This window comes from Pelecanus crispus, chromosome Z, assembly GCF_030463565.1.
Source record: "Pelecanus crispus isolate bPelCri1 chromosome Z, bPelCri1.pri, whole genome shotgun sequence".
NCBI classification, from domain to species: domain Eukaryota; kingdom Metazoa; phylum Chordata; class Aves; order Pelecaniformes; family Pelecanidae; genus Pelecanus; species Pelecanus crispus.
In genome coordinates, this window is record NC_134676.1 from 3,432,793 (window position 1) to 4,008,240 (window position 575,448).

Below are 575,448 nucleotides of genomic sequence, written 5' to 3' on the forward strand. Positions count from 1 at the left end.
GGCCTCAAGTTGCACCAAGGGAGGTTTAGATTAGATATTGGGAAAAATTTCTTCACAGAAAGGGTTGTCAAGCACTGGAACAGGCTGCCCAGGGAGGTGGGGGAGTCCCCATCCCTGGGGCTATTTAACAGACGTGTAGATGTGGTGCTTAGGGACATGGTTTAGTGGTGGACTTGGTAATGTTAGGTTAATGGTTGGACTTGATGATCTTAAAGGTCTTTTCCAACCTAAATGATTCTATGATTCTGTGTTAGCCTCAATACATGGGGCAGCAGGAGTGATGCATTTGGGAGCCCACATTTGCTGTGTGAAGGGCCAGATGCCTGGAGGGGGATGCCCATGGATGTGAAAAAGCTTCAGCCTGTTCCTCGTCTCTTGTGAGCTTCTATTCTTCACCCTTTTCCTTGTAGAGAGCAGCTGGATGTGAAAGGGGCCAGCACCTGCTTGTCCTTGCAGGAGATTCATCCTGCAAGAGGCACCAGCCCTTGCGCTGCAGCTGTATCCAAGGGGTAGCCTGTAAAAACTGAGTCCCAAATGGCTGGACACATTGCTTCTCTGGTTTAACTGGGCCTGCGTTGCTTGCAGGAGCGCTGCAGCTGCAGTGCTGTGGTCCTGTAGCCCATTGCTGCTACAGGAAGGGATCTCAAACCAAAATAAGCAGCCATGCATGTCAATGACTTCTGGTATCGGTGTCCCCCCACCTTTGCGCAGGGTGGAAGGCAGCCCCACAGGAATACAGCAGGAAAAAAAAAAAGGCCAGCTCTGGGGTGCAGAATAAGTAGGGGCCCTACAAGCATCAAAGAGGCTCCCCATCACTCTGCTGAATCTACAAAGGTAGTTTTCCTTGCAGTCCACCATTGCTGGGCTTTTCATAGGAAAAGGTTAACTGGGTAATTTCATATAAATCTTCCATGGCTTGGAGGTGTTTACTTTGTTTGCAAAGTCCTTCTGTTGCCACTGGATTTGTGCCACCAGTTTGTGTCGGGGATAGGCAAAGCACAGAGAGGTTTCCTTAAATTTGATGGCGTGGCTGCTGGGAAGAGCTGGGAAAACCTCAGTTAGTGATCAGATTCAGGCAAGTTTTCTTAAAAGTACTCACTAATGGGCTAACTATTGAAGTCAGGCAAAGGCGAAGCATTTCAGGGACAAAAAAAAAAATGACATTCAGTGGAAGAAGAAAGCATTAATGCAGGAAGTCAACAGAGAAGAGGGATTTTGTCCTAACTTGTCCTGGCTAGCCTGGCACAGCAGCGATGGCCTTTCTAGAATCCACTACATTCACTGCAATAGCCCTGGAGAGCAAGTAACACAAAATCTTGCTTTCCCCCAGCCAAAAGCAGTAATGGATTTGCTATAGCTGAAAGAAAACAGGGTGTGGAAGGAAAGGTTGATGGTTTTGGTAGTCTCCCCTTGCTTGAGTATGTGTCAGAGCCAGTGTGGGGAAGGGGCAGACAGAAAACCCCTCTATTGCTACCCAGACAGGGAGTTCTATTTTGTAATACTTACTCTGCCAAAAAAAAAAAAAAAAAAAAAAAAAAAAAAAAATCCCTTGGGCTGTTGAAATCACGGTCTCACTGCTAGGCTAAAGCTAGATGTAAACCTGTGATGTTGTACGATGGGCATCTCGGGAGCTGCAACATGTGAGCAGATATAGAGTGACTTTGGTCCGTTCCTGAAGATACTTGGTGCTGCATGGGTGGAGGGAACAAGCCTAGCTTGGCAACGCAGCCTGGAGAGGACCTGGAAGGAGGGTGCTGGATAAGGGCACCTACTTGCCAGCACCTACCTGGCTGCTGCTCTGCCTTCGTGTCCTCTTTTTGCTGGTCTCGGTGACCTGCAGAAGAGGGACGAGATGGCTGTGTGCTGTTTTTCCGGCAAGGCACGTCAAAGCTTGTGGTAGGTCAATAAGAAGACTTCACTGATTTTTACAAAGCCCTTTATTTTTTTTCTCTTAAGGTTTATAAAAACTGACACTCAAACCCAAAATGTTTAAAACTTTATACATATGTACAGTATGAGAAATAAATTATCTTTTAAGACATACAAAAACCACAATATACAAATAGGGCTTTGAAACCACTCTAAGCATGGCCCGGTGACAAGTCATAGATACCAAAGGCTTCAGTTATTGAAGCCTTTGCATAAAACCAGGGGGAAAAAGAAAAAAAAAAAATCTCCAGATGTGCTTACTTTGGTTGGATTGAAGCTCTACAAGAACTCAGAGAACTGCAGACCTCAGAAGGCCTTGCTAAGTCTTCAGAACTCAGTGCACCATTGGCAACACCATTTTTTGAGATGGCCTTTCTGCATGCCAAAAGTTCAAGAGTTGTTACACCAAGTCTCCTTCCAAAGATGGGGGGGAATCATCTAGTTCACCTCTGATAAGATCTGCTGTAGCAAACAGGACAGCTGTAGGGAGTCTGTCAAACTCGGAGCAAAGCCAAGTTCATCTGGCACCAGGGAATCCAACCAGGATGTTGTGGCAATGAGCGTAGGGTGTTGCCTGTTTGGCTCAGTTAAATACTTTGCACAAAACTAAGGCCTTAATTACTCACTGGTACTACAACAGCATCTGAGCAGAGGTGAAGGCATTCTCAGTAGTTCAAAGGACTGGTGCAAAGCTCTCCTGAAGCAGTACACTTCGTTACCTTCCTCCTCCCCTACAGTCAGGAGAAGGGCAGCTGCCTTTTGCCTCTTACAAAGAGATCAACACATGGGACCGGACAGACTCACTGCAGGCGCTGACTGGGGAGCGAGGAGAAGCTGCCAACACCATCACCTGCCATCTGCACTGTGTACAGGGAGGATGGAGTACTGCCTTCTTCTGAGGTAATATAGAGAGATCGCAGTATCAGCCAGACACAGAATGCATTATTTTTAAGGCAAGCAAAGGACAACTTGGAGTTAAGTGGCATTGTGCTTATTCCCACCCCTCCCCTGAACAACCCGAGGCACTTGACCTGTGCTGGTCTCATCTTCCCACAGCCCATAGTGCTATTAGACCCACGGTAACTCCTACGCTAGATGCTAATTTGTTCTTGGCAGCTCTGTCGCCAACAGGCTGACGGGCAGTTAGCATGGTTATCTTCTCAACTCCACTGGCAGGCTAGACCAGAAGATCATTGCTGAGGTCTAGATCTGGGAAGATCTCATCTGTAGTCCTGGTTAATGGGAGCAGGCAGGAAATGCAGCGTGTAACAGGTCAAGGCAAGGTTAAATGCACAAACCAGGCTCCTTGGGGAAGGGAGAATGCAGTTTTAGTTATTCTAGGTCTAGGACCACAGTCCATCAATTGCTCCTCAGTTTCTTGCATCTGATCCAAGACGTTTTGTCCTGAAGACCTAGTTGCTTTAAGTGCTACCAAGCCAGATTTTTTGCCAGAGCATTTTTCCACCTGTGTGGTCTTCATGCATCTAGGTTGCTCAGTTGTGAGTCTTTAGAGAAGTCTTCAGAGCAAATTTGAGACAGATCTGGGAAAAGCAGAGAGGAAAAAAAACCAAACTAGTTAAATGTAGAAGTTAAGAGGAGTAATAAATAATTCCTAAGAAACTCTAGGACACCAAGAACAGGTTTAGACAGTACAGGTTGGTATTTTAATCTGTATTTTAATCTGTCAAAGCAGCACTTTGCCCAGTAGCTACGCAATGAGAGCCTGAAGCATGCAAGTAGGCTGCAAACAGAAATTACAGGTCTTGACACTAGACTCTGCCTGTTCAGATCCATTCGGGGTGGACAGATGTTTGCAGACTCAGTCTCCAAGTAGGGAGATATAATCTTGCAGTGACTTGGCAGGAATGGAGAGCTGAACAGCAAGTAATTGCTCGTGGTCTCTGGGAGGAAGGATCATTTCCTAGAAACCATAGCGCTTTGGAGCTCAGATCTGCTCCTCTGCCGCGTGCGAAAGCTGTGCTCCGGGAGTAAAGCAGGAAGGGCCCATCTGCCAGCAATTCTGTTTTATGGGGGTTAAAGAGTAACATATCAAAACAGCCTTTTATTGTACCTGCAGGAATATTTACTTGATCTTTCAAGACTTGTGGCAGAGCAGCAAGTCTTTGCACAGGGGTTTCATTCACGGAATTGTTTGCTACTCTGTGTAGCACAGCTTGCTGGTTTCTGCCAAGCCTGGAACGGTACCAGCTCACATTTCTGAGCTGGGTTCTGCCGCCCAAGAGGGATGCGCAAAGCACGACTTCCAGAGGGCTTTGCTAGCCCTAACAAGCACTTTGTCTCCGGATTAGAAGCGACAAAGCTCGAAGTTTACAAACTGAAATTTAAGAGAGGCCAAAAGGCCGGGCTTTATCTGAAGGAGATGATCGTTTAGCCAAACGAACAGGGGATTCATTCAAAACATGACTGGAGGCAGTCTGAAGCAATCAAGCTGTCGCTGCTGGGACCAGACTTACTGGAAGTCATGCTCTGAGGACTGATGCTAGGGTGTCTGGAAAGTCACCCAGAGGTTAAGCAGGGCTGAACTTCTCCGGCAACAGCTGAGTTAGGATGCTCCTGAACCAGAAGAGATTAGCGTGGCCAGAGATGAAGCAGTAGGAGTCACTACTGCAACAGCGTGGCAAGTCCTCAGCTGTGTCTTGCTCATGTAGTTGAGCCCAAACTTCATCAAGAGATTTCTTGGCAGCTTAAGATCTTCGACCAGGCTGAAACGGTTTTTGAGGGAATGCCCTGCACGCCCAGCTTTCCTCTGTTTTACAGGGCAGTTAACAGATGCCTCTAATTAGCTCTCCACTATCGCAAGGATCTTGGGTATTGCTAGTACCTCATTTTTAGCATCTACCACAATAGCAAGCAGACAGGTTCTTTAGGCCCAGGGATCACGTTATACCAATCTGGTAGTAAGCACGTAAAGGTCCAAGGTGACAAACCAGGATCAGAAGTGAGGATAATATCACCTAGTTAGTTATAGTCAAGGCATACATGAAAATTAAGTCTAATAGCTGGGAATCTTGGGCTAGAATTTATTAACTTTTTCTTTTTTTTGAAAGAAAAAGAGGTTCCAGGAGTCTAAACAAACAAAACTGGCTCTACTCATCCCGGCACAGCCACATGCATCAGACAGGATTTCTCTTAACTGATTTTTCCCTACCTTTTTCGCCATTCCTCTGCGCACTTCACAAACCAGAGCTCTTTACCAGGAGATATACTGGTCAGCTGGGAATCCTCCACACAGAAAGCAAACCTAGGAGGAGGAATCGGAAGTCAAGAGAAGGTACCTGTTGTCTCCATGATTAACAAATAACATGAAATATGGACCGCAGCTCATTCTAGGACAAGTTGTTTGATTTGACATCCTTCCTGTGGAGCATCTTGATACACCATTAGCCTGTTGAATGGCTCTTTTATTTCCTACTTTAATATTTTATTTGGGGATCCTTGCTTCTACTACCCCTATGTTTCATGCATTGTAGAAACCAGGATGCAGAATAGCTTACAGGATGATAGGTGATGCTTATTTAAAGCTCTGAGAAAGGTGGGAAAATTGTCAATATCAACTGCTGTTCTCTGACAGATCTGGGTTACCTTCAGAACAACATTAACACAAGATCTGGGAGTGCAGTGCTACATGCTTGGCAGCTTTACTTCTTCTTGGTTGCTCGGGTAGCTTTCCAATTACAGAGATCTCGGAAGGAGCAATACAGTGCTTAAGGAGCTGGTGTCACCACATTACCGGTTGCAGTTTTAGGTCTAGCTTGCTGTGTCAAATCAGCACATTATGCACGTAAATAGTAGCCATGCCTATCTATGTTTCAGTATTTTGGGCGTTGTCAGTACTTCAACCCTTCAGGTGTCATCTAAACCATCTTGAAGTAGGTTAATTTAGATACTGTGACACTGTCTCGCCTGCCCTTGGGGACTAAGTAAAGCAAAAGAACATCTCAGATCTGATCTGCAGCAGCTAGTTTTGCTTAAAGCCTAGCTTGCAGCCTCCTGCTGGCGAGTAGCCTGCTCTCCTACACCATGAGGATGCATTAGCTGGTGATACCAAAGAGGAAAGGACAGTTCAAGGTACCAGCTAAGTTCAAACCCCCAACTTTTCTTGCTAGATTCTGAATATTCCTCCTATTGATTGAAGTTTTAAGTCAGCTCACATGTTCTAAGACAATTATTACCTCTGTTGCGTTTCCCCGGATTTCACACGTATACGTCTGATATGCAGTTCCTGGAAAGACTTCACAGGCCGATACCAGTAGCTCTTCAGCTCTTTCCACAGATCGTACCATGACTGAGATGTTCCCTCCCAGGTGAGCTTTATTTTTAAAAGTTCACCCATGTCCTTTTCAGTATAGACCAGGAAAGTGTTGGTAGCATTTAGGCCGATTTGATCAAGCCTAAAAGACAAGCAGACTCTCAACATTTCTTCCTTATGGAAGCATGCCAGATGCTCTTTCATTCCATGCAAGAAGTTAAACAGAGCCCTTTGCAGCTTATCAAGTGCCCCACATTCAACTGTCACCAGTTAATTACCGATTACACTAAAGAAAGTGAGCTTAGATAGCTGGTTCAATACAATGCCTCGTGTATTCGGCTCAGCCATCCTTCCATAGCTTAAAAGTGAATTTCATGCCTCATGTTTCTTCTGGGAGAGGCTAAAGGAGGTCAACAATGCCTCCAGAGATATGGGTGCTTTCAGGCTATGTCCAAATGGTAGAGGGGAAAAGCACAACAAAGTACTTCAACAACGAGCCATGAAGGCTAATATATAGGGGAGTGGGCACATCAGATTGCTTTCTCAGCAATAAATCATAATTAAGTTACTGGATGAAAAGTTTTTTGAACGGTGATAACGTGAGGCTGCTAGGCTCAGGTGCAATGCTAGTGTTCCTAGAGGAAAAAGAGTAATGCCACCTTGTCTAGTCCCAGCGGCCTTCTTACCTAGAGCAAGCACAACACGCCGGCTTACTTACATTTCTAAAGAGAGGGGTTCAGAGTTTCCGTTGGTGCCATAAAGGGTGACGGAGAAAGTGGGGTCAGCCTCTCCCAAGCTTTTGTAGCTGAAGACGTGCATTTTCATCTGATAATGGTAGACTGGAGAGAAACAAGGAGAATATAGATGGAACCACTTTGTTGGGAGACAACATTGCTCAGCATCGCTCTTTGTGAAATAGTGTTGGCTGGCAAAGGCTAGACCCTGTATTTATTGAGACATCATTGATCACTTTTTCCTGCCCTTACTGATTATAAAGTTGACATTTATACAACAAGGGCAGGTCCACTCTCGGGAGGGCTCCTCAGACCTTATGCTGCTTTAAGGTTGCGGTGCTCTTGCAAGTATGACATGCATAAGCTGTAGTCCTGCTCAAAAGGCAGAGCATCCTTATGGCCGGAGCCCTGTTGATTTTACACGGAGGAAGGAGCACAGCAATGCCACAGAACAGCAATGCAGCCAGGTAATGGCAAAAGACTAATGTCTAGTGCTGTGCTGCTTTGAGGTGATGCTCCTCTTCTACCTCTACATCCTTCCCAGCATTGACTTTGGGAGTCCACTCCTAGAGATGAGTTTATGCTCTTTTTAAGAGGGAAAGCGTACCTTTGAACGGCATGTCAGCTCTTGTTTTTAAGTACATCTTGCTGTTTCTTTTGTTCCGTATTTTCCTGGCGTTGTAGCCAATGCCGTTGCAGCGGTTCTTCCGACAGCTCAGGCAGATGCCCTTCTTGAAGCGACTTGAATCGGTACATTGAAAGGCGAAGCTTTGTTTATCTTGGTTCACGAGGGAGTCAACGAAGAGGTGCACAGACCGCTCGTGTTCACATTTAACAACTTCACCAATTGCTAGAGAAGCAGAGTTGCAAGGGATGCATTTTGTGTAAACATTTGTCACTCCAGCAGCTGATAAAATACAGTGAGCTGTACCTTTTTGTAGCCCAGCACGAGTTGAGCATGGCCAAACTTGAACATTTTTCAAACACTAGCAATTCAAGAGGTTAGTACAAGGCCCTTGAAGAGGAGTTATGATTTAGTGTCTACCATGAAAAGAGATTTAAAGAGGATTCTAGACCTAGCGTAAGATGACTATAGTTTATGATCAGGTGTTAGAGAACATGCTACTTCAGAATTAAAAGCAGGTCTAGTTTCTAGCAACTATCTTGAGTAGCACAGGCAGTTTAGAAGGAAAAAATAGTTTTCTCTGCTCTTGTAAATCAGATCATCCCCCTGCATCAAGCCAAGTCTATTTGTGAGAAGTCTACACCGACCAGAGGCAAAACAAGTAATGAGAACTTACTCCCATAGGCAATTGCTCCCAAGACATCACTTAATCCACAGCCAGGCTGGAAGTCTCCCCCATTGGGGTAGATGTCAACGTGGCCTACAGGCATCTGGATCCCAATGCTAACACCTAGTGTTTCCCTTGTGTAAGTGTGTAGGACATCCACAAAGTTAGCATCATCGGGGGAGAGGCGCTTGCTAGGGTCCACTCCTTCAAACATAGGGCCAGCGGGATCCAAGCCTGGTGTTAGAGACAGTACATGAGATGCCAGGTGAAAAATTGGGTTATTTCATACAGAACGTAGCCAGGGGCCTGCTGCTAGCAGCCCTCCTAACCGGGTGCTACGCAGACAGTCCCTGCCTCATTGCAGATACTGTCCCTCAAGGTCTCTTCACCGTGGGCTCACTGGGGGAACAAATGAAGACGTCCCATACCACTTTTGGTGCGATACAACCCAGTGGTAGCACCAGTCCACTCTACAGCGATGGCTTCAGGTTGCCTGTTGGAAGCAACGAGCCTTTGCTAGGTCACAGCGAAGAGATACTTTAAGAGGCAGCAGATGACTGAACACCAGAAGAGGTCTAGCAGCCCACAGAGACTGTTGGTAGCCAAAACTGCCTTGGCTACATTTAGCCTATTTTCAGACTGGACATACGGAGGGACTAATACAAGTTTAAGCAGCAGGCGGGTAATTCCTGCATCTGGGATCCCATGATGGGTTTGGGACTTTCTGTTAATCTCTGAGCCTCACCCACAACCTGAAGCTGTGCTCCTGAGCCATTCCCCAACTTGACTGTTGGGTGCTTTTTCCTGCTTAAATAAATACCAATATTTATTGCTAGGCTCTGAGGAATTCTCACTGCCAGTGTCACATTGAAACACTTAATGCAACCCCTTGTACATGCCCTAAGTTCTCACAGGTTGAAATCAGCCTTCCTCTGGATTCCGAAGCACTCTCTTCAAGATATTTTCAAAATGAGGGGTTGGGTTTTTTGGTTTGGGGTTTTGTTTTGTTGTTTCGTTTTGGTTTTTTTTACCAAACATCCCATGGGACAAACTGCACCCAATAACTCTCACTTCCATTAGTTTATGAGCTATAATCACAAACCCAATATCGCTCAGAGGCTTAGGACTTGGATAGTAAGAGCTTGAGCTGGACTTGTTTTGAACCCACATTTAACTTCAAATATACTCAAGATCAGGTTGTCCTCTGAAAGGTTTTTCATTGAACCTCCCCTACCTTTGGGGTTCAAAATTAAGATACTCTCTTATGTCAAGAGACCCATACTCCCCACTGCCGCCACAGGTAGGAAACTTGTCATTTCCGAATAAGCAAGCCCAAAACAACATCGCAGCAACACAGGAAATGAGCCTCTTTGGGGAAACTCACTGCCGGTAAGGAAGGTAGGAGAGCGCTTAAAAAGCCACTTGCCTGTAATTCTGCCTATTGTCCCATGGACGTGGTTACCAGCAAAGCCGGCAACGTGGGCGCCCAGGCTGTACCCGATCAGGTGGGCGTTCTTGAGCTGGAAGAGTGTGTGTTCCTGCAAGGAAAAAAAAAAAAGATATGATAATTTGTCCCCCTGCCTTTCAGGATAGCTGGCACCGCTCCCATCTGCAGGACTCTCAAGTCCAATTCTAAGAACAGATTGGAAGGAGAGGGCAGACAAGCATGCTTCGTTCTTTATTTTGTCAAGACAAGTAGAAGTTGAGCGGTTTGGATGGCACTTGTGGCATGCCACCCACCGCAGTACCCAGCTTCCAACCCCAATTACGATATTCTTTGTTTATGCAGCTTCTGGAGCCGCCTTCCCCCAGGGAGCTGCCAGCAGACCTCAGTACTGGCCACGGACTCGAGTGCCAAGTGTAGCACCGCGGGCCGTTTCCTTTTTTTCCATCCTCTTGCCAAGCCAACGCTGTCTTTGAATGCCCAACTCCTGCGCTCGCATCGCTCAGACAGGACTCCAGTCTGAGACGGGATTTGAAGTCCAATTCGATTTGGACTTCAAATCTGAAGTCCAATTCAATTTGAAGTCCACTTCAACACCACTCATCCGAGCACGTCGCAAAGCGGCATCTCCCAGGAAAGCACCGCAGCGCTTGCTCGCGGGCGGGCCGAGCGCAGCGCCTTAGCTCTGAGCCATTGCCCCACCAAGCCTCGGGCTTTGGATTACACCAGAGCCTTCCTCGCTCGCGAGCGCTGGAGCTGGTGAATACGCCGTTCCCTTGTGCAACGGCCCCTCACGGAGCGTTACAACAGCGACCGTTCTTAGCTCGCGTTACCTGTAACCAGTCGAGCAGCCTCGCTATGCTTTTTCCGACAATCCGCGTGTTGTTCACGGCATCGGTGTAGAGCTGGTGGGCGAGCGGAAGCCAATCCACCACGACCACGTTGGCATCCTTCTCCCTCTCCTGAAGAGCCAACACCAAGCTGCCCAGCCAGGTTTCGAACATGCCGCTCATCTAGAAAGATATTCAGGTGGTGGTTTCCAGCTCACAGGACCCAGACTACATATTCACAGTTAAGTTATTTGTACATCATTTACATATTCTGCTCCGGTTGTATGCTCCTCTACAAACCCCACTGCTGCTCAGTGCTGCACTAATGGTGTAAGAAAAACAGGTTTTGAGAGACTCTGGCTGTAATTAGCCACCTTGCCTTTTAAGGCAGGAGGGAGAAGCATTTGTTACCTGCCGCCTTATCGCTCTTTTCCCCAAAAGTTTCAGAAATTCTGATAGAGCGCAAAGTTATTTCCCAGTCCCGGCAGCACCGTTTGCGTAAGCCCCGGTAGAGTTGCTAAGTGCCCTGGTGCCACGCACATCAAGCGCAGAGGCAGCAAGCTTGGCAAAGTCTGTCTCTGCCCTCTCTTTCTTTATCGAGGAGACCGCGTAGCAGAAGCCGAGATTGCGGATGTGCCGCTAAGATTACGCAAGGTCTACAGGTGCGTCAAGCCAGGTGCCACCTTCGTAGCGGGCAGTTAGTTGCGCGTTAGGGTAAATCTCAGGTTGCCTTTACCACGTTCACATTACGCAGATGCGCAGCAATCTTGGGCAGCTGTGAACGAGTTGGGGTGATTTCGCAAAGTTCTTAAGTACGCCCCGCATGGCTTTGCTCCAGAGACCTCAGGTGCAGCTACTACGAGGCCAAAAGCGCTCAAAACGCGCCAAGTTGTCCCAAATCTCACGTATTCAAGAGATTGTCACGTGCAGACCGTTTCCAGGGCAGTTTGCGCTCGCTGAGCGGAGGGATGGAAGGCTGAGCGGAGGGATGGAAGGCTGAGCGGAGGGAATTGAAGGCTGAGCATCGCCCAGAGCCGCGCGGGATCCTCCATACTTACTGTCCAGCCGTGAATGATGAAGAAGGTCTTCGCCGTTGCGTTGAACTTGCAGTCCTCCAGACGCTCGCGCTGCCCGACGGCGAGCGCGCAACCGTCCTCTTCGGCGTCCGGCGAGGAGCGGAGATTGAACTTCACCTGCGGCGCGGGCTGCCGGGTGGGCTCCCGGGTGGGCTCCCGGGTGGGCTGCAGCAGCTCGGCGATGGTGGCATCTGCGAGCGGGCGGAGGGGGCGGCTCAGCAAAGCCCCCCCGGCCCCGCCGCCGCGCTCCAGCCTCACCTGGGAGAGGGGGGACCGGCTCCGCGCCCCCCGCGGGGAGAGGCGGAGCGGCCGGGAGCTGTCCCCCCCCGCGGCTCCCCCCCCGCCTCCCCGCCCTCCGCCTCCACCCGCGACCCCGTCCCGCGTGGGACCGCGCTCACCCACCTCCTGCCAGCAGCGCGGCCCCCGCCGGCCGCGGAGCGCTGCCCGCCGCCAGGCAGCAGGTCACGCCGGCGCACAGCAGGAGCGCCAGCCTGCTCATGGCGCGGGCGGGCGGACGGACAGACGGACGGGCGGACGGCGGGGCTCGGCGGGCGGCGGGGCGCTTTAAGGGGCCGCGCGGGGCGGTGCTCGTGGCCCGATGGGGCCGGCCCGCAGCGCCGCTCCCATTGGTCACGCCCTCCCTGACGTCACGGGCAGCTTGAATGGAAGGGCCACGCGCCGGCGGCGGGGAGGGCGGGGCGCGGGGCTCACGCGTGGGGGCGGCCCGAGGGGGTGCTCGGCGTGGGGAGCCCCCCCGGGGCGGGGGGCGGGTGGGTCCCAGGGTGGGTGAGCCCCCCGGGGCGGTCATGGGTGGGTGCTCGGCGTGGGGAGCCCCCCCGGGGTGGGGGCGGGTGGGTCCCTGGGTGGGTGAGCCCCCCGGGGCGGGTGGGTGCTCGGCGTGGGGAGCCCCCCGGGGCGGTCACGGGTGGGTGCTCGGCGTGGGGAGCCCGCTGGGGCAGTCACAGGTGGGTCCCCGGGTGGGTGAGCCCCCCGGGGTGGTCACAAGTGGGTGTTTGGCGTAGGTGAGCCCCCCGGGGCGGTCACGGGTGGGTGCTCGGCATGGGGAGCCCGCCGAGGCAGTCACGGGTGGGTCCCTGGGTAGGTGAGCCCCCCGGGGCGGGGACAGGTGGGTGCTCGGCGTAGGTGAGCCCCCTGGGTTGGTCATGGGTGGGTCCCTGGGTGGGTGAGCCCCCCGGGGTGGTCACGGGTGGGTTTTTGGCATGGGGAGCCCGCCGAGGCAGTCACGGGTGGGTCCCTGGGTAGGTGAGCCCCCCGGGGCGGGGACAGATGGGTGCTCGGCGTGGGTGAGCCCCCCGGGGCGGTCACGGGTGGGTCCCTGGGTGGGTGAGCCCCCCGGGGCGGTCACAGGTGGGTGCTCGGCTGGGGAGCCCCCCCGGGGCCGGGCCGGGTGGGTCCCTGGGTGGGTGAGCCCCCCGGGGCGGTCACAGGTGAGTGCTCAGCTGGGGAACCCCCCCGGGGCCAGGACGGGTGGGTCCCTGGGTGGGTGAGCCCCCCGGGGCGGGGATAGGTGGGTGCTCGGCGTGGGGGAGCCCCCCAGGGCGGTCACGGGTGGGTGCTTGGCATGGGGAGCCCACTGGGGCACTCACAGGTGGGTCCCCGGGTGTGTGAGCCCCCGGGGTGGTCATGGGTGGGTCCCTGGGTGGGTGAGCCCACTGGGATGGTCACGGGTGGGTGAGCACGCCAGGGCAGTCATGGGTAGGTTCTTGGCGTGGGGATGCCCCCGATGCGGTCACGGGTGGGTGCTCGGCGTGGGGAGCCTGCCAGGGCAGTCACGGGTGGGTGCCCGGGTGGGTGAGCCCCCCGGGGTGGTCACAAGTGGGTGTTCAGCGTGGGTGAGCCCCCTGGGTTGGTCATGGGTGGGTCCCTGGGTGGGTGAGCCCCCCGGGGTGGTCACAGGTGGGTGTTCGGCGTGGGTAAGCCCCCGGGTTGGTCATGGGTGGGTCCCTGGGTGGGTGAGCCCCTCGGGTTGGTCACAGGTGGGTGCCTGGCGTGGGTGGGCTGCCTTGGTTGGTCATGGGTGGGTGAGCCTGCTGGGGTGGTCACGGGTAGGTTCTTGGTGTGGGGAGCCCCCCAGGGTGGTCACGGGTGGGTCCCTGCGTGGGTGAGCCCGTCACGGGTGGGTCCCTGGGTGGGTGAGCCTGCTGGGACAGTCCCCGGGTGGGTGAGCCCCCAGGGGTGGTCATGGGTGGGTTCTTGGTGTGGGGAGCCCCCTGGGGCGGTCACAGGTGGGTGCTTGGTGTGGGTGAGCCCCCTTGGAGCAGTCATGAGTGGGTGCTCAGGGTGGGTGAGCCCCCGGGGGTGGTCATGGGTGGGTTCTTGGCATGGGGAGCCCCCCAGGGTGGTCATGTCTGGGTCCCCAGGTGGGTGAGCCCCCTGGGGTGGTCATGTGTGGGTGCTCGGCGTGGGTGAGCCCCCCGGGGCGGTCACGGGTGGGTGCTTGGCGTGGGTGAGCCTCCCAGGGTGGTCAGGGGTGGGTCTTGGGGTGGGTGAGCCCCGGGGGCAGTCACGGGTGGGTCCCCAGCGTGGCACCCCCGAGGGGCAGCGAGGACGGGCGGCCCCATGGAGGCGTGTTCCTCGGGTGGGTAAAGCGGCAGCGACGGCAGGCGGCACGGCAAAAGGGCGGGCGGGTGGGTGAGTGGGTGGGCTGGTAGCGCTCCCCGGCTGCACCCACCCACCCCGGTGCCAGCGTGGGGCTGAGGTTTTCAGCTTCACGCGTGGGACCGCCAGCTCTGTGCCACTCGGATCTAACAGGCACAAGATCATTCCCGAAGGGCATCGCCTGGCGCACAGCCCACAGCTGCTGCAGCCACGCGGGTGATGCCGTAAATAGTTTTGAACTCCCTGATGTGAAAAACTACCTATTTCTGCTGACTTTTTTATTGCCTGGTTTTTTACCAGTTGCTGATCCATAAGAAGATATTTCATTTTCTCCATAAGAAAATAATTAATTTTATTCTGCTGCTGCTGTCTCGCTGCACGTGGGGTAAGGAGAAGAGGTGATGCCCTGCGACACGCGGCTTTCCTCGACTCTTTTTCTTCCCCTCCCTTGGCCCCGTGGCTCCTTCCCTTTCCCTCCAAATTCACAGCAGAAAGCAAGGAGGCACCCGGGGCTGTGGGGTATAGGATCATGGAATTATAGAATGGTTTAGGTTGGAAAAGACCTTTAAGATCATCCAGACCAACCATTAACCTAACACTGCCAAGTCCACACTAAACCAATTAAGGGGAGAGTAGCAATTTCATGTTTCCTGGCTTGGGGGCTGGATTATTTTTAATGCAGTAAAATTAGGAATCACTAAGGTTGGAAAGGCCCTCTAAGATCAGCAGTCCAACCATCAACCCAACACCCCCATGCCCACTAAACCATGTCCCAAAGTGCCACCTCTGCCCGTTTTTTGAACCCCTCCAGGGATGGGGACTCCCCCACCTCTCTGGGCAGCCTCTTCCAATGCTTGACCACTCTTTCCATGAAGAAATTTCTCCTAATATCCAATCTAAACCTCCCCTGGTGGTGCAGCTTGAGCCCATTTCCTCTTGTCCTATCGCTGTTCCTTGGGAGCAGAGCCCGACCCCCATCCCTGCCCCCTCCTGTCAGGCAGTTGTAGAGAGCGATGAGGTCTCCCCTCAGCCTCCTCTTCTCCAGGCTGAACATCCCCCAGCTCCCTCAGCCGCTCCCCACCAGCCCTGTGCTCCAGACCCTTCCCCAGCTCCGCTGCCCTTCTCTGGACACGCCCCAGCACCTCAATGTCCTAAATGTATAAAAATGGCAGGGGAGAAGGCAGGGAAAAGATGCAGGCAAATGATGGGCAGACATGAGGAGGAAGAGATGGAGGCCTAAGGCCACTCAACAGCAAGGGCAATACTGGGAAATGGGGAATGGGCATTGCTTTAGCCCTCACTAGTAGATACGGATGGAGGGAATTCATCTGACTTTCCAGCAGTGCTTTCCCAGAGTGCTGAGTTCATAACCTGCAGCCCTACGAGCGTTGCACAACCCAGCCGCCTCCTGACTCCACCTGGGTCAGCAGTTGGGCTAGATGATCCTTGTAGGGTCCTTCCAACTGGAATATTCCATTCCATTCCATTCTATTCTATTCAGTGGATAAGGCTGGACACGAGCGGGCAATGTGCGCTGGCAGCCCAGAAGGCCAACCGTGTCCTGGGCTGCCCCCAGAGCAGCGTGGGCACAGGGCGAGGGAGGGGGTTCTGCCCCTCTGCTCCGCTCTGCTGAGACCCCGCCTGCAGCCCTGCGCCCAGCTCGGGGGCCCTCAGCACCGCACGGGCACGGAGCTGTCGGAGCGGGGCCGGAGGAGGCCACAGCAATGATGCGAGGGCTGGAGCAGCTCTGCTGTGAGGCCAGGCTGGGAGAGCTGGGGGTGCTCAGCCTGGAGAGGAGAAGGCTGCGGGGAGACCTGACTGCGGCCTGGCAGTGCTGGCAGGGGCTCAGGAGAAAGATGGGGACAGGCTTTTTAGCAGGGCCTGGAGTGACAGGACAAGGGGTGATGGTTTTAAACCAAAAGAGGGGAGACTTAGACTGGATATAAGGAAGAAATGTTTTACGGTGAGGGTGGTGAAGCACTGGCACAGGTTGCCCAGAGAGGTGGGAGATGCCCCATCCCTGGAAACATCCCAGGCCAGGTTGGACGGGGCTCTGAGCACCCTGACCCAGTTGAAGATGTCCCTGCCCGTGGCAGGGGGCTGGACTGGATGGCCTTCAAAGGTCCCTTCCAACCCAAACCATTCTATGATTCTATGACTCTATTCCTTTCTGTTCCGTTCCATTCCATTCCAAAAGGTTTCCTCACACATGTCACAGTGCCTGGGGACTGCTGCTCTTCTCCTCTTGTGGATCATTCCCGGAACCTCTTCATTTCCGACTCTGCAGAATGAACACATGTTCTGGGAGCTATTCAAGCACCTCCTGTTTCAGGAGGCTGGAGACGACGCTAGCTGCTCCTCCCCAGGGAGCGTGGGTTTGAGCAGAGTGTCCTGGGAATGCAGCCTCTCCCGCAGCTGTCTGGTCCCTCTCGAAGAGCAGCATCCTGACAGCAGTGGCTTAAAAAAAAAAAAAGAGAGGACCGAGGTTTCTCAGTTGCTGGCATGCGACCAGACTTATTCCTGCAGGAAATGAATCAGCTAAGCCTCACCACCAAACACATTGTCATTTTAAAAAAATTCCTGATGCCAACAAAAGCCTGTCAGCTCATCGGTCGCTGCGACGTCTTCTCATTCTTCCTCCCGTTGCGTCTTGCCGTGTCCTTTTGTCTGTGCAGAGCCAAGCTCTTCTACGGGGTCCTGCTCTTCGCCTCTGCCTTCCAAGAATGACAGTAGCAGTAAGAATAGCTTAACAGCAAGGAAGAAGTGCGTCAAAATAATTCCTGGCTGCCCAAAGGTGACAATTATCTGGGGAGATGCTCAGGAACACGTGCTCATGTTGTGATGGGCATCGTATCAATGCGGAGAGGGCGGCTCTGCAGAGCTGCTTAAAAAATAACAGTTCGTTAAGCCCACTGATTTTAAGGCAAAATTCCTAGTTTTGATTAGTTTTTTCACTGCAAAAGATTTCATGGTTCCAGCTGGAATTTCTCGGTATTGTAACAAATAATAAACCAGGGTAAACCAGGTAGGACAAGAGGAAATGGCCTCAAGTTGTGCCAGGGGAGGTTTAGATTGGATATTAGGAGAAATTCCTTCATGGAAAGAGTGGTCAAGCATTGGAAGAGGCTGCCCAGAGAGGTGGGGGAGTCCCCATCCCTGGAGGGGTTCAAGAAACGGGCAGACGTGGCACTTTGGGACATGGTTTAGTGGGCATGGGGGTGTTGGGTTGATGGTTGGACTGATGATCTTAGAGGGCCTTTCCAACCTTAGTGATTCCTAGTTTTACTTTCATTAAAAAATAATCCAGCCACCAAGCCAGGAAACATGAAATTAATTATGACTTTCCCCTTAACTGGTTTAGTGGTGGACTTGGCAGTGTTAGGTTAATGGTTGGACTGGATGATCTTAAAAGTCTTTTCCAACCGAAACCATTCTATGATTCTATGAAATAATCCACCTTAAAAGAGCTGGAAGCTCAATATATATGGCACATTTAGGGTGTCGGAGGCTTTGTCCCAGCAGCTGGTGTGAGCGGAGCAATGCCTGGGGAGACAGTGGCTGTTCTTGGATGCATCTTTCTGGCTCTCTGATTCTCTCCATCTCCACTGGGATTTCTTAAAGATCTCCGTTCAGTCCAAAAGCAGGACAGGAATGTTTTTGAAATCGTGAGTATTTTTATATGAAATAGAAAAATGTCCTACTCAGCTGTAGTCACAAGCTCTTTGCAGGTGGGTGCTGGGTGGCTGAAGGTGAAGCTGGTTTCTTCTTCAGCACCAAAAGTGGTGGGTCAGAGCAGAGCCATGGAAAGTGGAGGTAGGAGGGGTATGTGAGAAGTTAAGCTTCCTTCTTAGTAGCAAAAAGCTAAAATCATGATATGCAAATTAATATGCCAAAATATTTAAAGGTCCAGAGTCTACTGGTGATCTTGGGGAAGGAAACAGGTTATTTCATCAGCAGAGTTTAATTTGAGAGGTTTCCATGTCCGTGCATCCAGCAACGAGACCCTTTCAATGCCATTTCCATATGAGCAGAACATCTCAGACCTGGGTTATTCTGTGTTAGAACCTGGGTTATTCCTGTGTCTTCTGCAGGGGTTTGGCATCTCTGGTAGAAATGGGATGTCACCATCCTGCACAAGGAAACCGAAGGCAGGAGCCTTTTGTAAAATAAGTGTCTTTAATGCTTCTATTTCCCTGTCTTTAAAAAAAATAGCATACTGACACCTCCTTTCCTTGCAGAAATCACAGCAAGAAGTATGAAAGAACCGCACCATCGAAGAGCGGAGCGTTGAGGGAAAAGGGAAAAATCCTTCAGCATCGCACAAAGACCTGCAGAGGTAGCGTAATTCTGGTGTGAGCAGCTCCAGAGACCACAAGGAAAACAGACGGCAGCCTTGTGTGTGACCAGCGCTGCCGACATTGCATCCCGCATTCTCCCAGGGATGACCCGCCGTGGGAAGGGCAGCAGAGAGAGTGTTTTGCTACCCAGGACAGAGTACCAGCGCCTCGGTGAGTGGCTGCAGGAGGGATTTGCACAGTACTCCCGCGGCTAAGGTTGCATCCCGTCGCATTCCCGTCGCTAGGAAGGCAGAAGTAGAGCACTTGGCTCGAGTGAGCCCTCCTGATGGGGGAAAATTGTGGCTCTCGGGTTTGTGGGGTGCTTGTTACTGAAAGCAGTGGCACAACAAGAGCCAAATATGCTTCTGTTAAGGATTGCTCATTTGCACAAGCCAAAGATTGATTTCGTGGCTTTAGGTCCAATGTTCAGTGTCAGGGAGCGATTATCGCTATTCTGCAAATTTTAAATTCCACATTTAGAAACCTGAGAGTGTTTCACATACCCTCCATTCTTCCTGCCTGGTTTTTCTCTGTTTTCATTCCTTTTTCTCTAATGAAAGAGGGAGTAGGATTTGCAAGAGAGGAGGAGGAGGGGAGAGAGAGGAATTGTTCTCTTTTTTTTTTTTTTCTTTAAGTTATAAAACAGTTTTTCTTTTCAATTATAAAACACAGCCCAGGCAGTAGAATTTAATGGGATTGGTATTAGTTTCCCTCTTGGCTCCTTCTGCCTAATTTGTTTCTGAGATGATGGGGGAGGAGGGGTAGAGACGGAGCTGGAGAACAAACTCCAGGAGGGAGGGAAGGGCTTGCTGGGACGGCAGCAACCTCGGGGTGCAGCGAGCTGGGGTGTGCGGGATGGGCACGCAGAGCTGACTGCACCCCAAAGGGTCTGCGGTCCTGGAGAGGCAGCTCTGCGGTGAAATAACATCCCGGGTTAATCCTTGCATCACCCTGTGCCTGCTCAGCCCAGGACCTCTTGGTTTGTCATCATCCCATCACGCCACCAATTATTTTATACTTAGCGCTTACTGCAAAGGGGGGAGGTATTACTTATGTGGCACAGCTTCTGCTCTGGATATTTTTGTTCTGTGAGCATCAAACTGGGGTGAAAACAGGCGGTGGTGTCTTTTGTTTCGCAGCCATACAAAGTCTCTCCTCCTTTCCTCAGCCTTTCAAAAGCAGCCCTTCTATGAACATGCTTTATAGGACCAATACTTTATACCCCTCGATAGGTTTGCTTGCTTACAGAAGAGGCTAATCTCCGTCAGGTTATGAAATCAGCTCACATGCTTCAGTGGCATTACCCACTATTGACATCCCCGTTCGATCCCCGTTGAGCTCTCTTTGTTGGAAGTAACCCCCTCTCCTACTTCTTCTAAGCTGATTTCTTAGGCCACATCATTCAAGTCCCACATCCCCATGGTATTTAGATGTAGTAAAAATGACCGGGGGGGAAAATAAATGGCAGCCAGCGAGCCAACTAAACTGTCTGACTATTAATGGTCCTGTTAGTTGCAAATTTACTTTACCACAAAGCCCCCAGCATGTAATCCTTAGATGAATGCCTTTGATTGTGAGGGAATATTTACAGCTGACCCTGCCAGCAGTCTGCAAACCTGCAATGGGCCTCCTGTCCCACATTAAATCCGCTGGCATCTGTTCCTGGGTTCTTATCAAGCACATGCTCTGTTGGTGCAGTGTTTGGGCTGTAATGCTCGCGGATACGGCGGGCCTTGAAGTATAAATCCCCGCATTCCTGCGAAATGCTAATTCTCGTGGACGTTGTCACACAAGGAGGAACGTTACTGTTTGTACCTGCCTGCGGGCATCGCCATCCACAGGGAGGTTTCCAGAAGGCTTTGATCCCCCCTCCCCATGGCAGGTCCCTGGTCCTGCTGCTGGACCACCAAGGACAAACTTCTTCTTGGCCACTCTTTGTTGTGCCATTTTCCCAGACGCGCCAGAGCAACACGAAGTGATTTTTATGATTATGGTTTTTTATATCTCTTTTCGCGCCCACCCACGCCTTGCATTAGTCCCCAGGTTGCTCTGATCGAGCGTGTTGTTCTTGCAGAGACCTTCAGGTGATCTTACGCCATCTCCAGCCACAGCAGAGCTGTGCAGGAGCACAGGCTGAAAGCCAGGGAGAGCTCAGTGTGTCCCAATGCCTCTTCCCTGTGTCCGAGCAGACAAGTGTAATTCAGCGGCTTGTCATTCCCAGCACGTCCCGTGGTACGTGAGGTGGATCCGGACCGCTTGGCTGCTTTGTGTCGGACAGAAGACCCAGTGTTGGGCCTGCTCCATCCACTCCGCAGACAAGGATGTCTTTAGGTCCGTGCTGAGGAATGATGGCTATTTTCTCTCTTCGTACGCCTTTACCCAAAGCCCACGCTTTTCCATCCGAGCTGTATGAATGCTGAGCATGTTTGGGCTTGAACGTGGACTTGGAGCCGAGCCCATTGGCAGTGCAGAGGTGTCGTGGGTGGCCGGGGAGATGTTTGCTCCTGCTCCTTTCTGAGGTCCTGTTTTGGTGAGGGATTGGAGAAATGTCTCAGAAGGTCGTGATCACTTGCCCCTTCAGATGGTGGATGGTGAGCCCCCAGCAGCAGCGCTTCTGCCTTAGCTCTCCTGCATCCAGCAAAGGAAAAAGATTAAAAATAATAAATTACTAATACTGTTCTCCTGCCTTTTTTGTAAGCGGAGCATGGAGCTGCTAGAGAGTCCAGAGAGGAGTTTGGGGGACAGTTGTTTGCTTTAGGGATCCCTTTAGAGTGCATCTCCTTATCCACGTGTTTTTTCTTCAAATCTGCAGGAATATTTGGGCCAAGTCTGGAGTGGATGTGGTAGCACCATCAGTGAGAGGTACTGAACCCTCAGCTGGACTGCGGCTCGAGAGGAGACGGTGAGAACTGGCAGAGCTGGCGGCAGCTCTCTTGCCTGCTTGGAGGGGTCTGTCAGACGGGGGCACAGCTCTGTCTTTGGGCTTGTTTCTGGTAATTAGCAGCTAAAAGATCTTGCAAGTTGGCATTTTGGCAGAATAATTAGAAAGCTGATAGCTTCTCCTTCTCCGAAAACTTCCCAGACTAAACGCCAAACCAGGCACTTAGAGCTTCATTTTCAGCACTCCTAAATCCACTTTAAATCTCTCTCTCCGTGGCAGTCAGGCTTTCAAAACTGATCCTGTAAACGTGGGTGGACACCAAAACGAGGAAACTCTGAGCATGCCACTCAACTTGCCAGTGCCTAGAGGAAAGAAAAGGAGTTATTTATTAAAACCAATTAATTTGTTACTTACTTTAGCAAAGCCCTATAAAAACATATAATGTTAGTTCTCACCATTATTGCTAATTTGCACCCAAGCTTTACGGTTGCAAATCCCAGATAATTCTTTCTTCCTGGGCTGTGTTGGGTCAGCCAGCTCATGCACGTTCATCCTCTCTTTGTGGTCCTGACTGCTGATTTGGCTGGTGTTTAGGAAATCCTTTGGCAGTATTTTACTGTGATTCACATTGAAGGGGAATGGTTTTTTTAAACCACAGACATCGACTTTACGCAGTACCTGCTGTTTTTCAGGAAAAGCACGACAGTTTGGGGCACGGAAATCAGTAGCACAAGATGGTGCTGTGTGTCATCGAGGTTGGTATCATTTGTTCCCCAGCACCCTGTTTTTTCATTTACTCTCTCTTTTGAACCTTCTGCCTTCTCAAATCTGAGCAGGGCGTAGGGCTGGGATCTGCCTGAGACAGGGGAAAGCCTCGAGCCATCCTTGGAGATACATGGGGTCTCCTGCTCTCCTCAGATGTTGGTTTTACTTATACCGACATTATTACTCATTTCATTTTTCACCAGCTCGCGCATTTTACTTTGAGAACCCACCAGTTATCCCACCCCTGAATCCAGTCCCATTCCTTGGTGGCTCAATGAAAAGGATATCTATCACATGCGGTTACAGCATGTGCAATATGAAGATGGGAAAGAGAGAGATGTCCCTGAGGATGCTGGTCCCTCACCGGGCTCTGCTTCCCCCTCTGGCCATTTATTCCTAATTGCCAAACTTCTCCCATTTATTGTGTTTGTTGAGTGTGTGGATCTTACTAGGAAGAGTCAGTGGCTCTGTAATTAATTAAGAAAAGCTTGGGGCATTTCTTAGTACTTGGTACTCGTGTTTCTGCCTATGATATACGGACATTGCCGATATTCATCCCAGGAGCTCCCAGTCCAAGGACAGACAGGCAGACAGACTAAGGTCAGGGCACAGGGAAAAGAAGAGGGCTTTTCTGTACAGGTCAGTCATGTCCTGGGCTGCCCCCAGAGCAGCGTGGGCACAGGGCGAGGGAGGGGGTTCTGCCCCTCTGCTCCGCTCTGCTGAGACCCCGCCTGCAGCCCTGCGCCCAGCTCGGGGGCCCTCAGCACCGCACGGGCATGGAGCTGTCGGAGCGGGGCCGGAGGAGGCCACAGCAATGATGCGAGGGCTGGAGCAGCTCTGCTGTGAGGCCAGGCTGGGAGAGCTGGGGGTGCTCAGCCTGGAGAGGAGAAGGCTGCGGGGAGACCTGACTGCGGCCTGGCAGTGCTGGCAGGGGCTCAGGAGAAAGATGGGGACAGGCTTTTTAGCAGGGCCTGTAGCGATAGGACAACGGGTAACGGTTTTAAACTAAAAGAGGGGAGACTTTGACTGGATATAAGGAAGAAATGTTTTACGCTGAGGGTGGTGAAGCACTGGCACAGGTTGCCCAGAGAGGTGGGAGATGCCCCATCCCTGGAAACATCCCAGGCCAGGTTGGACGGGGCTCTGAGCACCCTGATCCAGTTGAAGATGTCCCTGCCCACGGCAGGGGGCTGGGCCGGATGGCCTTCAGAGGTCCCTTCCAACCCAAACCATTCTTTGATCCTAGGGTTCTATGATATGCTTCGCAGAGCAATGGTGATATTTTCTAAGCAGAGCACGGTGCAGGAGGCGTGAGCAGAGACCTGTCGGGCAGGCAGGACGGGAGCAGCGGCAGCAAAGCTGCCCGGTCCAGGATATGGACCACCCCCCTGCACCTAACACTCCTTCCTGGCATTTGCAATGCGATTCCATGGCCTCTGCCTCCCGTGCCCGTGCAGTCGGCGTCGCATCCCCGCATGCTGTGGGTCCGGCACCTGACTGTGTCACGGGGTGGCCGATGGCCGTGGGATGGGCTGGGAGCTGGACGTGTGCTACCTAGCAGGGCCCCGTGTTCAGCAGATGCCTGCCGCAGCCTTGCCCGGCGGTCCCTACCCATCATATGACATTCCCGAGCACCGGCATGTGACTGGGCCGTGCCCGCTGGAAAAGACCCTGCGGAGCGGAGAGGAGAGGTTGGGGAGGGGGAGGGCGGCTCAGCTAGAGGGGATTAGTAAGCGTGGACAGATAGGGAAAGCTTTGCAAGAGGGGGCTTGCGGCAGAGTTGTCGCAATAGCGAAGGGGGAGGTAGCGGGATGATTGGAAGAGGGAGGGAAGGAGCGAGGCAGGAGGGAGGGATGACCGCAGAGGCGACATTTAGGATCAAAGAAGGGAAGTCTGTGTCTTGGGGGGAGGAGGATGCTGCAATCGTCAGAGCAGGAGAGAGCCGCAACTCGGGGCAAATCTCTGACGGTAAGAATAGGAAGGAGTGAACACAGAAGCCACGCGTTGGGATGATACATGAAGATGCTGGAAGGGTTGCTGCAGACATTAAGTTTGGAAGAGAGTAGATGTTCAGGGCTGTAGCTTCTTGCCACACCATGGACAGAAACCCGTCTGCTGGCTGAAGCGTTTGCAGGGATTGGGTTAATAGGCATCACCCAACCTCGCTTCCTGGGCTCTGAGCAGATCTCCACCTTGGTTCAGAACAGAGAGGGCTGCAGGGGTGACAAGGACAGGTCCTGCCTGCAAGGACCGTTCCTGCCCCGGGTCCTGCCGTGCTGCGTCTGCAAGCAGGGAGGTGGAGAAGCCCCTGGAAGAGAAGAGCAGGTCTGACTGTGGTTCGTCGGCTGATCCAGAGGAGCTCTTGAACAAGGCAGCCACAGAAAGATAGAGCGGAGGAGAGGAGGAGAATTCTTTGATCCATTTTAGTTAGGAGACATAATGTGGCAAATGGCTGGAGTTTGAGGCTGTGTTTCGCGGTACAGGGCACACTCAGCTTTAGAAATGTTGATGGGATTCACAGACCAAGAAGAGTTGAGGTTGGAAGGGGCCAGTGGAGATCGTCTAGAGCAACCCCCCTGCAGCTCAAAGCAGGGTCAGCCAGAGCTGGTTGCCCAGGATATTGTCCAGATGTTTGTTTTTTTTTTTTTTTTTAAATACTTCCAAGGATGGAGACTCCACAACCTCTCTGGGCCACGTGTTCCGGGGTTCAACCATCCTCACAGTAAAAAAAAGTTCTTCTCTTATGTTTAAACTGAATTTCCTGTATTTTCATTTGTGCCTAAAGTGAGGATGCAAATTGTGGGCAATATCCCTGATTCTAGGGATGTTTTTGGTTTCATTAACCAAAAGCACATTTAAAGCAGTACTTCTTGGTTGTAAGCTAGACAGGTTAGAGCAAACATAAGCTCAGGATTTACTTTATCCCAAATAGTGTTTATGATCAGGCACTTACATGATGTCTTTATTTACTGCCTTGCCTATCACGGCGATTGGCTGGTGCATTTCTGGCAATTACAACCATGAACAAGCAGTCACGGACTTGCACAACTTGCGCAAATGGTTTGCTGGCAAGAAATACACTGAATAAACACAAACTTCAGCTACAGCGTTACTTAATCACGTTAGGAAATTTATTTTACTGGTGATTCCTTCCTAGCTGGGTGTGCAGGGGGTGGATGAACCCATTGCTCTGGGACAATACGCCAAAAAATGTTGAGTATTAAGACAATCTCAACGATTGCTGGTTTGTTTGGGTTTTTTTTTTGTTTTGACCATGCTCCTGGTTGGCTGGTCACCAGCAGCATGGGGAAGGTGCTGTACCTGCTGCGGTATGCTTCAGCAGCGGTGACGGTAAGGACAGATACTCAGCTGTCATGACGCCGAGCTCCCTTGGCCGTTTCCTCACCCCTGGACTGGGGACAGCATATACACGACCGACTGCGTAGGTAATCTCTTCTTGTAAAGAATTGCCTGTGCTTTAGGAGGGCTCACGGGGAATCAAAAGCATTCCAGTTGTTCACATGTTTTAGGTGATACGCTTACGATGATTTATATACGTACACGTATATACAGATATATACACATAAATATATATGTATATAAAACTTTATTCTATATCTGCTTAAGTAAGGAACTTTTGCCCCCCTATGGAAGCCTCTCTTCTTAAAAATCACAGGGAGGAATATATAATTGAGCTCTTCAAGTGACCAAGACAGAATTAGTGATGCAGAGCAAAACTCCTATAGCATCTTGTCCTGCTGACGATGGTCAGTCCATCTTCTGGAGATGGCATTTCCTCCTTTTCCAAGCCCACAGATCTTGCTCCTGGGACTTACTGCCCGGGTCAGTAGATTTTAGGACATGGTTGTGGAGAGCGGCTTAGCTGGAGAACTCACCTACCTCCCACGTGTCCACGCTGTTTTGCTGACCGTGGGAGGAAAAGGCGAAGAACGGGAGCGAGCTGTGCCTCTGGAGGAGCCACGCATCTGGGAGGAGTGCAGGAGTCCGTAGGCTGGTCAGGAGAGAGGAGTTCAAGGAAAAAAGGTGCAGGCAGCTGTCTGAAGGCTGGAAAGCTTCAGTGTTTCCAGCACTCAAGCTGGTTTCAATTTAAAATGTCTTTGTCTTCAAGCTTTTCTGCTTAACCATTAGGACAAGCAGCCCATTTGTATGTAATTTTGTGAATGACAGTTAATATCCCCACATAACCTTTGGGCTGTCAGATAAATGCCAAGAAATCTACAAAAACTTTGAGGAATTGGCTTCTTTTCCTGTGTAAAGAACAGGTCAAACCCCCCTCCTATAGCACGGCGGACACGCGGGGCGTGTTTTAGCGAGCGAGAGTTACGCTTGGCCAGTCAGCCCCAGTGGATCTATCTGTCACGAGGATTTTAGGACGGACCCTCCCGCTGCTCCATGTGCCCCTCTGTTAGAAATTACCGTCCCCAAGCAGGGCGGCAGAGGCAGATGTGTGCCTGAGGTGACAGTCGGGGACTTGAGCTGCGACAGAGTTGGGGCTAAAAGTAATATCTTGGCCTCTGAACTGGCTGGCCAGGAGGGACGGTGGCTATCAAGGGTGTTGACTGATTGTCACTTAGGGATGATATTTGGCTTGGCAGTTCCAGTGGGACTGATAAGGCCGCTTGTTTATTCACAGCTAAATCCACAAAAGGACTTACGTGGTACAACATTCCTGTACCCACAGGCTCCCCGCTGCCTGCTGGGCTCTTCCACGGCAGGTTAATGGGTGCAGCCCCCTTCCAGCCCCAGAAGCGTGTCCAGAGGAGAGGGGTGAAGGCAACGCTTTGCCGGCTGCTCGGCAGAAAAACTGCAGCAGGAAGGGTGGGAACATCTTTGCCACAGAACAGCCTCTGGCCTCCTGGTTTGGAGGCAGCTTTGAAACCTCTCAAGGGGAAGGAAATTGAAAGCGGGTCTCCCACGTCCCGCGAGCGTGCTGCAGCCACCACGCCGCTGGGTTAAGATGGGCACTATCACTTTCTGCAGGTTTCTGTCTCAGGAGATGGTAGAAACCTTTGCTGCCCTTGTGATGAGCCCTTCCCGGGAGGATGCTACCAGCAGGAGCTTCCAGAGCACAAAGTAGAGGAACGGTTCAGGTCTGAACATGGTTGGATCCTTGCCACCAGCGCCTGCTGAGAGAGTGAGGTCTTCCTGGGCATGCACAGCACAATCGCCAGGGCTGGGTGGTATGGACAGGAGAGCTAGGAGGGATGGCACCAGGGGAGTTTAAGGTAAAATCCTGTGGAGTTGAGATCCCAGTAGGGTTAGGAGGCAGTTGCCTCCTATGCAGGAGTTTTCAGGAACATGATTTTGGACTCACGTGCCTAAATGTTCTACTTAAGATCTGAAAGCTCTTTTTGAGTCAGCTCATGCAAGCTAAATACCCAAGGCAGTGGGTGCACTGGGGGAATAACCTGGGTAAATCTCAACAAGGGCACATGCTCAGGTGCCTCAGCCCCCATCTCAGGACCAGGTATGTGCTAGGCTGCCTCCAAGAGCAGTTGTTAACCTCCCAACAAAGATGAAAACACGCATCTCATTTCTGGATGCCCTCCGCAGAAGCTCCTACCTCTACATTTCCACCGCTGCAAGCCCTCAGCAGCCGAACATAAACAGTTCCACGTGTCGGGGAAACAGAAAACGGAAGTAACAGAAAACGTGCCCCGTTTGTTTTGGATTCGATTGATGAACACCATGACCATGTGATAATTCCCACCATGTGTCAACTACTTATGTCTTACATCTCTCTCCCAGCTTTCTCTGAATATCTTGTTGCTTCTGTGCTCTGCTGCTAAGCAGCAGCTGCGTGTAAAGGTGCTTCCCATGGAAAGGCCAGGACGCGGAGGCAGGTGCGGAGGGGAGGGCAGAAACGACAAAGGAGGAGAGTCGCATTCACGCGCGCTGTGAGAGGAGATTCCCACAGTACGCTGGGGAAGGCTATGGAAGTGTTTGAGGACCTCAGCTTTTGCTAGTTTTAATTTATTGCATCTGGAAACTTAGCGCTCTTGGAAATATTACGGTTCTTGTTCCATAGGAAGGAGAACTGAAACACTAATAAAGTGTTGGAAGTCATCGCTGAGACTTCTTTTTACATATTTACTGTTCCCTCAAAGTCATGAGACCCCAGAGAGGGCACTTTTTCTTCTCTGTTTATTTTTCTCCAGTAACGCTTGACTCCAGAAAGGCTGTCGTGCGTGTATTTTGGCGGTGCTGATCCTTCTTCATATTATCACTGTTCTGAGATGGTTGTGCGTACTGAGGCACTGAGTAGCTTCTAATCCTGTGGACAATGACGGAAGCGCTAATTGGTGAAAACACATCTTGAGTATCTCAAAATAAGCATCTGTGACCAAAAGCTACTGTGTGTTCTTGTGAGTACGGGCTCCTAACTCTTCTTTTCACAGGAACTGTGTCTATAAGAAGAAATAACATTTGCCCGCATCCCAGCAGGTTTCCCTGCTTTGAGATCGGTGCTTAGAAGTTACTTGGAGACTTTGCAGAAAGCTTCTTCTTGAAAGCAAAGTAAAAGGCACCTTTTAAAGCAGGTAAATGGAGACCTGCAGTCAAAATTAGAGCTCTACAGTTTCCAGCCACGGGATAGTTCAAAGATTTCCCTCCTCCCATCTGGGTGAAATCCTAGCTTCAAAGCTTTAGGGGGTTTTAGCGCTAAACAAGAGATCCAAAAATAGCCTCCTGGTCAGAGCATTTACACGGGCGGTAAGTTCCTGCTCTGCTCGTTTCCAAACGCGGAGCTGAACCCAGACTCTCTCGTGCCAGCGAGGTGCCTGGACACCAGAGTACTGGCCGCTCGGGAAGATGTTTCTCTTTTTTCCCCGCAGTGTGTGAAACTTTTCTCGATGAGCCTTTTGCTCTAACTGGGTACCACTTTGAGGAAAGGTTTCAGTTTTATTGAAGCGCTGCTTTGTCAAACTTTGCAAGCAGTTCTAGTTGCAAACGCAGCCTAAAATGGAAAAACAAACAAGTTTATGGTTTGGTCGGGTTTTTTTTTTTTGTTTTGGGTTTGCTTTTTTTTTTTAATAATGGTGCAATAAATACCAGTTGCAATTCATAAACACGGATCTCTCTGGTCTCCTGGCTTGGATCCCTCTGCTATGCGATGTGCTCCTCTCTATTCTCATCCTGAAGTGCCATCTAGCTGCGGGCCTTCGGCTTGCTCCTTGGGCTCGCCCCAAGTGATTCCTGCTCGGCAAACACCGCCGCCCTTGAGCGGAGGGTTCATAAAAGCTGTGCCTGGGCTCCAGCGTCAGTCTTTGCTGAATAAAAGAGGTCTTTTCCTCGGGCAGCAAGGGAGCTGCCGGGGCTGATGGCTCAGGTTGGTGGGCACGCCGCCATTTTGTGGGGGTAGGCCTGGGGCTGTGGGGAGCCCCGCACAGTCGTAGAATCACGGAATGGTTTAGGTTGGAAGAGACCTTTAAGCTCATCCAGTCCAACCATTAACCTAGTATTAGTATTGGTAGTGTCAGGTTAATGGTTACGTTAATTGGTAGTGTTAGGTTAATGGTTATGTTAATTGGTAGTGTTTGGTTAATGGTTATGTTAATTGGTAGTGTTTGGCTAATGGTTGGACTGGATCATCTTAAAGGTCTTTTCCAACCTAAACCATTTCGTGATTCTATGATTCTAACACTACCGCGTCCACCACTAAACCAGTTAAGGGCAGAGTCATAATTTCATGTTTCCTGCCTTGGTGGCTGGATTATTTTTTAATGAAAGTAAAAACTAGGAATCATTAAGGTTGGAAAGGCCCTCTAAGATCATCAGCGCAACCATCAACCCAACACCCCATGCCCACTAAACCATGTCCCCAAGTGCCACCTCTGCCCGTTTTTTGAACACTTCCAGGGATGGGGACTCCCCCACCTCTCTGGGCAGCCTGTTCCAATGCTTGACCACTCTTTCCATGAAGAAATTTCCCCCAGTATCCAATCTGAACCTCCCCTGGCACAGCCTGAGCCCATCTCCTCTGTTCTATCGCTTGTTCCTTGGGAGAAGAGCCCGCCCCCCGCCTGCCCCCCGCCAGGAGCTGCAGAGCCGTAGGCTCTCCCCTCAGCGAGCAGGTGCCCGCCTGCACCCCCGCTCCCGCCCACCCCCTCGAGGACGCTGCCTGGCGCACACGCGCGTTTCTGTTTCCACGCCACAGGCTCGCAGGCCGGGCTGCGCCGCCATCACCGGCCCCCCTCGCCCCCACCCGCCGCCGGGCATTTGCCGCCGGTCCCTTCGGCGCTCCTCCGCCCCGCTGCCGGCGCCGCACTTTCGCCACGGCCCCTGAGCGCGATCCCGCCGCAGCTCTCGCGAGAGCGGGCGGCTCTCGCCGCTGCCGCCGCCCTCGCTCCTCCTCTTCCCCGCCGCCGCCCTGAGGTGAGGCCGCCATGGCGGGCGCGGGGCGGTCGCAATCCGGTGCCATCCTGGCCGGGGCGCCCTGGGGAGGCCATGAGGGGGCGAGGGCTCGGTCCGCCTCGCCGGACGCCCTCGGTATTTGCGGGGCCGGGGCGGGGGAGGGCGGGATGGCGGCGGTGGGGGGCGGCTGGCGGCTGTGGGGGGGGAGCAGGCCCTGGGCAGCGGCCATGGCTGCGGTGATGACTGTCTTAGGACACCTTTGGATTCAATCGTGAAAAGAACGCGTAATTTCTGAGCGGCTCCTTCGCTTCGCTACCGGTGAACAACTCCACGTTCTGTATATCTGTCTTAGAAGCTTAATACCGATATGTTTTTCCTTTTTAATCGCTTTTTCGCAGTTGAGCTCCAAAAATGGTGCGCTACTCTCTGGATCCGGAGAACCCCACGAAATGTGAGTTGTTTTTTTTTTCCTGGACGTTCGCGGCGGACTTCACCGAAGCCATTGCGGTTTTAATTCCAAAAGTTGGTGTTCTTTCTCCGCAGCATGCAAGTCACGGGGATCCAACCTGCGGGTGCATTTCAAGGTACGCGGTCTGTGCATAGTAGGAAACGCAAATTCATTTGTTTCTTGGGATTTTTTTTTGTTATTTGTTGTCAGTTTTGCTGTTGAAGGCAGCGTCTTTTATTCTCCTGTGTCGTTATTTAAGGGTGGTAGTGTAGGTTATGGCCTGCGTTTGCTTTAGCAGGCTGTAATGGTAATCAAAAAGAAGATGGTGTGTCCTGAAGAGCTTCCTGACTCAGACCATAAAATACAGTAAGAAAAGAGTTGCAGTGAATTTAGCAGGAGGAGTTGGGCTAGCGTTAGATGAGAGATTTGTTTCACTTCTCTTGCTTGGCCTTTTTGGTCGTTTGGGAAGAACATCGGGTTCATCTGATGGCGCCGCTGGGGGAGAAGCGTGGCGGGGGCTTGCAGAGGTTGCCAGGAGGGGCTGGGTTTCTCTGGCAAAGGTGTAAGTGCGGCAGTGAATTCAGTTCTTGTTCGACTTAACCACAAAGCCAAAGCTGAGCAGATGCTTTTCTGCTCCGTGCTATGTAGCGCAGGTGAAAAGAAGTTTCAGTATTTTGGTGTGCTCCTTTGTTGTGATCAGGTAGGATTACAGTTACTCTCCAGCTTTCGCTTTTAGTATGCTGTCTTAAGCGCTCATCCTTCATTCTGGAGTTTTCTCTCCGAGCCTTTTTCTCTCTCCCCTGTAGAATTTCCTTACAGGCATAATTACGTTGTTTTTGTTAAGCACTCATACTTTATTTTGGATTTTTCTTTCTAAGCCTTTTGCTCTTTCCCCTGTATAATTCCCTCACAGATCGGTTTTGTGCAGCCTGTTTTCTCATCACTTTGTCTGAGGTGCCATATTAGCCATTTTAGTAGGAATTTATCTGTCAGGCTCCTGCTTTTTAGTGGTTAAAGAGGAGCTGTGAGAAGTGTAAATACTCAAATTTTAATTTTGCTGGTTGGAAAGTCCTAGCCATTAAGTAAAAAACAGTAAAGACGTGCTAGAGCTGCAAATTCAGTAATGGAAGTCACATCAAGGGTTAGAAAAATAGGTAGCAAAATAACAAAAAAAAGGGCGTTGCTAATTATTCTAATTATTCTTTATTCTTTGATTTTATTTTTTGGTGTGAGTGCTTCTTTTAAATAAGAGTTTGCAGCAGAAAGAATAGGACCCAGGAAAGGGAGGGGAGTGCTTTTGTTCCCGTTATAACTTGGAAAGATCCGCTGAGAGGAACTTTGCTCTGCTTTGTGTTGCTAGAACACCCGTGAGACCGCCCAGGCCATCAAGGGCATGCACATCCGCAAGGCCACCAAGTACCTGAAGGACGTCACCCTGAAGAAGCAGTGCGTTCCCTTCCGTCGCTACAATGGAGGAGTCGGTAGATGCGCCCAGGTGAGGTCTGAGGCGAAAACGTGACGCTTCGGCCGTGGCTGGTCGAAGAAGAGAGAAAAGATGATGTTGAGGCGGTGTGGAGAATAGTCTGTTGGTGTTAATGTTGTATATAAGCTTCAGAAGGAGACAAGTTGCTGTTAGTTGATCAAATTTAATTAGTTTGGTGTGCAAACTTAATAATTAAGGGGATGTCGTGGCAAGTTAACGGCGTGTAAAGGCCGAGTTGTGTTGTGCCAGGACAAAAAGGGATCTTTCTCCTTCTTCCAGGCCAAGCAGTGGGGCTGGACACAGGGACGCTGGCCCAAGAAAAGCGCCGAGTTCTTGCTGCACATGCTCAAAAACGCGGAGAGCAACGCTGAGCTCAAGGTGGGTCGCGTAGATGTTATTAAACGCAAAGGGTTTGCGCCGTGCTGCGTGCCAGCGCCATGAACTCGGCGTCTCTGACGTGGGAGGCCGGGTGAGGCTCGCTTTGTAGATGAATCGCAATTGTCTACAGGCTTTTGGTTGAGTGTTCGTTTGAAGTGGGCTGCGCGCGTTTTTCAGGTTACAACGTGAGGAGTAATTCTTCACCGGTTAAAATGCGAGGAGTAATTCTTCACCGGTAGCTGGTTTGCGTGTGGTTATCAACCGCTTTGAATAAGCATGGTTTAGAGCTCTTAAAAAAGCTACAAAATTAAAGCAAAATCTCAACTCTGGGTCAATTTGTATTTTTGTGATGCACTCGGCGCTTAGTTTGGTCATTTTGATGGCAGTGATGACTATCTTAGGACACCTTTGGAATAACCATGAAACAATAGTGCTTTCTTTCTGAGCCATCAGCATTCTATGATCCATTCAAGTTTATTATGACGTGGAGAAGGGTGGTTGGTGTTTTTTCTGATTTCAGCTGGTGCTTGGTAAATACTCAGTTCTGTGACACCACCAGGTTAAGCTGTTTTAATTGCCTGCAGCAACATGTGCATGCGGGGTGGTTGTTCATGTTTTTGCTGTGGAGATGATTTATTTGAAGAGGAAACCCAAGTCCCATGTTTTATTTTCCCCTTCCCAGGGTCTTGATGTGGATTCTCTGGTCATCGAGCACATCCAGGTGAACAAGGCTCCCAAAATGCGCAGGCGCACCTACAGAGCGCACGGCCGGATCAACCCCTACATGAGCTCTCCCTGCCACATCGAGATGATCCTCACCGAGAAGGAGCAGATCGTTCCCAAGCCAGAGGAAGAAGTTGCTCAAAAGAAAAAGGTACCAAGCGTCCTATCTTTACTCCTCTTTTAACGTCGCCGTCAAGAAATCCGAGCGTTAATGCTTGAGGGTTTCTCGGCCGGTGGGGTTGCTGTGATGACCATCTTAGGACACCTTTGGAATAACCATGAAAAAAACCCAAGTTGTTATTTCTGAGCAACCTCAATATTTATTGTAAACGCAACATTGGGAACTCGGGAAAGTACTTTGCAGGGGTTTATATCGCAGGGATGGCTTGTTCCTCCCTCCCCCAGAGCGGTTACAACAGCGTTCCCTGTCTGTGCGTGTAAAAGCGTGTTACAATTTTAAAATTTAAGTCGAGTCTATGGCTGGTAAGTGACACAGTACTGGTAAGGGCATGTAGTTACGTGCGAGTGTGACTAGTAGAACAGCTTGTAAACAAATTAAGACATTTCTAACAATTCTTGGTACTTGTTTTGAGGGAGGACTCTTTTTTTCAAAGATGTTTTGGTAAGATGTTTTGGGAAGGTGCAGCCCATCACTGTTTTCCCCTTTGCGTGTTTTTCAGATCTCTCAAAAGAAGCTGAAGAAGCAAAAGCTGATGGCTCGGGAGTAAATCTGATGCAACAGGATGTACATAAATAAAATTAAAAAGTTAAGATTTATTTTATCGCGTGTGCTTCTCCGCTCTTTCGAGGCTGTTGCTGGAAGCGGCCCTAGGGGCTCTGCTCGCCTTTCTGAGCCGTTACCGGGGGATGCCGCACCGAGGACTTGCGCGTACCGTTCCCCTGCGAAGCCGGGCCATTTGAGGCGGGCGCAGGTGTCGGTTTTTCCTTACGTGCTGTCCCCGCCTGGGCACAGGCCGATCGCGTTGCTGTCTGTCTGTCCGTCCGTCCGTGCCGCCGGGGCCGGCTGGCGGTAGGACCCTGCGGAGCGCGGGTGGGCGCTAGGGCGGGCCCCGCCCGCCGAGGGGGCGGGGCGTGGGCCACGTGACGCGCACCGCCTTCTCCCATTGGCTGCCGTGGCCGCGGTGCGCGTCAGCCGGAAGCGCGGGGGCCGTTTCCGGTGCAGTGGGGAAGGCGGCGGCAGCAGGCGGTAGCGGCGCCGGGTCGCTGCCGGGTGAGGTGAGTGCGGGGCGGGCGGGCACCGGCCCCTCCGGCGGGGCAGCGGCTGCGCCCCCGAGGGCCCCTTCGTGCTCTGCCCAGGCCGGCGGCTGAGCCTGGCTGCCCGGCGGGAGGCGCCCGCGGGGGCCGGCCTGGCCTCGCCGTTTCCTCCCCTTGCCTGCGGGCGGAGCGGCTCCGTTAACCGGGAGCGGATGGGGTGAATCCGAAATGTTAACGGGTCCTTGGCTTCAACGCGTGTTTGGGGGGTGTTTTGCCGATTCGGCGGTAAAATGTGGGTGCTCCAGCCTCGGTGCCGGTACCAACGGGGGCGAACGCTGCCGGCTGCGAGAGCTCGTCGTTCACCGCCCAGCGGGAAGGTTGGCCTGGCCCTGGGGAATATTCCAGCCTGAACATCGCCCTGCAGGGAAGCAGAAATGAGATGTGTTACATAAATTACCCCTTCTAGACAAGGTCATTCTTTATGGGGGGGGGGAAGCCAAAACAAAGCCCTTTTGTCTGCGTAGCTTTTTTTTTTTTTCCCGTTTCCATCATAATAGTTGACGGCCGAGTTAAACACGGGGAAACAAAGACCAAATGTACCTAAATTTGCAATGTCATGCATGTTCTCAGCGCTGACCCTAATGTGTGGCTTAGAGACATAAACAAAAGCCTGTATCGCAAAGAAACGCTTCAGCTAATGGATCAATCCACAACATTTCACTGAAAATTTAGTATCGAGGAAGTTCTGGGGGCGAGAGTACATAAATCGACTTTCTGAATGGCTTTAATGGACTTCCTCACTCATGTTGTCCCAATTTAAGAGTCCTCTCTGATTTCAGAGATGAGCAGATCCTGTAAAACTCGATCTGAAGTAGCCAAGGCCATGCTTGGAAGTAGTCAACTGGAAACTGATACTCTGTTGTTCCGTAGCGCCTGGGGCTAAAAATCTTGAGGATGGCTTAAAAAAAATAGGTGAAAGTCTGATGCCAAACCAAGCTCTTTGTTCTCCACCCTGAAAAGCTTTTGTTTTGCTTAACGTAAGAATTCAGACATCAGCAGCCTGGAAAGGAGGAAGGTGAAGGGCAAAGCTGGGCTTTGCAGCACAGCGTATCTAATATATCGCTCGCTATGTCGCTTTTCTCAAATCCTGACTAGGATTCTCTTCCCGCCTCCCACCGACCTGCCCTTCAGTGGTAGCAAGCCATTAGATCGATTGGAGTCCTGCCATTTAATTTCATCTTAAATAAAAAGGGAATGAGAAAAACAACCCTTTGGGACCCTCTGTTATAGTAAGAACTGGGCTAATACTTGCAGCTCGCTGCTTAAACTGGTTTTGTGCGGTTTAAGCAAATACTTTTATTTTCTGAATGTGCTTTTCTAATTTGTAGCTGTAGGAGTGATGAATGAATGCAAACTCTACTCCTTTTTTGTTAAAATGTCAAGAACATTTCCCTTGTTGAGGACTTTATAACATTGGAACGTACAGCATTTTTGAAACTAACAGTTTAATCTATTATTAAAGAATCTTTTAGGCTTGAATATCAACTACAGTCTTTATTTGTTATTTAAGACCGTTTCCTTAGCTCATGGCGAACACTGTCATCCTCAGTTGTTTTTTTTTCTCACCAGCTTTGTTGCAGAACAGGAGGAAGCTATGGTGTGCATTCCTTGTATTGTCATTCCCATTCTCCTCTGGGTCTACAAGAAATTCCTTGAACCGTACATCTATCCCGTTATCGCACCTTTCATCAAGCGTGTATGGCCCAAGAAAGCTGTGGAAGAAACAACGGCCACAAAACAAGGTCAAGGAGGCAGCGCTGGAAATCCACGGGCACCTTCAGCCATGAAAAGAGATCAGGAGGATGAGTCTGGAATTTATAAAGTAAGATTAATGCATTTAGCTAACCAGGGAAATGCCAGATAAAACACTCAGCGATAGTTCAGGGTGGGCACCACAAAAGAGTAAATAGTCGGGTGTTTTTATAGAAGCTTTTGTGGCTATTTTCTTATGAAAGGGAAGTGACCGGTACTGAGCCAGCTTGAAATACCAGGTACTCTCAGACAGCTTCTGGTAGGTCTTGGAAGGACAGGAATTGCACCCGTTTTCTGGAACAGCTTAGTTAATTTTATTTTTTTAATGAGTGGCTATTCTGTCTGAGAAGGAAGAAGTCAAATAATTGGTACATCGCACCAGATGCATGAAGTAGAATTAAAAAAACAAAACCAGAACCGCTCTTTGGCTAGCTCTGCCACTCATAATGGGGAAAAACATTTAGCGTGTGTAAATCATGTGTTTGTTATTTATCTCTTCTAAGAAAACTCAAAGATTTGTGTATGTTATCTCTGCCCTCGCTCCTCCCCCTGCTCCCTCGAAGCACAAATTATGTGTAATTCTAAAGAGACAGCATCGCTTTAGTTCATGCTGCAGATTTCTTCATAGATCTTCACTGGCTTTGCTTATAAAAGTAATTTTCGTCACCGACTGTTACCGTTCGGGGTGTGGGGTCCTTTTCTGACATCCCGTTAATAACGCTGTCTTCTGTTTGCAGTTTGAAAGCAATGGCATTACAAATGGAATCGCTGCAAAGAGATCCACAGAAGTTTCTGACAAGAAAATGGATTAAAGGAATTCATTCCTGAGGATTTTGTTCCCTTGTGTCCAATATGAACTGGTGATAGTTCTCTCACTTCGGGACTTTTTTTTCTTTGCACATTTTAGCTGAATAAAAACCCTTATCACTTACAGGAGAGGATCTCTTTTGCCACTAAAATGGCAGCTAGCACGTTTCTTAAGTTAAAATGCTTGAAAACGGAAGTTCTTTATCTTCCTCACTGGAACTACTTTTCATCTATCATCTACTTGGTGTGATTAGAGTTTAGGTTAAATAACTTATGACTAAATCTAGCTTTGGAAGGTAAATGTATCTCAGCATCTTAGTTTCACTAACGGCTAGTGCGATACTTCAGGCTTTCACCTTAAAAGCTATAGCTCTTCTTGACCTTGCTAAAGAACTATGAATGGCATTGTGGCAACATAAGCGTCACGGTTAAATTATGAAGAATATAGATTTTTTTTCTTTTTTCATGTCAGATCTGTGGATGAGCTAAAGGAGTTACGCTATATGCAAAATTTACTTAGCTTACTAAAACCACAAAGTCTTGATTTGATACTTCCATTAATTTATTTTCCTGAAGTTGTGCCTTTCTTTCCTGAAGAGGAGCAGCAGGGGCATGATGCAAGAGAATTGTTGCTTTATGTTCTGTTGCAGTGGTTTAAAATGGTGCCGTTCTGTCTTTAAAATAAAATAAAAAAAAAAGAAACAAAAAACCAACTAAAATCTCTTTAACGTGCTTGTGTAATTTGAATTATAATAAACCAGGATTTTATTTAAAAATAAGTTGCTTCGTACAATTGTTCTTAGGCTTCTGAGCTACAAAATTTTTAGAGTGGTAACAAAATCTTTGAAAACCTGTAGAGAGGCCCCAGGCAGAAAGAGGTCATAAAACTCCTGACTTCATGATAAAGAAAGTGAACTCGGAAAGTCTGGCGTTGCCTCCTCCTGGGCAGGTGCATTCTGGTACTGACTTGCACCCCAACACCACAGCGCAGTTGTGAAGCGTTTTAGACGCCGCTGTGCTTTGTAGGGAATAGAAGTGATAATTCCTGCTTTGACTGCTCTGCCAAAGCAGAAAAAAATCAAAACAAAACCATTCCAGCCGTTTTGGATTGCTTTTTAGGATTTACCATTGTTCCAAAAGTCCTGTCTTTTTATATATGCACTCCTTGAACCGTCATCGAGGTCCAGTCTTGTTCTTGCGACTGTTTTCTCCTAGCAGATAATTCGCTATTCCAAAGACTTGCTTGGTGTCCGTCAAACGCCTCGGGCGCGTTGTTTCCTACCGCTACCCGGGTTTGTCAGGCCTTGCGTCAATCCAGCTGCAATGTTCACAGCGGGATGTCGCGCCCTTGTTGCTCCAACCATTACTTCTGTAATGAGTTGAATCACAGAGAACTCCTTGTAAGATGTTGCCTAATGCTGTTTGCTCTCCCTTAGTGAGCTCGTCTCTTAGGAAGTGAATTTGGGATTGCTGTTTAATCAGCTTCTGCATCAGCCTTGGAAGATAAGCCCCCATCTGGTCAGCGTTATTACAGATACAGCTTTCTCCTAGACCGGTGAAGTACCTACCCTTTGTGATATTTATTTATTACTCTGAGCACGCATGCATGGTATAATTTGTACAATAAAAGATAACGATACTAACTGCGCGCTCCTGTAACTTCTCACAGGTGTTGTGTGGATCGTGTAGTAGACAAGACGGGGATTGGAAAGCGGAAGCGAGGGAAAGAGGCCGCGCTAGTTTCCGATCGGTTTTGTCCTCTGTATCTCTGGATATTTCGCCCGTATTATTGCAACGAATCATACCCCATCCATCAGAACTTCACCCGGTAGAAGGTGGATGTAATTTTTGCTGTGGTGGATTGGGTTTGCTAACGCAATCAACCCTCACCTCACCCCAAACAATAAATTCCTCTGCTACCACTAGCGTCAAAGTTCATGCTCTAAATCTGAAAGCTGGGAACTTCTAAGGGTCTGAAATCACCTTGCAATGAGAAAGGAGTTAACTGCCTGAGAAAGTCACTCCAGAATTGAGGTCATGCGTGGTGTCTTTCCAATGGCTATAGAAATGAGGAGTCGTTGGTGGGTGTGCAGCTGAACACGAGTACGTGTCCCTACATTGTCAGCATTGCTGAAAGGTTTGTCCCTTCCGCCGTGCTCCCCGTCCCCGGGCAGGTAACCTTAGCCACTGTTTTAAAACGTCGGGCATCTCAGAAACAGGCCAAAGTTTTGGAGTAATATATTCACCTCTAACAGCCATGAACACGACAAAAAGTAGAGCAAGAGCTGTACTGGGGCTTCTTTAATTTGTAAATGTATGCAGGCTATTTATAAAGTGTACAGAATTGATTATTTTGAGTTCTTTAGGATATTATTATACAAGGACACGCATCAGACAGCAACATGGACAATAAACTGTATAATAAATTAAACTGCGGGCTGAACTGGGCTTCTAGCTGTGTGTCAGTATCGGATTTAAACGCCAGGCCTACTGAAAAGACTGCAGAAAGCAAAACGGGCAGACAGTGCAAGTATCTGTTCTTGGTTGTAAAATGACCCCGTTTGTGCTTTCTGGAACAGTGTTTCAGTACTTTTATTAGCTGCAGTTAAACACTAACGTGACTCATCTTCATCACAAAACTTTCCTGAATGAGGCACTTCACTGGAAGTCCTGGCAGGAGACTTGTGTTGCAAAATTTTCTAAGAACAGGTCAGTAATCCTATTGTGTTATGAATGGTTAAGCAAAAAATAAGTCAAAAAACAGGTGAAAGAATTGATCTGCCTGGGCAGGGGTGCAGGAGATCACCTGCTGGGATGCAGAGAAGTGCAGAAAGCCTTGTTTAAGAAAAATAAGTTAGACAGAAATTGAGGAAACCCCCATGAGAGAACGATACAAATCAAGGACATTTAATTTAACTGAAAAAATTTCCTTATGTTTGTTAATCTGATAAAAGCAAGATTTACAAAAGGGCTTAGGCACCTAATGTTGGCAGGTGGACATCTACCAGAATTTACTAGAGCAAGTAGCAGCTTCATTTATACCGAAGACTTTTAGAAAATTGCAGAGTAGGTATCTTTAGGGACCAAAGTACTTCTGCAAATCTAGTCCTAAGGTCTTCAGCATTAAAGCTGTCTGGCTTTATATTTAAATACTATTGAGGAAGAATCAAGAATTCAACCGATATTTGAAAATATTTGAAAAAAATACTCAAATCAACAAATTTAAAATATTTTTTCTTTATGGGAAGGTCTAAATGTGACATGGTACCTTCCACGTGTTGGTTTGCACAGGTAGCTGGGTGTCCAGGACTTAAACTTAATTGAAATACACCTTTAAAATGCTACAAGTACGTGCGAAAAATTCTTAAATAAAAGTTCAGAAGGTTTTATGTTGCCAATTATTTCGATGGGCCTGATTCGCAAGCAAAGGAAATTCTGGCAGGTTAAATGGAACACGATCAGCCTCTACAGATGTCTAAACTAGCAATGAATTCTGTGCAAAAATGATCTTTATTCAGATGTGTTCATAGAACACCGTTAAATTCTATCCACAAAGCTCATCTAATGACAGTAATACAATATGCTGTTACTACCCAAATGTAGCAATTGCGCTCCGGCCTTCTGGGAGTTGTTGGGCATGCTGCTAAGGCTCAGTCCTTGGAGTCATTCCTTCTTGATTTCTGTAAAATGCAGAACATCACTGCTGAAAGAACAGTCTTCTCAGAGGCTGCAGGTAAAGGAAATTGAGAGAAATTTAATGTACACCTAGATTAACTAAATCTGCCTTCAATGAGAACTAATTCTGTTTCATTAAACTGCCTTGTAGAGGAAAGAAGGGATTATCTTCCTTGTGCAGTTTTGTGATTGTTAGAACACGCTCGATGAGCCAAATCGTATTTCGGGTTTCGCAGACTGTCATTATTCTTGCTTTTCAGTGAACCTGACTGCAGCAGTTTAACTGAAATGGTCTAGAAGCCCGTGTTTGCCACAGTGATTCTCTTGCTTGAGAAGTGCTTTTAGATCACAGTGCTGTATCTTTGTTTCATTGTGGTATTTGAAACATGAATTATTTGAAATGTTGTGAATAGATGTATTCGTGTGTAGATAGATGCAGCAATACCTGTATTTTGCATGAGGATTGTTTTTCAATTCCTTTTTTGTGTATACAGTCCCACCTCTTTTATAGCCACTCTGTTGACCGTGCATCATTTTTATTGCTGTAGCAGTCCGATCAAATCTGTATGAACACGAGGCCAAACCCTACACCAAGATGTTTGCCGTTACGTGGCGATGCGTATGAAGTGGTTAGACCTCACCTTTGCACTCGTGCTGTTTGCATGCGCCATATTTGCTCGCGCAGCCCATTTACGGGTACGTGTGAGAGACGGGCTGCATATTTAGTGTCGTGCACTGCGGTAATGAGATTATGCTCAGGACTAATTGTATTGAGAAGGGCTTCCCTTTTGAAGGAACCATCGGGTACTTATGGAAACTGCTACCAATGGCACAAAACCCACCTCAGATATGGAGATGGGAGGTTACCTGAGGTAGAATCATAGAATGGTTTAGGTTGGAAAAGACCTTTAAGATCATCCAGTCCAACCATTAACCTAACACTACCAAGTCCACCACTAAACCAATTAAGGGGAGAGTAGCAATTTCATGTTTCCTGGCTTGGTGGCTGGATTATTTTTAATGAAAGTAAAACCTAGGAATCACTAAGGTTGGAAAGGATCTCTAAGATCATCAGTGCAACCATCAACCCAACACCCCCATGCCCACTAAACCATGTCCCCAAGTGCCACCTCTGCCCGTTTTTTGAACCCCTCCAGGGATGGGGACACCCCCACCTCTCTGGGCAGCCTGTTCCAATGCTTGACCACCCTTTCCGTAAAGAAATTTTTCCTAATATCCAACCTAAACCTCCCCTAACGCAACTTGAGGCCATCTCCTCTTGTCCTACCTGGTTTACCCTGGTTTATTATTTATTACTTATTACAATATCCAGAAATTCCGTCTGGGAATGGGAATGGCATCCCATCCCTCAGGCGTGTCAACCGCACCACTCAGCTTGGTGTCGTCTGCAAACTTGCCGAGGGTGCTCTCGATCCCACTGTCTATGTCATTGATGAAGACGTTAAACAGCACCGGTCCCAGTACGGACCCCTGAGGGACACCACTTGTCACCGGTCTCCATGTGGACATCGAGCCATTGACCACGACCCTCTGGATGCGACCATCCAATCAATACCTCATCCGCTGAACAGCCCAGCCCTCAAATCCCCGATTTAGACAGAAGGCTGTTGCGGGGGACCGTGTCAAAGGCTTTACAGAAGTCCAGACAGACAACAGCCGTGACCTGCTGGCCCCCGTTGCTTTGCTGCAGCCCACCTGAGCGCGCTTTCGATGCACTGGCTCCAGGTACCTCACGCCGCCCTGACCGACGACACGGGCCGCAGAGGAGAGGAGGCCGAGGCAGCCAGCCCGCGCCCCCCACCACCTCGCGGCTTACGGCGGGAAGCCCCTTGCCTCGGGTCGGGCTCAGCCGGAGGGTGACGGCCAGCCCAGGGCAGGCCGAGGCGCGGAGCAGCGGTGGCGGCCGTAGCGGCGATGGCGGCCATGGCGGCCGGGGCTCCCCGCCCCGGACTACACTTCCCGGCGTGCCCCGCGGCGCCTGTGCGCATGCGCGGCGGGGCCGCCTCGGGCGACGTGGACGGCGGGCGGCAGCGGCGGCTGCGCGCATGCGCCGGGCGGGGCCGTTGGGCAGCGCCCCCGCGGCGGCGGCTGAGGGGAGCGGGAGCGGAGCGGGCCGGGCCGGGTGGCCCCGCGGCTGCCGGGCTCCGCGGGAGCCGTCTCGGCAGCGGGCCGGGCTCCGCCCGGGTGCCGGTACCGGCCGCCCGCCTCACTGCCGTACAGCGTTACGGTGCGAGCAGACGGGCGGCGCTGACGGGGTAAGCGGGGCCTCGGCGGTGCCTCCGGGCCCGCCCCGTCGCAGGGGGCTGGCGGGGCGGCCCAGGGGCGCGGGCGGCGGCCGGTGGCGGGACCCCAGCGGCTCTGCCCCGTCCGCCTTCAGTGCTGGCTCCGGGCGGGAGCGCGGGGAGCTGCCCCACGGCGCTGCGCGTCCCGCTTGGTTATCCCCTTGTCCCGACGCTGCTCGGCTCCATATCGCGATAGAGGGCTGTAACTCTCAGCACTGTGGCTGCGGAGAGTTCCTGAGGGTCCGCTCCCAGGGGTCCGCTCCCGGGGCACCGGCACCCGCGGTGTCCCCGCCCGGGCTCCCTCCAGGTCCTCCCTGCCAGGGTCTCCGGGGCTGCCCGGGGCACGGAGCGGTGCCCGCCGTCCCTTCAGAGGCGGCCCAAACGGCAGTGAGGGAGGTTCATACCTGTATTTCTCGTTTCCTACTCTTAATGACATCTCTTACTCGTGAAAAGTCTATAAAATTGCCTATTTTCCGTGCTGCTTTTGTGAGCCAGCTGCTTTTTCTAGTGCTCGGTGATTGCTTTGGCAATATAACGGGTCTGCTGGGTCTCTTGCCAGTTTGTTTTCATACTTCTGAAGGATAATATTAATCAAGAGTGGGAAATATTTTAGTTTTAAGGAGAATTTGTGTCTTACCTTAACTGACATCAAGTTTTGTCTTGTATGCTTTCATGCCAAGCACTGTTTATCTTTTTTTTTTGCTTCTATCTTTTTGTGCTGAGTGTAGCGCGCTCGTGAGGCCGTAATCTGATTTCTTTTGCTGCATGTACTGAGGGATAATGTGTTGGGCTGCAGTTACAATCATTTGAGGCGTTTGTAGAAGTAAGTAGATTCTTAATGTTTACCGCATTGAGCACTTTTTCAGTGCAGGGGAGAGGAAAGAAACTCACGGGTGCTTAGGTCCGGTTTCCTCATGCAAGCTGCTGGGTTGTGTAATCCCCCATTTTGTCAATTCCCAAGGAAAAACCGTTGAAGTTGCTCTAGTGGGGGCATCTTAAGAATCGTCATTGCTCCTTAGATTGCCAGGAGCTCAGGAAGGCCTCCTCCTGCTCTCCTCCCGGGCTGTTTTCTCTTTTCGCATTGCTGCTGCATCAAGGGAAGCCTGTGGATGGCCCTGGGGATGTTGGACCCTGCTCAGCACTCGCACCTGGCTGAAGCAACCATCAGCTCCTCCTCTTCCAGTCCGGTGCTGATATTTTACCAGCACAGCACCTACGGCTTAGTATTTTGTGATAAATTCAGTAGAAAGGTATTTTGTCGGGAATTAATACCAAACTTTGATGGCTCTGGTGCTTCCAGTGATTTTGTCAGATGAATAGGAAGATTCCACGGTGTTTTTAACATGCTGGTGACTGACAGAAGATATTAAAAGTGCGAAATCCTGTTTGGTGGCCGATGAACTGTTGTCAAAGTGGACGGTAAAGATGATAATGGTATTTCTTCAAAGTGTATTCTCTAGAGTGGAAAGCCTATTGCACCTTCTAGTAATTGCGTGCTTTGGCAAGTATAATTTCATTTGCCGTAGACCCTGGAGACAGGCGGTATAAATCATGCTGTGTAGAGTAATATAAAATTAGGTGTACATACAAAACACATTTGGCCTTCTGTACAATAGGCAGGGTTTTTATGCTGCAGATAGATTTCTAGCTGTGGGAAACATTTAAAGCAGAGACAAATAGCTCTGTTGTGAAAATATGCGTAATGCCCAATTGTGGGAAGAATACAGATGCCAAAATAATTGTATAAGCTTTCAAATATAGCAAAATATACCAATATTATAAAAAAATGCAGACCTTTTAATGAACATCTAAGCATCTTCCTGAAACTTAGAAGGTAGTTGAATTTTTCTTTTTGAAACTTCACTTTGGCCATCAGACAAGTTCTATTTATGTCCGAGAGTGAAATAGGGAGAAAATCTTAACTACGTGTAACAGTAATCTTAACATCCCTTCCGTAAAGAGAGAACTATACCAAGCTAGTAGCTACTTAGACTATGAAGTTGTGGTAGGTTTGGCACGACTTGTGTCGTACCCAACCCAGCTGCCCATTTTAATCATGGCAGTAACTGAACAAATTACTATAAATGCTTTTTAGGTAGGTACCGAGTATTAAAAAAAAAAAAAGGGACAAATTCATCAATAGTCATAAAACATTTTCATATCAAACAACATTTCCAACACTAATCCATCCTAGATTATCAGGTAGTTTGTGCAAAATTGTGCTTTTGAAAACCAGTGCTGTATTTGTGGTAATAAAAGTCTCTTTTTGGCCACTGGAAGAAGGTATGGTCAAACCAGTAATATTGGTACTGAGATGCAGTACATTCTTAAGCTGTAAAGTCAGGTCTCTGTGGGTTCTGCATATTCTTGGTTAGTCTTTTTTTTAAGCTCTGTATTCCATTGATATTCTCGTTTAAAGTTCAATTTGTTCTTCTCATTTTATAGTTCCAGTACAGCTGTCCTGTGAGCAGCAGGAATCTCACTGGTGAGGGCAAACAAAACCTTTAAAGAAACAGCTGCCCACTGTGAAGAGCAGAGTTAGTATTTGAATTTTCACTTCTTGAAACTTTTGAAAAATATGTTCTATACTTGTAGTAGTTTTTGAACAGGTGGAGAAAAGTTGAGCCTTTTACACAGAAATATAAGGTGTGCTTGACCCAGCCTCCCTCCATTTTCTAATGGTGTTTTGCTAATCAGATTAAAGAAATTATTTCTGCATGTATTCCAGAAAACACCCGCTGTGTTTGAGTTCTGACTTTTAGTTGGGACGTAGGAAGGTAAGAGTAAGGATAGAGGTAATTATTATTTTTTTTTTTTTTAATTGCCCCCACACCACTTCTCCTTCCCTCTGTGATAGGATGTATTTCTAAAACTGATGCTGTCATTCTACCCTCAAATTGGTAGACTTGGTGCAGAAATTATTTAATAAAATGTTATGACTGGAATTACAAAGGAGGTCAGAAAAATGATCTTTATAGTTTTTGTGGCTTTAAATTTTGTTAATTCATGACAAATTTTAGAGGCTTTTGAACCTTCAGGGAGATTTTGCCACAAGTATCATGTTTTAGTGTGGGAGTGTAACTAGCAGCATTAAAAATGGACAAAATTAAGGAGTCCCAAACAGATCCTGTGGGATTTTATATTAATGAACTAGAGACATGGTTTGTTGCATGTGTGTAAATCGGACAAAGTAGTACTTAAATGCTATAAGTGCTTATTTATCTGTAAAAGTTAAATGGAAACTCTCTGAAGTGACACAACTTCTTATCGGAAAGGTGTTTGTGGGATTCGCATCCCATCAGCAACAGCTCCTTCAGCAGGGTTAATACCTACCTGCTGTCTTGCCTCTGACAAAATATTGTGACTGGGGAGAGAGGACAAATAAGCTTAATATAAATTAGTTGTGTCACTTAATGGGTTTGTGCTAATGTAAGGGCCGATACGTGATGGATGGAAATATGATAGTTTTGGGTTTTAGGTCTTGAAAACAAGATCATCATTTCTCACAAGCATATGTTTGCTTATTGGCGTCCAGTGCCATAATGTAACATTTTCATATTTTTTAGAACACTGTGTATCAGATGTTTTTGTTCTGAGGCAAAAGGTTGGAACAGTAAAAAGGAATGGCATTTTTATGTCAAGCTTTTTTGGATCTTGTATAACTCTCTAGAGAAAGGCAGTTTGAGCAAGGTTCCCCCCCTCCATGAGTCAGTAGTTCCAGTTCAGGACAAGGCTGTGAAGGTGAACTACTGAAGGTGATGAGTAGTTCATCTGAAATAAGCTGTTTTGAGATTACTAAAACAGGCATCTCCTTAGTGATCTAAATTAGTAGATTTGATCACCACAACAGTAACCTGTTGGTTAGTGATTATATGTTATTAGAAATAATGAAAGAAAATGTGCGTTAGGTTCCTGAGATGGCACTGAGAACATACATAAGCCGTACATCTAGGTCTCCTTCATAGAATTTAGGTTTTCATTTTTCTGTCATCTCCTTTTCAGAACACTTCATTAAAAATCGGCAAACTGTGGGATTACCATAGGATGAACCGGCAAAGGTGATTTATAGCATCTCTTGTTGAGCAGTTTGGTCAACGACCGCAATGTCTGGGCTCGCTCACATACGATTTCTTCTGCTTGAATTATGCTCCCTAACCAAGAAGGTCTTGAAAAATCCCTTCTTCAGTTGTGAGCAGCACAACTGTCCTGTAGGTGGGATGCGAAGTAAGCAGATTGTGCTCTTCAGAATTAGGCTTTTATTGATGACTGACTCCCACGTAAAATGCGTGTGGAAAAGGAACTGGAGCAGAAAACACGGTATCGTCACTGCTTTTTACAGCTGCTGTTTGGCTTCCCTATGAGGGGCTGCCTTTGCCTGCAGTAAAGCCGTCAGGATTAATCACTTCTGCTACGTGCAAGACTCTTTTGGCTTCATTGGAACCTGTAAGGACCATACTAATGTCACTGCAGTGCTGCTTTGTTCAGGCTCTTGCTACGGAAGAGGAAGGCGCTAGGACAAGTTACTGGCCAGGAGGACCAAAACAGACGCTGTGTTTGTTCATCCAGCAGAGTAGTCAGATTAAATTATCTCGAGAGCTAGCTAAAGACTATAACATATGGTTTTCTTTATTTTTCTTGTACCTAAACATTGCGTGGACCACTTCATAATTGTGTTGCATTTCTTACTGCTGTCCGGAAGTACATCTGTCCTAAGGTGTTGAACTTTAAGGAAACATTCTATGATTCCATACTTTGGTACCTGGGGAATGGTCAGTGTGCTGTGCTGCTGCAAAAATATATTTAAGGACTGTAGATAATCTATAGCGGAGACTTTCATGACCCCAGACAGTAGCCATCAAACTTGGTAGAGTCTGAAAAATAGTGGCTAGAGGAGAAATGGAGAATTTGGCCAATATCTAGGCAGCTAGGAAAGATGGTATTTGCCCCTAGGGTGCAAAGCTAAATCTCTTTATGGTCAGCCAGGCTCTCTAAGAGCTCCTATGTTGTATCTGTTGCAAAACCAGCTTGCCTCTCTCCCCCTGCTTTGCACAAAACTTTTTTTTTTGTTTTGGTGGGGTTTTTTTTGGTGCTTGTATGTGTCTGAACGCTTGCAGCGTGGAAAAGTTAAGAGGTGTGGGTCAAGGGAATGGGAGAAAAGAGGGGTTGCAAAGTATGGAGTAGAAAAGGGGAGGAAAATTACAAAGCAGTACAGTGAAAAGTGAGATTAGCAGAAACGGTCTTTCCTGCGTAACTCATTAACTTAAAAACAGTAGGAACCGTTTTTAATTTGTAGTCATGAAGGATGCATTTATTCCATTCTGAAATCTCCCCTGCTGCTTGGTTGTAAGTGACTGGTGCATAAGCGAAGGTGAATTCTTAGTAGTGATTTGATTGCATCTGATGATTGCCAGACATTAAATTATAGCTGAAGTATTTTGACTTGTTAACATGCTTTAAAAACAAAGATTATTTCAGTGCTTTCATCTGATTAAAAATGGCAAAAATTCCAGAATTCTGAGAATTGTAAAGATTCCCCCCCCCAACAATCCCTTTTATGTCATGAATTGTCATTGCTGTATATTTCTGCATTGTGTGTTTTGTTTAGCAAAATTTTACCGATTTAATTGGTAAAAACACAGTTCTTATGCTTTTGTACCTCACTTTGGAGTATGCGTGAAGTCTAATGAATGATCTGTTGGTATTGGTGAAATATATGTATAATTGGTTTTTTGTCTTTGAAGAAAGATCAAGTCACATTTGTTTCTTTTTCAGCCTCACTAACAGCACCAAAACTTCCCCAAAACAATTCCCCAGGCAGCGCAGTTGAATAAACACTTTATATGCCAGGAAAGCTGCAAAGCCATCCTTATTAAGGGAGCTTTGCCACTTTGCTTTTCAAATATGTAAGTGCATGCTTTGGAGAACGAACTTCACTGTGATTTGAATTACACGGTCAGCTTGCTGTTTGTTGGCTTCTTTTCTGGAAGTGGGCAGAAAGCAACTAGAGGGTATGGAGATAAGAGACTAGTTTAGCTGCTGAAATCAAAAGCTTTTTGGTTTTTACAGCATCAGTGTTTGTTTCTACGGTTAAGATCTGGTACTCCTTTTCTGGTACTTTTGGGTATGTGTCGTACCCAATTCACTTTCCTTTTGCAAAATTGTTCCTTATAGACACCATAGGTATTTCTAGCAGCGATTAAAAGTTTCTGATTCTGAAAGTATCAAAATCTTTTTTTTTTTCTCCCCTGAAAAAAAGGTTCTGATTTTTATCTACACTGGGGAACCAGGTGACATTGTTTCTTTAGGCATATGTTTTTATTTGGAACGTTTCTTTCGTGTCCTGAAGTGCTGCGTGGTTGTTTACTGATGGACAGAAATAACATCTCTTAAGTAATGAAGATTTTGCAGTCTTTGGGATGTGATGAAACATGGCGCAGGCTTAGCGAAGCCGAGGTGCAGAGGGCTGAGGATTAAAGCAGCGCATGCAAGCGCTTGCCCAGATCAGCTGGGACCTATTCGATCTCCTGTCTTTGGTTTGACTACCTCCATTTCAGCGGGCCTGGAGATGTTTTGAGATCTTTTGTGTGTTGCACGGAAAATAGGAACGTCTCGTATTTGGGAATAAGCTAGGACAGAGCTTTGAGACAGGGACAAGAAAGAGGGTAGTGAGTTGCAAAAGCTGATTTGCTGGGAGCAGAAGGTTGAGGATCTTAATAAAGATGGCAAAAGGAAGAGGGCTTCTGGTTTACTGCAGCTTTCCCTGCTCTAGAAAGCAGGGTGAAACACATGAAATATTTCCCATGAACAGACTTCAGGGCTGTGCAGCTGCTTTAAGACCACTAACTCTGGCATGCTTTAGCCTACTAACTCTGATCCTGCACATGAATATCTGCAAGGGGTAACTTAGGCTTTTTTCAGACTGTTCTTTATCTGTGGATGCAATATCTGTTCGTAAGTTGTGTTGCTAAGTGTTGTATATGATGCTTAGTCCACAAAGCATTTGATCTTTAGGTATAAATATTATTGTTATATGAATGAGTAGACAGAATTCAAATATATTCTGTGGACAGTAAAATTCAACTATCGGAGGTGAACAATACCTACAGTTAATATACTTCTGTGTCTTCTGTTGCATGGAGAATTGCATATGTATTGCATATGTCTCATAACTGTGTAGGAAGTTTTATGTTAGGATTTTGTGGGACATTTTAATGTCTCACAGGTGAAAGATGGTGTGAAACCTATGGTTCTTGGATGCAAATAGGGATTAGGCAAAAAAACCTCAGTGCAGCAGCTTTGCTAATACTTGAATAAGCAGCATTACATCTCATACATTCTCATCTTCACAGTGATATTGGCTGCTTTGCTTGAAAGGAAAACAATGTCCATTTGTTTTAGTTCATAAAGCAGCAAACTATAAAGGTAACCAAAGTGCTGTTATATATGGAAATTAAATTTTGTTAGATTTTCAAATGTGTAATGGCATCACTTCTCAATTTATTTCCATATGATGGTGTTAAAGACCCAACCTAGAGACCAGATCTCAGATGGCACGGTAAAATCGTCTGCGTGACCGTCTCAGATTCTTACACTTTAAAGTACTCATTTAGAAAGAAGAAAACGTATATATAATCTGCATGATTCGGGTTGTCTGCAGACTCAGCCAGACAATCATGGCAAGGATAGTTTTGGAAGGAGCTGGCTATACTGGACGGATTAGCAAAATGTCAGCATTGGCACGTAAGTTGTGAGACCAGTAGGAGATTTAATACTTAATGGAACTGTAATTACATGTCTAAAATTATTTAAATAGAAGGCTTAGAGAGCGTGACAAGTTTTTTTTTTTTTTTCCAAGTTCAGCAGTACACATACTGTACCTTGAGTTGTACTTGTGAGCTCAGCCACAGCATGTATGCATTGCTGGATTGCTTTTAACTTGAAGAGGAGAAATGATATTCTTGTAAACATTGTTAATAATTAATATTAAAATCTTTTAGCAGGGACAGTAAACACGGGATTTATATCTACCCCCAGCTATTTGAGATTGGAATGAGTCCTGATGTGCAAAACAAATTCCCTTGCGTTTGCTCTGAAGCGTCTGCTTCTGCATCGTGGAGCCAAGTTCTGGGACTAAACAGATGTTGGGTTTAATAGAGCATGACAATTGTAGACCAGGCTATGATTCTTTGGGGGTGTTCCCAGCTTATTTAGAAAGAAAGAGTTGTTGGTAGAGGTAGTACTACCGCGTTAAACTAAATGACTTGCTAATAAATTATGTCTGGTTTTTTTTTAGCAAATAGATTAATTGCTTTTCAAGAGAAGCCTTAACTTTTTTTTTTTAATGGACCATGCAGTTATTTAGTGTATTTCAAGAAAAAAAATGTTTAGATTTCATTGGTAACTTACTGCTGGGGTTAGGACTGAATTTTCTGGAGTGAAAGGGGATTTCCTATTATTTAGTGTTTCTTGTGGCTGTCCCACTTCAGCATGTGAGGAAGCAGAACCTGATTAACCTCGTGTTCAGAAGTGACTTTGGGATCCCCTGGAGCAGCCTTTCTGGGCAGCGGGGGCTGTTATGAAAGTCAAGTTTAGGGAAAATCATGGGTAAGTGAGGATTAGATACTATTTAAAAAAACACTGTGGTAATTGTGTTCCAAATACTGACCAACCTTTATGTCATCTGAAGACTTGAACCAGAGCAGACTCTACTGCCTTAAGCAGCATGCAGTGTTAGAAGCACAGCAGTAGTGCCTCTTAATCAAAAGCAATTTGCAAATTTAAGCAGTTACATGTTTTATTTGAGTGATCTTTTCAGCTAAAGGCAGCTGTTTCTAAAAGAAACATGTCTGCTATGTAATAGCATGTTTGAAAGTGATTTAAGGTGGTGACTGGAATTTAATTTTATTTAATTTAACATCTGTCTTGGAAATGTGTTGGAGACCATGGATAGCATGTAACCATCTAAGTTAACACATTGTGGTTGATCTGTTACTGTTGTTAAAATGCCAGGAAATCAAATGTTGATTTTTTAAAATTATTTTTAGACACTTGTCCTGTAGGATATTCATGAACTCCAAAGAAAAGACTTGTCTCTTCTGTCACCTGCTGGCTGGAGATCCTCAGAAATGTCTTACTTATGTAAAGCTGGGCCTATGGTGGTTGAAGTTGTAGGAGCTGAAGGTGCTCAGGCTGCATCATAAAGTCATTGCAGAGCACTTCAGCAAGTTTTGAGGTAACATAAATTCCTGATGGAAGGAATTGGCTTTGTTACACTTGTTGTATGGTCATCTACGATAAGTGTCAGTAGCACTTGCTGAGATTTTTAATTTAGAGGAGTACAGTGAATATGATGTTCTGAGGAGAGGGGGAAAAACACTTCCTGGGATATAACAGAGAGAGAAAAATCTGCATGTTTATTTGATTGCTCTAGGATTTGTTGGTTCACAAATGAGTAGAAGGCAAAGCTTGCAAAGTCCACATACCTACTAACTAGCTCTACAAGTATTTAGAGCTCAGGCTAGCAACTGGATCCTTGGCTCAATGTTTATTTCATTTAGAGGGGAAGAAAAATAAGTTAGTACCTTATTTTTCTGTCACTTTGAGGAAGTGCTTGTGGGATAAAAAAATGTTCTCTGCAGTTTGGAAGGTGCCAGCTGGGTGCTAGGGCGCAGGGGGAGCTCACAAGGGATTCTAGCCAGCAGCTCGCCCTGTTGCTCCAGATACGTCTTTGGCCACGGAAGTGGGCATTTTCTTGGGCAGTGTGAACAGAAAATAAAGACTTTGCTAAAACTTGCTTTTAAAGCACTGTTTATTTTGGAGGATTTGTTTTAATGGAATTTAATCTACTGGGATACTGCAGGAAATCTGGAAAGCATGCAGACTCTTCTCAAGAACTAGCTTGCAACCTGGTCCCATTGCTCTCATCTTGCTGGGGAAATGGGTTAAGTGGGGGGCTTTGGGAGCTGCAGCAAGCTGTGAGGGTAGCTTGTGAAATAAAGAATAAAGTGGAGTTACTCGCCTTTAGAGGATGCGCTAAGGATTTAAGGCACGGTCAGAGCGCTGGCACGGGGAACTCAAGAGTTCTAGGTTAAGGTGGAGGAATTTGAAGGCAGAGCTCCAGCTGCCTCTTGTTTATCTTCTCTGTTGGGTGTTCATCTTGGAGCAAGCGAGCTGCTCCTTATGTGAGCTGGAAAGCACGAGCAGAGTATGGGAACTTCAGGCAGACATGGACTTGAACTGTCTGTACTCCAAGAAATAAAGGTTTGAGTGTATGACCTTTAAGTCATTTAAAGGGAAGGGACTTGAGCCAAAATATGGGTGCAGGGCCAAGAGCGTTGTTCTTGGCTTCTGCAGCAGTTGGGCGTGTGCAAACCAGCTGCAGAGCTGAGATGTCCATGTACGAGCTGAACCTTGATTCTTCTACTTCAAAGTGATGATCCGGTATTCTCGTATATTATGCAGACTGGCTTCTCTTCTGCTTTATTCTCTAGCTTTAGTATTCATTGGCTTTATTTTGAAGGTAGCGTACACCGAGTCTTGGGCTTTTTTCTTTGAAGCGGCAAAATTTGTATTCAAGTAAGATGCCTTCATTCTGTGAGTAAACATTCATCCAAAGTTCTGGAAATCCTCTTAAACTAATTACATTTTATACTCCTGTAATGCTTCTCCACAGAATTCCCTAGCGCAAACTCCCATTTTTTTACTCCTAGGCCACTTTTAAATTTCTCTTCCTACAGGTAGTCCCCATGACAGAAATGGCTTCTGCAGACGCTATAGATAGTGTCTTCAGAGCTTTTTGATAAATAAGATGTATATGAGGTTGTAAGGTTATTGTATGTCTCTCCCCTTTGGTCAGGTATAAAGGGAGGTGGTAGAAACAGAACTGCCTCTTAAAGATAGAGCTCCCTGGGTGCATGATGGCAGAGTTACAGCCATGGAGTTGTTAGAAGATACGCTGAGTCGGTGTAAAGTTTCGTCTCGCTGTGTTCTGTCTTCTAGAGCAGCTAATAGTGATGGTGGAGGATGGAGTACCAGAATGGAGGGAAGGAGTGTTGAGTGGTATTTTCGCAGCCTGTAGTGTCCCCTACAAACAAAATTTAGAAAATAATAAACATTTTCCTCATTTTTGTAGGGTCTCACCCTTGAAAGACTTCATTATTACTTAATAGTATCTTATACTCTACTCTGTGCTGGCATTTTGTTGTTTCTGAAATATTTGGGTACTGTGCGTTCGCTCTACATCTCAAATATAAGTTCTTCAGATAGCTTCCACGATGGCTGCAAATGTTGCAGCTTTTCGTTGCATCTCTTCATTTCTTCTTAGTAAGTTTTCCTCATTTTTATACTGTTCTTTATTGACACTAACTGCTACTAGAATGGTCTGTTCTAGAAGTAACTCCTTCTGCAAAGATGATGAGTCTATAAGAATCAGTACTGGAGTGATTCTTGAAAGAGATCCTGTATCTTTGTCGAGACCAAGGGAAGAGCTGCTGCTGAGTAGTAGCTTGCATCTTCTAATATAGTTGTCCGTGTACTTATGTCTTACGCCAGCTCAGGAGTGAGTATTTAGGTTACGCGGTAATACATTGCGCAGCGCTTTTATCTTGATGGGGGTGCTTTTTTTATATATATAAACTTCTAAAGCTATTAGTCACGGCTATTTCTTCTCAAAAGATGGAAGATCATTGAAAAACTTCTAAAGCTATTAGTCACAGCCATTTCTTCTCAAAAGATGGAAGATTATTGAAGCTGATGTCCTGGAAAGATGTAAGATGCTTAGGAGAATCCGTGGCACATAGTTAATAGCATTGTGGTGTTTTTTTTCTTTAATTAAATTGTTCACAAAGGTGAGAAGCGCTGATAAGCAGCATGGAGAATTGAAATCTTCTCATTCTTCACACAGATCAAGTACAACACAGCTAGTAACGAAAAGAGGTTTTGGAGTGCATCTCTACCAACTTCTGCGGTGTCGCTTCAAAAAGCAGTTGTGTTTTTGATGCATTCAATTTTTTTTTTTTTTTTAGCTTCCCCCCCCCCCCCCCCCCGGAAGTAGTTGACTGGAAGCAACCACATCATTTTACAAAGATCAGGAGGTTCCTGTGGTCAGTAGTGCCTTTCCTCGCTTGCTGCGGGTTACCTGTGCAGCAGCGCTAACAGCTCTGCGTACGCTGGCAAGGCGGGGGCTTTCAGGGTGGGGGTCATTGATGGCATGCAGGAGTTAGCTGCATGCTGGACTCCCTTTCTTGACAATAGGAGTCATTTGCCGAGCTATCTGTGCATATTAAATTGGAAAACCTATTTTGGAACAGCTTGTCAACTTAACCCCCCTGTTTAAATGGTCAATTCCCTGTAGTTTTCCCCACTGGTAGCAGCCTTGCTATTGATACACCTGTGACACTGTCTTCTTGCTGAGTGAAATTTATAAAAATCCAAGTGAGATGATGACTGCAGTGTGTAGCACAGTAACTTTTAACTTCCTTAGATGAAGACGTTATTGTCCTAAGTTTGTTGAAAGAGAATCTTTTTACTGCCTTCCTGTACTGCCTGTTTTCTACATTTCAGTCATTGTTCAAGGTAGTGAACTAAAGCATTACTGATAGCTAATTTAGGATCTGTATACTCCTTATTTGTACAAAAGACTTTAAATGTTTTTCTCTTCTCTTTTTTTTTTTTCTTCCACTTGAAGAAATGAAAATTTAGAAAGGGATTTGCCAAATAAAGAAGATGGGAGCAAATAGCAGCAGCATCAGCGAGCTTCCAGAAAATGAGTACTTAAAAAAATTATCAGGAGCAGAGCCCATCTCCGAGAATGACCCGTTCTGGAATCAGCTTCTGTCTTTTAGCTTTACCACTCCAACAAACAGGTAAGATGGTGCTTGTTGAAGAACTAAACCTTGACGATATATTTTATAGAAGTGGCAAGTCTGAAAGCAAATGAGTGATTTTGTTAATGATTCCTGTTCTAGGTAACAGAGGAATAAATGCCTACTTAAAATGGATTCTGTTGTTTCTAATTTGGAAGTTCTTTCCACCACCTCTTCCATTCCTGTGGGTTCCTTTCTTCTTCTTAATAGCTGTAATTGCCATTCATTCTCCTGGTAGCTGGGAAAGATCGGAAGTAGGGTCTGTAGTGTTGTGGGGGTTTGGGGAGCTTTTCTTTTTTTCTTTTGGTTGGTTTTTTTGGTGGTTGTCTTATGGTGTGCTTTTTTCTTTTCCTTTGAGAAAGCCTCTGGTGTTTCTGGAGTTGCTGAAGACTCCAGTGCATGTTTCTTCTCAGCTTACAGTGAATTGTACATCTTCCATAAGTTAATTGTAGGTTAGCTGTTGAGTTTCTTGGTCTGTATGGCTTCCCCCCCCCTTTTACATTTTAAAAAGAAGCTTGGCATGTTGTGTCCGTAAAAATATTTTCCAAATATCTAAAATTCAAGTTTTGCTACTCTTTTCGCTCTAGCAAGTGGTGTAGGTATAAAGAGAATTAATATTTGTGAGAGGATCCATCGCACGTCTCCAGAAATACAGAACATTAAGTCCTTGTGACTTCTGTTAACCCAAGTCCATCGCTAAGTTCATTGATCTGCGTATTGATTATCAGCCTTAGAAGAACAATCTGATATTCCTTAATACCTTTAAGTATTACTTAAACTGTTTTTACAGTTTACAATGTGACCTGATACTTTTCTGTCAGGTGAATGCCTTGTTTACCCCCTTTATTATTAGCAGCAGTATTTCCTTGCAAAAGACCTAGCTTTTTCATAAAGGATCATAACAGACTACATCTAAACACTTGTGTAACAGGTTTAAATAGTCCACAATGTGTTACTGCTAAAACTAGGAACACTTTTAATCTTTAATAAATTGGAAATGTGGTTGAGGGCTGTTATGGCCAATTTTATTGACATCTTTCTTTTTTTTAAGTAGAGCTCCTGTCAAAATGAATGGTAGTAAAAGGTATTTCTGTTTTTTTAGAAGCTGAAAAACTAGTGCAGATTTATGACCACCCTGAGCTCCCGATCCTTGACTATAAATTAGTGATTGAATGACGAATGGAATACGATTTCTAGTGAGATACAGTTTCCATGTTGCATGACTTACCTCTGTGCTGTCTTGTGCATGGTAGCTTCTGAAAGGCAGACACGTTTATTTTCGTAACAAGTAGGAGCAGATCTGGTAGATAATCTGTGTCTCCTACTGGAGTGCCTGTGAGTCAGTGAAAGTTCAGACAACTGGGAGGGAGAATGGTTAAGGTAAACAACCAGGAGGCATTTACTAGGTGTTATTTTTGTAAAGAGTGAGGAGGAGGAAGGATTTTTTTTCTTCTGCCTGGAGAGAATAGACAGAGGGCAGCAAGAAGATAGTGTGAAGAGTTGTAAAGCTCCTAAAGGGTGGTACATAATTGCAGTGGGTGAGGGAGCAGTTGTTTTTTCTAAGATTCCTGAAGATGCAAGAATTGTTTACAGCCTACCCCTGACTAACAAGATGGACAACATTCTAAAAGTCATATAATACGGCATTGGGTTTTTTTTAGGGGGAAATAGTTATATATAAACCCCCAACAATTTCTTACAGTTGTTCCACTGCTCCTCCTTCCCCCACCAAAGTAAAGGAGTTTTTCATAGCTTGCTTTGCAGCTTTTTCGTGCCTATTTCGTGGAGTCAGATCCAGTGCAGAGTAAGTTTGCTTCAAAAAAACCCCAAACCCTAAACAAAAACCCAACTGACCCAAAAAAACCCCAAACAAGCAAATAATTAAGAAACCAAGCAAACAAAAAACCTGATCCAAAAGCAGGTTGAAAGTTTAATTAGCTGAACACCAGATGGTGCTCTTGCCTGGCAGCTAGAAGAGAAATATTTTTAGAGGCATCTTTTGTGCAGCTTAATAATTGGAAGGAAACAGAAATTTCCCATTAAGTTGCATCTACCTGAGAGAACCATTTGACAAATGATGTCAGACGATGTTGGCTGCACAGCACCCCCAGCCATTGTCTAAATCAGATAACCTTGCCTGCAGGAACAGAACAATAGAGGTCAATGTTCATTTCTGAGATTGAAAGCTTGTGAAATATCAAGTTAACTCTGTTTTGTTTTAATGGGGCTTGAGCGTAGGTCATACTTCTGACAGGAGCAAGACGCTAGTTTTTGAGTGTTATGGAAAGGAGCCGGTTTTCACCTGTCAAACAGGACAGAATTTAAAGTTCTCTTCTCAAATTATACTTTTTCCAATTGTAGGTTGCAAAATCGGTGTGTTTATAGTAGGTGATTGCAGGTGTTACTGGGAGCTGTATAAATGCTGTGTGGTGTTTTTGTGGAGGTAATTGGTGATAACTCTAGAGTAAAAGATCTATCCTACTTCCTCAAATTTTTGCAAAGATGGGACTGATATGATCCCCAGGGAGAAGAGGGTTGTATTCTCTGGATGCTGCTTTGGACATACTTCTGTTCTATATATGGCAGTACTGCAGGGAGAGAAGAGGAGAAAAACATGAAGAGAGAAAGTAGTAGGAAAAGCAAACAAACAGCAGCAAAAAACCCAAGGAAAAACCAGCAACATGTGGGAGGCGGTGGGGCTGGGGTAGCTTGCCTCCTTTCAGCGACAGATGCCTGGCAGATTCACCTTGTCGCGAGACCTTACCCGTAGGAAGGAAGCAGTATCTGCAAGGAGGGCAAAGGGTACTTGCGATACTTTTAAGGGAAACTTGAATCTGTGTGTGTAAGTAAAGTTTGTGGGGTTTTTAATACTTTTCTGTGCACGCTTTCTGTCTAGTGAGGATTATGTGAATAGTGCTGTGCCTCACAGAAGCCGTTCCGAATTAGTCCGGGTACTGCCGACCACAGGTGCCAAAGGAAGATCTTTTGGGCTGTCAAACCGAGTTGGATCTTCTGAGGAACAATAGTCTTTTAATCCCCAAAATCAGAAGCCCAGGGCCTTGGCTTGAGAGTTGGTGAATTACTGGCTTTCTACTCTGAGAAAGACGAAGGTGTGATACCCTATCTGATCTTTTAATGGTACCGTCTGTCTTCATTTTCTTATGCTTTGCTGTTCTCGGCACTTTGTACTCTTCTCTTTCTTTGTCATTGTTTTGCTTTTCTCCCATTCCCCTTTCAGTTTGGTTGATCTCTTCCTCCATTCATCTGTCTCTCATCTTCCTGGTTCTCTCTCTTTTGCTTTCTCTCCCCACCCCTACCTGACTGTATATGTTAATCTCTCTTTCTGTGGTTCTGTGCACGGTTCTTCAGCATTGCTCACTTACTCAGCCATGTCTTCCTTACTGGGTTTATTTTTTCAAGTCAGTTAACTTTTTCATCTGTTTCTGTGAAGAACACAAGGCAGTTTGCAGGGGAGGAATAAAGTTTGCCAAATACCAATGCTACTGACTCCGAAGCTGCTGTGTCTCTGTCAGCAATTACTGATGCAAGATACTCTTGCCCTTTCACTATGCCTTCCAGTGTTTATTCAGGTCTGCTGTGGGTTTAATCAGGAACTAATGTGTCTGAAAAACAACACAGCAAAAGTAAGTGTTTATTTTTTCAGCCAAGTTAATTCCCTAGAGTGAGTCATAGCACAGCACCACAAAACAGTTCTGGCACAATGAAGGATTGATTTTGGGGGCACGGTAGGCTGTTGGGCGAAAAGATGGGATTGCTTAAATCTGCTGTGCCATCCAAAAACGCGCGTGAAGGCGCATCATGGTCAAAGCAGAGCTGGCTGCTGGGGGTGTAATATGCTGCTTTTCTGGGCTGTTTGTCCTTCCCCTCATAATGTTGGTTTTCTTAATAGTTAAGCAAAGATTAAGTGGGAATAATTGTGGTCTGTGCATTCATAAAGGCTGATTACGAATCGGCCGTCAGTAATCAGAACTGAGCTGACGGTGAATCCCTGCTCGCTGCCTGTGACTCCCCAGCATGAGTGATAGTAACAGCCAGAGCCAGTCTCGGGTATTTGGCAGGTGAAGCCACTGGGGCCTTACACAATTTAGGAGTGGTAGGAGATAAGTGATATATGCATAAGTGATAGTAAAAGGAAGAGCTACCAGCAATTTAGTTTTTAGTTTGCCTCATGCTTTTCACTGGAAGAGGTGTAGTGTGATCTCCTCTTCCATAAAGCCAGGCCATGGATGCGAAGCAGGTGAAATCCCCTCGGGCTACAGAAGTGTCTGCTGAGAAATTGCTGGTTTCAGCCATTAGGAAGTACTTGGTGGTCTAAACTCACACTCCTGCACGTTCACTTTTTTAATTTCGCAGATCCTTATTTGTTGCACAGAATGGACTCATGGGACCTGAATTAAAATCGTATAAAACCTCTTAAATCTGCTGCTCCCTGCATTTCAAGTGGCTGACTTATCAATCTAAATAATGTTTGGGTATTGGAAAAATAAAATACAGCTTTTCTGGATGACTTTTTTCAGTTATTGTTATGAGCAAGAGCTGTGAGGTTTACTTTGGAGTCTTAGCGCTCGGTTTAGGCAGACCTTTGTGCTTGTCTGGCTCTCCTGCGAGTTGCTACCAAGAATGCAACCTCCTCCTTAGCGGTGGTATTAGTTACAATTATTTCCTGATGGAAAACTTAAACCAGAGTTAACTAACACGGAACTTGCTGAAAATCATGTGCTTAATATTTACTGTTCTGCTTTGTTCCTTCCCCGGAGTTTTTAACGAGTCGCTGGTTCAAGAATAGTGTGCGTGAGCCTTTAATGGAAAGACATAAAAATGGGCTACTTTTGTGTTGCCTTAATATGGTACGTTTTTAAATTGGTACAATAAATTATATGCAGCTTTTTATTCTTTGACGTCTTTCCTCCAACGAGTGCATTGAAGTCGGCATTCCTACAGTATGAATTTACTGAATGGGCTGATTCTTCTGTTTTGTATTCAATGGCAAAGAAAAAAGCTTAACTTAGAGGAAAAACTGTCAGGAAAGCTGCTGCTTTTCTTTTTTTTTTTTCCTTCCTCTTTTAGAGCGGGTAGTTGTCTGCTATGGTTTGAGTCTTATTATGCTAAGGGTAGGTGTCATGGTGTGGGTATGTTTATAGCTACAGTTTGTACGCAGAATACTTTCTCTTGCATGTTGAGATATTTTAACAGTAGTCGCTGCCACTGTGAAAACTCTTATATTGCAGCGCCTTTAAAATAAAAGCAGATAAACCCATGTTCTTCGAAGATGACTGCTGTCAGGTAGCAACTTTCACTGTCCTTTATTAATTATGGTTTTGCTGAAGTGTATGGGACTGACTGTTAGTAAATTTAAAGTAAGGCAACTGAATTCAATCACTCTAAAATAACTCCACTGAATTCCCCCTCCCCCCTGCCCCTTCTTTTTGGAAGTAATATTTTTTTACAATATATGCCAGAATAGGTGACCACAGAATCCAGCTTTCTGGTGGTATGAAGCCAGAAATAAAAATCTGCAGTCAATGAAAACTATGAAATTTTTCTGAGCAATAGACTGCTTAATTTACCATCTTCCCCACCTCTACTGAAAAGATGCTTTCTTACAGAAAACTAACTTGCTGATGAAGAAACTCCTTGTACTGTGATCTGTAACTGCAAACACAAAGTGATCAAATCCCAACAAAATAAGAAAACTTGACATGAGATCAATTATGAAATGATGGAAGAGCAATTTCAGCAAGACAGAACAGAATTTGTGTTGTCTAAATACTGTTTCAATGTTATGTTTTACTTGGTCAGCAATCATTGCCTATACATAGGAGGACTTGGAATTTTCACTCTTCCTTGTGAAATATAAAGAGGCAGTTTTGGCTTGAGTTTGTATTCCCGTACGTTTGAATGAGTGCGTGTGCATTGAATTCCCAAATGGCATTTTTATGATAGCACGGGGTTGAGGGATTGAACTTTTGTATCAGGAAAAAGAGGTGACCTCTAGCATCAGAGGAGCAGTATTTGAGCTTGTGAGTCTGAACTTAGTTTTGATTTCTTCTCTCTCTTTCCTAGTACAGGGTCCTTGTTATGTGACGTAGGTGTAGTGGTTGTGCTGTCCTTTTTCCCGCAGAAGGGGATTACCCTTGATTACTTCTGACTTCTGTCGCTGAGGTGTGATACCTGGTGTCACACAGATGCTTCCTGTGTGTAGATGGGTTTGTAGTGACAATTTGTATGCAAAATATTCTTACTGCTTGCCGTGTTGACATGTTACAAGACAAGAACCACTGCCACTGTATAACCTCTCATGTTTTTACGCCTTTAAAATAAAACAAGATGAAACCATTTTCTTTCAAGAAGTCTGTGCTGTCAGGAAGCAAATTTCGCTATTATTACTAATTACAGCTTTGCTGAAGTCTGTGGGCCTACTCCCTACATAAAAAAGCAAACAAAACAATTTCTTGCTTTTATAAAGGTCTTTGAAAATGCTGGCCACCAGATCACAGGATGAGCCAGGAATTCCTGTGAAGCCTGGAATTTTTTCCTAAAGTGTGTGGGAAGCGATCCTGCAGCTCGCTCGTTTACTTGGATCTGAACGAGCCAGTGAAGCCTGTGTGGTTATGTGTACTTTTCTTCGAGTCCGTCGTGTTTCCCCCAGGGTTCACAACCTGTTTGAATCCCCACAGCAGGCGATACCCTTTACTCATGCCTCGGAAAATTGTCGGATTGGTAAATATGATTGGGATATGTACTACTTACCCCAAACCAAATGGTTTATTTCAGGTGGTGCCAGTTGAAATACATGATTACGTGTACACACTCACCCAGGTCACCGTGATCGTGATATAAAGATCCTTATATATAAAGATCCATGGCCTGAAGCTGGTGTTTGTTGCCACGTGCACGTGAACATCTTCCACAGCGGTGTCTCCTCCGTGGCAGGGCTTACTGGGTGTTACTGGGGTGCCTGGGTTTCTCCTAGTGATGCTCGGCAGTGCCACCAAGCAGCAGGAAGGGTTTCCTTACCTTGCTGCTTGTTTTCTGCTAGAAATTGATAATCTTTTTCTTGTTGAGAACATACTAATGATGCTCCTAGACCAGGGGATAGTTTACTCCTCCATCCCTAATGAATCTCTCTCTTATTTTCATGTGTTCTAGAAAACACTGTCTTTCAGAAGCTTCTTTTCAGTTCTGAAAAAGCGTAATTTTTATTTTCCCAGTTCTTGGTAGATAAAATTGCAGGGTGGAGAATGTGTGGGATTTTTTCCTTTTCTTTTCTGAAAGGTTGTTTTCTCCTGGATCCTCCTATAGGTACTTCGTTACAATTAAATGTAATATGTTCAGGAGGATCAATTTAAATGCATTTTAGACTTTTTTTTTGCCCCAATAGCAAGCTCCTAAAATAGATATCTATGTATGTGCATGTGTGTACTCGTATATTTGGCAACAAGGCAGTCCGTATTCCTCGGGTGAGGGTTTTCAGAGAGAATTGGAACTTTTGTCATCAGTGCAGTGAAGGAGCTTCACTCTATCAGCACTTGTTCTTGTTTTTAGTGCTGAAAAATAGTTTGACTACTCCCAGTGCTGCTCTGTGGATTAATGAAAGGACGAAGGTTTTAGTGTTAGGTTTCCATTCTTATATTCAGTCATTAACCAAATGTCATCTCCGCAGGGATTGTAGAGCAAAGTCAATACCGTAGCTCGTTGTAACATTTCTTTTGTGCCACCTTAAGAATCCTGGCTCTGGCATTTTCTGCCTAAGTGTTAATGTATCTCCTGTCTTCACAGCACAAAAAAAATACGCAGACAACTTTTTCCATGACTCTCACTTTTCTTTCCTGCCCAGGTTAAGGAAAGCAAGCCATTGCTAAACTTCGCCCCAGGTACCTGGAAATGGGCTGCTATTTTTTGTACTCCTCCACTATAGTCTCTCCGTGACCCCATCCTTGGGGATGCAGCAGCAGTATTACTTGTCTTGAGTGCAGGAACACCATCTCACCGGGGGTGTGTGTTGGGACCGTGTTCCGCTGTAGTTCCTCCTGACTTAGGTGTTTCTGTTGTGTGAACTGAAATTTTGCAGATGTTGTTGTCTACTTTTGAGGATGGCAAAATTCAGTTCTGCGTTCTTGTTGTGTGAATAAGGGGGAGTGGTTAAATTGTAGTTAATTTTTAAGCATTAAACTTCATTTTGGTAGGAGAAAGAATGACTCGAGTGTTAAAAGCTTTGCTTGAAGATCTGAAGATCTTGCTTGGTTTGCCACTGGTTTTGATCCTGGCAACTTGGAGAAATTAGGCAACTCTGTGGAATTTGTTTGAGGACTTTGTGTGGTTTTTAATAACTCAAAGGGAGGAAGCAAAAACCTGTAAAAATGCTATACTTTAAAACCTAACTGCTTAGAAATTACGGGGAAAATGAACCATAATTAAAAGCTGAATGTCTACATTTACAGTTTAAATCCTGGAGCAATTGCAGTAATCACTGTATCTGTATTACGGAAGTCCTCAGCATCTTTGGATAGTGGGAGGTGGGTCACGTTGTGTTGGATTATGATTTTTCAGTACCAAAGAACTCTCTACTGAGTTGGTGTCCGACATAATATTCACCCTGCTTGTCAGCTCTTAGGAAGGAATATATCCTGATGACAAGCAGCCAGCTGGACAAATTTAGCAGGTTTTTTTTTTTAAAAAAAAAAAAGTCCTTGTTTCACATAAACCTAGAAAACTATGTTGTCTGTAGTTGCTGGCGGGATGTTCTAGTTTTATACCATTTGTTTTTAATTATTCTGCATGTTTTTAGCACTGAAATGAGAGATCACCTTTGAGACTAAGTCTAATGTTTTTATAGTGTATATGAAAGAGTAAGTTTGTTCTTTCTGAAACTTACGTTGCAAAGCAATTTACAAGGGAGAAAAGAATCCTGATATTTGATATCAAAAAAGCCAATCTGCAGAATCTAAACTTGTCTTGGGATATTCAGCTGTAGGTAAAGAGCTGTCTCTGCTGTCAGCTCACTACGCAGTAAATTAGTCTGATATACAGGAAAATTTGCAAGCATCTTAAAACTTAATTTGTTTGATGTCTCTATGTTGAAGCATTTCCTATTGAAAAGTTTTGAAATAATTCTTTTGGCTGCTGTTTCTACCAATATCCTTACCTCCTCTCCTAGTCCTCAGGAGTTTGGGCGCAGCTCAGACAAACTCAACAGCTTCCAAGAGCTCGGCTCCACGTGGGTTTTCAGCAGTGGATCTGGTTTAGGGGCTTCCCACTCAGCACCACAGTTAATCTCAGGTTGATGCGACAGTTCTTAGGACTGTGCTGTAAACTGGATTACGATCTACATTTAAAAACAGAAAGAAAGGGGACTGTTTCCCCCACCACTGCATTTAGAAGTTCACTGGCGGAGCTGCAGGTAGTTGCCAAGGGGTGGGACAGAGAGAGTGCCTGTGGTACTGTGCCCTTTTTCTTTTCAGTTTCTGATGTTTTTATATAAATCACATTACTCATCACAAAACTTAATACTTCGGAAGCAACAGCGACTTTAGCAATCTAATTATGGCAATATTAAGTTTTGCAATATTTTTATATGAGAAGAGCGCTTGAACGGAGGCCATACCGCTGACTTTTATAAGCTTAATGACTATTCAGGTTTCATTACATTGCTACTTTCCTATTTATTCTGAGGATGGTGGTTTTCATACCTTGTACTTAAAGGATGTAGCTGCATGAGCTCTGAAATTGTTCAGCCTGTATTACATACTATGATATGTCTGCAAGCATTGAACTGGGTTTTTTTGATTGACTTTTAATTTGGGAAACTTCAGAAGAACTGCTGTTCCTGTAGGTCAGACTGTACGTTAATTGAGTCTGTGCAGGGGCTGTACAATCTTCTCCAGTATCCTGAGCAGTAGGGCCTGTAGCGATAGGACGAGAGGTAATGGTTTAAAACTAAAAGAGGGTGGATTGAGACTAGATAGAAGGAAGAAATTTTTTATGATTAGGGTGGTGAAACACTGGAACAGGTTGCCCTTTAGGTGTTAATACTGGGACACCTTCATGTTGCTTAATGTGGCGTTGGACACAATATCTGATTATTATTTGGGTTTTTTTTTCCCCATCTGTTAAGGAAAAATATATTTCCCATGTATTCTTCTGTTTTATTTTCGAGGATCAGTTGCTCTGTGTAGTGATAGGAATGTATAAATGTCTTTTTATGTGTTTGACGCAGCTGGTGTTTACTTTCAGTGGTTGTTGGCAGGTTCTGCGTTAGTGCTTTATTGTTCTTTTCAGCTGATGGTTTTCATTGAGGCGTACCAACAGGCAATTAATGAGGTTATGAAAAATTTGGTGTATCTGATGTGATTGTTGCATTAGTATAATATTAGTTAAAGGAAAGTGGTGCTTAGCTTGAGGTTAAATGTCAGGATAAGGATTCTTTAATTTGTGCTTTTTAAGAAGATGTTATTTGATATGATAGTTCTTGTAAAAAAAAAAAAAAAAGTTCGTTCTTAAGCTGCTCTTCCACATGTATTTCCAGTGGCATGGAATGCATGGCGGCATTGAAGCCACAAAGGTAGTAGTAACACAAGTGACGTAGTGACATCATTTCACTTTGATGAACAATTCACTTCTGAATATTAGTTTCCTGTTTTGTAGTCACTGTACTTCAAACGTGTGTTTCCTGCCTGATAATAGGATGACTGAGCACTGGAATGGGTTGCCCAGAGAGGTTGTGGAGTCTCCATCCTTGGAGATACTCAAAAGCCGCCTGGACGTGGTCCTGGGCAACCGGCTCTAGGTGGCCCTGCTTGAGCAGAGGGGTTGGACAAGATGACCTCCAGAGGTGCTTTCTCACCTCAACCATTCCATGCTTCTGTGTGTGTAAACCAGCTAAAGGATTGGTAAAATTGAGTGCTTCATAGAAATATCTTACTGCTGTTTTGTAATGAATTTTCAGTTCAAGTACAGGAATCCAATTGCTTGTGTAACCATTTTTATTTTCTTTTCCCTCTCTCCTAGTGCTGACTTAAAGCTCTTGGAAGAAGCCACAATCTCAGTCTGCAAATCTTTAGGTGAGAAATTGTGACATCCTAACTCTTCCATGTGCTTGATCAGAAAAATTAAGAAACAGCATTCTTGTGCACATCCATGTCTTCGGTATACTTAACTGTACTTGTATGTGGTTCCAGTAGTAAGATTAAAGAGTGTGTTTATATATATAAATCCCAAACTTTTAGAAACTTCTGTCGTTAACTGTTTTGTAGAACTTGAAGTGACTGAAAGGTTTAAAACAGGTAACTCCATCCCTACTACCTTGTTTCCCCTCTTCCCTCTAAGCTGATCAGTAAGGGGAAGGAACTAATCAGGGGACGAAAGGAAGGGATAATAGAAATGTGATCAATGATGTTTCAAGAAGATAAAACTAGTTGTGAAAACCTGCCCAGTTTTCTGACAGGAGACTATTGTGCTGTAGACAAGTCTTGGAAAGGAAGCAGTATGAGTTCCGCGTTTGGGATGTTTTAAATCTAGGATGAAAAAGTATGTTTAGAGAACAATTATGGAGTAGTAAGGCATGTACTGGAGAATCTTAAAAGACAACCAACAGCTGTACAGAAAAACAGACATGCTGTGCTTTATGTAGAAATATTTAAGACACTGAAATTTGGTTTCATTCTATATATTGTTTGAACTAAATAGCATCAACTTACACATGCTATATAATCGTATCTCATTTTTCCTTGTCTAGCTGAGAAGAATCCTCGAACAGGAAACCTTGGGTCATTGATTAAAGTTTTTCTTTCTAGAACCAAAGAATTAAAAATTTCAGCAGAATGTCAGAAGTAAGTACCTGGAAAAAAAGCTCTGTGTGCCATTTCACTTTATATGTTCCTTTTGCTGCTAGCTCTTTGAGTTTTTCACTTTGCTAGGCAACATAATGGCAGACCAAAACTTAGAATTCTCTTAAATTGCTGTTTGAAACAGAACAAGTATCTAGTACTTTTCCAAACACAGAAGGTTAAGTGTAATAGGTAAATAGATTGCTGGGGAAAAAGACATGTTTGTGTTCATGCTGTGTGTTGCATAAACACATTTGTGTACAAATGGTGTAACTTCTGGATACTACTGGTTTAGAGCTGTTTAAAAATCACCTGGCCTTTTTAGGTGGCCTTTAAGAGTTTCACACATCCTAATGTGTGAACCAGTATTTTATCTTGGAGATATTTTAAATTGGATTGGATTTGACCACAAACTTTGATTATAAAGACATTGCTTTCAAATCCTATTGTGCAACTGCCATTGGTTTAGCTTGCCCTTTTTTCGCAGTAGGAAAGAACTCCAAGAGGTTGTGTGTGCAGCACCGTATAGCTTTTGCAGGAAGCTTTCTGTAATTGTTCCCCCACACCCACAGACAAACGTCCGACTCTCATCAGATCTGGGGCTTCAAAAAGGAAGACTTTCTTTTTAATGCCCCCTGCTCCCAGGACTGCTCTCAACCTTTTTGCTTATATCTGGAGAAAAGTTATTCCTGCCTGGATAGCTCCTGCTGCTTTAATCCAAAAATACCTTAAAAATACAGCTTCAAGCAAGAGCTTGACTATGTGCTGTTGTATGGGCTTCCCAGCAGCTGCTTATTGGGACTCAAGAAAACATAATAAAGCTATATTCCCCTTGCATTCACAAAGCTTGGAAAATATCTGGGTGTGTTGCATCAAAAAATCCTATATTGTGCTCCTGAAGTCCATAAATGCCTATGTTTGATGGCTATTTGACTGGGAAAAGTGCTAAGGTTCAGGGAGGCCAGAGTAGCTTTCATATCGATGCTGTTGGAAATTTTCAGATGTCTGGGTGGCTTGAGTCCATAGTATCTAGAAACCTTTAGAAGTATGCTGAGCAATCTGGTGAGCTCTTTGAAGAGTGGTACTTCTGGCAGCTGTGGTGTTTTCAACAATACAAACTTAGTTAGGAACAAGATTGTATTCTCTTGGGGGAAGAAAAAGATACTTCTTTTAAATACGTTACAAGTTTGCTGTAGCATCAACTGAAGACTCCCTGCTTAAGCACTTTGGCTTTTCCTTGCTTCAGCTATTAGGAACACCTTTGTCAACTCTGGCATATATTTTCTTGTAGGTTTTGATGCATGTTGGCAGTTTAAGCATTACTGATTCTTGGTTGTTTCTGCTTCTTTTCTAGTCACCTGTTTATTTGGCAGGCTCACAATGCACTGTTTATTATTTGCTGTTTGCTGAAAGTATTCATCAGTGAAATGTCAGAAGAGGAGCTGCAACTTCATTTTACTTACGAAGAGAAAGCACTGGGCTCATACGGTAGGTTTACACTAGTGCTAGTGAAACAGATATCCCACAAGAAACTGAAAAGCTCTGATGTTTGTGGACATGGTGCTTAGGGACATGGTTTAGTGGTGGACTTGGTAGTGTTAGGTTAATGGTTGGATTCGATGATCTTAAGGGTCTTTTCCAACCTAAATGATTCTATGACTCTGTGTTTTGTTTAGACTAAGAATCCCAAACTTTGCTTTAAAACTAGAAATGACGTACCAGTGAGGTTACATACAACATCTTTAGTGTTTGAGACAACTTGTGAGGTTGAAAGTATGTAGTCAGTAGTAAAACTGCCTTACTTCCTTTGGGATCTGAAGTAATTTGGTGTAAACAGTCTTCCTTTGTATCATACATGTGAAAGAGGACGCCTTCAAAATGTGATGAGAGCTTTTCATTACATGTTGGCTGTAGTCTTCTACTAGAATTAAATGTTTGTTAACAAGCTGTTGGCATGTTACAGGTTCTTATAGCAAAATAGACCTCTTCTAGAGCAGGGTTTAAGTTGTTTGGTTTATTTTTTCTTTAAAGATTTGTATTAAATTTAACATGGTCATTTATTTACATACTTCATTTGGCATTTTTTTAAACAGTTGTTGAGAAGCGATGCTGTAGACCTACCTTAGTGTTAGTCATTTTCATACAGTTTGAAATGTGGTAACGCTCCTCTTCAGAAGAACAGAATAGAATTGAGGTGAAGCTGACCACACACTACTGTAGGAACAGTGATGTTGCAATTATTTAGTGTTTCTTTTCACATATGTTTCATAAACCAGCAGCAGCCAGGGAACAGAATTAATGCCATTTTTAGGATTTAGTAAGGGAAGATAACACTACTATGGTTAGAACTGATCCATTGAAAAGATAACTGCTAAAATGTAATCAGTGAGCAGTAGTTTATACAAGAGTACAGGAAAAGTCAAAGAATGTAGGCAGAATGTTCAAAAAGTAGTGCATATCCAGGAAATGGAGCATGTATTACACAAGATGAAAGATGGCAGGGAAGATGCTCAAATGATGTAGCTGTTCTCTTTCTGCTATCTGGTCCTTTTTGAATGTGAATAATGTGAATGCCATCAACATCAGCTTGACTTTCCCCTGTACTCGGCACTTTACCTGTGCTCGGCACTGGTGAGGCCGCACCTGGAATGCTGTGTCCAGTTTTGGGCCCCTCGGTACAAGAAGGACATTGGGGTGCTGGAGCGTGTCCAGAGAAGGGCAGCGGAGCTGGGGCAGGGTCTGGAGCACAGGGCTGGTGGGGAGCGGCTGAGGGAGCTGGGGGTGTTCAGCCTGGAGAAGAGGAGGCTGAGAGGAGACCTGATCGCTCTCTACAACTCCCTGAGAGGAGGCTGTAGTGAGGTGGGTGTTTGTCTCTTCTCCCAAGTAGTTAGCAATAGGACGAGAGGAAATGGGCTCAAGCTGCGCCAGGGGAGGTTTAGGCTGGAAATTAGGAGAAATTTCTTCACGGAAAGGGTAGTCAAGCTTTGGAACAGGCTGCCCAGAGAGGTGGGGGAGTCCCCATCCCTGGAGGTGTTCAAAAAACGGGCAGAGGTGGCACTTTGGGACATGGTTTAGTCTAGTCTGCCCTTGATTGGTTTAGTGTGGACTTGGTAGTGTAGCTTAATGGTTGGACTGGATGATCTTAAAGGTCTTTTCCAACCTAAATGATTCTATGATTACAGCAGAAGGCCATAGCACCATCCGCCACAAATTTTTTCGTAGTGCCGTATCACGTTGCTCATACAGAACACGTGATGGATAATGCTGGCCCAGGAGCCTTGATTTCCTTTGCTTTGTTGTAAAGATACTGTTGAGTTTGTAATTGCGTGTTGTTTATTGCATAAAGCCAAAAATGGTCTGGCAAAAAGGGCCGGTATCGGAATGCTAACACAGTGCGAGTGGACTGTGGAAGAACCACCAGAAGTATCTGAATGTGGATTCCCTCAACAGTCAGTCCAGCAAGGACACGCGCTGAGAATGCCTGATAGCTGCTTGCTCACTGAATAGTGAAAACTGTTCATTAAAATCTGTTTAACTCCTTGGCGCCTGCTGTTGCTCTGGGGAAATCAGACTTCTGGTGCCAAAAGATTAAGTTCTACATGTTCAAAAGGTTTAATGTACTTAAACTGCGGTGAGTCATCTCCAGGAATGAAGTCAGCTAACCGATGCATTAGAAAGTAACAACTGCTAATAATAAGCTATCATTGCAGACTGCCTGTGGGTTTATACTCGGTTTAAAAAAAATTGCCCACCTCTTGCTTCAGTGGTAGTGTAGCACAGTAAAACGGATGGAAAAGCTGAGATGTTTTGTTAGCTTGAACCCCGGGGATCTTTATTCCTTACACTGGGAGTTCCTCGCAGCATGGTATGAAAAGTGATTCTTGTCGCTGGGGTAGATCCGTGTTTATCCCATGTCTAGTAGCACTTGACTGTAATTCACAGTGACATTTATTAGCGATAATTTTGTGCATATTGATGGCAAATGTACTTAGCAATTATCTTTGAGCAGATTGTTCGCTGGATGTTCTTGATTAGGAAGGTAATTGCGTGTGGTCTGCTGGTGAGAGCAGGGGAAGGAGGCAGGAAACGAGCTCCTCCTCGGCTCTCCCGGCTCAGCCGTGGCTTGAGTCCGCTGCTGCTGCTGACTTGGGTTTCCAGTTGCAGATGGTCCTCGGGACCTCCTTCAAGGAGTTGAGGTTCATAACGTGCTGTGTTTCCATAGCCATCATTTTCTTGCTCCTAACAAATCTTCACGTCGGATTTTTTAAATATGTATAGAGTATGGTAATAAAGTCAATGCCTGCCTATAGCTTTTATACTTAGCTATAGGAGAAGTGAAGAAGCATTAATGGAGTGTGATAAAATGCTGTTGTGTTAGGGCCTATTAAAGTGAGCAGAAAAAGATGAAATGTTTTTTGTTTGTATTTTCGTAATTAGGTCAACTGTAGCTGTCTCTTTTTTTGGGGGGGTTTTTTTTAGTCCTTGGAAACTGGAGCATGCCTTGTTGTTGTGACATTTACACAAATTTATTACTACTTTTACTAAAGTTGTACACACTTAACACTATCTATAAGCATGCTTTTTAAAAATTTAAGTTACTAGTCGTCCTTGCTGTCTTCTCATTTCCATGAGCTTGATATTATTTTACTATTTTTCAGTTGCAAGCATGATAAAACAAACCTTATACAATACATTATTATATTAACTACGTAATGTATGTAAATATGCACATAGATAAAAGCTTTAATACAGTGTCTAAGTACTGTTTGCTTATTTTCTTAATGGCTGGTGAGTAGTTATTGGAAAGAACAGTACAACCAACCAACAATACACACAACTTCTCTCTCCTATGCTGTGTTTTTGTATGCCTTGTTCAATCTTGGCAGCTGTCTGAGAAAAGGTAATGGTCCTTTTCAGGATCATCTTCAAAGTCCTTTGGAAATCACTGTGTGGTGGTGTTTGTTCCCCTGTTTAAACTATGAGCATCACTTTATTTTTTCCTTCTAGTCTGAGAATCATAGAATCGTTTAGGTTGGAAAAGACCTTTAAGATCATCCAGTCCAACCATTAACCTAACACTACCAAGTCCACACTAAACCAATTAAGGGTAGACTAGACTAAACCATGTCCCCAAGTGCCATGTCTACCCGCTTTTTGAACGCTTCCAGGGATGGGGACTCCCCCACCTCTCTGGGCAGCCTGTTCCAATGCTTGACTACCCTTTCCGTGAAGAAATTTTTCCTAATATCCAATCTAAACCTCCCCTGGCACAGCTTGAGCCCATTTCCTCTTGTCCTATTGCTAACTACTAGAATATATCCTAGTACCATGTTCCCTGAGTTTACGTATAGCACCTGGGGACTCGGGGTGCGTAACCGCAGTGCCAGCACGGCAGGCTGCTCCCACTGCAGTCGGTCGGAGCATCAGCACCTGCCCTGCGATATTCGGTATGTCAGGCAGAAATGTATAGTGTATGGTAGTCATGACATACGGAAAATCACCTTGTCACTGGCTACTCAGCAGTATGTCTTGTATTTTGACAGGTTATCTATGCCACAGCCACTGTTGTTTAGTTAGCATTTTTGATAACTGTCTTTATCTGGAAGAATTCTCCTTCCAGGTTTTGCAATTCATATCCCTGCACTTGATTGCACAGAAGCTGTGCAATGGTGCTTTGTGTCATAAAATGCAATAATCGAGGGTTTTTTCATTTTGCAAAAATTTTGAGTGCGTGGATATGTTGTAGCCTTACCATTATAAAGTTGTAATGAACAAACTGCAGAGGATCGAGTCCCCGCTACAGCACTGCTTACTGATTTCCTTCAAGAATAGTCCGTTAATAGGAGTTTGTTCCTTTTGACGGTTTTCAGATGGTCTTTAGCCCAGGAAGTGCAACCTTTGCCTCTTTACCCATAATTGGGAATTTGCATACAACTTTGGAGGATATTGCACAGTTTTGATTGTAGGAAAATCCTTATAGAGACTTCAGCCATATTCTTTAAGATTCAGCTAAAAAATCCTGACATTAATAAATCCCAACCTGGACTCAGCATGTGCTGATCTGAAGCTGGAGTTAGCCTCGCTAACACAAATCATTCGTCTTTCGGTGAAGCTTTTGCTGTCTGTATCCCGTAATTTCTGCGTGGTCTTTAACTACTGTGATTCAGAGGTGTAAGAGAGCATATGCTCTGTACTGTATTCTAAATCAAACCATGAATTCATTCAACCTCTCCCCTGACCTGTAGTAGGAAACTTTATTCATTTTCTGTAGAGAAGTTTTTGTCACAAGGCTGCTAGGGACTGTACATAGTGTATTATAGCAAACAAGAGGACACAGAGGAGGGAATAAATAACAACACGTGTACTGCAGTCCTTAAATGATTTCATGACTGCTCAGCTATCGTATAAAGGAAATGAGGGATGGCAATTAGTTTATGTCCTCATCGTTAACACTCTTAAGGGAAAGTTGGGAGCTTTTGAGAGTCCTCAGAGCTGAAGATCAAACCACAAAACCCAAAGAAGCTTTAAGGCTGCTGGTTGTGTAATGAATTGAATGAACGAGGCTTTCGGTACTGTTTTACAAGTAACAAATTATTTCATTACTGATGTCCAGGTTCTATCCTATCTGTAGGAGCAACAGGGCAGAAAACCAAGTAGCATCTGAGGTGAGGCTATACCTTGCTATGCCTGAATATCTTCTTAACGTTGGGTACATCCAGCTGCTACAGCAGCTCACATCAGGTCATGACAACGTAGTAGTTAGGTTCTTGAGAAGAAAGACTGGTTTATTGTCTATGTTGGACCTTGTATCATGGCCAAGGATGGAGCTTACTAGAAGTGGAATCTCCTGGCATGTATACTTTCCTCTGGATAAGCCATTTTGTGTAGTGTCTGCTAATCCAGTGTCTGTAATGTGTGTAGTTTTGAAAAAGTTAAACACTAAATATTGGGGTTTTTAAATGTAAAAAAAAAAAAAAACAAACAAACCAACCCAACCCAAACCAAACCAACCCCCGCAAAAAGCCAAAACCCCCAGAATTCAGGTAATCCACATGTTTGAGGACTTCAAATATAGGTGATGAAAAACGGTGCTTCAGCGTAACTGGACATTTTAAAAACTGCGTGTGTTTGCAGTTACTTCTGCGCTGCCATGGAGTTTCGAAGATGCACCTGTGATTCCTTGCTCTGCAAGTTTGCTCTAGTCTTATCTGGACACATTCACCCTTCACTTATTTTCCCCAAGGTTTTACACGTCTTTGATCCAAGTATGTGATCTATTGATGTGAATGAATATTGTGTGTGTTGTCTTTATCCTGCTGTTGAAAAAGCCGTTGTTTATGAAAACACGTAGTGTTCTGTCTTTATAGCTCTCTCTCACGTTACAGATTTGGCATGCATCCGCCTCATTGTCTTGGCAAGACAAGAATTAAACAAGGATGCATGTGCCCCAATGGGGAAAGGAGACATTAATTATTGTAGCTTAATGACATTGATTACAGCAATTAAGCTTTTTTTTTAAAAAAGAAAAATAGTTTGAGAACAGAGCAGGAAAGACTAACATCTTCCATTCTACGTGATTGTGCTAACCCAATATTTTCTTGCTTTATTTTGAATATTGCGTGGAGGGGAAGAGCCCTCTTCCATATTCAAATAATATTATTCTCTCTGCAAATGAGTTGTGTATATAGCATGGTGGAAGAAACGATATTCTTAAAATGCGCTCACTTTACTTTTTTCATCCTTTTTCCTCTCTCGTCCTCCCTTTCCTCAACTGCCAAGAGAAAAAATTAGGTACCTTTTGGGAACTAATAGCAGTCTTGCTCTATAAGCATTTTCTAGAATCAAAACACCTTAGGAAACTGTCACTTTAGAATACATTATCTGGGCTTTATTATTGGCAGTGGTTTCTGTCTAAGGTTAAATACTCCTAGCAGTTCTTGGTTTTTACTAACAGGAGCTACATTGTGTTACTCATGGGGGATTCTATATAAAGGAAACCATGTTTCTGTGATAAAAAACTGATTTCCTTTAGAACATGCAGTTCACTAGGTGACAATTTTTAATGTGTTTTTAATAAACCGATTGTGGAAAGAAATAATTTCGCTTTATTGTGAATATTCCCTCTGGTGTGCTGCTTAAAATTGAGTTCTGGATTTAAGTTAAGTTCTGGGTTAAACAGAGTAACACCACCATAACCTGGCTATAATGTTGTGTTTATTGCGGGAGGTATTTATTTGAAAATACAAAATAAACAAGCATTTGGGTAATCATTGTGCTGCAATGCCTGTTGGGTAATGCAGAGGGAAAAACTATGCCTGCTCCTATAAACCCCTACCCTTCCTTGTGCTGTAGGTTTCTCTTTATAATTTTATTGTGAAAGCAGATAAAAATCCTAATGAGCCAAGAGATTCGTCTTCAATTTTTTTAGTGTTATATGACAACTTCATATATAATAAGCTTTTTCCTCAGTAAGTCTTGCAAGTCTTTTGTTACAGTTGCTTTTAAAAATTGCAGTGCTAATGTAAAATGCCACCAGTTTTATTGCTTAGAATAGTTGCATTTCTAAAATAATTTTTAATCATCCCATGCATTTTGTCGCATGGTGTATGAGTAGAGAATAATTTCTGCTCACTTAAAATGCACTTTGGAAATTAATGAATTCTTAGTTGTTGTTGAAATGTGTAAAACCTCTTCAATAAATAAATATGTATTCAAGAAAAAATAGGGTGTAGATTTAATCGCTTAAGAGCAGCGGTGATGTGTACTGTAGGCTGCATTCATTTGACAGATCACACGTTAGGATATTGTTCAGTGTGTATTAGACAAATGAAACTGTGTTTTCTGTCTGTCTCTGCTTATTACTCGCTTGGGATTAAAAAAAGGAGTGGGGAAATAGGCAGAGCGCAGGGGATTTTGAGAGGAGACTTGAACTGCGGACCAGTGAGAAGTCACTGGTGATCAGTTCCACTGTTAGTAATAACACCATTTAATATGAACTTAGGTAAGCAGTAAAATAAGGCTTGATGTGCTTAATGTTAGCATATTCCTACAATACCAGCATCTCATTTAACTTAACCAATTGTTATTAGTTATTTGTTTTATATATAAAAGGCTTGGCACCACCATTTTCTCTGGTGATAAATCCAAGTGCCTTCTATTTCAGAAAAGAATGCTCTCTTCTTAAACAGGTAGAATTTCTCTTCTAGTGTTTGTTCCTTAATTAAAATAGTGATTGTCTGGATCTGTGTGTTTAAACCTATGCTTTCTTTTGGTCTTTGAAAATCCAGAAAACCTTTGGTATGCTTCTTTTCAGGAACAGAGTCTGAAGACCTCATAGAAGAGTTGCTGTGTTGCCTCATCCAGCTCATTGTTGAAATTCCTCTCTTGTAAGTTGGCTTTTTTCTTTTTCTTTTTTTTTTTTAGCCTCCTTGCCCAAACTGAACATTTGAGAGAATATAAAAAAAACTTAGAGTGATGCGGTTAGAATGTATAAATACTCGTATTTGAATGCTCCACGTGATGGTGCAGCACTGATGATGATAACCTGCTGCAAGTACCAACCCTGAATATTTTGTTGGAAGAAGTACACGATCAGCATCTCACGCCCAGTTCAAACCACCAACAGAAGTCACCCTGGTTTATTTTGTAGGAGCTTTGACGTTTGTTTCGGGTACTCGGCGCTGGTGAGGCCGCACCTGGAATACTGTGTCCAGTTTTGGGCCCCTCACTACAAGAAAGACATTGAGGTGCTGGAGCGTGTTCAGAGGCGGGCAACGAAGCTGGTGAAGGGTCTGGAGCACAGGCCTTATGAGGAGCGGCTGAGGGAACTGGGGTTGTTTAGCCTGGAGAAGAGGAGGCTGAGGGGAGACCTGATCGCTCTCTACAACTACCTGAAAGGAGGTTGTAGTGAGGTGGGTGTTGGTCTCTTCTCCCAAGTAGCTAGCGATAGGACAAGAGGAAATGGGCTTAAGCTGCGCCAGGGGAGGTTTAGACTGGAAATTAGGAAAAATTTCTTTACGGAAAGGGTGGTCAGGCATTGGAACAGGCTGCCCGGAGAGGTGGTGGAGTCACCATCCCTGGAGGCGTTTAAAAAATGGGTAGATGTGGCACTTCGGGATATGGTTTAGTCTGGTCTACCCTTGATTAGTCTAGAGTGGGCTTGGTAGTGTAGGTTAATGGTTGGACTGGATGATCTTAAAGGTCTTTTCCAACCTAGATGATTCTATGATTCTACCTCTGTCAGCACACAGACAGTTAACTGCTAACTTTTGGCTAGAAGGGGCTGTGCTAATTGTGCAGGGAGAGGTACATTGGAGGTGCCTCCCTTGTCTCTGGGGCACGCAGCAAGGTGCAAACGAAAGTTTCTCTTCTGCAGTTGTGTGGGTTTTTGAACTGCATGTGCGTTAAGTCAGTCATATGACTTAGTTACTACTAATTTCTGAAATACCAGTGAACTGATGTCTGAAAAAGAGAGAAGAGAAATGAGTAAGTGGGATGTTTCTGAAGATCTCCAGATTTGCTTACATGGCTTTTTGCATGCAGCTGCTGCATTTGAGATAATGTTGATTGCACATCCCACTGGGATACGTGTCATGAAACACACTTCAGTATTAGATGAAAGAGAACTAACTTTGTTCTTGGGAAATAAAAATGGTTTTCCACACCTGTCCTGCTAAGTTTTAACTTCTCTTTTCCCCAAGATAAACTTTACCAGAGATAGTGTTAGCAGTATCTTTTGTGCTGAATTGCATCGTAGTCTGTGCCTAAAATGTAGCGCCCCAATTAAAGCATCACAGCTTTGAAAGAGTTTCGGATTATCTGTTACAGTGTTAGCATATAGCTCTGCTGATGATTTCGTTTTAGTACTTGGATTGTTCTTTTGGTTGGAAAGCTGACAAAGATGCAATAGTTTTTGAAACATTGCTCTCATTAGATACAACTCTGTCAAGATTACATGAGGGTTTGGGTAGGTAGCGTGTAATGAATTAATGATATGATTTAGAGTGTCATTCTGCAAAGCTTGTCAGGACTTCCTGGAACAGATACACTTTTGTTTGGAGCAGATTAGAGGAAGTACAAAGGGGTGAAAGGACTGCGATATATGGGCAAGTTCATAAATCCTGCAGGGTTTTATTTTTCTTTCTTGGAAGTCCCAGTGTGTGTGTGGAGTCCAGTATCATTTATTCTGTCTTTCTGGCAGAAAAAGTTTTACAGGCATGATTCTTCTTAACCCTTTTCAACAACTGAACCTGTCAGCATCTCTATTTCAGTGTGAATGTGGTTGCTGGGAATGGAAGTAGCTGTTGAAAGCGCTTAGTTTGCTATATAATATAATGATAATAACTTCTTTTTTTAATAAGCTGTTATAAAGCCTGTCCATAATGTTCAGCTGTATTGAAAACATACTCACTTTTCATGAGAGAGAGATTTGGAAGGTTTTGGGGTTTTTTTGGTCAAATAAGTTTTCTTAGCTAAATTTTTCCAGAAATAGCATCCTACTGAATTGTTAATAAGATACTAACACTTACAAAAGTGTATATTATTGTCTGGTTTACCAGTTATAATGTGTTTAACAATGTGATAATGCCTCAACTAATGTTTTTATCCCCGTATCATCGACGGGGAAGTAGGGTAGGGGAAAGGAGATCTGGAAAAACTTTCTTTCTCTAATACGCAGTCCAACTCTGTTCTTCATAAAGATGTTATAAGGCTGAGGTGTTTTTGCTTACTGTCATATTAATTCTTTTCAGGAGAATGATCAGGATTATTTTAGTAGTGAGTTTACTTTTTACTTCCCTCCCTCTCCCTGAGGAGATTTACGCTGTAAATTCTGTCCCTACTTTGTATCAAGGGAGTAGTTAATTTCTGTCTTTAGCTGGCATAAATCAAGAAAAGTACAAGCCTAGTACATGAATTTTGGGAAGGAATAGATTGAGTGGAATATATGAAATATTCAAACTTGCAATGACTTCTGTAGCAGGACTTAGGCTCTCTTGCTAGAGGGTGGGCAGCTTTGGCAGCTTACAGTGGCACCGCTAACAGAGCGTCTGTCTGGAAGCCGCTATTAGAGATTAATTTTTGTTGTGACGGACCATTAAAATCTCCGTGCTGAGCCTGTCTTTGTAGCGTCATTCAGAACAGCAAAGTTTGTTAGGAGCATTCAACAGCCTTAGCAGAGGATTGTCACAATTAGTGTGCCCCTTGGGTTCTGTAGATGCAGTTTCATGAAGGAGTGGCTACAGCTGGCAGCTGCTGTCTAAATATATTGCTTCTCTACACCCCAGTTTAAGATTCTTTTTTTCCTCCTTCACTGAAATACTGAGATTATTTTTAAAGCGTGGAAGACCATCTCTGTGTCCAAAATGCAGGAGCAGAGATACCTGTGCAAGTCCCGCACTCTTTGCTTTTGAAATTCTTCTAAATCTCACGTCAGGTGTTGTTTGGCGAAAGCAGTACGCTTCAGAGGTACTATAATTTTTTTCCCCCCTCTATATTATAAATTTCAGATATGCTGTTTTAATTTTTTTTTTTTTTGCAAATGTGTTACTGAAGAGTGGACAGCATTGCTGCATGATGCTGTGCAGATACTGTTACGGAGTAGTGAGAATTTGTGATTTTTAATGTAGATCCTATTATTCTTCACTCTTGAGTATCACGTTGTGAAGACATATACGTAAGACGACAGGTACTGTTGGGAGGAGAGCTTAGGATACCCGTATATGGTATTCTGCAGGCAGGTATGTAATCTCAACCCATGTTCCAGACTGACCAAGAGCAAGCGTAAGACTTTGGGCTTGGCACGGGCAGTGAGTTCATGAAGGCTCGAGCCTTTCCTGAGCACGGGCAGAGCTTGCTCACCTCTGAGCTTGCTCTACTGGAAGCCTTGGCAGAATGAGCTCATGTCTGCCTACAGAATAACCTACGGACGTACTTGGAAAACGCAGGTGGGCAGTCTAGCTTAAAATTAATAAGGAAGGTGTGAGATGGGGAAGACGACAAATGGTAAGTCTGTAACCCACCTCTCCGTATCCCTTACTGTGACATATAACTGAAGAACCAAAATGTGTTGATTTTTGTTGGGAAAGGCTGCAGGGATGTACAGCAAAGCATATCTAGGAATATCGCAGAATTGTCTACGAAGAATTTAGGAAACTATTTCTCAAAGTTACTTTGTATTGGGAAGGGCAAATGTGCTTTAAAGCAGTTAACACTCAGCATAGCTGAAACAGGTTGTAGTCGGGACTGTGGGACTCTCAGCGTTGTGGCTCTGTGTCTGAGAGTTATTACAAAGATCTCAAATTACCCTTTTGAAAAACAGGCTCTGCTGCATTGTACAAAATGCCAAGGAAAAAGGTTTCACATACTAACATTTAATTTTAAGACATTTTATAGGAGCTACAGCATTATTGCTTTTCAAGAATTAGGCTTGTGCAGTCCCTTATAACACTTGTGTTACAGTATGTTGGTGTTTGATTTATGGCTCCCTTGGGTATGTTATGGATACTCTGCTTTTTCTTTGGTTTTGTTAATGTTAGCACTCGAGAGCGTACCTTAATGATTAAAACTACGTAGTCAGCAAAAAGATGCAACTTCAGTATTTAATTGTAAGACTTTTATGTAGAAACTATTGCTAACATTTTGTTGCAAGATAGAGCTCCCAAAGCTTTAAATTATAAAGGCTTCTTTCAGCAGCTTGTTAAGAGCTGGTGTACATAACTGAACATCTGGTTGTTATCAGTACATTTTCACTTCATTAAAAACTATAAATGCATATGGAGGAAAAATGAAATACTGTGATCTAGTTAAATCGCTGTTAAGTAGCACCCTGTGGTGCCAGTAGAAGTTAGTTGATATTTCTGCTACATTCCATTATTTTCTGTAGCTACAATTGGTGTAGGTTGTGAACTTCCAAATTTAAATGTTAACGGTGTATTGACTCATTTAAGGATGCTCACTGTGTTTCCTGGGAGCTTAAAAGTTGAATGTAGGAGGAAGAAGGGCGACATAATTGACTATAAAGCTCTACGGAATCGTTGCAGTGTCATGTGCCATGTGCAGATGATGAGAAATGCTTGGGCTTTTTTCCCTTGCTAATTGTGAGTAGCGAAGAGGTTAAGAACTGTTTTCTCTCCGATTTCAGGAGTGTCATATTCTAATTTTTTTGATACTTTTGAAACAATAGGTCAGAATAGTGCTTTTTAGAAAAGAACTATCCAAGGAACTTTTATCAAGATTGTAGTAGCTCCAGTATTTGAAGAGCTGTTTGACTTGAGCATTTTTGGCAACTTAGCCTAATCATCAAAGGGCAACTTTCACCCATTGAAACTTAGGTTGAAGCTAGCAAAAATATCCAAACTGAAGGACATTTTACTGCTGCACTTTGAGGACCCTCAAAGTTTAAGAGTATTGTGCTCTGTGTAGGAGGGATCTGATGAGTATAAAGGGAGTTTTATTTGCTGCTGCACTTAGTGTGGTGCAGCAAATTAAAAATATTTATTTATTTGGGAGATTTTCTTCATCACTTATATCCTTTTTTTTCTCATGGCAGATGTGTGGCCTCTTAAGTATCTAAAGGTCCTAAGCAGGAGAACCTTTATCTGTATCACATGCTCTTCTTTCTGTTCTAATTCTATTCTAATCTATTTTTTTTATTTTAGACTTAGAGCAGTGTTTCTCAGTGACCTGTCTTTTCACTAGGCTAGCGTTCACTTACATTCAACTTGTAACAAACTTTTTGATCCCAGAGCATGCTATCAGAAGTCTGTACTGTTTATCAGACATCGTGCTGTATATTCAAGCTCCTAATAATCTGCTTTCTCTGTTATGGTTTTCAGCCCTGTTTGCACAAAAGGTATTGGATGCATCTTGAAAATCACCCGCTTGCTGGTATTTGGGTTTGGCCTCTGGTCTGGGCAGCAGAGACACCCAGGCACTGAAGTCAGGCGTATCTCTCTTTGGCACCTTAAGAGTTTGCAGACTGTTCCAAAATCGGTGATGGTGACCAGGTTGACAGGACGCATAAGGCGTTTTTTTCTCCATTGCCTAGACAAGCATGAGAGACCCAAAGAGATTATTTGCTGCCACTACGTCAGGATGGCTCTCCCTTGAAACCGGTGGCTCGCATTTGAGAGGTGGTGCTGCAGAGAGACTGTGGAGCAGGTCTGCCCTTCACGCGGGCTGCACGGCTGGAACACGGGAGGTGATTCCCGTGCTCTGGCTCTGTCCAGATCTCTGCAGCGGTCTACAGCAGCTTTTCGAGCACCTGGGTCATCTCCTCTGTGGCTGCCTTTTCCCTGAGGGCTGAAAGCTTGCACAAGCACAGTCGTTTGAGCTGTCCTTTTTTATGGGTATTTGGACTGCTCTCTTGCATTCTGTTGTTCGAAAGGTAAGGTCTTTCCCTTAGATTTAGTGGATATTGCTAACAAGACTTGTTGATATGAAAGGTAAATACAGAAGGATATAGATTTCTCTGTGCAGCATTTCAAAAGCCTAGACTACTTCTAATATTTTTAATCTGTAGCGGGAAGAACTGAACGCCAGTGAGGTGAAAATGTACGCAGCCACGTAGTCTCAGATGGTTTAGGAACAGCCCTGGGATAAAGGGTCTTGTCTTGAATCCAACCGTCACTTTAATCCTTTAGATACTCCCTTTAGAGTATTTCCATCTTTGGTTGTTGTCTCACTCTCATTCTGTCTCCCAGTCAAGAATACCCGGTGCAGGGGAGACGTGGTAGGAAATGTCAGAGATGTTCTCTGCTTCCACTTGGTGTTTCTCGAGTGCCCCTTCGGGACGTCTCCCAAATGTTTGGAGCCAGCTCTAATGAGCACAGTGCGTTATCGGCTGCCGCGGTGCGTATTTGCCATCGGTGGGTGTAAAATTAGGAGTGATTCCAAGAGGAAAGATTATGTTCACTTTGAGTTGTTGTACTTGTATCCTGAGACTGATAACCAGATATTCTACTTGCTTTTCAGTTTTCAAAACTGATCCTATTCTCTGTGGTGACTCCTCTTTCACCTTTCTGGTGGGCCCTCAGGAAGCAGGGAAATGAAACCTGGTTCCTGTATGATTTGAGAGTTTTTGTATGAATCAGCCCTTTTGGCAACTCTCCTAAATTAGAAAATGAGTTACCTTTTAACCTTTTAATACTCGGAGTAGACAGCTCTGGCTGGGTGAAAGTTCAGGAAAATATTTAAACAGGGAGGGGGCTTGGTCTAGTGGTGCGAGTTGAAATTCAGAGTTTTCTTTCTGCCTGTTCAGGCTGTTTGCTCTGTAGGTGTGAAATCATTTATGAGCTCTCAGCCTCTGTGTGCTAAGATATAGAAATAGCTGCGTTTCATTGAGTAATTAAAGTGTTTACAACAGCATGTGCCTTCAGAGTGGTAATTGGAGTTCCTAGCTGAGATTTTCTTATGTATTGACTCTATGCTTCATCTTGGTTCCTCTTTCACAGACCCGTCTCTCGCAGGCAGGGAACAAAGCTGAACGATGCGGCGAGCACAGAAAGCGGTTGTGAGCCGTGCTTCACGTTGGAGAGCAGCCAGCAGCAGCAGGGTGGTGACACATGGGTAGATTGCTGAAGTTCTTGGTAGATGATGCCGATAGAAGGGCATCCACATGGTTCTGAATGATGCCAGGGTCCTGGGGAGCTGAGGCTTTAACAGGCCCGTGGTTCTTGTTCTGTGGAGGGCGATTGTGTCATTTGGGAACAGTAGTTACACTAATACCGCTCCCCTTGCTGGCTTACCGTAAGCTGCTGGTAGCATCAGACTCCTGCAAACCACTCCTATTGCTTTGACTTGAGTCTGCAGGAGCAGACAAGAGTATTTTGCTTTTCGTATTTTCCCCACAGGCTACGAATGACAGATGACCTTGCTATTACGATCTTCACGTTTTGGTCTGCTTCAGGCTCCGGCATTTTCTTTGTAGCTCAGAAGAAATCTACTTTGAAACCTAGTGGTGTGGCACCCGTTTGCTATGTGGTACCGTTCAGCGTGAGCGCTTGTCTGTGGGTGCAAGCGAATAATGGCAAGTGGAATGGAAGAGTTACTGCTCAGGCAGGTTGCCTTAACTGGCTGCTTGCATGTGCTCTTTTCCCGTTTCTACCACAAAGAGGATCTTTTATTTTTGTTAAAGATTACTGGTTTGACCATAGACCTCTTTTTCAGACTGTTGGAACTCTTTTAAAGTGCGGCATCAGCGTTGTCATATATTTGAAATAAGTGTCTGTGAAAGGGCGAGGTGAAATGTTGGTGCAGTTGAAGCAGACGAAACCTTGCGAGGGTGTGATACGCAGGTAGATGGTCTGGTGGGGTTCTCCAGCCCCAAATGTCTGAAGGTTGACAGCTCTGATGGAACTTAACAAGTCTGCCACCACAATTAGTAAATAAAATAACTCAATAAAAATCTATCTTCTTGATGGAAGACCAGAAGAGAAGGGATATCCTTTCCAGTTTGTATCCTGGAAGGATTAGTTACTCTAGCAATTTCTTCTAAAGCAGTACTTTTTTTAAGTCTAAATGAAGTGCTGCTTTAAAGCAGTACTCCCAGGGCCATAGGTCTCTCGGAGGAGCCCAGGATCTCCGCTATCTACCTGACAAAAGGGATTAAGATGGAAAGGGTCGCTGACTTATTACAATTTCTGTCGTTTGATTTTAATGAGTTGTTGTCTAAAGATTACTATAATGCAAACTACGCGGTTGCTTAACTTCAATCATTCGTTGACGTGATCTGGTATCATTGCTTTTTGGAAGGAATCCACTGACGTATCGACTGTTTCTCATTGAAACGTAGATACTAAAATGTGTGTTAAATGCACTTGCACTCATTTATGTTATGCTAGCATCTAGGAATCTTGCATTTTGGAGCTCAAGTCGTCATTCTCTGAAGAATTCATAACTTAAGATAATCATGGATACATATGGTATGCCTTTGCTTTAGAGACTAAATTTGTATATATAAGGTTTATTGCCATCTGGTTAAAGAAACAGGCGCTTGCTTTGTGTCCCTGTGTAAGAAATGCGATACTAAGGAGGATGGCTACTTGTAGTAAGGAAAAAAACCCAAATGCAGGAGAGAAATGATTGCCATGATTTCTAGAGTTCAGTCTATGCCAGATTGTTCCATCATGAAAGTAGTATGTCTTAAGAGGGACAAAAGAATAATATCTGTTAGCTTGTCTACCTGATACGGGAATGTATCCTCCAGTGGGAAGGAGAGAGAGGGAATGAGGAAAAAAACCTGTGAGAATAATTATTGAAATCTCCAAATGAGAAAATCCAGAGGGAGGAAGAAAAAAAAAGACCTGCGTATGCTTTGGTACATTGCTCTGTGAAGCCCGTTTACTCGGGACATGAGCTTTATCTGAGTTCTGTGGATTTATTTGTCTGTTTTATAAGACACCTGGGAAGGAAAAAAAACCCCACAGAAACTCCAAACATCATCCAGTTCTTCTGGTTTTCTGAAATAAATAGCTAAATAATTTTGACATGTAATTGATACATGAGTTCATTATTTCTAGTTTCCTCCTTATCTGCAAGCAAACAGTTTTCAGAGGAAGTTGGAGATCAGCATAAATTCCATGTAAAGTCATTCTATATGACCGATAGCTTTGAATAAAAAGAAAAAAAAATTCAAACCCAAGCCTCCCTATTCTATAGTCTCTCAATATAAATAAACAGTATTTTCTTTGAAGTTGAAAGAGGTTCCTGGTAGTTCTTGTGACCCTTCAGAAATGCTTGAGTTTCAGAAAGCTGTACATTTGACCCTTGGTGGAGAAAATAATTTTGCTCTGAAGCTTTATCCTTGTGCTGATAAATTAAGGGTGACTGTAGCTGAGGGGTTACCCCAGATATTAGGACTCTGGTTGTGTTTATGTCAGAGCAGATTTAATTTGAACAGATTCTACAGCTTGGGTGGAATGTTTCTGAAGTTAAACTGGGTTTTGAATAGAAAGAAGATGAGAATAACTCACTAACTGGAGCTGCATGAATTCAGCTTGCTTTCTATTTTTTTTCCTTTCAGAGTTATAGAAGAGTATTGAAAGCAGATTCTGCCCCCCCCCCCCCCCAAAAAAAAAAAACCCAAAAACCCAACCAACTTGCTGTGTTATTACAGTACCCTCTTTGTTTATTTCTTTACACCGAATCTTATAAAAATAGAAAAGAATTTTGTAATGTCTCCTCAGATTTGCTATTCCACTTGTATGGTTTGTCAGAAAAATAAATAAATGAATGATTGAGATGGAGAAAAAGTATACTAGACTCTGAAATTTGTTTCCTCTTGGCAAAGTGACCCGGCTGGTTTGGATGTTGTAGCACGTCATGAAGCCAGCCTTTTCATTCATCAGCTCAGGGTTGGAGACATGACTCTTCTATTCTCAGCCTTGGTAATGATAAGCTTCTGAATTTTTTTTTTTTTTATTTCCCCTATAGCTAAAAAGTATTTTTTCCAAGCTGTTGTTTTTATTTTGATAGAAAAACATTTCTTCATTTTTTTTTGCTGGTAGCTAAACTTCTAGTGCTCAGTCCCTGTAGGTCCTCCCTGCTTTGCTTGGGACGGGCGCGGGTAGCGGGTTGCGGAGCGTCACGGTGCAGGAGCGGGAGCCGTTCCTCGCCCAGCCTTGCTGCTGGCTGAGAGATCACGGTGTAACCTCTGGCCTGATCTAATTATCAGCATTTACACTGGCGAGCTTCCTCAGTAGTGGGCAAAAAGTCAGGTAACTCATGAAAACGAAAAGTAATTAAACTGTACTTGATGATTTTAAGGAAGAATGTTGTTTAAGCGGTACGTTCTCTTCCTGAGGTATAACTTAAGTATTTGAATCCGTACCGTTTTAAATCATGTGAGAGGGGGGAAAAAAAACCCAACCCAGGGAGTTTGCATAACCTTCACATTCAAGAACATTTTTGTATGTGGTTGTGTGGACTGCGATCCGGGAAATTGTGATTCCAGTTTGCTCTTGACTTGGAGCAAACAACTAGCATGCTCCTTGCCCAGAAACCCCAGCCTAGAGCTGCTGCAGAAGAGCTTAACTTAAGCTGTCTGCACACACTGATGCACGAAACTCTCCTTCCTCATGCTTTACAGTAATGCATGCTGTTTACAGCATTTCTAGCAACATGCTTGAGAATATTGAAGTAATTGAGTGTGCTAAAAAGCAGACTGATTTCTTCTAAATCCTCTTCATTTTGGTAAGGGCCACCCCAGATCTGATCCTAACGACGAATTTCATGCCAGCCAGTCTTTTCTGTGGTTAATTTATTCTGTTTCAAGAGAGATTGCACTGTTGTTTTCAAGTCGTCATTATTTGAAAGAGCACTTAGTTTTCTGTTTATACTTGTTTTAACTGCTAAGAATAAGATTTTTGGAAGGTGACATTGTAACAGAGAAAAACAGCATTACTGCTTAAACGCATGTTGATGCTGGGTTTGTTTTGTTTTGTTTTTGGGTTTTTTTTTTTTGTTAAATAGAGATGCTATAAAGTCTTTGAATTTGAGAGGTATAAATAGATTTTGAATTTCCAGTAGGTCCCAGGTCAAAAAACCTTGATAATTGATGCTGGACACCTGTTGTAACTTAATGATATTGGATTGTGAAACATACTGTGGAAATTAAAGAGTAACAGTGGGGGAAACATTAGAAGTACTTAATAACAATCTTTCTAATGGATTACAGGATGGCACTGTTGCACTGAATTAAGTATCTCCTTACTTTTGGAGGAGGTAAAAGTGGTTTTTGGTTGAAAGTAAGAATGATACTGGTTCATGTCCAAGTTATTTCATTGAGTTTTAAAAGGTTTCTTGTCGTCTGTAATTTATTACTGATTAAGGAGGCAAATGCCATTTTTCTCACCCTTTTAAAAATAAGATCTGTAACAAGGGCATTGTAGGCAGAGGTGGGAACAGAAAGTGCAAGGTATCCCAAATAGTGGATCTCTCTCATCCATTTTGCTGCCTTTCCTAATTAACCCTAACTTAATGAGCTTTGCTAAACTATCTGGTGTCAGTACTTAATCATTGAAGCACATTCTTTGGGATTGGCTGTAATATCATAGAACTTCAGACTTCACTGTTACCTCAAAAATACCGTTTAAAACTGAACAACTGTACATGGCATCTCGATACCCTGTGCGCTTCTTACGCTTAAACTAGCATTGGTGTATTCTGTTCCTTTCTTAGGGATCCACTTTTCCTGGCAGGTGGAGCTGTGTTTGGCTAGCTGGACGTTTCCCTGACTTAGCATGATGGTTTTGTGACAATTTTATTTAACAGGACAAAGGAAACGCTTTGGAGATATATTTATTATTTTTAGAGTGTAGTCTGAAAATTGCAGCTGGAACGTTCTGGGCAATACCTCAGTGTTTTTACATTGTCTTGTCTTCTGGCGTATTAAAAAAATGCTTATGTCTAAGAAAAACAACCCGTTGTTGGTATGAAGTGATTCTGGGGTTTTTTTTGAATTTGTTGTTTACGTGTTCCCAATTGAAATTCGCTGTGCTAAACAGCGTACAACCTCAGGTGAAGCTACCAAGTGTTCTGGGAAGTCAGTTTGTAAACAAACCCACTAGATTAATCTTTATAAATGTTCCTTTTTTCCTGCAGAGATATTACATACAGCATTTCCTTGGAAGCTGTGACAACTCTCATCGTCTTCCTTTCCTGCCAATTATTCCACAAAGAAATCCTGCGAGAGAGCATCATTCACAAATACCTGATGCGTGGTCGATGGTATGTCGTGTTCGGGGGTGGTACCTAATGGCAAAGCGAGTGCTTCTGATGACTTGTTTAGGCTGTTTGTACTTGAAAACAAAAGACAGAGAAATACATTTTGATGGAAAACTTGTTCTGCTCAAAAGAAGACAGAACACAAAAGCAAACATCTGTAAAGGCTGCTGGGAGGTTTCGTGTTGAAAACCTTACAGCCCTGACTTCAGTAAAACTATTTTGGAAACCATTTTCATTTTTTGAGGGTAATTTCATTAACTTAAAACAGCTTTTACTTTTCAGGATGCATTTTTTTTTTTTTTTTTTTTTAATTCGGCTGTGGGTCTTTTCCTGTAATATTGCAGCCTGGAGAACACACGTACCACAGAAACGCTAATGAGCCTTCTTGCAATGCAAATCAACAGCGGCCCCTCGAAAGATCGCACGTATGTGCCACGTTGAGTTTTAAGCTGCAATAGTGGAAATACTTAGCAGGTGGTAAACTTGGTCGTATGAGTAATACCACTTGTTCTGGCGAGTCGGTGGTTTCGTTTAAATGCTTTGTCATGGTGGCTTTTACGCATTTTGGTCAGGCTACCATTCATCGTCTTTCAACTTTAAATTCCATGCGGGTAGATTTTTTGGGAAGTGTTTCTATTGTCTGCTTTTCTGAAATTTCTACTAGATGTAAGGGAGAGGCACTGCTCCGGGGTTGCATGCCAGGAAAGGAAGGAGGCTCAGCTTGGCTGCGGGCAGAGGGAGCACGGGGGAGATTTCAGGCTGAAACCGCAGCAGGGTAGAGGCAGAGCCTCGGGATTTGTGGGGTTCGGTGGTACTTCAATCTCTGGACTGAAGGAAATGAAGGTTTGGGACAAAACGGGGAATTCATAGAATAGAATAGAATCATTTAGGTTGGAAAAGCCCTTTAAGATCATCCAGTCCAACCATTAACCTACACTACCAAGGCCACACTAAACCAATCAAGGGTAGACCAGACTAAACCATGTCCCCAAGTGCCACCTCTGCCCGTTTTTTGAACGCTTCCCGGGATGGGGACTCCCCCACCTCTCTGGGCAGCCTGTTCCAATAATGTTTGGGAGAAAAGGCAGTACGTGGTCTGAGAGGTCTGAGTTGGGAGTAGCAGGTACCTGGCCTCTGGAGAGAGGGGTGGGAATTTGGTGGTGGGAATCTGGGGCACTGTGAAGAGTTGGAGGGGTACTGGTTAGAGGGGACTGGAGTTCATCGTAACGCAGCCCCTCTCTGTTCACCTCGGAATCATATGGGAATGGGACCCAACTGTTTGCTTCTGTGGAAATCCTTCTCTGTTTTGGAAATCCTGTAACCTTTTATTTAAACCCAACAAATTTTACCTGCATTTGTCAAAATCATTGACGTGAGGTCAGGTGTTTCATAGGTCTTTGCAAATTGGCCCCAGCCACACACACAGACAAAAATATTGGGGGGGGTGGAGAAATACTATTGTTTACCTGTTCCATGGAACCAAAGCATGGAGCAATAAACAAATATAATGTTTCTTTCCCCTGCGTAAATATTTTGCCAGTTGTGTCTTGAGGTGAAAGAATACAAGGGTTCCACAAATTAAATGATTGATTTAAAAGTAGTGTTGAAAAAAGGAACCAAAAAATAGTTTCCATGATCCTGCTGTTGAAGGTGCTCCTGCAGAGCCCTGCTGAAGTCTGTGCAGCTTTGCACGGGCAAGACCTTGGCCGCCTTTCCCTTTCCAGTCTGCTCGGGACCGGGAGAGTTGCTGTCTGTGTTTAATGCCAAACACCAGCCTTTGCACCCTGCCTGGGCTTTGCTGTGCCAAATTTTGCAAGTTGTGAGTCAACTAAAGCTGTTTTCTCTTTCTTTTCAGTCTCCCATATACCAGCAGACTTGTGAAAACTTTACTATATAATTTCATTAGACAAGAAAGAAGCCCTCCTCCAGGGACCCATGTCTTTCAGCAGCAAACAGATGGAGGAGGACTGCTTTACGGAATTGCATCTGGGGTGGCAAGTGAGTCTTATTTTCTATGAACTATACTTCAGACCTTATGAAGTGCTGCCTGCTATGTGACCTCTCTTACAAACACACCTGTAGCCCATTTCTTTTTCAACAAGTGATACCAGTGTGCATGCTCAGCTTAGAAAAGCTGTTCCCAGGCCTGCTTGGGTTGTAATCATAGACGGTCCATCTCAAGATGTGTTAGAATCTGAGGCAATTAATTATATCCGCAGGCACTGCAGGGATTCCTTCCCTGCAGGAGAGCACGTGGTATAAGTAACACTTAGCCCATTTTTTTTGCTTTTGTTGATTTTTTTTTTTTTTTTTTTTAAAATAAAGCAGGTAGTGCCCCATTTGATAATGCTTCAAGTCTGTTAAAATGTTGTAAGAAATACTTTTATGCGCGTATTTTATTCCTTATGATTACTCAGTGGATATGGTGACCTTCTGCTTGAGCAGGGGGTTGGACTAGGTGGTCTCAAGAGGTCCCTTCCAGACTCAAGGATTCTGTGATATAAGGGAGTGGCCTAGATAGGAATTTTTGTAACGTATTGTAGTGTATGCCTTTCCCAGTAGGTTGACTAATGTTTTTTCCTGAATAGTATGACTAGATTCTGATCTTTTGTGGGTGGACTGTTTGCTATAGAGAGATATCGCCTGAAGAATATGAAAGACTCGATGCCATTTTTTTTTTTTTGTTAAGAAAAAGGTTTCTCATGTTTGTTATAGTATATACTGTATTTTGCTTGGTGGTTGCTCTCTTCCTCACACCAGATGTGTTTTATTGGTGTGTGTATTACACATAAAAATTCTCCCTAAAGGTTTTTCTTTTCTGTATAATAAGAATAAAATACAGTATATTGCTACCAGTAATGGTATATGTTACTTTCTTTTTCCCAATAAACTAAATAACACTTTGCAAGTCAGTTGCTGTTAAAACTGATACTATTTATTTTGCTCTTTTGTGAAATCCATTCACTGGCAGCATCCCTAGGGGATATGAAAGTTCAGGCTGCAAGTGGTCTGCCAGCAAGCATTTTGCAGCCTGCGACAGTGCGCGTGGATCTCCTCACGGAGGCAGTAAAAGAGCACGTCTCCGTAACTTGGCGCGGCACGGCCTCAGCGCATCGCTGCTGCTGCGTAACGTGAGGTTCCGCACAGCTCGGTGTGCTGCTGGAACACGCGCCTGCTTTCTGGTTTCCAGTTTACACGCTCAAGGGTAGAGCACTGCGACGTTTGGGTTGTGCCCGTAACGTAAATGCGTCAGAAAACGGTTGCTTGGCTTGCAGTCTATTTAAACAGAGAAGGGAAATTAATTAAATTGTTCCCTACAACCTTTTTATTCAAGAGTCCCAACAGGTACATTCTCTTCCTTCTTTTCAGTTGCTGGAGAAAATTGCTCTTCAAATGTTTTTCCGAAGCAGTTTTCAGTGTGTGGTTTGTACTTTTGCTTGTGGCTGGAGAGCAGGTCTCACTGCCTATTTTGGTACCTCTACTTACCCCTTGGTTTTATTCTTCTTGGTTCTAATCTCTCTGGTCACGCTTGAGTATCTTTCTGCCTTAGTGCTGCCACAGGCAAAATAGCTTTATTTCCGCCCCCCCCTTCTGGTTACTTGATTGATTTGTAAAGTTCATCCAAATTGCCACTGCTCCTGCCTTCCTCTGTAGCTCCTCTGATATCATATCCCCTCGTGACTTCTTACTTCTTGTATATTGAGTTTGCATTTCTTAATGCAAACTCTTAAGGTTTCAGCCTACGTCTGTTCTTGTCTCTTCCTACGCTTCCACCCCCTTCACTCCTCTTGAACCATTCTCTTAACAACTCCCTTGGCATACTCCTACGCTTACTTTGTTGCTTCCTTCATGAGTACCTGAAGTGCCATCTCTTCTCCCAGTGAATTAAGTATCTTCATTTAAAGCTTTAAGTAAAAGAGCCTTTATAAAGAGCTTTCTAATGACCTGCCTGGGAAAGGGGAAAAAATAAGTACCACATCCTGTTAGAAAATGGAAATATTTTTTTTTCTGTTTGTCTCCGAACAGTTGGTTAATGTTTTTTGTGTCTGATTATTTGCCTGTATATGATGTTGGACTATAGATGAAACTTGGACACAATAGGATTGGTAAAGTAAATGGCATATTTGCCTGTCTGTAATATCTCCGAATTAACCCTTTGCAGTCCTTTGTTTTATGTAGCATCAGGTGCATGGGTAGAGTGCAGGACGGACTAGAAGACAGCAACACAAACTGATAGTCTGTTACGGAACAGAAGCAAGTTTTAAGCAGTGAGCAGTTGTGGAAAACTTAGACGTGGTTTCTGTATTGTTTTATTTTTGTCTGTTTTGTAATCTTTACCAGATAAGAATTGAAAGAAGAACGGAAGAACTGAAAATTCACTTTCATGTTGCTCAGTGTCTTTTAAATACCACATAATGCTTAAAATAAGTTTACTGAAAGAGTCTAAATAGAATCTATTTAGGATGAAAGGAGATAGGAGCCTGCTTTAAAAAGAATTTATTTTTCTTATGAAATTTCGAGGCCTAAGATAATAATTGTACTTCTTAATTTGAAATTATTTAACTTGCTACCACAGCCATCTAGGTTACCATGTATTATGTTATGCATATTTTGTAGTCACTTGTACAGCAGCAGTAGATCAACAAACTCTTATAAGCACTGCATTTTAAATCCACCCCCCTTTTCCTTCCTTGTGATTCAGCAGGAGTGATAATTATACACGATATGAGCAGAAGTTTACCCTTTCCCACAGTTAACCTTCTCCTGCTTCTCATCCTTTGTAGCCTGTTTTGCTTTTTTTTTTTTTTCCCCTCGCATGAGCCTCCTTAACCCTGAAATCATACAGCCAACATCCTCACACCAGTTACTTCTCCTTGGTTTGGCCTCTGACTGCGTGCGAGTTGTCTGTGTGCAAGTACCTTTCTCCATTCTGTATGTAAAATACCTTGATTAGAATTGCATTGCCGATTATGTTATCCTCCAGTCGTTAAAAAAAGAGTTGTGGGTTTGGAATGAGGGGGGAAATAATTGTATTTTAGTTTTGTAACTTCTTAAAGGACATTCTTAGATACGGAGTCAACTTTGCCTTGTTTTTGCAGTCTTTTTGTATGTGTGCAAAATAATTGTGAAGTGCTGCTACATGTGATGGTGTGTTGTTGATGTGTTGTGAAGGCACAAATGACATCAATATGCATGGCAGTAGAGATTAGACCTCGTATGTTAGAAATTAGAAGTTCATTTTTCCTGGTTCACAAGGTACATTGAACCAACTTACCTTCAAAAAAAATTTTTTTGTTGATTTTTAGAGCCCCTCCTCTTTTTTTTTTTTAATATTATTGGCATTTGCCAATTTGTGGTCCACAGTTAACCAAGTTGAGAGAACTTTCTGTGGGCAAGCAAGACTTTTGAATTAGTCATTTTATTTCTTGCAAAATAAAATTCATGTTACAGTGAGGAACTGCCAAACACATGATATGCTAAGACAGGAAAATGTTAGTGCTACTCAAGACTATTGAAAAATAAGTCAAGTTAAATGGTTTCATTTGAAATAGTTGATCAAGTTTATACTTTGCTATTAAAAAAAAGCCCCCAGTTTAATGCATCTTGCAGTACTTAGCTCTTACTGTTGCAGTAACTCCTAATTGGCTTAGTTTGTGCTGTTTAGATGATGATAGATGTAATGGGTACGATGTTGTACCTGTAAGAAACTAATGAAGAGGCAGTAGCCGGATTCATCTTCATTAATCACCTAAGCAATCATCATAACTAATCTAACCCACAAAGGTACTGTTGTAGCATTAACGTACATTGCAGAGTTCAGCGTATAGCGGTCAATAATGACTCGTTTTCTCATGTCCGAACTCTTTCGCTGGAACTAGACAAACATTCCTGACCATTAATGACTTTCTATCATGTAAGTATATACTTTACTCTGCATTATGTCATTCAGCAGTAGTGTACTTGAAGGCAACTGATGGCCTGTGTTGTACATCTGTGACATATATATACTATAGCTGCTGCTTTTTTTTTTTTGGTGCTACATTCTGGTTAATAGGAGCACTTGGATGGTTCTCTTTGACTTTACAAGAAAACTATTTATTCATATTTAACATTTTATGTTAAAATTGAAGGTGAAAAAGATTATTGTGTAGTCTGATTTGTAATATCTAGATTAAAACTTGTCAGAATAGACACACACAAAAAAGCTACTTTCATGATATGTCTGTTATTTCTTACAATTCTGCCAAGCGTTTTTTTTTTCCTGCTTACCAATATTTCAGGCTGGTTGTTTCTACCTTCCAGAACCTTTTCATGATGTGTCACAGATCTGGTGTATGATCTGCTACATAACTACAACCTCGCCTGTCTCCCGGGTGCTTAGTCAATGTTTAATTGCCTGTTCATGCTCACCACAATGAAAATGTAGATTTGAGACTTTTTCCCCATTTCTGTCTGTTCATCTTCCTTCTTGCTTACAGACCGTAACAGCGTCGTCCTCTTGTCACTCTGATCGTGGCGTTTTGACCTGCTTGAATGTGAAGATTTAGATGATGTCCAGATGTTTAACCTTTCTCTTAGTTTCTCTAAAGATGTGTCTCAACTGGAGCAGAACGTGTGCCTGCAGTTCAAGCACACGTTCTCTGAGACGAAGTAGTTGAGTATTAATAGTAGCGTAGCCGTGGCAGGCTCAGTCTGCAAAAGCAGGGTTCTAGAGCAGCTTCATCCTGACCAAAATGTGCTTTGGTGCTGTGAGGACCATAGGAGCTGGTTTGAAGTTAGGTTGAACTACTGTCGGAGCGGTGCCTGAATGTCCCCTTTGAGAGTCTTCATTGCGTTTTTTCATGAGATAAAACTCATCTTCTGTCTTAATCACAGTAGCACAGAAAAACATTGCCTCTGGCATAAATCTCTGCAGACCAGGGATGTATTCACTATCAAGTTCTTACACACTTCCTTTGACATACACTGTGCTGTGCTTTTTGTTTTTCTTAATCTCATTTATCTTTGTGGTTTTGAATGATGCGAGAGTATAGAACAGTTTACAGCAGTAGCACTTCTGGTAGCATGCCTAGGCCCCAGGCCCACCAAACTCTTGGGGCTTTCAATTGCAAGGATCTTGAAACCAGAAGAGTCATAGTGTAATTATTTAAGAAATTCTTGATCGTTCTTGTAAGCTTCACCAATGTATTTTTGATGGTAAACCACCAGTGATTCCGAACTAGCCGGTCAGGTAGCGTAGACTTTTGCTCTGGGACGCCAGCTCTGTCATAGACGCTGGTGGCAATGATAGCAAAGCATCCTTTCCCAGAAGAGCAATTTATAGTGTAAGGGCCTGGGCGTGATAGTTCTTGGAAGTCTTCCATGGACTCTGGTGAGACTTGCACACTTGCAGGGAGCAAACAGGAGGGTTTTTTCCTTTCCTTTGGAGAGGTAGACGTTCCTGGGGACCCTTAGCTGCCACCACCCACCCTTACGGCAGTGACAAAATAGTTCATACTAAACGTTCTCCAGGCTTATATGGTTTTAAGTCTTCTGTAAAGCCTCTTTTCTGTGATAGCTACCTGACACTGTCTAGGCTCATGGTGTGCTGGGAGCTCTGCTGCTGTGCTGACTATCACTGCCTCTTCTCCAGCCTCTCTCCGTGCTAATCCGTCTTGTCTCTTGCCCTGTGTGGAGGCTGTAAGCTCTTAAGGGTAGGGACCATCGCTGAGTACGTACAATATGTAGCATAGCGAGGCTGTGGTTCGTGACTGGAGCTTCTGATTTCTGTGGTCATACAAATCATAATTGTTACCATATGTTCAAGCTTGTTTACTGAGAGTGCTGCAGCAAGTTTCACGAGGTGTGTTGGTGATTTATCTCCCTGACATTTATCCTAATATTCCAAAACCTGAGCAGCTTCAAATAACCCAATATAAAAAAAAAAAAGAAAACCTATTGGCTCAAAAATGATTTTTCTTCTTTAATTCTTCAGGGGAATTTGCTTGTTAAAGGCAACCAAGAATTGAGCTGATGTATTGTAACAACAAAAGCTTTAAAACTTGATATCTTGCAAGCACTAGGGCTAGGAAAAAGGAATTTTGTATGGGTGAAAAGGAGGTATTTCGTGCTTTCCAAACTCTTCTTAGCTCTAGAGGATTACAGAAATTGAAACTGAGATAAAGACAATATTTATAATTGTAAAATTTCAATAATCAGTTATTAAAAAAAAACACCAACGAAAACTGTTATACTTGAGTTCTTCTTAAAGCCCTATAAATTTCAGCTAGGGGATGGTAAGAAATCTGTACCTCTTCACCTTACAATCCAGCGTCAACAAGAGCGTTCATCTCGTACACAGCATTTATTTTAGCAATAAATGTGAAAATGCTTTAAAAAGATTGTAAACACCATTGTTTGCACTTCATTTTTGAACATTTTCTTCAATAGGAGGGTGGTGAGGCACTGGCACAGGTTGCCCAGAGAAGCTGTGGATGCCCCATCCCTGGAAGTGTTCAGGGTCAGGCTGGACGGGGCTCTGAGCAGCCTGGTCTAGTGGAAGGTGTCCCTGGCCATGGCGGGGGGGTGGAACTACATGATCTTTAAGGTCCCTTCCAACCCAAATCATTCTGTGATTCTAAGGTACTGCAAATGATCAAGAGGCTTGACCGTGCCATCTAAGAAATGGACCAAAATCTGGGAATTAAAGTCTTCAGGTTCAGCATCTTCTTCCAGTAGGCCACAGTGCTTCTCATAAATTATTACCGGATCTTAAACTTTTTGATGGTCATCCTTCCGGATGGTAGCTGCAGAGTATGTAGGGTTAATATGTGACCGAAAGGGTGGGTTTTTTTGCGCTAGTATGGGATATTAAAGTAACACCTGTGACTTATAACTCCATAAGGCAGTTATTCTTCATAATTTTGAAAATATCTGCAGTGTACCACTCAGGATGTGTTCTTCTTCTGCACATTTTCTGATGAAAGTGGCTTAGTACTTCAGGAAAAAGGATGGTCTGTTTGGTTTCAGGTGCACTGATACCATATTATGAATGGGTTTACACTTGATGTCTGATTGCTGGCAGGTCCCTTGGAGGGGTTGGAAAATGAATGGACGGGAGAAACTGAGCTGCGTTTCAGGTCGGGGTGAGGAACACTGATACAGTACAACAAATTCTTTTTTTTTTCTTACTGCTCTGTGTCAAAATTTGGTTTTCAGGTCTGCTGATGGATTCAATTCATCCAAAGCTGCATTTGTTATTAAATTACACGTCAGCTGGTTTCCCTTCATTCTCCTGCCAGATGTCTGTACCATCTTTTGGGGCGGGAGTGTTCAGACATCAGATCGTTCAGATTAACCATTGCCCAAGTTCAGCATAGCAGGGGAGTTGCTTTGCCTCCTGGCTGGTGCACGCACTTCAGCTTCAACACCTTTTTGTTGTTAGATTTTGTTTTTCGGTTACTGGTCATGTCTGTAAAGATTGAAGAAAGGTGCTGCTGTGGACTGCCTGTCTGGAAACACTGATTAGCTAGCTCCATTTTTATGGCTGGGGTTTTTTGTTTGGTTGGTTTTTTTTCTTCCAGTAGCCTACTGGAGTACCAGTTCTGTGAAGTTGCCACATTATTTTGCATTTTTTCTTTATGATTGCATTTTTATTTTATTTATTATCTATACATTATAGGTAACACATGGGGAAGCTGAAAGTGTGTCTGTGTGCTTTGTTTACTTCCCTCTTCCCTTTCGCCTTTAGCTTCCTGCCCCTTCCCCAAAGTAAGTCATGGTGGATTTTTTTTTAGTGCATCTGCAATGGAAATCTGTATTTTAACCCCTTCCTCAAATAAATCCTTAAGTCTGGTAAGATTTTTAACATGTACAAGGTGAAAGAGGAGAAGTTTATTCATATGATATCTATTATGTTGGGCGTAGAATGAACTACTCATAGGAGCAGCACAAGTCAGTTGTGGAAGTATTGTGTCATGATCAAATTAGTTGAAGTTCTGAAACAGTTTTATTTGCCTTACCAATAATTTTGTCAGGGGAGAAGAGAAATTACTTCAAAGCTTAAAATAAATTAAAACAGCCTTTGCCTTGGAAAGGGAGTGGAATTTAAAAATAAAAAACTAAAGAGTACATTTTCACAGTTAGGGATGTAATCGTACATGGCTGGGAGATGGAGGCAACGTCTGTCACTTAAGTGGACAAGAGGAGCAGTGAGTTTGCTTACCTGTTAATTGCATTAAATCCTTAAATTACATCCTTAAATTAACGCAGCAGAACTTCTTAAGTGTACATCTTGCAGATACAGCAGAGCTTATGGTTTTCCAATTAGCAGTAGACATTTTACTTTACATGACAGATTAGATGTCGTATATGAATTTGGTGTAAATATAGCCTTAATCTGTGATGTCAGTTTACTCAACTGCAAGGTTTAAATATAAAAAAAATAGTTTACATCAAGAGCTTGCAGATGGACTCTTATTTAATACTGATACTTGTGAGACAAGAATGTTCCTTGCAGAAAGTGGTAGCTCTCTTGCCAACTCCTAGAACCTGTCCAGGAGGAGGTGGATAATTAGATATCTTGTTAATGAAGTCATTAGTGCAAGTGAAAAGATGTCATTCTGGCTGTTGAACATACATGGTGCAAAGGAATACTGTGCTTTTAGCACGTGACGGCTGCGGTAGGTTTTGCAGGGGCTCTGAGGGAAAGGGAGCAAAACGTAAGTGTATTATAAAAGCAAAACTTTCACTGGTGCCAAAACTCAAAATCAGATGAACACTTGAATCTGATTAATCTGTAATGAAAATATTTGTGCGCTTTAGGACATCTGTAGTTCAAAACTGCAGTCTTGCAGATTCATGCAGAAACTTTCAGCCTTGACTCGGATCAGAAGTCCTATCATTTTCCTATGCAACATTGGTTTTAATTCAGTTGTGTAGTGCGTTTTTTCTACTTGTGGTCAGTATGCAAAGAGTACGTTGAGTTGCGTAGTGCGAGACAAAAATATTTTGGAGGATAAGTGGATATACTATGAAAATCTTGGCTGTAACGAATTTTGTAATTTTGAGGTAGTACGACCTTGCTGGAGCCATACTCCATCTGGATGTGGCTCACTGTTTTCTCTTGAGCCTTGCTGGGTATGTATTTAAGAGCATATATTTACAATATTGCCTATATAGACTGAAGTGTTTGACTCCGATTTTGAGGGTTGATTTCACAAATAACTTAATTTCAACAGCTATAGTTTCTAATGAACAATTTCTGTTTGAGAGGGAAAATGTTCCTCTTTACATTTGAGCATAAAAAGGCTTGGAAGTCTTTCCATCTTTCTTTTATTTCTAAGGATTATAGCTGTACTTCCTTGTTTTTGTAGACCCGTGGAGGAGCTAAGCTCTGCAAAGAATGATCTAAGATTTAATGAGGCCTTTGACTAAAATCTTTGTCTTAAACCAACAAAGACAAACCCTTAATGCGATTATAACATAGTTATTTTTTACTTAATGTTCTAGAAGAGCCAATGGTAATTAAATGTGTTCTGCCAAACTGTAGTTTCCAACACAAGTATGAGATTTTTACATAACCTGATAAATGGCTATTTTTCCTTTTGAACAAGCCATCAAAAACATTTTCCTTCTTTCTGCAAAAGACTTCCCAGCCAAATTAGAGCAAAGCCAAACAGATCATGTGCTTAGCAGTGTATTAGCAGAAACTATTTTAACAGTTGCAGGTTTAAATTTTATTTCCTTGTCCTGAAGCCAGTTACTATTGTCGAGTAATTTGGAACTTTTCTGATTGAAGTTTAAGTTATCGCTGTGTGGTAGTTGTAGTATAGAGGAGTGAACATTCATTTTCGTGACAGTTGGGTTGGTTTGTCAATTTTTCTCTTTTCAAGCGAGTGGCATTTTCCAGAGTGACTCACTTTGGGGAAAGAAAAATACTATTAACAAGAAAAGAATGTGGCACCTAGGAATAGACATCCTGGTGAAAAGAATGGATTTCCATTATTGAAAAATAAATTTCTGTATTAAATGGAAATCCAATTATTATCCTTATAGGAAAGTGTGAATTTTTGCTTGCTTCTCAGTAATTTGATTTTTATTTGGATTTCGAATTTGCACCAAGTCCAGAGCTGTGGTGCTGCCAAGCTGTGTCGGTCAAGGTCTGGTTGATGGCCGCAGCTGTCACAGGTGGGGGGACGTGGCTCAGACCTAAGCCACGTGCTGCTCTTGTGCCTGCTGGGAGGGCGCAGCCACGTTAGGACAGGCTTAATGACAAACCTTCACCCTGATGGTCCTACCCATCCCTTACCGTGGGTGAAGGGCTGGAGCAAGTGGGAAGAAATGGCATTTTGCTGGTGTCTGCTGCGCTAAGGATGCTTTGCTGACGACAGTGTAATATGGTGGCGTTCATTCCACAAGAGAAGGTCTCTGAGTCTTACAAGAATAACTTTGAAGTTGTCCTTCTGCTGTAGCCATGATGATCTAGGAAGGGGAGGTTTGTAGCGAAAGGCAATATTTTTCATTATTACTTATTAATTACTGCAGTTGGAATAACACAGGGATATATGCGAAGCGTAATATCGTACGTGTGCTACCCAAACCATCTGCAGATGGCGTAGCTTCCAAGAATTTAACCTTAGGAGAGGGCTTAAAGACTTTGACGTTGGCACCCAAAGGAAGATTTCTCTAAGCATTTTACTGGGAACAGCATTGGGATCCTGAAATGTAAATTCTGTTACCAGCACCGTAGCTGGAATACAGCTTTATTCATTTAATCTTTCATCAACAAATATTTGAGCTTAGTAAAACCAAGCCTTGTAAACTTATAGCTGTATCTCTCTCGCCGTGGAACGTAAGGGAAGGACTAGATAGGTGAGAGGCTGGAGAGGAGGGCACAGAAGCAAATCCCTTACTGCATAAGTTTCCCATCTTCTCTTCTGGTCCTTTCCATCTTCCCTTTCTGTCCTGTAAGACAGAAGGAATGGGGATGGTGTGGAGCTGGGAAGGCAGAGTAGGTGTAGGGAGAAGGATGACTCTGATAATCTCTTTTAACTCAGCTCTGATTTGGCTGGCTGACTTGAAAGCTCTTGCCTATATGTTAATTACTCTTGTGGACATAAAAACATTCCTGATGTGAATGTATATGCAAAGAAGTTAATGGTAAACAAACTTCCTTTGTTGGAGTATCATTAGGGGCTTGCTCATGCAAAATGGCGAGCATGTTGGTCTGACAAGCTCTTGCACGTTATTTTTATTTAGCATGTTAAGCAAATGCTTTCATGTTTGGCCTTTCTAGATCGGTCTCCGGATAGTATTTCTTCCTTTGTGCCAAGCATCGCCCTCTTTCCCACTCATTTTGGAGCATTTTGTGAGGTTTGAAGTAGACTGTTATCGGGGGAACTGCTGCAATTCAATGGACAGATTTTCCTTGGCTGAGATCCAAACCTTGTCTTCCTGTTGTGGATATTAATAATGACAGAGTTAAGGCCTTGTCACTCTTCTGCTGAATAGTGTAAGTAATAAATTCGGAAACTAGGTTTCAGAAGAGAATTGTGGTCAGGAACAGGACAAGGTTTTCTGTCGAAATGAAAAATTTCAGAATGAGTCTAACTGGAATAAATCCTAATAATTGTTAAAAGACTAAATTTCTTAGCATTCCTGCTAATATTTTGGATTTTTGCTCAGCATTATGAGAATCTGTAGCTGATAAATATACAGACCCATAGTCTCAGTCTGACTGAACTGAAAATTTTTACTTTCCCATTGGTCTTGGCTCACAAAAACCCTCACATTAAGAGAGATGATTTTATGCTGCAGCTAACATTCAAAATCAGTTTAAGTCCATTCATTTCTGCCGTGCACGTACACGACTCTTCTGTATTAAACAGTTGTAGGACTTCAAGTTTTAACATGTGTCTGGGGCAACGTGCAAGTCTTTAGGGTGCTTGAGGGTGAAAGACACGTATCAGTAGGCTTTCTCAGGTCAGCTTCAGCTGGCGCGTAATAATAAGGCTTCAATAAGGTATTTAAGGTTGGCTTCCCGGATTTATTTTGCACTTCACATATTGTGAAGAGTATACCTAAAATGGGCAGGCGTTAATCAGAAACTCCATTCCTAGAACACACGGCGATTACAGTGGGACGCGCAGGGCTGTCAAGAGGACGTTCTGCGTCTCATCTTCCTTTTTTCCACCGTGAGACCTGTGATGGCCATCCTGTGCCGTGTTTGTCTGCGGCCGGCAGCGTCCACGCAAGGCAGATGTCCTGGTGGGTGCTCACAGCCAGTGCTGTGCCTGAAGGATATTGGGAAGGGGCAGGAGGCATGGCTTACACAGGGGTTTGCTTTTCATTTTCTTTGGCATTTTTGTTTTCTTTTCCTCCTTCCTCTTCTCTTAGAGAATTGGGGAGTGGGAAACTGAAGTCTTGCCTCTTTATTAAATGGAGAAGTTCTCTTACAATCCTGTTGTAACAACTCCTCCTGCAAAATGCAGATGTGTGCCCATCCTTCCTCCTGTTGCTGAGGCTCAGGAGAGGCTGCCTGGGGGACGCCCAGGACCCTCAACTGCTCTAGGTAACCGAATTTGCTCTACTCTGCCACTCAGAGCGTATTGCCAGTATGTAAACCCTAGTTGTACAACGTACAATTCTAAGAGAAACTTAACCATTTGAAACCCTGAAATGTCCGTCATACATCTGGGTTTGAACCCTTGGGAAAAGGTGGATTTATAAATTCTGATGAGCCTTTAGAATAAGCTAGTTTTCAGCAGATCTGAATTAGGGCCTAAATGAACTAGGAGTTTGCAGGCAAGAAATAGCTCTTTTGCAACTGGTTCTTACTGTACCAGTCATGTAATATCTGCCTGAATACATTGCTTTGTGAAGTGAAATTCAAAATGTGGGGAGAAGGATTAGCCAGTAGAATATATGAGAAGTGAATCATTTGCTGAGAACCGTCTTAGCTATTTTTTCCTCTGTATTCTCAAGGAAAATCCTGTATTATAGTTATCAGGCTTACAAACTTTTATTTTGGACTGGCAAAGGAACATGTCATTTCTTCAAACAGAAATTTAACTAGAGGCTGCATGCCTGCAGGCTTGTCTTTTTTCCAGCTGCATAAGCTGGTCTTACATTACACTCTGAATACTTTGCTTTTGAAGTTTTTGTGTAAACATATCAAAAGCTATGCAGTTCTTTCTCAAAAGAGAACAGACCCTGAGGATTGCCATTAAACATAGATGACAATGGCAAATGTTAGGATGTGTGGTCTAAAAGCTTTCCTATTGCTCTCCATGGCAAAGGACGTGTATTTATGGCTTTAAAACTGGATATGGTGCTGATTGTGGGGTGTGGTTATGCACAGAGGCATCGTGTGCTTGTGCAGCGTCCCCACAGCTTCAGTGGCAATCTTTGAGATCAGAGCCTAAACTTTCAACTCGTTAGCTTTAGCAAAGGTACTGAACGCTTGTAGGGAAGAAGGGACACTTCTTGATGATGCTCTGTTGTTTATAGTGACGGAAGAAATATAGGAGCATTTAATTTTTCCTAGTATACCAGGTGGAGTATTTTTTTTTAAACAATTATATTGGAAAACAATCAGAAAACCACAATTAGAACAAATGTAAAGTCACAATATTCAAGCATTTGAAGAAGGAAGATGGTGTAGCCTTCCAGTTATAGACCAGGTATGTCACGTGGCAGAACGTACGCTGAGCACCTTGATGTCTGGTGGGAACATGGTGATAAAACGTCTCCAGCCACTTTTGGTCCTGAGGCTGTACATGACGTCTTTCAGATGAAAGAGCTTAAAGCTTAACATGCGCTTTCAGAGTTTCTTGATACCTAGATGTTTAAATAATACTACGAACTACTTGTATTTCTGTAGTCAACTGCGAACACTTCAGTCTTTTGTGTTAAGTGCTGTTTTTATAGAGCAGTGTGGAAAATGGAACAAAATAAGCCTAAAGAAAACAGTTTTACTAAGCAGAGGACATAATTATTTTATTTTCCAAGTACAATGTTTGGAACTCCATTGGGTTTCTGTAGTGCAAGGTCAAGCAAGATATGATGATGTGCATGACAACTTACCTATACAGGAAACTGTTCTTTTAGTATTTCGGAGGTAACAGAATAAAGATTTCTTTGGGTTGGAAAGTGTCTTCCTGGAGAAAAAGTAGGTGTTCTAAATGTAAAAGTGTACTGTTAAAAAGACATGTATTCTAGGATTTGCTAGGAAGCTGGATGTCCTGGTGTGGAATATATACTAAATTCTGGCAGGAGGGATTGATCCCAAACATGCTTTTCAAACAGCTGATCTGAGGAAGTGAGCCAGCTGCTTGCAACTCTATCACCTGCAATCTTCTGGAGGAAAAAGTAAAAATAAATTCCTCTTCCTAATCTGATGAAGACAATCAGCTAGTTGTCCTGTGCTTACAAAGTCAGATAATTTGAGATATCAAGTGTTTTGAGCCATGATTTTGGACTTCTTGAAATTAATCCTTGGTTGAGGTTGTGTAGGCTGTTTTGGTTGAGGTTGTGTAGGCTTGTTAGACCAAGATACTCTTCTGGCAATGGGAATGAAAGCAAAACCACTCCTCATCCCGCTGAAGTGAGTGCTGCTTTTCCATTTCACAATGTGGAGAGCCAAGACAGAGATTGCGTTTCATCCAAAGATGTGTGCGGCTGACTTCAGAGCTTCTCGGGGCACTAGTCCAGACTTATCCTAAAGTCATGTCTTCACTGAGGAATCTTAATTCAGTTGAAATTATGGATATTGGAAATAAATTCTGTCCTCAAAAGCCGGTAACTTTCTGGCAACAGAAACAGAATGGTTGCTGTTCATGGTGAGGCACTCTTGAGTGTTAGTATGTCCACATGAAGGACTTGGTTCAAACATGTATCTCCATAAGGTAAAATAAGTTAGCTGTATGTTTCCTCAATGATCCAGTTGTTTAGTCTCAAGAAAACAAATGAACAGCAACAAATCTGGAGTAGTTTTTTTGGAATTAAAAAAAAAAAAAAAAACAAAAAACCAACCCCAAACCAACTAAGCAGATCGGTTATGAGAATAATGGCAAGTCTGGGCAGTACTCCAAGCAGACACATTCTCATACGTGAATAAATAGGGGACTCCATTGCTACGAAGTCTGACCTTACTTGAGATTATCCATGGGTTTTCCTGCTGCCAAACATTTGGTAGAACGAATCAGATGACTGTAATCAGAAAACAATCAAGATGACTTTTGTTCAACTTCTTTATTTTGCCTGTGACCAAGAAGGAAGAGGCGGCAAAGTGTTCTTGCATTGACATTTTCAGAAGAAGCTTTGGTCTTCCAAGGTTTCTCTGAAACAGCATCTGGAGCATCTGCTCCCCAAATCAAGTTGAAGATCTGCATACTGGCACATCTAGAGGTAGGCCTGCTGTGTCAGCTAACCTGAATAATAGTTTGGTGATCATTGAATGGGGTTTGCCAACATGCTTAAACGTAATCTCACTTTGTTATGGACAAATCTTTACTGATTTCAGGCATTTTTTTCCTCCTTGACTTCCTCTTCTGTTTTTCAGTTTGGGGATTGTGCTGTCATTTCTATTAAAGGTTGGATTAGGGATTTGCTGGTCAACACAGTCTTCAAGGTGTTCTTTGCTTCCAGGCAGAGCAGCCTGGGACATGGACAGAAGCTACAGAGCATCTGATTTTTATAACAGTTGTTCTTGGACAGGAATTACGTGTAATCTAGGTTAGAGAACTGCTTATTATGTAAAGGCTTTATGCAATTGAAAGTGCAGCATTTTACATTTCTGCAATTAAGAAAGTTGTCCTGAAATAGTCTTAGCATAGATGGAAAATGTGCTCATTAGCCACATTCCTATTCTTGCCCAGCGTTCTCTTTAATTTTTCTGTAAACTTTTGCAATGGCTGCTGTCACTACTTTTTTCTTACAGTTGCTGTATTGGTTAGAATTACCTATTAGTGAAGATTTATATAAATTTTCCCCTTTTTGAGATCTATTTACTTTCCCTATCCCGAGTTCTAAAACACTCTGAAGCTTTGCAAAAGTTGTACTGTTGCCTAAGCAAACAATTTTTAGCTGCTGTAGCAGTCACAAAACAAAGTCCTTGGTGCAACGGAGTGATTTAATTGCAGCATTAAAAGGAGCAAATGCGGGGAGAACTATTGAGTGTGGCTGGTCTGAGTGCATCTGCCATTTATGCTAGTGCTGCTTCACCAATTGAAAATACATTATGTTTAATATGGGCTCTCTTGGGACTGTGTAGGCTTAGTAAATAAATGCATCAAGTGATGTGAAGAAAACAAATAGGAGACTGTAAGAGTCTTGTCTCTTCCTCCACTGGTTTTCTGTTCCCTCGGTGCACTCTGTCTGCTTGTAAAAGTCTCTCAGGAATGAAGGTTTCGGTAAACTCATTTTGAGCAATATATAGAGAAGAAAATCTAATAATTAGCTGACTGATTTAGAAATGAAAACGTTTTAAACGTAGTCCCATGTAGCTTGTCTAGTCAGGTTAATGATTTGTGACATAATTTGTAGCTACTTGTGGAATTTTTGTTCCTGCTAAGCAGAAAACGTTTATCTTTGCCATTTGGCTTCTTAGTATTTTCACTGGAAGAAGAAGAAAAAAAGCCCTTGTGCGCTTTTGCAGTTTGTGTATTGGAAAATAATGTGTTCTCAATCACTGTTACTGTGTTTCTCTTCCTGTCTTTTTAATAGCATCTTTTTTCCCCCCTCTGTTTTGCACTCTCTCTCCCCACCACAACCACCACCAGTCTCTTAAAACTCACGGCATGCCCTGATTTTTTTAAGGCTTTTTTTTAAAGTCATTTCAGCATCTTATCAGTATGTCAAGAACTGGCACATTTACAAATTGCAGTAGTCAATTCACGAAGCACATAAACTGTGTAGAAGTTTGCTTCAGCATATATTTAGAGCTCTCCAGTTAATTAATTTTAAATTAAATTTTCGCTGTGGTTTGGCACATACTTGAAACAAGCACAAGGAAACTGCTAGAGATGAAAACCTGAACTACTTGTAATTATTGCACCTTATGTACAAATTAATCCCTTTGTTGTGTAGAACTGACACTTTCCCTCCTGTCACTTTATCCTCCCTAGGCAGACTTTGAAAAGAAATAATGACTGTATAAATTAAAATTTATAGTTCTGTCTGGTTAGTGTGGGTGTCATGCTAGACATAATTCCTTATGAAGTGTGGTGTCCGTTATGGAAATTGTCATGGTATCCTTTCTCAAGCGTAGGAAGGGATTTTATAATCTGCTAGAATGCCAAATGCTTTTAACTAGAATTGACTGTGGTCCACTATCCATAAATTATAATCGTGCATGCATGTGGGTGTCTTATCATTAAACTCTTATGTCTGTGTGAGAAGTGTGGGAGGTAATAAAAGCTTGGGACATAATAGTTGATATATTGTACCTTTTCTTTTAAAAATTTGTTCTGAATGTATTTTGGAGTCTTTTCATACACATCTTCCTCAAAGAAATGAATGCTCTGTTTGGTTAAAGAGATATTAATTAAGCAGTACCATGTTTTGTTTTGTTTCTCTCTTTTGGGCTTGTACCAAATGGTGATTAAATACTAGTTAATGAGGTCCATAGGCTCTGCTCGAGTATGTAAGGCATGTTTACACAACTTCATACTGATTTTAGGTATTTGAGTTAGAACTGAGGCTTTTACTGCAATAACTGCGTCAGGGCGTTCCTTATTTTGGAAGCAGGTATTTCTATAGGTGCTTATCCTTTTCTTAAATGCATAAACTCAGGCAAGAGAAACTTGGCTTAGCTAGTAATTACATCTACGGTGAGGATTCCCAGATGTGAAATGAATATGAACAGTAAAAAGTAAAGATGTGCATCGCTTTAGTTATACGGCTGAAGCTCTCTAGTCCAGATGCAGATAAACGCTGAGAATCAGCACTCGATGTGGATACTGTCTTGTGGGACAATCTGAAAATGCCACATGTCTTAAAAATGAAACAACATAGTTCATAGTAGATAACGATAGGACAAGAGGAAACGGGCTCAAGCTGCGCCAGGGGAGGTTTATATTGGATATTAGGAAAAATTTCTTCACGGAAGGGGTGGTCAAGCATTGGAACAGGCTGCCCAGAGAGGTGGGGGAGTCCCCATCCCTGGAGGGGTTCAAAAAACGGGCAGAGGTGGCACTTGGGGACATGGTTTAGTGTGCATGGGGGTGTTGGGCTGATGATTGGACTGATGATCTTAGAGGGCCTTTCCAATCTTAATGATTCCTAGTTTTTGCTTTCATTATAAATGATCCAGCCACCAAGCCAGGAGGTGTGGGGTTGCTACTCTCCCCTTAATTGGTTTAGTGGTGGACTTGGTAGTGTTGGGTTAATGGTTGGACTGGATGATCCTAAAGGTCTTTTCGAACCTAAACGAGTCTGTGATTCTATGAATCTGTCTGGCGTGCTGTTGCAGCAATACTAGGCAGCTCTAGAAATGGTGCTGGTTTAGCTACAGCAGGCGGATGGCTGGAGCAAAAGTAAATTGTGCTTGACCAGCTGCATTGCCTGTGCAACAGTAAAATGACAAAGTTTTCGGATGAGGGAAGAGTGGTTGAAGTTGTCTGCCTGGCTCTGCTAAGGCTTGTCACAGTCTCCCACAGCATCTTTGATGGGGCTCTTAGGGTCTAGGTGGGTGGACTGCTATGTGGGTGAGACAGTGGTGGCTTGTCCCCCCTCCATCGTTCAGTTCTGTTTGTCTCCCGCCATCAGAACATCGAAACGTCTTCCAGTCTTCTCCCTTTGACCAGCGTCAAATCAAAGAGGCGTGGGGGAAAGGATGGTTGCACTCGAGAGATCTGAACATCGATCCCTTTGCCTTTTGGATGACTGTACGGTTTGAGCTGACACTTTCAGGGGATTATCCATAATGGTTCTGAGATTTCTTTCTTGAATAGAAATTGTTAATTTAGAATTTGCTATGACGTGTAGCTTAGCTTTCTTACCCTGTCATGTATATATATGTCCTACCTTGCATTTGTCACCCTAGTAGTTAGCTGGTGTTCCATCAGGAGATACTTCCATGACTCTTAGTCACTTTAGAGTTGATGATCTGCATTAGATTTTTGTATCTTCAGATTTTAACCCCCGAGTGCTGTGTTGATTTTCAAGATATGTATGGAAAATCAGAGGTGTTAGTACCCTAGTTAGCCATATGGTAGTCTATAGATAATCTGCCCTCATTATGCAAATTGGCAATTTATTCCTTTATTTAGTTCTTGTTAAATCTTATGAATGCTTTGCTTATTCTTTCAGAAGTTTGATTTGTATTTAAGAAAAAAAAAAGACAAAGTCTCTTAGAAATCCAGTTGTAGTGGGTGCAATTCCACGTTCATTTTCAATTCAGCGGAGGTGTGAGCTGCTGTTGAAAGCAGCTCAAACCACATGCTACCGCTTTTGCCTGCATGTTTCTCCCTCTCTGTTTTTTGCTCATATTTGCATTTGTGTGGCCACATGGCGAGTTGTTCCAGAGAATTGAGCTAGCTGAAAATTGTCTTTCCCCTCAACTTGGCTGAAGAAATTAATTTTCCTGTGTGGCTGCACAATATTTTTTTTTAAGAAGGGTACAGAAAGTGGGAACAAATGTGCAAAGGCAAGGGGCTGCTGGTTTTGGCGGAAGCTATATTAAAAACCCCGTTGACATGTTTGTTAGTTAAGTGGGAATCCGTATCATAGAATCGTTTAGGTTGGAAAAGGCCTTTAAGATCATCTGGTCCAACCATTAACCTACACTACCAAGTCCACACTAAACCAATCAAGGGTATCAACTACATTGCTCTTCTCTTCGTTGACTCCTTCAAAAAGTTGCGAAAGGTCTGCGAGATAAACATGTTAAGCAAATGGGAAGGGTCAGTGCAGCTTTTGTAATAGGTATGACTTAGCTATGTAAGAGCCTGATTTGAGTATTCTGCAGAAATCGTAATTATCCATGCATCTCCTGGTTGTAGTCATTGCTGTGCTTATGCGTTGCCTACAGTGAGGGTATGGAGATGTCGTCTCCTGCATCCAGAGGAGCTCTTCACAGATTGATGTTGCAGTTACCAACTTATGCTTCTCTATTAACAGGCTCATCCAGTTTGGGGGTTTTATAGTAGAGTTTCTTTAGTACCAACCACCAGGTGAGCACTCTGGCCTTGATGAATTGTGGCTATTCTGAATTTCTTCCTAAACCTGCTCCTGACCCTTCATTCGAAGACTGTTTCTCCAAAGGCAGCCTCCTATTGAGCCTTAATCTGATTGAAGATGACCTGTTGCCAAAAGAGGCTGAGCAGGGACACCACAGCAGTTGCTCCCTCCACTGGTCTTGCGTCAGATCTGCTGATGGGGTAACCGCAGCGTGTTGGAAAATGCACCCGACATACTTCTTTTAGCTCATCTGCTACAGCCTGACCTTCTCGGAGTGTTCCCTTAACACCTCCATCGCTTTTTGGCCTCTCCGAGGAGCTGTCTACTTCAGATTGTTCAAAAATGCTTTTACTGTTAATTTTTATACCTTTAGCAAGCTGTTCCTAAGTTATTTTTGGCTTGACTCAATATGGTTTAGCATTGAACTTGCCAAAGCTTTATGTACCTTTTTCTTTCCTGATTTGGAAAAGACTTAATCTTTTTACATTTAATGGTCTCCTTCCTCTGCACTTGAGTCACGATGCTTTTTTGTTCTGTTCAGGGCCTCTAATATCTGGTATACATCCTCTCTGAGCCCTTAATGCGGTGACTTTAAGTTGACTTACTGCCATCTACAAGCAATTCATAAGCTGAGCCTGTTTTCTTACCTGTTTCTTAATCTTTTGGGTAAATGCTGTATCAACGCTGAACTTGCTGACTAGCAAAATTAATTCTGCTTTGATAAGATACTTGGAAACTGGAAGAATCCTCTGAATGTTTTATGGTTAATGGATATCAGTTAAGAATGCTTGTGGAAATACCAGTGTGGGAGGTTGGAGAGGGTTTTGGGTTTTAGGCAGAAAATCAGATCATGACCTTGAGCAAAGATTTTCCTTGTCTGAAAGAGAAGGTGAAGTAGAATTGTGGGAGGTTTTAGCAGAGTTTACTCTGGAAGGAAAATCTGGGTCAAATTAATTCCGCCGAGAACAGGAGATGCTTTTAGGCATCGCAGCAGTTGATGGTTGTTTAATACTCTCTAGTTTTGTGCGTGTGTATTTATATAATAGAAAAACAGTATAATGTGAAATGTAGTAACTATATATAAAATATATAAACATAAATACATTTTTATAATATAAAAATATATATGACCTAGTATACTATGTAAATATATATTTTAAAGTGTATATATACAAATACATATACCTTGTAGGTATCAAAATACCTAGAGAGATAAAAAATATGCATAAATTTTATATCATAATAATTTGTTATAGAAATATAAACAAAGAGAATATGTTATATAAATATAAAATATATGTAAATATATTAAAAAATGTAGATATAGAAAATGTAGATAATATACAAATATAAAAATATTGCTAGAAAAAAATTATGCAAGCCAAAACAATTTTAATTTTGGCTTCAGGTTTATCCATGTTTATCCACCGCTGACTTCTGAATTGAGCCTCGGTAGCTCATACTTATGGAACTGCTTCTCTCAGCAATTGGCATTCTCAGAATATCTGTTAACAAATGGTCCGTCTTTCTATAGATTAATATATCATAGCTATGTATTTATATGATTGTATGTGTGTATATACATGTCTACATATATATACCCAATGAATATATAATCTTATTCAATGTACATATAATCCATTCGGACTCTCTTCAACGAGTCAGAGATTTCGTAGGCGATTGGGTCATTAGCTCGGGATTTCTCACTGCAGCGGCAGCCGACGGACCCGTCCCCAACTCGCACCAGCCCGGCGTTGGTTTTATTTCCCGAAGCAGTAATTGGGAAGCTGGGTAGTTTACTACTCGATAATAATTGTTCTTTGGTCCAGACTCAGGAATCGCTTATAAAGCTAAGGATTGTTTCCAGAAATATGATTTCACTCCCTGCCTCCATGGGAAACTGTAATTATGAGAGTAGTTTTGGTAAAGCCGGTGAAATTGTTCTTGTGCTCAAGTACCTCGCTGAGCGGGATCTCGGGGGAGATGATAAATGGACGTTGTCCGGTGCCTTAACAAGCCCAAACAGCGCACATTCAGGCCAAGGGCACTGAGAGGTAAATGCCCTTATTAAGTAGAAAATTCTCATTTTTACAGACAGGGGAAACAGAGGAAATAACATGCTTGCAGCTTGACTAAAATTATACAATGAGTTGACATTACAACTCGGAATAAAATTCCAGTGTCCTGATCTTTATCCTCATGATTTAACGGCTAGGCCTTGCTTCAAGGTCATTAAAACATGCTGTTTGCATGTGATAACTTGTGTAAGATTCCCACTTAACTAACAAATTCAGATGGTTTTATAAGATGTATGTATGGCATACACGTGTCTGTCTGGTCTTGCTAATCGTAATTCTTTGTTTTGCTAAGTTTTAAGACATAGGCGATCGATATTCATTTTTCCCTTCTGACGAAGCATGTTGTCAGTATTCCTGAAGAACCCCCGCAATAAGGTAATTAATGTGAAACACTATCAGATCAACTGTAATTTTGATAGATACGAATACCATTGCATATTTTGGTATACAAGCATTTAAGTTCCTGGAGCCTGAAATTTAAGTTCCTGTGTTAAAAGCGACAGTATCATCAACCAACCTCAGTAAGGGGGATGATGGGAGGTAAGAGAGCGGCTGAGCAGGAGACGAGCGGGAAGGGGAGCTGGGCTGGGTGTCCAGGCAGCCGGAACGCCGTCGTGCCCAGGCTCCAAGGCAGCGCGGAGCTGTGAGCCAGCCTCACCGGTGCCGCCCTGGGCAGGGCTTGGTCGCAAGGTCCTGCTGGCAGCTCTCCGTGCTGCGGCTTGTGAGACGGCGTACGTACCAAAGAGCTTGGCAGCGTTTGTGATTTTGCATAAAGTTAGCTGAGTAATGGCTGTACAAGTATTATCGTAGAATCATTTAGGTTGGAAAAGACCCTTAAGATCGTCAAATCCAACCATTAACCTAACACTGCCAAGTCCACCGCTAAACCATGTCCCTAAGCGCCACGTCCACAAACATCAGAACTTTTCGGTTTCTTGTGGGATATTTGTTTCACTAGCACTCTTGAATGAATGTTGGGGATAGCGGAAATATTTTCACAAAAAATATTAGAATACGCCAATTAACTACTCCAAAGCAGGTGGCCTGAAAAGGATTGCTTTGCACAAGTGGCAGCTGCTGGTGCTGGAGGCCTGCAATACATTTATTGTATACATCGTGGGGCTCGCTTGGTTAGGTAGGGCTTGCCAAATAGTTTTGGTAGAAGAGAGAGCTCCATGAAAAACTGAGGGACTTTTCAAAAGCAAGTGTAGTAGCCCTGGAGGCAGTAGTGCCGGGTGTCAACCTCAAGGACAGTCCTGCTGCTCAAATTGGCTTTTTTTAACACCTAGGTTGGCCTCGTACAGGATGAGAATTGCGTTGTAGGTTATATTAAAAAGTTATATTAACTTCTCAAGTGTTGTAGGTTATATTAAAAAGTTATATTAACTTCTCAAGCGTGGGCATAGACCAGTTGTAGGTGATAGCAGAGGAGGCAGTCCCGGGTAGCTCTCAGTATTTCCTAATTGCGCTCCCAGAGAGCAAACGCTTTACTCTTTATGGCTTGGCACTATTGCAAAATCCTTATGAACAGGAAAAGCCTAAAGGAATCCCTTGCCCTGTGGTAAAACATTTTTGGGTACTGAAGATGAAACATTTTGGAACTGAACATGCATGCTAGAGACAAAGCGCCTCTAAGTGTAACTTCTTATATTGGGATAAATGCAACTCTTTATGTAATTCATGCCGTAAGGTAGGTTAATAACAACTGGCAAGTCAGTATTTGGAACCAAAACTTTCTTAATACATTATATGTAATTTTAGTCTTTTATAGTAAAGCTGATGAGTGTTAGCACATGTTTCTATTTAATTTCAATGTTAACTATCAATTTTTGTTGGAAACAATATCTCTTTATAAAAAAGTCTGTATACACAGGCAGAGTTAGTAATACTTAGTCAGCCTTTTTCTCCCCCCATAGTGTCGTATTTTTGTAGTCAGCAAATTTGATACGCAAAAACCTTTCCCAACACCGTTCCTTCCACGCTGGCCATCTACCCAAAAGACAAGCAACTTAATAGGTATTAGGTGCCTAAGAGGACTTCAAATAGGCTATCGTGTATTGCAGCTCCATTTTGTTGGTTTGAATCCAGCTGTGGTGTCTGGTGACAAAAACTTGTTACTACCCGATGTCTCGGGAGTTGATTTCAGTTCAGAGACCGAAGCCAAAGGGCAGGTGCTAACATAAAACAGCTCATCGGCATTGTCAGTAATTTATGCCCTGCTCTGACGAGTGAGCAGGGAGACCAGATTCTTTCAGCTAAGGTGGCATTTTCTGCTAGTCAAGATAATGAAAAATTTTGCCCTGGTTTGCCTGTGGTGCGCTTGTTCTGGGGATAGGACTTCATTCTTCAGGACTGCTGTTCTTCTCAATGCTTTATCATTAAAAGTGCCATTTTAATGATGTTCATATGGCTGGAGCTGGTATTGATGCCTGTAGATAAGTGAAATCCAGTTTTCAATTGCTCATAATTTTTTTTTTTTCAAACTTCTGTTGTTTGTGATGAAACTTTTCATGCTGAGTATCTTCCTTAGGCTGATTTTTTTCTTTTTTTTTTTTTTTTTAATTTTGGCACTGCTTTAATTGAAAACAGTTCTTCTGTTTCTGAGAATGAGGTTAGGGAACAATGTTACTTAACCAATACTGAATTCTTACATCTGTTTTATTGAGGAGTTTTAGAGCTTTCATGCCTTGGAACAGGCTCTTGAGATTTGGGAAGGGGGGCTTAGGGGAGTGAAACTGTGGACAAAGATGTGCCATTTGCAGTCCCTCTTAAAGTTTACTAAATCTGGCTAAGTTACAAGGTCCTGAAACTTGCTGTTTGCTTACGTTGAGCAGAAACTTGCTGAAAAACTGGCAGCAAAGTTGTCTGAAGGTTGCGTTTTCATGAAGCGTGTTCCACAGAGCGTCGTGCCAGTGAGGCTTGGGATGCGGCACCCCTCGTGAAGTCTGCGAGCCTGTTCCAGGATGCAGGGAATTTCCCTGCCGTTGCTTCATCCAGTTGCTGGTGGACCTGGTTTCAAGCAAGAGAATTGACTTTCTCTTCCTTGGTACAGCAGGTAGCGTAGAGGAGGAAGTTCTCTCTCTGCATTACAAAATGTTATGGCTTAAAGCAAAAGTAGGGACAGGCTGGGGTGGATTAAAAACCAACACGCCCATTGCATGTGTGCATCAGGGCGAGGTGGTGGGGTCCAAGGAGCGTGAGCAAGTCTTCTCAGAAATATGGGTGGCAGCCAGAGCGCTCCCAAGCTGCGTAGCACTGAGTTTTCCAACTGTACTTATATTTGGAGTATTATTTAGTTGCTTTTAAATGCTCTCCTGAAGGCTCTGGTAGAGAAGCTGGTTGGAACTGCTGCAGGTACCAGTGCTCAGGTGCTTCACAAGTTCAGAGGAGTAAAACTTAGGCCTAGCAAGGAGGCAGCAGATCCGTTGATGACTTTTGCTGTGCCTAGCTATTCCTTCTTAGTTTTGTTGGGGACAGGAAACAGGAGATCTGCATCTTTATTTGGTATATGTGCAGCAGGATGGGGAAAGGAGCAAGGAGGCATTTATTTCAGTAGAAGGGCGGGCATGAAGAGGCTGCGGAAGATGCTGAGGTTCAGCTGTCGAGATGTAATTCAGTGATGGGATGGAGGGAATAATGAAAACTGGGACCAGGAGGAGAGGTGCATCCTCAGAGGCAGGTCCATTAGTCCGGTTGTGATTCAGGCAGTGAATTTGCCCCTTACCTTATCCTGCTCCATCTCAATTGCTTGGTTCTTGCCTAGTTAAACACAGGTAGAGAGATGTTGAGTTTTGCCATGGTAAAGCTGACCCTTGTTGTTTCCTGAATACTGAACTTGAACATAAGTCTGGATGTGACCCTCGAGTGGTGGCAAGAACAAGCTCTGAAGTCTCCAACAAGGGATATGTCTTGTTGTGGTACTTGCCATGGAAACTGAGCTGCATACGTTCAAGTAAGGGAAGAGAAAGATGAAGAAATTAGTTCTCCCTTCCCTCTTTGCATTTAATTTTTTTTTTTTTAGAGGATGTTTTAGAGGGAGTCTTTCCCAGGAGCCACTTGCTCATGTTGCTCATGTTCTCATGTCTCACTTAGGAAATGGGTTCATCTTGAATTGAGTGCCTGCAGTCACTACAAGTCAACAGGAGCGGTGTGTTAAACTTGCTAAGTGATAGAAAATTCTAACTGCTCTGGAAAGGTCAGTTGTTGGATGCCTTGATCTGTCTAGCAGCATTACAGGTCACTTCTGTCAATGGCAGTCTGAATTTCTTCTTCCCCATCTCTATGTAGGTATGAAGGTCTTCTGAGGGTCCTGCTTCAAAAGCATTAGTTAATATTGATATGCTGATTAGCCCTATTTAGAAATAATACTGGAATCCAAGAAAAAAAGATTGGTGGTAAAAGAGGAAAATTTGAGTGCTCTCAGTTATGATAGGATTATCGAAGGCATAGAAAATATGGATGCCCATGAGTAGATGCGTTGGTATCACCTGCATAAGTGAGAGAAGGGAACTGAGGCACAACGTGGACAACTGTGATTTTTGCAGTGGCCTGAAACTGTGAACATCTGCGTCGCTTGTGTATCTTGTGGTTCATGGTTGGAACGGAGCGACATGGCAGTAGGAGAAGAATGAGAAAGTGTTACAAACTTTTATTACCGCTTGTGTCGGTACCTGAACACCACATTTTTAAGTTAGGTCTTATGTTGTGTTTGAAGTGCAGTGGAGCCCGTTTGCGTGGAATACCAGCAAATTGCCTATAGGAGAAGCCCTTCTACTTGGAGAAAATTGGCACTTAATGCACGCGTTACAAATGTGTATTTATAAATGAGGGGCACTTCATGATTCTGCCTTATTTATATGTTTAGAGTTGATATAATATACATTTGATACTTTATATAAATAGATTATATTTTATAATTTATATAAATAAATGTTATGCTTATATAAAATATATATACATATATAAACCCCCAAATATATCTATCTACATTAAAAAAAAAGTAATATTGGGCCTTTAAGCTATGGAGAGGAATTAATGCTGGCAGCCCTGTTCTATTAAGTGAGATTTAAAAGGTTTCTGTTCCCTCTCTCTGAAAGGGAGGTTAATCAAGGTGTGCATAAATTTATGATAACAAATACTTGCAATTCTCTGAGTGCACAGTAAACCAAAAATAATTTGAGGACAAGGTTATCAGGATAAATCCAGAGAGTATTCTGCAGTATGCTAGGAGCTATTTAAAAACTTTTGGCTGCAACTCTCCAGTAAATAGCAATCAGCCTTGCAGAAATGTCTGGCAGTCAGCAGCTCCAGTTGTTCTTACGGTTCATGCTTTATGTTCTACCAAGATCATTACTTGAAGATCTAAAACCTCTTCTGCAGTGCACAAATGGGAGATAGTTTCTCCTGGAAATGTCTGCATGTGGTGTATGGAGCGCTTTTGGACACCCGACCCTTGAAAGACTTCTCACTTGTAATTTTCCAGAGTTCTGTTGAATTCAGAATGCTGTCTTACCATTATGCCATCTCCAAACTTACAACACTGTAAATCGTTTCTCTGCCCACCGTTGAGTTGGCTGCAGAGGCGTCACTGTCTAGGGTAGCGTGAGTGTGATCGTTGTGGATTTTTTTCCAGAAAGAATCACATGTTACTCTGACTGCTGTCTTTGTCGAAATATTCAAGCTGTTTATAGCTAGACTAGTATCATAAATTCACCTTGATGGATTACACTATACATTCCTTAATCATTCTTAACTACTCTATAGTATACTAAACGCAATTACCTTCATCTGTTCTGTATATTTTTTCTTTCAGGGTTTGTATTTTTTCCTTCTATTCTCTGTTAAAAACTCTTGAAACAGATGCATGCTTTCCCTATATGCATATTACAGTGCCTTGCGCAGAGGTAGGTGTAGCTCAGATTGCTGCTAAGTACCTAGCGACTTTATCGCAAAAGGAATGATGACTGGCAAGTACAGCTGCCAAGTGTTCGACTTGCTGGTTTTGTATTAGTAAAAGTAACTTTGATATTGGTGAGTAAAGCTAGTATTTCATTTGTTTTAAATGTTTGCATATGCCAGCACTAGGTTTAAAGGTGCTCTTTAATTAATTCAAAATATCTCCTCTTTGAGCATGTATGCATCTTAAAATCATTTCCCCAACAATCTTGTGCACCTGACTTTAAATCTGTTGAGGTAGAGGGAGGAAAGAATGTGAAATTATAAGATCAGATATCAGTGTCACTACATCTCATTTTTCTTGAAAAATTTATTTTGTATTTCTGAAAACTTTTTTGTTGCTAGTCTTCCTTCTCCCTTAATCCTCTTTTAAACATGTAGGATTGGAAGGGGACTTTTTTTCCATTTTATAAATGAAGAATTAGTTTGAAAAGAAAATAAGAGATTCTGGAATCCTATGGAAATATTTATGTGTGAGGACCATAAGGACAGTCAAGCAGCGGAGCAGGCTGCCCAGGGAGGTTGTGCCATCTCCATCCTTGGAAGTTTCCAAGACTTGGCTGGACGAAGCTCTGAGCAACCTGGTGTGACCTCCTAGCTGCCCCTGCTTGGAGCAGGAGGTTCGGCCAAAGACCTCCTGAGGTCCTTTCCAGCCTGAATCATCCTGTGATCTTGAAAAATTATTTATAATGTGATCTCTGAAAAATTATTTCTTCCTTTCTACTCAACTTTTAAAACTTCTCTAACTTTTCCGTCGTCTTCATCCGGTTTCTTTGAGCCATCGGTTTGGTCCGGGTAGTGTTTTTCTTCAGTGGACTAGCTTGATCATTGTGTTGTCAAAATCAATGCTGCAAATAAATGTTACTCTCACTTTGCCAAGATATTTTTTTGAACATGTTTCCACATTTGTTTCTGTCCCCAATTTTGTCTGATTGTGTTGACAAAAATTGTTACTGAAAATCCCCCTGTCAGTGGGATTATCCACATTCACTGTGCTCCCTCCCGTTCTGACCACAACAATAAAGTACCAGGACAGTACCCTTGGCAAAAGCCAGAGGAATTTTCTATTTAAAAAAAACAAAACAAAAGACCAAAACCCAACCCCCACCACCCCCTGCCGAACCACCAAAAAACCCCCAAACCAAAAAAGCCCAAAAAACCCAGCAACTCCTTTTTAATGTCTCGCTGTGTGAGTTTGTTTGTTGGCTTGAGGTTTGCTGCTCCAAAGCTGATAGCTGATTGAGTCAGACAGCTGTCGTAAAATTGAATCCAACACTGGGTGGATTTGCAGTTTTTTCCCACATTTCTCATACGTTTTCCTCTCTCTCACCCTCTTCTAGCTTGCATTTAGTTTCCCAGATTCCAAAGAGTCATAATGCTGTGGTATTGTGTTCTTATATAATACCATAAAACCTTTGTTTGGGTGGTTTGTTTTTTTTTTTTAAATATATTGTGGTCACATTTGCAGCTTCAGTTATACTGGGCTGTCTTCAAATGTGCAGCAGAAAAATTGTTCCAGCTCAGAAATTGTATCGCTCGTGTCTAGAGCAGTTGGAAGAGGCATTTCCAGCAGTGGGCCAGGAGTGGAGCTAACAAAAATGTCAAGATTTCCTTCCCTGTTTAAGATGTTCCCTTTCTATAGTTTTTTTTTAATATATTTCTTGAAGGGAATTAATGGTTTATTAGAGTTATTTCCAGCTTTATTTGGCAACTCGAAGGCCTTTTGATTCAGGAATGTGGTATGTAATTTGTTTTACTTAATTCTTCAAGGTGTCAGTCACCAGATATGTCTACTACTCAGATTCGTGTTACAGATACTCAAAATGTCTTCAGAGGTTTCCAGCTAACAAAGCCATCCCGTTCTTCAGCATCTGTGTGCAAGTAAGAGAAGTAGACCCCATCTGGAAATACGAAACGTCTAACTTCAGCGAGACAGCTTAAAGGTGTTGACTTTGTTTATAAATGTTTCTGTAGTTTTTCAGATGAAATAATTTTTGGGGGTGTCTTTATACATTTTTCATACAGCCATGGTGTCAGAAGCTTTGATGGGAGTGCAGGTCTGTAGCTGAGCTTCAAGCTCTTGGGAGAAGGTGGTCTTCTCCTTATGTTGAAGTTCAAAACAAACAAACGAGTTGGGCAATCTAAAGGCATAGATGGGGCTTCTGCCCTGAAAAAAGCCTGTAGCGTTTTAGATGGCACAGAAGAACTGCTGAGATCTAGTGAGAAAAAAAGAGGATAAATAGTTTAAAATGAAATAAACACTATTTTTGCAGTGATTTGAGGAATACACGCTTGTTTATTAAATCTATGCAGTTTAGTATTTGTACTCTTTTCCAGTGCGGTGATGTTTGAGAGGTTGCACAAAGTGTTGGAGCTGGGATTAATTGCAGGAAGCAAAGTGGAAAAGACTTTCAAGGAAAGGAAAGAAAAATCTGTGTATATAATTTGGCGAGGCAACAAAGGAGACAGGACTGTGCCTTTTATTTAAAGGCTGTAAACACTGAACTGGGGAAGAAATGTTTTATGGTATTACACAGAACCACTTATAGGAATAAGTAGATGAAGTTGAACAAAGTAATGCTTAGGCTGAATATTAGGAAAAAATCTTAACATTGAGGTTTATTAGGTTATGGAACACTCTTCCCAAAGGATGTGGTTCAAGCTCCATTACTAGTCCCTTAAAATTAGACTGGATAGAATAACAAAATGTACTGGAGGGAACACTGTTGCATGGGTAGGGGATGAACACAGTTACCTAATAGGTCTTCGCATTTCACTTGCTTCCATGATTCATTTCCTGAAAAACTGCTTCCAGAATGTGTTAATGACATCACGGCCCCGGCCTCCTCGGACACGTTGGTGCTTCTCGGTGCTGCAGCTTTCGGAGAGATTATTTGGAGCTTTGCTGGGCTGTCTTTTTTTTTTTTTTTTTTTCCAGTGGCTCCTATAGCTCAGCCGTTCCCTGCAGCTTTCCCCTTCTGCTGCAGCATTGCCGAGAGCAATGGGGACGGGCAAAAATCAGGTGCCTGGGGTGTATTTTAAAAATACAGATACACACACACACACACACACACAAACTGGGCTCTGCCTGGAGAGGCTGTGATCAGGAGCGGGGCAGGCAGCAGAGTTTGGCTTCACAGAAATGACTACCTTCTGCTGTTCTTGGCGAGTAGGATGACATACTTGTCTCTGTTAGAATAGTATTATTAGGTGTGAAAAACCTCAAACAAATAAGTCGTACTCAGTCATATATTTCAATGAGCCAGGCTTCGTGGTTCTGTTGCACTGATTTGATGAGAAGAAAATAACTTGGTTTTAAAATGTGTTTTCTACAATTTTTTTTTAAACATTTAAAGTCATCATCTAAACCATGCTCTTAATCTTCATATAGCATTGCAGTCGCTCTTTTGTAGTATTTAGGAATTAGATACTGAAAATAAAGTATAATAATAAAGCATAAAGCACCAGAAATAAAGCCCATAGCAATGCACTATGTAAATTGTTGAGACGTGTGACTTTGACCTTGCACAGCACTTTGCACCAAGGACCAAGCGGTAGCTTGATAGGATTTTAAGCCTAGAAATGCTGTTTCAACTGGTACATTTACTGGTACACACATCCTTTACCGTTCCTGTATTCCAAACAGTAAATAGAGTCAAGACGGCCTGGTACGTAGCTGTTGTCTCAAAATGCTTACAGCACTGCACACAAGTTTTTAAATTTAGTATCTCCCACGTGTGAATTCCTGCTGCAGCCTGCTGATGACTTAGAACCCAGCTAGCCTACCAGTATTTAAAATGTGAATTTATTTTGCTAGACCGTACGTTGCCCAGAAAGTATCCATTTGTAGTTGTTTCTAAAATACCTTTCCTTCTGTGTTGCAAGCTAGCTTGGGTTAATTCTGTTAGGTTCATGCCAGACAATGGAGAGCATGAAAAATATTGCTGAAAATTAAAAATTATTACTTCTGTCATTGGTATTACTGTGTCAGGTATAACGTTGCAAAAACCTATCATTTATAAGAACTTGTGTCAGCTGAAGAAGTTACTGCAATAAAAAAAGTTAACTGCAAACAAAAAAGTTACTGCAACATTTAGGCCAGCCATTTTTACGCTTCTGAGTTTTATAATTTCCCTACCTAAAAAATCTACAGTCTAATCAGATCCGCTTTTTCAGTCAGCTTGTGGTTTGTGTACACACCAGTGTGTTTATGCTCCTTATGAGTTTAATGTTGCTTGAGGATGGAATACTTAACATGCGAGTTCATTAACCACATAAAAATTATTCTATATTTCAGCCTTGCTAGTTTCTAGCTGTAATGAATCTTCCAAAAACTTGCAATGGGACTTTCCTAAAATTAATGGAGCTGCTGATTTTATAGTCTTTTAAGCAAGCGTACCCGGTGCTCCTCACAATTAGCAGTTTTAGGTTGCTTATATAAAGACCTGAGATGTTAAGGAGGTGCTTATAAACTATGAAATGACTTTGATTTGAGACTTTATGTGAACTGCATCTTGATAGAGCAGTTGCCTCTCTGATCCAGCCTCTCCCATTTATGATTCCATGGACCTCTTTTTCCTCTCCCATTCATTATCACATAACATCCCCGTGGCAACTTGAGAAATTGCTTACATGGAAAAGTAATTGTAGGAAAGTATTTATGTATTTTTAGCTTTCTTCTAACACAATGTAGCAGCTGGAAACAAGGACAAGAGCCAGCACAACATGAACTGCCAGCTCTCCATGGGCCACCAGAAAGTGTTCATCAGACCACAATGTGAGAACCATTGAATTGACTTAAGAAATGTGACACACATAATAAGCATTAAATAAAAAAAAAACCCCCACCCTCAAGTTCCCAAAGCTGCTGCTTGAATGTAATAAGAATGAAATAGTAATTGTAATGTTTTTGAATAATACGTTATTCACTGGTTTTGGTGGAGGAAGTACATGATGGTATCAATTAGATGCAATGAAAATCACTTTTGCTTTAATTCTTCATAATCTGTATTTACTGCTGCCTTAGATGTTGTTGCAGCATTGAACAGTCTTCTGGATGCTGAAAGTTTCATAAATAGGAAAGCGGGGTGTGGAGCTAGGACTTGATTTAAACAGATTACTTACTGAAACATAAGTTAGATCTGTTTGGTGGGGTTTTTTGTGGTTGGGTTTTCTTTCTGATATTTAACGCTTTCTTTACTGACTTTACTCTAGCCTCATCTACTTGTGTTCTTCCGTTCTTGCAACAAGGGAGCAGGATTGTCATTTTGGAAATGTTAAAATGACAGGAAGAGATCAGGAGGGTCTTTTGAAGGTCTTCATGTCTACCAAAACTTAATTCTTCCTTTTCAGTCTCGAAAGCAGCCCAGGGCTGCCCCTCCATCCAGTGCACTCTGCAAAACAGTTTCAGAAGCAATAAAACTCATTGTCAGGGTGCTAATAATGTATGATAGGACTTGGGTTGTGTGTATGGGGGAGCGAGGAAAGGATCTGCTCTGTTCCCAAGCTCCAGTGGTGAGAGAAATGAGCATACTCAAAAAGGCAGTGCCAGCATTAATTGAAATTTAATGCCCATGTTTAAACTTAATGAAGGATAGGCCGTTCAAAGGAAAACTTGATGAAGTTCAATTATTAATATGGTTGCATTTTGCAACTGCTACTAAATAAAAAAAAAGTCCTTTTCCCAGAAAGGTACTTTGAAATAAGTAACACCAATTTCCTCTGTGTTAATTTAATGCTCTTTCCAGGGAGAGAGCTCAGAGGTTTATCTTCCAAGCCTTTACACTGAAGGTTGGAAAGCGAAGATGATGTGTTTTGTGAAAGAATTGCAACTGGTTTCATAAATATCCCAAGAAAGCTCGCAAATCAATTCTAGCTCACGGTTTGTTGATATACTAACTTGAAATAATGGTATGCAGTGCTAGAAGTTTGGTTGGCTACAAATTTCAATGCTTTATAATGAGTAAATTTTTAAAGTACCCTGTCTTTTGGTTTTAAAATGGCTTCAAAATCAAGCTCGTAAAATTCCGCTTAGTCACATGGAAGTAAATAAGTGCATTTAAACTGTTCTCCAAGTAGGTACAAAGACGAGCCGTATTTGTATCTTCGTGTTGTGTAAGAGCGAGCGGAGCGTTAGGCTGAGATTTCTGCAGAATTGTGTTTACATTAAATAACAGTCTGGTGAAAGAAAGTTCTTTTTTGATGAATGTGTCGTTAACTTCATTTTGCCATTAAGTGTTGTTCCACAGACTGTCAAACTCGATTAAAATCCTGGGTTTGTTTTCATGGCTATGAAAAGTGTTTCTAGCCGTCTTACAGAAGACCTCAGATTCTCTAATGCAAAAAACCCCATACCTTGCTCTTAAGCAATACCTGCTTTCCTTGCTGGGCCTTACAGAGAATTGTAGGAATAAGGAAAAAAGCTGTGGAGGGTAGTTTTGTGGAACAGAAGGCAAAAAATGGATCTGCTCATTCTGTTTTAAAGGTGAACGCAGTCTGTTCCTTCTCAAAGTGTCTGTGTATTTGCCAGAATTAATTGGCAAAATTTTAATATTTCTCTAATTGACAAAAATTCTAGTAACATGGTTCCATGTGGAATTGAGTCAAGAAATTTATGTTAAAGAATTGCAATTAAAAATAGATTACAAGTATTTTGCAGAAAACAGTCAATTCTGTAGCTGGAATAAGTGATCCAAATACATAAACGTTGAAGAGACTGGTTTAGGGTTAAGGATTATTAACTTCATCGCTTCGAAGTAGCACCAGAAAGGTAGTATTTGGTAACATAGAGCTTTTTCAGAGTTCATAGGGCGTCAGAAGCACTTTGGGTCATGATGCTATTGAAGGCAATCCACCCCCTTCATCCTTTTCACAGTTCACTTGTTTAGTTTTGAGAATTGTAGCTCATCTTTGCCACTGCTCAGAGATACAGAAACTTAGGAAAACATCTGTTATTTGCACTTCCCTTGGGATATATACTAAAATGACAAGGGAATAGCAGTCGATGAAATTTAAAGTGAAATGTAGATGTGAAAGAAATCCAAGCACTATATGTTAACGTGTCTAGGCAAATTTTATTCCGTGCTTTTAATGAAGCCAGGCAGCACTAGTACCGTTCCAGCTACCTATGGCTGTGCTATTGCCCCAAACAGGAATTTTGAACATGAGATTTTCTTCCTCTTATTCCGTTTCTCTGTGCTGTTCAAGTGAAGCAGAATCCGAAGTGCGATTCTGGGCACTTCTTTTTGTATCGGTGTATATTTTTTGTGTATTTAGTTTTCTGTTAACTGTAACTTTAGATCTGAAAAGGAGATGGTGAGGAGGGCTTCTAAGGGCTTGCAGCATTACTTTAGTTTTGTTTCATTTGCTAAAAAAATTAAATATGGCTTGATTTTGAAGTTTACATAAGTGTAAAACCAGGTGTAGCAAAGTGATATTTCAAATATTGTGAACGTATAGAATACAACTAGAAACACTGACTACTTATGTCTCTGTCCTCCTCAGCTCTTTATTGATTCAGCACTTTAATCTGTTCTTAACGATCAGAAACAATATTTTCCTTAGAAATGTCTCTTCACTTGAGTAGGTTGGGAGCACCAACCAATACTTAGCACCTAATTTAACATTACAGTTTGGAACTGAGAGGAATATTATGAACCCATTATCATGGGGTTGTTTTTCTGGAGGAATACACTTGCCAACGAGAGGCACAACTTCAGGAGGTTACTTGGGTCATGTATCGATGTGCAGATTTCTCTTGGACATAATTACCTCATTCTCCCTGGTGGAAGATTCAACTTACTCGCCAGTACTTTGGCCATATCCCTCTTTTCCTAACTATTTGAGGAAAGGTGTAGTAATGGCAGATGCCAGCCGCAGAAGGGTGGGGTGGTGGAAAATTAAAAATGTTGGCTTAGCTGAGAACTACACTCAGCTTTTACTTTAAGAGAGGAAATGTGCTGAATTTGAATACATTTAACAATCAATGATAACTATATAACTTCAGGGTTTTTTTTTTTAAAGAATTTCTTTGCATCTTACCTATCTGAATAACTCGTGTGAGTTGAACAGCAAACTTCGTGGTCAGCATTTTTATTCAGCTTCGTTCTGATTTAAGGACGGTGGATCAAAACGACGGTGATAAAGGATTATTAATGTAACATGAAATTTTTGCTAAGGCGGCTGTAATTATAGTGCTTTATATTAGAACTCCTTCAAGCTGCTTAACACTGAATGGCATTAGTTCCCTTGCCCTTGACATGGCAGTAATTGCCTTGCAATTGTGTTGATGAAGGGAGCGTTGGTTTATTACAAAATCTGGCTATATAATTATATTTGAAGAAAAATACTCTTTGGTTTGAAATTTTGTAGGGCTAAGTACTTCAAACACTTTTAATTGGTTATACTATGCTTATGTTTTGCATTCAAACGACTTTAAAAGTTTTTGTCCTGTGCACCTTGAATCTCTCAGAGTAGAAGATTGAAAACTAAACTTCCTTAATTTTTCTGTCGTCTTTAAGAAAGTGTGTTATAATTATTTTTCAGTTTAGGCATTAATAAAAAAAGGAAATAAGAATTTTGGGGTCGTCTTAAACTTGAGATTGTTTCTTACTGTTATGCTCTGTAAGTCAAGGCTTGGACCTATTAAGTGAATAATTTGCTGAAATGCTCAGTCTCTGCCATAAAATTTCAAGATACGCTCCAGAAAACTAAGTGCAAAGCAGGCTTTTGGGGACAAATACTGGATTTGGTGTGATTGGGAGGGGCTGCTGCTTATCACCGTAGCCACGGCGGGGGCAAGTTTTATCCTTTCCCCTGCCTTTTTCCCCAGTAATGGTGAGTCTGCAGCATCTCTGCTTCAGCTTTGGGGCTTCCCCCCCCCCCCAGTGTAATACAATCTTACGAGTGCTGGCAAGGAAATAAGGATTTATGGACTTGCTGGAGAGGGCTGAGTTGCCTCTAATCCTCCCCTGCTGCCCCTTCTGCCTTCCAGTCTCCTGTTAGTCGCTATTTGGGCACGTAGCTGGGCAACTTGGTTCACCAACACTGCTGTAATTAGGAACGGGAATTTCAAATGCAGGACTTTAGTATTGAAGTTCATTTTTTTTTTTTTTTTCCTGAATGCTGTAAGGATTAAGTATGAAAATGACTCTGCATTTCAGGCTCAAACATCAAAGTTGAAACAGTATGATAATGAGAGTTTTAACGAGCAGTCTTCAGGTGCAGCCTCAATACTGGAGCTGTACATGCACCGTATATATGCCCCTACATAAAGGGGAGGGTATTCGAACATGCATTCTTAACTGGAGTTAGTGAGCAAAGAACTGAGAGTTGGTATGCAATGATGAGCTATTTACATTTTTCTACCTAATAAATTTTTGCAGGTCTAAAATGGACAAAGTTTTGGTGCTTTGTTACCCGTGTATTTTCGAGGCAGTTGTGGGACAGCAAAAACTTGCTTGCCCAAGAGGAATCAATCGGTCTGGGTTTTTTTGACAGCATCAATAGCGATTTGTCCCTTCAAACTTCTATTTCTTCTTAACTAGATTTTTAACTTCAAATGATTGTAAACAATTTGTACTTCTGTACCTTTACATCTTGTATGCAATCTCTTAAAAAGGAATTTCAGAGGAGTGTTAGGCACTTCCAACTGGAGTGCTTTTTCAAGTTGTTTCATCTTCTGTAGGAATCCAAAAATAGGAGGCTGAGTTTAATAATACCTTAAAATTTACATTTAAATTGCTGTTGATCCTGGTGTTTTGGGTTTTTTTTTCCCCCAGGAAGTTTATTATTTGCTATTATGTTGTCTACCCACAATAATGAGCAATGATGATGATCTTTACAGGACTCTCAATCTGGAGGTTCTACTTTAAGCAGTATTAGTTTTTGTTACTGTGTTTTGCCTAAAATATGCTGAGTTTTTTAAAAATAGAATACATGAGAAAAATGCTGCATGATGGACCGAGTTGGTTTTATTAAAAAGGCAACTTGCAAGCTCCTTTTCCTCTCGTAGCACGTTAGTATCATCAGGACTGCTCCCTGAATCCTTCGGCTGGTATCTGCTCTGTGTTTAAGGTTTTCCCCTTCAAACATATGCTTTTGTTTCACCTCTCCTGATTTCATTTGCATATATTCCTATGACTTAAATTTCTTGAATTTCCAGTAATCTTTCAATTCCTGCCTCCCCATGCCCACTGCTGAAATTTTCATTTTGAGAAGTCAAGTAGCCAGACCGGTCATCTTGTCGTATGGGGGCGAATTGTTTTTCCCTCTTCTCTCTACCTGTGTGTCAGATGCTGTTTTTTCCTCTAAAGGAGCTTTGTTCATTAAAATGTGAACAAACGTGACTTTTTTTTGCCTTTTTCTCTTTAGCTGGCCTGTGGACAGTCTTCACGCTAGGTGGGGTGGGGAGTAAACCAACGCCACAGCTGGAGCAGTGCTCCCCTCTCGCTAACCAGAGTCTCCTCCTTCTGCTGGTCTTGGCTAACCTGACCGATGCTCCAGATGCACCGAATCCCTACAGGCAAGCTATTATGTCCTTCAAGAACACGCAAGGTTTGTATCTGTTCTTACTTCTAAGCATGAACTGATGAAGTTGCTGCAACTACTTAGAGGTTCTCTTTCCAAAATCAGTTTTCCTTCCAGCCAGCCTATGAAAGAGCAGTAATAGTATATTTTCTTCTGGGAATTTTGAGATGGAGTTCCTCAGCTGCTGGAACTTAATTGTAAGGGGCAGGGGGAGAAGGATACTCTTTCCTTCAGACTTGAGAAATTTTAGAAAGCTTCATAATTTCATAAAATATAAATAAAACTGACCTATAAGTAGATCGGTTGTCCAAGAATCTGCAGGAGTTCCCTAAAACTTTATAGCACTTGGGGAAATTCTGTTTAGCTGGAGTCGTGTTCCTTAGAGCCAAGAGAAGCAATTGAATTGCTAACCAGATTGATTTGCTGACTGTATTCTTGTATTGCAAATGTGAGGCGAAATTGGTTAATGTAAACACTTCAAAAGACTTGTATATATGGAATGTTTCAGAGTTGTTTCAGCGCTTGCCTGGTTTTTGAGAAGGCTGGTTCCAGTCCGTATATTATAGACTCATAGAATCGTTTAGGTTGGAAAAGACCTTGAAGATCATCAAGTCCAACCGTTAACCTAGCACTGCCAAGTCTACTACTTTTAGTGGTTTTGGTCCCTAAGCACCACATCTACACGTCTTTTAAATACCTCCAGGGGTTTCTACTTGGCCCATGGAGATTTTTGGATGCCATCAAAAAGAGTCTTAAACAATTGTAAGAGTCAAAGTATCCTTTGATCTTAGGCATAGGAAGTATGCTTGGCACAGACTGAATGCCCAATAAAAAAGGGACTTTCCCCATCGCTATCATAAAAGATTTAATTTGCAGAATAGAATTGCTTCTTTGAGACTCCTTTGGGATTTCAGCACAACTTACACTGAACAATATTGTCACCCCAGAGACGTTTGTACACACCCACCAGGGAGCATGTGAGAACCTAAGACTTGGGCATTGGGTAACTGCGGGCGCGATGCTGTACTGGCTCGCAGTGCCCTGCTGCGGACGGTCTGGCTTGGGACGCAGTAATGCCCTAACACAGCTGGGACTATCTGGACAGCTCAGCTTGCAGGCAGTGTGCTTCTTTTCATATATACTTTATCCATATGCTTAAATCTCTTCAAGTTTTAGCCAGGGGGTCTTGCCTTTTGTTGGCTTTATGCAGGCTGACAGCATGCACAGAGCTACTCGGCACGGCTCAGGTGTGCATCAGAACCTGTGAAGCCACATGGATACCTCCGAGTTATTCACTGATCGGGGGGGGGGAGGTTTTGTGTTCCTTTAACCGTTAAGTTTTTAGCAGGTTGAGCTCTAAATTCATTCACCTTCACCTAGGATTTTTTTTTTTTGGGTTCTGAGGATGGAGGATTGCTCTCATAAGAATTCTTAGTCCTAATGTGCCCCTTTGATTTATTGGATACTGTTTACAGGCAATTGTGATCAAATTCTTGATACAGGTTTTGTTTCGTTCTGTTTTTTAAACTGTAAACTTCTATGAATGTTTTATTTTGATTGACTTTGTTTCATGCCATCAGTAACTAGTAATGTATTTCATTGAAAACCATTACACGTGTATCACTATAAAATTTTAAAAGAACTTATTCTATGTCAAAAGTAGCATGAAAAGCCATATTTTCTCTAGATGCATACATTTATAGAATGACTTATTGTTTCCCATAAACTTGTTTCCACTCATATAACTGAGCTTAAATGTGATTCCTGTGAACGTTCTGAGGGGCTGGTAAGAGGAGAATGAGATGAAAAAGAAAGGCTGGTTACTGTCATAATGATCTATAGTGACTATATATATAGTCACATATATATAATGACTATAAAATGAAAACTGGCTTTTTTGTTCAAGTAATTTATGTAATTTAATTGGGACAAAACTAATCAAATTCAGGATAGTTTTCTTCATTCTACATGGTCTAGAATAGTTTTAATTTTTTTTGTTGGTCAGTTTACTGTTCTGTAGAGTAATACAGGATATGCTGCTGTGGCTCTAAGTTCCTTTAATACTGTTTAGACTTTCTTTTTACAGTTTTTAAGTATTCTTTAATAAAACTGATAGTGAAGTGCTATAAATATAAGTGGCACAGTTTAAACATCCACAGAAGTGAAGCTCGAAAGTCAGTGGATGCTCCTCAGCTAAGGAACTGTGGCATCAGGTTGCTGCTTAACAGAGCATGTTGAATTGATCCCATTTTGCTGTCTACATCCAAATTTTCCCTAGTAAAGAGAAATACTCGCCCGAAGCAACACGGTTTTAAACCATAATCAGTCCATAATGACGATCAGTGTTTGCAGGGGCGTGGGGGCAGGAACGGCCGTTCAGAAAAGCCAGGCTTTGGGCTCTCCTCTGCCTGCTGGTGCGTCGTTTTGGGGAGAAGCGGGGTTTCCGTCTCCGATGGGCCGCGTCTCGCCTCTGTGTGCGCGGCCGTGCCTCCCGACTCCTGCAGAACGGAGAAGCGTTTGCTCCGGTGCCTCCTGCTGAGTTCAGCTGAATGGCTGGAGCCCTCGCCCCTCGCCCAGGCCAAGAGAAGCAGCGTCTCCCCGGCACGCCGTCTCCGCCGGGCCCCAGACACCCGCTGGGAGCCAGGGCTCCTGTGGGGCTCCTGCAGGTCTTCCAAGCACTTTTTCCTTCCAAAGAGGGTGGAAGTGCTGTTCAAAATAAGTGACAACTACCACGTTCTTCCATACTGAAAGCTATTTAGAAACTTTGCGAAGAGTACAGGCTAAAAAGAAAGGGGAAAGCAAGACACCCGCATCTCGGTGGGCGTAGGGAGTGTTTGTGTGACCAGGCCCTACCAGCACAGAGGTTTCTTCAGAAGAGTTGGAAGGGTTTGGTAGGAAACCAGCGGGTTTAGCTCAGTTGGTTAGAGCATGGTGCTAATAACGCCAAGTTCACAGGTTCAATCCCTGCTCACTGCAGGGGGGTTGGGCTCGATGATCTCTCAAGGTCCCTTCCAACCCAAAGCATTCTATGATTTCAAACCATGGGAGTACTCATTTAAGAGGCAAATTTGCGTTGGCTCACGGTTGCTGCCCATGGGCACAGGTGTGGCGATGCTGTTCTTGCCCTTTTCTGTGGTGATGCAGTCTAGAATATCTGAGAAATCTTTTGGGATTTGAGGAAAAAAGGAAGATTCGGATGAAGTGCCATAGTTGCTGCCTAGCATGCTGGCTATCATAATGCCACTTGCTTGTAAAATGGCTTGTAAAAAAGCAAGGTTTGACATTTGCATTGGCTTTTCTTTTTTCCTTTATCCTTCTGAGTCTTTTCTTCCTCTCCTTAAAAATCCCTCCTGTCCACAAATCACTGTGCAGGCGTAGTAGTATTGCCATGCTGTTTTATACAGCAGAGCTTTCCGAAGTTAATCCATTTTTAATAAACGATAAACAATTTGGAAATCTGTAGTCTGTTACTGTGGGGGAAAAAATGGAATTTTAGTTAAATTCTTCAACTTTGGACATCTTGTTTATAGTAATACGGAAATTTTTAAGTCCAGACCTTTAGTATACTTCAGTATCCAAACTGCTATTGTTCCCAGAATATCCTCTTGCTATGAACTTGCTGTAATTTTTCCATATGCATAGCTTGTTTGTGTGCTCAGAAAAGATAGCCTTTGTATTCAGTTGCCAGGATGCTGAAATAAATCAGCCCAAAAAGGCAGATTTGTCCTACTTCGTGTATCCATCACAGAAGATGCATGCTTTGAATGGATGTTTTTGAAGAGAGCTGGACAGGAAAGTACTTTATATGAATTTCTGTGAAGCTTTTTGAGAGTTGAGAGATGAACCTGCTCTGCACTGGAACAAAACCTTGCACTCTCAAAGGTCTTTTTGTAGGGGAACCAAAGGCAAAATCTCTGACTTGGGGAGATCTGGAGGCTGAGTAAGGACATGAATCTGGCTTTCTGACCTGAGTACAAGTGCATTGACTGTCACTTGCTTTTTCCATTTCCACTGGAAATTCCTAGATGTTAGAGATCTGTGCTGATGGACGTTTTTGTTGAAACTGGTAAAGCTTCTTGTGAAAAGGTTCTGTGAACAGAAATCGGGTTTATTCTTGCTTCCAGCTCTGGCACCGATTATATTGTAAACGTGAACAAACTGCTGTTACTTTGAGGGATGTTAAACTACATGATGCGGTGTTTTAAATCGCTTTAATTAACCCACTAAACTCCCCACCACCCACGCATCTTTAAAGTCTGGCAACACCTATGTTTCACTGAAAATAGACTGATAGTCTTGACCTATGCGCATCTGCCCTTCATGCCAACAGATGGATAGGAGATACTCCACCTTGATGCCAGTGAACTAAACCTGGAAGTTTGGGATGCAGGGTTTGGAAACACTTGAATTATAATAGGATCATAGAATTGTTTAGGTTGGAGAAGACCTTCAAGATCATCCAGTCCAACCATTAACACTACCAAGTCCACCACTAAACCAGTGAAGGGTAGAGTCATAATTTCATGTTTCCTGGCTTGGTGGCTGGATTATTTTTTAATGCAAGTAAAACTAGGAATCACTAAGGTTGGAAAGGCCCTCTAAGATCATCAGTCCAACCATCAACCCAACACCCCCATGCCCACTAAACCATGTCCCAAAGTGCCACCTCTGCCCGTTTTTTGAACACTTCTAGGGATGGGGACTCCCCCACCTCTCTGGGCAGCCTGTTCCAATGCTTGACCACTCTTTCTGTGAAGGAATTTCTCCCAATATCCAATCTAAACCTCCCCTGGCGCAGCTTGAGGCCATTTCCTCTTGTCCTGTCATTACTAATGGGTTCCAGAGAAGACACTGCCCTCCTTGCAGCAGCTCCTGGGATTGCCTTCCTTCCTAACAGTGGAAGCTGTTTGGACGAACAGAATAGCTTTATTAAAAAAAAAAAAAAAAAAAAAAAAAAAAGAGTGTCTTGTGCAGATGTGGGGGTCTTACTGGAGCTCATGTGGGAGGACAACCACAGCTTTTTGGCACAACTGAAGCTTCGTGAGACCCTATTAAGGTTTATAACCATTGGTGATAAGAGTCATGGATTATTTTTGTTTCCTCATTACTGTGGTGTCCATATAAAATATTTTACCAAGAGATTTTTGTAAAGTTAACAAATAGCTGGATGGTAAATGTATTTGTTACAGATTTTTTTTTTTATTTCTTTATTTCAGATAGCACTGCTTTTTCATCATCAAATCCGCACGCTTTCCAGATCAATTTTAACAGTTTATACACAGCTTTGTGTGAGCAGCAGAAATCTGATCAAGCGACTCTTCTCTTATACATGCTTCTGCATCAAAACAGCAACGTACGGACGTATGTGTTGGCACGAACGGACATAGAAAATCTTGTAAGTATTGCTCTGCTTGCCTTATACTCATCACGAGGGGCTGGTCCTGGAAGCTTGGGTGTCACCAGCTGCCAGTGTCCCCTGTTCTGCGGTGGGGGCAGTAGGTTCTGGCTCACTTTTTCACTGGTTCTGGCTCACTTACTTTTATTTTGTCATCTCAGGAGCAGGATGCTAAACATGCAGTAAAAGATGGTACTGATAAAGCTACCAGGCTGTCTTTGATTGCTTCTTTCTCAGTGCCACTGTCTGATCCAGGTCAACCCTGCTGAGCTCTGAGCCTGGTGTAAAGAAACTGATAGCAGATACCATTTTAGTCATTATTTTATTTTTCTTTTTTTAGATATTCAGGCCAAAAAGTTACACAAGCTTACTGTGTGCGTATAGGGCTTAATAGTTAACAAAATGAGCTGTAACTTGACTAATATGCCAAATGTCTTACAGGGTTGACCTGAGGCTGAAACTCCTCAAGGAGCAGCTGACAGATTTTATAGAAATGCAACTGTAGTGACTTTTTAGCTGCTTTAAATAGGATTGTGGTTAATAGCCAATATAACAGACACCTGGTACGGTTTTTGTAGGTTATAAATTAGCTTATGCTCCCCACTACATTTAGTAATGTCACAAACCACTTTAACAAATCTTACTTATTAAAAAGCATTCCTTTAATAAGATAATGACTGTCTAGGGGAATTGGTAACGGAATAGAGAACCCTTTCCATTTTAATATTTGGAATCTTGCCAGATAATTAGATCCCTTGCCTGTTTGATGGCAGATATGGAATGAGTTTGGTCTTGGTCCAAGTTCTAGCAGATGTATTGCTAAAATCAGAGTTGATAGACGCCACTGTTGGCAAACTCGGGTATGAGGCGGTTGATATTGAATTGATTCAAGACTGAACTCCTGTGTAGTCCGCTGCAGATTAGCTGGGTGAGGCCTGAGTCATTTTGCATGAATTCTGTGAACAAATGGTCATACTGGATTTTCTGGGCTGTTAGTATGGGATATGACAAGTTTCACGGCAGCTAACCATGCTGATTTACTTTAGAGCAATGAAGGTTAGGTGTATGCATTGTTTTATAATTATGATGTCTGATACGTTGTAAAACCTGCAGAAAAAGCATGAGGTGTGTATGTCAAAACAACTCCAAAAGTAGGTACTCAGATGCTCTGCAATGTGGGATATTTTCATATATTATTGCCTATTTTTCTTCCCTCTCAAAAAAAAAAAAAAAAAAAAGAAAATCCCAGAGTCACAGAAATAATCAGCAACATCAGACACTTTGTGGGAAAAGCTGAGAAAATTGAGAAAAGCATCACTGAAAAGTCAACAGCATGTTTGATTTATTTTTTTAATACCAAAATTTGAAACGGTCTGCTCTCATTTTACTCTTCACGCGTACTGTTGCTTTTTGCGCTCACTACTGACACGTTAGTGACATCTTTGTCCAGTTCTCTTGTTTTTAGTGGGCTGGTAGGTAAGGATGAGCAGCGGGCAACTGGGAAGAGCAGTTTTAATTGCTTAGTAACGCAGGCTGAGCCAGACACAGAAAGGATTGGGGGTTGGAGGGTTACTGGACAAAGAAATCACGATCTCCTAATTACAACCCTGTGGTGAAAAAGGCTAATTCAGTCTTGGGCTCGTAAATGAGACGGAGGGGCAGGGTACGGAGCGGGTTATTTCCTTCCCTATATGGCAACTGCAAGAGTGGTGCTAACACGCTGCGTGCTATGCTGGTGGTGTACTACCATACTTCATGAAATATTTACAGGGTATTGAAAAATGGAGAGGCTGTAGAGAAACTCTTTTTTTTTTTTTTTTTTGGCTTTAAAATTAACAACAAAACTGTGAGAGGCTTAGAAAGCTGACTTAGCTGAGTTGGTCAGAAAAGCTTGAGAAGCATCGGGATGTGTACGTGCCTTCACAAGGGGAAAGCCTTCAACGAGGAGGACTCTGCTTGCAGAGAGGTGCGCTAAGAGCTAAAGCCTGGAGGTTGCATCCCACAACTTAAGAGATATGGGAACAAAACGGTTAAGGTAACTACTTCAGAGGCAACACAGTGGTCTCTATGGATATCTTTGAGGGTGGATGCCTTTTTGGAGGAATATGGCCTAAGTTAGTGGCCTCTTCATACAGAGGCAGCTGGGTGAAGTGTAAGAGTCTGTGCTACATGAGAGATCAGGTCGGCGGTCAGCTGAGCGCTCATCTTAAACTTTTTGGGGTTTTGCAGGTTGTTCCTGTATCGCTGCACTCGGTGCATCGCATCTGCCGTGCTTCCACCTGTTTTAATACTTCCCAGTTTTGGTGCCCAGGAAGCATCACTAGCAGATGATCTGGGACGTTTCCTAGGGGTTTTTTGAAATGTGTCTTTGCTCTTTTGTAACTTCAGTTTCATTTGTAAATTGATTCAGTGTGGTTTTGTCCACTGTTGTAATAGATAATGTCTCAGCTTGCTTCCTCATTTGTGTATGAATCTACCTCTGTCAGTTATATATAAATACCTTCATCCTCTGTTGTGCTTTATAATGCTTTATCAGAGTAAGGCAGTGCATCTTTTTTTCTCTTACAGTAACAGTCTGCTTGGTAGAATGAATGGGATGTTTGTGTGTCTTCCCTAACTTACAGCATGTCGCTTGATATCATTTTATAAAATAATTGGGTTAAATCTGATGCTGTTAGGGGTGTTCACATCTGGAACTGGGCTATCTTACTGAAAGTACTTGGAAGGACTCTCCAGGAAGCGGTGGGACTGGTGAAATAGGGGGCAATTAGCAACTTTTTTCATAAGCGTAGCGCTGTGGTCTGTGGACGAGGTAATGTTGAGCCGCCTTCTGTTTGTAAGAGTGGTTGACACCCATACTGCAGGTAAAAATGCCACTGAGATATATCTGCTTGTAAGAAATAAGCTATTTCTGTTGAATATGTTTGCTTTGGCTGCTGAGCTGTGCAGCGCTGCTGTACGCTGTACATTTTGCTGCTGCTCAACGTGTCTGGACTGAAATAATGTATGTGATGATGTATTTATATTAACTGACAGTACAGCAATATTTTTTCCTGTGGTATAAATTTGGCTCAAGCAGGTTACTTGTGTGGCTATGCGGTCTTGTATTTTGTTGTATACTAAAGACAAGCTATTTTGAAACTCTTTGCTGGGGAAACTGTTCCTGACCTTGGACTGAATATAGCACCTGCAATTTTCAGTGTCTGTTTTTACCTGCCCCTTGTTTTGGGGATTAAAAGTAACTTTTTAATGGTGGCTGTGTCTTGCCAGTTAAAAGCTGCTCCTGATGGAGGAGTGTTAGCAGTAGTTCAGTAATGATACTTTAATGACTATGAATAAAAGGGCCAGCAATACAAAAAGAAGCGGTTGTTGTCTTCTCAGTACGTGGCCGGACAATGCCAGTGCCTAAGACAGAGATAAAAGTTTTAATGTGTGTGCGTAAAAGTGTAGAAATGCATTAGGATTACAATCCTAGATAAATTTTAATACAAGTAAAATTTTAATTTAATCTTGTATCCTAAGTCTTTTTTACGTAAGTGATGGCTTGTCAAATAGTTTTTGTTCCGAGAACGGTAATACTTGCCCTAAAGGTATGTGTACCTCAGCAATCAGTTCACGAAGGAAAAAGGGTTTAGAGGAGGAAGAAAGTTATAGAAACTGTATGAACTGATTCTGTTTTCATCTGGAGATGGCAGGTAGAGAGAGTTAAGTCGCCATTTGCCTCTTGAGTTTGGTCCGGCACGTAGATGGAGAGAAGCCTGACAGCGGAGTGGAGAGGAAAACGTGGCCGGGGGAGTGGAGAAGGGACGGGCTTTCGAAAGCTTTCGAGGTGTGTTTGGGGCAGGAAGGCCGAATGCAGTGATCCGGAGAGCCAACTCGCTCTTCCGAGTGAGAGTGATTTCAGCGCCTACTCTGAAATCTTAGTAGAAGTACTTTCACGTATCGGCTCATATGGAAATGCCTGTAATGTCTCGGTGTCAGAATCAGGGGACCCTTTTTTCATGCCGTTTGTAGCAACGCTCTTCTAGGACTTGGAGCACGTAAGGAACATGAATGCACTTTTGCAACTACAGTTTGCCCAAATATTAATGTACATAGAGGAGATAAGTTGGGCCGTTCTGAAGGAGTACATGGGTATTTGGGAACTGTCTTAAAAAAATCAGAAATTGTTCCACTGGTGTCCTTCAGAAAGGCTTTTGTTGTTGTCCCTGCAAAGTCAAGTCATACACGCAATCCTTCGGTAGTTTTATTTTGCTCCCTGTTGTGTGCAGCTTATCGTAACGCTTGGACTTGGAAAAGACTTTCGGCTTATGCAATGCAAAGCTACGGGCAATATAAATATCAGAGATGGAAATAAGTTGAACACTGGACTAATGCAGTGATGTTTGTCTCCCTTTTCCCCCACCCGAGGAAAAGGAGTAATGGGGTTTTTGCTGTGTGCTGAGTAAATATTCTAGGGAAAACCTAGTCTTTACGCTCAAGACCGATATTCACAAAAGACAAAGACATCGACTCCAGTTTCAACTGGAGAGAGAGGTTTGTGGAGGATCCTTTGAAATGGTGAAGGAAGGATGTTTGCAATGAGTAAATATTTTTTTCCCTCTGCTTTTGTTGTGGTATTGTCTTGACCCTGGCCAAAGCATCCGTCAAAAGGTTTTGCGGCCTGCAGCATTTAGATCAATCTCATTGGTTTTAATAGAAACTGTTGTGTGTTTTAATATGTTCCAACTGTTTTGGGACTGGTTGATTGTAAGAGAACATTCTGGTAACTTCAGAGGCTTGTGAAGCACTCGGTGTCCTGGCAGTTCACCAGAATAGGTTTCACATGATTCGTCCTGCTGCACTTGGCCTGTTTTGAAAAAAACAGTGAGTCTTTAGGTGTCTAGAAGCTTCTTGGAACAAATTCTGCATCACATCCGCTATCTTGGAATTGAGAGTTTTCTCCTGTTCCTTCGTCCAGGGTATTTTGCGATTTAGGCCTATGTCTGCAGCCTGGGGAAGCCACGTTGTACTGAGCCAGTGGAAAGCTAATTTTCAGTTGGTAGAGAGACAACGTTTGCATCTGGATTAACTTTAGACTAGTATTCAGGTATGCTCGCTGTTGCAATGAAATCTCATTTTTGTTATTATTGCAAGACTTTGGCTTAAGCTGTTCATCCTGGTGGAAATGTTGCAAGACCTTGGGCTGAACTCTCATCATAATGTCAGTTCGCTTTGGCTGCGTGCTATCTAGAATTGGAAAAACAGGCCTTTTCTAGTCTTAACCCAACCCAAACTGGTTCTTTTCTGGGATTATCTCCACACACCAAAATGGGATTTGAGTTTCAGGTGTCAAAATGCCTCTGTGCACCTCAGCTGCAATATGCTTGGCTATATTTGATGAGGAAAGTCCATTCAGACCAGGCTTGTGGTAGCACAAATGGTTAGAAATAATTGTTTTCCTGCTTGAACTGGTGAAAATCTTGTTTAACGATTTTATTTTCCCATAGTCTAGAGGGGAACTAAAGCTTTCGGAGCCTATGGTAACTGGTATGGCTGGAAATCTCATTTATTAGGAATTGAAATTCCATGTCTGACCACAAGAAAGAATTTGTTTAGACTCTCTTGTGGAGACAGAATGAAACAGATGGAAGGTGTTTGAACAGTGTACGTCACTATTTAGGGGTGGTTATTTCAAGAGGGAGGAATTGCTATGATATTGTTAAGGGCAGGGTGATACACAGGAGGTTTAGAGTCTCCTCTGTTTATTGTCTGATGTATTTGAAGACTAAAGTAATACACACGTTTTTCCTTCCCTAAAGGTTCTGCCAATACTTGAAATTCTGTATCATGTTGAAGAAAGGAACTCACACCATGTTTACATGGCTCTTATAATTCTGCTGATCCTTACAGAGGATGATGGCTTCAACCGGTCCATTCATGAAGTGGTGAGTTGTTTTGGTTTATAATTCTTGAGCTCTAAAAATCGTTTAAATATTTATTTTTATAGAGATACATCTGTTTATCCCTTTCCTCAGCAAAGACTCTATGTGTTCTTCCAAAGTTGGTGGCATACACGTATTTCTTTCGCAAGGACTAGTAACCTGAAGTTAGAAGAGTCATTTCAAAACTTTCTTGAGTGAAGTGAACAAATGTGCTCCTGCTTGTAGAGGAGATGCTGCGTATACCTCTTCTTCTGTCTTTTTTTGGTGTTTCCTGTTACAAATAAACATAGTAATAGCCAGGCATACTTCCTCAAAGGTGCTGAGTGTTTGCCACGGAAGTGGAGGGGCTAGAAGAGAGAGAAAAACAGAAAAACGTTTTTATTTTTCTTGAAAAACTTTGCTTAACCAGTTTGATGCAGCTGAGAGGAGCTTTTAGTTGGAGTTTTATTTTCCAGGCTGAACATTACTTCCTTACTTGGCATTTCTTCTGCCTTTCTGCTAGATTAATATCATTTGATGTTGTCCATACATTATGATCCAAATTTTGACTAGCTTTGGGCCTTGACCATCTGTGCTGGAGAATACCTTGGACAATTATGTTCTAGTTTCCTAGCTTCTAAAGTGACAGTAATGCAGAAGATGTCTGCACTGATTTTATTTAATTTTTTGACTGGACATGGAAACTCTCTTTTGGGGTTATGTGAAATGAATGAAATATAAAAAGCTGGAAGCAAGTGTCAAGGTATCTAAACAGAACTCTTCTCCTAGGTAAATTCCCAGCCTGTTTTGGAGGGAACTGGCATTTTTTCTTGGTGCCAAGCAGTAGAGACTTACAGTATTTATTTTCTGAAATTTTAGATTATTTCCTATAGCTCTGTATGTAGAAAGCAAGAAGAGATGATGTTTATATGCGGTTTTTCTGGGAGCACCTTTTGGGAAGCAGCTTTTAGGAGGAGCACCTATAGTAACCATGCAGATGACTGAAACAACATTTTCCTGAAGCTTTCTTCTGCTTCACCTTCGCGTGCCTTGAACCTATACGTACGCACCATACGTGTACGTGTGTGATGTGTATTTTTGGGTTCTATATCACCAAGTCATTTAACTTCTCTGATAAATTGAGCTTGTTGAGGGTTAGAGTACAGCAGACGAGGTTTCACTCCTGCCTCAGTCTCTTCCCCCATCATTCTTCATTCATTTTAAAGGCTTTACACATGGTCTTTCAATAAATTCCTTACTGGATAAGTAAAAGTGGAAGATTTCCCTAAAATTGGTAATGAGGATCCAGCTGTGGAATGAAAACATAAATCAAGTTTTCTTGTCCACTTTATTCTTGCCTTTGCAGCTAACCCTGCCAATATAGTTGTAGTGTTTTCTGTGCAATGTGGATATTACTTTACTACTTCCATTTTAATAAAAACAAAACTAAACTCCACCTTGTTCCTTTTACCCTGCACTGATTTTTTTCAGCCCTGCCTTTGCTTCTTCCATCTTCTTCTGAATTTTCTCTTTGATTTTACTTCAGATTTTCACTAACCGCTTCTTTCTTTTACTCTATGGTTGTGTTTTCCCACTCCATAGTGTCTGGTGAGAAGCCTGCATTTATGAATAGCGTTATGTGACCAGAGTTTTGCTAGTTTTGCTTCTTGGCTAGGTAGGGAGAGATGGCTGTGAAGTGGCTGAGCCTGCAGGCCTGCTGCAGAAACACCTGTGAAAATGGAAACTTGTGCTGTCAAAAGCCAGTGGAGTGCTATGACACTGCGGAGGAATAGATGTGGAATAACCTTAATTCTTCCTCCTGTGCTCCTCTTTTCCTTACTATTCTTCTCCTTGCCCTTTTCTCCATTCCTTGATGGATGGAGGCATGCTTCATGCTGAAGGAGAGAGCGAACTTGGAGGCCATGCAGAATGCTTTTGCACCCTTGCAGTGCTTTTCTTATTGAATTTGAAGGGTTTTTCTTGCCCCCTGCTCTTAATCTTGGTGTCATGTGGGTGGATTGGATGCGGTGAAGGAGAAAGAGGAGGTGTCCCCTTGTTCAGACCTTCAACTGCGCACTCCAGAAGTCACCTAAATAAACTATGATATAAAGAGAGTTGATGACTGTGCTATCAACTCTTAAGGATTCCTTCTAGAAAGGATTCCTTATCTATAGAAAAACCTATTATACTTCAAAAAAAAAATAAAGATACCTTCTTGATCTGCTTTATCTATGGCATTCTGGAACCTTACAGAGGCATGTGGATATTGAAATACAGATTGTGAGCTTTGCGTCTTGTCTCATGAACTGGTGGGGAATGGATGTATGGGTACTGGGTTCCTACAGAACCCGTGGTGGGGAGTCAGAGTCGTTAGTGCCCCACTTGGTGGAAAAAGGATTCAAAATCATACTGATAAATCACTTGCCCTCACCCATCTTTTGGAATTATTTAAATGGATGCTTCCAGGTATGAATGACCAAGTTACTAGTCAAAAACTACAGTATAAAGAAATTAGTCTCATACTTTCATAAATTTTAACTCCACCTCTCCTAAAGGCTGAGAGAGGGAGGGCAGCAAAATGGATGGAGTCAGGAAAGCTGTATAGATGTTTCTGTAAAATGTGAATAGTGTCAGTTACACAACTGGAATGAAACCCTTATTCACTGCAAACATGTATCAGATTTTAGCAATTACAGCAGGATTCTTCCCCCCCCCATATCACTTGGGTAAAGTATGAAGAAAAAAAGGATTTGATGTATTTTAGGTCAGCCTGTTTTTCTGTCTGCCGCTGTGTAGCGTGTGTACTGTTCTTATAAGAAGCATGACTGTACAGTCCCTTTACGGGCTATTTTCCTTTGTGGTATTTAACCCACATTTATTTATTGATTTTTAAGATTAATTTTAGTAAGCACTGTTTTATAAATCTTGTGATTATACCAACTGGTAAAGAGCTCAGGAAACCACAGAAACTCTTTTTGACTGCTGAAGCATTTTTTATTTAAAATGAATGTGGTCTTAACTGCCTGGAAAATATGATCAAAACCATAGGTCTTGTTCCTGCAATTGGCTTAATGCAGTTAGGTCCCTGTAACCACGTAGAGCTCAATTTCTTTCACTAATAATAATAACAACAACAGAGTAAATGAGTAAATGCAAGAATTCCCTAAAGGGGACAAGTGTTGGTGATTTTTCTTCTCTGATTTATGAAACTGTAAATGAACTGACATCGGATGTCAAAATAACAACATAGAGTACTTTATGTAGCAGTAACCTGTAGTGCTACCCTAGCACTTTACGCTGTTTGTAAATGCTGATAGGCTATAAATCACAATTTAGCTGTGTTTACATTTATGGTGTTAAGAAATATCCCACAAGCAAAGCTATAGGAAACCGAGACTGAGAATCTCGGTGCTCGGTATAGATAGAACTGAGTTCCTGTTCTTTGCATCTGCAGTTCTTGCACCCTGAGCTGTAGGTGTCCAGGAGCCTGGTGTTAAAAAGCGTAATTAATTAAAACGTCTTAATATTTTTTTTTTTCCCCCCAATTACTCTTGCAAGACCACCCCACGTCTGAGCTTTTTGTTTTTCTTTTTTCCCTTTTTAATATTATCTGCAAACCAATGAGACTGTTCAAATTGTGGCACCGATTCCAGGTAGATGATTTTGAACTTTAACGTACTTTCATGTTTCCTGCTTCTGAAACCCCAAACCGGGTGAGGGATGGTGGTTGCTGCTGTTGTTTTTTAAATAGGCATTCCTTGCCTACCTGCTATTGCTGCTTTCTTCAGTACGGGGGAGAGGAGAGTAGAGGTGACAGGGATGGGTATGCAACTTCTTAACTTTGAAATTTTTTTTTGTTTTTAAGAGTAGTGGACTATTCCAAGGCATAGTTGTCTTGGTGAATGTCATTTTCCAGGGTTGGTGTTTTTAAAGGTTCAGTGAGAACCATTGGCCATTTCTGGAGGGAGACTAGGGCACGAACATGTCTTGTCCGTGGCTATAACTGTCAACGTGTTCTTTAACAAGGTCTGGTAACTTGATGTTTTGCATTAGGAATTTGAAATTTGGCAGGTGGCCTTTGTGCTAGGGCTCTGCTGCTGATAATCTGCCTAAATTTGACCAAATTATAAATCTCCGGGGGAAGGGGAGCAGTCTTTTTCCATCTGCACAGCAGATACGTAGCCGGAGGTGGCCTGATGTCTGTGGTGATTGAATATTCTCATTTTGCTGCTCCCAGAGCCAGCTGGGCTGTTTGCATCCTCCCGTGCCCAGGGATCATGGATCAGTTCGTACGTAGGGACAAGCTGAAGCTTGTGTGAGTGCTGCTCCCAGCTCCTGTGGGATGGGACTGTGCACCCAGCGATGCTTCTGTTGCTGCTTGGCCATGGGTGGAAGCCTCATGGAATTGTTTAGGTTGGAAAAGACCTTTAAGGTCACCGAGTCCAGCCATAGACCTAACACTGCCAAGTCCACCGCTAAACCACGTCCCTGAGCACCGTGTCTACACATCTGAAGAAAGCATATAGGAACAGGAGCCCGATGTGACAACGATTAGGAGAAATTGGAAGGAGGCTGTGGCTGGCTGCACAAGGAACACGGGATGGGTGCAGCGAGGGAGAGAGAGATGAATTGAACAAGAAACAGGCAAGATCTGGGATTGCTCAGCAAAGAAATGAGAACAGAGGCAGGGTAGGAGCAAAGTGACAAAATGCTGGAGAAAAAGTAAGACTTGTTTTTGGTGAGAGACTGGAATGGGCAAGGTGTGGATGGGGGAAGTGGAAGCTGGGAAGAGAAAGATGTGAGAAGGAATGGGGTCTGGGAGGGCAAGGAGCTGGGTGTGGGCTACAGGGAGAGAAAACAGGAAGGGTGAAGGTTTGTGCATAGCACAGGGAGCCGTAGGTGGATGAGGAAGATGTGACTGGAGACACTGGTGGGCTCAAGGTCCTACTTGAGGTTATCTGACTTGTTCCAGTCCCGTTCCTCTTGTCCTGTGGGGACGCCCTTTGTGAGAGAGCGCGTGATGGGACCCGAGACTCTTGAGCTCCATCATGGTGTGAATCAAGGAACTTCCACTTTGGTTGGTAAAGTTACAGGCATGTGCCCCACAAAATAACGCCAAAGGGGGTGGGAAGAAACATGGGCCTGGTTTTATTTGTGGGAGGAGGTTGCTTTGTTACTTCAATCGTAAATGAGAGCCTGTAAGACATAGTTTATTGGAGATTTAATCGGTAAGTTGATCTCTTGTTGGGGTAAGAGTATTTTATCTCAGAGGGGACAAAAAACCAACCCTTGGGTATCACTTCAGAGCAAATTGAGTAAAATTCATTCTTTTCAAGAAGCATCTGGAAATATCTCCCTTTATGTGCTATTGCTTTGGATTTCTATTGGATGTGATGTCAAAACAAACAGTATTTTATACTACCCATTTTCACAGATATATTTTGTTTTTAAAAATATGTTAAATTTTCAGTACTCTAAGCATTCAGAAGTCAGGAAATGAAATGTGCAGCCACAACTTATCCCTGTTACATTTATATATTACAGAACGTGACCGTTACTTAATGATCATATATGGTTCATCAAATAACTTTTTCTTCTGGCAGGTAGAAGTGCTCAGCTTGAGACATTTTTTGTTGTCAAAGTGGTTCATTTATTTATTTATATAAACTCTTCTCTTGAAAACAGATACATTCACGTGGTCCTAAATAAACTGTTTTTAAGAAATCACAATTAGTTGCAACCAAAGTGACAGTCTACACTTATTTTAGCATTTTGCAGTGGTGAAGTAACCTGCTCACTTGCTGTATCTGATCACAGGTTTATGCTTAGCAGCCTTGGGATGATCAAGTTCTCCTCTAGCAGAGTATCTTCTTGCAGTGAAGTTCATGTGTGTAATCCATTAATTACACAACTAACAGCTTTGTAACTTCTCAGTTGCCTGTTTTGTGAAAATACATGTGGATTTTTCTTCGCCTTTCAGGCTATTCCTGTTAATCATCTACGTTGTCTGTCCTGACTAGTTGTCCTTGTTTACCGAAACTCCTTGGATGACTTGCTTTCATTTATACCATCATCACTTTGTCTTAAAATAGTATTAGTGCCTTGTTATAACCAGAAATTATACCTGTTTCCGCATCCACTCATAGCCTGCTATATGTGGAAACCTTTCTTGTAGTGATTTCATGTTTCCTATTTGTTCCTCAGCCTTGACCATTCTCCCTTAAATACCTCTCCAGTCTTTCCCTCTTCCCCATATTCTGATTTTTCTATCCTTTTAGCAAAAGGTGTTTACCAGAAATTGTCACGCTTGAGCCTGTTGCTGAGGTTGTTTGTCACCTTAGCCAGCACTGCACTGCTATTAAACAGTGGTTTTCTCGTCTATAGGTTATAGTCATTGGCTTCACTTTAGCTGCCTGGTGGGAAATAGGAAGGTACTGACAAAAAGTCAGGTACTAGGTAGCATGTGATAATGGAGATACCTTTTTTTTTTTTGGTAAAATTTTAATGATCTGAACTTTTACTTTGTCTGTTCATATATGGTACAGAAATGACTTCTGTATCTCCAACTGCATCACCTTACCTACTGACATTGACTTCCTGAGCCTACCAGGCATCTTCAGTAGCTGTATCTTTTTTTCTTTTTAGTCCATCTAGTCTGTAACGGTATTTGGGACGTACCTCTTGTTGCGTAGGCCTTTGTATGCATGATTTTTCAAAGCATAAATGGGTAAGAATCCTTTTAGGAGGTTCCTCCTTTTTAGGAGGTTCCTCAAAAAACCACCAAGATCTTTCAGCATAGGCAAATGCAATCTTCTCGGAAATACTTCATGAAAGAGGGGCTTTCAGGTATGCACGGAACAAAATGAGGGACGAGAGAGTTTAATGAATCCTAATTAAGATGCTGTTTCAAATGCCTCTTGTACTGTGAAACCAGCTTCAAGAGACGCAGAGTTAAGGTGAGAATGGGAATGGGAGGTAAATGAGGGAAATGCACGTGAACGTGGAATTTGCAGAGCCTGGAAGGTGAAAAAATGTTTTTTTAAAAAAAAAAAAACCAACCAAATGGTATTTTAAAGATAGTACTTGTAAAGTATTACCCTTGTCTAGAATAAACCCCATATGATTCTTTCTTTTCCACTTGTGTTTTGCTTTAGAATCTATTGACTAAGAGTTTTGATAAAATGTACATGTTATCACGTCTTGACTATTAAGTATTACTTACAGTAGGATCCTAAACAATACTACGGGAAATACATCATCCCCCAGCGCCTTGTATTAAATAACACCCTGATTTTTGCCAGCAATACTCCTATCACAAACGCTGGGAAAAGGCACAGTACCCGTTGCAGAGCTCGGCTTGGGGCGCGCGGCGGTGAGTACTGGAAAAGCAAGCGCCCCGCTGGCTGTCAGCGATGGGTGCCCTGGGCAGCCGGGCGCTCACAGGGGGCATCAAGCTGGGGGTAGCCAAGAAAATCAGGTATGTGAAGGTGGTGGGTGGCTGCTTTTCTGCCCCAAAGGAGTTGTCCCGTGAGAATGATTCCTTTAAAAAACTTTATTTTTTTTTCCTTTTCATTCTGTTAGTTCAAATGTTTCGGCTTAATCGCATGTAGTTCTGCCATGAGTGCAAAGTTTGCCGAGAGAGGAGCTGTTGGATGCGTTTCTCAAAGGTCTTTGCCGTCATCGTGCTGTGTATTTGATAGGACAGGTTCGTTCTTGGCTTTGCGTTTGGAGCTGATAAAAATGCTTTTAAAGGTGTAGGTGGGAGCATGGTGTGGAAGGGAGGGAGGGCTTGATCCCAACTGAGCATGAAACCCTTAAAGAGAGCCTGTGATGTGTTTGGGATTTAAGGGCAAAAGCTGATGGATGAAACAAAGCAGAATTATATGTAGGTTACAGGGCTTTTTGAGTATGTATTTCAGAGCAGGTGACATAAACCAATTACAGTCTAACCTCTCCATGCCCAACACTAATACAACTTGCATTACTGCCGTGTTTTGAGTGCCTGTTGGGTGGCTAAAACAGCGTAGTACTTAAGATCTTTGATGCTTCCCAGATTGTAGTATAAATCATCTGCTTAGTTTATGGGCCTTTGTGGGAGGCACGTGCTCTGTGAATGTGTCTTAAACTTACTGCAAAACTGAAGGCTGCTGACGAGAAAAGAAATTCGTCAATAGGCTGAAAATACATCAGACTGCCTTGCTGCGACCCGTATTCAGAAGGATTGGTCAACAGCAGTTTTTTGGCTGATTATATTGGTGATATTCCAAACCCAGCTACAGGGAGCATGGGGAAAATTCCATACCAAAGCAGACTGATGGAAGGGAAACAAGGATCAGGAAGCTAATTAGAAAGGGAGGAAAAGAACTTACCGATTGAAGTGTTCTTTTTATCATACAACTTTTAATTTTCTCTCCAAAGAAATATGTTCCATTTGAAAACAAGTTGTCAATGTGCAGTGACAGCTGTGCTGTTAATGTTCTTACAGGATTCCTATATAGCCAACTCGTATTCCGCTGTATGAAAAGCATCCTGGCTCGTGTCAGGAATAGCGTGGCCAGCGGGAGCAGGGCACGGATTGTTCCCCTGTGCTCGGCGCTGGGGAGGCCACACCTGGAATGCTGTGTCCAGTTTTGGGCCCCTCGGTACAAGAAGGACATTGGGGTGCTGGAGCGTGTCCAGAGAAGGGCAGCGGAGCTGGGGCAGGGTCTGGAGCACAGGGCTGGTGGGGAGCGGCTGAGGGAGCTGGGGGTGTTCAGCCTGGAGAAGAGGAGGCTGAGGGGAGACCTCATCGCTCTCTACAACTGCCTGACAGGAGGGGGCAGGGATGGGGGTCGGGCTCTGCTCCCAAGGAACAGCGATAGGACAAGAGGAAATGAGCTCAAGCTGCACCACCAGGGGAGGTTTAGATTGGATATTAGGAGAAATTTCTTCATGGAAAGAGTGGTCAAGCATTGGAAGAGGCTGCCCAGAGAGGTGGGGGAGTCCCCATCCCTGGAAGTGTTTAACAGACGTGTAGATGTGGTGCTTAGGGACGTGGTTTTAGTGGTGGGCTTGGCAGTGTTAGGTTGATGGTTGGACTCGATGATCTTAAGGGTCTTTTCCGACCTGAATGATTCTATGATTCTGTAATTCAGAAAAGTTTGCACAAATCCAGGCTCTGGGCTGAATGGAAGAAGCTGTGTTAGTAAAATAGCTCTTGGTCACCTGTTTCCTTCTCAAACAGGCAAAGAGAAAAAGATCGCTTAACTTACTGCCTTTGAGCTGAACAGTGTGCATGACAATAATTACTAATCCCCTTAAATATATAAAATACAGAATTTCAAATTACAAACTTAATATTATGGAAAATACAAATATAGTGTGACCTTTTTGGATTCCAGTTCTGTGTTCTTTTAGTAATGCAGTGACTACATCATTTAAAAATGTGATGTACAATTGTTTGTAAAGTAAACACCTGATTATCCGAGAAATGAAGTAACCCTTTGCCATTACCATTAATGAGACAAGGCAGTGTTTTGCACCTTTAACAAATAAATAACGAGATCTAAATACCTATGTGGGTGTTGGTCTCTTCTCTGAAGTAGTTAGTGATAGGACGAGAGGAAATGGGCTTAAGCTGCGCCAGGGGAGGTTTAGGTTGGAAATTAGGAAAAATTTCCTTACGGAAAGGGTGGTCAAGAATTGGAACAGGCTGCCCAGAGAGGTGGTGGAGTCCCCATCCCTGGGAGTGTTCAAAAAACGGGCAGAGGTGGCACTTGGGGACATGGTTTAGTCTAGTCTACTACCCTTGATTGGCTTAGAGTAGACTTGGTAGTGTAGGTTAATGGTTGGACTGGATGATCTTAAAGGGCTTTGCCAACCTAAACCATTCTAGGATTCTATGATTCTATGTGTTGATCGTCCATTTCTCCAGGTTACCTGAATGTGTGAGTACAACCAATGTTCTTAGTTTCAGATACAGAATCATTTCTCTGTGGCGATGTTGAGTTGTAGTGGAAGAGTCCTGCACTACCAAACCAAGGGACGATACTGTGGTGTAACACTTCATAATGAGAGATGCCTGAACTTTGGGCCCGGATTTTGCCACAGATTTTGCAGAATTTAGTATCCTGTTCTTTCAGAAGCCTGTGTAGATATCATTACATAGAATATCCTTTTTTTAAGGTAGCTGTATGAGGCTTTAGGTTCTGAAAGTGCTATTTTTTAAATATTTCAGAATTTCACTAAATTAATACATATATTCTTTCAATTTTGCTTTCCAGATACCCCTTCTTTTTCACAAATAAAATTATGATTCTTTCCATCACAGTTTATATGAATGTGTATATCTTAGATGGAAGGAGTAGATGGTATAAAATCAGCAGGAGCTGCAGGTAGTTCCCAGCATTGCCTTTCCCGTTCTCTTCTGCAAGTCATTGAGTGGCCAACTCTCCATGTCTCCTCATAGGATATCAGTTACTACTTCTTCGTCCTCTCTCTTAGGAAAGAAGAGGTTTTGCTGAGCAAGCTGCTTAGTAGGAGGAAGAGGGAATTCTGAAAGCAGAAATTATGTAAAATGAAGGGCGACAATTCTTTTCACTCATCCAAAGGAGAGGTGGGAAGAAGGGATATATTCAGAAGTGTGTTTTCATATAACTTTTTAAGAGAAGAGGTTAATTCATGAAGTTAATGGGCGAGGTTGGTGGGGTTTGTATTTTTTTTTTTTTTTTTTTTTTTTAGGCCATCTGAACATGAAGTTTCAATGAAACATACTTAATATATCAAATATCTCAAAGTTATACAGAGTGGCAACTTTGTGTGGAATAGTCCTTGTTAAGCAAATCTTTGTTGTGACCCAGAATAGCTCTGAATTTATAGAGGATCTTCTCCGTGTTTTTAGGGCAGTTCTTGTTGACTCATTTTTACCAGTCCTTTAAGGCAGGGTATTTTTGTGTATGCATTTGCTGTATCACTCCAGGTTGGTCGGCTGAGTACTCTAAGAGGAAAGAGTGGATTCTGCATTCTCCTTCTGCAATAAACTCAGAAATGGTGGTAGACTTCATCCACCCTGATAGCAGAGAGCACTGAAAGATGTGAAGCTCTTAACCTAGCTGATGACTTTCTCTAACCTGTTAAGGGAAGAGACCTCACCTCTGGCAAGAGAAGGGCTTCAGTGTGAAGTCAACAGGTAACCTGTTGATCTGCCCTGCGTCCTTCAGCGCGTGCGCTCTTGCCGATCAGTCAGAGCTTGTACGTGCTGCCGCTTGCCCAACTTGTAATGAGGGAAAATGGGAAGGAATTGGCAATGTTATTCAGGTGGCTAGGGTGGAACTGGAGACTTGGTAAAGCGTAAAGGGTAAGATCAAAAAGAATATAGGAGTGTGGTGGCACAGAAATTAGGGAATTGCTGAATTTAACCATCTTTCTACACTTAGTGTGTTTCCACATGACTTGTGATAAAGTTGATGAGATCTACAAGGTGATAATACTGCAGAGGTCTGTTGTTTGTTTGTTTTTAATTTTTTTTTTCCTTGCTTTAGAATACAATATGTTTTGGTCACATTTGTGGCTGGAAGCTAATTTACCTCTCTTCAGGAATGCGAGAGTCCGGACAAATTTCTGTGTTCTTATTCAGAGCTAGGTGCTGAAGAACTTTGTTCTTTTTTTTTTTCTTTCTTTCAGATATTGAAAAATATCACTTGGTATGCTGAGCGTGTCTTAACAGAGATCTCACTTGGGAGTCTTCTGATACTAGTCGTGATAAGAACCATCCAGTACAACATGACACGGACAAGGGTAAGAGTTACGTGTAGCACTTACACACGTAGTATGGATTTCTAACTTCAATAGCATGAATTCAGTTTCAAACAGGGTATGGGATTTTCTTCATTCTCTTGCAACCAGTTGGCATCTGAATTTACAGGAGGGAAGGAGTAGGAAGATCAGCCATATTAACTAAGCACAATATTAAGTGGTGCTGAACTTGTAACATCATCTCTATATTATCGTTCAATTCATCAAGTAGGTTTCTCTAAAGTCAGTGATTCAGGCACTGAACTGCTCATCTTCAGATGAGAAGGAAAAGTTCCTTAGGTTGATGAGAAAAAAAGTGATTCCTTATAGGTTGGTTGTCTGTATTCAGTTGCTCAGAAGTGGGAATTTCAGCTCTGTTAGTGTTTTTATGAAGTAGGACAGTGACTGAGCCATAAAACCTTTTTGAGCAGAGCAAAACGGCTTCAACTTTATAGCTTTATATCAGATTGCTTTTGTGCATTTTTCAAGCGTTTGATTCTATACCTTATCTCAAACACGTAAGCATAGTATCATACACTTTTGAATGTGTTCGACAATTAAAGGCACAGAAGTTTACATGAAAAGGTAGCAAAAATATTTAAATATATTTTAAATTGGAAAACTTAAGGATTTCATTTTTATGATCAAAAGAATTGGAAGAAACAGGGACATTCTTGGCATATATTTGTAGGATTTGGAATCTGTTATGTAAATGCGTAGTTTAGACTTGAATAGGGAAAATAAAACCCTGTTGGATTGGATAAGTGGACAAGTTTGGTTCTGTGAAAACCCTTGACTTTGATAGGGCCATCATTTAAATGCTTACCTGGCCAGGTGGTTTCAGGGATGCTAACAAGGGGACCAGATCTCAGAAGTATTGTATGGTTACAGTTGTGGGATATATAGAATGCTTTGAAAGAGTTAATGGGGAGATGAGATGAGTAGAAAATGTTTGGATAAGACTACAAAAAGGAGAGAGAGGAAGGGAGAGGGGGAGAGTGTCTTTCAGGATATGTTACATCTATGAATTCATTGTAAATCAACATTGCTAAAGATGTGAAGACACACGCGCGTACACTCTGAAATCTGTATGAAACAACCACTCTTTTATAAGCCTTGTACTTTAAGAAAACATATTTACAACATCACCAAATATATACACTTCGTATTTCTTCTATATGCTTTTGACCATGTCCTTTAAAGCCACACGTGTTACTCAGTCTTTTGAGTGATTCCTGCAATAGGTGTCAGTGTATCAGAAGGACAATTTGATGTGGTTTTTTTTTCTTTCCTCTTTCTGACAGGACAAATACCTTCATACAAATTGCCTGGCAGCCTTAGCAAATATGTCAGCACAGTTCCGCTCGCTCCATCAGTATGCTGCTCAGAGGATCATCAGGTAAATATAAAACTTCAGAGAGAGATTTCTCTTGAAACTCATCTTTGCCGAAACTCAGGAGTAGAGGAACTTGAATTTTATATGCCTTAATAGATACTGATGAGCTAAATAGCTGAAATGATAACTGAATAACTAAATAATCCCAGAATAAATCTTACTTGCTTTATACTTGAATCTGTTCTGAATGCACAAAAATATTAGTTTCTCTGTTTGAGGAACTTCTGACTTTTGATTCTCTTAATAGAACAGCTCAGTAGCTGCTCTCAAACCAGAAGGTTTTCAGGGATTTGTGTGAATTACGCTTTTTTTTAGTCATGTGTCACGTTATTATAAAAACACACTGAGTGGTGGTTCTCAAGTACTGTGCAGACTGGATTTTCAACTGCTTTACTTCTTCCTGTGTATTTGGTGAAAGATCTATTTGGTTAAATCAGACATAATGCAATGATCATTTTGTGATGGAGCCCTACAAATATAAGCAATAAAACCTACACCTGTGCTTTTCAAGTGATAAAGTTTATTAGCCTGTATAGTAATAAATAGTCAATATCTGCTCTGGTTCAAAAACAGAGCCATAACTTTAAAGTAGTAGATATTGAAGTTGGTCCTTCCTATTTTGTGTGTGTGCTGCAGACCATTCTGTAAAGGCAGGTAATCATGCGTCAGGCATCCTTCTTATCCTGGCAGCCAGCCCTGCTCCACGCTCCAAGGGAAACCGGGAAGGTCCTTGTTAATGCGATCTGGAATAAACTGTTATAGTGCTTGTCAAGTACAGACAGTGTGCCAAAAATAAGTAAATGGTAATTGCGTGCCTGTACACTTAGTAAAGGACCAGGCTAACAAGAGATACATCTTGTTCTTAAACCGCTGCTCTTTAGGATTTGATTCTCTCCGAGCCCCTTCTCTTTTGGAAATGGATGGTTGTAAAATTATGGACAAGTAGCCAGGATGAATGCATTCTGCCATTACCTCTTCCCTGCTTGGCACTCGCCCTCTTGGCAGTGATAATGAGTGTTCAGAATTTGCATTGAAGCTATTTTCCCATTATGTATCACAGACGTCTTAAATACCTGCTCTCTTGATTTCTCAAATCATAGACATGGAGTCTGAGTTTTCCAAGCATTTGCAAATGTTGGCCTCTGAAATCATAGATGCTAGCGTGGTGTGAGCTACGCTACCTGGATGCTCAAAAACTTGGTCTGGTTTTTAGTGTGATACTTTGTTTTCCACTTCAGAGCTTCTTCCTATGTTCCCAGTTTCTGATTTTGTTCCATTTTATTCTACTGCTGTTTCCGCAGACCAAAGTGAGATACGCTCCTCTGGTTATGTTTGGGCCAGGAAGAGGTTATCTTGCTAGTCCATTGCAGCCGGCTGTTACCACCACTCAGTAATCTTGTAGACATCTAGCGTAACCGCATGTGTATTTCTGCGTGGCTTGGCTTTTGTCAAAATGCTCTGAGGTTTTGGACGTCTGCTGTTCAAAATCTAAACTCATGGTTCAAAATAAGCTCAGCTGGATTATTTTGATTTAATTGGGTTATGAAATGGCTAAGCATATGGTCTGCTGGCTTATCAGAAGAGGTGGCAGCCATCAGTAGAGAAGCAGCAACCTCGGTACCTTTGCACACATGTCTCACCTCAATCTTACAACTCAGAAATGTAGAAGAAGCCTTTAGGTGCTGTGAGGCTCCTCCCTACACCAGCCTTTTCCAGCCTTCTCGCATGTGGTTTTCACCATCTGTAATGGCATCTTTGAGGGAGATTGACTCCCTGATGTTTAAGACCCAAGGAAGGACATGCAACACCCAGAAATTCTCTTGCACTCCACGTATCGACAATCTGCAGTGACGTTTGGGTGCCCTATTCATTATCTCTCTAGATGCGCAGTTACAATGAGACTTTAAGGTTGCCGCATGATTTTTAGTTGTGAAATAATTGTGCTGATGTTCTTATTGAAGGCAGACAGACTTCTGTTTTTGCTTATCACTGATGCATGCGGAAAGGAGGCAGTAGAGGTGAATGGCAGAAAACAGGGAAAAAAAATTCTGTCACATTGAAATTGTCTGTCAAATTATCTTTTATTGTGTGAAGAACTAACAAAGCCACACTTGAAATGTGCCGAATAGAGAACCTTAGAGCAAACGTGGTATTGGCGTATTCAAAACTCTTGGTTCTTCCAAAGATGTAAGCTCTTAATAGCCACTGTTGGTTGGTTTCTGTATGGCTTTTAGCAGAGAGATTTTGCATGGGATCTGAGCTGGGCAGTGTTACAAATAATAACCAAACAAAATCCAACCAACTGTAGTGTGGTAGGATAGCAATCTGAGAAGGATGCTGGTTATACCAACCATTGGGTGCCAGCAGGGTTGGAGCTGTATTTTTGTAGTTGGATAGAATGTAAGGATAAGTACAGAAAATGGATGTGCTCATCAACTGAAAAAGCAAACCAAAAAGGCAATATGATATAATATATATCATATATAATATGATATTCTTACATAGTCCAAAGATACTCATTACTGTTGTTTTTAAGCTTCTGCCTTGTTGTAGCTAGACGTTCCATATTAGTGTAGTGTAGAAATTGTAATGACAGAGGTGAATTTAAATTTAAAACAGAACCAGAAAAACAAGAGGAGGGTTAGGGAATATGTTTGATTTCCATCCCTCCTCCCAGTTTTTATGTGTAATGTTGACCAAAGATCTTATTTTGCAGGTAGAAAATTGTACATCCGGACAATAGGCAAAAATGGCCACCAAGACTGGGATTTAATTTGTAACTATGATCATGATTGCTTATAAATCAAAAGACCCTGCCATAAAAATGTATTAAAATCTGTTGTAAAATGTCCTGTGGGGCTAGGGCGTGGGCAGGCTGGAAGGAGGAGTCAGCTCCAGGGGCAGCCTGTCTACATTAAAACTTTACTGCTAGTATGGTGACATTTTCTTCTCAGCAGCTTGACAACCTTGGGTTCCCTGGCAGGCTTAAGCACCAGAAAGGAAGTATTTTAACCTGATTTCCTCTCAAAATACACAGATTTGTTATAAAGTTTCAGTTACCAAGAAAAACAATAGGAATAAATAGTTATGAACACACATATGTCATAAGAGATTGATGTTTTGAGGCGTACATTGTCCTTCCTTTTCCTACCTTACGAAGTCTGTTAGCCACTATTACTAAATTTAGCCAGCACTGATGGACTCGGCTTGCTCCATGATGCCAAAGCAGAATATTTATGTTTAAATTCCTATTCTGGTTCTACCATCAGAGTGCAAGCATCTCTGCAAAGACTAAACCACGGTATCCATAATGAAAAAGTGTTTTCTGTGAACGAAAAGCCTGAAAAGAAGATGGTACGTTGTATTACGTAAAGTATATTAGGGTATATGTTTTTAAATTAAGTAGCTGTGAAACACTTAACTTAAAATCTGCTTAGCAATACAACTGAATAGACAGTCATAATTTAAGCCTCACCAGATGCTCTAATGATTCCTTCCTTAATGTGAGAAGTAATTCCATTTCCATGCAGGCTTTTTCCTAATCCTATTCTGAGCAGAGACTGCCAATTGTTTTAAATTCTGAAGACTATTTTCTATGAAAGAATTAGCTGAGAATATTCAATATAGCGTGCTTAAGAGCTCAGTAAAATACAACTTCATAATGTTGGGTAATTTGTATCACGTTCCAGCAAGCATGAAAATTGACAGATTTGTGTAAATCTATCACAGGCAGCTGCTGGAAGTAAAAATAGATGTAATAGATGTTTTATAATAAGATCCAGGGCAGTATTCATTTAATGTTGGGTGTCCTCTATTGTAGACTGCCCTGACTTTGAGATGCTTCCCTTCTCTATCCACTCTTACCACCGGTTTGGTTTTAATTACACGGAGCTGTTTTATCAGCATAGTGCCAAGGGTGATATTGCACTGCGCTGTGTGTGTCCCGTATTTGTGGAGTGCTGACATTTGTAGTATCTTTAAATTATAATGGTAGACTATTATGAAAAATAAAATAACATGTGTGTTGATGTCACTATTGTCACAAATACATAGTATAGTCTCTAAGCAACAAAGCACAACCAGGTGGAGTGTTATATACCTGCAACGAGGGTGGGTTTTTCCTTTGCTTGGTTTCTATTCTACAAGTACGGTTACCAAAAAGTAAAGCCATGCACCTAACTGCCATATTAGTATTGGATTTGTCACTTAAAACGGCGACTCAGTTGACATTAATTCCTTTAGCCTATTGGGAAGCAGCTTTCATGATATTCAGCTTTTCTACAGCTAGCCTGCCTGCTCTAGTAGGCGTGACACTTGGACATGAAGAGCAGAGTCTGTCCCTGAACAGCTGTATTCTGACATCTCATCACCACATCATTCTAATAACATTAGTGACAAGAAGACGAATGATTACTTAAGGCAAATGCTTTTCCTATAGCTTCATATATTGGAACGTTTGCTGTTTTCTAAGCAGGCATATACCACTAGAGGTTGCCATACACCTCACTAATTAGACATGCACATTTAACATTAAATGACTTTATGGGGCTACAAACGCTATCCAGTTTTCCTTTTGTTCCTGCACTGTCACCATGTGCCGGGCTGCGTGAGCCACTAAGAACACTTTATTGGTTGCACTTCTCCCTGTTAGATGATTTCAGGAGCTTAAGTATCAAACGATGGCACATAATTATATCGATGTCATATTTGGTTGATTTCTTTGGCTGTCATAGGGAGTTCAGTGGGATTCAGGGGACAATATGAAGAAATATGTGGATGTCATTTACCTGGACTTTAGCAAAGCTTTTGACACCGTATCCCATAATATTCTCCTTGGGAAGCTGGCAGCTCATGGCTTGGATGGGTGTAGTCTTCACAGGGTAAAAAACTGGTTGGGTGGCCGAGCCCAGAGAGTAGTGGTGAATGGAGTTAAGTCCAGTTGGTGGCCAGTCATGAGCAGTGTTCCCCAGGGCTCTGTTTTGGGGCCAGCCTTGTTTAATATCTTTATCGATGATCTGGATGAGGGGATTGAGTGCACCCTCAGTAAGTTTGCAGATGACACCAAGCTGGGGCGGGAGTGTCGATCTGCCCCAGGGTCGGATGGCCCTGCAGAGGGACCTGGCCAGGCTGGACCAATGGGCCGAGGCCAACTGTATGAGGTTCAACAAGGCCAAGTGCCGGGTCCTGCACTTGGGTCACGACAACCCCATGCAGCGCTGCAGGCTTGGGGAGGAGTGGCTGGGAAGCTGCCTGGCCGAAAAGGACCTGGGGGTGTTGGTCGACAGCGGCTGAACATGAGCCAGCAGTGTGGCCAGGTGGCCAAGAAGGCCAACAGCATCCTGGCTTGTGTCAGGAATAGTGTGGCCAGCAGGAGCAGGGCAGGGATCGTGCCCCTGTACTTGGCACTGGTGAGGCCGCACCTGGAATGCTGTGTCCAGTTTTGGGCCCCTCGGTACAAGAAGGACATTGGGGTGCTGGAGCGTGTCCAGAGAAGGGCAGCGGAGCTGGGGCAGGGTCTGGAGCACAGGGCTGGTGGGGAGCGGCTGAGGGAGCTGGGGGTGTTCAGCCTGGAGAAGAGGAGGCTGAGGGGAGACCTGATTGCTCTCTACAACTACCTGGCAGGAGGGGGCAGGGAGGGGGGGTCGGGCTCTGCTCCCAAGGAACCAGCGATAGGACGAGAGGAAATGGGCTCAAGCTGCACCAGGGGAGGTTTAGATTGGATATTAGGAGAAATTTCTTCATGGAAAGAGTGGTCAAGCATTGGAACAGGCTGCCCAGAGAGGTGGTGGAGTCCCCATCCCTGGAAGTGTTCAAAAAACGGGCAGAGGTGGCACTTGGGGACATGGTTTAGTCTAGTCTACCCTTGACTGGTTTAGTGTGGACTTGGTAGTGTAGGTTAATGGTTGGACTGGATGATCTTAAAGGTCTTTTCCAACCTAAACCATTTTATGATTCTATGAAAGAGGTTTCTGTCACCCTCCTGATGCTCACAGGAGTCAAGCGGAATTAGGGGAAAAGGTGTGCTTAAAAGGCATCAGATCAGCGACTTTACCTTGTGCATGCTATAGGGAGTGGTATGTTGTACTTGAGTGTCATCGTAGCCCTGCTACACCTGTTAGGAGAGCAAAGTGTGAGGCGTAGAGCCGGCCGTAGTGATTCTGTTGCTGCCTGGAAGAAGCAGAGATAGTAACCCTACGTCTCACTGGGCAGCCAGCCTTGAAGCTGATGGTGATGAGTGCTGTAGGTTATCCTGGAGCGTGATGCTGGGCACTGGAGAAGCTCAATGTTGGGTTTTCCCCTTTTTTTTTAAATACAGTTGTAAGTAGTGTGCTTAAATATCCCTGCTTGTAAAGGACGACTGCATCGCTGTGGTTCCCCAAATCTGCCTTCTGTCATCTGAGACGAGGCTGAAGCCCTTCTTTCCCTTTACACTCTTCAACAAAGCCTTCATCATTTTCTTGAGTCACTTATGTTTCGTACGCTACCAAGAAAAATTCCCATCCATTCTGATACGTGCTGCTGTATTTGAGAAGTTTCCCCTCCCCAGCCAAACCGTTTGTTTTATGCTTTCCTATGCTAGTGATTGAATTTTTCTGCTCTGGTTTCCTCTTATAGAAGTCTGACAGGATTTTCTTGAGTGCAAATATTTATGACGGTTCTTTAAGAGTACATGATGTTGCTTTAAAATGCACTTTTAAAGCTCAGTTTAAGGTTATGCTGGATTAAAAATTGTCTTTAAGTTGTAATGTGTGAGTTTCTGTAGAAACGTGTTGCTACTACAATGTATTTGGTAATAATTAAGTGGCTTTGATCAGCAAATTTCAGGCTGGATGAGGAAAAAAAGCTTACTGTAGTTAATGCTACAGAGTGAGAAATATGTATGGTGTGAGGAGAAAATGCATTGCTCGTGACTGGTCTTTTAACTTGACTTTTTCCTAAGGAAGCCTCTGAATTTTGATAATAGGTGCACGTAGCTGTGTATTTTATATTCCTGCAAATGAAACCATGTAGCTAGTTTTTTAAAATATGGAGTAATGTCCATCCAGAGTCTAATGATTTCAAGTTTATCAGCTGTTTTTTCAATGATGGCCCTAAGTGCTCTAAGTAAAATTGTCAGAGTACTGTAAAACTTTGTGATTAAAACAGTAACTCCAGGTTAAAAAGTGAATTATAAAAACATACGCCATGAATTTTTTTCTTTCTACTTTAGCACACAATTTTTCAACGTTTAAATGTGTGCCTTGTTCTTGGGTACTCGTATAATTCTTGAGTGCCTGGATTTGCAGAAATGAAAACCAGTTTGTCTGCAGAACAGAGTTCACTGCTTATCCATCAATGGGTTTTGCTTGCGATATAAAGATCTGTTGGGTTTGTGACTTTGAATTTTGGTTAGTTCACAGCGTCCCTTAATAACGTGGTTAAATTGTTCTTACAATGTTTTCCTTTTTCAGTCACCTTTAGGGAATTGCACATCTTTGTAATATCCCCCATGTCATTTGATGGAGTGCGTGACATATTATTTTTCCTGCCTACCTTTTTATAGGCTGTAGGTAATCAGATTAATTGTTATTCTTGTCAATTTTCATATCGTATTGGCCTTAAACGAAGGCGGCGTATTAATTCCCTCTGCTTTCCCCTAGATTATGGCAGTTGTTGCTTTTATAAATTAGGGATAAGGAGGAAACGAATCAAATTTTTCACATCTCGCTGTGTTTGGCAGAATGATGATGGCTCTGTAATGCGGACGTTAATTACGTCTGCTACCACGGCCTTTTTTTTCCCGGCCTATGAGTATTTATTGAAAGTATTTTTTTATTTATTTTGTATATATACTGATGAAGTGTTTTTAAACCTAAACTTTCTTCAACAAAGATCTCTGTGTATAGGGCAGAAGACATTTTGAGTTTGCCAGGCATTTGTTTATTCAAATAGTCCAGTGTGTGTGTTCAGCAAAGAAGAAAAACGTTTATGTAGCAGCAGGACATGTGTGATCTGACCTCCTTATTCGGGGCCACATTCAACTGAAAAATCTGAGATTTTTTTTTTAGTGCGTGAATGCGGTGAAATTAGAATTTACCAATTGCTTCATAAAATTTTTTAAGAGTGCCAATAACGAGATATAATTGCTGGCTCGGAACGCGTTAGGCTGCTCACATCGGAAGATAAAGCCATGTGGGAGAGAAATTTGTTTATGCTCTGCGAGCGTTCTGGTTTTCCTGCCTTTTTTTTTTTTTCTTTGATGTCCACGGTGCTTTCGGGAAGCTCTTTAACATACAGCTTCCTCTTTCATTGGAAAATAGCGATGGGACCGTTGGTGCAGAGAACTAGTGAAACTGAGTTACTCAAATCAAAGGCACTTCTGAAGGAGAAGCACTTGGGGCGGGGGGGAAAAAGCCAGGTTGCTGCATGAATGCTTCAGAGCTGTTTGGTTTCTAATTCTCATTTGGTTTTAATGCTTATTTGCAAACTTAAATATAGGAGCAGAAGAGTTGCTTCTCATACAGGAATTGTGATTTTTTTTTTTTAAATGGTCAAATTTTAGCGTAGTAAGCATTTCAAACTTTAAATGAGGTGTGCGAATGGAGCAAAAGAAATAAGGTGAATAGGGTAGGCAATACATCTATTAAACTCATTTTTCTGGCTTCTTTCTTACAGCGGGGGAATGAATGGTGTTAAATTAGAGCCACTTTCAGATCGGAAATTTCCTAAAATTGTTCTGAATTTAGGGGTGGAACCCTTTGACCCTATGAAACGTTATTTTGGAAAAGTCTGATTTCAGACGTGGCAACTTTCGGGTTTTGGTAATCAAAGAGCAACGTACTACAAGTAAGATGTCGGTGATAGGGTTGCTGCGTTATAAAGTAAGATGTCGGTGATAGAGCTGCTGCGTTATAGCCAACCTATACGTTTGTTAACACATGGTATGAACACTGGTCCCTGCTTCCTTTCTGACTTCTCCGTTGGGGCTGCTGTACCAAGGGATTTCTGTTGCCTAGAGCTGCGTGGCTCTGAGGACGCTTTGGAACGCGCAGGTTTGCGTCACGCCGCGCACGGCGAGCCTGCCCTTTGGCAGCAGCTTTTCAATGCCACCGTCGGAACGATCAATAGGCAAGTCTTTTACGTTCAGGGTTCAAATCTTAATTGGACCATTAAATTAAATCTCAGTTTACTCATCTCTTTGTCGTAACAGAGGAGTTTCCATATTAGCAAGCCCTAGAGAAAAGAGGCTGCTTCTGCTCTCACACCAGTGTACAGCAAGAGACTTCACAAGTCAAATTATAGAATAATAAAAGATCAAGCTCTGAAAAGGGTTCTTGGAATTAATGTCCTGTGGCCAGAGCTGTTAAATACTGAACTCTCTGAGCATTAGCTTGCCTTTTCTTTTTTTTTTTTTTTTTTTTTTTTGTTAGTAACCAAAAGAAAGGAAAAAAGGATTTGAGGGTAATGAACAGTCTCACTAAAAACATATGTAGTGAAATATATAGTGATACAGTGATACGTAAACTCTGCAGATACTGGGAGGGGCATAGTCACAAATCCCTGGTTTCTGATAGTGAAATGTAAATATCTCTGGTGTGAGCTGTTCAAGAATAATAGGTGATTTTTTTCTTCCTCTTTTGCATCACATGTGGATTGTTGTTGTGCTAGAAGGAAATTACCTTTAACGGAAGTTATTGCAACAGTATGACTATTTTCTCAGTTTTCTAAACGAGAGGGGATTTTTAACATCAGGCTTATGTTGGATTTCAGTGGCGGTGCTCGTGGAGCAGGCCACAAGTGTGCAGGACGCCCTGCAGCCCTGCTCTCTAATTTGGTACTTCGGGGGGACCTGTCGGTACAAACAGCGGCTTGCTGTAATTCCTGTCCCCAAATCTTTTCATGCAGACGTCGGGTCACTGAAATACACAAGGAAAAAGCCTCTTTCTGTGGATTCGACTTCGGGTGATTTATCTGCAACTCAACCAGCTTGTTTGATTTTCTGTGTTTGCTTTAAAGCAATAGAAAATGACCTGTTCATCCCAGGAAACTTTCATTGCCATGTAGTGCTCTGCCTGATGAATTTGTTACTTTGAAATATTTTTTGGCGTTTTTTTTTTCCTGTGTCCTTCGCTTCGGTGGCATTTACTATGTGCTGTATGCCTTAGATTTTTAGCAATAAATTCTCGTCAGCATGGAAGGACACAGAAATGACTGGCTGACATTGCCTCAGAAATAAGAATTAAAAACCTCAAAGACATTTTGCTTTTAATGCTTCTTAACTTTGAAACAGTTTTGTAGCGTTTTAGTTTAGAGGAGAAAACATTTGTTATCTAACCTGGATATACAATGATATTCTATTTATGAGAAACTGTGTTATAATGAGATTTTTTTTTTCCCCTACCCATGCAGTGCAGTATGTTACAAAAATGATAATCCCATTCTTATTAGATGTTCCAAGTAGAGTGAAAATTAATGGCTTCTCAGAAAAGGCCCTTCCTGATATTCACGTGTTCAGGCTGTGTTTGAAAGAGGATGCTGTGAGAATAGAAGATCAAACACCTCTAAGCCACTGAGTCTGAACTTTGGTTTTAATCTGTGGAGTGTCAGGAGTAGAAGTTGTGCGCACAGTGGGGTACCTGTGGAGATTTTTGTGTCAACTGGTCAACCTTGGGTAGCTTTGGCTTGCTCTTTCATGAGCGGTTCCCAGGTACCGACGCACCGGTCTATTTGCAGAGATGCTTTTCATGCTCTTCATCCTCCACCATGTCACTGTTAACATCTTACACATATGGAGGTTCCCGAATCCGTGGAGTGGCTTTTGTTGGGAGGCAGAAACAATTTATAAAGATCTCAACAGTGTTAAATAAAAGAAACATATGCTGGCCTTATTACTAGCTTGTTGACCTAGATTAGCTGTGGGGAAGCTTATAAGCTGATCAGCCATTCCAAAATTGGGAGGTGTCATTGCAATTACTAGGAAAGGCTGTGACAAAAGGGGAGACAACAATTGTTCAGATAAGGGAAAAGAGAATATTAGTAGCAAATGTCCTCTTGCTGGTACGACTTAGCAAAGTAAATGTAATTAAGTTAATTTTTAAAAGGAATGAAGCATCCCTTGTTACTGTGCATTGAGTGGGGTTTTGGTCAAACGCATTAAAATGCTGCTTTAGCTGTATCAACAGAAAGAGGAGTACTCCATGGGGGCTTGCCTGTTTTTGCCTGTGTGTAACATATGGAGTTGAGGTTTTAGGCTGATATCAGCTGTTTCCAACATGGAAATATCATTGAACCTGCTTTAAGCCTGCTTGAACCTGCTGGGGATTCTGAGTGGGCAACCTGATGGGACAGTAATACCCTCGTCTCCCATCTGGCATGAGCGGTTGAACGCCCTGCATGCCGTTAGAAGGCTTCGGAGCCCAGGACCCCTGAGCTCATGGGTTATGGAGGCTTCCCAGATGGGCAGACTCACAACTTTATTTTGAGATAGATTGGATCAGTGTGAACCAAGGAGGGGTCTTGGGCAAACTGTTGCTTCTCTCTGTCTCGGGGTCTTCTCGCGTGAAGCAGAGTGGTTGAACTATGTTATCCTGTGCTCTGCATGTCATGGCACAGGACTCCTTAAAAACACCGTTGTTGACTGCAGACCTGACTTAAAAAGGTTTTTAATATCTAAATACATACCACTCTAAAGGCTCAACTTCAGAGAAGATAGTTTGCTCTTCCCTTGACCACTTTTTGTGTCTCTGCTGACTTGTAAGGCGTAGCCATGATGGTAATCCTGTCATTTTGGGGGGGAAAGTCATTGCGACAACTCGTCAGCCTGCTGCCATCCAGGAAATGGTGCGGTACTTCAGTGTCTTGCAAGCTGCAAGTCATCGCTTGGCAGAAGGTGTGATTAAACGAACGGGATGCAAATTAGCACAGAATCTCAGCCCTAGAACTAAAGTGTATTGAAGTCTTCTTACCTATTTCAGAGAATCTAGAGCATCCCACAGACACTTGCATGCAACGGAGAGCTGCGCTTTGGAGGTAGACGGTCCCATTGTCCCATTTTAATTATTATGAATGGCCCTTTCATAGTTATGTTTCCACATAAGCTCTTCGGAAACAGTACAGTTTGATAATAGTCTTCAAATTGGGGAATTAAACTTCTCTGGTTTTGGTGGAACCTTCCAGCTTTTAAAACTGTTGATCTTGCAAATCTGTTACGATGGAGAGGAAGAAATGTTTGAGGAAACCTGTACAGGAATAACTATTTTTGTGGTAGTGTTGTTTTACAGATGAATTTGCAGAGTAGACTGAGGTTCTGAGTTGTCTCATTTAAGTTTTCTGCATGTTTAACAGTGAAAGGAAGCAAAAAACCAAGAAAGCTAGCAGCATTATTCCAGTCCTGCTAATGCAATTTTCATTTCTTTTAGCTGGCCTGGGAAAAAAGATTAATGCTACTAAAATGCTTATTGGGTTGTATCCCACTGTATTATTTGGATTTGGGTGCCTGATGTACGGTACAGTGAAGACGTGAACTGTAAGAGTTTTTGCCTTTTAAAAAGTCTGTTGTATAGCAATAAGTTGTCCTGCATAAGATTTGAGATTTAAAAAACCAAGGGAATTCTAAGAGTCTTTCTTTCAGAAACTATTATTTGCTATGCTAGTAGAATCCTAGAAACTGCAGTCTTCTCTTCTCAGTTTGTTTTGAATGGAATGTATTTATAGGACAATGTTCCTTAACAGAAATAGAGGTGACTCAAGATAATGACTTGCTTGAACCTGTCTTTTATCTTCAGTTGCAGGGTATTTGGCTCATTAACCACTTTATTCAGATACAACATGTACTCTTGCCTTTCTAGAAGTTTTTTCTTTGGAAAAAACTGTGGACTGTGGTCTAAAGAAATGAATAACAAACTTACAAGGATTTACCTGACAAACTATAGTAGTATTATGGCTGTAAGTAAGTGTTAGTACAAAACAAAAAATATAGCATTGATTATGAATTTTTTTTTTTTTTTTTTTGGTCAGGGTGCTGCTTATTTCACATTTCAACTGATGTCATTATACATGTCTAACATTTTTCCAGCTTTGCGGTTCAGTGAGCTAATTTCTCTCTCCAGGTGTGTGAAGCCAGGATAGGTACGAGTGGCTGCAAGGAGGGAGGTAGGGCAGGTACTGGGAACACCCAACTGAACTGTGTTGGTGCCCTCCAAATTGCTCCTGAAAACCTTCCTTTCTACCACACATGGAAATTTTGAGTTTGTTCAAACCCTACACTTAAGTGAGGATTTTCAAACAGGCTTTCTAACTGATTTTAGAAATACAAGATAACCGTTCATGAAATTCCTGAGTGTCTTAAGTCTTTGAGCCAAGCTATTTCCCACCGCCATATACTTTCACAGTAGTTTGCATGGCTCACAAAGAGAATATTGCACTTTGAAACATCTGACACTTTTAAACGGAGGGTGAAACTAGAGGTACAGAAGAAAGAATCAGGATCTAACAACTTTAATGTGCATCAGGTCTTTATAACTGTTGAATGACTCAACCTTTTTAATGGTAATGGCCTTCAGCAAGTTTAGGAAAGAACAGGCTTTTAGGTAAAGTAAATACACTTAGTTCTGCAATGAATAAATAAATTTGCTGTGAAGTTGTGTAGAGACATGTTTCTGTAACTCATTAATTGTACTCTTGGGTCCACAAGTAGGTCTTTCTCCAAATACCACAATTTACGTGGGCTCAGATGGAATGAATCCTGCTGCGGAACAGGGCGAGGGCTCAGCCAAGCGCTGCCGACTCCGCACGGTGCCCTCTCTCGCAGTGCTCTAGCCATTGTCTCCCGACGGAGAATTTTCGGGTTCACGCAGACTGAGGTGCAAATGTCCGCGTTGATGCGGGTGTCGTAGGCATCTCCTGTAATCCCGTGCAGTGCCTGTGAATTCTCCCAAGTGTCTAGCCAGAGGATAAAAGTGCGGGAGGCTTCAAAAGCAACATTCCCATAGTAGCATCTCTTAAGCTGCCAGGGATGTGTGCCTTCCAAGTAACCGGTGCATCTGGGTAATTAAAGCCTTCGCTCTTTGTCTGAAACGTCCGTACTGAATAGATAGATGCTTCCTCTGAGTGCTTTCATATCTCTTTTTCTTATGGGTCATCAGTTGCTTGTGTCTGCTTCTAATATACCAACCCTTTTGTTCTTTTTGGTAGAACTTCATCTGTACAGAGGTAATTTGGCCTTTCTGTAGAAGAATCATATATTCATCATTTGATTTTCAGCCTGTCAAACATCTCCAGAACTTGTTTGGTTTTCATTTCCTTGCCCTCCTTCCCTATAAATACTTCCTTGCATAAAGATAATATTCCTCTCCTAAGCCTGTCGTGTACATTTGGCCAGTACTGTGACAGAGTGCTGCTTCGGGGCATGGGAACTTACGTCTGTGACACATTATCACAAATAATCGCTTCTTAAGTATTTAAGTCATTTTCATGCTTCTCTGTTCTGTGTTGTTGTGGCGCCTTTAACCCTATAATGACCCCTTGCCCCAAACTCCTGTTTTGCAATAATGTAATTTAAAATCCTGACATCGCTCTATGCTATAAGATATAAATTTAGTGATACTTGTATCTGAAGAGTAGGCTTGCCAGAATGAAGTATTTTTAGAACGCTAAGAGAAGTCACCCTGTTATTTAGATTAGGAAGTTAGGTGGGGAGCAAGGAGGAAGGAAAGTACCAATAGTGAAAAAGGATCAAGTCAGGGAGCGATAGGACGAGAGGAAATGGGCTTAAGCTGCGCCAGGGGAGGTTTAGGTTGGAAATTAGGAAAAATTTCCTTACGGAAAGGGTGGTCAAGAATTGGAACAGGCTGCCCAGAGAGGTGGGGGAGTCCCCATCCCTGGAGGTGTTTAAAAAAACGGGTAGACGTGGCACTTGGGGACATGGTTTAGTCTAGTCTGCCCTTGATTGGTTTAGTGTGGACTTGGTAGTGTAGGTTAATGGTTGGACTGGATGATCTTAAAGGTCTTTTCCAACCTAAACGATTCTATGATTCTATGATTACTTGCGAACTGACATGTACGTGTCCATGGCACCTGGTGAAACGCATCCGAGTGCACTATGAGAGTTGGCTCATGCCATTGCAAGAGCACTGTCTGTTGGATTGCATCTGGAGAACTGCGTCCAGGTTTTCGGCCCCTGGCCGTAGGAAAGGCGTTGCTAAACTGGAGCAAGTCCAGTGGAGCCACTGCCATGATGGTTGGGGGCTGGAGGGCTTGGTGTAGGAAGATGGGCTGAGGGAAGTGGGCTTGTTTAGCCTGGAGAAGAGAAGGCTTCGGGCCAAGGCTATGGCAGGAGTTTCAGAGAAAGGGTTAGCAGCATTCCCACTCATAGGAGGAGGTTACTGAGAAGATGGAGTCAGGGTCTTTATAGAAGTGTGTGGCAGGACGATGAGAGAAGAATAGTCATGAACTGAAGTCAGGAGGTTCCAGCCAGTTTTCCACGGTCAGGCAAGCATTGTCACAGCAGCCTGGAGAAGTTGGAGAGTCTCTGCCCCTGGAGGCTTTCAAGACCCAGCTGGACAAAACCCTGGTCTGGATTCAGTGTTAACCCTGCTTCGAGCAGGAGGTTGGGCTAGAGACCTCCTAAGGTCCCTTTCAACCTCAGTTATGACTCTAAGATAAGAATAATTAAAAGAAGAATATTGAAACTGGCTGAAAAAGGAGGAATTGTTTTAAGTGTTCCAGTATGGTAAAGGCCGATGCGATCTCCTGCATCCCCAGTACTGACTTTTATTGTACCTTAAGCAGCTTAACTGTGCTAAGACCACAGCGGCAGAAACCCCCCCCCAAAGAACCCCAGACCGCCCTTCTGTGGACATATGCGTGTCAATCTCATAATAGTTTTGGTGCTAAAAAATAAATACACAGTATTCTTTCTACTGTGGTTCAGGTCATCAATGGCAGAGTACAAAACAGAAATAAAAACTTTTGCCCAAAATTCTGATTTTGGATGATGTATATGATGTATTTTACGGTTGGCAAGAAGGCAGATAGGCTTTTGACAGTTCGCCTTTCTGCTGTTTATGCTGTGTGAAATAACATTAATAGGCGATGTTTTAGGCAGAGAATAAATTAACCATTCTCATGGAACGGATGATCTAGTAAATTCTTGTCACCATTGATGGTAGTATTTGAGTACAGAATGTATTTTGGTTGGGTTTGTCTTTGGGAACATAAGAGTAATGACTAATAGGACTTTCTAGAACATAAGTCATCTGACGTGAACAGTAGCAAAATATTCATAGCACGTCATGACATTTTCCCCACATGTATACAGATAGTTTGGGGTGCTGACTAATATGTGCTACTTTAATTAGCTTATACTTCCATTGTTGGGTTTTTTTAAAAGGCTTTTGTATTGACTTTCCCGTAGAGTCATGTTGTAGCATAACTCCCTTTTGAAAGTATAGTGATTAAGTCTTCAAACTCAGCAAAAGATGTTATTTGCTATGCATTTTTCAATTTCTGCCGCAGAAACAATATGACCTAAATATTTAATCAGGCTTAACAGAATTGGCTTTTTTTATTGCTGCAGATTAATCTAGTTTCTCTGAGCTAATACGTGTGGCATGTATGTCTCCAAGACCTTACTTTTTCTCAATAACGTTAAAGATTTATAGCCTTCATAAAATCTGGCATGCACCGAGAGGAAGATTATGAATTACAATTACTTAAACATTACAACTGGGAATTTTTCTTTTGAATCCTGTATATGCTGTTTCAGACTAGGTTGTATATATAAAGGCGTTAGTGAATACTGGTTTTGTACTGCTTTCCTATACCCTGCTCAATTTGCTTCATTTCTGTTTTGTTAAAAAGATGTTGGCCTGGTGCTGTTTATGTTTTTGTCTTTGATATATTTATTTTAAAATTGCAGTTGACCTCACTAGAGAAAATACCAGCTTTCTGGTCTCAGTAAATAAGGACGTTAAGTGGCTTCGCATGTTTTGCGTAGCGCTCTTGTCTCGTTCAAGTCTGTCCTTAAAATTTTGGATGAAAAGATTAATGTCAGCATATCATGAGTTTCAGGACTTTTTTATTTTTTAACTCGTTATTTTTGCTAAGTGTTTAGTCTCTGTGGCCGTAGTCTTGTGTACACCTCTTGAATTACATGGAGTTGGAGTTAAAAATTGGAAGTGATGTGTACCTAAACCATAACAATTGCAGTGACCATTCAGAACATTGAATTTTCTTCAGACAAACTCGAGAAACAGCAGATTTGAAAGAATCTTTAGCAAAGTCTCACTTGTTTGTTGGTCTTGATTATCTGTGTGTTTCACACAAGGTCCTTGGAGGGCTTCTAAGCGGTCGGGGAGACTCGGTAAAGCATTTGTGCCCTGGCAGCCGAGAGAGCAAACCGCATCCCGGGGTGCATCAAACACGGCGTGACCAAGAGAGACGATTATCCCGCCGAATTCAGCGTTGGTGCGGCCTCACCTCAAGTACTGTGTGCGGTTCCGGGCCCCACCATTGCAGAAGGGTGTGAAGGGCCCGTGAATGCGTCCAGAGGGCAACAAAGCTGGTGGCAGGGCTGGGAGGCTCCTGTGAGGAGCGGCTGAGGACTTTGGGCTTGTCTGCTTTGGGGCAGAGGAGGCTGAGGGGCGACCTCGTTGCGCTCTCCAGCTTCCTGAGGAGGGGAGGCGGAGAGGGAGGAGCCGATGGCTTCTCCTGGGATCCAGGGACGGGACGCGTGGGAATGGCTCCAAGCTGCGCCAGGGGAGGTTCAGACTGGAGCACAGGGCTGATGGGGAGCGGCTGAGGGAGCTGGGGTTGTTCAGCCTGGAGAAGAGGAGGCTGAGGGGAGACCTGATCGCTCTCTACAACTGCCTGACAGGAGGGGGCAGGGAGGAGGGTGTTGGGCTCTTCTCCCAAGGAACCAGCAACAGGATGAGAGGAAATGGGCTCAGGTTCCATTAGGGGAGGTTTAGATTGGATATCAGCAGAAATTTCTTCACGGAAAGAGTGGTCAAGCATTGGAACAGGCTGCCCAGAGAGGTGGGGGAGTCCCCATCCCTGGAAGTGTTCAAAAAACGGGCAGAGGTGGCACTTGGGGACACGGTTTAGTGGGCATGGGGGTGTTGGGCTGATGGTTGGAATGATGACCTTAGAGGTCCTTTCCAACCTTAGTGATTCCTAGTTTTTACTTTCATTATAAATGATCCAGCCACCAAGCTAGGAAACATGAAATTATTCCTCTCCCCTTAATTGGCTTAGTGTGGACTTGGCAGTGTTAGGTTAATGGTTGGACTGGATGATCTTAAAGGTCTTTTCCAACCTAAATGATTATGATTCTATGACACGAGGAAGCATTTCTTCACCCAGAGGGTGGTCCAACCCTGGAACGGGCTTCCTAGAGAGGCGGTCGGTGCCCCGTGCCTGTCAGTGTTTAAGAGGCATTGGGACAGCGCCCTTCGCAGCAGCTTGAACGTGGTCAGCCCTGCCGTGGTCACGCCATTGGACTAGATGATCGCCGCAGGTCCCTGCTAACTGCAACTCCCATTGATTTTAAAGTGTTTCTTTGATGCCCTTGTTTAACTGCTGTCATCAGAATACCTTTACTAATTGGGATTGTCCAGACTCTATGGAAGGGAAACCTTCCTTTGCCCTCGTCAAATCTGCACTAAATCACAAATAAATATAAATGTATTGGGTTAATTTTTATAGGCATATAAAAATGACGTGTTTCCCCTACGTGCCTGGGCGGCAGGCAGTGAAGCGTGTGTACAGGAAGGGTCTCTGCCCTCGGAGAGGTCAGAGCGATGATGAATGTTCATTTTAACTACTGCTGGCTCAGGCAAATCTAAAAAGCTCTCGGGCAGAGAGGACCAGAGCTCCAGGATTACAGGAGCGTGGTATAAGCAGGTGAGGGTATCCTGACGTCGAGTGCAGGCTTTCACCTCTGAAGATTTATGAGAACAGGCTGTCCTTGCAGGGTGGCAGCAGGGAGGACAACTCCAGAAGTTTGAGGAGAGTTACAAGGAAGAGCAATTTCCCCCTTGAGCAAATTTACTTTTTTTTTTCCTTTTTCTTTTTCTAAAAGGGTGATATAGCTGACTGATGTGTTTGGTTTGGGATTTTTTTCCTGTGTTGTGTGGTGTTTTTTTTTTTTTATTTCCCTTTTTTTGTCTCATTTTTCCTAGCTAATATTGAAGCTTCCTCCCTGCCTTCTCGTTTTATGCCAGCCACTGGGCAAGATTAGACACTGCCAGGATCGGGGAAGGAAACATGGATGCCAGGAACTTAAGCAGAAGATATTCTCAAGTACTAGGCAGTTTACAGGTCTCTTCACAGATGTCAGGTTCTCTGTGCTGTCTTTTATAGTATCAAATTATTTTAGGTATATTTTTATTGAAAAACATGCATTATTCACAGTTAGCAAGTGAGCCTTTTCTGCGTTGGTTTTGGTGTTCTGTTCAGTTCTGGTGTCTCTCAATTCCCCGCCTGCTATGTGTAGTAGAGAAAGTGAAAAGCAAACAAGAAACCCACAAAAATCCACCCCTGGGACTAAACCCTTGGAGACTTCTAAATGCCACTTTCTGACTTCAAAAGGATTGAATTTGGTGCTTTGACTTGATGCCTGCCACTTTTGAGCATCTTCACTTACCTTAAAGATGCCGTTGAGTTTCCATGTTCACGTTCGCTTCTGTCCGGTTTGTGTTCTGGAATCACAGCTGATCTGGTGCGAGAGACGGATGACTGCCAGGCAGAAAGGTTCCTGTCACTTTAGTCTCCAAAATACCAACGCTAACTTCTGTTGGATTGGATCTGAAAATTTTAGGGTTCTGTGACTTTAATAGCCATGGCCGTTAAAGACAAAGAACGTTGATAACTTAAAGTTTAATGGAGGATATGGAATATTTTTTTCTTTAATAGATTTAAATTTCTAGAGAATATAGCTATGGTAATATTTGTGTAGCGAGAAGGCATTAGAGGATTTTTATTATTTTCATTACCTCAAAAAAAAAAAAAAAAGAGTGAAAGTTCATTATGTAAGAATATACAGGTTTGTTTTTTTTTTTTTTTTAGTTGGGATAACTCAAGTCCACCCTGATTTCCCAGACTTATGTAACCAGACACTCTACTTTTTAGCTATTAGAAGTTGACACTGTAATGTTTTGTTATCAAAATTCAAAATGATCAGATGGCTTTTACTTTTTATAACAGGGAATTATAATCTTCTTCTGGAGTGGGATTTTAGTACAGTATGAGCTACAGTTTTGTCCTCGGGGTAAACAGAATACATGAATAATATGCGCACACACCCCATCAATCAAATATCATGTTCTTATATTTCCTGCAGTATTGCTTTTTCAAATTTTTCAGTACTGTATTGTAGTTGAAGATTGCCTTTTGCTGTAAAGTAAAAGCAGTATGCCCCATAAAACATACAGAAAACAAAAATTTCACTAACATGTAACTGTAGATGTAGCAGCTGCTGGAAAACTGATTTCTGGTGGATCCAAGTAAGTCTGGTTTCAAGCTCAAGATCCATGATTAGTCAGTGAAAGTTGGATGTAAAGTTTTCTTAATGTACATATCTGTTGCGGGATCTAAGCCTTGATTTTATTCAGGTTTAGCTTAGAGGATTTAGTAATGGAGATGCTTAGTCTTTGATGTGATGTAAGCCATGCTGGTCATAGCGATTAATTCAAGTTAGAAAACGCAGGTTTGTGGGATTGTGTTGCTCTTGGTATGGGTTTAAAATCACACCTTTCAGTAAACAAGTTCAACTTCGAAAATAGGAATGGCCTTGCCCTTGTTACCTGAAATGATGAAAGGGAGGGTTACAGGATTGCACTGGCCATATTGTATAAATACCCAAAAGGACCGGTGAGGCTTGAATGTCTTGTTTCCAAAGTGTGATGCTTGAGCCAGCAGCTCCACCAACACCTGGAGCTGGCTCTGAAAGCTGTCTGCCCGCAGAAGTGGGCTCGGTCCCATCCGTGCTGTGGCAGGACGAGGTGATGGCACCGGGGCTGGCAGCGGTGGGACGGCAGGGGTGCTGATGCTGTCTCACCCTGTGTCTGTCTCAACAGAGCACAAAACCTCTGGGTGAAGTTTTGGGGAAATTTCTCCTCCTCCCATCACATGCTGTGCTCTCATCCCGTTTGTTGCTTGAGCTTAACTGTGGTCATCGTGCTTTGGGGATCAAATCTTGTTCTTCCTATCTATGGAGAGCACTGATGGGGGTCAAAGATAAGTGATAACAGCAGGCGCTCTCAATTTCTTGACAAAAGTCGAACAAGATCGAACGGCTGGAATGAGACCTATACAGGCTTGAAATAAGGTACAATTTTCTAGTGACAGGACTGGTAAAATGTACTAAATGGGAATAGTGGACTCATGACCATTTAAATCTTCTAAGCAGCATCATTCTAAAAGATGCTCTTTAATCTGGTTTTGGAAAAAATTCTGTGGCCTCTGTGGGTAGCTGGAAGGGCAGGCTCGTGTGTTGAGTGTTCCCCTCGGTATGGGATCGTGCAAATACCATTCTTTATCTTCTCCATCCCTGGCCTGTGGATTGAAGAGAATAGCCTGTGTTGCTCAAAACATGCTGTGGTCAAAAATAAGGCATGATGGCTTCAGAAATTGCCTCCTTGCAGCTGCTTCCTCTCCTGAAAACTAGTATATCTGCAAACAAAGTGCCAAAAGGGATTGTGTGTTCCTCAACTTCCAGAGCAAAGGTAGGTGACTGGCTTGAACCCAGCAGGGAATGCTGTTTAAACTAAAGCAATGGGAGACACTGGTTTTGATAAAGTCTTAGGCGTAGAGACCCACCGATTGCACCAAGGGTCAGCTGTTGGTGGCACTCTTTTCCGTCCTGTTCTTTGCCCAAGGTACACAAATAATTTAGTCTCCTAAAAGAGTATTTTAGCCACACGTGTCCAGTAAAGAGATTATAGAAGGATACTGGCCTGGGAAGTGCAGGCAGTTGGGGTAGGTAACCCATTGGCCAAGTTTCAACCCATGAAGCTGTGAATCGATGTTTTTTTTTTTTGGTTGTTTTTTTTTTTTTTTTTTGATTCGGTAAGGAGGTTGCAGCCTAGAGTCCAAGTGTTTGTTGATTCAGGCTGCAGTAGGGATAGCAAACAGTCTGGTAGAAGTATCTTGATGCTTATGAAGAGCTGTCTTATTTATCTCACAGTTTATTGGGCTGCTTAAGGTACTTCGTGGAGGACTTGCCACACTCTATACCCTGGTCAGAGCTCCCCTGTGAGCTGGGCTGTCACAATATGTGTTGTACAGCATTATGCAGTGAAGTATTTCCTATGCAAAACCTATAATAATAGATGGAATCATAGAATGGTTTAGGTTGGAAAAGACCTTTAAGATCATCCAGTCCAACCATTACCCTAACACTGCCAAGTCCACACTAAACCAATTAAGGGGAGAGTTGCAATTTTGTGTTTCCTGGCTTGGTGACTGGATTATTTTTTAATGAAAGTAAAAACTAGGAATCATTAAGGTTGGAAAGGCCCTCTAAGATCATCAGTCCAACCATCAACCCAACACCCCCATGCCCACTAAACCATGTCCCAAAGTGCCACCTCTGCCCATTTTTTGAACACCTCCAGGGATGGGGACTCCCCCACCTCTCTGGGCAGCCTGTTCCAGTGCTTGACCACTCTTTCCATGAAGAAATTTCTGCTGATATCCAATCTAAACCTCCCCTGATGGAACCTGAGCCCATTTCCTCTCGTCCTATTGCTGGTTCCTTGGGAGCAGAGCCCGACCCCCCCTCCCTGCCCCCTCCTGCCAGGAGCTGCAGAGCGATGAGGTCTCCCCTCAGCCTCCTCTTCTCCAGGCTGAACACCCCCAGCTCCCTCAGCCGCTCCCCACCAGCCCTGTGCTCCAGACCCTGCCCCAGCTCCGCTGCCCTTCTCTGGACACGCTCCAGCACCCCAATGTCCGTTTGAGGTTATATGGTGCACGTGCTTCATAGTTTACCAGTGATGCAGTTTGTTGCAGGTGAACTGCTCTAAACAGTTGATTCTCCTTTCCATTAGGAGTGGGAGGATATCCTGTGAATAGACATAGGCAATATCTCTTACTCAAGAGCATTCAGAGTTAGTTAGTATGAATACTAAATATTTTTTTGATTCCTCTATAGTTATTTCATGGAAGTGGTTGTAATTTTTCATGAAAAAGCTTAGCAGGTCCTAAGTGTGTAACTCGGTTATGATAAAGCACCATGTCTGAGGAACTAGAATTAACTACAGGACTACTCTTACCGCTGGAATCCCAGGCTGAGAGCAGTGCACTGATGAGTAATTCTGTGTGAATTTTTTCCCTTAAAGCGAGATTTCCATGAAAATCAGTTAAATTTTGTGACACTCTCAGGGGTTTTTGTGGTAAACTTTGTAAACCAGGTTCAGACACATGCATTTAAAATTTTCAGGGCCAATTGAGAGAGGCAAAAAGCTTTTCTTAATGCATTATCAACCAAAAAACTCCACCACCCCCCAAAAATAAAAAAAGCCCAGTTTCTTGCACCTCTAATGTGTGAGACTTGGTGAGTTCCCTTTGCGGCAGTGACAGAACCGGCGTCACGCTAACAGATCCGTCTGTCTGTTGAAACTGTTGTTTTATGTCAAACTGCTCCATTGCTTACTTGGCATCTTCCATTGACTCTTGGCACAAAAACCAAGGACATTAAACCATGAATTAGCTTTCTTAAAGGAAAATACCTCTTTTCTTCTGTTTTTTCTCCTTCTACCCTTGTCTTTCAGTTATACCTGCCGCCACTTGCGGAGATATGTATATGTCTTGGACAAACTGTATTTCCCCCACTCTCACTGCTCTACGCTGCAGCATTGCTTCTCGACCCTCAGTGACAATGGAGAGGAACTCTTGTCTTTAACTTGTTCTCACATTCTCAGATCCTATGCTTCCAGGTTATTAACCTCTGCTCTCCATTTACTGCATGCTGCATGCTCTGTGACTGATTGGTGCATGTTTTTGGTAAACTGATGAATAACATTAAATGGCTAAGGGGATGGTTTGTGTCTTTATGGCATCCTTGATGTGTGTCCTAAAAAGTGTGGTAGAGATGGGAGTCTAATAATGCTTTGGGTTTTTTTTTTTCGTTGTTGTTGGGGGTTTTGTTTTGTTTTTTTAATTTAGAATACAACTTCTGGAATTAATGTGTGGCCTTCGGAAGTTTTAAATGCTTTTTATGTTAGAGTAAAAGTATTTTAATCCTTTTCCAAAGCTATGACATAAGAATGTAAGCTGTGATTCACAAAGCTTCCATCGAGTTATTTAGTTTGTTTGGAATTAGTGCAGAGAGATAAGTTGTCTTACATGCAAGTGTCTAATACTTCCCTGATGCCTGTTATTTCAGTAATGTTGTCTATATAAATTACTTTTCAAGAATGGGAATGATAAAACTTTTCCCTCAAGTTCAGTAAATTGTCATGGCACTTAATGATAAATTAAGAAAGAGCTGCCTTTTTCGATATGCCTGATCAGTTTTGATTATACGGAATAAGAATGATGAGAATCCATCAGCCCAACATGACAACATAAAGGCCTTGTTCATGGTGCAGAATTATAGATGCTCTACAGAAACTGTAAAATAGTGGGAATTTAAAAATTAATTCTACTAAATGTTTTCTCTAAGCTGTTTACTCCAAGAAAAAAATTTAAGTTGTACTGTTTCGCTGTTGATGCTGTGGATAATTAAATATATTAACCAAGATGCTAGAAGCTTTAGGAAAACAAGGAAAAAATTGCATGACAAACTTGATCAGAACATGGAAAGCATCCAGGGTGGAAACGCAGCTTCCCAGCGAAGCCGGCATACAATAGCAGTAGACCACACAGTAAACATAAGTAAAACCAGCTTGATTGTCAAGGGAAGAAAATATGGCATGCAAGCTGAAATAGCTCTTTTTGTACAAAAGAAATTTTATAGTAGTACATAATGATGGAGGGTTACACTGAAGGATCTCAACAGGAGATGAAAATCTAGCTGTCCCAAGGGGCATTCTCCAGATTAATTTGGAACAGGGGTACGGTATTAAAGTAGGCAGACCCCTAAGATTTCAAAGGCATTATTTAAAAATGAATAATAATAATGAGGGCAGTCCACACCAAAATCTTGTTTAAGATGGCCTGTTTTACGTGTAGGAATGATATTCTGAAAACATAAAAGAAATGGCTTAATTATTCCAGCTTGTTTCAATGAAATTTTTGTAATTCTGTACAATGGCAACACTACAACATTAAGTTGGCAAAATCAGCCTGGGGAGACTAAGTACTACTCCATGGATATTGCGTCTTTCAGGTGGCTTTATGGATGAAAATAAGCACTGATAACACTTTACACCTTTTCAGGTAACAAGCTTATGACGTTTTTTAGAGCAAAAAGTTCATCTGGTTGGTCCTAATGCTGAAACAGATGGAGGAATAGTTTAGTGGCATTACTTTCAGAAATGGGAGTTATGCATCAGTTGAGCTAGATTAGAATATATCAGGCTGGGAGACTGTAAAATCTCAGGTTTTTCATTCCAGGCTACCCTTTTATGAGATAGGAGGAGGACAGAGTATTCGAAATAGAAATTGCTGCTAGGAGGATATATAGGTAGCAGTTTTTAGTGGCTAATTCTCTGTTGCTGTTCTGGCAATATATGAGTAGCAAAGTGAAGCACCTTGTAGCATACCTGCTCAGGAAACTTGGCTGCGTAAGTCTGTAAATGACATCAAATAAAGTGACATAAATGGAGGTGTCAAAAAAGGGGGGGGTTGTGTGAATCCGTGCATCCGGCCTGCATTAAGTACTGCACTCTTTTACCCTGTGACCAGCCTGCTTAGTAATTTATGCATTGCATCTCCTCTCTAAAGGCAGAGGATAATTAATTATGGCGATTTATAAATCATCCAGGCCTCTGCAGGACTGCTGGTAAAGAATATAAGACACAGCCCTGAGTAATGGCTGGTCTCTAACGCTGTCCTGGTACCCCCAGATGATGTTGCCTCTCTTCAGATATCCCACAGAATTAAAGTTTTCATTCCTATTTTGGTATATTTTGTGTGCAAACATGAATGTGGACATGAACAGCTGTACCTTTAATTTGGAGGTGGGGAGAGGGAATTCATAGGAGTAAAAGGAGAAGAGATGAGGAGGCTTTGGAATGATGGCACTAAGTAGCAGTAGTTAATAACCACTGTTTTCCATCAAAGCGCTTAGAAAAGTGTGTTTATGCTGCTGGCTGATCAACGTTGTTCACATTTTCAAGCTACCCTGGATTTGTGTGAGATCCTGGCGGTGACCTGTCAAATCCGTAGGCGTGCCGCATCCCGCGCTTGCTGAGCAGCTAATGCTGGTTAAAGTGAGGGAGAAGAGAAGGAGAAAGGTCTGCATTCCCCTGTCCCGCAGGGAGTAAGCCCACAGCACCCGCTCTCCAGGCAGCTTTAATTGGGATTTAGTGCCAGTGTTGTTTTCGGTGGCTTTCCTAAATTTTAAAATAGAGGAGACGCAATACCTATTTTATTATGCTGTGTATTAGCATAGCATAAATACTGAGCCTGGGATTGTAATCTGTCATTGCTGCTGTCTAATAATTCTGTTGTGGCTGTGCTATTTATTGATTTTTGCAGTAACAGTGCTTAGTGACGTGAAATATGTTCTCCTGCTCTTACCATTATGGTTTCCTTTCAAATTGCATGTTCGTCGTGTGATGTTTTAATGCTCGTGTGTGTTCCCCTTTTTGTTTTAAAGCTCTTTGGGTTGCAGTCAATCTCAGGAAAATTGTTTTTGAAAACGAAACTGGCTTAGTGCATGTACTAGCAAAAGGCAGCTAACAAGCAATGATTTGTTTTGGGATGCTGAACAAATTAAGGACAGTTTTATTTTCATAGCTAGCTTGACATTGTGTGTGTGAAAGCAGGAAATATGGTTTTGCTGAGCGTTGTAAATTGAGCAGACGTGTTCATGAAGTAGTAGGGCAAAAGGAAAAATTGTATGGATTCATTTGAATTCAGTTTTTTTGCCCAGAGAAAAAAAGACAAAGAAATACGATGTCAAATTCGCACAGTTCAGCCATTTTGCGTATCTTCTATTACTTAATGCTAGGTCTGTTTAAACAGCAAAATGTATCTAATAAGATTTTAACACTCCCTTTCAGAAGTGCTCTGGCGCATTGTCTGAAGCCTGTAGAGGATCAGCGTTGCAACCATACTCCTCCCAGGCCATCAGAGTCGATAGAATTATGCAATTACATTAATTTAAAAATGTGCAGTCTTTGCGGGATCAGGGCCTTGGAGGATAGCTTTGAAAAATCCTGCTAATTACCAGAAATGTTGCTCTTGCTGCAATGTGATGGAGAAGTTCTGCATAAAGCCAACTCGGATTCATTACCCGGTTGCCAGCTCCTTTTTTCCTTGGAGTGAGAGCTGTGCTGGGGCATCGGGGCTGGATCCCAGGAACGTATGGACGGTCCTTTGCCACGATACGGATTACTGGCCCGTCCTTCAGTATGTACGGGAGAGGTGTCAGAGTACCATCCTCAAAACCAGCTACAACATTTGCAAGTCTGACACGTTTTCTTTGGCTTTAGCCTGCGAAGGGAAGGTGGGGAGAAACACGAAGCACATAGGTTTATTGTTGAACCTTGAATTATTTTTGCGTGGGTTGATGCAATACAGAGACGTACATCAGTTAATATTCTATCAAATGGGCTTTGACAGGTGTGAATGCTTTTTCTCTGATTCTCTAGATCTTGAGCATTTGTTTACCTTCAGTTTTTAAGCGGTTAATGTAAAAATCTCACCCTAAGTTAGTGCAAGTGAAATAGTCACTACGGCAGCCTTGCGTGGGCACTGGCTGGGTAACAGAAGATCCGGGTGTTCTGACCCAGAGCCCCTTCAGCCTCCTTAGAACTCATCCTTTTCTCTTTTCCTGCTGGTTCCAGTTAAAGCACTCCTAGTTATAAATAAACTTTTGAAAAGCATTTATATCACTTCTGGTGCTTGCTGCGTGTGATATTTTAAATAGGAAATACCAAATATTGATCCTTATTCACGGGGAGCTTAACCCATGAGAGCTGATATCGAAAGTGTTCCCTGTGTAAAGGGAATCACAGAATCACAGAATCATAAAATGGTTTAGGTTGGAAAAGACCTTTAAGATCATCCAGTCCAACCATTAACCTACACTACCAAGTCCACACTAAACCAATCAAGGGCAGAGTAGAGTAAATCATGTCCCCAAGTGCCACCTCTGCCCGTTTTTTGAACCCCTCCAGGGATGGGGACTCCACCACCTCTCTGGGCAGCCTGTTCCAATGCTTGACTACCCTTTCTGTGAAGAAGTTTCTCCTAATATCCAATCTAAACCTCCCCTGGTGCAGCTTGAGCCCATTTCCTCTCATCCTATCGCTTGTTCCTTGGGAGCAGAGCCCGACCCCCCCTCCCTGCCCCCTCCTGCCAGGAGCTGCAGAGCGATGAGGTCTCCCCTCAGCCTCCTCTTCTCCAGGCTGAACACCCCCAGCTCCCTCAGCCGCTCCCCACCAGCCCTGTGCTCCAGACCCTGCCCCAGCTCCGCTGCCCTTCTCTGGACACGCTCCAGCACCCCAATGTCCTTCTTGTACCGAGGGGCCCAAAACTGGACACAGCATTCCAGGTGCGGCCTCACCAGCGCTGAGCGCAGAGGGACAATCACCTCCCTGCTCCTCAAAGTATTGTTGAGAAATAATAATGGTTCTGTTATAAACATCTAGGAGGTAGGACAACATGTAAGCACAGCAATCAACCAGATGAGCAATGTTATTTTGACTTTAATGATCATTTAAATGGGAAGCTGTCTGTTTGGTATCGCACCTTCGGTAAACATGGCTGCCTCTGCAAACGAGTCTCCCAAAGAGAGCGAAGCCAGTGCAGGTCGGCTTCCATCCAAAGGGGTGTGTGGAAACAAAAATGTTGTTGTAAACTGGTGTAGGCAGACGAAATTGGGTGAGAGTGAGACGATTTCCAAAAGGTGACAAAAATCTTACTTCCGTAGGAAAATTATGCGTGAGTCTTACCTCGTAAGGGGCCCCAGTCACAGGAAGTATTGTGAGCCTTTGTTGGTAAATAACTCGATAAAACTCTGTGCAAAGGAAAATAAGTCATGATGTAGTAATTGGACCTTATCGAGAAGGCTTTTTAAGTCTTTATAAGTTTTGAACAACAGCTTGGTTTTTTTTCACGTTTTATGAATAAACCCACTTATGGGGTCATAGGGTTAGAAGTAGAATAATGAAAATGGTGGATCTGGGCCCGTCACAGGCGAGAAATAGCTTCATTTATCACTAAAGCAAGCTACTTTTGGAATGTTAGATAACCGTTTACAAATTTCATCATTTCTTCTTCTTCCCCCCCCACCCCCCCCAAAAAAAAAAATAGTGAAAAGTTCTAAAAATCTTGGTAGATTTAAGGACTTGTCTAAAACAAACTAACTTCATACTCTTTTTTTGACAATACTGATAAAAACTTTTCTTCTGCAGGACATTTTAGTAAGGATGTGCACCTTGCCTCTAAAACTGGCATCTGACCAAATGGTCTGTGGGTGCTTTTCCTTTTTTATTTTCCTTTTTCCTTTCTGCTACCACGAGCACTATTGCCTCCGCTCCGCTCAGCGTCCTGCCGAGCCAGAAGGCTGGTGAGAACAGAATTGCTATTATCATAGAGCATAATTATGGGTTGGTTGGGAAGTTTTTCTGGTTATTCAGGCTTACGGCATTATTCATCCAGCTTCTGATGTAGAAGTTGGAGATGGTGCTTTTTTGTGACAATTCACAGATTTTTTTTCTCTTCACGCGATCACCTGTACGCTGACAAATTCCAACTGCTGCATTACGGGTGTTTAACCTGGAGACTCAAAGATGGTCTTTTTCCTAATGGGTTTAATATTCATTGGGTTACTTTTTATTTTCAGTGCGAATCCAGTGTTGCGGGTTGCTGTAATAATCATGAATTTCAGTTATTGTGGTATGTGCGTTTTAAATTTCAGTCATAGTTAGACCATGGAAGAGCTGACAGAATTTAACTCACTTAAGTAGTAAGTAAAAGTAAGAGTAAGCAAAGATGGGCAAAGGAAAAAAGGTCGAATCAAGCTACATTAATATTTCTTGGAGGATGCAGGCTGGTTTGAGAATACCGGTATGCTGGGATTTTTATAGAGCAGCCTGTGAGCTTTTATGGAAACTGTTCTCTGAGCTTCCACTCAAGATGTTTTGTGTGGACTCAGTTCCCGATCTGGGACCACAGGTCAGGAGATGAGGCTTTTTCTTTGGCCACTGTGATGGCGTGGAACAAAATTTCCCTGAAATCCAGCTCATTTAATTATTTTCCTTTGGGGAAAAAAACCCTGAATTGGAAAAAAAAAAAAAAAAATTAGAGGTCTGTTGAATGAATGTAATCTAATGTTTTATTGCTTTTTGATTGTGATTTTTAGTTAGCTGCTGATAATTTTATTGAAGGGTTGGGTTTTTTTATTACGGAAGGATCGCTTTACACTCCACATTGAGTGACTTGGCAGAAGGGAATTGTTTATAAATAATTCTATTACAAATTATTTGTCTTTGTACTGCACAGTATATCGATCAAGAAACCAGTGGGAGATAAAATCAATGCTGTGGGTATTTGGTGGATGAAAAATTGCCTAGCTTGTAGGTCTCAAAATGCAGTTTAACTGGATGCTTATCAAGTGGGTGCATGTCTAGTGGAAACCCTTGTGCACTGGTTCATTAACTCCTGCCCTATTTCAAATAACGTATGGAGAATAGTTTTTAGGGAAGCAGTGATCAATGAAGGGTGAAGATGGTTGATATCAAAAAGCAGCCATCTAAGCCTGCTGCAAGCAAGGTCTGTTTTCATAGAGCCGGTAGAATTTCATGCACGTAGGTCACGCTCTCAGGATAAGAGGTCCAGGTAGGATTGGCTTTGAAAGGACTTGGAAGTGCTCTCGGGCAGATTTATGAGTTTACTCTGAAATGATTTGGGAGATTAAGGGTAAATAAACGCTCCCTTGTTAAGGAGCCCCTTAGTATGCAAAAGTGTAATGCGCTCCAGTAGCTGGAAGCTGAAGCAAAACCAATTGAGACTGGTTCATATTTTTTTACACGGCGGATGATTCACTGGAATAGTTTAACAAGGGTTCTGGATTTCCCAAGATTGGAATTTTTAAATGAGATTGGATGTTTTCCTAAAAGATATGTCCAAGTCCAGCCACAGCTATTGGACTTGAAGGAGGAAGTAGCTGAGGGAATTCCTATGGCTTGTGTCAGACGCGCTGATCAAAGTGGCTTCTTTTGGCATTAAAAATCGGAGTTACAGGCAGATTGCCACCGAGGATTTTGTTGGTTTGTTTGTCTTACGGATTTCTTTAAAAGGCCGCATTTTGATTTAGATTTTCCCTGTTACAAATGTAATCTCCCAGGTACTATCCCCCAGGTGATCTGACCCAAATAGTACAAAACAGCACAGGTTGCCAAGACATACTTTCTCGAGCACAAAAAAAACTAAATGGAAAAGGAAAAATTGCGAGAGCTATGTTCTTTCTATATAATAGTCTTTATTCCTCCCACCCTGGTAAAAATTTATCACAGACATGATCTAGACGCATTCTACCACATTAGCATGTGAAACTAAAACACATCTCGATCAGACGGAATTATTTTTAATTGAATGCTTATGAGCCCACGTTCCCATGAGATGAAATTGGAACAAAATTACTTTCACACATTTCCATTGTAGCAGTATGTTCAGAGGCCGGGGGTTTTGCGTTCATACGTAATGTCTGGCAATTAATCAGGATTGGGGAGGGTGTCTTATTCTTTTGTAAGTATGTAAATAAGCTATTGTTTGGAAACTAAAAAGAAATATTCTATAGCTTGCCTGAAGAGTTCAGGAGAATGCTAATAAAATGAATGTCAGACTGAATATAGTTTTAATAGTTTATAGCTGAAAGCAGAAGGGATTTATGCTCATGTAAGCCAAACTTCTGCTTAGTTCCTGAGGTTCAGCTCCTCTGTAGGATCTGCTGGCTTCCCTCGGGTGCAGAAGATCACCCCTCGGGTGCAGAGCATCGCCTCTCCAGCAGCTTCGATAAGTCATTGTCACTGGCAGCATGGGGTGCGATGCGGCTATTCTTGGTTTTGTCCATCTAGGTGATGAACTGTTATCTGCTTTGGTTTCCCAGACAGCATTGCATGAACTTTGGCTAGTGAAGGCAACTTAGTAAGATGTGTAATTATTGCCTAAATATAGAAAATTATTCACTTGGAAAATAACAAACATATGTTACTGATTCAAAACATCTTCCAATTTGTCAAATTAAAGCGCAGATTCTCACCAAAGCTACATTTTGGCTTATGCAGAAGTCGTCTTCATCATGAGCTCTCGTTGCAAATCAACAGACTGTAGCTGTGATTCCAGGACTCATTATGTTCAGATGAAACGAGTGGAAAGTACTGACTGCAGCTAGAATTATCACAGTTGATAATTGTGATTAAGATGTTCCAACCAGAATGCCTGAAGTTAAGCATTAAAATGTATACTTTTTTTTTTCCCCCCTCCCTTTTAAATAGTGAGGAGCATCTACATCTTGCAGTGAATGTTTAATCTGTACATGTGGATGTCTAGAGAGAGATCTGGGTATCTACCTGGAACTGGTGTAGTGCCTTAAGTACTAAAATATATCAAAGAACTTTGCAAACCTGAGTAACAACAGATTCACAAGTACTCCAGAAGAATGGTGGAGCAAAGAACTTTGCAGATGTCTCTTACAGACAGAGATGGTGATTAAGGGATACAAACCATGCACATGAACAGTGGTGATGAATGAAGTTTTGGCAAAGGACTTTGAAGAACAGAAGCAACAAGAGATTTATGTTGTTAATGTAGGAGATGACATTAGCTTTTAAGGTTGGATGCAAAGTATCGCACTCCATAAAATATATAAAATTTTAGTTCAGCAGCAATTTTTAATCAGTAAATCCAAGGTTTAATAGTGCAGTTAAAAAAAAAAAGGAAAAAATAAAAAGAAAACCCCACAACATACTCCTAACGTCGTAGGTGGCTTTCACTTGAAATCTAATTTGGTTAGTAGGCTGCTCTGCATAAGATGTGTGGGCTGATTTTGGGCTGATTGTGCGAGCACACCTAGTTGTTCGACACGTGCTGGCTGTCTTCAGGGTACTTAATGGCATCTTAGTTTAAAAGTGGTGAGTCCGAGAGATAAACATTATATAGTAAAATCCAGTGGTGGTTTTTTTTTTGGTTTTTTTTTTTTTTTTTTCTCAGTAAGCCCAGACTGTCTCAAAGCAGATGTTGTGATGTGTGCTGCAGAGATGTTCTGCACAGGAGCCACAGCGTAGAACTGCTTAGTGAAAATACCTGAGAGTTTTTGTTTTCCTAATTAATTGCAGCTCCAAGTAGCATGAGTGTGGAAAAGTTGTTTGTTCTTTTTTTTTTTAAATAAAATATTTAGTATTTGATGAACAATATAAGTGATTAGAAACATCATCCTCATGGTTCTCCTCCTGGAGTAGTTCTGGGTGGTCTCTCGGCTGTCCAGCCATTCAGTTTAAATTAGTGATTCTCCAGCACAGGGGCAAATGCCGGCAGTGAGGTGTCAAAAGCAGCGTCGCAGCGAAGGCAGAGCCCCTGAGCTGCTGAGTCCCGCGGCCCTGGCCTGGCTCCTCGGGGGGACGCGGAGGCTGCACCGCTCCCGGGTGGCCGGGGCAGGATGGGGAGGAAGGGAGCTGGATGGAGGGAACAGGGAATGTTGCTGACTTGCTGACGGAGGCGTAGCTGCTAAAGACTTGAAACTGGCATCCAGATCTGTTCATACTGATCTAAATGACCCAAAACATTCTAGATTTGCAGAATTAGTAACACTGTAAGAACTATTTCTTCTGCCCTTTTCATTTTCAGCTTCTAATGAGAACATCCAACTACAAGAACTGTCATTTCTTCTCGCATTTTGGTATCGCCATTCCTCATCACAGCCGATTTGACCAAGAAATGCAGAGGTGGAAGAAAAAAAAAACCAGGGGTGGGGGGAATTAGTCAGGTTTTTATTCTAATCCTCTAAAGGATTGATTTAAGTTGTGTAAGGAGGTTTTGGATCCCCACTCTACAGCAGGATGTAGGGGTTGAGAGCTGTGAGCTATTCTTAAGTGGTTTTGTTCTTTCGTGTTTGTAAGCTGAATTTGTGAGAAAACATTGATGAGAATGCTCCCACTGCACCAGCCACAGATCAGAAAAAGCAGTGGGAGAGGAAAATAACAACCACAACTGCTTTCCAAAGATGACTAATCCTGCAGCCCCAGTGTAACCTCCAGGACAGTGATTAACATTTGGCTTTTCTTCTAAATGCTGGAAAAGTTTTCAGGGGCGTCAGCCGAGCTGAAAACTAGTTCAATACGTGTAGGCTAATGAAAGAAGATTTTAAAGTTTCCATTTAATGTTCCTGCCTCACGTACTTGGTTACTTTGAATACTTTGAGGTGCATCACATGCAGTGTCACAGCTCATCTATGTTCCTTATTAGTTATCAGATCGTTTTATGAAAGAGGAAAATCCAATTTTGTAGGTAGGATAAAATAAGGTAGCTCTAAGAGGTGTGACCCATCAGGCTAATTTTAGTGTCAGGAATAGAGTGGTAGGTTTCTTTGACTTCATTTGGTGGAAAATTGAACCCTTACACTCATCCCTTGCATGGATTGAAGTGCAGTCCAGCTTAGTGGTCTTTCTGTGAGAAGGAACCTCTACCCTACTGACTGTTAGACACCACTAAAGCTCTTGGTATGTGTTTGGTGTGCATGGTCCTACAAAGAGCTGTGTTTTCTTAAATTAGAGTTTTACTGTGAACTCTGCTGTGATTGCAGAACAGTTTTAAAAGAATTCAGCATAGATATTTTACTTTTCTCCACGTTGCAAGACAATGCAAGTCCTTGCAATGGCTTTCAACGTGGTGTTCACCCAGCAGAAATTAAAAATTGGTGATTATAAAAAAAGCTAAAAATAAATAAATAAAATCAGATCCTTCTGATGCTGCATTCTTCTAATTAATCACCAAGCCATCCTCTTGCTACTGCAGGATTTTACCCTAAAAGATATTGCCTGTATTTCCCAAAGCGCTTTGTAGTGCAATTGTGGCTTTGCTGGTTTCTGCATTGACGTGGTGTTCCTTGCATTTTTTGTTTGTGGCAACTGTGCTAAATGTTTAGCCATGTTCATGGTGATTTCAGGGAGTCACAAAGTGGCTGAGGTCGGGAGGCACCTCTGGAGATTGTCATGTCCAAGCCCCTGCCGCAGGCAGTGTCACCTAGAGCCAGTTGCCCAAGGCTATGTCCAGTTGATTTTTAATATCTCCAAGGATGGTGACTCTACAAACTGTCTGGGTAGCTTGGGGTTTTTTCTTATGTTTAAATGCAATTTCCTGTGTTTAAATTTGTGCCCATTTCCTCTAGTCCTTTCTCTGGGCGCCACTGAGTCTAGCTTCATCATCTTTTCACCTTCCCATCAGATGTTTGCATGCACTGAGGTCCTCTCAAGCCTTTTCTTCCCCAGGCTACTCAGCCCTAGGTCTCTCAGCCTCTCTTTGCATGTCAGATGCTCCAATCACTTAATCATCTTTGTGGCTCTTCGCGGGACTCGCTCCAGTATGTGCATGTCTCTACTACTGGGGAGCCCAGCGCTCCAGCTGAGGCTTCCCCAGCGCTGAGCAGAGAGGAAGGATCGCCTCCCACGATGGGTTGGCAATGCTCTGCCCAGCGCAGCCCACGGTGCCGTTGACTTCCTTTGCCGTGAGGGTGCATTGCTGGCGTACGTTCAACTCGGTGTCCACCAGGCCCCTTAGGTCCTTTTCTGCAAAGCTGCTTTCTAGCTGGTCGGCTCTCAACGTGCAGGGTCTGATATTTCCCTTTGTTGAGCCTCACGAGGTTTCTGTTGACCTGTGGCGTGGTTCAGCCCCAGGCAGCAGCTCAGCACCATGCAGTCGCTCACCCACTCCCCCTACCCCGATGGGATGGGGGAGAGAATCGGAGGAGTAAGAGAGAGAAACACTCCTGGGCTGAGATAAGAACAGTTTAATAATTGAAATAAAGTAAAATAGCAATGATAATAATAACAATATAATAATATCCAAAGCAAGTGATGCCCAATGCAATTGCTCACCACCCACCGACTGATGCCCAGCCAGTTCCCAAGAAGCGATCGCTGCTCCCCAGCCAACCCCCCCAGTTTCCATACTGCCCATGACGCCGTATGGTATGGAATAGCCCTTGGGCCAGTTGGGATCAACTCTTCTGGCTGTGCCCCCTCCCAGCTTCTTGTGCCCCTGGCAGAGCCTGGGAAGCTGACAAGTCCTTGACTGGCATAAGCAGTGCTGAGCAACAGCTAAAAACATCAGCATGTTATCAGCATTCTTCTCCTACTAAATCCAAAACACAGCACTGTGCCTGCTACTAGGAAGAAAATTAACTCTATCCCAGCCGAAACCAGGACAACCTGTTTCTCCAGGCTGCCCAGGTCCCCCTGACAACTGTCTGGTGCATCAGCCTCTCCTCCCTGTTCTGTATCACCTGCAGACTTGCCGAGGGTGCACTCTGCCCCATCAGCTGGGTCATTAATGACGATGGTAAAGAGCGCTGGCCCCCGAATCAGCGCATGGGGTACATCACTCGTGACTGGCCTCCGGCTGGACTTCGTGCTGCTGACCGTAGCTCTCTGAGCCCATGCGTTCTGCCAGTTTTCTGTCCTCCTCCCTGTCCACTTATCGAGCCTCTGCTTCATCAGTTTGTCGCAACTGGGCTTAATTTGAAAATACTATGATTGTCTTGATTCTACTTTATACTGTTCGTATAGTTGATGACACTTCTAAATTGCTTTTCCAGAATAGTTTTGGCCTCAGATTAATCCAGATGACACCAGCAGGGTTGTGAAAACTCACCTTTGCACGCTTTTGGTTGTCACCTGGATAAATTTAAGTTCCGAAAGATACTTGTATGTGCCTAGAAAGCCTGGTTTTGTCTCTCCTGAACATCCCATTGAAATACAGTTTGTGTTTAGTCCCATGCTCCAGCTCTGGCATTTGTTTCCCAAGGTGGAGGGGAGCTAACATCCCTTCCCACGAGGGTTATACTTGCTTTTTGTACAGTATAGAATAGAACACTCTTGGTGTTTGCTTCACTTTCATGCCAGTTCTGTGTTTGGAACTGTTTTCTTTGCTTTGGGAAAAACAGAGAATGACCTGGAACATCACAGAATTTTGTCTTTTAAAAAGTACATTTTGGGGAGGGCATTTTTTAAGGAATTTGGGAGGATTTTTGAATTGATAGAGGCAGAGAGAATTACATGGGGGAATAGGATGTATAAAACTGAGTGGGAGGTAAAGCGCAAAAGCACAACCTCTTTTCTCTGTGGGAATGAGGTTAATTTCCAAATAAATTGAAGACAATGTAAATTTAATTACTGTGTAACTTGAGGGACTGGGACTTAAAAATATATCATGTTGGTTTTGAAGATGGAAAAATATTGCACAACTGCAAGTATGCTGAAATGAATCATTAAATCAAATCTGTATCAGTTTTCCCACCAATCTAGAGGCTTGTGTGCATTTGTCTGAAGGCAATAAAATAACCTCTCTTTAGAATGACAAGTTCAGTAGTGAGTAAGGTGATTTAGGATGACAGCGTATGTGGGAAATAATGACCTTTTTCCTACTGAAAAAGTAACGAACAATAACTTCGAAGTGTTACCTAAAATAAAATCTGCTTTCTCTTGCATAAGGGCTCTTCATGCCCATGTAAGGTTTCTGAATCTTAATGGTAATGTCTGTAACGCCTTTCTTAACCGAAGAACAAAATTAAAAAAACCGACAGGCAGACTACAGTGAAGAAACATGATTACGTTTTAGCTCTGTTGAGGTTGGATTACGAAACATGGGTAAGACTTTTTGTGCTTTTTGCTAACTCTGGAAAGTATTTTTGTAAAAGATGAAGGGACGGTCAAAGACTGAGCTCCTTCAGGATGCTGACAAGCCTTTTCCTGATGTGAGCCCCGGTGATTTTGATCGCACGTGTTTGTGCATTTGGGTGAGCTGTACTGGTGATGGAGACAAAAGCTGGGCAAATTCAGTACTCCAAACATTTTTCCTTCCTTAAAGGCTTCCAGATGATCTCTTCTGTAACTGCCATCTTCCTGCAATGACAGTTAAAACTGTCTGTAATATATTTCTAAAAATGTAGATGCTGAAGACCACGGTATGTTCCTGATATGTATATGCCGTACTTGGGAGTTGCGTTTGTAACCGTTACAGGTCCTTGCTCTGTATTTGCACAGGTTCGTTCTCCCTTTTACTTTTTTTTTTAGAGCTGTAGAACAAGGAGAAGAAAATCACTGAACTGTCCAAATTTAGGATGGAATTTTAGGAAGGGCAGCTTTACTGTTAATAATAAAGGTGCATGGAAGATGAAGCAGATGAAAAGCCCTGGCGTTATTTCGAACACTTATGTAGGAGTGGGCATGAGTGATATTAAGGGGCTCTAGCTACTACGAAGGAAGAAATAAAGAAAAAAGTTGAATAACGAGAATTAAGAAAATGCAGTGAGCTGGCTTCCCAGGACCTTGGCGCAGTACTTTTACTGAACTGGTCAAGGGTAGGCTGGGGCTTCCTAAAGTCAAATTAATTTCCACGTGGATCATTGACTGTAGCTTTTTCCATATTGAATTAAACTCTTATGAAATGCTTTGTGATCCCTTGTTTTGTTCAGCATCCGCTGCTGTTGGATTCTGACTGGATATTAACATCCCTTTTAAAAAAAAATAGTGTTCTTGATAAATGTTTTCTTTTGATGACACAGATATTTTTCAGGATGAAAAGACCTATTTTTTATTTCATATCTATTTTGACATGAATTTTCCTTTGGATAGAGGTTTATTTATGACTGGCTACATTTTGCAGGTTTATATCTAGGTACATAAATCCACAGAAACTCAACAAAGGGGATTGATGTTGACATTACAATGAAGGATGTAGACAGTTTTTACTTGTGATATTTATTTTTAAAGTACATTGTTATTATGCTTTCACAGGAAATGTTTAGTATTAGAGATTAAACTTAATCTTGGTCTCGGTATTGAAAAGTATTTAATATATTACCTTATTTGACATTAGCCTGTGTTTTTCTTGCATTTCTCCTTTTTTTTGAGTAGTAGTACCTTCATGTGCGTCTGGAAATTGTTAAGCATTTCAGTCTCAAAGTTTGTATAGCTGCATGTCAGTGCTATGTGCAGACAGAAGTAGTATTTCCAACAAGTATCTTTCTCGGAGGAAGCTGTGTGTATCTGTACGTATGTGCATACATTTATGTTATACCAAATACTGTAGTGTGAATTTTGAGTTCATGGTGAAGTACCATACGCTTTTAATAGAAAGCTCTCTTCTCTGTTCCTTTCAACGTATTTCATGTCCAACATTACTTATTCAGAAAGGAATGCATAAGTAAAATTTGAAAATTGCCTAGAAATTCTGTATTTGCTGGTTTGAATACACAGGCCTTGGGAGCTGCAGTTTGTGTACCAAGAAGGACCATCCTTCTGAATAACTGCCTGGTGCAATTGTAGGGGAATGAACAAACTGCTGCTCTGACGTTAGCTTTTTCGTAGTCCAGCTCAAACTATAATTTTTTTCATGCCTGGAAATACAGTTGAAACCAGATTTTTCAGCCAAAATCGCTAACACAGCATGGATGGAGATACTCAGCTGAAGAAGGTTGTAATACACTTGAGGCAGTATATTATGGCTTACGCGCTTACTGTGTTTAAAAAAAAAAAAAAAAGAAAAAGAAAAAATTGCCATGATCAATATTTCCTAAACTTTGAGTGAAATTTCAATAATAAATTAAGGTTGTCTGTGAAGTTTTAATTCAGCATCTTTGTTTCAAAAGCAAGCCCACAATCTTTAATTAAGTAATGATGCATTGTTTTTTGTTCTGAATGTAATATTATTCACTGCTTTAGTTTTTCACATCATCTTTATTCCCTGTGTGGCCTCAGGGCACACTGAACACATGCCATCTAATCTCTGTCCGGAAGACAAAAAAAACCTCATTTCCTTAATTACTGATTTTTTTAGATCCCATGGTACTCATAACAGTTTCTCAGTGGTTCACAAATACTCACAAAGAAAATGCAAAGTATTTATGGATTTGGATTTGAAAAAAATTACTACCCATTATGAACAGTTATAGAAGTTACCTACAGATACAAATGCATTATCTGTCAAATTTTCTTTCCTTACGGGGTTTTCGAGTCTAGAAATGACCTCGTTGTTGTGCAAGAGAGTCCTTGCATCCAAGATTATGTTTGGGAGCACGTCTTAGCGGTGAGACCTATGTCTGGCTTGAATTTTTGGTCATTTCTGTAAGGTCCTTAGCAATAGCTTTACTGTAGAGTCCTGATAGGTCCAACTGATTTTCTTTGTTTTCTCCAAAAAATGTTTCCTGTTTGTTAAAATTTCAGAGGTTTGATGTCAATAGGGTAATTAAACTGACTGTAGTGATTGGGGAGAGGCATGTAGGGGCTTTCCATGACTGTTAGTGGGACACTGCTAGGATCAGCGTGGAGGGAGGAGGATGTGATCAGGAAGGACACCTAACCGAAGAGAAGGTCAGGGCTTGAGGAAAAAAATACAACTCATTCCTGTGGAACAAGAATGGCAGAGACCTTTAGGACAGGGCTTTGAAGAAAGGCGGGGGGAAAGGAAATGAAGGCGTAAGATGAAACTAATATTATCTGTCTACAGCGTGATAATGTGTCCTCCTAGCAGCTTGTTTCTTGTTCTCCTGCTTCAGTACTGAAACCTAGTTTTATGAAGTTAGGTCAAAGTCATGATATTATTTCCAAGGTTCAAAGGAGAATGCAATGAGCGATTGATTCATTTTAACCATGTCGGGGCACTGAAAAGCCGAACCCGCACCGAGCGGGGTTGCCGTAAGGAAGGCGTGTGGGTGATGTGCGATGCCAGCGGTGAGGACTCTCCGTGAGGGAATTGCGTTTCAAGACTCATGTTTTCCTTAAGCCTTAGCCTAAAGAGGGCTGTTGGCAATGCACATACCCTGTGATCTGCTGCGTATGGAATGAGTCTGTTAACTCCTAACGCGGATCCAGGTTCTTTCCTGTCACAGTGAGTACGCACGCGGCAATTCTCTTTAGGTGTAGCAATGACCCGAATACGTATGTGCACGCGCACCCAGTGTGTTTGAGGAAAACCGTACCAAATAAAAGCTGCTCAGAGGATAAGGATTTGGACCTTAGGTTTCACGGCAGTGATGTCTTTTTAATTTTCTGGTCATTGTTTCATTGTTCTGAGTCTGTCTTTGGGTTTTTGGGTGGGAGTTTTGCTTAGGCTGCTTTCTCCAGCAATTTCCTCTGATTCTCACCCACAGAGTTTTGTCCTAATGGAAGACAAATGTCTTCCCTCAGCAGCTATGAAACACTTACTCTATTGAATTAAGAGCAAGTGGATGAAATGGAAATACTGTGGACCCTATTGGCCATTCAATATTCCTATAAAATATTAACAGGACAAACACAGGGAACATTGAAAGGAATTACATTCATACCTTGAGACACCCAAGGCAGATTCAGGGATATTTAGCTCAATACAAACATGTATTCTGTTTATCCTGGACTGCATACGTTTTCCCCCATAGCTTTAAGCCTTCCTGAATTTAGTTTGCCACTTGCCACTCTCTCGCTTAGAGAAAAATGCCGCAGTTTTGTATGGGGGGTTACGTCTGTAGTAGACCGCAGTCTGGTACGTGGAGTTAGGAAGATGTTGTTTCTAGGTAGTGCTCCTCATCCTTGCCTGACTCTATCAGTTAAGTGGAATTACGAGCATGTTATTTGGCATGCCAGACAAAAGGGGAATTAAATTACCTGTACCAAGATACAGCGGAAGGCTTTTACTGCTTTCTCTTCCTTTTACTTCTCTAGCGATAGGAGCATCAATTTCCCAACATTCGTTGGAAAGTGGCCATGAGCTGCCTAACAATTTATGCCTTTAGTTGATAAATACATTTCCCACTCTTTGCAAATTAAACTCTTGGCTTACTTTTGTAAATATTTACTTTTGTCTCACCACATGAAATTCCTTGCTTCCATGTTTTTTCTAGTCTCTTTGTCTTTTTGATTCCATTTTAACAGGAAATCCTGTTTGTTAATGCAAAGCCTCCATTAATTGTTCTGAGTTGCTCCTGAATTGGCTTATATAGTTTTGCCACAAGTGTATGGTGACTGCGTGTCTTTCTGCTTTTATTAATAAGAAAATTTCTTTAGGAGACAGAATTTGGAATGTCTTTCTAGCACATGAATTATAGATCTCTGTTGATATGGAAGCAGTGGCAGATAAAAGAATGCTCTTTAAAATTAATGAGAAGCTTTTGTGGCAAACTAAAGATATCTTGAAGTACTTCATTTATTATGATGAAGTTTAGGACCGTAGAATTAAAAGAACAGTCTTCAATGCTTGCTGTTTAGCAGGAAGATGGGATAGAAATCATTTGTTTACCCAGGTTGCATTAAAATCATTTGTGATGCTTTGGGATTTGCCCTGAAATAGCAGGCAGCTGAGGTGCACGGCCTGTTTCCAAGGGGACACAAACTTACATTTTTGAGAAGGCACTAGACAAGAAAAGTCAAAAAAAGTCTGATCGCCAACCAGCAAAATCAGAACGTGGCAATACCAGCCTCACATGGACCTTTTGCTGCCTGGGAGAAGCCCTTTTCATTCCCTGATCCTTTAAACGCTCTTTGGTGAGTAAGTCCATCAGTGATGCCCATACAAACTATTTTATTTGCATACATGACCTTTGTGGAGACTGCACACCCTAAGTCTCTTGGTTTCACGTCATCTCCACAAGCCAGATGGACCTAATAGTAAATATAGCAAAGCTGTATTCAGCAGACGTTAATGTCACACTTCTCTTTACGAGGTTAGAAAGAAAGACATGAAGTACATTCTTATTTTCTCCGTAACAACTTGATATCTTAATTGGTTAGCTTCTCTTTCCTGGGATCCCAAATGTCTCCCAGGCATTAGAGTTGTGCTCAAGTAAGCAAGAGCGGTGTCTCTCCGTGGAGTCAACCGTGGAGTTCTCCATGGCTATTCTCTCTCGTTATTTCTATTTACATGCCATTACAGCTTGGATAATTCAAATGCAAAATGCCTCAAGGGCTCTTCAGTAGACATGGGCATTTGGGGACTTAGTGATTTTTCTGCACTTACTTGTGTTAAATGGATTTCTCCCAGGGCCTGGTTCCTTAAGTGCTTACAGATTGTTTCTCCGTCGCCCACAGAAAGGCTGCTCAACTGCCCCTACTGCACTTGCTTGCAAGCAGTCCCCCCGTATAGGACTAGCAATGATCATATTTTGTATGAAAAAGCACGGTGCGTTTGTTTTGATGTGACCTCTTGTGTGACCATACATGAACATTCAAGCAGATGAGCGATTCGGGTCCTCTGCTTGGAAGTGTCTGTGCAGGCATCTTACCCAGTACATGAGTAGAGTTCTTGTCCCACAACGCTCTCTTTTGCTTTAATCCATTAAAAAATAGGTCAAAACCAAGAAGTGTTCCTTAGGTATACAGGAATTAAGGTATGGTTTTAACTTCTAGACATCAGGTTTCCAAACGAAGATATTTTTACAGCTTGCTCTATATAAAGGAGGCTTTTTTTTTTTCTAATATGTTTGTGGTGTTCACACAGGCATTGTAAAATCCTATTGTTTAAGGAGTATTTGCATAACATGGTTTCGGTGTTTAGGGCTTACATTTAATTCTTTAAAATTGAGAACAATAGTACATTTGGCATGTATATGAGAGCGGAGAGAAGGAACAGCACGGAGTATTGCTGAAATGTTTGAGAACATTCATCATCAATTTTTTTTGATCCATGGAACTGTTTGGGGTTTTTTTTTCCCATCAGCAGATAGTGTTTTGTGTTTGTGTGCTGGGCAGTTTATTTGCAGTATACTTCTGAACTAGGAGAGTGAGGAGAAAAGATTCAGAATGTCTGAATTTCCAAGCTTCAAATAAATTATGTTGAGCAGCACTTTAGCCCTCAAGTAACTCTGTACTGAGTGCATATAGAATATTTTTAAACATTCACATAATTGAAAATTTATCTCCTTGAGAAGCTCACTAGTGATTTGGATTGGGAGAAGTTCAATCCTTATTTCTTTTTTGTGTCATATAGCTCCATCTGACCTTTCTCTGCTAATGGGCTCAGTTTGTCTCCCACTCTCTGACTCTTGGTTTTTCAGCTTCAGAGGTTGTTCATGTCTTCCCTACCCAAAGTTGTAGCTCTCTTCTCCCCGCCCCCCCCCCCCTTTTTTTTTTTTTTGGGTCCAAATTATTTATTTCCAGAGCATCTGAAATACTGCATCTGAAACACACCTTTGTCATGGTGTGTCTTTCAAACCTTCCCTAGTTTTGGTTTACGTAGAGACCTGATGTTTCTGAGCCATGGGTTGTCTGGCATGTTGTGACCCTGAGCCATCAATGGGGTAATCTCTGACATAAATCTTCCCTGTCCGTATGTCGAGCAAGTGTCACTTCTCATCTATCTGAGCGGACACCTAAACCACTTCAAATTTTCCTCAAGGTTTATGAAACCATTTTGTTGAACCAATGCCCCGTTAATGATAAAAGATGGCGCAAGTGACAGATCTTGCCTGTAATGGTCCTGATACAGCAGCACGTTAATGCACGAATTTGATTCTGGAGATACCTTTGCCAGATTTTTTTTTAATGCTACAAAATGCACAAATACAGTGAATTGAGTTGCCTCCCAGGAGGATTTGTTGCCTGCATCTTTCATCAGATTGTTACATGGAAAAAAAAGAAATTAAAACGTATGGAAGTTATACGGTAGTGTTTCTTCCATCTCTTTTGATGCAGTGTGTGTAGACCATTACCTAAATACATATAGGACCAGAAGAGACCTCTTTGATCCTATAGTCTGACCTCTAACATAACACAGACTGAAGATGCAATTAATTCCATCTGCTGGGCTGAACTTTCTATGGTTGAACTAGAACATAGCTTTTAGGAAAACATCCCATCTTGGGTTAAAGACTTCCAGCGCTGTCCCAACCCATTAGCTACCCTCCGCGTTAGAGCCATGCTATGCCGTGCGTAGGCATGCCTGTTATCCCCAGCGCGGGGTGACTCCAGGAGCAGCCTGAAGCCAAGGGTTGTCCCCAGGACCGTGTCTGGGCTCAGTCTGAGTGCAGGCTCTCTGTAATTCCCTGTTGTCTTTTGGCATAAAACCTGGATGCGGTTTCGGAGGAATCCCAGTCCAGCTTTTCTGTCTGCTCTTGATGACTTGCAGAGCTTCAAGCACCAAGTGGAAGGGGACTGCCAGAGCACAAGGATGGTGGTGCAGCACTGATGAGTGGCTTTGAGTTTGTGTTTGAAGTGCAACCTCCTCCTGCTCCCAATGTGTAGTAGCAGAGATGCGGTGGGCTTCCCCTCATGGGACCCCTGACAGCGTAAATAGGAATTTATTGCACCTCGTGCCTGGTCTCAGCCACCTCGGTAAGAGAGCTGTGCCCATGCAACTGGTACTGTAGCTTCTGTTTCACTAAAACTTGTTTGGTTGGTTGGTTTTTCTTCTGATAGCTTGAAGAATCGTCTGTTAACAAATTTTTCTCCATATGTGTATTTTTGCATTTTGGTCAAATGACCCTTTCTTCTTTTCTCAAATCCATTAAATAATTGAGTTTCTTGAACGTTTTATGGAGAGGTGTGTTTCCTGGTTTAATAATTAATATCCTGATTCTTGTCTGAAGCCTTGCGTTTTCAAACCATCGTTGTGAAATCTGTGCGCAGGATGCCAGCGGCAGGTGCTGTAGAGCAAAACTTTGCTGGATATTTTTGTCAATACCAAAGCAAGTTACTCTTTCAGCAGCTTTATTGCGTTATGGGCAGCTGTTTGTTGCTCTGGTGGTCTTCAGTTGCTGCTCCCAGGGTGAGATCCTTCAGACTTGGGGAGCAGCTTGGATTCTTTGCTGCTAAATTCAAGTTTGGCTGCATTAACTCACAAGTTATTTTGTGTCCAACTTCTTGAAAGATAAAGAAAAAATTTAATAAAAATGCCCTTTTCTCTTTGACGTTCCTGTAATGAATGTGCCATTTGCAAAGTTTAACCATAACATTGCTTTATCATTGATGTATATCAATGATATGCATCATCTTATATATCATCTTTATATCATTGAAAGTATTGCGGTACCTATAGCAAATGTTGAATAGCTATTGGCATTTAGAAGGGCCAAGAATATATTCCCGTTTGGCCATATGAAGAAAATTTATTTCAAGATTCAAATTTGAAGATTTTTTTCAAACTGTTCAGATGTCTGATTTTGAGTTCATATAATGCATGTCATGTTGCTTTTTATCATTTGAGTTTCTTAATTAAAAAAATCCCACGTGGAACAAAGTCATATAAAAGACGTGCAGAAGCCTGTTACAACAGGGGCACTATCGTGCTTTATCTTATTTCTAGTCTCATTGAAAAGAAGAAAAAACTTGAGTGTGCTCGACAAGGTCTGGTTTTCTGTGTTGGTGACATCCTCCTTTGCATGAGTCTCACGATCGCTGTGTCGTTATTATGCTCAGTATTAACTGGCATCTCATTATCCTGGGTCATCCTATTTACTTTCTTAAAATAAGGTACGCTGGTACCTTTCCTTCTCGTCGTACGAAGCTTTCAGAAGGCTCCAGTTATTGGCAAATTCTAACTTTGGATTTACGTTCAACTTCTTATTTTAATTCCCTTATCTTTTTTCCTAATTCTTTAGTTATAAAATTCCATTTTATACGTTCATTTTTTGTATGTGAGAACTATATTTTATAAGCTGTTTCAATCTGCTATAAACCAGACTTTCTGCAGAACTTGCAGAAGCTTTTTTTCTTTTTCATGATTGTTGGCTTGTGATTTTTGGTGGGCCAAGAAGAAAGCTGTTAAAATGAGTTCCCATTACTGGCTTTTTTTTTTTTTGGATCCACAGGCTTTGTGGAATTGACTTTTTGAAAGCATTAAGTTCGTATATTACTTGTTTGAATTTTATTGTGTGTGCAAATAACACGTAATCAGATCACTTGTATTTAAGCAACCATTACTGTTTAGTCTGTAATCATTTTTTCATTGATTGAGGTTCAGTCTTGTGTTAAATTAAAAATTTCATCTGAAGAGAGGGAGTTAAGAAACCAATGCTTTCTTAATTCCTAAAAATCAGAAACACAAGACCTTGAGATTGTCATTCAGCCTTGAGTCTTCCTCGTTGGTTGGGCTCATCCATGGTGTGATTTGATGATCTGTAATAGATGCCAGCTGTTATTTCATCTTGCTATTATTCCAGCCCATTATTTTGCTTGCTAAACATTGGTCCATAAGTACTTCTGTGAGGGAGAGATGGGTTGAGGTACTAACATGCTTTCCTTGTTCTGAATGTAATCTGTTATTATTATAAAATGTCCATAAGGGTGCGATCAAAGGGCTGTCGAGCTCCACAGTCTGACAGTCGATGGAGAAGAACAGAAGAGGAGAAGTATTCTGGTAGAAAACTCTGTATTCTCGTCAACCTGTGCAGGCTGCCCTCCATGACCGCATAGCATACATGTTTTTCAATTTGATCGCAGCTTGATTTTTAGTGGGGCAAAAATAAGACACTAAGACACGTGAGGGAAATTTGGGAGACGGTCTTAATTCCCACCTCTGCATGAATTGGCACTTGTCTCTTGTACCTCGTTGTGGGGAGGGGAACAACCATTGATGACTTTTTTTAAATCGCATTATTCGTGCCTTAAAAATCAGAATAAACCCCAAAACCCTACAGACACTGAAGATGTGACTGCTGCAAAATCAAGCATCTGCTTTAGAAGGCAATGTTTGTCGCTAATAAAAGATATCTATGAGCGAAATTTCATGCAAATGCCTTTTGAGGATTGTAACTAAATCTGTTCTGATACTTTAAAAATGAAGTTGATATCTATCAAGGTGGTTTTCAGAGGTAGGGATAGAGGCATAATAAGAAGTGAATTACTTGGCGGTGAAGTTTTACACAATTTCAGGAGGCAACGCTACTTCCTTTAGAGCTCCAAATTCGTCAGTTCATCACAGTATCTGGCCTTAATTTTTTCTGTTTAGTTGTAGCGTTTGTGTGGAGCTCTTTGAGTTTGGTCTGGGTGCAGTTTTTTTCATATATATATAAAAAAATATATATATATATAAAAAAATTCTTAGTATGAAAAATTCCTGCCTACGTGTCCCTGCCCTCGTGCTCCTCTAAGGGATGGTGCTTTGAGAAGGATAACCAATTTATGAAGAAGAGAATTGTGTTGAGGGTTTTTTTTTTTAACCTGAATATTGGTGTTCTGGGCAGCAGTCCCACAAAGAAGTGTCTGGGCACAGGTGCGAAGGTGATGAGCTGTGGCAGGAAAGCAAAACTTCGCAAGGGGAAGCCCTGGTGCCGAAGACAACGTATAATAGAGCTTACCCCCTCACTGCTGCTTTGGAAATAGAAATCGGCCACCAAGGGCTTGCTTATGCCATAAACAAGCACTCCAGTTGAGTTACATCACGCTTAATTAAAAAAAAAACAAACAAGGGGGGAAATACTTAAGGAAGCAAAAATAGGATTTAAAGAAATAGTCTTCCATCCTTTTCCTTTGTCCTTCTTTTTCCCACTGCTCTACATCTCTGCCAGAGAAAATAAATTTGCTCTTTGCTATTCCAATTCCATGTGGAATACCAATGTATGTGCATTTTCCTCTTCGCATATATTGAATAAATGCACTTTTCTAAACCCTGATCCCAATTCTTTGTTTATATTTAAATTTCCTTTATAGCCAAAATGCTTTATGTGTTTTGGAGAAGAATGTACTAGTTGGAAATCCTTTTTATTCCAAATTCTTGCTCTTTGTGAAATGATCTGTGTCTTCTGAAGCAGACGGACACCAGATTTAACCTGTTCTTGCTGCACACTCCCCGCCCCGATAAGCATCCCCAGGTTGGTTTTAACCGATTATTCTGTCTCCGCAGCACTAGATGGTGCTGATGACAGTATCTCTGAAATCCGAGTCTTCAAAAATACCAATGATTTGAAAAGTAGCACTGCTGTTTCAGCCCAAGGACCAGTTTGCAAATCCAAATTTTGATTTGAACAAAAATGTCAGTCTGTGACTACAATACCAGATTATGGGAGGGCGAAAAGGTGGAAAGCCTACTAATATATCTTATTTCTGTGTTGCTTCTTCCCTTTTTAACAGGGAGTGTTCTAGTGGTTTTGACTAATAGCTGTGAATTAGTGGGAGGTTGGCATTTCGTCCCAGGAATGACACGTCTTGTCGAGGCTCTGTTGGATAGCACAAAGGAAAAAATAAGATTCCAGTTTTCATGATGTGAAATCTGTTGTGTTATCCTGAAAACACCAAATGTTCTCAACCCTCGTAACCACCATGGAGGTCTTGTAATCTCATCTGACGTTCTTGCCGTATCAGTCCAGTTACGATTATCACGACCTCAGCCATGTCCTGGTGGGACTGGGAGTCGGGCAGCCGCAATGCTGACCCTGTTTTGGCCGTGCCGTCTCGAGCCCGTTCCTCATGCTGGCAGACTCTGCCTGAACCTTGAGGATGGTACAGCCTACCCGGGGGCTCTCACGCGGGTTAATTGGCTGCCTTCAGTGTGGTGAAGGTTGTCCTTAAAAGGAAGCTGTTAATCTGTTCTAAGAAATATCTGACTGAAGAGGTGCTGGGAAATGGTGGAATTTATTGAGTTGTCTCTCAAGAGGAAAGATTTGGGCTGGAGAAGCGTAACTAATTCCTTGTGATGGTGAGAAGTGTTGGAAAAGCCTTTTCCTGAGGCTCTTGACTAGCAACAAGGGGATAAGCACTCTGAGGAATCTATTCCTACTGTCTGTGAAGGATACAATATCAATGATATATTTTAAGTAAAAAAAAATTAAGAGGACTTCTTCAAATGCATCATTTCCTGAGGCAGAAAAGCTTTCCAAGCACATGCCTCCGAGCACTGAAGCTGTCCTCCAGTTCCAAGAAATAGAGACTAGCTAGAATATAATGCTTGAGGTAGTTTTGCCACTTAATTTTTTAATTACTAGTTTTAATATTTTCTAAATGATCTGCTGAACAAGAAGTCTACCACTGCTCCTTGTCCCAAGTGTCACCAACTCCAAGAGCAGCATGCGCAGGCATTAGTGAATTGTGTTAGTGCTTATTTGTCAGGGCAGCCTTTTTACCCTCTAAGGACCAACACAGGCATCCTAGGAAAGCCCGACAGCAGTCCTGTAACGCCCCCCAAAGAAACCAGGAGAATGTTTTTAAATACAGAAATCCTTAAAACATAATGACCTATACCAATATGGGGAAGAGGGAAAGCAGGTTATCCGTGAGCTGAAAGCCACGTCTGAGGTTTCCAGCGGCTTTACAGAAGAATCTGACTCCTTGAAGCTGTTGAGCAGTAGCTGGTGGCCTTTGTCCACTGCTTCTCCTTACTTCCCATCTTTCCCACCTTTGCAGTCAAGCTGTGTTCTCCTTATACATCAAATTAGACCATCCTCTGAGCGTCATTGCCATGCTTTTTTTCAAAACGTGTGGAAAAAAAATGTGTATTTCTCTATGTGTATGGCCCTCTGATTTCACAGATTATTTATAAAGCTAAGGTAATGCTTTATTCCTTAAGCTAAAATACGTTTGAAAAGAATATATACTAGTAAAATGCAAAAACTCAGCCTCCAAATACCCAAAGCTTCCGTCATATACTTGGATTCTTCCTGTACTAAGCAATTAGGTTATTGAAATTAATAATACACAAGATGCTTAAGGATATATTGCAATATATTGCATGAGGTGCTGCACTTAAAATTTGCATTTTAAGAACACATACTAGTTATGAAGTAAAATTGCATGTATACCATTCCTTCTGTTACAGTTTGACTTTTAAGAATTTAACCATGAGCATATGATGTTCTTCACGCCGTTTATTGTGTAGAATATTTCTAATTCAAATTCTGCTGTTGCTTAGCCCAGATGTTAAATAAATAAACAAATTTATGACTATTGTGCATTGCATTCTAAAAATCTCTTTATTCAAGTTTGTGTATATAATCAAACGTCTTTTCTGACTGGATAGTCTAACTATTTCAGGATATTATTGTGAAGTTATTTTAATATTTTTTTTCCTTTTTTCCCTGCAGTTTATTTTCTTTGTTGTCAAAAAAACACAACAAAGTGCTGGAGCAAGCCACGCAGTCCTTAAGAGGTTCCCTTGGTTCAAATGACTCTCCGCTTCCTGATTATGTGAGTATCGAACTTAATGTTTTAGTAGGTGCTTCAAAATAGAAGTGGTACATCCCTAAATCTGCAAAGATTTATCAAAATGTGTGACAGCGAAGCAACCACCAAGACCAAAATACAGGAACCTGTATGAATGATGTCATGTCTGAAACGTCTTTAAAAAAAATAAAAATTACACTTACAAATGGCAAAACAAAACCGCAGCTATTCATAGCTAGAAGACTTACTGTACCTTGTCAAATTGCAATTCTCAAGCCATTTGTATTTCAGGATATTTAAATCATACAGTTAAAAACATTACTTTTAAGAACGGGGCTTTGGCATCCACAGTATGTTAAAATGCCTACAAATGATTGAAACAATTCCCCGTGAGCCTTTGGGGGAGTACTGCAGTCATGGGGCAAATTGGTATGTTCCGAACACGTAGATCCGTACAGTTGTCTTCAGTTTACTGAGCCAACACCCACAAATAGGCAACCATTTTGTAATTTAATTGCACAGCTTGTTGGAAAATCTCTCGTTTTGGTACAAGGACGAGACATCTTCCAAGGACTTGAATAATATCTTTGTACTGCCGAAGTCTCTTTGGTTTGTACTCGTTTCAACTCTCACTGCAATATTGTGTTTAAAAAAAAAAAAAAGTTGATTTATCAGTTGCTCTGGATTTTTGAGGATGCAAATGTAACAACTGTTTTATTTTCAGTGTTAATACCTGTTCCCAGACGTGCCTGTCTGAGACTTTACTATCATATTACTCTAACATTAAGTATGAAAGTACCTAAAAAGGTAATTTGATCTAATAGTTTAATGACTTAAATTTAATTTAATGAACCAGGTTTCTTAACCTGCATCTTTTAGTTATTGTTGCTGACACGCACCATACAAACTAGAGGCATTTTGTTATTCAGAGACACGCGGGTTTATAGAGCAAATGAATCACTTGCAAGTTTTTCCTGTGTATTCTTGCTGCCTTCCCATGCCCTAATTCAGCTGAAGCTCCTTACGACACCTGTGGTTATGGGGCTTTTGATTTCTCTCCCACAAGTTGCTATCTGACCTTTAATTTTTGGAACTTGAAACATTTTAGCGAAACCCCGCTGAAGTTGGTTTGTGGTTAAAGACCAGGAGATCCCACTTCTCTTTGCCTAGGAAGGTGATACACAAGCTGGGTAAAGCCCTTTCACCTGCATGGGTATGAACAGCTGAAAGCCCCCGAGATGTCAGACACCTTGGAGAGGATTTGATGGCCCTTTCCCATGGGTTCTCGAGCAGCAGGGGCTCATAGAATCATAGAATCGTCTAGGTTGGAAAAGACCTTTAAGATCATCCAGTCCAACCATTAACCTACACTACCAAGCCCACCTAAACCAATCAAGGGTAGACTAGACTAAATGGTGTAGGGGCTTCCACGGTTGTGAGGACTGCGGTATTTTGGATGCGTTGAGCAGTTCTGGGTGTTGTGATTGATAAAGCTCTTGGGGCTGTATTTCTCAGAGGTGATTAACCCCGGTGTCATGCCCAGTTCCAGCTTAAGCAATCACACTGCTACGTGTTCAAATTCCTCCTGTGGTCTTGTGGCTCTTTACTGAGCTGTCCTGGAGAGCTGTGGTGCTTCACTTGACTTCCAGGGCACAGGGAGGCTGCTTTGGTGGAGCTGATGGCTTTTCATACCTGAGCTATACCATATCATATATCATATCATGAGGTAGTTGTGCATAACGTGCAGTATCACAGCCCAGAGGGGTTGGAGTGGATGCTTGGGACAGGGTTTACGGGCGCAAGAGCTCCGTAAGCACAAGCTCCATAAGCTCCATGGAATTGCTGCTAAAGGCTGTGTATTTTGAAACTAACTTCTGAGGCATGGTGGGGTCTTGGTTAAATAACTGTCAAGCATCATCAGATGCCTAGAGAATAGGGCTGAAGTTTTTAACACTAACTTAGGTCCTTAACGCAGGGACTGTAGTTGTGTGTGGCCTGTTGGCAGCGGGAGGATATTGATGTTTGGTTGGAGACGTCCCTGCTCATGGCAGGGGGGTTGGACTAGGTGACCTTTAAAGGTCCTTTCCAACCCAAACCATTTGATGATTTATGAAAAGAGACCCTTGTATTTTCTTCCCTAGACAAACAAATGACCATCCCCACTGTTCAGAGGAAAGAAAACAGCGTGATACATTCCTGTGTTTGTAAAAGGGTACATATATGAAAAAAAATATATATATGGGTGTACACACACACAGACATATATTTGCATATATATGGGTGTATATATATGTGTATATATTTCAGTGTGCGTATGAATTTGGTGCTTGAAAACTATTTTACAGATTTTTGGACTTCCTTTTAACTTGCTGGATGCGAACTCTATACTGCAGCTAAGGAGAGAGCCAAGGTGCTCGCTGTACGTAGTTATCCCCTTACAGATGGAGACAGCTGAGAAATGCAGGTTCTGGAGCAGCGCTGGGGAAGGACTCTGGAGTGCAGCCCAGAGTCTTAGATATTTCACTGAATCTCTTCCCTTTTATTGTTGGTATGACATAGGGAGGGAGGGGAGGACAGCAGTTGGAAAGACTGCTGCAGGGGAGAGTAAAATCACTGAAGTTCATTGCCTGTATTTTGAAAGAAGAATGTATACTTTTATGCATGGCTTTTTTTTTTTTTCCTCTCCAAATTGCTCATGTTTCATCCCAATCTGAGGCCTAGGCAGTTGACTAGATAAAAGTTGAGGCCAGATTTCATTTACTTTAGCATACTCTGCTTCTGAAAGCCCATGTTTGTGTTGTCTATAAGAAGAGCGACGACTCTAGGAACTGAGGGGAAAGTGTCTGAAGGCCTGAAGCCCGTTCTACCGCTGTATCCCAGCGTGGAGCTGAAAAAGGGTTGATTCTGAGATTGCCTGCTCTGCCCAGGTTTATGTCTAGGGAGGCGGAGGATTGCTTAGTAGGCTGTTCTCTTCAAAGGGTTTCATTGAGACCAAATATGTGTTTTAAAAATGCATTTCTCATGATTTTTAATTCACTTTTCATTTATAATTTTTTTTTCTTACTGCGTTCTGTAATCCAAAAGTGAATTTGAATGGTACCTAAGTCACAAGGGTTAAATAGTACATAAAATTATTTTAGGTCTTGCTTATGGTCTCGTCTTGAGCCTTTCTACTCATCTGTGAGTACTAGACTTCAAAAAACAAATGATGGTAAATACTGTGTGTTCCTTCTTAGAGCCAGGAGGGATATGGAAGGAAAAAGGCAGCATCAGTGACCTTGAATTGAGCCCTGTCCGTCATGAACATCATGTAATAGGTGCTGCGGCACCGTATGCCTGTGCCGTAGCACATACACGCAAAGGGAGCAAATGGAGATTAAGAGATGGGCACCTCTTAATTTCTGAGTGCTCAAGCAGTAGGACTGTTCCTACTCTGCTTTGTTTTTACTACTGCAAAAACCTACGTTTTTGACCTAATATACAGCCCCTAGGCTGCTGATTATTGATGAATAATAAATATTGATGAAGTAAGAATATACAGGGATCCTCCTTTACTGTGTTTCTTAGGGGCTGCGCTGGCAGCCCAGAAGGCCAACCGTGTCCTGGGCTGCCCCCAGAGCAGCGTGGGCACAGGGCGAGGGAGGGGGTTCTGCCCCTCTGCTCCGCTCTGCTGAGACCCCGCCTGCAGCCCTGCGCCCAGCTCGGGGGCCCTCAGCACCGCACGGGCACGGAGCTGTCGGAGCGGGGCCGGAGGAGGCCACAGCAATGATGCGAGGGCTGGAGCAGCTCTGCTGTGAGGCCAGGCTGGGAGAGCTGGGGGTGCTCAGCCTGGAGAGGAGAAGGCTGCGGGGAGACCTGACTGCGGCCTGGCAGTGCTGGCAGGGGCTCAGGAGAAAGATGGGGACAGGCTTTTTAGCAGGGCCTGGAGTGACAGGACGAGGGGTGATGGTTGTAAACTAAAAGAGGGGAGACTTTGACTGGACATAAGGAAGAAATGTTCTACACTGAGGGTGGTGAAGCACTGGCACAGGTTGCCCAGAGAGGTGGGAGATGCCCCATCCCTGGAAACATCCCAGGCCAGGTTGGACGGGGCTCTGAGCACCCTGACCCAGTTGAAGATGTCCCTGCCCGTGGCAGGGGGTTGGGCTGGATGGCCTCTAAAGGTCCCTTCCAACCCAAACCATTCGGTGATCCTATGATTTTTGAGAGTGTCTGCTGCAGATTACCCTCAGGTCTCTGGTGTACCAACAAAGCTGCGGGTATTTTGCTGTGAACCAGAATAAGGAACTGGCCCGGCTGGCTTTTATATTGTTCTTGTTGAGGTTTTCTGGGCTTTAAAAAAGAGCAAGTTGTTTCATTTGTTAAGGTTGCACCAGTTTCCTTGTCCTTCCCTGATGAGCTTTAGTCAATATGGTGGGATTCGGGAGCAGGATGGAGAAGCCAGCAGGGAGGAGAACCCCCGTGATCAAACCATTGCCTCAGACAGGATCCTTGGTTAGACCAGTTCTCATGCTACTTTGTTTACTGGTTGTGCACTAAGCTTTATTATTAAGCATTACTTTCATAGTAGCAATGACCTGTTTTGAAATACCAAGCTTCGGTCAAGTTGTCCTTGTCCACGAGTATCTCCAGGCTTGAAGAAATGGGAAAAAATCGAGTTAGGTTTTTTATTTCTTTCTTGCATTCAATGAAAGCATGTTTTCCAATTTTTTTGACAAACAAGAAACCTGGTAATAAAATAAATGAGAATTTTGCTTCTTTCAGTTCCGATCAAGACAAATTACTTAAGTAAACATATCAATGATTTTCTTTGTAATTTTATTACAGTCTAATGTAATTTGTTAAATCATAGATACTAAATGGCATAACTGGAGGCTTGCTAACTTCCCTTGGAAAGTAGCACATCAGACCTCTTGTTGGAGCTACCATCTACCAAAATGGTTGCTTTTTATGATTTCATAGTTTGTGTATGATTTTCGAGCGCTTCAGTGCTTGTTATGCTACAGCTGGTAACGAGAGATTCTCCTTAACTGTTTCTAGGAAGGGAGGGGTTGGAGAAGAAGAGAGTAAATACTGAATTTTGGCAAGCTTATGTCAGAGGTTCAGAATTCTCTTGCTAATGTAAGAAAAAAAAATTGCTTAATGCAAAAATTGAGGAAAATAAAAATCAAATGTAGGAGTAGTTTCAGATTCAAATAGCTTGGCATGCATCATTACTTGAGTCTGTATTTGGATACGTAGCTTTTGATTTGGTTTCTAAATTTATTTCAACATCATCTAATGCAACACAGGGATAAGGGATTTTATGGCAGTGGGAGCCCAAACTCTTGTTTACTGGTGGTGCTCACGAAGGCTTAGTAGTTAAATGAAAACTCCTTGGAGCACATTTTGAGGATCACTCAATGCCCAGGGTAGGGGTCATAGTTCTGAGCACCCCATGCTGCTGTCTGCTGGGAGTTCTTCTCTCTGACATCCGTGGGGATTTTACTGACAGCCTTCACTTGCTTTAATGGAATAATATTAACAGAAAATACTGTAGGTAAGATGGTTACTAGCCACATAGGAAAAATTCTAAAATTCTCTTCAGTTTAACTTTTTTTTTTTTTTACCTTCTAAATTTTGGCTATAAAAATAAATGCATTGTTCTATCCAGGTGAAGCTTAAACGTGGTAGGAAAAATTCTAAAAATAATCCCACTTAGTGCTGATATCTTCAATTATTTCATATATAGGACTGTCACTTCACCAGCATTTCGATGGTGGAGGAATTTTGTCAATAATAGAAACAATGTAGTGTAGTGTTAGACTTTTCATATTTACAAATGTACTCCTGTGAATGTATGCAGAGCAATCCTTTAACCTCCCGTCCAAAATCTGCTGTTTCTGTGTTAGTCAAGGTATACAAGTAAATGCAGGTTGGCAATCCAAAGGGAGAAATGTAAAGAATATGAATGCAGTGAGCTCTGTGTGTGTCTGTGTGTGTATATATGTATAAAAAATATATATAGAGAGAGTCTGCAGTAGCAAAGCCTGGTGGCACTGGGAGAGTTCCCAATCGGAGCTGGCTCCTTCCCTGGCCCCTTACCAATCCAGTTAAATCTACCTGCTGTGCGGACCTGGTGTTACATGGAAGCTTGGAATTCTGCGAATGTCAATGAGTTTTTCTCTCGTCTTAATCATGAGAATTAAACTTTGCATTTGGGTGATGAGATTTCTATATTTCTTTTTTCTTTTCCTTCTCCGTTTGTGCTCCATAATGGGCTAAATGAAGTCCAATATTTAGATTCTTCTTTGATTTATCCTTGATTTATATGGTAAATAGAAAGCAGCTGTCTATTTAAGCATCTAATTCTTGAAACTCCTAGGCCCCTCAAGCGTCATCTGGAAATAATGTAGCTTGTAAAACAAAGCTAAGAAGAAAAAGCAATGTTTGTTTTATGTGGGATCAATGACTTCAGTTGGGGTCCTTCTAATTCGGCCATTATGAGGGTTATTAAAAAGCAGTATTACAAAAGTGGTTTCAACAAAAAGAATTTTTTTTGTAACTTGTATCTTGTTATTACAGTTGATTATATTCAAAGCTAAAAGTACTTCATAAATAGTCTTTCATTTTAGTTTCTCCAACAGAGAACCAACCTAATCTCCCTCCTGTACATGGGTGGATGTTCAAAGGTTCCCCTATTTCATTTACTCCCTAGGAAGAAATTGTCTTTTATAAGTAAGGACTCCCTATTTATCTTAGAAATTTGGGATTGCTAGAGAGTAGGTAAGATAAGGTCTCTGAACTGCAGTAGTAGCTGTCTTTTAACCATAATGAAACAAATCTAAAATCTATCAATTTTCTGAATTCAGTTACAGCGGATGAAGGAGGATAGTGCTGTAGATACAAAGGACTGAGGTCAGCCTTACTTGCAGTATATGCAGTTTAGTTGTGGCCTTGCTAAACAAGTAAAGCAACATGAATCTTCGAGAAATCCGTAACAACTGTAGATGGAAATCTTTTGTCCATGATATTTGTCTACCGTTACATTGTCATATCAATCCCATTCTGTCCCTGTCATGGCACTACCAGAGTTCTTCCCTGTAATCGTTTGGTATTTCAGTTAGGGTTGTGGGATCTCGTGCTACAGATCTATTTTTACGAAGGATGCCGTGCAAATAAGTTAATTGTTTTAGCCTATCCAGCAGGTAGCAAACAAGTGTTTCGTTCGCTATCGATGTGAACAATATTTGAACTGTAAATCAACGTCGTGATGTTTTGGGGTCCTATCATATGTTCTCTGCTTACATATCTAATATTACATTAGATATGCTGCAGCTCTGTCCAATTTTTTTTTAATTATCTAAAGAACTGGTTTAATGCAGAGCTCTGCCACCAGCCGTAAGTGTTTTCCTATAAATGCGTGCTATCGTGAAGAAATAGGAAGTCTTCCCTGCGATCATCTGATGACTTTAGTAATGAGGCAGAAATGAAATTAAACCCACTTCCAAATAAACTGGTCAGCCATAATAGAGTTAGTATGATGCAATTAACGTTGTTTAGCTGAGAGTCTGTAAAAATGCTGCTTAGTGGTAACTGCTCTGAACATACAAAACGTGTACATGTTGTTTACCTGTAGAATTGAATACACCATTGGCAGAATGGGAAATTTTTACCAAATTAAATCAAGACTCCTAACTAAGATATGTCCATATTTGACAGATACTGGGGGGGGGGGAAGCTAGGGTAGTTTATTTTGTCATAATGTTTCTTCAAAACTCAGAACCCACTTACTTTTCACCAAAAGTACTGCCTAGATCTCTTCAATACTCTTTTTCTATATTTTCTTCCATTGTTTTTTTATGTCGCTAAGGAACTCGGTAAGATTTTTTGATTTGCATTGGCCGTGCATTGTTAATAGTCTAAACAATGTCATTTTTGTGTGTGAATTTTTAGATCCTCTTGTCGTCTACTGTGATAAACTTAAAATAAGGTTATACAAAAAGGTGGTTTAGGTTGTTGTTTGCTGAAGGTAGTGTGTGGTAAACCAATATAATATGTTAATATTTTGGTATGGCATGTGGATTCCAGCAATTGGAAATTGCATTTAATAGAAGAATCGCCTTGTTTTGCACTAAATTACCTTCTTTTTGATTACTCTGAGTTGATGGCTCATGAGCAGAAGTGACGTTTGCAATATCAGGTTATTCTTGGGTATGCCTGTCTCCACTCGAGTATTGAGCCAGAGGCCTATAAATACATTTTCTAAATATTAGTCATACCCTCCTTCAGATTAATTATATTTTAGTTTAAAGAATATTACTCCTACCTAATCCCCCTATTTTTATATCATAAAAAATACGAATTTCAGAATACACTGAAATAACCAACCTAACCCAAATCTAAAGCAAGCTTTTGTATTGAGTGATAGCCAAATTCTGCAGTTCTTTCCTTGAAATGAATTAGACACTTTCCTGAAAAAAGGTTGCATAAATTATCCTTAAACAGAAAGAACAAACGATCCTAAAATTCTGTGATGAAGATGTTGGTGAAGTTTAGTCTATTTAAACTTCTTTATATTAGTATGAAGGACTAATAGTTATTTGCAGTTGGTCTTTGCATTATTGTGTCTTTAATAATATGCTTGTGGTTGAAGGATTTTTGGACAAGTATATCGAAGAACATCAAGATGATGATCTTCAAAAAGGTGGTGTTCTTTCCTCATTCAGGAGTTCCACAAAAGTCTCATTGGTGTCTGGTATTTGTGTTCTATAGACGGCATTAAGCCTTATTTCATTTAGAAATTCTCAATATTTTGGAAAATAAGGGTGAAAATCACTATCTTTTTTTTTTTTTTTTAAAAGAACATTTAGTGTGGCAGCAGTATCTTACGATCATCTGATTGAAAATAATTTTTCAGACTTGTGAGACTGGAGAACAAATTGGAAGAAGCAGGAAGAACTTTTGACATTAGCAATGCAAACACCTACTAAAGTCCTCTTAAAAGCCCGTTATTTTGGTCATTGCACGCATTTGAAGAAAGCCAAACATGAACATCATCATTTTCTGCTTATTTTCCTCCTTTAGTAGTTATATAGGTTTAGGACCTTGTTGTTATTTTGCAGTAAAGGGTATAAATGTTGGCATTTGTTTGCATCTTTGTACTCAAAAGACATGGTTTTGATAAGACCACTTAAACGAGTGGCCTTAGAAGAGAAGATGATTCAGGTAAAGGAGTTGTGAGACCTCATTTCAGAAATGGACGAGTACTATCTCAGGGTCCCTTCACGCCTCCCCACATTAAGCGGTAGAATTTTGTACGCTGATTTTTCTACTGTGCATCTACTTATGTTGCATTTGAGAGAGCTGGAAGCCTGATGCGATACTGGGATTTTAGAAGGGCCTGAGCATAAGCTGTAGATAGAATATGTGATATATTAAGAGAAGACCTTCACAAGTGTCTCTGTAAATACTGTTTATTCCTGCCTTGTAAGCCAACATTTGCTCAGTTCAAACTAATGACAAATTTTGAAGTGCTTGGAAGAAAAAAGTAACAGTACTGATCTTCCAAAGCACCTTTCTTTGCTGGTTTGTGTTCCTAAAGCAAGGTTTTGATTGAAAAATGTAGTGTTTAAAAACCAGAAGTATGTTACCATATGTTATAAACATCTCGGTAATTCTTTTTTTAAACATGCAGCCATATAAAGTAAAGGAAATGGATGCAGAAGGAAGTCTGTTCAGACCCTTTTAGGCTGTTTGGTACTAAATACTTAATTGGAATCTTTTTATGCTACTTTTTCTATATGAGGTATTGGTGAAACATGAGAACTTTTTGATGTTGCACCTTCTATTTCCAACTACTTCTCTGCATATTTTACAGGAACTATTTTACTTATGGACTAACCAGTGAGGTTTGGGAACTCTTTTAGCCGTTGTTTAAAAAAATCAATCCATTTATATTGAAGGGTAGTAAATAGTTATTAAAATAATAGCATAACAGAGATCTTTAGATTCCTTCATTGCAGATATCTGTGATTTGGAATTGGAAAGCTAGCCAGAGAAAATAAGAGAAGTGAAGGTAAATCAAGACTTAGTGATTTTGAAAAAGATGATAAGAGGAAGATGCTAGAATCGTTTAGGTTGGAAAAGACCTTTAAGATCATCCAGTCCAAGCATTAAAGATAGTGTGCTTCAGACTGTGGATAAAATCATGCGTGAAATTGTTCACCTGTCAAACTGCTGCTCAAATCTGTCTGAACTAAGACATGAAGAAGTTAAAACAGGACCAGTTTTGACCTATACAGAACCACATTTATTCCGGTTGTGTCCAAGTTACAGAAGGACGGTCCCGTCAACTTACAATTTATCTTCTTGGAGAGGTATTATTCCCCTGAACAACGTATGGCTCTGTCTCTCTGAGGGCAATTCTCCCGCTAATGGCTGTTGTTAATATTATCTATAATATTATCTATAATATTATCTATAATGTCATGCAAGTTAACTGCACTTAACTGGCAGTGTGGGTGGCCAGGGGACCCAATGATGGGATGAAGGAAAGGAGAATATTTTAAAGGGAATGAGTCAAATAAGATTGAAAGACAGTCTTGGTATGAAGTGAAAAAGAAGAAGGTTTGGAGAAGGAAAATAATGGATATAGGCAGAAATTCAAAACCAAAAGTACCCTGCCAGGGCTGGTTCCTCTCGTGCTGCTCATAAGCATCATCACATGGAGCAAAATAAGCCACTTACTGAAAACTGATTTCCTCATCACCTGGCCTGAAAAGTAGCGTTAAAAAATGTGGAATAGAGAATTTTAATTTTGTTTATCCCTGTTGACAGTGGTGGATTCTTGCTCTCTGTGAAATAACTTTGTGGGAAACCTGTTAAAACATGTGAAGAGTGTATTTAGAAGAAATAGAAATTTAGAAGAATCTCTGTTTTTCATGTTTATTGAATTCTATAAAGTCACCCTAATGTTTTTCACAGGCATAATTGGAAAGATAAACTTTTATTCCCTTTCATGTAACTAGTGATTTCTCTTAAGTTTCTCATTTCTTTGTAGTTTAGGAACTAAGCAAGATAAAGGAATACATTGCATATTTCCTGTGCTAAATCGGTTTTTGTAAATAGGAATTCTTCCACAGAATTGGTTAATTACAGGAGCAATAACCCAGAAATTGGACAAAAAGTATCAATTCTTAATATGCTATAAGTTAAGATACAAACATGATGGCTAAAGGACTCTTTGTGATGACGGTTACGTGAACTTGTAATTAAATTGCATCTTCACAGAGATGCATTGGGATGATGGGAAGCCTGTGTTTTCAGGCTGATGTCTGGCTTTTGAGGGTTTAGCCCTGCAGCTTTAATTTTAAAGCAACAGCAGGGAGGGGTTTTGGACTAACACATAAATAAATACTCTTTTTTTTTTCCCCCTTGATTTATACCAACATGAAATTTTCTAATGTTTTTCAAGGGGGAAAGAAGTTTAAAAAAAAAAAAAAAAAGTGCCACACAGACAAACAAACAAAAAGCTGATGGTCATATTCTACATCTGTTTTCTGCCAGTGACATACCAAACATAAAGCCATTTCAGGGAAGTATCTTTTAAAACATTCATAATGAGAAAAGACTCTACTATATTACCGTTATTTTATCCTGCTATGGTCTTATCCCCAATGCTGTTGGGAGATGTCTATGATTGCCTACGCTGCTCTGAAACAAAGTTGAGACAAGTAAGATAGATAGATTTTTTTTTTTTTTTTTTAATTGCCCTTCAGATATGTTACTGGAATGTGGTGGAGGTTTTCCAGAACTGCTCTTGTACATATTTAGGCTTTAGCCCAAGCTGAGTGAGCTGTGGCCTGCTACTGAAGTATATGACATTTTCTTCAAAGACACTGTGTTCTGCTGCATTTTTCTTGATATCAAGCTGGTACAGCGTGTACAGAGGCTGTTCCACTCCAGCGTCCGTGTGCATGCTAACCCAAACTCTTGACCTTAAAGAAACTGTTTACTAATAACAAAAACCAACCATCCTGTTCTAGAGAAAAGGAGATGGATTGTAACGTTACAGGTTAGATTCAAATTTTTCGTTGCAGTAGGAATCAAAATCTTAATTACATCTCTTCCCTCCAGGTAAACTGAAAAGGGAACTGATGTCGCAGTTCCTAAAGGCAGGTCTTTAAGCTACTCGCCACCAACTTATCCGTGGCACTTGCAAAGAAATCAGCTGCTTACTCAATGCAGAGGGGAAAAAAAAAAATTATCTGAACAAATAATGACAAGTTTTCCCATTCCCACGCTAATCTTTTAGATTTTGATAAATCGAGACAATGGGAAGTCATGTCACATTCCCGTGGGAAAAAGCTTCATGGAATTTTTCTGAAATATAAGATTATTTTTCCACAAGAAATTAGCCATCTTACCTTGTGGTGGACTCTGTTAATTAGAATTCATTAGAAAACTTAGCTTAATTTATAGGTAAGCAATCATAATTGCTTCCAGAATTTTGGTGAGGAACAGTTGACTGACTCCAGGATGGATGTACAATCTACACAAGAGTTTCTTTGTCTTTCAAACACAGTGATCCCTCATCTTTCCCATGTCTGTCACTGCTGCACTTTATGAACCAGACTACACAAAATTAAGTTTTGTCCCAAAATAGATGAGACTTCATAAATATTTCAGCAAATTTCATTTGTTTGCATAATATAGTGTTTTCCATATTTCTGTCAAGAGTGTTTTTCTTCAGCACTTGAAAAAAATGTCATCTGTTGCTTATAGTTCATTTCGGAACAGGTACCTGTGTACACAGGCTTCTAGAGTTATTTTCTGTGAGTTTGGGTTTTTCCAAATCTCATTTAAAGGTTCATTCTTCGGTGTTCAGGCTACAGCTGCCGTGTGCTTCCAGACCATTTGGCAGGAAGCGGAGCGGTGGTCATCAGCTCCCGTGTTTATCAGAATTGATGCAGTGTCCAGGGGAATGCACTTGAAAAATAAGATGGAATGTGGTAAAAACAACATTTAATCTAAAAATTACTCCATTTATTTGGTTTGCCTGCTATCAGCTCTCAAAAGGCTGTTTCTCATCTCCTTCCTATTTGCATTTTATTCAACCTGTGCGAGCAGTTCTTGAAATTTGGTTACGGTGGTTTTTCAGGCCCATCTTAATAGAATAAATGGTACTACTACTGGCAGTGACTAGTTTTGAAGAGGTGTTGTAAGGTAAGAGGAAAACAAAAACACGTTCTTATACTTTATTATATTTTAAAAGGGCTTACCTATAGATCCTTTAGACTGCAAACCACTTCAAAGATCAATAATGCAGTTTTTCCTTTTAATAAGATACGTTTCTCACATCTTTGTTTATCCACCTTTAATTTTCAAAATATTTAACACCACTGAAAGAGTTAGTAGAGTATGTATGCCAAGCAGTCTCATAAAGAGTAGCATTTCTGAATTACTTTTCTAACCATGCTGCTTTATCTTAATATATCAGAAGAAATAAAAGCACTCTCCATGATTTATCTTCAGCTCTGGGGTAAAATGATGGCTGTAAAGCAGCGAATTCCTGCTCACAACAGTTTGGGAATCTTGTTCTGTAATCCCTTATCAAGTGGCTATTATCTGGGACCTGACTTTTTTTTATCACGCACTGTTAGTGTTTAAGGAGCTACAACATGCAAAGAATACTGCACCATCATCACAAGCTTGATCATCATTACTATTATTATTAAACATGGCTGGTATTATCAGGAGGCCATCTACAGTGTTATTTTATTTTATGGTGATTTTCTTTTAATGTCTTATTTAACTCGGTTTACCTTTGCAGGGATTTTTCTTGTTTGAGCAAAGCAGGACTCTTACACTGAGGCACGGGAGGAATGCCGGGTGGTCTCAGCAGTAACACCGCTTCCCTTGCCTCCTTGACGTTCCCCAAATGGTACTGATGTGAAATGTCTGCTCTGCAAACTGCTTCTGACTTTCTTATGCCTCCCACAGAAATTTCAATAGCAATTTTCACCCTAAGGGCAAGAATACAGAGTCTTTTGGCTGCTGAGCGTGTGGAGAGTAGCACTGACTTTTCCCACTGACATCCTGTGCGTCATCAGGACCAGAAGATCTTCTGCTTGGATAGCGCGGAAATTACGGAAACTTGCTGCAGTCTGTGTTGATTATTGAGGACTTGGATTCCACAGTCTCGGTTGTGATGTTTCTTCTCTTAAGTAGGGTCAAAATTATTCAGAGTGGTACTTTCAGTGGAAGACAACTGTCAGAGTTCCAAGGCAATGATGGTTTTCAAATGTCATGGCAAAGATGCTGAACCACAGTATCTAATCAGTGAGGAACCAGTGGAGAACTTCTGAATTCAGCTTCTGTGCAGTCGACGGCTTTAGTTGAGGGATGGGTATTTTTTCAGTTAGTTTTGATACCTTCTCAATTAAAATTGCTTAGACACTGAAGATGGGTCTGCAAAATCTGTAGCACTGAGTGATTTTCTTGAATGACAGCAGTTGGTTCATTGGAAATATGCTCTTAAATGTATATACATTTTGCAATGAGTGTCACAGTTGTTACTGCCAAATATAATACCAAGGGTGAAGAAAACAGTTGATAATATAGTCAGAGATGGTGCTGGGGCTATAAGGGACTGGTGGATAAATTACATTCCTATAACCGTGGTGTACTGTCTGGAGGAAAGTTTGGGAGGTGTGAAAGGAAAATGTGAAGAAAACTGTTCGGTTTAAATTGCTAATTGGTCTTTTTTCTGTCTTTTTGCAAGATGTAATGTTTTTCCATCGTATTTTTCTTCATGATAGAAATAAGGGCTTCTATACTTCAGTTAAACTTCACATAGGATAAAAAGGATAAGAACCCATTCCAAACAAGCACTAAAGATATGAGGATTCTTAAATTTGGACTTACGTACATACTAAACCAGAAACATCGGTGCATATGTTAGCAACTGTACCCTCCTGCAAAAAGTGTTAAGCTTGTTCTTTTTTGGAGGATCGCTTGCTTCAGAGAAGTTCATCAGAAGTCATCTTTAAGGAACAGACTTTTAGGTCTAGAGATTTCATTAAGGAGCATTTACATATTAAATGCAAAAATGTGAAACTTTATGTGAGTGTTATATAAGACCTGCCACGCAATTAAAAAAAAAAAAAAAGAATTGGGAAGTGTTGAAGTTTCAGTTCACGTAGCGGTAATTACTGCATAACACCTCCGAACAGTTTTCCTGGTGACATTTTACAGCTGAGCTGCATGTGTAGTGCTGGAATCAGAAGCTTTCTCACTTGAGTAGCATCTTTAAAGTCCTTGAACTCCACTCAAGGTAGACAGGTTTTGTTAATTAAAGTCTGTATCATGACGATCTATTTACCTTTGTATGGTGGAGCTGGGGTTGCATATGGAACTTGTCCTTTCCTGTTCTACCAGTCAAACTAAACAAAATCTTCCCATACGTCTAGGGAATGCTGCTTAGTTTCAAGGAGAAATGGAGAATTCTCCATTTCCTTTCAACAGCAAGAAAACGTCATTATTATTTCAAGCATGATTTGAGAAAAATACAGATTCACAGTTTTAACTTTAATTTTCTTAGCATGAATGTTGTCATTTTCCTAGCAACAGTTGCCTCCCAGGTGTTGTGGGACCTTAGAAAATGATCGGCTTTAGTTCTGCTAAATACTATTTGCATTTTGTTGTCACGGTTGCGTGTGGTTTGGAAATGCTGTGTTCTTGCGTGGACAGTGTTGGAGCCCCTGGCTGGTGACCGTCAGGTATTTTGGACACTGTGGTGGATCCCCGTGTGCTGGAGCTTCTTGGTGGGCTTAGACCACCAGCCTCTGAAGCTTGACCTTGAGTAAACACCTTCCCTAGTCATTTACTTGTCCTAAGCCAGTTGGGGTGAAAATCATTTTATTTGATCCATATAGTTCATTTGTCATTTTGCCATCCTTGGAAGTTACTGGGGAAGGAGACTTGTTACCCCTTTGCTTTCCAGGGTAGAATTCAGCACTTAAGTTAGATGGGTGGTTCTCAGGAATGGAGTTTGGAAAAGCCGGGATGCTGGGATGAAATGCCAAAGAGGGGGACTGTCTAAAGTCGTGTTCTCTGGAACTGAACACCTTCTGCAGTCACGATACTGAATCCCAGTCTCACAAGAAATGCCAAAGTCTGCATCTCTCCTGCACTTAGGTGCCTCTCCATCCTTTTGGGTCCAGATGGCTGCTCGTTCTTTCCTCTTAAAGCAGAGGAGCCCTACTTGTAGAACAGCTTAGCAGTCGAAGCATTCCCCTGGGAAGTGGGACACCTTTAGGTCACATCTCCCTAAAAACCAGTCTGTCAGGTGGAGTCAATGTCTCTCCCTCCTCCTGAAGTTTTGCCATGCTGCCAGAAGAGATCCTCTGTAAAAAGAAGGAATATACTTCGCTGTTCGTTTGGTGAAGGGGTTACTCTGCTAAAACTGTTTGCTTGCCACTTAACTTCCCATGTCACTATTAATTTCACACAGGGATATGCAGTACAAGGATTACATAAACCGGATTTCCCAGTTGTAAAATCCTCAGCAAACAGGTAGAATGTGCACAGTCTGAAGAGAATGAAGCATCACCAAGAACCAGTAAAGCACTGAGGGAATTTAGGCCAACCTTTAGAAATTTTTGATGGATTTGGGAACCTGCCTTCGTAGGGGGAATAGGTTTAACTTAAAAGTATTTCAACATGGAGTGTTTTAGGATTGGAATTTCAAAGATAGCAAGGGCATGGATGGCGGAAGAGATGAAGGCAAGGGTGTGACCAGGAGATGAGTTGTGGATTAGCTGTAGGTTGGCCAAATAATAAACACGGTACGGTGAAGTCTCAGGAGAAGTACCAATAAAGTATCTGCACCTTCACTCGTATATATACATGTCCTCAGAAACAGCTTTATATTTTCTTGGTCAGTAGCTATTGAAGTCAAACCCTGTGGCAAACAGGTTTGGGGAGTATTGAAGCAGTTGGGTTTGCTACCTTGGCAGGTGTCATTTGGCGTGTTTTCCCTCGGAGCAGACTGCTCCCAGGCTGTTTTCTCTGGGACAGGACACACGACCACGGCATTTCCTCTAGCGTAGCCTTGTCGCAGGCTGTCCTGGAGGTTTGCATCGTCGTACGGGCTGAAAGCGTCGTGTTTCTCTTGGGAAATGTTGCATTACCACATGGGCTGGCTTGACAAAATGGTGAGACGTTGCTGAAAACCCGCTCTTTCAGCTTACTGAGTTATTTCAGAAGGCAATGATAGCGAGTGTCAGGATGATACATTTATTTAGTAAAGTGTCTGGCAACAAACTTTGCTCCGGTGTGACAGCTCTACTTTAATTTCTAAGCAGTGATCAGAGATGCCAGGGTTAGTTTTTGAGGTTATGTTCACCATAAGCCCTGCAATTTTTCCCTTAATACCTACTTTCCTGCAACTCAACGTTATAGCCAAAAGTTACCTGGGTTTGACGTAGAACAGCCAAAGAGTAGATGCCAGTAAAATAGGTGAAGATAAGATTTCTGTCACCAAAGGCTTGGCTTTGAAGTTCATTTGCGTATTGAGTGTAAGAGCAGCTTTCTTCTGCGCTTCCTTCTTTCCCCTCCGCTCTTCCAGTGCTTTGGCAGAGCGAGTTTATTTTGTTGAAGGTTTTATTTTCTGCTGAAAATGCAGGAAATTCAGACAGCTCTCTTGGAAGCTCCCCAAAGCTAATACAAACAAGATACATATGCTTCTCTTAAAGTAACTAAAAATAACATAAATTATTTGAAACTACTTAACTGTAGAAATTCCCCTGTAAAGAGGAAAGGGAAGTTTACATCATTATAATTGTGGATGCTGTTAAATTATGTTATCAAGGTGAAATTCCCTCGAGTGTCAACTTGTCTATTCCATACCAAAGAGTACATCACCCTGGAGTTTATAATAGCTGCGTTACAGGCACGCGTGGAAGAGCTAACTACTCAATGTCCAAAACCATAATCATTTGAAGTATTCCTTAGCATGTATAAAGCTAGCTGAAAAAAAGTGTAATGGAAAATGCACTGAAGGTCTCTGTTCATCTAGACTTTTTGTGGATGCAGCTGATGGATCTGGAACCGTTTACCAAATTTTTCCTCCTTGTTTCTCCCCGGTAAAAAGAAAAATGGCAGGAGCTGTCTGTTTGGGGTTAATTTGGCATTCTTAGTCTTTTTGATACGTGTTAAGTATATGGGGGGCCGTATCCTTTTGTTTTCCATTGCTGAGAAAATTGCCTTTAAAGTAGTAACTGCGTCATGAGGGAAGTAGTTGATTACTCAAGACTTTATGTTTCGTGTTTACAAATTCTGATGGGGGAACTCACTGAAAATATTACGCGCGAAGAATTACAGTGAGGCCTGACAGTTACGGGCTCAGAATGAAGAAGGGCCATGATTAAGGCTGCCTGCGCAACCTTGAGTCTCACCTTTCCTCTGTCTATTCCCTTCTCCATATGGTAGCCTTCAGCCTCAGATGTGAGGATGGGTGGTCCCCGCCGCATGGATGCGGCACCGCAAACGTGACGCAGCCCTGCCTGGTACGCGGAGTGCCGGACCGCTGCTTGCCGCACCTTCCCCTGACTTTCTCCAGGCTACCTGGCTGGGAAAGGAGGGCTGGACTTGCAAAGAGAGGCAAAGGGAGCAAATGACCTTGAGGGGGCAGTCAGAGCCAGCTGGGAAAGTGGAAAGTCGGAGGTGGTTTTGCTGCTTTGAATTGTGGAGTCGCTAGGAAGGAAACTGTTAAAGCATCTCAAGCTAAAGCTCCTTTAGGTAGCTTCTCTACAGCTTTTGGATACTGTATGCGCTCCTCGCTCTGCTGGAGAAGGGTCAGCGGTGTCAGTAATCATAAACTAACGCCACCGAGTTTCAACGTAAAGAAATTTGCGCTTCTGAAAATAAAAGCCATTCATTGTCATAGGCGTAAAGTTCAGAACTGGGTTTGGACGTGTTGTTTTTGTCAGCCTGCATTTCCATCATGGGTTGGTTTTTTTTTTTTGCGCTATTATAGGTGACATTCCCACTTTATTTCATCAGGTTTCTTTGGATTAAGACTTCACTACAGTGTGCCTTTCCTGGTTGTTTTTTTTTTTTTTTTACCCCATTTACATTGTGCAGTTGTAGCGTATTGCATTACCCATCCCTGCTCGGGTTTTGTTTTTTTAGGCAGATAAGGTTCTTCCTGCTCAGATTGTGCTAACTGTATAACTGCCTTTTTGATAGCGTTCATCGTTGTGCCATTTCAACAGGCAGAAACCTCTTGCAGTTATTTAGCTGAAAGTATCGGTTGGCTGGAAAATTGCTGCGATGTGAATACACGGTGAGGAGCAGGGCTTTTTTAGTAGGCAGCAGTGTCCTGGATGTATACACATATTGTGTACTGCACAGCATCATTCATATGGATCCCACCACGAAGGAAAAGGTACGCTGTTAAGATCTCTGATTTTTTTTTTTTTTTTTTAACAAGTTGCAAAGTAGACCTGGTTAGGCTTACAATTATCTGTTGCTTTGGATTGCAGAGTACTATACGTTGAGGTAAAAAGGAAAAAAAAAAAAATTGTTCCATTTAAGTGAGTTCTAGCTCGCAATAAATAAATATATAATCGTATTATTATACATCATCTGGACATGATATGAGACTTAAGTTTGTGCACTAGTGCTTTCTAGAATCATAGACTAGAATCACCGAATGGTTTGGGTGGGAAGGGACCTCTGAAGGCCATCCAGCCCAGCCCCCTGCCATGGGCAGGGACATCTTCAACTGGATCAGGGTGCTCAGAGCCCCGTCCAACCTGGCCTGGGATGTTTCCAGGGATGGGGCATCTCCCACCTCTCTGGGCAACCTGTGCCAGTGCTTCACCACCCTCATCGGAAACAATTTCTTCCTTCTGTCTAGTCTGAGTCTCCCCTCTTAGTTTACAACCATCACCCCTTGTCCTGTCACTACAGGCCCTACTAAAAAGTCTGTCCCCATCTTTCTTCTAAGCCCCCTGTAAGTACTGAAAAGCTAAATTTTTAGCCTCAAGAAAACTGTGATTATTCCATTCCTCCGCCTGAAATCAGGACTTCAGTATTTCCTCAAATTCAGCTGTACTGTCGCTGCTGGTAAGCGGTGGCTGGCAATTGAACGGTTAACCCAGCTCGGGTTGCGTGGCCGCCATGGGATGCTGTAGCTGAGCATCCAGCAGATCTTTACCATCTTTCTGGGTAAGTGGTCCAAAATGCAAAATGTCATTAAGAAATCTATGCAGGTTCCATCTGTGCTACGAAATACCCTGGGTACCACCCAGAAACGGGGCAGCGCTGGGCTCGTAGCCTGTTCCCGGGACCGAGGGTCCACAGACGAGCCGGGCTCAAGCCGGGGGCTTCCGTGCGGCTCGGAGCCGAAGCGGGGACAGGAGCGCTGGAATCAGCTCTGCGCTGAGGACACATCTCGCGTGGGAGCCGAAGGCTGGCTGAAGTGAAAAGCAGGCTGCTGAGATTGCAGGCTGCAGTGGCAGAGAAAATGGCTTCAGCAAGACTACCAGAAATCTTAAAAAAAGTTTCCTTTTTCTGAAACTTCATACAAAGCTTATTGCATCGTGAAAAGACAGCCTCATGTCCACCCTTGCGTAGAAATGTCTCCTCATCACAAGTCTCTCTCATCACAAGTGATTGAAATTCTGCTTTTCAAACGACTGTTATTTTCCATATAAACTAGCAGAGGAGGAAAGAAAACAGCAGAATAATTTTGGCTTGGTTTTTATTAGACGGTACAAGCCATGAGGGATGGTTAAGCAAAGTTAACCTGAATGACACATGGACATGCCTCCCTTTTTCTTCTAGAAATTATTAACATTTGGAGGCTGGAGATTTGCATTCATTCCTAATAGAACTTTTTTAACCAGTTCTCTATTATTATAAAAATTAAAATTAATTGAATGTCGAATTAAATTAAAAGGATGAGCACTCAGAATGTTCCAATGTAGGAAACAGAAGATGGGTACCATAAATTAAGCAGGTTTTTGGTGACACTGAGATCTTGCCTCCTCCACTGACGGTGATTCAACTGCTTTTTGTTTTGGTGGGTAACCGTGCCTGTAAGGAACCGAACTGTGAGTGCCTGCCCGGGGTTTGGCGTTTAGGCTGCTTGACTTCTCTGATATTTTATAAGCCGTATCCTTTTCAACTGTTTTTACACATCAGCGTCTTTCCAGCAGTAAATATGGAATTCTCTGGAAGTCTTTGCCCAGGAAGATGTCATGCTAATTATTAATTATATTGCAGTAAAGCAAGCAACAGTGTTCCAGGATGGTCAGAGACGAGAACATCCAGCTCTGCCTGTAGTTTGCCTTGGCTTTGCGTATTTGTGTCTTCCTTGTTAGTGTTTATCAAACTCCAATTATTTTTCTCCAGATAATGCTCTTATTCCTGCGCTCGTCGTGTTTTCCTCTGCAGCCTCGCAGCTTGTTTCCATTCTCTTTTCTCTGGCATTATCACTTGTTTGTTCCTTTCTCTTTTAACAAAAGAGACCCAGATTACCCAGAACTGTACCTGGATCTCCTGTAGCTGTCGCTGCCTGGTTTGTTCCTTGTGCAACTAGAGCATGACCAAGCAACTGGCTTTTTGCCTTAAAATTGAAAATCTTCGCAAAAAAACCTACCACATTTAATTCCTGTCCTGAGAAGGAACCGTGGGTTGGTTACCTAGGATTACCCGCAGTAATGTTAGTGCTGTGCCTGCATTCCCATCCCTTTTGCAGGCGTGAGTTCCGTCTCAAAAAGTTGGTACCAAGCTTGAGCTTCCAAGTTTCTTTTCATGATGGGTATAATTATTTTTGTGGGCATAAACAAAAAAAAACAAAAGAGGGGGAGGACTGGTACTCATCAGTGTTGACAGAGGCATTATCTGAGCCCTGGTTTGTAAAGGAATACCGTAATAATTTTAAATTATTGAATTTGTCAATTATAAGCAATAGGAAAATGCCATTACTTTTAACTACTCATTTAGACGTGCTGTTTAGGAGGTTGAAACTTGTCTACCTGTCCCCCGGCTTTTCTTTTCATATAGCAGCCAATCCAATCAAAAAAAAAATTATGTATTTCAAGGTTGCTGTGGGATGATGTGGTAGCCCTTGTCTTGGCCGTAAGTGTTCAGTATTTCAGCTGCGTTCAGCTGGTCTGAAAGTTAATAACCAGGGTGATAAACCACTTCTCTTCAACTGCGAAATGTTTTTGTAACCTTATTTCTGTCTGTCGTGACGCCCTGTCTAGATGCAGAGGGGCCGTAGCTTGATACTGGTGATACAGAGCAACAAAAGCACACGGCATTTTATCAGCTCTTACAGCATTTCTCCATTGTCTCATCCAAATGCTGTCCTTGGCTTTCTGCTTGTTTTTTCCTGTTTTGAAAACTTTTAAGCCTTTACAAATGCTTTAATCGCTAATTATAGGAGCGTATAGCTCTGCAGATAACATATACGCAATACTGGGATTCAGTCCCACTTCTCTGTCTTTTATGGAGCTCATTCTTCTTATAAATGATTTTTTTTTTTGTATAATCAGTTAGGGGTAAAAATCTTCACTGTAGCTCCTGGACTTCTTCATTTGGGTCCCAGATTTTTCACCTGCAACACCGTTGCTGAAAAACAGATGGCTGGTTCTGTCCATCAGCTTCCAGAAACTTTAAATATAATTACTGAGCAATAACCTCTGGTAACTTTTAATTGTTTGAAGCTGACCCATAGCTGAGCCTGCCTTTTCTTGAAATAACGTGTTTGTAGGTGGTTAGCAACACTTTCTGTTTAAATTAGCTGTATGCCTGGGTTTAAAGGTGAACATATTTTATTAAAAAGCATTTAGTTTTTGAAAAGCAGTTGTGTGGGTCGTTACCTTTCTGGTAACTGGATAGACCTCACTTGATCCTGAATCATAACGTTTCTGCAAAAGTAATGTGTTCTGTATTCTAGGATAGTGTCTCAGCCACCAGGTCATCCTGCTGCATTGCAGGGAGAATTACACCGACGCGCAGAGCTTTTTTAAAAACCGCCGTAATATACCGTATTCTGAATTAAATCCAAGTTGATAGGCATGTGCAACTCCACAGATGAGTTAGCCAGGTCTGGATTTTTCTTCAGATTCCATCAGAAGCAATTATTTCAGGTTTCGTCTAGTATTTGTGTTATATGTGTTTCACAGCATCCTACTGGGATGCTGTTTCATAGCACGCTAAGTAGGAAGCTACAAACAGAGGAACCACCGGTGTTTTGAATGTAAGGATTGTTTCTGTCAGAGGAGAATGCGATCCCATTGACAGGCTGAGTAGCTGCGGTGATCAGCTTTGTCAGGGTTTCTGCCAACATTGTTAGCTACGCTGCGATGGTAATTCAGGTGGCTGGGGCAAAGCTATTAAAAAAGAGGAGAGCCTCACGTTTGGAAAAAAAATCTGTAACCTCCACAGTCAGTCAGACATCATTGCTGAAGAAGAAAATTTCCTTGTAGTATGTGCACCAAATATCGGTCTTCAAACAAGAATTCGAAAAGGCTTTCGCCACTTAAATCTCCTTTGTACCCGCAGAAGACAAGTGGTGTGCGTAACCAAATTGGAGTGCTGCTGCATTTCAGCAGCAGTATGAGGACGGGTGCTCCCTTCTCCACGGTCCTCGGTGCCGTGGAAGCGATGGAGGAGAAGGTTGGGGGAATGATGCTGCCTTCTGCGGGGCCATATCTACAGCTGCAGGAAGAAACTGTCTTTGCTTTCCATTGAAAATAGCCAGAGCAATGTGGTAGCAAAGAATTTTGCTCTTTATATGAGTCTAACTAGGATAATGACAAGTTCCCATATTCTCTTCTGCCTTGGTAAGAGCATGTATCTGACAAGTGACGGTTCCTACAGCGCTACCTTAGAGTGGAAAATAACTCAACTGTGTACAGATTGACTGACAGTCCAACAAAACGCTCTTGCAAGTACAGCCTCGTTATGAAGTATTTAAGTGCCTTATGATAACTCAGAAAATGACTGCTTTGTAGGCAGTCGGCAAAAGGAAATGCCAGTGGTTTCAGTGTTCGTACGAAGCAGAAAAACTCAAGCTGGTTTGGTATGATTCACGTTCTTGCCAGACCTGTAAAGTCTCACAGTCCAACGTTTGATGTGGTGGAGAGACCTAACGATATGAACGAGGTAGATTTGCCTTTTTTTTCCCCTTTCCCAAGGGAGGACAGACAGCTCTCCGGTCTAAACAACCGTATCGGGCATATCCTGATGTGCAGCCCAAGGAGAGAAATCCAGAAGGCTAGCAGGGGTTCACACGCCAGCTTGTTCAGCTTAGAAAGTTTGAGTTTCAAAATCATCAGGAATGGTTTGTCAAAAAGGCATTGACAAGATGAAAAGCTCTACAAGTTTATCTTGAGCATAAAGGCTTAGTGCACCACAGAAGGAGATTTCTTTTTTCATTTATTACAAGTATTCTTCAAAGCCAAAAAAAAAAAAAAAAAAAAAAAAAAGGCCAGGGACGAAGTCTGGAGAATGGTGGCAGATGTTCAAGGTGCACTGGGTTTTGATCCAGTCAGTTTTCCTTCTCCTGTCTTTGCTTTTCTCTTTCATCAGCCGCTTTTTATTTTTGTGATATTTTTTTTTTTCCCTCTCTCTTCTTCTCCCTATCCCTCCTCCCCAAGCAGGAGCTCAACAGATGTATTAAATGAAATGTATGCTGAAGTGCTTTTACTTAATATAGGAAGGGTTGAAAAGACTAAGTTCGCTTAACCCTTAGTGAATTTGGCTGATTACAATATGTTAATGCTTTTTGGCATGAGAAGATGGCTTCTGTTGAGAGAATCAAGCTATGAGGCTGAATACTAGAGTGCAATGCATTTCGGTTGAAATTTTGGTTATTACAGGAGAAAAACAGATCTCTTTCCAGATACGGGCATGCCAGATTTGCTCACCGTTGAGACGTTAACCAGCTAATAGCTCCATTAGTAATAATTACCTGTGCTCTGTCTTTATTACCTAATGTATTTTGCAATGGAAAAGGGCACACTAACCTTTTATTCCTTTCTTAAAGGCGCAAGATCTGAACGTGATTGAGGAAGTGATCCGAATGATGTTGGAGATCATCAACTCCTGCCTGACAAATTCCCTTCATCACAACCCAAACTTGGTGTACGCGCTGCTTTACAAACGGGATCTGTTTGAGCAGTTTCGCACTCACCCTTCCTTCCAGGACATAATGCAAAATATAGATCTGGTGAGCGATACATTATTTAAAGGATGCTTACACGTTGTTATTTGATCTACTTATCCTTTTGAGAGGTGGAAAATATTCATCATCTCTACCAGTTTCTTTTAGAAAGTATTAAAATGTGGAGTTTCTCTCCCCTATTTTCTGGGCCTCCACTGTGACGACTTCTGGGCAACATCTTTAACTTGGCAGAGCCAGGGGGATTTGGGATCCACCTGGTAAGGAATTCCCAACCTGTTACACGCCTTTCAGTCCCCTAAGGAAGGACAGCGTTGGCTTCTCTTAACTGCCCCTTGCTAGAAACCTGTCTTTTGGGGGAGAAAAAGCAGATTTGCATCATCAACCGATCTTTTTCTTGTCTCTTACTCCCACCACCAGCCTATTAATGAATATGGGGGATTTTTTTTAAGTAGCAGACATTCAGCTGCCTTGTTGCCTGGGCTGTATCTCAGTGTGTGTTGCTTTCACTTGCCAAACATCTCTCCACAGCAATCCCTTTGGGTAAGTAGGCATTTTAGAAGAAAGCAAAAGGAAATAGCGGTGGATCAGAAGCTGTTACTGGCGTGGCTCTCCATGGAGTATGACTTTGGAAAACAGTTGTTAATTAATTACTGCTGCATCTGCTGGTGGCTTTAATGTTCGTATTGAGAACCTGAGTAATGATTCCTGCTAGAAAATAACAGATTTTAAGTGCGAGAAATATTTTTCTGTCCTCTAGTCCATATTTGCAGAGCTTGAAGTCACGCTGTGACCACTGCATGCGAAATAATGGAAGGGGGGGCTGAACAGGGTGCTAAAATTTCTTGCTACAGTGAATAGCACGTTTGTTAAGTGTGAATAAAAATCTGCTGAGGTTCTGATTTGATCTGCTTTAATTTTAAAATATTACAGGAGATTGATTGACAGATTTCTGATGATCCATAAAGGAAAGTAATTTTAAATGTTGAACTGAAATCCTGCTCTGTACCTATCCCTTCCTCTTCTGTTCTCACTTCGTATTTTCCTGTCATGCAAGAGCTTGGAGAGCAGGGGTTTCAGAGCTCAAAACTCTTCAAACTTTTGGCAGCTGCAAACTACAGCCAGCGTGATATTGCCTGGATGATTAGGACAAGATGTCTTCAAATTGTGTAAAGAGAGGATATGGTGTAGTGAAGATAAGTCGTCTTCATTCCTGACTGAGATAAGGGCCTTCTGGTTACTTGTCCAGATCCAGGAAAACTAGTGGTGGCCAGATCCTTCTGCGTGACAGCCCCGTGCCTCCCACAGATAGCAGCAGCACGTCCTTTCCCTTGTAACACTTAAGTGTAGGTTTTCCTCAACAATTTAAACAATTCCTCCCCAAAACTATTTAATACTGGGTTGCAGCATAATGCCAGTTACATTCAGAAACTATTTAAAGCTTTCCAAGGGAGCATGTTGAATTTTTAAATAGCTCCTTTGTTAGAGAAGCAAGGATGTCAAAAAAAAAAAAAAAATTTTTTTTTTTTTTAATGTACCTGTCACCAGCTGGCAAGTGGGGAGAGCTGTCAGGCTTGCAGATCTGAATAAAAGATTAGATTCAGCTAGCTCCTCTTCTACCCTGTCACATCCTCTACTTCATGCACGGTATCAGCAGCACTACCATCCTGGACAGAAACAGTCTTTGTCTTGTACACTACAGCCAAAATGTTTTAACCCGTCTTCCTATCCCTTGAAAAAGTGGCAAATCATGTTTGTTTTACTATACACATGGTGGGAGCTTGTCTGGAACCATCTGGGCAGTGCCTGAGAAGAACCAAAATGCGTTCTTGGCTCCCAGACTTTGCTCAGGTTTTTCTCTGCAGTGATGGAGGTGGAAGCTCCATCTTCCCGGCCACAGGATGTTGTGAATGTCTGAAATGTTGGTGTCCTCCAAAAGGACTCAGAAAATCATGGGAGGAAAAAAATACTGTTTAAAGATTTGGCGCAGTAAATTCCTAAACTATGTTGCTGGAAGCTGGAAGGGTGTATTCATTGGAAGGTTCTCCCTATTCTTGACCTGCTCGCATATTCTTATTTAAGCATCCATCCTAGCCTTCTGTCAGAGGCAGAATAGTGAGCTGGCTGGGCTTTTCAGGTGGCCAAGACTGGTTATTCAGAGGAGGGTGGATCCACCAGCTTCCCACGTATCAGGGAGCTCTGTTGGGTTTCAGGCCACTGTGCTCAATGTAATTTGGTGGCCCAAAGCATGTAAACCATAGGTGCAAATGGTAGATGTTGCAGCTTTTGGTGATGGAAGGGTAGGGAGGAGAAGTTACCTTTCTGAAGTCCCCAAAGCATGTCTGCTGGGGCTGTGCTACATGCCGATTCTCTCCATCAGTACTTTTGCTGGTCATTAAATGGCAAAGTACATTTGGAGTATCTCCACCCACGCTGTAGTGGAAGTATGAGTGTAATTTCCATCATTACATGCCACTAGAGGTCTACAGGAGCACAAGGTGCACTTTATGTTCTGGGTCACTCCAACATCCCTCTGTGCTTCAGGAAAATCCTCCTTACGTTAGGTGTAAGACTTTCTGATCCTAAGCTCTAGTCCAGATTTGTATTTCATACAGAAATACTATCAGACAGCACAGTAATGTTCTATATTGAAGAAATCTGACAAAAATACAGACTGTGTAATCTGTAATGATTTTTGGACACTGAAACAGTTGCCAGGCTGCCTTGTCAAGAATGCGTAAAATGGGTATGACATATCTTGACTTTAATAGTTGCTGGTTTTACCCTGCTGCACATAATGTTCTCATAAACCAAATAGGAAGCACGGAAGAGGTGAAAATGCTAAAAAGCGGATGCAAAATTAGTTGGAAAATGGACTGAGAAGTTGGTAACAAGTAGCTGACGGTGCAAATGGAGAGGCATCTGCTGCAGTGCTGTGTGGGTATGCAAAGGGAGAACAGCCTGGAGGCGTCCTCTAAGCCTGCTCGTGCTAGTGACTGCTTAGCTGGGCTACTCTGGGCTTAGGCACCCTGGAAGAAATTCTAGGGAGAAACAAGGGCTGTAGAAAACAGGACCTCTAAGGACAAATAGAACGGCTGCTGATTAGCCAAAGGAAGGCTAAAGGTGCTGTGATATTTTTCCAATAACACACTGCTGTGAAGGGAAAGGGAATAACCTGTTTCACATTCTTGTGGATTCACAGGTCATAAGTAAGACTTTCTTATGTTAATAATAACGAAGCACTGTGGTAGGTTTCCCGGGACTTCACCACTGGAGACCTCTGGATAGCAGACATTTGGCAGGATGACGCTGGGACAGAGGACAGAGCAGACACGTCTGTAGGCAGACGTGAATGTGGGGATGGCTCCGCAGCTCCACCGGCTGCTCGGACCGGAGCGGCAACTGCCCAGGTTAACTGCGGGACGGACTTGGTCACGGCAGCTGAGGGCTTTGCCTCGGGATTTGGACCGTTCAGGTTACTCTGGAGATAACACGTAACCTCCGTGTGCTTCATCGTTGAGGCAAAAAAGCGGGTAAATGTTTAAGGGTCATCGGTGTATAGAGCGCTCTTTTATCGAAAACTACTTATCTGCCTCTGGGTTTTTATAAATAAGCTAAAAATCACCATTGCCAGCTGATTGGGAACATATGGGAACAGTTAATGCTGTACAGAAGAAACTGAAATCAAAATACCTTCTGTTTCCTATTAATTTACTTTTCATTTTAGAAAGTCATCTTGATAGGATATTGTGCATCTTGTTTAGCTAAATGGGATATTCTTCCTCTGGATGGTGAACAAAGAGGAATGCTATGGTTCCTGTTCTGGCCTCCTGCAGAAATGTTTCAGCTGTGAACTATCTATATGCCTCTGGTTCAGAGGTGGTCTGTAATTTGGTCAGCAGCCTCAGACGTGTCAGGAATTTGGTGGAAACTCTTCATTAGTAATTCCTAAAGATGAGTTAGGTTCACGGCCATTGTGAGAACTCGCTGGCTTTCATTACTTTCATATTTCCTATGAGCTAGTGATAAATATCGTGTGGTCGAACAGGCTTAACTAGGAGCTGCTAGGATTTTGTTTGCAAAACAGTCTGATAGAAATCAGGAGGTCGGGAGCAATGGTTTAGTGATGCAAAGGATTCGATTGATGCAATTTCCTACCAGGAATTTAATTCTCCAAAGACATTTCCCTGCTAGATTTTAAAATCGGTTGAGTTGGCTTGGCTCCGGCATGACAATTCCTATTTCAAGAGCTGCGGGACTTGCCGTGAACATGAGAACTGATCTTTCATGGTTTTCCTTAAAAAGCCCATAGAAAAACTTTGATCCTGCTAATTACTAGAGCCTGGCTAAATACTTTTAAGTGATTTTTTTTCTTTTTTTTTTTTTTTTTCCCTCCTCACTCCTACCCACTTTCTTTGCTAGAAGGGGGGAGATGAGAAGAGCAGAGTGTCTTGAAAAGTTCATGTGTCTTTGCCCATGCTCCTAGTGTCAAGGTGAACCTGAAAAACTTCAGTTCTTCAAGTTTGCTGATAAACCTTTTGTGTTTCTCCTGCTGTTGAATCACCTGAAGCCGTTTCGTCCCTTCTTAAATCAGGGCGGGTTGGCTTTGCCTCACTTTTGCTCCAGGACAGAGGGTATGACTATCAGCTACTGAACATAGCTGTGATTTATGTTTTCCTAAGGAAGCTACTTAGCCGAAGTGCTCATCCTGCGGTACTTTATGACAGGAGGTTTGTTTGCGCCTTTTCTTCTCCTTTCAGTGTGCCGTCGATACAGCGCGTTGCTCTCCCAGCGGTGAACGCGGCTGGAAATGCAAAATAGCCAGCGTCAAAATGTGCGTCTTTCTCTTTTCATCGCTTTCAGAAGGGGGGAAAAAAAAAAAAAAAAAAAAAAGACAAAAGAGGAATCAGAACTTTTTCATTTGGTGCCAAGTTTTAGGGTTTGGTTCTTTTTTTTTCCTCTTTTGCGGAGTTAACCTTGACAGTTGCGGGCAGAGGAGGCAGCAGTGAATCGCGCTGTTATTTTTAGCTGGAGGAGAAAGCGAGGAGCCGTGGTGTTAGTTAGGCACTGCCTGTGAACGGGCTGGGGCATCGCAGCCCTTCAGCATCCGCTGAAAGAATCCGAGTGGAGAAAACATCTTGTCCTTGATAGCTCTGCTGCTTGGTGCATGCTGTAGTAAATGGAAATATTGCTTTACTTCAGCCTTTCAGCCCTATTGAAAACAATAGATGGGTGAAATAATAGACACTGTGGTTATTCCCTCATAATCTTTTAAAAAAAAAAAAAAAATCTCCAAAAATGAAAATGTCTCTTAAATCATTCTAGCTTTCTTGTAGCACTTTTAATCTCTGGAAATATTTTGTAAATTTATTGTTTAGAAAACAAAAGGACTAAAGATGAGTCTCTCAGGGAAAATTGACCTTCTAAACGGAAAAGTTTTATGAAAACCGGTTTTGGAAATCACTGTAGAAAACGGGGTTGGTTTTTTTTTTTTTTTAGAGATCTTGAGTATATTAATGGTATTTTGATACCAAGGCTGGATATCCCTGAGCTGATGGTGACCAGGCCATCACACCACATGGCTGGGTAAGCTCGCGCACGCAGAATGAGTCCCTTTGCACGGGGCAAGGCGCTGGAGATGCGCCGTTTTATCTGGACACCGATAAGATATTCCTGATGAGGGGTTGTCTAATCCAGGATTAGACGTGCTTTTTAATCTCTGTTAATATGGAAGCCAGACTGGAGGGAGAGGGTTTTAAAACGGGTTATGTTCCTTGCGTGGGAGGGCCTTTCACCGCGCAATTCACAGCGACTCCTTAAGTTTCTCGTTATTCTTCTTCTTAAGCAGTCTTTGCAGTTGTTTTCTGTTTTCTTAGACCAGTTGCCCAAATAATTAATGAGGAAAATAATTTTCAGAATAGAAAAAAAAATGGACACCATAAGAAAAAAAAAAAAAATTCCATCTCAGCCTAGTTCATTTGCCCGGAGATCTGCTTTTTTCTATGAATTACAGTAATATTCTCAGCACTGGGTTTCAAAACATAGGCTAAAACTTGAAACTCAGTTAATATTATCCAGTCAGTTTGCTTTTTCTGGTTCATTTTCTTTTTAAGTGGATAAGGAGTTGAAATCTGTTAATTTTCATGATTATTTTAAATGCAGCTCTATTACTTATGTGTGGAAGATAATTAAAGCTCTTTCAAAGGCAAAGGCTACTCTTCCTTAATATTATGTTAAGCTTTTATATTTTTATATTTGGGCAGATTACTAGGTAAATTGTTAAACCTTCTGCTACAGAAGAGACGGGAGCTTGGGCAGTAGGGACGTAACGCTGGATGCTTTTTGGTTTTATTACTGATCTAATGGTAATAAGCAAATGCCTATTTTAGGATCGCCTCTGTGTAACTCAGCACTGTTTATTCTTCACCACCACCCCCTTTTTTTTCCTTATTTCATTGGGGTACTTATTGGGTACCTGAGTATCTCGTTGGGGTACTGTACTATCAGGGTTCCTATCAAGAATTGCTCCAATTCTATATTGTCTGAAGTAGAAAGGCAAATAATGCTTAGAGATAAGTAGTATTATTTAAGTAGATATTTTTCATTTCAGCCTTCAACTGCGTACCAGAAATAGCCATTCAAAGTTCTGTGAAATGCTGACATAGCCTGAAAATATTGGAAGCCTATTGCACTTTTGTTCTTTGTGAACTAGAACTCAACCAAGATTAGCACCTTTACCACAAAAACATAAAAGTCTTTTAAAAACATGTTTAAGATTGGAAGCTTTGACTTTCCAAAATAGGAAACGCCAGAATTCAGGTAGTATCTGTGAGCTTCATTCAGGTTTTTATGTGTACGCATTATGATAGTATTTTATCCTTTTGATTAAAAGCCAAATATTAAATTTTGCTTTTGTTGTGGTTGAGCAGAACTTGAGCTAACACGGCAGCACTGGTGGGATGGATTCTCTGCGTGAGCCTGCCCTGGGCAGGGATAGGTTTCACCAGCGATTACTGACAACAGGGGAGTGTTGAAATGCAGGAAGATGGGTTTTTTCTTTCGAAGTTTGTGGGCAACTTTCTCGTTCCTCTCCGAGCTGCGTATCTTCTACCAGCAATTTGTCCCAGACTCTCTGCCAAAACCATGTCAGCCTCACGCCGAGGTCCTCGCGCTCTTCGCGCAAGCTCGCTCTTGCCATTTCCCTCTCGTTTCTGGTTCCTCCCTCCAGCTCCTTTGCTTATGAACTCGGCACATCTTCCTACTCCTGTTTTTGTCAAGGATCAGAGATCACAGCGCTACAGCGGGTCCTTATCTGTAAGGATGTAAAACCTACCTGCAACATCTGCCAGAGGCAGTGAAATTCTCCCTTCTGTTCAGGTACGGAGATAATCGTAAGGACAGTACGGAAGGTTAAACCTGAATTTTCTCTTGACTGATTTCCACACTTCTGTTGTTTGAAATAACACAGAACCAAAAAAAAAACCCCACCCCGAAACCACACCACCACCAAAACGCAAATTCCAACAACTGTCATCTGTCTCCATCTCGCTTGGTGCTTCAGTTTCTAGAGAAAATTGCTCTGCAACCCAGCAAATCTACCTGCTCGAAACAAGGGCTAGGGTTTCAGGGATCACAAGAGAGGAACAACAAATTTGAATCTCACAGTAATCAAGCCATCAGCTGTCTTTGTTTTATTAACAGCAGCTGAGCTGGGAGGCATAATTAGGGTAATGGTTTCTGGCTCCAGCTGTGTCTCACTACAGAACAAAGAGAGCTCAGCAGAGATTTTGTAGTATAATACACTTTTCCCCCCTTCTACTTGGGAGAATTAACAAAAATTACTCGACGTGCTGGAGGTTGGGATTCAGATACAAGTGGATGTTAGTACTTCTCAGAGGAGAGACGTCCCAAGCCTACGAGATGTCGGGGAACCTACCCGCAGCCCGTGCAGCGAGTGGAAGCTGTGGGGGGCTCCAGCCAAGGGGTAGCTGGGTGCTCACGTGCGCATGGGCTCTACCAAATGGCTCTGACCATCTCGTGGTGCTTTCAAAGGGCTCTAAGTAGGTGTCGAAATTCTGCCCCGTACCCTTTTTGCGTTGAGTTTCGGATCCCCTGCGTGACTGATGAGTTCCTCTGGGATAAGGGATGGGGTTTGCAAAGTGTGCTCTTTTTGGATGAAAGGAGCTATAGAAATGGAGGTTTTCTGATGTCCCACATGGAGAACTGCCGGTGGGATGTCTGCTTCTGGTGTGACCTACTGAGCTTGGAGAGGGATAAAAGTTAAAGCCTGACCTAACTGTGTTGTAGCTAACAAGGACCAGCTGGGTGTCAGAAAAGGGGGTGGGGAGGGAGACATGGAGAAAAGCAGCTTGGCCTCACCAGGGAGATGTGGGGGGGGTGAGAGCATTGAAAGGGAACGTACAGGTCCTTGGGCCTGGAATCTCTGATGGGGAAGGTACACGGGGGACTTTGGGAGGTTAATTTGGGGAGAAGAGGAGCTTTGTGGGCTTTTGGTTTTTTTTTTTTTCTTCCCCCGCCTCCAGTTGCTGTGGCTTTGGATGTTACAAAACCCCCAGGCAAGTCATGTAGACTCCTGTAGATGTATTGAGATATTTAATAGTTGTCTGAAAGCCTTCTGTCCAGGAGTCATTGAAACGATAAGGATTTTACTTTAACGCTTGAAAATGAAAGTAAATGTCTAGCCCAAACTACAAAAAGTAGACTGGAAGGCCTTGCAAATCCTGACGTGCTGACAGATAGAAATATAAGCATATGTCAGTGCACAGTACTTGAAAATGTAAATTTATTAATTCAGCTGTGTGTGTTAAATTGTAAAATCATCTATCTGTTAAAAACGACTGCAGGAGGATACTGATAATTGTGCTAATTTGACAGTAACAAAGTCTCCCTGGCTGCGACACAAGCAATAACATGATTATTCTTTAAGAAGTACAGATACATTGATCCAGGGAAGGAAGATGACAGCTTTGTGTGTAAATTGATACAAAGATCTCTTCTTTTCTATTTGTTTATGTGCTCTGATTTTCTGTTCCAGGTGATCAGCTTTTTCAGCTCCCGATTAGAGCAAGCTGGAGCTGAGCTGTCAGTGGAGCGAGTTCTGGAAATCATCAAGCAAGGAGCTGTTGCTTTGCCCAAAGACAGGCTAAGAGTAAGTGCTCAAGACCTCGTCAATTAAAGTGTACTGTTCCAATCAATTACATACGTACCCTTTATATCCGTAAGGTCAAAACAGCATTTCTCCTATCAGTAGCGGCAGATAAGGGATTACACTGTGGATTGCCATATGTGTATGTTTTAATTTAAATTCCTAATTTGTGCTAAAAGTTTGGGTGAGTTTTCTTGATTAGTTATTAAATTGAAGCGTGTGGAGGAACTAACATTTGCTGAGGCTAAGGTTTTCTTCATCATACCTCGAAGACGCAGTGTCGCCTCTCCGTCCATTGTTTAGTTAAGCTGTAACCAAACTTCGATCGTTCTTTTTTTGTTGTTGTTGTCAATTTATCCTTCTTTCTCTAGTGCTCTGCACCTCCATCTGGGTCTATATAAAATGCTACAAAGATAAATTTCTGGGGCTTTAGCTAAGAATTAACCAACCTACTGCGAATCAGGACCTCTAAGTCTGGTCAACGTGATGATGAACTTTCTGTATAATCCTGAGCAGACCCCTCCATTCTCTGCTGGGAATCTCTTAAATCTCATGAGGGATTTACCAACTTGACAGGTTTTGTGGGGCTAAAATCCATTAATGGCTGTGCGATGTTTAAATACTGCAGTAATGAAATCTGTTTAAGTAGGTAAGTAAGTAAATGGGAGTTATGTGTGTTTTTAAACACAAGACGAATTCTGTTCTCCATTATGCCAAGTGTATTTTAAATACTGTCTGCTTTCTGCGGAACCGTTTTTGTTCCTACTCCGTGATAAGAGAGCGGGGTCTTCTCAAGACCCATTTCTTTTGTGATAACTTTAGGAGAATATCATCTGCTAAGGCACACTGAGTACGCTCGGCCATTGGTGATGGCTGGTAATTTATTTATACCCTGGTAATTTTAAAACACCCAGTGGGAATTGTCTAGCTGGCTGCATATAGTAATGTCTTCCCTACAGTCCCCTGTGTCCCAGAGAGGGCACGTATTTAGTCACTCGGACTGAATTACTTCAGGAGAGATCGGTCTAGAGTCCGAGTCCTGAGCCGCAGTACAGGAACAGCCTAAGTAACACCAGAGGAGTTGTTGGGTCCAAATCCAGCCCTTCAGGTGTGCCCTTGCTACGCTGCGATGCTGTGAGTACAGAGAAACACTGCACCTTTTGCTTTTTCTACGACAACTTATTCTTACGTGCACGTAATTAAAAGCTCTTACGTTAAGAGGCTGCAGCGATTCCTTCTTGACATAGAGCTATCGCTAAATAAATTTGCTGCTTGCGAAAAAAATGAAGGTTTTATCAGTTACTTAGTGTGCCAGATTGACTTGCATGTCGGGCCACAATTTAAAGAAATGTTGTTTCTGGAGTGAAACCCCGTCGAGCTGAAATTTTCTGCATTAATGATATACAGCGTTCAAAATGACATGTTTATATTGCCACTTAAATCAACAGATCAAAATTTTTTTACAAGTGCCAAGCTCTGCAAGTCCTCACCAAGAGTACTTCCAAGTTTAAAGATGCTTTTAGCATGACTTGGAGCGCTTACCTTTCCTCCAAAGGACTTGAGTTTCGAGGGCAGGGTTACCAAGTGAATGCAGACAGTCTGGTGCACAACTCTTCTACACTGCCCGCTTTCCTCTACTGGGTTTTATAATTTTTAATTTTTTTTTTTTTTCTCCAAAACCCTTTGGCTGAGCAGCAGTTTGGCCAGAGCAGGTTACTCCTGCATGGAGAAAAGTTGGTGACACTGACCTTGGTATCTTGGTAATGTCATGCATGAATTTATAAATGCAAATAACATCCTTTCTTTGTACAGACAGTAATGATGAGCAGCACGTGATTCCCTCCTGTAGAAATGACCTTGTGAGTTTTCATGCCCTCTGTCCTTGTACCTCTCTCCTGGGAGTCTCGCAGTTCCTCAGATCTTCCCACTTCAGTCTCTGAGGTTTTCGGGGGAAGCTATTCTAAAGCTCGACCAAATCATATTAAGATCAGACTAAAGATATAGTTACACAATAACTCTGGCAACTCCGAGGAATTTCAGCAGCTAAATAAAGGAGAAAGCTTTAATCCACATCTCTTTAATGACACTCTCTGGGCATGTCTGGATGGGTGGGAGCAGCCCTACCCACAGTCGCGTTGCCTGCACAATAGGCTCCGTGGCTGTTCGCATCAGTAAGCTCACATCTGTGAGCTGGAAGCTGTCTAGCTGCGTAGACCAACTCGTATTGCCTGCTGAAAGGACAGTTTTCTAACACAGGCTGGCTTGGGCGCAGCCAATTCAGAGAACTGGCTTCTGGATAGGAGTTGGCTTGCGCCTGGTCAGCTTGGACAACGTATGGAGGAGTTAGGGGTCTGTTGCATCTGGGTTGATGTGGCCTACGCGTAATTACGACATGCAAAGCCGTGGAGTTTAATCCTGAGAATTTATAGATTGGCTTTGCGGTTAATTGCTAATTAATTTTCAAGCCGTCCTTGCCTTTTGCCATAACCTACTGAAGGGCTCTAAAGTACGAGAGACCCTGCAGAGAGATGACTCCTACCTCCTAGAAATTACCATCTTCAGCTGAAGCGCTCTGAGGGAGGCGGTTGAAACACAAAGAGGTTATGATTTGGAAAAATGAGGACCAAAGTAGCGCTTTTACTCGCTTGCTTCCCTGCAGCTCAGACAATGGTGGGGTTTTTTCTTATATATAGGTACCTAATGTATGCACAGATAAATACAGTGAATGTTTTTGAGTTGCTTATCTTGGCCTTTGTCGAGGAAGTGAGCGTTCAAGAGGCGTTACATGTTCGGATCTTGAGCCTGTTGCTTAGACCATAGTTCAAACATGAATAAACGTCAACTAAAAATAACAGCACTTAAAGCCACGATCCTGATCTGCATAATGGTGCTTATCAGTTTTGTAGCACACCCTGGTGCTCCTGCTTCCTTTCGCTGTGGGAAGCAACATGGGATGCAAAGTGAGCATGTGTGTTAGCAGCAGGTCATATATATATATATATGTATATCTTTGTGTGTGTGTGTTAGGAAAGATATCTTGCATTTTCTTAGCAAGTAATTATTGGGAAATGGGAGATCTAACTCATCCTTTCCTTCCAGTCCTGCAGCAATCCGACTGGAGACAAACAATATAATTAACATTATTTTAAGCGTATGCTTTTAGCCATGTACTGTGGAAAGCAGGGAAAGTCCAAGCTGAGTAATTAGCCTTTTAGATGACTTCTGCATAAACAGAGAGATAAAGGGCAGGTGCTGAAATCAAGAGCTAGTTATTTCTCCTTCAGTCTGCGGGAGGAGATAAATGAAGTTAATATGCCCGGGACGGAGGCAGAAGCCACGGCGTGGAGATAGAGCTGTCTCCTTCGCAGACGAGCAGCCCACAGTCCAGGCTCCCTGTTTTATTGCAGAAGCTTATTAAAGGCAATTTAGAGATCATAGTGATAGGTGAAAATTGGTCTCGTTCTTTCTTTATTTTTATTTTTTTTGAAGTTCTCAGGCTGCCTTTGTTCCCTTTGGTGAACTATCTGTACTTGCAGGATTAGGAGCGCAAGAGAAGTGGGACTGTGTCTGGAGTCTGCGAGTTATCTCAGGATTTCAAGGGGAGTTAGCCAGCAGATAACCGCTCTTTTACAATAAGTGGGAAAACTCCTTTCGCATGCCAGCTAGTGACTGGAAGCTGACATTTGGGTTCATGGAATGATCAGGCTTGGGAGGCCACATTTAATGCTTTAGAAAAGTTCCTATTAGCTAAGCCACTTAAGGCAGAGACTTCATTTTCATGAACATATTCTGAGCTGCTTTTATTTTTCTCCTGTTCCTTTTCTCCCTGTGTCAGTGAGTATTTTGTCATCAGTGTGCATTCTGTTGTACGCTCTTGATGTGTTACGCAGCCATGCCATTATGCTATCAACTCACACCTTTTTGGTATGGTACAAAACATAATACTTATTGAAGTGCATTCTAGTTCACCGGGCATTAAAATTTCACAGAATATGTAAAAGGAGCAGAAGTAAAAGCCTTCAGTCTCTTGACAGAACAAGTTTCACTTTAGGCGTTAAAAGCCCTTCTCATAGGTTTCCCCTTCTATTAACGATGTATTTCCAACTCCTTCAACTTCTATTTGTTTCCTTGGAGAAAACCCCTGATGATTGAGGCACCAGAGCCCGGGGGAAAGAGTAAATTGTCATTGGAGTGATGGTAGATACCGCCTGGCAGCTGGACCGGAACAGCTTTGAGTCCCCGGCACATCACCCCGCTCCTGGGGAAGCAGCGTCGACACCAAAAGTTCAGCCACCCAAAATGACATTAAAATAAGACGGCTGTTGACTGAGGTGGCAGTGAATTTGATGGGGGACATCAAGCGTAGGTACTTCCAACTCTGGAAGGAAGGTTTAGCCATAAAAGAAAGTGCATGTGAAGCCTCCAAAATTGAGGGAGTCTAAACGGTCTCTTGGTTTAGGTACTGAGCTCTCTGGAAAGGCTGCCCTACTTCTGCAGATGCAGAAGGGAGGGGACATTGTCTGTTCGACAGTCATTTGCGCCGTCACGCCAGGCAGAGGGGCGGGATGTGGGCAGCACTCGGCGCCCCAGGTTGCGAAGGAAATTGGTAGCATTTTATATGTCTCCATCCTACCTAATGTGATGTTGATCCCGAGAGACCATCCATTGCCCCATCTTCCATTACAGTTGCTCCTGATGATGGGGTTTTTTTCCAGCATCCTGATGTTCTTAGTCCTCAGTGGTTGTTATTTGGCCACGGCAAGATGCTGGCTTCAGAATCCAGAGCAGTGGTCTTTCATGATCTAAATGAAACCGTGGCGCAGATCTGTCATTCTTAAGCTATGTACAGCTTTCTTGCATTTGGTTAACTGCTGTTAACAGTACCTCACTACCATGGGTTTTAGGTAGAAGACTGCACAAATTAACTCTGTATGACACTGTGAAGAGGCAGGGGCAGAGGAGTTACGGAGACCAGCATCTCCTTTACAGAGCTCTAGGGCATAGCACTAAGCAAGAGAGAGAGCAAACTTCCTTAAAAAATAAATTCATCAAATTCTTCCTGATATTTATGTTTTTCTGGCCGAAGGGTCAAAGATCTTATTATAGTGGAAGCCGATTGTGTCTAATACATCCTTAGGTCTGACACTAGGCAGGCATCTGTAGTGCAGGCTTCCCTTTGCTGACCCTCAACTGCTGTTAACCCTTAACCTGAAGAAGATCGGATCAGTAAGTGAAGTGTAAGAAACTTTTAAACAAAGTGCTTTTTGGGCCTTTCCAAAACCCCAAACATATGCTCAGAATAATAATATTTATGGATTGTATGTTTCCTTCTGACAATTTATACCCTCAATTAAGATGTCAAACTTCCCTGCTTCCATGAGCTGACCTGTAAGTGATGAACAATAATTCATGTTTCTTGTGAAGGCATTCGTTTTAGAGGTCAGATTGTCAGAGACCTCGGGCAGAGAAGAATATACTCCCCATCCCTTGAGAAATATGATTTGGGGTAATCAAAATTCCAGGAAAAATGATCTTGAAAGTTTTGATGGGCTTTGTGGTCAGAAAATAACTTATCATCATGAAGCTGTGAGCAGGCAGTCAAAGACATGTCTGCACTCAGCTGACTCTGGCTAATCTTAAAGTGGGATTATAAACCTGTCTGTCTGTCTGAACCAGGGCAAAGCCCTATGCAGGTGCTCTTCTATTAATGTAAGCCCAGCTACTTAAATTGTTGAGAATGAGTTGAAACTAAACTGAATGACACCACTTCATAATGAGTACGTCCAAGCAGGACTTTATATCGTTTAAATCTATTTAATTAAATGGTGCAAACTTGTGTGTAGGCAAGATCTAAAGCATGTGAAAAATATTACAGAAAAACTGCGACTAGTATAGTACTTAAAGTTAGATACTTGCTGACATACTGCATCGTATGGGAACTCTTGAGCGTGCTTGCAAAAACTTACAGAAAGAAAATCAGAAGTCAGGCTCTTAGCTCCATGATCCAAGAAGGGAACCAAACTTTTGGAGCTGTAGTTCAGAAATAAGTACCACCGTCACTTTTGAACGTTAATATGATAATCCACAGAAATGCTTCCTTGGGAGGAGGTAGACTTGAGTAGCTAGTTAGAATACATAACATGGTAACAAATTTTGCAGTGAAGGCCATATATATTTTTAAACAAAATTGCAACCCTTATGCTTGTTTAAACATTTTTTTTTTTTTATGCCTGGTTATTTTTTTTAACACTGCAGAAGCCAAGGGCCAAAGTAAATTAGCTTTAGCATCTGTGGATTAGAAGTCTTTGAAATTTGGTGACTCTTTTTGTTCCATAGTTAAAAGTGGAATTCAGCAGTCTTTAGAGAGACTTTGTAGCTATGTGTAATGCAAGTAGAGTTGATGAGTTGGATTGAATACTAAGAACATTTTCAGAAGCATCCTTTACCTAAGATAGAAGAAATCTGTTAACTTAGAAGCTTTAGGGAAAGTGAAATAAATTATACTGCAGTCCTTTGAAATGTAGTTTGACTTGCAACTTGCGATCCGTGGAAAGCCATGGAGCTTCATGTTGCTGGACTCAAGACGTTTGAAAAGTTGACATAGTCTGGTAGTGTTGGTGAGTCACTTAGAAAGCTTATTTATTTATTTATTTAAAGATGGCTTTAATATTTTTAAGTAAAAAAAAAAAAAAACCCAACCAGAGCTCTTCATACAGTTACCATTCCAGTCAGCGTTTGCATGGCTTTTGAATGTCATACATGTCAAGATTTGGTTTCTTTGGTGTGGTGTAAGACGAGTCCTTTTGCACATAAGGTCTTAGTTACAGCTGAGTATATTATCTGTTTGAATATTGCCAGGTCTAACAGCGGTGGTGTGTACCGTGGCATTCACAACCTCTCTTTGGCACTCCCAAAGAGAGTTCGCTAACACTGTAATCGATACCATATTTATATGTTACTCTCAAGGCTGTTTGAAAAGGGGATGTGCTCTCTACCTCTCCCCAGGTGTCTTCTGAATGTGAAAATTATACAGTATCACGTTTTTTAAATTATTTTTATTAGCATTATGGGGAAGGGGAAGGGACCAAAAAAAACCCCACCCCTCAAATGGTTCCAGGAGACTTGGTTCTTCAAATGTGAATCCTCCTGAGAACCCAAACAAGTTAGGTTTGCTTTTACATAGCAGCTGTCAGTCAGTTTTGGAATTAAAACCAGCTTTTTAACTTTAGTTTATTTCAGTGGTTTTAAATTCTTCCATGTTGGTGGAAAAAAATAAACAGTAACTTTTGGCATTGTTGACTAGAACAAGAAGGAAAAAAAAAAAAACCCGGCTATTTTATTTTGCTTGTCTGCCTGACACACAGTTAAAAACATATTAATGCTTTTCTGACACCTCCCTATTGAAGAGTAACATAAACATCATTGCAGCATCAGCCCAGGAAAATATGCATTAGCAAACTCTTGAATCTCTGATCTTTAAACTGTTTCCCATGTAATATCAGTTTCTTACTGTAAAGGAGCCAAAATCGCTTTGAACAGAAAGTAATAATCATGCTTTCAACTTGGAGAGGGCACTGTATAAAGCTTTTCTTCACAGATCAAGAATAAATGGAGAACTTCAACCTTGTTTTCTTCCTAGTCACTGCAACATTCATTGCTGTACCCTAAGGCTTCAGAGATCCATGGGGAAAATCCTGCTCTCGCTGGAGAGTTTTGCTGTTGGCTTCAGCAAGCTTAAGGTTTTCAAGATGTATCCTCACGTTTATGAGGCGCCACCAGGCATGGTGTGAGCAGGACACGGGGCAGGTGCCCAGGACTTTGCGTATCCCACGGTGGGGAGTATGTGGCTCATACTGGTGTTAATTAGGAGGCAAGAGGGACTGGGCTTCACTTTCCTCTGTCCCCTTCCTCCCTCGTTTCCTTGGCTGCAGTTTTGCAGGAGTCACGTTGATTGAGCAGTAGCTCAGAAAATTGGGAAGATGTCCTGGCTTTGTCTTTCCTGTGTTGCCTTAAAGGACAGCAGAGGACTGGTTTTTTGCATTGCATCGCTGTAAATATGAGGAGACCAGCCCCATCACCTAAACCTGCAGTAGTTCAAAGGGCTACCAAGCAAATCTCTCCATGCCTGGGAGGTCATGCCCAGGGTGGTCAGCAGTCTGGTAAGGATCTCACAGCGTGAGATCTTCATGTTTCTTCCTACGCTGTGTGCGAACAGAGCAGCAAAAATGAGTCTGTGAGCTTCTGAGCTTCAGCCAACTCGGTTCAAGTTGGTCAAGAGAAGGAACTGGAGGAGCAGAAGAGATGGAGGTGGAGTCCTGTTAACTGGTGAACAATCAGCTCGAAGGAGCTGGGAATGAGTCTTGGTCACCCACACCAAATCTATTCAGCTTTTGCAAGCTCTCGTGTTGAAACAGATGGCAAAATGTAAACTATTCAATGAGTAATGTCTCTTTTACTGGTTATAATTGAAGTAAGACACTGATGGCTAAATCCCTTCAATGTGCTTTGACTGCTCATCTTGGAAGTAGCGTATGAATACTGATCTTACAGTGCCAGTTTTTGCTTATGTCAACCAGTCTGTAGTATATCGTACCCTGCGGTATTATCCTCCACTTTAATGCCACAGCCTGGAGAGAGAAGAAAGTAGGCAACTTATTTCATAGCGTTTCTTGCCTGCTCCGCAACGATGTGCATAGAGTCATCGCAATATCTGGTAAAAGCATAGCGGTAGCCCAGAAAGTATCAGCGATACCTTCCAAGGCAGCAGTATTGTTAATATGAAAATGCTCTGAAAGAAGAACCGATCTTCTTCATGTTCCTTTCAGGTATTCTTACTGCTTTTTTCATTTGGGGTCTAAAATGTGCATTAAGTAACGTGAGTAAAGTCATGGAAGGAGCAACAGGGATGGGGCTCCTGGAGTTTTTGCTCTAAGCGTAGACCTCGGTGTGTCTGGAGTTGTGCTCCGGTATTCCTCGAAGGCCATGTACCTCGTTTACAAACCTGGGTAGATAGTTAACGTAGAGAACTGTCTCTTTTTTGATATTATCAGCTTGTGTTTGTCACAGTCTTGAGCAGAATGCATCAAAGATGCCAGCAAAGCAGTGAGTAACGGCGGTGTGATAAAGGGCAGAGTGACTCAAGTGAGCAGGATTTTCCTTGGGAGCAGGAAAGAATTTATCCCAGGCTTTCCAGAGACCTAGAAGATGCAATAAAACTGAATTCAGACACTTTGGTTGAGAACAAGCATAATATTTCTTTAGCTTCCTCAACTTCCTTTTTAGATATTTTGGTTTTCAGTGAAATGATGTTCTGCTTCCCGGTAAACTCTAGAACCAGCAATACTTTCTCCCTGTCTCTGTGACATCTGGTTGTGCTGGGGTAGCTAATCGATTGCAGACGTTGTTGCTATTATAAGCCTGCAAGCCACTTGAAAAGTTACCCAGAATTTTGGTAATGAAGGGCCTGAAGTTATTATTTGAGCTATTTTTTTTTCCTTTTATCTTCCCTTCAGGGGTCATCAGACTGGCAATTTTTTTTTTTTTTTTAACAAGCTCAAACTTCAGACTTTTAAAAGTTCAAATCTCTGTGTGTCAAGCTACTTGAATTTCCTGTAAAAATGGTGGAATTGCGAATCAATTTGTAATATAAAAGCGAACATGCAGGTTAAGTCTGTATGAAAAGATAATGTTTAAATAGATCAGAAAATCACGGCTGAGCTTGTGTTGAAGCACATCTGTCATTTTGCAGCGAGAGCTGGTATTTACTGTTAGGATTCAGTAAGACTAGCAGTCGCGTTTGTGAGGGTAACTTCTCAAAAAAACAATTTATAGTTTAAAACTGAGAACGGTTTAAACCCGAGGCTGACGTTCAGCTTTCCACGTGACGCGGCCTGTAGTTCCTATTGAAAATGCACCCTCCGCAGCCTCGCTGATGCCAAGATATATCCAATAGTGAATGATTGATCCTTCTGTATTTGGGTTTTTTCCTGGTGGAAGGACTGGGTGGGGGAGATTCTAAACTCCGGAATACCAAATCACTCCTAGCACTTGCCTTTAAAACACATAAACAACGCAGAGCGTTACAAGCTACATCCCAGCGCCTGTTTTATGCAACCGTGTGCTTTCAGCCCGGTTGCTTAGAGCAGAGTAGAAGGCGTTTGCGGGAGCTGGTTTATTTTTCCAGGGGATCCCGCGTGTTGATGAAGCGCTATCGCGTTGCGCCGCAGCGCCGGCTCGAAATGGAGTCTGGCAGCGCCGGCGTTCGGCTGGTGCCGTTTGGCTGGGCGGCGATAAGCAAAGAGACAGCCTGGCTCCTTCCAGGAGCCTCTCGGTCATGTCTGAGCTCTCGGCACTTCCCAAAGCCTCTGGCTGACTTTCCCCTGCGGACCGTTCATTTATCAGGAAATGAAATTGGTTACAGGATTTCGCACGTTGCCAAACCTCACTGACGAAATCGGGTTCGTTCCTACTTTCAGAAGTAGGAAGAACGCGTTAACTCTTTGCGCTTGGTACTCGCTTTTAGTGCTTTTGCTGGGAAAAAAAAGCCAGGTTCCTTCTAATTTTTAAAGGTTTCTGGAGATTGCCGACGCACTTTCACCCTATATGAATCTCCTACCAGTGCAGCAAACGCCAACTTGATAATTTTGCCTGTTGCATTTGTTCCTTTGCATCACGATTGCCACTCTCTTTCTAACTATTATTTTAGGACAGCTGAATTATTTTAGGACAGTTGAATTATTTTAATGTGAGGTTTACATAGTGAATTCGGTGTATTCTTGCTTGAAATACGTCGTCTAAAGTAGAGGAGGGAAAATTAAGATTTATTAAAAATACAAACAATGCTTTGTTGTCGACGGGGAGGTTTTAAAGCAGGTTATATAATTTATAGAAGCTTAACCAGAATTGAATAGAAATACATCTTTAATTATGCAGATAGGCTGACAACAAAAAACCCAAGCACAGACAGGGTGCAGTTGTTTCGGGATGTATTGCTGCGTTTGCATGTAGTTAGAAACCCAGTTGTCTTATGGCAACGCAGCCACCGCTTTTTCTAGATGTTATTTGGGTGTCGCCGTTGTTCGTTATATGTCAGAAATCAAAGGCACTTTTGAAAATCCCGAAAATGAGCGATACCATTCAAATGCATATTTTTGAGAATCGCCAAACTTCAGGCTGCTCTGAAGCTCGCAGGGCAGCACTGGTTGGCAGTCGCTTCTACACGAGCAAATTCTCCGTGGGGCAGATTGCGGTGAGAAGTAAAAGCCATTTTATTTGTGCTAATTTGCTTGTATTGACAGGTACTCCTGGTGATTCTGCATTTACCCAGGGGTCAACATCCATCTCAAGACCCTCTAGTCCCGAAGCAGCTGAGCTAACTGCTGTCAGTCTCGTGTTGCAATACCGCGTTTGCGTCTTTAAGAGGGGATGGAGAAATGGCCGTGAGCAAGTTGTCCGCTGATGGGTGCAGTTGGCTCTTTCGATACCACTTGAATCATTTCGGTTTGTGCAACGATGCGTTGCAGGGGGAAAATTTCTCTTGTAACATGTCGATATGTTTTAATGCAATCAATAGTCGCAACCTCCTGTGTATGAAATTAATAAGCCCAGAGGTAAAGCACAGTGCACATATGGTAATTATTACGTCTGGAAGTGGTTGCTGCATTAATTGATAGCAGTAGCAAGTAATACAGCCTTACTTAATTTCATTGCTTCTTATAGGAAGATTCTGTAAACAGAATTTTTGCGCTCCATTATATCAGAGCTCTTCCTCCTTTTTATTAACAATGGATCACTGTGAAAATATTTAGAGCTCCCTTAGCTCGTTTAAGCTTTTGTTACAATTTTTGGATCCTTTGTCCGTAAACAAAAAGTTGCTGAAAACAGCACGTCTGCAACCTGTGAAAGCGCTGTGTAAGTCCCATCGTCACGGCCGGTATCGCAGGGTCAGCGTGTGGCTGATGCCAGCGAGGGACCCCGTCCGCAGCCCGCGTCCTGCAAGGCTGAGCCGTTTCCGAAGAAAAGGAGCTGACTTGGCCTCGTTGCTGACATAACTGAGAGTCATAAAAATCAGATGCTTTCGGAGCTGTGTCTGCCGCTGAAGCTAACTTCAAAATATTACAAATTTAGCATTCCTTGCTTTTAAAAAAAAATTGTGGTTTAGTAGTATAAATACGATTTTCCTTAAACCCCAGACAATTTAAAATAGCGTGCCATATACAGTACTGAGAATCTCAGAACGTTGGTCCTTTCCGTTCTGACCCAGGGAAGCCAGAAGCTTGCTAAGGGCTGTCCATGCTTGGAGATCCCTCGTGTCTGTCAGTGAGAGACTGCTGATGGTCAAGGCCAAGGTGGCACGAACACTCAAATCCACGCTTGCTTTATACCTTGAAAAACCAGCAAACCTGTCATGGTCCCAGAAAGACCATTGCTATCATCAGGGCAAGCTCCAAACAGTTTAATCCAGTTTCTTTCTTCAACCCTTGCATAAGATCTTCATTTTCTGTAATACCTACAAAGATAAATGACTGGCTGAAAACAGACTAATTTGCAGTAATAGGTAATAATAACAATTGAATGATGTAAATGGAAAAGTAACGTAGGAAAACCTTACATGTGGGGGTTTCAGGCGCACTGGTGAGGCTTTCATTAGCTTTGGGATTATGGTGGCGGTTTGGTTTTTAAATCCAATATTTTATACATTTTTCATGTCTCCTTTGCATCCTACTAGTAGCTTGATCACAGTTCTCTAGGAAAGCTGCATCCTGTTCGTACACAGGGCTTTGTTTATCTTACTGGAATCCAGAGAAGCAAATTTCATCCGGAGTTGAAGGAATGCAGCCAGAGCTGGGTATTGCACAAGAAGACAAGGTAGCCTGAGAGGGTGGTGCCTCGGGTGAGTGACTTGAGTAACAGTGATTGTGCAGTTCAGGAATGAGGTGCATTGGCCAAGAGGAAGATGAAGGGTGGGCTAGCACAGGACACTCCTATTCCCAAGCTGTCGTCTACATGGAGACTTAATATTTACGTGGAGGCTTAATGTCTGTCCCCTCCACCCCTGAAAACTCTTCCAGTTACCTTCTGGAAGCTGCATTCTGGAGTCAGTCACTTCATTCCAGAGTAATTGCTTTCTTCACAAAACTGAACAATTACGCTGGGATGAAATCACCTCGTTCTGGAGTTACCCTAGCTGTTCAGAAGAGCTGTTCAATCCTATTGTTATGCAGGTCAGCCTTCCACAGAAGTCTGGACAGTGGTTTGGTTAGCCAAAACCAGCTCTGAGAATGTACTGAAATGTTCAGATGACCAAGTCCTCTCCACCCAGCCAGGAGGAATGTACTAGGTAATAATAACAATTTAATTGTATAAATGCAAATATAATAATACTATATTAGTACAATGATATACATATAGTTAGTGATTCTGGGACTAATTCTTCAAACCAAGAAAAATGTAAAAGGGAAAATAAAGCCTTCTAGGAGCAGGGTGATCGGCAGCGCAAGAGTTTTGCTCTTCACCGCTGCGCGTTTCTCCTGTGGTTGTCCTAACTCCGCCGTCACCCGGGTTCAGTCCCTTTGCTGCTGCGCAGAACTGTAACTGCAGCTACAGCCCCGTACCCAGCCGAGCTGATTAATGCCTCAGCCTTGCCTGTGGCGGCTTGTGGATTGTAATTAACTGCTTCCCATTAAGACAACAGATGAGAATTCATGCAGTTACATGCAGAGGCTTTAGAAGATGGAATAGTGTCCTATAACAACAGTTATTAAAGGGTTTGGGGTTTGGTTTGGTTTGGTGGGTTTTTTTCTTTTTCTTTCTGACCCAGGATTAGGCCATCAGGAAACTATCGATGTTGTAAAGTTAAGAATTCCTTTGAACCTGAACAGGAGCAGAGCTGGGGTCTGGGCAGAACAGGGGAAGGCAGAGGGTTGCTTATGATGATTTTCAAAAGCATCATGTGGCCAGGTAATGATGAAGATGTTTATTCGTGTTTGTGATGAAAGTTCATAACAACAAAAAAAAGGGGTGAAAGAGCTGTAGCCTGGGGAAGAGCCGCGCTGATAGGCACGCAGAATTGGCCGTTCAGCGTTTGCTGAGGGCTTAGTTAGCATCCTTTCGCCCCCGGTGATAAAAATTAGGGAGTCTGAAAGAAAGTATGACAAATGATAAGGAAGAAGCGGCAGCGGTACCCTCATGGAGGCTGGTTAACATTTGCCTTTTCTCCCGAAATAGAGCAACAGATACAAAATTGCTGTTGTATAAAAATAACCAGGTATCTAAATATGAATCTTAAGAAATAAATATGTAATTCTTTACGCGTCCTGTAGGGAGCAGAAAAATATTTCTGTAATGGACTGAAGGGAAGTCCATTGCACCGATCTTCTCCTTCCTTGAATGAGAAGAGCCTGGTTGTGCTCTACTGGTGGCATAGTCAGCATGAGAAGGGCCCTTCAGCATAGAATCCTAGAATCGTTTAGGTTGGAAAAGACCTTTAAGATCATCCAGTCCAACCATTAAGAATCTTCATTTCATGTCCGGTGAAAGATGCCCCAACCAGTTCTTACGGAGGAGGAGGCTGTCTTGCAATGATGAGCAGGAACCAGCGCTGCTAGGAATATTGTTTTGGAGGAGGAAAAAAAAGTGGTAAGTGGTGGCATTTTTCGACTGTCACCCAGGATTGAGGGATGTTTTCCTTCCTGCTGCTCTCCAGATGGCAGAGCATCCTCGCACAAGGCATTGCCGGCGGTGATAAATGGGGGGCCTGATGTTAGGTGCTCTGCAAACTTTGTGGAGGGGAAGGGTCAGGAGATGACATACAAACTCCAGTCAGTAAAAGGAGCATGGGTTGCCAAAAGAGATCAATCAAATATTTCTTCATGCACAACTGAAGTCTGGTCTTGGCCTTTCGTTGCACTATGAAATACCCAACGAGACTGGGAGTGAGTGTAGCAACAGAATCCGATTTTTCCATGTGAGCTCTTGAGACGCTGCATTGCCGTTCAATGCGTCTACTTTGATTTAGCTGTGCAATTTAAAAATAAAGAAATATTCCCTGAATTTAGTTTTTCGGTGGCACATATAGAGAGAGGATCGTTCTCTTACTTTATAGGAAGGAAGGGCATATGTAGAGACTTGGAGCAGAATTTAAACTTTGCACAGATTCTAACATGAAACAGTCTGCGTATCTGGTTGTTTGTCTCCAGTTACATTAAATTAGTTGATTTCATTGGGTTAAGGAAGCTGCTACAAGAAAGAAATACAAAATATCAAGGCAGAAAGCAAGCACTGAGGAAATGAGAAGATGGGAAAGCAGGGTGAGACTTCCCAAGCAGCTCCCCATAGTAACAGATCTCTGACACTGGTAAACAACGTTTTGCGTGTGTGCCTTTCTCAAAAGCTACTTCCACTCTAACTGCTCGCCTGCCGCATCGTTTGAACTCTGTTCACCTTCAAGGACGATCCCGGTTTTTGAAAGAGAGCAGAGAGAGGAGCTTCCCTGCCCGGAGCTGCAGAGCTTTGCTGGCTTCGCAGCCGCTTGGCAGGAGCCCAGCGCTCGTGAGCAGCCCATAACTCCCCGTCTAGTACATCTTATGGGAGGGCTCCGAGCCAGAGCCCATCCCCTATTAACTGAGGAGCTATACGTTTGCTCAAGCTAAATAACACTTCCCAAGCTTCCCTCCTCCTCCTCCGTACCCTAGAAAGCCACCCTATACTTTTATTACGTTTTTCGCTGGGACTAAATCTGCTTCGCATGTGTTGTGCAGCCTTCCCTTACTTAGTTGCATATGTTGTGAGTCTAATGAAAAGTCCAGTGCCAAATGCACTGCATGTGCGTGACGTGTGGTTTCCAAATATCTTGCAACTTCGGTCAAAGCAAAGTAAAATTACGCTGAAATGCTCTGACATTTTTTTTTTTTCCTCCTCAGTTAAGAGCTATTTCCAACCCATGTATTTGTTTTCTGCTGCAAACCTTCACTATAGGCAGAGTAGCTGAAAAGGAAAAGAGGTTGCATTTAAAATGAATTTATTACTTTCTTTGATTAAAAAAAACCCCACATTTTTTTCTCATTCCATATGAACAAAAAAAATTAACCTCTTTTTTTAAAAACTATAGAATAATGTGGCAGAGGCCGACAGTTTTATCCCAGAAGGTGCAACAAGATTTGGCGAGTTATGAACAACTGAATGCAAGATAGAGGGAGAGAAAAATCATGTAACCGACTTCCAATTATACGGGTCCAATTGCTCTTCCACTTTTCAGGTTTAGCTGTCTTTTCTGAATTAGTCTTTTAAATTAAGTTTCCCATAACATGTGGCAGATTGAGGAGAAACAGTCCTCAGAAGATTTCTGCCCCGGTTGACAGATGAACTAGATAATGGAGTATAATCTTTTCCATTTTCATGATTTGACACATTTTCACTTCTGTGTGTATGTTTAAATCAAGGAATCAAAATAAATTTGAGTACAGAATATAAATCCCAGGCAAAATTACAGCTTTCATTGCAGCGTTGGGTTAAATGTAAACAGCATGAATGTTATAGATATCTTTTAATTAAACGCATAAATTAGAGAAATGTCTTGAATGTTTACAGCAACTACACCAAGAAGTGAGAATGAGGAAGAAATGTACTTTGTCAGCTGATGGCTGCCTCAACTGCATTCCCATATTGAGTTTAATTTTGTCACAACCTTTGGTAGAAGTTGCCGTGCTTCTCTCCGGTTGATTTACAGGCTGTTTGTTCCTGCTTAGGATGATTAGTGATGGAGATGGCTTTTTCCTGGCCAAGCAGGGGATTTCTCACGTATATCAGCATCGCTGCAGAGGACTCTGCTGTTAGGATTTAGAGGGCAGCTGGTTTAGGTCACCAGGCCTTTCCTGTAGCTGTATTTGTTATGTAGTATCAGATGATTGCGTTGACTCTTGAATCCATGTGGATTTAGGCTGGGTTTATGGTTCCTAAGGTTGTAACGCTCAACCCGCAATCTGTTTAGCTTGCAAACAAGGAGTGATTTTTCTTGACCACGTTCTCGTGTTGACGCCTTACCCTAACAAACCCTACTCTGCTCTCTTCTGCTCAGCTTTTCTCCTTGCGCTTAGTGACCACGCTAGTGCTCCACTGCTAAGTGTTTCCAGCCACCGTGGGCTCTTAGAGCACGGGAGATGAGGAAGGACGGGGAGGCCTGCAGGACATACATTGCGTGTACTCCTTGCATGCCAGCTAGGTAATTTATACTAGTTCTTTGTCACGAAAGATGTTTAAACTACGGGGAGAGCAATCAACCTGTGGCTCGTGAGCTGAGTTCAGCCTGAGGACAGACAGTATAGCAGCGGGGTGAGAATTTCCTGGCTTGGTAATGCTGCAGCAGCGTCTGGAAGCTCCAGGAGGAAGATTTCCCTTCCTTTGCTGCAGCGTGTTAGGTATCAAAAGCCCTAGCAAGGATTGTTCTTTACAGGCAGGAAACCAGAGGCTTATATCAGATAGCTCACTGAAGGAGGGTCTGCTAGATGGTATGAACAACTGGCAGCTCCAAAGTAGAGCAGGACATTCTGTATCTAGGGAGTAGAGTGGGACAAGAGCGCAGCCCTTAAACTTACGGGTTGTCCTTAACGTGAGATTCAAGTGGTTCCTGGAGCTCTGAGCTCAGAGTCAGGCAGCAAAACTCTATTTGAATTCCTCGTGCTTATCTGTCCCACCAGGTTTTGCCAAGCTCCATCCTCCTGTACTAAGACCAGCAAAGACTGATGGTGGTCTCCAGGGTAAGCAGTCCTGACCTGAATGCACAGGGAGGAAGGGGGCAGATATGTTCGATAAAAAAGGGACATACTAGCTTTTATGAATAAATTACTTTTAATATTCCCCAGCCTGAGGTGGGGAGTTCTACTCTAGAACTGTTTGATTCATGTCCTAAAGACAGTCTTTAGCAGAATAGGAGGCCTTAATACAGTTAAGGTCAGCGAAGGCAAACAAATCTGGAAATAATGTGTCTAAAGCACAGTAAAACAGAAAACACAAGTAATTTTCATGCATTATTGAAAGAGCAGCTCATTTGAGGCCCTTTTTCAGATAGAGGTGATTGTTTGCATTAGGGAAAAAAAAAAAAAAGCAGTTTCACTACAGGAGAGTCATACTTTTTAAACTGGTGGCTTCAGGAGGACACCAAGCATACAGATCACTTTTTGGATGCAGTCAGCTCCTGACTCCCTATACTTAGCCGGTCAAGGAGATGCGGTTGCCCAGCTTCAGGACTCATAAAGATGTCCTCCACCTTGAAGGAGTGCTTGTCCTACTCATCAGTAGCTATCCCTTTCTTCCTCCTACACACTACTTGCCTCTATCGTTGATAAAGGCCTGTTTCCAGTAGCTAATTTGAACATGCTATCACAACCTTCATGTCCTTAATGAATGTAGAATAGATTATAGAATAGAATATAGAATAGAATGAACAACCTAAAAATCCATTTAAGAAAAGGCATCCTGGTTGAGGTCTACTTAAACCCCCCTGGCTTCACAGGACATTAGGGCAAATTTTAAAAAAAAAAAAAAAAAAGCTGTGAAGTCCACATCCGCCAAATAAAGAGTGTAAACGTCCACATTTGGCACCGATTCCTTGGCTCGCGGTCCCAGCACAGATAAGGCTGCAGTCTGGCACCGCGTGCTACGGCTGGAGAGGTTTTACTGTCATTTCACGTTTCGCTCCTCAAGACAAATAAATTGGATTTCCTGCGTGTAGCGGGGCAGCGCTGCTCGTCTCATGGCACGATTTGTCTGTTTGCTGAGGCTTGAAATACTCAAGAAGGGAGTATGTCCGTCGGGGTGTACGTTTTCCAGTTTGGGGAGATGAGGGAGCCAAAGGTCCGCGGACTCACTATGGGTGTTAGCATGTCCTGAACCTCGGGCAGATAAGGGTCCGCTTCCTAGGCTGCCCTGATCTGAGAGTTAACAGTTGGTGACAGCGAGTCTGTCTCTGTTCTTAAGTCATTGTTATCATTTTTTTTGTAATATTTACAAGCCTGGCCCTCTCAGATTAAAAAGTACAAAATCAAAAGGAGGTCTTCCTCCGTGGGCGCTCGGCAGGGGGAAGGATGTTTGGGCTTGGCGTGCCGCCCCGCCGCCGCGCTGGGTGGGAGGGACCGGAGGAGGATGTCGGCTCGGGCTTCGTCTCTGTGGCTGCCGTTATGTAAAAGTCGAATCTCGTAAAAACGAGCCGCAAGGAGCCCTCTCCGCACGAGGAAATGCGTTGTAAATGTCAGCCTCCGCGAGGCAAATCGAAGGTGTTAAGCTCAGCGGGGAGAGGGGGCTCGTTTCCCTGGTTGCTGCACAAAGCCAAAGTCGAGGCGGTGTTTTGGACCCCTGTACAGCGATAACGGAGGGGAGCTCGGTCCCAGTTGTCCGAAGTAATGTTCTTTTTGGCTTGGTGGGATGTTTTGGATGCTGCTGCAGCATTGCACCAATTTCCAGTGAAAGCATGTCTGGGACCTCGTCACTGGAAAAATATGCAAACTGAATCACGCTGCTCTTCTCCTGCCACCTTTTGTGTTGGGGGAATATGTTCTACGCAACTAAACGAGAAAACAAACAACTGTGACATTGTAGTAACGCTGACTTTTGGTTGAAAGAAGCGGGCGGGTGAAAACAGCGTTTTGACCTCTTGATCCTCTGCCTCCGAGCTTCAACTGGATAATCCCAAGGCTGTATTAGGGCAGCAGAGAGGGCTCATATAGGTAGTTTCCAAAAGGAAAAATCCTTAAACTGTGAAATTAGAGTCGTTTATGCTGTTGGCATGCTTTGGTCCCTTCCTTCCCATCTCGGAGCCTGAAGAGCAAGGAGATGAAAATCAGTGCTAGAGATTTCAGAGGTGGTCGCCAGCTGTCCACCAGCAAGCGCAAGGTGGGACTGAGTCTGTAAAGACGGACAGTGAAATTTCCAGCTCCTTTCCAAGGATGGGGGAAGAAGAATCTAACCCTGGGCACGATAATTCCTATGAAAAGCGAGCAAATGGTAATATTTACATATTAGGAAGCTGGGTCAGAGTTTGTACATCACCCAGACAGGGCTCCCGAGGCGAGTCCCTCTTGCAACAAGACAGAGTGCTTGCTCCGGTGCCTTACTGAAACACAAAAACGTGGGTCATGTTCTTGAAACTTAACGGTGTCCTTCATTGCCGCGCTCATAGCAAACGCCCGGGGCTCGTTTTGCGTTGCTGTTTGCGTGGCACGCGCCATGGCAAGAGTTCTGTTAGCGCAACTGCTGGGGTTTTGGTGGGAGTAGAAGAGGTCGGGCAGCAGTGAGAGGTTTGTCTGGGATTTGTTTTAGGACGCTGGGATGGTGCGTTAGCCTAGGTGGAGCAATCGTCGGTGATGTTATCTGGAGCGCAAAAAACATTTCCACGATAAACAACATTCCTCATATTTTAGACTAGTCTGCTATCAAAATCAAAACAGCTGCTGTGACTTAAACAGTAGCACTCGCTGCTAGAAATTTAAAATAGTCGACTCTAAGATGCGCGTCGAGTGGATTTGCCATGTCTTTGAGTATATAGCTACACATATTAGTATAGATCCATTATTCAGCAGGATTATTTTCTCCAAACCCTGCATTGTTCGTATGCTTCATAGGCCACTTCAAAACTTTTCAGGTGAGTTTTTCTTCACTGTTAAAGTTGAATAAATTGTATCAGTTAGACTAAAAGCGTGCAATTCACTTTTCAGAGAATAATTAGCAGATAGTTGTCTCTGATGTGAAAACTGGAATACTGGTTGGCATTTATAGTGTTGGTTTTGCTTTAAAAAAAGGTTGATGAAGGGAATACAGATCTGTAATTTTTATCCGGAAGCTGGAGCAGGCTTTGTAGCCCAGATACACGAGTTAATTCCCTGCTGTCTTTACCAAGAGGAGACCTTGCCTTTTTCACCCCTATTTCACCCTCCTTTGAGTTCCTCCATGTTGTGGCAAATAATCAAATTGTATGGGAGGAATTCTCTTGATCTTTGACAAGTCCTGAACCATAAAAAAGCCCTTTTTCTTTTATATAAGGATTTCCCCGCTGGGGCTCTGAAGGCACTGGGAGCTTTCTCTGGAGGGACCAAGCATCTCAGCTTCTCGCGGACCTGCTGCTTGACTGTGCGTAACCGATCTTCCCCTGCCTTCACTTGCTTGCTCAACCTGCTATTTTCTGTCTTCGGGGGAGTGATCCAAGCAGTACACATACGGATTTAGGACAACTTAAAATTTTTGCCCAATTTGAGACCTTCAAAAAGTTGATTTCCCCCACCACCACCTCTTGATTTACCCAATATGTAAAAGTGAGAGGCTCCCAACTGAGTTATTAAAGCCGTTTTCCTTGTTTACAGTTTGCATTTAGCGTACTCGAAAAGTGGCAGATTTTCAGCTGTCTCGTTCATAAAACTCTGGAAAGAAAAAAAACTCAGCCTTGAATCTGCTTTGTTTGGGGGGAGAATGGTATTTTGGGTTTTGGGAAGTCTTTATAAGGTTGCAGGGTTTAACTCTGAGGCTTAGGAAATTCCTGGATGTCCAAGCCCTTCTTTGAGGGTACTACTAAAGCATCATTGACTTAATTGTGAGTTGTGGCAGAGTAAAGTGTCCAAAATATACTCCTAATCTTGTAACCTTTTCTTAGCGACTATACAAATCTTCTGTATAAAGTAGGCAGTGAATGAGCGATTTCTAAATGCATTCCAGTTTTAACAATGTTTGCTGCAAACGCGCTGGTTTTTCACGGCCGTGTAAAGCTTTGCACATTATTCTGGAGAAGGATGGGTTGCGAGCCGAAACGTAGGAAGCCAGGGCTTAAACTCATTTGCACCTTCCTGAGCGCTGGTAAAAATAGGGTCTGCTGTTATGAAATGTGCATTTTCTGCAAATCCCACGGTAGGAAGACTTACACATCCGCTTCATACTGATCAAAGTTTTTTGAGTTGATAGGTTCGTCCCCGTTTGTGCAGTGGTGCCCTTTAATGCTATTGAGAAATGGGTCCAGGGATTATTCTGGTTTTTCGGATTTTAATTCCCTAAATTCAAAAGCACACAAAGGATTTTACTTATTTCTCTGAGTGGTCGGTGTGTGTACATAACAGGATTGCGAATGCTCGAGCGAGGTCAGGCACTGGAACTGTTTTTGCGAGTTGGGCCAGTAGCTTTCTTCATTCCACGTGTTTTTTTGGTTAGTTTTATTTCGGTTTTAAAAACATTCCTCATTTTTACCTGTCGTCATTTTGAGGTCGTTCATTTTTTGCTCAGATCCCATGCCTGTGTTCTTTCTTCTAAAAGGCCTGTGTATTTTCAAAGAATTATTGTTGTTTCAGGTTAAACCTTCAAGTGGATGAAAGTTCTTTTTTTTTTTTTTTTTGTTGTTGTTGATGGTACCTCATCTACACATCATGCCTTCATACTCAAGCTTAAAGTATAATTACATATATCAGTCTCTAGTCCTTTTTTTCTTATTATTTGGCAAAGCCAGCATATATTGTATTTTCTGCAGTGTTGCAAACAATCCGGTAACAACAGTTCCTGTTGTAGTTCCCCATCACTCTGTGGTCTGGCAGCAAGTCACAGCTGTCTGGCTCCTAGCTGTTGGGCTGTCGTCTTGGAAATGTTCTCAAAAGGAGCGTATCCATCTAGACAACATGGTATACCGAACGATGCTGACATGGCAAGCAAACTGTAATTAGAACTGTAAATCCTTGAATTGTGAGCATATATGTGTAACATACAATGTTATGTAGAGGTTAATGATGTTTAGCAGCGCATAATATGCGATTCCTGCTTTAGGCTTTCATCTTCTTCATCTTTTTTTCCCCATTCTTAGACTTCTCCAGGTAGACAGAATAGCCACGAAGCTGAGCAGGGATCCCTCTGTTTTCTCAAACTAACGGCTTATGGGATTTTCTCTGGATCAGCTGCTCAGGTGGCGCGTTTTCAGCCAGGTTTGCTGAAGGAGCTGCTGACCAGTGGTCCAATTTATCTCCTGTCCTGTCTAGAAGTAGCCCGGAGTCAGATGTTTCTGAGGTGGACCCAGGACAGCCTTAAGCGGGTACCTGGCCTCAAACTAAGCTCAAATTTATACTTGTGTACAGTGCTTTGGGAATTTGTACAGATTAAAGACTCGGTATGAAGACAAAAATAATTTCTCTGGCACGATGTGGAGCTATTGACATTGATCAGCAATATTTCCTAGCTGTAAGGAAAAGAAACAAGTGTGTATGTATGTGCATCCCTGACTCTCTAGAAGGACTTTAAAGCTCTTAGTGTTTGCCAACCTATCCTAGAAAGAAACGCAATCTTTTTCTTTTTAGCGGTGTGGTACTCCGCAAAACTTGCGCCCTGGCAGGGTTGCTGCAAATATTTCACTTCTTCAAATCATTGTGTCTTTACCGATAAATATCTAAGGACAGCTGTTTGGTTGATTTTTCCAAAACTGACCTGGCTTCTCAGTACTCTATTAAAAAAAAAAAAAAAAAAATTATAATTGCTGAACTCTGACCAGAGGCACGTCTGCTGCTCGCGTGGTAGTTCACATCTTACAGTGCAGATTCTCTGTTCGCTCCCTGAGCGTGTTTTTTCCTGCAGCTGTGGTTGTGCAAACCTTTACTCTGAGCGTTCTGAAAACAGAAATCACGTATCAGCGATCCTAACTTGCTAAAACAGTTGTGTCTCTGTAGCTAAACGTCCCCGCCCTTCTGGACCAGGAAGTTTGTAGCTCATCAGATGAGTATGGGTTACTTACTGAATTCTAATCCCTGGGGAAAAAGGTTGGTTTCTATTACAGCTCCTGTGGTTGCTTAAACTGGGGATCTTTAGCCCGTGCACAGATTGTTTTGAACCTCTTCTTGTCATCTTGAGTGTTCTTTTTCAAAATCTCCTGACCCGCCACTGTTTTCTTCTCCGTCTTTAAATTTGCACCTATTCCTTACACAGATCTTTGAACGAGATGTGCAGCTCATGCTCAGTCTAGCAGATTTCCTGTTTGCTTCCTTCATCTCCCCACCATCATCTTCTGCTGGGCTGTCTGTGCTTCAAGCCTGAGAAGGAGACAAAGATGCTATCAGGCAGGTGTGGTGTGGCCCGTACAGATATTTCACCAAAGCCTCATAGGCTTTTCTGTCTTAAGTCAAAGAGAAGCACTGTAAGCACAGAGAGAACCAGAGGAAGGTAAAATGGCATTATCTCCCTGGAAGAAGTAAATAATTGCAAAAATTCAATCTATCAGTATCTTAGAAGAAGTACTGAGAAATTTTCTTTCATAAATTGTGCTCTGTCAAAGCACTGAAGTGCTTATATTTATATAAAAAAATAAATATATCATGGTTTAGTCTAGTCTACCCTTAATTGGTTTAGTGTGGACTTGGCAGTGTTAGGTTAATGGTTGGACTGGATGATCTTAAAGGGCTTTTACAACCTAAACGATGCGATGATTCTATCTGTACCATGAACAGCGTACCAGGCGTGACTGTCGAGTTGTTCTCAAGATCACTGGCCATTAATTTGACTCAGATTGGGATTTGGGGGACCAGATTGCAAAATGGCAGCATGGATTTTGCGCACAAATATAAATGTTCTTCCCCTGCCCGTACTCCTTACAGGTTGGTATGTTTGGTGCACGGCAGGTTGTAGAACTAAACCTTGCTGGGGTAAATATTTGTTATAATGAAGACTTGGTATGGTGCTGAATTGGAGCCCTTGGTTTTTTGGTTGGTTTTTTTTTTTTTTTCTCTGCCAGTTTATATATATTGCTAATAAGGTCCAATCCTGCAGATGCTCCCCAGGCAATACTACTATATTTAGCTGAAGCAATATGAAACACATAATTTGCCAGCGTGTCATTACGTTACCAAACAAGACTCATGGTAAGCTTTTCAAACGCACACAAATCCCGTTTTCAGAAAGACTTTGAAGCTTCAGATTGATGGAAAAGTTAATGTGAATTTGACTCTCAGATGTGTTCAGACTCCTTTGGAAATGGTACTTTTCTCCTAAACTGGTCACGTGCTTTTGGAAATGCTGACTCGCATTGGATTGCTGTTCCAGAAACCAGTGTTTCTAACCGAGGACTTGAGGAAAAGAGGATTCTCCAGTTTTATGTTAATCCAATTCTTTGATTTCTTTCTTTTCCACAGCGACTGCCCCATTTCTTTGATGAGGGCTGCTTTTCATCCCAACATCTAGATCACTGAACAAGCAAAGACATAACTTCGCTCCATCGCTCTTAAAGCAGCTCCATCTGCCCTTGCTTACGTTATCTGAGTGGAGATCATCCACTGACATGACACTGCAGCCTGACAGCAGCTTTGATGGTTCATTTGTGAAGGGAAGGGGATTTTTTTATTTAATGTATGGCTAAAGTCTTCTAGCTCAAATGCCACTGAGTTGCCTGGAGCCGTGCCAGGTGCTGTTGGCTGGCTGTGATGCTATCTTCCTAATCGTTAACTGCAAAAAAAAAAAAAAAAAGAAAAAAAAAAAAACCCCGATGTTGTTGAACTTTTGCGGTAGGGGAGTTATTGCAGTTCAGTTCTGCATCTGTTCATCGGACTTCCTGTGGTTTTTCATCGAATCATATGATTGACAGCGCAGACAGTCTGCAAAGTTCTTGGTCTGTCTCGTTTATACCCTCGTCCCAACCACTAAATCTGACTTCTGCTTTGTCTGGCAGAAGAAAACAAGATAGGGTGCTGTGGTAAGTTGATTCACCAGAGCTGATAAGTGGTGTCTGTATTTCAGTTGTGCAGTTCAAATCCTAGTGTTACCTCCGTCTCTCAAGTTTTCAAGTACTGTCTCTGGTTGGTTTGCTTTAAACTAGCTGGGGTTGTTTCTGCTCTGGTAATGACTGGAGAGAAATGCAAATAATGGCTTCACTGGACCCGTTTGTGTCAGGGCAATGAGTTCATAAACTTAAATAGCGAAGCGAACAGGTAACGAAGAACTTGCACATCTTCCGACACCATCCAGCTGAAGGAATAGAGCTGTGAAGGAAAAAAAAGGGATAATTTATCCCATGCCAAGACATCTCCTCTATTATTAGGACTACCATTTCAGGTGCCTTAGAGTAGTCCCTCTTTTTAGAAAGTGCTAAAAGTCGGGTTCATTTGGGTGTCACCAGCTGGGGAGCAAATGTCTTCCCCAGATTAAGCTGGACACAACAGCAGCAAAGCAGAAGAAAATGGTTTTCTACGCTGCTGCTTCGACGTGCCACTTTGGGAATTTTGTTAACCGCGATAAAACCCTCAGCAGTGCTGGCTGGGGTGGTTTTGGGGAGTGCCCTGAGACTCCTCTGACCTGGTTGTTTTACAGCTCTCCTGAAACATTCATTTGGTGTCATCTCCTGTATGTCTACAGCACATGGTGAAGGCTCCTGGCCACTCATTTGGAAGTAGAGCATGCAAGAGATAAATGGCACAGAGCTGAATTTAAACGTTCCTTGAATTACCATCTGTCAAAAATCTTAAAGCTTTATGGCATCGGTCAAGCTTTTTACGTGGTGTTTAACCCTTGCTGATATAAATTGTTTAAAGGCAGTCTGATAAGGCAGAAATATTTTGAGGTTACTTAAATTTGATGATTTTTGAACGTTAACAAATTTTGTTTTCGGTGAACGCCCTAGTAGTGAAGCAGTATGGGTAGTTTTTTATCTTAATAGTGGTAAATCTTGTAAGACAGATGCTGGTGCAGAAGTTCTCTCCATGCTGGACCTCTAGGATTTCCCATTTTTAATGAATGAGAAAACATGGTCACCACACAGCCATGGATCATTGCAGTCATCTGAAGAAGTTGGGTTTGAATTCCTGACCTGGAAGTCAAATTCCCCATATCTCGTTAGCAATGCATTCAGCTATCCTGGGTCCACAGTTCAGGAGGACCATCAGAAAAAAGATCATTTCTGCCATTACTTACCTTCTTTCTATAAAGCTACATTTGAAATTCCGTGTATGAAATGGCAACATGTATTATATCTCTCCTTAAAAATCTCATTGTCCTTTTCTACGTTCCCAAGATAAAGCTGCAGACTGTTCAAGGCATATGTTGAGTGGGAGACAGTCCAGGCTGATTGCAGTGAGTTATGGTCTTTAATCTGAAATTGATTATTAAATTGCTATGGTACGATCACAATAGATGGCAACATTGATCAGTCTAAGAAAGGCTTAATAATAAAATCAATGCATGCCTGTTATTGCCTGAAAATATGAATGCTACCTGATTTATTTTGTGTTGTCCTTCCAGCTGAGAGATGATGGGATCGTAAGAGCTGAGCATCTCAGATGCAGCTAGTGGAATTTCTAATATAATTTTACCTACTGTTTTAAAGCTTAAGATGTTTGTTAAGCTGCATGAAAGTCCAGAATAGTCCAGACTAGTGGGACCGTTCTGGACTCCCAGAGTATCTGCAAAAACAGTAGCTATAATCTGTGACCCTGAAGGTGCAGCAATTTATCTTACCTGTGTTTAATACGACTCAAATTAGCATCTTTAATCACTTTTTTCCCCTTGCCTCCCAGAAGGACTACTACACGCTGCAGTGTGGGCGTGCGGCCACCTTTGGGGTGAAGAATGACAGCTGTGTAAGGGCTTTTCTCTGCTAGGAAATGTCGCAGTGGTTTAATCATGAGCTTTAACCATTCGTTCTGCTGATGCAATGCTGAACTGAAAATGTTCCTGTCTACACTGACCACAAGTCAGGAAACATTTAGGAGGGAAGTGAGGAAGATTACACTGAGGATAAGCAGAGTACAATATCAGTTTTTTAAAAAAAAAAAAACAAAACAAAAACCACAATTAAAATCTACATGAGGGCTTGATTGGAGTGAGGCTTAACCTGCTGAAAGAATTGTGGTGTCCTGAGAGGAGGGATTGGGTGGCAGAGGGGGAAGGCAGGCACGGCTTGAGGACTTGGAGCTGAGATGGGAAGGGATAGAGGACGTTAATGAAAAGGAGGATCTCACAAGGCTGAGGAGAAAAAAGAAAACTTGGGAAAGTACAGAATAGAAAGATTAAACAGGCTGGTCAAAGCAGACTTGGGGAGAGAGGTTGTAGAGAGGTGGTAGAAAATGGTTTAGGGGCACAAAAGGGCTATGGGAGTTTCTCTACCACAAACGGTATGTCTGACGCAGGAAATGAAACTTGCTGATGTACCTTTGAGGTTCTGGGCTTTGAACTCGACAGGAGTCAGATGCAGAAGTGCCTTTAACAACCTTATCTTTTAGCTGCCTTAGTTCCTTAAACAGAGATAACAGTGCTGGAAATGGCACTGTCCTCTTTCCCTCCCTGATTGCTCTAAGGATGAGCTCCCCACATGTTCCGAAATCGTCGAGTACAATAATGACAGCCACACTGATGGCCAAAATGGTTCCTCCTAGGCTAAATATTGGCATCCAGCTAAGTACAGCTGTGGTGAAGGACCTGACCCCAACATAAGCCAAACCGCAGCGGCTCCAGAACATTGGAGCATACTGGAAGGTGACACCAATGTCCTCATCAATCACAGAATCATCGAATGGTTTGGGTTGGAAGGGACCTTTAAAGGTCATCTAAGTCCAGCCTCCCTGCCATGAGCAGGGACATGTTCAGCTGGATCAGGTTGCTCAGAGCCCAGCGTAGGAGATAGCGTGCGGTTGAATGAAGCTGTCCGTGGAGACGTGTTCCTCGTAAAGCACAATGCAGGTGGCACCTTCGTGGCTTGGTGCAATTGTGTGTGCTCAGTATTTGCACCAAACTGCTCTAGTAACAGCAGCAACCCAAGGAAGGAGTAGAATCGTTTCCACGCTTTCTGACTCCAAGAATACAAATAAGCTGGCTGTGCAAAAGTTAAATAAATAACCCTGAAAGCCAAGTGGCCAAGAAGTGCCCCTTCAAAGGAGACTCCTCCAGCCAGAAGGGTCTTGTGCCCTAACGCAAGGGAACAGGACACTGTGAGCTCAAGAAAGATGATAGGGTATCCCTTCATTATTAATGGGCAAAGAGGCTTCTTGGCTATTGCTGTGCTTGTTCTGATCATGTCACACCGTAGAGTTTATTCTTAGTCTTCGCCACAGCCTTATAAATAATGAAATGGGTCATGTTTTATCTTACCCCAGTGATCATTGTAATGCGGCTTTTATCTGAGACTCTGCCAAGCTCTTGACACAGGCAAGAAGTAGATAAAATGATTGAAGAGCACAGTATAAAAGTAGGCTCAGCTCTTCCCCAAAACACATGCTTACCGAGAGCAAACGCAGTGGGTTTGCAATGTACGCGCTGCTTTGGGAGGGAAGAAATGAGAGAAAATTGGAAAATTGAGGATGCAGCATGTCTATCCAGTTTAGGATGGGCTGGGCTAGCACATCTGATGTGTGTTAATTCTGGAAGTGCTTTGCTTAAAGCTGGTACTGAAAAAGAGGGCTTTTGTGGAAATGGTATTGTCTAGCCTGTGATTTCCAGGAGGTGTCTGCGTGGATGGGCAATAAGGTCTATGCGCACAGGTCCTGTGGTTACAGCCTTAGAAGCTGAAGTGGGATAGACGTGTGACACGTTGCAGTTGAGGAGCTTGCAGGGTTAATTGCCACAGCGATGCCGTTAGAGTCATTCTGTGTGCTCCTCAGCAACGGCAAAGCCAAGGCACAGAGGTAATGACCTACCCAAAACTACAGAGGAACCTGCAGCAAAACTGGAAGTGGCCTCCAGGAACCCACCTGTGGAGCCAGGCTTCCCACCGTGCTTCCTGGAGGAAGAGCGTTCTTCTCCTGAAAACTTGTATGTACATAAATTCTTTGAGAATTAGAGAAAAAGTCAGTTTGCCATAACACCGGGTTCCTGAAAACATATGATGGGCTGCTTATTCTTATGGCTTTTCCAAAGGATTCTCCTGCTAAGGAGCCGAGTACAGTTAATAGAAAAGTGCTTTTTAGGGCAAACTGCAATAAGCAGGTCTGTACGTGCGCAAGCAAGGCAGCTTTTGTGGGGCTGCTAAAAATGACAGTTTTCCTTAAGACCTTTGTGGTATGTAAAGGATTCACATTTAGTCTTTGTTAACAGGCAGATTGAGAGTGACCAGCAGTGAAAGGGTTGAATACAATATGCCGATGTAGCATTCAGTTCAAAGAAGAAATTATAAATGATCGCTTTATCCCGTAAATGTTTTCCTTCAGGTCTAATGGTTCAGTTCCCTTATTTTTTTCACCAGACTCCTTTCTTCAGTGTTTACATGGGCTGCGTGTTTGCAAACAGACATGCAAACCTTTTCTCAGCGGACTTTGGTTTCTTGTTGCAGAAGTTCCCCGAGCTGAAGTTCAAGTACGTGGAGGAGGAGCAGCCTGAGGAGTTCTTCATCCCCTACGTTTGGTCCTTGGTCTACAACTCCGCCGTGGCCCTGTACTGGAACCCGCATGACATCCAGCTCTTCACTATGGACTCCGGCTGAAGGAGATGCCCCAGTCAAGCCAACTCAACTCCGTCTTCTTACAGAAAACAAAACTCTGCACCGTGTGTTTTAATACGTGACCCCTTCCAGCGTGCACCCTCAGACCCCAAAGCTTACGGAGAATGAAGCTTGCCACTAGTGTACAGTCCAGCGTCAACGTTTTGGAAGCAGATTGCCACCGACACGCTGGCAACAGACTGTGGTGTGAGGAACTGATGGCTTGTAGGCAACCTTGTATTTATAGTCCTATAACCTAGAGCTTGTTTGATGAAAATGAGGCCTTACACATGGGGTGTGATGTTACTACCAACCACAAACCTGATTTGTTCTTTTAACTTAACGGGGTAAATGAGGAAAGAGGTTGCGGACTTTGATTTGGAAGCAGCATTTGTATTTTTGTTTCTTTCAAGCGAGGCAGCTTCGTTGGGTCAGGCTTTCTATGGTCTCTTGGATTCTGCTGTGGGTTACTCGTTACCTAATCCCGTGCTTTCACTCACAGCCCTTCATTTTGGTGGCACTGGCAAGGCTGCAGTCATTAAATTGGTGTCTACACTGTCACCCGAGTGAACTCAGCAAGCAGCATATTAATCAGATCAGCTCCCAGGCAGATCCAGAACACTTGATTTAGATGTCAAAATGTTTGTGGGAGGATTTTCAGTAACAAGTCTTTTTTTTGTTGTTGTTTGACTGGCAAATACTCTATAGAAGGCTAGAAACACCAGCTTTCAGAGTCAGGTCCCTTACAGACTTGTTTTACCGTGCTTCTGTGCAAAAGTTGTTCCTGGAAGTTGAAGGTGTGGGGGGGGAAAAAAAAATCTCCAAAGAAAATAGTTATAAGATTGTAAAATAGACCGATGTCCTGTAAAACTATGTGTAATGGTGACAGTGTGTCGTGGGGATCCTTGGCAAAGTTCTGTGTTGAAAGTCCCCTGTTTGCTATTAAAGGTTTTATGGCAGAAGTATAAATTTATCTGAATGTAGACTACTTCTCTTTTTTGTTGTTGTTGTTTTAAAGTGTCCTTTCCTGATATACCTGTTTCTGCAGTTGGAAGAACAAAAGAAATGGCTTGACCTGATTTTGAAAGAACATCTCATTTTTCAAAATGAGGATCATCACTTCTCTGGGGAGGCTCCTGATGGTGCCCGTTGCGCAGGCATGCAAACGCTCTAATCCCGCATGCTGCTGCGTGGAGGGACTGCCACCAGTGCATTGCATGCCAAAACATAAATATCAAGGAATTAGTTCCTAAACATACATGGCAACTCCTTGTATTCGCTGCCCGCTCCAGCATGTTCTGGTTACTGACCTGAAGAATTGGGTGCATTTGCTTTCAGGCAGTCCTTCGAGTGGCTTTAAATAGAATTGCTTGCACCCTTTTCTGTCCCTGAAGGATGCGCTAGGATTGTACTTTCCTTTTATCTGCTTATTTAGAGGTGGAAGTCCATTTGAGTCCTACACAAATGGAAATGCTGGCTAAAAAAAAAAAAGGAAAAAAAAAAAAAAAGATGCTTTCCAAATTTATTTAAATATAGCTACAAAACAACATATACAGCCCAGGAGCATTTAGGACTTTAAAATGGCAGAAGCTTTTGAGAAAAGGCAGTAGTAAGACTGGAGATGCATTTTTTTCTTAGGAACATATGAGAAATGAATGAACCGTGACTGAGCTGCGCATAAGTCTATGCTGTGTTTTGGATTTATGGGGTTTTTTTCTTTTTTTGTCTTTGAGCAAACGTCAAAGGGGAATGACTCTTCTTGGTTATTGTAGTGATTTGTAATTTTGTCTTTATTAAAAGACTTAAGAGCATTTGTGAGTCAGCAGAGCTGCCCAGCCTTTGGAAAGGTCAGTCTGAAGATGCACTTTTAAACCGTGGATTCTGAAGCTACTGTGATGGCTCGGTTTTTATCTGTCTTAACCACCCGTGAGCACTTGAACCTGCCCCGAGGTGAGCACCCTCCACCCTGCTTCCTTCAGCAGAAGTGGAGCGCTTCATGAAAGAGGGCTCAGCCAGAGCAGATGCTTATCAGCCGGGCGTCAAACTGGAGAGAACCTGATTTTTCTTTGAAAGGGCTTTTTATAAAGAGAAGAGTCCATAAAGCAGCAGTCTGATAGAAGAGGTCAAACCAGCTGCTGAATCAATGTAGGAGGCGCACAGTAAATTATTTCTCGCTGTCCTCTTGTTGTGATGACATTGAATTGGAGGACAGAAGGAACAGGTTTGTTCCGACTGCGTAATTTCTGTATGCATTTAATTAATATGCAATGCTCCCAGGGCCCAGCTGGTTTGGAACAGCTGGAGTTACAATCCAAAGCTGAAACAGCAGAGCCAGACCAAGATTTATGCTGAAATCCATGCTAGCCCCATTGGCTCTTCCAAGATTTTGAGCGTTATGTGGGTCTGGCAGTGTCCTGAAGACTGCAGTCTGGCACGGTCACAAATACTCTGTTTTCCTTCAGATCTGTAACGTATCACCTTAGGGATCCTTTTCATTACTTTGTGTGAAAGATTTATTATGCATAATAAAAAAAAAAAAAAAGAATTTAAAACAGTAAATACAGGCTGTAGTTGTATTTGTTTTACCTGATAGCTGCCGCGTGGTGACGTTTGGCCAGCGGGTCTTGGTGCGGTCATCAGATCTAACGTGCATGAGGTTTTTATAACGTTCTCCGTGATGTGCAATAAAGAGAACATTATTTTATTTATTGTATTAAGTAGATGGTTGTTTAAATCTGTGCTTGGCGAAAGAAGGAACGTGTCATGCTGCAGTGTCACGCTGAATCCCATGTAACGGAGGGCTCTTGCCAACTCAACTTCTACGGCCGCAGCAGGTACAGCCTGGAAGAGGCACTGGGAACATGGAGTCGTAGGGTGGAGCAGAGGAGGGACGGGACCGTCCCCTTCAGCCCAGCCCAGACATGATGTGTTTCTGCACCCTCAGTTGCTCTTCCCTGTTGTTCTGGCCACACCATTTAGGCAGATGGTGTCTCCCTGGTTTTTGGAGGTTGGGTTGGGTGTTGTACTGGGATCTTAGCCTTAATGTGTCCATGTTGTTGCGCTGAGTACCGATCGCTAGTGACACCGTCTGCCTAGGCTACTTGAGTCGCGTGAGAGAGGGAAACCCATTGCGTCAGGGTTTGGGAGGGGAAGGGAGTCTGCTCTGTCTGCACTCAGAAGACCATCCCTTCCATGAGTCTCCTCTGGGTTTGAAGCTTTCGGGAGAATGGGCGGGAGACCAAGTGGCTGTGTAAGTTGTTAGCGAAGTGGAGGTTGTGCATGTGAGGCCTGATGCCCGTGTCCCTGATGAGGGAGAAATTGTCCTTCCTCAGTTAACCGAGAGAAGCTCTGATCTCGCTATGAAAACGAGATGGTGGGTTGGAAGCTACAACTGAGTCAAGCATCATTCACTTTAGCAACCGCAGCCCAAAAACCTTCCAGATTTCATGGCATTTCTTGACCCTACTAGCCTAAAACCAAAGAGTATTAGGCAAGTTACAGGAAAAAAAACCAAACTGTTTTCTATGTGCCTGCTAGATTGTTGATCTACCAGTTAAACAGGAAAGGAAGAAGCAAACAACACCCCCTCAATTCTTTGGAAAATCTAAAGCTTTTTGTACAACCTCTCCTATTGGGCGGCTCGGTTTTATTCTTGCGTACGTTGTCTAATCCAGCCAACTAAAGGTCCAATGCCATCTTATAGTTAGTCAAGCCCAGGCTCTCTCCTGATCTATTGGGCCCGGTCTGCGAAAACCCGGACTTCTGTGCTTGAAGACCAGGAGTTTTCTATACGATCGCACTGACCGCTGTAAATCCTTTCCAGTCTTCACCCATCAGCAGGGTCTTAGCCGCCTTTACCGAGCTAGCTTAAAAATCGGTACCATTCGCACCCGTAATACTGTAAAATTCAGGGGCCCAGCTGCTTTTGTGTTCGGTTTGTTGTTAATTTGGTTTTTGGGGGTTATTATTATAATAATTATTATCTGTTATTAAATCAACAGACTCTACCAACTCACAACTAGCAGTGTTTAAGGTAACAGCTGCACGTCTGATAACGACACACAACAGCCTCAATGGAGTTATCAGATTCAGAGGAAGGAAATGTTTACTCGGTACGTTCCTGTTCATAGTTGTGGTCTCTCCCCCTCCTCCCCGAGCCCAGTTCGGGGTGCTGAGATCCAGATCAGGGCACTAATTGTGCTGCAGTAACTGCTCAGTTTGGGGAGCTTTTGCTTGTACTGAAAGTTGCATGAAGGTTTTTATCTTTGAGGTTTCTCCAGCCAATATTATTGGGTTAAATTCTGTATCAAGCACATACCCACACCCAAGAGGCTCCAAGAGGGCTCTTTTCTCTTTAACTACACAACAGGCAATCCATAAAATTGTCTTCAGCAGCACGACACAGACCCAATCATAGAATCATAGAATCGTTTAGGTTGGAAAAGCCCTTTAAGATCATCCAGTCCAACCATTAACCTACACTACCAAGTCCACACTAAGCCAATCAAGGGTAGACTACACTAAACCATGTCCCCAAGTGCCATGTCTACCCGTTTTTTGAACACTTCCAGGGATGGGGACTCCACCACCTCTCTGGGCAGCCTGTTCCAATGCTTGACCACCCTTTCCGTGAAGAAATTTTTCCTAGTATCCAACCTAAACCAATGCAGCTTGAGCCCATTTCCTCTCGTTCTATCGCTAGCTACTTGGGAGAAGTTCTTCACGTTTCTGGCAGTCAAATGTCATTTGTCATTTAAAGGGGAGGAAAATATCTGTCTGCTCCCTTGGCAAGCCGCAGTCAGCTGGTTAGACAGGAGCGATGTTCTCCTCAGCTCCACCAGAGCTGGCCTCTGGATCCCTCCGCTGCATCCATCCGCACTGCTCCATCTTGACCATTAAGAGCTGGTTGCGGGCAGCCAGTTGGGTTTGCTGCCAAGGAGTTCTTAGCAGCAAATTTGCTCAGGGCCTCCTAAGCATCTGGACGATGAAACGTCAGCTCCTCGGCATCTTCTAGCAGAAGCTGTGGTGGCTGTGAGCTCTCAGGATGGTGCAGATGTCCCTTGAGAGTAAATCCTGTGGGGAAGGATGTCCCGGGTGGCACGAGGTCGGTTGTCTGGGTTATGCTGGATGGGGCTGGCGATTATTTTGGGCTTGGCTAGAAGGCTGACTTTTAACTCTAAGAATTACTCATTGGTGGTGCCTTCGCACCGTTCGTTCCTGACACTCAGATTCAGCAGCAGCGCTCTGGGGGCAGCAGCATGCGGATGGGTTCAGGGAAAGGATCATGAAAGCAGGGAGTTTACCCGGTTTTTTCCCTTGCAGGAAAGGAGCCTGTTGGCAGGACGTCCCCAGGCTGCCGTGGCATCACCCAGACGCTGCCCGAGTGCTCCGGGGCCGCCCTCCTTGCGCGAGACATCGACGCGCGTCACCAGCGTCATTCATTACGCCGATAACAGTTCTGTTATCGGAAGATAATGATATTTCAAAGGCAAAAGGGCAACTCTTACAACCTCGGTTGACTGGGGCAGCAGAGCTGTGCTTCCTGCTGTGACTTCGGGTATGACGACTCATTAGGAGCCGAGCACGGGGGTGCTGTGGGCCGTGGAGGCAATGATTTAAGGTAATCGTGGAAATGGCTGCGTGATTGCATGAGCTGGGGTCTCAAACGCAGCAACACGTGAGCTACGTCCCTCCTTTGCGTGACCCTGACTACAGGGTTTGGCATCCCTTCACCGGGAAGACCTGGGACCACTCTGGAGTAGCAGCATTGTAAATACGTTGCTCTTTGAGAGTAGTTAACCCTGAACGGCAAGGCTCCAGCTGAGATTACAGCATGAAAAGCTTGCAAGTGTTTAATCGTAGATGCTAGGTTATTGCTGGATGGATGCTTTTCATATGTTAGGGCTATACTGCCTGCTTGCAAATGAATTACTTCAAGTAGCCATGTTTAATATTGAAGGCGCTGCTCCCACCCACGGATTGTGCCAGCACTTACATGTACTCAGATAAATGAAAATGTCACTATCGGTGAATCCCTCCAAATCACAAATCAAATACACCGCTGAGCTGCCAAACTGGGACAATTTGAATGAGAGATTTAAAGAAGGGAGGTCGTTTTGGGTTTGTTTTTTTTTTTAATGCTGCTGAAGCACACGGCATAATCCTTCATCATCACTTTAAAAACTGTCTTAAAATTAATCCAAAATGAATATGTCTTGGCAGACATGATGAAATGTTCAGCTGTACATAAAGTTTTTGCCAGCTGTCTTGGCAAACTAAATGGCAGACTTCAGTCTTCCTTCTCGTCACTTTGTGCTCCTGAGAACCCTAAATCCAATGGCGCCGGGAGAAAATTGGAGGTCTTTTGAGTATCCGGAGAGGAGCTACAGAGCGGTGACAAATTGGGTGACGTCCCCGGTGACGCTATCCCGGTCCCTCCTCCTATTTATGAAATGACGAAACGAATGCTTTTCAAAGGGCACAACAGCTTATTAAAAACTGGCAATTTAAACTAAGAACAGATGTCCTTGCCCTGCTGCTTCTATTTTCGTCCCTGAAGCCATTGTCAGGGTCTGTCCCCTCTCCCGGCGTAGCTCCTGCATCCCAGGCTGCAGAGCCCTCCCCGTGAATCCTGCCCGGCGCGGGTGCTCGGGGTACGGGGGACCTGGGGTGCTCAGCCCCCGCAGAGCTGGCTGTCCCTATTTAAGGACTGTATCAACCAGAGAATAAGGAGAATAAACCATCCAGGGACAAAACTGGATCTGGAAATTCAAAGCCTCTTCCAAACCAGGTGCTTGGGGACTACCGGTGGCCTCTTCAGATGGGATCTGGGTTGGCAAAACCAGTGGGGAAAGAGGGACTGCCCCTGGGACGGTGGCCCTGGGTGCCAGCGTGGCAGAGGCACCTCGCTGGGGAAATGGGGAATAAATGGTGGGGAAAGAATTGGTCACCGGGAATTCCCAAAAAATGTGGGGTTTTTCCTAATACAGCCTTGCGTGTTGTTCTGTTGCTCAGGCTGTTCCTACGGGGGGAAACCCCACCTTCGTTCCTTGATATGGGATATTCAGTATCCAGTATATTTACTTGGCCGAGCTTGAGATTAAATATTCTGCTTAGCGCCTCGTGTCTTGTACGTGTCTCTGCAGCGCTGAGCAGTGGAGCAGAGAGAAGCAACAGAGCCATTTTCACCCTGAAACGAAGCTCTTCTGTGATAGCTCCAGAAAAAAACCCTCAACCTCCCCCCAAGGAAAAGCAGCTTTGGCGTCTGCAGTCTTGCAAGTTTCTCCCAACTGAAATACAAAGTGAAAATTAAATTTGAATTCTTTTCTTTCTCCTAAATCAAATCTCGCAGGCGCCAATTGCCCTTTAAAAGGTCAACCTTTTAGCCCACAAAATATGTAATCAATACATTATTGACCTAAACAATAGCCATAAACTTCAGGCTGCCTTTATCTCCTCGCTCAGCTTCTCCTCCTTCCTGACAGAGCACATTTGGGCCGGGAAAGCGGCAGCTCCTGATGAAGGTGGCATGGAAGGAGCTCATGAAACCCCACGTCCGCAGCGTTCCCGGAGGAACATGAGCATCGCCAGCGCCACACGAGGCAGAATTGCCTCTTTTCTTTCTTTTGTCATCTGTCTTGCTTTGGTTTTCTGGAGGACTCATTAGCAGTTTCAGAGGCCACTTGCACGACTTGCAGAACCGTTACTGTAGGACCAAAGAAATTGAGTTTAACAAATGTTCTCCCAGCTGTTTGAGTCTGGCCGGTTTTGGACTGGAGACCGTTTCTGGTGGAGCAGCTAGGCTGGTCGGGAGGTGGGTTTGCAGCATGTCCATCCCCAGCATCGGCCCAGAAGATGTTTGCCAGTAGCACTTCTTTCGCTCATCGCAGCGTTGTGTTTCTCTGTTCAATTAGGTGTGCTACGCAGGACGTACGACTGCACCAGAGCCGCACCAGCACACGTCAGCAGCAAGACCAAGGGGTCCACGTCCAGGTCACCGTGGCCACCAGGACCAAGAGTGACCTTGGGAGGATGGAGGTGATGCTCTCCTGAAAAGTCACCCTTTACCAGGGAAGGAGGGGGCAGAGTTTGGCCCGTGGCTCCCCGCAGCAGGGAAGAAGGTAGGAGGCTGGAGCATGGGGACAGGTGGGCTGATGCCGCATTTGAGGGTACCGACTTCCCCACTGGTGTGTACTGGAGACAGGTGGCAGAGGCCCTTCTTGACTATCTGGGGAAGAAACAGCCATTTTCAAGCAATACCTTCCTGCTTGTTGTCACTGACCCTGTGCAGCCAAATGAAAGTCCAGTGAGTACACAGAGGAGCAGTGCTAGAGAATAAACCCGAAACCATGGTCCTGACCCAAAGAGCTAATAATTAGGAAGAAAATACACTGACTGGGAAGGGACCGAGCCTAGACAGGCTGCTTGGATGTGTGTGTGTATGTATATACATATATATATATGTCAAAATGGCACATCATTATTATTTATTATTCTGTCATTACCTATAAAATGACCCCCTCTCATGGTACCACCCTGTGGGTTGAAGGGCCATGAGTGAAGCCAACACCGCTGGTTGGGTTTGGGTGGGTGCCCTATAGTATACTACATACATAAAGAGGCGATGGGTGAGTAGGCACTACAGGTAGCATCTCAGCTGCATTTGGGGCAGGACTTTTAGGGCATGCCAGGCTTTTCCCAGGCTGGTTTCAACCATCCCAGCCACGCTGGCCACCACGCTGGGGCTTTGGGAGGGCGGCAGAAGGGTGCCGAGGAGCGGGAGCCGCGGGTGGCGAGGCAGCACGCCCCGTGTAATGAGGCTGCCGATGACGGATTTACCTCATCTATTACCTTGTGCGGCGCGTATGTTTATGTTGTGGCTACGAGCATTAAACGAGGGCAGATTAGTTGTGTTTGTGCAGCTGCCAAGCTTGCTGTTGTGACATTTCCATCTGCCTCGCTGTTGTATAACCCTCTGCTCCCACTGAAATGAAGAGCAAGGAAGAAATCCCCTCCTTCCCCACTCCTCAGGCCGGGGCTGGCAGGGCAGCATCTCCCCCAAGCCCTCGGCATCGAGTCCCAAAGCCTTCCCTCCAACCTAGACCTGAAACCCCATGTCTTGTCCCGTGGCCTTGGGCTGCTCTGCAGCCAACGGAGAGCAAAAACCCCTGTTTGAACTGATGTATTTCAGCATCACGACTGGCTCTGATAAGCTTTGAGGGCTGACGGTCATCTTCAGGACAAAACAATTTAGGGCCTGGTCCTGGGAAGCCCTTATTTTCACCTCTCTGGTGTGCCCCAGCAGCGGCTATCAGCAGAGGCGGCAGCCGTTCGTGCCATCGCAGACCCTTACCCTACCTTACCCCCCAAAAAAATGTGGAGTAGGATGGAGAGCATCTCTGAAACGTCCCAAATTATGGCCTGCGAGATTTGCTGGCAGTGGCTGGTGGACCCAGGGCTTTTTCTTCAGCTCTCCACAGTCTGGGGCTTGGATCTGGGACTCCTGAAGTTGGGAAACATGGCCAGGCAATCCTAGCAGTGCCTCCATCCCCCATCATGGACCATAAGGACCAGAAGTTGCCCAGTGAATCCTCTTGATTTAAGAGCCTCAAAATGAGGATTTGGCACCCTGCACTCCCAGGGGAAGGCCAGATGCGGAGGGGTTAGGCTTAGGACAGCCCAATAGGGGTTAGGATTTTTTAATGGTGCCTTTGCAGCTCTGCTCTTTCAAGTTTCAAGAGCTTTTTTCGCTTACTAGCTTTCTCCTACCTCGACAGTAACCTTTAGGATGACAAGTTGGTGGGGTGAGTGTGGGAGATGACGAAAGCCGGGGAGGTGAAGAAACTTGTACCGAACATATTGTTGGCTCTTGGCCTGAGACACTGGGCCCACTCAAGTTCTTGCCAAGATTGTTTTTGCTGGGAGGATACACTGATGATGACAGCCAGGTATTTCTTTGATGCAATTCTGTGTATTAATCAGGAAAGTACACAAAGTCCCGTTTCCCCGAACACCGGCAGGACCAAATAGGCTGCAACAGCCTTGAGCCCAAGCCTGAGCCTGCCTGGAGCCACTCCTGCACACCCCATGTGCCTCCCCGCTCCCTCGCTTCGTGTTACATCTCCCCAGCTCCCTTTCTGGTATACCTCCCTGGCATTTTGCTGGCTTTCTCTTTGCTTTCTCATCCTTCTGACGTAGATTAAAGTATGCACACACATCCTTCTGTGCAAGCAACTGCAACCCAGCCAGAACCCTGGGAGAAAGAGCACTCTCTCCTCCATCCTTTACAGAGATTCCCAGGGAAATCACTCATTTTCCAGCCCAGCTTTGCCGTGGTGGTTTGTGGCCTGCGTGAGAGATTTTCCGGTTTTGGCTTTCACTGAACAAGGGTGAGAAACTCCTCTTTCCTTTGGCCCCAGGGCAACGTAGCAAATTGGCCAACATGATGCTTGGCTTAAGTGAAGCATGCCCTTGGATCAAGGTAAGGACCGATGGTTGCACAACCACAGCCTCTTGGAGAAGGGGAGATGTTCTACAAGGTCCCTGTCTCTGTCCTGCCCGGTGGAAAGGGTCACGGGTCCCTCACCACCACCGCTGTCCCTCAGAGAGCTGCCCCACGGGGTGTCCAGCCTGCAGTGCATGGGTACCACAACCCTGGGCATGGAGCAAAAAGTCGTCAAAGAGGGGTTACCTCTGGGGTCAGGCAGCACTTGTGATAGAAAAACCCCATCTTGGGGTGGAGAGGAAAACCCAAGGAGATGTTTGCAAAGACCAGTCCTCCCAGAGGCTGCCTGGGACTGGGAAGAACAGGAGTCTAAGCCGTGCCTGGACATTTCTCTGGATGGATGCTCAGATGGATACAGGGACCACCAACTGCAGCAATGCAGCATAGGAGAAAAGGGAATTTATTTTGGGGCGGAAAAGGTACCAGCGTTGGGGATCTGCATCCACCAAGATAAACTCACGCATGGGACATCCCGCAGATGGAGGAAACTGGGGGGCTGCTCAGGGCATTAAGTAACCCAGATTCCTACCATGTGTTTAGCATGAGATGTTTTTTTCTGGGAAAAACCCCTCCTTTTGCAGCATTCATGAGAGTGGCCTACGCACAAAACAAGATAAGAAGGGAATGGTCTTTTTTGGCCGCCGCGCTCGGGACAGAGTGTCTCGGGACTTCTGACAAATAACGAACGAAAGACAAATGTGGTGGGACTGATGCTGACGCCGCCGTGCGTTACCCCATCAGGGTCCAGGCGTGAGCTGGGGGTCGTGACCAGCAGAGTCCCACATGAAGCAGCACGATGGAGATACACATATATTTTTTTCTGCATGACGGATGCCTGTAACTCCTTTCCGGGGCAGCGCACCATCAAACACTCAGCACATCTGAATGCACCACGCACAAGAGCAAAAAATCTGGACGTGCTGTACAATAAACAAGACGTGGGCAAGTCACACCCCTGCAGATAATCCGTTGTTCAAAGTGAAAGCTCACCACAGAAATTTGGAAAAGGGGGGGCAGCGGGGCAGGACTCTTATTATGCTTGGAAACTATTTAAATATGTCAATATTAAGGGAGCATAATTACCACTCAAGCAATTCCAGCAAACAAGTCGGTAACAGCGCCTACTTTACGGGAAGTGCATTTCCTCTTGGCAATCTTCTGGCTGGGAATTATCGAGTACGCAGCTCTCCCGCTCCCCTCCATCCACTTCGTCGCTGGCACCGGGGGGACCAGCATCTTCCAGCCAAGCAGGGCCATGGAGCGATGGATGCTGGGGTGCACGTAACTGCACGTGGGGGACCATGCTGGTCAATGTAACGCACTTGGAAGTGATGCCCTAACCCCTGAGCAGGGTCTGCGGTGGGTCTGAGGACATCGAGCAGCCCTGTGATGCTGAGGAGCCCCATCCCATGCTCTCCTTGGGGTCGGTGCTGACCATCGTTTCTGTGGTCAAGGTCACCAGGAGTAGCTCAGTGCTACTCTGCTTCCCAGGTCATCCATCCCTTGCCGCCGTGCTGCAGGAAGAGTCAGAGGAAGGAGAGGACTGCGGTTAAGGGACTGGACTCCGTACTCAGGTCTCCTGAGTCAGCTCCCAGCACTGCCGCCGACGTCCCACGTCGCGCCAGGCGAGTTGCTTCACCCTCGGCGACGCCGGCTCCTGCCTTATAAAGCCCTTTTGTGGTCAGTTGTGTGGCAATGCAGAGTTGTGCTCTGGCTTGGGGAAGTTACTAATGGTCTTTGACTTCTTCTGCTTTGAAAACGCTGAACCCAAAAGCGAGGTTCCTTGAACCATTAGTCATCAAAGGAAACGGCAGCTTCCCAAAGCTGCTGAGAACCTTCCCAGGGCTGCTGGGAGGGGACAACCTCTCCCTCCCTACTAGGGATGCGTGGGGCGCATCCGGGCTGGCACATCGTCCAGGAAGATGCTGAAACCGGACAATTCCCATGAGCAAACCCCATCTCATGGGAAAGCTACCCTGTCGAGTGGCCACCCTGCAGCCGTCCCCTCCAGGATCACCAACGGGTGCTGCTGGCCCCTCAGCTACCTGATGCCATTTACGCAAGAACCCACTAAGGACACCAAAAAATATTCTTCAGCCAAAGCGGTGGCAATTAACCTCATCACTCATTAGCTAGGGTCTGTACATAATCCTTACTATTGAGTATGAGCATTTTCCAGCATCCCTGCGTGTTGTGGAAGTGCTTTCATCCACGCTTTGCAGATGGGAAACCAAGATTTTGGGGATTCATCCTAGACCACCTAGGAGGCTCACCCGTCTCCACCGAGACGCTGGACCACTCTCCCCTCTGCTGGGACCCAACGCGGGGTGACAGCAGTGGTCACAGTCCATCCTTCATCAAAGACAGGTCCCAAAGTCCACGTGGAGCAACGTGACGCTCGAGTGAGGTGCGGGCATTTGGGTTTGGTGACTGGGCTCTTCACATTCCTGATTTTGCCACCACTTTGACTGGTTTTGAATTGCATTGACTCAACGTCGCCCAGGATATTCTTACAAGCCCGATGTGAAGTGTGTGAGTGCTCATTATTACGCATGGACCATGGTATGGGCCCTTTTAAATTCTTTACAAGCACTTGAATATTTTTAATTGATTCTTTTTTTTTTTTTTCCAGTATCCACCCAAGTTGAGTCCTAATCCCATCGAACGGCTGCAGAGGAGCTATAACAAAAGATTAGCTCATGTTTAATGTCTGGTTAGTGCCTGAAAGGCATCTTGAAAATGTAAAATGCCACAGAAATGCTGAATAATCTTATTTTTGTTGTCAACAGTCCCCTTGAGCAATGCCCTTAAGCTTGACAAATGCTCACTGCAAGCGAAGCAAACGTTCTCTCATTATATTTGAACAATCAAATCTCATGCCCTGACGTACAGAAAGCCCACCGCCAAAGGTGCCTGGCTAGCTGGGGACAATAGTTTTCTGGGCAGTTCCATTTTTGAGTTGCCCCAGAATTTCTCACGGCGAAGCTCAAATTTCTGCCCGTTGCTCGATCGCTGCCTGCAGTAGCTGCTGCCGTGCAAGGTCCAGCCTCCGGCGCCCCAGCAGAAAGATAATGGATGGGGTCCTCCATCAGCATCCTTGCGGGGGGACCTGAGCTGAGTGGCTTCATTTTCCTGTGTTTCACCCTTCATGAAGGATGTTGGCGAGTGTCATGCTAAATCCTTGATGAAAAGCCACCACTGGGACAGCAGATATTTTTTAGGCATATTTTTTCTATCATATTTTGCCCATGTAGCGGGGGGTAGCCTCATTCCCTGCATCCAGAAGACACCGCACTCTGTATTCATTATTTTTCTGTTGCATCCCTCAGATCACAGCAACTGATCCCATATCTCTGTCCACCTTTTTCTCCCCAAACAGCCCCAGCTGATGGCATTCGGGGGAGTTGGGGCTGCACGTGGCCGCACGCTCCGCGCCGCATTGATCGGCACGGTAATTCCTCCAGCGGCGTGGGGCACGCTGTGCATTAATCTGCTCCCGTTAGCTGTAATTTGATAACATTAATGCTTGGAGCCCAGCCTGCGGGAGCATATGGATGGCTTCCCAATTGCCCCAGGCTCCTGCTCTTTCTCACAGTGCACTGTGACGCAGGGCCGGGCGCCGTAATGCGTGCGGTTTGGGGGGGGAAGTCTCTTAATGTGGGTAATGCACTCAGGAAGTCGGTTGTGGAAAAAAAAAATCAACAAAACCTTATAGGAGGCGACAGGGGAAGGTCCTTTCCATCAGGCTGCGGGGCTGTTCCGGGGTTAGAGTGATGATGGACCCTCACAGCCATCACAGCATCAGGTCCCAGTTAATTATGGCAAGTCATAGAGTTGCCATGGGCAATAACTCAGCACAGGACAGGCACGGACCTGTTGGAGCAGGGCCAGAGGAGGCCACAGCAATGATGCGAGGGCTGGAGCAGCTCTGCTGTGAGGCCAGGCTGGGAGAGCTGGGGGTGCTCAGCCTGGAGAGGAGAAGGCTGCGGGGAGACCTAACTGCGGCCTGGCAGTGCTGGCAGGGGCTCAGGAGAAAGATGGGGACAGGCTTTTTAGCAGGGCCTGGAGTGACAGGACAAGGAGTGATGGTTGTAAACTAAAAGAGGGGAGACTTTGACTGGACATAAGGAAGAAATGTTTTATGCTGAGGGTGGTGAAGCACTGGCACAGGTTGCCCAGAGAGGTGGGAGATGCCCCATCCCTGGAAACATCCCAGGCCAGGTTGGACGGGGCTCTGAGCACCCTGATCCAGTTGAAGATGTCCCTGCCCACGGCAGGGGGTTGGGCTGGATGGCCTCTAAAGGTCCCTTCCAACCCAAACCATTCTGTGATCTCTGCCTCCGCAGTAGGCGCAGGGATGTAGAGAGAGATGTGATGACATGCATGCCAAGGGGGGAGGTAATGAAGTGCACGTTAACGAAAGAAGAGGCCCCCATATAATGGTCAAGTCCTCATGCTTTTCTGCCTCCCAGGTTATTCAGAAACTCGGAGGAAATAAGCTGTGGGTCACCATCATGTTTTCACAAGCAGCTCTCCCGTCTCTCAGCAGGCCGAGCGCGTGGGGAAGGCTGCTGCGACTTTCACGGGGAATCACAGCTTCTGCAAGGTGCGAGACCGTCTGGCTCCCACCGCCCGGCGATGCTGCGCGGCTCTTCCCTCGCTGGCAGAGATCACGGTCCTGGATCCAGACGTCCAAGTCTGCGCTGGCCTTGTCCCGAACGTAATTAAGTTGTGGGCAGTCACTTGGGTCTGGGGATTAATTTTTAGGCAGCTAAAATTAGGAGGGGTTAAGCCCAGCCAGAACGTGCAACTTTTGGCCCTATAATATAACACAGGATTAGAGTATATTGCACCCCACCACGCCATCCTGAGAAGAGAGGATGGTTGATGATGGTTGCTCCACCTTCATCATTCCTGGTGGGCAGAGGGGATGTGGACACAGGAAATTTGGGTTACTCACTGCTTTGGCTGGATGAGAGCATCCTGCAGCCGTGAGCTGCTTTCTTGCCCTTTCCTGACGGGACACGTAGCTCAGTACGGACGGACTTTCTCATGGTGGGACAATAGTAGTTCGTGGCTGAAGTTGAGTAAGTTCCTTTCAATTTAAGGTCTGTTAGGAACAGCCCAGCCAAAACCTAATGTAGATGGAACTATAGGAGCTGGAAGCTTGAATCCTTCAAGACCAAGGATAAAACTGCTGGTGTCTTTGGTAGAGCCAGAGCGCAAAGAAAAACCCAGCCGCGTTACAGGGAGTAATCATTCTCCTAAAGCAGTGGGTCACACAAGAGAGTGATTTCTGGCTGTAATCCCAAGAGTATTACACTCGGAGAGAGAACTGAGACAGTAATACCGAGGAAGCTTGATACTTCATGCCTGTTTTATTTGTTCGATGAAAAATTATCAAGGAATGAATGGGAAAAGTAGTTCTTCTTTTCACTAATACGTAAATGTTATCCCAGAAAATAATTTCTCTTCCCTGTAATAAATCCTGGGGAGGAACTTACTTCTCTGACAGGCATTTCACCCCAGCTGTCAGCTGAGATAGATGTATGGGAAGATGTAGAAACAAAATAAGGAGATTTAAAAATAATCTAGATTCCATTTCTCTATCAGACATAATTTGAAGTGAGCCTGACCATCCACATTTCATTGCCTGCAGACAAAACAAGGTGTAACATATATCCCTTCAGAAGCACTTGAGATGATTAAGAGAACGGCTTTCATAGGAGCGTATTTCCTTGAATAAACACCAGCTCTCCTTCCCCGCTTCGGTACCGAGTACCCCACCACGGTGAGCTCGGCATCTCACAAAATGAACTTCAGCTGGAAAAAATAAACTGGGGGTGCAAAACCGCACCAAGGAAAGAGGATCGCCTCCACAGGCAACGCAAGGTCTCCAGGGAGACCCACAGCCAGCCTGGTTTTCAAGCAAATATTAAATACCCAGCTCTGAACGTCCTCAGACACCCTTGGCCTGGAAAGCCCTGCCGAGGCAGAGCATCTTGCTTGTGTCATGCTTTCATATGGATGCAAGCTTGGATTTTAACCAAAGCGCTCTAATGGAGATTAAACAACTCCACAAGCAGCTGCTCTATGGTGATATTAAGTGGAGACTGGATAAAGTTATCAATTTAGATTGAACTGGGGAAGTTCTGCTAATGCACTTGAACAACAAAGGTGCACAGATGGCAACTGAAATGCTTAGGGAACTTCTTAAGAAAAATCCAGCTGAGCCTTATGAACAAATGTCCTTTGTAAAACCGGCATCTAAGGAGCGAGTGAGGGAGACTGTCTGAACTACTTTAATTAATTTTTTTTTTTTTTCCCCATCAGGGACCTGTCTGAAGTGTGAGATGTTTAAATTATCAGTACCATTGCAACAGCCACATGGCTTCAGGGAGTAAAAAGGGAAGGCAGGATTTGCATGTGGCCGACCAGTGCTTGTTAAGGAAACAGCAATTCTGGTTTTTCTAAAAAAAGTAGGGTGAAGAAACCAGCTTTATACAATTCTTTCCTGCTCATTTCTGTGGGGCAGAGGCGTTTCTGAGCGCAGCACCTTGCATCCATTCGCAGACGTCTTTGAAGCTGCCCAAACACAAAACATCAGGCTGAAGACCTGGCGGAGGTTGCCTCTCCTGACATGCACACAACTAACGACAGAAGAAGGCGACGCAGCTTAGCCGATGGCTTTGAACTCATGCATATGCCTTCCAATTATTTAAATGGCCTGGTTAGATAAACATCAGCACCCAGGGATCACTGTTAATATGCACAAGAACAAATGTTCCAGATTTTTAGCCTGTAACTTATTCAAACCAGTTGGTCGGGGAATGGGGGTGTTGCACTCGTGTTGCCTTCAAACCCAAAGCTTCCCAGGGAAGGGACCTGTCTGGTCCCGCTCAACTGTCCGTGTGCTCTCATATACAAACAAGGATAATCGCAGGGGTCGAGTGATCCTCTGTTTGAAAGGTCTGCAAGTGTGCTTCAGCGTCAGAGGAGCTGTTCCTCTGCGCGAGGTCATTAGCAGGTGACAGGGTGTGTGTATTTTGCCGGCATGTCGAGCAGGCTGCATCGTCAGCATCCTTCCATCACTGGTCCCCTCGTAGGTCGGATCTGCTCTCCTCCAGTCGGAGCACGCGGTTCAATGCCAGGTCTCCAGCAGTACCGGGAGGGTGCTGCCTGCTGCAGCTCGTGTCACCCTGGCCGAGTCCCTCCTTTGACTGTACAAAGATCTAAGGGCAACCAGGCTCTTCATGGGGTGCTGCAGGTCTTTTTTGCTGCCCATGGCAGGATTGGAGGCCTACAGGGGATCCGAGACGTTGACAAGTAAGTGCTAAGTCAGTGTAACTAAGCTGCTGGTCTCTGGCTCACCAGGGTATCCAGAGGTGGTCTACAACATGATTGCCACTCCCAACGTGTATTATCAGGTGGAATTAGCAATATGTCTCGTTAGAAGTTCATGCCAAGAGACGGTGCCCTGAGGAAGAGGAGGAGTGCACACATCCTAGTGTGATGTCCAGGAGCCCAGGCTCAGGCTGCCCGCATCAGCCGTCCCACAGGCAAGCTCCATGCCCTCCAGCAGCAGGGTGGAAGCAAAGAGCTGGAGGTTAGAGACACGGTAACACACCGCCGCTGGTCGCTCAATGGCTGTGTCAGTCCTCGTGCAGCTCCTCCTTGCAAGCTTGGCCCCAGCCCTGGCACCTTTGGTCAGCAGCAAGGCAGTTCCCCAACCCCGCGTTCCTGCTGTGTCCCTCACCCTGATCACCCTTCCCAGAAACCATTTAAACCACCGGCCGAGGGAGGTTTGCACGAGGACACTCTTTCTGGAGCAGAGACGGTTGCGGTTGGGCACTGGCAGCACCCCAGCTCTTGCAAGATCCCCACCACCACCAGCAAGGCTGAGCTCTGAGCTTTCCCAGCTGCCAGCGAGGAATGTTCTTCTACAGCCTGGGCCAAGCAGAGGACAACAATGACTATTCATTGCTACCAACTAAACCACGGCAGAGCAGGTGGGACAAGAAGGGGCCAGCTATCACAAGCAAGCGCTTTAAGTGACACAATAGGACAATAAATGAAAGCAATGAGCAGACAGCACTTTCAGATCACTAGTTTTCCAAATATTGCCTGCCCCTGTTTAGCTAATTTTACCCTTGGTCTGCATAGGAAGGTGAGTTCATCCTACACGCCTGAAATACAGCACCTCGATACAGACATGGGCCAGATTTACAAATATATTTGATGTGGTTTGCACGTCTGTAAGTTCTGTTAGGTCTAAGCTGTGGTATAACCTGGCCTTTCTGGGGCATGAGACCTTCATTTGGTGGAGACCGATGGAGGGAGGAGAAGGTGAGAGGTGGCTTCTGCAGACAGCCAAGAGGAAGAGTTTGCTGTTCCAGTTATGGGTTACCAGGGTTAAATTATTCCTTCTGTACTGGTATTACTTAGCTTTGCAAATCCAACTGGTTGAGGAAAAAAACAAGAACACATTGACAGGCTCTTTAAAAATTGATTTTGCTATACATTGAAATGCTACAAGCCAACGGCAGAGATGTGTATTGACATTTCTGAAAGTCAAGTGACGTACGTTGTACGTGGACGCGGGTCAGCGGTTTGAATTTTCATGGGTTAAGGGGTCTGTGTCTTCATTGCTTAACCACAACCAGCCACATGCGGACAATAGGGACATTCTTGTCTTCTTTGGAAGCACAATAAAATCACTCACATGCTAGAAGAGAGTGCTAGATGGACGAGTTATGCCACAATAATAAAAATCACTATACAGGCTGTGCCAGTCAACTTCCCCTTAAAAACAAGCCCTACCATGTGCCTTATTCCCTAGCATTCAATTTAAAAAGTATTTCCCATTTCTTTTTTTGACCCTGGACAGCAAATGCTGTGATGTTCGGGAAGGTTAGGGGATTTTTCACTGTGCAAAGCAATTTTTTTTTTACTTCACAACCAACCATGGGTATCAGCTTGGAGGCCTTACATCAGACACTGTCCTATTATCTTGAAACCTTCTCGATAAAAGGACTCCAACAGCCCCCGAGTTTCTCAGCAGCCGTGGAAGTAATGCCCTGGGCGTTCCTGTAAACTGTTGCTATTTAGATTAGATGCACTTCATCGGACAGATGGAGACTTCTTTTTGCCCAAAAATGAATTAGATATTGATGTTCAGCTTTTTCATACTTATAAACACGTAATAATGTATCAAATGCAACATAATGGCCCTGTGCTGCAAACCTTGGCCCAGGCGAGGACTTCCCGAAGTCCACAGAGCTGCTCGCTGGAGTTAAAGACCACTTGCATGAACGAGAGCTCGGACTCCGTAAGCATCGGTGATTAACTCGAAAGATGAACGGTTGAGATCAAAACTTTTCAGAAAGCCATTAAAGAAAAGGCTGGTGCCAAATCAATAAAAACACTGTTTGCAAGGCCAATTAGCTGGTGTATGAAACAGAAACGAGTGAATCGTATATTCACCTTTCCTGGACTCATTTCTGGCACAGCCTGAACTGTATTCCATAACGGTCTGCCTGGCTACCTTATTCACATACACGATCATCTACTGGTGGAGGGGTTGCACTTATTCTTTAAAACACTCTTTATATTGGGAAAAGGAGGGCTTTCTGGTAGCATCTTGATGCATCTTGGTTGCAGCAGCCCTCTAATGTTTCATGGCAAATATTTTCAGGGCAAGTCAGAGCGATGCCGGCCTTCCTCATGCGCATCGCAACTTGTGCAGAGCTACACCCAACACCTCTGATGCATCGTCGTGCATCAGGTTCCCCGCTGGCGAAGAGCATGGGCAGCGAGAGTTCACGGCTGCTTGAACCTGGGGACACCAAAATGGCCTCGACCTGCAAAAACAGACTGGGGGGCGATCAGGTAGGTGTTTGTGGGCACCCAAAATGTTACCCCAAGGAACTGGACTCACGTGTTTTTAACACAGGGCTGCTTCTCCAGTTGCATATAGTCACATAAATTCTTAAATTCTTCTTCTTAAATTCATAAATTCATAAATTCTTTCTGCTTCTTTGCATGCTGAGCTGACCCAGAAGCTAATTCATAGGGTGTTCAGTCCAAATCAATGCTGACAACAGTAACCCATCGTCTTTTGGGTTATACAGTATGAACCAAATATGAAGATCCCTGCTCTTGCTCTTAAGACATAATCGTTATGCTTGGAAAAGGCTGTGCAGGTTTTAGTAATACGCATTGGTTGACCTGATCTTATTTGTCAGCCATTCTTAGAAAAGAAGATGATGGATATAATATTTTGGTGTCTAATTATGAGGTCCATTTTAGTACTCCATCTGCTGTTCTTGTGCACTGACGCTTTATATTGTAATATATGTTGAAAAATGCCTTTACAATTTATCATCTGGTAAAGCAGAGTGGTGTGCTGGTCAAGCCACTCCGAACGGCAGAGATGTCCTTACCCTCAGGGCACCAGTCCCCACTGTCTCCTTATTTGTGGTCCAGCAGAGCAGTGACCCTGCTCACGTTGAGGTTTCCTGAGATGCCGAAGAAGCCTTCCAGCTTTTCTCTCAGGAAGGGGGCTGTGAGCACACGGGTATATCTTGTGCAAAGGTCTGTATGTCACAAGCAATGGTGGCTGTTGTTTTGTTGGGATTTTCCTCATTGAGGTGCCACGGGTGCAATTCCCAGCTGTGCTTCGCAGAGAGTTTGCCATCATCGAAAGCCATTCAAGAGTCTTGCATACCTAGGACAGGTTTCAGAGAAAATGAGTGGACCCTAGAGAATGCGGCAATGGAAATAATCCTCTAGTTCAGGATTTGGCAAGTGGACAAGAACTTATGTCCGGAAACAGGGTGGAGGCACAATGGGCTGATGCCGCCCAGCAGAGACCCAGGACTGCCATTTCTCTGAGAAAATGGGGATTGTTTGCTCTGGTTGCTTTCCAAAGTCACTCTGATGCCTCAGAGGTGAAAGGATTTCAAGGAAACATTCAAGATGCTCATTCGGTCACATCCAAACCTTTTTTTAAAAACATGCCTCAGCAAAATGACTCGCTGTTTCACACGGGAAGGCTGCACGGTGCGTCAGCAGTGGAAAGTGCCAGAGGCAGAGCAACGCCGCATGGACGGCGCTGAGTCCGTCGGGCGTCTGGAGCGGTCAAAGGCCAGTGAGATTTTCCAATATCCTCTAACTGGTGCTAGAAGGGAAAATATGAAAAGTCTTTGGGGTGCAGTATGAGCTGATTAAAAGAAAAATAAAGCACTAATTAACTGTGCTATTAAAGGTCCATCCACTTCGCTGGAGGAAAGAGCAACATCTTCTAGGATGGATGCTTGCTAATAAATCAGGAGGGCTTTGTTCATCTGCCAGCTCCCCCACAGGCTGGCTGGGTGGTCTTGCTGCGAGTCAAATCCCTTTAACCTCAGTTTCTCTATCTGCAAGATGGGGAGGAGAAATATGTATTCCCCTCTCCCCTTTAACGAATGTTGAACTCCAAAAAAATTTTTTAAAAATTAGAAAGTGCTATAGAAATTGGGAGTGTTGCTGCTATTTGTTACTTAGTAAAAGCCAAAGTTCCTGGGTGAGGAATCCTTTTACCCTTTGTTATCACAGAGATTATTTTTAGGATAGAGGGAATCCAAAAGAGGAGATATGTCAGCTGCTCCCTAAGGAAGGAGATGGACAAAAACTTCCAAATCCTGAACGAGGCCTCTTCCAAACTGGAGGAGTTGGGCTGAAGTCTTTCATCAGCAGACTGATAATCTGCTTTTCTGCCTAGAAAGGTAGCTGGCAGGAACTGTCTCAAAACATCTGATCCCGCCTTGGATCTGGCAGGGTTTCCCACAGGAATGCCATGACTGGCTTCCCATGATGAAGAGGACAACGCATGGAAATCAAAAGGCCATCGTGACTCCAGCTCTGCCGCTGAGGTGCGCTGCGAGACGCCGCGGCCGCGGAGGTGGATGGAGCACGCAAGCTTTGCAGGAGGAAGGAGAGACGTGGGCCGCAGTTGGGTCCTCTTGCTAAGCTCTACCCCGCCTCGCGAGAGAGCAGAGAGAGGAAGAGCTGGTGGAAGCGGCATAGGAAAAGAAGAGTAATGAGAAGGTACCGAAGCTAAACCCAAACCCAACGAGTCACACCCAACTCCTTGCAGGAACAGTGGATGGCCAGACACCAGGATGCTCATTAAATCAGACCAGGTTTCCCTTCACTCGCCAAGCCGGGGCTCACTCAGTCTCCTTATTAGTTTATAGTTTTTCCTCATCCAGTCTGTTTTTTAGTTAATTGCTTTTTACCTTGGATTATCCAGAACAAGCTTTTTATGTAACAGCCCTTGCTGAGATTGCGAGCATGATAGATGGAGCCTGGTTCCTGCAATTTGGTATTTAGGAGGCCCTGTCAAGAGTGTGGTCAAGAACATTGTTAAAAAATGTTAAATCTGAACATCCACGGTGTCTGCCAAGTCAAAGAGCTGCAACTCAAACATGAAGGCAGCCACCCAGAGGGAACTGGATTTGTTTTTCAAGGTAGCAAGGCTAGACGTAATTTTACCACCTTGCACCTTTATATTCTCCTACTCTCTTCTTACAGTCCTTTGGGGAAAATTCTGAGATTGCATTTCGTTATTTGCTATCATCAGTTCCACGATTTGCTAACGCAAACTGCAAGGTGTTAGCAAACAGTAGGAACAGTAAAAATACTTACTTCGCTGCTGTTGTGAAGGCGTAGGTATAATGTATCTATTTACTGAATTACAGAAAATTGCCTTCCTCCTGCAGATGAGCGTTGGCAAAATTGGTCACTTAATTCTGAAAGACTGAGAGAAAGGTAACAGCAATTACTTCAATGTCATGGCAACACATGCCAGCACTGTGAGGATCTCAACATCTCCTCGCTGCAGTCCTCCCTCGGAAAAAAAATTGTATTTTTGGCAGCAGTTTAGCACTGAGGTTTCCTGGGAGCAGCATTCCTGGGGAAGCATTACCCACACTGCCAGGTCTGCTGGGTTTGGGGAAGCGTCTCCAGCCAGCCCCATTTCGAGCATCCTTCAGGCAGCTGCCTCTGTTCTGCCCAACCCAGATTTACTATCAGCAGGCGTCAGACAGCACCTCCCTGCCTGCTATTAAAATCCTCCCCCTAGCATGCACGGAGCTTTTCAATAGAGCAACCTCTGCAAGAGCACAGGACCAGCATTTGGTGCAGTCTTTGCAGCCATCTCACACGATCAAGAGCTTTAAGGGGCTTTGCTGGGTGGTGTGATGATGGCCGGCGTGGGTGTGGGGGCTCAGGTTTTTGGCTTCTCTGTGTGAGAGTAAATGCAAATTATCCTGCTATCCAAGCTAATCGTATGGGAATAAAATCTTTACAGGCTGTAAATTACACTGAGTCTCTAGGATCTACAACTCACCCTCCCAAAAATCATCTCTCTTGCCTTCAGCCAGGGCTCAGTCGACGGTATGGGTGGAGTATGGGTGGATTCCCAGTGATATCATGGAAGGATGTGGGTTTGCCTGCGAATTCCTGTGTCTTCTCCTGAGCTAATTTCACTCTTTGTTTACTCTTATCAGGACCTCTGCAGCCAAGAATTAATTAGCAGCACTGCCTTAGTACATCGGGGTCCTACCAGTTCAAGGCATTGTACGCACATGAAGCCAAGAAGATCTGCACAGCTTAAACCAATTTTTTTTAAAGGAAACCATTACTAAGCACTACTACTAGTAAAATATCAGCTAATTATACCAGCAAAAATAAACACTTAAGGGGGAACGTCTGTCCAGCTTCACCGTATGAAGCAAGCAGTGGTAGTAGTTAGGAAGAAGATGTTTTAGTAAGGACTTTGGCATTTATTTTGCTTGCTGAAGAGCTTTTCTACTGCTCTCCACCACACCTGGTACCTGGATAAGCCAGGCCAGATAGCCTCGGTCATTGCCTTGCCTGAGGCTGTGAATTTTCGCTTTTGTGGTTTTTTGTTTTTTTTTTTTTTTTTTAGGAAGGCTAAAAAGCATCCTAAACAGAGTGATACTGTATCACACAGCATTAACGCAGTTACTTGAAGTGAGACACGCAGAGGTTATTTGCTTCCTCTATTTGCTAAAATAAATAAATTGTGTGTAGATTAAGTGCTGTGCAATGAAGGCGGCATTGTACGCAATATTCCCCGGCAGACGCTTACATTTCCTAGATAAGATACATGGCAGTGAAGGCTGATGAACTACAGACTTTCACATGAAACTACTACTAACTACTATTACTACTAAAAATATCACCTAGCTATACTTGCTAAAATAAACATTTATATGCACAAATAATCCCCAAGCTTCAATGTATAAACCAACCATTGGTGGATAACTGTTAGAAAAAGCTGTGCCAGGAAGTACGGTGCTGCAATTTGCCTGTTACAGGCTCTCTTCTGGCATCACGTCCAAAACTATTGACAGTAGTTGGGACACATCGGCAAGCGCAAGCAAAGCCAGACTGCATGTCCCAAAAAGAAAAAAAAAAAAAAAAAAGTGATTTTTTTTTTTATTGGTTTTAATTAGAAGAAAATTATTAGCAAATATTTTCACATCGTAATTTTCATGCCGATGAGAGCACCGGACCAAAATAATAGGAGTCTCATTTCCTCTTAGGAAACTAAATGAAAAATGAAGCTTGGAAAGAAGCTCATGAAGTCAGCTAATCTGTCGCACAGCTCCAGGAGAGGATTACCCGCAGCAAACTGAGCCCTTTGCCTGCACGGAAAGTGTGCTGGGAAGCTCTGCATAAGCCAGCCTTGAGATAAAAGCCCCCATCCCAGTGTGCTCCCACCTCCATGTATCTCCTCTTGAGAGAAAGTCCATAATCCATGTCTGGCAAGTAGACATCCTTAGCCATAAAAAGGTTTCTGACCTACAGGAGGCATTTATTTGTTTTTCTGTTGTGTAGGAAGGTCATTTGCCAGACAAAATCAACTCCAGAATCCAAAACCTTCTACAATGGGAGACCAAAAGCCAGATGAGAAACTTATTCAAGCATTCTTGTGTAATGTTTCTGCTCAGTGAAGACTATGGCTATGGTTTTGTCTGCATATTTTGCTAGTGCATGTGAAATAATAATCTTACTAAAGTTACCCTCCATAACACTGTTCCTGTTATTTTAATTTTTTTCCCCCAGGATGGACTGAATTTAGCCATTAATGTAATTCTAGGTTCAAGCAAGATGATCCGAAACACCTTGGAAACATCATTGAAGTGCCCCAATAAACACTTTGCTGTTGGTGCCCAAAGACACAACCATCTCGGGCAAGGCGGAGCCAGATACGTTGCTATGTTTGTTCTTTTGGACCAATCCTATGAACAGCAACCTGTTATTTTAGGGAAATCAGATCAAATGCAGCTATCAGTTCTCTTCAGCTACTTTTGACCCTGTGCTTCTGCCTATTTTTGCATGCCTGGGATGGAAATACTGCGTGTGAGGCAGCACCATGGCCTTGAGATAAAACAGTACAGCTCCTGAAGCACGAGAGAAATAGCTGTCAGTGCTTACACAAGGAAGAGTTTGTCAGGTAAATCTGAATGCAAAAATAGCGAGATACTTGCCAAAATCATATACTGGGGCTCAGTACATACAAATCCCGGAATAAAGATAAGCCAGCCTAACCATCTGGATATGTATGTCATACAACAATCTATGCAATTTGGTTTTTGCTCTTAAATCCTCCTGTCCTAAAAAAAAAATCAAGTTAACTTTAAACAGGTTCTTCTCCTACCACAAACATCTAAATTGGAAAATCCTCGAGCAAGCTGTTCCTTTTCTATTCCAAATCTTAAAACAAAAAAAAAACCCCAAAAACCTGAACAATTAAATTCTGTCACAGAAATCAATGCAGACAGGCCTCCTTTCAATGCTAGATATTTGTTTTCCTCTATTAAGTGTTCCTAGTAGAAGCATGAAAGAAAATATCTCGATTTTTGCCTTTCACAATGTGACTTCTAAGAAGCATTTTTTCAGTGCCAAGAAAACTCAGTCGCGTTATTGCTGGCAGTAAGTAGCACTCCCACAAGCTGTTAAAGTCTTTACCTGCAGATGAGTGGCTCTTGAATAGGCAAAAAATCTATTTCCTGCCTTTTGAAGGTATGAAAGGGACCCAAAAGCCATTACAAAATGGCTGTAACTGATAACCTTCAGACAGCAGCATTATCAAAAGGCGAGGCAAAATGACCAAATTCATCCAACATCTAACTGTTTAAAGTCAATGAGTTCAAACTGGAGATGAATTGCCTTCAGCAAAGCCAGGGTCTACAAGGTGTCGTGTTCATGACTACGGTGAAAGAACAGCAGATATGATTGACAGCAGTAGCATACATATATAAATATATACACGTGTGTGTGTATCTAAAAATCTGGAAATAGCATACAGCACTTCAGAGGAATGAAACCACAGATCCGGGGTAAAATTAACAAAGGTGCCAGCATAATACAGAAGCCTATTTCCCAATTGGAAAGAAAAAAATCCTACAGTCTAGACTGGGAGTCTGGAGCCAAGAAACTCCCACGGTCACTTTGTCCGGAAGAGGAGACAAGCTCTCCCACAGCGTGCCAGCATAAGAGAGCTGAGAAAGGGTTCACTCGTTGTGCATATCCTACAATCAGACATGACCAGGCGGTTACCTGAAAACATTTTTGATGGGTTACTCTTTTATTAAAGCCAATAAGTACAAGCCCTGTGCACGCGGTGAGCATTGGGACTGGAATTGGGCTGTAGGCATGTCTCTCCCCTCCTTCTTCCTAGGACCTACCACCTTTGTTGCTCGCTTCTTTTATGGCTGGCCCATGGTTACCTATCTGCCAGTAAGGTCAACATCAGGAGAAATGAGGTCCATGCCACCATGCGCTCCTCATGGCGTAACACAAACCAAACCCAGCTTTCCAGGCAGGGACAGCTCTAGTTTTAAAGGCGTTGTCCCCCCGAGAAAAGTTGTAAATACTTCCAAGCTCTCCCTGATATCAGCAGCAACTGAGCATGCTCTACCTCCCATGGGAACAAGCTTTGTTTCCAGGCATATTAAAAGTACTTTAGGTTATTTTGGCATCTCAGCTGAAATAATCCCATTGGGCTCTTGCTTTGACCGTGCGTACTAGGTTTGTCTGGTGTTCCACAGGGCACGAGGCTACGGCACGAGAACTAACTCAATCCTCTGTTTCTGTGTTATCTTCCTCTCACCCATGATATTTTGAAAATTCACAAGAAAATCATAATTGGTGGTATTTATTATTTGTCAGTGTTAGCACCCTCACAATCCTGGAGGATTTCTTCATTCTCGAGAGGTAGCAGTTCCTGCTCCATAAATGGCTTAGCATCCAAGTGGCTGGGAAAGTCAAGAGAGGGCCATGAACCAACACCATGGAAATTAAAAAAAAAGAAAGCGGCCTGTTGATAAGACTTGAGGGTTTTCTGGCAGGGCTAACGTGTCAGCAGAAATATCCTCCCAGCAGGGTAAACTTTGATTATTGACACAGATAGGTCCTCCTGCCCGTCTAGCTCATGCCATTTGGGAGAACAGTTTAAGCTACACAAGAAGTGTTTTAAAGTCAATATGAGATGTATTTCCTGAGCAAGGGGTATCGTTGCAATGGTACAATTCTGCTGCTAACTCCTCTGAGCATAGACAGGACCAGTTCCTGCCCTACCTATCCTCACCTGGAGGGCTAAATCTGCTAAAAAGACATGAATTCAGAACTATTCACCTGGAGCCACACCTGACTGGTATTTACACCAACGACCAAGCCAGAAAAAGGGCAGAGCAGGCAGGGAGAGAAACCAGGGGAGGAGGCGTTCTGCAAGTACCCTGTGAGTAGAGCTACTGAGGGCAATGAAAGACATGAGGACAACCAGGAAGTTTTTGTATGTCCTTTGGTCCTGGCCCAGATGTTCTTCTTTCTGTGCTGTCCACATCACTCCATGAAGAAGCTCTGGATGAGCAAAGGATGGCCTGCACTTGGGTTCACAGAGGATGAACCATGTACCAGCAGGTAAGAGCAAACCAGCAATTAGAGATTAATATTCTGGTAGCTAATATTTTGTTCATTGTAGCTGACAGGGGACTTGGAGACAGATGTGTCTCCTGCAGTGACAAATGAACTCACATTTTGAAGCTGACAGCTTCCCTTGAACTCTTCTCATTACTCTATGCCACAGACTGCTGTTGCTTTATGGACGTCTTCTCTTGAGCCACCCCTACTAGAATGACTGGACTTAATATTATATCACAAAGTGACAGGAGGAGATAGTGATATGTGTCCCCTCTACATGCCATTTCCCACGAGGCCTAGAAAAGATCATCATACTTTATTTTATGATCAGCGGGTCATTCATCTATATCTGCTTTGAAGCCACAGTAGACTTTTTGCCAATCACTAATAGAAACTAAATAAACACAGCCAAACAGTGTCATCTATCTGTGTGGTGAGTAATTATGAGGGATTCCTCTTTAAATAGATGCTTAAGTAAATATAGAAATATCATTTTACAAATGCTGGCTCCAGAAGAGGTGTTGGGGAATTACAAAGGAGGGACACCTCAGTTACATGTGTACATATATAAGTGCAAATGTGACCCTACGCTGTTACCAAGTACGTAACAAAGGAATTTATTTGGGCTTTTATAGTCACGCTTGTGCTTTCTTCAATGCACCAGACTCAAGATGGAAAAGTACTTTTCTGTTTCTGAAGCTTCATTCATAAAAATGACCTTTTCATTGAATGTTTGCCGTCTAGGATGCAACACTCTTTATTTCCCAAGGAGGCTATTGGGGGACTATTTCATATAATATGTTATGAGTTCGTGCAATACAATGGAGGGTTATAATGCAGCTGTATGATCCTTCTATACCCTATATATATATTTGTGTGTGTGTTTATTAATGACCCTGAGCACAAAGCACTGGGTGTTCTGGCTGATGCGAGTTATTTTGCTCTGCCCACTTCAATCCTCCCTCTGTGTCACCGGGATGCAGTGTTCAGCCTCGTCTCTGCTCCTTGCAGTGTCAGGCTGGGCTGTGGGTCGAGAGGTGGACATTTCTCAGCGCAATGCGGAGCTGTTTGCTACCTCTAATGAGGTAATTTCAATATTAAGGATGGGTTGGTTTGGGAAGTTCGGCTCTCGGTGAGCAAAACTCAGTTAACTGCGGGAAGAGGGAAGCAGAAATCAGGAAGGGGAAGCAAAAAGGGTTTCAAATGCCTCCGTAATCGTCTGCGGATCAGACAAGTGGCTGGTGACTCCCATTGACGCCTGCCAGCATAACACCATGACGGCTCACACGGCTCACCGAGTTCGACTGAAAGATTTATCTCCAAGACAAATAATGGAGATGGTGGTATAGAGGGAACGGGCAGAAAGGCAGAGGGAGAGAGGGGCACAGAGAACTGCTGCTGGGCAGGAAACCGGGGCACCCAAATCCGGATAAAGAAGGGACGGGTCCCTGCCATGGGCGAGAGAACAGATGCGCTTAGAGCATCTGGGGTTTGAGCGTTGACTGCCATCATATTTCTACCATTTGTTCTTCTTCCCCTCCCCTCTGCAGCCCAACCCCTTCAACCTCCACACACGCATGGTCCGCCCCCCTATTCCTACCAATAAAACTCTTGAACCAGAAAGGAAGAAAAATGCAGACCTTTTGCAATATTGCTGCCATTGCATGAAAATAAGTTGGCAGGGAGATCGGGAGTCGGGGTTGCTGGGACTCACGGCCACGCAGAGGGAGACAGCAATAGGACACAGGCTTTTGCAAGAGGATGTCCCTCCTTCTCCAGCCCTCGGTGGCTCTCAGCTCAGCAGGGTTACATGGTGAAACGCAACATCATTGTTTGCTTTCTATCAAATGGGGCCATGCCATCACTTTTTTTTTTTCTTTTAGGGGAAACGGCTGCTTTCTGACTGCCTGCAGCCACTCAGCGGGAGCTGTGGCCGGGCACACGGGCTAGGTACAGCCCAGACTGTGGCCAGCGGGTCGAGGGAGGGGGTTCTGCCCCTCTGCTCCGCTCTGCTGAGACCCCGCCTGCAGCCCTGCGCCCAGCTCGGGGGCCCTCAGCACCGCACGGGCATGGAGCTGCTGGAGCGGGGCCAGACTGACAGGGGCTCAGGAGAACGATGGGGACAGAGTTTTTAGCAGGGCCTGTTGTGACAGGACAAGGGGTGATGGCTTTAAACTAAAGGAGGGGAGATTTAGACTGGATATAAAGAAGAAATGTTTTACGCTGAGGGTGGTGAAGCACTGGCACAGGTTGCCCAGAGAGGTGGGAGATGCCCCATCCCTGGAAACATCCCAGGCCAGGTTGGACGGGGCTCTGAGCACCCTGATCCAGTTGAAGATGTCCCTGCCCATGGCAGGGGGCTGGGCCGGATGGCCTTCAGAGGTCCCTTCCAACGCAAACCGTTCTGTGTGTCTATGAAACAGCTGCTCCCAGCTGGGCAGCAGCACCATCTCCCCGTGCTGCTGCAGACTTCCCAGGATGCAAGCATTTGTTGGGGTGTGAAGTGTGGTCTCCAAATCAAACCTTGCTGAGTTGCAGTGTGTCGTTTGCCTGGTGTCTCACCTGGACCATGCAGCTCCCTGGGCATCCCCTGAGAGAGAGTGGGGCCCTTCCAATGGACTCTGTGATGGGTGTTGAGGAGAAGGGAGAGGAATTGCCCTCTGGAGGGATTTATCTCCTCTCAGAGTCTCTGAAAAGAGCCTAGAGGACTTTAGACCACAAATCTAACTTTCTTCTGGCCAAAGTTAGGTAAGGTGAACCCCACCTTATAAATGGCCTGGCCAGGTAAGTACTAATAGTGACAGTAATTACTTCAATCAATGTCAAATGAGTCTGAGTTAATTGAGTTTTTCCTATCCAGTCTAGAGAATAGCGATGAAGTGCCTTGGAAGATGCTGGAACAGAAACACACACTGCCCTCAGGGGTGCATTTAATGGCATGGGATTTCTGTACCTTACAACATTCCTTTAAAACCATGTCATCTAATGACAGACTTTCTTCTCTTTGTTTGGGAGGAGGGAGAGAGAAATTAGCTTTGTTATACGATTTCCTCTGTCTTAGGGTGTATTTCTCATTTTAGTTTTCAGATAGATGCACGCCATATACTTGTTAACTCAAAAATAAAAATATGTTCCGCTTCGTACTACCTGCCTTTTTGAGAGTCTTGGAGGAGTAACTGTGCATCTCTGGACTGCAAGTAGTTCATCAGCCTTGGAGTAACAACTCGGTGAGGAACCTGTTAGTAAGCGAGGTTACAGCCTGGTAAACTGAGGCAGGGGTTTGGTCCTCTTACCAAAAAAAAAAAAAAAAAAAGTCTCATGGAACAGGGATTAAACCAGCAATTCTGAAGAATCATAGAATGGTTTAGGTTGGGAAAGACCTTTAAGATCATCCAGTCCAACCATTAACCCAACACTGCCAAGTCCACCACTAAACCAGTTAAGGGGAGAGTAGCAATTTCATGTTTCCCGGCTTGGTGGCTGGATTATTTTTTAATGAAAGTAAAACTAGGCATCATTAAGGTTGGAAAGGACCTCTAAGATCATCAGTCCAACCATCAACCCAATACCCCCATGCCCACTAAACCATGTCCCCAAGTGCCACCTCTGCCCGTTTTTTGAACCCCTCCAGGGATGGGGACTCCACCACCTCTCTGGGCAGCCTGTTCCAATGCTTGACTACCCTTTCCATAAAGAAATTTTTCCTAATATCCAATCTAAACCTCCCCTGATGCAGCTTGAGCCCATTTGCTCTTGTCCTATCACTTGGAAATACATTCCATGCTTCATGATGTGGCAACACGGAGCGGCGGCGGGCATGGCTGGTTCTTCCTGGTCCCCGGGGCTCCCCACCCGAGAGAGGACCCGTGGGGTGGTCGGACGGTTCAAGCTGCACCGAGACCGGCAGGGATCTTGCGTGGGGCTGAGCAGGGCGAGCACCGTGGGTCACGAATTTATTCTATAGTTAAATAAATAGTAGCTAGTTGTCTTATTTTACTATTTCTCTGACCATGTAGTTCACGTTTGTGCGACTGAAGGGATGCTCTGAAGTCGTGGCGTGGCTTACATCTTTTATCCCAGTGCTGCATCCCAACTGGCGCTACGCGAGAGCCTTTGCGGGGGTATTGTCAGCAAAATTTTGTACGCAGGGAGGCAGCGCTTGAAATAGTTTGGATGTATAGAAAACACATTCTTGCTTCTGAGACCCTGAGTAGTCTTGTGTTCACAGTAAGTCAAAGCAATTAAGAGGGCTTTCTGGCTTTACTTAATCTAATTTACTACATTTTTCTGTAATGGATACGTTGCAAAATAGTTTAACTAGTCCAAACTAAACGAACCTTCACATTAGTGCCAATTTAGCTTACCTGCTGGCCTGCAAACTGACAGGCTCCCCAGCGTGAGACGGAGGAAGATGATGTGTTTAGACTCACTTGAAGACTCGCCAGAGGTGTCAGGACAACGTGTCGTGATGCTTCTAGCTTGAACCAAGAAGCTGAGATCTTCTTGTCCCTTCTTTCCCTCTCCATTCAAATTTTGCATTGAATTTATGGGTTCAGGTATTGGAGCTCAACATGAAGAGCTGGAGTTTGCAAGCAGAAATGGCCAGCTGCATATTTGCTTGCCGTATATATGGGTCAGAGCTGTAATCGGGCTGATGTAACTGGTCCTATCAATTAAGCCCATGTTGGAATGAATGGTGCAATCTAACAAAAGTACCTCCCTGAGCAGGACCTTGCAAGGGGCCAAGTGCTGGTGGGGAAGCCCGGAGAGCTCTCAGGTCCCACTGACACCCTTTGGAGGTGACGCTACTCCTTGGAGGAGTCAGTATGGTCTTGAGAAACCTGACTTCCTAGCACATCACCATAAACAAAGAGTAATAGTAATAATACTACTTAGCACGTAAGGACAATAGCTGTTGGGGCTGTGAATGGGAGGGTTCTTGCAAACCCCTGTTTATGGTGCCGGTGATATTACTCAGTCTGGCAGGAGGTCTGCAGCTCGGATTTCTTAAGGCCTTTAGGAGGTGGTAATTGTCTCACTTTTGCTTTAAACACAGTGTTAATTACGTTTTTTAAACAATGGCTATAAACTTGTCCTTTAATTCTTTGTAAAGTGCTCTTCTGTGTCTTATGATTTGGGGGGGGAGTGTTTGAAGACTTTGGGGGCAGTCACAGTTAAATACCATCACTAGGGCTATCAAATGGAAAAAAAAAATTAATTTTGCTTATTGTGGTTGATACACTTTAATCTCAAAGCAGTGTCTGTCTTTGAACTTGAAGGCACAGTTAGCATAGGATCCATCACAGTGCACTTACCTTCTTTCCTTCAAATAAGGTTTTTTTTTTTTTTCCCTCTATTCCATAGGTGGTGTTGGGTGGTTCAACTTTGTGTCATTAAATTATGCCAGCAACCCCCCCCCCCAAAAAAAAAATCAGGAAATGGAGAAGAAAGAAAAAAAAAGTACCTGCATTATCCTTTGGATATTTCAGATCCAAAGTTACTTTTATGTCCTTGAAAAAACAACTATTAATACATTTGGGAAATCGTGGGCCATCTTTTGCCGTCCCTAGAAGATGCAGCCAGCAGCCCACAGGTACGTCAGGCAGTACGGCTGCTTTTACCTTCTCGCAGAATATGTAATTTTTCCTCTTAAATGAGGAGAACAAGTCTGGGCCTCCTTTGGATTAATCATTGCTATCAGATGGCATGCATTCTTCCCTCCAGATGAAATGAATGTGCAGGTTTGGGTAACATGCTTTTGAAAACCCAATCTTTAAATTACACTTTACTATTAATACTTTTTTTTTTCCTTCTGTTTATGCAATTTGGATTGTGAAATCGGGGTAGTCAGTTCCTGTCCGATCCTATATTTCGTGTTTACCTGAAACTCCCTTATTTCAGGTTCAGAGGAAATTTCTCATCCTGGAGGTAGTGACTTATCAGTCAGGGTCCCAATTTCATGTCAGGGTCCCAATTTCATTTCAGTGCCACTTTCTGGTTCTCAAGCAATTTCCGTCACTTGGATATTTTAGAGAGAAAAAAAAAAATTCAATTCCGAGCAGGTTGTTTTCCCTGGAACTGAGCCATGTGGAAGACTGTGATGAAAGCATTTCTGTTGGGTTTAATATTTGTAAAAAGCTTTTAAAAATCCCAACCCTACATTTAGACAAATGAGGAATTTTCAATTATCTGTCTTAATCCACAGGCTCTACTAATTCATAAATTATCAGGTACGAAGGGCTATTCCTACTGTCTAGACTACCCACCTGAGTAACTCAGACCAGAAAGACTCCCTGCATCTGTACAGGTTTCAACCAGCTGGAGCTCATCTTCTGAATACCACCAAAACCTCACTTCAAAATTATTATTGACAAAGCATCCACCACAACCAGTGGTTAATTACTCTACCTGGATCGTTACTGGTGAAAAATGATGCTTTGTTGCTCACTTGTATTCTCCTAACAGAACATCTCGGTTTTGGCTCATCCTGTATCTTTGAGACACTCAAGAAACCATTATCAAAACCTTTTTTTTTTTTTTTTTATTTTCCCCAAGCAGGTATTTTGTGACTAAGTCATTGCAGACTTCTGTAGAAAAGACCATACTTGTCTGCAATTGTCCTGATTTTGGAGCATCTTTTAATTATTTGCATGTATCTTCTCAGTTCCCTCTTAAGCACATCATAGGGGTGTATCATACAGAGCCCAAAATGTTGTCATATAGCGATATAATGCTCCCACAGAAATGGAATGTAAAGAAGCATCCAAGAATTTGTTATTTAAAATGAGAATTTGTATTGGATCTGAGGACAAGATGTCTAAACCGTGTTCTTTAGAGCAGGCTGTTGCACAATGTAATTGCAGTACTCTACACTTAAAATGTCTTTATAGTACATATAAAAATATATCTCTATATCTTTGAAATATATATTTTATATTTATAAATATATATTTCAAAGTGCTTTATAAAGGGCTTGCATCACACATGTCTGATCATTGAATTTTTTTTTTTTTTTATATCAAGCTGTAGGTCAGTATGAGGAACACTGATCCCAAACAACGCATCATAAATATGGGAATTTTCTTTTTACAAGAGGCTGATCCCAGTCTCTGCCTGGAGAAAATTCCCATTAGCATCAGTGGGAATTGTCCCTGGAAAAGACAGCGAAAAGCATAGGGTGGTATCTCACCACCCGTAAGGACATGGCTAATGTTTGAGGGAAGAGAAACCAGCTCCGCAATGCATCTGGCCAGGCCACCGCAATAAATACAGAAAGACACATAAATGATGTTAAGGTTACGACCCAGCCCATTAAAAAGGAAGGAACTCCAAAATCACACCCCTACCTGCCAGCAATAGGAAATACAGAAGCTGGTGATTTTCCTCTTGCTTTGCCTGCTACTCTCCCATCGCCTTTACAACTATTTCCTCCTGCCAAAAAAGGGCCTTTTGGTAGTTTTGTTTGACGCTTTTTTTTTTTTTTTTTTTTTTTTTTTTTTTAAATTAAGGAGTTATGGGTTCTTCCCGCTGGTAAACTGATCTGCAGTGGCCCCTGGCAGTCCCCTCTTCCTGGGTAAGCAGCTGATGCTGAAGAAGGGCGCATCCCTGCCTTGCAGCTGCCATCCGAGCAGCCCAACTTCAGGATCTGATAAATCCCCCTAAAGCTCAATACCTCCCGCCAGAAATCAGGGATTGGCTTGATAACGGTAGGACTGAAATGGTGCTTTTAAGTGAGGGACCCCCCCCCAGCCCGCCCCGGGCATAGGTGTTGCAGTGCCGTAGGTACCATATATTCGGCATCCAGGAGGCAGTGGATCCGCGCGTGGGATGTCCCCCGAGGTCTACGGGCAAATGGGGACCACTGATTGAAACCAGAAAGTAGCTGTCTCCGTCTGCACTCTGGACTCCCGAGGTTTCAGGAGAAGGAATCGCAGGGTAACAGACCCCCCTGTTTCAGCCCCAGCTCTTTTACGTATACCCCATTTTCTGGGCCAGAGCTTCCCATAGGTAACTCTAGGTATGGGTAACGCCAGGTAGCTGCAAATAAAACATTGCAGTTCATCCATCTGGCAAACATACTTACTTGAAATAAAGAGGATTTTTATTTACACCACTGAAACCAAAATGCTGAACGGGGGACACCAGCTATATTGTCCACGTGTGCTTACCTTTAAAATGTCCCAGCAAAGCTGCTATGCTGTTTCGTTATACAAAAAAAAAAAAAAAACATCCCTCTGAGCACTGACACATCAAAACAAGTCTGAAAACGTATGTCTGCTATTTCAGACATCTGAAAAGCAGAAGTGCAGGTACAAACGAAGGAAGAGTTACACATGAGGTGGTGCGTTAAGGTTGTATATTTTATATCAATATTGAGCCTCCCACTTTGCGCGATCCTGAGGAGGTCCACAGCATGCACACAGATCCCAAAGGCTCTGGGATCTCCGGGTTGGACTGCTGAGGAAGAAGTTGATCTCTTCCAGAGCGTAATATGTAGCAAAAGGGATTTGCAGGCTTTCCTTTATCTGTAAAGTCAAATATTCCCCCGCCTCCGACCCTCCCCTTTGCATCTCCCCTTCAGCAGGCGCACGGCTCCCGTCTGGCCGGTGGCTCCCGAACGGTGTCACCTGCTGCTGCGGTCCCCCGCTCCCGGGTCATCCCCTCCCAGACTGCCTGACCTAAATCCCTTTCCTCTCACCTCCCGGTCATAAATCCCAGCGGAGCTGGGCTGAACCTCGGCCCCGCTGGTGACGCGCCGTCACGGGTTACTTGGGGGACGGTGGCGTGACGTGGGCAAAGATGTAGGTGCGACACGGATTAATGGACGCTGTACGGCTGCGAGCGACCGCCGGAGATGCCACGAAGGGCAGGCAGATGTCAGCCTGGACCCGAAACCTGGCCCAAAATGTACCAGCTAACCCCTGAGAAGGGATAAAATCTGTTTGAATTGTAGGCTCATGGAATGGTTTGGGTGGGAAGGGACCTTCAGAGGCCGTCCAGCTCGGCTGGCGTCGCGGCTGTGGGACGCCGGGTCCTATTCTGCAGCGGCGCTTGCCCCCGACACCGGCCCGCGGCCGTTCCCCCCTTCCCCGCAGCGCTGGGTGCAGCCTCATCCCTGCACCGTGTACATCCCTCTTTGATGGACGTCGTTACACCAGCATCTTGTGTTCAAAACGGCAAATTAGGGAGAGATTATACCAATTCAATATATATCTTTATATCATTTCCTTTACGTTGGCGTAAGGGAGTCCAGGTAAGGAGACTGCCTTGTGTTTAACCCTTCCCTAGATAGAACACCTAAGCAATACAACATTTGTGTGGTCGAACCATAAAGCTAACAAAATTTCGGCTAGCAAAGCACCTACGTAAGGTCAGGCACGTGCGAGCGCTTCGATGGATTTTGTTTCCCACGACCGAACGAGTCCCCCGAGCCAGTGCTGGTGCCTGCCCATGGACCACTTGATTTGGATGGACCAGTCCCCAGGGCTGGAGAAAAGAGTGTTTTTCCTCGTGCCTGATAAGCACAGGTGAGGGTCCACCTCACCAGGCTTTTTTTTTTCCTTATTTATTCCACCCGCCTGCAGCGAATCTCTTTCCAACAGATGCAACCTTGGAGTGGCTGATAGCACCCAAGAGCACCAGCGCCGAAATGATGATTTTTAGCTCGCGGTGCTGCGTGAGAAGAGCGAGAGCGTGAGGTCCGTGTCTCCCCGTGACCCGCTGCTGGGCACAAAGCAAGGCTGCGTGGAGAAGAGTTCTCTTTGCAGACCTGAGGTCTCGTAGCTTGAATTTGCTGCGTGCGGTGTGAGCTGCTGGAGCGGAAGGAGGCCTCGGATCCAGCCAAAATGGCATCGTAACCCAGACTTTGAACGCGGCTGGAGAGCTCTGCTCTGAAAATAAGGCGTAAAAATAGAAGCAGGGCCGCAAGCTTAGCTATTCCTAATGCGCACAAAAGGATGGGAGAGTGCCAGGAGCCTGCCTGCGCTGCCTCTGCCCTGCCTTCAGCCTGGCTTGTTCTCTCCTGCCTCCCCTGAATGGCTTTTCACGGCTGTTCAAAAAGAGAGACAGACCCCCAAAAGAGCAAAGCGTGTTTGTTATTGACCCTCGCCTGGAAAGTGTATGAAGAGGGATCAGCTCTGTTTGCTTGTACCCGGTAATGATGTCAGGAAAAGGGTTGGGTTTTTTTTTTTTTTTTTCTCCTTTCCCCCCCCCAAGCCTGGTTTTATCCCCTTTTGTTGGAAGTGCCTTTGGTGAGTCTCACACCCTGGTGCTGTTAGCAAAACAATTAGGTTAACAGTGCCTTGGCTCCAACTGTCTGTCAAAGGCTGAATTGCAATGCAAATGAACTCGGCTTTAGCTCTTCAAAGGCAGCTGGGTTCAGGAAAGGTCCCCAGAAACCTGCGGGAGAATCCAGGTCTAGGGCTGGGGAGCGTGGGCTCCGTGGGATTTTACATCCAGGAGCTGCTGTGCTTCGCATGAGGGATGCAACACGTTATACAAGTGCAATATGTTATACAAATATTTTCAACGCTGACAGGGGCTCAGGAGAAAGATGGGGACAGGCTTTTGAGCAGGGCCTGTTGCGATAGGACAAGGGGTGATGGTTGTGAACTAGAAGAGGGGAGATTCAAACTGGATATAAAGAAGAAATGTTTTACGCTGAGGGTGGTGAAGCACTGGCACAGGTTGCCCAGAGAGGTGGGAGATGCCCCATCCCTGGGAACATCCCAGGCCAGGTTGGACGGGGCTCTGAGCACCCTGACCCAGTTGAAGATGTCCCTGCCCATGGCAGCGGGGTTGGACTGGATGGCCTTCAAAGGTCCCTTCCCACCCAAACCATTCCATGAGCCTACGATTCAAACAGATTTTATCCCTTCTCAGGGGTTAGCTGGTACATTTTGGGCCAGGTTTCGGGTCCAGGCTGACATCTACCTGCCCACGAGCAACGCCATCCCCAGCAGCACAAGCCGCAGCTATCACCCCCCTTTCAGAGCATCTCCCCACCCCAGGTACCATGCACATTTTTATCAGCTTCATTATGCTTATTTCTGTATTATTCCATATGGGCACATACATATGGTCTGTTTAAAGAAGTTTGCAGGGTTAATTAGAAAGCGGTTCTTTAGCAGTTCTTTAATATTTAGCACTTCTGGAGTAATTTTCACCTGCAGAGATCACAAAGCCAGGCGAGCGCTGCTGGCCCAGCCGTATGGGTGGGCAACCAGAGGTGCTAAAGCCCAGGTCCCTACTCACAGGGAAAGAGATGTGGCCAAGATCACCTAGAGGACCTATGGCAGGGCCAAAAAAAAAAAATATTATTGACTCCCGGACCGCGTTCCTATTCTCCATCCCTTCACGGCACACACCACGTTATGCTTTTTGTCACTCTGTTCGTGACAATAATGTAATTGCAGTCATCGAGTCATCGGCAAGGCAAGAGGAACTGCAAAGGGGGGGTGGAAAAAAACCCCTAAAGACATCAATCTCATTTATAACAGCCTGGAAAGTTTTTAAAATTTAAAAAGTATAATGCATGTATTAATGGCCATGTCCAGTGTGTCTTTCACCAGCAGATACGGGAATGAGAAGGAACTCTTTTTTTTTTTTTTTTTATTTTCCCCTTATCAATTTACCATATGCATCACAGTGGAAAAGGGATTGAGGTTCTCTAAGGAAACGAGGGAATCGGCCTCAGTGTACGCGAGGTCACTCCGGAGGCTGGTGAACAAGACGTTAAACTAAAAATGTCACCAAATCCCCATTTTTTTCAGGATGCAGAGGCGACCATTTGAAAAGCAATGGGAATTTCCTGCGAGCGCAGCAGGCCCAGCCGCTGATGCTGTTCTGCTTTTTGGCACCCTGCTCTGTCACCCCCGGGCCAGGTGGCTGCACCCCGGGCACCCGACCTCCGGAACGGCCTCGGCTGCGGCATCGGCAACTGCGGAATTTGATGGGCTGTTTAATGGGCAGCTTATACTTGGGGCCATTAATTATTTGGCGGTGAAGTGAGGAATCCACCTCTTTCCTCGGACTCTGCTTTCCTAACAAACCTTAATTTTTTTTTTCTTTTAGATGCCAGCAAATCATGTTCGTCCCCTCCTCAATTTTTTCATACTGTTTATCACAAAGCAGATTTTTGAGCAGATTTTGGGCCTGGGCGAGTAAAGTCTCACAACCATTTAATAAGGCTGTCCCAAAACCTAGCCCCTAACTAATTTAGATCCAGATTCTGCAAATACCGCCAGCGATTCCAGGCCCGTTAGGCGTCTCCCCGGCCTGCTCGTGTGAACGTTTGCAAGACTGGGGCTCTAAAATTATCCCGGCGCTCCTGCCTGCATCCAGGAGAGCCAAAGCCCGGGAATACCCTGCCCGCACGGCGCGTTGGTTTTGCGCGCGCGCACGCGTCCCCGCCGTGTTTTATGGCTGGTGTCTCGTTTAGTTGCGTGGAATTGTTTGCGAAATGGATTTTGCTTACAGCAGCCGTGATTTTAAGAGGCTTGGCTTCGCCTTCCAACGGGAATAAGCGATTTACCCAGCGACCTTAAGCAACTTCGCCGCCCGCGCTTATGATACGGAAAGGGAGCTACTCGGTGGCGGGAGCGCGCGCGGGATGGGGACCCTCGGGGACTTCTCCTGCCCCGCAAATTTTGGCGCTGGGAAGTCCGAGCCGGAGTCGTGCAGGGCTGCACGAGCCGCGCAGCCTCTTGGTGGCTCAGTTTCCCCATCCTCTGCGGGTTCTGGCTGGCAGGTTTCGAATGGGGCGGGGGGGGGATCTGCGGAGTACCCCCGGGTGCCAGAAATTATTACCGCTAGTAGTACCCATAATGAGAATAGTCATAGCGCTACGTGCTCCTCGTTTCTGCTTCTCGTTTTGTGAGATTTGGAGTATACTTGGCCGCTGTGAAATACTCTCCCTTCCTTTGGCGACAGGTGCTGTAAAAGTGCAAAGTATTATTAGCATTATTGCTTTTCGCACCGTGCCCTCTTTCGATGCCCAGAATCATATCTATATATTTTTTTTTTTTAAATGGCTGGATCACGTTTAATACTTCAATATTGACAACGAGCTAAGGCGTCTCCGGCACACCCAGGCTTCGGGGGCTCCCCCCCCCCCACTTTGCCCCCACTGGGTGCCGAGGGACCGTGCTGGGGGGCCCAGCTGCTCCGCACCCCCGGCGGGGTCCCCCCCCAATTCCCGGGGCGGAGGGGGGGGGTCCCAGCCTCTCCGCACCTGCTCCACACCCCTGGTGGGGGTCCCCCCCCCCTTCCCGGGGCAGCACCCCCAGCAGGGGTCCCCCCCACGCCATTCCCGGGGCAGAGGGGGGGGTCCCAGCCTCTCTGCATCCACGCAGCACCCCCAGCGGGGTCGTCCCCCCCCCCCCCCCATTCCCGGGACAGCACCCCCGGCGGGGTCTCCCCCCTTCCCGGGGCAGCACCCCCGGCGAGGTCCCCCCCCATTCCCGGGACAAGGGGGGCTCCCAGCCTCTCCGCACCCGTGCAGCACCCCCCAGCGGGGTCCCCCCCCATTCCCGGGACAGCACCCCCAGCGGGGTCCCCCCCCCATTCCGGGGCAGGGGGGGCTCCCAGCCTCTCCGCACCCGTGCAGCAACCCCATCACCCCCCCCCCCCAATTCCCGGGGCAGGGGGGGCTCCCAGCCTCTCCGCACCCGTGCAGCACCCCCAGCGGGGTTCCCCCCCCCCCATTCCCGGGACAGCACCCCCAGCGGGGTCCCCCCCCCCATTCCGGGGCAGGGGGGGCTCCCAGCCTCTCCGCACCCGCGCAGCACCCCCAGCGGGGTCCCCCCCCATTCCCGGGACAGCACCCCCAGCGGGGTCCCCCCCCCATTCCGGGGCAGGGGGGGCTCCCAGCCTCTCCGCACCCGTGCAGCAACCCCATCACCCCCCCCCCCCCCAATTCCCGGGGCAGGGGGGGCTCCCAGCCTTTCCGCACCCGCGCAGCACCCCCGGCGGGGTCCCCCCCCATTCCCGCGGGTTTGGGGGGGGGGGTGGGGGGCAGCACCCCCGGGCGCTACCGGCTCATCCCCGCGGCGCGGGGTCTGGGGGGGGACGGACACACGGACACCCACAACCTTTCAGCAACCCGAGCCGCCGCTTGCGCCAGGCGGTTGGAGATAAATATAATATATATATATATATATATATTTTTTTTTTTTTTTTTTCCCCGGAGCGACACGGTGTCTAGACGCCCACGTGACGGGGCCGGGGCCGGGCCGGGCCGGGGCTGCGCCCGCTGCGCACTGGAGCCGGGGGGGGGGGAACGGGGAGGAGGAGGAGGGGGGGGGGCCGGGCGCGGCCGAGCGCGCAAACACCGCGCTGCTGCCGGCTCCGCCGCCGGCTCCGGCCGCCGGGGCTTCCCCCCCCCCCCCCCCCTCCCCGCAGCAAGGGGAAAGACGGAGGCGCTGGTGCGGGGAGGGAGCGTCGTTGCAGCGAGCGGAGGGAAGAGGGAGGAAAAAAAAAAAAAAAAAAGGCAGAAAAAAAAAAAAGGGCAAGAAAGGAGGAGGAGGAGGAGGAGGGGAAGGAAGGCAGGAAGGAGGAGGGGGAAAAAAAAAAAAAAAAAGCCACCGAGCCAGACGCGCCGGCAGCACGGAGAGGGTCGCCGGCGGGCTGCCCCCGCACCCATGTAAGCCCCGCCGGGAGATTTGGGAGAGGCGGCGGCTGCCAGCGGAGCGGCGCGGAGCGGAGCGGGGGCGGCAGCCCGGCTCTCCCCCCGCCGGCAGCACGCTGCTGGGGAAGGAGGGGACACAGCCCCGCTTGCCTTTTTTTTTTTTTTTTTTTTTTTTTGATTCTTTCTTTCTCTTCGTAGCAGCCGGATCAAGACTCCCGTGTGTGTGTGTGTGGATTAAAACCTTGGGGAAGAAGGAGGAAAAAAAAAAAAACAAAAAACCAACCAAAAAACCAAACAACCCCCAGAACCCCGCATCAGGACGACCTGGGCTTTAAAAAGGGATACAACACTCTGGATGCGCTTGTTCTTCTCTTTTGTGACAGATGCTTACACCGCTTCCGACGTCCAAACCTTAGGGTTGGTGTTTTGGCTTTTTAATTTTTTTTAATTTCCCCCCTCCCCCCCCCCCCCCCCAAACAGACATCGTTTCGGCTTCTTGCTTGCTTCTTTTTTTTCTCTCCATTCTTGCCCTGCGTCGCATCAATCCCCGCTCTACCCCCCCCCGCGCCCCCCGGCACCCCCCCCAGCACCGGCGGGTTGATGGGAGCTGCGGCCCCGGGGAGGCCGAGGATCCCCCGCGGCTCCAGCCGCGCTCCGCAGCCGCGCAGGGGCCAGCTCCGCCCGCCTCCCCCCAGCGCGATGCGCCGCAGACTGTAGACGGGCTTTTTGATTTTTTTTTTTTTTTTCTCTCCCTCCCTTTTCTTTTTTGGGCAAAGCCAGAGCGAGCAGCGGACTCCCCCCCCCATCCCCTCCTTTTTTTTTTTTTTTCCCCTCCCCTCTTTTTTTTATTTTTTTTTTTAAATTTTTTTTTTTTTTTTAAATTTTTATTTTTTTCGTTCCTGGCAGCGGGCAGAGGCGCGGGCCGGCGCAGCCCCCCGCGGGAGGCGGCGGGGACCCGCGGCCCCAGCGCGGAGACTGGCGCATGCCACAGCCCGCCTCGGCCCCGCCGCCGCCGCCGCCGCCGCCTTCCCCCCGCCGCCCGCCGCCGCCCGCCGCCGCCCGCCGCCGCGTCTCGGCTCCCGGCCCCTTCATGCGCGGCGGACGACATGCCCGTTTTGTAGCCGGGGGCCCCTCCTCTCGTCCCGCATGTTCAGGACCAAACGCTCGGTGCTCGTTCGGCGGCTTTGGCGGAGCCGTGCGCCCGGCGGCGAGGAGGAGGAGGAGGCGGCGGCGGGCGAGCCCGGCGCGGCGGCGGCGACCGAGGCCCGGGCGCATGTGTGCGGCGGGGGGCGCGGGTGCTGCCCGGGCAAGGCGGGCCGCGGCGGCCGGGCGGCCGCGGGCGCGGAGGCGGAACTGAAGGCGCTGACCCACGCCGTGCTGAAGCGGCTGAAGGAGCGGCAGCTGGAGGGGCTGCTGCACGCCGTGGAGTCCCGCGGCGGGGCGCGGACCCCCTGCCTGCTGCTGCCCGCCAAGGCCGACTCGCGGCTGGGCCAGCACTGGTACCCGCTGCCGGTGCTGCTCTGCAAGGTGTTCCGCTGGCCCGACCTCCGCCACTGCTCCGAAGTGAAGCGCTTGTGTTGCTGTGAATCCTACGGCAAGGCTCACCCCGAGCTCGTCTGCTGCAACCCGCACCACCTCAGCCGGCTCTGCGAGCTAGGTAAGGCGGGGGGGGGCGGGGGGTGCAGCCCCGCTGGGTCCCCTGCGCGCTGAACTTTGCCCCCCCCCCCAAAAAAAAAAAAAACAACAACCCCAACAACCCGCAACGCAAAAAAAAAAAAAAAAACCCCACGTAAAGTTTGCAATGCTGTGCTTGAAGTGCTGCTGCGGATTTGGGGGAGGGGGTGCCCCCCCGCCGGCCCCGCGCCGTGCCGGGGGATTAGGGCCGGCCCCGCCGCTGCCGCGGCTCCGGGAGCCAGGGAGGCCCCGATCAGACAGCCCGAGCGGCAGATAGCAGCGAGCCTGGCGCCAGACGGCCCCTTTTGTTTATCTGACAGCTAAATATCAAGGCAATCACCGCCTCGCTGCCCTGCCTCCAACCCCCAGAGCTAAGACAAACAGTTTTGCTAAAAGAATGCCACTGTTATCATAAGTTCCTATCTTTTTTCTTTTTTTTTTTTTCCCCTCCCCCCCCCCTTCTTCTTTCTCATGGCTCTGCCTTTATTTTCTCTCTACTTTTCTAATTCCAGAGTCTCCCCCTCCACCCTACTCCAGATACCCAATGGATTTTCTCAAACCAACCGGTAAGTGGACTTTTTCAATGCAGCCTGCACATTAAAAAAAAAAAAAAGGGAAAACAGCCCCTTTCTCAGGGGAAACGTCTCCCGCCTCCTTTGTCACGCCGCGATGCGTTTGGCTTCTCGGGCTGCTTGCGTGCTTGCTGGTACCCCCCTGCAAGAATGGACATTAATTTAGCTCAGACACCCTCCGCGCAAAGTAGGATTTTTTAAAAAAAAAAAAAAAAAAAACTCTGGCAGGCAGCTTGAGGAGGGATTGCAATGCAGCGCAGGCCTTCGCTGCTCAAGGCGCTCGGAAAGCAAGGAAAACCAGGGGCTCCGGCTGTAAATGGCAGTGGTGCTGCTCGCTCCCCGCGCCCCTGGGTGAATTTGTAGGGATTTAGGTTGGGATCCAGCCCAGCTCGGGCTGGCATCTCCCTGATGGCTGGGAATCCCAGTGAGACTGGACAAACAGAGCCGATAGAAATCTGTGTTTTAAGGAGAGCCCAATCCCACCTTATCAGGTTGAAACAATTAGGAAAGGGGGGGGTTGAAAAGTTACTTGGTTTTAATTTTTTTTTTTTTTTTTTTTTTAAGCACCGCTCTGCGTGCCTGTTGCTTGTAATTGAATGTCAGGGTGCCAGGGGAGAAGCCCATTTGAGGCTGGCACCAGCTCTTTTGCGGTTGTCTGCATAAACTCTTGGTTGGCAGCGAGCTCGCCGACGGGCTGGAAGGAGGAGGAGAGGTGGGGAGAATCGGAAACGGGGGGGTGCTCGGGGAGGAGCCGCTCCTGGCTCCCCAAGGCTTAGTGGATCTGGAATGTTGGCTGGAGCAGGGGGGGGGTCCCTGCGGTTGCGCCCCTCGGTCACCGCAGGCAGGAGGGGCACGGCGGTGCAGGGTGGCACAGATGCACCTCTGAAGACCAATATCAGGTCATATTATTTTTTAAATTTTTTTTTTTATTTGGCCAAAAGTGCAGTTGCTGTAACATTGCTGCTCTGCAGTTAACTTGAGGTTGCCTTGGACACGTAGGGTACCGTTGTGGGGTCCCATCCTGCCCGCTGCTCCCTGGCAGGCTGGACTGTGGTTTTTCCCCTCTGAGAAACACTAATAACTCTTCTTATGCCTTGTAGAAATAAGGAAAGCTGTTTAACAAACAGTTGGGTTGCAAAGCACGAAATGTTTTGCCTCAGCGTGAAAAAACAGGAGATAAAGGCTCATGAATGAAAGCGGGATATCGGGAGTAGGCTCAGCATCCTGAGCACGTGCTGGGATGCGGAAGGGTTGTTCCAGACTCTGAGGGTCTCCTGGCTCGTGGAGTTTCGGGGGTTTGGGTGAGATTGGCATCGTTTCTGACTGCGTCCCTGCTGCGGAATGCTCCCCCAAAAGTTTCTATTTCTGCCTTTAGTGCCTTTGTGTCTACCCAGCGATGATCCTGGCGTGGGACGCGAAGGGGTTCGGAGCTGCGGGAAAGAAGGGTTAAAGCTTGCCTTCGGTTTCCTGCAAAGATGTTGGGATAAATCTATTAGCAGGGTTTAAACATCCAATCTGCCTCTGCCAGGACCTCATTTTCAGTTAGCCGAGTGATATATTTATTCATTAGCAAGTGTTGACATAAGGTAGCAAAATGTGTGTAAACAGAAAAGCCGCAGAACATGAATGTGCCATTTCGAAAGGAAAAGTTATTCCTATCGGCCAATAGGAAGTGATTAACGCTGCCCATCGGAAACGCAGAAACAACTGGGTTACTCACCAAAAAGTCCTCCTTTTTTTTCCTTTTTAAAAGAAAAATCCGTTTGGCAGCTGAACTCTTGACTAACGGGGCCGCGACGGGCACAAGCGGAGCCCGGGAGTCTGTTGCCGCAGGTGGGTTTTGCAAGCTCAGGGCTTCTCGGCATTTCCTCTCCGGAGGGACCGAGGGTTTCCCGTCCCAGCGTCAGTGCCATCTCCTGCGGCGTCTTCCCAGCTGCGTGTTGAGGATTGCTCGCCGTGGGCTGGCTAGGTGGAAGAGGAACAGGAGATGATGACGGGAAGGTGTGAAGCCTTTTACCTGGCCGATGCGCGTGAGCCATCTTCTCCCCTGGCACCTTGGCTGGGAACGGTCCCTCCATTTAGACTGGGGCAGCTGCATCCGCCAGTGGAGCAGGGAGTGTGCATCCAGCTGGAAACTTCGCTTTTCCATCAAGCGTGATAGCGTAGTAAATACTGAAGTATTTAGTGCTACGTCTTGTAAGTGCTTCGTACGGACAGACAGACAGGAGTACCGGGACAGGCACAGGTTCTGACGGCGGTTGCCAGTTCTCATGATCATAGAATCACAGAATGGTTTGGGTGGGAAGGGACCTTTGAAGGCCATCCAGCCCAGCCCCCTGCCATGGGCAGGGACATCTTCAACTGGGTCAGGGTGCTCAGAGCCCCGTCCAACCTGGCCTGGGATGTTGATGGGGCATCTCCCACCTCTCTGGGCAGCCTGTGCCAGTGCTTCACCACCCTCATCGTAAAACATTTATTCCTTGTATCTAGTCTGAATCTCCCCTCTTTCAGTTTAAAACCATTATGATGGGGATTTCTTTTTTTTTTTTTTTTTTTGGAGGTGATGGAGGCTGAGACAGCCTGTGTTGCTGGCTGGAGAGACGCAGGGATGGACGGGGAGCTGGGGGTCTGCTGCAGGCAGTGAAATGCTGCATCAGGCTGTGTGTTGATAGAATAGATCTGGTATTTGTGCGCTCGCCGTAGAGCAGAAAGATCTGCCCTTGGCAGCCGGGTGACCTGCGAGAAGGCTGTAAGTCCAGGCTGGCTTGCTCCTTCATCCAAGGAGAGGACTTTCCCTCTTCCTTACACGGGACGGTTGTGGGGATGGGCGATGGTGGCTTGCGCGGGGCCGGGCTCACGCTGCAATCCTGGAGACGTGTGGGAGCTCAGCATCCCCGATATCCCTGCAGGAGCTGCCGCTTGTGGCTGTGTTGGAAGCAAGATGGATAGATTGGATTGACCCCCAAATAATTCAAGGCAGATGTTTTGACCCATCAGAAGTGGGACAAGGGGCTGCAAGTGGTTGTGTCCATCGTGCTCCTGGGTGGCTGGTCATGCCGGTGCTGGAGTATGAGAATGCAGGAAACCCACTGAGATGTCGCTGCAGAGCCAAGTGCCCTCCTGTAGCATTGGCTTTCAGGGGAGTTGGAGGTTTGGCAGCTTCCAGGAACTATTGGGCATCTTGCAAGGTTGGGCTGGTGGCCACCAGGAAGAATTGTATGCCTCCGCGGTGGTTTTATATTGTGGGGAGGCGGTTTTGGGAGGAGATTCACGCGCAGTTGGCTTGGTGCTACCTCTGATCCTACAACCTGTCTGGCGCTGAAAATAAAAACAAGCCCAAGTTACCCCCTGATAGCGAGAGCCCTTGGCAAATCTGTGGGTGATGGGAAGAGTGCGAGGATGAAACCAGCCACGTGTAGAGCAGAGAGCCCGGGAGGGTCCCGCTTTTGGGCTTATCCCACACCTGACCGCCACGCTTGGTCTAGAGGCGAGGTGCATCAGCTCTGAGTCCTCTAAAGAGGCTTCAGAGGGTAATTAATTGATGAAGGGAGCCGGCTGTTGGATGATGGCGCACGGGAAGGGAGCTGACAGCAGTGAAGAAGTCACGAAAGCACACTTGGGCTTTCCTTTGATGGAGAGTGCGGATCAGGGAGTGGTCCGGCTGTTTAGGGAGGCTCTGAATCTGTCCTTGTTTTCAACCTCAGTGCAGAAATCCCAAATAGGAAATGGATTTGGAGTCGAACCGGAGCAGCGCTGCCCTAACACCAGCATCACCTCATTGCTAGGGTTATGCGTTTTAAGTCGGGATAGGATTCTCTCCTGCCATCCTGTCCAGTGTGCTAGCAGAGGACCGTGTCACGTGTGATCCCTAGAGTAAGACAACATGGAAAGGGCAAATGATGTCCTTTATCCCGCAGGGACTCAGCGGGGAGCTGTAACTGGGCACAGACGGAGCCCAGCGCAGGGCAGGGGTGGTCCAGCCTGCGTTCGGAAAGCATCCGTAGCCCAAGCAGTTGAAGCCGTCTCAAGGAAAGGGCCTGGGGGAATCTTCTGTCTGGATTAGAAAGGGTTAAAAAAAAAAGAAAAAGCATATTGCTTTAAAGCATAGAAAGCATGGCAAGGCATTTAGAGAGTGTATCGTATACAGTATTTCACAAGTAAGTCCATTTCCTGTCTCCCCTATTGTTTTTGGTTTGATTAAGTATATCCTGTTAAACTGTATATTCCTGTTAGGGCTTCTACTTTACTCTGATAAAATGAGGTTATGCAGGCAGGAATGTCTTTTTCACTGGGAATCCAGGGATGAAATCTGGAAAAATGACTTTTACCTGTAGGGAGAAAATTTACTTCCTCTCTCCTGGTGGTGGCCCTCACTTTGAGAGACAGCCGTGAGCAAAATTACGTCATTAGGGAGCCCAAATGTGATGAAACCCAAAGTCCCCGAGAACCTGCTGAGGACCGTAAGGTTGTGTGAACTTCATGGATCTTCTCAGCCATGGAGCGCCCTTGACCTTGTCTCCCCCATGGTAGTGACCGAAAAGCTGTAGTTTGCCTGTAGGACCAGGGGATCGGTGTTGGCTCCTGGCTGTTGTCACCTGGAGGAGCTGGCTTGGGAGGGAATGGTCCAAACCCTGAGCTCGAATGCCTCCGTGCATCAGGAGAAGCCTCCAACGGGGCGGCCGGTCTTACCCTGCCCTTGCCCTTCGGTGGTGCACGGAGGAGTAGATCCAGTTGCCCGCCTGTCCCAGGAGGTGACAGCGGGGTGTTAGATCTGTCAGCAGCTGGCGGTGACAAGAATTGAGCGGGGGAACGCAAAGATAGACCGTTTGCCGCAAAAGGGCGGCGATGAGACATTTCCCTTTCGGTTCCCATTTCAGTGAGTTACAGGTGTTGACTAAATTGGGCGCGTAAAGCCACGATTTAAGCATTTTTGGGAGCTCGCTTACATCAGAACGACGACAGCCTTGATCTCATTACCCGGTGACTTGGCCAGAGAGGTGGCAGCCAGTCTGTAATTTTTGCCGGTCTATAATCAGCGTTGGCTGGTGATGAAGCGCAGCGCGCAGCCTTGATCGAGGCGACGAGTTAGGGTGGATGCTTCTTGATGAACTACCGTCTCTGCACGGACAATTAGTAATCGCTTCCTGCTAAACCCTTTGGAATGTGTGTTCTGCTTGTGGCGATGCTGGGAGCCTGCGAAGAACCGCCTATATACTGATTTTTTTTTTTCTTTTTTTTTTTTTCTCCTTCTTTTCCTCTGCTCCAGCAGATTGTCCAGACTCTGTGCCTTCCTCCACTGAAACAGGGGGAACTAATTGTCTAGCCCCTGGGGGGCTTTCAGGTAAGACATCTCTTGTTGCCCTTGATTTTGGCCGCGGGTTGCGTTGACTGAGGGTCCTGACGGAAGGCGAAGTGATGCTGGGGAGTTTTGGGGATGCGAGTTGTTGAGAAAGGCGTGCTCGAAGGGGGAATTGAGTTTCGTTTCAGTAGCAGCCGTATACCTCTCATGCAGAGGATGTGTTGAAATCCCAGGCGAGGTTGTCCATTCCCGAAAGCCCGTATTTCCTTTGAATTCCAGCCTTACGCTCCATTAATTTTTGGAGCGAGGCAGGAAGAGGCATGTTGGGGAAGGTGAAGTGATGTTGGCCACCCGTTTCTTCGGATGCATGGATTATCGGAGCAGGTGCCGTTGTGCCTTGCGGAAGGGTTCGGTGTCAAGCTCTCCTTGACTGGGTGGTGGCACCTCTTGTCTCTGGGACGAGAGTCGTGCTTGGGCGTTGCTCCTGGTAGGGTATAACCGGCGTCCCTCGTCTCATGCGTGAGGCTCGTGGTGTCCAGGGAGAAAAAGCGACCCCGTTTTTTGCAGAAGACGTTGCAGAGGGAGTTGGACTCAGTGATCCTTATGGGTCCCTTGCAACTCGAGATATTCTATGCTTTCCCTCGTTTTCCCGTTTGCCATCTCCTTCGGCCTCCAGGTGCTGTTATGGGATGGGGGTTCGGAAGGTGGTTTCCCCAACCCTCTTGGGCTTCTCATAGAATCCTGGAATGGTTTGGGTTGGAAGGGACCTTTGAAGGTCATCTAGTCCAACTCCCAACACCGTTTCCAAGGTGTGATGTCTCCAGCACCTCATCTCGCACCCCGGACCGGCCAACTCTGTGGCTGGGCTCTGTCTCTACCAAGATTAAAGTGTCTGAAACCATGTACCTGCATGTACTCGCTGATGTTTGAAGGTGCTTCCCTTTGTGGGGATGTCTCCATGATTTATGATTTATTCATTGCCCTGAAACTGGAATTTCAGAAATAGGTCGTTGGTGGCCACACGCGCGCGTGCATCTGCCCCTGCCTCTCTCCAGGAATTGCGTTTGGTGTGGATGTCTTTAAGTGAGCCTTGTTTGTTTTTCTTTGGGTGTAATATATACCCTGTCTGTTATTTGAGAGGGGAGCATATTGTTTGTTCAAAGGCCCTAATGAGAATTAATCAAATGGAGGGGGAGAGGGAACAGAGAAACTTGTCGCTGCTGCTTTTTTTTTTTTTTTTTTTTAATGCAGAAGACTGTTGGGTTTGTCTTTATTTTTTTGCTGTTGGAGCCTATAGCTTTAGGGAAGGAAAAAAAAAAGACTGTACAAAGAAAAAAGACAAGAAGCAAAACAACACAATAAGGATGTTGTTAGATCTTTTTTTTTTCCTCCCCCCCCCCCCCCCCCCCCTTTTTCCTCCTGAAATACACCCGTTGCGGAGGGGAGGAGAGAGTTCAGTTCCACAGGATACCACATGAAATAAGCAGAGGAAGTACTCGCTTTTAAAAGGGGTCTTTCTGTAAGGTTCAGCCTATTGATAACATCTCGTCTGGCTGCTCTGCTCCCGAAGGGAAGGCGGGAGGTGGGGGCTCGGGCTGCAGGAAATAACACGGCTCGTTCCCGGTGCCTCCCGAAGGGCCGCGGGAAGGGGAGCCCCAGCTCCTTAATAGAGCCTCCTCCCCAAAAGAAAGCACGTTTCCTCCTGAAAATGCGTTTTTTTCCTTATTTTACGATATTTTTATTATTTCATTGGATTGGATTTTCTTTTTGTCGTCCTTATCAAAGGTTTCCCCCCCACCAAAGCCTGGAAACAGAACCTTTTACGATCATTAACCGCTCTTTTTTTCCTCCCCAAATGTAATTGTAGCCATTTAGTTTAATGAGGAGCTGATAGGAGAGTTGACTCATGAAGGGATACGGTTAGCTACCCAAGCCCTGAAACAAAGCCGAATGCCTCCACATGAAAGAGCATTTGTTTTGAATTTGCTCTGATTTACTGGCATCTCCCTTCCGTGCGCAGAAGTGCAGCGCTGAAAATTCTCAACTGGAGAGACCCAGTCGAGAAAGGAAAATAAACGCACTTTGCAGCAATCCTCCAAAGCTCAACTTTCTCCTTGTTTCTACCCCCCTGCGTATTTTAGTTAGCAGAAGGGTGTATTTGAAGAGGTCTTTAATGAGTTATTGGCAGGGTACGTGGGGAGCGCTTCGGCTTCGTCTTACCTAAGTTTGGGCAGATGGGAATCGGCGATGCTGCGTGGAGAGTCCAGCATCCCTCATCCCCTCCAGACCAGGGCTGTACGCGCTGGATTTGCGGTTCCTTGATGAAAGGACGGCTTTAAGAAAAGCAAAAAAAACCCTAATTTTGGTAGATTTGGAAGCGGGAGCAGGACATCACGGGTGGATGATGGTGGTGGGTTCCTATAGCACTGTAGGCTTTGGCCACCGATGGTGGGCAGTGGATGGTGGTGGTGGGTTCCTATAGCACTGTAGGCTTTGGCCACCGATGGTGGGCAGTGGCTGTTGGTGTAGTAGTGGTGTTCAGAGCCAGTAGACCTGCCCTAACGTCTGGAAGCTGGACGGGCAGGATTTAGTGAGGCAGATTGTTCTCGGCACCGAGAATTTGGGAATGGGGCCAGCCTGGGGTTCACAGCTACTCTGGCAGAGAAACAGCATGGGGGGGTTGAGAGGATGATGGCGAGAGGAGCATTAAAAAGGACACGGGAGCGAGCGCCCTGCAGCTCTCCATGAGGATTCTTTGATGATGAGGAGGCTCAGGTCCGGCCACTGCCGGGGTCGCAGTCGCCGGGAGGCTGAAGGCAGTTTCACTGATGGATACCAGAGGCGCTGGAGGATGTGGGAGGGGGAGTGGCACTGCCGAGGGGGACATATGGGGAGTGTTTTCCCCTTGGGATAACTGATCTGAGCCGCTCTTTCCCTCCCTCCGCTTTCTGTTCTCCTTCCTGGCCCGGGAATGTGATATTGGGTAGTCCTTCATGCCGTCCTAGTGTCCTCTTCTCATCCCACCTCCACTGTCTCTTCCCCGGACATCCTGTTCTCCGGCTGATGTGCCCCTCGCTCCCTCAAGGCCCTGGCTCTCGCTTCCATGTTCTTGCCTTTATTTTCTTGTGTCTTTAGTTTTGGTGGTCGCTCTGTGGGTAGGTCAGGACTCCTCGCTCATGGTGTCTCCCACTGAGATGGTTGTGCGCAGGTGTTACCGGTCCAGATCCTTCGTATCCTCGACATGGTTAAAGAAGAAAGCAAACATAGCCCATTGGAGATAAAAATAATTTCTGTAAATAGGAGGCAGAGGGTGTTTTTCGTGTGTTTTGAGCTGACTCGTTCCCAGCAGATGTGTTTGGTGATGACTCTTCTTTCGAACAAGCAAAGCCATGCTTGGAGAGCCTGGAGGTGGCCTGCCCATGGTCCGGTGGCGTCTGATCGGTGGGAGCTGAATTCCTGTACGACCCATGGAGGGGCTCTGCTCCGAGGGTAGAAGTGAGCTGATGGTGCTTGATGGTGTTGGTGCTGGGTCTTCATGGGGTGGTCTCCACCCAGCCCCGGACAGCTCCCTCTTGACCCATGCATGGCATGGGGCTTGTGGCTCTTGGCCAGTGGAACGTTGTGCCCACAATGGGCGAGAAGGTGGCTCTCCTGCAGGGCGGATGAGTGGTGCTGGATCTGCTGGTAAAGCGAAGCTCTCCAAGAAGCCCATCACGGAAGGAAGGCAAGATGAGCTGGCTTGTGTCCTCGCCACCTCCGCTGCTTTTTTATTTATAGGGGTTACTCATAAAATACCAAGCCCAAGAGTTTACTCAGATTTCAGCCCAATCCCGTTGACTTGCCCTGACTCTGGTACCACCCCAGGGTCTCCTGGAGCCGGCGGACGTCGAGTGATGGTGCTTGGCGGGCGCCGGACCACGGCTCTGCAAGGCTTGAAGCTGGGAGAAGTGCAAGGCTCTTCTGGGGCAGGCGCAGGCTCAGTTTCTCCCTCCTGACTCCTCTGCGCCGAAAAGATGGGAAAAGACCTCTGGAGGCTGCAGAAACACCAGTGTTGCTCCCCGCCCCGGCTCTCCTGGCGGTGGGACCTCGTCTGGTTTAAGGGACCGCTTGGCTGAGTGACATTTCATTCCGAAATCGCGGGCAGGCCGGGAATGTTTCACTATGCCTCTGATCCCTGCTGGTATCTGCTCGCCGGGGAAGAAGCACCTTGTCCAAATCCGGAGCTATTTGCCCCTCAAAGCGGCTCCCCATCGCTCCCCGCCCCCATGTAAACAGGATCCCGCGCGGTTTCTCCGGCAGAGCCGGGCTTGTGTTTTCCCATTCCCCCCTCCTTCCACCTCCCTCTCGTACAGAGTTTATAACCTCCTGTGAAATGCCTTTATTTACAAATTGGCATCCTATTATAATCTGAAATTGAGACATCTTCCTGTGGAACTAGGATTGTATATTTGTCCCAGGGATAAACAATTGCTTGGGAATTTTTTTTTTTTTTTTTAAAAAGTCACTTATTCTCGGTTTATTTTTGAGCGTACGTCCTTTTAATATTTTTTTTTATTTGCTTTGAGCACCGCAGGGCATTGCACCCTTTCCTTCCCAGCCTCGTTGGAGACCTAACTTCCCCCCCCCCCCCCCCCCCCCCCGTGCTTACCTAAAAACCACCGTCCCGTCCTGGAAAGGACAAGGTTATCAGGGGTTAACGCCAAGATGACAGCACTGGAGCCTCTGGAGCAAAACAGGCTGCCTGCCAGACTAGGAGCCTCGCACATCATCTGACCGTGGCCGGCGGGGAGGAGGGAGCCGGCGCTTGGCACCGACCCCGGGGCTCTCGGCTTGGCCGCCCGCTCCGGCTCCTTCGGCCCCGTGGGGGTATTTTTTAAGGGGGATCTCGCCAAGCGGGGACCCCCCCGGGGGGACACGGCCGGGATAGCCGTGGGGATGCTGGGGGCATCCTCCTCCCTTAGCCCTTAGCTAATTAAAATCCCCCCCGAAGCAAATAGGACCCATTTAATTACTTTTAAGTGCTCTAGAGCCTTTTAAGCCTTTCCAAGATACCCTTCCAAGATGGGTTTTAAGAAAAAAATGATGGCAGAGATGCTCCCCCCATTAAATGTTGGGTGCTTCAACCCACCCCTCTACAGCTCCATTAAATTCGTCTTCCTGGGTGCCACTGGATTTTCCCAATCAAGCCTTGAGAGCAGTCGACAACAGAACGAAGAAGAAGACCCCACCACCAGCGAGTCCTCCATGGTGAGGACCATGATGGGGACCGCTCGGGTTTTATCCCACAACCTGGTGGGTTTTTTTTTTTTTTTTTTAGGGAGGAACGAGGACAAAAAGGTGAATTTTGCAAGATAAGAGTGCCGGGGAGGGATTCAAATGGTGCTGTCCTCCCAAAAGATGTCCCCGATGAGCGCCGGCAACTTGATCGTTGGGGACATTTAAAACTTGACGGGACAAAAACACTCGTAGAGGAGCAGCCCCGGGCTGGCAGGGCTGCGGGCTGCATCGTTTCCATCCCCGCCGCCTGCCAGCGGGTATCGCTTACGCCGGAGGAACCAGGAGCATTAACCGCATGCATTTCCCCGCCGGCGGCGCGGGGGGGGATGCCTATCGCTAACCGCGGCGGCCGAGACCGTAAACCTCAACGCTGGGTTAAAACGGGGCGCGCCCCGTTGTAGGGTGCGCGGGGGGGAAGAAATGGGGTGTATGGACGCCCCCGGGCCCCCCCCAGCCCTGGGCGGGTGCCGGAGGAGGGCGATGGGCTGGCGGCGGGCGCTGGCCGGGGCCAGGCGCGGGTGGGTGCCAGCCCCACCGCCGTCCCCAGCCGGCTTGAATGACCCACGCTGCAGCCTGGCCGCCTGCCTACTGTCACAAAGGAGCTTCCTTTCCAGTTTATTTTCAGCGCCGAGATATTATTAACCGCTGAGGCACGGTCTCTCTTCTAACCACCCTCGCTTTTTGCCTAAATCGCTTTGTTTTCACCCCCCGTCGGCGTGCCGAGGCCGCCGGCGTGGCTCCGGCGCTGCCGGGGTACCGGCTGCGTCACGGCTGCTCTTGAGGAACGGGCGGGCGCGAGCGGCCTGGTGCTGCGCGGGGCTGCGCTCGGCCAGGGAGGGAGCTCGGCGGCGCGCAGGATTTCCGCCCGCTGCCTCTGGACTAGCCCTTTGCTTTGGGGTTTGGGGGATTTTTTTTTTTTTTTTTTTTTTTTTTTTTTATTTCTTCTTTTGATAAAGGCAGCATCTTGGGTGTTGCAGGCCACCTCTTTCTCTGCAGTTTATTATTATTTTATTTTATTTTTTCTTTTCTCCCTTTTTCTTTTCTCCCTTTTTCTTTTCTCCCTTTTTCTTTCCTCCCTTTTTCTTTTCTTTTCTCCCTTTTTCTTTCCTCCTTTCCCCTTTTCCTTTCCCCTTTTCCTTTCCCCTTTTCCTTTCCCCTTTTCCTTTCCCCTTTTCCTTTCCCCTTTTCCTTTCCCCTTTTCCTTTCCCCTTTTTCCCTTTCCCCTTTTCCTTTCCCCTTTTCCTTTCCCCTTTTTCTTTCCCCTTTTCCTTTCCCCTTTTCCTTTCCCCTTTTCCTTTCCCCTTTTCCTTTCCCCTTTTCCTTTCCCCTTTTCCTTTCCCCTTTTCCTTTCCCCTTTTCCTTTCCCCTTTTCCTTTCCCCTTTTCCTTTCCCCTTTTCCTTTCCCCTTTTCCTTTCCCCTTTTCCTTTCCCCTTTTCCTTTCCCCCTTCCCCTTTTCCTTTCCCCCTTCCCCCTTTCCTCTTTTCCTTTCCCCCCTTTCCCCCCTTTCCCCCCTTTCCCCCCTTTCCCCCCTTTCCCCCCTTTCCCCTTCCTTTCCCCTTCCTTTCCCCTTCCTTTCCCCTTCCTTTCCCCTTCCTTTCCCCTTCCTTTCCCCTTCCTTTCCCCTTCCTTTCCCCTTCCTTTCCCCTTCCTTTCCCCTTCCTTTCCCCTTCCTTTCCCCTTCCTTTCCCCTTCCTTTCCCCTTCCTTTCCCCTTCCTTTCCCCTTCCTTTCCCCTTCCTTTCCCCTTCCTTTCCCCCTTCCTTTCCCCTTCCTTTCCCCTTCCTTTCCCCTTCCTTTCCCCTTCCTTTTCCCTTCCCCTTCCCTTCCCCTTCCCTTCCCCTTCCCTTCCCCTTCCCTTCCCCTTCCCTTCCCCTTCCCTTCCTTTTTCCTTCCCCTTTCCTTTCCTTTCCCCTTCCCCTTTCCTTTCCTTTCCCCTTCCCCTTTCCTTTCCTTTCCCCTTCCCCTTCCCCTTTCCTTTCCCCTTCCCCTTTCCTTTATTTTATTTGACTTTTTTAATGCAAGGAGAGAGCTTTTCTGAGCAAGCATTGCAGGGATTTTCCGTCCCCATGCAGGGAAGGGTGGGGGCTCGCATCCCCCGTGCACGGACCCGCCGTGGGAGCCACCCTTGCAAGGGGGGTGTCTTTGCTGATGGGTCCGAGCCATTGGGTCCAAAAAGCTTTTTCCAGGTTTTTTTGTGCTACTGGGGATGTGACGTGGTGTTTGCTAACAGGCAGCCCTTCTCTCCCCTTTCTTTTTTATTTTCTTTTTTCTTTTTCCCTTGGTTTTTTTTCCCCTCCCCTCTTTTGGGTAGCCATTTAAATACGTGATGATAACTTTCACCCTGTTAATTAACAGGAAACATTGGGACAAGACAGGAAATTACATCAGTCTTTTATGAGGAAAGAGCCAAGAAAAAAAAAAATTACAAGAAAACATAGTTATTAGTGAAAGGAAAGAAAGTGCCGGGGGAGGAGGAGAGAGAAAAGGAGAAAAAAAACCCATTCCATGGGCCCCGCTTTTCCGAGGGAGGCTGCTCCAGTGCTTTTATTTTATTTTTATTATGTTGAAAAATATTTGACTAGCAGGGTCACCTTTGCTTGAGCGCGACGCTTGAGCTTCCCGAGGAATCTTTTTTTTTTTTTTTTTTTTTTTAAATGCCTTTTCTCAGCTTCCTTCCCCAAACTGTGAGGCCTAGGAAGCTCTTGGCCGGGAGACTAATTTTGGTTTGGCTGCTCAGCCCTTCAAATTGGTCCCCACCCAGTGTCATTATCTTGGTTTTAACTTGCAAGGGGGGGAAAAAAAAAAAAAAAAGAAAAAAACCACCCTGTAAGAGCTGGCTCAGCCCTTCTCTACCCTTTTAACCTCGCTGCATTAAAAAAAAAAAACCTGCCGGCTTCAGCTCCCCGGTTGGGTTGTGCCAGCAGCGCTGAAGCACCGCGGGGTGGTTGCAGGAGGTCCTGGGGATGCTCTCGGTGACGCCTTTCCACGTGCGACGGCGGGTACCCGGCTCTGCGGTCCTTCCTCATCCTCCCTCGGGGATGAAGTAAGGTGCCCGGCAGGGCGCTTGCGGAAGGTCCCGGTGATGCTCCTCCACGTGCCACGGCGGGTACAGCTCTGCGGTCCTTCCTCATCCTCCCTGGGGGGTGAAGATGCCCGGTGGGGTGCTGGGTTTTGGCCAGCCAGCTTTGGGGTGAAGCCCCGGCTCCCCGTGGGCTTTCCCTGAATACCTGGGCAGGTGAAAAAGCGGATTTCTCCATTAAATGAGTAACTCGGAACCGCTCAGGCTGTTAAGCCTTCGGAGCGTCGTTGCAAATGCCTACCTGTGTGTGTATGTAATAAGCAAGGCTCTGGATGGTTATAGATAAATATGTAGAGAGAGACGTTGACTATATAGGTTATATAGGTTATATATATGTATATGTAGGTTGAATATATTCAATATATTGATTACATATTGAATATATTCAATATATTATATCTGTATATTGAAGTATATATAGCGTAGATGTCAAATATATCGAATATAGTGACTATATAATGAATGTATTGAATATATTCAACCGATACAGGTTGGAAAAAAAAAAAACCCAACATAGATACAGGTTGAATAGATTTTGTTTGTAGAGCCGCCAACCTTGCATCAATAAGAGCTGGCTTTGCGTCGGAGAAACTGGGGTGTTGGGAAAGGTGGTGAAAGTTCAAACATCCTTTGCTTTTACAACCGCTGAAGTTGGCTCCGGATCCGGTGATTTTCGGTGATGGAAACCGATGGGTTGAATTTATAGATGCTAAAAATTGCCGGGCATCGCCGCTGCGGGGGAGCTCCCCGGAGGGGTTGTGCGTCCGTTCGCGTCTCGGTGTGCAAGGTGAGGTTTTGAGTGGAAAAGCAGGGAAAATGGCAAAACAGCCGAGAAATCGAACAGCGAGATGGGTGCTGCTCGCCCACACGGGACGGCTGCCGGGGACCCCGCGGCTGGGCTCCAGCGGCACCTTCCTGGGCAGAACGGATGGAGTAAATAACTCCATAAAATCATCCTTCGAGCGGGAATCAAATAACAGGAGTTTTATTTGGAAAAGGAGTTAGGAGCCTGAAGTTACATCACTGCGTTTGAACTGATGAATTCATTTTCTTTGGAAGCCGGGCTGAGACTTTCTAGCTCATTATAAGGAACAAACTCATAAATCTTCATACGCGGAGGCCCGTAGTTTTCCTGTTCTTTGTCACAGCCGAGCATGGAAAATACATCCCCGGTGTCAGGAGCACGAAGCCTTGACACACCTGAGGCGTCGCACCGAGGTTGTTCTCTGGAGCAGCCGGCACGCTGCGGGCTTTGCCGAGCCCCGAATCCCCCGGGCTTTGCCCGCCGTGGGAGGATGCTGCGGGGTGCCGGCGATGCCAGCCCGGCTGTGCCGCGGTCCCCGCCTGGGACGCGGCTCTGCCGCTGCCACCGAAAGCGGGGCGGGATGAGCACAAGGAGCTTTTTGGTTGGGTCTGTGTTGGGTTTTTGGGTTTTTTTGGGGAGGGTGTGTTGGGTTTTTTTTGGTTTTTTGGGTTTTTTTTATTTCTTTTTGTTTTGGGGGGGGTTGGTTTTTTGGGGTTGTTTTTTTGTTTGTTTGTTTTTTGGGGGGTCTTTTGGGGTTTTTTGTTTTTTTTTTTTTGCTTTTTGTTTTTTTTTTTTAATCCGGGTGCTGCCGACCTGCCCCATTTTATAGCCCGGGGCAAACCTCTGCCGGCCTCCGTCTGCGAAAGCGGGGTGCCAACTCCGCCGGAGCGCCGGGAGGGTTAATTACTTAATGAATGTAATATTCTCTATAATTGCTAAGCGTTATTAATCCAGAGTAAAGCGAGAGGCGAGGGGAGGGGTGTGTGCGTGGCCAGGCTTGTGAACTCCGTCCCAGCGCCGTCCCTCCGTCCATCCCTTGCTTGCCCCCGACCCGGGTTGGGGCTGACGCAGTCTGTCCGTCGGTCCGTCCGTCCCTGGGCGGCGACCCTGCCTGTACGTGAGCGCTGCTTCGCCGCCTGCTCTTCGGAATAGGCGTGATTAGATTATGAAGGCAGACAGAAGTAATGATTAACTTTTTCAGTCTGCATGCTGTCTCCAGTCTGGCGCTGGGTGTTTTTTTTTCCCCCTAAGTAGGCCCTGGCCCCGCGTCGACAGGGTATTAGGTTGTAAAGAAAGCCAGGAGGAATGAAGGCAAGGGAGGGAGGGGAAAGGGGGGGGGGGGGGAGCCTTTTCCATCGGATCCGGGACTGGAATTTATTGGCAGGAATGCAGTAAATGCTCCAAATGCCAGCCCAGCTAAACAGTTTTCATAATTGTTACGGAGCGGGGCACGACGGGCGTGAAAAGGACTTTTGTTCCAACCCTGCTTTTTCCATGGATTTACATCCCTGCAAGGGATGCTGCTCTGGGAAAGGGAGCTCGTGGGTGGGGTTTTTTTTTGGGGGGGGGGGCGGTTAACACATATTTACATCCCTTTTCAGTCTTTGGGGAGAATTCTAGGTCAGTGTGCTGTGGGGAGAGGCTTTTTTTTTTTTTTTTTTTTTTTGTGGTGTTGAAATGAGAGCGGCAGCGATGCCGTGTGTGTGCATGGAATGCAGTTGGGGGGGGGGGGGGGGAAAATCCTAACACACACATCTGGGTATTACTTACCCGTTTGGAAATCCTAGACTGCTCTGCTTCAGTTTTTATTAAGGTCTTTACAAGGTTTTTAACGTGTAACCCACATAGCTACATGTTGTCAGTGGAGAGCTGTGGCTTTCCTGGGGGCCATATCCCTGCCCTTCCCGGGGCATCGCCAGGTACCAGGCGAAACTTCCCCCCTTGCAACAGTGGTGCTTTATTTTTAATTGCAAAAGTGTTTTAAGGTCTTCATCCTCTAAAACCGAGCTCGGTGGCTTGCGTTGAGGGGGGCTGCGACCCCGGGGCTGGCGTGGCCCCGATGGCCTCCGACGGCTTCGGCATCCGCGTCGGTGATTCCTCCCCGCGCTGGAAAGGCGATGGGCGGGATGCTGTCACGGGAGCCTCCAGCACAACCCAAGCCTGGGGAGATATTTTGGCAAGCTCATCCTCAGGTCTGATTTGCGTTGCTGTAAGTCAGGAGCCCTTTGTTAGCTGGTTTCTCCTTCTCAGAAGGTTTCTGGTTGCGATCTGGGTTGGGGATGGGTGGAGAAGAGGTGTGTCTTGGTAGCTGCTGAGAACGAAGCACGGAGGTGTTTGCTCGTCTCCGGGAGCTGGGGCTGGTACCGGCCCCGAGTCACTTGGTGGTCTCACGGCAGCATCTCATGAACGCTGGCTTGGGCTTCCTGGTGTTTTCCAGGGGAGCCTCTTGGCTGATCGTCATTAAAATGCAATTATTCCGGGTTGCTATCAAAGCAGGGGAGGAGGTCGGAGGGTGCACGGGGCTGCGGAGCATCCTGCCACACCTCCCGAGCCAGCAAGTCCTCCCAGGACTTCCCCACCAGCACAGGAGAACTGCAGCGGGGACACACGCAGCAAAAATAGGATTTCTGGGGGTTTTCTGCATGGACCTGCATGTGCCTATCCGGCTGGCCCGGGGGTCTTAAAAACGCCGTGGATGTTGGCAGCACCCCTCTGGAAGGGTCTCCCCTCTTGAAGCATCCCTTCGTCCCACCCAAGCGCGGGTTGGAGCTTGGGGAAGGGATTCCCGTCCTACCGCTTTTTTGAAACAAGGGAAAAGTTTTCCCACACCTTTGAGGGGTGCAGGAGGAGAGGCAGATAAAGAAGGTTCTTTAAATTAAAACTTCAAAAATAATTAGACTGACTGTATACTAAACAACAGCAAAGAGGCCCATTTACTGTAAATATTATGAATGGATTTGGCTGGCTTCTTCATCCCCACCCTTCCTCTAAGGCTTTTCTCTGAGCTGAGTCGAAATTCGGCCTTCAGACAGCACGGTACTCTATAATTTGCATGGCTGATGAGGCCCGAAGCCTGGTACGGAGGAAACTGGAGTCAGCTGGCTCCTCTCTAACCGCTGGAGACAGGCAGACAGGCATTTTTGGTGTGTGCCTGCATGTTTTTTTTTTTACCCTCTTGTAGCTGCAGCCTTGCTTGGCTTTTAAAGAAAATGGGCACAAAAAAAAGGTTCTTCTCGAGTCATTTTTAGCCGTGGTAATTGATTAATCACCGTAATTAGACAGTAGCAGTGACTAATAGGATGTTTATGAATCAAATTTCTGGTTTGGTGGACTCCATGAACTCAGCAGTTTCACTTTGGTTCTTTCTTTGCCATCCTTCGGTGCAGAGAGCATCGGGGAGCTGGGCTTCCTTCACATGTATATATTGATCATCCTCTTCTTTTTCAAGCTTGGACTTCCCTCTTGGGCCAGCCTTGGCGTTTGCTGTACTGGTGCCCGCTCTTGAGGCTTTGTAGGTCTGCAACAACATGCTTGCCAGGGACCCTTTCTTGGTTTGTTTTCTTGCTTTTGTGTCCCATCCCTGAATGAACCCTCAAAGGTCAGGGCTGGGTTCCAGGTTGGGAGAAGGTTGACTCAGGACGCCACCAAGTTGGGGTGGGAACCTTAGGGGATGTCCTCAGGGATCAGTCATCTCTACCCACCGTCTAACCCGACCTCGTTTTTGTCCTGATTTCACAAGAGGGTTTCCCAGCCATGGTGAAGGTGATGGAAGTTCTTGGTTGGGTCACCAGGGGACTGAGCAGAGCACTCCCAAGCTTGTAGGTCACCGCCAACATGAGTCTGAACCAAAGCCCTGGTTACAAATACCAGGAAATCCCAGACTCTTTCCCCTGATGGCTTCTGCAAAATTTTATCCTCTGTGTCCCCATCAGACTTGCAGGGTTTCAAATCTGTTGGCAGCATCTCGGCTTCTGGATACCAGCCCTTAGAAAACTTCAGCAAACTGAAGTCTTGCGGGGGGGAGACTCAGGTGGACATTTAATTTTTGTGCAAGGTTGACTTACTTCACTAGGAGCAAGGAGCCATTTAAATGATTGGGTGGACAACTTGTTAATAAACTAAAGAAATAATCTTAAGGCTCTTTAGTTAGCATGACTACTGTATATGTTGAGTAGTAAGAGCTGCCTAATTAGACATAGACACAAATTTATGGTCTAGCCTGTCAATCCGCGGATTAAGGACTCCATAAGTACCTACCGACACGATGGGCTGTAATGGCTCCTAAAGAGATGTTATGGTCTATCGTGTCAATAATCCAGAGATTAAGGGCTCCCTAAGTATGTGTTGACGTGACCAACTGTCCCAGCTCTTTGGGGGCTCTTGTGTTGGGGCAGTGGAGGGACCCCATGGGCCACCTTGGGCGGTGGCATCCCTGCAGTAGGTAAGGGTTTATTTTCTCTGCAAACAACGGGAGCTTAACACATGGCCGTCCTCTAAATTAGCCTTTCAGAAATCATCCCAGCCATCAAAAGCAGGGGGGCGGTGAGGAAGCTGAAGCTGTCTAGCCCTTGCAAGCAGGGAGATATAAAAGGTTTTGGGGCAAACGTTGCCGTGGGTGGTGTCTCCAGGCTGCCCACAAACTCCGTTAAAGGCACAAAGACCCTTTTCTGCAGCAGGATATATCCTTTAATTTGGATTTTTTTTTTCCCTTGCTTTTGCAAAGCATACCTGGAAATTGGGCTTTGAAGGATTTTTCTTGGGTTTTTTTGTTTGTTTGTTTGTTCCCCCGCCCAAGTACCCTGTAAATTACCCGAGAGACTGGAAAGGAAGTAAAAGTTCCCTTTTTGGTGCCCGTTTTGATTTGCTTTGATGAGCTGTGTGGTTGCACGTCATGCTCGTGTTCTCCTCACCTTGATGTAATGCCTGTTCGCTTCTTGAGTAAGAGTTCAGGGGTGTGTTTGTCCTGAGATGCTGCTAGTAAGACGAAGGGCCAAACTCCCACTGGAGTCTCCCGAGCTGCCCTGAGGACTCTCCAGAAGAGCATGCAAAAACCCATAAAAAGCCCTGGCGTTTGTGTCTCCATCTCTTCCATCTTGACAAGCAGGAGAAGATGGGGGGCATGGCTCTGCCCTGGGCTCGCAAATGCCACTTAAGGTCAGCCAAGAGAGATTACCGGGCGCGAGACATGCTGAGCTTGGTCTCAGCCTTGGCCCCGGCCAGACGACACGTTGTGCTGACACCAGTCCAGCCAATTTTTTTTAAGCTCAGATGCCCTACGCATGTGCTGGCAGATAAAGGAAGAAGGACCGTAGGTTCATCTGCTCATCGGCAGTGCCACGCATTGCTCGTTTTTCCAGCAGAAAGCTGCCTCCTGGGAAGCCAGGCAGGGATCTCACCACCCCTTTGGGTCTCCTTGGTGCCCCAGGAGCTCACATCTGGGTCCTGGTCCTTCTAGGAAAGATCCGTATGACCAAACTCCTTTTGGTGCTATGGTTTCTTGGTGGACATCTAAATTAATTTATCTGTTGCCTTTACCAATTCATGTCGGGTTATCGGTTGTGCGTGCAGTGTCTCCTCCGCAAATGGCCCCGGTGAAGGTACCACCTTGCACCTGAGCAACCTGATCCAGTTGAAGATGTCCCTGCTCATTGCAGGGGGTTGGACTGGATGACCTTCAAAGGTCCCTTCCCACCCAAACCATTCTGTGATTCTGTGAGTCTATGAAAACGAGGAGGCTTTTGTTAGCACTTCGGGGTAGATGATGCCATGGTGGTTTGTGTCAGGGTTGATGTTTGGTGGGAAATCCAGCCCCAGGGATCACAGAGGAATGAGGGAGAGGAGGGGGTGTGATGGTGAGAAGTTCAGGAAGAGCATGAGAAGGTGCTTTGGGTCAAAGCTGCTCTTACCCCAAAAAAATATACGAAAATATATTAAAAAAAAGTACAAATACATAGTTTGAAACACTTCTACAGTTGGATAATTTAATTTGCATCTAATCCTAATATCATTGAGGAAAGATCCAATTACAGGCATTTAAAAACCTAATCAGGAGCGCAGTTGTATTCCCAATTTCAGCGACGAGTTGTTATTATCGCAGATACCAGCGACAATTTAGATAGCTCTTGACTTGATCAGATGGGAGTAGTCCCGGCGGGTGAGATCGCTCAGTGTGTGCTAAACTTGCTGTTTTCTTTAGAGGTCGGTTGATTACAGGAAAACCTTTAGCTATGTCAAAACAAAACAAAGCAAAACAAAAGATCCCCAGCCCACCTTCCCTCTACGTTCATGAACTTGGCACCAGGACAAGGCTGAGATCCGAAAGCCGGCCAGAAGTTGCGTTGGTGGTGGCTTTTTTTTTTTTTTAAATTCAATTTTGCTGAGATGTTTCGGTTCTTCCTGAATGAAGAAAGGAACTTTTTCTTCCGAACTCCTAATAAAACTACTGGAGCTCAGAAAGAAGAAGTACAGATGATGTGGTTTCATCATCTTAAAAGTGTTCATGTGTCGAGGAGAAAAGCCACACCAGAAATTTTCTGCCACTTCCAGGCAATGTGAGATGTGAGTCCTCCTGCCACAGCTTGGGAGAACCAAGCGTGGGGTTGTTACTGATAAATTTGGGTGTTTCCATGGTGTGAATCTCCCATACCCACCTTCATCTGGACCTCCTTGGTTTCAGCAGCTTTTAATTTTTTGGGGTTATTGCTCTGGTGTCCCATCCTCCAGGATTTCTGTATGGATGTAGCATTTTCTGCAGCAGGATGATGCCCTGAGCCCACGGGCAGTGTGTGCACACCTGAAGCTAGAGAAATCCTGGCTGCGGCCCTTTATTGAGCAATTTTGGGCAGGATTTGATGTTTGCAAGGGCCAAGGCAGGTGGTGGGAAACCTCGCAGCCTCTCATGCTGGTTGGTGTGTTGGGAGGTAGCTGGGATGATGCCTTTGTGGCGGACACTCCTTCCTCTCCAAGGGATGCACCAGTAAAAGTCAGCGCAGCTCTTCAGGAAGGTGTAAAAAAAATACGGAAAGAAAATCAATTTCTCAATGGGAATGTGATGTTGAATAATGTGGTTGTGCTGGGACATTGCTGTCTTCATCACTATCCACACCAAACTTCCAAAAAATGTTCCCCCAAAGACTTTGGGGTATCAAACTATTGCCTTAATTTCTCCCCTTCATGCAGAAACGTGCTCTGCTTTGGATGGCCGTTCTCCATAGACCCAACTATAAGTGATCAATACAACTAATTCTCTAAATTCCTGAGGGCAGACTTGCTTTATTTGCAGTTATTTATATATATTTTTTTCCACAACAGGCTTACACAATACGCTAGGGGGGAGCCTGACGGAGCCCCTAGGCAGGCTGTAATACAAACCATGGAAAATAATAATAAACCAATGACAGCGGCAAATGAAGGGATGCTTAATAACAAAATAATAGCGCGGATGTTTATAGCCTTAAACATTATCATTGTTTGCTGGAACATGGGAACGCTCCCAGTTTGCTGGGAGTTTTCCAGGCATTTAGAAAGGGATGTGTTTGCTCCGAGGAGCTCGTAAAAACGATGCTTTTAACTCAAAACAAGAATCCCAAAGTGTTTCTCAGCCGTTTCTGGGCTGTCGCACACGAGGACACGTTGAGGGTGACGTGGCTGAGAACTTCCAGGGATGTGGGTTTTTGTGTGGCTTTGCGGCCGGCGGAGGCGGGAGTTGGTTGGTGGGTCCAGATGAACCCGGCGGGGTGTTTTGGGGCAAAACCCACCTATTTGCTTCATTTGGTCCTTGCCACCAAAAAAGCCTTTGGGGGGAAAAAAAATCTCCATCCCCGTTAGGAAGCATCTCTGCGTCATTTTTTCCTCCTCTCCTGCAACCTCCTCTCCTGCCTCCGCCGCCTGAGTGATGCCACCGGCTTTTCCCACCCCTTTTCCCTGCGGATGCCAGAATCAGGGAGGCGGGTGGGAGCTGGGAGGCTCCGCTGGGGTCCCAACAACCGTGAAAAGCGGCTTTGGTGGCGGCTGGCAGGGAGGCCTGATCCTGTTTATTCGAGCTCAACCCTTATATTCTCATGGCTTTTTGACTAGACATCCAGTCAACAGCCGAATCCCGCAAACGGAAGAGGCTCTGGCATATTTATACTGTGTGCTGGCATTGGCTCCTTAAAAAAAAAAAATCCCGGATTACCTAAGACTCGTCCTTGAGGTCTGGTCACCCCATGTCATTGAAAAATCTAGTGGGATTCATTCATGAACTTCCAGCCCTCCATAAAGGTCTGTTCATTCATAGCCAAGGCAGTTTTCTTTTTTTTTTTTTTTTCTTAAAGTTTTTTTTTTTTTTTAATGCGCTGGCAATTAAATAACTCTTTGTAAGCGGCAGTGAGCTACTTGTTAAGTGGTCTTCACTAATGCAAGCACAAATATCAGGTGAAAAGTCTTCCCCCCCCCCCCCGCCCCCCCCGCTGCCTCCTGAAAGGGGTGCTTTTATGTTCAAATAAAGCAAAACCTGTAGGAATTTCAGCGGGGTTCGATGGCTGTTGCTCCAAAATTCCCTCAACTGCTGTAAAACAAAACCCAAGAAGCTCTGAGCATCGCTGGCAGGCACTCGGCGGGGAGGGCGCGGCGGAGGGGGGCGATGGGTGGTCGAGATGGGGACAGATCCAGGAGCATCCCCCCCAGATTCCTCTATCTCCCAGGCATCCCCCCTGCCAAATTCCTTTATATCCTGGGGGAAATGCCATCCTGGGGGTGTTCCTTGCCTTGCTGCGTGCACCCTTGGGTGGGGGGCACCCCATTTGGGTCGGCGGGGAGGTGACCCAAGCCGCCCACCCCGTCCCGCCTCGGTCCCTCGCGCGGTGCCAGGTTTCAGCAGGATATAAAGTTATCCGCAACAAAGCCTTGGGAGGCACCGAAAAGGGGAGGTGGAAGGACAAACGGGGGCACACCTCGACGGATGCTTTCCCGGGGGGACCCACCCCCCACCAGAACCCCCCAGGTTCAGCCTGGAGCGAGGGTCCCTGTTTTGGGGCGTACGCAGTCAGGCCCATTTTTAGTAGCTGCCTCCAGCAACTGGAGAAATATTTTCCTCGCTGGCATAGAAATGAGGAAATTAAAAGTGTGTGGCTGGGCTTTTTTTTGTTGGGTTTTTTTTTTTTTTTTTTTTTAAAAGCACAGTGCAGGGCTTGAAGGACGACTCAGAGATGGGAGAAAAACGCCTGCGCTGGGGAAAAAAAAATAGAGAAAACAGGGCAGCCAGCGTGCCGCTGCCACTGCTCATGCTGGAGGGGTTTTGGGGGGCTGCTGAGGTGATGCAGGGAGAGCTTTGGGGTGCTGGGTCACCCACTATTCCCACTCCCATAGCTGCTCCCGTGGTGCAGGGGATTATTTCAGTAGCGCTCGCTAACTTGCATTCCCAACTCGATTTTTTTTTTTGGTTGTTGTTGAAATACATTATTTTTTTTTAAAATACAATTATAGAGATGAATAGTTCCCAGGTCTTAACATGCCTGCTGAGGCCAAAAGGAATTACCCGCTGAGCAGCGCCGGGCTGTTCGGGATCCTCTGTCAGGAAAAGGGGCGTTTTCACATTTCTCAGGTCCCCCCCTTGCTTTTTCCTCCTACATCGTATCCTCGCTCGCACAGGATAGCTATAGCCAAGGGAGTCAAAGGAAGGGCTACGGGATTGAATTTCTGGGGGTTTTGGAGGTTTTTTAGGCTATTTTTCTTAGCAAACGTGAGATTTGTGGTCCCCGCCCTGCCGCCATCTGACAGCGCTTCCTGCTGGTGGGGGCTTCATCCAACGTCTCCATCCTCTCCATCACCCAGGCTCTGCCTATGGGCAGGGGAAAGCCCCGTCAACTAGAGCAGGCGAGTCCTTGTCCCGTCCGGTCCCATGGGATGACCTTCAATGTGCTTTTCTTAGCAGCACCTCATTTTTTTTCAGCATCTGTGCACAGTAGATAGTTCTTGGTGGAAACAGATCCGTCGTCTGGTGGGTGCACATAAGGGGTTTTAGGGTGTTTGGTCTTGCTGGCTGTGGCTGGCTGGAGCATCTCATCTCTCCTGTTGGCACCGAAGGTGGTCCTAGTGATGGTTTGGGTGAGGGATGGCTGCGCCGTGGGTGCTGCTGATGGGTCTCAAGCCACTTCTCAAGTTGGACCTGGTGATTTAGGACCCATAACTCCAACCAGAGCTAGGCACTGAAGGAGCACGGGAAGCCCGCAAACCTGGGTCTACTTAAATGGTCTTAATAGTGGCCTTAACGCATGGCTTTTGGGAACGGTGGATGTGCTATGGGCATTGGTGTGTGCATGGAGAGGGTGTCCCTTGAAGACAGGGACAGGCAAGAACCTGCCAGCATTGCAGCACTTTTGGGTTGCGTTACCCCCCCGCCGTGCTCAATTTCTCCTTTTCTTCCTTTTTCCTGTTCTGTAGATTCCCAAGTTCTTCAGGAGCCGGGGGATCGGTCACACTGGTGCGTGGTGGCATACTGGGAAGAGAAGACGCGCGTGGGTCGGCTGTACTCTGTCCAAGAGCCCTCCCTGGATATCTTCTATGATCTACCTCAGGGGAATGGTTTCTGCCTCGGACAGCTGAACTCGGACAACAAAAGCCAACTGGTGCAGAAGGTCCGCAGCAAGATCGGCTATGGCATCCAGCTCACCAAGGAAGTGGACGGCGTGTGGGTGTACAACCGCAGCAGTTACCCCATCTTCATCAAGTCGGCCACACTGGACAACCCCGACTCCAGGACGTTGCTGGTTCACAAAGTGTTTCCAGGTTTTTCCATCAAGGCTTTTGACTACGAGAAGGCGTACAGCTTGCAGAGACCCAACGACCATGAGTTCATGCAGCAACCATGGACCGGATTTACTGTTCAGATCAGCTTTGTGAAAGGCTGGGGCCAGTGCTACACGAGACAGTTTATCAGCAGTTGCCCGTGCTGGTTGGAGGTTATTTTTAATAACCGATGACTTGAGACAGAGTGGACTCATGACATTTATACTACTTTGCTGCTATTATTTCCTTCTGAGTGCTTGCTTTTCATGCAAACTTTTTGTTTTTGTTTTGTTTTGTTTGTGTCCCGTCCCTCCCCGTCCCCCCCCATTTTGAGAAATAGCTTATGGAAAGATTTTTTTTTTTTTTTTTTTTTTTGCCTTGGGTATTTTGATAAATACATCTATTTTTTTAAAAGTGTGAATGACCAATAACTCGGAAGGGCGAGAGAAGGGTGTGGGGGGGGTGGATCGCATACGATAATTGTTTCACGCCTCTGAAAGGATTATCCTATGTGATCGATGGATTCGGAAGCCACTTGCTATATGTTACAGCTCCTTCTCTTGGATAAAACAACAAGATACCTGTATTTTTTACGCATCACGTTCCCCTTGCCGCCAGTCATCCCTGGTGACGGTGACACCGAGACCCCTTCCTTCCCCAGCGGTGCTAACCCCCACGTTGCTGCCGAAGGATCGTGCGAAACCTTCCCAACCAGGTCTTTACCCGCCCTTTTAATTTTTATTTTTATCTTTCTTGTTGCTGGGTTCACGTCTTGTCACTGTGTTCATCCTTCCACTGCTTCTTTTTTTATGGTCATGGATTGATGCAAGGGGAGAAAACAACGGCGGAGAAACCTCGTGCGTGGCCCGTGCTTTATAATTTGAGCTGAGATGTGAAGCAACAGAAGCCTAAGCCTGAAACAAAACAAAACAAAACCAACAAAACAAATGAAAAACAAATGGGAAAACAAAAGAAAAAAGTGTTCACAATAGTTGGTCTGTTGTAACCTGCTTAGATCAGGTTATCCCGGTACCATCCCACCTGGAAATGCAGTTGTGCTTTCATTTCTTCTTGAATTCATACACGAGTATGATACTTTTACACTGTTCTTAGCTCAATGAGCATGTTTAGACCTTAACATAAGCTATTTTTCTAAATATAAAGGTTTAAATGAACAAGAGAGCATTCTCATTGGAACTTTAGCATTGTAGTGCTTTGGAAATAAAACACACACAAAAAAAAAGGACTCCTTAAAAAACCCCTGAGATTTATTAAAGAAGAAAAATGTATTTTATGTTATATATAAATATATTATTACTTGTAAATATAAAGACGTTTTATAAGCATCATTATTTATGTATTGTGCAATGTGTATAAACGAGAAAAAAAAATAAGAAAGATGCACTTTGCTTTAATATAAATGCAAATAACAAATGCCAAATTAAAAAAAAAAAAAAGAACACGAGATTGGTGTTTTTTTCTATGGGTGTTATCATCCAGATGAATGTTTTTTCTAAAGGAGTTTATGTTCCATTAAAAAATAAAAACGTACACTTGATCCCAGGCTGTGCCGAGTGGCTTTTTTAGTGGCGGGGATGAGGCAGGCAGGAGAGATGCTGCGCTAAGCGGGTACCGCGTGGGGTCGGCGGTGGGGGCACGCACCCCGGCCCCGCGTGGGACCACTCCGGCGTGGGTAGCACCTGTATGGGGTCATTCCTGAGCGTTGAGCTCCGTTGGGCTGATTCGGTGCACGTGGCTCTGGGCTCCCCAGCTTGGATGCACCCAATCAGCCCAAGTCTGGAGGGGCTGGCTGGATCCAGGCAGGATGCACAGGGGTGCCCGGCTCGCTCCCTAAAACCTGCTCGGCTTATTTTTGTTATTATTCCTGTTTCTCATCATTTCAGCTTGAAAAAAACGCTGATGCTAGGGACCCAGCTCCCATTTGACGCTGTTCCAGGTCTGAAATACCAGGGGAAGCCAAGCTTCTGCTCTGTGCCGGGACACAGGTGGCCCATGCCACCAGGCGAGGAGGAAAATTTGAGAAGAGGGGAAAGCCAGTCCTCAGTGGGTTTTCCTTGACTGTTTCCTGCCCCCTTCATCTCCCATGCTGCTGGAAACAAAGGGTATTTTTTCCTTTTGCCCCGCTCACCCTGCCTTCAGGCGTTCACTGCTCCACTGTCACATCCCGCTTGCACAGGTCCTCTGCCAGAGAGAAGGTCCCTACGGCTGGTTCCTGCCTTATGTGGAGAGGAACCTTGAGTGGAAACCACCAGACTCCTGGAGACTGGAGGATTTGGAGAAGTAGAAGGTCCAGATGGGCTTGCAGGCTCCCTCCCAGCCAACGTGCCTGGACCGCGGGAATGTGACTTCCAGCCTCTGCTGTCCTTTACTTGGTTGATGGCCATAGCAGTAGATCAGGCTTTGTGAGCATCTGGACCAGGTTCGCTCAATGCCGTGCTTTTCTGTTTGAGATGTGCCCAGCCCAGAGGGATTTATTGAGATACAGTATTTGGTTGGCTCTGAATGGATTGTGCCTTCAGTTGGATTCACGTCACTGAGCACATGAACTAGCTTCAAAATGGCTTTTGATCATGTGTGAGGTTTGCATGGTGTCGTGGTTTAGTTTCAATTTCTAGGCTCTCGCCACTCGCCCTTCACGTGGGAGCATGATGGATGTACCCACCCTGTCTTGATACGAGACACCTGGAAGGGCAGATGTTGGGACAGTGTCATCTATGCTACAGTTTGGCTCATTTCCTTTCCATTCTGCGCCAGCAGACTTGAAATATCCAATAATCACATCATACCTTGGGGGTCCAGCAGCCAAGCTAGCATTGCTGGCTTGCATCAGAAGCTCAAGGAAGAGCGCTGCCGCCCATGTCCTCGACGCCTACCCAGGCAATGCACCATCAAAGGCTCTACAGATGAAGGATGAAGCAAATGACTATTGCAAAACCGGCTGTCGACTCCACTGAGCTTTTGTAGCATTTATCTGTGGGAGCAGGGCTGTGCAGGCAGTAGGGACCTCAGGTTAGAAAGATCTCTCCAACTCTTGGAGCCACTAGGTTGATGGCTACACTAGGGTTATGGTCAGCCAGCTGAGAAGTTGGCTTTTACTCTGGAGTAACCAGAAGATAGGCAATATTGGGCTCACTCGTGCTTCTCCCACTTCCAAGCTGTTGTGCTGGCAACTAGGCATGGGTCTTTACCCGGAAGAGATGAGGTGATGGTTTTGTCCCTCATGTATGACACCAAAGTAGCAACGAGCCATGTGGGCACACCAGAGGCCTCTGCATTTAAGAGATGTTTTGCAGATGTTTTCACCTTGTTCCATGAGGTATGTACCATACCCTGGTGGTTAAGACCCTGAAGCCAAATTATAGCATAGATGACACTGTCCCTTCTTCTGGGTTCTTGTCCCCGTTCATCAGTCCATGAGATGTGACCAAAAACCTTGCTGTTTCTCAGGATTACCACTTGTGAGATACAGAGGCTACAAACTGTCGCTCCTCCTGAGAGCTGCAAGCAGAGGATGGAAATACTGTACCCCTAAATGAACAGTCTTCACAGCAGGTTTCCAGAATACATAAGGGCCACAGCAATGATGCGAGGGCTGGAGCAGCTCTGCTGTGAGGCCAGGCTGGGAGAGCTGGGGGTGCTCAGCCTGGAGAGGAGAAGGCTGCGGGGAGACCTGAGTGTGGCCTGGCAGTGCTGGCAGGGGCTCAGGAGAAAGATGGGGACAGGCTTTTTAGCAGGACCTGTTGTGACAGGACAAGGAGTGATGGTTGTAAACTAAACGAGGGGAGATTCAGACTGGATACAAGGAAGAAATTGCTACAATGAGGGTGGTGAGACATTGGAGCAGGTTGCCCAGAGAGGTGGGAGATGCCCCATCTCTGGCAACACTCAAGGTCAGGTTGGACGGGGCTCTGAGCAACCTGATCCAGTTGAAGATGTCCCTGCTCATCGTTGGCCTAGATGACCTTTAAAGGTCCCTTCCAATCAAACCATTCTATGATTCTGTGATAATGCAAAGAGGAAAAATGATCCAGCAAAGCCCAGAGGTTGTCTGTGGAGGTGTCCCCATGAGGGGCGCAGTGCTGGTGAGCTGTTGTATCACTTGCAAGGTGCAGCGAGGGTCTGCTGGGCTTGGGATATCCTCCACACACCCCATTTTACACCTTGTCCTACACGACTCCCTCTCGCTGTGGCTGGAGACATGTTGAGGTGGCTGGACCTTCAGCTGGACATGTTTTTCCAGGTCAAATGTTGGAGTGATCGTCTGGAGAATGAGCTGAAACACCTCGTGGAGCACTTTGTTTTGGCATCTTGCATTCATCTGTCAAAATAAAAGACCAGGCGACCCTGTTTGCAGTAAGAAAGCTAGGAAATAATGAGCAAAACTATGGCTTTTCAATACTACAGCAGCTTTAGCTAAAATGTTCTAGTCTTCACCTCCTGCTGAGTTAATTTTAGCTCTCATTCAATGCAAAAAAAAAAAAAAAAAAAGAAAAAGAAAAGAAAAAAGAACACGACAGAAGGGTGCTGAGCACCAGCTCATCTGTGTCCCCATTCACCCAGAGCTTGTTCAGCTCTAGGGCTGGTAGATGCAGGGTGGGAAGTAGTCTGAAGGTTAAAATAGAGATTGGAGGTTAAAGCGAGGAAGAATTTCCCCTTAGCTGGGGTTTGCCGATGCTGTAAATCCATCTTGAGGGCTGAGAGAAGCTGCAGCCACATAAAGCAAACTGCTGACCTGGTATAAACCTGGTCCGATGTGGCCCTGCTGGTGTTGTGCTGTCCGGCCGGAGACTTCGTCTGGCTGCACCACTCTCATTTTACGTGAGTCCCTCTGCAGCTGGCGCAAAGCCAGGCTTAAACACACGCACTTACATAAACCCCGAGCGCTGGAGGTAATTTGTCAGAAATGCAGTTATGTGGCCGCTCTTGATCTGGTCAAATTTGGATGATCCAGTAACGCTCGGATTAAGGAGCAGAACCACAACCCCAACCTGCCCTTGGACGGAGGAGCTGTGGGCAAGGGCAGAGCCGGCTGTTTCCCAAATGAAAACGCTGACGTCCAGCCTCCAGGTCACTCCTGGCTAGCAACATGATGTCCTTCTTGCTCCATGCCCACAGCACCTAAATTCATGCATCTCCCCAGGCATGAGCACCCCCAGCTCCATGGCCATCCATGGACATTTTCCAGCAGAGCAGTGGTGGCCCTGAGACCTCACGTATCATCGTGCTGTGTACAGCTTAGCTGTGGTTTCCACTCTTCCCTCCTTGGAAAGCACCTTAACAGAAATCGCATTCACTTAAGAGGCTCAGACGTTAGCTGGTTGAGACAGTCTGAAGCCCTGATTTCCCAGTAGATGGCCGGACATGTCTCCCTCCTTTCATCCTTATAAAAGGATTTCTCTGGAAATTTGGGATGTCTGAAATCAGGCTGTTCTAGTTAACTGTACTCTTGCTTTGGACCAGCATAATCAGTGCTAAATCTTCTAATGATCTACTGCAACACAGTAAATTACAGCATGGCTGGGCCTTTTTTTCCCAATGTTGCTGAGTGCTAATTGAGTGCAATAAAGAAAGGTCGAATGATGTAGGTTTTTGCTGCTAAATCATATGTGAAATATGCTCAAAGTGTCAACCACTGATAAAAGATAGTGTCTATAATGGCTGATGTACTGCAAGGGAAGGAGATAAAACTCCACCATCTTGAGATCATGGTTTTCCACATGGGAAAACCATTTGCAAATGGATTTCCACTGAGATCGTGGTGCAGAGCCACGATCCCAGTCTCATTTAGGTGATGCTCAGCATCTGACTTGTTTTCCATCTACTCCAAGGCACCTGTGGGCTCTTGCCTTGCAGCTTGCATGCAAGCCCATTGATGAATGGCCCCTTCTGTCCATGCAGCCCTCAGGACAATGTGGTGGTTGTGGGTTGGCAGCTCCAGACAATTCAAAAAGTCCTTGGAAAAGTATTTGCTTTAAGCTGGTTGTACTTTGCTCTCACTGTTTCCTGGTGTAAAGTTGTCCCAGTGGAGCTTAACTCAGTCTGCAAATGGTAGCTCAGGTGGGTCTAGATCTATATGGATGTCCTGGTCTGCAAGGGCTTCTGGAGGCAAAGTGGTGAAGAACTGGCTTCAAATGAATTAATAAACCCCACCTATATTCTAAACCAGCTTTTGCTTTGTGTTGCCTACATGTGTTTAAAAATACACCCTGGTTTACTGGGCACACGGCTGGAGACAAGACGTCAAGGCGGGAATACCTCTCTGGTGGTTTAAGGGAGGAGATGGATGTAGGCTGGGACAACCGATTGGGAGAAATATTCATAGCAAGAAGTGATGGATGGAGCTTCTCCTGTGCCATTCATCTGTACAGTAGTACGGACTCACATGGCGTCCCGAGCCTTTTTGGGCCAGGCATTATAAAGACTTTGCCCCAAGCAGCCTATGCACAAGCAGCAATGAGAGCCATTGTGCTGGGGATGACAGCAAGGCCAGGATTGGACCTGAAGCCCCAGCTCATGGTTGGAGAGGTCTATCCCCCATGACCCCATTGTGTCACCAGGCTTTGACAGAATGATGTCCCTGCCCAGCCTTGGCACATTTGCACAGCGGAGTCAGAGGGACATCCCTGGGCACTCCAGTGAGTCATTGTACAAATTTTTGAGTGGCTTAAAGATGAAACGAAACAAAAACTGAAAAATTGAGGGTCTCAGGTAGCTCTTGTGTTAACAAGGAAGTCACCGCTGTGTCACACTTACCAGCCAAGGACCCTGTCATCAGCTTCGGTGGAAAAACCCGGGACATTTCCTCTTTGTCGTGCTGACTGGATCAGCATCATAAACTGCCAAATTACTCCTGGTGATGAATCTGATCATCCTCCTTTTTTTTTTTTTTTTTTAAACACTCTGGTTTCTGAAAGCCAAGAGGCTCCAATGCTCACATGCCTGTCCGGCTGTCAGCTGCACATGAAATAACTCCTGAACCTTGTGACAATGTCAATTAAGTCTGAAAGTGTGATGGAAATCTGAGGGTCAATTCAGTTCCTGCTTTCAGAAACGAAAAAGGTTGGGTGGACGGAGAAGACCCAAATTAGCAGCTGTCCTGGAGCAGAGGCAGGTTGAGCTGTGCCATGACTCATCCTCCTTGAAGGACCCTGTGGTGACAACAAGGGTGCGCTTTGCCATCCAGACTGGGGCAGTGGTCCTTTGGTGGCCGGACTTTTGAGATGCTCATTGGATCAGTGATGAAGGAAAAGCAGGACTGAGCAGGAGCAGGATTCTACCTCAGTGGTTAAGACATCCTGTGCAAAGGGAAATTGATGTCCCCGTCCCAGCCCCAGCGTGTGCTTGGTGCCATATGCAATAGTGAGATATTTATTGCAGAAGACAGGAAGCCCGTGCACTCTCTCCTGTAAATGCACACCCATTTGAGCTGAAACAAGAGAGGGTCCCCTTACACCCTCTACCCACCCAACCACCCACAGCTCAGTCTGGAGGCACTGTCAGGAGGTGGGGGCTCTGCGCCCCTTCAGCCAAGAGGTGTTGAGCCCCTTTGAGCCCGGTTGAGCCCAATGTTGTGGGCAGACGCTCAAAGCTCTTGGTTCCATCACTTGCAGTCTTGCATCTGTGCAGGGTTAGGGCTAAAGGAAGGGAGGTTGAGGCCCACTGGGTGTTAGAGCAGCTCTGAGAGTAAAATCTGGCTGGTTTCATTAGCTTTCAGTGGCGGTGAAGTGTTCGCGGTCTTTCTTCATATCAGACGGGAACAAAGCAGCGTTAAGTCAGACGATGGCATGGGTACTGTTGGTCACCAGGATTACGACACGCATGGGAAAAAGGAAAGAAAAAAACCTCATATATTGCAAGGAACTAACTATTCACTTTGCTGTAGTGGCAATACTTAGGACTGGCATTAGCATGGATGTATTTATATCCTCTGTCCTGTAGAAAATATGTAAGTTATTCTGAGGCATGTGCGTACCCGGAGCTGGAGCTAGGCCACCAGAGACCTCTGGGGAGTTGTTGTGTGAGAGCTGAGGGTGTCCCCTGTTAGTCCCTACAGCTGCCCAGACAAGAATGCCAATCTGAATGTCCTTAAAATTAGGGAAAAAAATCACATTCTAAACCCAAAGGTATCTATTTTGCACAAGGCACCCTGCAAAGAAAGGAGTAGGGCAGCTCGGGGTCCCATCGAATGATGGGAATGATGGTTCCATCAAACCAGTGAAGGGACACAACTGGCCCCCAGTATCACACCTACTGAAGCTTGCTAGCTTGGTTTAGAGCCAACCTCCAGCAGAAAATGGGTCAGAAAACAAGTTTTGCCTCCCATCAGCAAGGCAAGCCAAGGCTGAGAGCTTGCAGGAGGAGGAAAACAGAAAATAAAGCCATTGCAAAAGGGCTCCAGTGAAAAAAAGCAGAAACCAGGTGTCAAGGCATTTGCTAGAGCCCGATGGAGGTGAAAGAAGGGCAACCAACCTTCTTGATCTTGATGGGAGGTGGGAGGGTGGTGGGACCCTGCAGAGCAGTGGGTGGGCAGGCTGGTCAGCCGAGGTGGCCGCAGGAGCCAAGGGGGAACATTGGTGCCAACAAAACCAAACCCCTGGAGATGCCCCCGCACCCCAAAACACCCCACTGGAAGTGGTATTTACTCCTTCCCCTGGCAGCGCAGGCCCTGCAGTTTGATTTTTCCAGCCCAGCACGCCATGGGGAAGCTGGAATGAATTTCATGGTTGGAGAATTTTCTGGTTTTAATAATTGATCAAGAGCGAGCAGTGGGACAGAAAGGCCTCGTGCAGCGACTCGCTGCCTGCGGGCTCCCCGGCCGAACCGCTTCCAGCGGGGAGATGAAGTGGAGCAGGTCTGGAGGCAGGGCATTGCCTCCACAGGACGGGCTATTAAGGGCTTAGTGCCTCCACAACCAGGCAGAGGGGATTGCTTTCATCTTCCTGCCTGCAACATCTGGAGCCTGGACTCGTAAAACTTTCATTGTTACTTTAACCCTTCAGGCCCTTTTTTTAAGGGTTTTTTTTGGGGGGACGACGACGACATGAGGCTGCAGTTGGTGGAGCACTAAGCCCATGCAGCATCATCGGTAGTTGGAGGTGCTGCCGGCTCTCTCTGCAGCCCAAGGAGAGGGGGACAGTGGAGCCTCAACCCACAACTGGGATCATCCCCTGGACACCTCTGGCCTGAGAGAGGTTGTTGGGCTGGACCACTATGCACCGATGTTTTAGTGGGTATCCTATAAAAATGACATTTCTTGGGACTTTTGAGGTCTTTTGCAGCACTCTTGGCAACGCGGCTCCGGAGTTGGATTGATTTTCAGCACAGTCAACCCCAATGCTCCTAATCCAAAGCCTTTCAGCTCTTGGAGGTCACGCTAAGTTCAGGAGGCAAATTTCTCACCTGGGGCATATTTTTGTTGCAGGAAAACAGATCTTCAGATAGGGACCTGCTTTGTTACAGGAAACCGATCTCCAGATACAGACCTGCTCACAGCTTGGGAAACTCCAGGGAGACAGAGACAGGGCGATTTTGGTGTTCAGAGCTCAGAAGCTTCAAATACATTCACCTCCTTCCAGTGGAGATGGACAGTCCAGTAAAACAACCTCAGCTGAAGCAATAAGGGGCACAGGATCATGATACGGCACGATTCGAGGAATGTCTAAAATGGGCCCGGAAGTGGAGATGGTCAACATGATGAGCAGGAAACCACAGAGGACAGAAGATCTTGATCATACATTTCTGCCTCAGCTGTTTTTTTAAGCTCCATGCAGGGTTCCCACCCAGGGACTCTGCTTGGTGGCTCCTGGGTATCTACCAGAGGCTCACAAGAACCTGGGAGCTCTAGGAACTGTGTGGGCATGAAAAAGCTGAAAGCACACACAACTCTTCAGTCCTCCAACTGCAGGAGAAATCTGAAAAGTGCAGGCTGAAGACTCAGAGGCTGGATAAGTGAGGAAAAAAAAAGGGTTATTAGGACCTATCCTGACTTTTAAGTCAGCCTGAGGATCTGGGTGATTCTTTTTTTTTAATGGTTAGGTTGGCAGGGCTTGGCTGGGCTCAGGGATGCCTGATGGGAGTAGCTGAGGGACAGCTCCGGGCTTGACATGCCCAGGGGTATGCAAAAGCTCCTCCGTCTGGCACTGAAACCTCCTAACCTGAATGGTGTGAGAGATTCACCCGGTCCAAGTAGGCTGCGATGGGCTAAGTGATGCGGGAGGAGGAAAAATGGGAGACCTTACACAGCGACAAGAAGTCACACTGGATATGGGTATCTCCTTCCATATCCGTCATCTCCTGAAACAACAGATTTCTGGCCCTCTGTGGTTTTGCTTTAAGCAGTTGTACCTCAGGGTCTGCCCCAGAACCCTAAAAGCTGGACTTTAAGCTTGGCCTTTGGTATCTGGCCCATGGGTGTGATCTCTCCCTTGCATCTCATGGTTACACAGTGGTCCATGGTAGCTCTGCCAGTGCCTCCCACTCCTGCAGCCTTTCGGATGCATCCCTAAGCTTGTCACGTCACAGAAACACTCTGAATGACTTTGGGCAAGCTGCTTCTGCCTCAGTTTCCCCTTCATCCCAGTTATCAGCCCCTGTGCCTTTGACGGCATCTGGGATGACTTTCCTCCACCAGCAGAAGCTGTTTATTTTAGAGGCCGGTGATGGCTTCTCGCCTGTCTATTTATACACCCGTTGCCCAATTGAGTGCTGGAGATGAAAGCTGCGTGGCTTCCCGAAGGAGAACACGCCATGGGAAGGGTAGTTGCAGCAGGCACATTAGTCCCGCCGCCGCCGCCGCTGCCGGTGTTTGTAAAACCTCCACGCCAGGAGACATCAAAGAGGGTATGGCACCCTGGGCTCCCAGGCAGCGGAGAGGTGAAATGCCCTTCCAGTTCGGGCATGCCTCAGAGTTTGCTAAAAAAACCCCACTTCTTATTAATCTGCGATTGAAACTGTAATTATGTCATCGCTCTGAACAACCCCATCGACAAGTTGGGGCACGGGGAGAGCCTGAACGGTCGAGGCTGGCGTGCTGCGCGCCATGCACAGCCCAGCCTGGCCTTCTCTCCCGCCCTCGCCGTCAGGGTTATTTGGGCCGGCAAACCCCACCGTGGTCCATGGTGTCCTCTCCGGCGGGGCCAAAACGCGTGCCAGGGTCCTGGGGGGCAAAGCTGCTTGGGAGAGGTGTGAAGGACTCGCATGGTCACTGCCCCCCTGCACCGCTGCTGTGGTCTCGTGGTTGTCCCCACCCTCGTGCCACAAATCTGGGTGCCCAACTATCACCACCTTGCCTTCCCCCTGCCTTCACCAAGGCCGGCTTCCTCCATTTCATGCCTGAATTGGCATCCCAAATGCGGGGCTCAGCTGCTTCTGCAGGGTGCTTAATCCGGGCAGCAGACCCTCAACGCACCTCAGCTGGGGGGTGCCTGGGTCCCCAAAGGGCCTCAGTTGCTGATGCTGCTGTCGCCCACCTACCTAAATGCCACCTCGGGGGGCTGGTGCTGCCCCTGCACTGCGCACAGCCCCGGGAGCCAGCGCGCACCGGGCACCTCCCATCCCGGGGATGCTCAGCCCTTCCTCCACCCAGGGCTGTCTGACCCAGCGATTCCCCAAAACCACATCTCTGAGCTTTTCTCTCCCCAGGAGCTTCCACCTCTTCAGGTGCCCCTGATCCCCCGGGAAGCCAACCCTGCTCCCCAGCCCCACACTTGCCTCTGTTTGCTCCGAAAACGCTGGTTTCAGCTTTCATTGCTCTCAGATGTTTTTTGGACCTTATTAAATAACACTGCAAACGCTGATGTTAATTAAAATTCCTCCTAACCGCTCCCTCCTCACCCTCATCTCGTAACCCCTCCTTAAAACCTCATTCATTTTTGGGACCTTCCCAAGCCGAGGCTCTCCAGACCCAGCTTTATTCGGAGTGTTTCTCCATGCCACATGCCTCCTCCATAAAAAGCTCTGAGATGAAAAGCGCTGTCTGCTTTTTCTTCATCACCATCTTACTATCTTTGTCTGTCCTTGGAGCTTAAGCTTGAGGAACATCAAAAGGATTTATCACGCTTACGCTGGTCTTTATCTGTGCCAGGAACACAAGAGCTTGCACTATCGACAGATACGTAACATCTCGCAGAAACAAGTCTTCGTCTCCTGCGTTTGGTGTTGGTACTGGGTACGTCTCTCCGAAAGATGACATTTTAGGAACCGAGCTGCCATCTGTTCAGCGTTGGACCTTAAATATCTGGAATAATGTCTACTAAATCCCTGGGGTTTGCTGGTAGTAATCTCTGCTCTAGGTTTTTTGGCCCCCTGTGTGTGTGGGGTGCGCGTCCTTCGGAGATTTGTTAGCTTTGCTGGAGGAGAAGACGTCTTCCCTGCAGGAAGACTGGCCTGCAGACAAGAGAGAAAAATGCTGAAGTGAGACATTTCCTTAAATTTCAAAATGCAACCTAATCCAGGAAGAAAAATAAACTGAATAATAGAAAATGGGGCTGGAAGAGAGCACCGAAAATCAGCTAATCCACCCCTAAACCCAAGGGCAATTCAGCTATCCTTAAACCACCTGTGATAGGTATTTTTCCAACCTGATCTTCAAAATCTCAAGTGCAACTCTACTGTTTTTTCCAGGCAATTTTTCCAGGCCTTAATTATCCCCTCCGCTGGCAAACTGCCCTCTGTCACCCAGGCTGCATCTTCAGGTTAAGCCCATGACTTCTTAACCCTTTGCGATTCTGAAGAGTTTATTTCCTTTCTCTCAGTAGCTCTATTTTATGATTTACCATGTCCCCTCACTGCTTTTTCTTCTCTAGACTAAACAAACCCAGGTCCTTCAAGCTTCCTTTTGGGGATATCTTTTAATTTGCTAAGCACTTCACACACTCTCCTCCAGACTCCCTCTATTACTAGTTCACCACCTTTATTACTAAATCATTATCTAGCAGTCATTAGACATTATTTCTTTGGGTAAATGCTCTTTATTATAATATCTTTATTCTTCTCATTATTATAGAATATAATAGCTGTTGTTCAGCCATCTGCCAGCTCTTTACGCCTTTGCAGAGTTGAGGGATGGGTGTGTTAAGAACAGTTCTTCTCAGCACCAAATCGCAAGAGGATCGTAGGGAGCTTGGGGGGTTTTAACGAGTTGCTCTCGCTCAGAGGTTCCCAGACTTCCTACCCATCAGCTCAGACATGCTGAAGGACCCTGTCCCCAAAAGGGTGTGAAACATCACCAGAAATCTGTGGTGGTTCCTCTGAGGTCTATGTGGGTTTGGGGAACCCCTGGCCTGGTCCTTGCAGGGTCCCGTGGAAAATCAGGGTGAAGATCCCAGATTTGTGCTGGGCAGGGAGGAGCGCAGCAGCCCGGCCAGGCATTAAATGAAAGCAAGGACAAGAACACCACTTTTTATCCATTTTCAAATGATGTTTTTTTCCCCACAAAGACATTTTGATAAGAAAAAGTATTTTGTGTTATTTATTGCAATTAGCTCTGGGTATACAGTTGACTCTGCTGAAGATAAGGACCCTGGAACTGCAGAAACAGCATCACCAGTGAGATAAGCAACAGACATCAGCGCACAGTGGGTTTCCGTTTTGGACGGAGGACATCAGACCCCCCGCTAGAATAAAAACGTCCAGCCCTACCCAAACACACGCAGCTAGAAATATTTTTTTCCAGTTGAAGAGCTGGCCTGGGATCTGTATGATAAAGGAGCAAATTGCTGTGTATGCACTGCATGTCTGCTAAGGGTGTTTTGAATGCAAAAAGGGATTTTGAAGCAATGCAGTGCATTTTTTTTTTTTTTTTTTTCTGCTTGAAAGGTATGTTTTTGGTGGAGATGTCTGCATTCGTTGTAGAGGTTTTGGTCAAAGAGCTCCATTTACTTTCCTGCAGATTTTAATTCAGGCTATTTGAGACTAAAATACACAATAAAATAGATCTAACTGCGCCTTCACTAGCATTTTTGACGGTGTCAGCTCCATCAAGGGTGATGATCTCAAATCAAACTTTCTGAGGCTCTGTTTCAAGCCCACCATTGCTTAAAGAGGTGGGAGGAGGCGAGGTGTCCGTGGCGTGGACGTCGTTCCGGAGTGGAGGCACATCGCTAACGATGGGCAGAGCAGCGAATTGCCTCCAAAGCCCTGCTCTCCGGGGCAAATATGTTGGATCTGGGAAGGGGTGGCTGATCCCGGGGGAGTTGGGGCCTCTGCGATGCTTCATCGTGTCCCGTGAGCCCATCACTTGAGAGGGAGATGCTCAGGCCTTAGGGAAACGGGGAGCTTGGGGAGCAGAGGGCCGGGAGGAGGCATGAATTTCCCTGCGGGATCCTGGTGGCTTTGCCACTCCTTGCTTCGCCTTCCTCCTCTTTTTTTCCTCTCTTTCTCCCTCCCTCAGGCCAGGATGAAGTCTTTGCTTTTATAAGTTCCAGGTACCTTTGTGAAGCGACGTTAGACCAGGTTGTTTTAGGTGAGCAAAGCCCCGCCAGCCACTGCCGATTAATTATTACTTCCATCCTCCTACTTCCCAACCTTGGGAAACTGCTCTGTATTGGGTAATTCCTTTTTTTTTTTTTTTTTTTTTTTCTGCTGTTGTTCACAAATGGACAACAGTCAAAACATAACTTAACTCTGCACTTAAAAACCATTTCCTACCAAAACTGCGGGGCGGAGACAAGAGACCCCTTTGGAAAGGGGTCCATGGATGGAGGGATGCCCATGGGGATGTCCCACCTCAGAGGCGTAGGTTAATCTGCACCGGGCCAGCAGTATTTGGGAGCAAGATTTCTCGGTGACGTTAGTGGCCTGGCAAAGGGACACGGCGGAGGCTGGCTGTTACGACACTGAGCACTTCAGCCCTCGGCACGATTTCCATTGGCACCTGCGTCGGGAGCCAAGTGGGAGACCTTTGCTCAGCTTCCCATTAACCATTTCGTTTTAATTAAAGGCGTTCACCAGTCCGCTGTCACTGACCAGCTGGGAGACTAAATGGGTGGTCCCTAACCATCACGCCCACTTTTTTTTTTTTTTTTTTTTTTTTTCACTGATCTGGCCATTTTTGGTATGGCAGAGGAGGGGAGGAGATTGGGTGTAAAGGGGATGCTTAGGAAAAGACGTGTGAGGTTGTGCTGAAGCTTTTGGGGAGGAAAAACCCTTATGCTGCAGCATGCACAAGGATGGACTGACCGATGCAAAAACCCTCTTAGCCCAGCCTGAACTTGAACCCTCTCCCTGTCTGTTACTGTGAAAGGCCAGTTTCGGGTGTGCACACCCAAGAAAGGAGGGTGAATGCATCACCTCAATCTACCCCAAGTGCTTCGGTCCCGATGCCACCCGGCTGTCCCAAAGGGCTGGGGAGCTCCAGCTGTCCACGCCGTGCTGCGAGTACCGCTCCGACGGTGTCCCCCCCCACGCTGACATCGGTCCCTTGTGAGTCGAGGGGGACAGCGGCAGGGTGACCAGGCTGCCGGCCGGCCCTTACCTCCTTCCTCTGCCTTATCGGCTTCCAGGAGAAATTGGATTGGGAACAGGCGCCCCGGGAGCGAGGCGGAGAGCTCGAAATGGAGCGGCGGATGGGGGCGGCTGATAATGGCGTTTCCTGGAGACGGAGCACTTGGGCAAGGAGTCCTAGAAACAGCTCACAGGGACTGCGAAGCCGAGATGGGTGAGATTAAAAAAAAAAAAAAACGAAAAACCAAACCCCTCTGCAGCGCTGGATTCCTCATCTACCTGCAAAACAGCCAGCACTGAGATCCTATCTGACACCTGGGAGGAGAAACAAAGCGGAGAGAGACCCTGAGGACCTGGGATGACCCCGCGAGGCTGGGGAGGATGGGGGATGCTGGTGGCCAAAGCTGCAGCTCCCGTGAACGGGGAGCGAACAGGGAGGCTCGTGCACCTGAAGCAGTGCAGCGAAGCGGGTCATGGCTGGAGATCAAGACTTGTCCTAAACCCCCGCCCCGAGGCAGCAAGGTCAGGTAACTGCCCGTGGGGTGAGTGATGTGGGTCAAGCCGTGGTGAACATCCCTTGTAGGCAAGCACAGGTACGGTCCCCGGGGACCAGCGACACAAACACGGCAGGGATTTGCACCAAGGCAACCCATGCATAGGTGGTCCCACGTGGCAGGGTGCAAATCACACCCCCCCGGCGAGGCCTTGGGTTGATGCGGGGTTGGGGTTTGCACACACAAGGGTGACATGAAGGGACAGAGGCCACCGGTTGTCCTCCGGAGACCCCGGCTGAGCGCCCTGGGTGGAAAGCGCGGCGGTGCCCTGCCGTCTGGGCTCCCTTCCAGGCTCGTCATGGGACTCCCAGCAAATCCCCCGGGGCAATCCGATCTCCGGGACGCCGGGCACCTATCCCTCCCTCCGGCACGTCGGGTTTTCCACGGTTTAAGGTGCCAAAGTTCATTGACAGTCCTGGCGGCTCGGGCACACCCACAGCCTGTGCCACCCTTCGTGGGACGACGCAGGTCACCCAGAGATGAGGAAAGAAGACAAGGTGCAATAGGGATAAAGCCACTTTGCACCCGTATATAAAACCTTGGGAAAGAAAGAGGAAAAAAAAAAATATATATATCACCCTCGTGACACATCCTACGTAAACACCAGAGGTTATATCGCTGCTAGTAGATGTTAGCTGGTTTTATTTCACGGAGCAGTCAGACTTGATGATGAAACTCTGTCTGAAGCTTCACGGAGACAAATGACACATGTTTCCCAGTAGTCCTTGAATGGCTATCAAATGTGTCATAGTTAGGAGCCAGCCTGGAGGGACTTTTTCTCCAGTAGCTCCTATTCCAGGAAATGAGTCTGCCCTGTGCATTCCCTAAATTTGTCAGTGATCTAGGAGGCATCTTTGTTAAAATTAGAAGGTCCGTTTTGGTGAGGTTTCTACTAACTCTTGAGTAATGTAGGAGGTGAAATAACCACGTGGTGCAAGTCTCCCATCTGTTCTGGGAAGAGATGATGGGCTCGTTGGGAAACACCGCTTGCCTAGGAGCGATGCAGTGCCACTGCTCCCTCCGCAGCTCTGCTAGGGGCCCGATGGGAAACCTTCGCGGCCACGTCCTTGTGCCGCTGCTTGCACCGCTCCCCCGGCCCAGAGGGGACTGTCACCCCCGGCGTGAGGTGCACAGCCCCGTACGTGCGCTCCGCACCACCCACACACCTTCGCACGGGTGCCAGCGGCTTGCACAACCCGCGGGGCCGGGGTCAGGGACCTGGAGCGCGGCTTCGGCTCCCGGGTCCCTTGGCACGCGTCCAGGCGAGCAAATTCGTCTCCACTATGGGGCGGCCACATGAAAACTGAGGATTAGGAGTCGTGTCAGGTCCCTGTGAGCCCCTCGGTGATGCTGGAAGGTTGCCTGGAGGCCCAGCTAGTTGGCGCAGGACAAAACTGTGCCAAAAAGCCCTCGAAGCATCCCCAGTGCGGAGTACTGTGGTCCTTTCGCAAAGTTTTTCCCTTTGCCTTCCCATCCTGGGCTGGGACAAACCCGGGGCTGAGCTCAGGGTGGCACAGGGAAGGCTTGGGCAGCCCCGCGCTACCCCAGCCCCAAATATCTGACCTGAAATAAATGACTGTGGCAGTATTTGAGCCACCACATCGCTATCGTGAACTGGAAATACTGCAAGAAGAGCCTTTCCAAGGAGATGAGGCAGTCGAACTCCAGCAAAATCACAGAAAGAGCAAGTTAAAAAAAAAAAAAAAATCCAGTGCCCCCCCCCCCCCACCCCCTTGCCTCCCTCCCTGTGAACTCTTTTGAACTTCAAAAACCAAAACAAAACAGGGCTGAGTTCAGCCTCAGTTCAAGTCGTAGATAAAGTTCAACCTACTTCTAATTTTATCCCGATGGTTCCCACCAGAAAACAAGCTCTGGCGCAGCACCGGGGGTGGGGGGTAAACCAGCCCTGACCCTCACCCCTCTGCCAGCCCCCCCGGCTGTCCCCAAAACCCCCTGCCCACCAGCTGCCACATCCAGGTGGGACGGCGAGCGCGAGGCCACGCGCCCCGGCCACCCCATGGGACCATCTCTTGGAGGTGACCGTGGTGCATCACCATCCCATGGGGCTGGTCGTCTCCCCGCTGTGTCCAGCCAGGGCCACCCTGGGCTGCGCCAGGTCTCCACGTGATGTCTGCTGTTGGACTTGCCTTTGCTCAGGGCTCCTCTGGGTTTGGTTTTTTTTTTTTTTTTAAATTGCTTCTCTTAGGAGCTGTGCTTTGATCCAGCACCACAGGGACAATTAGGTGGAGGAGGGGGTAATTGGGGGAGGAATTGGGAGGCAATGGGTTGTGCATGGAGGAGCAGGGGGATATAATGCAACGTCCTCGCAGCATTTCCACGGATGACATTGATGAACACGGGCGGTGGCGATCGCTGGTGGCATTTTGGGATGCAAAGCCAGCACACCCCAGGCGAAGTGTTCGCGGCAGCAGGAAGTGTTAAAAAGGGAGAAAAACCCTTGCGCAAGGTGCTGGGGGTCAAAATGGGAACTGCAGGGACCAGGGATGGTCAACTGTCCCCGAAAATGGTGACTGCAGATGGGGACTGGCACAAGGACAACTCATCATCTCCGAGGAGGAGACATCCTCGGCTGTGGAAAGGGAGCCGAGGTGGCCAAACGGGACAGCACGGAGCTGGGGAGGGGAAGGAGCCCTGTCTGCAAACACAGAGGGAGCAAAGGGAAATTTAAGTTACAGGACTGAGAGCAAATGGGGGGGAAAAAATGGGTAAATTGGGCTGAAAACCAGAACCCAAGCAGTAGAGCTGGGTTATTTGAGCTTAGCCCCACCCTGGGAGAGCTGTGGGCCCCCGCAGCACCGCTTTTAAGTGCTCACAGAAGCAACAAAAATGCAATTTTATATAACAAATATTATACGGGAGGATGTGTCCATGCAACGATTATAAAAACAACTTGCAGTCTCCACATGCAACGCAATCCCTCTCCCAAATGCTTCATTGCCCTGAAAAAGTAAGACTGCATTTATCTTTAGGAAATCAGCACAAAACCTTGTTTTCTAACAAATGCGCCACATTTTTGTGCTTTAAAAGAAGAGCAGAGCAGACCTGCAAACTGGGGTTTGATTTCTCGCACGAGTTGTAAAACACAGCCCCTAGGGATAGAAGTTACCTTAGCTGTAAAACAATCCACAAACTGGATTTCACAACCTTTGTCGTCTTTCTCTCCCCAGAGCAATATTTTACAACGTTTGCCCTCAAACCAGTTTTTCATCAGACGACATATGTAATTACCACCAGACAGGTTTTTGGTAAACCCATCTCCTGACGCATTTTTTTTCCTCCCACCCTCGCGCTGCATTGCCGCTGATTTACCGGATCTGGCCTCTCCTAGATGTGCTTTAAAAGGTGAATTTGAGCTCTTTTGGAGCTCAAAATTTAAAAATATCAAAAAATGTAATTTCAAAGTTGATCTCAGAGCTTGACGGGCGCTCTTCTTGCCCCAGCGTGCTGGTGGCATTAACTGCTGGGAGACGCAGTGTCGCTTCTCCATCCATGGGGCTGATGGATGAGGAGGAATGCCTGGAGGTTTTGGTAGGATCAAGGGTTGGGCTGGGAGTTTTTGGGAAGGCCAAGACCCAGCTATGGTCCCTGAATGCCCAGGAGGGTTTGGAGAGGAGATGGTAGGTGCAGAGGATGGTCCTGCAAAGCTGCTGGAGGGGATGAACCTTCAGGGGGCTGGACCCATCCCATTGCTACGGGCCCTTCTGCAATGCATTAAAACACAAATTTCACCTTGGCACCAGTGCTGGGACCTGTTTGGGACACACTCACCTGCAGTAAGGGAGATATGCAGCTCTGGGGCACAGCTGGACAGCACACGGGAGGATTTCTCCCTACCCATGATAGGTCCAACCTATAGGAGAACCACTAGGATTCAGGAGATGGCAGGGAGTAGTAAATGCTGATCAGGATTTCTTTTGGATTTTATTCCATGAACAAAAAAGTGCCAGTGAGAGAGAATTTGGCTGTGGTTGACACACGGGACCTGGGGAACCCCCAGCTCAGCCGATGGCTGACCGCGGCGTGTTGGGCTGATGCTGCTCATGACCCACCTCGTGCGCGGCACCCCAGCTCCGGCTCCCGCACAGGGGGTTGCGCATCTGATGCTGGAGCGTGGGGCTGTGTGCCAAGAAATCCTGGGCTCCTGCAGAGCTCACTGTTATTATTTTTACAGGTAAGAGCGAGCTGCTTGTTCCCCACCTCCACGCACAGGACAACAGCCAGAAGGAACTCCCCTCTGGTGCATGCATGAAGCAAAAGGCGATGGGATTTGTCTCATGGACCAGGAAGCATGGGGACCCCACCAGTACCTCTGAGCATCCCCCAGGTAAAACCCAGGCTCGGTGCTGCCTGCAGAAGCGTGGAAATGTTCTCCATAACCACCCATTTGGACTTTGCACAGGTCCTAGACGCCGGGGATTCTCATGGACCGCTTTCACCACCTCTCAGGCGCATGCAGACACTCACTGCAGTCCAGTTCCTCAGCCGGCTGTATTCATCACGTCTCTACCAGCTGCAAAGGCACCGATCTGCTCCAGGACCTGGTTTCTTCTCATGGCTCCATCATCAAGGACCACCATGGGGTCACCAGCAGCGCCAGCGGGGTCTGTGCAGCTCCCTCCCTGTCTTAGCTGCGAGGCCGCACGTTCATGTCGTGTATTTGGACATCTGAGAAGAACACTCGCGGGGACAGGCATTAAACGCCGATGCATTTCCCTCCGGCGGGGCTGGGAGAAGAGGCGCAGAGGCTGAAGCGAGCCCAGGAACGCGCAACGCACGGTGGAGGTGATTGCTCCCATCAGACCTTCACCACCTCCCGGCATTGCTTTCCCAAAGTGGAAACTTTTGATGGGAAAGCTCGATGAGAAGTTATTGAAAAGGTCTGTGCTAATGAAGTCCAAACACTTTGTTTAAATGTTATTGCTACAGCAACATAACATACATTGAAACAAAATGCTTTGTTTGGTGAAAAACTCAGACAATTTAGGACAGAATGGAATTTTGAAATCTCGGCATTTCTCTTGAGAGGGACTTTGCATTTTTTCCCCATTAACTCTGTGGCATGGCTACAACTGGTGGGAAACGGTTAGCCGGCTTTGATCCGGCATGGGATGAGGCATCGGCTTAGCATCCAATCCACCAAGGCTTTGCCCTTTGCAATGCTGCTAACCCCCCTTGAAGGCTGCAGCTCCGAGGGGAGCGACGCCTTTGCACGGGGTGGAGGAAGCCAACCTCCCTAAGAAGGCTCCGTTTCAGTGGCCTGCCCTGGGACCACCCATCCCTGAGACCCTGCGCTCCTCTTTAACAGCGAGGCTAACCGCAGCGACTCTCCAAGACTTACAGGCAGTGTCTGCATCCCTGGAAATGTTTAAATCATTAAATTATAGCCCAAAGATGGGATATTTTTTGCAGAAATCCGGTTCTAGGAATTAATTCAGAGAAGTCCTGAGGAGTGGGACAGACACAAAGCTAGGCTCAGTGGTCACGCTTATGTAGCCACACAAGTCTCCGGCTTTATAATTAGTGATCACAACACAGGATCCAAAACGAAGAGGCCATGTAGTCCTGTAATGCGCGTTATTGTTTAAATATCGTCGTCGTTCTCATCACACCCCAAGCAATAATCATTTAAGCTACAGTTCGCTTGCAAACACGGCAGCGATGCTGTTACATTAAGCGTGAATGCGCTTTGTCGCTTAGGATTTATCTTTGTCATCCATTTTGCCACCAGCACGAGCGTTTAAAAACCTTGCTTATTATTCAGTATTAGAAGCGGAGCTGCTGGAAGAGGAGAACATCCCGGCTATTTGCAGGTTTGCCGTGTTTTAGGAAAGCCAAACAAACTTACTCTGATTCGTGGCGTTTCTTTATTTGCTGCTGTCTGCGGTTTTGGCAGCCAGGAGGAATTCACAGAAATATTCCTGCTTCAGATCTGCAGCAATGCCCATCCATCTGCTCAAAATTTTCTGTTTACTGCAGGTTATTTTCTCATTTAATACATCTCGGTGGTCCCAGGGGCCCAGGGAGTGTCCCTGCTCTTGGCTTGGCTGCTCCCAGCCCAACTCCAGTGTTGATAAGCTCTTTCCAAAGCTGGTCCAGATACTCACAACCTTGATTTGGTGGAACCAGCCAAAATCCAGCTCCAGCACACCCTGGAGCTGTGGGGTCTGGCTGTAGGTTGGGCGGTTGATGGGGACATTTAGGGATGGAGCCTTGGAAAGGATGACTTTGGAGGAGAGGTTTGGATGGTTTTATCCCTCGTTTACCAGCAGCGATTTGTCTCACTTGCTGCAAAACTTTCTCCCACCCAGTTGATGCAGCAACAGAAATTACGGGAAGGACCCAGCAGTAATTGGAAGTAACACAACAAAACCAGTTCCTACTGGGTCAGCTCTTCAGTAGCAGATGGCACGAACCAGCTTATTGTTTTTCCCTGTGCTATCATCAAAATAACCCAAAGCAACGTCTGGCGATTGTCTGAAGGACTAAAGAGGGAGGGGGTTCTATAGTTCTAATTTATAGCCCTACGCAGACATCCAGGAATGACCCCATTGTCCCTCACAAGACATTTTGGGGAGGCAATGGGCAATCTGCCCTCCATCACCAGAGGTTTTATGAACAGGTTGGACCAGCTCCCCCAGGGAGGGTGCTGGTGAGGCTAGTCCTGCTTTGGGGCAGAAGGATGGATCAGGGGATGCCCCACGGCACCAGTAACGCTGCCTGGTAGGTCGTGTGTGGTGTGTAGGTGTGTGTGGTGGTCGTGTGTGGTGGTCTACCTTCTGTGTCAGCGCAGAAAAGCTGAGGTGTGGGGACACCGCTGTCCCCTGGGCAGGGGACCCAGCCCGGGTGTGCCGCACCGGGGAGCTGCAGCAGAAACAGGCTTTTGGGAGCAAATAAAACACAAGGGGTTATGAAAAAGGAAAGCAAGCATCACAGATTGACTTGGTTACATTAAGGACATGGGTCACTGTCCACCACCTGACCTTGGCTATGTCGAATTTAGCAGCGGGGATGTTGCTTATGATGGATGAGACCTCAACTGCTGGCAGAAAAGCAGAAAAAGCGAGCTCTTTGGCAAATCGAGTTAAAGTCATGCAAAATGCTTTGCATGGACTTTAAGGTTCATATCTAGCTTCTAGGAGATGCAAGAAGAGATGATCCTGAGAGCCAGCAGCACAAGTTGGGAAGCATTTAATAAACCCAAGGCTCTTTCCGTAAGCACATACGGGATTGCATGGAGCACTGGGTGACTTGCACCGGTTGCAAGTGGCCTGCACCGCATTTTAACATCTCATCTATTTATTCATGGCCTTACAGCTGAGCCCCCAGCCAGCAGCAGAGATTGCCTCTGCCACGGCCCCACCTTCTTCCACCTCCTTTTTATATTTATTTTGCAGCTCGGCTACGTTGCAGTCAGCTCCGAGCACACGCACACGGTCACGAATGGCATTTCGCAAGAATAATTCTTCAAAAGTGGGAACCGTTTCACCTCCAATTTTCTGGCCAGAGCCCCATGACACATGGGCACAGACCGCTCACCTCCAGCGACCTGCGCGGCTTCCCGGGCCAACGCACGCATTTCAATTAGCCAAAAATTGGCTTGGGCTAGAGAAGGGTTTTCCAGAGGAGACTTCTTAGAAAAAATGCTTTTTTAAACTTTTTTTTTTTTAAGAAGGAGGTTGAATGCGGTAAAAGGCCGAAGTGGTTTGCGAGCCCTCGTTGCTGCTGCGTAGCGCTGGGTGAAATGGATGTGATAAATGGGGGGGGTCCTCCAACAGACACCCAGGTCCAGCTGAGGTAGGACACAAATAGATGGGAAATTCCCTTGGGACAGAGGCTGGGGAGCAGGGGAGCGGGTGGTGGTGGAGGCAGAGCCGGGAGAAGGGCCCAATCCATCACCCATGGACCTCCAAGCCCTTTGCACCGCTCCCATGGGCTTCACCCTCACCCCCGGGAGAAGAGATGGGGAGAGGGACCAACCCCAACCGGAGCCGCGCACCGCGGGAGGGGCGTGGGCTCAGCCACCCCCGCAGAGGGAAGGATCCGTCCCTCTGCCGCACTTCCAAGCAGACACCACGAAGGATATTTCTCCCCCCGCCCATATCTTCCTTCTCTTCCATCCTAAACAAAAGGAAGGTCTCTCCCAGACCATCCCAAGTGATAGCGCGTACCCACAAAGAGATGGGGAGATGTCAAGCTTTAAACATTTATTACTCAGATGATGCATTTTATAGCATACAGTGGGTCTGGATGTTCTATAAACAAAGACTGACTTGCCACAAAGAGTTATTAGCTCTCTTGTTTTAACAGTCTCTGAAATGCTGAAAACGATGAGTTTGTGTTTTCTCTAGTATGAATATCTAAGTCTTTATTCTCCCCAAAACCTTTTTCCTTTTTTTTTTTAATTTTTAAAATTTTTTTTAAAGCGCTTAGTTTAACAAATACGATTAAATTAAAAATGTTGCTTTTTCAAATGCAAATAAATACATTAAAAAAAAAAAATAATTGCTAGCATTAACTCCGTGTTCTGCAGGACACCGCAGTTCCCTTGGTTATTGACAGTGGACTTCGCAACCCTTAGTGTCATTTCTCCTGAAAAAATACTGAAAGTATCTCCGGGACTGGCTAATAGCTAACACCAAGAAGAGCAAAATGAGTGTAAAGCCATAAAATACCCAGCGGGGAAATTAAAAAAAAAAAAAAAAAAATTAAGATTTTGAGAGACTTCCAAGTGAGGGATGTTATAAAAATAAGCATGAAAATAAATCATAAGTTATTCTGACAAGTTTTCCTTCAAAGCCATCAATCATGCCAAGAATAGATACTAATTAATCTCCTTTGGGGGAAGAAGGGAACCAAGCAAATTGCTTACTTTTCCTTTTTTTCCCCCATTTTCATTTCACCTCCATATACATGAGACTTCTCCAAACAAGGGTGAAATCCCTCATGGGGAAACCGAGCAAATCACTTGGCAGGTAGCAAAAAACTTCAGTTTGGAAATAATTTCAGTGGGAATGAGGTGAATTAGATGCTGGGGAGTCTGGCAGGGGGACTGGCGCGGCGACGGCGCAGAGCATCGCTCCTCCGCAGATGCTTCAGCCACTCGCCTTTAGACCAGCCCGAGGTTTGGCCCCACACATATTTGGCCCGAGGAGGTTATTTTCCGCTTTGCTGATGCAGCCGTCTGGGGAAAATGTATTTAAACCCCATGCGGATACTTTTATTGAGCAGCAAAGAACGAATCTGGCTAATTTGGGGAGACGTAGCCGGTGGCTTCACACCTTCAAAAATGCACGTTGTAGAATTACACTCTTTGGCGACCATTTCTAAAGAAAGCCAAAAAAAAGAGAAGAAGATACTTGTTGACATCCCTAGGTGCTCTCACCAGGAATCCCCAAAACCTCCCAGCGCTGCTCCCTGTCCTGCCCCATCAAATGACCTCGTGGCGCCTCTTTTCCCAACACGGTACCACGGTTAATGATGCCATGTGCCCACCGGCTTCCTACTGATGGACTTCAGAAAGATACCATTGGCAGCATGTAATTTTGGGGAATAAGCCCCCGTTTTTGGTCAACATTTTGATTCTCACGTATCAACGGAGCGAATGATGCACCAAAGCGGTTAATGGCTGGATGAACGCAATACGTTAATAGCGGCGATAAATGGCAAGACATTAAAAGACGATGGATTTCACATAAAAGTTCTTCGGTGGGAGAAATCCTGGTGTTGGAGGGGAAAGTCATGGGCCAAGCCCGGTCAGTGGGGGTTGCGGGATTGCACCCCAATGGGAAAATTGAATAAACCCTCGTGGCTGGCAGGGGTAGGGAAATGCTTAAGCAGAAATACTGCCACGTGGCTTACACTTTGCCTCTGAATGCCTCCTGATGCACTGATGCATGAAAATCCAGGTTTTTAGAAGCAAAATCTCCAATTCTCTGGGTTTTTCTTTTTTTTTCTTTTTGTTTTTCCTCTTTCACTACATCCCAAGAGCAAATTCTGGGGGAAGGGAGAAGCTGCAGGGTCCGGAGCGGTGGTCTGGATCGCTGCCGGCAGGATCCCTGGCACCCCGACCCATCAGGCTGTGCCCCCATTATAGGACTTTTCTGTTCTTTTTTAAAAAAAAAAAAAAAAATCAAGACAAAACTGGTTTTCAGGTCTTCTCCCAGAAGACTGATGCTGTGCCTGGGTATGCTGCGATGGGTGTTAAATCCCCTTCTCCTCCACTCCCTGAGAAATCAGGGAGCAGGAAAAGCCAAGAGCAACGGGTGCAACCCTGAGCCTTGTAATACTGATGGGCTTTGCCGCCTTAATCAAGTTCAGCGGCTTTGCCGCCTTAATCAAGTTCAGCTGCTCATTAATACTATCAAACCCCATTGCTACTAACAAAGCTGACCCAACACAACGTGCCGTCACCACGCGAAGCTCCCGGGCTCGAATCCACAAAGCAGAAATTAATTTTTCCAGACAAGACCAGCGCATTCAGCAATAATTTTGCTGCTTTCTGGGTAGACAGGAAAATTGAAGCTCCTGTTTCCAGCTCACTCTCCTCTTGTTCCACGTGCAGATTAGAAACCGCATCAACAGACAACCAGATGAAAATTCAAACAATATTGAACCGCAGCATCAGGACTCTCATCTCCTGCAACGCACTTTCTGCTGAAAATTTCTGCCCTTTAAACTTTGCAGAGAAAGCTTGCTCTCCATCGCAGACAGACCAACACATTCATAAGGCACCCGAGAACATACTGCACATCCAAAGAGGGTGGGGTGAAATGTCTCTTCTCTACAAGCCACCAGAAATTCAACGTTTTGCTTGGAAAAATGGGTTTGAGCTGCTGAGTTCAGACCCAGCCTGCCTGGTCCAGGATCCGTGCATGCCGGCACTGTAGCATAAATTCTTATCGCTGGGAAAGGAAAGTAAATTGAGCAATGGGAAGAAAACAGGACGGGCTGCTGGCATCGCGCCTTCCATTGGCTCCTCTTCCACTGCGCAGACGGGATGGGGCAGCTCGCACCCCCGTTAGGCTTCACCGAAATAAGCACCAGAAGTGATTTAGTAGGTAAAAGCATTGCTAGACAAACAAATAAGGAGACCGCCAAGTCTTGTTCATGATTCGGGGAGCAATGCAATGGCGTGGTGTGTCCCTCCGTACCAGCCTCCTTGCCCTCCGGGCATTTCCTTGCCATCTCGCCATCACCCCCTACAGCCACCCTCTCCCTTGGGATCCTCCAGCATGGAGCAACCCCAGGATCCCGGAGTAACTCAGGGATCCCCGAGCAAACTCTCCTGCTCCGAACATGTCACCCATCCCTCGAGGACATGGTGCCACTTACATTGACCATGGGACAGAGCTGCTCCTGTACACCGCACACCTAGAAACACTGGATAGCAAATTCACCTAGTTAGAAGCCAGGCTCAAAACCTCTATTTTTGGCTTTTCTATTTTTTTCCTCTTCTTTTTTTCCTCCTTTTTGCCATAGATTGCTTGTCTTCTCTTTACCAGTCTCCAAAGAAGAACATCAAACCTTCATTTCTCCCTTGTCCTGTACATTATTAGGCCCAACTATAACAGGCCTGGATTTAAATGTATAATTACAACCATGACAGTAATTACAATAAAGCACTCCTTCAATGGAAACAAAAAAAATAATTACAAAAAAAAAAAAAGGGTTATAGTGGCTGAGGGATAATGGCGACTTGAACAGCAAGAGCCACAGAATCCCCTGTTTCTTAGAGCCCCCAGCTCAGACAACACGTTTCTCAATCCATTGAAGATGTTACTGGCAAGACGACGGTAGCTACGTTACTTCTGCAGTGGCTTTTGGACTTCTTTAAAATACTCCTTCTGCTTCAGCATCTTCACGTAAACCATTAGTCAGCTCGTGCGGGAAGGCGTTGCTTTCCCCATCTCCGAGCTGCTCGCAATTGTCCGTTCAACGATACAATAAAATAAGAAGAAAATACAAACGCCCGAGAAAAAGAAAACCCAGTGCAAATAAGAAAGTCATCCCGCTCTCCGATCTGCTTTCAAAGGGGTGGTGAGTAAGGGGGGACACACACACAGAAAGTCAAAGACAAGAGGAGGAGGGGGGGAAAAAACCTAACGCAAGCCCCGCTCAACAAAAGCCATCAATTATGAGCGTCTGGTGTAGTGTGTGCCTGGCTTTGTCCTCCCGAGACATCTGCTGCCTGCTGTCTCCTGCCAGTTGGCCGGGGCAAGGCAGGAGGACGGCGTGAAAACAATACTAGCCCCCACTTGGATTCGGTTTTTTTTTTGTTTTTTTTTTTTTCTCCCCAAATTCTCCGTCTTCTTTCGAAAGCCAAACAATAACCCGGCGGGATGCGTTGCTGCTGCTTGAGCAATGAGTTCAGAAAAAGAAACCCCTAAAACAAAACCACGGCGGGGAAGAGGGGTGGCACTTGGCAACGCGGCTGAAAAAGAAACATGCTTCTCCCTCCCCACCCCACGAACGTATTCTCGAGCATGCTGGGGTTTGGTCTGCTGGGGGATTTAAATCGGAAAAGCTCTTGCCGGATCCCATCAAGGTGCATGTCTTCTTCTCGTCCCTTCCCACCCCACCTTGCCCTGCCCCTCAAGCCGTCAGTTTTTGGATGGTCTTGTTGTAGTACTGCGTGATGGTGGGCGTCAGGGGGTTCCAGTTGTTGGCGTGCAGCTCGATGACCTCCAGCAGCAGGGACCGCGTCAGCATGGACTCGGAAGGGCACAGCATCTTGTCGCGTGCTATCGCCAACAGCTCCGTCATCATCTCGGGCAGCTGCTCCTCCAGCAGCCGGCCGGTGCTCTGCAGCTGTCAGGAGAAGAAGAGGTCAACAATGACATATTGATCCTTAGGGCTCCCTTCTGACTGGAGATATTCTATGATTCTATGATATTAAACCACTCTGCTGGATTTCATAGACACCCTCCACCCCTCCAGCCCTCCCCTGCTCGATGCAGTGGGGCGAGCAGGCAAGGTTAAAGGCATCGTGGCTTCTGAAAACCAAAACCACCTGGCAGCAGGCTCCAAGAGCCGAACACGAAGGGCGAGGTTTTCAAAAGCATCCGCACCGGGCTGCTGGAGGAGCGAATGGTTCAGCTCCCATTGACTTCAAAGGCGGCAATGCTGGATTGCTTTTGGGAAAAAAAAAAAAAAAAAAAAAATCCCACCTAAAAATCATGCTATTGTCAAAACAAAGTGCAGGCTGTGATGTGGTATTCCTGCCTTGTACCTGGCCCTTCATTTACTCGCTGATTCACAGCTGTCAGTGACTCCCAGTCATTAATCGGCATAAGCAGAGCCCTCCTGTATACATAACAAATCCTGCCCTGCCGAGATCTGCATATATACCCGTCGTGCCGCTTGTCTGAGGACAGCCAAGGGTTTTTTAAAACAATGACTCCTTGGAGAGCCTCCATGGAGCAGCATAAGCCCTAGGTGGTCCCACAGAGGAGAAGGTCCAAGCTTGGGGTGGACAGCAATGAGTCCACCACCACGGAAGGCTCGTGGGGCTTGAATGCAGAGCTCCCCAAAGTTCTAACCGTAAAAATGCAAGCTCTCCTCCTCGGCTGCCTGCCGCTTTGCTGAATTTCAACCATTCAGGCTGCTATTTCAACCGCTCTTTGCAAGGAAAGCATCCATCCCCACGGGCCAATCACTTCCCAAATGCGAAGTTAATGAAACTCTGCTATACTTGTACCGCCATTTCTCTGCAAAGCTGCTGCAAACCTCTCCGTGTGAGCCACGGGGCAGCTTTTGCTCCAATACAGGTGTTTTTGTGCTTAAAAAATAAATGCAGGGTGAGATTCGAAGGAACCAGGACGATATAATTTTGTGATGGAACCCCAGCTACCAAACTTTTTGCATCCATTTACATGCATCAAAAGTCCAGTGATGAGAGTCTCAAGGCCCATCTCTTATCTCACGGTGATGTCTTTTATCTACTCTGCTCTGCTGAGACCCCGCCTGCAGCCCTGCGCCCAGCTCGGGGGCCCTCAGCACCGCACGGGCATGGAGCTGTCGGAGCGGGGCCGGAGGAGGCCACAGCAATGATGCGAGGGCTGGAGCAGCTCTGCTGTGAGGCCAGGCTGGGAGAGCTGGGGGTGCTCAGCCTGGAGAGGAGAAGGCTGCGGGGAGACCTGACTGCGGCCTGGCAGTGCTGGCAGGGGCTCAGGAGAAAGATGGGGACAGGCTTTTTAGCAGGGCCTGTAGCGATAGGACAAGGGGTGATGGTTGTAAACTAAAAGAGGGGAGATTCTCACTAGATGTATCGAAGAAATGTTTTACAACGAGGGTGGTGAGACATTGGAGCAGGTTGCCCAGAGAGGTGGGAGATGCCCCATCCCTGGAAACATCCCAGGCCAGGTTGGACGGGGCTCTGAGCACCCTGATCCAGTTGAAGATGTCCCTGCCCGTGGCAGGGGGCTGGGCTGGATGGCCTTCAAAGGTCCCTTCCCACCCAAACCATTCGGTGATTCTATGATTCTATAATGCAAAGAGGCAACATGGCTGTTTGGGTTTGGAAACATCTAACAGCAGTTTGGCACGTGCATAGCCAAGGACATAAGGGGCAAAGCAATGAGGACCGAGGCGGGTGGTGCAGGTGCTTCCCTACCTCCATGGAGCAGCAAAGCACAGCGTCTTCCTTCACATCCTGAGATTGCAACAACTGCGAAAGAGAGAAGACAGAGGTGGTGAGAAATGCGTGACCTCCTCCTCCCTTACGACCTTTCTTCCATCTCTTCGTCCAGCTTGGCTTTTGCCACTTCCAGGAGGAAAGGACAGAAAATCAGAAAGAGGGGAGGAAAGCCATCATCAAAACAATAAAAAATTAAGATAAACAGTGACAAAACACAGGGTAAAGGGTATCATCAGCGTATCCGCTGCTGAGAGCCAGCAAGCAGGGCAGAAGATAGATAATTTAGATTAACAGCTTTCAGAATAAATTTTATTTAGGTTACATTGCTTTTTTTTATCTCACGGCAGGCAATGAGAAAATTTCACCTAACACGGCGACTAAATACAACCATCAGACGACAACATTCAAGCAGCACAGCCCTGGGAGCGGCTGTTTGGAAGGGAAGGGCTCTGCCCAAGAGGCAGCCACCCACCACCGAACCTCTCCGTCCCCATGGGGATGCTCTTCGAGCAGCCACAAAATTACCTGATGGGAACGCATTACTTCCAAGACACCGTAATTAATATGGCTCCTTCTAGACTGATTATATAGTGGTGCAAGTGTGATGGGGTGCAGCAAAACGATGGCGTCTTAGGTGCACCAACTCCAACCATGCTCTGCTCTCCATGAACTTGGTATTACAAACACGAGCTCGGAAGCACGAGCAACTTGCAGGACAGACCCAAAACGTTGCTGTGCATGGCATGGGACGGCGAAGGAAGATGCTCGCCCCTCTCGGTTCAGACTCAGGGCGTGCAGTGAGGGTCAACGGCTCTACCTGGCAATGGCAAAGTGCAGGAGCTCAGCAGGTCCCACCCTACAAACCTTGAAACCACGAGCAAGGACCCTCGAAACCGCGTCAAAAATGAACATTTTTTTCTTTGTTTTCATCTTTATGACTTTGTCACGCACACAAGGACGCCGTTTCAGGCTTTTTGCTGAAGCCACAAGAGAAAGCACAGTTTTCTGGTTGTTTTTCAAGCAGATAAAAAATACTGGGATTCTCCATCAGCCAACAAAGTGAGCTGGAGTGTTATGAAAAACGCTGTACCGTGAGGCAGCCAATAAAATCACCAGTGCTGGCAACACTTGAAGCTCTGGCTGCTTCCACTCCATCACCTCAGGTTGAACAAGCTTTGCTGCCTTTGAGCTAATCCCTGCATGCAGCGGGGAGCTGAGCGCATGCACTGAACACTGAGAAAAAGGAGAAAAATTGGGAAAATTGGCTTTATTACTATCTGAAATTCATCAGGGAAAGGCAAACTTTGGAGAAGTGGTTGGCCTAATTAAAACTGCCCATATAAAAATTGCTCAGCGTAACTAAATGTGCTCCAAGGTCACATCCTTTAGTTCAAATCACGGTTCTGATTCCCAGCCTTATCATCTCTCCTTCCCACTCTCATTTTTTCATGTTTCCTTTCCTTTACAAATAAATGGTTATTTGTTTACCATAAGTGCTGGAGAACAGCTAGGGAAAAAAGAGGTAATTCAAGGAATTATCATTGCTCTCAAAGTTTTGTCTTCACCCTCTTCTGTTTTCAGCAGACAGCAGTTTGTTTGCTTTGAAGACAATGTTTACAGCATCTCGATGAGCATGCGGTCCATCGGTTTTTATCTCACATTAGCCAAAGGTTCAGCCAGGGTTTTAAAGACATGCAACAGTTCCCCCCCCCCCCAGTTTATCTTTCTGCTGAGTTGTTTGGAAAATGTTAGTTAAGCCCAAGCCGCATGCTCTGAGATAAGTTCTCACAAACAGTTCACAGATTCTTTGCAAAAAACCATGAGATTATTTTAAACCCAACAACAACAAGGGAAAAAAAAAATCAATTAGGGACAAATATAAACAGGCACTAGTCCAGAAATTCACTCCTGGGGTATTTAGCTGGTGAACATGGCATGAAGCAGGGCTGCAAATTAAATATATATTCACCTTTCCTATTTTTGCTATTCTTTAGTAAAGAACATAATGTGAAAATTAAAGCAAGGAAAGTGGAGTTAGGAAGGACCTATGGTGGCCCGATTCCTGCCCTTCCTCTGCCGTGGTCTCCCCAATGATCCTGCTCTCTGCCAGGGATATGCAGTCAGGGAAAGGCTGCAACTTCACTTGGGCTTTCCTTGCCCCAGCTTCCCACCTGCAGAGTTGGGACACGCTTCCCCTACCTCAAAAGGTGGTTGTGAGGATGACTACGTCAAAGACTGTCAAAGACTGCTCAGATATTTGGCTAATGGGGAATAGTCTTATTTACCTACAATGAAACAGAGACTACATCCTACCCGTAGACTTGGGCAGGCACCCTCCACATTCATGCTGCCCTCCTGGAGCCCATCTGATGTGACTTGGCTGAACAAGGAGAATGCATGTGCTCCATCTTGTCCATCAGAGCATCATGTGCTCCACCTTGTCCACTGAGGCACCATGTGCCCCACCTCATCCATCCAGGCACCATGTGCTCCAGCTCGTCCATCCAGGCACCAGGTGCTCCACTGCTCCATCAAGGCACCAAGAGATACCAGTTTCAAGGGCAACAGTTCAACCTCTGTGTGCGGTATGTGGGTTGGGGAAGCCCAGAACCTGCCCAGCAAACGCAGGCACAGCCCTGCACAGCAGAGCAGGGCCCAGCAGGCAGATCTGCTGGTGCTCTGGGAACCAGAGTCCCAAGTCCATAGCCACAGATGGTTGTTGGCCACCTGCATCAGTGCAACGACCTGAATTCAGGAGGATCAGAAAGATGTCATTGTTTCTCTGGATGTTCCTGATCATAACTATGTTTCCAGCATGCTGGAGGGGGGCTCTGGAGCTTCCCCGGGGTGTAGGCACCAGCTATCTGCTGCTGACCCCTGCGTGCTGGGACAGGAGGAGTGCAAGGAGCCCTGTTCACTCTCCCTAGCCTGGCATGGGCACTGAACCGCTGCTGAAGGCGGACAGCAAGGGTTGCACTGCAAGGACCGTTCTGCCTGGGGTCCTGCTATTGATGTCCTCACCCACCGATGATGTCTTGCATGTATTTCTCAAAGGGTGCTTCGTCCCCACCCACGGCTGCCCCATGCAAGCACCCCAAAGCAGTGGGGTGGTTTATTCAGCAAGAGCACAGCGTTTCCCAAAGCTCTTTGACCTCCGTGTTAGCCCTGACGGAACTGCAAGAAAAAATGGTGCAAATGCTTCGAGACCTCCAGGGAAATCACAACCCTGAAGTACCAGCACTTGCATGACCATAAACCTGAACCCAACCAATTGCATTAATCGTTTGCAATCTAATTCATATTTACTTAAAATATTTTAACGTAAACACACTGTACCCATTAAATTAGCACTCCCACGTTGGAATTATTATGTATTTAACTATTTATAACCGCTCCTCCCTGCTGCATGCATCTGCCCAAATCCCACCATGGGCACCATCCCATCCCTTTCCACCAGGTTCCCACACGGTTCAAATCGGCTGATGAACATGGACGAGGGAATCGAAAAAGGAGTGCAAGGGCCACAACAGGGCAGGTGAGCTGAGACTCACACATTTCTCGGTTTAACCTGTAATCATCCCCCAGAGGCTGGGGCTGTCTGCGAGAAAAACTTCCCTTTGCTCTCCAGCCGGTTTCCCCCGTATTGGGCGAAGCCGGGCAATGAAAGCAGCAGTTCCTGCTGGAAAGCAGACAAAGAGTCTGCTCGATTTCCTAAGAAAGGAGGCTACATGCCAGAATCTGCCTGGCCAGTCATATAATATCCAACCTCGGTTGCGAAAGGCTTCTCACTTTTGTTTCTGGTGCTGGACTAGCAGCTTTGCAGACTGGTGGAAGATATCGGGCTCCTCCTCTTCCAACCTTCTGTGTCCTGCTGAGAGATGGAGCACTGGGCAAGGTCCTCTGCAAGGCCAGCATGCCCAGGTGGGGTCCAGGTGCTAAATCTTTTCATACGCAACCCAAAATAAATTGTAGGGTCTGCTTCTGGAAGTGCTGCATGTGGCAGAGGAGCTGCAGTGCCTTGCAGGGTGGTTCTTGAGGGCACCTGGTTTCCGTGGCATGCTACTGGGACCAGTGTCCCGTGGGCTCTGTGGCCCCAAAACCTGCTCTTTACGTCTCTGCAGAGGTAAGCATCATAAGCCCCATGGGGTGGGCATGAAATGGCAGTTGCGGGGGCAAAGAAGTCCCAAAACTGCAGCTGTGCTTCATCACGGAGAGAACCAGCTTGGTCCTCCTGAACAGCAATGGATGCACATGCATGCGGTGCAGACCACCAGGAGTAAACCAGAGAGCTAAGCTGATGGGATTCACATACCCACGAATATTTGGGTTTATTATCTGCTTTCTGAGATCATCTGGGCTGCTGAGAAGCTAAAGTGCTTACTTGGTATTCTCAGGGGTGCCCACGCCATGAGCAGGACCGGAGAACCTGCCCCACCGTCCCTTATCACCCAACCGCGCAGGTTTAATTCTCTCCGGGAAATGGAGTGGGAGCAGCCCAATGCATACATTACCCTTTCCAGCTGCAACAATATTTCTCCTGCAAGGCACAGTACTAATTATTGTGTATGATATCGCTTGCAAAATGACATATAAGCAACGCTTGCCACAAACTACCTCTTAGTATGCAGTGTTTTCTGATGCTTTGGTGATGACTCCAGCGTGAAAGCACAGAAAGCTTGAAAATATCCTCCCAGAGCCATGAAGAGAGGTTGGGATGTCTTTGAGACCCAGCGAAAGCTGGACTGACCACAGCCCACGCGTCGCTTGCCCAGCTCCCCAACAGGCATCTCAGGTTCATCCATCCAGGTGGCAACACGCATGGACATCCAGACAGCCTCGGGCGTGAAGCTCCAGCCTCGCAACCGCTCGGCAGTCCCTGCCCACAGGTATGCTTTTCATCTAACGTGTAGGTCATGAGGAGGTGCCTGACGGTATTCCCCTTGGGGAGTGTGGACCACGACCGCAGAGGAGCCAACGTGTTGCAAATCCATCATCCAGGTGTAGCAACCAGCTCACTGGTGTAAAATGAGGCAACGAGTGAAAACGGAGACACATTTCGATTAGGAAGAAGGAAAAAACCAGCTACTTGAGCCACTTGGAGCTTAAGCAGAATGAACACACTGTACTTGAAAGGGTGCAGGAGAGATGGTGCTTCCCAGTCCTGTTTTTAACCAGAGGAGCCCTTAGGAAGGGCCGTTGTGGACTTTGTCCTCAACAAGATGGATCTGTTCCAGCTCTGCGGTCGGAATTGTCATGGAGACCCCTTTATAAGGGGGCTTAGGAGAAAGATGGGGACAGACTTTTTAGCAGGGCCTGTAGTGATAGGACAAAGGGGTAATGGTTGTAAACTAAAAAAGGGGAGATTCAGGCTAGATCTAAGGAAGAAATGTTTTACGCTGAGGGTGGTGAAGCACTGGCACAGGTTGCCCAGAGAGGTGGGAGATGCCCCATCCCTGGAAACATCCCAGGCCAGGTTGGACGGGGCTCTGAGCAACCTAATCCTGTTGAAGATGTCCCTGCTCATGGCAGGGGGGTTGGGCTAGATGACCTTCAAAGGTCCCTTCCCACCCAAACCATTCTGTGGTTCTATGGTTCTATGATCATCCCCCACAACCGGCAGTGCTGCTAAGGCGCAGGGTGTGCTGTCCTGCTGACACGGCTCTGCAGGCACTCTGGTTGGTCTAATGGACCACAGTTGGGGAACTTCTGCCCCGAAAATCTCCTGGAAGCCCCACGGTCTGCTAGATGGGTCCTCCTGGGAGCACGAGCCAGTTCTGCTGCACATCACAGGCTCTCCGCAGAAAGACATCAATAGCAATTTTCTGCTTTTCCAGTGACCCGTTATCGACCTACTGTCGCAAGTCTTTAAGGAAGATGCCTGAGATAAGATCCATGGGAGTGCTCGGCTGCTCTGCATGGGGAGAGTCACACACTTCTCTGAGCTACAAGCAATTGCTACAACTCCACTTTTCTTATTGTCACAAGGCACAGGGTAGTGAAAACAGCAAAGACTGGGGAAAATGCAAAGTAAAAATGAGGGTGTGGGGGATGAGTAATTACAAAACACTCCACCAGCAACGCCAGTTTCAGGATTTCTACAATCTGCTCCCATGAGAAGTATCAGCTCCTTGACCCAGGACATCAGAAGGTCAGCTGGGCTGATCCTGCACCCACCAACAATCTGTGCCAGTGCCACCCTCTCTAAATAGGTATTGAGTCCCTCTCTCGGCATACCCTGGGAGCTAGTGAAGTCAGGTGACTTTTTTCCCTAGAGAAAAAAGAAGTGAGCACTTGGAAACAGAAGCCCTTTTAGAAGGCACCTTTAGAAGCCCTTTAGAAGCCACTCACCCATTTGATGCTGAGGTTGCCCAAACATAAAGTTCTAGGGAAAACCTCTCCCTGATGGAGCTACAAGTGCTGATCCCTGCATGAGGAACAGGCTCTGCCACGCTCCAAAACGTTATTCGTTGGGCTCCGAAAACCCGGCTGAGCTGGGAGAGGCAGGTTGTGCCGGGCTGCATCCACTAGCAATGGTGCTTCTCTCCCCATGACCTTCTGCTCACACCTCTTGGGATCTGGTCAAGTCTTCAAGCCCACTGAAGATGCACAAGGTGCCACCAGCCCATGTGTCTCATGGAGGGGTCCCTCTTCCCAGTTCCCTGACCGGGGTGGCCTGGTCTCAGCCCAGGTGAGAATATGCTGACAGCAACTCACGCTGCTCCATTACGAAGAGGCCACCAGCATGGGTCACTGCTGGCCCCACAAGCAGCTGCCCAGAGGAGGTGGCACAGCGGGGAAGGAGCTCTGGGCTGGAGCTGCTCATGCCGGCACGGCTGTGTTGAGAGCTGTGTCCACAGGAGGCACTTTCCCTAACGTATTTTGGACAACTCGAAGAGTTTGTTTGGTGGCACCTAGTCCTTTTACAGTGCTGCTCTCAGCTGAGGAGGAGACTTCAGTTCTCCTATTACCCAGCCAGAACTCCCTGGGAGGATGGTGAGAAGAGAGTAACCAAAATGTTGGTTATCCTCCTTGTTAGGTTAGGCTCCTGAGGAACTCAGAGATACTTAACCACAAATTGAATTAAGGCCAGAGGAACAAAATCCTGTACCCAGTCCCGGGAAACTCCTCCTATGCCTTTCCACTGGAGACAAGGGAAACCATGAAACATGACTCTCTCCCCGGATCTGGAACAGCAGAAGGTATTCCCGTGAAGATGGAAACCATTAAGAGGCAATTACTGGAGACGACGATGAAGAAAATCTGGTCACTCATCAACCCAGACACTGCAATCCCACAGTAGCCTGGTGGTTACACAGCCCCTGGCTGGAGGTGGACCTTCAGGACCCAAAGGTGGGAGAGACGGACAGAGCCACCCAGTCTGCACGCACAGGGAGACCGAGCCACCCAGACGGCCAGCTTCATCCTGCCTGGCTGAAGACATAATAACCCTGGGAGAGGAGGATGTGATCTCATCCCAAGGGTCCTGGGGAAACACAAAACATGGAAAGAAACAGTGGCGAGACCATTGCGCTTGATTGCAACCGGCTCCACCCTGGCTCGCCGGACGCTCTCCGCTTTCCTGGCTCTGCGGAGGGAGAGAGAGCGCATGGCGGCAGACGCAAATAGTTGTGTTTACATCCCATTGAAAGGGTTTTTGGGAACTAACAATGCCTGGTACGGAGGGTGAAGGAGAAAAACAAAGCCACGCGAGGAGGAGGGACCATCCTGTGAGATGGTATCTAGCTTCACTTCTTTATCTGCCCTAATTGCTTCCTCTGCCTTCTCCATGGGTCCCAGAGAAACAAGGGTGGCATTTCCCCTCCCCTATATAAAATACGCCACTACGGTTTTAACGCTGGGACTAAATGAGTCCCATAGCTTTCCAATATATGTTCCTGCACATAAAATACTCAACCGAGCTGCTGGGCTCAAAGGCATCGGCGCAGCCCTCCTCGTTTTGGTCTGTCCTCATCCGCTCCCAAATAACACCTGATCTCCTTCACCTTAACTCTGCCCTTTGACCGAAACGATGCTGATTAAAGGGAATTTCTTTTTCCCCATACAAGCTGCATTCACATGAGGGTTTTTGCCAGCACAGCTACGGGGGGGGTCTGCGTGCGTGGGAGCTTTTGCATGGCTATTTATTTATTGCACAGCAGGCACGGAGGCATGGGGACATCCATCCCTGCCGGGAGCGTGGTCCTACAGACACGTGCCCGTCCCTCCTTTTTGCAGACCCCTGCTGCCACACGCTACCTCCTGCCACGGCTCTGAAGGTCCACATCACCTCAATCATCAGTGTACCCCGCTTGCTCCGAATCCCAGACTTTTCTCCCAGCTCTTCCAGGCCTTCAACCCTCCTCTTCTGGATTCCCACGACTTTTCCCCACTTGTCTGCTCTCCCCATTTCTCCTTCCCTCCTGTGTCCCTGACTCCCGGTCTCCTCTTTCTCCCTCCTTCCCTGGCATCCCTTCCCTCCCACACCCGCATCCGTCATCCTTCCTCCATCTTTTCCCCCTACAAACCACTTCCCAGTTTGTCCCAGTCTCGCCGGACTGCAGACCAAACCACTGATTTTTTCAGAACCAGACGGGGGGGAGCAGAAGGGGACTTTTGTGAGGAAGTAAGTCCCCTTCTTCATAGAGGACTTATTTTGTCTGGTCAGATCTGGCCTCATGGAGCTACCTGGGTGCAGGGTCAGGATCCGGCCACCTTGGTGCCTTTGCTCATTTGATAAAGGAAAAATTCTGTCTCATTCTCTGACTAGGAGAATAATCTTAAAAATACTAGCATCTCATTATACTGTCAAAGACCCTTTTCTGACTCAAAAGGCTGATGCTTTTTAAAAAGTGAGAGTGATTAAAAAAAAAAAAAACAAACCCAACACGTTGAAAGATACAATTTTCTTTTCCAAACAGCACCACCCTCCTCGCTCATCTGACTGCAGCCGGGAAGGTTTTCCTCTCTCTTCCTCTGAAGGAGACAGTGAAAAGGCAGTGCCCTCTTGAAGTTCAGACGTTAATTACCGTGTTAGAATATTTTGCTAAATTACACAGCATGGCCCCAGGAGATAACAGGCACTAAGAGAAGGGAGGGGAGTGGATACCCGTCTACATGCTGCACCGCAGACTCAGACGTGGGGGAAAGGCAATTAGACGGCGAGTATTTATCCTCCCTGCACCACCACCCCGAGGCTTTCAGTTAGCAGCGTGTACCAAGGCAGGGAAGCGATGGGAGCGTGCCAAGATTTTAAACGATGCTGAAATGGGACCGTCTCTGCCAACCAGACTGGAGGTAGGAGACAACTCCTGCGGAGGAGCAACTGTCTTGCCTGCTGCCAGCCTGCTGGGTCTGCTCCCTGCTGCCTATGTGGGGCTGATTCACCACTCCTGGGCGCTGCCCTCAGTCCCCAGGGTTGGTAATAAGACCATAAAAGCATCTGTCTTGGGTCAGATCAATGCCCACATCTCCCTTACGGGTGGTGATGCTCCAGGTGATACCCCCGGGGTACCCACCCAGCCCCAGCAGTGATCATCTCCTCAAGCTGGAGGGACCTCCGTGAATTGATCCTGCAGCCACAGCCTCTTGCACGAAGGAGTTTTGCAGTTTAATTAGTCTGTCTGTGATGAGCTGCTTCCCGGGGTTTGCTCTGAACCTGCCCCAACAGACCTGTCCGATGGACCCATGGGTGCTGAGAGTGGGACAGTGCTGGCTGCTCCCTGTCACCCCTGGAATCCAATCCCCTTGTACCCAAGCTGGGACATCATGGGTGGACAACCAGGTAAAAAACCCTGGTTGGATGGTTGGGCTCAGAGGGGTGTAGCTATTGGGTTAGAACCCAATTCTGCCTGGAGGCCAGTGATGAGGAGTACCGAGGTGTCAATCCCAGGACCTGCCCTGTTTAGCACCCTTATCCATGACCTGGAGGAGATGAGGAGCATGCTCTTGTGAAGTTTGTAGATGACACCAAGTTGGGGGGACCACTCAATGTGCTCGAGGAGCTGCCATCCAGAGGGAACTCAGTGGGCTGGAGGAAGGAGTCAAGAGGAAACTTAAAACATTCAACAAGAAACAAGCCCTGTGCAGGAGAAGAGCCCAGGGGTGTGGGTAAGGGGTGGGATAGGGTTATTTATGGGGGGTGAGAGGGGGCAGAGCCCACCCTGTGTTGCTTGCCCTCGTGGGACCCCAACCAGCAAGGTGCCTTGAGGGGACCACAGTGACATCGCCACTTGGCATCTTCTCGAGCTTTAGGTCCCGCAAGCCAGTTTTTCCACCTCCTCGCTCTGCTGCCGTAGGCAACTGCTCAGGTTACCTGGCTGTAAAGCCAGGTCTGACTGCGGAATGGCGTCATAAAAATAAACAAATGCATCCAAAGCAGCATTCGACACCAACCACCTTGGCTGGAAGCGGCTCCTCCTGGCAGAGGGCTGGCAGGAAGGTGGCAGCTCCCAGGCCCAGAGGCACCTCCTGGGTTGGCGTCCCAACAACATCCGCTGAGGATGAGATCGAGACACAAGAGGAGCCAAACCTCCCAACACCACTCATCTGTCCCGGTTTCTGCACAGCACAACTGTGGCTCCAAGCTGGCTACGATCCTCCCTTACCTGCAGACCTCAGCCATCACCAAGAGCTGGGCCAGGTCCCTCAGGACCCAGTCCTAATGCTTCTCCTCTCCAGCAGCACCAGGGGATGAAGCAGGGAGGGTAGCGAGCTGGGCTGGCCCATGCCAACCCCACTGACACACACGCAGCCATGGGCAGCACAGAGCTGGATGAAGAACAGCCAGCTCCAACCACGCTTAGGAAAGAGCTAGGAAACGCAAAAGTGGTCATAATCAGTGAACAATAGATGGCAAATAATATTACTTATTATCTCTACGTCTTCAGTAGCCATGGGGCACTTGTTGCACCAGGCACAGGGCTCTGGAGTGCTCCTGCCCCACTGATGGTTCAACTGACATGTGCTGGTCCCTGGTCTTAACCCATTTTCTACATTTTGCTGACTCTGCAAAAGGCCACAGAAAAGAAGAAATATGGCCAGGCTGCAAGAACCAAAGTTCCTTGGTTGTTCTCCTGGTTTTAGCTGGTTTTGGGGGCCATGCAATGTGAAGTACTGTTGGAACAGGGATGAAGGTAGTTCTCTATTCCAAGCATAAAAACATGTTTCAATCTAAAGCACCACCCAAACTCACCGTGCTCCACCAAACCATTTTAACGAGAGCTGCACCCACCTTTTACTTCTATTGGCAAACCACCTCTTTGCCTAAAATCCCAATGCTGATCCCACCAGACCTTGTGGTGGACGCACTCTCCACCTGCACAAATCTCACCCCAAACCCTCAGAATGGTTCTGAAAATTGAACTTTTTCATTCTTTGGGGATCCAGCTCCTGGGAGAGGCAATCACCTCTGCCTTTCCCGGGAAGGTGTAGACCCTTCCTTCTCCCCTACCCTGTTTTCCAGCAGGCAGCTTGAGCAATGGGCTCAGAGGAGGATGTGGCAGAACCCCCCGGGATGGGGACTCAGCATGGACCATGTTTGTGCCAAGGGGCATGGCCACTCCCTTGGCTCCTGAAACGCTGCCCGGGCGAGGCAGCAGCTCTGACCCAAATTTCCTTTGCCATGATTAAACACCCGTTCCCGTGGCTGACATCAAAACACAGCGGTCTGCCTGCTTCCCCGAGGATGGTGATGAATGCTGGTTCGATTAACCAGCAAACCCCAGCATTTATCACTCCAGCCTCGCCTGAAATGAACTTCTCTCTTGACTTTTTTTTTTTCCCCAGCCCACAAAACCAACCCATCCACACTGCTCAATAAATAACACTGGCATTGCTACCTGAAGCCCCAGCCAAGTCCTCAGCTCCTCCTCACTGGGCCACCCAGCACTGATGTCCTTGCTGCCATCCTCGCTTCCTCCCGCCCGGCCCAGCTCCGCAACTAATGATAGTATTATTAAACTTTTATTTGGGGGGAAAGGAAAGGAGCTGGAGAGAGGAAGCTTTGCAGGGGGAAGGGAAGAGACATTCCTGCCTCAGTCATCAGGCAACTTTCCCCTTCCTCTTGCTCACTCCCTTGCTGACCTTTGGCTGAGTCTGCCAAAGCTATAAAGGAAAAGGGAAAAAGGAAAAAAAAAAAAAAAAAAGACAGAGAAACTAAAAAGCAAGAGGAGCTGAAAGGACAGGCACAGGGAGAGATGTTATCTTGCCTCTGGTAATGATTTATCATCAAAGGGTGGGTGGATGGAGGCAGAGGGAACTAAGCATGATCGTGGGCAGCATGGAGGGGCTTTGCTGGGGGATGCCCAAGGGAGATGGAGTTAGGAGCGAGGGGCTGAGATTGTGCATGGGGACATATGTGCTGACCAGCAGGAAGGGGAAAAATCCCGTGTCGAGCGCTCTACTACACCTTGTGAACCTGTCCCGAGGCAAGTGGAGGTCCCAAACCTTATGGTCCACAGTGACACCCCCTCCTGCCCTGGGACACCAGCCCTTGTGCTTCATGAAGCTCACCAAGGGATGAGCACTCTGCACAATTAGGGAGTTTCCACCATCTCATGGAGCACCTGGCTGGGCCAGCCTGTGCAAATGTCCCTATCCTCTCCTGGGTGCAGCTGGAAGAGCTTACCATCACCTCCTTGGCTGCGACTACAGCCTGGCTTTGGCTTTGGTAACCATCTCAGAGCCTGGCACCTATTACTCCTGATAAATAGGCGGTCCTGTTCTCCTAGGGTTGGCCCTGTGCATCAGGATTAGCTGACGGCGGCAAAAAATGGCGTCAGGATGAAAACCCATCTCAGAGCCATGGAAGAGGAACGGTGTGAGTCAAGGTCACAACCCTACGGAGTGAGCAGTCACAGATCAACCATTTTGGGGCAGGAGAGCTGGAAGACTCAGGCTCCCCCATGTCAGCTAAGCTAAGAGTCTTCTTTTCTGACAAATGACACCACGGGGACAGAGCTGTCCTGCTAAGGAACAGAGAGATGTATTTTTAAGAAGCAAATTTATGCATGACGTCTTGATATAATTAGTAAAGGCTTTTTATGAAGCTGCCCTGTAGCAAAAAATATCCCCGATGCGTGAAATTCATGTCCTTCCATGCACCTCTAGATCACCACTGTGTCCCCACATACCGGCAAGGCGACAAGAGGGACCGTGACTGCACAGCAAGGGCAGACAGGAGTGGGCAGGGAAAAATCCTGGCAGAATCAGGGCTGGGTTGTGTCACGACTGTGATGGGAAGCGGAGGGGAACAGGGACTTTGCTAGACACCAAGACCTTCCCCATAAGGTGACACATACTGCTGTGGGCAGAGATTTTGGGGAAGTTAGGCTATTCTTAGCGTCCCTCTCCCACCTCCTCCTCTAGATATGTCTGCCTCATCACGATGCCCGGACTCTTTCTCACTGCTACAGTCACCGTCTGTGAACCCTACCCACAATATTACTGCAAAGACAAAATGTTTATGATGTGTTTCCATTCAGAGAAAACTTCCCATGCGTGTAAAAAAGTCATCGCCGGCAGTTTCTTTATCCTTCCCTTGCCCAAGGTCTAGCGGAGAACTTATTTTACAGCGAGTTATTTATGGCCTGACAGAAGCACTACTGACAATTTGAGATTCACAGCTCCAACCCTGGGCAACGAGGCAGATTTTTCTGAGAAAGTCTTCTACAGACAGCAGCAGGAGACAAAACCATCTTTAAAACAGGATGGGGGAAAGCCCTCTCCTGCTCTATTGAACGTTAACACTTGAGGTGCCTTTTCTGTTTGTCCTCACCGAGGTTTCTGCCGCTACCCCAAACCATGGGGAGCTCAGGCTCTGAAATGAGCTCATCAGGAGCTCAGGTTCTGAAATGTCCCCAACCCTCGTAGCAGGGCTGGGTTTCTGCCACGCTAGGTGGTGCATAAGGACATTCAGGACCTCCCCTCTCTCCTTCTTTCCTCCCCTCAGTCTGTCTCACCTATTCAGGTGGCTTCACCTGTTTTTAAGAAGCTTTTTCAGCCCCTTCAGTGGGGATTTTCGCAATGTTGGGATTTGCAAACTCAAATGTTGAGTTTGCAATCCCAACTGTTGGGCTTTGCAAACCCTTGGACAAAGGGGTCTTGCTTGGAGCATGTGCTTTTAATTAGCAGAAACACAATATGCAGGAAAAGCCAAGCATCCCTGCAGACGTAGGTACTTTTGGGGTGAGAAGTGTTGATGCCGGCAAAGCAAACCTCTAGGAATCATAAAGCAAACATCTACGAATCACAGGCACCTCGGCACTGCAACGCAACGGCTTGGCTCACAGGTGGAGAAGGACAAACTCTGAAGGCATTTACCTCCCTGAGGCAGGTATAAATGGGGCAGACAAGGACTCGAAAGGGCTCTCCGGTGCTGCTCCTCATGGTGCCGAAGACTTCGCAGAGGAAGGTGATGAACCCCAGCCAGCGCTCCACGTCCCGCTGCTGCAACTCCTCCCGCATGGTGAAATCCTTCTGCAAGAGGGACAGAGACAACAGGCTGCATCAGCAAAACCGCATCGCCATGGGAGAGGCAACGGCTGTCTAGAGAGAGAATTAGGAGGAAATTGAAACTCAGGGTGGGGGGAGGAAGACAGACAGACTGACTCTTTAGTAACAGCGGGGAGATTACTCAATGCACGCGGAGTGGCTGGAATTTCAACACAGCAAAGCCACCAGAAAGCAGGTACTGTAGAAATATCACCAGCCCTGCAATAACTGTCATGGCTTGCACTAGAGACGGTGTCCCCTGTGCCCTGCCCTCCCTCTTGGGACAGACATGGGGACTCTTTTCCATATGCACAACCAAGATCGAATAAAAGCAGCAACAAAGAGGTTAAATGAAATGCAGAGGAAACGCAATGAATGCTGGTGGCCATGCCAGGCTTGGTGGACCTGCCCAGCCCATTCATTCCAGTATCTTCAGCAGACCCAGTGCCCTGCCAGGGGCATCCTAATGGTCTGGCTGCTCCCTGGGGTCTCACGAAATTACGGCAGAGACTGGCTCCCTGCCCGACCAGAAGAAGATCAGGGCAGCCCGGGCTTGGCATTAAAAGGTCACCCTGCTCCTGAGCTGATGGTTGCCATGACCAAGGATTATCCGAATGACTTGATTTATGGAGCAACATCAGGAGGAAGCATGCAGGGAGATAGCTGCCTCCCCATCAGTCCTCCAGCTGGGGAGAAAAACAGGGGTTTGCCCGAAGGCAGGATATGAAAAGGGATGTGTGTGTTGGGAGTGTGTGGCAAAGAGCAAGGGGAAACACAGAAAAGCAAATAAAAACCTTTCTAGAGGATGGCACGAGAGAGTGCATCGCACTCAGAGCCAAGAGGGTTTCCCTGGGCTCTCAGCGATGCTACAGAGCTTCTTGCAAGATGTCCTGTGCGACTTTGCTTGTCTGTCTCCATAGTGACCTTTCCTCGATATTAAAAATTAGTAGACACTAAGTAGGGGAAAATTAAAGAACAGGACAAGTTCATTCTCAACATTGTGTGTTCCCAGTGCGGGTTGCACAACATTTGAAATCCAGCAACTAAATAAATTATCTTATATCTTTTTCATCTCAGTTTATTCCTACTGCCTGAGACAAAGGGCTTTGCTGCTGCAAATGCTCCAACCTGCAGCTGCACTCTGCAAAGCCAGGGAGATATAAAAGCCACCACACCAAAGTTCGCTCTCATGCCCCGGACAACACACGGGAGATCTTTTGAAAAAAAGGTAAGTAAAGCAAAGCAGCTGCCGAAGAAAAGCAGGCAGAAGCACGATGATTTTTTTCATGGCACAACCGTATCCATAGAAGATCCAAGACAGGAGCTATTTATATGTTTCATTACAAAAGGAAAAAAAAATAATATATTTGCATATGCAGGAAGAAGACTTGTAAAATAACCGAGGCACTTATTAACCAAAGAGTGATGACTAATTCCTCTCTACACCCATTTCTATAAGGCAATTGCCCAACTGTGTCTGTGACTCTGAAGTCAACCTGCAGACAAATCCTGTTGGGTCTTTTCAGACTCTCTGGGGGAGTTTGCGGAGTTCGTCCTTTCCAGCCAGTCCCAGGGTGGTGATGGAGGAGAGAGTTATTTGCCAGCCCAGGTTATCACCCCAGAGTTACTGAATGACTTGTTCTGGAGTTTTCACTTGAATTTTAATTAAAAAAAAAAAAAAGTAAAAATGTTCTCCTGACTACTGAGCAATTAAAAAAAGCATACGAGAGTACCCCACACCCCTCATCTGCACCAACAGGGACCTTCAGCCTCGCACCACCCACCAGCCACCTCCGACCTGGGACAAAAAGCACCCTTTGAAACTTGGAGTTCTTTCTTGGTGCCCTGAAACCTCTCCGTCCCCTGGCAGTGGCCACCGAGCTGGTCCCTGCATCTCATGCAGCATCCCCCTTGGCTCTAGCCCCCACGCCATCCTGCCCCTCCCAGGCCAGATGCCCCCAAGCATCCCCCCTGTCCTGCCTGGGAGGGTCCACACTGATGCACCCGGGGAGCTGGGACGTATTTCGGGGTCCCTGGGGCACGCTGAGAAATTCCTAGCAGCTCGGGATAACTGCGCATGGGCTCTGTGGTCTCAGATTACTGGGAAAGAATAAAAACCACCAGGAGAAACTCCCCTCCTTCCCATTCCTGCTTCAAACACATTGCCCCGCTCCGCAGCCTTGCAAGAGAGAAGACTGAATCTTCAATATTTTCTGTTTAAAAAACCATATTTTCTGTAAAAAAATCCACCAAACCAACCAATCAACCAACCAAGAAATTTCCAAAAAAACAACCACCAAGCCAAAACAAACCCATCAGGGCTGGGATGGGAGCTCATCAAGAAGGGATGCCACCACCCAGCACCCTCTTTTTTTCATCCTACAGCACCCGGTGGGTGATGCCACCCAGCAGAGACATCAATGAACACCCTGCCCCCACCTTTGCAGCTGAAGAAGTGCCTTGCAAAAGAAAAGGGAATGGGGTCCTCTTCCAACTGCCCCAAGTCAACAAAAAGTGTGTGCAGACATTGATGGACCCCCATGAAGGACAGGAGCAGGGGACAGAATGTGGGATGAATGCAGAGGTCGCCGTGAACATTTTGACCCAGAATATGATACTGCAGCAGGAGTATGTTTGCTCCACTTGCAGCCTCAAGGTTGAGCCAAATTTCACTGGTACCCATGGAGCAACTCCCTGGGACCAAAAGGAGATCATTTGCATGTACTCTGCAAAAGCAGGGCTGACACCAATTCCTTCAACGAAGTAGGAAAAGCACCTTGCCAGAGGTAGAAATGACATTGTTTGGACCATGCCTGCCTACATGCAAGAGTTGGGCTTGCCAGGAGCTGAACCTCCATGGCAGCCAGGCTTGCAGCACCAGGGCTGTCCTGAAGCATCCTGAGATACCCATCTGCTTTGGCCCCGCAGGGCGGTGCTACACCAGTGTCACAGCAGGCAGGAGGAAGGTGGCACAGGGAGCTTTGTCCTTGAATTTGGCCTTCAGACAGCAGGTTTGACCAGTACCACGGCACATACAGATGGGAAAGCCAGCATGAACACCGCCTGTGCAGAGGTGTCCCGCCTCCTTTGAGGTGTTCATGTTTGTGGAGATCACTTCTGTCATCTAGGTAATTTGGTCAACAGAGTTACAGGTGTGATTCACCTGGCTGCATGTCGGCCGTGATCCCAGCAGGACCCGTGACCCACCACGCCGAGCATGGAAAACGTGGAGAGCAACTCCGTTGCTTCTCCAAAGGGTTCGCCACCAAAACAGATGAGCCAGACCAAGAGCGTGGGAGAGGTGAAGAGCTTCCCGGCAGCGAAGAGTGTCTCAACGGAGAACAAAACCCATGTCCCACGTGCCCGGGGCACATCCGATGGAGCCACACCCTGACCTGCAGCCCTCCACACCACCGATGAGAAGCCTTGAGGAGGCTGAAGAGTGCTGAAACCAGACGGCTGGGTCACTGCCCTGCCCAGTGAACTTTATTTGCTCTGGAAATGCCTCACAGAGTTATATAAAAATAACCTGTGGATTGGCTTGCCCCATGCTTAGGTGGTGATGTCAGGGCAGTAAGCAAATTATCTTTCATCAGTTTGGCTGTATTTTTAAACATGAATTGTATTACTAATTTGGGGGTGCCCTAGCCTGTAGATAATCTAGGAGCGTTTACTGGATGACCTTCCTCCAGCGCCTATAGTTTAAAGTAACATGTATTTATACCAGGTAGCAGGGTTGCTCTCTGTTCTCTGCCTGGTTTGGGAGAAGAGTTCATTTGGGAAGCCATGCAGCAAGTGGGGAGATGCCAAGGAGACCTCTGAAGAGGTCTCGCACAGGACAAGTTTGGGGCATAAACCAGAAGGCTACGCACGTTCATCATGTTGGGCCTCACCATGTGCGATGGGTAGGTCAGGGGTGTTCATGAATGGGCACAGGCAAGCATGCCACAGCTCAGCCCACCCTCTGACATCCCCCACTGGAAACTTTCTAAACGTGGCAAGGACTCCTTGAGCTGAAGCTCCTGCTGAGCTTCTGCCAGCAATGGAAATAGAAAACGCCTTTGCCTTGTCTCTCTGCTCTTGTACCCAAGTCAAAGTCCACTCCTCATCTCAGTGTAGATGCAGCTCATGCAATGCCACCCATTCTTGGCCCAGACATGAGATCTCTCCAAGACCCAGATCAAGATAGAAGAACCAAGAAGACTGGCCACTCTATGGGAGAGGAGGAAAATCCCTCCTCTATCATTTTTGGTGGGCATCAGAGTCAAGCGGGATGAAAAGCAGCATTTTGCCATCAGATCTAAGCCCTCACTCCAGCCCAGACAGCTGCAGCCGAAAATTCATCCCTTGGGAGTTTGCCACACTTTTTTTAAGATGAGTCCCAAATAACTTTTCCCCAGATCTGGGCCCACCGACTCATGGCTGACTCTGTCAGCAGCAAGTGAGAGGGCAAAAGTTTAGCGTGGGATAAAAATGAGGGTTAATTTAAGCATCGCCACCTTCTGATGGAAAAAAAAAAGACACATTTGGGCTTGTTGCTCTGTAAACACAGGGCTCTTCCTCTGGCAGCCCTGCTGTTTACTCAGTCATTGTCAAGGAGGCAGGAAATACTGAGTCAGAAATACTGCGCAAAAAGAAATATATAACGCTTAGATATCAGTGCTAGGCACTATATAAAAAGCCGAGAGAGGCTGTGCTAAATACTTGATCCTACTGGCAATGTGCTACAAAAGGTTGGAGCCTTAAATGGCTCTTTGGAAAGGGCCTGAGACAAATAAAATGGGTTGGAGGAGGGAGCTGGCGGGTAGGGGCTGGGACAGCATCCGTCCCTTGTCGCTCTCCTGGAGGAGCATGCCCTCTGCCTGCTCCCTCCCCAAACCCTCCTAGAAAGGGCTCCAATAAATGACATTTTGCACACTTAACATTGCTGCGTTATTCCCTGTTTGTAATTTAAATAATACTCATATTTAGGTCCTGGCTTGGAGGAGGCTCTGGAGCGTAGCTTTGCTTTCTGGGGAGTATAACTCAGCGAGATGAGTAGTTTATAGCACCAGCGTTCAGAAGAAGCTCAGGAGGTGCTGGAGGAACCTGTGGCAGCACCAGGGAATGATCGAACGCCTCTGCCCATGGATGCTCGGCGTCTCACTGAGCGCCTCTGAAGCAGAGCTATCACCCACAGCTTCATCGGGAACATCTCCACATGGACAACACTACACAAGCTCCTTTGCTGTACTAAACCACTGGAGACGGTGGGACATGAGGTGGGACCATCAGCTCTTCCATGGGCTCTGCTCTTCCTCCAGCCACCCGCAGCAACACTCCAGGCCTCTGCCCGTACCCTGCTGACACTCCCTGAGGACCAAACCATACCGAGGTCCCACCACACGATCCCTGCCCGTGCTACCGCCAGCCCAAGGACAATAAGAAAAGGAGAGTAAGACGATGATAGAAAACCTGCTTTGAGCCAACAGCTTCCACGCAGGACTGGGCAACCGCAGCACAGGAGACTAAGATTTATTTCCAGTCCTGCGTGGGCTCCCATCACCTCTGTACCCTGATTTCCCAGCTGGCAAACGGGAACGATTTACTCATCTTCCTCTGCAAAGTGCTTTGGGGCGTGTGACTGAGACATGCAAATCACCGCAATTATTATTACTCCAACAAAGGAGCTATTGACATTTAAAGCAGATAAAGCTTTTAAATTACAGATGACACCCTGTGCCCAGCCTCGCAAAAGTCCCGGCTTCACCCAGACATGAGGCATTTCCCTCCCACAGACTTTCATCACGCCGTTTCCTCCAAGCTGCATCTGCACCAGATGAACATGCACCGGCTTCTTCTCGGGGTGTTTTGGCCACTTTGGGAAGAGTAGCAAATCCTACCGGTGGCCTTCAGTGTGGACCTGGTTTCATGATGGCCACAGCTCTGTGAACGTTTCTAATCACAGAGGTCTCCAAAATGCATTGCATGGTGAAGGTCCACATTACCAGGACTGTGACCACCACCCCGTGGGCACCTACCACTCATCAGCCGACCACCAGATGATCTATAACTTGAATTAAATGCCCCTGACCAATTCTACAAGAACAATTCACCACAGATCCTGCAACCATCGGACAGACACAAATAGTGCTTATTCCTCTCAAAAGGATTTCGGCAGGAAGGGGAAAGTAAGGTCAGAAAACTCCTGGTTCCTCTAAAGGAGATGCTGAGCAAACTCCCAGGATTAGGAACATCCATGAATTTTAAATTCCCCAGGTTTGGGTAACTGAGGCGGCTGATAACCAGAGCCAACAGGAGCTGTGGGCACTTCCCATGTCTCCAAACACCCCAAGGTGACCAAGTGGGTGGTCACTTGAACCTCCTGCCTCACCATGACCTCTCTGTCTGGCTCCAAATCTGGGACCAACAGCAATTACCCACCCAATGTGGGCGTATCAAGGCTTGAAGCAGCAATGTCTCTGAGGTCCTCGGGGGCTGCAGAGGTGCAAGCAGTTAATTATTGATTTAGCTGAGGTTTAAAGCACCCGGGTGGGAGCATAATGATGGATGTGCAAACAGAAAAGCACTGCTGTTAACCTAGCAGTTGCTAGAGATCTTGGAGCACTCTCTCAGTGGAAGCTCTGAGATGACCAGGAGGGTGAAGCAGCATGGTGTGCACACCACACACAGCAAACACCATTTTGTCCTGGTGTAAAAGTCTTCTTTAATGACCCTCTGAGTGCAGAGAAAGCAGAGTGAGGAGAAGAGGCAGCCCAAAGGAAAGCCCCTGATCTCCTTCTTCTTTTCTCTCAGAAAAGGGGAAAACATCAGAATCGAGATGCGGCCATGTCCTGGGAAGACACCGTGCCCCACAGGTCAGCAGAGCTTACCGCTGATTTGGAGCAAATCTCATTTCCAACCAAAACACATTCGCATCTCTGCTGAGTTACCAAGGCTTATACCATGTTATTGCAGGACTATTTCTCCAAATAATTTTCAAGCGGGATAATACACAGAGCAGAAATACTCTGTAAAAGAGAGCGGGATGTGCTGGGAGCTCCGGTTGCTTCACCAGAGGATGTTTGCCAGCGCCTCCTCCAGTGGTACCCAGGTGACAGAGTTGTCTTCCTTGTTACTTAATTTTTATTGCCGCCCATCCTATCTAGCACCTTTCTGGATTCCCAAACACGTGCCAGGGTGTCAGCTCAGCTGGATAACAGCAGTTTATCACCACTTTAAAGCCCTGTTATCCCATGAACCCAGACACAATCAGACAGGAAAACGTCATCGCCTGCCCCAGCCAGACCTTACAGCGAGCAGAGGGACACGGACAGACAGCGGGACACAGGGAACTAACGCTGCCTTTGAGTGCCAGAAGCCAACCTCTCAGTCCTGCGGAGAGGGACTGGCAGGGAGTCAAGGGACCACGAAGAAATACAAATTAATTTCCTTGCTGGGTTGTCGTCAGAGCAGCCGGGGCGTGCGTTTGACCCGGCCCTGCAGACACTCCATGGCTGTCATGCCCGGAGGAGGCAGCTCCCGCTCGGCAGGCTTGCTCCTCTGGAGTGTTGCAGAAGATCCTCGTTATATTCGTTTAAATCCCAAATCTGCGGGAACCCTGAGGCAGCGACGTGCCCTTTGCCTTTTGCGAGCGTGTGTGGGAAAAACCTTGGGTCACCTTTGGATGTTGGGAGACACTGTGCATCCTCTCCCAGGCAGCCATTCCCGGAGACAGGGGCAGAGCATCCGTGTCCCCAAGAGCATCCTGTCCCCAGGCTAGCAACCCCCTCCCTGCTACACGGAGGTGGGAGGAAGAAAGGGGATCTAGCACAGCGGATCCCTGCCCATCCCAGCATCCGGAGCAGTGCTGGCACCCCCACTGCATGCAAAAATATATTAATATAAATCTCCCAGCCCATGGGCTGCGTTCTCCAAAGGATGAGCTCAGTGTAAAACCATGCTGGTTTGAAGAAATCCCCCAAGCAGGTGTATAGGGGCTGGTTTTTATGGGTGGGGATGGTTTGATGGGTGGTTTCCAAGCCCTTCCCTACATCAGGGCAAGGTCTGAGCCCCAACACCATCCCCAGCATCTACTCAGAGGCCACTTCTGTGCCTGAAAACCCACCCACCCCACGCCCAGTGCCAACTGGGGGTGATGACTGGGACCTTGACGGAGGCTGATGGATGGATCCCCCTTGCAAATGCCACAGCTGGAGATGCCCAGCCTTGCAGCACAGGGGGATGCACCAGGGACCAGCTGGATTTTGCCAGCAGGCTGCATTCTTATTTTAAGCTCTGCACATGCGGTGTGGCCTCTTTATAAGGCAGAGGTGCCGAGGCGTCTACGGGGATGGGCCAAGTTTGCCCAGAGGGATATAAGAGGAAGAAAAATGGCCATGGAGGCAGGTGCTGCTTCGTCCAGGCACCATGGCTGGAGAAATGCAGCTTGCATTGAAATGTCAGCCTGCCTGCAGGTGAATTAACTCTATCCCAGCCAACACCAGGACATGGATAAAACCAGGCAGGGAAAAAAAGCAGGCAGCTAATCCCATTTGCCATCAGGAGCTTTTCTACATGGGTGCTCCTGATTTACACCAGCTCAGTCCTAAGAGGAATTTTCCTGGGTGCCTGGGAGCTGGCAGCAGGATGCTTTCCCTGCGGAATGCTAAGAGCTTTCTAGCGAGTATGTGCTTGGTGGTCCTTCACCATGGGCTGGGACCATCAGTCTGCTGAGCTGGCTGTGGAGTGGAAGACACTGATGCTCAATCTCTGCTTCTCTGCAAGGCAGGACTGATGGACGAGTGAAGCCCCAGTGGCTTCCCCCATCCCCAAAACCTGCTCCTGTGGTGGAGGCCCCCGAACTGGGTGGTGCAGGGAAGTGGACAACCTTGGGATGGACCTCCACGTACACAGATGGACACAAAGAGGTCCAAGAGGTGTGGGGCATTACAGAATCATCATAGAATGGTTTGGGTGGGAAGGGACCTTTGAAGGTCATCCAGTCCAGCCCCCTGCCATGGGCAGGGACATCTTCAACTGGATCAGGGTGCTCAGAGCCCCGTCCAGCCTGACCTGGAATGTTTCCAGGGATGGGGCATCTCCCACCTCTCTAGGCAACCTGCTCCAGTGTCTCACCACCCTCACAGTAAAGAATTTCTTCCTTATGTCCAATCTAAATCTACTCTTTCAGTTTAAAACCATCACCCCTTGTCCTGTCACAACAGGCCCTGCTAAAACATCTGTCCCCATCTTTCTCCTGAGCCCCTGCCAGCACTGCCAGGCCGCAGTCAGGTCTCCCCGCAGCCTTCTCCTCTCCAGGCTGAGCACCCCCAGCTCTCCCAGCCTGGCCTCACAGCAGAGCTGCTCCAGCCCTCGCATCATTGCTGTGGCCTCCTCTGGCCCAGCTCCAACAGGTCCATGTCACTCCTGTGCTGAGGACTCCAGAGCTCTATTATGGCCAGAGATCTTGGCTTTCTACTTTAAAAGAAAGCAAAAAAAAAAAAAAAAAAAAACCAAAACAAGACAAACGGATGCGCAAAAATGGGGTGGGTGGGAGAGCACCAGGGGTCCTGCAGGCAGCTGGTCAGATTCATCGTGGGATGGGTTTTCCCTTCATCTGCCCAGAGATTGAACCGCACGGGCAAGGAGGGAAGCTGAGGAGTTAACAGACTCCCAGCCAGAGATATTCATGGCACCCAGAGTTCGTGTAAAGTTTCATACCGGGACCCTTTTCTAAATTCTTTTGGTCATGGGAGAAAACATTGCAACTGTTTAGTCTGCAGGGAGGTGGTGGCTCTGGCCCAGCACTCAACGTCGCTGAGCAAACATGCTGGAGAGCAAAGGAGCTGACAACCCTCTTATCTCCTCCGCCTGCTTTTCACCCCGTCTCTCCCACCGCTGTGGCCAAGCATCCGACAGGCATTGGGTACCGGTGCTGGAGCTCCCTGCTGGAAACGCAGCTCTGGGCTCTCTGGGATGGGGGACAAGCGACCACTGAAAGCTGGGACCCGGAGGTGAAGTACCAGTCTGCTGAAAAATGTTATTTACACAAAAGAGCTCCGAAAATCTTTCTCAGGGGCTAAAGTTTACAAATCCTATGAAGCCAGGGTGCTTCTGCTATAGCAAATGTATCTGGCTATATCTCTCTTTAATGGATGTAAAAGATGCGTTAATCTTTTCTGCTCATCCCCTGAAGCACACAGGTATGGAGCACCCTATAACACCTCCAAAGCTGCCCATCCGTGCTGGAAAAGCTGAGATTACAGAAAAAAGCTGCAGAAAACAACATTAACGTGCAAAACCCCTCGAGCCCTCCAACTTTTTATCTCTAAAGGGCTCACTATTACCATGGCATATTTTGTCGCATATCAGCGGAGCGGCTGACTGTGAGCTTCACCGTGTAAGACCACCAGACGGCATGGGCTGGAATATTAAAGGCACGCAGGGAAACACACCTTATTCTTATTAACGAAACAGAAATGGAAAGGTTTTGTTTTTCCAGCCAGACACCATTTCCTTAGCTGGTGCACGCTTTGCTCTCTCTGTCTTTGCTTTCAGTTCCTGCTGCTCTTGGGCTGGAGGCGATATTGCTGCGTTTGGGCTCCCAGCGCTGCCCGAGATGCTCCTCCCACCCCCTCTTTGTTAAAAAAATAATATGAAGAGCAATAGTAATTAAAAGAAAGAAGGAGGAGGAGAGGAGGAGGAGAGGAGGAGGAGAGGAGGAGGAGAGGAGGAGGAAAGGAGGAGGAGAGGAGGAGGAGAGGAGGAGGAGAGGAGGAGGAGAGGAGGAGGAGAGGAGGAGGAGAGGAGGAGGAAAGGAGGAGGAAAGGAGGAGGAAAGGAGGAGGAAAGGAGGAGGAAAGGAGGAGGAAAGGACGAGGAAAGGACGAGGAAAGGAGGAGGAAAGGAGGAGGAAAGGAGGAGGAAAGGACGAGGAAAGGACGAGGAAAGGACGAGGAAAGGACGAGGAAAGGACGAGGAAAGGACGAGGAAAGGACGAGGAAAGGACGAGGAAAGGACGAGGAAAGGACGAGGAAAGGACGAGGAAAGGACGAGGAAAGGACGAGGAAAGGACGAGGAAAGGACGAGGAAAGGACGAGGAAAGGACGAGGAAAGGACGAGGAAAGGACGAGGAAAGGACGAGGAAAGGACGAGGAAAGGACGAGGAAAGGACGAGGAAAGGACGAGGAAAGGAGGAGGAAAGGAGGAGGAAAGGACGAGGAAAGGACGAGGAAAGGACGAGGAAAGGACGAGGAAAGGACGAGGAAAGGACGAGGAAAGGACGAGGAAAGGACGAGGAAAGGACGAGGAAAGGACGAGGAAAGGACGAGGAAAGGACGAGGAAAGGACGAGGAAAGGACGAGGAAAGGACGAGGAAAGGACGAGGAAAGGACGAGGAATTTGTCACTGGGAAGGGAAAAGGAAGCACTGGTTTTGGATGCTCAGCGAGAGCACAGGGGGGACCCCATGGGTGGCAGCACCACTGATGCGGCCAGAGGACGTGTGACAGTGAGGTGGCATCACCCAGCCACACTTTGTTTGCTCTTGTCCTCAAGACCCAGATGCTGTGTTTCGCGCCAGTATCAGCCCTGTTTGCCGGCCGGGTGTGGGACAGGGGCCTGAAACACTCCTCATGCATCTCATTTCTCACCCGCTGTGTATCCTCTGGCTCCCAGGACTCTTCCCACCAAAGCCACTTCATGACATCATTTTGCATTTGCTTGTTTAAGTGTCAGCAGCAGGAAAACATGAGGCTGTGCAAAATGATACCCACGGGGGAGTTAAAGGGGATGTGGACTCCACGGCAGCACTGACTGTCCAAATTCAGATTTTGGCAGGTAGGTACACACAAAAACATCCAGCAGTGAAAAAAATGAGCCTAAGCGTTGCTGGGGGATGCTAAGGGTGCCCACGCTGCAACGCCCACGCTGCAGGTCCCATGGGACCGTCCCTCCGGGGTGCCACTGCAGCCGGCCAGCTGTAAAGGCCAGCCAAAATCTGCTCAGGGCAGCCTGTGCTTGAGCATACCAATCAAGCCCACTTGGCTGGAAACCGAATTTGGTACAAATTCTTGTGGCTCAGCTAGAAATCCTTAAGAAGAGAGATTTCCTGCTGGTGAGCACAAGAGCATCCCCCGTATCCCATGCGCTCGCAGCCCAGCAATGCCAGGGATGCGCAAAGCAAAAGCTATCCCATTTTCCCCCCTTTCTGCTGCCCTCTCCAATGTCCTTCTACCCAAACCCCAGCTCTGGGCTGATGCTGGCGCCTGCATCTGCTCTGGCCTTGGCTCAGGAGGTGACATCCCCAGCACCTGCTTCTCCAGCATGCTCCTCTGCCAGAAGGATGTTTCATCCCCTAGCAAAGTGACTGGGGGACGTGGGGGTTTGCAGGATGGGTCCCAGGCAGGGTGATGCATCCCAGCGTCCCAATGAGCCTCCAAAAATCCTGTCCCCAGGCAAGGCAAAGGGAGCCACCTAAGAGCAGGGCTGGGGATGGCAAGGCGGCTGCGGGTACCGGCAGCAGGGATCTTCCAACCCCGCAGCATCCCGAAATCCCCACCTCAGGGTGGCTGCAGCAGCCTGAGCTGGATTTATGCAGGAGCAGGCAGGAGCAGATGGTCTGGCAGGAGGGTGCCTTAGGCCGGCTGAGTCCCTGGGCTAGCAGGAACGTGCTCCCACATCCCAGAGTTGGATTTGAGCCTTTCAGGAGAAAAAGGAGAGCCAGAGCTGATGCCAGTCCAGCCTGGTCTGAGGGGATCTCAGCGCTCAAGTGTCCCCCTGCCTCCAGCGTAGCGGGTGGAGAGGGGTCCTCAGGCATTTCCTCACCTCTCAGTCAATGGATAAATGGATTTTGAGGCAGCTTTTTTTTTTTTTTTTTGCTGCCTCTCCTACCAAAGCCCCAGGAGGACCCTGTGTGGGCCCCAAGCATCCTCACCCATCAGCAGTGCCCGGGAACGGCTAGGAGCCCACCCCACTGGTAGCCCACTGCCTGGATCTGGCCCAGGGCTGCAGGCAGGCTGCAGGCAGGCTGCACAGTCTGCAGTCTCCACCTAGAGCCCGGCGGAGCCTCTGCTCCGCGTTGCCTCCGTGCTGCAGCCCATGCGCAGGGTGTGCACGGGTCCCACCACCCAAAGCTCCCCTGGTCTGAACTTGGCTGCACTTTTAGCAGGCAGCAGCTCAGCTGGGGATGCTCCTGACATTGCTCACCGCCAGCCTGCAGGACCAAGAGGAACCTCCGCTGAGTCCCACCACCACTGGAAGATGCCCAGACAGGGCACCCACTGGCCAGCGGAGATGATGGGACACCAGGTACCATCTCTGGTCACGCCACACGCCAGAGCAGGGGCTGGTCCCCACCTTGCAGCCTCGGCCCCTCCGGGGTGAAAAGGAGCTGGGAGAAACCACATACAACTTATTTACGGAATAAAGGTGAAAGCTATTTCTTCACAACACACCTGAATGTTGCAATATAAAATCTTAACCAGCACGTGGAATTCCAGTCAAATATGCCATTCTTTAAACTCTAAGGCTTTTCGTGGTTTTTGGGTTTTTTTGGGGTTTTTTTTTTTTTTTTTTTTGGCAACTTTGTCCTGCTTCCCATCACTCTCTCAACTGCACGATACCCTGCTACTCAAAACTAAACACGCACGGCAGCGTCACATGGACTCCAGCCCCCAGCTACCCACAGGGCAATGGGGACAACCCCCTTGGTAGCCCCTGTGATGCCCATCGGTATGTCGGTGGCCCTACGGCCACCTCTGGCTGTAACTCAACTCCTTGAGGGGCTGCGAGCCCCAAAACCCAGCCCTGGGCTCGGGCTGAGGACTGATGCGCAGTGCAGCCCCACAGCCAATTGAATTTGGGGTCCAGCTCAGCTATTCCCAGCTTGGGGGGCTCCTAGTGTTTGTGGGGGACAGCTCCTGTCCCCATCCCCTTGGTCCTATCAGTGGGAAGTTGTTGCCTTGGTTTTTTTGCACTCCATTAGAACCCCAGATCTTGGGTTAACCCCCTTTTTGCGCTCCACTAAAGCCCTCCTCATCTCACCATCAGCCTCCAAGGAGGTGATGCCCGGCACTCCCTCGTCCCCGCCACGTTCCCGCGTCACGGAAAGGCTATGAAGGAGCCGCACGGCTCCTACAGCCATTGCTCCACTTGGGAGAAGTGGCAAGTTTAAAGCACGCAGCTCGATATTTAATCCGGGGCTCTCCAATAACTCACAGACCCGCATGGGACCTTGTCTGCCAGCGGCTCCCGTAACCTCGACGGCAAAGCCGAGCGAGTGCTCTTACTACGGGCAGACGGCGATGGCTTGGCCAGACTCACGGGTAACGACGGGGCCAGCTCTAATTGATACCCGGCTCTGCCCTTCACCTGCCAGCCCGGGCAGGGTGCCAGCCTGCTCCCCTGGCTCCCTCTCCTGCTCGCTGCCGACACTTGCACGGGTTACATTTGGCCCCGGATGACTATGCAAAATAATAATAATAATAATTAAAAAAATGATTAAAATAATAAACAACTAAATAATAAACCAATAAGCCAATAAATAATAATAAAAATAAAATAATAAACACCCTGCTACAGAATTACAGAGCATCTTCAGAGTCACAATTTGGGGCAAACAAGAGGGAACGCATTCTCCTTCCCGCTCCTCCTTTTCTCCGTGCTTGAGAGCAGGAGGATGCAGGCAGCTGGGGATGCTCCTCGGAGCCACCTGGGGGGCTGCGCTCCCTGTCCCCCTCCAAGCCCGTATATATACTATGTATATATGTGTTGCATGAATTTACAATTGCCTTTGAACTCCCTGGGTGTACAGAAAATAAACCCCACCTGCAAAGCTGTGTTTGCAGGCAGCTTTCATTGCTGAGTCCCACCAGAGCTCACAAAACCAGGACAGCGCTGTCAACATCAGTGCAGTAACGTAAGGAAAAAGGTTTCCAAGATCTGCAAGTTTCTGCAAACCCAAATCATAAAATCATTTAGGTTGGAAAAGATCTTTAAGATCATCCAGTCCAACCATTAACCTAACACTACCAAGTCACCACTAAACCAATTAAGGGTAGAGTAATAATTTCATGTTTCCTGGCTTGGTAGCTGGATTATTTTTTAATGAAAGTAAAACTAGGAATCAGCAAAGTTGGGAGAGACCTCTAAGATCATCAGTCCAACCATCAACCCAACACTCCCATGCCCACTAAACCGTATCTCAAAGTGCCACATCTGCCCGTTTTTTGAACATATGAAGGTGTTTACACAAGGGCAGCATCATTTGCTATTTCTCTGCCTGTGCTGGGCTCCTGCAGGGCTGGTAAAGCCCATGCACACATTAACTCCGAGGTTCACCACCAAGATGTCCCTCATCCCCTGAGGAGAGTGGTGGGGAGCAGCTCGAGCCAAGGAGGCTTTCCCCATTGAATCACCACCTCACCTTGGTACGAGCTCATCAAACTCTTCTGGAAGAGAAACCGAAGGCAGCGCTGTTGGGCTCATGTACAGATCAGAGACAGATGTGGAGCTTAGCGTGCAAACCCTCACTGCTGCGACACTCAAGACACACATATTTCTGGCCTTGGGATTTGCTCCAGAGACCTTGGGACCCTTTTTCCCCCTCTACGTTTCAGTGAAGCAGCCTCTCTGATGTCTCCTGGACAATGCCTTTTGCAAGACAAGTGGTACCACTATGTTTTCTGTGCATGAACTGGACCATCTGTAATTAAATTAAATTAGAAACAGCCATGGAAAAGAGGGCCAATGGGTTTTGCAGTCAATGCTGGACATGACGTACAGGTCAGATGCTCTCCAGCCACGCTTGGATCCTCCAGCCTCCAATTCTGTCAAACCACAAACTGTTCCCTGACGAAGACCCAGACCTTAATCATGTTAAGGGGGAAAAAATCTGCCTTTCAGCATTAACCATGTGTGTTACTTCCATGTCCCAATTCCCACAGTATCCCCTTGGTGTCTTTATCCTCACAACCGCTACGATGCGGAAAGGGCTGCTATCACCGGGAGGTTAAGTCGTTTGCTCAAATGATGAGGAAGCCTACAGGAAAGGAGGGATTTCAGCTCATTCCTCCCAAATCCTCATGCTCAGCACGGTAAACACTTCCTTTTGCACCCTGATTGATTCTCCAGTATGCAACGCCACAACATCTACATCCCAAGAAGGGTTCCAACCTAAATTTTCCTCTTCCATCCTCCACCTGTGCTGACAACAACAGTTTTTATTTTATGAGCTTGGCCACCATCTTGGTTGACCCCTCCAGAAGTGGTCACACCGACCATCTCAAACCCAGAGGAGTCTACCAAAACCCAGGTGCAACCTCTGCCAAAACCCACGGGATTCGACTCAAGTTTCTACAACCAGAGCAGAGTACTGCACCAAACCAAGGAAGAGCCATTTCTGGGACATCAAGAGATTAAACTAAGACGATGAAGAAACCCTGCATGGGTATGTGAGAGGGTACGCAATAGGGAACGCAACAGGTTATGCAACAAGGTATGCGTTAAGGTATGCAATAGGGTATGCAACAGGGTATACCATAGGATATGCATTAAGGTATGCCATAGGGTGTGCAACAAATAGCCCTTCTCCACTTGCACCAAGGCATTTCCAGCCGCAGGGACGTACCAGGCGCCTCTGGCTCTGGCTGGAGGCCGGCGTGCGCTCTGCAGTGGGCTCTGCTGCTCTGTGTCGAGATGTGCATTTCGTGGTGGTTGTGGGGTGGTTTTTTTTATTAAAAGAAGGTATCAGCCTTCTGTTTGATGTGTTGTTGGCCGCGGTTGCTAAGGGGAGCAGTGTACAATTACAGCCCCGGTGATGTCCACTCTAATAATACACTTGGCTCTGCATAGCTCAGATGCAGACACAGCTCTGCTATAAAGAGCACGGCCATTTCAACAGAGGAACACGCCAACTTATGTTACATGTGAAGGGTTTGTGGCACGTTGCTTAACACCCCCCCACTGATACAGAAAAGCCCCACAGCCAGTAGAAGCCAGCGAGTGAAACTATGACAAGCAAAAACCTCTTGCAGGAGACTTACTTTCAATTTATTAATTAAGAAGGTATTTCTAAAGGGGTGAAGAAACCATACATGTGTCCTCCAAGATGTTCTTGCATGCCCCCATCCTCCCAAGATCCCCAGGCCCAATTCGGCCAAGGTCCATCCCAAGGGCTTGTGCAGCCCAGAAATCACTCCTCATACCAAACACCAAACCGAACTCAATGAGGAGAAAAATCAAACCCAGATGACCCCACACCCAGTGCTGAGCCCCTCCATGGCAGCATCTCCCTGAGTTCAACCAGCTGCCCACTCCATGACTCCCCTTTCCACATCTCCCTTCAGCATCCCAAAAGGTTTACGGCACCCAAATTCAACACTCAGACAAGATTTGGGACCAAAATGATGAGTGAGGGATAAATTCAAACCAGAGTTTTCCCAATAGATCCCCTTAGAGCCTGAAATGGTGCAACGCTGGCCAGGGGGATGCTCTTCAGAGTTGCTGTCTGCAGGGAGGGGGATGACATGACAGCATTCCCGTGCCGCTGGCATCTGTTTTGGGATCAAAACAAGTCCCCTGAGATAAGCTGCGAACATTCGCAGCCCCCGAGCATGAGAACCTTGTCAACAGCTGAAAATATAAGAGGAGCCAGGTTAAAAAGACAGTTTATTCAGTTTATTGCCTGCTCTGCAGGAAAACCCCTTGCTGCTTGCTTTAAGGTCCAGGGGGGGTATAGGGATGCTGTCTATAGGCACCGGGATGCTGGTAGGGTGGCTGAACGGGTTAATGCATTAATTTATGAGATCCTCTGGTGGGGCTGAGCTGTGTCATCATGGTCTCAAGAGAAAGGGACAAACAAGCCCCTACAAAACAGGAGCATCTGCTGGGAGCAGATGGGGGGGCGAGCAATCCGGCCCCAGGCGCCAGCAGCGCTGGGGGGGGGATCACATTGATCCCGATTTATCACACCCCGGCAGAGTAATTCCCCAGCTCGCCGGTGCCCGGCGAGCCGAGCTCCTTACGCCCGGGGATCAGATTAGTCTGAAAGGTGCTAGAGAGACACAAATCCAGCTCTGGAGCAAGTGTTTTATTAAAGTGTTGTGGGTTGTTTTTTTTTTTTTTAATTAATGGTAAATTATCTAGAAATGGCTGATGGAAAATATCTGATGGTGGAGGGGCCAGGACTGGAGCTGGGTAATATTATATCATCAACCATATCAATATATCACATTGATATGTATATATCAACATTATATCAACCACCATATATCAGTCTCTCATATTGATATTGATACTCTATCATCTATCAATACCATCAACCCCTTAATTTCACATCAACGCAGCTGCAACAAGTCTTTTCCGCTTCATACCTGGGTCTGTCTCCAGCCAGGGCTACCAAGCCTAAACGCATCACAAAAAAACCCCCCAGTTTTGGCCTGACCAAAGTATTTCATGAAACACGTGAATGCATCTGATTATTTTGGTTGGAAAAAACTCCTGTGCTTGGAGAAAGTAAAAATCCTTTACTATCAGAAAGGAAATGTTAAATTATCTAATTTCACATAGCACTTTGATTTTGACCTGTAGTGATCTGTCACCTTTTGCCCCATCAAGACATTTTTAGAAGATGTGTAGTTTGGGCCTGAGCAAATCCCTTTTGCATATTTTTCTATGCTCTTGCACAGGAAATCAGTCACCCGCACACCCTGCTCACCCTTTACATTTCGTTTCTTCCCAGCTTTCCACAATGGACATCATGCTCCCATCGCACCGAGACTGGCTACATGTTCCTGGGAAGCACTTTGGGACACTCTGGAGATATGAGATATATTATTTATCCTGCATTCATGCTATGAAGAGCCAAATATGAAGCCAGTTATTACTGCAGATGACACTGCAGTATAAATGAGTCTACTGGGTCTGTTGGTAGGGATAGCAGTGCTGGGGCAAGAGAAGAAAGCAAGTTGAAAGAGTCCTCCCTAACCCAGAAGGCCTGCCATCATCCTCAATTTTTGGTTAACACTCTGCTGCTCCTTGGCCATCGCTCCTGGACTTTATTTTGGATTTCTTAGCACTGCTTTGCCAAACAGGAGAAGACACAAGAGTGACCTGGCATGGGAGGAGTGGGACGTTCAGACAGGTTAGAGCCCCCTTCAGCCTTTTGCTGCTAAATCTGGGACTGATGTTGACCACAATTTGTCTTCTCCTGCTTTATAATCGCTTTGGAAATAAATCAGGAAAAAAATCGCAGCCTGGTATACATGATGGGCAGATGTGCATTGTGCCCAAGGGCTTTGCAGGGGAGAGCGGCGAAGGAGTGGGCGCAGGGAGAGATGCTGGGTTTGATACACACCCAGGGCAACGAGAAAAGCAAAACCGGACCAATGACTTTGCAGAATTATCTTAGTTTACGTTAAATATTGATTTTCATTATTTTGTTTTGCTCTTTATATCCCTGTTTCCCATGTTGCTGAATATTATCATTATCCAAGATGGAAAAAACCACACGGATTTAGCATGGCACAGCTGCTGTAGCGTCTTGCTGAGCAGTTCCTGGCTGTTTCAATGGCAAAAAAAGCCAGAACACCACAAGGACAGACTGACTCTCAGCTCTGCTCTGCCATTTCCAACACCTCTCCAGGCAGGTACCTCCTCCCAGCCATCCTCAGGGGGTTTGCCGTGCCTGCGCACAACCTGCCGGCACAAAGCTCTGATCTTGGTTGAGATTATATCTCCTTGGACGTAGGCGAGGCCAGATCCAGGTGGGCTTTCTAAACCTGGCTCTAACATTACAGCTACACCCTGGTTTTCTCCAGCCTCCTGCTCCATCAGCCTGCACACCTCTGTGTGGAGTCCTGGCACATGGACATCTCCCTGCTACGGCATCACGTGGAACTGAAGCAGAGGGAGGTGGAAAGACCTGCCCAAGGTAAAAGGCTGACTGTTTGCACAGCAAACCCAAAAGCCCTGAATCTGGTAGATAGCCAGCAGTCTGATAGGCTTGGGTATCACCTTCCCTTTCATTTCCATATGAAAATCCATTACCAGAAAATATGTATTTCTAGGCCAAGTTTCCATTTCAATCAATTGCCATTGTGGGGGGGCGGGGGTGGTGGTGGAATCCAATTCCCAATATTCCCAGTGAGCACTGCTATTCTGGATGCTGCTGCCCACAGACAGTGATGGTGGAGGTGGCAGAAGATGACAGCTTCTTCTCTCTCATCCCTGCACATACAAGTGGCAGCCCTTTGCCTGCTGAATGGACATGAGAAGGTATCCAGAGAACAGGAAGAAACAACAACCTCATTGCAAGACTTCCTCCACCACAGGACCAGAAGCATGGGCGATGACCACATGTGGCTTGCCCAAAAGGCTACTTGGCCCACACAAGGCACAACATCCCAGGGAGAGCTCCAGCAACAGCAAGAAGGTGAAGCAGATGTGGCAAAAACTGGAGCGATGCTGGGCACCGAACGCATGCAGAGAACAGAGACAAAACAAGAGCTTTGTACGTGCCACTGATGACACTTGAGGGAATGGCCAAATGGAAGCACAAATTAAATTGATGGAAATTCATGGTTTCAGCTCTATACATCCTCTCTCCAAACAGGCAGAAAGATGGAGATCCATGTAACACCCTCCCCAGACAGCAACCCCCCTTGCATGGTGGTGATACAGTAAAACAGGCTCCCCCCAGAAGATTGCAGGCAGGTGAGGACAGTCCTGTTTCCCTATCATACACCATTATCATGGACCAGTTATGAGAGCCACTGTTTTTTTTCTCCCCCCAACCCAGCTTTGTCGTTGTTGATGGTTTTGGAGCAGAACAATCAACCAGTACTTCATATACCAATAGACAAGTCACTCAGAATAATCAGCACATACGCAAATTATTTCTTTCTGGGTTGCAATCAGAAACCAGGAGCGAGCCCTTCAGCCAGGTGATACAACCAACAGCCTAGTCAGGGACCATGACTTAAGTGGACATCTCTGGTGCCGAGATGGACTTCAGCCAAAAAGAGTGGCAAAGACACTCCACTGTAAGACCCTCCAAGTTCACTTCTCTTCATGCCATGGGGCTGCTGCCACAAGCAACCCACTCACTTCACAGACGGGCCCTGGTGCGAGATACCATAATTCCACATACAGCTCATTAAATGGGAATGAAGAGCAACTTGACAATGCTCTCAGTGCCACGTTATCTATGGTAACCATTAAAGATGCGCACAGATAAAAATGCAGGTACACTTCTGTTCTCCTCTCATCAACTGGCTTCAAAAGGAATTCAGTAACAGCTTAGCTCCCGTCCAAAGGCATGGGAAGATCAGGCAGGGTGAAGCTGCAGGCACCTAACAACTAATTTTGTCTCATTACCTGCAACATGTTGAGGAGCAGACTCCGGAATTTGGTTCCTTCCACCATGAAGAGGGCCATTTTGTCACAGAGCTTGGCTGCTGTGGAAGCAAAGCTGCGGTCCGTCACTGCTTTCTGGTAGATGGTCTTGACTATCTCCCCCAGCATCTCCTCAGAGTTGGTAGAGTTCTGGGCTTCCTCCATGAAGGTGGTGAGCTTGGAGTCAACGTCGCTGCTGTTGTTCCTCATGCTGTTGAGGATTTCAATTAATTTGTCCATTTTGTTCTTTTCGGGATTGGTCGTTTCCACTGTGACTTCGTCCTGGTCCGTGAAAAGGGAAAGACAAGGCATCTGTTACACAAGGAAAAAACAGACATATCAGCCCTTGTCCTTCCACAAACAGCAAAGGGGGAAGGGGATTGGGGAGACATATAAACAGACATAGAAAAATCAAAGCATCTTTTAGAGGCACAATGCTCTCATCTCAGCATTGAAAATCACAAGTGAATGAGTTCTGACCCAAAATGTTCTTTTTCCCCATTTCCTGCAACAGTCAATCCTCAAGTCCTCGCCCTTGGCTCAGGGAGAAGATGTGCTCAAGGATCCTGAGCCAGGATGCCAAGGTCTGACCACCCCTCACTGCCTTCACCATCTTGGACAGGTTTCTGTGGGTGTCTGCAACACGGTGATAATGGCTTTTTTTGCCTGTATTTTGAAAGTGCACTGATGTTTGCAAAATGTTCAGATAACAATCCTACAAAAATATCTACTTTTCAATATATATTTAACGATCTAAATTGAGATCAAAGATGTCACGTGATCCCGGCATTAGACAAACTCTTAACTTTTCCATCTCTTGGCTGTTCCACTTTTCACTTCACATCATTACCATAGAGCTTATTGTTTCTTTTCAACATTTAATTACGCATTTGCCCCTTTCCCCCAGTGCAAGACATGCATCCTGCTTGCTCTGGTCCCCTCCCTTCTCCTTCAATCTTAAAACGTGCTATACAATACAAACTGTAGCAATTTTTTGGACAACCCCGATGCCAGCCAGCAGTTGGAGTTGTCCAAAACTCCCATCAGGAGGCCAGTTGTGTTGACAACACCCACCCAAGAGCGGATGCTTATGTGATGTGTTTCTTAAAAGACCATAAATTTGCAGGCAGAGCATTAAAACGAATACTCTGAAAGTCTCTGCTATACTCCCATTGCTTTAAAGAACATAAAAATAACTAACAAAATCTCATCCTCCCCCTCATGCCACATACATAAATAGTAAATGCACATGCATTCAAAGGTATACATTTCCAACATGCACTCCCATGCAATTGTATATGTTCAGGTTATTTTTGCTACGCATTTTGGAAATCTCATTGGAGATACCCCCACGGATGCATTTTCCAGTCTGACAAAAGAATCTCAAGAAAAAGAATCTGAGTTTCACAGGGGGCAAATGAAGATATCATCTCCAAATTCCTCAGAAATCTGAGGCTGAATATTGTTTCCAAAAAGGATTTCTCCTCCATCACTTGCATGCAATAGTTTTGTTATTGTTGGGTTGTTGGAAGGAAGGGGGAAAGATAAGGGCATTTCAATTAATTGCTGAGATAAATGGATATCAACTTTTAAGTAGCTGACTCCAACTATTCAGCACTCAAAAGTCAAAGCTCTGTAATTGTGGAGACAAATTGCCCTTTTTAGACCTCTTTGCAAAGCCCATGAGCTCTGCAGATCGGGAGGCAGTCAGCTGGGATCAGCTCCTGGGGAAGGAGCACCTGCGTTGCAGCTCACACATGCACCAGCCTTCCCTAAGGGTCTTTGCATGGTGTCGTGGTTTAGCCCCAGCCAGCAGCTCAGCACCACGCAGCCGCTCACCCACTCGCCCTACCCCGATGGGATGGGGGAGAGAATCGGAGGAGTAAGAGTGAGAAACACTCCTGGGTTGAGATAAGAACAGTTTAATAATTGAAATAAGGTAAAATAGTAATGATAATAATAACAATAATATACAAAGCAAGTGATGCACAATGCAATTGCTCACCACCCACTGACCGATACCCAGACAGTTCCCGAGCAGCAATTGCTGCTCCCCGGCCAACCCCCCCCAGTTTCTATACTGCCCATGACGCCATATGGTATGGAATAGCCCTTGGGGCAGTTTGGATCAGCTATTCTGGCTGTGCCCCCTCCCAGTTTCTCGTGCGCCTGGCAGAGCATGGGAAGCTGAAAAGTCCTTGACTAGCATAAGCAGTACTTGGCAACAACTAAAAACATCAGCGTGTTATCAACATTCTTCTCCTACTAAATCCAAAACACAGCACTATGCCTGCTACTAGGAAGAAAATTAACTCTATCCCAGCCAAAACCAGGACACATGGGTAGGGGAAGAATTCCCAGTCCTTCTTGGAGAACACACACTCCGGTAGCAACCTCAACCAAAGGGGTGAGCATTGTGTCAATATGCCTCCTGAAGAAGCACAAAGACACTTCAAGAGAAGTGTTGACACTGGGAGATTAAGATAAGTTGGGTGCGTTCATGGAAAGGCCCCTTGAGCCCAACCCACCCTTTGCATGGAGAACGGCCAACAGCAAGACTCAGAAAAAGGGAAACTCAACATTCCCCTAAGAAATAGTACCTTTTCTTTTAGTCTCCTCCGCAGCCTGTCTTTGGAAGACTGAAGCAAATTGATCTTGGGCCTTTCCCCAATGCGCTCGTGAATACTGTCTTTCCGCTTGGTCTCTGACTCCTGGATGTACTGCTGAGACTGCTTCTCCACAGCCTCTGGGCCCCGGTGCGTCTCCACGGGAATATGCACCGTGCAGATGGAGGTGTCCTCGATTTTCAAATTCTCAGTCTCTTTGGCGTTTCTGTGCATTTCTTTGTCGTTGGGCAAGTGCTTCTGGTTGTGGTGCCATCTCCGGTTCTGGCTGTAGCCGTGGTGGCCCGTCCTGCCTGAGGAGTGAGGGGCCTGGCCTCCTTGGTAGAGTTTCTGGTGGTCCCTGTTGTGTTTGGTGCCACCTTGTTGATGATCTGCGTGCTGCTGAGACTTGTTCCCACCGGGAAGTCTCTGTTGTCGCCTGGAAAGTCAAAGGAAGTTGTTAGTACGTCCTTTCCTGTGTGGTCCTGTTTGGTCAACACATCTTCTGTCCCACCAAACACCCTGGCCCTTGGCAGGTGGGCTCTGTGGGTCTCCCTACCACAAAAGGGAGGCTAAACACAACCTAGTACCAACTCATGCCTCTAGCTCTCTTCCAATAACAGGCATATTTCAGCTGAAAGTATCCATGAACAGTTAGATAACATGAATTTAGTTCCCAGGAAAATCTCTCCCAGATTTCTGTGTTTTCTGTGTTGCTTCCACACTAAACCAGGGAAGACCTGGTTAGTCCCAGATCAGCAGCAGGAAGTCAGGCAGGCAAGAAATAACAGGAGATATTTTTTTCAGAAGACCTAAGGAATTCCTGATAAGCCTGGCCTACAGCATTGCTTGCTCCTCTTGCTTGCCACCTCTGCTGTACCAACATGGCATTAGTTTGCAGTGCATCATTTTAAGCATATTGGGAATTTCTGAGAGAGCAAAAAAAGCTAAAAAGCAAATTACCAAGTAAAAAAGGTGCCCACACCAAATGGTTATGTTTGGCCTTTCTTTACATGTGTCCTTTGTCACTGCTACACTAGAAAAGGCCACGTGCATGAATGAAGAAGCTAAGGACCATGCGCAGCTCTGGCAGCATGGGGAGACAGGACCATTACCTCCAGATAGGAGGCTGGGTAAATATGGCTCCAAGCGGATAACATGGAAATTCAACAGGCACAAAGCGCAGGAATTGCCCACAAATGCTTTGCTCGAGAGACTACAACAGCTCAGAAGGGGTGGGCAAGCCCCTGTGTGCTGGCTGTAACTGGTAGCAGAGATGGCAAGTCCCCCAAAAAACAATGGTTGAATGGAAGAAATGCTTTGGCAGCCTCGGACATTTCGGATTTCCACACGTGCTGCAGCATGGGTCTCCCCAGCAGAGAAGGCTGAGCTGGCATGCCATCATCAAGGATGCAATTAAGATGGAGACGGTCCCAGCATTGGCTGCCTTCGCCTGGGACTCCGCTGGGTTAGTCCTAAGCACAACCACAGCTCCCTGCCTGCCCGCTGCCTTTTTAACGCTCGGTATTGGCTCTGAGAGCACACAGGATGCTTTAATGCTCAGCTCCTTACAAGGCTGCCGGGAGCAGTGCTGGAGGCTCACAAGGGACATCTCCCCCGCATCATCCCCTGAAACGGGGAAACAACCGCAAGCGCTGCAGTGACCACACTGGTCTGCATCCAGACTGGTTTTGCAGCCATTATAATCCCCCTGCTCAGCCTCATCCCTTACCCAAACCCCCTACCTTCATTTGGATAAACAGCAGCATTTATTTAAAATCAGTCACATAGCAATTAATTTTATTTTCATCATCTGCACCGCTCAGCTAAGGGTGCTCGGATGAAGGAAGGGGCCATTCACAAATACATTTCAATGGTCAGCAGCTAAACAGTCTCCAACCCTGCCTGCCAAAGCCATCTGCCCATCAAATCCGTATTCCTTGGCATCCCCAGGAGTTAAAACCTATTTTCCGAGGCCAACTGGCTCTTAACCATCAAGAGTGAGGGCTTGTGTTTGGCAAACGCAGGACGAAGAAGCTTGTTCGTGGTGGCAGTGGAAGGAATTTGTGTTTAGTCTTAGACCACCAGATCCGGTTTTCTGAGATATTCAACATGGGGTGTTTTTTTCTTTTTTTCCTCTTTTTTTTCCCCTGCAAGCTGAATGGCAGGGAATTAAAAAAAAAAAAAAAGGAGATGGGGGAAGCTTTCCTGTTTGCTGGAGCTTACAAGCATTTTATGAGTACAGATTCTCCACATCAAGTTTTCCTGGCATTTCTTTGTTTCCTCTCAGTAACGCAATCACATAAACCGCTTTGTAAAGAGCAACGCTTATTAAAAGGGGAATGTCAAAATAAAAGTTAGTTAAAACCCTTATCTAGTACTGAGCCCTCACATGCTTAAGCGTGCAAGAGTTTTGCTGATATAATTCAGCATTTGCTTTCTGTGGTTTTGCTCTTCTCTTGTCTCAAACATCTGAGTTTAACTGTTTGGGTGCACTTTTATTCCTGGGTTATTAGCCAGACAGGCTGCTACTGTCTTTAAGCTGCAAATATTGCACAGAAATGACAGAAAGTTGCACACAGACACAGCTTTAATTTAAGCAGAAGTAAAGCAAAACACCTGGAAATGAGCTGGGAACCAGCCTCTGCTGTAAATTCCCCCAAGAAATATGTGCAGGGACATTTTTTTCCTAAAGACATAATGATATTATAAACCAAACCGTTTCTGTTTAAGGGCTATGAAAGAAAAAAAGGTTTAAGATTACAAAAAAACCACTTAAGCTAATATGGAATGTGCAAGATTGTTCGGTTTAGGGCTTTTGCAATAGGAAAGGGAGAGGACAGGCAGCTCCGTCCCTGTACAGGGCAGCTAAACAGCAATATCCTCATAGCAAGGGGCAGAGCAAACACAAACCGAGGCTCTGCAGTCACTGACCACAGGATGGAAAACACCAGAGTTAAACAAGTTAGGAAAAAAAAAAAAAAAAATTGCAAGAAAGAAAAGGCAAAGGAAGGAGAATGGCAAACAAGCAGCAATGTCCGTGACTTGGCAGCAGGCAGGGGTCTAGACGATAATCCAGCATTCAGGCAAAGACTCGTTGTGTGCTTTTATCTTCCCAACACCCCAGCAAAGAAGAAAAGCCAAGAAGAAATAGGACTCTGCAGCAGAGAAGAGCCAAAGCAGGGAGAACGGGGCCCAGATCTTAAAACTTTTTTGACTGCACAGCATTGCAAAGCCTGGGAGGTTGGGATGACCCATCCTTGCTCACAGGTGTGACCAAGGTGCTGGGGACATAACGAGGCCCAGGAAGGGGCAAGATGGGGACAAGAGCACCCCACCACACGCATCCGCTGTGGGTTGAGTTGATGGAAACAACCTCGTGCTTGCTCAAGGACAGGAGAGCAGAGATGGTGGCCTGGGGTGACCTGCCAAGCTTAGGGAACTAGACCATGTAGGAACCCAAAGGCATCTCCCAGTCCAGGGTTTTAGGCTTGCGATAGCGAAGGGAGGAACAGCTGAAGCTTGAATCACACAGCAACAGCCCTGAGAAAAGGAAGATTTCATCTCAGAAAAATGCTGCAGCTACTGGGAAATCCTTCTTCTGTCCCTCTCTGCTCATCCTTTGCTGTAAGGGCATGGTGCCTTGCAGGGGACCCTGCTTCAGCTACAAGAAAAAGTACCTAGAGAGCACACTGGTCTCTTACCTCCTGCCTCTGTTTAATGTTAAATAACTATTTTCACTTCAAAGGCCAAATTCTGATTCAGCTCAAAACTCCCCCTGACTTCAGTGGGACCAGGGATTTGGCCATTGGTCAACATGGAAACTTAAAGAGATGTTCAGAGTTATAAAGAAACTGCCGAACTAAAAACCAAGGGGAGACAGTCAGGGTTGCCAAGCTGGAAATAGGATGGTATTGCTTGTGCTATTGTTTCTCCACCAATATTTTTTATTTAATTAACTAAATGAGATACCTTTCAACAGAATTTAGATCTGACAAATGCCTGCTCTGTTGGAGGAGCCTACGCAAACAAATCTAAGGCTTCAGCTGTCTCGGTGATTACCAGCCTACGTGCTCAGAAATATGGGATTCCTGTAAGTTTTTACTACATCATTTGCTCCCAAGGAAAGGAGCTGGAAGGCACAAGGCTGGGGAAAATAACTCCAGACACGTGGACAGCTGTGGTCTAAAACACAGTTGCTCTGTCCCGTCAGCCCTGCTCATATCTCCCCTGAGCGAGACAAGTCCTCTGAGAGCCCCCAACCATCTGTCTGGCATGTGGAGAGCTGGAGGACAATGTGGGGTTACATTCTCCTGCTGGTTGCACGGAGATTTGGTTAGGCAATTCCTGCAGATACGGAAAGGTGAGGAGTTACATCTCTAACAGCACTCAGAGACATTTACCCCGTGGTGCAGAGCATCCCCTATGGCCACACAGACCGAGATCCCATCTGTGGGCTCAGGGATGGGGTGCTCTGGACATCCTGGCTCTTGCCTTTGAAGGATCTGCCTGGACACCATCCTTGCCCTCAATCCCAGGCAACTCTCCCATGGGACAAACCCTCCTGGGCATGCTAAGCTCCTCGCAGAGGAGGGATGCTGGTTTTGTCCTGCTTTTGTGCAGAGCCTGATACCTGGTGGGCATGGCCAGGGCCACCCAGCAATTAACAACTAATATGAACTTGCAGCCACTCAGGCAAGAAGTTGAGAATGAAGAGCAGTGCCGTGGCCAAGGTCAAACCTTCTACTTTGCCTTCATCCTTCTGGTGAAGGAAAACATTCCTCGCTGCATTTTGTGGACAGAAAATTTCTCTCCATCCTTTCTTTTGCCCAGGCAGGATCTCGTCTCTGTACCAGAGGCAGGTCCAGGAATACGATGCTAAGTCTCAGGAGTATCTTATGATCAGCTTTGCTCCTACTGTGCCTGCGATTAATCAGCACTTGCTGTTTCAAGGGACAGATTAAGATCTACTGCAGAAATGGACTCTGTGGGACCTTCCACCCTCATGAGGACCCCAGATCCCACTTATCCACAGGACCCTCCCCAAAGCTGGAGGAGCAGAGCACCCCAAGCCATGCAGTGACTGCACCTGCAAATAGAGGACTGGCAGTGCTGGCTCTATGGGATGAAGGGCCACCACTCTCCCACCTTCTTTTTGAAAATCCCACAGTACTTTTCCATTGAGAGGGAGGGAAATTAAATAAAACTATTACGAGTCACTACTGAAAGAGTTAAATTCAGAGATAGATAGCAACTGGGTTCTTCCCTGCTGTATTAGCTAGCTGCCCAGGATACTCAGCCTGAAAAGGGAAAGGGCAGGAAAAAACAAAGTCCTTTGAAACATTCCCTGAACAAACCAATTTCTCCAGGCCCAGCCTTTCTGAACTAAGCATATCCCAGTCAGACCAGCTGCTCCACCTTGCGTGATGCAGCTCCACAAATATCTGGACTGGCACCCCCCAGCAGGCGCTGCTGGAAGGGTTTGGGCACAGCAGTGCTGCTGCGGTCAAAACCACCCATCATCACCGACTTCAGGCACCTAAGGGATATTGTGGTCCAAACTGGAGGGCCTGTAGGATCCCAGCTAGGAGCTGGTGGAATTTTACAGCATCTAAAGCTGGTCCTGGAGGTCAAATTCTGCCCTGGGAGGTCAACAGGAATATTGCTATTAACATAATGATGAGAAAGGTCTGAATTTCTATTCTAGAGGCTTGGCTTCCCCCAGAAGTATTCTTCACCAAGCCTACCTCCATCAAAGACATTCGGATGTCTTACATGCATGTATAATTGTAACTCAGCATGGCTTTTGTGCAGGGAGCACCACAGCCCAGCTACGGCCGTTTTCTACCCTTGCTATGATTAGAGTGGGAAACACTCAAATAAGCTTGACGGTTCCACACAATTTAATCAAAAACCTCAAAACCCCACAGAAAGCAACAACCACCAGCTCCAAGGATGAAGAACACAGGACTTCTGTGTGTTTTCGCTTTGGCTTTCTCTCTCAAACTGGTTTCACTTGGCTCCAGTTTCATTTTTGTTTGCATTTTTCTCAGATGAGAAGGGAACAAGATGTCATGTTCACTCCTGAAAACAAAAATGAAATTATTCACACCTCTTTTATGCCTTTCTGTCACTAGGGTTAAAGTCTATCCCAATCACTAGACCTAGCCTGTGCATTGGGACAGATGTGGCATTTTTGAAGCATAGCAAATCCACCTGTCAAAATGGTGGTGATCAGTGTCTAAAATCATCTTTGAATGCTTGAAACATGATGCGTGCTTTAGGTCTTACACATACTTGAAAACATACAATGAACTCTAGAACAAGCACAGCCAACAAAAACAACACTATGAGGGTAGAGATGTTTTCAGTGAGGCTCGCAGCATCTGGCTGCTGGGGAAAAGCATTATGAAACCTTCAGATGAGCTGTCTACCTGGAAACAACTCCTCTTGTCATCACCTTGGTCTTGGGGTGCAGCTGCTGCAGACAACCCTCCCTTGGGCCTGGACATCATGTCTGTCTTTGCTAGAGATGATTTTGTTTGGCCTTTACAATGTAACTAGATGCACTGTAAACCAACAGGGTAGGATTGATTTTTACAGTGAGGGTGGTGAGGCACTGGCACAGGTTGCCCAGAGAGGTGGTAGACGCCCCACCCCGGAAACATTCAAGGTCAGGTTGGACGGGGCTCTGAGCACCCTGATCCAGTTGAAGATGTCCCTGCCCATGGCAGGGGGCTGGGCTGGATGGCCTTTACAGGTTCCTTCCCACCCAAACCATTCTGTGATTCTACAGTTGAAGGGCTTCACACAGAGACACCCAAGGTGCTCACGCAATAACTCATCAAAAAAAAAAATGGGTGTAGGATTGACACAAAGCATGGTTCATCATAGGATGCACTATCTTCTGCTATGGGATGCTGACTGATTTGACCTTTCCAAACACAGAAATGGACTTAATTTCTCCCTGTGCCTTCCTGCAGCATCACTTCACACCATCGGTGTCCACTACTTCTTTCACCACAGCGAGGGACATCCCACTCACAGGGCCACCAGATGAGCGCCCAGTTTGCAGGCTGCGCCATAGGAGCAGAGGCAGCACTGCTGGGCTAAAAGGACACGGCACAAAGTCCATCAGAGCAGACTCAGCAAAGCCTTGAAGAGCAAACTTGTCTACTGCCGAAGTCCAATGAAAGCCCTCACATGCTGCAATGCTTGGCCGCACAGGCTGCCTGAGTCAGCTATTTTCTTCTAAGCTTCATGGAAATGAATCTTCAGGAGGAATTTAAGTAGCTGTTTTGCAACACCAGCTTGGGAAAGACATCCCAAGTACAGATGGCATGCGAGATAGCTCCGAAACAGCTCTTTAAATGCTTTGCTGGATCTCCCACAAATCATTAGGGATGTCCAGATGGAGGCCCTTGTTGCACAGAGCGGGCAACCAGCTAGGAAGACACCCCCTGGACTTCAAGGCTGACTGCCCAGACTGGTGTGGAAATCGCTGCAGTGATTTCATGTTAGAAATTGCTTGGAATTGGTTCTTTGCATAAACTACATTGCTTGGAATTATGTTTTTGGATTCTTAGCGTATTGTAAACACGGCTGCAAAAGTTACACGAAAACCATAGGAAAATACAGCGACAAGGAACTGAATCCAGTTTCGCTGAAATAGTTTGAACCTGAAAGACACAACCACGGTACACAGCATTTCCCAAAAATCTGCTGAGCGCAAATACACATGGATCCTGGACTACTGGTAGGAATGTGACTTGAATGAAAATAGATTCATCTTTTACTACTATGCAATAAAAGAGCTTATATCGCAGACTCCAGGCTGCCTCCTTTAAAAATACACCAAGGCTGATCAGTTATCCCGAGATCTGATAATCCTCCAGGAGATATAAACTTTAAACCCGTGCCAAGATGCACAGACACAGCCCACCACCATCCCTCCATGGTTCTGTCCCTCAAGACACATCCTAAATAGTACGTACGAGCCCCCCACCTGCTGCCTTTTTGTTCAGCTGTCTTCCTTTAGACCTCTGTGACTCTTTGACCTGCAAGCAAGGAGACATCCTAGGTTTTTTCCATCTCCTATTTATACCAGTGCTTTCTAGTGAAGAAATAAATGTCTTTCCTGTAGAAGCTAAGGCAAGATTTGACAGGATCTCCTAACAGCTGTCCAGACACATGAGCTGACCCAAAGTCCACGGCAAGCAATTACTTCCGACATGGGGATCTGGTAAAACACCAACTTAAGGAGCAGAGATGCTTTGGATTTATGTGTGCCAGAAGTCTTTATCAAACACATTAAATAAACTTCTTTAAAAATGATGCAGCATCCTATAGCATTTAGTGGAGAACTTTGGGAGCTAGGATCGATCTGGACATTGACTTATTGCAACCCAGTGACAATCGTAAGCAGTTTCCCAAATGTTTACCTAAATCTGCCCCACTGTCAAAAGAAGATTTGTCTACTCTTGACCCCATTCCTGCCTCCTCTCTGATGCTAGCCCAAAAATTTACTTTCTCTTAGATGAGTTTCCACTCATCAGTTTGGAAGGGAACATGCAGCTCAGGGGGAGGCGCAGAGCTGGGTCACCTTCTGCAGCTCCAGCGCCACGTAGCTGCTTGGGGACCAGCACCCCCAGCTTTAATCGGGAAATTGGGATGATCCATAGCATCTGCACAATGCTGGGAATGGATGGAGCAATGTTAGTTTAAATGAAATAAAGAAGCCTGTTGTCCACTCATGCCCTGGAGGCTGTCACGCTAAATAAAGACATTATCAGAGAAAGAGCAGATACTCAGCGCCTTCATGCTTGTTAATGACCCCGGCACCTTCTGAATCAATCTAGGGACTCTCTTTCCCACAGATGGTCCCTTAGAGACAGACTGCTGTGGGTTTTGCAGGAATAAATGGAAACAAAACAGTTAACAAATACCCAAAAATAGAGCTTAGTTAACTTTTTTTTTTTAATATGGAGATGAAAAATCCCTGGGTGATTTACGTGCCAGCAGAGACATTAGCTGCATATAATAGATGCAATATTTTTAATACTAATATTTTGGGCTGAGACAAGAGCGGGAATGGAAAGTATTTCCAGTGCCTTGACTTCTTTATTTTGCAAACATCAGTTGCTAACTGGGGTCAGACAGAAATATTGTTTCTGCAACAAGAGCCCAAACAACTCAAGCTGGCAACTTCTTCACGCACTAACCATGCCAGGAGGCCCTGCAGAGCTTCAGCACACTGCTCCCTCCCAGGTCTCTGGGGCCAACGTCCCCAACTTCGGCTTGCAGGGAAAAGGAGCGGGTGGTAAACGCCCTCCTGCGGAGAGGGTGGCTACTTGCCATGGCCAAAAACTGGAAGTCACCACCCAAACTGTGCAGCCACACTGTTGAAGTGCTGCTGGGCTTCTTCAAATGGGCCAGGTCTCATGGAAAGACCTTGTGTGACACAGGGGATGCCATAAAACCTTTTTTTACCTATCAAAAGCATCGACTTCTGCTTGCCCTTACCTCTCAGTTCAGTTGCCAGATAACTTTGGAGAGCAACCTGGCAGCAGAAAGCCCTCAGTGCTCATTCCAAGCGATCACCAGCAACAGCACATTTATATTTGAGGATTGAAAGCAGGAGAAAGAAACAAATTATTTCACTTTATATTCACTCCAGCAACCAGCTGCTGACAACAACTCCATGAATTCATGCTGGAAAACAACGTGTAGATGGATAAACTCATTTCCAGTACTGAGGAGCCGTGCCGGAAACACTCCACCAAAGAGAAAGCCATTTCAATAACAGATCGGTTTCCTAGTGCAGAGGAACCTGCCGCTATATTTCCTTCCCTCAATTCTGGCTGGCTGAAATAGCATCACGTAGACAGTTGTGTTTTGCACTACATGACACTAAAAGAGCAGCCTTGAAGGACAGTCTCATGGGTGACGGGGTTCACACATACGAGGATCTGGTGGCCATGGGTTCACTGCAAGGTCTGCGGTGGGGGAAGGTCCAACCACAGCCCCTTCCCTCCTTTCTGCCTCAGTTTTCTTGCAGCGAAAGGGTGGATGCCAAGGGCAGCCCTCTGCCAAAAAGCACTTTGAGGTTGATGGACAACAAAACATGGCAGCGTTGTTTCATCTCTGACTGTCTTCCCTGGAGACAGCTCTTGCATTGCTTTCCTGTGACTCTTCCTACAGCTGACTGACCCAACAGCACCCTATGCTTGCCCACACAACAAGGACTTTCCTGCCAGGTTGGTTAAAAATAAATAAGTCACACCATCAGCTACCAAAGCAACAGCAATACAACCAAGATGACCAAAGGTGCCCTGGGTGGAGTGCCACGAAGATGATCAGAGGGCTGGAACACTTCTGCTATGACAGGCTAGGAGAGCTGGGGTTGTTCAGCCTGGAGAAGGCTGCGGGGAGACCTGACTGCGGCCTTTCGGTACTGAAAGGGGGCTTAGAAGAAAGATGGGGACAGATGTTTTAGCAGGAGCTGTAGCAATAGGACAGGGGGCAATGGTTTTAAACTAAAAGAGGGGAGATTCAGACTAGATCTAAGGAAGAAATTGTTTACAGTGAGGGTGGTGAAGCACTGGCACAGGTTGCCCAGAGAGGTGGGAGATGCCCCATCCCTGCAAACATTCCAGGTCAGGTTGGACGGGGCTCTGAGCACCCTGATCCAGTTGAAGATGTCCCTGCTCATGGCAGGGGGGCTGGACTGGATGACCTTTAAATGTCCCTTCCATCTCAAAGTATTCTATGATTCTATGATCCCAGAGCAGGCACTGCTGAGCACTTCTGTTGATGGTCTTGCTTTCAAAGTGGCAAAACGTGTTTTCAATACTGACTCCCACTTTGCTGAACACAACCAAAGAGCTAAGGTAGCGCTCAACGGGCACTTAGTCTGCAGGCACAGCCATGTGAGCACTTTAACTCTCATGACATGAAAAGAAGGATGGTTCAAAATAAGCAAAAGGAGGGATTTCTTCACATAGTGCACAGCTAAACTGTGGAGCTATGGTATAGGAGATGGGAGTACCAGGAGTTTACAAGGGTTCAAAAAGCACATTGCCAAAGTCATTAAAGGAAAATCCATCAGGAGCTACTGGACACAAAGGTGGGCAAATGTGGTCCTGCAGATCCTCAAAGTGTAAATTCCTGGAGAATCATAGAATCATTTCGGTTGGAAAGGAACCTTAAGACCATCGAGTCCAACCGTTAAGAAGAGGAGAGCACTGCTGGGAAGCAGCATTACATGCATACCCTGCTCTTCTCACACTCCTCCTGGTGTCCATTGCTGGTCAATAAGCCAGGTGGTCTGGTGTGACCCATCACAGCTCTCCTACTGCTCTTACTGACCTCCCCACCAGCTCCAGCTCACCACTAGCACATGTAATTGCAAACAAAAAAACTCCTGCCCCTCTGCTGATGCAGGATGGCATGGCAACCATAAGATAAGGCGAGTTATCTCCCAGCTGGGTGGAGAGGTTGCAGCATAAGGCACTCAGCATGCGCGGCCAGTGGCACACGCAGGCAATTACTGCTGCCCAGCTCACATGCCGTAATTCATTAAGCCACAGTAACGCAATCACCCAGCTGAGCCCTTTTAGGAACAAACCGCCAAGACAATATTGTCCTCTGGGGACCTGCAGTTCGGAGAATTAATTTAGTGTAATAACTCCTAGTGATGTTGCGGACAATCAAACCGAAAGAAACGATGATCTGTCTCTAAATTGCCTGTAACCAACCCCTCGGCTGATGCCCTGCCCATCGGCGACTGCCAGCTCTGCTCGGGCGGGAGGGGCAAGTGCCGACTGTTTGCTCGGGACCCATGAACACTTAATCCTTGAGGAACCTCACTGCAAGGGACCAGCACTCCAAGAAGGAGTTGTTCACCTTGTTCTCTGGGATGCTCAGCTTCAGCCGGTGCAGCTTTCTTAGTCACATGGTTTAGTTTTAGGTAGTCCTGCGAGGAGCAGAGAGTTGGACTTGATGATCCATATGGGATCCTTCCAACCTGAGATATTCTATGATTCCTTTCCGAGATGCACATTTCGTGCAGTTGTTCCTGAAAATGTGGCCTATCCTTCACCACTGGTTCAAAGTTTCTAAATCTTAAGCAGGACAGCGACTATTATTTTACAGCAGCTCTGCTTAGGTGCTTTCAGCTGCCTAGAAGAGTTTTTTGCACCGTTACGCTCTAAACACTATGATTTAGCTATCTGCTAGCATTGCTATTCATCATTGCAGGCAAGTACACCACCAGAGACTTACTTTTGTCCTTAAAAAGAAAAAAAAATATTATGGGTCCCGAGTTTGCTCAGGAGAAGAGCTCTCCCACAAATGGCAGCTTTTGACAGCTACCATTACACCGGCTCAACTCCTCTGCACCCTGCTCAGCACGGACGGCTGTGACATCCCCAGTGGGTTGGGGATGTTCCCTCTGCACCCCCAAAGTGTCTCCGTGGTGGCTCCAGTAACCCCCACCAGCTCCCAGGAGGGCACAGAGGAGGATGAAAACCTGATTTCCAGATGCTGCTCCATGGGTTCAGACCCATGTTAAACCTAACTAATTTCACTTGGAAATCCTACTGAAAAGGAAATGGTGTTTCAACCTTTTCAATTCCTTCCCTTCCTCTTTCTTCTGCTTCAACACCATTTGCGGAGTTTCTCTAAAAGCACTGCAAATCATTTAGCTCAATGCTAGTTTTCAGCTAGTACCCACTCCATCCAAAACACTTCGTTTTGTTCCAGCTAGGAACAGCACTTCGGCACTAAAATAATGTCTTGATATTGTTGCTTTCTTTAATAAACATCCTCTCCTCTCACTGCAAAGCCCTCAGTAAATGGCCCTGGAAGAACAAAAGACATTTCTGTATTGTTTTCAGTTCTCTTCCTTTCTGAAAAACCTCAATTAAAACGGTGAAAAAGCAAATGTGTCACTACTATACTCTGTAATTACGAACTCATTTCTATTCACTTGCCCAGCAGGAGAGGTTTGTCCTGGTGACCTCTGAAAATGGGTTTCTAAGGCTTTTCCAAAATTTTACAGCCTGAAAAATGACAGTTCACCTTCGCCTTCACCCAAAATAACTTGCAATCTTAAAATCCAGGGTGAGGGCCATTCCTGTGACTATTTTTACTTATGAAAGGAGCCCTAGCGCTGGCCATGAATAGATTGGCATGGGAGCGGCTCTGGAAATAGTGCAACCCTTCAAGACAGCATGAAAATTGCATGAACATGGGCTGTCAGCTTATTGTAAAGAGTTTTCAAATAACTACCTTGCATGGCATGCTCCTGAGTGATTTTCGGGCTTTTCCTTAGCAATTTTTCCAGCATGAAAACTACCTGGCCCAAAGAGGACGTATGCCATTGTGATCCCAACCTCTTGACTTGCAGGAACAAGCCTGGAGATTTCTTTTGGTAAAGTCTCACTGAGAAAACACTCCGTGAGAGAAAATGCTGGGACAACTTGGTTATGTATGTATATATCTTAGTTTACATATATCTTTAAGCAGAGAGTGAAAGATAAGGAGGGTAAACAAGAGGTGAAACCATTTTTTTATAAGAGATGAAGCAGTGGACAAGAAGATAATGCCTGAGAACTTGGAATCAGATAATGATGAATGCAGAATAGCAGATTTTCATGTAAAATAAAGTAATAGTGTCCTTTAAACACAAGCTAGACAATAGCTTTAAAATTCACACACAGGACTATAAGCCACACTGATTTAGCATCCATTCCTGACCCTCCCATGATTTTACGTGCCCATGACACACCTAGGCACACATATTTCTTCTCTTAACATTTATGACCAAATCCAAGGGCACACATATACATCCACAACACAGCTTAGGCAGAGCTGAGGACCCTACAGCTCTCATCAACCAATTCCCAAAATCCCACCAGGCACCAAGGGTTTGAAACAGCTCACATTTTGTCTGAAATGTGCCAGAAGCATCACTACCATGCATGTCCCGAGATGCCACCATCTTCTCAGACCCCTCAGTTCAGCCAGCTCCTGCCTTAGGACATACCCAATCCATGAACCAGTCATGCATCCACCAGCTCCCTTCTAGAAGAAACCTTCTAGCAGAAGGTGCAAATTGTTAATTGAAGTGAAAACAAGTTAGGGGTTGTAGCAGCAGTTGGCAATGCCTTTAAGGGGCTCAGGGCTAAACCCTTCCACCTGTGATAACAACAGTTTGCTCTGTCGACACCTGTTTACAAAAAAATAAGGGCAAAAAAGCCAACTACAGACTTCACCCAGGCTGCTGAAACACCAGTGACTGGTGTCAACTCCTGCTCATTAGCAGTGCCGAGCCAGCTTGGTAGACCCAGGTAGGGTCTACCTACCCAGCTGATGAGTAAAGAGGGCTCATTCTGGCCAGTGAAGCCAGGCAGTCTCAATAAAGGGTTGAGCTAAATGTGGGTGAGGGATCTCATCAGCCATGTCCATCTTCCAGGTACAGACACAAGCCCATTTTCTTTAGACACCAGAAACACTTATGGCAAGCGTGGTCTGAAGTGGAGACTGCTGCCCCCAAAAGCTTCTCAAGAAGTGCCAAGGCAGCACTCTCTGCGATCATGAAAATGTCTCAGTGGAAACCCTTGCCTTCCTTGGCTGAGAAGAGATTTCCCCTCCATGAGATGGGAGAGAACGGGATGCCCAGTCTCAAGTCTTTGTTCTTGCTGAAGAGAGCCCAGAAACAAATCCCCATCCCAGTGCTTCCTCCAGCATGAGGTGTTTTGGCTCAGCTCCTCCCACAGCTCTTTGTTTTTCAGACTTCCTTGGTTCTGGTCAACATGGGAAGGCAAAATAAAGCAAGGAAACCTGTTCTCATAAAATGGCCAGACTCATTTTTCTTACGTGGGGGCCAGAAGATCTCAGTGAGAAGCTTTCCAGGGCTCTCCAAACGCCTGTGACTGCCACCTTTGGGAATTCCCACTTTATCCCAGGGGAAGGTGAATCCTCCTTCCTCTCCACGCAGCACTGGATTATTGTAGGGTTGCTCACAAAGTTCAGTCTCTTGCAAGACTTTTACCAGAGTGCCATGGTGGAGACCTTCAGGCCCTGTGCATAAGTGCTTAGCATACAGAACAACTGCTTCCCAAACAGCTTACAGCAGCAAGATGCATTTAATGCATGGAGCACGTAGGCATGGGGAGGGGTTTACACAGCATCACACAGAGGGTGGGTTCAAATTACCTAATTTTAGGTGTCTGTGATGTCAGAGGCCAAATGTGAGGTGGGGATCTAAACTCCATGGCAGTCCAACCAGTACAGGTGGTGGACTGGGGAGGGAGCGACCTGGCCAAACGCCTGCTTCATGCTGAGGTGAACCATCCTCCCAACTCCACTGACTGCATCCCCTCTGAGCATAACAGGAACTTTGGCACCCAGGTCAAGACAGTTATGGACACGTACGGTGGGATTCAGATGGTGGCGTCACTGTAGATGCTCTATTGCATCTTGTCTGGCTCCCATCCCATTTTGGTGCAGGTTTCACAAGGTCCGGTGTCTGCTAGCTCCTTGCACAGATTTCACGATATGCTAGGGCATCTGAAATAGCAGCTGGGATTACGGAGGTGAATCCCAGCATTCTCTGATAAAGATGAGAACTGAAAAGAGGTCTCCCCAGGGCCTTGGACACAAGAGCAGTTGCTTTGCTAACCTTCTCCCTAGCTGCACAGCCACCACAAGCTCCTGCTCCCCATTCCCTAATACTCACAAGAATGGGCAGCAGCAGAAAAGGAGTGAAGAGCTGCCAGTGCCAACAACTCACTGTCCTCCAGCCCAGCCCCTGCTGCCACACAGGAGAAAAATACCTAATAAATACCGAATTTTGATTAAATTAGGTGTCTCTCCACCACAGGCACATGCTGAAGTTCTCCTGGATTTTTTGCTGGAGCAATTATTTTGCTTTCTGTGAAGCAACATCATAAGACCCTGAGCTTATCCAGCAGGCCATTACATTTCTATTGAGGTTTCATAACAGTAAAATGCTTTGCTGGTGGTACATAAAGTCTTTCAATCAGCTGCAGAGATGGAGAAAAACAACCTGCAAAAGCCTCCTGATGCCATAAAGTCTACTGGCAGCTTGGCAATTCAGGTTAAATTTAGTCTGCAGGACAGGGGTCACTTCAGTCGCCAAGATCATAAAAAAAAAAAAAGGAATAAAAAGTCTTGTGTTGTAGAGTTTTTATGTAATGACAAAGCCGCTCCCAATAGAGAGGTGGCAACCCTGCAGCTGGGAAATGCACCCAGCTCTCTCCTGCCGCTGCCTCCTGGCATTAAAAAAAAGGAACAATGAAAGGAAAGGATTAAATTTTCTTAGATGAGTATCTTTTAACCCTTCTGCACTGTGCCTTTGGCTACGCACACAAGGAAGACAGAGCAGATATGGAGAACGGTAATGGATACGCATCACCTGAAGTCCTGCTCAAGTGGAGCGTGTTCTGTTGAACTCACAAAGGTTTATTTTTCTCTTTACATTAGTCTTGAGCCCACAGAGTGCTATGATATTTACAGAAGTACGTTTTCCCCGCGTCACATGAAATAAAAAATCCTTTGTTGCTAGCCTTGGGAAAGGAGCTGTAAATACGGCATCGCCTTTCACGTGCGTTTTGCCGGCAGGATCGCAGCCGCACCATCTGCCTTCAGGGGTGACTCACGGCTGGGCATATTTTCACTGACACCCTCTGTGCGTAAAGGCTTAGCGCTGATCACAACGGCAGAAACGAGAGCAGCTGGGTGGAAAACCCCTACTCACCCTGCCACAGCTTGAGGTGTGGGTGACAGGCAAAACAAACTCCCCGATGGATGCTAAATGCCAAGTGCTCCACCTTACTGCTACTGGTGTTTCACACGGACCACTCAACTAATGGGAAGACCCTACGCGTGCAGCTCTGGGGATGGTGCTGGGGCAGGCAAGTCGCTCTTAGATGAGCCAGGCCAGGACTGATGCGAGATACAAACTTGGCTGAACTTCAGATGGCTTCCGCAGAGCTATTTGATCATCTGTGTCCTGTAGGTACCAGCGCTGGGATTACTGCACAGGGATGGTGTTGGACTATTACAGCCCCATGCCATGCTGTGTCCTGTTCACTGAGCCCAGAGCACAGTGCAAAGGCAGCGAGGGGTCTTGATGGAGCCAAGCCACCTGCAGATCTCAGCTCCAAGAGGTCCCCCTTGACAAGAAGCTGCAGTGGCGCCCAGCAGCTCCACCCGTGGCTGAGTCACGTCCAACCGGATGCCCGCGGGTCGTCAGGAGGCGGCTTTTTGATCATTCAAGGACCGCTCCTTCAATGGGGAGCCTGGTGCAGGCTTTGTTCTCAACAACCTCCTCCTGGGAGCAGGGTCCCAGTACCGTGACCCCTGGCAGAGCCTTCTCCTAGACGCATGGAAGGAAGGGCAGCAGGGCCGGGCGATGCCAGCGCGTCTGGCCAGCGCAGCTCTGTGGGTGGGAAGGGGCTCCTGCTTGACCCCTCCTGATACCATCTTTGCCCTGCTCCATCACTGCCTTGCCCAAAGAGCAGCAGCTGACAGACTAATCAGGTCCCAATGACACCAGGTCTTCGTACGACCTACCCGATAGCCTTGCGAGAGGGTATGGGAGTAACTAAAACACGGGGAGGAAGGACCTTGTGCCACTGCAACTCCTTCCAGTTCCCCACATCTGTTACTCCCTTGGTGGCAATCAAGGCAGACCTTCCTCTGATTTCCAGTCTTAATTAAATGAGTAGTTTTATCTGTTTGCTGTTCACAGCAGTGTGTTTCTTCAGCAGAATTACCCTTCTCCCTCTGCACTGTTCACCCCCAGGTACCTCGAGAGCATCTGCATCCACTCCCAGCCTCTGCCGGGCAAGGCTGAACCAGCCGACATGTGCGAAGCAGCATTTCCTTCTCTGGGCTTTCAAGTTTATTTTATTCTTCACTTCCCTGGGTGACCCTGGATCCTCATATTAACAAACAGCAAAAAAAAAAAAAAGCAGAAAACTTTTGCTTTATATCTCATCTCATCTCAAATCCTCCCTTGCTAATGGCTCCACCTCACTCCAGCATCACGCGGTCCTGCAATTCCCACCCGACCCCATCCCTTCTCCCTGAATGAGGAGATCTTGCCCTTGAAGGAGCAAGCTGGGCAAAGCTGATTCCTGTGATGTTTTATGACAGGGTAAAGTGGTAGAGTGCCCTTTATGGTGTTTTGAAAGGAAATTGTACAGGAACAATGTCCTGAGCAGCGTGTCTATTGAAAACGCTTCACAAAAGGAGTTTGCCACAAGAGGAAAAGCAGCTTAATGAGTTGAACTAATCACTGTAGGTGGTTGAGTGTCCCTGAGGGTCTGTAAAATCAAAGATAATGGCAAAAGAAATATATCACAGCTGGCCTACGCTCCTCAGCGGAGCTGCCAGCAGATCCGGGATGTTCCCTACCTGGTCCTGAGCCCGCTGTGACCATCCTTTGAGTTGTCCCTATGCAGGACCACGCTTGCCTCCGTGCGAGACCCCGGATGGGGCCACGTGGACCAGCAGGGATGAGCCCTGGGAGGTCCCTCAGTAATGTGGTGGCCCGTCGGGATGAGGTGGGCTCCGAGCAGGGAGGAAGGACAGGGGTGCACGCCCCTGCGCACTCACCCCAGCTAACCCGATTTTCAGCGTGGGCGCGAGCACAGTGGCGCTTACACAACCCTCCTGCTTCAGGAAGAGGAAACCGTCCCTGACAGCCACCCGGGGCTCTCCGGGGAAGGAGGATATTTCTGCCTCCCCCAGCTCTGAATCTAATTAAAAACAGAAAACAACATGCACAAAAAAAAAAAAAAAAAAATCCAGACTGTTTTTTCCTGATCATTTAAGTGTAAAGCCAAGTTAACGGTAGGAAGCAAACTGGGACAGTACAAGAGAAAACTTGGGGACATTTCTGTAATCCTGTTGTCAAAAGCCATAGGTATTTGGGGCACGCTGAAGGGAGATGGGGAAAGCACACGAACCTCTTTGCTCCCACCCCTTCTCTCCGTGTATGAGCCAGGAGGACCCACGCAGTCTTCTGCTTCAGCTCCTTATCCCCACGCAAGGGCTTTATGAAGGATGGATTTCCCAGGTGCAGAAACGCCCCTCTTAAACCCCCATCCAACAGGAGAAGGAGATGACATGAAGCTCAGCCACAGCTAAGGGTGATGGTCCTTCACCCAAGGCCAGCCCTGGTCCCCAACAGCCCTGGCCAGGACAGGCAGAGCAGCTCCCTGTGGCTCTGGTCATCCCAAAGCCTGGAGACAGACCAGCTGTGTATGGAGGAAGAACAAGGGATCCAGACCTTTGCCACTGAAAAATGGAATTCAGATGCCTTTTGGAAAGAGGGGATTGATTAACTTTTAGGCTTTTATTCCATCCTCTCCAAGACATGGGGCTGCGCTTCCCTCTGTCATCCTCTCCTGTCCTTGCCCATAGACTGACCACCAAAACCCCTGTGAGATACCAGCCAGCATCTACACACACATGAGGATATCCTTTTGGTAAGGTATTCATCCCGATTTGATTTTTGAATCCAACAAGATGTGATTGAACCAATGTGATTACGACGGCACAAACTTTTTAAGACTTCCCCAGCAACTTTTCCTGGCCCTCAGCAAAACTGTCCCCTTCCTTAGGTGATGCAGAACAATTTCAGTACTCTGTTAACGAGAAGACCAAGAAGTAGGTACAAACTCACCTGTCTTAACCCATTGCAACTCCATATATTCCTTGTAAATCCTATCTAAAATGGGCAACATTTCTTACCACTCCTACAATGCCGGTGCAAGCCTCTGCAAGCACACATTTCCGGGCCGCGGGGTTTGGCCAGCCGGACCCTCCATTCCAAAACACATCATACCAGGACGCCACGGCAACTGGAGAAACCCTGTGCAGCACCAAGCTGACTTGCAACGCTTCGATAGATACTTAAGAAATGGTGTTTTTGGGAACTTTTTGAAAAACAGTGGGCCAGACTCAGAGCTCACTTGTCCAAGGAAACCATGTCCCAACACGGCTTGTGTTCTGCTAGCAGAGAGGCATTGAGTTGGGAGGGGTTGGAGGAGAGGACTTGAGAAATGGGTCTGTTGTGCCGCATATGCCAGAGTATTTTTTTTCTCTTGACTGCTTGCAGGAGAGAAGGACAAGAGAGGTCCTGCCGCCACCCAGGGGAAATTCCTCCTTCCCTACGGGAGGTCAAACCAAGTTGCCTTTGGTGATGTCTAGGTAGGGTGGGTCTTGTGTGACAGCAAACAGCGGATTAGCGTTTGGGACAATAAAACCCTCGTTGGTGTTTAACACTTGCTCACATGGACACCTATGCAAAAACTTGTCTCTGCTGCTCTCCTTCAATGAGCCCATGAAGCGGTGATGCCCTCCATCATCCTCATCAGGAGGTGGCAGTTACACCTCGTGGGTCTAAACTAGGTGCAGGATTTCTGCTGGCTGAGGTGGGAAGGGCAATACCTCTCCCTGGTCTCCTGCCCTGATTATAAGCAATTTGCAGCAAGGACTTCATCACCTCTTGTAGGCTTTTACAGCACCTTGTACAACCAAACCCTCCACCGGATGTGGCTCTGGTGTTGAGCGCTGTTACCAAAAATGTGTCCAACAGACCCACAGTGGTCCTTAGCTGGGAAAGTTGAAGCCTGTTTAAATGACACCTCTAATTCACTCTTTGTATCTATCTTATGCAACAAATGAAGCATGCATCCCATGGAAAAATGACTCATGGAACGTAAAAATGTATTGTATATGCAAGGAGAGAGCTATGGCTGCATGCCCATAGGATCGCTTCTCCTCAAGGGAGTGAAAGGTGCACAGCAGAGACATCAGGGTAGGTGAGCCACGCTCCTCTGCAACGTGGTGACAGCATTTCCCGAGGAAAGGTGACAGGAAGGAAGTGGGGACGGGCGCTATTTATAGCAGTGCCGGACGTCAGCGTTGCTTTGCATGAGAAACAAAAGGTGCTTCGCCAGCCCCAATGTATGTCATGGTCAGGGAGGGGAGTCCGCACACACTCTTGGGGGGAATGGGTATCATTTATAAGACCAGCTAGAAAAAAAATAGGCAGATTTCTGGGTACCAATGTGCTTTATCAGCTCTTTTATATTAGCTGTGGTATATAAAGTACCAGCCAACTGGAAGGTCAGCTACAACCAGGCAAGGCCAGCTGGACCTGTGCACGGTGCGGAGGTCAGCCTCGGGGTTGAGTCCTTGACGCAAGTCGGATGTCCGCTTGCGAGCGGTGACTCCTGCACATGGCAGGAGGATGCCCACCACGGTCACTTGGGATGTGTCATCCTTCTCCCATGAAGCAGGTCCTGGGCAGGGAAGGAAGGGGAAAAGCTGCCCAATGAAATCCAGATCCAACTGCACCAGGCCTTTGGGGCCACACCTGCTTCTAACCAATGGAGCAGGACAACCTCTTTTCTTCTTGCAAATCCATTGCATATCAACCCTACTTCCACCCTTGGCTGCTACCAGCCCCTTTCTTAGAAACCAGCTCTTCTTCCCTTGGGTCCAGGCATCCAGAGCTGTTTCCTAAGCCCCCTCCCAACCCATGCACCACCAAACAGCCTCCCTCAGCCTCTCCCAAGCCTTGCTGCCTCCCATGCCCCATCCATGGTCTTGCAATTTTGAGTCTCTCTGTATCCAGATGAGGTTTAAAACAAAAAGCCTGTAACTCCTAACTGTGTTGCTGCCCATAAAACTCCTAACTGTTTTGCTGCCCATAAAATCTCATCCTGAGGGACGTTTATACCACCTGTGTGGCTTCACCAGCTCCAAAATGAAGCTTTTCTCCCCCAGAATGATGCTTGGGACATTAAGATAATAGCACTGCAATAAAGTGTGAACAGCTTTGTAAGCTGTTTGTGCTCCAATACAGTCTGGGTTTTTTTTTTCCTATTCTCTTTTTTTTCCCCTATTTCTACAATTTTTTTCCCCCTATCTCCACCATGTTTTTCTCATAAAATAATCACTCTGAGACCTCACTGCTAGAAATCAATTTTAAGGAGCGAGTGCTCTCTGGGGACATTTCAAGTGGCATTAGAAGGACTAAAACCCCCTTCCCTAGTCCCAAACACACCGCAGAGGCATGAAGACCCCCAGCATCAAACCATGTGGTACAGAGAGAGGTCCCCAGCCGAAGTCTAGGGGATGGAACCATGCCTTTTCAGCTTAAATAATTATTTAAGAGACTGTTGTTTCACTCCATTCCCTCAACCTGGGCTTCTTAGCTTTTTGCAATTAAAATAAGTATGTTTTACTGTCTAAGCTTGGACACCACCATGGATGTCGGTGCAGGACTCGGGCAGGACTGGTTCCCCTCTGCTCTTCCCACTTTATTTCATTCATGACTGCTTAAGGCTGAAATGGTCCCATGTCTCCTGCCGCATCACACCATATCAACTGGGTTTTAAGGCTTCCGTCTCTACTCCCAGGATATTATCCAGGTGCTACCTGGTCTGGGCTGTATCTCACCCCGTGCTCTTCCAACCCCAGCCCAAGGCAGCTGCTTTTGCTATCTCTCCTTGCCATCTGTGCGGGAGGCAGGGATGCCCTGGGGGGCAGAACGCTTCTGTCTGTTGATGGTTTATCTGAAGGGACCAGAAAGAAAAAGAAATAGAAATACAGGTCTGGCGTGATCCCTCGGACCGGCTGGTTTTTCGGATGCGAGGGAAGAACCAACACGCAGTTCCATGACTCTGGTCCAGCGCAGCTTTGGGCACGGGGCTTCAGGCAGGAGACCCCCTTGGCTCTGCAGGTCTCCTCTCCTGCAGCATCATGCACGCTTTGGATGGCGGAGGAAGACCCGCTCGGTGAGCCGGGATGGGAGCAGGCTGCTCCAACCTCCGCTGCGATTTCTCGGGGAGCCCAGCCCAGCGCTGCAAGGAAGCCCACCCAGCTCCCTCTTGCAACACAAGCAGACTTCAGCTTGGTTTTAACCACATTTCGGTGATCACAGGGCTGCAACCCAGCTGAAACATGCCTTTTTTTTTTTCCTAAATCACAAGATGAAATTGTCTTTTAAATTGCATACAGGAAAAAAGGAGGGAGCCCCAAATAGAGAAAATGGAGTTTGCTGCTGCTGAACCGCCCTGCCCACAGAAGAATGTTTCTAGGATGCCTGAGCAAACTCTTTTCAGCTGTTTTTTTGGTCGCTCGGTAAAATTTGGGAAAACCAAACCAAGCACAGAATTAACTACATTATGGCTGTTTGTGAGTCGAGAAGTCATGGGGAGATTTGAGGACACACTCCAACAACTACTACAGGTGTCCGTAGGACTTCCCCCAAAATCCTCCCCTGTGAGGCATCACAGCTCAGACACAGATTTCAGATCACTCTAGGAGAAAAAATTGGCCACTTCTTCTCCTGTTCAATAACATTAACCTTGCAAACTCCTGTTTTTTGTAACGCTTTATTGCCCCAGTTGTGTTGTCTCAGCCACAGCAGAACATGCTGGCAGAAATAAAGCCGCATGTACAACTAACTCCCCTATTCTCTGCTTATTTTCACATTTAACCGTAGTCACGATTCATATCAGGGACTCTAGATGCCCTCATATAATTAAATATGCAATTTACACAATTAAATATCCAATTGACCCAATTAAATTAACTCAATGGATTGAAATCACCAATGCCACAGGAACTCAGCTGCCTATTTAGCACATCCCCTCCTTCACGCAGACAGGCATCTGATGCTTGCTGCAAACCTCTCTCAACCGTAGCCACTTTGCAGGCGACCCTGATCGTCAGCACATTTTGCTTTTCAATAGGAAGAGAGGAAGCAAGTCACAAGGACTCAAAGCTCTTACAGATAATACCTTGCCAGCTGCCTCTTCCAATACAAGTGGGGGGATCTGGCTATGCTGGAATAAGTATAAGGGGAAGAGGAGGTCCTGAAGATACTCCTGGAGCAATATAGCATGTATCCCGGATTTAACAGACAAACCAGGGGGATGGACACACTGCCTTTTCAGGATGTTAGCGCTCAAGCAAGGGTTTATGCATTAACCCAATGCTGGCAGCTGCTAAACAGCACTGTTGTCCAAAGACACTCCATGAGACAGTGGGGGAAGATGTGCAACGAAGAAGATTAAAAAAAAAAAACATTAAAGAGGTTTCACCTACCTCCGGTCGTTTCTTCTCCTTCTGAACAGTTTTTTGGTGTGTGCGATTTCAGCTTCATGAGGCAACGGATGGTAACCCTGTAAAAGAGAGGGAAAAGCAGCGATCAGCTCCAAGATACAGGAGGCATCATTATGGAAGGAGTCAGAGTGAGACAGAGCTGTACACCCAACACGTGAGCATGATAAAAGAAACAGTTCCCAGCCAAACATCCTTACAACATCTCAGACCCTATCAAGGCAGGTCTGGAAATCCACAGACTTCTTGTACCCTCTCAGGGCCATTGCAATAAGCAGAGAATGAAGTTATCTGCAATTTCTGTATGGGAAAAAACACATGGGGCACATAACCGGACCACATATGGATGGATCCCAATATACACCATCTACAGGGAATTTGCCCACTTCACACATGACACTGCTGATACTGGTGCACCTAAACCATCCACTTTCAATGGGTGGTTTCCTTCTCATCTCATTTCACTGCTGAAACATAGCCCATCTTCGACTAAGAGGAGGTAGTTTGGGAGTAGGGAAAGCTGGCAACCTGCTCTCCTGAGGCTGTGGTTGGGTTATCACCTGGTTAACCAGGCCTGACTTGGGCTTCTCCTGCAGCCAAACACCTCATGGTTAATTCTGTGTGGCATCTTTGATGTCCAATAGCTTAGAAACATGCTGAACCCTCTTCATTACTGAGGGCTGTGGTTTGAGTCTTCCTCATCACTTATTCTCCCAATCACTTATTTTCACTGAATGCATAGGAGGAGCTTAATATCTCCGAGATCTCTGTTCCTCCAGATTTATTTCTTTATCTAAAACTCAGCTGTAAAAATGTCTGTATGGGGACGATGTTCAGCAGCATTTTGAGGATACTAGAGTAAGCAAACACGAGTCACAGTTGCCTGGTCTGTTGGGGTTGTGCCCCCATGCCGTTAGCAAGTCAACGACTTTGTCACGAGCATCTTGCTGTGCTTGCCCTCTGTGCGCTACTCAAGCCATGCCACCCCTGGGGTACAGATGGGTGGCATCCACCTACTGGAAGCAACTGAGATGACCAGGATATTTAATGATTTGCCATGGTCACGACAGTGGAAGAGCTGTGTGTAACTCAAGCTGCTGCCTTGTCCTCTCTCCACTGAAGGTGCCGACTCTCTGACTCGGCATGTTCATCTGATAAGGGGGATGCTGTATTTACCATCCTACTATGGGCATCAGGAGGCTTCATTAATGTGAGCAAAGAGCTCTGAGGTTCCTGGACAAAAGGCACTACGTAAGTGCAAAGTATTATTTATTTTCCAGGGACTACAGAGCTGTCATAACCATAATGATTTTTATTTATGCAGTATTGTACTTCCCAGGCTGGCAATAAAAGCCCTGTAAAAGTTGCTCCTTTTATTTCCATTGCAATCTATCTTACCCTCTGAGCTCCAGCTGCTGCTGGTGAATCACCATGCGTGAGGGGCCACAGGGGAGCAGCCTGGGCAAGAGCAAGGGCTGGGTGGGAACGCATCTCATCGAGCAGCAGCTTTGTCACATTGGCATGACAACATAACACACTGACTTAACAAAAAAGCCTCTCTCTCTCTCTGTGTGAAGAGCCTTAAAAATGACAATTAATTTTAGTAGCAGTTACTGAGATAATAATATTTTGAGTTTCTCTGTTGGAAGAGAAAAGTTGCTGGGGATGGTAATAAATTTAGGCTTGCAGACCAGAGAAGGCATCCTCGAGTCCAAGACCAACAGCATTTATTCTGACCATCCATCCTGGCCATCTGCAAAGAGCCTGGAGAAACTGCTACTGCAGCAACCCTACAGCTCCCACGGCAGCTGGAGCCTTCCACTTCAGGGACCTTCACTCTTCGAGACTTCAAGCAATGAAGAACTCACCTAGACCCTGGATAAGCCCTGCTGCTGGCTAGCATGTCCTCATCTGAATCTTGCTTTGGCTGCAGTCTTCAAGTGTGTTTCCTGAGAAGGCAGTTTCCCTTTTAACTTTATTCTTCACTATTAACTCCTCCAGAGAAAATCAGATGTGCCATGATCATATGGCTTAGCACAGGCATTAGAACATGTTCAAGAGTAGTACCCGCTCCCGGTGACCAAATTATCCTTCTCTCCCACTAAAACACCCTTAACACCCAGAGGTGCCACACCAACCACAGCATCCTACACAATCCCTCATAGCAATGGTACAGAGGCCATTGTTACATGAAGTTGCCTCAGCTTTCTTGCAGATCTGCTCATCCAGCGAGGATCTGCTCAGCAACGCATGTTGTTCTGTGGTCCTCTGCTCATGTCCCTGCACCAGAAGAGCTCTCCACATGCTCCCTAGATCACTGCTCAAACTGCTCAAACATAGCCCATCTTTGACTAAAAGGAGGTAGTTTGGGAGTAGGGAAAGCTGGCAACCTGCTCTCCTGAGGCTGTGGTTGGGTTATCACCCGGTTAACTAGGCCTGACTTGGGCTTCTCCTGCAGCCAAACACCTCATGGTTAATTCTGTGTGGCATCTTTGACGTCTAATAGCTTAGCATCATGCTGAACCTTCTTCATTACTGAGGGTTGTGGTTTGAGTCTTCCTCATTTTTCCAGTCACTTATTTTCACTGAATGCATAGGAGGAGCTTAATATCTCCAAGATCTCTGTTTCTCTGAAAATTTGCTTGAAATTGGCCACAGTGAATGATAAAAGGAAGGGACGGAGCAGACACACACAGCCCAATCACATCAGCTGTGCTAGTTTAGGAAATCAGGCTAAAAATAGTACAATACGCAGTAAGACAGTTTCCAATGTTGTACTACCACAGCATGCTAAAGCTTGGGGTATTTTTAAGAATTTAAGCTGCATTGCAGACACATGTGCAAATACAATTACCTTGAAAAATGAAAACATCTCTGCAGAACACAAGGACCGACAGCACCGATTTCCTCAATGTGAAGCATTCATTAAGTCTCAGGAGCTGCCTTTCTGCTCTTTCCAACTAGAAACCATAAGCACGGTGGTGCATTGCTGCATGTCCTCCTTGCAGAGCATCCCTGCGCTTCCTCAGACATCTGCCCACCAGCAGCAGACAGCATTGGGGTGAGAGATGGATTAATTACATGGGAATAAGGCTCCTAATCCAAGGAGCATGCCTGTGCCTGAACAGAGGAGAACTTTGTGTCCCCATTAGGAAAATCAAGGATCTCCCTTCTCCAGCCGAGCAGTTCCCTTCCTTAGTCCTAGTCATGAGACAATGTTTTGGAAAAAAACAGTCACTGGTCCCTACTCTTCTCTATTTTGGTGCCTAAACAGAGCTAAATTTGGAAGGGAGAAAAGTCAACTTTTTTTGTGCAGCGAGCTGATGTAAAAGGAAATATCAGCAACTTGCAAGAAGGGCGGAGTGGCTGGAAAAGACCAAGGGTGCTGGGTGGGTGGGGACAGGCCAGAGTCCCAAGGGCACGGTGAGCGCCTGGATGACATGTCTCTTGGGTTTGTCTGGAGGCTGCTCCCTGCCGCGGGTCATGCAGGACAGCAATGGAAGTACCTTCAATAGAGCTGGCTTGCTGAGGACAACGTGGATCTGAAATGCAGCTCTGCCATTTTTCAGTGGACACTCTTTATGAAGCTGAAATCCCTGAACAGAGCCAAAGGGAAATGTCTTGCAAGGCAGAAGACCACCCTCTGCTCTGCAATGGGTCTACAAGAAGACCTGTGCAAGAGGGATGGGTTTTCCTCCTGCTTGGGCCACAAGACACTATAAAGCCCAGGTGCTCATGGTTTTCATAGGTGTGTTTTGCAACTTCTCAGTGGGCAGCAAAATCACACTTGGTCTCTCTCCCACATCAATTTTATTTTGATATTTATTCACAGGTGGCTCGAGGAGAACATAACAAACCAACATTTCAGTGCTGCTGGTTCTGGAAGGGAGAGGTGTGGGAAAAGCAAAGAACAAGGAGCCCATGGTCTTAGGAAGGACCATTAATAGGGGTCGTTTTCAATTTTGGAGCAAAACACTCTGCGGTTTACATGGTGGGAAACTTGGAGCAGAACCTGAGAAGCCCATGGGACTTCTAATGCATGTATGTGTATGTCAAGTTTAAATTATAAACATGCACGCTGTAACAAGAAAGGCCAATGGCTCTGGAAGAGAAGGGGCATTCAGGACTGGTCTGCCCTCCGGGCCAGTCCCCTAGAGATCAGCTATGTTGTGATATGCATATTCATTTTTAGATGTTTTAGGGAAAGCAGCTCTTGGAGAAGGGAAGGCGATGTCTGGCAAGCTTAGGTGACTGTCATACGGCCAGCTAGCATACCCCACGGGAAATCTCTCATCTACCAAAATTGCTGCAAACAGATGGCAGAGAGGAGCAGGTTTGACAGCCATGTGCACTCTTTTTGTGCTTTACCTTCCTAATGAAGGTGTCTGCTCAGCCCTCAACCCCGTCCACCTGCCTGCGGGAATCCAGAAAGCCGGCAGCTGCCTCTCTGCTGCCCAAGACACATTTACATCAAAGTTTAATGAAAGAACAAATAAAAAGCTTTCAAGATCTTGTTGGCAATCTGCAGCAACCCAAGAGCCTCCGCCTTTCCCCCCACCAACACCTGCCCCTCCGCAGCAACATCCCTCTCCTGAGCCATCCCACCTCACATCTCAGCCCACTAACCTGCAGGGTACTGGCCTGGGAGGTACACGAGGAAGAGGGGCAGGACCAGAGGAGGTAAATGGTTGGCTTTAGAGCTACCCTGCTACGAGCAGGAGCTTTGCTATAATTTTTCTCACTCCGCCTCTGCAGCAGCATCAGCTGAAGATGTTGGACGGAGGCACCAGCTTTGCCTCTTTTACTGGTGATGGTAAATCACATGGCAAATCATAAGGAGATAAGCAGAAACAAGGCAGGTTTTTTTGCTGCTGCTGGTCCTTCTGTGACCACCCTTAGGCAGCAAATCCCAGGGACTCCTTTGGCACCTGACAACAACTGCCTTACAAAAGGGATGGTCCTGTTTGGGACCAACGTGCATCCTCCCACCTTCTCCTCCACTTCTGGACTTCTCAAGTGCAACTGTTGCCTGGGATGGCCAAATTCATGGGTGTTTCACAAAGACTCTAGGGGCTATGAGAGGTTGGGGTTCATTGCTTCATCCCCGTGGTCTTCATGTCTAATGCAGCCTGACTTCCAGATATGAAACTTCACCCCACAAAGTGACTGTCTTCACTCATACCCACTTATTCAGCCTCTTCCATAGACATTCCCTATGCAGCGGAAACACTCCCAGCCTGTGACGGTCAAGCAGGTGAAGATGCCTGAATGCCAAACAGGAACACTGAAACCCCAAGAGCAAACAAAAGGTTGACAAAAGCAACTGAACTGATGGAAAAACCCAATGCTGGGGTGATGAAAGAAGGAAAAGAAATGATCCAGCCATATAGCAGGATCAGTCTGCATGAGCTTTATCTCAAGAGCCTTTTGTGCCCTCAAGAAACATCTCCGCCCTTGCTTATCTTAAACAAATGGTTGCAGAAGGCCCGAACTGAACAAACAGGTTATTAGGGCCTGCAGTAGGCGCTGGGAGTTTCGCTCAATTTTATTGCACACAAAGTTCAGGGTGGGATTTATTTTCTGGGGGGGTGGGAAGGGAGAGGTGGGGCTGGGTTCACGGCAGCCCAAAGACGCCCCATCTGCCTGTGCAAAGGCGACGACAAAAATACTGAGGCTGGAGGGAGCGTAAAAAAATAAATATATTGTGGTTCCAGAAATGATCCATAGAAACCAACCCAGTGACTTGTGACACCCCGCGATAAGGCTTTCATCTGCCTATAGGATAGATTATCTGTGGCAGGAAAGTCCGGGACAGCACAGAGCCGCAGATGTATTTAACTTTTATTGTGCTGGTCCCACACTCATGGTGCCTATGGGGTTGAATGTGCCAATGCTCAGTACAACCATCCCAACCATCTAATTGCATGTGAAAAACGTGGCAAAGGCGCCGCTACCGCCCCGCCGAAACCATCCCTATCACCTCTACCCACTCAAGGCCAGTATTTATCAAGGCACGTAAGTCCTGTGGGCACTTGCAGCAGAGCCACCTCCTTGGAGGCTACTTGCTGTTGCCTCTTCCCCTTCCAGGAACTCCCATGGCTCTGGCCTGCTACCCACTCTCCTCTCTTACACGAGGGGAATTTTTTACCTCTTGAAAGGAGAGGGCTGGGGCACAAATCAAAGCCTTGACCTGCTTTGGAAGCCATGGAAGAATACCAAACAATGTCAGGAAGCTGCTTGGAAATGATTTCCTCTCCGTTAAAATTTAAGTGATAAATCTGTTCCTTCAAATTGCAAGCTATTCATTTTTCCTGGAAGGTGCTTATAATAATAGTTGCTTCTGTATAAGGAATCAAACAGTGCTTGACATGAATGGAATAAAAGTGCAACAATTTTACAACATACTCCTCACCCAAGATAAAAGGCTGGTAAATCCTAACAGCACTTCACGGTTGTGGCTCTCCCATCACTCCACCCACAACACAGCACACAGGGGTCCTGGCCACCTGCAAGGACGCTTTCTTCAACCTCAACCATCGGAGCCAGGGCTAAATTAAACTATAGGGTTGGCAAAGAGGACTTAGTTTCCAGCCACCCAGGAGCTGGAAAAGGAGCAAAACTCCTCCGGCTTTGCCACCGCTGATCTGACAAGCCCCATAGTGGAGGAGGGATGCTCTGTGGGACCTTGACAGTAGGACGTGCTTGCCCGATGAGTCATGGCATGGCACAACACACCTCAAATGGGAGGCATAGGAAGTTGTTTCTTGGGAGATGTCCCAGTTTGGATGATTTCCTGATTAACTGCATCTTTGGGAAGCACACCATAAATTGTACGTTGCCAGCAAAGGCTGAATGTGTAACTGCAGCACAACGTGCCTTGGTGATGAGCACCTCGGAGAAGGCTCTTTTCCCAAAAAACAGCAGGGGCACAGAGGAGCAATGGCTGTGATGGTGATCAGGACTGTCACAGATAAACACCACTCTTTAGTTATCATTAAAAACACCACTCTTTAGTTATATTTAAAAACACCAGCACTATTCTCTACAGGGCTCTGCCCTCCCGTGTTGCCCCAAGGATGCAACCTTCTGGATTCCCACTTGCTGAGCATTAATGTTGGTCTATACATCCCCTCTCGTGAAATGGTGAGTGTTTTAAGGAATTACAGACTCTACACATGCAGTCCCAGACCCAAAAAAGTATCGTGTAGATCCTTATCTTCCCACCGTCTTTCCCTGGCGTTTGCTATCGGCTCCTGGCAGAGCGGCCACCCAGCTAGAGGGAAGACAGCATTTAAAATGGCATTAAATACTTGGTGGTAGCTAAGCTGTCCCACCTCATCCCTCTGCAGCTTGCTCTGGGATGAAACCAAAGACACAGAGAATGGCAGAACAATCCAGTGTGAAACTCCCCGTGTGGGGTGAAGGATGCAAATGCAATTAAAGCATTAGAATAATTAGGCAAAGCATCCCAAGTGAAACATACCCTGAACCTTCCTCAATGCTGATTACTGACAGCAAGTTTTCCGGGGTCTATTTTTAACTCTCGGCCCCTAAGCTCCTGAATTATACATAATTCAGAGATAATAAAACTTTAAAATCCAGGACAAAGTCTCCTAGGAGGAACTGCCGCTGCAAACACACACGTGCACATCAGTACAACCACGCTGGGCAGGAAGAAAAGCCCAACCGGTGCTACTGAGCCCTTGCTAAGCCACCGAGAGGGGGACAGGCTGGAAAAGCTGCTGCGTTGAAACAGGGTGCTCCAGACACACCGACACGGACACGCGGTGCCATAGGAAGAGTATAAATAACAGACAAAAGAAATCCCCTTTTGTTACAAGAATCCGCAAATCCAAAATCAGTTACAAGCTGACTTAGGAAACGGAGTTTTTTCCCATGTTATAGCAAAATGGGAACAATACTTCGCGAGTGGAAGTAACTCTAATTGTTTTAACTGATGTTATTTTAGTGTTGTTTAGGTTTATTGTTTATTTGTATGTATTTCCTCTACCCCGGTCAGGCTTAAAAACAAACCTTACTGTCAGCAGTAAAGCGTCCCATCCATAAATAAATACATTTATCCAGTAAATACAGATATAACCGCACCATTGCTTGGAGCCCTTAAATGCAGAATATTTAAAGAATCATTAAAATAAATAGCGTTGATGACCTGGGTTTGCTTTGCCCTGGAAAAGGGAGCCTTTTTCAGCTAATGTTGGGAACCACATCACTTGCGACCAGGAGGCACCACAGCTGGTATTTGGTTTGCGGTCTGGTCTGTCCAGGTAGCCCAAGCTCATCCTGAGAAAGGGCTGCGCTTGCTGCTCTGAAAAGCTTTTTCTACATTTTGCTTGTCTTGTGCTAGTTTCGGGGTGAGCGAGGAATTGCTTCTGGGACTTACAGTGTCATGAGGTTGCCATGGGAATATTTCAAGTTATTTCACTCCCTCTGGGACCTTGCATTTAAGGTATACTTTTCCTCTGTATTTTTCACACTACCCAATCTGTTTTTCCTTGTTTCTTGTCCTCTTCAAAGCTTATCACCCCCAGCTGTGAACCTCGATGTGCCATCTGACCATGCCTCTCCAGCCAAGATGAAGCGGGCAGGTGAGATGGCAGGAGGACCCTTCGTTCACCGTCCACCCCCAACGCCTCCCCATCGCGCCATCATGGTGGACGGTGTCGCAAGGAAGCGACCTGCAGGCAGAATAGGGACCTCCCCGATTAGTTTTTAAGGTGACCTATAAACAGACCCCATAGGACATCAGGGAGTTTGGGACCAGAGCCCAGGTCACCCTCTAAGCTGGAAGGTCTGTTGAACCTCTGTGCAATCCCCAGCGTCGGCACAGTGGGTGTGCTCACCTCGAACCTCGGCTTCGCTCTCAGCACGAGGCAAGGGCTGTATCCAAGTATATTTTCATTTCACCCTTATAATTAATAAAAGATTGCATGTTTTTCATGTGCATTTGCACAATCCCCCAGAACCGAGCTCCCACAAATCTTATCCTCTTTGGTGGACTGGATTTTCAGCCCATAGGAGCTCCAGCTCATGCAAGCTCCCAGGAATTGGTACAGCCCAACAGCGATGAAACCCCTTATTTGCAGAGTGATAACTTCATAACCTTACACATGTATTGGGTTTGCGTGGCAAGGTTTTGGTAGTGGGGAGGCTACAGGGGTGGCTTCTGTGAGAAGCTGCCAGAAGCTTCCCCTGTGTCTGACAGAGCCAATGCCAGCCAAGATGGACCTGCCGCTGGCCAAGGCCAAGCCCATCAGCGACGCTGGCCGCGCCTCTGGGATAACTTATTTAAGAAGGGGAAACAAACAAAAAAAAAGGGACACAAACTGCAGCCGGAGAGAGGAGTGAGAACATGTGAGAGGAAGGACTCTGCAGACCCCAAAGTCAATGCAAAGGAGGGCAGGAGGTGCTCCAGGCACAGAGCAGAGATTCCCCTGCACCCCTGGTGCAGCCCCTGCTGAGGCAGCTGTGCCCTGCACCCATGGAGGCCCACGGGGGAGCAGAGATCCCCCTGCACCCGGGGAGGAGCCCACGCCGGAGCAGGGGGATGTGCCCGGAGGAGGCTGTGAGCCCGTGGGAAGCCCGCGCTGGAGCAGGCTCCTGGCAGGAGCTGTGGCCCCGTGGGGAGAGGAGCCCAGGCTGGAGCAGGTTTGGTGGCAGGGCTGGGGACCCCGCGGGGGACCCACGCTGGAGCAGGCTGCTCCTGAGGGGCTGCACCCCGGGGAGGGGACCCACGCTGGGGCAGTTCGTGAAGAGCTGCACCCGTGGGAAGGACCCACGCTGGAGCAGTTTGTGAAGAACTGCAGCCCGTGGGAAGGACCCACACTGGAGCAGGGGAGGAGTGTGAGGAGCCCTCCCCTGAGGAGGAAGGAGCAGCAGAGACAACGTGCGATGAACTGACCCCAACCCCCATTCCCCGTCCCCCTGTGCCACTCAGGGGGAGGAGGGAGAGAAAATTGGGAGTGAAGTTGAGCCTGGGAAGAAGGGAGGGGTGGGCGGAAGGTGTGTTAAGATTTGTTTTTATTTCTCATTACCCTACACATGTTCTCACTCCTCTCTCCTACTCAGTTTTGATTGGCAATAAATTAAACTGATTTCCCCAAGTCGAGTCTGGTTTGCCCATGACGGTAATTGCTGAGTGATCTCCCTGTCCTTATCTCGCCCCACGAGCCTTTCCTTAGATTTTCTCACCCCTGTCCAGTTGAGAAGGGGAGCGATAAAGCAGCTTTGGTGGGCACTTGGCATCCAGCCAGGGTCAAAACACCACAACAAACAAGAGCTGGCTTCTCTTTTCTTTCAACGTGGGTAAATCCAGAGACGCTAGGAGAACTTTCTCACTGCTCAGCCCTTGGCACTTCCCGTTGGAGGCCTTCCAAGTGCATGAAGTTTCGCAACACCCTAAGATCACAGGCAATAGTTAATAAGTCAACGAGCATTTTTTGCCATGATCCATATCACTGTGATCCATACATTGCACCACCAAAGTCAGAGGGAATTTTGCCACCAACTTGAATGAGGTCATGGTGGTGGCAGCCCCTTTTGGTCCACCAGTGGACCTCTCTTGTAGACCTTCATGACTGAAGCAAGCTGTGCAGAATATCACCGTCCTTTCCTTCTCCAAGCCCCTCATACTGTGCTGGAAACATTTTCACACAACAGATATTCCTGTTTGCAGTTGGCTGAAGACACAGCCAACACATTTTCCCCAGGACTATACCACAAAGACATAGTTTTTCTCCTTTCTGAAGTCTCTGCTTAGTCTAGCTCAGCCCAGAGAGAGCAAGTGAGGATCCCATGTCACAGCCACCCCAGCTTGGAAAATACCCCGATGTGCAAACGCCAATTTAATCCTATAAAAGCCTCATTCTTCCTTTTGAAAAGTCCCATTCCTTTTCAGGAGTGTGGGCTGTGCAACACAAGGGCTTGACTTTCTCCTTGCCAAGTTATTGGCAGTTGGTACCTGGGTGGAAGAAACTGCTTCTTGAGTGCCTGTCTGCTCCCTCCCAGGATTTTCCTTTTACGCATCGAGCGCTAAGATTCCTCCTGCTGTAATGGGTTTTAATGCAGGGATAAGCACAGAAAACATTATGCACTTGCCACAGAGTATCAATCAGATCACATCATATATTAATTACGCTGGTGGTTTTTCACTGGTGCTTTGCAGACCTCTGGGAGGCATGGACTACTTCAAACAACAAAATGAGGACGAGTAAGTTTGTAGCTGCTTTACAGCAGTCTCCAAATGTGACATCCGGAAACGGATCTGGCATTTCCACCAATAAAAAAATCCTGAAAAACAGCTTTTTATCCAAAAGTTGCTAAAGGACAGGCAGCAAGACAGCCATATCTGCTCTCCTGTGTCTTGCGAAGGCTGAACCTCATCACAACAACTCCGAAGACACAGGCATCACTCAAACATCAGCTTTCCTGCCAGTGAAAGCATGCATTATGGCTGCTTTTGGGATGACTGCCAGGAGCTGGGTGAAGCCCCTTCAATTCATTTCACATTGGCCAAGGCGACACACCTTCAGGTGCTTCATCAGAACCAAGCGGGGACAAAGAAGAACCAGCAACAAAACTCAACAAACCAACCCAACTCTTGGCTATTTTCATGTGACAAGTGACCAACACCAAAGACCTTGCTTACTGAGATGTTTTGGGTCACATTGCCCCTCCTCGCTAGGGCTTTTTTAGCTCCTTTCTCCTTTCCTTGGTGTCCTTCTCGCTGGCAGGATGGTGCCCATGTGATGGGCTCAGCTCCAGAAGCTGGGAAGGGTCTGAGATAGTGGTGACCGAGAGCAGTATGGCCAACGAGCAGAAAGGGACACAACAGGAAAACCGCAGACGCACTGCATTACGAGCAACTCGGAAGCATCTGTCGAACTGCTCGCTACCGAAGAGAGACGGGAATTTTGGCAACCAGCACATTCCCCATGCTTGTTCAGCCAGCTCCCTGTTCCATCCAGGATCCCTGCCCACCACTGTCAGCACCGCAGCCATAAGCATCCTACTGACGCTATGCCTTCATGGTGGCTCTGAGGTCACGCAAGGACCCTACGGCAGCCCCAGGATGCAAAATGAGGTCTCCCATGCTACACTCCACGCTCACCTGGGTAGCTCTCCTGTGGGTCTACCTACGGCCTTAGATTAGGTAGCCAAGCACCTTACCAAAAGTGGTTTTAGACATCCCCACTGGCACGTTGCTCTTTGCCCACTGTATATGGTTACACCTGTGTACAAGATGCTAAAGGCACATGGGGTTCTTCCTCCTGCCTGCGTCTCTGCTGGGATCGGAGACAACCCGGCGAGCCGGGATGGCTCAAGCCTGCCCTTCCCAAAACCAAGTCATCAGACGCCTGTGTCTCTGTGCTTGGCAGCCTCAGCCTTTCTCTCCTTATCAATGCCAAAAATTATTCATTTAACATCCATGGCCTTTTGCCAGCAAGAACACCGCACAAGGAGCAGAACCATCTCCTCTGCTCCTCCGACAAACCGAAGCAACAAAAGCGAGGCTCTTCCTCATGCAAAAAAAAAAAAATTCCCACCAGCTAAGAAAAGCTGGAGGTTAATATAAATTCCATGGGTTTGAGGGGGAAACGGAGCTGCATTCAAAGACTCGATGGCTAACCACGCTTCCTTCGTCTGGCAACTGCCCGCTCCCCCAGCAGAGTTATTGAGGAAGTTAGACGAGCGCTGTATTTGTTCCAGCTGCAGATTTCCCTTAACCCCTGGTAGTGGTGTTTTCAAAAAAACACAAATCTTGTTTTCTGATGGTGGCTTTTCTTTTTGATGCGTGCCACGGCTACAGTCACTAGCTTTAACTACTGTCATTCATAGATTAAAAATAAAGAAAAAAACCTCTTTGCCATTCTAAGAAGTCCAGGCTGGATGAGCAAAAGGGGGATTAAAAGAAGGCTTTCAGGAATTAGCTTGGAACAGGAAAGAAGAAGATAAAGCCATTATAAAAGCTTGCGCTAATACAGGAGTCCTTTTTGTTCTAAGTGTTAATGCAGCCATGCAAATTCCTATGAAGATTTATTAGTCAGGTCATATAATCTGCTCTCCTTCCTCTTCTGATGATAAAATCAAGGCTATTTTCCTCCACTAAAACCTTCCTCTCTCTCAATTAAGAGGAAAAAAAAATTTTTTTTTTTACAAGACTGTGTTTGTGGTCTACACGAGGCTACAGGTGAGGCTGATGCCTTCAGAACAGCAAAATACAGACACTGAAATTAAGGTACCCGTTTAGAGGCTACGCTGTTGGGATGCTCCCCGTAAGGCGAGCACAGCCCCAGGTCCGTGGTACCCAACGCTGAATAACTTGACAGAGATGGGATACGCAGCACCGCTCCCCTCCATCATCCCAGACCTGCTGTAGCATCCGCTGTACCACGAGACTTCAGTCCAGTAAAGCATTTACTTTATGCGAATCTGCCCCTAAGTCTACTATTTGCCTTGGCCCTCAGCCAGCCAAGCACTTAGGCACATGCTTAAAGTTAAGCACAAGAGTAAACAGATTGAAGTCAGGGGGACTTAAAATTAAGCACATATTTCAAGGATTTGCTGGATAAGGGCCTTAACCCCAGTGTGCGATGTTTAACTGGGATGATTCCCAGCTGATTAGCTTCCCCCTTTCCCCGACCTCCCCTTCATCGGACCAGGCAACAAATGGTTTCTGTTTTGCCATCACGCTAAAGGCTTGGCTTTAAAGAAACCTTGTCTAGCCTCCAGGCAAAGCATGTCTTTCTTTAATTATACCTGCCTGTGAAATACCTTCCAGAAATCCCCACCCAAACAAAGCCTCAGGAAAGGAAATAACGGAAATTCTTGATGGTTTCCATGGGGGAAACGATCCTAACCAGTGAGACGAGGCGCACGTAAGATGAGGCTGATGACTGTTCCTACTGTACACGGCTCCCAACCCGGACAGACTCCTTAAAGCTCCAGCAGAAACCCCCAGCTACCACAGTCCTCATCTCTCAAGGCAGGAGCCTCCTTGAACCTGGCCCCTGGACATGGCTCTCTGTACATGTTCAGATCTGAAAAGCCTATTGGTGGACACGCGGTGGAAGAAGAGACAGGTGGCAACACAAAATCCATGAAACCACCATGCTTTTCCCCATAAGAAAGTGCAGCACCCAACGGGGAATCTTCCAAGAGGCCACACAGCTTCTGAAGGGCTGAAGGTCTCCCTCAAACATCTGCATGACTTTTTTTTTGTTCCTTCCATGCCCTTTCACATGAACTTCTTAACTTTATTTCAATTGTATCTACCCATGCTAGGACCTCGGTGGCCCTGGGCACATGTGCAGGTCTGGCAGAGCGAAAGCCCTCCTGCACAGACAGGCAACCACTCCAACCAGGCAGCACAGGCAAGACTCAGAAGATATGGACAAAACAGATGAGCAGAAGATTTGAAACCTGGACACAGAAGATGAACATTTGCTGTTGGTTCCTCCAGAAACAGGATTGCTCTCATCAAGGAGCAGCAACTTGCCCAGACTTGGCAGTGGACTTATGGAATGTCACCAAGTCCCACTCCCATCCCTTATCTGTCCCCACCCAATTCGCTTCTAACCATCCTCTGCTGCATCATCCTCTGCTCCTGAACAGTCAGTCCTTCCCACCAGCGCATGAGCATCTGAGTTGCCTGCACTACGCATAGCAAGGGCACTAAATAATCAAGTACCTTTGGAAAAGCACTTGTGAAAGATGCCTGGATTACTCCATCCAAACGGCAAACCACTCTAGGTGAGCACTAGATCATTAATTTTCACTGCAGCACATACAGAAAGACTTCTGTGCTGCCAAAACACCTTCTCTATTGATCGAACCTCATGCCAGGAAAGCTACCTTAGACCTCCCAGAAGAAAGGCAGGACCATCAGCTGCTGCAGTGCAGCCTTGCACTTCCTCAACAGCAACTCTCAGATGTTGAGGTCTGGCAGAATAAATTCAAGTCCTGTCTTGTATGTCAATCACACCACGAAAAGACGTGGCAAGTACGAAACCAAACAAGGTGATCTACTTCCACTTCAGACAGGAATGGCAGGATGGTCAAGTAGTCAAGGAGCTCCACCTCTAACGCAGCAGGTTCCCAGCCTCATGTACACTTGCAACCCTTGGAGCTACTTGCGATCTATTTCTGTGGCCTCGCTGGCCATGGGCAGCTGGGCACTATTTCTTCTTCTAGACGAGGAAGAGCAGCAAAAGAGCTCTATCTTGGAAGTCTGTCACACTTCACCTGCCCTCCACCCAGGTCAACATAGCTCAAGTAATTATCATTTATTACCGCTGTAGCGGTATTACCGCTACACCACCGAAATCCCAGAGCTAGATGCTGTACGCAAAAACCAGAAAGCTCCTCCAGTACCAGGAGAAAAGCAGCATAATACCAAGGCTGAAAGAAGAACTCACAGCTTGCTTGCTTTTACCTTCAAACAGGCATTTGCAAAAAAAATGAATTTAAATAACAAATCTGTTTGCCTAAGCATTTATAAATTGAACTAAAAATAGTTTTCCTTTCACCTAACAGACTCTCGCAGTGTGTGTAGACCCCACACTGTGGCACTGCAAGAGGGGTGGGTGTGAGACCCTGAATTTCTCCCCGGTCATGAGTGTTCCCACCATGTCCTCAGGATTTCAAGCAAGACATGGGACCATCACCCCCCCAACTCCCTTGCCAGTGTCCTGGTCTCTGATAGTTTTCCATAGCCAGGTCTGGTCTTGCTTCAGCCCTCAGAGCATTTGCAGAAGAAGAGGAGTTCCCACCCGCTTGCACTGACAAAAGTGGACGAGGAGAAAGAGGAGCTGCCGCTGTGCTCTTCAGATCATGTCAGGTCGCACGTACGTTTGAAGTTGGCCACCCAATTCTCAGCAGCCAGGAGCAATCTTGTAATGGCTACTTCCTCCACCACTCACAGAGCTGATCTTCAGGAAAGCTCTGTAGTGCGAGGAAATCCTGACCATCGCCACCAAAGCATTATCAACACAGCAAGGAGATAATAACGACAGGAACTGCCTTATGGCAAAATCACCATCATGATTCATGCGACAGCTTGGTGCCAAGGTCCAACAAGGTGGAACACAGTGAGAGGAGGTCATACATGCTATTAGCTGGTTATTGTGTAGAAAAAAAAAGGAAAAAAAAAAAAAAGAGGTGGGTTCCTACAATTTGATGAGCATCATCCACTCTCCCTCTGGCAAATGAATCAGGTTTTCAGTGCACGATACGGCTTACTGCATTGAACTCAACTTCTCATAGAAGGCCACAGGTCCCACCTTCTCCTTTGGGAAGGTACGTGGTATCTAGCCTGGCAGATATCAAATGCCATCTGGAAAAAGTATCACTATTCATGGTGGCAGAACCTAGCATGGTCTGCAAGTTTTGTGACTGCCCTGGATTCACAAGAAGTACCACAGAAACCATGGAAGCCTTCTGATCCATGTACAACCTCCCCCAACAGAGATGCAGACTGCCTAATGATGGACAGGACTGGTGGGCACTCTGCTGTGGGTCAGGCCCCATAGCATTTCTCCAAAGACCTTCTACTCCAGGGATTGCTGGCTCAGAACTTCATGGTCTGTGATAGGCATCCGAGGAGTAGCAAGCACGCCATTAAAGGTGCCAGCTTGAAAACCTGGGTGCTCCCAGATGGTGGTCAATCCTTGGAGCAAGCACAACACGGCAAGCAGCCGTGGCTCCTTCAACCCCAACCTTGCTGGAGACCATACACCACCAGCACACAGGCTTTGCACAAGCACTATGAGAGCAGCAGAAATTCCCCATCCTGGAGAACCAGAGAAATGGAATAGGTCAAGGTCTGGTGAGACACAAGGGTTCACCTACCCTCTGTGGGGATTTAGCCATTGGTTGAGCAGATGCTGGGGGAGATGCTGTCGTGGCATCGTGGAGGAGCACCTATGCACGGTGAGGGGACAGATTTCCCCCCACCATGAGAAACACCCATTGATACCTTCTCCAAGGGCAATGCTACTCCAGAAATAGAGCACCTTGGAGACTTCATTTTGTTTTTTCTTTCTTTTTTTTTCTTTTTGCAGCTCAGGATTACTGAGTTCGCAGAGTCTCTCTTTAATGTCACATGTGCGGCTCAGGTCCCTCAGGCCCCAGCAGAAGCAGCCTGGGATATTTGCACAGACCCCTCACAATGGAAGGAAGAGGGTGTAGGAGGGAGGATCAGGCTGCTGACCCCTTTATTGTTCTTGGGCCAGAAGAAAGCTTCCTCCTGGCTTAAGAACCACGGCGCTGAAAAAGTTTTCCAGCCAAAACGAGTCAGATGGAGTCACTGGGTGGCGGTTTTTTGGTTGGTTTTTTTTTTTTTGTCTCTCTCCTTCCCCTGCCTCCCCCTTCGGTCAAGCGACGGGGAGTCACAGGGTTGCGCTCCATTCACAAAATACCTGCTGCACATCACGTAGTCCTTCCCCCCGACGGCAGGGAAAGGCGCTGTAACCCAAGCAAACGAAAATAAACCATTTTTTTTTTTCTTTCTCTGCAGATTTAAAAAAAAAAGAAAAAGAAAGGAAGAAAGGACCCTGCTCCCAGACTGACGCCTCCAGCGTGCGCCCGCCGGGGAAGGGGTAGGCGGGGGGGGAAGCGAGACAACGATATGAAAGAAAACAAAAACAGCAAATTCTGCTCCGAAAGGATTAAATGGAGGTTTTCCAAAAAAACACCCCGCCATTATATAATGAGGCTTAACTCGGAGTCACTGGGGTCACACGATGCAGCAGACTGGAAAAACCAAAGCGCAGCGTAGCTTTTTAATTGTTAAGCCAACCATAAAAAAAAATAAAATAAAAAAACGATATTGTGATTGTACAACAAGGTGGCCGCTCACACACTAATGGTCAGGGTATTTTTCTACCCCCTTTGCTCTCTGGCTGAAATACCCTCTTATTATGACTTTGACTTCTCGCCTTTCTGCCCATTGGGGTCGTGACCTGTTTTGCCAGGATGCTGCCGCCGCCGGGCAGCAATGCCATGGTGAGCACAAGGACCACACCGGCTCCCAAAGCCTTAAGGCACGCAGGGCTGATTTGCACTGACAGCAAAATAGAGCACAAGTCTATTAGTGGAAACTGCCTCGGCAACCCAGGTACCGAAACCCATCGCTGGGTTTCAAAATTTGCATGCAAGGAGATGACTTTTTAGCACGCTGGTTCCATCTACAAGCCCAACCATAACCCATGGTCACCCACCTAGCCCCCAGGTCCTCTCTAGCTCTCTATAGCCTTTAGATTGAGCTGGTTGTACAACCACAGGCAACCCTGAAGTTCCTCCATCCTCAACATGTCCCAGCGCTGTCCTCACCAGAGGTCCCATAGCACTGCGCTGTGGGGCTGAACAAGCTCCATGGACCCCGTGGTACAGACAGGAACAACCCAAATGAGAAGAAAGCTTTAAAAAAACACACCCTAGGCCTTTGCTTTTGGAAAACCAAGCTTTCACTGACCATGGCCACAACGGCTGGAACTGACTGGCCACTGCATGCCCAGGAGGTCTAGCTGTAGCTGCAGGACCTGCTGGTACCATCAGGAGAAACCTGGAGATCATCCTGGACTTGTGTTTTCTTTTAAATTACGACAAATGCAAATTTGTTCTTCATATCTGACTCTTAAAAACTGGCTTTGGTCCAGATTATCATTGCAGAGTGACCATCAAACAATAGGACAGGGCATCTCATCTCTCCCGCTGTTGCTTCAAACCATGTCCGTGCAACTACTGACCCCAAATCTTTGAATTCTTATCTAGTAAACATCCAGCAACCCAAACTTGAAGAACACATATTTTTATGTTGTATTTATTCATAGCCCCAAGAGGAAGGCTGGCCAAATGAAGACATACACAGCCCACCAGCTTTATGGAATAACGTCGCTCTCAGACACGTGATGAGTGAGTGTTGGCGGCTCCCTCCCCAGGACCAGCGAGCAGAAGCAATCCGAATCTTATGTGAAACCTGCTTATTTTGCCCAGCCAAGGGGTCTTATTTCGCCCAGCCAAGTGGAAACAAACGGCTCCTATAAGCATACATATTTTCTTTCCGTTTGGCCAAGGCACCTCAAAAGAATATACAATGAGAAACGAAATAATCAAGCGGGTCACAAAAGCAGGAAGAAACGAAGCTTTATCATTCTCCAGTGGTTTCTCTGCTCATACATTACAGGAATTAAAAAAAAAAATTAAAATAAAGAATTAAAAAGAGAGCAAGTCAACAATGAGGAGTTTCTCCACAGTGGTACCAGCAGGTGAAGGGCAGAGCAGAATAACCCTGGGAGACACAGACACCAGGGCAGCATCATGTGGCCGAAGGTGCAGAGACCACGTTCCTCTCGCTACTCCTATTAGCCCTGAGGAAATCCTTTAACCCCCACCATCCAGCACAGGCATTTTGGGGATGGCACAGAGTTTTCTTTCACTGACCATGCCAATGCGCGTACAGCCGAGCACCTGCCATTTTTAGAACCAGCAGAAAAGTTCATGGAGTATCTTAAAAAAACCCCAAACAAACCCCAAAGGTATTTTTAAAATCATAAAATGAGGGACAATATAGATGTGGGACTAGAAAGGACCTCTGGGTTACAGAGCTCAGCCTGCTACTGGAGGCAAGGACATCATTTAATTCCCTTCATAAACAGTCTCTATTTTCCCCGCAGAAGAGACATCCAGGCGTCGTGTGCAGCAATAAATTTCCCACTTAAGGGACAATCTTTGACTAAACCACCTTGGATTGCAATAAACACTTATCCTGCCACTAAATACCTATATTTACACCCATAGCTATATATACATCTTCCCAAGCTGGATGGGATTCACTTACCTGCTGCCTCTGGGCAGGAAATTCACATTTTAAGAACTTCTGGTCTCATTTATTGTATCGGTTGCTATTTCCATAACATCAGAGGAAAGGCAGCAGAAAGGCGGGGGGAGCATCTTCTGGTTAAGAAGAAATGTTTAAATGCGACAGGAAACATTAACCTCATATTTTGTCAGAACAGGGACGAGGACATCCCCCATTAGCAGGATTTTTAGAGAGCAATGTGTTTCTAGGCTCTGTAGGTCCCTCCGCCAACGGGGACATATGCACGTCTCTCTTCTCTGGTCCTGTGGTATGTCTACTTTTTTTCAGAGAGAAAATTCCTTCCTTCCCTTTATTTTATTAAAAATTCAGGTCTTTCATGGAGAACGGGGAAGGGGATTAGGATGTGGAAATAGCCAAGCCAGCAGAAATAGCTGCTTGACCAAAGAGATGTTGAGTTTTTATTTGGGATCCTTAGAAATCTGGATTTGTTTTCTCTGCTACTTTTAATAACTTTTTTTAACTTAATCATTACTCCACAACCAGCTTCAGGAAAATATTCAGCAAATTCAAAGGAGTGCAGCGAAAGCCCTCTCAGATTTCTAATGAATCCTCTGGGAAAACAAGGGAGAAAAAGATGTAACACTATTCAGAAGTTAAAATTCAGGCAGGATTTGGGGTGGGGGGGTGGTGTTACAGACTACAGAAAAGATTGGGAAAAAACAAAACAAAACCTTTCAGGCTTGCTTTGGACATTATATAGCTGCACAAAAGCAAACCTTTTTGAAAGGGAAGTCAACTATAAGGCTGAGAAAAGCCTGTGGTGTTCTTCGGTCTGTTTAAGTCAGAGCTCAATGTGGTGACATTTTTGAGCCTCAAATGCCTATTGAGTTGTTATTTATACCCCAGTACAAGTCCCCATACCCAAAGCAGTTAATTCCCCAGAAAACTGCAGTTCTCAGGTCTAAAACTGCTTGTGAACTCCTTAAAAGCAAAACAGAGTTTTTTTCTTCATCATCCTCCCAGGAACAGCTCTCCCATCCTCTTCTCTCATCTCCTTGTAGTCCCTGATCGCGAACACAAAATCTACCACCTCCTATTGGTAAGCCCAGCCTAGTCCTGCCACTCAGCCGCTTTGTGTCTACCCCTCCATCAGCCTGGCCCAAGGAAAAGCTGCAAAGCAGCCAAAATCCCATCATTTGTCTTTTTTTTTGTAGCACAAACCAGTGCCTGGCAAACTGGGGTCTAAGGAACAGAGATGGTCCAGCAGTGGACACCACCATGGTCTTTAACTCCCTCCGGCTGAGGTTGGCACATCCTTCAAAGTGGGGTGGGGACAACAGGGTAGATGGGGGACAGGGACAGATGGACAAATGGAAACATGGGTGTTCAGAGGAACATCCTACATTTGATGGCACAGCAGCATCTTCTGGAGAAAGGGAGGACCCCTCAGCACATCTGTCACCGCTCGTTGGTGTAAGGAGCATCGCTTCGGACAGAGCCCTGCCTGAGCATCCCATAGGAAATATGCAGAGTTGAGGATTACATTTGCAAAAGTGGTATTTCCAAGAGGAGTTGGGGAGATGTTGCGATGCAAGCGAGGGAGACCTGGGCTGTGGGGCATGTCTAACCCCTAGGCACCAGCTCCCTTTAGGGTTGTGGTGCTTGGACAAGGCAACAACAGGGGGTGGGGTTCACAGACACCTTCAGTTTTAACCCCGCTCCGTTCAGGGCTTCCATCTGCTTTGAGGCTCATGATGATGCACAGTGCTAACCAAATTCAGTCCTGGGTGCAGAGAAACACCTTCCCCCTCTGCGAGCCCCAGGGTCCCCCATGCTGGACATGCACCCCGAGCCCAAGGCGGGCACAGCAGGATGGAGAGCAGCATGACCTGGCACAGGAGGGTGCAAGATGCAGCCACCGCGGAGTAAGATTTCTGCTTGGAAAAAGCCTTTGGAAAAAGCCTCTTGTTTCCTCTGCGCAGAGGCGTGTTTCGGGGCCGTGCAGCGAGGCCGCAGTGCCCTCTAGTGCTGCAGGACTCCCCTCTGCCACCAGCCCTGTCCCCTCGGCCACCAACACCAAGCCAACCTTCAGAGCTGCAATGTAAGCCACCCTCGCCCTTTCCACCGACCCTCCTTGCACATCCCAAACCCGTGTCTCTGAACCCAGCCGACCCAACCAGGGTGCGAGAGCACCCCAACGCCTCCCATCCTGGCAGGAGCTCATTACAGGTCCATCACTCTCCAAACAACAGAGCAGCCTGGCCCCAACCCTGCCCAGGTGACCAGTACCAGCTCCAGAAACCACAATAAAAAAAGGCATCTCCTTGCCCACCAGGTTGGGAAGACAGCCCCAGTAATTGCGAGTCAACATTGCTAAGTCTGCTTGAATCAGGTGACAGCCAGAAAAATAAAACCAGCTCTGAGAAGGGAGAGTCCATCTCATTTGTTACAATCAGAAACCAGCTCTAAACCCTGATAATAATAATAATAATAATAATAATAATAATAATAATAATAATAATAATAATAATAATAATAATAATAATAATGATGATGATGATGATGATGATGGAAATGTCAAAGCTCTTGGCCATTTTCCCGGTGTTTCCTTTGTGCAGTGAATATGTCTACCATATGATATGGAAGACCATCATAACCTGAAAAACCCACCAGATGATCTCCCCTGTTCTGCATGTCCAATAAAAACCATAGTGTTTATAACACGGTTCAGGGCTCGCAGCGACTGTGCTCTACTGCCAGAGCCCAGGCTTGGACCTTGCAAGAACCTGCAAGTTGGTGACCTGCATGGAAGATAAGCCAGCCTTGGTCCAGACCTCTCCTCTCCAGTGCTTTGGAGATGGCAACGGTCTCATCTGCCCTCCTTGGTCAATGGTGGTCTTAATTCTAACATGGGAGCGATGCTGAAGCGGTTACAAGTGACCATGGCAGTCTGCCCTCTCAGCCCAAGGAGATGGTCATTGTCATTTGGGTTAAATGCAACAAAATCCAGGCCACAGGAAGACTGTATCTTACTGAAAGTCACGGCAAAACAAAAGCTTTTTACTCAGCAGTGGAGATCTGACTCCCAATACGTTGTGACCTATACTCAAGTAAACCTTGGCTCTTTGACAGGGACTTTCCACAGCGGTTTTAGCAGTTACAGTATTGGAAAGACCCTTGGGATATGGGAAGTTGGCTTGTTAGACTAGAAACCTTCTCTGAAAGCAATGCCATGCCTACAGACTCTGGATGGAGTCCAGGAGGATCTGGGGGCAGGGAGAAGAAATCCCCCTGGTTTGGGGCTCCTGGGGAGCCACCACAACTTGTTCATAAGCTTTTGGTGGACATGTAGAGGACATCAGGGTTACACCTGGTGAGTGGCAGGAGGGACATAGAGCACATGGGGCACACCACGTGGACCAGGTCACTCACAGTGGGAGGGAATGCCAGACAGAAGGATGAGCCCACCCCACCAGTGCAGAACAGTCTGCTGAGAGAGAGCCACGTTGTTGTGGCCAAGGTTCTGAAAGAGAGGGGATCTGGGCTGGCTAATGAGCTGGCTAAAACAAGAACTGCCCAACCTTGTAGTGCAGAAAGAGCAGGCAACAGGGGATGTGGAAAGGATGAGGACTCTTTAGGGTGTGAGTAAATAACCCCACCCCACCAAAGAGCTGTCCCTGAGCTCCAGAGACCTGTCCCTCTGCCACCACCACCCTGGAAGGGTTGGCAATCTGTAGGGTCCAGGAGCAAGCCCTCACACTGGTGCTGGACACTGACCTCCTCACCTTGCATGGAGAGAGACAGCAGAGGGGATGCTCACCCACAATCCACCCTTCTCCCCCTGGACACCCGGGTTGGCTTCATCTCTCTTAAGGCACCTACCATGTCTGAACAAATCCATGTGTGAGCTGGTCCCTCTGGGCTCCTTGCAGAGCCAACAGGGAAAGGACATGGGTATCCTCAGATGGGAATCATCCGACCTTCTCTAGACCTCTGTGTTGAGATACAACGACCCATGCCCCAATGTGTCCATGCCTCTCCTATGGCAGGAACCCCAAGTGGCCAGCCCATGCACAGGTCCCACCTTTACTCACATGATCTCTGCACCAAATTGTAAAGTCTGACCTGAAAATACTTGTCAATGAGGAGGGGTCCCAAGGAGAGCGTGCAGAGATGTCTGTTAGCTGCCTAAATTGAGGTGGGATCCCAGCGTGGTCAGGAATCCCAGTGTTTCTAAGCCTGTTTGGACAAAGTCAGGAATACAGTGGTGCTAAGATGAACATGAACAACTTACAGAGTCTGCCTTTCTCCTAAGGAGCTGCTCCCTTGTTTCTCATCCAACAAGGAAGCTGGATGACAACCGTAGCCAGAAGAGAAACAAGCAGTTTATTGTAACTTCAAGCACATGACAAAAAAGGGTCAAAAATCAGTAAGGAAACGGAAGGAGAGGAGCTGCGAGGCAATTAAGATGCCAAACCAAACGACATCAATGCTGTCTTCCAAGTTTATCCCATAGCACCAGTAAAGCCCAGTACCCCTTTCAAAAGTGCCACATAATTTCCACCTCCTAAAACACACTGTTCTGAGGAGGGCAGGCCCAGCCTGGAGGCACGAGTCCAGCAAACTGAAAGCCAACAACTGCAAGGTTCCAGTCCAGAAACCACTCGGGACATGTCCCAAAACTCTCTGCTCATGTCTGTCAGCATTCACAGCATGTCCCCATGACATGCAGCCTCCTGCATCTTTTGTGAGCTTCATAGGGAGGACGGAGGGTATCTTGTAGGACATGACCCCTTGGGTTGTTTTCTCTGGTAAGTATAGAGTTTGCCAAGGGCTCGCAGTCTGAAGACTGTATCTAGGACCGGGGCATTCGGCTGTGACATGTCCAAGCCTGAAAGCTTTTCTGAGCATTTGCCAAAGGGAGCAAAAGCAAAATGCACTGACTCAGCCCTCCCTGTGACGTCTTCATGACGCCAAGGTGGTTACATGGTCTCCTCCAACAAACCAGCTGAGGTGAAAACGGAGAGGATGATGAAGACTGGCTCTGCATCTGAGCTGCGCCTCTCTAACACAGCAGACAGCCGACCCTCCCTGGCGTGCAATAAAAAGCAGATCTTATGAATGGGGAATACTTATCTTCAAAAGATTATTTTCTTCCAAAGTCACTTTTTGGCAGCACTTAGGTGAATCAGTGCCCAAATCCAACTACAGACTCCTGTGAGTAAGGAGAGATGAATAGGTTACAGCTCACAAGCTGAGCCAAAGTAATGACCTCACGCACTCCTAGCCATGAAGCTTTCAAAACAAAGCCTATTTACCAGTAAAAACAAGCACCCCAGATGAGCCTTGAAAAGACGGGGCAGGAGGAAGCTTCAAAATACCAGTTGTCAACGCTGTCAAGAAGGAATTGCGCCCAGTGCCGAAGTGGAGCTGGATTCGCCCGCTCGTGTCCACGAGATGGCAGAGCACACCCTTCCACAGAGCCAGCCGAGAGCATCTCCAAGGAGCAGGATGCAGGCATTCTCCAATTTCAAAACAAAAGGCTGGCAATAAGCACTTTTCCTTCAGACAGCTACAAAGAAAGAGGGTTTTGGGGGAGTTTGTTTTGGGGTTTGTTTATGTTTTCACCTTTTAATTGCCAAAAAGTCACAGGCTTTCCTTGCAATATTTTGTTAAAATACTATTGATAGTTTCCAGCAGCAAAACTCATGTCTATATAATAATGTCCAGTTATCCAGAATACTCTGCTTAACCCGTTAGGGGGTGTATGTCTCTGTAGAGATACACATACAGACCTGGATGTATACTGGAAATTAGTTCTAGATTCATGTCCTATGTCCATCATACTTTACCATCAAAGGAACCTAAATTTCCAAAGCAGCCTGCAAGTAAGACTCACTACCTGTCTCAAACTTGGTGCTCTTAACCCTACTACAGCTCCTGAAGCACATTCAGCAGCAAAACATTTGCATCTGAGTCGCGCTGGAGGATGCTCAGACCGGCCCAGTCATGCTGGAGGATGCTAGGACTGGCCCAGTCGTGCTGGAGGATGCCAGGACTGGCCCCTCCATCCATGCGTGGCTGCCGTAAGCAACCTATGAGATCTCAAACACAGACAGAACAAGAGTTTATGTATCTCCAACCTGAAAAGCCTCTTCTTCAGGATATGACACAAACATAACTGCAGTGTGGGAAAACCCCATGGAAGGTGAAAGATTTTTCCTCCATAGGCTCACACGGATATTTTCCCTTATGCCCGCACGCACTGTGCTCCACAGAGCCATTTACAACAAGGGATAAAGATGAGCAAAATCACTGTCAGCATTGCACGATCACATTCAAATCCAGTTAACAGTGATATGTCAGGATTAAACCAGCTGCCTGCAAGTATTTCACTTGTCAACGCCGAAGAAGATAAATCCTTACCCAGAACCACCTGGCTCCTACCTCCCACAGGCACATATGTACATGCCTAGGTAAGTGAGTCTCCAAAATAACATAGTATTGCACGAGTCTGCCCAGAGGCACAAACAAAACACCAAATCTGGCATTCCCACTAAGTCTTCCAGCTTAGAGTTGCCACACTAAGAATTAAGCTAGATATGAAGGTATATATTGGTATTAATTCACTGGAGTCAATGGACTCAACCTCGTGTTACGACAGGACGAGATGACAACCAGACCAGGAGGACCTGGCTTATTTAATAGCTGTCAATTATAAAAGAAGTTAAGACTCTAGAGAAGAACGTCAGCTCCTCACACCAAAGATGGTTTGATTCCTCATTTCCAATTATTCCCCAGGGAAAATAACTTTATTTTGCAGAATTACTAGGGTCTGTATCAGCTGAACCTGATGTTTTCTCCCAGTGACCTAAAGTCCAGACATACCGAGCACGGAAGAAACTGAGCAGAAAGCAGCTGCAGGCAGCGTTCCTCCCTGCCAAAGTCAGCAGCACTTCTCCACTCTTTCCACTGGTTCGCGTATTTAGTGCCAGCTAGCTCACCCAAAAGAAATAGTAAGATCATCACATGGTTTGCAGGATGACCAAGGCTTTTCCTCACATGATGCATGAGCAAGAAGCCCGGCGAGCTCTTTGCTCAGCACTAAAAAAGGTAACGCTACCACAGCACATGAGATGTCTCTGTCCTTCCCTCTGGAGGGCAAAGGGAAGACTTCAGCAAAAACACGCTGAGCATCCTCAGAAACATACCCAGCCCAGGACACTCAGCTCCTATGAGGACTAGGGCTCTGGAAAGTGAAAAATTATATGATGCGGACAAATTGACCTTTTCAGTGTTTTTTTTTAACTGAGGGCCTCATCCTGCCATTCCCCAACATCCAAGCATCAAAAGTCATTTAACCAGAACTACCAAAACTGGGATGTAGAGATAGATCTGGAGTAGAAACAGGCTGGAGAAAACATACAAGTAGATGACCATTGCATATAAATATACATGTACCCCACAGGGGAAACATTGGGGCCAGCACACCACCACTGCTGGCTTCCTGGCAGAAATTTATTCTGGAGCTGTCAGGAGGCTTGGTGCTTTTCAGAACCTCTTTTCCTAAAATATGAGCCTTGTGTCCATGTACGTGTGTGTGTGTATGTATATATGTATGTATACATATACTGCCCTCAATATTTCACCTCCCGATGAAGCCTCCACGGTAACTGTCCCTGCCCAACACTAAGGTTCACAGCAAGGCTTGCTGAAACCACAGGCATAATTCTCCATCACAACCCCCAAAGGTCCATAGCTCAGTGCATCCAGCCCAGGCTTTCCCACTTCTGGGAGGGTTTCTTAAGGAAAGGTAAAGCAGGGAGCTGCTGGTCTTCACCGTACCGCGGGCAGGAGATGTCCTCATGACCTACCTGCCACACTGGAAGGACTTTCTCGATGTCGTTCAAGTTGATGCTGTCACCGTCCTCGTATTTCCCTTTTCCAAGCCTGTGGCAGGAAGAAAACAAAAACAAAACCAAGTGAAACTTCACTGGAACCAAAGTTAATTTTCTATTATGGCACATGGGGAAGATCAGTTCTTACTGCAAAGGACCCTCATGAAAACAAAAAGGCTCTCTGAAGCGAGTAAACCATGCCTCCAAAACACTCCCACGCGGGTGTAAAGCCATTAATACAAAATTAAATGCTTTTCCCAGTCCTCTCCCCCTGCACCATCCGCCACAGTGTTCAAATGCTTTTGGTAATAGCAGCAGTGAGAAAAACAAAGGCAGTCCTGAGCAGGAGCATTGGGTGATTCAATTCCCAGATCAAGCAAAACCAAAAGCACAGTCTACCTGGAATTAAAAAATGGGGACACAAAAATGTAATGAAAAATGTTTCCTTTGAAGCACTGCTCATTTGTTGGTCTCCACAGGAGCTCCTGTTCCCCTGCTGAGAAAGGTTTGGGCGAATAAGCACAAACATACATCTCAGACAGCAAACAGCAATCCATATAAACACAAACATACAATTTGAAACGCAAAAAAACTGGGGTGAGAAGCCAAGCACTGACAGACCAAACACATAGCTGACAGATGAAGGACATTCTTGTACCAAGAAAGGAAAAAAAAAAAACACAATCCAAAGTAAAATTACTAGCTGGATGCAGAGAGTTTGTAATGATACAGAAGAAAAAATGATCAATAAATATCATCCTTCTGCATTTATAAACAACTGAGGTGATCTGTTTTTATTATGCAAGAATGATAATGTATTTTTTTGTCAATTAGTGACAAGATATTGTTAAATAACATCTATTAGACAGGAACTTTGATAGCAGCAGACCCAGGTAATCAGTGCCTAGAAGTCAGGGAACAACAGATCTTGGTGGAATTACAGCAAATGGGGGAAAAAATGCAGAAAAATGGCATGCGCTAAAGCACCAGGCTTAAAAACCAGCAAGCTGAATGGAAACAATTTAATTAATACCCCATAATTGATTTATGGGAAATCAGAGGTGTTCCACAATTGACTTTCCCTCATAGATGAAATAGTGAATTTGATTTACAAAGGCAAAAATACAGTGTGTGTATATAAATAAAATACATATATATGAAAAATATGTATTTATATATATTTATATATTTTTTAGATTTTTTTAAATGTATATATGAGAAAAATCAAGTCAAACATCTGGGGACAAATAGTATCAGTTACAGGTACAGAACGGGCAAGTGTATTGTAGGAAAAGATTGTCTGAACAGGATGGGGACTGTTCCAGGGTGAATGTCTGATGCTTGACTGTGGCATAAAGGCAGGGGATGAGGAGGCAGGGACTGGGGGGATGAAGGCAGCTTTCCTCTCCAGGCAGCACGTCCAAGCCTGAACTACAGGACCGCAGGCAGCTCGGGCAGTCATGTTTCAAGAGGTGGTTGAGAAATTTCTTAAGAGTTCAGGAAAAACTAAACTGATACATGGGCTTGGGAGATACCTGGAATGAAGAGAAAATATCAGCTACAAAAGGTTGTTTGAACTGGAAGAGCAAAAGCACAGCAAGAGCTAACACTGGAAATTAAAGGCAGACAAATTCAGGTCAGAAACGAGGTACAGTTCCCTGGTTTTCCTTAACGACTCCACTTTGATTATTCATCATTCCACCAAACTCAGTACCTGCAGATCAAATCAGATGTCTTTCTGGAGGAAAACGCTTCAGCCAAGCAAAAGACACTTGAGGTCAATCAGCTGGATGCAACTACATGGCCAACCCTGTGCAAGTGGTCAGGAACAAAACGGTCTCTTTGGTACTTAAAGTGTAGAAAACACATTCTGAACAGCATCTTTCCCTTTTTTTTCTATTAAATTTTTCATTGCATGGCTAGCATGTTAAAAAACTCCACTCAAGCAAGAAGGAAAATGCCTAGCTAGCAAGTGGAGATTCTTGGAGGTTCAGCAAGCTGGATCGCACTCAGCACAGATTCGGCATGGACAGCTGATGAATGCACAACAGAGACAACAGTTAAAAAAAAACCAATTTTGTCTGCACTTCCTCTATTCTAGTGCAGGTTACTTGCATGACTTGTATATGGGAGACACACTGCTTGTGCTGATGGCATCTGTTTAACTTTTCTGCATATACAGTCATTCTTATTCCATTTTTTACAGCTGTAATATTTAGGAGTGATTAAATATCTCATCTCCATACTGCCTTCTCTACCTGTTTGCACCCTGGGCATTCACAGTACACCAGGAACCAGAAGCAGACCATAAAACAGACCCTGCTGTGTCCTCCTTACACGTAGCAAGTGGCATTGGTAGGGTCATCCGGCAAGTGCCATCAACCAGGGAGCCCATTATATCTTATTTTACAGAGGGCCCTTCATCCCATTTCTCAAAACCATCTGTAGAAATGGGAGTAAACGTGACTAAGGCACTTAGTGACTTAGAAATTTAGCGTTGTTCCACATATTCTGAAAATTGCTGTTTATATACCTGCAGTAAACACAGTACAGAAAACAGCCTTATACAGTTGTGTGAGTCTCTGCCTGTCACTACATGGTACAGGAGCCTCCTGCAGATGTTGAACCTGGGCTGGGCTGGGATTGCTAGTCCGGTGTTTCTCAACAAGATATGCCCAGTGAAGCCTATGGCATTGGCCTGTAAAACCTCTGTTAAAACCAACTTGTCAACAGAAAAACTTATTCGAGAGAGGATTCCCATCCCTACATACAATGTGGCAATGAGAAGTCACCTGCAATCTTCTCAACCCCATCTTTTAGACCCGTTCTGATTTTTTCCCTTCCTCTATGGGTAGGAAATCATTAATGACAAGGAAAAAATGACAAAAATTTGATGGGATAAAATGTGATTATGGAGTTCTTACTGTTTTTTCTTTAGCAGCGATTTGCAGTGAGTTGCATCAGGGATGAGTTGAAGCCTTGTCATAACTTGGGATAAGAGGACAGGTGCTTGCAGCCCTGAATAGCACTGCCAGTGCGTTAAGCACCAGGACTGAACATCAAGGAGAGGAAAAACCACACAATGATTGTTTCTCAATCTGCAAAGAATCTGCAGAGTAACGGTGATGTTCATCTAACCAACAGCAGTGAACCACTTGGTGCCAGTATGCATTTATTTGGCTTGACCAACCAACAACCCAAGAGGAATCCAGCAACACTGTGGAAGCCCCCAGAGGCTGTCACCACCAAAAGGAGCTGTTTAATATTTTCACAGCTAGCAGATATTTTACCACTGGCAGATAGAGGATGAACACTTGGATCTACATGCATCACACTGATGCTCTCTCCTGCCCTGAAGTCTTGCTGGGGAGAACAGCAGAAGCCCTGTCACTTTTGGGAACGGTAGGCGGGATCAGCACTAAGCCAGGATCTTTCCTCCAATATTCAGAGATGTTTAAATCTAGGAGACTTGGATCTAGAAGACTTGTATCCAATGTGGTTTAAAGACTGAACTCTACCAAGCAATGCAAAATACAGCAAGCAGCTCTGGTCCAGCCCAGAACCAGATGATAAGAGGAGCCAGACAGACTGATCATGGCATCCTCAAACCCTGTACATGGTCCAGCACCTCTTCCCCACTTCCTCCACATGAGCCATGCCACCAAGCTAGCGCTCCCTCTGCAAGGGATAAGTTAGAGACCTTGCTGGAGAGCACGGTATTGCACACACGGCACTCACCCTTCTCTGTCTATGTGAGGCAGCGGGTGTTTGGAGGTGTTTCGCAGCTTCCTGTGAAATTGGGTGAAATCTAGTTTTTCAGGCTGCAAGTCCCACGTCGCACCACTAGAAAGAGAAAAACGGGGAAAGACAAAGAAAGGAAGTCCACTACTAATTAAACACCACTGAGCTGAAGAGCAGAGGGCACAATTGGAACCTGCAGACGAGGAAAGCTGGTACTTCTGGAAGCACCACTCCCTGCTGCAGAGCACATGGAGGCGGGCCTCCAACCTTCACGCTGCTCCATCATGTTTCTTTTCATTTCTTCTGGGTTTTTTTGAGATTCTGAGCTCCTGTTGCTTGCACTAACCCCCTAGTTTTGATGTATGATGCAGCACACACCTTGCTAACTATACTTGATCTCTGTATCAAGTGGGTATTGCAACATGTAGTGGTCTGGACCATGCAATGGAGATGTTCTCTCTGGTCCTGCAAAACTGCTCGCTCCAACGGCCTGGAGCAAGTGCCAGGTGGGAACTCAACCCCTGAAGACTCTTGCAGTGCGCCAGGCACAGAAAGAGAGATGCATAAAACTGGACAGAAAAGCATATTTCACCACTTTCCCCACACTGAAGCAGCAGCTGAAGAGCTCTTCTCAGCAGCTGTGAAGCCAACGCATGATCACACCACCAATTAATGGAAGAAAAAAGTCCTGGAGCAGTAGCTCTGAGCTGCCTCAAGTCTTGCCTGTGCAGCTCTTGGATGATTACAAGTATTGGTTTCAGATGTTTGGACTGCAAACCCATCCAGTGGCCTCTCCTAAGCACGTAGGATGCTTTAAGTAGATGGCCTCAAGCTATGTCAGGGGAGGTTTAGATTGGATATTAGGAAAAATTTCTTCACAGAAAGAGTGGTCAAGCATTGGAACAGGCTGCCCAGAGAGGTGGGGGAGTCCCCATCCCTGGAAGTGTTCAAAAAACATGTAGATGTGGCACTCTGGGACATGGTTTAGTGGGCATGGGGGTGTTGGGTTGATGGTTGGACTGATGATCGTAGAATGGTTGGACTGATGATCTTAGAGATCCTTTCCAACGTTAATAATTCCTAGTTTTACTTTCATTAAAAAAATAATCCAGCCACCAAGCCAGGAAACATGAAATTATTACTCTCCCCTTAATTGGTTTAGTGGTGGACTTGGTAGTGTTGGGTTAATGGTTGGACTGGATGATCTTAAAGGTCTTTTCCAACCTAAACAATTCTATGATTCTATGATTGTGCTTAGTGCCGCAAGCTAAATGGAGATGGGGAGGAGGAGGAGGAGCAGCAATGTGAGTACTGGCAGGGCACTCACCTGTGCCTGGCTACTGGCAGGACATGCACGTGGGCAAAGGCTAAGAGAGGGCACAGTCCTTCTCTTAAAGCTTTTTAAAACTGTCTTACCTGAAGGAGTCAAAGGTGTTGGCAGCCCAGATGTCCGTGCCCAGCATGTCAAGGGAGGTCTCCTTGTTGCCATTCTAGGAGGGAGGGAAAGGCGGTTACTCGCTGGAAGGCACACGGTGCTATCCGGACCATGGCACAGCCCGGCACAGCCTCTCCTGCTGCCAGCCATGGAGGTGTCCCGGCTCTGCACGTGGGCTCCTCCGCTCCTGTGTGAATCCACGCTCACTGCAACGGAGTCCCCTCGCCCACTGTGAAAGTGCACCATGAAGGCAAGGAGTGACACAGTTTCAGCCTTGGGGACACAAAGCTGTGGACAGCACAGAGCAGACAACACGTAGGCTCAGCTCTGACTCCAGTCCTGTCCTCCCACACCACTGTCCACAACCTCCGAGACCCACCAAGGTTGAGTGAGCAGGTTGCCATCCCAGCCATGAAGACACCCAGCTTCATAGACCAGTTGAGGTGGGAAGGGACCTCTGAAGCTCATCTGGTCCAACCCTCCTGCTCAAGCAGGACCACCTACAACCAGGAGCCCAGGACCACATCCACATGGTTTTTGAATATCTCCAAGGATGGAGATACTCTTCACCAGCAGCCACCAGAGCCTGCTGTCACCAGTAAGGATGGGGAAAGCCATCCTGCTTCTTCAAGGAGTCATGGTGGCATGACTTCTCCTTGCTCTAACAGCAGGCAGGTGGATGTCAGAACCCTGCACTATGCCACCTCTACCATGCAAACCAGCAAATGAGTTCACGCAGTTATTCTGATACATGACCCACCAACACTAAGGTTCCTTCCCTTGAGAAGCGAAAGCATCACAGTATAAACAGGTGGGAGTTATGAGAAACCTCCATCAAACCACAAAGCACCTTGAATTTTGCCATGCAGCTGCTTTTGGCAAAACTGGCGACCTGAAGCAAGAGCATCTAAAGCAAAGACCTCACACCGATCCCTCACGACCCCTTTACAGTCATCAGCCTACACATGTCCTCCCCGCAGAAAGAGGGCTGCCCTCTCCAGCCTTTAACAGGTGAAGAAGTAAAGCAGGTTGGATTTTGCCAGGACCATTCAAGAAATCAGACTTGACTCAGACTCGTATGGGATAGACACGTAAATGCATTACAAATAAGGAATCCCATATTACCAATATTCCCCCAACATTTCTTACAGATATTCAAATTATTTAAGTATTTCAGCCCAAGTGACTGTTCACTCTGGTGAAACAAGTGCTGGAGAAGGTGGCTTCCATATATTCCCCACCCTATAATTTCTGCCATTTTCAAATATTATTAATAATAACAACTGAGAATCTAAAAACTCATAAAAATGTGACTATTTCTTAATAAAGTCCCAGACCTCAGTCTGCCCATGCAGTGAGCAGTCTTTTCCCGATGAGCAGGACACGCATCCTTGGTGCATGCTACGGATGGTCGGACTTCACAGCCATTCCCAGCACAACGACCAATTTAGACACCAGATACTCCAAACACAGCCACAGTTTTTGTCTCCTCCAAGGAGTCTATGGATTACAATTTTAACCTCTGGGGATTTGCAGGTCAACTTGTCTCTGCACAGAAACAAACTACCAGAAATATATAAAATTCTCATGATCAGTGATGGAAGCAGAGCTTTTTATTTTAGGCAAATGTAAGCAAAATTTTCTCCCACCAAGGAGAGAAATTAGTTGTCTAAATACTTAGAAGAATCCTCATGCAGTATAATGAAAATATATGTGCAGGTCTTTACAGCTATCACCCAAAGAAGAGATACCTCTTCTTGCAGACAGATCCATTTCCCTTTCCATTTCCTACAGACATGGGATATTTTAAGTACCTGTCAATGAGCCAGCTACAATAGGATTTCCTAAGAGTAAAGTGTTTGGGCTCAGGGAAGAAGAATGGGAACATGTAACCAGTTGCAATGAAGATGAGACAAATCAGCAACAAAGATATTAAATAGCAAAAATTTAAGACAAAGTGGACTCCTAATGCAACAGGTTGTGTCCTAAAATTGTTGCCTAAATTCAGCTTGGTACAGGGCAGCCCCTTCTTGAGCCCTGAAATAAAGTGGCTGGCATTTACTGTCCGATGCTTGGCTTGAAATCTGTTTGGATGTGGAGGGAGTGCCTTGGCACCAACACCTCCTAATCCGCGGCGTAAGCAGAGGCAGCACAAGCTGTCCCACCCAGCTCCCCCGCATCTCCTCGGCACGCCAGCTCATCGGTGCTCTACCGGTGAGTGTAGGCAGGTCAGCCGCGGCACTAATTCCAGCAAGTAGGGAAAATTGCAGCAATGGTTCAGGTGGTGCAGGTCAGAAGCTTCTAGGCAGCCGTTGAACGCTGCCACCCAAACCAGGCTGCAATTCCTGGTCCTCCTAGACGATATCCCCATGACCTCTCAGAGACGCTCCAAGCATTAGCCAGACTCCATAAAGACGGCGCCAGGGCCAAACGATAATGCAACTTGTCATTACATCATGAGTCACTACAGTCATTTCGAGACATCCTTTCGGTCTTCGATGACCTGTTTTTATAACCAGTTTCTGTCTCGACTCACAAGGCAGTGCTCGCTGCCCAAGTGAACCTGCACTGCAGGGCGCTTACTAAAATGCTCACAGCATGGTACCAAGACTTAATAATGAGACTTTAAAAAAGCCAATTCTCAAGTCTGGGGACAAAAACCAGAAATTGCATGTATTTAAGAAAAGAAGTGACTTGCTGTCAGTTCCCCCAGGACTGCAATTATAACCATAAGCAGTTTTAACTTGACACTCCCAATGACCCAACCCTCAGCTTTAGATAATAATTTTCACCACGAAGGGGTTAGTACTGCTGAAAATTAATTAAGCCACCAGGAATGACGACTGAGAGACACACTGACAAGAATAACATAAATACCCAGAACGATCAGAGAGCCGGTAAAGCTGATCCTACAGCCAGTATGGTTTAAATGCACGTCCATAACCTTTGTCCTCCAGCCCCTGTGAGCACACATCATCTCCATCCACCGCCGCCCAACCCCTGTGGCTGCCCACACAAACAGAGGGACGGACCACGCCACCGGCTGCGTGGACTCTGACTGTTTACCCATGCATGCAGCTTCAGCAAATTCCCCACAAAGTCGGCATTTGCATGCACGCAGCAGCTTTTCAAAGCCCAGCTCAGCATCCCACCGGTTCCTCTCGCCACTCCTCGTTACCATCCTCCGGCAAACCACTACAAATACAGAATCATGCTCTTCGTCACACGACTTCAACAGTGTTAGCTCATCGCTGTGCTTAGCATTAATGTAGAACAACGCCAAGTGGTCGGCTGAGTCCGTGGTTTAAATTCAGGGATTATCCTGTGTCATGTGTTACTTCTTAAGCATTTTTCAGTTCTACCTTTGAGAAGATTCCCCCAGCTTTCCTCCTTCTCAGCTGCCTACAAGCATGGGCTGCACTTTGGTAGAAAACAAAAAAGATACATAGATATCGGACTGTCTGAAAAGGGTCTGATTAAAGGTTTTCTTGTTGAAAACTGCAAGTTTTCAGAAGAAAAATATAGACATTTTGAGGAAGACATTATTAGCCCTGCTCCAAGAAAAAGGGATATGTTGAGTCTTGCTCCTGCCAGAAAGGACCATCACTTTCCAGCAACAACACGGGTCTGCAGGTCCTCTCCCACCACAGCATGGCTCAGGAGGACAACCTATTTCCTCAAGCTCTCCAGGATGGATGAGATGGATGAATGGACCAGGACTTTGACCACTGGCCCCAAATCTCCCAGAGTCTGTCCTCCATTTCTGGCACAACCGATGCTCATGTGTGCAGAAGTAGAGCAACTCCAAGAGGAGAGAGGAGGACAGAGGCTGACTAAAACACGCAGAAGAGGTTCCTGGTCTGAGTTCAAGCAATGGACCTAAAACCAAATCAAAAGCAAATTCTTAAAGTCTTTTGCAGGGCAGGAAGGTAACTCCTAAGCCAGCCCTGCTGACTGCTCCCACAGAAAGCAGCTGGACTCAAGGTCACCATTTAACACCATCTATGTGGTGTCCACCCATATATGAATTTCTAATGAAGACTTGCCAAAAAATAATTACAGACATCTCTTAATTTCCCAAAATTAAAATATTCCAAGACTTCAAATAAAGAAAAAACCCTAATTTCCTTTGCACTAAACCAGCCGACTAGGGACTTCTTTCCCAATGTTAAGGCACACCTCAACAGACTTCCTGAGGCTCAAGAACAGCTACAGCCCTCAGCAGCCAGGTCACGCATTATGCATGAATTAAGGAGGTGTCTGAGGTGTCCCTCATAATTGACATGCACTCACACCCTATGTGTAGACACACACACAGAACATGTCGTTAGGAAGATGCCTCTGATAAACAGCAAGCAAAGGACACAACTTCAGCACGTCGCTACCAGGTATACCTTGGTCGATCGCCTGAACTGGCTGCTTCTCCCACGGCTGCCAGACCTGGATCCAGACCCACGCCTGGAGCCCGACCCTGGCCGGGATCCTGCGCTCCCACTGCTGCTGTGATCCCACTCTTCCTGGAAACAACAAACAGCTCGCTTTAGTCAAGGGCAACACCATCCCACACCCACAAAAACCACCGACCTGGTGAGCCAGGAGAGTTCCAACGCTCAGACCACATGTGCAAGCACCTACAAAACCATGCCCATGCATGGGGTCTTCTTGGAGTCCTTTAACATGTTCTATTTACACATTGCAAAGGAATGACATTGTGGGAGGCTTCAATGAAGATAAGATTTGGCTCTGGTGCTCTAGTCTGCATGGGGAAAAAAAATAATACTTATCTCCTCTATCTTCATGAGGATTAATTATGCATATTCAGCAACCCCACATCCTCTAAAACTGCTTATATATCCTTAATTCCCCTCCCAAGCCCAAATCAACTTTTCAGTCAGTTTTCCCCTCTGCTCAGTCCACCATCAAGAGTCCAGCTACTCACATACCTGAAAACACTTGGAGTTCCCCAGAAGACACAATACACAAATAACTATTTTTGCCTATTAAGGAGCTGTCCCTAATGTTCTCCTTTATTCTCCTAACACTTGTTCTGCTGTCAAGCAACCTGCAGGTTTCTTGTTCAGCCAGCAGCCCTCAGGGCAAGATGAGTCATCTGAAAACCAGAATAACTCACCCGACCAGCCCCATCTACCCAAACATCCCACAAGGTGCTTGGGAAGAAAGGTGGATATTGCCAAGGTAACTGCTCCAAAAGCTTTGCTTAGAGGCTTGGGAAAGACCTTTGAAGTGACCTAAGATGATTAAAAAAACCATGAAATCACAGAGTGCAGAATTTTCAACTCTTTCAAGTACTCTGAAAATCTGGGAAATACAAAGGGGAGCATGTGTTTCAGGACTGGCGCGAGAGCTGACACTTAAAGAGGGCTTCTCATGTCTCAGACATCCTTGCGGGACTACCCGAGTCTCTGTGGACACTGCCACAGGCTAAGACAAGGGCAGAGCCACCTTGGCCTTCAAGAGCCAAAAGGACTCACCAGTAGAGCAAGGCATGCACTCCTCTTTGCACATGACAGCCAAGTCCAGGTCACTAATGTGGGAGCACAGACCAGGTCCCAGCTCCACCACTGCCACCTGGGTTGGATGGGGCAGGGAGACAGCTGCACAGCAGACCCTAAGGTACCTAAGGTGATGCTACCCAGTGGTCCAGCATGGACCTTAGCACATGTGAAACACGTAAGTACTTTCCCAATGCGAGAGACTGGCAGCTAAATGCATCAGTACCGTTTTCTGCGTTGCTCCAGCTGCATGTTCTCCATCCTCAAACCTAGCAAGTCTCAAGCAAGCTCAAACATACTGTGGTTGCTATAGCCTAAAAGCAGTACTGACTTCAAAAGAGGAGGTCAACTGGTTTTCAAGTTGTATATAGATGAAATTTGAGAGTGTGGTTATTCCCATGAGATGTTACACCAACAGCAGAAAGCACCTTCTGCCCTTCTCACCACACTGCAGCCTGAATCTCCCCATGGCTGAGAAATGCTGAGTGGCACAAAGTTAAAGGAGTTGTTAAATTGGCATGGAGGAAAAAAAACCTTGATCGATGCCATTTGTGAGACACGGGCAGGTGGCCACTTTGGGAAGCCAGTCTTGCAGGCATCCCGAGAAGTGAGAAATATCTCATTTGAGGTGGGAAAGATGCGCACCAACTGAAAAGGTGGGTGGGAGAAATGAACCTTCACCACCTAGATGTTCGAAGGATTAATTACCAATTTACTGTACCCTACACAATGAACACCTTGTTCATCCACATATGAAAAACTTCCCTGCCAAATGCTACACTGGGACCGAGGCAGCATATGCACCCTTCGCTTTAAAAGACACACTGAAAATCAACATCACCATTCGGTTATATTCAGTCGACCCAACTTTTGCTTGTGGTTGCCTGCAGACAACCTGAGGTTATGCAAATTCTAGAAACGCAGCGGCCACAATAGAACCCTTGTAAGAAACAGGGAGATTTGTACCACCATGCATCAACGTCCAAACTCACCAAGACAAGCCAGCGGATACGGCACAAACCAGTTAGATAAAAATCACAGGCTCCCTTTCACTAAATCAGCTTGTCTCCTGGCTCTAGCCAGGGATCTTTTCCCTGTTCATATTCCTTATCTTTATCACACCCTATTAATATTTATATTCAAACCCAAATTATTTTAAAAATAAAAATTGCTGAACTAAAAATTGTTAAACTTCTGTTGGAGCTGAAACAGTCCAACCCAGTATGGCCTAAATACACTCAAGTTCAAGCTCACGAGCACAGCCAAGCTCAATATTTTACCTAAATTTCTGACTAATTGCCAAAGACAAACAACTTTTTACTGCTACCTTACTGTCAGGGGTTCAAAACTCCAGAATAGAAATACATCCACCAGGAACTCTCCCAGACATTTCCAGTGGCTTTGTGTCCTCTAATAAAGCCCTTTTGTGCTAAAATGAACCCTCTCTGCAGACCTCCTTTCTGCGGGAGCAGGGAAGCTCACACCAACCTCATGGGTGATGCTGGAGGAGTGGGTGAGAGCATGCAGGTAATGATCGTTCCTTAAAAAACAACAATCAAGCAACAAAACCCCTCCACTAGCATCATCACAAAAACCATAAAAACCCCATCCCAAATCCATACAGGCAGCTGGACTTCAGCAGAAAGCCGAGGCTCCACGGCGGTGAGACGCGGCACTGCTCACCCTTCATCCTGCAGCATGGCCACCTACATGTCTCCCACACAGTGCTCTTGCTAAATTAATTCAGCATGTTGCAGGAACAAATTTGTCCGCAGCTCTGACAAAAGCTGAAGAAACAGTTGCAATGGCACAAGGTTCTCCACCCTATGCCCTTGCCTCCTGCCAACCCAATGCCCCATCATCTGGCCCCGTTACTCTCTGCTGTGCCCTCAAAAGACCAAGACTCTCCTAGTCTCTCCCAATACCCCAAACAACCCTTGAACTCTTGTTCCCAGATCTTATTTGGGCTCCTCCACCTACCATTCATGGTCTACACTCACCAGCAGGAGATGGGACCTCTGAGCCACACTTTGGGGCTTGGAGGGAAACATTACCCCCTCCAGAGACTGAATCCCAGCAGCTGCTCTCATCCATGCCAATCCTTCTGGCCAAACTCTGCACCCTCTTGGGAACAGTGAGGCTTGTGCACATTAACACTGCCAGCCACACTCTTTCGGAAACTAGCTGTCAAATCTAACATTTGCATTTTAATTAGCAATAATCATATGTTTCACTTACACTGCAATTTTCACCTTCGCAGCTAGCTCTTTGAGGCATGAACTAATTAATCCCGCTCCCTTTGCCAGCTCAAGAGTTAATACTTTGTGCTGCTTCAGTGCAAGTTTGAAAAATCTATTTGCAGAAAAAGGAGATAACTTCCTGTAGTGCACAGGCAATAAACAGAAATGCAGTGACCACCTACGTGGTTGTTTTCAGTGATGATAAGTATGGGTGAAGTTGGCTGTGTTGGTAGAAGTGTAGACCATGCATGGCAATGCCACTAGCTTTGAGTGGCCTGAAGACATCAGTGGATTCTTGATGGGATTCATGTTCAATTGTATGTAAAATCTCAATATTCAATGCACAGCATTCACAGCCTAAGGCAGGCCAGAGGAAAGACAACAGAAAGCTAGAGGACTTCTCAGGACATAAGAACCTCTGAGATACTCCCCAGCATTAACAACTGTTCCACCACAGGACCTACAAGGGGCTCCTTAGACCAAGCTCTGGGGTGTCCTCGAATACTGTGTCCAGCTCGGGGGCCCTCAGCACCGCACGGGCATGGAGCTGTTGGAGCGGGGCCGGAGGAGGCCACAGAAATGATGCAAGGGCTGGAGCAGCTCTGCTGTGAGGCCAGGCTGGGAGAGCTGGGGGTGCTCAGCCTGGAGAGAAGAAGGCTGCAGGGAGACCTGACTGCGGCCTGGCAGTGCTGACAGGGGCTCAGGAGAAAGATGGGGACAGGCTTTTTAGCAGGGCCTGGAGTGAAAGGACAGGGGGCAAAGGATTTAAACTACTGCTCAGAGAGGTGGGAGATGCCCCATCCCTGGAAGCATTCCAGGCCAGGTTGGACGTGGCTCTGAGCAACCTGATCCAGTTGAAGACATCCCTGCTCATTGCATGAGGGTTGGGCTAGATGACCTTTAAAGGTCCCTTCCCACTCAAACCATTCTGTGAATCTATGATTTTACGAAATGAAGAAGACACCTTCCTCCATCCTCTGTAAGCAGCAACAGTTCTTCTAAACCAGGCAGCAAAGCAGCGAAGCATTTCACTCCCAGATCTTCAGACACTCAAGCAGGTGTCTGCTTCACAAGGGGCGGTGCTGCTTCACAAGGTGTATCCTGAACAAAAGTCCCAGAGAAAGTTAAACCTATGTATTAGCTAAAGGACTTGATTTCTTTCTCAGGAGTCCTCTCTGACTGTAATTGAATGGGGCTGTATTCACTACCCGGAGGGAGTGTCACCCAGCAATTACAAGCAGAAAACCATTAAGTGACTGGTTTTCTCAGAGCTGCTCTTTGATCATGGGCAGGTCACCCCACTTAAAGATTTAATTCCTTCCTCCGTCAGGCAGGGCTACACCAACCTGTATTCACTGGCAAAGCCTCAAAGTAACTCCCTGTCTTTTGCTTTCTCTTTTTCTTTAGGAAACGAGACAATGGCAACTGCAGCATCTGTCAGCACCCATTTGTCCCAACAGGTCTTCAGCATGGTGGCCAACCTCAACCAAATTCAGCGTACAAACTGGCCCCGGGCTATGATACAAGCGGGTCGGTGAGATGGAGAACCCCAAACTGCCCCCAGGATCATCCCTCACATTTTGCTGAGCAAGAAAATCACTGGGCTTCAGATCCAGGCCCAAGGACGGACAACTAAAGCCAGACACAGACTGTCTACCAGCATGGGGAAATGAATTACGCCTTTGGTCAGGAGATCCTGCCAGCCTCTTCAAAAGCAGTGCCCACCCACTCTCCAGCACAGGTCTGGTTCACCAAGGATTTGGGGCATTACACGCTGCCTGCTGATGTCAGCGGATTTAAGCCCGCAAGTGGATGACTTCAATGCCGACTTGAGAAGTTTACATGACAGCGGTGCTGGTCGCAGGAGCCTCAGTCCAACTCTGGACCTAGTGACGTGGCCACTGCCCGAGACCGTGATCCCTTGCCACCTGCCTCTGCAGCATCCGTCGGAGAGGACTTCCCGGTATTTGACCCCAGGTGGTCAAGCAGCACTGATACCTACAAAAAAAATCTCTGGCATTGCAGGAGAAATCTGCACTGATACTTTGTTTTTTCCGCTTTATATAAAATTAAGTTCCACTGTGCATTGAAGTCTGCTGTTTCCCCAGGAAACAACCTTCACACATCGCCCCATCCCTACTATTGCCTTTGCTTTGGCAACACAGCAGCTTTTCCAGCCATGACTTCGTATGGTTGGAAGCCAAGTGCTCATCATCGGAGGGGGTTTTGGGGTTCAGGTAAGACTCATGAAAGAGGGACCTGAAAGGTTGAAGTGGTTCTGCTCTGCTCCCACCCCACACACAGCAGTCAAAGACATCTCCCCCGGCTGCACCTCCCCAGATGCAGGCAGGTCAGATGTCCTCTGCCTGCAGTCTGAGCTCATACAACATGAAGCATCTCCTGCCTGAAAACGTTTTGGCACTAGCACAGCACTGTGCTTCTTTGAGTCACGGAGACATCGGAGATAAAGTCTCACGTGATATTACAGTTGATTTTGTGGGAACTTCTCATGCTTTTCTTATCAGCAAGGCTTGGGTTTGGACATCCTTTGGCAGGACATGCCAGGCTCAGTGACAATGGCACACCTTGCAAAGACCTCTACATCTCCACGCTACTGAACAGCGCAGGACACTCACCATCTTATGCTGTTAACTTGGTAGCGCAGCCTTGGGATGCTCTTGACTCTGGCCAGCTAATCATCACCAACCAACAGCCAGCTAATCATCGCCAACCAATGTCCAAGAGCGGAAACCCACCACTTCTGCCTGCCACAGGTGTGCTGCTGTTTCTACTGGCTTAATGGGAAGGCAAAACAAGTCATCTCCTCCACTACCAGCTCCTCGGGGAGGACAACAGAAGGGTACTACCAGCAGGGTGTAGGATAATCCAAACGTGATCCACACACCCTGCCCGCTCCTTCACTGCTCAGTAGATAGGCAACATGACCATCAACTGGAGAACCCTCTGAGGTCCCCAGTCATGCAACATGTCCCTGCTGCACCTGGTAGGACATGGACACACATGCAAATAAGCGGTAAAATAAATTGCAGTCCCATTTACTGCCAACAACACAGGCTTTTGCTTGGTGATGATGGGTGACAGCCAGCCACCATGGGGGAAGGGATGGACTTGGCCAGGAAGGAGGATTTTCAGCTCTCCCTCTCCCACAGCCTGGAGAAATGGGACAAACCCACAGCGTCGCTCTGGTTTTTGTTAATGCCCTTTACATAAGGGGAGCCTGGATGGAGCTGCTGCCAGGCCTTTTGCGTACCAAGAGCTCCGCTGGCTCTCTAAATACATACCATACCAGAAATCTTTTACTTAATGAATTGCTCTCAGAAATATATCAAAGAGCTTCCTACTTGCAACAGCCTCACAAGGGGAATGCAAATAAAGTATTATATAAAATCTTCCCACTGGGTCTTTTTAGAAAAAAAAAAAAATTCCAAACATAAAAACATTTAAAATTATTCCAGTACCTAAACTTTCCCCATTTATAGAGGCAATACGGTGCTCAGATAGTATCTTGTGTACCCCGATGGAGTGGTCTTCACCCCAGAGCTCACACGGTGCTAGCAGACCTTCTGGGGGGTATCGCTCAAAGGCAGCGGGGCTTAGCGGAGCACAGCAATGCCATGCAGCAGACGAAAGCATTCACAGTAGGAAACTAGAAGAATTATAGATGAGGGGAATATAATTGTGAGGCCAGGATCATCTCAGCGCACCAGGAGTTCACGAAACGTATCTCATGAGATCCTCCATGAGCAGACCACTTTCTCACAGCCACCTGCCCAGAGAACTGGAAAGACGGGAGTAAAAGGTTCCCAGGGGGAATTTTCTCCATTTTTAACCCGCCGCTTTGTATGGGATGCATAAGTGCCAGCCTATGGGCTCTGAGCCCCACATAGTCTCCCACAGCTGCTAATAGCAGATGTCTCACCAAGCAGTGCAAGAGGAGGGCAAGTATGGGGTGGTCTTTCCCAGAGATATCCAATGACATCAGAAAAACAGCAATTTAGGAATATCCTGGACTACAGGCTGCATCAAGACACCTTATTATTACCCTTAAATTGCACATTATCCAGGAATTGCTTTCAGACCCACACTTACACAACATCCTGTGGATGCTTATATACACACATATTATATATAAATGTCTATATAAAGACATAATACACCTATACACAGCAAAAAAATTCTTTTTATTATTTGACTTAACCTTGCTGGATCCTAGAGACAAGAATTTCAAAGGCATCAGGTAGTTAGGGATGCAGATGGGGATTTTCAGGCATGGGAAATTCAGCTTCTTTCTAGGCTTCCCTGTAACCTTTAGGAAGCCAAGTACTTTGAAAATGTGGCCCTGGACAACTCTGCCTTTGCCGAAAAGGAACCAGATGCTGAATATATTTCCAGGACTAACCTGGTTTTCCATATAAATGCCCTTTCTGATCGTCAGGTTAGAACCATATGAGGCATATCAAGGTCACGGATACATAACCCACATTTTCACAGCAGAAATCTCACATCCAAGTATTTTTCAACTAAGACTGGTGCATATTGCACAACCGGCAATGCAGAAATCTCAGCTGGAAATAAAACAGGAAAAACAGGAATTAGATTTTCCAACAAACCCGTTCAAAATCCATAAAAAATTGCAACAAAAAAACCTTAATATCCCTTGGGAAATAATTAGCTAGCTTTTGCCTTAGCAGGTTTGAAGAGTGATTGATAATTTACATTCAAGACAAACACCTTATTAATGAATTTTTTTTTTTTTTAATGTTTAAAGCTACCAGTGAAAAATCAACAGCCAGAAATGGTAATAAACTGAACCTAGTCCTCACCAGCAGCGTTTCACTCGTCCATCAGTAACAACAAGAGAAATGCTTGCCTGGACAGAAGAACAATAGCTTGCAGCTCCTCTTTGGTGCCAAGGAAAATTTGTTACTTGCTGTTAAAGGAAGCCCAACATGGAGAGAGATAATTATTAGCTCCGCTGCGGGCTGGGAGAGAGCCCAAACGCAGGGAAAACAGCTTGGGCATCAGTGAATGTTATTTGTATATAGAAAACGAGCTCCGTGCTGGAGGAGATCAGATAGGTTTAATGCCCAGGACAAAAAAAGAAAAAAACAATTAAAAAAAACACAAGTTGAAACAAAAGAGAGCACAGCTCAAGGTAGATGGAAGATGTCAGGGCTGCGCTGATTGGAGTCAGGAAAGCATCGCTCATGCGTGACTCCTGCATCCTCCTGCGGTACCCACCAGAGACTGGCACGTCAGCTGAGCCCTGGGGTGAAGAGCTGGGACCTTGTTCCCCAGGGAAAACACCTGGTCCTGCTAACAACCCGAGCAACCCCCGGAGGCTCGATGGAAACGGCCAGCCTCCCAGCTGAATTTCAAGCAGCCAGCTGTGATGCTGGGAGGGAGCCTGGACGAGGTTTTGCTGCCGAACGTTTCGGAGCAGATCAAAGCTGTAATAAATTAAATCCACAATTCCGTCTGGCACCTTTGGAGCCTCATCTGAAGCAGCCTCTCTGTACAGCACGCACCTTCCTACAAAACAAGATCTTGTCTTTGTTGCGTGCAGGTGTTTGTATCGATGCTCCCACCATCCTTGCATCCAGGCACATGGCAGGAAGGGGACGTGTGAGCCCCCATCCCACACCCGAGCAGCTTCCAGCACGGCTCTGCGTGGGAAGAAGCCGTGCCCAAAACGGGATGCAGGAGCTGCAATACGCACTGCTTAGACCAGCACGTCCTCTTGTACCGCCCTGCAAGGGGCTCCCAGGCTTCTTCTCACGGATCCCACACGTGGGACTGAAGCCTGGAGGACATCAAGCAGGGCAAGAGCACCAAAACTGCCGGCCTGAAGCCCCTTCTCCAGGTGGGACATCCATCAGCCACAGTAACTGCAAACACCACTTCACCCTTTCCTGCAGCCAGCTTGGTCTCGTATCTCCTTGGGCAAATGCTGCTCTTACAGGGTTGATGGTCTCATGGTGGCAGAGCAGCTCCTCAACCACGTGACAATGGTCAAACCCATGCCTCCACCCTATCCAACCTTCTCCCATGCCAGCGCTCACACAGAGGAGGGAAAACCACCTCCAGTAGTGCCAGCAGTGCTTGGTAAATACTCTTCACTGATGCTCATACCACGTACAACCACCAACACCGACTCACACATGGCTTCTGTCACTGCAAACCCAACGTGCTCTCAGCATGTGCAATTTTGATTCTTCTCCCAGTTCACCTTCTCAGCTATTTAATCTTCTTCCCTGCAACACCACCCTTGCGCTGCGGCACATAACCAAGAAGCACAGCTACACAAAGATCCCTCATCCCAGCTACATCTCATACTTCCAAGTCAGCTTTGATGCTCCAAATAAGTCCCTCGCACAGGTGGCAATAAGAAGCTCTTCAGAAATAAATGGGCGCTCCATATTTTTTCCCTTTATCACAGAACAAGCTCCTGGTCAAAGCATCCATCCACACACTGGGATGTTGCCCATCTCCCATGGGTTTCCGTGGGAGCGAGCTTCCAGATGCCGAGCAGAGGGACACATCTCCCCTTCCACGGGAGAGGGAAAGCCGGCAGCACGGGCAGGCTCCGTGCTGCCAGATGAGGCAGTACAAGAACAAAAACAAAGTTTTGGTGAGGAAGAACTAAACACAACCCCTACCTGATTGTGTTCGTGAGACGACGAGCCCTTCCCTCGGGATGGGGAACAGCTGCCATCAAGCTGCTCACTACAATCTGCTGTCCACTGTAAAAGGGATAAAAAAGGGATTATGTAAAATAATAGCTGAGCTGGGGAAAACTGCTGTGTCAGTCTGCAGCACACAGCAAACACTGTTTGGCCACAGGCATCACTGTACGCGTGCAGCACCCCCCCACCCTCCCTGCCCCTTTTTGAGGATGATCCCAAAGGCTTTTGCTTGGAAATGCTCCGCCCGCTGACGGTGAGCAGAGGGGAGATGCAGGAACAATTGCAGGAAGGCACCTGAAATGATGCTTTGCAATAAAAAACATCCCCAGTACTTCCTTGCAGACTCCAATGGTGTTTGGTATCTCAGGTGCGTGGTATGCACCATAACAGCTTGACTTGACTACTGTTTTCCATGCAGTTTTCCATGGAAAGTTGGGAATTCTCTGCTTTTCCCGACTCTGTTCACTTCAGGGACAGATATAAGCCCTGAGCTGCCAATAAACCTGTGGTTTTATTTTAAACAAAACAGAAAACAGAGCTCAAAGCTGCAGGTTTGGTCATTGCCGTATGCCCCAGCTGTGATGCGCAGCCCGGACGGCAGCCCTGCTGTCACACCAGCTTTGCCCCATGGTGAAGGACGTGGGCATCGGGGGACTTCCCAGCCATAGCAGGACGTCAGCAGGACAGCACAGCCCACGGCAGAGGCGAGCAGCTCTGGAATATGACCCACTGTTTCCCCCAAGGTTTGACAGCAAGGTGCCTCCACCAAAATAATTCAATTTGGGGTCACTTGGGGTTTTTTCCCCTCTAAAGAAATGACAGGTTGCATCATATTGGGGGAAAAAAAGAAAAAAAATTAATAAAATAATCCAGCAAACTAACATAAAAGATGCTGCTTAATCCTAAAGTCATTTTTTGCCCCCCCCAAAGTTGAGAGTGAACCTTGGTGACCAGTTCCATTTCTGAGGTCTTTCATCCTGGAAGCACTTGGCTGTTCTAGAGACACTCACCGCTTGGATGCCATCACCAAGGCCAAGAAAAATGAAAAGTCAATTCTGTACAAACAGCAACAACCTAAGAGCTTCTTGACAAGTACGGATGAGCCTACAAGTAAGAGGAAAGGCCACCACTAGAACTGCTCAGCATCCCTGCACAGCTCTGCCCTCGTCGGAGATCCCACGGTAGCTCAACCAGATGGGAAACATCTGCCTCACCTTTCATGAGCTCTTTAACGAGCTGCCCATTGCTCTGTGCCACCTCTGCTGACCTACCTGGAGAAGCTCATGATGCTACCACGCTTGAGAGCCTTCTGCTAGACCTATGCAGATCTTCTTTAACAATTCCGAGTGCAACCACATGCCTGGAAAGTTCTCTCAAGGTACAGCTCACCCATTACTATGTCCACAGCTGAAAGAAAATTGCATTTTCCCACTGACACCAATGGTCTGAGGTACAAGCACATTTAGCTGCTTAATTTGAGATGCCACTAACAGGGGTCGAATTAAAGGGTTCAATGTTCAGATTTTTCATTATTATTCATTTTTCTTTTAAAATAAAACCTGACTACCTTTAAAGGCAGCATCCCTAGCATTGTCATAAAAAACCCCAGCAGTTCCCATGTTTCAGGGTAGGCAATGGAGGGAAGTTAAAATCCCATTTCCACAACTGGAAGATGGATTTGGTTGTGGCAACCAAGGGTCTTAATGCAAAAACTGTACGTGGGCTGTCACAAGAATTATCACCTTTTGTCCTGAAGATGGGCAGAGGTTCGGACAGGCTGCAAGTGGTTGTAAAATTTTGACTATTAATTTATTTCTAATTCAATAGTATTTCTAAACTTGACACGTTAAATAAAGCAGCACTTGCCTGTTTGACCTAAAGCCCCTCCAAAGCATCACTTCAAACACAGCTATTTTCCAGCCTTAGGTTAAAAAAATGCACTTATAAAGTACTTTGGATCACTTCATTTTTAAATTTATTTTCTCCCACTTCTAACAGTTTTGATCCTCAAATTGTAAAAGACCTCTTCAGCAAAATCTATTTTTAAAAAGGTTCCTTTGATTGGTAATTTCTTTACACTGAGCTAATATATACAGGGTCCAAAGCTCTGGATCAGATCCTCAGCTCCAGCAAACCTGCACAGCTCAGATAAATCAGATAAACACTGCTGATATCAGATAAGGATGGGATCCTTCATATATAGAATCATAGAATTTGTGTTGGAAGGGACTTTCAAAGATCATCCAGTTCCAACCCCCCTGCCATGGACATGGACACCTTCCACTAGAGCAGGTTGCTCAAAGCCCCGTCCAGCCTGGCCTTGAATGTTTCCAGGGATGGGGCATCCACAACTTCTTTGGGCAACCTGTTCCAGTCTCACCACCCTCACAGTAAAGAATTTCGTCTTTATGTCCAATCTAAATCTACTCTTTTTCAGTTTAAATCCTTTGCCCCCTGTCCTTTCACTCCAGGCCCTGCTAAAAAGCCTGTCCCCATCTTTCTCCTGAGCCCCTGCCAGCACTGCCAGGCCGCAGTCAGGTCTCCCCGCAGCCTTCTCCTCTCCAGGCTGAGCACCCCCAGCTCTCCCAGCCTGGCCTCACAGCAGAGCTGCTCCAGCCCTCGCATCATTGCTGTGGCCTCCTCCAGCCCCGCTCCGACAGCTCCATGTCTTTCTTGAATGGAGGGCCCCAGAGCTGGGGCGCAGTATTCCAGGTGGGGTCTCTGAGAGTAGAGGACATTGCCAGCTCATATCCAATTTGTCACCCACCGGTGTTCCCAAGCCCTGTTTTGCAGGGCTGCTCTCAACCCATCCATTCCCCATTCTGTGCTGATACTGGGGATTGTCCTGACCGAGGTGCAGGACCTTGCACTTGGCCTTGTTGAACTTCATGAGGTTCACATGAGCCTGCTCCTGGGGTAGAAAGCAAGCTCCTCTCTGCTGGACTTGGGGACACTGGCTTTTGTGATCACTACCACCAACACATGGACAGGAGAAGCGGGCACCTCTGGCAGCTGGCAGGAAAGTGCTTTGTCCTCGCTACCCCAACTGCTCCTCCAAATTTAAAGGCAAAACACAGTCCTAGGGAGGCAGGGCCTCATTTGTAAGCAATTAATAGACTTGAGCATGAAACAAGAGACAAAATGACCTGCAACAAAACTTCTCTGCACGGTGGAGGACGTCATGGTCCTGGACAAACCCAGCCTGGACTCTGCCCTTCTCGCCATCATCGTACCCCCAGCCTGGCTTTGCCCCGCAGTCTCATTAGCTGTTAAGCTAATATTAAGGCTTTATGTGAAGTGGTCCAGGGAGCTCTGCTTGGGATCAGTCTCCCTTGCACCTCATATAAAGAGACAAAGACCAAATCAGACCAGCAGACCCCTCCAGCAGCTCAAACACAGCTCAGCTGTCTAACGATGGCCATATCCTTACCTTTGTGACCCTTCAGTCTTATTACTCTTATTTCATCCTCATAGCGAGTATGTAAGTGGTCTCTAACCTAAGTATTTTATCCTACCGGGAGCCCTGTGGGGTAGGAAAGCACCTCTATCACAAATGGAGGATCACGACAGCCTTACAAGTCCAAGGGCATGGACTGGAGCTCACCGCTCCCTGCACCACGGGCTCCTTATCCCTTCGACAGTTCACATCTTCAGCACGCACCTGGCACACTGTGACACCAGAACACAAAGAATTTCCCTCTGAACAACAGCAACAGTTCAGGAGGTTTCATTTCTCCTTGTGTTGGACCAAAAATGTCCATTTTAGGAACAAACCAAACTAGGACCACGTCATTCCTAGTGACAACACCAAACCACATCCCCGCTAAAACCATCCCTCTGTTTGCTGGGTATTCCCATCCTCTGAAATACAGCAATCTCCTTCTCTGCTATTACAACCATGAAGCAAGCAAACAGGCTATTACACATATTAAAATGCCCAGAAAAAACACACTTTTGGGGAGCATTTGGGGCTTTTGATTGACCTTCTGGTCTTGGTGGTTTCATGGATGCCCCTGTGCATACGGACGGGAGCACATCTCACCACTGAGCATCCCCTTGCTGCTGCCCCTGCAGCTCTTCCCAATCCCTCCAGGATTTTTGCACCCTGGTGAAACAGGATGCTGTTTGGGATGGAGAGAGGCACCCTTAATTTACAAGTGAAATGTCCTTCATTTATAAATGGGAAGCTTGGAGAAGTCAAAAAGCTTCAGTGCAAGCACCTTGAGACCATGGAAAAACAAAAACCAGTTGGCAGGAGACCTCTACCAACTGGTTGGAGACCTCATATCTGGCTGAACAAGCAAGCTGCCCCAAAGCCAGTCTTTTATTATGACCTGCTTTACACCCCAAGCCTTGAAAAGCTGTTTCAGCTGGATGTGCATCCCCAACCCAGGCAGCAAGCTACCGGCATCCCCCAGCCCCTCGCCCACCTGTGAGATGTGGGACTGTGTCCTCTCGCTCTCGCCGTCCCCCTCCGTCTTATCTGTCAGCAGCCCCTGGACCTGGTACTCCAGGACGTAGCTGTCGATGAAACGCTCCAGCTCCTCGATCTCCTGAGAGCGGCTGCTCCCTGCCTCTGAGGAGGCTGATGCCACTGACGAGTTCTCCATCCCTTCAGGAGAGACGCTGAGAACGGAGGGGGCCTGAGAAAGTAAAACAAAAAAAGGCAAGAAATTATTTCCCAGTAATTATAAAAAGGTTAAAAAACCATTAGCCAAAGCCTATCAGGTACCACAGGCAGGACACTTTTGCTGTACATGCAATAACATTTATAATAATCCTAGGTGGACACATTTACAGTTTCCATGTGCACACAAACAAAAAAAGTCCCATTTCTGTAATATTCCTACATCTAAGGACAACGGACATTTTGCTTATCCTCCTTCTTAAAAGGCAAACTACTGAAAACCTCCAGACACACGCACAAGAGAAAAAACAAATTTAAAAGCTTAATTTAAAAAGCCCATGGCATTAGCTGTGCTGGATAAGGGTGATAAGCTGGGGATGATGGACAGGGGTGTGAGGAAGAGGATGATAATTGAAAAGCTTCTCAAGGACAGCAGCAGTTAATGGTGCTGAGTCAATGGCGTGACTGTAAATGGTCCAGCGAGGAGGTTTGCACATGGAGGTGAAACAGAGATCACAGCAGAATCTATTTTTAAAACCTCTCCTTGTTAAAAATGGATTAGAAAGAGCAAAAAAGGGGAAAACCCTGCAAAACAACAAAGCATGTTCTGCATCAACCAGTTGACTGGCAACCACAGAAGAAACGTTGCTATCCCTCCGGCTGAGCTCCAAGCCAGCACAGCCCCGAGCCCCTGCCACAGCAAAGGTATCAGCTCCATGGAGGCACAAGCCCATGTTCATCTTAGAATCACAGAATCATAGAATCGTTCAGGTTGGAAAAGACCTTTAAGATCATCCAGTCCAACCATTAACCTACACTACCATCTTGACCAGACACGGGTGCTTCTTGTCCCAAACCCAGTCCTACTCTGCCAAACCACCAAGCACCAGGGATCCATGTTTTTGCTGGCTGGAGCAACATGAAGAGGTCCTTTCCAGGCTCTGAGGGGCCAGTGCTTCCAGGGGGATAAACCCCTTGCCCACCTCACCAGCCAGCTAGCGTGAGCTCTGCAGGACACCGGCTCTATAGAAGACATAGGGGCTTTATGATGCTTTTAAGTTAGAGCATCCGCAGGATGCAAACTGACTCTGGGAAACCAGCAGATAGCCCAGCCAAGACACAAACCTTCAGAGACGGGAGCCTGAATCACTAAATGTTCTGTATGTAGGTTTTTAACATCATCTTACTAGTTAAAGTCAAAATACAGAGCAGAGGAGAAAGAGAAGGCTGTGCAAACACAAACAGATGTATATACAAATTAAGTCATTGGCTTTAAGGTTTGATTCAGCTACCCAAGCGTCCCGACAGACTGGGTTATCCCTCCCTCCAGTTTCTGCTCCAGGAGCCATCTCCTAAATATGTATATGTAGATTATGGCTAGCAGAATAAGAAGCCATTATCCAGGGGCTTACATTGCAAACCCTATTAGGATCATCTTGTTTAAGGTGCAGATCATCAAGGAATTAAGTGTTCTGTTGCAAAATAAAGCCAGATCCCTCTACATCCCCTGCCCCTTTCCAAAGCCAACACATGAGAATGGATACAACACCCCGTATACACCTCCTTAACTGAGGCAAGAGACCAAACTCAAACCACTTTCATCTCCTCTGATCCATATAGTGAATTAAAAAGCTTAGCAAATCCTGCAGTTGTCCCTTAACCAGGGATTGAACACATAAGGACGTCAACAGCATGCATCCAGATCATCTGAAGAAGCGCATCTAATGAAGAAAAGCTGGTGACACCTCAAATGCAGCATTGCTAGTAAGCACAGCTCTAATGATGTTCAGGTGGATTCTCCTGTGATCACTATGTGCACCTACTCAGTGCATCCATCCCAGATAACAAACTCCTTTGAAAGTTGGCCAACATTGTTTTCCAGCAACAGAGAGGACATCAACTTCATGTCACTGAAACACCACCTTCTCTGGCACAGAACAGGGCCAGCTCCACAAACCACACCATCACCAGGGACAGAAATGAAAGATACACTCCACAGGCAAGCTAAAGGCATGGAGAGGTCCTCCTGTAGTCTCCTGAGATGGAAGCAGCACCAGGAGACCTTCACCCTGATGAAAGTGGCCGTGGATGCTTCTTCAAACAAGACTTACGATTTACCAGACTCCCAAAGCCCAGGTTGGAGCAAGGAGCCACAGCTCATACATCTAACAGTGGCTGCATATTGCATGGTCAACACAAGAGCTTCCAGTCCATATGGACCACACATCTGGTCATGCGACCAAGGACAGGTACAGTTTGCTCTGAGAAGGGGACTGCCACCACCCAAACCACCCTCTCACGTGGTCCTCTCCCCTCTCCATGCCTGGGGTGCAGGGGGCACAGAGCTGGCAGCGGGGACCGTTCCAGCTGCAAACACTTGCAGATGACACTCTTCAAGCCCCACTCTTCAGTGTACATCGCCAGATTGCCTGGGAGGTCTCTCCTCAAGGTACTGACCCAAGAAGGAGTCACTTGGTTTGCAAACATGGGCTGAACCCACAGCAAAAAGAAGGACAAGAAGAGCCACCAAAACTAAGTATTTTCCATGTGACGTAAAACCTCTGGGATTCATTGCTGTTGGAGATGGGACCGCTCTGGGGGCTGACACCCCTTCTTTGGCCACCAGTCAGGTGCTGGCTCCAAGTTCACCCCAAACTCCGCATCCTCCATCCAGAGAACCCGGGGTGAATGATGGGGAGGGGGCTCAGCATCCCCATCATCCCCCACCCAACCATTGCGGAGGGAGCTTGGACCAACCCCTCTCCTCCTTCCTATTTCTCCACGGCTGAATGCCACTCACACCTTAAAGAAAAGAAACTATCAGCTCCTGTACCTGGGCTGGGCATGTTTGCACATGAATTAACTCTGGACCAGTGTCTTGTGGCAAGACTCAGACTCCGCCTTCCCTGCAGTTGGGAGGGAGAAGACACAGGAGCTCCCACCACATTGCAGGACGCCAAGACTTCACCCCTCACCCCCTCCTTCACCAGGAACTGGTATTTACAGTCTGTTTTGAGACAAGTATAAAATTACCAAGCAAATTTGAAGTGAGTCACATGCCATCCGGAAGGGATAGAGAAAAAAAAAAAAATCTGTTCCCAGCTCATGTAATTTCCAGCTCCTGAACTATTTCTCATCTGTCACTTCTGAACAATTGTGGTTTCATTTGGAAACTGCCACGAACGAGCAGTTCTGGCCTAAGTATTTCATCTGCTCAAGGAATTATTCCCAAATGCACCCAGACTGTCAAAGAGGCTCATTATGTAGATCAATATCACACATTAGCTCCTGAACAAAAATCATGTGGCGTATTAAAAAGGAGAAAGAAAAAAAAATTAGACACAAAAAAAAGAGGAGCCGCAGAGAGCATGGAGCCCTGGAGGAGGGCACGCTTCTCCCCTTTTAGCTAATTAGTGCCAATTACCAAATGGAAAGCACCAATTATTAAACAGAAAGTGCTAAAGAAAGAGTTGGGAGAATAGGTGGCTGCAAACGAGTCCTGGAGGGCATGACAGCGTGGGGAGGTGACCACGTGAGGTAGGGGATAGCTGATACAGGTGGCATCACTTGGGATGGAGCAAGCAGAGTCAGAAGGTATCCTCCATCCCCTGGGGCCGCACAACGCAAAACCAAACGTTTTTGGCCTATTTTACTTCAAAGGTGGCACTGGAGGAAATTAAGCCAAGGCTCTGCCCCGGGGATGCTCCCCCTTGAACACCCATGACAAAGCATAAAGCAGAGCAAGGGCTAACACACACAACTCCACTTTTGGGGTGTTCACCCCATGCCCAAGCAGCATTTTGCTGATTAGTAACAGCAGAGATGCTGGACTGAAAGGGAATGGGTTTGTCAGAAGTCACCAAGTCCAGAAAATGAGCACAAACGACATATTTGCGGTATTTATGGGTCTCTAGTAGGAAACTCCAAAACCAAGTTATTGTGCAGTACCTTCACCTCTCTCTAAAGGAAACCAGAACTTAGCAGGAAAAAACCTCCCCTACATTTAGGGGTGAGGACTTATCTTGTACACGTGGGATAGGATCATCACTGTACACAAAGATCCCTACAGCAGATGTCCAGGCATGGCCAGCGAGTTGGTTGACATCTAACCCTTATAATAAGATAAAAGACTAACAAGCCATGGTCTGTAATCTTCTTTATATGCTTAGTCTGCACCGAGTCGGTGTGAATCACATAATGACACAGAGACTGGGTGCCTGATGTGGACATCCCCATGTGCCAGCTCTGCCGGGGCCACTGCCAATATGCCACCGTCACCCAACACAGGCCGCCAATAAAGAGGCTCAACAAGCAGAGGAATATCTTGACTTTGTGGCACCTCCTGGCACTCCCTGTTAGCGACCAGTTCTGGCTTTTCTGAATTTGTCCTTTGAATTCCCCTTCTGACCACACTCCCTTCCTATATTGGGGTTCACGGTTAAGACCACACATGCCTGACCACTACAGCAGTGGGGTAATATCCAAACTTGATGCTGATCCTGCTTTGGGCAAGTGGTTGGACTAGAGACCTCCTGAAGTCTTCTCCAACCTGAATGGTTTTTTGATTCCATGAGATGATGTTTAAGCACTTCATCACTTTAAGAAAGCCTCCTCTGCTCTCTCAGCCTACATTCCATACTTCATTCTGATCAGTCTCTCCCACTTTAGATGAGTCTCTCCCAATTATGCAACTGCCCTCCCCACTTCCATCAACCTGCCCAGAGATGTCCCTAATGCCTCAGGTGAGGGTTGTTTTCGTCACCATCCTCTAGAAGCTTTTTCAAGGCAGGGCTTTTTCAGCTGTTACCCATTGATTTCTGGGCTCTACCTAATTCTACCAAGTGTGAGATCCACATATATAAAATGTGCTTGACAAAACAAACCCAAGGCAATCACAGGTTTACAGAGGCCCATTTGCCAGGTCCTGAAAGCTGGTTCCTGGTCCCAGCAGCCTGGCCCTTCAAGAGAGACAGATTTTGGAGCTCAAAGAGTAGACCTTCTTCCTCAGCAGGAGACACCTTGGGAAGGGAAGCTGACACCTAGATTCAGACCGATTCAAGTCCACCCACAAAGGTTTAATCTCTACACTGATGTCTGACTAATGCTAAACCTTCTCTCCCTTTCCAAAATTAACCCTCTCTGCTGGGAAGGTGGTGCAGGCTGGATGGTCTCCTGCTCTTCCTGGTGCCGTGCGTCAGAAAACCTCTGTGCCTGGAGCAGCTTTCCCATCTCGCCTCGCCCTCAAAACATGTACAAACAAGAGGTTTTCAAACAAAAACCCAAAACCGCATTTGAGCATCAAAGCGGTTGATGCCTTCCCAAACTGAGCAAACGCATGCTCTTGAGAGCTCTTCAGGGAGCGGTGATCCCTTGGATCTGTGTTGGCATAGTGCGTACCACCAAGGATTCCCAGATACGCTCCTTAATGATAATTAATAGAGATCAACCTCAAATCTGTATTTTTTTTTCCTGCTCCCCCCTCTTCCCCCTACTTTATCAAAGCACAAAGTCTGTAAGTCTTAGGGGTCTGAAAATTACCTTCCAAACCTTTCCTATGAAGCCCATGCTGTGCTCATTACTATGACCATACAACATGGAATCAGCAGCAGAAATAGTCAATAGATGTGCAAACTGCTTATTATAACTTAGTAATTATCAGCATTACTGTAATATATAATTATTATTAATAGCTGTTATTTAGCAAGATTATACAGTTTATGGCAGTTATACAGTTTTACCCTTAATCAGCAAATAAACTCAATAAGAACAAGCATTTTTTATGACATTTGTACATTCATTCCTGTCCTGGTTTCGGCTGGGATAGAGTTAATTTTCTTCCTAGTAGCTGGTATAGTGCTGTGTTTTCGATTTAGAATGAGAATAATGTTGATAACACACTGATGTTTTAGTTGTTGCTAAGTAGTACTTACACCAGTCAAGGACTTTTTAGCTTTCCATGCTCTGCCAGGTGCACAAGAAGCTGGGAGGGGGCACAGCCAGGCCAGTTGACCCAAACTGCCCCAAGGGCTATTCCATACCATATGGCATGATGCCCAGTATAGAAACTGGGGGGAGTTGGCTGGGGGACAGCGATCGCTGCTTGGGGATGGGCTGGGCATCGGTCGGTGGGTGGTGAGCAGTTGCATCACTTCCCCCCCCCCCCCCCCCCCCCCCGGGTTTTGTTTCTCTCTCTCTCTCATTCTCCTTTTCATTACAATTTTTATTAGTATTACTATTATTCTTGTTATTATTTTATTTCAATTATTAAACTGTTCTTATCTCAACCCACAAGTTTTCTTACTTTTGCCCTTCCGATTCTCTCCCCCATCCCACCCGGGGCAAGGGTAAGCGAGCGGCTGTGTGGTGCTTGGTTGCCAGCAGGGGCTAAACCACAACAATTCCCCTTCTCCCAAAGGTGCTCCAGGCTTGTTGAACTTGAGGAACCAAGTGGTGAGTCTGACAGGTGAAGAGCAGCACTGGAGAAGGAACCCATTTTGGGCAAGATGCCTGGGAGGCAACAGCACAGGGGAACTTGCAAACAAAATGATGTAAAAAAAGGTGAGTTCACGAGGAGAAGACAGACGTGCAGGGATAGCAATGCATTTCCATCAGCTCACTGCAGTCTGGGTGAGAGGACCCCACATGTACGTCCTCCCCCATGGAAGATGCTCCAGCCATCACCTCTCCAGCACACCAAGGCAAAACTTCTCCAAAACCTGGACTGCAGCAGCCTGGCAGTGCCGAGGCAGCACCGCAGGGCAGCCATTGCTCTTCCCTGGGGATGGGACCCACCTGTGCCCCAGCCATCCCAAGGGAGCAGGGACTCCAGTCCCATACAAACATCATTCCCCGAAATGAGGAGTGACATCTTTTGGTCCAAAACATGCTGACATGACATCCTTGTCAGCAAGACTGCTGCCCATGAAGAGATCTTCCTAAACCAATTCTTGCTCCAACTCAGCAAGACAAACCGACATCCTGAATTACCATTAAGCCAACAACAGCACACCTCGCTCCTGCCTGGCCATGCATCAGCAAAGGAAACAAAATAAAGAGGTTGCTTTTGCCATTTTTTTGCTTCCATTGGATGGATGCTGAAAGCCTAAAATGCTTTCGCACACATGACAAGTTTAGAATCATAGAATCATTGAATCGTTTAGGTTGGAAAAGACCTTTAAGATCATCCAGTCCAACCATTAACCTAACACTGCCAAGTCCACCACTAAACCAATTAAGGGGAGAGTAGCAATTTCGTGTTTCACGGCTTGGTGGCTGGATTATTTTTAATGAAAGTAAAAACTAGGAATCATTAAGGTTGGAAAGGAGCTCTAAGATCAGCAGTCCAACCAGCAACCCAACACCCCCATGCCCACTAAACCATGTCCCAAAGTGCCACGTCTGCCCGTTTTTTGAACACCTGCAGGAATGGGGACTCCCCGACGTCTCTGGGCAGCCTGTTCCAATGCTTGACCACTCTTTCCATGAAGAAATTTTTCCTAACATCCAATCTAAACCTCCCCTGGCGCAGCTTGAGCCCATTTCCTCTTGTCCTATCGCTGGTTACTTGGGAGAAGAGCCCAACACACACCCCCCCCCGCCCCCTCCTTTCAGGTAGTTGTAGAGAGCGATCAGGTCTCCCCTCAGCCTCCTCTTCTCCAGGCTGAACACCCCCAGCTCCCTCAGCCGCTCCCCACCAGCCCTGTGCTCCAGACCCTTCCCCAGCTCCGTTGCCCTTCTCTGGACACGCTCCAGCACCTCAATGTCCTTCTTGGAGTGAGGTGCCCAAAACTGGACCCAGTATTCGAGGTGCAGCCTCACCAGTGCCGAGTACAGGGGCACCACAGTTTCTTTGAAGGTTGTGGCCTTCAAAGACAAGAGAACCAGGAGCACCACGCTATCACATGCACCCAAATAGCGAAAGTTGGAAGTGGATTTACCCCACAACTATATTGCCAGGAGTTAGTGCTAACACCTAGGTAAGGTGATTGGAAAAGATCTCTAAAATACAGAGTTCAGGCAGAACTGCTTAATGCAGTGCTTGTCATCAGGCATCTCCAGCTTTAGGTGCCCATATCAACGTTCAATTATCAAAAGGTCCAATGACCACCAAATCCTGATAAATGGCAAGCACCCAGCCCATCTTCCCAACCATCTGGCCTCAGCTGTTTAGATACGGGTTTAAATGACTCACTTAAGGCATCCCAGTTGGAAAAGCCCTGTCTCTTCCTTACTTATCCTCCAGTTAAATGCTGAAAAAGTTCCCATACCAATCCTCTGTTCCTCTGCGATTCCAACGTAGGGCAGGAGGAACGCAGAGCAGCTTCCCTCTGCAGAAGATTTATTCCCCAGAAATGCCACCGCAGGCCAGCTGCTGGAGAGGCAGGCTGTGACGGGCTCCAGAGCTACTCTGACAGATCACTGAAAGCCTTTTTCTTGCCATTTATCATCCCAGGTTTTGCTAGGAACAAGAGATGCTTCCTATAAAAGGCAGCCGTGGTGCAAATTCTTCACGTACCAATGCAGCCACCTCCTTCCAGAGCCTTCTGTGGCAGGACATCCAGCGTCCCTCTCGCATTCACTCTCCCTGGGGAGTTTATAATAAATACATTTTAAATACTGCTGTGATCCAGCAGGTCCCTTCTGCTCTGAGACACCTGGGACATGAACCAAGAAGCACCCCAGCAGCCCACAGATTTATTTATCTGTGCCCGCATGGGATGACGGTAAAACCAAACTGAAGAGACCTCCAGCGAGACCAAGGGAGAGGCCCCAGCCCAGTCCCAGCCAGCAGACACCGTGTCCTGCACCATGAGCAACCAATTTTCACATCTCTTGTCCAGCCTCCAAAACCCACCCCACTGCTCCCTACAGTGAAGACCTGTTGGGCATCACCTCTCAGTGAGATGACACCCTCTTCTGCTCGGCTGCCCCTCTGGGGCTGGGCAGAGAGGAACGGCACACGGTCAAACCCTCCATCATCACCTCCCTCCCACCGCTTGCCCGCTGTCTTCTCCAAGCTGGTCTTTCCGAAGCCACTGCCAACGTGCACAGGGAAGGTTGTCCCTTCAGCCCCAGACTTGGGAGGTGAGGAATGCTTTGACCACACAGACCAGCCGGTACAGGACAACTCTCCTACTTCTTATCTGCTCCTTATCAGCGCCTTCAGATCAGGTGAAACGCTCTGCGTGCTTTGACTCTACAAATAACCGCCTGCCAGCTAAGGCTCTGGCAGCAGTACAGGCAGAAGGACCTTTGACCGTCTGCGTTTGGGGGTTGAACTTCTGCCTATCAGCACGGCTGTGGCCGGCAGGCAGCCGGCTCGCTTCCCAGCATCTCCTTTTAATGAGCTCCTTCAGCTGCAATATTTTCTCTCTCCTAATCCAGCCCATTTCCAACAACAAGTAATTAGCGATGTGTCTTTCTAAAGCGGTGAGAGCATCTCGGTGAATGAAAGAAGTTTATCTTTATTGCCGGAGGCCAGCTTACATATCCAGCAAACCGTAGGAACGGTTACTATGGAAAATGAAAGCAACTGAGATGAACCATGACTCCCTGCATCCAGGTATTGCTGCATCTCCATGAGCACAGATGAAGCGTCGCGAGTCTGGTTTCCATTTGCTGCTCCAAAGCCAGTATCTTTCCAGATGCCAAAAGATCAAGCGCAGCAATATAAATTATTATATCTTGGATCTGACCCTTTTCTAATTAAAATGTAAACACCTTTGAAAACCACATTGAGCGACTGCTGCTGGAGCTAGCCTTGGGCTTTTTAGATACTGATGCATCCATGGCTGGCTGAGCATTTTATGTATTTCATCATCCTTCCAGTCTCAGCTCTGGTTTCTGGTACCTGGTGATGCAGAAAAGCCCAAGTGACAGGACAGGAGCCCAACAGCTGCCATGTTGCAGTGCCATCCACGAGCCTGGCATGCCACAGAGCAGGAGAATGCCACAGTGTGTCAAAACAGAGCCATTAAAATAAACACAGAAATAAATGGGGAAAAAACAAAAAAGGAGAGAGCCAGAAGACAAACAAGTGCAAAAGACCACAGAATCCAACCCAAAACAGCCGCCTTGACACAGTGATCCAGCAAGGAAGGGAGAGGAATAACCAGAAAGCCAGAAATCCCTTGTTCTCAGCTAGACAATAATTTATTATGCAGCTTGCTTCACTGCAATAAGGAATTTTTTGCGGTTGGGAGGTAGATTTGGCTTTTTTTGTTTTAAACAAAACCAAAGCCTCATCACCTTTAGAAACACAAAGTCTTTTAGTGTGTCAAATCTGTGCACGAGGTTAGAGCGGTTTCCCACCAGATGGGCTTCCTTGCCTGGGGGGGAAGATGTAACCTTTGGCTTGTGATGGATGTTGCCAAGAAAAAGAAAGGAAAAACCAGCACACAGCTAATAAAACCACTGTCTCAGCTTCAGGAGGTGAATGCAGGTGGGCTTACGGCCCATCTGATGGACATCGGTCCCACCCCACGGTGGGATGCTCGGCGGGCAGTCTGCTGGAGCACCACTGGCTGCAGAACAACAGCAAGGCACGCTCCCTGTCCCCTGATTTTTATACAAATTCAATACATGGAAATACATCAGCATTTCTAGAAATAAAACCTCAAACAGGTCATAAAAAGCCCACAATCACCAACCCCTGAATCAAGAACAGCCTGAGTTTTATAACCTATTTATCCATCGGCTGCTGCTACAATCTGTGACTTAAGACATAATCTCTTTTCACATTCCTCTGCTTCTACTAAAACCTAACGGAACAAGAGCCCACATTACATCTAATCCTTGTTCTTTTTCACCTTTCTAAAGGTAACATTGCTGCATCAAAATATTTGAAGAAATAGCAACAAATGCAGATTTCACACGTGCTCCACAATGCCCTCTTCGGAGCTGCACTGTTTCTCCTCCGAGAGTACACGGCATTGCAGCGGCAGGCTGGGTAAGACATGACGGCTGCAGGAATTATGCTAGAAGACATGAACGAAGGATGTTTTCCTGCCAGGAGAGCTTGCACGCATACACCGTGCACACGTGTGTGCCCCGCTAACAATGCACGCAGCGGGCAGCAATCCTCAAGCAACCAATGCGTGTATTTTGCCCAGCTCCTCCGCAATCCCAAGGGATGAGCTCTGATCCCACAGAAGCAGCAGCCAGGGTGCAAAACTTCCCACGCAGACAGCACTCTGCAGGCAGAGAGCACAGCCCGGGTCCTAAATAAAAGCATTATAACAACCAGTTGATCCATACACTTTGCAATTGCACGTTTCGACCGTGTGCTTGCATGCCGGTGCTGGCTGCCACGTACCATCTTTTGCAAATAAACAAAGGGAAACCGTTATCAGAAAGTAAATCTTTTCTTTCCAGGCAACAGAATGGGCACTTGCGCTGTGAAAAGCCCTGTAAGCCTGAAAGACACATCCAACTCTAAATTGAGATGTCAACCCGCTGAAGTAATCCATCCTGCAGGTCGCTGCCGGTGGGATGGGGTGGGAGTGGCATCCGCAGGTCAGCAGCAAGGCAGGCGCAGAGGGTGCTCAACCTCCAGCCCACAGTTTGCTGGCAAAGAGCATTTTTGCATCCGTACACCGGCTTTTAGCAGCATTCAGAGGACATACCTCGGCTGCCAGCCAAAATGCTGAGGCTGCTGCTCCAGGTAGATAGAGGGGATTTTATGCTCGGAGGAGCCAGCTGGTTCTCTCTTCCCAGGAATCACAGAATGGTTTGGGTGGGAAGGGACCTTTAGAGGTCATCCAGTCCAACTGCCTGCCATGGGCAGGGACATCTTCAACTGGATCAGGGTGCTCAGAGCCCCGTCCAACCTGGCCTGGGATGTTTCCAGGGGTGGGGCGTCTCCCACCTCTCTGGGCAACCTGTGCCAGTGCTTCACCACCTTCATCGTAAAACTTTTCTTCCTTAGATCTAGCCTGAATCTCCCCTCTTTTAGTTTACAACCATTACTCCTTGTCCTGTCACTCCAGGCCCTGCTAAAACATCTGTCCCCATCTTTCTCCTGAGCCCCTGCCAGCACTGCCAGGCCGCAGTTAGGTCTCCCCGCAGCCTTCTCCTCTCCAGGCTGAGCACCCCCAGCTCTCCCAGCCTGGCCTCACAGCAGAGCTGCTCCAGCCCTCGCATCATTGCTGTGGCCTCCTCCGGCCCCGCTCCGACAGCTCCATGCCCGTGCGGTGCTGAGGGCCCCCGAGCTGGGCGCAGGGCTGCAGGCGGGGTCTCAGCAGAGCGGAGCAGAGGGGCAGAACCCCCTCCCTCGCCCTGTGCCCACGCTGCTCTGGGGGCAGCCCAGGACACGGTTGGCCTTCTGGGCTGCCAGCGCACATTGCCCGCTCGTGTCCAGCTTTTCATCCCCCAGTGCCCCCAAGTCCTTCTCTGCTCTCCACCCCTTCATCCCCCAGCCTGTACTGACACCGGGGCTGCCACGTCCCAGGTGCAGGACCTTGCACTTGGCCTTGTTGAACCTCATGAGGTTCACATCCTCACGGAATCTCGTCTCCATCCCCACCGATTGCTTCCCTTCATCACGGCTTTCCTCTTTTTTGGAAATGAAGCCCTTCTGTGCAACAGAAGCCTCAGGTGCACCCCATATTCAAGGTCTTTGAAAGATGAAATGGGAATGAGGAAGCAAGATGCTTTTTGCAGCATCAGCCACCTTCTGCACCATCAGCAACGGAGAAAAGCAAATCATCCCTGGGTTCCTACTACTCCAACCAAGGGGAACAATCCTTCCCAGCCTTGGATCCCGTGATGTTTGGGCTTGGGTTACATGAGCAAAGCAAGGCGCAGATTTCAAGGAGAGACAATTCCCTATGACCCAAGTCTGGCTCGCTCATAGGGGATCTCTGTGCCTTCTGCCTAATACGAGCTGCTCAACTGGAACTAGAAAGAAAAATCATCCAGTAAAACCTCTGACATTTTGCAGAGGAAAGGGGAAAAAAAACAAGTTACCATGCCCTTCTCTGAGCTAGTTAAACTCATTTGAACGACTCCATGCACAGATAAGTATATTCAGAGATTTTCTGAATCTCTAATTACCTTCAGTGCTAAAAAAACCCCTAAAAAACCCCACTCAACAACACCCACAAACAAAAAAATTTCCCAAACCTGCCTCTGGATCCTGGACCCCCGCTCCTCCACTGCATTTAAATGCTCAAGTTATAAAGCAAACAGCAGATTGGCTTTTACATCACGGCCACCCCGGGAGCAGCAGTCATGGACCTTATCAGTTCCCATACAGGCAGCAGCCACAGCACTGCCATCGATGAGATCTTCTAAATATTCTAGCGGAAAAGAACAAGAATTGGGGAAATTAGCAATTCTGTACACGCAGAAGGAAAAGAAGTTTCTTCTTCATAATGCTTCTGGTCTAATAATAATAAATTAAGAGGCAGGGAAGCAAACAAAGCCCTGGGGAAGCACAACAGGGCAGAGAAAGCTGTGGGGTTGGTGGTCAACACCACGCGAGCAGGTCCAATGTGGCACTGAGCTGGCCAAGGAACAGGGACATCAGTGTCACAAGAGCTGTGCTTTCCAGGACCGCTGTCCCTGTTTCTGGCTTCTTCCAGATTTAAATATACCAATATAAGAGCTGCAGCTGCTTGCAAAGACAGGGAAAAAGCCATGACTGTCATGTCCCACGTCCCACCTACTTGCTGAACCTCCTGCTTGGGGAAGGACAGAACCCGGCACACAACCTAGCAAGGCATCCAACCCTCACACATTTAAGGACAGGTTTTTGACCCAGGGATGAGTCGGTTGCCAAAGTTTTCCCTTCCCCCAGGGCTGGACACAGTGTCCTCCTTAGCTCCAGCTCCTGGCCACGTTGACTGGACGTGGTCTAGACAGCAGGTTTACATCCAGCAAAGTGATTGCATTTTGGAGAAGTGATTCTTACTCCAACCAGAGGGACCAGCCTGGCTCCCTGAGATTGCTGTGGGCAAAGGGCATCATCTAAGACAGCTCTCACAGCTTGGGAAGATGCCCTTGCTGACCCTGAATCCATTTTTCAGCCTACAAGGATCTCCTGCATGTTCCGCCACAATAGTTTCTGACAGCAATTCATAGAGCACACCCAGACGGACCCAGGTTTTGCACCAGGCTCCCGACAGCTGCTCCAGGAAGGGATGTGACCCAGCGCAGACACCACAGCACCCGCCAAGGGTCCCACCAAGCCGAGGGGTGCTGCTGCATGGCCGGGATGGGCTCCAGATCCCTGTGGACCCACCACCCTACCGTGCTGGCCAAAGCCACAGCAGCAGGTGATGCTCAGCCCTGGGTGGGTGAGGACCAGACCCTTCCCAAGCTTCTCTTTGCACAAGCAGTGTGGATCGAGCCCACAGGCTTAATCCTCCTCTCGAATCCATCCCCACCTTTTAGCTCCTTCCAGCAGCTCATGAGACAGCTCGAACCAATTCACTGGGATAACGCCTCCCTTAAGGAACCGGCCCGCAAATACCAAGCAAAGCACCTCCCCAGACAGGAATTTTCGTGAGTTACTGGCCAGCTAACAGCCTCCTTTTTGAGGCTTGAAGTGCATTTTTTTCGCAATCACCCCCAGACTATCGCTCTGCACTCTGGATCCTCTGCAGCAGCAATGCGGCCGCACATCTCCCCAAAAGCCCTTCCCAGGCAGCCCCACTCACCCTTTGGTTATCCCTCCGCTAAATCGCAGCAAGTAAGGGGTGTTAAGAAACCAGCGATGAGGATGGGAAGAAGAGCAGCCTGCTGAACCCCAGGGGGTGAAGATGTTGCAAGTATTTGCGCAGCTACATTTATCACCTAGGGGACCGCTGGGTTTGATTAATAAGAGGTAAATGAAGCAGCTCAACTCGGCTGAGCCCCGGCGGGAGGGTGGAGGACAGGGAGGTTTTCATTAATACAAAGCAAACAGAGAGACAGGTACTTCCAGGACATGATAGCTGACCTATTTTGAGATGAACATGAGATCAAGCGAGCTTTGGGAGTGTCTGTTTACCTCCACCAGCAGCAATGACAGTCTAGACGACTGGCCCAGATCAAGACAGCCGATGTTCAGCCTTGGGATCCACCAACCCTATGTCCTAACATGCCCTGCTGACAGTGTTCTTGACATCAGTCCCTTCTGCAAAGCCCAGGCCTCAGATGCCCTGCTGAGCCCCAGCATTGCTGCCGGTGTACTGGGGACAAGACCCCCAAGTTTGTCCCAAAATGTCCTTGAGCTGCTCCTTGTGTCCAAGTGCTCCATCCATCATGGCCCCAAGCACACCACGCGCTGCACATGTGATTGGGATGTAGTGCTGGGTCCTTCGCGCAAGCCACCGTACCTTGCTTCCTGCTCATGTAAAACACAAGAAGCCCTGTTAGGACTTCTCTTAAATGCTTGGCTTTCCCTTCTAGCCTGGGGAGGAGGAAAGAGGTCTTGGATCTTCAAGGTGCTACCACAGGGAAGGCATCACAGATCTAGGGGGCCTTTGATGAACATCAGAAGTTTGGCCTTGGTTTTCAGAACACCTCTGGGGTGACTGCATTAAATAAAAACCCAGCAGTTCAGGAAACCAGGCCAAGAAGGCACCAAGAGAAGCTTTTTCTCCACAAATACAGCCTGGTCAGGGACAGTGCCAGAAATACTTATTTTGATAAGTTTGCCTCCTGACCCAAAAGGAAATGCTGTTCCTACAGGGCTGGATGACAACTGGAGGACCCAGGACCACCTGCAGACATCAAAGACCAACAGGATCCATGCTTCAGGACAGCTGTGTCCACCCCAAGACCTCACTTGCACTGGAAAACCCACCAGGATGCCCAGGACTGACATCCCCGCAGCGACTGGGGGACCTGCAGGCATGAGGACAACCCAGAAACACATCCACGAACAAGTTTTATGTTTTTTGTTCTTTGGTTGAAGGGTCCTTCACATTCGTCATGAAGGTCTTCCCATGATGACCTCCACCATGTGGCAGCCCCACCAAATACGGCTGCAGGGACCAAAGGAGCTTGTGCCAGGCCACATCAGCATCTGAGAAAGTCCCCTCCTGCACCTCCTTTCACTGGCCAACCTTTGCTTACACCCAAGGGATTAACAGCCCCGAAGTTAATCATAACAAGAACATGGGGGGAGGGCTGTAATTACAGCAAAGGGAAGCAGCATCAGCAGTTTCAGCAGAAACATCATAGCAGGATGCCTGCTATTCACGTACCTTTGACCTCAGGGACGCAAATAAGGAGCCCAAACTATTTAGCTTTGGGAAAAAAAGAAAAGAAAAGAGGTAAGGGAGAATTTGATTCCTCAAGAGACTGTATAACGCTATATACGGAGATGGTATCTCACATTAAAGGGCCTTGCAGGTGGAAGCCCATTGTTGCCGGCTCTTGGATGCCTGTACAGTGCAGGTCAGACGAGAGCATCTGAGGGATCTTTATGACCCACCAATTAAGTAGCTGAGTGTAACAAGGGACTGGAAAAGTCACTTCTGGAATAAATTATACAATATGAACAATCAAGAAAATAAACTCTGCGCCTAGCCCTGAGTTACTGCAAGCACTTGGAGACGTCAGAGGAAGATGCAACCACTGCTAACGTAACCGCAGAACGCTGGGGCTTGGGGCAGGCTTTCCCCAGTCCCACTAGAGTTTTCTTTGGGGCTTTTCCCTCCCAGAGGGAACCTGAAGAACTTCTATGCTTGCTGAGGGCCCCCAGTCCACGGGGACACCCTGCTTCATGGACACACAACGTGCAGAAGCAGCTCGATGCCTTCCAGCACCAGGAACCAGAGGTGACACCTGGGTCCCCTCCTCCGGTGTGGGACAAGTGTCATGTACCTCCCACACCTGCATTCATCCGAGGAACTGAATCTCCTTTTGCAAAAGCAAAAGGCTGAACCCATCAAATAATAATAATTAAAAAAACCCCAACACTTGTTTGCCAGCAGCCCAGCTTTGGCTTGGTGAATTTTAAATAGTTTTGGTCAAGTCACTGCAGCCAAAACACTGGGAAGAAAATGCTGGGAAAAGTTCTTTCAGGGTTTTTTTTAGCATTTGGTATTTTTAAACAAAGGATTTTTACTTTTATTTCACAGTGATGTACACTAAATTTCCACAGCTCTCAATTATGGTGTAAAATACTTAAAACCAGATTTCATTTTGAATTGAATAAAGCCTCTTTGACTTGACATTATTTTGTTTCCTGTTTTAACGAAATAAAAATATCTATTCTCATTGACCCTGGCTAAAAACCCTCTTATCCCCCACAACTATCCTTACTACCATGATTTTGCTACAGGCTAATTAACTGAAAAAATACAGTTACCATCCACTATTTGTTCTGCGGGCTGATATTCAGGAGTATTCAGAATGCCTAAGGACAATTTGGGGTACCCACACAAAGGGCAGAAGACGTAATTCACATACATATTAGAAACTCACAGAAACCTTGGGGAAGTTCACATCTATCAGGTTTTTTTTTTTTTTTTTAAAAGAAGAGGGAAATAAGGCAAATGGGACACCTATATCCCCCCAAAGAGAGAGGGAACTGCTGCAGCGCCAATTCTGCAGGCAAGGTGCAATGCGAGGCGCAACGAGTGCCAGCCCTTTTGGGCTTTATCCTCCCAGCAATGCCTCTGCTTCGGCTTGTTCCCAGCTCCTCCATGGGTTGCTCAGCCCCTGGAGAAAATATTTACTCTCCAGAGACTATCAGGCATTGCAAAAGATAGCACCCAGGGCTGCAGAAACCCCAACGCAGATAAAGCCTCGCTGACGTTCGGATGACGCCCCACTGCATCCTCTCCCGCTCCCTTTCAGGTCAAACTGGATCTTGTACAGAACAAAGGGGAAAAAAAAAAGGTTTTCAGGACAATGCTGCTGACTTGTTGTTTTTCAAACCCTCTGCCACCAAGCCCCTGCGGTGCTGCTAACCTCTGCTGATCCCACCAGGTGGTTTAACCAGGGAGCTTAGCGGTAAGCCCTGTCCCTGCAAGGAGGGCTGTATAACCAAGTTATATAGGGTTCTTCTCTGTCTGACACGGAGCACAGAGGCTTTCTGGGACAACAACCAACTTCCTCAATTTTCATGACGAACCTCAAATTTATAAATGGAGAGAACTCACCCCACGATGCAATGTTTGGGGGCGGGGGGTGTCCCTTCTTCTGGGCTTTATTTATTTTGAAGTAGCTGTTAAATCCTGTTAACATGCTGCAAATCCCTGTCTTTCTGGAAAAAGAATTTGGTACCTTTATCTTTAAAAGGTCACTGGCCTATGTCTGTACCCAAAGAAACCCCTTATGGAAAGGAAAGGGGGCAGGTAGGGAAGGCAGCATCTGCTGCAGGGAGGGCAGGGCAGCAGGAGCGGTCTGGCGGAAAGAAGGAAAAAATGGGATAAGGAACAAAAAAGTGGGAGAGGGAACAAAAAAAAATGGGATAGGGAACAACAACAAAAAAAAGGGATAGGCGACAAAAAAAAAATAGGATAGGCAACAAAAAAGAAGGGATAGGGAACAACCCTGCATGCATGAGCAGGGCAGAAAGTGGCAATGCACAATTTTCACCCATTAACTTTGGCAGCCAAAGGATTTCTGCTGTAAAGAGGGCAGGGGGAAGAGGAGGGGGTCGCGATGAAGAGTGGGGCTGCAAGCAAACGCAGGCAGGAGGGCTGCCTGGAAGGTCTGGCAGGCTGGGGCCACCAAACCCAGCAGGATGGCCATCGGAGCAAGAAAGGTTGTTCACAAGTATTGCATTATATCTGGCTACAAACCTTATTCTCTGGTTTCACCTAGCCTGAGCAAACAAATAATATTATTAAAAGACAGGCGAGAAATCAAACAGCAGCTTGGAGAAACCAGGGAAGCCTCCTGAGAGCCAAGGAAACCTGCACTATCTAGGGAAGAGTGAGATTATAATAATTAGGTCAGTTGGCGATAAGCCTTCTCAGCGCATGCAGGCACACGGGCGCTGCTGCCTTGCTAGAAAGTGGTGATGTCCCCGAGGAGCTGAGAAACCCAACAGCGATATGCCAGGGGCATGGAAAAGACTGGTAGGAGAAAGCCTTCTCCAGCAGCAAACCATGGCAGCTGCTCACCTCAAGGTCTGAGGACCAGTAGCTGCAGCATGGGAAACTCCGGTGGGATATTAGAAAATTCCTTTGCTGTGAGCATGGTTGAGCACCCAACAGGTGACCCAAGGGGGTATGCGGTCTCCATCCTTGGAAACAGCATCAAGACTTAGCTGGATGAGGCCCTGAGCTGGCAGGTTTGACGTAGAAGCTGGCCCTGCGCTGAGCAGAGGGCTGGACCAGAGGACCTCCAGAGCTTACTTCAATCCAGACTAACTCCAGGATCTTGCCTAGGGAGACCTTCCCTCAGCCCAGACTTCCAGGACAAAGCCACCAGGTCTTACCTCCAGTTTAATCAAAACCAGAAGAAACTTCTTCCCAGCAGCAAGTGGCCTGGAAGTCCAGGCTGACCTTTAGGAGAAGTAACAGAGCTTTGACGTGAAGCTCAAATACATGACAGTCACTCACAGCAAGCAAAGCCTTCTGCTCCAGGAGGCAAAGAGGATGGTCCCATGCAGCACAGGCTGTACAGGGTACGTATGTGCTTTTCCCTGTGAAAAGGGGGGCGGAGGCTTTCTATTATCCATCTCTTCCTTCCGGGATGGTTTGACATCAGCTCTGCCCATGCGAGCAGCCTCAGGGCTCAGGGACTTGAAAGACCCCAGCTACAGCCCCAGAGCGGGAGCTGGACTGAGCTCACATCCAGATGTTTGACACCGGACCAAGCAAACAGGAAAGGCAGACCAAAGAGGAGGATGTGCTCACTCCCCCTTCTCTCTTCCTCTCCATCTGTACCACGCAAGAGCCATCATCTGTCTCCAATTTCACCATCCAACACCAGGACCCAACCTCCAATCCAGAAGACAGAAACCAGCCACCTATTGCTTAGAATCATAGAATCATAGAATCGTTTAGGTTGGAAAAGACCTTTAAGATCATCCAGTCCAACCATTAACCTACACTACCGAGTCTACTCTAAGCCAATCAAGGGTAGACTAGACTAAACCATGTCCCAAAGTGCCACATCTACCCGTTTTTTGAACACTTCCAGGGATGGGGACTCCACCACCTCTCTGGGCAGCCTGTTCCAATGCTTGACAACCCTTTCCGTAAAGAAATTTTTCCTAACATCCAACCTAAACCTCCCCTGGCGCAGCTTAAGCCCATTTCCTCTCGTCCTATCACTAACTACATGGGAGAAGAGCCCAACACCCCCCTCCCTGCCCCCTCCTTTCAGGTAGTTGTAGAGAGCGATGAGGTCTCCCCTCAGCCTCCTCTTCTCCAGGCTGAACATCCCCCAGCTCCCTCAGCCGCTCCCCACCAGCCCTGTGCTCCAGACCCTTCCCCAGCTCCGCTGCCCTTCTCTGGACACGCTCCAGCACCCCAATGTCCTTCTTGTACCGAGGGGCCCAAAACTGGACACAGCATTCCAGGTGCGGCCTCACCAGCGCCGAGCACAGGGGCACGATCCCTGCCCTGCTCCTGCTGGCCACACTATTCCTGACACGAGCCAGGATGCTGTTGGCCTTCTTGGCCACCTGGGCACACTGCTGGCTCATGTTCAGCCGGCTGTCTGCTTGGGCTTCAGGGTCTCCCTCCAGGTCAGATGGTGACTTGAATCAAACCCCCACCTTCCAAAAGCCACTTGCTTTTGTTAACAGTGGAGGCAGACACTCCTTCACTGGTCTCTCCAAAATTTTTTCTAAGCTGCTGCTTTGTGAACACCTCACCAACATTCCCGCTTGCCCCTACAACCCACATCAGCTCCCTGGACAGCTCAGGGCAAGCCACGCCCCAACCAAGAGTATGAGATGCTCCTGCGAAGCCTCACAGCTTCAGACCACACAGCTGTCCCTCCAGCAAGCTGTGTTGATACCAGCAAGCTTTTCCCACCAGCCAACTGCTGAGTAGGCCACCAATACATGAAGTCCTTCAGGACATAAGTACTTCACTGATTGATTGACACCAGTTAACCCCAATCTTCCCACAAGAAGAGCATCCTACAGACTCAACTGTCCAGTACATGCTTCATGCAACCATGCTGTTCCTGCAGTCACTAGAGCTCACTAGCCAAAAAACAGCAGCCCCCCGTAAATAGACACAAATATTTTTCCATACTCCTAGGTCATGCAGAAGACCTCATGCGCGGTGCTCATGGTCAGCCAGCAAACTCCCCTCGTTAGCTTCCTGATCGATTCTCTCATTTGGCTATGTACTCCGGCCTCCCTCCAGCACATTAGAAAACAGCGGCCACAGTTTCTCATGTACTTTGAATCAAAGTTCCAGGCTTTTTTGTTAAAATAATTAGCTAATCAAACCCATTGCTTCCAAGCCGACATTCCTCCTAATGCTTTAATCAATAGACAGAGATGTTCAGTAGAGAGCTAATATGGCCTGAGTTGAGCGTAGGTGCTGCGAGGACAACGCTTTTCATTCCTGTCACCGGATGACGTGGAAGAGACCCAAGAGAGAAGCTGGAAGCACACAATGGACGTATCTACTGTAATAAAGTGGATAAACGGACAGAATTAAAGAAATAAGTGGAAAAATTTAGTTTGAGGCTTATTAACCTGTGGAAAGAAGGAGAGGAAGGCTCTACTGGCTGACACTTCCCATCACGCTCAGTGTAATACTTGCAGACAAGCGGAAAAGGTGGGAAGCATTAAGGGACGGAGGGGAGGGCTCACCAACAGATCCACCTCTTGACATCCACTTAGACGGATCTGAGAGTCACATCACTGGATGCTTTACAAGCACCACACTGGTTAACTAACGACCTCTGACAGGTTCACGATTTGGTTGGATTTCTTAAAAGAAGAAGAAAAAAAGATGAATACAAGCAAGCAAAACCCAAGTTAGGTTACTGAAGCATTTCTACGTGATGACCAGCTTCAGACTTCCCAGCACACCTGACCACCTCCACGCAAATATTCACCTCAGCTGCTAAATTTCCACAACTCCTCAATTACAAATTTTTTTACAACTTCAGCCACCACCTTATCACAAAGCAAGTTTAAAGCACTTCCCATAAAACTTGACTTTAATGCCTGCAGTGTCTCACAACAGCCAGAACTGGCCAGAAAAGGCAATGAGATGCCCCCAGGCACCCACGCTGCACCTGCTGCAATGGTCTGGCCCAAGACAAGGGCCAAGAGACTCAAGGAAGGAGAAGTGTGGTCTGACATGGGTATTACAAGAAGCAATACGCAATCTGGGGTTTCTTGTAAAAATATCTGGAAATCCTCAGTTTACATTTACTTACTAGAAACAGCTTAATGACCAGCATCCCCACCAGCGTACCACTGTATTGGTTGACTACCAGACCAAAGAGATGGCTTCCTTACAAAGTGCCTCCTTCATCTTTCCAACCAGACTCTTTCCTTGTGTATTTAGGGTTGGCAGTGCCTGGAGAGAGCCTCTTCCACACACTTTCCATGGCAAACAGCTCCTCGAGAAGGTAAGTTACGCGAGGGGCAGGCGAAACCTGCCTCCTGCAAGGCTACCACACCTCCTCCAGAAACATCTGGCTGAACTGGATGGGTCTGATTCAACAGAGATCCCAATAAAGTTCAGCTGTAACTTCTGGGTCCTGGGCTCTGTGCTCCTTACCCTAAGATCTCGGGCTAGACAAGGCCCTGTTTTGGGGCACTCAACAAGATAACCTTGCCACCAGTGAACCACATTCGCTGTTCCATATGAGGACTCCCAGGTAGCCCCTATGTACTTGGAAGTACGTTAGAGGTGCTCCAGCAACACTGCAAAAGCTTGGTCTAGCCCTGCTGAGCAAACATAGTATTACCAAGCTATTAAAAGCTCTGCTGGCACTGATCCCATGACATGAGACCACCACTCACCGTGCCAAAAGGCCTTGCTTTTCAGTTCTTCTCAAGCACCTGGCACAACAGGGTCATGATGAAGGTCAGTATCAATAGATACAATCCTTGGTGCCAAATGAGGTGTTAATATACACAAAAACCAGCTCGAATCTTGTGACCACCAGCAAAGTCCTTGCTCACAGCACATGAGTTTCAATAAGGCCATGTCTGGAGTTACTTATGTTCTACCAAAGGCTTGTGGAACCCTAAAATTCACCACTCACTGAAATTCAGCCATGTCAGAGTGGGATCAAACTCCACTGCAGGCACCACGCAGATGAAGAGTGAGGATTTGTTATGAAGCACCGGTAGCCCTTTTACCATAAGCTACTGGAGAAACACTGCCCAACCTTCCGCAACACACGCTCACATAACATTGCTCCCAGCCAGAGCCAACCCAGGAGCTAAGAGACCACCCAGGAGAGCCGACCATCAGCAAAGGCACAGGACTTGTGCCGTGGAGGTAAGATCTCCCCAGCAAGGATCCCATCACATACATGCCCAGCAAGGATCCTGTCACATACAGGTTATTACTCCTGAGAGGAAGAATTTGAGAGAGGTAAAATTTGAGAAGAATAATTTGAGACAAAGATAATTTCTACTCCAACAACTTCATAAAACAAAGGAATAAGTGGTGCATGTTGGAATTCCCTGAGCAGATCAAAATTGTTTTCAGGGTTTGAGCGTCTGGATTTTGGAGGGGGAGAGAAAGGGTTCTGGGGGGCTTGGGAGTTTCTTCTTCTTTTATTTTCCCTTCTCCCCTTTAGAAAGAAGCAGAGTTTGCAGCCAGCTGTGCTGGCTCCTAGAAGAGGAGAAAAATTAACCTGAAAGTAAGGCACTTGTTTTTAATATAGCACATGGCATGGCAAATGCCTGGTGTCACTTAGACTGGCAGACAATTTAGTGACTCCCTCGCTGAGCAGCAGCATCTGAAAGCCCTGCAGAGAGCAAGCAATGCTTCCTCCCCGGTATTTAGCAACCAGTTCAGCTCTGCCATGAAAGGCAAGCTGGCAGCAGTCCTGCACGGAGTGAGCATCATTATCCATCCATCATCCATGCTGACCTCTCCCATCAGTGCCCGGGAGAGCATGGCATCCTTCAGCAGTGCCAGTAGCATGACCGGAGTCATCTTCACTCTCCTCTCCCTGCTGAGTCCGTGCCATCAAATTTCATCAATTTTTTTATTGTATGGCTAGGCTAGCCCCTAAAATTTCATGTGGCTGGACTCGCCTGCCTCTCCGCAGACATCCATGCTCACGGATGGGGAGCAGAGCAGGAGACCTGGAGCTGCCGCAGGTCTGGCAGCGTGTCCTCCTTGCTGCGTTACCACCCTCCTGGCACAGGGAAATCTCCTGCCGACGGCTCATCCTCCCCCACCGCGCCCTTCCCCACCGAAACGTGCGGTAAGGAGGCAGACAGGCTCCCGCTGAATGAAGCCAGCGTAACCAGAGGTGCTCAAGGAAAACCTCGGCAAAGCCAGCAAGGGGTGACTGTGCAAACCAGAGCAGGGGAAATGCTGAGTCACTTCCTCCCCCAGAGCCCTAAATAGAGAAGAGCGTAAGGAAAATCATTCTCCAAGCTGACAAAAAAGGAAGAGAATCCCCAGTGAAAAAAAAAAAAAAAAAAAAAAATCAAAGTGCATATAGTGATGGCAGAAGGGGAAGGAACAGAAAAGGCAGCCTCGTGCTGCAGCTGTAGTGGGAAAGGCTGTCAGGAGCAGAGAGGGGGAGAGCATCGTCCCCGGCTCCTTTGGGAACTGGGCGTTCACTAATCACTTTTAACAGCAGCTCCAGCTCCGAGGCAAGTTCACGGACCATCAATGGTGCCGAAAAGCCACCACGCTGCTGCCTCATCTCCTCCAGGTAATGCTGCCAGCCGCGACCTCGGTCTTGATGGGAAACCGCAGCAAGCCCGGACAGAGCCTGGCCAAGCTTTTGGGGACAGATTTTATCTGCTCCCCAGTGTGCAAACACCCTACGCGAGCTTCTAGGTGGCAGCACGTGAAATGCCACTATTAGGAGCAGTAACAATATAATACCTGATTATCCATCCCAGCAGGTATGCGGCGAGGCTAAGCTCAAGGCTGGAAAACCCTTTTGAAGGGTGGGATACCAGTACAGGCAGGAGACTCTGGAGAGAAATCAGCTTTTCACTGCAAGCTCAGCGGCCAAGCACAAGCACAAAGTCCTGGGACAACAGTGTGGCAGCATAGACTAGAATAGTTCGGGTTGGAAGGGACCTTTAAAGATCATCTAGGATCATCCCATCACACCCTCCCCAGCAGCATCTTTACAGCCAGCTCCTCCTTCCCCGCATTCAAGACAATTTGGGTTATTTCCTTAAAGAAAATTTAGCAAACTACTAAAGCCACTTCTGTGTTAACTGACCTGCCTGCAACCAGACAGATAATATTTAAGCTCACGATATCTGCAGCCTTTCCTTGCAGGCAAGAAGAAATTTGGATTTCCCTCTTTCACCTTCTTTCTTACAGCCTGCAAGTTCTTATCTTTGAGACCTGTACTCCTCTGTCAAATTTGGCTGAAATTAAGTTAAAAAGGCTTCTGGAGTGAGTGACAGCCAGTCTGAGTGCATAAGCCTCATTTGTTAATTAAAAAAAAAAAAAAAAAGCATAGAAATATAGAGAAGAATCTTCAAAGTGGCTGTTTGCTGTCAATAAACAAATCTTTCACCCCATGTAATGCAAATATATTTAAAAAAAAAAAAAAAAGCCATGCAAATATCCTTTCTTGGAGCCGATTCCGACAAAGACAATGTGTGCTCCGCAGATGCTCCGAAATCCAGGAGGGAGGGAGAGGGACCAGCACCCTGGGGTAAATCTTTGCATTAAAAGCATCCGGGCAGGGAGGGATGCCGAGGCTCTGCTGACAACCAAGCACACCATAGGGCTATGATGTCCTGCCCACCACCGATGCTGCTCCGAGCATCCGCAGAGGCAGGAAGAAACGCTCCGCTGGCCGCACCAGGCCAGCACGGGGATGGACAGAGCAGGGACGCGGGAAGGGATGGAAAACTCGCCGTTCACCAGAAAAGCTTTCCAGAAGCATGCGTTTCACTTTAGAGCTGCCATCGGATGCGAGAAACTGCTGGTCCCAAAACAAGGGGAAAAAGCTGGCGGAGAAAGCCATCCATCACCTCGTCACAGCTGGTCCCCTGCAGCTCTTCAGCCTCTTCATCCACATCTGTGGCCTCCTCTTCCTCCAGAGGCATCCATAGCCATCATGGTGAGACCCTGTGGCCCCTGAAAACTCCGCCTAACTCATCTGCTAGCTTGCACTGATGAAATAGGCACGTGGCACGTAAAATAAAGAAATCATTTCCAAAAGCACCCCGAGCCTCCACGTCCCACTGTGAAGCCTCCAGCTGCAAAAATTATTGCTGCAAGTTTTAGGATTGCCAGCCCAGCTTCCCAAGCCGGAGAAAAATGTAATCAAAGATGCCTCCAGGCCAAAAGCCTGGCTGGGAAAAGGCATTTCTTGGATCACCAATATGCCCTGATTTAAGGGAATATGGCTCCTGTGGGTGCAGGCATCCACCCCCATCTCTTCTCACCATGCAAAGCAAACACCACCTTAAACATAAAACATTTCTCTGTTATTAAACTCCAGCTGACAACCACAGCACAGCCACAACCCTTCCTGCTTTTTTCTCCTCTCTTGCCCAGACACCCAAGATGGTATTTCTGATGGCATGTTATTAAAATCCCCTCTGGCTTTGTTGCAGCCGGACACAGTGCCCAGAAGCCCTCCAGCCCAGGGGGTTTGCTTCTGGCTGGGTGATGCAGGGAGGTACCAGCACCCAAAAGCAAAACAGCATTTGCAGATCACTGCTTCGGGCTGGCTTGGTTGGACCTAGACTACACCATAGTCTCGCTGGTGACCGGAGCACATGCTTCTCTGCAGGACAAAAAAATCCTTTAAAATTCAGCCCACGATTATCCCTACAAGATCCCCCATTAGCCAACACTAAGATGTGTTTTCGCAGACCCGGACACCCTTCAAAGCCACCTGCAGAAGCTGGTGGTCCCAAAACAACGTCTCCCTGGCTCACGGAGCAGAAGGAGCAGCTCACAGCCATGGCCACGGGTGAGCCCAGCTCTGCAAAGCAGCTGCCCCGGCCCCGATCCTGCCCGAGGCTGTGCCACCCACAACCAGCTCCATGCTGCTTGGCAAAGCTCTGGCTTCACAAACAAGATGCTCAACACTCGTGACAGCTGAGACCCCCGAAATATCTGCAATGCACTTCTGTTCTAGCTTGAAAGCGTTGTGCTTGCATAGACAGACTTGTGAAATTTAATCAAACGATGCAAAACTCTTGAGATCGTACCTACTTATTTGCAGAAGACCTTCTCAACGCTAGCTTGGGGATGGATTGGGTGCCATCCCTGCTGCGTGGCACGGCACAGCCGATCGCAGAGACCTGGACCTCCCATGCCACCCTTCCCACGCCAACCCAGCCGCTTGGCTCCTGTGCCAGCTATCACCCGATGCAACCGGCAGCGGAGGGACAGCGACAGCTTGGTTGCGATCACCAGCTTCTCCCAAGCTTCTCCCAAGGTCCCAGTGAACGCAAGCCAAGCAGCACAGCTCCTCCAGGATTTCATGAGTTCAAAAGTGTTTTTCAGCTTTAATTACAAACCCCGTTAGCAGTTCCCCATCACAGGTGGCTGGGGAAGCCGGTGGCAGCTGTGTGTCTCCCCGTAGCTTCTGCTTCAGCACGGGGTAGGCTCCAGCAGTGGTGAAGCCTTCCAGGGGAAGCACAGGCTGTACAAATCAGTCCCAGCGAGCTGGGCCAGCTCCAGAGGGAGGGGGAAGGTTGGTTGGGGTTTTTTTGCATTAAGGCCAATTACAATCACTGTCGAGAAATGAAAAGCTTGTGGGCACCCACGTGCATCCTCAGGTCACCCGGGCATGACGTGACACCAAGGGATGGGGCACACCACACAGCCGCCCACCTCCGCTCCCCATCCCAGGGATATCCCCGCCACGGACACGTCATCCCACCCATAAACCCTTCCGTCCTGCCACCTGAGAGACACAGATGACTTCCACCACCACCCAGCAGCGTGGTGGACGCAGCCATGCTGGAGAAGGCGAAGCTGAGCTAGCGCTGGTGGCCGCAGAGGAGACGCCCTCGATAAATTGCTGCACGTTATGAAATACTCCTGAGGCAGGCTCCTGGCCGACAGGCGTGGCAGGATTTGGTCCTGCAGAGGTAGCAGAGGCAGAAGCCTAGTTGTGTCACCGCAGCTTCTCCTACCACCTAAGAAACCAGGTTTTTCTTCTCCGGTACCATGACTGCTACGCGCCTGGGCGACAGGGGAGGCCGAGGGTTGTCTCTGTGGGAGAGGAGACAGGAGCAAAGGCTTTTCTGAAGTAAGCACAAGACTACTCCTAGGCAACCTGTGGTCCCCAAAGCCTCAGAGGTCCATGGACTGCCTCAAAGAGGTCTCCAAAAACTAACTTGAAACAGCAAAGATCTCAAATCCATTATAGAGACACCATCCCCATTCCTGGCCACTGCTGGGGTACCTCTACATTGCAGAAGACCGACAATGACAATGCCGAGTCAAGCAAGCCAAGACCGACCATGGCACAGCCCAGTGCGGACGTGGAAGAAACAAAACCTCTCTTTTCAGCAGAGAAATTGATGGTTAAATGCGCAAAAGTTTTGAGAACATCCAATGTCATCCCCATTTCAGTCTGAACTGAGCGGGAAACACATTTCTCTTAGGATCACCAGCAAGGCATCTATGTTGTAAATGACCATGTGTATATATATCTCTACATCTATCTATCTCGAGATATATATATCTGCACACACAAAATTATATAAATAAAAATAAAATAGCCAGTCTCTCAAACAAACAGAAAATTATTGGTTAGCTGCACTAGCCCTTTATTTCAGATGACTCAGTAATGCGCTAATTACACTCAGGTAGCAGAACTGCACCTTCTCCAAGGAGTTTCACAAGAATGTCCCAAAGCATTTATGGAGATTACTTGTCCAGAAGCCTCAACGCTTCCAGATTTTCGAGGCCAGAACAGCTGTCCTTTCCCCAACCTGATGAAGAGCATGAACTACCCCAAACAGAGCAGCAGACTGTTAACTCTGAAACTTAACAATGTCACATGTAATGTAAATGTCTTAATACTTCTGCCAAACTGAAGAACAATGAAACCATTACAATATTTAATTGCTCCATATTTTAGCAGAAATAATCAGGCAATACGCTAAATGTGCCCCAAACATGTCCTGAAATAGCTCATCTGCTGCACCCAGCTTCCGTAGAAACCATAGGGTCTTGCTGTACTTTTAGATGTAGCTCCTCACAAATACACAGGACCCCAAAGACTTCTTTGAGCAGGAAGAACATGAAATCAAATAAGGTTCAGGAGGGTTTTCTTGCCGCTCTGCAGAGACCTGCAGGCAAAAACTCAGCTGGTGATAACTACCGCAATTTCACACCACTCCTGCTGGGAAAAGACCGAGCAGCAGCAAGGACAGCTGCGAGGAGAAACAGGAGAGAGACACTCAAAATGAGAAGGAAGGGGAGAGTCAGCGTAGCAAAATTTGTCCTCACCAGGAGACCACGGTAGAGCGAACACAACGCAGCACGTCACCTCAAAGTGAAGATGCTCAAAGAGCAAAACAAAGAGTATTCTTCTCTTCCAAGAGAGTGCTGAAGGAGGGGCATCTGGAGATAAAGCTCAGCACCTCGTCACCTTCCCTTCCACAGTTTGAATCAAGGGCTAACAACTATGAAAGATGTTTTCATACTTTGCACATTATTGTTCATGGCGCTCAGGAACGCTCCGTAGACCATTCCCATCCCATTTCTGCACGAGGCTGACTCAGCTACGGGAACAAAGGTGTCAAAGCCAGCCAAGCCCCCCAGGTAGCTCGCTCCTCTCCCATATCCCCCTACAAAGGCAGAACTGGTGTTCAATTCCTCTCCACAAATGGTTTCTCCAGTCTCCCATTGGCTGGGGAGCTCCTGGGTGCTGGGCTTTACCCTCCAGCTCACCTGAGACAAGTCGCATTCCCACGTCACCTTCACCATCCAACCGCTGCTCCTCTGCTTTCCTTTAAAAGCAACCTGAGATCTTATAAAAAATATACTTCCTAAGAGCTGGACAGGTCCCACAACACTTTAACCACGATACCTTAAATTCGCAGAGCCCTCCGGTGCAGTACCCGCAACGCAAGGAGGGCACGCGCTGATCTCGGAGGGAAAGAGCTTTACATACAAGCACAGCCTGAGCTTCCCAAAACAGACACCGCTCGTCTCTCTGCCAAAGATAACACACTTAACGCAGCGAAATCACAGCCTACAAATTTTACTTAAGGCTCGAGGGAATAAAATCCAGCGCAAGGTTTTGCGCTTGGACCTCAGGATCAGCAAGAGCAGAGCAAAGCCTTTACGATCCTTAGGGGGAAAAACAGTGTGGATCAACACAATAAAATGGGTTTTTCCACTCACTGGAGACAAAACGTGAATATTTGCTCATCGGGGTCACATAAGCCGTAAGCGGAGCAGGATGCTTCCTTCTCTATCCCACGTGGCACGCCCCTGCCAGCGTCTGGATGCTCAGAGGATGGTCCACCATCAAAAAGCCTTCCTAGATTTTGGAGAGGAGGGACTATTAAATCACCTGGTCTTATTTTGGTATCTGTGGGTTGAGAGAAACAACCTGGAAGCTCGGTCTATCTTCTGCTTCCTCCCATCTCTTTTGTGTCTGTCAACAAGGCCGTGACTTCAAGCTTCATCCTACACCTGCCTGAGTGACGGAGGAAGAGTAGAATGGATTATTGGAGCGGGAGGGAAGCTGGCACAGATGAACACGTGGAAACGTCTATTTCAGAGGAGTCACCGGGTCTCCAGAGAGGCCCAGGGCACTCCAGCCCTCCTCATCATGCTGGGAAACAGCACCTGCCCCTTTCCAATCTAATGGCATTGCTACGTCACCTGGTGTGGGGTCTTACTGGTGGGGGCCTCACCCCTTCCAGAGGAGCCTGACACAGGGAACAGCCCCGGGAGATGAATCTTAGCCTTATTTTATGGAAAAACAACTCCAAGGACCGAGTTTTGAGGCACTGGGACGCCAGAGACAGCCAGCAACTGTGCCTGCAGATGTACGGCATTGTTCGGGGCAGCTGCGGTAAAAAATGTCCCACTATTGCCGGCTGCTCCGCTGCCGCTAACGTCTGTTGTCCCCTACCGTCACCCACGGTCCCCGAGACCACGTGCAGCCAGAGTGACTTTGCAGGAAAACGAGAATCACAAAATAACACCAAAATTTAGTCCCTGCTGAGTCCTCGCTCGCTACACCCAAAGCCAACGAGGGAAAACACCTCCCAGGAGGTGGGAGATGTTCCCACCTCTGGAGCAGCCAGCAGCGGACATCCCACCCGGGGACGTGCCCCCCGTAAAGATGCTCCGGGTTAAAGCAGGCGGTACCTTTGTGCCTGCACGCCCTGCCACGGCTCTCGCCCAGCCGCCCCAGCGCTCCACCGCGCGCGAACCGCCGCCGGCGTTGCTGCGAAGGGGGTAATGATGAACCACGCTAATTGCGATAGGCACCGGCCCAGCGCTTGCAAGCCATGGGTTTCCCTCTCCTTTTTGTCTGGGGGCAGGGGGGGGGGTTGGCGGAGGAGATGGAGGGGAGAGGCCAGCCCTGCCCTTCGTCAGGCACCCTAACGAAGCGCTCTGGGAAGCTTCCAGAGGCCCAGCACCGTACCCGAATCCGACGCCGGGACCTCCGCTACCGCCCTTCCCGCCGTTGCGAGGAGAGGGCAATATCGGGGGTGTGGGGTGCTCGACGTCCAGAGGCAAATTGTCAGGAAAAGGAAGGAAAATCGGGGGGGGGGGGGGGGGGCGCGAGGCCGGCGGTGCGAGGCGGTTAGCGAAACCGGCCGGGAGGCCAGATCCCCGTCCCGCCTTCATCTGCAAAATGAAAACCCAACCCCACGGCGGCCCGGCCAGCCACGCTGTTTGCCGCCCAGGGCGCAGCCACGCGTGGGGTTTCTCTTTTTGATCACCATTATTCGCGTCGGTATTATTTCTGAGGGAGACAAAAGGCGGGACGTGCCCCCCCACCTCCCCGCTCCCTCCGCCGCACCGGCTGCTGTGTCATCGCCCCCCCCGCCCCGGCCTTACCGTGCTGCGGGGCCGGGCGGTGTCAGACCCCCGCCGGGAGGCTCATGGGCACCGCGCCGAGGCGAGGAGGGGACGGGGACGGGGTGGGGGGACGAGGGCCGCCGCCCGCCCGGGAGGAGACAGCCGGCTCCGGCTCCGGCGGAGGGACGGGCCGGGGCGGCCGGAGAGTGACGCGCCCGCCCCGCCCGGCCCCCGCCGCTGCCTCCTCCGCCGCCGGCCCTGCCGGGAGATGTAGTCCGCGCCCGCCGCCCGGCCTGCCCGCCCCGGGCCGCTCCCCCGGCACGGCGGGGGGGGTGATGGGCCCCCGCACACACACAAAAACGCACACAGCCCCCCCCCCCCCCCCCCAGGAGCGGCGAGCCCACCCGCCCCGCCGGCACCGGCCCTTCCACCGCCCCGATGCCAGAACAGCTCTTGTGCCGCGGTGGTGGAACGCTGCAATTCTCATTTTCCCCACCTCCACCGGACCGTGGAACCGTAGAATCATGGAGTGCTTTGGGCGGGAAGGGACCTTTAGAGCCCACCCAGCCCAACCCCTGCAGTGAGCAGGGACATCTTCAACTGGATCAGGGTGCTCAGAGCCCCGTCCAACCTGGCCTGGGATGTTTCCAGGGATGGGGCATCTCCCACCTCTCTGGGCAACCTGTGCCAGTGCCTCACCACCCTCAGCGTAAAACATTTCTTCCTTATATCCAGTCTGAGTCTCCCCTCTTTTGGTTTAAAACCATCACCCCTTGTCCTGTCACTCCAGGCCCTGCTAAAAACTCTGTCCCCATCTTTCTTCTAAGCCTTTAAGTACTGCCAGGCCGCAGTCAGGTCTCCCCGCAGCCTTCTCCTCTCCAGGCTGAGCACCCCCAGCTCTCCCAGCCTGGCCTCACAGCAGAGCTGCTCCAGCCCTCGCATCATTGCTGTGGCCTCCTCCGGCCCCGCTCCGACAGCTCCATGCCCGTGCGGTGCTGAGGGCCCCCGAGCTGGCCGCAGTTACTCCATCTCCCCGAGCTGGACACGCTACTCCGCATCTCCCTGGCCAGCCAGGCAGCGTCCTTCGGGATTCAGCCAAAGAAACGCATCCTCTCCCATCCCTCCTCCTCCTCCTCCATGGTCAGTGGCATCCATCCGGGCTTTAAGGAGGTGGGTTTTAAGCTGAGCTTAAGAGAAGGAAAACTGCAAATGTTTCCATATAAATCAAGCGTTTCCATACAAACCAAGCGTTTCCATATAAATACACAAAACTCCAAGTCGAGAAATGTGAAAAACAGAATTTAAACACCTTTTTAAACAGCCTTCTAGCCAGCTGGATCCATTTAGCCCCTTCAGACCTTCTCAGAGCCACTTGGAAATCTTCCTATAAGTGATTTAAATCACCTTCTCCTTGCCCCATCAGGCTCTCAAAAACACCAACCCACCTAACCATTCCTCTTTTCTTGTTTGGGTTATATTCAAGAGGTAACTTTTTTTCCTAGCCACAGATTCTTTGTTGTTCTCCATCTAGTTCTGCCGTAACATTCATCCGGATAAATGGATCATGTTAATGAACATCAGCGGAAGAACCACAGCCATAAATTAACCAGAAGAGCTGGCCTCTGAAGAAACCTTAATTCTACTTTGACGGCAAAATCGGATTCAAAAGATCTTTCTCCCTGCTGTGCTTTATTTTTGGCCGTATCGTTTGCTGGGCAGGTTGCCATGACAACCTTATATTCACTGGAGGGTGGCTATAATTGGGAGAGCACATTGTTAATTTAGCTCCAGATTCTTTTTTTTTTTTTTTTTATTTTGTCGTATTTTAAGCAAAGGGAACTGCCTGGGTTTTCATATTTTGATCTATGATCATACTACGGTTTAATTATTAATCCCAGCGCCAATAGCATTGCTCCAGCGAAGGCTGAGCTGCCGTGCAGAGCTCACCGGGGCAGACAACGGGCTCTGCCCGCATCCCATTTTCCCGGCTCATCTTTTCCTGCAGCCCCCCCATATCCCCTCCCACAGCCCCGCAACCCCCTAAATCGAGAGCCCCCAGGACCAGGATTTCCCAGGGATGCTCCTGGTATAGGAGAGCAGGGTTGAAGGGAGAAAAAAAAAGGTAGGATCTGCTTTTGCATTAATAAGCATTTTTTGAAATGCCAGTGCGAACGGGATTGTCAGCTCTGACCTGAGGACCGTCCATCTCAGCTACTTATTAATAGCAAATCTCCCTTTTTGGAGAACGCCGGCCCGTGGGAGTGATATGAATGGTGTGAACATGCTGGCGTGTGTCAAGTCCTGCTCCTGGGTGGTGGGACCTCTCCGAGCATCCCGCTCCCGCCCCAACCTGCTCGAGGCATCCCTGAGCTGGTGACATTGCAAAATGCCACCAGGCGCTCGCCTCCACCCTTGCTGGAAGGAGGAGGGTGGCCAGGCTGGGGACCGGGTGCTCTGGTTTGGGAGCCCAGATGGGTGCTGGATCAGGGCACGCAACTTCCAGCCTGAGATTTGGAGGGGGAAAAATGACCCTTCCCGCAGAGCGTGGTGTCTGCGGGAGTGTGGAAGGGAGCTGGATTCGTTCCTCTAGCAGGTGGACGGGGGGGGAATTTGGACCGGGATGACAGGAGAGTGACTAAAGGGAAACCCAGGGAACATGGAGTGTGGGATGGGTGCCGTGAGCTATGGACGGGGCAAGGGTACAGTGTTTTCCCCGTTTTCCCTGGGACTTGGGAAAAGCTGCCGTCTCCACCATCTCACTCCCACCCTCACGTGGGTTTGAAGCTCCACGGCCACGCTGGTCGTGGCATTTTTATTAACCTGTCCCAGCAGGAAGAGGGAAAGCGCAGCTTTATGGTAGCCGGGGACTTTCTCCAGGAGCTGGCACGGCTCCGGGTCCAAAGAGCGAAGCGGAGCTGCTGGTCCCGTCCCCACCTGGCTGCACCCCTGCTCCCCTCAGCCCCTCCGACGTGCACGCTCAGCGGCTCGGCCTTCTCCTTTCGTCCCGGCTTCTGGCTTCATCCTGTTGGAGGGAAACGGGGAAAGGAGAGGGTTTCCACTTCAAAAAAAAAAAAAAAAGAGAGGAGTTGTGAAAAGCCGGGGATGGAGGAGGGAATGGAAACATCCTTCTGTCAAGGAAAAGATGCTGTGGCTGCTGTTCTGGTTACCATGCACCAGGTAATAACATGAGATGACTCAGTGCTTGGGAAATTAAATTGGTTCTTCATTAAAAGCGTGTATTTAGGAAGGTAGTGAGGCATCAGGGGAGTTCCTCTGTCGCCGTAGCAGAGCGAACTGAGGCCGGCTACCTGGCTCCTTACACTGCCAAGCACAGAGCCCAAAAGGTGCTAGGAACCATACAGGCAGGCCCGTATCCTGCCTCAGCATCCTCCCGGGAAAGCGCTGAGCATCTCTATGAAGACATTAAGAGCCTTCCTCAGCTCTCTCCCAATTCAGTGGGAACTGGTGGATCTCTGCCAGTGGGAAACGCTCCAGCCTCACGACTTTTGCCCCAGGAAAATAGCAAGAGATGGGAAGAGCAGCCAGGACGCAAAGATATTTGAGAGCACAAACTGCAACCAAAAAGATGCGGTGCCAACCTCTGCCCTTGCCCTGGCAATACCCTTTAAAATGGCTTAGAGATGACAGGAACCTGCTGCTTCAAAGAGGAAATATAGAATATTTAGAAAGTACCTTGCTCGTAGGTGCGGTGTGCTGGTAGCTTGGCCCTCCCTTGCTAGTTTGGAGCAAATCTTGGCTTCACAGAGTGTAGCTGAAGGCAAAATTCAACGTACTGTGTTCTGCTCAAATTTTACATCCCCTGTGTGGAAAGCTCACTTATACATACAGATAAGTACTGAAAAAAATAAACTAAAGAAGAAGGGCATTCCTTTCTTCTCCCCGAGTACTTCTGGCATAGGTGGGATGATGGGGATGTCTCCCAGGATGGAGACAGAGTGATGCCCTCAGCAGGTTTCTAAGAAGCGACCATCAAAATGCCACCGTGGTCATCAAGTGCTTAGATGCTCCATCAGAGACTCCTGCAGGAAAAGAAATCCTTAAAATAGTTGCATCAACAATCTTCCTGCCAGAGTCAGAGAGATCATTATTCTGGCCGGGCTGCAGTTGAGTTGAAAGCAAATAGACCTCCTTTAAAAAAAACAAATAATAGACCTACTGTAGAAGGAAGGACTGGAGACAGACAAGGTCTTTATTCCCGTCCTGACAGAGCCTGAGCAACGGCTCTGCCCTCCTTCCCGAGCGTGGAGACGTCTGTCCGTGCCTGGGGGGCCGGCGGTGTCGGATGTGGGGCTCCAGCGGTTCCTCCTCCACCCGAATCTTATGGGGTGAGATAGCCTGGCTGCAAAGCTGGAGAGAAACTGTGGTGACGGAACATGAACGTGGCCAGCCAGGACATTCGTGGCAAAAGAGACAGCACAAAGCTGTCAAGACTCTTTCCTATATATATAAAAAAAATCAAATTTCAGAGCAGGGTACCCACCGGTGAAGCAATGCTTTGCTATGGCAAGAGGAGAAGCTGGTTTTGAAACGGGGATGGGCTCCTTCCCCCACTTCTCAGTTATTTTTAGAAGGGCATTTGTATCCAGCGCAGCGATTGGTGCCAAGGCTGTTTTTGAGTCAAGGCTAAATCCACTGGTATTCGGCAGAGGTCTGGAACAGGATGGGTCCGGGCTCCTGGAGAACTGGGCTTATGAAGGCTGCTTTGCTGCAGATGGGTTGAAATCCAGCTCTGATGCCTCCTTCCTTATTGCAGATGAGAAGATGCAGCTGAGAACATTTGGATTTTCTCCTTGACCTCCCATGTTGCTTAAAATAATATCCTTAATTTCCCATATTTCACATAACTCAGCTGCGTAATGGGGCTACCTGGACGTAATTCATTACTTTCCTCCCCTGATTTAATTCACAGCTACATCTTTGGATTAAAGAGGCCTTAGAAATGCAAAGTATGATTACTAGGTAAGGACAAATTGCCATTTTAAAGGATTGCCACTATTTTAGCCCTGAGGAAACACATGGGCATTTGTAAAGGTCAAGCTGCTGAGCTGAGAGCTGGCAGAAGCATCGCAAGGGCTTGGCATGGGTGATGAAGAATGTCCTTCCACACCAGGCAAGGCAGATCTTGTCAGATGCCTCCTCAGGGTGACAGAATGCATCTCTGACAAGGACATCAATAACTCTGCGTTTGCTGGAGAACAAATTCAAATTAACCATTGACAAGTGTGTTTTGCAGAGGCATGGCCAGCCAGGAAATATTCCAGGAACCCAGAAATATGTCTTTCTTCCCCTGGTTGCAAATGGGATTTTTTTTTCATAATCCCTTATCGTGGATATTGATTGCATCCGAGGATTGTGATGCTGCTTAGAGGGGTGCAGCGGGAGGGAATCACTGATGTGGTGTGCAAGGGGTGTGGAAAATCCAGGGTGCTGGAGGGAGGATGACAGCAAGGCACTCTTCCAGTTTGACTCTCTGGGGAGACCTTATTGCGGCCTTTCAGTACTTAAAGGGGCATAGAAGAAAGACAGGGACAGACTTTTTAGCAGGGCCTGTGGCGATAGGACAAGGGGTAATGGTTGTAAACTAAAAGAAGGGAGATTCAGACTAGATAGAAGGAAGACATTTTTTAAGATGAAGGTGGTGAGACACTGGCACAGGTTGCCCAGAGAGGTGGGAGATGCCCCATCCCTGGAAACATTCCAGGCCAGGTTGGACGGGGCTCTGAGCACCCTGATCCAGTTGAAGATGTCCCTGCCCATGGCTCGGGGGCTGGACTAGATGACCTCTAAATGTCCCTTCCCACCCAAACCATTCTGTGATTCTATGATTCTAACACCTGGCCATTTCATCACTTGGTATTACATTCCGTACGGGCAATTTTATTGACACCGTTAACTTTTAAGCAAAGTATAGCCCCAAAAGATTACCTGGAATGAAGTAGTAGCAAGAAGACTAAAGGATGGTTTTGGAGGAAAGCCATGCTTTAGGCAAGCTGGAGATCTAGCACTCTGCTCCTGGGAACACTTTTCATTAGAAACAAGGCTGAAGAGAGAAGGCTGGGCACCACACCGAGCTGTGATGGCTGCACCATACGAGCTGGCTCTACCAGAGGCAGGGCAAGTACCGCTGTGGGACTGGCAGCCCAACCCTTGGCTGGAGAGGGGTGGAAGGCAGCATGACTCAATGGGCTTGGGTGATGTGGGCTCTGCCAGTGGTGATCATAGATGAAAGCCTTCAGTTCTCAGCTTCAGTTTTCCTCCCCTGAAATGGGTACAGCTCTACTTACCCTGTTGGTAAAGTACTTTGTGAGTAAGCTTTCACCAGCTGTAAATCACCACCAGTGACTGTAGAGCTGCCAGCACCCCTGGGTTAGCAAGGACCGAGGACTCTTTGAACATCTGTCTCTGGTCCTCAGGACAAAGTCCTAGGAGAAAGAAAATCTTCCTCTTTGGGAAAATAAGAAGTGCCTCGGGGCATTACAGTCTTGTGCCTCATCTCCTTCAGGATGGTGGCAGCATCCTTGCCTGACCTTGGGTTACTCCAGGGTCTGGTAGGGAAGAACATGGAGTCCACCAAGAAGGCTTTCACCACACACCCACTCACACCAGCAGCCCAGCTTCTTGCTTCTCCTCCTCCTGGGAGCCCACATCCTCTGCAGTCACCTTCCTGCACCCTCTGTTATCTCCCACACATCTTCTAATGGTTCTTTTCCTGGCCCTGACTCACCTGCTGATACGGAGAACCTCCCTTTCCCCCAAAATCCTCTCTTATCTCCGCCCACCAGCAGAGCCACCGCAAACAGGAAGGAGGGTTGGCAGCAAACAGTGCTCCAGCACCATTTAAGATGGGATCATGCTTGGCTGAGCTTGGAAAATAAGTATATTTTTGTCAAATAAGTATAGTTTGTGTATTATGTGCAAGGGAGAAAACATCAGAAACCATTCCTTCGAGGGGGAGGACTTACACACCTACCTCCACCACGGAGATGTAATGTCTCAGAGCACCTGAGTCTTTCATCTTCTTTTTCCCAGTGGGCATCTCCACACTATGAAATGACAGTCCTTAACCACATCATAAAACCCAGCTCTGGACAAGGCAACTTGTGGTTTCCACATGCCAGCGGGTCAGGCTGAGCAATGACAAGAGCCCAGGATTTATCCTTGGTCTGCTAATAAAATAAACAAGCTTATCTTCACGCAGGTTTTGCTTCACATCACTTTGGTAAAATGTGCCCAACCAAAGTCCTCCTCTCCCTTCTCCAGCAGCTGCCCAGGGCTGGTACCCCAGTTTAGACCCCTTTACCTTCCCACTAAGGTGACTGCGGGGGGGGGAAAGGGAAACATTTTTCTTCCCTGCTCGCTGCAAAAGGTGTTAGAAGAAAAGGAAGGTGTTAGAAGAAAAGGGCTTGACAAGCTTCTGCTTTTGATAGGGGGGAAAAAAGAGATAACAGTATCAACCCACAAGCACGCCAGGCGTATGGCAGGTATTTTATCATGCTGTGGCCTTCAGGAATCAGAGCAGGGCAGATTTATATTAAGCATGCTGGGACAGAAATATGTACGTGCTATAGATATCCTCATATGCATACACAGGATAGCACGTACACGAGATGGAAATTTGCAGCTGCCAAATAACCAACAACGTGAAGGTATCTACTGACCTGCTCAACAGGAGTTAGTTATCCCCTCTGGGATAGGCACCGGTTAAAGATTTGGCTGGTGGAGAGCAAAAGTTCTATTTATTTGCCCCTAAAATACACAGGGCATGAAGTCTGAAATAACAGAAATAATGAAAGATCTTTTCACCTGGATCCCACCGACACTTTTCTCCCCCGTGAGCTGGAGTGTGTCACTGCAGCTCAGGGCACCGAAGGGCTGGAGGGGCTGGGAGACCCCCGCCTCCCCGTCACTCCTGGGTGCTGCTGGCCACCCACCCCATCCTCCGGTGGCTTAGCATCCCCCTGCCATCAGCCTCTCTGGAACGTATTAATTTGTTTTCCAAGCAGAGCAACACTTCCCAGCTAACAGCCTCCTTCCCCCCCTCAGCATCCTGCACTGCTCTCACCAGAGGTCTCTTACCTGTCACCTTTCTTTTTTCCTAGCTCTTCCCCCAAAAGCCTCATTTGACCCCCACACCACGACTAACACCTAGAAGGGAAACTGAGGCACTCACGACAGCCATTAAAAAGCAGTACCTGGGGCTCCCTGCATCTCCAGGCTGGTGGGTAACTTTTGCTCCAGAGCCGCAGCGGTTCATAAACATACCATGCTTTAGGTAAACCAGGTTGTTTTATCCCAGTCTCCTCAAACCATCCCATTGTGCTGACTGGAGGACACAGGAGGAGCTCTGTGCCTGGGATGGCTTCTAAGGTGCTGGGCTGGGACTTCCCAGGAACATGAGGATCACCGGCAGCCTTCATCTCCTGCTGCCCCTTCCTCATCAATCTCCCCCCCCATCAGACAAGGACAATAATGAGCTCCCCGATGGCAAATCCATCAACCCCAAGGCTTTCTCACTCTTGAAAGTCATGCCCAAGAAGGATGCACTCATCCCTTCTCCCCTGCCTCTCCCTCCATCACCAGCGCCTCGGAGTTGCCCATTTCCTCTGTTTCTGGTAAAAGACAGCCGAAGGACCACTGCCAGCAGAGCGCTGCAAATCAAATCATACCCAGAGCTGTCCTTAGGATGTTTGGACTCACATGGTTGCTAAATATTTTATTGGGTTTCCCAGCTTAGACAAGAAGCCAGCTCCTACTTGCTGGGAAGGGACGCATTTCTCCAGGACATCCCTCATGGGGGGACATGTGTGCAAGCACTTAACGCTGCGCCCCGGTTTGCTACAAGCTCTCAAATTGCCCATGCTTTTTCCTAAAAAAAGTGCTCCAAATCCCATAAAAAAGAGGCAAGCTTTTTCAGAGTTTTGGTTGTAAAATAAACTTGCTTTTCTAATATGTCACTGTAGCGTGACGGTGCTCTAACCCAGCTGGGGACCCCCGGGCAGGGATGGTCCCACAGTGACCTGGCTTTCCTGTGTACGAGGGCTGGGCCATTTCCCCAGGGATGAGACACAAGGAGATGTTTTCCTATGTTTCCTCCCTAGCTTGAGTGAGGAAATTCCCTTTGTTTCAGAGGTGACAGTAAAATCTGGGAAGATGCTGAGTTCATCTCTCCTTAGCTTTGCTCCTATGAATAAATATTAGCAGGTCTTTGGAGCTAGACCAAGAATGAACAGGCTCAGGCCTTCAGTCAGCAGTTATTCCAGTGTCCCTTCTTCTTCTACTGCTGAAATAAAATGTTTAATTTAACTTATTTTCTAAATTATCCTAATTAGAAAGGGCTAGCAATGCAATTAAGTGCACTCCACAGAGAGAAACTGCTTTCTTGAAAAGAAAGTAATCATGAAAGACCTGCTTTTGGACTCCAGATAATGTAATTTCCAGCAGATAATGTTTAATTCCTGTATAATAAACCCATGTTCCCCAGCTGGGCTTCGTTCACATGGGCTGAGGTGCAGACAGTTATAGCAATAGTAGACTCAAACCTTGGTTAGCATCTTTCAGGTCCTGGAGCTGAGAAAAACCTCATTGATTAGAAGTCCATGATGTTTGCAAGACACTTTCAGCCATTTGGAGGAGCAGAGTATTGCAAAGCCAAGCGCCTCAAAATCCTCAGCGCCTTCTGGAAAACCATGAGATTTTGGGTTCTAGAATAGAATAGTTCAGTTGGAAGGGCCCTACAACAACCATCTTGTCCAACTTCTCTCCTGCCCAAGTTCTGAGCATTTATGGGGCACTTGGCAATTGCACCAGGTAAAAGCCTTTCTTAATGATGTATTTGATCCATTTCTGTATTCTAGCAAGTTTTTGGAAAAGGCATCAGATGTTGCCAGAGCCATGCTACAAATCACAGGAGAGCCAGGTGATGGGAAATGATTTTCTCCTATTTTAAAGAAAAAAAAAGTCTGGTCACCTCTCCCAAGTGACGTATTCTCCTAGGAGGGATTGGACTGAACTTTGCTGCAAAGATAGCCCTGAATAAATCTCCTTCTGTGCGTTCTCTCCAGGACACAGAAATTATAATTGACGAGAAATGATCAAGAAATACAGGGATGCGTGGCAGGACATGAAAGGTGGACAAATTGAGTTGCAAGCTTTTAACAGCAAAGGTAATTAAGGGTGTGGGACCTGGGGCTGTGGTGGATTCCTCATCAGCTGGAGTCTTTAATCAAAGTTGTTTCTTTTTGTGTGTGTATTTAATAAAGGCTTCTCAAACAGTGTGCGAGGGCTTAGACAAAGCAGTGGACATTGTATGGGGATTACTGGGTGCGGTCCTTTGGGCTGCATAAGAAAGGGCATCAGAGGAGACCGTCCCTCCTGGCTTTTTGCTCAGCAAGTCTATTCCTGCTCGCCTTGGGAAATATCCACATGCAGACATCGCCTCGGAAATCCCAGATAAATTATTTGCGTGTGCTCGGATGCAAAGGGAAGCATCCAACCTTGTGGCATCCCTGGCTGTGATGGGGCTGTGACCACCCTGCAAGGGCACCGGCCGACCGAGGGCTGCATGAAGGGAAATAACTCGATCTGGAGAGACAAGAGTTTTGGTTTTTAATAGATTTGAGTTTGTATAAATTAAACAGGGTCTTTGCAAAGGATTTATCTATCAGCCAGACCTCAGGCACTGGGAATACCAACATCTCTCACAGTGCTGGAAGCCTGAAGATCAGATGACGTATCTGATGGCCCCAAGTAGCTAAGATACTTCCAACATCTATAAGGAGGTTTCTGTTTCCCATCTTCAGCCTTAAATTATTGTTCGTGCATACCTTTGTCTTCTGCTGCCTGACTCCCGCGGGGTCAGAGGGTCTGGCGGAGGTGTTGATAAACCACATCCATGTCATATATGGGAATACAGTCTTCCCCAATGTAATGGGAATATATAATTCCCCATAATATATGGGAATTGTGGGAGGACATCTCAGAGCAGCAAAGGTCCTTTCTGTCACCGGGGGCACAGTACCTCCACCAAGGACCAGAGCGAGGAGCTCCTGCTTGGTCCCACTGCACTCCTTAACTAGCCCCACGTTGAGCACGTGTCCTCCACAGCCCCATCTTTCCCCATCCCCTTCCCTCCTCTTAACATCAGAACCTGGTTGAGACAAGAGCAAGGAATTGGCTGCCTCTCCTGCCCCAGCAGCACCACATCCAACACCGCATCCAACAGCAGCTCCAGCTTTGAACGCTGGCGCAGACAAAGCAGGCGTCAGCCTTTGAAACCACCGCCCTGGGCTCCTGTTGCAGTTCATGGAGGGTGAAAGGTGGCAGCAAAGTTTACATAAAGCGCAGTCAAACAGAGCTGGGTTTCTGCACCTAAACCATCGACCGCAGCAGCTGATATTTTGTTGGCTTTCTATAGGTTTCATCCCTGGAAGTGTTCAAAAAACGGGTAGATGTGGCACTTCGGGACATGGTTTAGTCTAGTCTACCCTTGATTGGCTTAGTGTGGACTTGGTAGTGTAGGTTAATGGTTGGACTGGATGATCTTAAAGGTCTTTTCCAACCTAAACGATTCTATGATTCTATGATTCTATGATTCTATGAAAAGTTGGTCACATGGAGAACAAATTATAGGAACGCTCGTGACCACGGTGAGAATAGGCTCTCACTACCGTGACCCTGCTATACCGGTAGCCTCCTCTTCCCAGCCCTTTTCGCACATCTGAGCCTTTGCCGGCAGCAGCCAAGCGCCAGAGCAACGTGAGTCAGGTCCTGAACAAGCACCGAGAGGAGATGAGTTGTCTTGTTCCCCTGCGGCTGTCGGGCACAGCTCGTTCCAGCCTTGGACATTTACTGCTCGTGAGATGGAGGTGTTTGCTGAGATGGATTATGGACGTTCACCGTCTGGCCTGAGGACACCTGGGCAGAAATACAATTCTTGGTGCGCTCACACGAGTGTTCAAAAAACTAACACGGAGCCATATTTCTCCATGAATTCTGCTGAAGCAACACAATTTATTAGACCATTTCTATTAGACCGTTAGAACATACCTCTTTGAGACCCTCACCCTCAGCATCCCCGGCTGTGCAGTAACATGCAGTACCACATCCCTGCCCGGCACCCTTTTCTCACACGGATGTTGTTCCCATCACTCCCATACCCATCCTCTGTCTGACTGAAGTGCGGAGTGGACATCAGGACATTTTTCTTTTGGATTTGGGAGGGCAGGGATCTAAATCTCATTTTGGAAAAAAAAAAAAAAAAGAGGATTTGTTTTGTATTATTTTGCAGGCAAGTCAGCATAACAAATAGAAGGGCTCTATTTAAGTGCCCAAACACAGGTGTCTTATGCTGGCTGAGACACCCTAAGACATCTGCATGGGCACATGGGTGATGCAGGACCTCCGATACCCTCCTGGACATCGGTGGGGGAGCTGGGAGACCTCGGAGCATCCCGGGTGGATACCTGTGTTCTTGCAGCTCTAAAATACCTTGGCTCTGTAGAACAAACCCAAACTGTACAAGCCCAAAACGGACGTCTGGGCACACGGTAAACTGAGGAAACATTGGAAAGCCATGCTCGGTCCACATTGAGGTGTGCGCTTTCCCTCTCCACCCTCGCCTATGGCAGCCCCCCTGATTTCCTCCTGCCTCCAGCGCTCATCCTTTCTGCACTCTGTGATGGAGGGAGGAAAGAGGGCTCAATGTTGTAGGTGCCAAACACACCCCTGCACAACACAGCCTTGGGCAGGGTGAGAAACCTTCCTTAGGAGATGCCCAAGCTCTTATTTGTGCACCCCAGGTCCACGCAGGGGTCGGTGGAGAGAAGTGGGCTCCTCCGTTGGTAGGAACGAGCCTCTCCCTGCGGAGACCAGGGAGACAATCCGATGCCTACGAATCTCCTCTGTTGTTTGCCTGCCGTGAAGCTCCCTGCCCCTTTGACCTCATCGAGCTTTAGGATTTGAGACACACTAAGTCAGCTGAATCCTTTCACATCCCAAATGCCCGGACCCTCCGACTATGTTAACAACAGCACTATTGCACAGTCATTTCCAAACGCTTTACGGTCAGATCGAGCCCAAAGCCCAAGGTTTATTGTCTACCTGACCTACAAGTTAGGGGGATAGAAAATGAGGAAAGGGAAAAAAAAGAAAAAACAAGCTTCAATATTCAGGTTCTTAACACGGAGTAGTTAAGAGAGTGGGAAGAAGCATATTTTATTTTAAGTAAAAAGCCCATGCTTCTCCATGAGTCTGTCCTTGAACAGAAGATGGAATTAAAAAAGCAATTAAATGTAGAATTAATATATCTATATATGAGATAATATTTAATGCATACGCTAGATACAAGAAAAAAGGTCACCAAGCAAACTGATGCTTTCAGGAGAGGTTGCCATTAACTACCACGCTGAACTGAACGATTTCTTCTTTGAATGATCTTGAATGATCACATCCTTTGGGAATTCAGAACAAGCAGATCTCATGCTCAACCCTCTCAGTCTTGAATTAAAAACACCGTCGTGCTTTCCCGCTTTTTCAGCTCTCCGATTGTTTCCTTACTGAAGGCAGGAACATGTTCTCTGTCTGCTGAGGAAGCCACTGCCATCAGACCTGGGTGCTTCAAACCCTGGCCTGGGGCTGAGCCAGCTCAGCTCCAGCCTTCTGCACCAATTTCGGCAGCAAACACGCTCCGCTGTCACGACAGATACAATTTAAGCCAGACAAATGGATATTAAGCTAAATACTTAACTCCCATCTGAAATAGGTTTTAGGAAAGATCCTACCATGCTCCTTAAGCCAAACTGCATCTTATATTTAAGACTCAGCACATCCGTATTTACGGTGCTGTATTTCCATCCCTGCCTAGAACGTTATCCTGAAACCAGGGCGCTCCTGTTTGCTTCATCTTCATGCAAGATTGGACTGGATGATCTTAAAGGTCTTTTCCAACCTAAACGATTCTATGATTCTAAGTTGAATCCATGGGTTTGCAGCTGTCTGTGCCTTGCCAACCTACTGAGACTGTTAAGAGTCATGACATGTTTTCAACCTGCCGAGGAAAGAGCTATCTCTAATAGCTCATTAGTGGGTTTTCTTTGGTGCCAAGCTGCAGGAATCTCCCAGAGCATCTTTCCCAAGTGTCAGTGGCCGGCTGGATCTGCTCTCGGTGGGACATCGGTGGGACCAGCTGCTCTCACGCAGGCAGCGAGTGTGGGAGATGTTCAGGCCGCTTTGCCATGTGCAGGGCCAGCTCTCCTCCTTGCAAGCCCCCCTGCAGCAGCCAGCACTCCTGGGGTCTTGGGGTGCTCAGCAGCAGCAGCAGAGCTTCCAGGCTGGAGCTGGCCACAGCAGCCACCTTCCCTTCCCTTCCCTTCCCTTCCCATCCCATCCCATCCCATCCTATCCCATCCCATCCCATCCCATCCCATCCCATCCCATCCCATCCCATCCCATCCCATCCCATCCCATCCCCAGTGTTTGGCAGCTCAGTGTTTCCAACTCACCTGCCCCTTGTTTGCAGCATAGAACCAACGGTGTGTCTCCATTTCCACCCATCCCTTCTCCTACACCGTTTGGTTCCCCCATGGAGACCAAGCCCTCCCTCCTGGCTTCCTTTGCCTGTTCATTAATTTCTCAAGTGAGAGCCTTCATGCTCTCCTCCCTGAGGACTTCATAGGGTGTTGGTGAACGGCACATTATGGTGAGAATCAGCTGCATTTTCATATCTCCATGCCATGCCTAGAACTGAGCATCACAGCCAAGGACAAGAGCTGAAATGGCTGGAAAGGACCCCGGGGCTGAGCTGGCACAGCTCAGAGCAGCAGCTGGCACAGCCACCAGCAAAGCATGGTGAATCATAGAATCATAGAATGGCTTAGGTTGGAAAAGACCTTTAAGATCATCCAGTCCAACCATTAACCCAACACTGCCAAGTCCACCACTAAACCAATTAAGGGGAGACTAATAATTAATTTCATGTTTCCTGGCTTGGTGGCTGGATTAATTTTTAATGAAAGTAAAATGAGGAATCACTAAGGTTGGAAAGGACCTCTAAGATCATCAGTCCAACCATCAACCCAACACCCCCATGCCCACTAAACCATGTCCCAAAGTGCCACATCTACCCGTTTTTTGAACCCCTCCAGGGATGGGGACTCCACCACCTCTCTGGGCAGCCTCTTCCAATGCTTGACTACCACTCGTTCCGTGAAGAAATTTCTCCTAATATCCAATCTAAACCTCCCCTGATGCAGCTTGAGGCCATTTCCTCAATGTTGTGAGACACAACCTCTGCTATCACTGTACCGTTGTATGGGCCTTGGCGCCAAGGTCAAGGTCAATGACAACCCAGGGAGCTATAGAAAAATTTGCCATTGCTAAACCCCAGGTGCAGGGTGTGAACGCAGCCCCACACCCTGCTAGACCCATCCCAGCTCTACCACGAGTGAACCTGAAGAGACATCGATCCTTTCTACACCAGCCTGAATGCTTTTCACTCACGGCAAAAGTTTTAGATCCATCTTGGATCTGATGGGATTTGAGAGCTCCCAGCGCTCAGCAGCCTCCAGCCTTAGCATTGCATCTTGCTCAAAGTCCCCATGAGCACCTATTTACACGCTGGCACGTGGCACTGAAGCTTTATCACCCGGGACTCTCATTGCATGCACTGACCACCTCCACGAACAGCCGATACAGAAGTTCAGGTCCCTGCATGACAGAACAAATTTCTCTTTGGAGCCAGGAGACTCTTCTGTAGAGGTTAGAGGTGCTGGGCAGCCCCAGATTTCACATGGGGTTAGTGGAGCTTCCTTTCTGCCAAGGCATCTTGGAGATGAGTGGCATTTCCAGGGAGGATATCGAGATTAAAGATAAGTCTTGTTTTTAAGGAGCAATCGCCTGTTTTGGGTCTTGCAAGAGGCTACAGCACAGCAGGCCCATGACGAGCACATAAGCAAGTTATTTCATTCCAGCTATGTTGTTTAATACGTAACATCCTCCCTCGGAGGCCGTTAAGCCACTGTTAGAGCAGGAATTGTTCTCAAGCACTGGGTTTAGCAAAGACTGGGGTTCACTCTGGCCATAAACTTCTGCTCGTGCCTGCGTATGGGGAGGTCACCTCTTGGCAAGTGCCTGGCTGCTATCTGCCAGCTGAAAAAGGCTGGTTGGAGGTGGAATTCAGAGCTGAGGTAAGGTCTACCTGCTCCCCCCCAGCCACAGTGCCCCTCATCCTGCCTCAGAGCTGCTAATGGTTGTGACGATGGTGAAGGGTCTGGAGCACAGGCCTTATGAGGAGCAGCTGGGGGAACTGGGGTTGTTCAGCCTGGAGAAGAGGAGGCTGAGGGGTGACCTGATTGCTCTCTACAACTACCTGAAAGGAGGGGGCAGGGAGGTGGGTGTTGGGCTCTTCTCCCAAGTAGTTAGCGATAGGATGAGAGGTAATGGGCTCAAGCTGTGCCAGGGGAGGTTTAGGCTGGAAATTAGGAAAAATTTCTTCACGGAAAGGGTGGTCAAGCATTGGAACAGGCTGCCCAGAGAGGTGGTGGAGTCCCCATCCCTGGAAGTGTTCAAAAAATGGGCAGACGTGGCACTTTGGGACATGGTTTAGTCTAGTCTGCCCTTGATTGGTTTAGTGGTGGACTTGGTAATGTTAGGTTAATGGTTGGACTGGGTGATTTTAAAGGTCTTTGCCAACCTAAACCATTCTATGATTCTATTCTGTGATTCTAAGATGCCCCAGCCAGGACAGCCTTCATCCTCCGGATCCTCCTGGGCAAACCCAGCCCAGACATGGCATGTGCTCTGGGCATGGGTGGGCAGAGGAGGGAGAGCTGCCTACCTCGTGTGTGGAGCGACAGGATCTACGAAAGACAAGAAAACCAGCTGTTACATCGGCGTGGGTGGTATTTGCAGTAGCAAATCTGAGCAGAGCCTTAGGGTACCTCGCGTGGGCACCTCACGGTCATCACCAGGTCTTCAGCATCGCACCACACACCACACAGCCCGACTCGGTGCCCTGCACCAGTTATTCCATCTCAGTCCTTGTAATAGATGGGGTGGGAACGGGCTTGTGGTTTGTGCCTGGTGCATCTGTTGCCGGGTGCTCCTCCATCCCCGTGTTCCTGCATCCCAGCAGCCCCCCACTGATGCTCCACATCCTGGTGCACCTCTGTAATCCCCCCCATCCCAGCGTTCCTGCATCCCGGTGCGCTGGCATCCCGGTACCTTCCCCCATCCTGGTGCTCCTCCATCCTGGTACACCCCATCCCAGTGTTCCTGCATCCCGGTGCGCTTGCACCCCATACACCCCTGCATCCTGGTACCCACCCCATGCTGGTCCCCATCCCGGTACCCTCTTCCCCCATTCCGATATCCCACATGCCGCTATCCCACATCTGGGTGCTCCCATCCTGGTGCCCCATCCCAGTGCTCCCATCCTGGTGCCCCATCCCGGTGCTCCCATCCTGGTGCCCCCATCCCGGTGCTCCCATCCCGGTGACACATCCCAGCACCCCCATCCTGGTACCCCCATCCCGATATCCCGTACCCCGGCGCTCCCATCCCGGCACTCCCATCCCAGTGCCTCCAACCCAATACTCCATCCTGGCATCCCACCCCGGTGCCCCCATCCCGGTGCCCCCCACCCTCTGCTCCCATCCCAGTGCCCCCATCCCGGTGCCCCCCACCCTCCGCCCCCATCCCGGTGCCCCATCCTGGCGCCTCCTCCCAGTACCCCCACCCCAGTACCCTATCGCGGTGACCTATCCCGATACCCCCATCCCGATACCCCCATCCCGGTGCCCCCCCGGTGCCCCCTCCGGTGCCCCCCCCCGCCCCCCCCCCGCGCTCTTCCCGCTGCCCCCCCCCCCCCGTCCGCGGCGGGCGCTGACCCTGCGGCGCCCCCTGGTGGCTGAGAGCGCGCACTGCGGGCAGCGCCTCGGCCTGCACCCCCCAACCCTGCCTGCACCCCCAACCCTGCCTGCACCCCCCAACCCCTGTCTGCACCCCCAACCCCTGCCTGCACCCCCCAACTCTGCCTGCACCCCCCAACGCCTGCCTGCACGCACCCAACGCCTGTCTGCACCCCCCAACCCTGCCTGCACCCCCCAACGCCTGCCTACACCCCCCAACCCTGCCTGCACCCCCCAACGCCTGCCTACACCCCCCAACCCTGCCTGCACCCCCCAACGCCTGTCTGCACCCTCCAACCCTGCCTGCACCCCCCAACGCCTGTCTGCACCCCCCAACCCTGCCTGCACCCCCAACGCCTGTCTGCACCCCCAACCCTGCCTGCACCCACCCAACGCCTGCCTGCACCCCCAACCCCTGCCTGCACCCCCCAACGCCTGCCTACACCCCCCAACCCTGCCTGCACCCCCAACCCCTGCCTGCACCCCCCAACCCTGCCTGCACCCCCCAACGCCTGTCTGCACCCCCCAACCCTGCCTGCACCCCCCAATGCCTGTCTGCACCCCCAACCCTGCCTGCACCCACCCAACGCCTGTCTGCACCCCCAACCCTGCCTGCACCCACCCAACACCTGCCTGCACCCCCAACCCCTGCCTGCACCCCCCAACCCTGCCTGCAACCCCCAACCCCTGCCTGCACGCACCCAACGCCTGTCTGCACCCCCAACCCTGCCTGCACCCACCCAACGCCTGCCTGCACCCCCAACCCCTGCCTGCACCCCCAACCCTGCCTGCAACCCCCAACCCCTGCCTGCACGCACCCAACGCCTGTCTGCACCCCCCAACCCTGCCTGCACCCCCCAATGCCTGCCTGCACCACCCAACCCTGCCTGCACCCCCTCCTGAACCCCAGTCTACACCCACCGAACCCTGCTTGCACCCCCAACCCTGCCTGCACCCGCTCAACCCCTGTCTGCACCCACCCAACCCCTGCCTGCACCCCTCAACCCCTGCCTGCCCCCCAACCCTGCCTTCACCTCTACCCAACCCCTGCCTGCACTCACCCAGACCCCTGCCTGCACCCCCCAACCCTGCCTGCACCCACCAAACCCCTGCCTGCACCCACCCGACCCCTGGCCCACCCCACCAGTTCCCCTCCCAGCCTGGCCTCACACAGGGCACGTGGGGCCTCGTCTGCCCCCCTGCCTGCACACCCACCGCTCCCACTTGCAGTGAGAATCCTTTAGGTTGGAAAAGACCTTCAAGATCATCCAGAAGACGCGGGACAGCCCTTCCCACCTCGACCCACGTGGGGCATCTCCCAAAACATCTCCTACAGCTCTGTGGGGGACGGCACAGAGGGGCCCAGCAGTGTTACGGAGCATCCCACGGAACGGGATGAGGGCAGGAGGGGTGCGGAGGGTGGCGGGGATGGGAGCTCAGCGGCTGGGGCTACGGGGAAGGACCACGTCCACCAGCGCTAAGGTGCACATAAGCCCTCCCACCCACCACATCTCCAGAGCACCAAAACCAGCCGCATCCCAGGAGGAGGACGGGCGGCACCGTGCTGTGCTTTCAACCCCGGCCATCCCGGCCGCGGGAAGGCCAGCGACTGCCCCACGAGCTGCCGCGAGGGACCATCTGGGCCAGGCTGTCTCATTGCATTTCGTTATCCACCGCGTTCCCCGGCTGCCCGCAGCCCCTTGGGCTCAGCAGCTGTCCTGCTCTCAAACCAGATGCATGAAATCATCTGCTCTTGCAGCCTTTTCTTCAGGTCACCCGTCCCTCCCTGCCCACGCTCTTGCACAAGATGAAGTTTTTCCTTTGCGCCTTGGAGCCGCCGAGGAGGGACGGCGTGTTCCCGGCTGTCCCCAAGGATGTCCCTTCCCCCAGGGACCCACCCCAGGGCCCCACAGCTGTGACAAGCAAGCGGGGTCCCTTCGCCACCTCGGTGTCAGACCGTCCTGCCACGGCTCGTATGCAATCGGAGGAAGGTTTTTAAGATTTCTTGCTTGGAGCTTTATCAGGTAGCTCTACTTTGGGCAAAAATTTGAGAAAGAAAATGGTCGGCAGGGAAAAAGCCCTGACTGAGGGCAGAGATGGGGACACCAGAAAAGCCCACAGGACCGGCTCCCATCCCAGCTACCGCGCACGGCAGGTTGGATTTGCCACCGGCTGCCTGGCAAAGCCGTTTGTCAGCTGGGCTGGACGTGCCAGCTGCTAAGGGTGCTCCCGTCGCTGCAGAAATGTTCACCACTAAGATTTCAGTGCCCAGGCAGGGTCCCGGAGCTGAGTGCTCCCACCTAGAGTGGTTTGGGGGTTTGTTTCCCCTGCCCAAAGGCATCCTGAGGCTGAAGACATCCTTATGAGATCCCTCCAAGCGTAACCGTGGTCAGACCCGCTCCAGACCCGGTGTCAGCCGGGCTGCAACAGGGCTGCAGAGCTCAGGGTGGTGGAGCACGCTCAGCCCCCGCCGTAGGGACAGGTATCATCTCCTAACCCTTTAGGGATGGAGACTACTTCGGGAAATGCTGCCAGGCAGCATGGTAAGAAGTGACCTAGCTTCCAGCAGCCGGGAGTCAAAGGTGCAAATGGGATGCAGCTCCCAACTCAATTTCTTCCAACCACCCCTTCCTCTGGGAACACAGCTCAGGGCCTTCCTGAAGCCAGGGTTGGAGATGAAAAGGCAGAGACAACCTGCAGCAGCAGGTCCCAGAGCTGCATCTTTGCAAGGAGATACTTTAAAGTTTGTTTTAACTTGCTCCTTGACCTCCTTTGGATGCTGTCTTGTTCTTCCCCTGGAAGTAATGAGTATTTTGTTCTCCAGAGGCCATCTCCACACCCATATCTGACTGTATCTTCTGTGCTCTCAGTCTTAAGACTTAATGGGCATAGCTTGAGACTTGTTCCATTTCCCTGAACATCATTTGCACTGGGGAAAGCGCTGCAAGAGGTAACTGGGGCTGCAGCTTATTTCAAATGATGACAATTTTAAAGTACAGGACTCTGCCAGCAAGCTAAGAACTGGACTCAGGCTTGAAGATCTGGTGGGACACTAGGAAGTTCTTCCATGAAGAAAGTCCAGGATTGAATCTAGGCAGAGATGGCTTCCCTGCTGGAGCAGCTGGTTGTGCCCAGCAATGGAGCTCTGTACCGGGAAGGATCTGGCTCAGGAGATCTCTCCTGGGTTCCTGTGCATCCACCCAGCAACCCAAAAGCACGAGAGCCTTTGATTTTAAGATCAGAACCTTGCCTCTGCCCGCGGCTGATGAAGCTTGCTCGGCAGTGGCTGCTGGTCTGCTGGGTGCTGACAGGGTGGGTGGTGCACAGGCTGCTCTGCTCGGCCCAGATGCCCTCGCAGTGGCCACGGTGCCAGACAGAGGGTAGCATCTGATGGCACTGCAGTGACACTGAGCCCCCTGCCATCTTGTTCTCCAAATGCATCTAAGCCAAGGCCCTGGGTCCTGCTTTAAGCCCAGGGGCTCTTATCTACACTCTCCACCATTTGGAAAGAGCCCTTCCAGGCTCTTCTTGCGCTTGCCCAGCACCTGCCTGAGCACGGCTGCTCCAGGGACCCCCCCAGACGCACACAGAGACCTGGTGCCCTGTCCTGGTTTCGACTGGAATAGAGTTAATTTTCTTCCTAGTAGCAGGCACAGTGCTGTGTTTTGGATTTAGGATGAGAAGAATGCTGATAACACACTGATGGTTTAGCTGTTGCTGAGTACTGCTTATGCCAGTCAAGGACTTTTCAGCTTCCCATGCTCTGCCAGGTGCACAAGAATCTGGGAGGGGGCACAGCCAGGCCAGCTGATCCAAACTGCCCCAAGGGCCATTCCACACCATACGGCGTCATGGGCAGTATAGAAACTGGGGGGGTTGGCCAGGGAGCAGCGATCGCTGCTCGGGAGCTGTCTGGGTATCGGTGGGCAGGTGGTGAGCAATTGCATTGTGCATCACTTGCTTTGTATATTATTATTATTATTATATTGTTGTTATTATTATCATTACTATTTTATGTTATTTCAATTATTAAACTGTTCTTATCTCACCCTAGGAGTGTTTCTCACTCTTACTCCTCCGATTCTGTCCCCCATCCCACCGGGGCAGGGGGAGTGAGCGATGGCTGCTTGGTTGCTGGCTGGGGCTAAACTGCGACATGCCCACACATGGCACAGCCAGATGTGCCACATGCCCACCGTGGCCCTGCACGTGGCCCAGGAGGGACAGATGCTTGCCTACAGCTAAGGTCAGCACTTGTCCACAGGCAAGAAATCTGGGTCCTGCTTCCAACCCAGACACCTTTGCAATGTGGGTCTGACCCCTCCGAGTGCTTCCCCACCTCTCCCAAGAGGTACGAAGAGGGGTAGGAAATGGGGTTGGGGAAAATGCACCTTTCCTGAATTCCCTAGGAATGGAAATTAAATGAGGGAGTAGCGTGGGGAGCAAATGTAAGGAGCGGGCTGGGCTAAACAGCAGGATAAGCTGGAGGCCAGATCACCGGGGGTGGAAGGAGCTCCCCGTTTCTCAGGGCACCTTGCCGGAGCACGCTGCCTCCGAGCCAGGCGCTGTGGGAGCAGGAGCTCACTCGCCTGCTGGGATCCGGTGATGGGGAGCACTGGAAGGGGACTGGAAGGCCTCAGGAACCCCCTGAGCTTGGATAGGAGTGGGGGTCCCAGCCCTCTGCAGAGCTTCCCACCCGCAGTGCCTGGCTGTGCTTCCTGATGCTGGCCTGGCTGTGGGCAGCCAGCTTGCAGCACTGGAGCTGTATTTTTGGTTATTTTTGGTTTCTCAGCTGTTTCACCAAGGAAGTAATTTGGGGCGGGGGGGATGGACAAGAGGGTTAAAGCTAGCTAACAGCATCGCTGCTGCACCACCCATAGCCTTTAACACCAGCTTTCTGCTATTTCAGTCAGATTACAGCTATCACCATAAGCTCTCCATGCAGATACAGTTTATATCCCCAGTGACAGCAGTCAAACCGCATAAAAAAAGGCTCATTTTCTTCCTTCTCTGCCCCAGCTGTAGGAACACAGCAGGCAGGGTCACACCCTGGCTGTGCCCAGGCACTGAAAGCCAAAAGCCTGGTCCCTTCCTTAATGCTTTGCTCCAGGTGCCCACATCTGTAAGGACCGCCTGGCCCTGCACGGAGGACAAGAGGGCTCCCATCCTTCACAGGGCCTTGCTAGCTCGACAGGCAGGATTTAACCTCTCTCAACTTTTCAGAAATGCTTCCCTGACTCCTCCGCTTGCCAGGGAGCTGATTGTGCAGGTGGCCACACAGGGGTGCCAGAGACTGCCTGTCTGCAGCCACCAGCTCTCTGCCAGCCACCAAACCCATCGCAGGCAGCACTCTCCTGCTGCAAGCCCAACAAAGTGTCCTTTCAGGAATGTGGTCCAGCATCCTGGACTCTGCCGACTGTCGTGGTTTAGCCCCAGCCAGCAGCTCAGCACCCCGCAGCCGCTCGCCCACTCCCCCTACCCCGATGGGATGGGGACAGAATCGGAGGAGTGAGAGTGAGAAACACTCCTGGGGTGAGATAAGAACAGTTTAATAATTGAAATAAAGTAAAATAGTAATGATAATAATAACAATATAATAATGATAATAATAATAATATACAAAGCAAGTGATGCACAATGCAATTGCTCACCACCCACCAACCAATACCCAGACAGTTCCTGAGCAGCGATTGCTGTCCCCCAGCCAGCTCCCCCCAGTTTCTATACTGCCCATGACGCCGTATGGTATGGAATAGCCCTTGGGGCAGTTTGGATCAGCTGGCCTGGCTGTGCCCCCTCCCAGATTCTTGTGCACCTGGCAGAGCATGGGAAGCTGAAAAGTCCTTGACTGGCATAAGCAGTACTCAGCAACAACTAAACCATCAGTGTGTTATCAGCATTCTTCTCATCCTAAATCCAAAACACAGCACTGTGCCTGCTACTAGGAAGAAAATTAACTCTATTCCAGCTGAAACCAGGACACTGACCCTTTGGATCCTGCAAGCTGTAACAGCCAAGCACGCAATGCTGCTCGCAACATCAGAGTTACGGTCTGCTGTGAGTCTCACCAACCATTTTCAGCACAGAGCAGGACACAGAGTACTAGGATCCCTGCAATAGCCCGTGGTAGTTGCAAGTCAGCCCTTCAATAATACAGGAATAAGGAAAGAATAATGCTGAATGCTGTTTACCCAAGTTCTGTCCCTTTGGAGTAACATTTCGCTGATGTGCTATCAGCAGGTAGTAAGTATTTGCAGCTAAAAAGAGTTATATAGGGCTTGGAGCAAGTCATAAGGAGCGACCTGTGGTTTTGAGGAAATCCTCAGCCCCAAACCCTGATCTTCAGGGAGGCCTGAGGATGACCAGAACATCTTTTTTTTGGCCTTCAATGAGGAGTTACAAATCTCTTTCATCAAGTCCCATGAAAGAATAGTTAACCAGTCCCTGGGATGAAGCTGGTTTTCAAGTGTGCATTACAAATGTAGGCTGGCGATCCCCCGGCTGCAAGCGTGGTGCATTTCCTGCAGCTGAGGGATGCTGCAGGATCCGGTAGACTCACATGTGTTGCTTGTTGCATGCATGCTGCATCCTGGCAGATGCTCTGTCTTTACTCAAAGAACTTGCTGGATGCTCCTTGGGCTCTGCTCGCTTGTCTTCCTCTTCTTTCAGAGGAAGAAACATTTCCTGGACATTTATTAAAATATACCAATTTTAATGAGCATTTAGGATGCCCAGTTGCTGCTGCAGTGAGCGTGTAGCTGGTCAAACGTGTGTTTGAGCAGAGGCATTGCATGAGGCATCTCAGGAAGGAAAGGAAGAACAGAGTCAGCTGAAGGAGCTCGGGATAGGGGAGAACAGCTGTAACAGCTGGATGAACAAGGAGGGCTCGCTCGGAGGCAAAGACAGGGGTGTTTTTATAAGCTAAGTATGCGTCCACAAATCACAGAACTCCTGCCAGTACCTTGACCTCTTGTGTTAATGACAAGGCAGGATCTGCAGGCAATTAAATAAGGAGCCAGACTGAAGCGCTGCCAAATCACCCAAATTTATTATAAGTCACATAACAACGTTACTTAGGGCCCTGCTCCAGGGATTTAGAGCATCGCATCTCCTCTTCCTTTTAGAAACACCCCCTCACCCAAAAAAACAGTTAAGTTTCTAGCCCTCCTAAAAGGTGGGGGAGAAGAGGAGCGGAGGAACCTGGAAAATATGAACCAAGTTTAACCTCAGAGTTTAAAAAAAAAAAAAAAACAGAGAGGAAAGGAGACTTGAAAGAGTTGGAGGAGGGGGGGGCCTGACTCATGGTATTTGAATGCTTGGGGTTGGCAGTGCTGCCTGTGGCATTTCTGTTCGAGTCCAGCCCATGAAATCCTGGAAGTTTTGCAAGACGCTGTTAGATGATTTCTAGACCAAAACTATGCTTCAGTTCGGAGACTCTGCCCAGCCCTGCTCCGACTCTGGCTTGTGACGTTGATTTTTCAACTTCTGTTCAGGGACTGAGAGGAAGGATAACTGAAGGCTAACATCCCTGCCATTGCCCTTGTCCTCCAGCCAGCGGTGGAGACCCAGGGCAGTGTGCTGGAGCAAGGATTTGGCACCGAACACGAACAGCCAGTTTTCTAGCACACCAGCAGCTCCAAAGGCCACGCAGTCATTTCAGGCACAGTCCAACTTGGGGACAGATCCACAGAAAGTTTCGGTCCCCTCCAAGCACTTGTGGCACGTTAATAACAACTAACTTCTTCATGTGATGGAGGGAAGGCTGTGGGTTTCACAAGGGCAGGAAAAGGAGTGCTCCTCTGCCTGGATCTCCCGATGCAGGCATGCAGGAGGGCAGGAGCAGGATGCGGACACCCCAGTGGGATGAGCACCTCCATCCCGATGCTCAGGCACTAAGCTCACTTGCAAAGCCTTGGACCAAGGTTAAGATTATGCCAAGAGCGGACCTCGAGAGCCAGGTTTGGAGATCTCCGCACTGTGTGATTGGGGCAGGGTAGCAGAGCCACCAGCTGGGACCATCAGGAGGAGGTGGAGGCACCAGTCAGTGGGAGCAAGATGAGCTGGGAAGAAGGGAGAAATTACCAAGCACAGGCTAGCTATCTGCGTAGGGGATGGCTCAGAGCCAGCCGATTAGATCTGGAGACGCAGGCCTCGTAATGCTACCGTCTTGAGTTGTTTTGCTGACCCAAGGCAGCTAAAAATAAAGGCCAGCAGACAAAACATCGCCTGCTCTCCTGACAAAGCACATTAGTAACTAAGGGTGGCCTCAGAGAACCAGATTAGCGTGGCACAGCCGGATTCTCTGCAGCCTGCCCCACGCTTGTCCTGCGGCCAAGGACTTCCATAACACTGTTCTGCCTTATCGATGTTTCAGGGACCTCCCTGACAGCTTTCCCCTCGCTGGGGCACTGAAAAGGTCTTTCTCTTCTGCCTAGCACCTTATTTCCACCTAAGGCATAAGTGTGTCTTCAGGACTACTAACCCTTTCCCAGCTTGAAACATATCTAATAGCTTTAGAGGGGGAGAAAGGCAGAAGATGTAGTTTCTTTAAGAAGGCAAGTTTAACCCCCACCCCAACTCCTGCCTCACCATAAATAAATAACCACAGGAAAACACATCACTACAGAGCACCAGGGTGCTCCCAGCATCCTTTCCAACACCACATTTATCAGGGTTAAGTGAGACCCCAGCACAGCTCTCGGTCACTGAGCCTCGAAAGAGGGAGAGGTAATTTATAGCAGCCTGCTCCTTCTTCCCCCAGACTTTGCCCTTTGCCCGCTCTCGGGGGAGCACAGGGCTCTGCACTGTCTCGCTGCAGAAATGGGGAAGCTACCCCAGCCTTAAGGGGCTCCTGAACCCCAGTGAAAGCCAACACAAGTAAAACCTCCTTCTGCACTTTTTGCCAGGCTCATAAACTGGCCTCTGCTGAGCCTTGTCCTCTACTGGAGCAGCCTCCCTCTTTCCTCGCTGTCTCAAATTATGAATCTCTTCTTTATTCCTCTCTCTTTTTGCACCTCCTGGCTCTCCTCCTCCAGTCCAGAGCTGCAATTAAAAGGCCAGGTCTCTTCCGTTTCCCATGGAGAGAGTTGCAGAGAGTCACCCCTGCCAGAGGCGGGATTTCAAACCTTCATCTGTGATGATTCCATGTGTCTCACCTCCAGTCCTTCGCCTTGCCTAAACTTTCCCAGCCCTTTCTTGTGGCTAGGAGGAGAGCTCTTCTTAGGATGCATCATCAAGAGACTTGGGTAAATCTGGAATGCAGGTGCTGTTTCCAGCAGTGTATGCTTCCCTGGAGCATTTGGCTGCTTCCTAATGGGAAAATTTTCTGCTAGGATGAATCCAAAGGCTCAAAGCTCTGAGCTCTTTGAAAAACATTATGCCTGAGTCTACCATTTGAGGCAGGTAAGTAACATGGTTTGGGTTTGGGGTACTTTGGGTTTTTTTTTTTTGGTAGAAAAATAAACAGAGCTACAAAGACCCTGAGCTATGCAACATACCCGTGGCAAAGTTTTAGATATCTCCCAGGCTTCGTGTTTCTGTCATCCTTTCCCATTTCTTTCTATCGCACTACAGAAATGCTGTACGCAGCTGGAATACAGCTCAGATGAAAGATGCTGTGTATAATACCCTCGCGCTGCACACCAGCACTCGCCAATGTGACCTTGGTTAAAATTGGAAGCCATCCCAGATCTTTCTCCTTCACTAATATATTTAGAAGCCTTTGCTGAGCCTGGCAGAGCAGCACTAACCTGCACACTCACGGGGTGTCAGAATAAATGTGCTGTGATATATAGCTTAGGAATCGCAAGGCTACAGTAGAGCAGCAGGCGTGGAATTGGACTGGGCGTGAGGATCCAAGAGTCATCATCTGGACCTTGGATAACGGCTTGCTGAGAAACAAATGATGTACTGCCCATCCCAGAGGCTGGCCAGGGATGCGTATGCTGGGTTTGAGGGAGTCTAATGTACTCCCCTGGCTGGAACTGCTCAAAGACACCTTTCTGAGTTGTACATGCTGATGCTTAGGTTTTTGAAGCCTTGCTGAGATGAATGCCAGGATTAGCCTCTCTTGCACACTTCCCAAATCTCTTTGCCACTAGAATGAAATATCTTGGCAAGAGATATCTCTCTTTTGGGAGTGTGAGAGCTGCGAGCAGCAAGCAGGGAGCTTGCTGGGGGAGGTCTTCCGACCCTGGCTATTCTGGAAGTGCCTGATAATACTTATGAGTTATTACACTTCAGATTATCAGGACTCAAGGGAAACCTTCAGGTGACAGACACAAGGACTGTCACCACCTCCTACCAAGACAGATAAATCTGTGCATCACCTTCCTAACCTGTGCTCAGGGAAATGCCATCTGAAAAGAGAATAGCTTCTCTCACCTAGTTCTCCAGCCCTTTCTGGTGCAACCACCATTTAAAGAGGAACATACAGGTGTGATATACCAATATCACAGGTGGGTGATGGTCTCTTCTCCCAAGTAGTTAGCGATAGGATGAGAGGAAATGGCCTCAAGCTGCATCAGGGGAGGTTTAGATTGGATATTAGGAGAAATTTCTTCATGGAAAGAGATGTCAAGCATTGGAACAGGCTGCCCAGAGAGGTGGGGGAGTCCCCATCCCTGGGGTGTTCAAAAAATGGGCAGATGTGGCACTTTGGGACATGGTTTAGTGGGCATGGGGGTGTTGGGTTGATGGTTGGACTGATGACCTTAGAGGTCCTTTCCAACCTTAATGATGCCTAGTTTTATTTCATTAAAAAATAATCCAGCCACCAAGCCAGGAAACATGAAATTAATTATTACTCTCCCCTTAATTGGTTTAGTGGTGGACTTGGTAGTGTTAGGTTAATGGTTGGACTGGATGATCTTAAAGGTCTTTTCCAACCTAAACGATTCTATGATTCTATGATACATGCAGGGTAACTGTATTTAAAATAAGGAAGCTGAGAGCACAGGCATAGCTAAATAGAGAAGCTTAATGATATCCTACCACAGCTGAGTAGCTGTAACTGTCCTCATGAATGATCTAAGCCCACAACAAGTGTCAGGTGTTTCAACCTACTAACTAGTGGTCACTAACTGGAGGGATAGAGGAGTAGAGTGTGCATGGAGAAACCACAGCTCCGCTGGTGAATGGTAACTGGTGTATCTCAACGTTCAATCCTTTTGACTATCAGAGATCATAGAATCATAGAATGCTTTGGGTTGGAAGGGACCTTTAGAGGTCACCCAGCCCAACCCCCCTGCAGTGAGCAGGGACAGCTTTAACCAGATCAGGGTGCTCAGAGCCCCATCCAACCTGACCTTGAATGTTGCCAGGGATGGGGCCTCTACCACCTCTCTGGGCAACCTGTTCCAGTGCTTGACCATCCTCACTGTAAAAAATGTCTTTCTTATGTCTAGTCTAAATCTATTCTTTTTTAGTTTAAATCCATTATTCCTTGTCCTGTCACAACAGGCCTTGTTAAAAAGATTCTCCCCATCTTTCCTGTAGGCCCCCTTTAAGTACTGGAAGGTCGCAATAAGGTCTCCTTGCAGCCTTCTCTAGGCTCAACAACCCCAACTCTCTCAGCCTGGCCTCATAGGAGAGGTGCTCCAGCCCTCGAATCATTTTGGTGGCCCTCTTCTGGACCCGCTCCAGCAGGCCCATGTCCTTCTTGTGCTGAGGGCCCCACAGCTGGACGCAGTACTCCAGGTGAGGTCTTACAGAGCAGAGTAGAGAGGCAGAATCACCTACCTTGACCTGCTGGCCAACGCTTCTTTTGATGCAGTCCAGGATATGGTTGGCTTTCTGGGCTGCAAGCGCACATTGCCGGCTCATGTGCAAGCTTAAAATGACTTGGGGTGCTGTCTCCTTGTAGAGCCTCACTGATGCCTGCAAAGAACTCTACCTGTAGGCACTGGTGGCATGATTTCTTGTGGATGAGCTTGGAGGACTCCTCCGTGAATGGGGTCTAGCTGGGTGATTGGGGTTGACTGAGCCAAATTCATTCCTAGCCCATATGAAGTAGGTTCACAAAGGGCTTTTTGTACATGGTGATTTATTGGTGATGAGATGTACCAGCCTGGTCCAGGCTATATGGAGTTTTATTTGTTGTGTTGACACATGCTGTGTGTAACAGCACAGGGCACCTCCTCGGTGCTGGTCACAAAGTGATGGTGTTCAGGGGCAATGCGGACTTTTACACACTTCAGTCAGCCTTGAAGAACCACCTCAAAGCTCAAGGTGTGCAGCTTCCATGATGGTTTTGTCCCTTGGCCATTTTCCCAGCACTATTATCTCCAAACCCAAACCACTTAGCACGTTATTAGTCCGTCCCTGGCTGTGTTGAACCAGCCACCAAGCCCTCTCAGGCACCTGGCAATTGGTACACATGCTCATCTGGTTGCTGCTATCCACTGGCTGGTTTTATCTGGTCTTCTACTTGCATCTCATCATCGACATCCAACAAAGAACTTGCAGAGCTGTTTGCGCTGCACCAGACAGATCCCTGGCTGAGATCTGCTTGCATTGAGGTAATGCTACATCCAACCGCAGTGAAGCAGGACTGAGAAAGTGACACCAGCGATAATGTGCTTTACAATGAGTCATTAATAAAGAGGAAAGTGCTCAGAGGTGACAAAGTTCCTATTAAGCTTAACAGCATTAGGCCTGTTTAGTTAAGTTTAAGAGATAATTGCTATAGTGACACGTTCACATTTCTAAAGTGCAAAAACAATAGTTCCTTTTTGCAAATGTTAAGACATTTCCCTTGGAAAAGAGAAGGGAGGAAGGAATGAATGAATATCAGCTTGAGGAAATGAAGGCACATGCATCATTGAAGGAAAAATGAGGACTTTAGCTTGGAGCATATTTAAAAATAGAAATAAGGCTGCTGCTAGAAGAAAGGGCTGCCCGCTGCAGACAGCCCTCCTTGGGAGTGGTTTGGTACCTCTGCTGCAGAGATAACTCTCCCGAGCATGTCATCAGGCATTGGAAACCTCCAAGGTCACAGCTGCCAGCCCAGGCACCCTGTTAATGCCTGGTGATGACCTTAAAGGACCTTTTCATGGCAGCATAAACTGATGGAAGGGGTTGCTGCTGCGGGTACCACCCTTGGCCATACGCCAGTCAGAGAGGAGATGTCATGTAGTGAGTCAGAAGCTAAATTGGTCCAAGAAAAAGAATCACTTAAACATCATAGATCATAGAATGGTTTGGGTTGGAAGGAACCTTAAGGATCATGTAGTTCCAACCCCTCTGCCATGGGCAGGGACACCTTCCACTAGACCAGGTTGCTCAGAGCTCCATCCAACCTGACCTTGAACGCTTCCAGGGTTGGGGCATCCACAACTTCTCTGGGCAACCTGTTCCAGTGCCTCAGCACCCTCACCGTAAAGAATTTCTTCCTAATATCTAATCTAAATCTCCCCTCTTTCAGTTTAAGAACGTTACCCCTCATCCTATCACTATAGTCCCTGATAAAGAGTCCCTCCCCATTTCCTGCAGGCCCCCTTTATGTACTGGAAGGCTGCTATAAGGTCTCCCTCAGAGTCTTTATGCCAAGCCAACCCACCAGACACTCAGCTCAGGGTTGTCCTAGCCAGCTACTTAACTCTCCCCACCTTCTACCTCCCTCTGTCCCTCCTAGGACATCTCCTGCATCTCCTGGCTTCAGGTGGCCCAGATATTTCCCTGGCCTGAAGAAGGGTTTGTGCACTTGAGAGCTCATCTAGTTTTTCTGACTCCACCAGTTGGCCTAATAAAAGATAGCATCTGTCCACACACGCCACTGACTTCAAGGAGCCCTCGCATGTAGCTGGTTCTGCCCAAGATAACCTGTCACTCCTCCGTCTTTGTGCTTATCTGTGGGAACAGGGTGTGTGCAGCGGGAGCCTCGCCCGGGTCTCTGGGTTTCCCTCCCTCTTCTGCACCTGAATGCGCTTATTGTTTGTGCGTCTTTGTCTGTTGGAGGGGAAGAAGGAGGCCGTAAATGAATTGGGTCAAACAAGTTTTTCAGCTGTGTGCAGGTTAGGAGAGGCCACAAGAAAAGAACCACAGCCCTTTGAAGTCAGGCTGCTCCTTTTCTTTTTCACGGGCAGTTTTTTAATTCTGACAGTGAGTGATACTTCCTCAGATGGAGATCAATTCACCGAACACAAGAACAAAGGCTCTCTAAACACACCACTATCTAAGAGCTCGCACTGCAATGACATACCGTTCGTTGATGGAAGGCCAGGCGGCAGCTCCAGCTAAATCATGTTTATAATAAGGGCAAACCTTTCCTCCAGGGCCTTTCACACTAAAAAAAATGAGGAATTGGGCAAAAATGAGGGCATGTCTCCATTCCTAAGTAAGGAATCTGCCATCAACAGATGTTAGTTTTTTCACTTGCAATTTTAGACGTCAAGGTGGCAGATACTTTTGAAAAGCCTGGCCATGATGATGTTTAATCCATTGAAAGACTTAGTGCCCAAGGTCCACAACTGAGATATGTGGTCTCTAGGCTTCACTGATCCCCGGGCAGTGACGCTAAGGAGGCCATTCTTGACCTGGAAACTCCACACTCATCTCTCCTTGTTAGTCTTGGTTCAACTTTCTGGTTTCCTTTGGGTACAAAAAAGGTCCTTGGGCAGAGTCTGTGGAGTTATGCACAGTTTTCTGCTTAACTTAAACAGTCTTAAGAGCAAGGACTGGGTCTTCCCCTTCTAGATAAATGCGTAGGCAATGAGCTGCAAACTCACATGTTCTCTCTGTCTCTCTCTCTCTCTGCCAGTTAATTATTTTATACAAAACAGAGAAAGAAGCTGAACAAGCCCCGCTCCAGAATAACTTGCCAGGTGGCTCATCTCCTCAAAGCTGGGAAGGGGTCTTCAAGGTCTCCTCAAGCACTTCTAGATGGGTGCACTAACCCACGGGTTATTGAGTAAAAAGGCACAGCTTCCCCATGGCACTATTTTGCAAGAAAGTATTAGCTTGTACATTAATCTGCAGGAGATGGTCCAGCACAGACCCCTCGGAGGAAGACTGCACCTCCGAGGTTAGTGACCTGCTCCCCATGGTCTCATCATCCCCATGATCTCATCATCTCCACCCAGCCAGCTAAGGCAGCTCACAAGAGCAGCCACTCAGGCCATGACTACATGATCAGCACACATCCAGACCTGGTTTTAGGATTAGATTTGCCCACTGTCTTTGCTGCAAATGCTCAAGCTCAGCCTAAGACGACATTAGGCTGATCTCTGAAGCTCTTCCCCTTGTGGTATAGATGTAGCCCAGCTTTGCTCACACAGACCATCTCACTTGGGGCCGAGGGTCTCCTACAAACGTGGTGCAGTGATGCCGAGCTCTCTTCTAAAATTTTCATGCATGCAAATGAGGCTCTGCAGTCATATCTTGACACGGGCTGAAGAGTTGGCATCACAAAAACTAGGATTTCTTCCAAACTGCCACTGGGCCTCCCTATGGACATTTTGGAAATGCCAGAACTCTTCCTTGGGGTTTTTAAAAAGCCTTTCTGGGATGAATAACAGAACCTGCAGAAAGGTTAGCATCAAAATAGCTGTGGAGCAAGAGCATCTGTAGGGGACGCGTAGCCAGGGGTTCAGCGTCACCAATTCTGTGCAGCTGTCCTATGGCTAATGTAAAAGTCTGTATTCTGAAAAGGTCAAAAAGGCAATTAAAGAGACAAAAGACCAGCCCTTTCCAGCATTGAAGCAGATGCTCAGCCAAAACATTTGCCTGTAAGATTGTATTTCCTTAAAGTTTATTAACCATTAAGTGTTTTTAGGGACGGGATCATAAAGATAATGAACTGAACGACAAGTATAGTCAGGATTCCTTCGCAAATTATTCCCGTTGGGTTAGACAAGCATTTGAAAAGCAAAATGCTTTGTTATGATTTTACAACAACAGGAGACCCCGAGCTTGTACCTGGCAGTTCATCTCCACTTTAACTTGCCGGTGAAGCCAGGTAACCTGCCGGGTTAAGGGGAAGCCGAGGAAAGCAGCCGCACTGAACCAGCAGCAGGATGATTTGCAAGGACTTTCTCCCATGCAGCAATGCCAGCTTAAAAAAATTTCTGCACTCCCCGCCCTGACTGCTCACTGCATCACCCTGTGCTCTTCAGTTGTCCTGGCACTGCAGCAGATCACCAGACTGATCCAGGTTAAAAATAAAGAGCGAGGGGTTTTGGGGTGTGGTCTGGTGCCAAGACCAGCTTCAATCAAATCACCTAAATTTTCAAATGCAGTCATGTTTGAAAATACTATTTTTAATCTTGTTTTGCAATGAGAGTTGTTTTGTTTTCCCTAGGACATTTACTAGTAACTATTAAAATGTGCTGATTTCCAACTAAATTTAACATTTTGCTAAATTTTTTGTTATTTTGCTAGGCGGGTACGCGATCAAAGCGGAGATTGAGGAATATCCATCACCAGAGATGAAAACTGGGCCAGAAATCACAGCTAACCTTGTCTTGGGTGTAGGGAACGGATGAGATGAACAGCTGAGGTCTCTCCCAGGGACTCAAGGCCAGAAACACCTTTTTAGGTCACCACAGAAATGAATACCCATTTTTCAAATTTTAAAAGATAGATTTCTTACATTATAGAGCAATGGATGTTGCACATATATTTACTCATTTGTAGCAAATCACAGAATTTAGTGGAATTTAACTAAAAGGCAGTGGAGAAATGAATTATTAATGAGTTTATTTGAATTTATTCTCATGGACCTGGGACCTGAGACCCGTGCCCCAGCGAGCAGTTTGTAGAGGGCTGCCCTGTTTTAAAGGATGAGGGAGTTAAGCAGCATGGACACGGGTTGCTCCCAGCCGGAGTTCTCAGGGATGAAGCCTAAATGTGGTGGATAAATAAGGAAACATCAGTTTGTTTAAAACCAACTCAAATGAAGAAAGTCCTGTTGACGGTGACCTGGCTTGACAGATGTATGTAGTGACCAGAAACAAGATTTTTAGAACTAGTGGATTTTCACACCTCATTTTTTTATTCCTGGGGGATTAAGACACACTTTGCTGCTTATTTCAACAGCCAATTTTTTTCTGAGTCCTGGATGAAGAAGTCATTGAGCTGAGCTAGGCAAGCAGATGGAAATGAAGTAAATAGTCTCCCTGCATCTGTGGAAAAGTCGGCTTCTGTCAAAAGTTGTGTTAGTTCCTCAAGAAACCAGGGCTTCATGTGCTTTGCCTTGACTGACTGCTCCACTGCTCTGGTAGCATTTGCAAATTTTGTAATTAAGGAAATTTAATAGAGTGTAATATGCCTAGGACTTTCAAGAAGTTGTAATCCTTTATTTTTAAAGGTGTATGTAATTCATATACAAAACCCTGCTTTAAGTAAAAAGCATGAAAAGAGATTGGTTTTGGTCTCCATCCTCCCGGCTTACTGCATCTCAAATAGGAAACGAGGATGCCCCATCTGTGTGCAGGGGAGGTCGAAGTCCAGGAGGGCTTGTTCTGCTCCCTGACCCGGATCTTGGGGCCATCATCTGCCCTGGCCAAGTTCTGGAACCCTCTGGGAAGGGGTGGCTGAACATACCCACCCCCTTCCCATGGTGTACTCATCCAGACAGCCTGGCTGAACGGAGAACCCAAGAAAGTTAGTGCTGAGCTAGGCAGCAGAAATGGCACATCTCAGGACAACCTGCGTGCAGCACGAACGGCCAGGGCTCCGTTCAGTTGCCTAAACGTAGGTCTCCAATGCCACGTGACATGCTCTAGGTAGTGAGATGGAGCCTGGTGGGCATTACACAGGGCTCACGGGAGACATGTCATGGAGTGGCGGCTGAAGGCAAGGCCAGAGATGGCCTCAAACTTCTCAGCTAAGACAGGAAACCCTCGTTTAGGGAACCCAGAGCCCCCACGGGCCGGAGCTACAGCCATGCTCCTCTCCAGTGAGGATGGGAGCCATGCGGGTCATGAGACTCCGGTTGTTGTGCCTGTTCCAATTCACTCTTCCCCTTGCAGGGCAAACAGTCCTGAAACCTGAAGGACTTCTGGGCGAAGCAGCTGGATGGAGCCAACAGAGAACCCCCCAGGACCTCTCAGCTAGAGCAGACCTCGCCTGGCTCCTGCCTCACCCACCACCCAGACCCAGGGGCAGGGATGCATCCAGGGCAGCAGGGGCTGGGCAGGGTGCAGGGCTGAGGCTCTTTGTACTCTGATTGTTCCCAGATACCGTGTGATGCATTAAAATACTTGGCACGGTGGGGAACACGGGCTTGTGTTCGCAAAGCTCGGAGCATGGGGAGAGTAGTCATCCTAGTCTCTGTCTTCCTCTCCTCCCCATTGGGGAGATGCCATTCAATCAACTCAGGCTACCTCGTATAAGCAGATTAAATCCATGGGCCCCTCCTGCCTTTCTGCCCACTTCTGCCCCCACATCTGTATTTCTTGATTGTACCTGCTAACGGCGGCTTTTGCTACACCCAGGCAAGGCCAGTAACAAGCCCTTCTGAGGAACTGGCACCCATCCCTTTGCGTGGATGAGCTTAAGAAGGACTCTCGGCAGAGTTGTGCTAAGCTCTTTTTCTCCTGGAGGCAAAATCCTTATTCCCAAAGTACACTGCAGCCAATTTACCCTGGCCCAGAGCCTGGGAACAAGAGACTATTGCTAAACTCAGACAGCCTCTTGAACTAGGGATGCTGCTCCGTGCCATTTCCCCCAAAGGCAGTTTGTGTCAACGCCTCCACTCTTAACAACCTTGCCTCCACTGGATGGCAAAAGCGCCTTTTTGGCATCTGGTTTGCAGCGTTATAAAGGAAGACAATCTTCTTGCCAGGACAAGAGAGAGTCAGATGCTATCTGCGCTCGAGTCCACGGGGCACGCTGTGGGGCTGTGTCCAGACACCCAGCGCAAGCTTTAGATGTCAGAGGCAGGGTGCCGGGAGGAGCAGCCCAGAGCTGCAGTCAGCTTGCCCTGAGTCTCTGCAATGCCGCGCTGCTGGATGGCAAACGCTCCCATGGACACCCCGGATCAGTCAGCGCATCTCCATCACATGCCACCTGAAAGTCCCCTAGACATGCTCCTGAGGCATCCCTGCTTCCCCTCAGAAATTGCCCCCGGGATGACAGCACGGCAACCAAACTCCGAATCTCTGACTGCCATCCCTGTAGCAGCTATGAGAAGAACCTTTCCCTGCATGGGAAGGTGGCTTAGTTCAGGAGGTGACCCAATATTGAGGGCACCTGCCCTTCTTGCCCCTGCCAGCAAGGGGAAGCGTTTCTGGAGGAGCAGGGGGAGGGTGCTTGCTCCTGTACCTCTCACGGGAGCTTCTTCATCATCACTCTTTCTAGGCTGGCGTGCGTTATCCCTCTCACAAAGAGCTCTCCAACAGCACCTACCCATTTCTGAGCCCATCCCAACACCTCCCACACTCACCTCTGAACCCCTCTGCTGTCCCCAGCTCTCCTCACTTCCCCAGCTCTTATTTCCAGTGCTGGAAGCAGCCATTTCATACTCAAGCCTTTGCAGCCCTGAACTGGAGCCTGCCTGCTGGAGATAGTCCTCAGAGAACATGTTGATCTGTGACCGGATCTGTTGAGCACATGCAAACCATGATCTGCAGAGCTCATAAGTAACTAAAAATTAAACAAAGTTTCCTGGAAGTGGCAAATGGCACTTTTTGAGAGCAGGACTAAACTTCATGCTCTTTCTTCAATACATGGAGGTTTTTCTCTCTTACAACAGTTTCATGGAATTATTTATCTTCAAAATCTGGGCAAAACACTGTGCTTTCCCCTCATTCTTGGAAATGGTCAAAAAAGTTTGGCTGAGACTTTCCAGAGAACTTCAGCCTAAGGCAGACATCTGGCATGAAAAAATTTTTGCCCAAACAATTACACTTTGACGAGACTATAAGCAGAATTACCAGCGCCTTAACTGCTGGGCTCTGGTGCACTGATAACTATGGATATGCTGGGGACTTGGACTGTCCATGGTCTGTAAACGTGATGAAGTTTTAGGGTCTTCTTCTCTAGGAAAAAGTATGGGAGAGCATAGCCACGAGAGGGAGTGCAATTCCGTATCCTCACCACGCAGCGCAGCCCCGCTGCTGCTAACCACAGCAGCCCTTCGGCTATAAGCTGTGTTTCAGCTGTGGATGGGTTCTGGTGCAGGCCCTGTGCTGTGGCGAGTCTCACCCAGTGAGAATTGTGAAGAAAACGATGAAGCATCACGGTATGCTTGTGTCACGTCTAACAAACAGCCCACCCGCAACGCCAGGCTATTTCAACATCGGGCGTTTTGTTTCTGAAACCGAAAACAGTAGGTGAAAGGTTATAAGGAGATGCAAAGAGGTCTCAGCGCTGGATCTCAGGAGCTTGGATCTGCACACGAGGATGGATCCTAAAGAGGACATATCTGTCCCACCTCCTTGCAGCACCAAAGGAAGAGGGAAGAGCAGGCCCTGATCTTAAGTCTTTAGATTGGATATTAGGAAAAATTTCTTCACGGAAAGGGTAGTCAAGCATTGGAACAGGATGCCCAGAGAGGTGGTGGAGTCACCATCCCTAGAAGCGTTCAAAAAACGGGTAGACGTGGCACTTTGGGACATGGTTTAGTCTAGTCTACCCTTAATTGGTTTAGTGTGGACTTGGTAATGTTAGGTTAACGGCTGGACTGGATGATCTCAGAGATCTTTTCCAACCTAAACCATTCTATGATTCTATGATTCTAAATGTCCACTTGATAGCCAGCGGTAGAATTCAATCCGCAAAGATCCCGGCTTCCCCAAAGATGCTAGAAAGACGATGGGCTAGTTAAGGGAATCAGGTCCCCACGCCATGGTTCCCAACCCAAGTACCTCTATGCGCACGCTGGGTTCAGTCTTGTTTTCAAAGTGACCAGCGCAATGAGGTCAGAACCGCAATGGACTTTTTGCTCCACAGGGGACGTAGAGGGGAACGTGCAGGGGACCTGTTTGCATCTGAGCAACACCGCAATCTCTGTGTGTTCCAGGCATGTTTTATTCACTCAGGGCTCAGGCCAAATCTGAAACACACCATCAAACGTGACCAAGTTATTGCAATATAACAAGTTATGGCCCGTGATCTGGGCTGTTAAATCGCTCCTGTGTGTGCTCATGGCCCGTCCATCTGGTGAAGGTAAATGTGTCAGCTGAACTTGCCACAAATGTGGTTTAAACCACACGTTTTACTTCAGAACCGGAGCATGTTAAGAGCTTACACAGGGTCAGCAGCTCCAAGACAGGTTGGTCACCCAGGCTGCTGGGGCTAACAGTCAACAGGAGAGGTTTGAGACGATGCACTTTTATCTCGCAATTTGGGTTGTCTTCTAGTACACACCAGGACAGTCACAGCAGCTCAGCTGACCTATGAAGCCACCATATTTCAGCTGCATCGGTTCAGGAACCTCATGCCACTGAGCCTTGACAGATGCAAGGCAGGGAAATTTTGCAGGCGCTGGACTAGCCACAAGAGGGGGATCACAGTGAATGCAAGAGATGCTGAAAACTGTCTGGAAAACATACAAGAGCCCCAGCCTTCGGAGTACCTCCAGGGGCACGGATCTCCCTGCTCTGGCTGCTTTATGTCCCAATCGCAAACCAGTTTCTCTAACAACACCTGATACTTCGCTCAAAATGACCGGTGAAGGAGAACTGCACTTTGTCCACTGGAAAACCAAGAACATCTCTTTGTACTCGGTATTTCAAATACAGCGTTTGAAAAACACGTACGTTTATGTTGGCCAAAGCACAACACGTCTTTACCCAGGCTAACTCTCACGTCTTACAGTCAGGCCAGAAAATGCGCTTTATTCTCTTACCCTGTGCCCTTTATTACTGACCTATAGTCAAACCCATGAATATCGCGTATGTGACCACACAGAGACAGCAGGCACAGCTGTTATGGCGAGGAGGACAGACTCCTATGACTCCAGCTATCAAATAATCACTGTTAGCTGTCATGGGTATAGGAAGATGCTGCACAGCCAAGCAGGATCTGTTTTTTTCCCTCTCGAAGGGGCGGTGCACAGACACACTAGTCATGGCAACTGTCATCTTGGGTGTGATCAGCCAGGTTTTTAATTGGCTTGCAGATGTTGTGCCCTGGCCATATATATTATTTTCACTTAAGTTAATGTCAGCAGGAACAGGACTCTACTAAATTTATCCCCTGTGCTCAAGACTAACTGCACAGGCCTTGAAGGGTATTTTTAATAGGAGGTAAACCTCATCCACAAACAGCCTCTCATTTCAGGCCTACAAATGAGATACTTTCCAGTCCAGTTTAACTCCAACCCTGCCCCTTCCTTCCACAAGCCCCAAATGACTGTTTTCTCCCGATTCTTTGGTCATTGTGTAAGTGCGATATCCTTTGGCGGAGCCTACAAAAGAGCTGGGGAGGAGCACGGTTCCTGCCTATTTGGCTCCTTTTAGGGTTAAAGCCAGGATGGGTTTTGTGCCTAAAGCAACATCCTTCACGCAAATGCCAGTATAACATAAATTGTGCCAGGCTCTGAGGAGAAGCAAATGTCAAAAATTAAGTTATTCTTCTGCTCGACTCACAATCCAAGTAGCATGCAAATAAAGAGGAGCCATCTGTTCAGTCCCTGGGCCATTTCAAGTTAAGCATCCAGCGCCAGCTTCAGCTCCCAGTTACATCAGGTCAGCCCCGCTGGCTGGCCTCCACAGGACGTGCTCAGCCTTGCCCAGGACCGCCTGTCACCGCACAAGTGTCCGTAACCCTTCACGCTCCTCTTGAACTCAACTGGCATGTTGTCGTTGAGGCTGCCTTCAGCTGCTCACGTGCAGATGCAGGGTTTCCCTACTTCCAGGCAGCTTCACAAGCAGGATTTCGGGGTTTCTCCTGTTTCAGCTCCTTCACTGCATGTATCAGGATAGGTCCTTGGCTGCCCCGTGATACTTCGATGATGCATCAGAGCAGTTGGTGCATTGATCCGAAATCAGATCTGTCCTTGGCTTCAGTGGAGCCTGTGCTACACCCATGGCTGCCTTCCTGCATCTCCAAGGACACTTTATCCTCACCAACATTAATGTAGCCTTTGAATAGCACACCAAAAATGCAGACCTGTTGGGCTAAACATCATTGGAGGAAGAGAGGATTAACACCTCGTTTGAAAGAGGAGGCAAAGTGAATGGAGACCTGACCATACTGCAGATGGGTGCAGAGATGTTTGGTCAGCTGGCCGTGGCGCAGTCTTTAAGCATTAGCTTGAGAGAATCCTCACAGCAGGGACAGGTCACCCTGGCAAAGCCTGGCTGCGTGCCTTGAGCTTGCATGTCCTGATGGACTTGGACTATGTTAGGTCCACCAGCTTCACTACCCCAGCTCTCCTGTTCACTGTGCGAGACGTACTCCAGTTGCAGGAATGGCGGCCAAAATTATGGCCACGCAGCACACGTAGTCCGGCACCGAGTGTGCGTTAGCACTTGAGCAGGTTTTATTTCCATGTGGCGGGCTGAAGTCTAGCAGGCATTAATTATCATGGTATAGCGAGGGGACTGGAGCTGTACTTGTGAGCAGTATTTAAGACTGCATAAACCTAAGGACGAAGAGGGCTCTAGGTGGGAAATATGATTAGGAGAAGGTTTGGTGTCTGTGCTGGGGGCTGGTAATTAACCACTGAGCTGCAATCCGGGATACGGACAACATGTGAGTGCTTCTGTCTCACTGCAAGCTCAGACAGGGTAGTTTAGGCCATCATTGACCCAAGATCTCACGAGCCCCAAGTCGGTTGCTACCCTTCCTCCGCACTTTCCTCCTCCCAACTAAAGCAGCCTGCTTGCAGCACCGCTCAATCCCCGCCTCTTCTCCAAGGCCTCCTGACCCCCTCATCCCAGCCAAACTGATGGAAACCCCAGGGTAGCTCCAGGGAAGCAAGTAGAGTTAAACTGCTGTCAGTGCAAGGGGAGAACAGGAGGCATCGGTGAGGGAACACTCCCTGCCTCCTCAATGTATAAAGTAGGAAAGAATCCTCTCCAGCTTTGTCACGTGTTGAACAGGCAGCTCCAGACCAAAATCAATGACCAGGTCATTGGAGTAAAGCAAATAATGCTGCAATGGTAAGAGAAGGACCATCAGATTTCTTCGCTGAATCCCGCACTTGAGCGGGAGTGCTCGAATGGGCAGCACACCTCGTTTAGAAAGGCCGATGCTTCAGAAACACTGATGTGCACCTGTGACGGGCGTGGCGATGTAAATTCGGAGAACACGCTTTCGGGATGCCACTGCCTTCAAACGGGAATGGCCAGACCCTCACACAGACAGAAGAGAAGCTATGAGCGAGGTTCCTCTCTCCTGCAAGAGGGAGTGGGTTGCCACAGCTTGCACTCCCCTAGCCGTGGGTTTCCTGTCCACGCCGTTGGCTGTGAAGTTTGGGGCTCCCTTATCCAGACGGGACATCTGCAGGTGGACTGAGCTGTATCACACTCCGCCTCATGCAGGCGGGACCTAATCCAGACCATGGATCCTGGCAAGAGCCCCATGCATGCGTTGGTGCCATCCCTCCGAGGTCAGGGCTTAGGGATTTCCCTAACAGCGCCTTGGAGGCTTGCAGAGCTGGGATGGAGAACGGCCGCAGATGGGCTGAAGCAACCATGACACACTTGCCGAGAGGTAGCACCAGGCGCTACTGGAGAGCTTTTACAATGTGAGTCACTCGCTGAGCTCCATCTCACGGCATATTAAGCAGTATGAATCAAAGACTGAAAATGCAGGGCATGTCTTGCCCTACAAAAACACCATCAACCACTTTACTTTTTAAGTAATGATTTGCTATTGATTATGTGCATGAAAATGAGGTAGCTCCCTGCCTCTCCTGCCGATTCCCACACTCTCAACCACATTACAAGCAAATGCCAGAGTTGAGCCCGCTCTAACAGAGCCGAGTTACCGCTCTTAGGAGGGGACAAACTTGGCGTGTCAGAAATCTCTGGGCAAATGCCTGAGAGTAGACCGAAGACCTGTGTAAGTAGGATCATAGAACCGTTTAGGTTGGAAAAGACCCTTAAGATCATCCAGTCCAACCATTAAGTACAAGTGGAACAATGTGGCAGGGGTGGCCACGTCTTCCTGATCGTATAAACCACGCGCCAAAGTCTTCACAAGTCCGACAGCCACAGGAGCTGCCATACGTGCCTTGGAGAGCTAGGTAGGGAAGGTGGTCTAGAGGCAGGGTGCTCGTGCAACGTCATTCCCAGGTCCCACCAGATCCGAAGAGGGTTGGCAGGGCCAGGTGTTGGTAAAAAGGAACGACCAAGAGTCCCAGGCAAGGTGAGGGGATGAACTGAGCCCAGGGTCCATTTAGGAACAGCAGGAGACAGGACTGGGTCTTCTTTGGTTTGGTCCCACCTCAAGTTTGCCTGCGGCTGGGCAGGAGGAAAAAAGAATCACAAGCGGATCGAGGCAGCACTTTCTGCCTGGTGACAAGCCTTGTCTAAAGCTGCCCTCCCTCGTAGCCTCTCACCTGCTGTGCTGCTGAGTGTTTGCCAGACGAAGGCGTGCAGAGGTCCTTGAGCGCACGTCTGTCTCGTGTCACGCACTCTCTCCAAGATGATTTTGCTGCAGTGGGTTTGGGTGCTTGGGAAGGCAATATCGTCTCGATGGGTTTTTGAAGGCAGGATGTGTACCGGGAAGATCAGGGGGTAGCATCACGTTGGTCCTGTCAGCGTGTTTTACATGAGATTGTTATTTTAAAAATAATCAGGTGCTAGCTTTGGATCTAGAGAACAAGATAAAGTTTGGGGTTTTTCCATAGGGGACAGAGGGAGGCTCCCGGGGGAAAATCCCCACTGTCCCCTACAGAGAGCTTCTGTAGCTGGACCACGTCCTTCCTCTGGATGGAAAAGGGCTGCTGGTCCTTCACGGCTGCCCACCCCTTCCTCTCCAAACCCAGATGATACAGAGGACTCAGAGTTTTATCACACGAAAGCTCTCTGTGCTTCTTCGGGTGGTATCCTCAAATCCTGCCTCCGCTTTTTGTTGGGAACGTGCATTCCTGCAACAGCGGAGAAAGGTCACAGCAAGCTGCTCCTACCTTGCTAACTGAAATCTTTCCTTTAAGTCTAAAAAATGCACTAGTAATGAAGGATTTCCGTTGAAATCGGAGAGTTTGGACTAAGTAACGCATTCAGAGTCAGATCCCGGGCTGGATCAGCAGTTAGCAATGGTTACACTCGGCCTTAGAGCAGAGATGCCAGGCTGCATCGGAGCATCGCTGTGCCAGCACCCTCCACCTGAAACAGGTGGACTGCAGAACAACGTACCCTAAAGGAACAGCTTGAAAGGGTGTTTCACTGAAAACGTTCGATGAAAGTTTGCTGCATCCGCCACAGAAATCCTGGCAAATAGTGTGCAAATATGTTGGAAACGTTCGAAGCGCACACGGGGAGGACACCCCGCCCGAATAGCTGATATTGAGGGTGAAGGCTCAAATACTTAAGAGTTGAAGCTGACAGCGTTCTTCCATGACTCAGCATCGTGCCGACTGCACTCAGGGACCCGGTGGGAAAGCACGGAAGCCTGATGACGGGGTAGGCTGCCAGATGAAATAAAAACAAATTGTGATTTTGGCTAGGTCTGACTTTAAAAAAAAAAAAAAAGAAAAAAATCAAAAATCCCAAATCCCCAAAACAACAGCCTGCCAAAGAAAACAACTATCAAAAAACCCCTGCTGTCAGGACCTCGGTATTTTTTCCTTTGGAATGCCAGTTTTGGGATCAAGTTGATGAAACGTATAAAGGAGGCTTCTCGCCATCCTAATTTCACGGAATGAGCTGGATTTAGGTGCATTCTTTGCCTACTTTCTCTGCAAGTCATGCTTTATTCCCTCACAGCCAAGCCCTTCAGAGGCTGCGGAGCGATAGGGGATGGTCCCCGAGTTCTCTCCGCATGGCTTCAGGGCTGATGTCGGCGTGACAAAACGCGGGGCAGGTGGCACCTGAAGCTCGTCATCCGCGTGAACGTGGAAACGGAACTTTTTGGGAAGCTTTTTTTTTTCTCTTTCTCCGAAGAAGAACTTTTCTCTTAAACCCCCTTTCCCAGCGCACTGAACGCAGGCGGACAGGGGCGATTGGGAAGGGGATGCAGAGAGGATCCCGACCTGCTAAATCCCCATGAGGGGGGCAATGCTCTTCTCTGTACCCCACTCCACCATGCTCTTGCCTGGGAGCGCTATGTATTTTGGGTTTTTTTCTGCATCTAAGGGTATTTTCGCTGGAATTATCTAATAGTCCAGGGCACGACAGCTCGCTTCGGTTTTTCTCCAGAGGGCACGGCATCGGCCCGCCAACCTCCTCGGCGGCCCTTGTGAAGGCCGGTGATGGGTGGCAGGGCGGCTGAAGGTGGACGCCGGGGAGCTCCCCCTTTCCCAACACCCAAAAACTCCGCCAAACTCCCCCAAACTCCCCCCGTTTGCTGCGCCAGGGCCTGACGCCAGCCCCCAGCCCTAGCTACCGGGCAAGCTCCCCATCCCCGCCGCCGCTCCCTCAGGTACGACGGCGGCGGGGGTCGCGCCCCCACCCGCGCCCGGCGGGCGCCCACTCGCGTTGGTGGCCGTTACTCCCCCTCGGAGAGCCCCTGAGGGGAGGGCGGGGGGGGCGGGAAGCGGCGCGGCCCTAAGGCGGAGGGGAGGGCGGGCGGGCGCTCAGACCCTGGGGCGCCGCCGCCGCCGCTTCTCCCCTGGTGGGGGGGGGGGGGGGGGGGGGGGGGTGTCCGCCGGCCCCGCCCCTCCGCTCCGATTGGCTGAGCCGCCCGCCCGTCCGGCCGCGGTTTGTTTGGGCGCGTGGAGCTGTCAAGCCCGCCGCTGGCAAGGGGGGGCGCGCGCCCTCCCCCCCCCCCCCCCCCCCCCCCCCTCCACGCGCCGGTCCCACGTGGCAGCGCGCGGCGCCCACCGGCGGGGCGGGAACACCCGCACCCCCCCCCCCCCCTCCGCCGCCGCCGCCCCTGACGGCGCTGAGGGGAGGGAACCGGACAGCGACATCCGGGCCCTTCGCCCGCCGCCAGCCGCCGGTCAGCGCCGCCGCCGGACGGGGCGGGCGGCTCCCGGTGGGCAGGTGGGGCCGCCTCCGCCTCCCGCCCTCACGGCCCCGTCCCCAACCGCCGCTTCCCCCCCGCCCCCCCCCCCCCCGCCCTGAGGTGCCCGTCGCTGTCACCGCCCCGTCCCGCCCCGTCCCGTCCCACCGGCGGCGGCGATGCTCCCCCGCTCCGCGCCGACGGGGCTCCCTCCCTTTTAATTCCGTTTTAAACGGTAAGTTCTTTGCCTCGTTTTATTTCATAATAAGAATAAAAAAATCGCGCCGCATTTCCTCCCGCCCGGCCCCGCCGGGATTCCCGTGGGGGGGGGGGGGGGGGGGGGGGGGCGGGAACGGGGCTCGGCGTCCCCCCCGGGGTTTGGGGGGTGCCCCCACCGCCCCAGCGCCCTCCTCCCCGCCCCGCGGGGACCCCCCTGCCCGGGGGGGCGGCGGCGGCAGCTCCCCCTCCCTCCCTCCCTCCCGGGACCGGCGGGAAGGTGCCGGCTTCTCCCGGCGGGGTGGCAGCACCGGCGGGTCCCCGGGCTGCGGCAGCACCAGGCAGAGGCAGCACCGCTGTCAACCTTCGCTCCAGGTCTGCTATCCCCCGCCCCCCCCGCCCATTTTTTTATTAAATAATAATTATTACTAATTTTAATCTTAATAATTATTATTAATTTTCCAAAAATTTTTTTTTTTTTTTTTTTTTTGCATTCGGGCAAAACTTTTGCTGGAGTTGCTGCTGCCGGCGGTTGCTCGCCGCTGCAGCCGCTGCGATCCCGAGCGCTGCCGCGCGCGCGCTGACTTTCCAGCATCAGCTTTGACTTGAAACGAAGGATGGGGTGCGGGGGGTCACCCCGCCACAGCCCCCATCCCTTCTCCTCTGCACCTTGCGCCGGGGCAGGGACCCAGTGGCTCAGGGCCCCCCTCCAGATTTTGGGGAGTCCTCGCTGGGTCTTTACTCCGGTTATTTATCCGGCTGCTGCCTGAGCCCGTGTAAATTCGGAGGTGGTTGTGGCTTGTGCATGGGGTTAGGGTGGCACCTTGGGCGAGGCGTTGTCCCCGCTGATGCTGAAGGGCTTCACGCTGTTATCGCCGTGTCGCTTAGGTTTGCCTGGCGCAGGATCCCCCTCTCTGGATAACCCCGCGTCCTGCCTCCCCAGCGGCAGCACCGAGCCTCGGCGATGCGGTACGTCTGCCGGTGTATTCTCCCGCCGCGGGCGGGAGCGGGGCTGGCTGCCCACCGAGCGGGCTGCCCGGAGGAGGGGGACCTGGGGGGTCTGTCTGTGTGCCCCCGGCCACCGTGCCCAGGGACCGGTGGGCCTGGTGGCGAGCATCCCTGGGGTGGGCTCCGCTTGGGTGTGGGGATTGTGGGGCGAGCATCCCTGGGACATGGGGATTGTGGGGTGAGCATCCCTGGGATGGGCTCAGCCCCAGTGCGCGGATTGTGGGGCGAGCATCCCTGGGACGTGGGGATCGTGGGGTGAGCATCCCTGGGATGGGCTCAGCCTGGTTGTGGGGATTGTGGGGCGAGCATCCCTGGGACGTGAGGATCGTGGGGTGAGCATCCCTGGGATGGGCTCAGCCTGGTTGTGGGGATTATGGGGTGAGCATCCCCGGGACATGGGGATTATGGGGTGAGCATCCCTGGGATGTGCTCAATGTGGGGCGAGCATCCTTGGGATGGGCTCAGTCCCGGTGTGGGGAGTGTGGGGTGAGCATCCTTGGGATGTGGGGAGTGTGGGGCGAGCACCCCTGGGATGGGCTTAGCCTGGGATGTAGGGATTGTGGGGCGAGCATCCATGGGAGGTAGGGATCGTGGGGCGAGCATCCCTGGGATGTGCTCAGCCTGGTTGTGGGGAGCATCCCTGGGATGGGCTCAGCCCCAGTGTGGGGAGCTTGGGATGAGCATCGCTGGGACTTGATCAGCGTGGAGTGAGCATCCCTGGGACATGCTCAGCATGGGGCGAGCATCCCTGGGACGTGGGGAGCGTGGGGCGAGCATCCCAGCCGGCATGGGTTCATTGCCACCTCCTGCGCCGCTGGCAGCGGTCCTAACATCCCCAAACGTCCCCGCTGTCCCCCGGCCGCACACGGCGTGCGGCAGGAGGGGGAGCTCGCACCGCGCTGGCTGAGCAGGACCGGGCGCTGTGCGGGCCAGGGGACAGGCCCAGCCTGTGCGGGGTCCCGGGAGCCCCCCTCTGCCCCAGCAAGGGGAACCCCCTTCCTCTGAACCCCGCTTTCCGCCAGCCCTTACCGCAGCTCCGGCGCTGAATTTCCTCCGAGCCCTCCTGCCCATATTGCGCTATTGATTGCTGAGCTGAACTTCCTCCCGAAATCATTAAAGCTTAAAAAATTGATGGCACAATAGAGCCCTTTATTAGCTACATAACTTTTCTGGCTTTCTTTGTTTCTTTCTTTTTTTTTTTTTTTTTTTTTTTTAATCAACACAAAAGGGCAGAGCCTGAGCTCAGATTTGTGTCCTGTGTCCCCGTGAGAGCCGGGCAGCGTGCCCTCCTCCACCCCAGCTACCCATCAGCACAGCCGTGCCGGGCTATTTATTAGGAAAAACGGCAAAGGAGGAATCGATGTGTGGAGGTTTTTTCTTTTCTTTTAATCTCAGCCTCCTCTTTTTGCAGCCTGCAGATAGGTCTATTTATTTCTGCTCTTATAAATAAAAATATTTGAATGGGGACTGTAATATTTTATTCCCTGTCATGCCCATGCTTCGGTCTAGCAGCGGCTGAGTTCTAGCTCGGTATTAACTTACCATTTTAGTAACAGTTGAGTTTTCCTGAAGGAAATCCCTCTGGGCTGGCCATTACCGTGTCATTGTATAACACAGCAGAAAGATGGATTACCTAGATGGATCTCCTCCAGCGTGACTTCTCCAAGTGACAGACTTCAGCTAATTCATCCCCACTCCCATTGCAATCGTCAGCCGTCGGGGTGGGTTTTATAGCTTCTAGGAAATATTTGCAGTATCTCCCGGCGTGCAGTTGTAAATACAGGAGCTGATTTTCCGGGGGGATTGTTGGCAGCATCCTGCTTCATGCAAAGCCCCAGCTCCTGGAGTCAAGTCAACCCCTACGAGCTCTCCTTTAGTGGAGAAATACAAAGTTTTTACTTTTTCGGGTTAGTCGGAGAGGTTTTGAAGTGTGCCTGAGTGCGTCTGGAAAGATAAGAAAGGAGGCGGCAAAAAAAGGTACATTTATATGTGGGTGTGTGTATGGGTATAAAATAAATTGCACTATTTTGAAACCAATATAACAGTTTGTTGAAGGATCCCATAGTGATCCTGTGCCGGAGCAGGGACTGAAAGTCACGTAGAGGGGACACCGCCTCGCTGCGTGGCCTTGGGCCAGTCATTTATCTTCTCTGCTGCAGTGTCGGTATCTCAGGAGCCTGGCTGCCTGCGCTGCCTGCGCTGCCCGTGTTTTCTGCTAGCCCTGTCTCAATGCTGCAAGCTGTCCCCCTCCTCCTCGCCATAATTTTCATGGGGCTCTTGCACCCTGTTAGTTTTAGGGTGCTGCGTCAGGGTGGAAACCCTTGGGTGCAAAGCATCCCGCCCGAAATACTTCCTGCTTAGGACAGGAGCAATAGGTGCATCCCTCTGTGCTCCCCGTTTTTCAGGAGAACATCAGCTTGGTTCTGGGTAACGCCAACCGCCCTGCGTGCCCCCCATTTGTCTTCACTACAGAATATCGCACGCTGCTGCCGAAAATGGTGAAGCTGTAAAACAAGAATAGCTCGGAGGGGTCTATATTTGGAGACGACACCAAGCTGAGCGGTGCGGTTGACACGCCTGAGGGATGGGATGCCATCCAGAGGGGCCTGGACAAGCTGGAGAGGTGGGCCTGTGTGAGCCTCACAAGGTTCAGCAAGGCCAAGTGCAAGGTCCTGCACCTGGGACGGGGCAGCCCCGGTGTCAGTACAGGCTGGGGGTGAAGGGGTTGAGAGCAGAGAAGGACTTGGGGGCACTGGGGGATGAAAAGCTGGACACGAGCGGGCAATGTGCGCTGGCAGCCCAGAAGGCCAACCGTGTCCTGGGCTGCCCCCAGAGCAGCGTGGGCACAGGGCGAGGGAGGGGGTTCTGCCCCTCTGCTCCGCTCTGCTGAGACCCCGCCTGCAGCCCTGCGCCCAGCTCGGGGGCCCTCAGCACCGCACGGGCATGGAGCTGTCGGAGCGGGGCCGGAGGAGGCCACAGCAATGATGCGAGGGCTGGAGCAGCTCTGCTGTGAGGCCAGGCTGGGAGAGCTGGGGGTGCTCAGCCTGGAGAGGAGAAGGCTGCGGGGAGACCTGACTGCGGCCTGGCAGTGCTGGCAGGGGGCCTATAAGAAAGATGGGGACAGGCTTTTTAGCAGGGCCTGGAGTGACAGGACAAGGAATAATGGATTTAAACTAAAGGAGGATAGATTTAGACTGGATATAAGGAACAAATTTTTTACAATGGGAGTGGTGAAGCACTGGCACAGGTTGCCCAGAGAGGTGGTAGATGCCCCATCCCTGAGCAACGTGGTCTAGATGAAGATGTCCCTGCTCATTGCAGGGGGGTTGGACTTTCTTCTGAGCCCCCCATAAGTACCGAAAGGCCGCAGTCAGGTCTCCCCGCAGCCTTCTCCTCTCCAGGCTGAGCACCCCCAGCTCTCCCAGCCTGGCCTCACAGCAGAGCTGCTCCAGCCCTCGCATCATTGCTGTGGCCTCCTCCGGCCCCGCTCCGACAGCTCCATGCCCGTGCGGTGCTGAGGGCCCCCGAGCTGGGCGCAGGGCTGCAGGCGGGGTCTCAGCAGAGCGGAGCAGAGGTGCAATTACATTGTATCAAAGGGGTCTGAGGGCTTTGCAATTACCAGAACCACGTGCCTGAAAACATATTTAGGCAGCTAAATCTATGTGAAACCCTTATCCCTCCTGGCTCGCCCAGAGCATCCCCACTGTCCCAGCTGCCGTCCCACTGCAGCGGCACGCTCTCCTCAGCAGCGAGTACTCTCCGTTCTCTTCTCCTGCCATGCTCCAGAAGCTTATACAATTTTTTTGGCGCTTTTCCCTGAAGTCATTATTCTGGGTAACGTGGTTTGTTTGTTTATGCTTTTTGGTTTTAATCATACTTTTTTTTTTTATTTTATTTTATTGTGTCTTGAAAGCTCCAGGGCTTCCTTTCCCCTCCCCGCTCCCAGATGGTCGCCTATAAAAAAAAAAAAGGAAATATTAGAATAAAAAAGGAAATAGTTCGGTTCTGTAATGAATGAAGTTTGGCTTTTCCAGAGAGGATGTGGGAGAGAAAAGGCGGGGGGGGGGAAGTGGCAGGTGTGTTTGGAGGGAAGGGTGTGCTCTGCCATGTATTTTAAGCTCTGCTGGGTCCGTGCCACTTGTTTTACAGCGCTCCGGTGAAAAGGGATCCAGGTCTTGCTGGGCTTTTAATCTCACCATGACCAGCTCAAAGAAACAACCCTCTCCGGTCTTATGAATCTGTTTCATTTATTTAATTAGATCTTAGTTCTCCGTTGTTGTCGTTGGGAGGAGTTGCGTTGGCTTATTTACCTACGCTGGTTGGTCTGAAAGGGGTTGTGGTTTTTTTTTCTTTTTTTGGAGGAAGGAGCAGCCGGGTGGGGAGCGGTGGGGCTTGCCAGGCTGCTGGTTTCCTCTCCAGTGGATCTCCAGGAGCACAGGGAGCTGCCGTAAGAGTGGGGCTCAGAAGAAAGACTTCAAAGAGTGAGATGACACTGCCCGTTCCTGTTGGCAAGCAGAACCAGGAGCCAGCTCTGCCTCTGTTGCAGGTGGTGGTGCAATTCCCAGGAATCAGGACCAGGCTTTTAGTAGAGCCCCATGGCTTGGAGGTCCAGCCCATCCTGGTGACACCTTGGCTGCTGTGGCTTGGGGTGGCAGCAGCTTGCCGTTGCCCGTGGCCATGGCGGTTGTCCTAGAACCATAGAATCACAGAATCGTTTAGGTTGGAAAAGACCTTTAAGATCATCCAGTCCAACCATCAACCTAACACTACCAAGTCCACCACTAAACCAATTAAGGGGAGAGTAGCAACCCCACGCCTCCTGGCTTGGTGGCTGGATCATTTTTAATGAAAGTAAAAACTAGGAATCATTAAGATTGGAAAGGACCTCTAAGATCATCATTCCAATCATCAACCCGACACCACCATGCCCACTAAACCATGTCCCAAAGTGCCACGTCTACCTGTTTTTTGAATTCTTCGTGCGGCCGGATAAACATCTGGCGTGGGTAGAAGAGGTGACACAGGCCTTGGCCACAGATGTGGAGTTAGCCCACATCCTCATGGGTGCCGGTGGGCTGCATCAACCTGGTTTTGGACAGTATGGTGGCTTTGTCAGGGTCAAGCATGGTGCAGGTCTGCACCTTGCCAGACCAGAGCTGGGATATTGCAAATCCACCCACTGCTTCTGCATTGCTCGCCAGCAGCAGGGCTTGCACGCCGCCTTGGGGCACTCTATAGAGAAGAGGAGCGGTATGGGCTGATAGCATCTCATCCTGCCAGTCCATACAAACCAGCGCTGGAGCACATGTTGGGTGTGCTTGTCATTCCTACAGGGAAGCAGGTCTCTGGGGCGGGTAGGGAGGCTGTCCCAGCTAGGACAGCTTTATCTGGGTCTGGCTTTGCAGAGGCATGAGCTGGTGGCCTTTAGGCGCTCTTGACATGTCTAGGTGTTTTGGTGGGACACGCATCTAAATATGAAAGGTCTGTCTGAGACTCCTTCTTCTGCCTGAGATAGGGCTTCTGTGGTCCTCTTCTGGTTAAATGCTTAGATGGGTGCTCTGGGGACCAGGGTTCTCCTATTCATTTTCCTGGGGTTTTCCTTGGGATCTGGACACATCATCTGGTTTCACCTCCTTTCCCCACCTGTGAAACACCAGCCGTGATGCTTCTTTTTCTCCTGTGTGCTCTGTAGAGCTGGTGCTGTCTCTTGCTGCTGCTGTCAGGCTGCATATCGATAGCATGGCCTCAGACATGGTTGGCACCTGAATGAATTACTGCAATACAAATAAATAAGAAAAAAAAAATATTATTTGCAAGAGTGACGGGTTGGAGATCTAACATTTATGCAGGGCCATTCATCAGAAACGACACCCAAATGTTCTATAAACTCTCACATGCACATAAAATGTTGCTCCCAGGCTTCAAGACAGCATCAACTGTTTAATAACAAAACTACACCAGGGTTCAGGACCTGAAATGCAGAATTACTGCCTCGACTTGGAGCTGCAGGGAAAATTTGGGTCCACAAATAGGATGAACCCTACTGGAAACCGTCCAGGACACCTCCTATGAACATGACGTGGACATTTTATGTATGTCTTCCAGTGGGCAAAACCAGCAGCTTTATGGCTTATCTGAAAGTTGTCACCTCTGCCAGCCAAGCACCCCCGAGAGGGACATGGGTCCTTTTGGGCTGTGGGATTGAATGATGCTCTAGAAAGTCCTAAGTAGCCTCACGGGGTACTGATTTCCTGAGAAAAGTGGTGTCTCCCAATCTGTTGTGGCTGCTTCTTGCGGATTTTGGGTGTAGTGCAGATGAGATTCAGCAGTCTGCAAGATGGCCTTTGCCCTGTAGGACCTCTTGGGCTCTGTTCCTGGTGGAAGGAGCCTTTCCAGTGCTGACTGAACCTTCTCATTGTGTCGTGTTGAACAACACGCAGCAGAGGAGGAGGTTGGGAGGGAGGAGAAAAGTTTACTTTTTGCCCTCTTTTTTCAGTTTAATCCACCAATGGTATTTCTGTTTATTTATTGGCTCAGGCCTTCTCCTTTCTCTAGGCTTTGCCTAGCATAAGACCTGAAGATTTGCATGCTTGATCAAATCTGATGGGAGTAACCAAATCAACATTAGCAAATGTATGGACCTCAAGCTAATTGGCAGGTGATGAACTCCATGACTGCAACGAAGAGAAGCCCTTCTGTAGAGCATGTTGTACTTTGGCACAGGGACACGAGTAAGAAGCCATTGGCAACTTTTAAATATAAATCCCTTTGGGGGATTTATTTTTAGGTTGCCTTGCTCTGTGATGAACACACGATCAAAGTAAAACCAAAAAAGGGTGGGCAGGAGCACAGCGACCTCAGCTAGGTCAGCAATGAGGTTGAGGTTAAAGTCCAGAAGATTCACCAAAATTGGTGACTGTTTGCAGCTTGAGAATGAAGTTACAGAAGTCAATCGTGGTGACACCGAGAGGGATGCGAGAGAAAACATTCAAGGTATTCATTGTCGCTTTTAAGCATCTTGATTGTGAATTAAATAGAGGAGAAGAGAAACATGACTGATGATAGTCACTGAAGTTGCTCAGCGGGGATTTGCAGGCAGCGTTGTTATTGCATTGCCGTCTGCTGGCAGTGCTCCGCTTGTCAGCCTTGCCTTTATAAATCATCCTTTTCTGGATGTTTGCAGCTTGGAGTTTCTTTTTGGGGCTGGAATTTGGTATTGGAGACCTTGGTCTTCTCTTCAACCCAAAGGCACCAGGCGTTGGTGCGGACCTGGTGTTGGCTGGTGTCCTGGATTGATTAAATTAATCCCTGATATTCTGTTTTAGTATCTCTTTTTTTCCCCCCCAAGAAAACAAACACTTCTTGGCCAGCCTGTTGAGAAGCATAGAGATGCCATGTGAAATTGTAAGTGGGAAACAAACAGCAGGGTTTCCTTAACGATCACCATTTCAAATGATAATGCTATAAATGAGCCCTTTGATAATGTGCAATTAATATGACGATGCAGGAATTTACTGGGTTCAGGTTGTAAATTTAAAGTCACCAATAATAATGACGGGCTTCACAAAATAAACGTCAACTTGTAAATTAATTTAGTGTCAGTTTACAAATAACTCATTTTATGATTCCCCTTCAAAATATGAAAAAGGGGGTGTCAACCTCATTTTTGGTGATGTTGATGCAACTTGAGTATCCCACTTCAGCAGCTTCGTCTGTATGTGTACGTACGTACTCCTGCAGCACTGCCTGTGTTATTTTTTGATGCCTTTTTTTTTACGTCTTTTATTATGGACCGAGCTCACAACACTTCCAAGTGTGAGTGATTTTATTCGCCTGGCTAGTCCATTGATTTCAGGAGCAGACCTTCTCCGGGGCTGTGCATGTGGGGTTATTCTAAGCCCGTTATCTTTATCGGGCTTTGAATTGTAAAGAAATGCCCGGCCATCCTTGTAAAATACCTGTTTGTTCTTGGTTTGAGCATGCAATCCCAGCTGAAAGCAAGAGGTAGAAAAAGTATCGCGTTAAAACGCAGCGTGTTAAACGTGCGTCGGTCTAGGGAGAAGCGGGAGGAGGATGGTGTCTTCACAGCAGTTGCTGATGTATCTTTGGAGGTTGCCTTATTTACCCCAAGAGCGAACTGCAGACCTGGGACTTCTTTAGACCCACCAGAGCCGTTAGCAGAGCCGCGGAGCAAAGTGCTGTCAGCCCTGGCTGCGGATGAGCTTAGGGTGGTGGCATCTCAGCGCTGGTGGTGCTGAGGGGCTCTTCACATCCGTATCGGACCCGGACCGCTTCCCCAGGATGCGCTTGCTGCAGAGAGCTGGAAAAAAAACCCCGTGCATTATTGGTGCTATTTGTCCTGTGGCCAAGCTGAACTGCAGGATTGCTTGGTTTTGGTGGGGGGGAATAGAGGAAAAAGGCACTTACGGTTTTGAAACAGGAGAAAGTGGGGAGGATGCTGCTGTGCCAAGCGTTAAGCCTCCCTTCCTTGAGCAGCTGTGGATGCGTGTGCCATTGGGATGCTCCTTTTCTGGGAGGCATAGCTCAAAGGCAGGCGAAGGCATTAAAAAGAAAGAAATAAGTCACCCTCCCCCCCCCCCCCCAAAAAAAAAAAAAAAAGCAGAGGAGGAAATTAAAATCACCTTTCAGTCTTGGGTGAGTTTCCTCTGTTTTGGCAAGAGCTGGCGCAGCATCGGAGAGGAAATCTGCTGTAACTTTCCATTGTTGCTGCCCAGGGGTGCCAGATAAAAGTGACCAAGGTGCAGGGAGCAAGGGTGGGGGATCGGGGTGCTGGTGGCAGGATTTTTGGCATATAACGCTCCCCTTCACCTCACCCTGCGTGAGGTGGTGATGCCTTCCTTGGGGGGATGTGTAGGGGCACCCTCGCCTTCACAGGTGGTCCTGCTGCATGAGCATCCTTCAGGAGATGGACCTCAGGGGCCTGATTTCGGGTGGAGGAGCGGTCGGTGGGTGTGTTGGGGGTTAACCACTGTGCGGTGTCGAGCCTCCTCTCTCCCCCCTCGCCCAGTGGTCTCCGGTGGTCTCCTTGCGGCTGCAATTTTGGCCCTGGTCCTTATTGTCTGTCGCCGGTGCCTCCTAGTTGCTTGGCAACCCCGGTGCTGTTAATGGGACTTAGTCATTCCCCGGTGCTCCTGTCCTCCTCCTCCTTCTCCTCCTCCTCCTCCTCCTCCTCCTCCTCCTCCTTCT

General features: G+C 46.5%; 6 protein-coding genes and 3 non-coding genes across 16 annotated transcripts; 7 read left to right on the top strand and 2 right to left on the bottom strand.

Moving 5' to 3' along the window:
• Window positions 1–3,448: 3,448 nt before the first annotated feature.
• Window positions 3,449–12,074, bottom strand: LIPG (lipase G, endothelial type). 2 transcript variants are annotated; one of them, XM_075726324.1, is made up of 11 exons: window positions 12,020–12,074; window positions 11,920–11,934; window positions 11,558–11,766; window positions 10,503–10,682; window positions 9,652–9,763; window positions 8,235–8,459; window positions 7,541–7,783; window positions 6,918–7,038; window positions 6,123–6,341; window positions 5,099–5,191; window positions 3,449–3,470 (listed from the first exon to the last, which is right to left on the bottom strand). In XM_075726324.1, exons 1-11 carry the CDS (start codon window positions 12,072–12,074, stop codon window positions 3,449–3,451), a joined length of 1,494 nt encoding a protein of 497 aa, XP_075582439.1. The 2 variants fall into 2 exon arrangements, with proteins under 2 accessions (XP_075582439.1, XP_075582438.1); XM_075726323.1 differs by lacking the exon at window positions 11,920–11,934 and having other exon boundaries at window positions 11,978–12,074.
• An 18,465-nt stretch (window positions 12,075–30,539) lies between these two features.
• Window positions 30,540–34,359, top strand: RPL17 (ribosomal protein L17). Of its 3 annotated transcripts, none has more exons than XM_075726239.1 (7): window positions 30,540–30,571; window positions 30,949–31,001; window positions 31,094–31,134; window positions 32,359–32,493; window positions 32,761–32,859; window positions 33,542–33,733; window positions 34,263–34,359. In XM_075726239.1, the coding sequence occupies exons 2-7, from the start codon at window positions 30,962–30,964 to the stop codon at window positions 34,308–34,310; spliced, it is 555 nt and encodes a 184-aa protein (XP_075582354.1). In that variant the 5' UTR covers window positions 30,540–30,571; window positions 30,949–30,961; the 3' UTR covers window positions 34,311–34,359. The 3 variants fall into 3 exon arrangements, with proteins under 3 accessions (XP_075582354.1, XP_075582353.1, XP_075582355.1); XM_075726238.1 differs by lacking the exon at window positions 30,540–30,571 and adding an exon at window positions 30,637–30,685 and having other exon boundaries at window positions 31,074–31,134; XM_075726240.1 differs by lacking the exon at window positions 30,540–30,571 and adding an exon at window positions 30,660–30,685.
• On the top strand, window positions 30,782–30,850 carry LOC142596764 (small nucleolar RNA SNORD58). The gene has a single exon (XR_012831886.1). It is a non-coding gene; the product is annotated as a small nucleolar RNA SNORD58 (small nucleolar RNA).
• Window positions 33,240–33,309, top strand: LOC142596763 (small nucleolar RNA SNORD58). Its single transcript, XR_012831885.1, has one exon. It is a non-coding gene; the product is annotated as a small nucleolar RNA SNORD58 (small nucleolar RNA).
• Window positions 33,822–33,894, top strand: LOC142596762 (small nucleolar RNA SNORD58). The gene has a single exon (XR_012831884.1). It is a non-coding gene; the product is annotated as a small nucleolar RNA SNORD58 (small nucleolar RNA).
• Window positions 34,360–34,778: 419 nt separating the features above from the next.
• Window positions 34,779–38,195, top strand: CZH18orf32 (chromosome Z C18orf32 homolog). Of its 2 annotated transcripts, none has more exons than XM_075726479.1 (3): window positions 34,779–34,818; window positions 36,427–36,679; window positions 37,347–38,195. In XM_075726479.1, exons 2-3 carry the CDS (start codon window positions 36,452–36,454, stop codon window positions 37,419–37,421), a joined length of 303 nt encoding a protein of 100 aa, XP_075582594.1. In that variant the 5' UTR covers window positions 34,779–34,818; window positions 36,427–36,451; the 3' UTR covers window positions 37,422–38,195. The 2 variants fall into 2 exon arrangements, with proteins under 2 accessions (XP_075582594.1, XP_075582593.1); XM_075726478.1 differs by lacking the exon at window positions 34,779–34,818 and adding an exon at window positions 35,120–36,086.
• Window positions 38,196–43,311: 5,116 nt separating this feature from the next.
• Window positions 43,312–273,713, top strand: DYM (dymeclin). Of its 3 annotated transcripts, XM_075726068.1 has the most exons (18): window positions 43,312–43,367; window positions 56,080–56,257; window positions 67,286–67,338; window positions 68,013–68,106; window positions 69,458–69,591; window positions 77,417–77,489; window positions 89,704–89,829; window positions 91,682–91,824; window positions 130,392–130,574; window positions 135,764–135,942; window positions 141,744–141,869; window positions 153,507–153,620; window positions 154,922–155,016; window positions 178,764–178,928; window positions 206,306–206,408; window positions 231,436–231,618; window positions 240,626–240,739; window positions 270,987–273,713. In XM_075726068.1, exons 2-18 carry the CDS (start codon window positions 56,118–56,120, stop codon window positions 271,134–271,136), a joined length of 2,175 nt encoding a protein of 724 aa, XP_075582183.1. In that variant the 5' UTR covers window positions 43,312–43,367; window positions 56,080–56,117; the 3' UTR covers window positions 271,137–273,713. The 3 variants fall into 3 exon arrangements, with proteins under 3 accessions (XP_075582183.1, XP_075582184.1, XP_075582185.1); XM_075726069.1 differs by lacking the exon at window positions 178,764–178,928; XM_075726070.1 differs by lacking the exons at window positions 43,312–43,367; window positions 56,080–56,257; window positions 67,286–67,338; ... (1 more) ...; window positions 69,458–69,591; window positions 178,764–178,928 and adding an exon at window positions 75,243–75,368.
• Window positions 273,714–315,403: 41,690 nt separating this feature from the next.
• Window positions 315,404–341,924, top strand: SMAD7 (SMAD family member 7). 2 transcript variants are annotated; one of them, XM_075726545.1, is made up of 4 exons: window positions 315,404–315,914; window positions 316,444–316,497; window positions 321,770–321,844; window positions 341,386–341,924. In XM_075726545.1, exons 1-4 carry the CDS (start codon window positions 315,404–315,406, stop codon window positions 341,922–341,924), a joined length of 1,179 nt encoding a protein of 392 aa, XP_075582660.1. The 2 variants fall into 2 exon arrangements, with proteins under 2 accessions (XP_075582660.1, XP_075582661.1); XM_075726546.1 differs by having other exon boundaries at window positions 321,773–321,844.
• Window positions 341,925–370,358: 28,434 nt separating this feature from the next.
• On the bottom strand, window positions 370,359–487,023 carry CTIF (cap binding complex dependent translation initiation factor). Its single transcript, XM_075726896.1, is given in 11 exon segments — window positions 370,359–370,574; window positions 372,379–372,432; window positions 386,722–386,877; window positions 408,248–408,577; window positions 410,866–411,307; window positions 435,028–435,104; window positions 462,754–462,829; window positions 466,516–466,620; window positions 467,935–468,036; window positions 482,409–482,470; window positions 486,844–487,023. Coding segments are annotated over 11 exon segments (1,800 nt in total).
• Between the last annotated feature and the right edge of the window lie 88,425 nt (window positions 487,024–575,448).

Bases quoted from the DNA above. Each gene is read 5' to 3' on its own strand.
- LIPG (XM_075726323.1), bottom strand. From the start codon at position 12,074: ATGAGCAGGCTGGCGCTCCTGCTGTGCGCCGGCGTGACCTGCTGCCTG. The intron at 8,460-9,651 runs GCAAGTGGCTTT...CTCTAACACCAG, and splicing joins GACAATAGGCAGAATTACAG to GCTTGGATCCCGCTGGCCCT. The intron at 3,471-5,098 runs GTAGGGAAAAAT...TGCTTTTCCCAG, and splicing joins GCAGAGGAATGGCGAAAAAG to ATCTGTCTCAAATTTGCTCT.
- SMAD7 (XM_075726545.1), top strand. From the start codon at position 315,404: ATGTTCAGGACCAAACGCTCGGTGCTCGTTCGGCGGCTTTGGCGGAGC. The intron at 315,915-316,443 runs GTAAGGCGGGGG...TTCTAATTCCAG, and splicing joins CAGCCGGCTCTGCGAGCTAG to AGTCTCCCCCTCCACCCTAC. The intron at 321,845-341,385 runs GTAAGACATCTC...CCTGTTCTGTAG, and splicing joins AGCCCCTGGGGGGCTTTCAG to ATTCCCAAGTTCTTCAGGAG.
- DYM (XM_075726068.1), top strand. From the start codon at position 56,118: ATGGGAGCAAATAGCAGCAGCATCAGCGAGCTTCCAGAAAATGAGTAC. The intron at 68,107-69,457 runs GTAAGTACCTGG...CTTCTTTTCTAG, and splicing joins ATTTCAGCAGAATGTCAGAA to TCACCTGTTTATTTGGCAGG. The intron at 231,619-240,625 runs GTGAGCGATACA...TTTCTGTTCCAG, and splicing joins TAATGCAAAATATAGATCTG to GTGATCAGCTTTTTCAGCTC.
- CZH18orf32 (XM_075726478.1), top strand. From the start codon at position 36,052: ATGAGAAAAACAACCCTTTGGGACCCTCTGTTATA. The intron at 36,087-36,426 runs GTAAGAACTGGG...TTTTCTCACCAG, and splicing joins CTTTGGGACCCTCTGTTATA to CTTTGTTGCAGAACAGGAGG. The intron at 36,680-37,346 runs GTAAGATTAATG...TTCTGTTTGCAG, and splicing joins ATGAGTCTGGAATTTATAAA to TTTGAAAGCAATGGCATTAC.
- RPL17 (XM_075726238.1), top strand. From the start codon at position 30,644: ATGAGGGGGCGAGGGCTCGGTCCGCCTCGCCGGACGCCCTCG. The intron at 31,135-32,358 runs GTACGCGGTCTG...TTGTGTTGCTAG, and splicing joins ACCTGCGGGTGCATTTCAAG to AACACCCGTGAGACCGCCCA. The intron at 33,734-34,262 runs GTACCAAGCGTC...CGTGTTTTTCAG, and splicing joins AAGTTGCTCAAAAGAAAAAG to ATCTCTCAAAAGAAGCTGAA.